Here is a 576,716-nt window from a genome sequence, read left to right on the forward strand (position 1 = left end):
AGCATCAATCATTCATATACACAATAGGACTAGTACTATAGAAACAACTAATCAATCTAAGACATCAATAAGATAATGTTATTATCTGTTAATCTACACAGTCAGACAAGAACATGAGTCGCTGTCACCCAGCATTTGTAGATGGTCACTGGATATTGCCAATTGTCAGTTTGAATAAATGGGTTTTTGGGGCCACTTTAAAACTTAGGGAAGGAAAGCTCAAGGTGGAGCATTGCCGGGAGGGAGTTCCATAGGGACGGGGCCAACACAGTAAAAGGCTTTTCCCTTAGCACGGTGCTAACCCAGCAGTAATAGGGCATCCCCATGTGCTGCCCGGTTACTGCTGGGTTACTGTGGGAGCCCTTATCACCACCTCATTGGGTGTCGGTAAGTGCTCCCTGCCACATGGCCATGTGGTAAGAGTTATCTTACTGCGTGGTCATTTGTTTTGGGGGGGGGGGGCATTTTATCAGCTGTGGTAAAATGGCCCCTGCCATTACCACAGGACCCTTTTTTCCGCAGTTTAGTAAAAGGACCTTTAAATGACTAGAATTGACTAGAATTATCTCCATGTAATGATTTAAATATTAAGCAAGCTAGTCTGAACTTTATCCTAGAGTCAACAGAAAGCCAATGCAATTTAGTCAACAAGAGGGAGGCCCTTCTCAAATTTTCCATCTGAAAAATCGATTTTGCAGCTGTATTTTGCAAGAACTGTAATCTTCTATGAGCTTATTAGTAATTCCACCATGGAGTGACCTGCAATGATCTAATTAAGGCAGAAAAATGGCTTGTGCAGCACTTTGAAAAATTTGAGGACTTAACCCAACGTTCCCATATGGGATTTAATTATGGGAACATTGGGCACTAATGGGTTAAAACTGATTGTATCGCTCTTGTCTTAACCTGAAATAAAATTTTAGTCAAAAGTTTTAAATGGGGTTCAAAAGACAATTTCAAGTCCACAATGACCCCAAGAATAGGTTGCCAACAGTTGAGACCAAATTAGATGGGCAGAAAGCAATAATGTCTAAAACCTGGCCTTTTTCATGAGTAGATGAAACAGCAAAATGTGGAATTATAAAGATGTTAAAAATAACTTAAAACTTATATGCCCATGTTTACTAAGCGGTGCTATGGGCACATTAGCATTTTTAACGTGCATAAATGGTTTACGCGCGTTAAATGCTAACGCGCCCATAGAAATGTACAGGCACATTAGTGTTTAATGCGCCTTCAATTTACAGTCCTGTTAAAAACGCTAACGCATCTTAGTAAACATACCCTATAGCATTTTGATCTGTCATCCTCTAAATGTAAATTTAAATCACCTAGTAAAAATAATCTTGAGATTTAGTTTCTAGCAATAAAGTTTAAATATTAGTCCAAGAGCCAAGGGGACAATAAATAAATGTGGTTCTGACAGAACTAAAAGGAATAACAGAATCATCCTGAAATTGAAAACTAAAATTTCCAAACCTGGGGAAATTTTTGAGTCTAAAACCATCAGGTTAAAGACGTTCTTATAGTATGGCTAAACCACCTTCTTGTATACCAAATCTGGGTTTGTGGACAATATTTTTAACAAAGTTGTGATAACACAAGACTGTTTGATTTGGTAAACCAGGTTTCAGCAATAAAGACCAAACCAGGGTCTGAATCTTGAATGAGGTCATTCAGAAGGGTAATCTTGTTGTTTACAGATCTAACATTAAAATATAAGCAAGGTCCTGGAGTTGGAGAACAAGAAAAGAAATTTACAGGGTCTCGCCGAATGGGTTTTAAATGCATACGTTGTCTAGAAAAATCTCCAGAATATGACAGTTTCCGAAAAGATCTAGTCCCTAAAATTGTTTCAATATTTTGTGTAGGTAAGATAGTACTATCAATTAAAAATCTAGTGGTAATAGGCAATAATTGTTTTAACCTAGGTCTATGAAAGCTAGTTAACAAAACCAGTATATCATAGATAGTTGAATTATTAATTGTATCAATAAACTTCCCAGTAAACAGCCCAAAAGGGCTAACAGAACTAATCAGATTCAATGTATTATAAAAAAGTAAAAAAAATAACCTACTTAAGAAACCTAAGTGTCTAACTTGTTTCACTCAAAGGGGCATACTAAGGGACAAAACATGCCCCTTCAGCGGCGTGCCTCAGAAAGGCATGAAATTTGAGGACTGTTGCTGATATCACTGAGATGGGTGGGGCCTAAGTCATACCGACCTGTTGTTATAGTCCATTCTACATAACATTGCAATGCAACATAGACCCCTGCATCTATGAAAGACAGCCCCAGTTCCAATGATGCTGAAGCTGATATAGAGGAAGACTTTCAAATGGTATAGCAGCATGCTCACAGAATAGTCAGCACACATTTCTGTTCATTTGTTTTAAATTTTCATATTATCTATAGCTTCCCTTCTATATGCTTTACTCACCTGTTGTCTATACTCGAGGGCTCTCTAGTTGACAAGCATGCTGTGGTGCAAACATGTCTAATGTGAAATCACACTGTACTGAGAAAAATCTACTTGTTCTTGTTGTAGCTTTTTGAGTGTAGGCCTGGGAGGTTCACTCATGCAGCTGACATGGCTCATTACATATAAGTAGTTGAACTTGCTTGGGCATTCCTTTGTCTCTTCTGCTGGGACACGAACCAAAGCTCTGTCACAATAGCCATGCACCCCAAACTCCCATACAAAGACTGCAGCTATGCCAGGATGCTTTCATTCACTGCCCAGATGCTACAGCTCATCTCCAAGAAAAGATGTTCCTCTATAGTCAGGGGCCCACCAATAACCGCATCCTTGGCCTCTTCTTAGACTTCTGCAGCTGGAGGCTGTATGACATCAGCGATTTTCATAGGTAAGGAACTTAAAGGAAGGGCAGATATCCTCAATCTCTACTCGTTCTGACGCCTCTCACCTCTCTCTCCTGCTTCTCCTTACTTAGATCATTCTAGTGCTGTTCATTGATGTCAGCACTGCTGTCTCCCTGGCAAGAATCATCCTAGACAGCTTGGTCAACTCTGGTCTGGCCTGCTGTTAGGATAGGCAGGTCATCATCCCTGGCATCGGCTTGAAGGGAAAAACCAAAAATGCCAAGCACATCAAGAAGTGTTCCCTATGAAGGAAGAACCTGTCTAAGGAGTAGGGAAGGGACGTGGGGCAACCAATCTAGGCAGGACACCAAAAGCTGAGTAGATAAAATCTTTATTGCCAATGACAGTGATATTCTTGGTGCTGTGCTTTTTGAGCTGTTACTGGATGATTTAGCAAAAGTAGCTTTCCAGCTGCAAGACTGCACAACTGAAAATATATCCACAATTAACACAGATACGTTGACCACTGAGGCAGCCATACATTTGAAGAAACATGGAACTGTGTTGAGTCTTTTATAGCTGGTCATTGGCAATAAAGATTTTATCTATTTACTTTTTGGTGTCCTGCCTGGATTGGTTGCCCCACGACCCTTCTCTATTCCTTGGACAGTATCTGTTTGAAGGGACCAAGAGAAGGAATCATCTTAGAGATGGTTTATGCAAATGTGAGTACTTACACTTTTCTTTTCTCACATTCTAAGTTCCTCCAACTAGAGACCCCAGGAGAAGAAAACCATAGGAGTAAGGGATGGGGGCTAGGAATAAAGCTTCTCAAAGATAGGCCAGTGGTAGGGGTAGGGATTAGGGGCTGACAAAGTTGACAGAATATTTGACTGGAGACTAAGAGATAGAAACATGCAGGTACTAGTGAGCAAGGCAGGTAATAGTGAGAGGTACCAGAAGAAGTATACTTATTTGCTTTCTTGGTAGGTGTCACTGTATCTACACTCTCTCATGCCTCATACTGCCACATCCTCAACAATGGACACCATCACCCTTTCCTGTTAGCTCAGGGGGATCTTGCTTGAAGGTGAGTGACACAGGTTTGCTGCCTCATGGTTTTGACCCTGTGGGTCATCCTATTCAGACTCTCTGTTTTTGGTAGGCATTAAGCATTAACCATTTCTGGGAGACCAAATAATCCTGAATGGTATTCCACAAATGAGGACCTGCTTATTGAAACGGAAGTTTCACCTTGCCTAGCAGCTGGAGAAGTACCTATTGAGAGAGCCAAAACTGTTCCATCCTCCTTCCACCACCTCCCCTGGAACAGAAGAAATCAATATCCTCTTCAAATATTCTAGGGCCTTGCCATTAAGGGACTTAAAAATTATACAGAGCAATTTAAACTGAACTCTATTAAAAAAAAAAAAAAGCCGCAAATGCAGTTCTCTCAAAAAAGGCATCACATGATTGAAACTCGACTTCCCCAAAAAACCAGTCAAAGACCTGTATGATTCATCCAGTCTTCCCAAGAAGATAAATTCATAGCATAAGGTATGATGTGATACTACATATGCATACTTGATCTTGATTTGTCCTTGCCATTTTCAGGGCACAGACGATAGAAGTCTGCCCGGCACTGGACTTGTTCTCCAGCTACTGAAGCTGAATCTGCCTAGCCATGATCAGGATACAGATAGTAGAAGTCTGCCCAACATTGGCTTTGCTTCCCAATTTATGGTGTTGCCATCTAATCACCCCTAAGCTTGTTCGTTTCCATGCCTTCTGTACAGGATTCCTTTGTGTTTATTCCATGCATTTTTGAATTCCATTACAATTTTCATCTCTACCACCTCCCGCAGGAGGGCATTCCAGGTATCTACCACCCTGTCCATGAAAAAGTACTTCCTGACATTATTCCTGAGTCAGTCCTCCTGCAACCTCAATTCATGTTCTATTGTTCTATCACCTTCCCATCTCTGGAAAGGGTTTGTTTGTATATTAGTGCCTTTCAAATATTTGAATGTCTATCATATTACCCCTGTTTTTCCTTTCCTCCAGGGTATACATGTTCAGGTCCTCAAGTCTCTCCCCATACGTCTTGTGACGCAAACCTCATACCATTTTTGTTGCTTTTCTCTGAACCGCTTCAAGTCTTTTTAAATCCTTAGCAATATATGGCCTCTAAAACTTATCACAGTACTCCAAGTGGGGTCTCACCAACCAACTAGTTTAACCATATGCATGGATTTTTCTTCTTTGTTAAGCTCACAATAAAAGCTATTAGAATAGTCTATTCTGGTGGTGATGAAGGCATGGACTAACATAACCATATCATCTGGATGCAAAAAAAAAAAAAGCAGCAAAAGTATCAAAAGACACAATGATGCAGAGCCATTCCAAACAGCTTTAACCTTTGCTCTGCTAAGCCCCTCTCTCTTTCCGAAACCCTTATCATTCATCTAGCCTCCTCTTCCAACTCCCTTCATTGTTATGCTGCAATTGTTTACCATCACCCTGTACTGTCCTCTCATTCTTGAGAAACACTTAGCTTTTACCTCGGAATGTTGTACACTCTTTCACCCGCTTTTTCTTCTAGAGGATTTGAACCTCCCCCTCCCCCCCCCCCCCCCCCCCCCCCCCCCCCCCCCCCCATCTGACTATTGCTCTTCTTTTCTTTCCCTGACTTCCTATCTTGGTCTTCAATAACATGTTACGGTGCCCACCCATAAAGTGGGCAACACTTTGGATTTTATCTTTACTTCTTCTCCTCTCACTCTTCATGCTTTCTCCCTTCAGTCCTTCCTGGTCCATTGGTCGGACCATGTATTTCTTTCTTCCGTTCCCCACTGTCCCCCACCCCTTATCCTTCCCTCACTTCCCTACCACGATCTTCATGAAGATGAGGTTTTATCCATCTCAGACTCTTTGTCCCATCCCTCTTCTCCTTCATTCCCTTTAAACCAGTGTTTCCCAAGTCCGGTTCTGGAATACCCCTTGCCAGTCAGTTTTTCAGGATATCCATAATGAATACACATGAAATAGATTTGCATATAATAGAGGTAGTGTATGCAAATGAAGTTCATGAATATTCATTGTGGATATCCTGAAAACCTGACTGGTAAGGGGTACTCCAGGTCTGGACTTGGGAAACACTGCTTTAGACCACAATGTCTGCCAATTTAATAATGTTCTTCATTCCATCTTTGATCATCTTGCTCTGTTTACTAGTAAACCGTCATCGCACATCCCCCTGGTTTACCCCTGCCCTTCAACTCTTATGCACTCATCTTCATTCAGTGACACATAAGTGGCACAAATCTGGCTCTGCCTTGGATCATGCCCTCATTCAAAGTCATTACAAAGAGTATGTCATTACAAAGAGTATTGTGCTGCCATTCGGGCAGCTAAATAGGATTTCTACAGTATACAAATCTCCCAGTCCTCAATAAACTACTGTCAGTCTTTCGCATTCTTCATAGTATTGCTCCATCATCTAGCATTCTCCCTGATTTATGACTCTTCTGTTTTGCCACTTGATACCCTCTCAGCTACCTGGCAAGCAAAGACTTCCTCGCTCCGCCAGTCACTTGAACCTGTCCAGCCCCCTCCCTCATTTTCCTCTGCCTCCAGCCCTACATCCCCTCATGTAGATCCTCTCAACTCTATCCCTATTCCTTATCCCCACCCCCTCCCAGCTGACCCCCTGCAGATCCTCCCAACTCCATTCCTGTTCTTTCTTCCCCTACCCCTTCTCCATTGTCTCGACCACTTGATCTGCCTCATCCTCTGCTACATTCATTCCTCTTTGCTCCTCTTCTATCTGGTCCTCCTTCTCTCTTCTTCTGTATGGTCCTCCTTCAATCTGCCATCAGCTCTTTTAGTTAAAGTTCTGGCCTCCCTCAATCTCTCCTCTTCTGCGGACCCATGGACTGCACAGTTGTTTAAACGTCTTTCAAATCAACTCACTTATCTCCTTCCTCTCATTAATTCTTCTTTTGCTACTGACACTGTCCCCTCCTCCTGGAAGCACGCACTTATCCATCCTCTCCTTAGAAAACCTCATCTCGACCCCTCTCTTCCAGTTTCTGCCCCATTTTCTAATCTCCCATTTCTGTCTAAGCTTCTTGAAAAACTAGCTTTCCAACAACTTGTCCAACATGTTGAGAAATGTGATGTCCTTCATCTGTACCAATTTGGTTTTCAACATAATCATAATACATAATGCTGCCCCGTTATCCTGGTGTCCCTTCTTGACCTATCCTCAGCATTTGACTTTGATGATCATTCTCTCCTTCTTCACTGTCTCCAGTCAATTGGCTTCACTAATACAGTTCTCACTTGGTTTTCAAGTTACCTTAATAACTATCAATTCAAAGTTCCTCCTTGTTCCCTCTTCCCCTTCAAACTGGTGTTCCTCAAGGTTCTATTCTGTCTCCCACAATCTCCAACATTTTCTTGGCTCCCCTCCTTAATTGTTATTCAAGATCATGGTTGCACTCCTTTCTGTTCTGCGGATGACATACAGATCACTTGCAAAGTCCCTGATTCTTCTCCCTTCTGCATCTCAATATATGTATCTCTCAAGTTTCTCTTTGGCTTAAATCTAACCTGCTTTTCCTCAACACGTCAAAGTGTGAAACCATCTCTTTTTCACTTTCATGCTCTGCCCAACTCGCGCTCTCCCCTTCTTTGGACGGTCAACCAATCCCACTGCACAATTCCATTAGGATTCTTGGGGCTATCTTTGATTCTTTCCTCTATTATAAACCACAAATCAACTCTGTACTCTGCTCAGGTTTCTTTGCGTTGCAACGTATCCGCTCAGTATTCCCCCTGTCCCTTCTTCGTCCAGTTATTCTGACACTGGTTATTTCACTTCTCGACTACTGTAATTCCATTTATGATGGTCTTCCCCTTCACTCTTTGAAATATCTGCAGCTTGTTCAATCAACCACAGTAAAACTATTAAATAATGCACATTGATTTGATCATGTAAACCCACTCCTCCATACAGAACACTGGCTCCATGTTTCATTATGTAATACATTTATAATTCTTTTGCTAGTATACAAATCCACATTCCCTTCTGCCCCTGCCTACCTCAACAATCTCCTGATTCCCTACACTCTCCTTTGTTTTCTATGCTCTGCTGATCAGAATCTCCTCACTCTCCTCTTCTGTCACATATGACTATTCTCCACCTGCGAATCTGCTTTTTGCTACCTGGGTCCTAAATTATGGAATGAGCTACCACTTTCCATCAGAAATCAGCCCTTCCTTCCCAAATTCAAGCAAGCTCTTAAAACCCATCATTTTTCTATTTCTTTTCCTGCCTTTACCTAAAGTTTTTTCTAGTTTCCTCTTTCTTATTATTATTTCAGATTTTAAATGCTATATATATATATTTTAGATTATATTGTAAACCGCTTTTTGCCTATATCCCAGGCCTTAGCAGTATATCAAATCTGTGTAAAATAAATAAATAAACTGCAGATTCCTGCCCTTCCAGGGATAATCCTTCATCTAAAATGACATTCAAACTCTAAGCTGATGGACTACATGAAAACTGACAGCCCCAAACTGAAGGACAAAGAGAAAGTTCCTTCCACTAACTCACAACATCTCAGATTTTACTGGATTTGGTTTCAGATGATGCACCTCTAGCCAATCCTCAGCTACATCCAAACTTTTCAAATCAGCTTAGCAAGAACTGGGAGCTGGTCAGCTCCCACAACTGCAACTAACTGTATGCCATCCACAAATTAATTGCAAGTGAGCTCAAGGGTCTCGCCAACTGGAATACGGGGGTTCAAGCACACATTAAAAGAGGTGATAAAACTAGACCCTGTAGTAATCCATAGTCCAAAGGAGGCACTTCAAAATATACGTCCTTCTAAAACACAATTTGGGATCTGTCTGACAGGTATGATTTCATCCGGTCCAAAATCAACCGTCTAGTTTCTAACCAATGCAACAACAGGGGATGATCAACAGTATCAAAAGATGCAAGATGTGCATATGTATCCACACACATTGGGGGTAATTCTATAAGCATTTAAATTGCTGTGGAAAGTCAGAAGAATCAGAGATTGTTTTGAATCTAGGTTCCAACTTTTAGTACAGACACTGATACTAGCACACCTAAATTATTGTAATATTGTTTATGAGGGATGTCATTGATCAGTCTATTGTAGACTTCAAACATTACAGAATACAGCTGCCTGATTAATATTTAAAACCTCTAAATTTGAGAGTGCTCCACCATTGCTTTGTGGGCTCCACTGGTTTCCAGTAGAGGCACGCTCAGTTTTTTAAAATTATGCTGTCTTTTCTTATCTTGTATAGCCAAGCACCGCCATGCATGATTAATCTTTTTTTTTTTTTGTTACATTTGTACCCTGCGCTTTTCCCACTCAAGGCAGGCTCAATGCGGCTTACATGGGGCAATGGAGGGTTAGGTGACTTGCCCAGAGTCACAAGGAGCTGCCTGTGCCTGAAGAGGGAACTGAACTCAGTTCCTCAAGACCAAAGTCCACCACCCTAACCACTAGGCCACTCCTCCACTCCACACTTAAATGTATATCTAACAAAAATGATAATATCATTTGTAGACATTATTTGACTCTTCAGTATTCTTCTCCTTTGAGGTTAATTTATAAAATGGAACTTTCTTAACCTTTTCTTATCAGGTGGCAAAATGGTGAAATATGCTACCAAAGACATATGTCCTGAAACTAAGTATAAATTTTTTTAGAACTGTTAAAAACCTCCCCCCCCTCCACGTTTACAAAGCCGCACTAATGTCGACACAGTCCATTCACTTTGAATGGGCTGTGTTGGCAATTCCATGCAGCAGCCGCTAGTGTGGCTTTGTAAACAGGGAGGGTTGGTTTTTTTCAAAAGTTTCTGTCTTGCTAAATATTATGATTAATTTTTATGTTTTTGTAACTGTTAATTCTTGGGTATGCCCAACTTTTTCTATTGTGAGCCACACTGAACTAATTGAGGTATGTGTGGATTATAAATGTTTACTGTATTGTAATATACCCAGTCTCCGAGTATCATAAGGTCCTCTTGCAATTTTTAACAATCCTCTTTCGATTTAACAACTTTGAATAACTTTGTGTATTCAGCAAATTTCATTTCCTCACTAAGGGCCCTGTTTACTAAGGTGCGCTAGTGTTTTTAGCGCTTGCACAAAATCAGTGCGCGCTGTGTAGGCGCCCATAGGAATATTGTAGGCTCCTATAAAGCGCATGCTTATGGTTAGTACACGCTAAAAGCAGTAACATGTCTCTAGCACAGCTTAGTAAACAGGGCTCTAATTATTCTCATCTCTAGATCATTTATAAATATGTTTAAAAGCAGCGGTCCCAGCCCAGACCCCTGGGGAACCCCACTATCTACCTTTCTCCATTGAAAATTCTGACCATTTAACCCTACTCTCTGTTTTCTATCTTTTAACCAGTTTTTAATCCTCAATCCACAATAGGAAATGTATTTATTTATGAGGATTTATTTATCACCTTTTTGAATGACTTCACTTAAGGTGGTGTACAGTAAAAATAAATCTTAACATAAGCAGTAGACAATTACAGCAGTAAAAATATTCAAATAACAATACAAAGTATGGCATACATTACAATGCCAACACAATACATAATAGAACATTTTAAAGACAGTGCAGGGTATAAGCAAAGATGGAACAAATAGGTAATATAGTAAGAAGAGTTAGAAAATAAGGCAACTAATTTAAAGAAAGTTGCACATGAGGTCAGAGAGATGATTAAATGTTATCTCAGCTAGGGTCGGAGTGGATAAACATGTCCTGCTGCAGTATGTGCAGCCTGTATCACTCCTTGTGTGTGTGTGTGTGACTAAGAAGTTAGTTACTTCTTCCATTTAAGGCCTGTTTGAAGAGCCAAGCTTTCATCTGCTTCCTGAAGTAGAGATAGTCTTGTGTTAAGCGGAGTCTTTCAGGGAACACAATCCAGAGTGTGGGGGCTACTCCGGAGAAGGTTTGCTTGTGGGTATCACATCATGTAATGCCTCCTATCCCATGACTTTCTAATTTCCTCAGGAGTCTTTTATGAGGTACTTTGTCAAATGCCTTTTGAAAATCTAGATACACAATATTGATTGGCTCGCCTTTATCCACATGCTTATTCACCCCTTCAAAGAAATATAGTAGATTGGTGAGGCAAGATTTTCCTTGACTAAATCCATCTTGACTTGTCTGATTAATCCATGCTTATGTAAATGCTGTGTAATTTTGTTCTTTACAATAGTCTCTTACCATTTTGCCCGGCACCGACATCAGGACACCATACACAGGCCCATCGTAGACAGCTCCAGTAGACAGCTGCTCAATCAGAGTATCTTTCTTTAACCTGAAGGTTCCTGAAACAGGTCTAAATAAAGACATCCTTCTTTTTAGACATGGATGTTTTTTTTCTCTTGGTAATCGCTGTTGGATGTCTAGATTTCAAGCCCTCCCTAGTCCCACCAGAAACATGCCCAGAACACTCTCCCTTTCTATTTGGATGTACTGAAGTGTTGGCTGTCCCTATTCTGCCTTTGCAAAATCAGGATTTGGATGTTTCAAGCACATGAATGTCCATTTTGGCCTTTTGAGACATCTATATGCTTTGAAAATGAGTGCATTAGGCAGCTATATGTTTTATAAAATGGCTGCAAATATGTGCCTTTCTTTCTGCTCTCAACCCAGGCAACCAGTATAAAATTATGCCATAAATTGTAACCAGAGTAAATGGTACCCCTGCATCATAGAACTACACCATGGCTACAGACACTGAGTTACCAACAAAAGCAAACACATCATTCACTAGAGCATTTTGATGACCTGGGTCTCAATTTTTCTCATTAAGGAGCCATAACTCTCTGTTGTTAGGTCTCAGCCGGGGGCCTGGCGTATACCAGTACTATCTGGTGGCTGATTAAGCAGCTTTCTATGGTTGTCATAGGATTTTGGATCTTACATTTATTCTTTGCCTTTTCCAAATCCAAGATCAACATGAGTTACAATATTCAGATACCGTGGCTTTTATCCTGCCTAAATGGACTCACATGCCAGTTGTACCTGAGCCAATAGAAGGGGAACTGACTTGCCCACGGTTACAGAGTGTCAGTGGGAGAAGTTGGTTCCCTAGTTTGAAAGCTACTTGTCTAACTACTAAACTACACCATAGGAAGATTACCAGACTGCTGTAAGTTTCTCTCTGTTCTGCTGCTCTGCCACTATACTCGGTGCTTAGCCACATTTGAGAACAGCATGGAAAAATGTAGTTGGGCTGATATTCAATGCTGAGCCATTTCTGGTGACCAGCATTGAATATCCGGTTTATTTTTGGCTGGTTTGAACTTAACCGACCAAGCCAACATTCGGCGCTGACTGGTTAAAGGGTTCAAACTGGCCAAAGATATACTAGCTATACACGTGGCCAAAGATGGCTGTCTAACCCACACTAAAAATTGGCAGATAACTGGTTATATCGTGCGATATAAATGGCTATCCGCTAGCCACTAACTGGCGATGTTCAGTGGGGGACAGCCGGTTTCCACCGCTGAATATCAGCAGATAGCCAGTTTGAGGGTATTTAACTGGCCAGGTACCAGTCCTGGCTGGTTAATACTTTTGAATATTGGCCAGAGTATTTTTAAGAAGGATTTGCAGCCAGAACTTAGCAGGAAGCCAAACTGCAATCTTTGGGGATGATTCATGTTTCCTATTTCAGCTACTGTGCAAGTTGGAGCCCACTGCTAGCAAACACATGGTACACAGTGTATGTATGTGTACAACATTTTGGTGATGGGGAAAGAGTGAGGAGTAGTATACTGAGGGCAGGACAGTGGGGGAAGTCTGCCTTGGGTTCAGGCAGCAAGGGGGTGCACGGAGCACTTCCGCGGCTGTCAGCTCCGCAGGTTCTCCATGGACAGTGATCATCTAGCCACACCGCTGCAGTAACTCACTGGTGATGTCACTTCAGCAGTGGCTAGATAATTTACTGTCCACGGAAAACTATTGTTACAGCAGGGGCGTAGCCAGACCTCAGCGGGAGGGGGGGCCAGAGCCCGAGTTGGGGGGCACTCTTTATTTATTTACTGCATTTGTATCCCACATTTTCCCACCTATTTGCAGGCTCAATGTGGCTTACATTGCTCCGTCAGGGCGATCACCATTCCGGAGTGAGAGATACAAGTGGTATTACACAAATATCATGAATGACATGGTAGATTAAGCAATCAGGTATAAAGAGTTCATGCTTGGAATAAGAGAGAGATAGTTTAGCCGCCTCCCCTCCCCACCCCCACTGCCACTTTGGACCGCTGCCCCCCGCCCCACCCCGCTGCCGCATCAGATACCTTGTTTGCTGGAGGGGGTCCCCAATCCCCGCCAGCCGAAGAGTCTTCTTCAGCGCCGGTCGACTCCGGCACCTTAGTTGTGGGATCATCTGTTTCTGATGCCTTACGTGCTGCAAGGGGCTACATGCACAGTAAGTACTTTAAAGTACTAAAATGTTTCTTCATGCATGAGATTGATTTGTATGTACTGCTTCAATTGTATGCAAACAGCTCTCATGCAAATTCATTGTGGAAATCTTGAAAATCCGACACTTGTGACACTCAAGGGACCATGTTTGCCCACCCCTGATATTGGCCCTGGTCTAGGGGTCCCTAGGCATGAGCGATCCTTAGTTTTTCCTGCCCTTCTGGTGCTGCCCTTCAAAATGGTGCCTCAAGCAGGGCCATGCATCCTGATTAATGACTGTACCAGAAGTATGACCCCATTTGGTTACTAATGCTTATTAAATTCTAGTTACAGTTATCCAACATTGTGTGGTGTGAACTTATTTCTACAAACACCCCCCATACTGAGAAGGTCAAGGAGTGGTAGCCAAGATACTAAGAGAATGGTTAAGAGCAAGGGCCTTGAAGTTAATCATTCTCCCCCACTCCATGGGACCCATCATCTTATTGTGTAGCTCCAGCTATCACCCTCAAAGGGTGTTTGCCTGGGGATTCTTACTTACACACGTACCTGTGTAGGCAACACCATTTGCCTGTATGAGTAGCAAATATCACCACTTATAAGTGCAACTTGCACTCCTTATATGTTCCAAGGTCTTTGTGAGACCACTTGTGATCATTGGAAAAGTTTTAAAATTAACTGAGTTGAAGAATACCTCGTAATTTCACTTGTAGTAACTGTTAGGCCTCTGACCTTGGTGGTATGTATGTATGTATTTATTTATTTACCTAGCCATCTCATTAACATCCCTCTGGAGAGCATTTCCTTTGTGTCCTCTTGTCCTGAAATTTATTTCCTCAGACTGGTTTCTTGTCTTGTTTTCCTTTCCTTGAAGAGGCAGGCACAGACTGCATTACAGTAAAAATGTAACTGGAAGGTGAAGGAAAAGGTGTGTCTCCATACCAGTTCCAGTTATCTCGAAAAATATTATTAGTGTGTTACTGCTTAAATCAGATCTGCAAATTTAGCACAAGTGTTTGAACAGCAAATATTTTCTAATCTGCAGGAGGAATAAAGGTCAGCAAACATTAGGGGAGCTAACTTTGAAAAGAATTAATAAAACACTTGTGACTAGCTTTGGAGAGCTATAGCCCTTCGTCAAGTTGGTGGATTAGCTTAGTCCAATACACAGGCATCATCTGCAGCTTGTTCACTGACCTTTATTTCTACCTATTTAAGTGAACTGAAATGGTGACCACATTACTTCATGCTAAGCTATGGTATATGCAATAGTTAACAGGGAACATACTGAAGAGGCAGTCAGTGAAGAGATTTAATAATAGGAGCAACTGTTATTTTGCAAGTAAACACTCTCTTATAATGTTAGTTTGTCAACCGTGGAGTCCATTTAATCTGGGCTTTTTGTCTTGCAGAAGGCAAATATCTGGGGTTATTCAGGTTTTCACAAACAGCAACTGTTAAAAATATCACGGAGCAAGCAAATTAGACTCAAGTATTAAAGGAGCCACAGCTAAATAAACATCAAAAACCCTTAATAAAAATGAACAAAAATTCATTTGAAAATATAATAAATGGATTTCTTAATGTTTTATAATATTACTATAATATTAAAATGCTTTTTAAACCATTAAAATAATATTTTAGAAAAACTACACCAAAAAAGGGCAAGGAAAAAGATGTGATTTATAACTGAGATCCAAAACCAGATCAGAAGGGGTAGATTAGTCCTAAAAGAGACAATATTGCTCTCTTCACATAACATCATCAACTTTATTTGATATACTTCAGTCAAAAATATATCCAAGCGGTTTACTATATGAAAAGACCAAAGAAGGAAAAAAGATGCAAACTTGACAAAACACAAAAGAAAAACTTTATAGAAGTAATTCCAAATGGCTGCCTCAATATATTCAACTTTTTAAGAACACTTTACCAGAATCTGCATCCTACACAACCTGTTTCTCTTTCATTTACTGTATATGCTGTTCCTTTCTAACCTTACCTCATCTTCACATCCTCTGATATACATACACTATTTATACACACATTGTAGAAATGGGTACATATTCTGGTTCTCACACTCATGCAGTTCTGGTCACCACATCTCAAAAAAGATATGGTGGAATTAGAAAAGATACAAAGAAGGGTGACGAAAATGATAAAGGGGATGGGATGGCTTCCCTATGAGGAAAGGCTAAAGCAGCTAGGGCTCTTCAGCTTGGAGAAGAGACGGTTGAGGGAGGATATGATAGAGGTCTATAAAATACTAAGTGGAGTGGAATATGGAGATGTGAATCACTTGTTTACTCTTTCCAAAAATACTAGGACTAGGGGGCACACAAAGAAGCTACAACGTAATAAATTTAAAACAAATCGGAGAAAATATTCCTTCACTCAACGTGTAATTAAACTGTAGAATTCATTGCAGAATGTGGTAAAAAAAACAGTTAGCTTAACAGGGTTTAAAAAAGGTTTGGATAATTTCCTAAAGGAAAAGTCTATAAGCCATTATTAAGATGGACTTGGGACAATCTACTGCATATTCTAGGATAAGCAACATAAAATCTGTTTTACTGTTCTGGGATCTTGCCAGGTATTTGTGACCTGGATTGGCCACTGTTGGAAACAGGATGCTGGGCTTGATGGACCTTCGGTCTGTCCCACTATGGCAATGCTTATATGCTTATGCAAAACACCTCATTACTATGTAAATAGAAAAACATCAGCAAAAAGCCATGGCCCAATGCTCCCAGGTACTTCTTAAAGGGGCTGGTGCAAATTCAGCATCTGCTCCACTGTACCTCCCCCGCCATGGCTCCGTGGTACATCCTTCCTCCCAATGACCCTACTACATTTCATACTCCCAGTTCACCACCATTTAGTAGACCCCTGAAGCCTACTTGTATTAATTCCTGGGATCTAGTGGGGTTGGGGTACGAATGATCCCCCATTGTTCCTGCCCCGCTGCCTCTAGGTTCAAAATGGTACTGGCAATCCCCTAGCAGTAGTCTCACAGTAGTACGGGTAGTGGTCAAGCTGCCGTATAAGGTGTTTATAAGGCAGCTTGATCCCTAGCAATGTGAGTCTTCATGGCAGGGGGTATTGGTGGGGGAGGGGAGGAGAGAGAGTGGTGGCAGCAACTGAAGCTGTGTCAGCCCCTTTAAGAAGCATTGGGAATCATCAAGCTATGGCTTAGCACTCCATGCTCCCAGATACTATGAATAGCACAGTTTGCAAGGTTCATTGCAAGCTGCATTATTCATGTACCACATGACTGACTAACTTGTTGTACTAAGCTACTGCAGGTTAGTCACTTCCAAGGGAAATTACAGTGCAATGAAAGCCCAAATTTACTGCACATTAATAAATACCCCCTTAGTGTTAAGACCCAGGCATACCTTATAGGGGTCCAACTTCAGATAAGTTAGTTCAAAATAGAGGCGGGTAAGTAATGCATTAAACATCATAATCAAACAACTGAATAAACAAAAGAAATAAATACATTTCAGAGAGAAAAGTCTCCAGTAGTCATTTCCTTGAAAAGGAAGCAGAAGAGTAGACAAGATTTCTGTTTACATTATACATCACTACATAATTGATGTTAAACAGAAAAAGCATACAGAAAGAAATCGAGTGAAATATTTACAGCATTATCAATCATCATTTAGATACTCCATAATTACTGATTAATTTTCAATATATTTGACATTCAAAGCAATTTACGACACATCATTATTTTATCATCTGAATAATCTCAAGTACCATCATCCATTATTTCAGAGGTAATCAAATTTTGGTCCAGTGCAGTTGCAGATACTGGATCACTTGCACATTCTGTGAAGATGCAGATTTAGGTGTATAAAGAATAAGATGATCTCATTTTGAATGGATACACAAGTCTTTCCTTCAAATCTAACTCAACATTTAGATGCATATAAAAAGACAAATTCAGCAATGAGTTGCAACACCTTAATGTTAAAGCTTAAAAATAGTTTTATCATTACTTGAGCTAATCTAGAAATATAGTAATATGCTTTGCTTTATAACCAAAGGGCCTAATTCTCCTAAATTCAGAAATTAAATACAAATTCAGGTCATTATTTTAGAAACATATCCAGGTGTAAATAATAAAGTACCAATTTCAGAAAGCTGCCATTTACACGTTGTAAAGGGGTCCGCTTCCTCCGCTCTGGGTTGGGGCCAGCAGCCCTGTTAGGCTCACAGGTTTCCAGCAAAGAACCAGACTGCCATACGGATTTAGGACCAAAATGGTTTATTCTCAATTCAGTTCCACTCTCAAAATTGAAATGCAGTTCACAAACAGGGTTCAGGCCGGATTCAAAACTCCAGCCAACATTCAGTTTCTTAACAGTTCAGGCCCACTTCCTTTGCACTACCTCCCCTCTCCCTCAGAAGGGCTCAGTCAAAGTTCAGCCTGCTGTTCTATATATCCCAATAATTCAACCCTTTCACACACAGTCTCTTTAAAGGAAACAACTACTTAATGCCCCTGTCCTCTTCACAGCACCCAGGAGGACCCTGTACCAAACAGGGCTGGCAGCTTTCCTCCTACCTCACAGCACCACACCCCTGTGGCCTCTCACACTGCCTTCATGTGCTGGACAGGGCTACATTTACATTCTCACACTCCATGGCAGCTTACTTTTCCCCCCTAGGTAAGCTCCAGTGGCAGGCCCTTTCCGTTCTCCACCTACTCCATGGCAGCTTCTCTCTCAATCAGTTTCCTCTCCCTCCTGGTGGCTAGGAGCCACCCGGAAATCTCTCCCCCTCTCTCACAGCTGGAGGGAATTATATACCGCGATGCAGCTAAGGGACTAAGCTTCACCTCCCCTTCTCCCTCTAGTGGGGAAGGGAGTAACTGGCTCACTTAGCACTGAGCCACTGCTCCCCCTGCTGGGGTTGAAAATCCATTCCACCCTTTTGGGGCTACCCTCCTCTCTCCTGCATGCAAGGTCTTCTGGGAACCGTAGTTTGGGGACTAGCTGCTTCTCTGTGGGGCCCCGAGTGCTAGCTTTGTCACAACATGGAAATCTACACCATAAAGATTTCAAGAGAGCATAGTTTGGGCATAGATTGAGCGAGACTAAAATCTATATGTGTATTCCCCATTTTGGAAAGGGAATACATGTGTAGAGGAAAAATGTCCACACTGGGGGATCCTTTTACTAAAAGCCGCAGTAAAAAGTAACCTGCGATAGTGTGGGCGCATGTTTTTGGCACGCACTGGGCCATTTTTTAATCACAGCTGGGGAAAAAGGGGGCTTTTAATGGGGTGCAGTAAATGTCCGTGTGCAAAAATTAAAAGTGCCGCCTGGCTATTTACTCCCTGAGCCCTTACTGACACCCATTGACCTAGCAGTAAAGGCTCATGCACTACATGCGCAGAACTCATGCAGCGGGCGCTAATGCGCCCAGACTGCCGATTTCAACCAGAAATGCCCCCTGCAGTAGAAAATAGAAAAATAACTACTACTGCAGGAAACAGCGCATGCCGACTTCGAAATTACCACTGGGTGGGAACTAACCAGGTAGCAGTGTCGATTTGGCATGCACTACTTGTGCGGTAGCCCTACGATCGCTTTGTAAAAGGGTCCCTGGGTTTTATACCAATACAAAGACATGCAAAAGTTTTACAACAAGGCTTTATAGTAGAGATTAAGGGACTCATTCTTCTTCATATCATGCAGTTTATTTCCAACTCCAAAATGAAACCAAGTTAAAAATGTGGCCTCAACGCTTAATTGACATCATTTACATTTGCATATTTGTAAAATGGGGAATCTATGTGTGGAAGTGTCAATGCCTCAATATGGAAGCTGCTGAATCCGTGCAGTCAAAAACATGTATATTTATAAAATGGCTGATCCTGCTGTACATGCCAGCAAACACACTTGCACTCCTACATGAACTGTAAACAAGGCTCTGGATTGGCAAATCCTTTGCTAAAATACCACCAGAATTGAGCGTGTCCTGATCTGGATGTCTCAATTTTTTTTGTTACAATTGTATCCCGCACTTTCCCACTCATGGCAGGCTCAATGCGGCTTAAATGGGGCAATGGAGGGTTAAGTGACTTGCCCAGAGTCACAAGGAGCTGCCTGTGCCTGAAGTGGGAATCGAACTCAGTTCCTCAGTTCCCCAGGACCAAAGTCCAACACCCAAATTCTGTAAAAGTAACTAAAAATTGCGCAGACAAATTTGGGCATGCACCCAATTTGCATGTGCAATTTAATTAAATAACAAGCCGATTCATGCTGATTATTTGTTTATTTATTAGGATTCTTAACAAGCAATTATTGAAGCTAATTGGAATTCATTTAAATTTACACAAGTAAATTTTACACGCAGGTCCAAAAGGGGGACATGGCCATGGGAGAATCATGGGCAGATTGGGAATGTTTCCACAATTTATATGTGTTATTTATTTATTTATTTGGATTTTGCTCACACCTTTTTCAGTAGTAGCTCCAGGTGAGTTACATTCAGGTACTCTGGGTATTTATAGAATAATGGAGATCTGTGCCTAATTTAGGTGCAGGGATTTACACTAAGATTTCTTTTTTTTCCCCAAGATATTTTATTGATTGCCATAAGATATAGTAACAATATAACAAATTATACAGAAAATTATGCAGAGGAAGGAGCATCATAAGGTAATGATAACATAAGTTTCAATCTAGTATTGTCTAGCTCTGTAATGTGTATATATAGTCTTTGAGAGGAGTCCATATTGAATTCTTCTTGTTGAGAGTTCCATGAGTCAACCTTTACACTAAGCTTTCATTGGTGTAAATGGTCATGCCTAAATGAAGTCATGGTTCCTGGCGCTAACCCTCAGATTCTATACAGTACGCTTAGATTTAGTTGATGAAATCAGGGTGGATTCTATAGCACTGCATATAACTTAATTGGCTTAACATGCCAATAGGCACTGATAACAATACTTAACAAGTAATAATGAGCACTAATTGGCACTGATTAGAATTTAGGTGCACAACTCGCTAAGAGTATTCTGTAATGATGTACACCAAACTGCAGAGGCAAAAAGGGGTGTGGTTATGGGCAGGGAAATGGCGTTTCATGGGTGCTCCAAAATTTAGGCGTCTAGTTATAGAATATGGTGATTTACACCAAGTTTTCGTTGGCATAAATGGATGTGCACAGATATCAGTGCTGAAATATCAACTAAGCATATTCTAAAATCAGCGCCTATTGAATACATTGTCTAAAAGCACTAACACAACATAAATCAATATAGTAATAATCTTTTTTACACACATAGAATATCAAAATGTACAATAGTCCCTCAAAATGAGTCTTTCACAACAGATCTTACTACTATAGAATCTCCAAATTAAATCATCATGCTTCAAGGCGAGAGACACTCACTCCTGGCAGCTCCACACTCACAGCGCCTTGGAAAACTAATGTTTCTTAATACTACTCCCCACTGAGTTTTCAACAATCTTCACAGCCTCCCTGAACGCCCAACACCGTGTTATGTGATTGACTTTGATTCCCTTGGTTTGTGGATATTATGTATATTGGATACCAGAGGGGTTTGGGGAATTGTGATTTGGGTTTTGGTTTACACATTCCATGTTAGACCCTTTACCCCTTGATTCTATAAAGGTCACCCAAATTTGGATGCAGATCCCAGATCCGTGTGCAAACTAATTAGCTAATGAGCCATTAACAATTGATGTTAATTGGTACTAATTAGGACTTACATGCAGATCTACCTATATGTTATTCTCTAGCACTGCAACAAAAGGGGGTGTGGCCAAGGGAGAGGCATGGGAGGGTCAGGGGCATATCCAGATATAGGTGCAGGGTCTTTTACGTCAGTGGCGTAGCTAGGTGGGTCCATGGGAGCATGGGCCCCCCAAATTTCATCTGGCCCCTGGTTTTGCTGGCCCACCCAAAATCTGTTTTCTGGCTACGCCCCTGTACCTTGGGCTCTGGTTCCCTCCCACCGCAAGGTCTGGCTATACCCCTGTTTTACGTGCCTAACTGCCATTAGTTGCACGTCAGCATTTACACCAGGTTTCAGGCGTAAGTCCTTACGCCCAAAGTTGGATGCGAGAATCCACACTAAACACTATTATGTAAAGGTTGCTTAGCGCTAAGCACTGTTCTCTCTAAGCTGAGCCTCCAATTGCATTGCTGCCAGTGGGGGGGTGATGCTTCAATATTGTGTTTTCAATCACTAGGGATAGGCAGGTTCCCTGCAGAGCTTACCTGTCCCCCCCCCCCCCCCCACCCACACACACACACACACACACACTGGCAGGATGTAGGTGGAGGACTCCCGCTCAGCTTAGAGGGAACAGTGGCGCTAAGCAACATTTATAGAATTGGCGCTTAGCACGGATCTTAACGGTGCCTAACTTTGGGTGCCATTTACTGAATCTAGCCCTTAATGCAGGAATTAGTGTGCTGTCAAGTCGGCACATTAACTATTAGTGTATGCCCATGCTAACTGCTTAGCATATCTCAGGGCCCTGTTTACAAAGGTGCGCTAGCTTTTTTTAGTACATGCTAAAAATTAATGCACGCTAACCATTTAGATGCCCATAGGATTATTATGGGCATCTATACGGTTAGCGTGCCCTAAAAATGCTAGCATGCCTTTGTAAACAGGGCCCTTAGTAAATAAAACCTTTTGCTTGCATGCTTGCACCAGAAATGAAACTATAGAAGTTTAGCTCACAGAATTTTAAGACTTTTAACCTGTCACAATCCACAGCAGTTTTTCCCTGATCAGAATGCATCCGCCATTATTAAACACAGATAACAACTGTCCAGTAAAACATATCAGAGCGCAGCTACAAAAGATGTATTCTTATTTTAATACTGTGCACTCATACATCATTTTTAGCACATAGATAAAAGGTTTTTGATCTATCATCCTAAAATTGTGGCTTAAGGAATACCTCAGATGAAAAAATGCTCTGAGGCAGCATGCCGAATGTTAATGTTGCCTTTGCTGATAGGATTGAGAGGTTTACAAGCATGAATGGAAGATGCAGTATGGAAAATACCATTTTAACTGCTGTATGTTGTAAATAATACATGAAACCATTTTACAGGGGGACAGTGCACAGAAGTCCATGTCTGAAATGTGGCTCCTAATTGCGGGAAGCTGGTGGAGGGTGCTATGACACCTGTCAATTATCAGTAGGCGGTGAATGCAGATAGCATGCATAATTTATCAACTTGGTGTCCTTTTTTGTTAAACTGTCTGCTTTAGCTTCACAATCTGGCACCCCTTTAAAACGGAAAATACAAAAGGACTTTGTAAAGCCAACATTCAAAGCTATTTTTAAATTTCGATTTATTTCCCAGTTTACTTAAAAAAAAATGAACTTCACAGTTCAATACAACATACATCAAATGCAGATACTTCTGGTATGCATGGTCTGGCAGCATGGTTTTGGCACGCTAACGGCATGAAAACTTCCTGAAGGAAAGTGGGTGAAGGAACTGTATTATTGTCTAATACAAGCCAGTCAGAGACTAGTAAACGGAGGCAGAAGAAAAATATAAAACAATGTAATAAGTAAACCTAAGTAAATTAATGGGCCTATGATTATAACATGTATCTAGGTGAGAAGTTTTACAACAGAAAAATGCAGATATGATTGCCTAGATCTTTTAAAAAATGTTGAATAAATTATTTTTTTTCTGAAGTTAATATGTTTGAGTTAAGGTGGTCCACAGTCTTATATGATTTTAAAAATTCACCATGCCATAGTAGCAAACCTGATTGTGCTGGTACCGCTGCACAGGACCACAGCTCAACCGTTAGGCAAGACTAGGTCGCCACCTAGGTCAGCAGCTTCTGGAGGAGGAGGGCAGCAAAGAGTAGCTACAGTCAAAGCAAAACCATAGATCCTAACAGCTACACACATTCAAAGAACCATTACTATATGAAGGAAGGATGAACATTTTTCAAATAAGCCATTTACCTGGGTAAATTACTTTTGGAAATTGCCCTCATTATGGGGCCCTTCTACTAAACTGTGGGGAAAAGTGGCCTGTGGCAGTGCGAGCGTGTTTTTTGAGTGTGCGCCGGGCCAGTTTTTGCGGCATCCTGGAAAAAAGGGCCCTTTTTAAGGGGGTCAGAAAATGGACATGCGGCAAAATAAAGACCAGCGCATGTCCATTTTCAGCCTGAGACCTTACCGCCACCCACTGACTTAGTGGTACGGTCTCATGCGCTACCCAGGCAGTAGGCATGCAGCACGCGTCTACTGCCATTTAACGCCAGGTAAGTGCAACACAGTAGAAAATAGAAAATGTTTTCTATCACGTGTTCTCAGCGGGTGCCAAATTCAGAATGCTGATTTGTCATGCATTGGATGTGCGTAGGCCCTCACGCACCTTTGTAAAATGGCCCCTATTTGTGTGCGTGTGATATAAGCATGAAGCCTTAGAGTGGGGGTGGACAGACCAGGAGCCTGAAAGTTAATGTCAGGGTGGGGGAAGCATAAGGCTGAAAGTTCACCCAGGGTGTCTAGTACTCTTGCACCAGTCCTGTTGCTGCAAATCTTTTGCTACTGAATTTAAAAATAGCTGGCATTTTTCACTATAAAAGTGAGACATTTAGCTGTGTGAAGCATAGTCATGTAACATTTTACTTTAGAATGCCAAAGACATTTATGGTCCTCTGTCTAAATAAACCTTGGGTAAAATAAACTGCAGCCATCTTCACACCTCATATTTTACAGTAAAAAATTTCAAAGTAGGAAATGTGATTAAATGATCTAATGTTCAAATAGCTTTCCTATGAGAGCAGAAGTCCTATTTAAATCCAAACTCAGGATTTATGATACATGTGCATTTCAGTTACTTCAGATTAAGCAGACCTAGTAGTGGCTGAGATTGAGATTGGATGAATTGCTACTTTATCATAGCATGCTTTATATTAAGGGCCCCCTTTTCAATAAAATAGAAGTGTCAACCTGCAATCCTGGAGGGCCTCAAACCAGTCAGTTTTTAGGATTTCTAATGAATATTCATGAGTTATATTTGCATGCATTGTCTCCTTTATATGCAAATATCTCTCACATAATACATATTCATTATGGGTATGCTGATAACCAGGCCGATTTGTAATCCTCCAGAATTGCAATTTGACATCCCAGTAATAGAGGTTTGTCATAGACACAAAGAGATAAGTTATTTTGAAAATAGGACTTAAGAAAATGCTAATTAGCCATGTGGTAACAGGCCAGCACACAACACTTCAGGCTCATACACAAAAATAAAGACAAAAATAGAGATCAAAATAGAAACCCAAGGGGAGATAAACTAAATTTTTGATAGGGAAAAATAACTAGACAGAAAAACTGTATCAAAAATAAAAAATGAATAAACAAACACAAATTCTTCCTAAAAATAAAATAGGGGGATAAAAGAAGATCAGCCATCAATAATTCTGTTCAAGCCTTTGGGAGTAAGGGTAGCCAAAAAACGAATCCATCAATGTTCTCTATATTGTAGTCGAGTGTTTAGGTCACCATCACTTTGTTCCAGAGCTACAAACCTTAGCTGGTCAAAAGTATGATGTAGAACTAGGCAATGTTCTACCAATGGAGCAGTAATATCCTGGCATTTCAAATGACTTTTATGTTCCAATAGTCTTGCCTTGATTGACATCAAAGTTTTGTCCACGTAGACAAGACCACAAGGACACCCACCATATGGCATTCACTACTCTAGTGGAGGTACAGGTGGTTGATATTTTCAGATTAATGAGACGAAGAACCTGAGAGTGAAATGACACACACACACTGCACCAAGCATAGGAGTAGTGGCCTATAACCATTGGGACTGTAAAAGGTAAAGGATCACTTGAAAAATAAGAAGGAATGAATAGATCTTTTAAATTCTTCTCACGATGGAAGACAAAAAGGAGAGGTTGTTGAAGAATAGATTCTGTTGTGGTCGGTAATAGTAGACGTTCTTTAGCAGCCCACCTAGCTCTTTTATAGGCCTGTTTCACCATGGAGATAGGATACCCTCACTGTATAAACCTATCAAACATCTCAGTGGCTTGATGCTTGAAATTTGCTGTAGAAGAACAAATATGTTTCAGCCTCAAGAAATGGCCAGCTGGAATGCTCACCTGTAGCTTACACAGATGACCACTCTGGAAATGAAGAAGGGTGTTCCTGTCAGTGGGTTTATGGGAAATGGTATAGCTGAAGCCAAGACCAGTCCTAGAAATCTGAAGATCTATTTGTTCTGGAACATGAAAATTTTTTTGTGAGAACTAGGCCCAGGAACTGGGTAATATGAGGATGATGTATCTGTCTATAAGTAAAACTTCCCAGATCACCTGTAAAGATGCTTCTTGAGTCACAGACCTAGAAAGGGATCTGGGAGTCATCATTGATAAGATGTTGAAAGCTTCTGCTCAGTGTGCTGCGGTGGCTAAGAAAGCGCACAGAATGTTGAGTATTATTAGGAAAAGGATGGAAAACAAACAAGAGGACGTTATAATGCAGTTGCATCTCTCCATGGTGCGACCACACCTCGAATATTGTGTCCAATTCTGGTCGCCGCATCTCAAAAAAGATATAAAGGAATTGGAGAAGGTGCAGAGAAGGACGACGAAAATGATAAAAGGGATGGAACGACTTCCCTATGAGGAAAGGCTAAGAAGGTTAGGGCTCTTCAGCTTGGAGAAAAGGCGGCTGAGGGGTGATATGATAGAAGTCTACAAGATAATGAGCGGATTAGAGCCGACAGATGTGAAGCGTTTGTTTACACTTTCAAACAATAATAGAACTAGAGGACACAAGATGAAGCTAGAATATGGTAGATTTAAAACATATAGGAGAAAGTTTTTCTTTACTCAGCGTGTAGTTGGACTCTGGAACTTGTTGCCGGAGAATGTAGTGACAGCAGCTGGCCTTATTATTAATTTTGTGTGTGTGGGGGGGGGGGGGGGGAGGTTGCCGGTTCTTGAAGCCTGGATTGGCCGCTGACGGAAACAGGATGCTGGGCTTGATGGACCCTTGGTCTTTTCCCAGTATGGCGGTGCTTATGTGCTTGAGGAACATTCGTGTAGAGAACCTCAATGTCTGCAGTGCAGCTAGGGCTCTTCAGCTTGGAGAAAAGACAGCTGAGGGAAGATATGGTAGAGGTCTATAAAATAATGAGTGGAATGGAACAGGTAGACGTGAATCATTTGTTTACTCTTTCCAAAAATACTAGGACTAGGGGGTATGCGATGAAGCTACAAAGTAGTAAATTTAATATGAATTGGAGAATATTTTTCTTCATTCAACATGTAATTAAACTCTGGAATTCATTGCCAGAGAATGTGGTAAAGGACATCACTATCTCTACTTCAGGAAGCGGGTGAAAGCTTGGATCTTCAACTAGGCCTTTAACGGAAGAAGTAAATGACACCAACTGCACATATTATAGCAGGACATGTTTATCCACTCGTACCCTAGCCAAGATGATGTTCAAACACCTTTCTGATCTCATTTGCAACTCTCTTTAACTAGTCCCTTATTTTCTTACTCCTGTTACTCTATCTTATCTATCTATGTGTTCCATCTTTACTTTCACCCTATGTTGTTAATTACAATGTTTTATTGTGTATTGTGTTGGCATTGTAATGTAGCATACTATGCCAAATTTTGTATTGCTGTCTGAATGTTTTTACTGCTGTAATTGTCTATTGCTTATGTTTGATTTATTCTTGCTGTACACCGCCTTGAGTGAATTCGTTCAAAAAGGCAGTAAATAAATCCTAATAAATAAATAAATAAATAAAATAAGAAGTGTCACTTTGACTTGGCCCATATACTTTGTTCTAGAGATACCACTGCCTGCTGGCAGCCCTGTCTCCACCCTGACAAATTATATGACACCAGCAGGTCCCAGGAAGAAACAGTACCACTGCACCATACAGCACCCCACCCTTACAACTAAAGGGACCTCAATTTTTTTTAAATGTGCAAGGCGGTGATATAATTCTGAATAACTGTTCCAGGTCCAGAAACAGCTGGTCCTGACTTTGGCAACAGGCGAAATGAGGCTCAGAAGAGTTTAACTGTGATATGCAAAGGGGTGTGCCTTCTACCCCAGGGCACAGTGTTGGAACTAGGGATTCAAGAGTTAAAGATTGGAAACAGCACAGAGCAGGGGTTTAACTGTAATCTACAGGCTCAAATATGATGTAAATGAATGTATTTTTTAACATAGTTACAGATGTCATGGAAAGAAAGTCTGAGGAGTCACTAATTTGTACAAAAGCCTGATACAACCTCTTCCCCTCTGTGTGTATGGAAAAGGTTACTCATGCTCCCAATGACTTCTTCTGAATAGAGCTCTGAACTCCACTCCATGAGGCTTTTATTCTGTTCACATAGGCTGCAGTAAACAGTGTTGCTCCAGACCCAGATCATAGGAGCTAGAGAGAAGGTCTGAGGAACAAACAGCAACAAGGGTCCAAAAGAAAAGTACCTGTAACTACTACTGAGTTACAGCTTGTCTTGTCCATAGCCATCTACTTCTCACCTATTGCCCAGCATATCTGGGAATCTAGTTGGGGGATCCACTCCCTGCAGGGGAACAGCAGACCTAAGTGGACAGAGTTACAGTCAACATTTCTGTCTCTTTTCCTATCTCTTACTTAGCTGAAAAGCCACAACAGATTTGAAATCTTTATTCTTTCTAGTTGCCTCCAGCCAAATATCCCTCTCTGCACCCATGGTTTCATAAGTCATGTAAATCAGGGGCATAGTACAGCACCACCAGGAAATGACAGGCTGAGGCAGCCATGTGGAGAAAGTTGCAGATGCCTTAGAAGTAGCAAGTTAATAACATCCTGGTGCATTTTCATGAGCTGACAAGCATGAAGGCATGGGGTGACTGCACAAAAGAACAAGACAGGAAGGCTCTATAGAAATTAAAAAATTGCTGTTGTTTGACTAGAAGTCACTGTACACCGGCACAAAGTGGGATTGCATGATTGCAGTGAGGAGAGAGGAGTGAACATAGCAGGATTTTGAAGCAGCAGAGTAAAATCCAGTAGGCCCAAAAGTATGCACTGCTCACAGTGATCATGTAAAAAAAAAAAAAAGGAAAGATTGAAGAAAGCCACTGCATGAATCTACATATTAAAGAAAGAGAGCATATTTATATTATGCCCAAGAAATAGAAGTGCAAGTATGAAATACATTTTGACCCAAAGATAGTGAAGAATAAAGATGAATGCCAAGCCTTTTTGCAATATCAGAGAAAGAAAGAGGGAAAGAATTAAGATAACAAGTCAGAAATGGATGGGGTACAAGAGAGAAAAGAGAATTTTAGCTTTGAACCATTAAGAAAGATAATTTGCATATATCCAGGAAGAGAGAGCAGATTAATAGGAAGAAGAGTGGAGTTATCAGCAAAGGGGTAAGGAAATTAAAGAAATATGCATATTATATCCATGAATAGGAGCCACAGAATGAGATAAGAGCACCAAAATGCTAGAAGCACTTAACCAGATGCTTTTTTGATGAGTGGATGAGTGAGCTATAAATATATCAATGTGAGTAACGATAGTAACATAGTAAGTGACAGCAGAAAAAGACCTGTATGGTCCATCCAGTCTTCCCAACTAGATAAACTCATATGTGCTACTTTATATTTATACCTGACCTTGATTTGTATCTGCCATTTTCAGGACACAGACTGTAGAAGTCTGCCCAGCACTAGCCCCGCCTCCTAACCACCGGCGCTGCCACCCAATTTCTGCTAAGCTTCTGAGGATCCATTTCTTCTGAACAGGATTCCTTTATGTTTATCCCACGCTTTTTCGAATTCCGTTACCATTTTCATCTCCACCACCTCCCTCGGGAGGGCATTCCAAGTATCCACCACTCTCTCCGTGAAAAAGTACTTCCTGAGATTTTTCTTGAGTCTGTCTCCCTTCAACCTCATTTCATGTCCTCTAGTTCTACTGCCTTCCCATCTACAGAAAAGGTTCATTTGTGGATTAATACCCTTCAAATATTTGAACGTCTGTATCATATCATCCCTGTTTCTACTTTCCTCCAGAGTAAACATGTTCAGGTCAGCAATTCTCTCCTCATATGTCTTTTAACGCAAATCCCATACCATTTTTGTAGCTTTTCTTTGCACCGCTTCAATTCTTTTTACATCCTGATACGGCCTCCAAAACTGAACACAATACTCCAGGTGGGGCCTCACCAATGACTTGTACAGGGTCATCAACACCTCCTTTCTTCTGCTGGTCACACCTCTCTCTATACAGCCTAGCAACCTTCTGGCTATGGCCACCGCCTTGTCACACTGTTTTGTCGCCTTCAGATCCTCAGATAAAATCACCCCAAGATCCCTCTCCCTGCCTGTACATATCAGACTCTCACCGCCTAACACATATGTCTCCCGTGGATTTCTGCTTCCTAAGCGCATCACTTTGCATTTCTTCGCATTGAATTTTAATTACCAAACATTAGACCATTCTTCTAGCTTCTGCAGATCCTTTTTCATGTTTTCCACTCCCTCCACTCTTGGTATCATCCACAAAAAGGCAAACTTTACCTTCTAACTCTTCAGCGATGTCACTCACAAATATATTGAATAGAATCAGCCCCAGCACCGATCCCTGAGGCACTCCACTACTCACATTTCCCTCATCCGAGTGAATTCCATTAACCACCACCCTCTGGTGTCTGTCCGTCAACCAGTTCCTAAACCAGTTCAGCACGTCAGGTCCTAGGTAGTAATTTGGTGTGGAGGGGTGTGTGGTATGCATGTATGAGTGATTGGTTTGAGTCGGAGTGGGGTGCGAGTTTGGGGTACATGGGTGTGATGTAGAGGGAAGGGTATTTATGTGTGAGTGAATGATGATGATATACTCTTTCAAGCTTGAATTGTCACTTTGGTTGATCTCTGGCCCTTCCTTTCCACTAGTAACTTCCTAATAGGTTCCCCCTTCACCAGGACTACCCATGGCAAACCCTTGTTAAACCTTTAGCATTGTCCTGTCCCCCTCTCTCCTTCCACTCTCTACAGCCTTCCAGGTGACCAGCATTTCCTCTTCCTACCCCTGCCCCAGGCTCCAGTTGTCCAGCATCTTTTATTGTCTTTCCTAACCCCACTACCCAGGTGGTCAGCATCTTTCATCTTCTTCTCTTTCCCAGGCCTTGCAGTGTGTGTCACTGTTACTACCACCTTATCTCGGCCTGGGCCAAGACTGCAAAAAAGCACCATGGCACAGGACCTTGAGCGCAAGCCCATACTCATGCCCTGCTGTGTCCCACCCCTCTCTGAAGCAGACTTACTGACAGAAAGGGAAGACATAAGAACATAACATAATAATAACCATAGATTTAAAACAAATAGGAGAAAGTTTTTCTTTACTCAGCGTGTAGTTAGACTCTGGAACTCGTTGCCGGAGAATGTAGTGACAGCAGCTGGCCTTACGGAATTTAAAGGGGGTTTGGACAGATTCCTGAGGGAAAAGTCCATTGAACATTATTAATTTTTTTTTTTTTTTTTTTGGGGGGGGGGGGGGGGGTTGCCAAGTTTTGAAAGCCTGGATTGGCCGCTATCGGAGACAGGATGCTGGGCTTGATGGACCCTTGGTCTTTCCCAGTATGGCGGTGCTTATGTACTTATGTACTGGTTCAGACCAATGGTCCATGTAGCCTAGTACCCTGCTTCCAACAGTGGCCAATCCAGGTCACAAGTACCTGGCAGAAACCCAATTAGTAACAGCATTCCATACTACCAATCCTGGGGCAAGCAGTGGCTTCTCTTCCCCCATGTCCATCTCAATAACAGACTACAGACTTTTCCTCCAGGAACTTGTCCACTATTTTAAAATCCAGATAAGCTAACCACTGTTACTACATCCTCCGGCAACAAGTTCCAGAACTTAACTATTCTTTGAGTAGAAAAATATTTCTCCTATTTGTTTTAAAAGTATTACCATATAATTTTCTTTGAGTGTCCCCTGGTCTTTTCAGTTTTTGAAAGAGTGAAAATTTGATTCACTTTTACCTGTTTGACTCCACTCAGGATTTTGTAGACCTCAATCATATTCCCTCTCAGCTGTCTCTTTTCCAAGCAGATCAGCCCTAACCTCTTTAGCCTTTCCTTATATGGGAGGAATTCCATCCCCTTTATCATTTTGGTTGCTGTGCTTTGAACCTTTTATAATTCCACTATATCTTTTTTAAGATATGACGACCAGAATTGAACGCAATAGTCAAGGTGAGGTCGCACCATGGAGCGATAAAGAGTCATTATAATATTTTTGGTCTTGTTTTGAATCTCTTTCCTAATAATTCCTAGTATCCTATTTGCTTTTCTGGCCACCACCGCACATTGAGCAGAAGATTTAAGCATATTGTCTACAATGACACCTAAATCTTTTTCTTCAATGCTGACTCCTAAGGTGGACCCCAGCATCAGGTAACTATGATTTGGATTATTCTTCCCAATGTGCATCATTTTGCATTTGTCCACCTTAAATTTCATCTGCCATTTGGATGCTCAGTCTTCCAGTTTCCTGAGGTCTTCTTGCAATTTTTCATAATCTGCATGTATTTTGACAACTTTGAATAGTTTTGTATCATCTGCAAATTTAATCACCTCACACGCCATTCCAATTTCCAGATCATTTATAAATATGTTAAATGCACCAATCCCAGTACAAATCCCTATGGCACTATACAATTCACCCTGCTCCATTGAGAAAAATGGCTATTTAACCCTACCCTCTGTTTTCTGTCCAATAACCAATTCCTAATCCACAATAGAACATTGCCTCCTATGCCATGACTCAGGAGTCTCTCATGAGGACCTTTGTCAAAAGCTTTCTGAAACTCTAGATTCACTACGTCTACTGGCTCACCTTTATCCACATGTTTATTCATGCCTTCAAAGAAATTAAGCAAATTGGTGAAGCAAGACTTCCCTTGACTGAACCCATGCTGACTCTGTTCCATTAAACAATATTATTTGTCTATGTGTTCCATAATTTTATTCTTTTTAATAGTTTCCACTATTTTGCCCAGCATTATCATCAGGCTTACCAGTCTGTAATTTCCCACATCAACCCTGGAACCTTTTCTAAAATTTGGCGTTACATTGGCCACCCTTCAATCTTTAGGTACTACAGAGGCTTTTAAGGATAGATTACAGATCACTAACTGCAGAGCAGCAATTTCATGTTTGAGTTCTTCAGTACCCTGGGTTGTATGCCATCCGATCCAGGTGATTTATCACTCTTTAACTTGTTGTTTTGGCTCAGTACTGTACATCTTCCATGCTCACTGACATTTATTTCAGTTCCTCCACATCTTCACCCTTGAAAAACATTTCTGGTACAGGTAAATCTCTTATATCTTCTTCCGTAAAGACCAATGCAAAGAATTCATTCATTCTCTCTGCTAGGGAAATAGGTTGAGTAATAGTCCACAGATGCTCTGGCAGTGGGTCTCCATAGACTGAGGAAATGCAAAGGGGTTCTCTGAGGGGATTCATAGAAATGCCATACTGGCATATCATCCGTTCATCCACAAAGTTCCCGGCTGCGCTGGAAACAATGAAATCTAGGACTATGATCTGTTTATTGTCCCATAGAAGGGTGGCAGGGAAGAGTACAGAAGGAGGTTAGAACAACTCAGGAAGGACCTAGGGACATCTCCTAGGGACCTCCTAGTCTGAAGGTATTCCTAGTTTCCTGGGACATCATTTAGCATAGTGTCCCAGATCCACACAGAATAGACAGAGGTTTTGCGCTCTACAATGCATTTTCTCTTCCTCTGAAAGTCGAGAATGTCCTATTTGCATGAAGACTTCTTCCAGGGGGGCAGGAGCAGCTGGCATCTGTGAGGTTGTGAGATCCTGAAGCTGGGGCGTCGATCACTTAAAGCAGCATTTACCTCCATGTTTCTTAGCCTTTTCTTGAAAGTGGATGTCCACCTTGATGCATAGGGAAATCAAGTCATTCAAACTGGTGGGGAGATTCCATCCTGTCAGTTCATCGTTAATGGCCCACCAGGCCATGCCAAAAAATGGCCACCTGGGACTCCTGATTCCATTGCAGTTCAGAAACCAGGGTCTAGAATTGAATGACATACTGGCTCACAGTTATGGCCCCTTGTTGTATGCACAGGAACTCAGATGCTACTGAGGAAAGACTCCTTGCCTCATCAAATACCTGATGGAAGCATGTGAGGAAGGCAGTCAAGTTGAACATAAGCAGGTCATTCTGCTCTCACAGGGGAGAGGCCCAAGCCAACGCTTGCCCAGAAAGGAGATGATAAAGGTAATCTTGACTCAATCCAAAGGAAAACTAGAGGGCTGTAGTTCAAAGTTCTTCAAACACTGGTTAATAAATCCTTGGCATGCCTTGGGGTTCCCATCAAAGCACGGTGGTGCTGAGAGTTGAGGCTAAGACACTGGGTAAGCTGGAGGTGGTACTGCTGGAGTGGATCCTGGACATAGGGCCTGTGATTTGCATCACCGCAAGCTGAGCACAGACCCGTAATCTGCTGACGTTCAGTAATGTAGAAATATGCTAGCCCTTGCTCTCAGTAAACTACAGGCCAATGGCTCAGGCTAAAGAGCTAGGCCTCTTGAAATCCAAAAATCATCTCTGATACAAAATATATTTCACTGCAGCTCAAGCTGAAATGAGTTCACAGACAGCTAGGCCTGTAAAAATCAGATATCACCTTTGACACAGTTACATTTCACTGTGGCAAGTGCTGAAATGAGGTAATTGAGAGCTGGCAAAGGAGGGGGCATTTGCTCTTGTCCACAATCCTGAGACTGGCACCTGCAAGAAGTCATGAGCCAAGATGTTTTGATTAAAATGAAAGATAGTAGAGGGTTAGATGCAAGTAGAAGGGAGGGGGGAGCTGAAAAGAGCAAAATGACCTGTGAATTCATCTCACAGATGCGCTCTGAGCATATCTTGTTTATACTTAGAGCTTGAGAACATGTGAAGTCATTCTGATCAACTGATAAGGGCCAAGAGCCCTGGTGACAAAGCTAGGGTCCATTGGAATCAATGGGGTCAGAATGGTATAAAAAGGGGAGTCAGAAAGGTATTAGAGCAGAAGACTCCAGAAGGCCAGAGAGAGAGGACATGTCATGTAATGCTGTTCCACCATATGACTGCCTGAACTGCTTGTACTACATTTGGGTAAGATATCAATGTCAATAAACTATATTTCTTTATCTACTAAATACTGGGTTCCTTTCTAATTACATAGGTTTATACTGCCTTGACTGTGTAACACTGTCATGTGCAGATACAAGGTTAGGATAATTAAGTATCTAGAGGGGACAGGCAATTCTGTCCAGGTTAGTAAAAGGGCCATGGCTCCGCTGCCCAAATGGAGATGGAAGATCTAATAATAAACAGTTTGTTGCTGCCAGATCTCCTGGATGAGGTCCTGGAGACACTGGAGCTGATCCATGCGGCTGGTAAGGTCCTGAACAGAATCAGAAAGTTGCTGGAACTAGAGGGCCAGTTGCTGGAGCAGCTGCAAGGCGAGTGTCTCATCTAAGCTTATGACCTTTGCAATCTGTCACAACTCGGAGTGAGCCCTTGAGCCGCAGCCGAGTTAATGCTACCTAGTCAACCCAAGGGCTGGCGAGTCCCTGACTGGCGGCAGCCGAAATACCCGGGCATGGCTGAACTGAAGACAGGGCTGGAGCTGGACGACAGGGATTGGGCTCGAAGACAGGGCTGCAGCAAGACAGGAACAAGGCTGGAACTTGGAGAAAGAGAAGGAATAGAACAAGACACAGGCAGGAACAGGAGACAAACTGGAACAAGGCTGCAACGCACAAGACAACTCTAGAAGACCTGTTGCAAAGGTACTGGTGGGAGTCAGGAACTTCCTTATATACTACCTGATGACATCAGCCAGCGTCCACTTGCAAGACTTTAAAGGAAGTGCTGGGTTTCTAGGAAGTGAACAGATCATTTTTGGCATGGAATGCTGCTGGAGACCACAGAGAATAGGTGAGGGGCATGACAATTAATTATGTTTTTTGTTTGGGTTTTGATTGTTTTTTGATTTTGCACATTTGGAAACATTTCTTATAGATAAGAACAGTTGATCTACATTATCCCCCGAATTTTATATGTAATGCTAAAAGTTGCACATGCAAATTTAGACGCATCCCCAATTTGTGAGTAACGAGCCAATTAGTGATGATAATTGGACCCTAACAATTATTAGTACTAATTGGAATTAATTTATATTTATGCTTGCAAAGTTAGGCGCCGGGATCTATACATAAATTTTACTCATGGGTTCAAAAAGGGAGTGTGGCCATGGATGGGCGGATCGGGGGTGTTCCTTCAATTTAAGTGCATTTTTATATAATAAGAGGAATCCATGCCTACTTTAGGCTCAAGAATTTACACCAGAGTTCAACTGATTTAAATTCTTGTGACTAAAGATAGTTGTGGATCCTGGCGTAAGCGCTATTCTATAAATAGCACCTAACTTTGAGCACCATTTATAGAATAGTGATTAATCCTTTTTTCGGCACAGATTGTTTGGTGCTATTTATACAATTTAGTTTGATGTGGTTAGGTGGGGGATTATAGCTCCAAGTTTTGCAGGTTCTGAGATGGGAGAATATTTTCCCTAGTTTCTTGTGACTTGGATTTTCTTTCTCTTTTTCTTTTTATATTCTTCAGCTTCCCTATAATGTGGGCTTCAACAGAAGGGTACTGTTTGTTTACATAAATTTTCCTTTTTTATATTTACTGTTTGCATCTTTGTTTACTTATATTGGTAAATTCTAAATATTTCAAATAAAAAATAATAATGAATAAATAAAAAGATTATACAAGATTAAAATTCTCTTTTTTCCAAGTTGCATAGATTTTTGTCCTAGCTGTCTAACAGGCAGACTCCCAGACCTTTTCCTCTGGGACAAATGTAACAGAACCTATTAAAGACTTCAAAATTTGAATCAGAATGGAGATGTTTTTCACAGCCTCTGTGCTAGAAATAGGTTGCTATGTAGGTAGGCAAAGAGAGAAAACTGTCAGAAAGAGTGAGAGGTTAAGAAACTTATTAAGAGCCACATAAATGTTGGGTAATGATGAGATTCAAACATACTACAAGGTTTGTAGATTTCACATTTTTATCACTGACCCGAAGGCTCTTAAACACACTGCAAATCTATAATGTAAGAACAAATAATGCTGGAATGTTTATTTTTCTAAGGCAGGGAAGTATTTGAAAAGAAAGGAGGTGGGTGTTCATTAAATTTCTATTTTAAGATGTGCCAAAGTCTATTATACATTGTCACTGTTAGATGATGCAATACACAAATACCACTATATATTATTAGTCCTTGAACAAAATATAGGGGTCTTTTACTAAGCGGCGGTAAGCACTAAAGCATGCGTACTGCAAGCTAAAAAGGCACTACCATGGGATGCGCTCAGGTTTCCTGTGGTAGTTCTGGGATCAGTGCGCGCCAATCCTGTGCTAAAAAATATATAATATGTTTTAGCATGGAGGTGTGTTTGGGGGTGGAGAGTAGGCATGCCCAGTGTTAATCGGCAAATAACCACATGCTGCTGATTAACGCGGGTTTGGCATGGTAGCCCTTACTTCCTAGTAAATAGGTGGCGGTAAGGGCTCCTGCCCCTATGCAAATTGGGAAATTAGCACTTGGCCATGAATGGAAAAACAGAAATTGTGGTCATTTTACTGTCGTACCAAAAGTGGCCTCAGTGCGTGGGAAACCCACAGGCTAAAAATAGCACAGGCCACATTTTAACGCAGTTTAGTAAAAGGGTCTCTATGCTATTTCATTAAACCCCATTTGGTAGGAGTGGTACAGAATTTCAGCTTGAATTGCAAGTCTGTCTCTATCAGGCTTATTTTTGAAAGTGATCGCCAGCCATCTTCTGACATAAATCGGGAGATGGCTGGCGATCTCACAAAAGCGGCGAAATCGGTATAATCGAAAGCAGTGTTTTTGACAGCATCGCCGCTTTCCTGTTGCCGCGCCGGCGAAAGTTCAAGGGGGCGTGTTTGCGGCAAAGCGAAGGTGGGACATGGGCGGGCGTGGGCGTGGCTACCAGATGGCCGGCTTTTGCGGATAATGGAAAAAATAAAGCGGCGTTCATCAGTATTTCACCGGGTTTACTTGGTCCTTTAATTTTCACGACCAAGCCTCAAAAAGGTGCCCCAATTGACCAGATGACCACCAGAGGGAATGGGGGATGACCTCCCCATACTCCCCCAGTGGTCACCAATCCCCTCCCACACTAAAAAAATTAAAATAAAACACTTTTTTGCCAGCCTCTATGCCAGCCTCAAATATCATACCCAGCTCCCTGACAGCAGTATGCAAGTCCCTGGAGCAGTTTTTCATGGGTGCAGTGCACTTCAGGCAGGCAGACCCAGGCCCATCCCCCGCCTACCTGTTACACATGTGGTGCTAAGTGTTGAGCCCGCCACACACCCCAAAACCTACTGTACCCACATGTAGGTGCCCCCCTTCACCCATAAGGGCTATGGTAAGGGTGTAGAGTTGTGGGGAGTGGGTTTGGGGGGGGGATTTGGGGGGCTCAGCACCCAAGGTAAGGGATCTATGCACCTGGGAGCTATTTGTGTATTTTTAAAACATTTTTAGAAGTGCCCCCTAGGGTACCCGGTTGGTGTCCTGGCATGTCAGGGGGACCAGTGCACTACAAATGCTGGCTCCTCCCATGACCAAATGCCTTGGATTTCATCGGGTTTGAGATGGCCGGCACTTTTTTCCATTATCGCTGAAAAACAAAACCGGCGATCTCAAACCAGGCAAACTCTGGCATTTGGCCGGGCTAAACCATATTATGGAAAAAAAAGATGGTCGGCCATCTTTTTCGAAAATACAGTTCCGGCCAGCTGTTGCGCAGCCGCCAAAATAGATCGCCAGCGACCTATTTCGCCAGCGACGTTCGATTATGCCCCTCTTTCTCAACTAAGATGTAGGGTTCTAGCCAGGTGTTCCCTTAGGAATGAGGGGAGGTGTTATCCATGTACTGATAAGATGCAAACCTATGCTGATTAACCTGTCACAGGTGACTGGAAGGATGGCTGACAGTGGCAAGATAAAGCTGTGGGGGTGCTTGCAGCAATTCTATAAATCCACCATCACCAGTGAACGTGATTCATATGACTGAAGTTTCTGACACATTCACTAATAAAAAAAAAAAAAACAAGTAACAGGAGAGAGGCAAAATTCAGAAATAACAAAAATTGTTGGAACGGGAGAGATTTATTTTACTATTCTTTCCGATCGGCTGTTTTCAGGCCAAGTCTCAGCAGAGAAAGAAACGTTTGCTTTCTTTTCCTTGACTGATGTCATAGTCCACTTGGGACAAATGACCTAGGTAAAGACCACAGAAACCAGGTCAGTGACATTCAGAAGGATTTCAAGCAACTAAAGAAGTGCATAGGGCAGCTGTTAACATCAGTGGCCTCTTCTGGAGGTCTGACCTTTGTATAGTGAGGAAGATGGCAAGTTATAATGCATAAGAACTTCAAAGTATGGCTAAAGAAGGAGTAGAAAGAAGACAGTTTTGAATTTCTTAGAGACTTGGGCTCCATCTGAAGGAACAAAAGAGTTTTTTTTATTAATTGAGATGACCTATTTCTGTCCTGAAGGGAACCATGGTTCTAAGTGAATAATTCAGATACTAGATAGTGAAGGGTTTAAATGTAGGACCCAGAGACTCACATATTACAGTGTATTAGGGTACAGATAGCTCTTCTGTGCTTTGCTCTAGCCACTCCAACCTCATCCCCTCCCCTTCTGTTCCATAAATGACAGGAGGAAAGGGAGGACAACAGGAAAGGAGTAGCTTAGAGAGCACAATGGCTTTTCTCTTCACTCTCTGCTCCAGTCAAAGCTTCACCCCTTTCCTCCTGTTCTCTGCATGCTGCCTGGGAGGGGAGACGAATATGCCCATACCTAGCAAGAGGGAGAGTACTGGGAACATGGAAGTGAGAAAGCAGAGTATTTTGAGATCAGGGAAAGGGGTGCTGTATTAGGGTTGGTCTTCTTGGAAGCAGAGGAAGAGTGCTGTGGTCAGGCTTGGTGAACAGGGAAGAGAGCTGGGGTCATCCTCAGAGGATGAGTTAGGAAAGATGAAGAGGGAATGAGTGTGTTTGTGAAAGTGATGGATATGAGAGTGACCGCCACTGAAAAGTTTCCAGTGGTATGCAGAAAACACAAAAGTGGAAATCCTACAAATACATAAGGAAAAGGGACAATAAATGGGGGAGGGGAGGGGGATAAGCAGCATAAAATGTATTATACTTTTTTGGGATCTTCCCAGGTATTTGTGACCTGGATTGGCCACTGTTGAAAACAGGATGCTGGGCTTGATGGACCTTTGGTCTGTCCCAGTATGGCAATACTTGTGTACTTATCATGAAGGCTCTGTATACATATAGTCATAGGCTGAGTAATGAAATCTCAGGCACAGGAAATTTTAGATACTACTTCTGTCACAGAGATGTCTCCTCTGCTCTAGACACCCTTGCACCGTCCATTTCCCGTCCCACAAGGCGCACTAATCCCCAGCCCTGGCTAAACCCTTGCACCCGATACCTTCGCTCCTGCACCCGATCGGCTGTACGCCTATGGAGGAAATCTCACACCCACACTGATTTCATTCACTACAAATTCATGCTATCCTCCTTCCAGTCCTCCCTATTCCTCGCCAAACAGGACTACTACACCCAATTGACTAATTCCCTCAGTTCTAACCCTCGTCGTCTCTTCGCCACCCTCAACTCCCTCCTCAAAGTGCCCTCTGCTCCCACCCCCCCCACTCTCTCCTCAATCACTGGCTGACTACTTCTGTGACAAGGTGCAGAAGATCAACCTCGAATTCACCACTAAACCTTCTCCTCCTCATCATCCTATAATCCACTCCCTCAACCAACCAACCCAGGCCTCCTTCTCCTCTTTTCCTGATATCACCGAAGAGGAAACCGCCCATCTTCTCTCCTCCTCGAAATGCACCACCTGTTCCTCAGACCCCATCCCCACCAATTGACTTAACACCATCTCTCCTACTATCACCCCCCCATCTGTCATATCCTCAACCTCTCTCTCTCCACTGCAACTGTCCCTGACACCTTCAAGCATGCTGTAGTCACACCACTCCTCAAAAAACCATCACTTGACCCTACCTGTCCCTCCAACTACTGCCCCATTTCCCTCCTACCCTTCCTCTCCAAATTACTTGAACGCGCCGTTCACAGCCGTTGCCTTGATTTTCTCTCCTCTCATGTCATCCTCAATCCGCTTCAATCTGGCTTTTGCCCACTACACTCGACAGAAACGGCACTATCTTAAGTCTGCAATGACCTGTTCCTCGCCAAATCCAAAGGTCATTACTCCGTCCTCATCCTCCTCGACCTATCCGCCGCTTTTGACACTGTCAATCACAACCTACTTCTCGACACACTGTCCTCTTTTGGGTTCCAGGGCTCTGTCCTCTCCTGGTTCTCCTCTTATCTCTCCCATCGTACCTTCAGAGTTCACTCTCATGGTTCGTCCTCCACCCCTATCCCGCTCTCTGTTGGACTCCCTCAGGGATCTGTCCTTGGACTCCTTCTTTTTTCAATCTACACCTCTTCCCTGGGCTCCCTGATCTCATCTCATGGCTTCCACTATCATCTGTATGCTGACGACACCCAGCTTTATCTCTCCACACCAGACATCACTGCGGAAACCCAGGCCAAAGTATCGGCCTGCTTATCTAACATTGCTGCCTGGATGTCAAACCGCCACCTGAAACTGAACATGGCCAAGACCGAACTTCTAGTCTTCCCACCCAAACCCACTTCTCCTCTCCCTCCACTCTCTATCTCAGTTGATAACATCCTCATCGTCCCCGTCTCATCTGCCCGCAACCTCGGTGTCATCTTCGACTCCTCCCTCTCCTTCTCTACGCATATCCAGCAGATAGCCAAGACCTGTCGCTTCTTCCTCTATAACATTAGCAAAATTCGCCCTTTCCTCTCTGAGCACACCACCCGAACTCTCATCCACTCTCTCATTACCTCTCGCCTTGACTACTGCAACCTACTCCTCACTGGTCTCCCACTTAGCCATCTATCCCCCCTTCAGTCTGTTCAGAACTCTGCTGCACGTCTTATCTTCCGCCTGGACCGATATACTCATATCACCCGTCTCCTCAAGTCACTTCACTAGCTTCCAATCAGGTACCGCATACGGTTCAAGCTTCTGCTACTAACCTACAAATGCACTCGATCTGCAGCCCCTCCTTACCTCTCAACCCTCATCTCCCCTTACGTTCCTACCTGTAACCTCTGCTCTCAAGACAAATCCCTCCTTTCAGTACCCTTCTCCACCACCGCCAACTCCAGGCTCCGCCCTTTCTGCCTCGCCTCACCCCATGCGTGGAACAAACTCCCTGAGCCCATACGCCAGGCCCCCTCCCTGCCCATCTTCAAATCATTGCTCAAAGCCCACCTCTTCAATGTCGCCTTTGGCACCTAACCACTACACCTCTACTCAGGAAATCTAGACTGCCCCAACTTGACATTTCGTCCTTTAGATTGTAAGCTCCTTCCTTCCTTGTTAATTTGTACAGCGCTGCGTAACCCTAGTAGCGCCCTAGAAATATTAAGTAGTAGTAGTAGTAGTAATAATAAATCCCATACTATAATAAGTGGAGGGTGACCAAATTTCAGTTTCAGCTTCAGTTACAGTGCTGAAACTTGCCCAAAATCCTTATTCTGCTTGGTTTTGGTTTTGGCAAAAAGGCTTCAGCAATGATTTTGGTTTAGTCTGAAACTGACCATGTGTTTTCAGTGGAAGCTGAACATTTGTGCTTTGTCCTCTTTGTCTCCCTCTCACCCTTCCCTCCAAACAGGAGTTGCCTCTTTATTCCCCCCTCCCCGAACCACTCATCTGTAGATGCTCCCTTCAGGTCTATCTTACAATCTCTGGTGGTCTAGGGGTATAATTGGGACAGGAGTGATCCCAAGTCACTGCTGCCATGTTGGCTCTGCTCTCAAAATGGCTGCCATGACCTCTGGTGGTAATCTCTTGAAACTGCCACAAGAGGTTACAGCAGCCATTTTGAGAGTAGACCTAACATGGGCAAGAGCAACTGAGGATCACTCCTGCCCTGACTATACCCCTATACCACCAGAGATTCTAAGGTGGTTAAAGGGGGGGTTACTCTTTGAATTCTTTGGTGAGTGTGTGTGTGTAATGCAATTATAAGTAATGCAGTTATGATCGTGCATATTAGTTTATATGGTAAATAGAGTGCTCCAAATAAATGCTTTTGATATAAAAGTTTAGCAGGAATTTAAGACTGTAAATTTGGGATCATAAGCTCCTTAGGAATTAGCCTCTCTGTGGAGATATGACATCAGCTGTCACTCTAAATGTGGCACAAAGACTTCCATTGTAAAAGCACTGCGGCTTTTAGTTTCAGCTTTCATTAGCTGAGATCCATGTATGCGGAAGTTATGTTGCTTGGAGGTAAAATATAGTCTTTAGTTATTTAAATTATTATATATTTTCTGACATGGATACTATTTGGGTGATTCTAAAGAATTTCCAGGCTTGTTGGGTATGATGAAGATGCAGTTTTAATTAAACTTGTGGCGTGCAGAAGCTAGATTCTATGAGAAAGGAATCTGTAGTAATTGTATTCAAGCACAAGTACTAGTCAGCTTATAGTGTTAGTAGGAAAATGATATTACAATTAAATGAAGTTTATATATTAGAAAACAATTATTGCTTTTGATTGTAATTTTTCAGAGCATATAATCCTTGCATTCAGTAACATCAATGTGCTATTTTATTCTTGATTGAGCATCAGGCTGGTGCAATATCTGCAGTGTAGACCAGTGTCTGGACTCCTTTAACACATTTTATGAAGAATCTATATCATGCTTGTCCTTAATCAGATTTATAACTAAATACAAAATGGGAAACATTTCAATGCTACTTTCTTATATTATTTGTGCACAGTTTGGGTAAGTATAAGAAGCTGGTAATCATGATTTTTTTTTTTCACACATTCTCACAAAGTTCTTGTCTCAGAGGATATTTAACTACAGCTTTCCAAAAATACTAGGACTAGGGGGCATGCGATGAAGCTACAATGTAGTAAATTTAAAACGAATCGGAGAAAAATTTTCTTCACTCAACGTGTAATTAAACTCTGGAATTCATTGCCAGAGAATGTGATAAAGGCGGTTAGCTTAGTGGAGTTTTAAAAAGGTTTGGATGGCTTCCTAAAGGAAAAGTCCATAGACCATTATTAAATGGACTTGGGGAAAATCCACTATTTCTGGGATAAGCAGTATAAAATGTTTTGTACTTTTTTGGGATCTGCCAGGTATTTGTGACCTGGATTGGCCACTGTTGGAAACAGGATGGTGGTCTTGATGGACCTTTGGTCTTTCCCAGTATGGCAATACTTATGTACTTATGTATTGACCTGAGAACCTAAACGTGCCAGACTTGTTGAGAAGTCAGTTCCTGACACTGGAAGGTAATAATCTCCTATGGGTTTAGCAAACGGCTGCCAACTGCAAGCTGACAGTCTCCAGTGAGCCTCATTTGTTCACATTCACATAATCAAACTAGTTTTTGGTTTTGATTTCAGCTTCAGCCGAAACCAGGTGATACGTTTCTGCTGCAGTTTCTAGGCCGAAACTGGGAAAAAGAAACCAGTTTCAGTCAGCCTCTAATAATCAGATTAGTCTAAATCAGGAAAGGCAGCATAGGCAGAAAGAGAGTACAGTAGAACTGTATATATCAGAATTAATAGGGCCCACTTTCCACGATGCAAATATATACTCATATGTATGGATACAAAAGCAGCCTAACTCCCTCCCTCTACCCCTTAGAATCTTCATGCATAGGCGCCGACATGGGTGCTGTGGGTGCTCGAGCACCCCCAATGTTTTGAAACGCGTCAGTCAGCCGAAGTTCCGGTTCCAGCTTCCCCAGCCCGACCTACCCACCCTCTTCTCCCTCAACAGCCCTCCTTGCTTTCCTGCTGCCCAGACAGCACTTAAAACTCCATTTATCTGACTGAAGTCATGATGGCAGTGAAAGAAGCAGAGCAGATCAGGCTCACCTTCAGCCTTCCCCTTCCCTCTCAGTGTCCTGCCCTCATTTCCTATTTCTGCAAGGGCGGGATTCTGAGGGGGAAGGAGAAGGCTGAAGGCGAGCCTGCTCTGCTTTGCTTCTTTCACTGCCGTCACGACTTCAGTCAAGTAAAATGAGTTTTAAGCGCTGGCTGGGCGGCAGGAAGGCAAGGAGGGCTGTTGAGGGAGAAGAGGGTGGGCAGGTCGGGCAGGGGGGTTGGAACTTGAACTCGGGGGCAGTTAGGGTTTGGGGTGTCACTGGACATGGAGGGGAAGGCAGGGGAGAGAGGAGAAATCACTAGACATGGAGGGGAAGGCAGGGGGAGAGAGGAGAATTGCTGGATATGGATGGGAGGAGAGGGCAGGGGAGAGAGGAGAGTTGCTGGACATGAATGGATGGAGGGGAGGGCAGGGGAGAGAGGAGAGTTGCTGGGCATGGATGCAGGGAGGGCAGGGGAGAGAGGAGAGTTGCTGGATATGGATGCAGGGGAGGGCAGGGGAGAGAGGAAAAATGCTGGACACAGATGGAGGGGAGGGAAGAGAGGAAGTGAGATGAACATGGATGGAGGGGCAGAGAGAGAGGAAAAATGGTGGACATGGATGGAGGAGAGGGAAGAGAGAGGAAGGAGATGCATATGGATGGAGGGGAGTGAAGAAAGAGGAAGAAGATGCATACTGACAGAGATGAAGGAAAGGGAAAAGAGGAGAAAAACTACACATGAATGGAGAAAATAGACGCTGGATGGAAAGAGGGAAGAGAGGGGGCAGACACTGAATGGAAAGGGGAGAGAGAGGGGGTAGATGCTGGATGGAAAGGGGGAAGAGAGGGGGCAGATGCTGGAAGGAAAGGGGAGAGAGAGGGGGTAGATGCTGGATGGAAAGAGGGGAGAGTTAAGATCGAGGAAAGAAGAAACAAGAGACTGGGACCAACACAATTAGAAACAGTAAATGGCCAGACCACAAAGGTAGAAAAAAAATGAATTTTTTTCAGTTTAGGATAAAGTAGTGTGGTAACAGTGTTAATAAATATAGAAAATGGAAGTAAGGTGATATCTTTACTGGACTAATTTTAATACATTTTTGACTAATGTTTGGAGACCAAACCCTCCTTTCTTGTGTCAGAACAGAATACCATAACAGCAGTATACTGTCCTGACCTGAGGAAAGAGGTTTTGGCCTTTGAAAGCTAATTGAAAAATGTATTTAATCCAATAAAATGATGTTATCATATTTTCCATTTTTTGTTTTATTTATATTTGTTAACCTATAGTATAGTGATTGATGTTAATTTTTGAAATTTGCATCTCTATATTTGCACAATACAGGGGGACTGAGGGGTGTTCATGGAAGAAGTCCTGGTGCAGGTTGCAGGCAGCCTATGAGTAGTGCTGCCACTGCTCAGGTGAAGACTGCAGTTGACAGAATTTTAAGGTATGGGGAGGGGGGGACGGACACACTGCCTGTAAAAAAAAAAAAAAAATTTCAGCACCCCCAATCATTTTGAAAAGTTGGCTCCTATGTCTTCATGTATCTCCATTGTCATGATTTTTCCTGGGTGCCTACTATATAAAGGAAAGTAGATGTCTACTGGCATAATATGTGAAATATGCACCTATAATTTAGGTGCAAGCACTTACATAAAACTGGTATAAGTGCTCATACCTACATGCTGGAAAGACATGTACAACTTAAAGTATTCTATAAGTTATATGTATAAGTGTGAGTGCCACCCATGCTCTGCCCATACTTAAGCCTACCTGTAAAATACACACTCTGTAAGATATATGTATATTTATAGAATAGCACTTGGGCAGAATTTTGGCACATATAAATTTATGTACACACATATGTATGTATGCTAGTATTCTAAATATTTTGCATAGAAATGTTAGCATCCACTTTATAGAATTACTGCCTGGTTGAAACTGTCAGGGCCTACCCTGGTCAAGAGAGTAGCTGGAGAGGCTAGACCAGGGCAAGGTTGAGCAAGACAGAAAACCAGACTAAAGCAGGAATCAGGCATAGAATGAATAGTTGAGTTCTGGAACTCATTGCCAGAGGATGTGATTAGCATACCTGGGTTTTAAAAAGTTTTGGACAAGTTCCTGGAGGAATAATCTATAGTCTGCTAGTGAGATAGGCATGGGGGAAGCCACTGCTTACTCTGGGATCAGTAGCATGGAATCTAGCTACTATTTGGGTTTCTGCCAGGTACTTGTGGCCTAGATTGGTCACTGTTGGAAACAGGATACTGGGCTAGATGGACCATTGGTCTGACCCAGTATGGCTATTCTTATGTTCTTATGTTATAGCAATTAAAATGCAGAAAGCATAGGGAACAGAGGGACCAATGTGGATTACTCTAGATAGAATAAATTATACTTATATTTTACACATATGTGATCAACAGAATTCCAACAAAAACTGAAGAATTTAGACAGATTTAGTCAAAGACATCCATAAGATTGTAAAAAAACAAACAAAAAAAACATATGAAATGTCATGTTAAATCACACTCAACATCCTGTCCTTGATCATAGCCAATTCATGATTAAACAGTTATGATTCTCAAAAGTAAGAGATGTTGCAGGTAGGATGGAACATGGGAAGGAAAGGAGTCAGTTTCCTCTTTCTGCTTTGAGCTTCCAGCTTATTTATTTATTTATTTGTAGCATTTATACCCCGCTCTTTCCCGCTCGATAACAGGTTCAGTGCGGCTTACAATAAATGGGAACAATGTGTAACAGAGATAACACAATGTATGGATACATCAATTTACAGAGATAACAAGTTGTAAAGAAAATGAGAAGATGAAGGGATATGGGGGCAGGATAAGGTGTGATTAGTGTTAGTGGTTTGGATTAGTGATGTGGTTTGGGTACTTAGATTAAGTTGGTTCGTTCGAATAGGCTCGTTTGAAGAGGTATGTTTTCAGCAACTTTCGGAAGGGTAGAACTTCGTTGGTTGTTCTAATGTGTCTTGGTATGGCGTTCCAGAGTTGACTGCCTATCATGGAAAAGTTGGAAGCGTAGTAGGTTTTGTATTTGAGGCCTTTGCAATTAGGAAGGTGAAGATTGAGATATGTTCAGGAGGATTTGGTCCTGTTCCTGTCTGGGAGGTCGATTAGTTTGGTCATGTAGCTTGGAGATTCTCCATGGAGGATCTTGTGGATCAGTGTGTGTATTTTGAAGTTTATTTGCTCTTTGATGGGGAGCCAGTGTAATTTTTCGCTGAGTGGTGTTGTACTTTCGAATCGCGATTTACCAAAAATTAGTCTGGCTGCCGTGTTTTGGGCGGTTTGGAGTTTTTTCAGGATTTGGGCAGTGCAACCAATGAAGATGCTATTGCAGTAATAGGCGTGGGTGAGTACTGTGGATTGAACCAAGTTGCGGAAAGTTTTTTGAGGGAGGAATGGTTTTACTCTTTTCAGTACCCACATCATGCTGAACATCTTTTTCGTTATTGTTTTTGCGTGAAATTCCAGAGTCAGATGGTTGTCCAACATTACTCCTAGGATTTTTAGATTGTCAGATATCGGGATTGTAACATCGGGAGTGATCAGAGTGGTTGGGAGTAGAGTGGAGTGTTTTGATGATAGGATTAAGCATTGAGTTTTTTCTTTATTCAATTTCATTTTGAAGGCATTGGCCCAGGAAGCTAATATGTTCATGCCAGTAATGAGTTTTTCAGAGATTTCTGCAAGGTTGGATTTGAAAGGGATGAATATGGTGACGTCATCTGCATAGATGAAGGGGTTTAGATCAGCTTTGGATAAGGATTTAGCTAGAGGAATCATCATAAGATTGAAGAGGATCGGGGATAAAGGCGATCCTTAGGGGACGCCGCATTGTGAGGACCACGCGGATTATATAGATGAGGTTGATTTGACTTGGTAGGTTCTGGTGGTGATGAAACTATTTATCCATTTAATGATATTTCCGCCGATCCCTAGTTTATCCATTAGTTTTGTGAGGATATCGTGGTTTACCATGTCAAATGCGCTGGATAGGTTGAATTGCAGAAGAAGTATGTTTTTCCCAAATGCAATTTCTTGTTTGAACTTGGTTATTAGGGTGAGTAGTACTGTTTCAGTGCTGTGTGCAGGTCGAAAACCTGATTGTGATTCATGTAGTATGGAGAATTTTTGTATGAATTCGTTAAGTTAGGAGGTCACTCTATTTTCCATTAGTTTGGTTAGGAGAGGGATGGAGGCCACAGGTTGATAGTTAGTGATGTCTTTTGCTGGTTTTTGGGGGGGTTTTGGTAGTGGTGTGAGTAGAATGTTGCCATGTTCGGAGGGGAAGGTGCCTTGTGGGTGGGTGGTGAGGTCTGAGATGAATCATTCTGGGGCATTTTTCATTAGATAAGTGGGGCATGGGTCCAGCTGGCAGTGAGATTTGGAGAGTTTGGATAGTGCTATGGAGATTTCCTTAGTGCTGAGAGGGGTGAAATTAGTCCAGGAGCGGTCTGCCGGGGTCTCTTCTGAGTCAGGGTCCAATTCATCAAGGAAGGTATCAGTGTTTGCGTCGTCATGGGGAATTGAGTTGCATAGATTGATGATTTTGTCGTTGAAATATTTAGCCAGCTGGTCTGCAGATGGACAAAATGCATTCATTCTGGTGGAATATTTTTAATTTGCCATATCATGTTAATTGGAGCATTTTGGCTGTAGTAGCAGTAAAAGGGAGATTCTCAACTCTGTACAAGAAATGTTTCCCAGATAATTGGTAATAGAATTCACAAGTGAGGGGCAATATAGAACAGAGCTCTTATAAATGCGTATACTATCAGAGTAGGTGGTTACCTGAAATCCAGTAATCACCAGATTGATCTAATAAGAAAGCACCTTTCAAAGCCATTTACTAGAGTATGCTTCTTTCAGAAAGGCCTAAATCTTCTCCTGATTCTCCTTATCAGTCTTGGAGCCCACCATTGTTTGGCCTCAAAGCCCAAAATGTCAGTAAGATGTGCCAGGCTTAAGACGGACTGCTGCAGGACAAAGACACAACCCAACAACTATGGAGAGGGACAACCACACTTCTCTTACCATCTGTAGTTTATTTCTGGTATGCTGCCAGTGCAATGGCTCAAATGTCTCCCTGATACTCATCAACTTTGGAGCCTGCCATTCTTTGACCTCATTCCCATGATGCTAGTAAAGAAAAGTGGGCTTATGAAGGCCTGCTCCTGGTTTTGCTAGTGGCTGTCTCTCTTGCACATCTCTGCAGTTCCATCAGCCAAGTCTCACAAATAAAAACAAAGTCAAGTTAACTTTCCAAAATTAAATCATAAATTGTAAGCAAATTTTTATTAACGAATGGGAGTTCAGCAAAATACAACTTAACCTGCATGCTATCAAACCTTTGAGTTCCATCATACTTTAGACAGATGTATAAGGCATGTATGTGCAAAAGAGCTTAAAATTTCTGGCATACCTCCCATTCTCTTCTACAATGAATCTATCCAGTAGCCCCCTCATCAATTACCCCCAAAGACATCAATGAATCTGAAAAATAGTACCAGCTCAAAATCTATGGTAAGGTCTTATATATCTCCTACCACTGACACAGAATACCTGGTATTTATCTCTGCTACATATTACCAATACAATCACAAATAGAAGGAAAAAACTCCACAGATGGAATACATCAGGCATAAAACAGTAGAGGAACAAAGAAGAACCTCTCGCAGATGGTGTCCAAAACTTCCTTATTACAATAATCTTCAAAAACAATAAAGGTGACCTGACATGACTCGTGTTTCAGCCCTACTGGCCTGCATCAAGGGTCTAGGAATTTGTCATATCACACATATCCCCAGAATGTTCATCAAAAATAGTCTCCACTTGGTAATTTCTCTAGAAAAAGATGGATTATTTTACTGTTAATCCTGGTTATTAGTAACTAGGTCTCATTGCATAACATGGAACCTGTGCAAAAATAGCATGAGTTGGGGTAAAATAACCTGTCTTAACGATAGCCCACGTTGATAACTTCCCTCCTAAGTGCCAATTTATACATGTCTAAAACCCAAATAGCACTTTTAAAATAAGCCCCATAATGCAGTCCAATCTATAACTGGTTAGCTACACAGGCACAGGACTGAAAATCGTCTATACCTGGATAATTTCCAGGTGCTGCCAAACACCAGGATATTCAGTGCCGATAAGTGCCAGATAAGTGCTAGCACTGATTAACTGAGCCTAATTTTGTCTGCATCAGTCATAACTATCAAAAAAGATAAATACTGTGGGACTGCTATTGTATGTGTAGGGGAGGGGTTAGATTTCAGTATATCTAGGGTCCTTTTACTAAGTCAACATGTGCTTATGGCAGGTTAAAAAGCACCTGTTGTGCAGTTTATTTCAAGTTTTTTTCCTCCTGATGCAGCACAGCGAAATGAGGGATCCCTCGTCAAGGAGTTGCAATCCTGTGTTCAGCATTCAAGAATTTTGGATTATATCCAATGGTGAATTTAGTCTTTTGGAATATGATAGATATAAGTGGCTTGCTTTAATGTTTGCTGTGCACAGTTGTTTTGAGAGACTTGGTTTTGATAATCTTTGAGTTTAGTTTTTGTAAGTCCATATTTTTGATTCAGTGAGTACTGGTCTGACTAGCATTTTCAATAATTATAATCAGCCAAGTTGAATTTTTTTGAGTGGTACTTTGTTTCTCCTTTGTGAGTTGTTTTCTTTTTTTCTGACTAGAGCTAAAACCAATGATAGAGGCCATTTTGGGGTTTGGGGCATTCTGTGGCTCCCCCCCCCCCCCCCCCCCCACAGGCTGTTGAGGTTTTATTATTAAAAATTACAACATTTGCTGGTCTGATTTCTTCTCACTGATGGAATTAGGCAAAATTTATATTGCGTAATAGGTTAAGAATAACTACAACGGAGCATGCTCAGGCATCCCGCGGTAGCTTTGAGACGGCGAACATTTCCCATGCCTTAAAAAAATAAAATGTATTTTTAGCAGTGGAGACATGTATAGGGGCGGAAAGTAGGTGTCCTGCGCTAATCAGTTAGCACAGCTCCATCACCGCATGCTAACTGATTAGAGCGTGAGTCCTTACCACCTAGAAAATAGGTGTTGGTAAGTGCTCACATGGCCATTAATAGGCATAATGGAAAATAGGGCCATTTTGCCACCGCACTAAAGTGCTGGCCACTTTTTAGCGCTGCGTGATAAAAGGACCCCTGTGTATGACTGGTTTGATACTTGGGATCAAATTCCCAGTGGTCAGGATACTGCATTCTTGAGCACCTGACATTCAGTTATAGCAGCAGAAAAGATATGACCAGAAATGGCCAAAGTTTCTTCCCAGCAGGGATTTTAATATTGGGCTGTCCTTATTAATGTTGTTGTTTGTTACATTTGTACCCCGTGCTTTCCCACTCATAGCAGGTTCAATGCGGCTTACATATTATATACAGGTACTTATTTGTACCTGGGGCAATGGAGGGTTAAGTGATTTGCCCAGAGTCACAAGGAGCTGCCTGTGCCTGCAGTGGGAATCAAACCCAGTTCCCCAGGACCAAAGTCCACCACACTAACCACTAGGCCACTCCCATACATCTCAAAATCCCGTCATTATAATTTACATAAACACTTCTATAATATACACCACCTTCATGGAACACAAATATTTTATTTATTAGGATGTATTAACCACCTTTATAAAATGAGTCACTCAAGGCAGGAATATGCCTGGAGCATCCAATAAATAAAGGGCCTATTAATCTCTGAGGCAATATAGGAGGGAAGCTTTAATAACAAGTCACACATAGACCAATACAACCTCTGGGGATCTAGGCTGGAAGACTCTGGGGTTTCAGGTAAGTAACTTTCAGTTTGGTTTATCAGTAATTCAGCTTTCCTCACACACTGTGTGTTCTCAAACAACACCTGAGCCTAGTTCTAAAAGCTCCTTAAAAAGCCCTCAGAGCACCTATTTGCCAATTAGCAATTAAAGGTAATTATCGTTGAACTTCGCTTAAATTCCTGGGAACTTCTGATGTCAATTATTTCTTAGTGCATTGCACAGCTGCAAAGGGGATAGAGAGGACAGGATTAACCCTACACTCTTACAAATCCTGGCGGAGTTTGCAATCCCCTTTTCACAATAACTTTAAAAGCTAGAAATGACATTCCTAGATTCTCTCTTGCCAAACACAGTCAGATATGCCCTATGGAAGCCTCTATGTCATTCTTACTGCTATCCAACATCACTGGGAGTAATTTTTATAAATAGTCACACAGCCCACAGGACTTCAATTTCAGGCACACTGCAACAGTAACTTGACAATAGATATTCGAAGAAAATAAATCACATTTGGATTTATTGCTCACCTTTCCAAATCTAAGTTCAACGCTAGTTACATTCCGGTACATGAGTTATTTCTCTCCCCAAATGTGCTCACAATCAATTGAGGGTGAAATGACTTGCCTAAAGAGTTTCAGTGGGAGAAGTAGGTTTTGAGCCCTGGTTTACAACCTGCTTCTAGATAGCTTCTCCACTCCACAATCATAGAACCTTAGAATATGATGATAGATAAAAACCATAGAACCATGTAGCTTTCCTAATTTACCTCTTACTGTAATACCGCAGAGCCTACTTGATCTCTTGTTTTACCTTCATTTCCTCTCAGTCAAGGACCGTCTGAGCTTATTGTAGAATATTATATATAGTCAGCAGATTGTTTATGAACCTTTATAATCTACACCAGCACCCACATAGATTGGGAACCGCACACAAGCAGGTTTAATGACAGGAGATGGCTAAGCCTATCTGGCCCATTATCTGGGCTGAAACCAGTGGGCAGAGCTTGCTGCCATATTGGTTAGTCCAAAACAATAGCAAATGCTATTGAAAATAATAGTAAACTTGTGAGGTTTATATTGTTTTATTAAACCTCCTAGGTTTTGCATTCTCTCTGTTAGGAGGGGATGGGGGGGGGGGAGTAGGGAGTTTTTGAGGGGTCTGTGAAGAGGGGAGGGTTATATTCAAAATGTGTTTGACATTGCTTCAGAGTTTTCTTTGGCAATGCTGTATTGTAGATTTCAATGCTGCACTATATGCCTTTATTTTTGCTTATGACAATAAAGATATTTCTATGTAAAAACAATAGCCTCAGGTTGCAGCAGTAGTAGCTCAGACGTCTAGTTCAGCTCCTCAGTCGTCACCACCCCCAAGTGACTGCATCCCCCTGCATCCTGGCCCAGGTCAGTGACAGCAGCAGCGTGGGCAGTAGCTCGAACTTCTTTCAGATATCCTCCCCTTTCGGGGCCGAGTCGGGCTCGCAGAAGTAGAAATTGCCTTTGTGCTGGTAGAAGCAGGGCTGCAGGGAGTCAAACTCCAGATCTGGGTTTTTATTCACTACACCCAGCATTTTCGTTTGCCTATAGAATTTTTATTCCCAAACGGATGTGTGAGGATTTTGGGCTTCTCTCTTTCTCTTTGCAATATGTAAATCCACAGAAAAGTCCCCAAGTTCTGAAGCTCCTTTGGCTGCAACCAATCTACACATGCCCTATACAACCAGCACCGCGAGGTCACTTCCACTCACTCACTCTCTGTTCCCAGCAGCCAGACTATCACAGACAGTTCCTCTATGTACATCCATATGCTGCACAAGTTGGCATGATTCTAACTATAACTGAGATAAAATAACAATGAACAATGACAACATGGATGCGGCAGCTGACAGTTTGTTTTGGAAGTACCAAGATGGCAGCTGCTGGGGAAAACTGGCTTCAACTTTTTGACGTCATGCTGCCTTCTATCATTAAACCTCCTTGGATGCACAACCACAGAGGAAAACAGGTATAACTAACAAGATAGTATCTAGCACAGAACTTGAACATTCCATAACTAGAGCTCCCCCTGCTGCATACATAACACCCCTCCCCCATATGACATTACATCCAGTCTTGGAAGCCCACCGTTGTGCCAATGTCTCAACTAGTAGTTCCAAAGTCTCTGTCAGCATCAGTACTTGAAGAGTCAAGAGAATCATCCTTAAACAGTGGCAGCTCTATCAAGGTGAACATGTCTGAATATAAAGGGAAGGTTGGTGTTCCTGGAATGATAGTATGCTCTGCATTTGGAATTTCCCTAGTCTCATAAAGCACTTCAGTGTTTGAGGATAAGCAGCTTTTTAGCTGATTGATGTGGCAACACCATATGTTTCCTTGAACAAAAGAGGTCTAGCTAGCGAGGTTGATAATGGAAACAGGGACCCACTTTTACCCAGCCCTCAACCTCTAACAAATACAGGATCTTACAATGTAAAAGAATATAAATTATAGCAGCCAGGGCTGACCCTAGCTCCTGTTCCTGTTTGAGTTGTGGTTCTGCAGTGAAGTCTGGAAGCTCAAGATATCCACATGGACAATTTAATTGCCAGACTTGTACACCCATGTACTGTCATAGGCATTCAGCATGACACTCCAATGCTCAATGCTCAATCCAGGATCATGAATGTTGGCTTGTATTTGGAGAATATACCAAACAGCGATAAGTGACCAGTACAGATTCCAAAAGTCTTGCAGTCCATATAATTGTGGAACATTTTAACCCTGGCAACCAAAGCAAACACCTCTCTATCATTCTGAGCCTAATTCCAAATAGATGACAACAAGGAATGGCGGAGTAGCCTAGTAATTAGAGCACCAGGTTGACAATCAGGATCCTCAGTTTAAATCACACTGCCGCTGCTGCTCCTTGTGATCTTGGGCAAATCACTAACCCTGCATTGCTTCAGGTACAACCTTAGATTATAAGTTCTGAGATACTACCGAAAAGATTCAAGAATGGTAGGCAATGGGTACTTCTATATCATCTGGCATCACAGGTGACTATGACAAGATGCTCTCTATCACTTTTTGTTTTTTGTTTTTTACATTCTGAGAAGCATCTGCATGTTGGTGAATCCATTGCCAGTATGAAAAAAGCTGCTTAGTGGTTCAGTGAGTGTTAACTTTTCTGAAAGAAACAGATGATAGAAACTGAGCGTACCCAAAAATAGACTAAGCCCATCTTTTAAAAGCTGGTTCAGGGGCATCACTGATTACCTTTATGTTGTCGTTGGATGGATTACTGAAGCATCAGAGTCTAAAAATGTGATACTGGTAGTCCCAATTTCACATTTATCTTTCTTTACTCAAATGCCTGACTTCTCAAAATGATAGTCACACAGGCCAATATGAGATTATTAGGTGCCCTAGATGAACATTCAGCTCCCTTCACAATTAACTTTCAATCCTTAGCCAGCCCCCCCTCTGCCCAATGAGATGTTGGTAATTAAATTCAATAATCATAATCATCCTAATACCACCCTCCAAGCCCCAAAATAATCCTGTAAAAGACATAAATGGTCATCGTACTTTTAAATATTAAACTTTGTTTTGTGTTGAGCATATTTGTTTGGGAATCACCACTAAGTTTGATAGACTCATTCAATGTGACCTTCTTTTGTAAAAATCACACTCTGCCTCTGTAAATATCTATAAAGAACTTTAGTGGCATCCTCTGCAGCTAAACACAGATTTGACAACACAACTACTCGAGCTGACTGCTGAGTGACTTTCTTATTGTGGCTGACAGTATCCACATTTCTTGTGGTGACCCTGTTTTCTTTCATGTGCTACAGTGCCATTTCAGTTGCCAAGGACTTTTCGATGTGCTGTTGCAAAAGTCAGATATGTCCTAGGAAGGAGACAGCACTAAAGTGCTTCATCCTGGAACCTACAGACTAGATGAGCATGAAGCATGTTGTTTAAGTGGGTGAATCTCTTCATAAAGGTGGTTAATAAATCCCAATAAATAAATAAATGTTTGTGCAATGCTCTGCAATTCTGCACAGCTCAGCCATGTAAGTGCCAATGCATTCATGTCAAAAAATATTCAAGAAGTGGAGTATCCATATACTACACACAAAACAAAATAAACTCCCCGTGTGCAAATATTCAGTGCTCCCAACAAATCCTGTTTTTTTATTCTCTATTTATATTTTATACATAAATATGGAAGGAAAAAGCCTCAGATTCCTCATCAATGCATTCCCGTAGTATAACCACAAGTGGGCCTGAGCCTACCCACTCTGAGCTCAGGCTCACCCAAAATTCTGGCACTCAGAAGGCTCCCATACTGATTGTAACTGGTGACATTCTCTATGGGCCACTGCTGTACCAACTCACCTCCTCCCCCCCCCCCCCCCCCCCCACACACGTGCTCAAGCTCAGTATTTGCACTTGCACAGGAGGGAGGAGGGGCAGTGACCCATAGAGAGTGCCACTGGCTGCAGTGAGTACAGGAGCATTCTGGGCTGCCAGAGCAGGACCTCTTCAACTCAAGTACTTATTGAATTTGGGGTCATGGAGGGGGTGGAATAGTATGTGGCCACTGACTTTGGGCTCAGACCCACACAAATTGGCACATCTGGCTATGCCACTGATGCATTCATTACAACCATGATTGTGCTTGTGAAACTGAAACCTGGAGAAGGACCATGGTCAGCTCACAAAAGTAAATATGGGAATGGAGTAGGTATTGCATGTTCATGGAAGAAAGTGTTTATGAACAACTTGAAAAAGTGAAAGTGGACAATGCTATGGAGCTGAATGAGAAATATCCCAAGATAGTGAGGGAGATCAGAGAGGTTCTGGTGGGTCTTCTTAAAAATGTATTTAATAAATCCTTAGAGATAATTTCCATGAAACTAAGAAAGAGTGGATATGGCCCTCTTCACAAAAATGGTGACAGAAGAGATGTGGGAAACTACAGACCAGTAAGCCTCATTTCAGTTGTTGGAAAAGAAAGAGGCACTGCTGAAGGAAAGGATAGTGAACTTCCTAGAATCCAGCAGGTTGCAAGATCCCAGGCAACATGATTTTACCAAAGGAAAAATTGTGCCAAAAGTATTGAATTCATTTCTTTGCCTGGATGTCCAGAGAACTGGATCAAGGAATGCACTAGAGGCAGTCTACTTGGATTTCAACTATGCTTTAAATGTATTTGCTCACAAAAGGCTTGTGAATAAACTGAGAAGGCTGAAGTTAAGACCTAAAGTAATGAACTAGATAAGAAACTGGTTGACTGACAGGTGACAGAGGGTGATGGTATATGGAATTCACTTGAAGGAAAGAAAGATGAGCATTAGAGTGCTTCAGCGATCAGTACTGGATTTCATTCAAGTCAATATATTTGTGAGTGGCATTGCCAAAGAGTAAGAAGGAAAGGTTTGCTTTTTTGTAGATGGCATGAAGATTTGAAGCAGTGAGGAAACCCCAGAAGGAGTAATAACATGAGATGTGATCTACAAATATTAGAAAAAATGGTCTAATGTTTGCAAGTTAAGATTTAGTGTCAAGAAGAAATCGAAAGGAGCTGTATATGATAGGGGGCAAGAGGTATATATATATATATATATATATATATATATATATATATATATATATATATATATATATATATATATATACCAGGAGAGGGAGGAGTAGCCTAATGGTTAGTGCAGTGGGCTGTGAACCTGGCGACTTGGGTTTGATTTCCACTGCAGCTCCTTGTGAACTTGGGCAAGTCACTTAACCCTCCATTGCTCCAGATACAAAAACTTAGATTGTGAGCCCTCTGAGGACAGAGAAAGTACCTGCATATGGCATGTATAGCACTGCATATGTCTAGTAGTGCTATAGAAATGATTGGTAGTAGTAGTAGTAGTAGTAGAGAAGGACCTTGGGGTGATAGCATCTGAGCCGGAGAATCTCAAGGTGGCAAAAAAATGTGACAAGTTGGTGGTCAAATCCAGAAGGATGCTAGATTGCACAGACAGAGGCATAACTAGCAAAAAAAAAAGGAGGCATTAATACCTCTGTACAGGTCCTGGGTGAGGCTCCGCTTGGAGTACTGTGTTTAGTTTTGGAGGTCTTATCTCATTAAGGACATAAAAAGACTTGAAACGGTTCAGAGGAAGGTGACAAACATGGTTTGGTTTTTGCACCAAAATATATATGAGTAGAGACTTAAAGACACCCTAGAGCAGGGGTTCTCATCCTTGTCCTTGGGACACACCTAGCTAGTCAGGTTTTTAACATACCCACAATAAATATGCATGAGATAAATTTGCATGCATTACCTCCATTGTGTGCAAATCTATTTCATGCATATTCATTGTGGGCATCTTGAAAACCTGACTGGCTGGGTGTGTCCCAATGATTGGGTTGAGAACCACTGCCCTAGAGGAAAGAAGAAGGGATGGGGAGATATAATACTTGAAAGGTATTAAAATACAAACAAAAAAGGGATTTTTAGGTTTGTTAACCTTATTAAAAAATTTTTGAAAATTGAGGCTGTACTTAGTTCCCTACTTTTTAGTTTGGTATGCCAGTATTTGTGCTTAATGTAAAATAGGATTTGAAGTCCTTATAATACTGTGTGGCTAATCCATATTTACTATTTGTTGCATTTTGCTTATATCTGTCAATATTCATTTGTTGTATATTCATTAGTTTCTTCAGTTTTTAGAAACCTATTTTGTATAATTTGTGAGCCTGTTTTACAGAATTTGATACATGCATTTATTTGAAACTCAATTATTGTAGTTCTTTGTATTTGAGTATATTTAAAACCGCAATACATAGACTACAACTGATACAAAATTCTACAAGGATAATATTAGCTAAATTAGGTTTGATTGAACATTCCACTATTTATGACGTTGCACTGGTATCAAATAGCTGCACAAATTGATTTTAAGGTTTTAGGTTCTAAGATATTAAATGGTGATAATTCAAGTTATTTGGAAGCTATTAGAATTACTAGATTTGGTCATAGGTCTCAGCAATTCGTACTTCCACAAATGGCTAAATCAAAAGAGTCCCACTCAATGATTGAGTATGAAAATACTGCTTCTCCATACATCCTTAAGCCTTCAGCATAATCAGATAACATCAAGAATAACCTCTAACATACCTTCTACCAGTGTGAAAATAGTTCTGAAACCAGACCCCGAGCTATCTGGGTCCTTCTTTCCGGTCCCCTGTACACACAGGGTGAATACTAAATGAGTTAATCTTTCTCTCACTTTTACAGTATCTTAAAATCAGTCGCACCCCTCTGCATGCAACTTTAGATGTGGATCAATATTATTCTCCTACTGCTGTCAATGAAGAACAAACTTCCCATTAGGCATTGCTATATGCAAATTAAGTCAGCTCCCCATCTGGCTGAAGCTAGAAAATATGCAAATCAGGCCAACTCAGTCTCTTAGCACTCTCTCTAGCAGCTGAGTTTAATGGGGGGGGGGGGGGGGAGGCATTTCCATTTGTCCTATCCTCTGCCACCAGCTATTAATAAAAGAAAATATCAGGGCAAGCATGCCCCTGGTTTCATCTATTTGGTACAGTCCATATGTCTCAAACAAAAACATGTTCATCTTTTGTCAAGGTCCTCATTTCTGTGCTTCCTTGGGAAGTATGCTCAGCTAGATTTCTTGCCAGTACAGTTCTTATGTACCTAGACCTTTGACTCTTCCAATCCTGTTTCTTCCTCTCATTCCCTTCCCCCTTTCTGACTGGGGTTTTTCTATCCTTAGCAGGAAGTTACTAGAATGGTGCTAGACCTTACCACACCCCCTCCTGGTTCAGGCATTTTCGAAAGGCTTTCTTCCCTTCGAGCACTGAGGTCCTTTGGGAGCCCCTATTCCCTGCCTTCTTTATGGGACTCCAGCCCAGGTCTATGGTGCTAATTTTTAATGCAGATGGATGTCTCAAAATGGCCAAAAATATGTTCATCTGCTGAAAATATCCAAATTGCAATTTTTGAAAGGCAGAATTTGGATGTTTTCCACTGCAGTTCATCCAAATAGCAAGGGGGAGTGATGGAGGCATGTTTTGGATGAGACTAAAGGGGGGCCTAAAATCAGGACATCTTTCAGCGATAATGGAATGAGAAGAAACGTCTAAGACAAAAAGAAGGTCATTTTTATCTAAACCTGTTTTAAACATGTCTAGGGTGCAAAAAGGTGCCCTGATTGAACAGCTGACCACTGGAGGGATGAAAGCATGACCACTCCTTCATCTCCCAGTGGTTACTGACCCCCTCCCACTCCCCTAAGAAGTGAAAATGACAGTGGTTAACAGGCTGTATGACAACTTCAGGCATTATGGCCATTCCTAATAGAGCAGCAAGCAAGTGTAAAGGGTAGCCTAGTGGTCAGTGCAGTGGACTTTTAACAATGAGACCAGATATAACTCCCACAAATGTGTGCGCCCTCCTAGCACATAGAAATACCCACTGTACCTGAATTTAAAAGACAGTTGCAAGCGTGATGGCTATTGTAGTGGTGTACCTTTAGGTACAGTAGATTTGTATCTGTTCCTGGAGTGCTCACAATAACATATAAAGGAATTAAGGTGGGATTTGTAAATTTAAAGTCCACTGCACTGACCAATAGGCTGCCCCTCTGCTCTGCAGGGACATCTGTGTGGCCATTTTTGCCCATATTTTGGACGTTTCACTTTGGAAAGTGGCTGTTCATTTTGAATGTTTTCAGAGCAAGAATGTCCTTCTCTTGTATTTTTGCACAGGAAATCCCCACATTTTTCCAGTTCGAAAATGGCTGTGAGATGGACAGGATTTTTTTTGGACATTATGAGCAGGACATCCCAATTCTGCCTTGAGTGTTCTTTCAAAAATGCCCCTCTATGTTACCATGTTACTACACTGACAGATAGGAATAGATGAGAAATGGGCCTTTAGCAATGTTAGAATCTCCTCCTAAGGGCCCTGTTTACTAAGGTGTGCTAGCGTTTTTAGCACACACTAAAATTTAGCACGCCGTAATCCTAGAGACACCCATATATTTATATGGGTGTCTCTAGTGTTAACACACGCTAAAAATGTTAGCACGCCTACAGTGTGGCTTAGTAAACAGGGCCCTTAGTGTTTAGAAAGGCTGACGAGACCAGTGAACATATGATAGCATATGTTCTTTCCCTATACAAGTTTGTCTACACAAGAGTCTCAGGCATTGGGTTGTCCCACATCAAAATCCTGAATATGATCCATGATGGCCAAATCTGCAAGTGAAACTGTTGTTTTAATTTCTAAGCATGACCTTGCCCTCTGAGTGCTCAGTGATCAAGAACTGCATGCTCCATCTGCCCCAATTTATTAATAGCAACATGATCCTATCTTTGTTGCCAAAAAAATGGTATTGAATATGAAATAGAGCCAGCAAATTGTTAATGAACCTTTGTGTAAAAAGAAAAAAAAAATCCAAGAACAACAACAAAGAAGAGAAATTCTAGCATAGAACCTGATCATCATTGTTGAGGAAAGGAAGGAGGTGGGGAAGCTATTGAGGCTTTTTCTTTGTTTTATTACATTATTTATTTAATTTCATTTAGTTTCCATATTCCAGCATAACATACATACAATTCAAACATCATTAAATAAAACAATAAGCATCCAACCTCAGAATAAAGAGCAGCAAATCCCTGTATCAGGTCACAGTCGTGCAAGCACTAGTTACTCTGTCAAGAGATTATTCATATCCAAATGCTTGCACAAATAAGAAAGCTTTTGCCTGATTCCTGTAACATAGATAATCCTGCTCAAGTCTACAATAAACAGGTAAATGTTCAATTTTATTTGCGATACCACAAATAGAAAATATCATTTTAGCAGGTATTAAGCTGAGTTAGTGGTAGTGCTCACCACCAAAAAGGCAAAATTCCTTGTCATTATCAATCTTGCTTGTACTACAGATTAGATCACCATCTTATTATTAGTACCAGCTGATCTTGAGCTGAAACTGGGTTCACATGCTTTTAGAGGATCAACAAAGTATTAAGGGATCTTTTCAGTTAATACTTAATGGATTAAAATATACATTTTAAATTTAATGTTACTTGGCTGGAAGTGAGTGTAGATCATTATGAAATCAGGCTGACAACCAGTAAGCAACGGAGTCACTGAATTCTATATGGCTTGTAGAGGTCAAAATGCATACTCAGGCAACCCTATGTACAATGCACTGCAATAATCTAACCCACAAAAATACAATGATTGTAGGATATATGAAACTCAAGATTAATTAAATAATTTAACTTTGCTAACCACATTTAAAAAATAAAACATGAATGAAATGATTGTATGAATTTGATCTAAACACAAAAGCTGTGAATCCATTTTGCAACCCAGACTTCTAACCATAAATGAGACTGGTACCAAGATCTGACCCGAATCTTCACCTATAGATTTTCGATTAATCCACTGGAATTCTGCATGAAGATAACCAATTACTAACACAATCCATACAAGCTTTTATGATATTAAAAACATCTGTAACCTCTTTTTTACCTTTATTTTTATCTTTATTAAATTTCTTATATACTGCTTATCCTAACACAAGTGTTTGTTCAAAACAGTTTACATAAAATCAAATTCAGAAAATAAAAATACATACACAATTTATCAATGCTCAAATATCACTTTGAAGACAAATACAAAATTAAAAATATATATAACCATCTCCTCAGTGCCCTCAGTATGAAAAGAGAAGGAAGCAACAGAGTTTGCGATGGATGAGAAAAAATTCTTCAAGAAATTGGATCAGTAGGGGAGAAACAACAAGTGGCAAATGCATAAGTACAGTGGGAAATACAAAATGTTACTCCAGGAACCATTCATGGATCAACATCAAACACATGAATGGTTAAGGAGAGGTGAATTGAAACCTAAGGATAAGCGATTGATAGTTGCAGCCCAGGGCAGCGGATTACGGACGAGATGGTTTACAGGAAGCATTGAAAAAAGTGGTGTAACAAATATCTGTAGGTTCTATAAGAGAGAGCTGACAAGAGTTACACATCTGGCTGGCTGCGAAGTGCGGATGGTGGAAAATTTTTATACAGACAGGCACAGCAAGGTGACACGTCTCATTTACTGGAGACTCTGTAAGCATTACAACATCATTGTGATCATGACCCTATGGGAACTGTGGAAGACAAAGAGGTTATAAAAACTGGATATAGTGGTAAAAGAGAAAAACACCAGAATGGCATTGATTATAGAGGTCCCAAGCGATTACTTGGTGAATCAAGTGGAGAGAGGGAAGATCCTCAAGTACCAAGAAATGCAGTCTGAGACCAAGAAAATGTGGCAGAAAGATACAGAAATTTTTCTCAACGTTTTGGGTGTCACAGGCTTGATAAAAAAAAACTTCCAAAGAGCACTTCGATAAGTTGCCTATGCATGTTACATTGAATGAACTCCAGAAAGAAGCTCTCTTAGGTACAATGCAAATATTACAGCGAGCGTTAGCAGTAAATTTGAGATACTGAGATCATACTCCACATACCCTGGCTTAGGAGTGAGGTTCATTCCTGTCATGGTATGCACAAATCTAACCCATTTGGAGAAATTGCCTCCCTATGATGTATCACTCAGCTGTAAAAAGCTATAAAGGTATAAAAGTATAAATACCTGAATGATTTTAAGAAGACTGTGTTCATGAAGAACTAGCTAAACTAAAGATGGACAAAGCGACGAGGCCAGATGGCATACATCCAGTGGTACTAAAGGAACTTAGGAGAATTCTGGCAGCTCCACTGTCTGAATTTTTCAATGCTTCTCTAGAGTCAGAAGTGGTCCCAGAGGACTGGAGAAAGGCAGAAGTGATCCCTCTCCATAAAAGCAGAAGTAAGGAGGAGTTTGTGAACTACGTGCCGATTAGCCTAACCTCTGTAGTAAGTAAATTAATGGAAATTCTTCTAAAACAAAGAATAGTGAGGTTTCTGGAATCGAATGGATTGCAGGACCCAAGGCAGCATGGTTTTACTAGAGGCAGATCATGTCAAAGAAATCTTTATTATTATTATTATTTATTTATTTATTTATAAGTATATATAAGTCAGCAATGGCGTAACTAGCTTGCTTGCCATCTGGGGAGTTACCGCTGCGCCCATCCCCTGAGGCACATCCCTTCCAACGTGTATCACACCAACCCCCCTCCAAAGCGCATCACCCCCACCACCTTTCCTCCTAGCAAGGGGGTGCATGGAGCAATTGCGCAGCTGTTGGATCTGCCGGTCCCCAGCCCCGGAACAGGAAGTAACGTCATAGGAGGCAGGGAACCAGCGGAGCCAACAGCCACATGACTGCTCTGTGCGCTCTCTTGCTGCCTGCACCCGGGGTGGACCACCCCTACCGCCCTTCCCTTGGTACGCTACTGATACAAATAATTATCAAGTAAACACCAACCAGGATACAATAGCAATCAAGAAATATTCAAAAGAAAACAAAATCAAAAAAGTGCTACGTAAAACAACCAACAACTAAGAAATAAGATCCAAGAATAAAGAAACATTGTAACAATAGAAAAAAAAGAAGAAAATCTTCAGAGAGGTACACCAAGAAAGTTCACTTCATCAGCCTCCCAAAACAGTGAGCATATGGGATCGTACAACTACATTAAAATCTTCCCTAGACTTTAAGAAATCTTCCAATTGTTTAGGGTCAAAAAATTGAAATTGTTTACTCTCAAAAACAATAAAACATGAATAAGGCAATCTAAGCACAAAGCTAGTGCCCATGGCTTGCACTTGAGGCCGAAGGGCCAAGACAGACTTGCACCTCATCTGTGTCTCTCTCTTGCTAAATCAGGAAAAAACCTAATTTTAGATCACATAAATAGCGTATCCAAAAATCTAAAAGAAAGTCTCAAAATATTATTATGATTCAACTCTGGGGCAAATGTCACTACCAGCGTAGTTCTCTGTGTAATAACTTCCAAGGATGACTCCAGGAAAGATCTTGCACAGCCAGGCCTCTCACTCCCTTATCATCCAGAATGTGTTGAGCCCTAGTAATTGGAGTCAATTAATCTAAAGGTATTCTTAGAACCTCCATCATATATTTCTTAAATATACCCAAAGGTAAAATAATAGAAAACTTAGGAAAGTTGAGAAGCCACAAATTGTGCCTCCTGGCTTGATTTTCCAGGTACTCCAAATGTCTATGTGTATACAACCTATCTTTAAGAATGGCTTCTTCAAAAATTTTACATCGTCTGTGCCCTAGATTTTAAAGCATCCATTTCAGAGTGCTGCCAACCTGTCACTTTGGCTTGGGTCAGAACAGTTTCAGAAAGAATCACTATCCCCGGGATTCTATATAGTGCACCTTAATTTACGTTCCAAAGTCAAAGTGTATTCTATAGCAGTGTGTGTAACTTAATTGATTAACTAGCTAATTAGTGCTTTAAATTGGATGTTAACAAGCAAGTCAGCACTAATTGACATTAAGATTTATGCACACAACTCACTGTATTCTATAACGTTTAAATTCAAAGTCACATAGTTGAAAAGAGGGCATGGTCATGGGCAATTCTAAAATCTATGCGCTTTGTTACAGAATACACCCGCTCTACTCCTTATTTAGGCATCAGGATTTACGCCAAATGGCCACAACTAAATTTGGTCGTGTGGAGAGGAGCTTGGCGAATTCTATATACTGTGTGGAAATTTAAGACCACGTGATGTATTGAGAGGTGCAGACATGTGACTGAGCATCTCTGGGGTCCCACACCCTACTGCAGCTAATTGTCTTCTGAAACCTCCCTTTTTGAGTCGGAAAAGTCTTGGTGTGGTGCAAAAATAGTTCATGGACAAATTTTTAGCTCCAAATATGAGTCATATGCCTGGGAAAGCACCGAAAACTGAGTGAGAGAGGCCACGAGTCAGTGATGCCAAGATGACATCGGTAGAGATTTCCGCAGATGCCTTGTTTACTCTACTGCAGCTTCAACAGTTAACGGATGACAGAATTGGAAGTGTGACTGACTGCTGCGGAGGAAGTGGGAAACAAGGCTGACATGAGGCTACTGGCACTAGAGAAATGGGTTAAAGAATAGGCTGCTCACCTCAATGATTTGGAAAATAGATCCTGGAGGGACAATCTCCAGATAGTGGGATGAGAACCCGCCTTGAGAAATGGTTGCATATGGAATTCGCTTTATCTGACAGCGTTGACCCATTATATTTGGAGCAGGCCGACAGAGTGGGTTGACTACAAGATGGTGGGAATCGCCCATGAGTGGTACTAGTGAAAGTGCATAATCATGTGCATAAAACTGAAATCCTCAGGGGATAACAACAAAAACGTGATTCTCTGCAATATGATGGAGTCCCAGTGCACATTGCCTTACAAGAATGGAAGTACCGTTTTGGCTCCATTTGCTCAGAGATCCACAATTTGCAAGTCCGATTTCTATTCCTGTACCTGGCTCTGATTAAAATATATCATCAAGGCCAATGGTGCAATTTTAATACCACATAGGATGCCTAGGAGTGCTTAAAAGAACTTACTCTGAGGGACACAAGCACCAAAGCTAGAAGTTTTTGCTTTATTCTCTTAATCTGTACAAAAGCTCATGCTTGGTTTAATGTAATATGTAGCTGGGTTGTAATAATCTTGGGGACACATTGAACTAGCTACATGGTTCTTAATATATTAGGGCCTGAAGCCTTGAACATCATTAGTGGCACTTCTGGATTCCGTCTCATATATGTGTGGGGGAATTCTTGTGGGGAATCCGAGGGGGAGAAGTTAATGTGGGTTACTGGTGGGTGAGACTAGGTTGGGGAATGGAGATATATGTTGGGGAGTGGGGAAGGGAGGGGTCTATAGCTGTGTGAGAGATGCTGTGCAGAGCGAGTGGCTGCAGGTCTGTTCTCTGTATTTTTGATTTGACCAATCTCCCTTGTGAGGCTGAGCACCCGATAGCGCCTGTACTGCAATCGTTATCACACTTACCAGACTATGAATAAGGTACCATTAGAATTATCTCATGAAATGTCTGTGGTATCAATTCCCCTGTAAAGGGCACCAAAATACTGGGAACCCTGAATAAATACATCAGTCAAAAAAATGTCACGGAAAAACATAACATATCAAACCAAAAAAGAAGAACTAAAAACAAATATTTTACTCAAATTTTATAAATCTCATTAATATCAGTTAAATTTTATATCAGTTATTAGATTTTGTCAGATTTTTATAAAAGTTTTATAAAATTTTACATTTATATATTTTTTATAAAGTTCAAATTCATATAAGTCACACAACAGTAGCATAAAAAGGATTGACATAAAAGATTACATATATAGACTTATAATATCCATAAAAGATAAGAGCTTGTATAATGGTTTGATATGTTTTTCTGTGACATTTTTTTGACTGATGTATTTATGATTGTTTTATCTGTGATGTTTCAGTATAATTACTAAAATTTGTTATAGATGTCTTAGTTAATTTACATATGAGGATTTGAAATTTAAATATCTTGATAAATTATTAAATGTATGGTTTTATTGTAATTTTTATAAATGTTTTGATATTTGCAATTTTTTAGACCCCTGAGGAAGGCTGTTATAGCCGAAACACAGGCTGTGTTGGGTCTTAATAAAGTTTTATTGGAGCATCTTATCCCGATGTGGTGACTGATCACTTGGAATTGGTTCCTTTCCAGCCTGTTACTGCTGTGATCTTCTCCAGAAGCCAGTTCTGATACTCCAAGTGACAGCCCCACTTGCTGAGGGCTGACACAGCGTTCTGAGAAACCTTGAGAATATGCTGTTCAGCTGGATAGCTGCCTCTTGGTTGTGAGGGAGCCGCCCGCTCCTCGGGACTCAAAGATGCCCCACTCAAACTGCCGCCTGACACTCCAGCGGTAGGAATAGGAGAAGATAAAGTGAAACTGAGCCGCTAGCACCAAATACTGCTCCAGTGTCATCTGCCGCATTGAGGGTGTAGAGGAGACAGCAGGGGGAAACCCACGAGTCTTAGCTCTCCTCTTCCCCATATCGGCCTGAAAGCCCAACAGGCAGTAGCAGCATGTCTGCTTACCATGGCACCATCTTGGATCTATCCTTGTCAGACAAATCTAATTAATTTCTTTCACTGGGTGACCAGAAAGTTGGATTGAGGGACAGTGCTGGATGTGGTGTACTTAGATTTTAGCAAAGCCTTTGACACAGTTCTGCCCTCGGTATAGGCCCTAAAGTGACTGACTGGATTGTTGAGTGGAAGGTGACAAAGGATAAATGGAGCTCCCTCTTAGGAAAGGGATGTTACAAGTGGTTTGCCACTAGGATCAGTCCTTGGTCTGATTCTTTTTAACATTTTTGTAAGCGATATTGTGGAACGCCTGTCTGGTAAGGTTTGCCTCTTTGTGGATGATACCAAATATGGAATAGGGTAGACACCCCTGATGGTGTGCATAACATGAGGAGGGACCTAATGAAGCTTGAGGAATTGCCCAGAATTTAGCAGCTCAGATTTTAATGCTAAAATAGGCAGGGCCATGCATTTGGGCTCCAAAAATCCAAGGAAGCGGTACAGTGCAGAGGGTGAAATACTTCTGTGCACAAAAGAGGAGCAGAACTTGGGTATGATCAAATGTGATGATCTTAAGCTGACAAAACAGGTAGAAAAAGGCCACAGAAAAAGCCAGAAGGACCCTTGGGTGCAAAATGAGTGGAATGGTCAGCAGGAAAAAGGAGGTGATAATGCCTCAGTATAAGTCCTGAGAAGTCCTTATTTAGATACTGTGTACAGTACTGGAAACTGCACCTTCATAAAGATATAAACAGGATGGAGTCAGTCAGGAGTGGCTACTAAAATGGTCAGTGGTCTTCATCATAAAGCATATGGGGACAGACTTAAAGATCTCAAAATATATATTTTGGAAGAAAGGCAGGAGAGAGGAGATATGATAGAGATGTATAAATAGCTCTATGGCCTAACCCCCACATTCTATATATGGCGCCTTAAGTTGTGCTCTCTAATTTGGCTGCATGGCCAAATTATGTTCACAACTTAATTGATTAACAAGCCAATCAGCACAAATAATTGGTTCTTAACAACCAATTAGCAGCACTAATTGGTTTAATTAGAATTTATGCACACAACTTTCTAGGCATATTCTACAATGCGGTACATGTAAATTCTAATGTGCGCAGTCAAAAAGGGGGCATGGCCATGGGCATGTAATGGGCAGGTTGTGGGCATTTCATAAAACTATGCGAACTATTATGGAATACACCCGATCTGTGCCTAACTTAGGTGCAGGTGTTTCGGCCTGGTTTTTGGTGGCCTAAATGGGTGTGCCTAAATTTTTGTTGCAAAAATGGCACGTAGGCATATTTTACAAACTACGCCTAATTTTACGTGTAGTTTATAGAATCACGCTAACTGTGTGGTTTTATGGTGCCAATTTTTAAGACGCCATTTATAGAATTTGGCCCTAAGTGCACAGGAGGTGAGTCTCTTTCAATTGAAACAAAGATGTAGAATGAGCATAGGATGAAGGTGAAAGGGGATAGACTCAGGAGTAAACTAATGAAATACTTTTTCATGTTAAGGGTTGTGAATGTGTGGAATGCTTGCCGGTGAAGGTGGTGGAGACAAAGACTATATCTTAAGTCAAGAAAGCTTGGGATGAGTACATAAGATCTCTAAGGGAGAAGAAGGGATAGTAGATGGTATGGATGAGCAGACTAGATAGGGAGATAGGCCACATGGTCTTTATATGCCTTCATTTTTCTGTTTCTATGTTATCAGCTTACATTTAGAACCACAACCCTTGCACAGCAAGGCAGCCAATGCACATTAACATTTCTGAGGGAGAAGGAAGAAAACTGACAATTATGAGCAGTAATATTGGACTGTAGCAGAGTTTGTTTTGATCACTATCATTTTCTTGGTATTGTACATGTTTTGTTTTTGCAAATAAAAGATACTTAAAAAATAATATTAGTGAAAGAAAGCAGCCTTGTTGGACATCTGGGAAATGTTTTTCCAAGAGAATTCACAGTTACAAAATAAAGGGGGTCTTTTACTAAAGAACAGCAGATCCCATTTTATTCCTATGGGCCCTGCTGCAGATAGCTCGAGCTAATCTTTAGTAAAAGACTCCCAAAACTTATTGCTCTCTGTCAATGAGAAATGTTTTAAACTAGGAAAAGTCAGTGCTCTGTAGGCCTGTAATATATAGTTGATCAAACAAAAAGGAATGATCGATTGTATCAAAAGCCACAAATGTATTATGTAGTACTAGTAAAAAAGGCCCATTTCTGACACAAATGAAATGCACGCTAGCAAGGTTTTCTTCGGCTCCCCTGCAGCCACCCATGTCCAGCGACCCTCCTCTCTCCCCTGCTCCCCTCCAGCCACCCATGTCCAGCGACCCCCTGCCCCCCTGCAGCCACCCATGTCCAGCGACCCTCCTCTCTCCCCTGCCCCCCTCCAGCCACCCATGTCCAGGGACTCTCCTCTCTCCCCTGCCCCCCCTCCAGCCACCCATGTCCAGCGACCCTCGTCTGGACATGGATCAGCTGTGAGGCATTTTTTTCCCCGGGTTCTGAAGTTCACATCATAATAGCTACGGTGATGTCAGCCTGATCTACGGAGCCTAGCAGACCAACTCGGAAGGAGCCACAGTCCCAGGCAGCAAGGCAGAACGTTGGAGGTGAGAATTATTATATAGGATTAATTATCCAGTACTTCCTTTAATTTTTAGGTAATCAAATATTGAAGACATGCAAGTCTCAGCATTACATACATTTTTTACTAAATCCTCCTTGACAGGGTGCAATAGATGACTAGTTTTCAAGAAGTCTGCTAACAGAATCAAAATTTATTTTTCAATAATTTTAGCAAGGTATGGCAAATTAGAAACTGCATGATAATTTGTCACAAGAGTTACACTTCACCTTTCAAAAGCAAGCGTACTAATGCCTTTTAAAGACTGATAGATAAGTGCCTGAGTGTAATATGGCATTAATCACTTTCAGTAGAAAGGGAGCAAAAATATTGCTAGCAGTTCTCTCAATCCAAAAAGGACAATGAAGACCCTGATGAGATCTTTGAGAACAATAATTCTGGCTCAGACAATACCACAGATGCAAAGCTTTCCCACTGGCAATCATTACAAAGGGTAACCATAGAAGGCAGAGGTAAATCTTTAGGTACTTGAGAAAAGGCTAAAGCAATTAGGGCTATTCAGTTTAGAGAACAGACGGCTGAGGGGAGATATGATAGAGCTCTATAAAATAGTGAGTGGAGTGTAATGAGTAGACATGAATTGCTTGTTTATTCTTTCCAAAAATACTAGGACTAGGGGGCATACATTGAAGCTGCTAAGTAGTAAATTTAAAACAAACCACAGAAAATGTTTCTTCACTCAGTGTGTAATTAAACTCTGGAATTTGTTGCCAGAGAATGTGGTAAAAGTTAGCTTAGCAGGGTTTAAAAAAATGTTTGGATAATTTCCTAAAAGAAAAGTCCATAAGCCATTATTAAGATGGATTTGGGGAAATCCACTGCTTATTTCTAGGATAAGCAATATAAAATCTGCTTTACTGCTCTGGGATCTTGCCAGGTACTTGTGGCCTGGATTGGCCACTGTTGGAAACAGGATACTGGGCTTGATGGATCCTCGGTCTATCCCAGAATGGCAACACATATGTTCATATATTCTTATAAAAACTTCTACCTTTCCTTGAAAAAAAAATCTGCTAACTCTTCTTCTGTACGATGATCAGAATAATTTTTCTCTACAGCACTCTATCTGGTTAAACATTTGACCATCTGTGGAGGAACTGGCATCAGCTGAATAGAATGAAGTATAAGCAGTGAGCTCCAGTGAACCACACCACAAAAATAAAGAAATCCAAGTCCATCGGTGGATAAATGCCTGGTTTCCCCCATAAAGAAACTCTCTGTAGCACTCAGAGATGGTAGGTGATGGCAACAAGGAGGAAAATGGCAGATTTAAACACCTATGAGGCTCATTTTCAAAGCACTTAGCCTCCCAAAGTTCCATAGAAACCTATGGAACTTAGCCTCCCAAAGTGCTTTGAAAATATGCCTCTATGTCTACCAGAATATTAGGACAGAGCTGGCAAGATCCTAACATAGAGGATGATGCTGTGTGTGCAAGTGGAGATCTTAAAAAGTGTGCATAAGGTCTGGTGTATCTCACAGGAGCAGTTGCTCATCTGGTTCAAAAAAACTGAGGAAGGACTTAGCAGTGGTGTATGGAGAGATTAGGGAGCTGGTGACAGAGCTCAGGGTGGATATGGCAAAACTAGGTCAGAAAGTGGAAGAGAGCAAAAGTTGGGTGAAGGTGTTTGAAGAGTGGGTAGATTTTAAGTAAGAATCTTGAAAAACTTTAGGAGGCTCTGCCATAATAGTTTGCTTATCTGTAAGATGCCTGAACTCCTAGAGTATGGAGACTCAAGCCACAACAGTGGAAGTATGCTAGGTGGTTCTGCACCAGGGAGAGCAGAAAGTTCAAGTGCCAGATATAAAATTGAATAGATCACATTAGGCAAAAGGCAATGGCCATTTGGCCCCCAGAAAGAGAATCTACCAAGAGATATCATCATTTGCATTAATAATTTTGTTGTGAAAGGGCAAATAGCTGCATGCAGAGGACAGATTTAAGTGGGAATGGCATCAAGTGGCAGTATATGTAGACTTGGTGAAAGTCATGTTACACCTACAAAAGGACTTCCGTCACAATCAAGCTGAAACAATATGAAGTCATATATAAATGGATCTTCCCATTTGGCCTGTCATCACAATGAGTGGCACAATCCGATGGGTGACAAAGTTTTAAAAGTTAGCATAGGAATTGAGGCAGGCTTGGGACGAGTGAATGAGAGATCCAGGGTGCACGAGGTTCAAATGAAATGGCATAACACACAAATGGCAGCAAGCATCAGTGGAAGAAGTCAGAAGTGGAAAAGCTAGTAGATTTTTCTCAAGGAAGAAGTAGAACTTCTTGTTAAGTACCTAAGCAAGTGAAGACACTGCACACACAGTGTCGATCCACGAACAAGCATCCTTCCGCAGATTACTGAAGACCCATCTGTTTGAGACAATTTACGGAAAAACCAAAACACATAGAGTCCACACTCACTTACATCAATGCATCACACATCCACTTATGATCTCTCATCCCCCCTAATTCCACATTATCCATACATATACTTACAGGAATATGTACACCATGTGCCTCTGTGTCTTAACACTGCCCTTAAGCTTCCCATTGTCTCCTCCCAAAGTCTCCCTGTTGATGTCCCATTGAGATATTCCTAATGATAATTCGATTATCTCGCATAACTTGTACAATGTAACCCATAACCAATTTGTAACAACTGTTTTCTCATTATTCATATCTTATTGTAAGCCACACTGAGCCCGCAAAGAGGTGGGAAAATGTGGGATACAAATGCAAACAATAAATAAATAAATTACTGTGTGAATACTTCTATATGGACATGAAATGGGCAAACATGGGCAGGGGTCTTGAGTATACCAGAAATGAAAGTAAGATGCTTGAGGAGACAATTTGGGGTAACTGAGTGAAAGTGAGTACAGTGCGAGAGAATGTGGGATAAAGATGTATAGCAAAGATGCCTGACAGTGTGAAATTGGCTATGAGGTGTAGATGAAGAAAGTGTTGTAGGGATGAGGGGATGTGTGAATAAGGTGGATGAGTTTCTGTGTGGTACATCAGTAAGTGTAAGCTGGTGTGAGGGGAGGTGTGGTTATAATATTGATTGGGCATGTGGGCATGTGTAGGGAGCAGAAAAGAAAGAGGCAGCTGTTTGGGCGAGGTCACTCCTTTCTGACAGACTCTGGGGCCCTTTTACTAAGCCGCATAGGAGCCTACGCGTGCCCAATGTGCGCCAAATTGGAGTTACCGCATGGCCCTTGCGGTAATTTCAATTTTGGCGCGTGTCCGCTAGGTGCATCTGAAAAATATTTTTTATTTTCTGGCGCGCAGCAGCTACGCGCGTCAAGTGGCATTTGATGTGCGCAGACCATTACCACCCGGTTACCGTGTGAGACCTTACCACTAGGTCAATGGCTTGTGGTAAGGTCCCAGATGCGTGGCAATTTTCATTTCGCTGCACATCTGTTTTCGGCAAAAAAAAGCATTTTTTGTAGGTGCACTAAAAAATAATACTGTGCACACCCAAAACATGTGTCTACACTACTGCAGGCCATTTTTCAGCACACCTTAGTAAAAGGACCCCTCTATGTTTATGTTTATTCCACACTTGATATACCACCTTTCTTTCAATACAGTCAAAGTGGTTTACATATACTATTTTTGCAGGTACTTTTCTGTCCCTAATAGGCTCACAATCTAAGGTTATTTGTACCTGGGGCAATGGAGGGTTAAGTGACTTGCCCAGGGTCACAAGGAGCTGCAGTGGGAATTAAGTACAGTTCACCTGGATCTCAACCCACTGCACTAACCATTAGGCTGCAGTGGGAGATTTGGCAGCTGAGTGATCAACAGATGGGGAAGGAGGGGATGGGCGAGTGAGATAAATTTTGAGAAGGGGTAAAGGTAGAGGTTTGTTCTGCTGGTGGTATTTTGGGGTCAACTGCAGTTTTAAAATGGCTCAGAATGTAAAAGGGATGGACATGCAATGCTGTGTGATGAATGTCAAGGTTTGGGCTCATGGTAGTAAAAGAAGGTTTTTTATGCAGTAGGAAAAGAACGCAGGAACATCTGCTAAGAAGCATGGCCTATCTGCATGTGTTTCCAGGAGCTAATCTAGAAGAACCAATAAAAAAGTAAGAGAGTGTGTGTGTGTGTGTGGGGGGGGGGGGGGGGGGGGGGGGAGTAAGGATTCTTATTTCAGGAAAGAGTATATGCTTATCTTCTCTTAACAACATTCAAATTATAAGAAATGTACCTGTTAACACGAAATGATTATGTCATAACCACACTCTGTAAGCCACTTTGAGCCTGCAAATAGGTGGGAAAAGGTGGGATACAAATGCAATAAATAAATAAATAGAAGTAAAAATAGTACATAGAGATGATAAGGAGCATTATATAATTGTGTTGGGGGAGGGGGGCAGGCATTGGTCCTGGCTGTTTATTTGTCCTCAGTGTGCAGCAGGGGCAGATTTTTAAAGAACTGGATGATAAAATTTTGAATTTAAGTTCAGATCCTCTACTCTTGGGGGGGGGGGAGGCTAGGGAGTGTTAATATGACAAATTCAGGTTTGGATAAACTTAACGGAACCTCTGGGGGAGGTGGAAGTCAGAGGATGAGAGTCGAGACTAAGATCTGTAATGAAATCTCTTCACTTGTTGGACACTTGGAAATCAAAGCAAGAGAACAGAAGAGATTGCATTCATTATGCTTCTCCACATGATTCATACAATAGAATTGATTTGTTAATGATGGAAAACTTATTATTACAGAATGTTCAAGAGGTGAAAATATTCCAAATTACTTGGCTGGGTCATGCACCTGGAATCTTAAGGTTGGAGCTAAGGGTGCTGGAGCTGGGCTTGGTAGAAGCACATTTTAGATTGTCTATCCCCAAAAATACATGTGGAAGAGACCATGTGTGGGTACAGGCCATCACTTTAGAAGAGCAGGGATGCATGTGTAGGTCTTCTAAAATTGACATATTCCTGCCACCAAGAATACATGTTTAAAAAAACAACACACATGCATGAACAGGAGACACCAGAGGCATAGCTAAGTTTTGACATCAGGGGCAGCAGACTTATGTGAAATAGGCTCCAGTTTGAAGCTGAAGGGCCAGGAGAGAGGGGGGGGGGGGGGGGGTTAAAATCCATATAGGCATAGGTGGTCGGTGACTCAGATTTTTGAAGAGGCTAAAGCTGGGATGAGGCTAGGGCAGGGTGGAGTGGGTGTGGTAGGTCAAGTTTAATTCCTTAGGGTGCTGACACCTGTGTCAGCAGTAAAGGAACAGTGGGGCACTTTTGAACACAGCAGGGAAAGAACCCCCCTTCATTATATTGCTGTGGAACAACTGCATTAGCTATTCCCCCCCCCCCCTCCCCGTACCTCTGTTACTGGTGGTAATGTGCACACAAACATATTCCATTTAATTATGTGCCAAAAAAAAGCATTGTAACAGAAATCCTGTGCCTTATAGCAACCAGAAAATGTTTTGCCCATGAATGTTTTTGGTAGGTTGCCAAACGACCACAAAGCATCAGATGAACTGCCCTTTAGTTTATTGTTGAGTTGCCAAATATGTTTGGAATAGGTATTATCTATATTAGCTGTACCTAATTGTTAGAGCAGCTGGCTGAGAACTAGGGAAGTCAGGGTTCAAGTCCAACTGCCACTCCTTCATGTCTTGGACAACTCATTTAACCCTCCACTGCCTTAGGAACAAACATTGATTATAAGCCCTCCAGGGATAGGAAAACACTTACTGTACCTGAATATAACTCACTCATTGAGCTACAACTGTGAATGGCATGAGCTGAATTCAAATCCTAAATCCAATATTATTTATTTATTTATAGCATTAGGCATACAGGGGTCCTTTTACAAAGCAGCGGGCTGAAAGGGAAGTACTGCCAGGCTACCGCAGCAAACTGACAGTAGTTCTCCTCCCCAGTGCGCATGATATCCGGCGCTACAAAAATACTTTTGTAGCACTGGTGTGTACCCGGCATTATGAGGCAGTGCCATGTGCTGCCCAGTTACTGCTGGGTTAGCGCGGGAGCCCTTACTGCCACTTCAATAGGCGGCAAATGCTTCACTTGCTGCACAGCCATTTCCTGAAAAAAACCCCCAAAGACCTGCCTTTTAATCGCTGCAGTAAAAGAGGGCCTCAGCAGGCCCCCTTTTGCCGCAACTTTGTAAAAGAGGCCCACAGAACCTTTAAAAAGCCACTCAGAACCTATACAGCAAATCTATTGTACCATAATAGCATTAATTCCAGGGTTCACACAACAAGGGCCTAACTATGTTAAGTTAGCACCATTAACATTTCAGTGGGCAACAGAACATCAATACACTTATTGAGAAAACTAAACAAGCTGGATTAGTATGGATCAGTCCCATACAGACATTCAGTACCAACAGATACCTGAATACACACAGACCCTCACCAAGTATAGAATATATAATCATAAATGAAAAACAGAAATATGTAGACAAAAATTTACCTGAAAACCCCATGAAGCTAAACTCTGCATACAGTACAATACCAGAGAAATACAAAATTATGCATTGTCCTCTATACCATGCAAAATACAGAAACATCATATGTAAATTTCAAAAACTAACACATTCCACTCACTAAATTAAAAATTAACAAATAAAAACAAAAAAAATAGAAAATATGATGATACCCTTTTATTGGACTAATTAAATACATTTTTTTCACTAGCTCTCGAATGCCAAAACCTCCTTCCTCAGGTCTCTAAACTATCCTGAACTGAGGAAGAAGGTTTTAGCCTTCAAATGCTAGTCAAAAAATATATTTAGTCCGATAAAAAGTTATCTTTTTTTCCATTTTCTGGTTTATTTTTATTTATTAACCTTTACAGTGGACTAATATGACCTCCACAAAATTTCAGCCTAAATTAAAAATAAAATTATATTTTCTACCTTTGCTCTCTGGTCATTTAATTTTTAAATTGTGTATGTCACAGTCCCTAGTTAATGTTTTCCTGTCTTCTCTTAGGGGCCCTTTTACTAAGCTGTGGTAAAAGGGGCCCTGTACTAGAAGCGGTGGCCGTTTTTGCCATGTGCCAGAGCACCTTTTACTGCAACAGGTGAAACTAGCCAAAAATGAAATGGCTGTGTAGTAAGTTCGCACTTGCTGTGCAGCCATTTCAGATGGAGCACTTACTGCCACCCATTGAGGTGGCAGTAAGGGCTCTCGCACTAAATTGGTGGCAACTAGGCAGCGTGCGATGCTGCCCAATTACTGCCGGGTAACCCCCTGCAGAAATATTTTTGCTAGCACCGGAAACGATGCATGCTGGGAGTGGAACTACTGCCGGCACCCACGTTGGGCTGGCAGTAGTTCTGGATTGCCACACAGCAACCCTTTAGTAAAAAGGCCCCTTAAATTCTTTCCACAGTTTTTGTCCATTTGTTATTTTCCTCTCTTCTCACGGCTTCTTTACCTCTTCTACTACATCCATCTCCAAAACTGATTTTCCTTTCATCTTTCTTCTAGTTTCTGCCTCTGTCCTCTCAGATTCCATTCATTCTTACTGTTTGGTCTTCAATTTCCCTTTCTTTTTTATTTATTTTTTTTTTTTGTTACTCCTTTCCACCTCTTTCCCTCATCTAGGCCCTCCTATTCTGCTTCTCTTATTCCCCATGCCAAGCATAGCGCCTCTCTGTGTCTCTCTTCCTTTCCCTCTCTGTCTCTCTTCCTTTACTTCCAGTCATGCAGCATCTCCTGTGTATGCATGTGTCTCTTCCACCAGCCATTTAGCATTCTGGGAAATAGACACAGATCTCCTCTGCTCCTCAGCAGTGGTTGCACTTAGCCAGCAGTGACCAGGATCCACCTCCTCAGATCTGTGACTCCCCCTAACTACTCAGGGTCTTGGTGGGGGCTGGGCAACCAAAGACCCTGCTCCAGCAGTGCTTAGCACTTTTATTTGTCCCTCTGTTCTGCCCCCTTCTTCCATCTCTTCCCACTCAGGATTTTGTAGACGTCAATCATATCTCCCGTCATCCATCTCTTTTCCAAGCTGAAGAGCGCTAACCTCTTTAACCTTTCCTCATATGAGAGGAGTTCCATCCCCTTTATAATTTTGGTCACTCTTCTTTGAACCTTTTTTAATTCTGCATTAACTTTTTTGAGATATGGTGATCAGCACTGAATGCAATACTAAAGGTGAGGTTGCACCATGGAGCGACACAGAGGCATTAGAGTATTTTCGGTCTTATTCACCATCCCTTTCCTAATAATTCCTAGCAACCTGTTTGCTTTTTTGACCACCATCACACACTGAGCAGAAGATTTCAACGTATTACCTACGACACTTAGATCTTTTTCTTGGGTGCTGACCTCCAAGTTGAACCCTAGCATCAGGTAACTATGATTTGAATTATTCTTTCCAATGTGCATCACTCTTCATTTGTCCACATTAAATTTCATCTGCCATTTGGATGCCCTGTCTTCCCATTTCCTAAGGTCTTCCTGCAATTTTTCACAGTCCGCATGTGTTTTAACAACCTTGAATAGTTTTATGTAATCTGCAAATTTAATCACCTCACTTGCCTTTCTGATTTCCAGATTATTTATAACAGTGGCGTAGCTATGGGAGGGGGCATGGGCCTCGAAATTGGCTCTGGGGCCTTCCAAATTGGCTCTGGGGCCCCTGGTTTGGCTGCAGGGGTCCCCAATCCCCGCCAACTGAAGCATTTGTCCTGCACTGGTCTTGCTGTCGTGCTGTGCATGCTCGTTATAGTGAAACTGTGCATGCTCAGGTTCATTAAAACGAGTGGGCATGGTGCGACTGAGAAGAGAGCAGGGCAGGCAATGTGAGACCATCGCGGGACAAATGCTTCAGCTGGAGGGGGTTGGGGACCCCCACCAGCCAAGGTACCATCATACAGCAGTGGAGCAGGGTGGGTTAGTGGCAGGGAGGCAGGCCAAAATGTGCCCCCCACTTTGGGCTCTGGCTCCACTCCCCATTGAAGTCTTGCTACGCCCCTGATTTATAAATATGTTAAATAGCACCAGTCCCAATACTGATCCCTGTGGCACTCCACTATTCACCCTCCTCCATCGAGAAAAATGACCATTTAACCCTACCCTCTCTTTTTCATATGCAGATGATATTAAAGGAAAAGGATGATTTTAATGTATACGTTATTCATAGTATTGCATTGGTGGAGAGTTCAGTGACTTGTCTACGCTTAAACTAAACAGAGATAAAACTATTTTTTTAGTTGTAACAGCACCCTACATTGATATCTCTAAATTACAGTTAAGAAATTACAGTTAAGATTAGATGGTATCCCTTTGAAAGTAGAAATGGAGTTAAAAGTATTGGGTATTGTGTTGGCTAGGCATCTGTCCATGTAAAAGCATTTACAAGTAGTATTTAAAAAGACATTTGCAGACTCATTTTCGAAAGAGAAGGACGCCCATCTTTCGACACAAATTGGAAGACGGGCGTCCTTTTCCCAGGGTCGTCCAAATCGGTATAATTGAAAGCCAATTTTCGACGTCCACAACTGCTTTCCATCACAGGGACGGCCAAAGTTCAAGGGGTTGTATCAGAGGCGTAGCGAAGGCGGGACTTGGGTGTGCCTAACACATGGACGTCCTCGACCCATAATGGAAACAAAAGGGCGTCCCTGACAAGCACTTGGATGACTTTACTGTTTTTCTTATGACCAAGGCACAAAAAGGTAGCTGAAATGACCAGATGACCACCGGAGAGAATCGGGGATCACCTCCCCTTACTCGCCCAGTGGTCACTAACTCCCTCCCACCCTCAAAAAACATCTTTCAAAATATGTTTTGCCAGCCTCTATGCCAGCCTCAGATGTCATACTCAGGTCCATCACAGCAGTATGCAGGTACCTGGAGCAGTTTTAGTTGGTGAAGTGCACTTCAGGCAGGAGGACCCAGGCCCATCGCCCTCCCTACCTGTTACGTTTGTGGAGGAAACAGCGAGCCCTCCAAAACCTACCACAAACCCACTGTACCCACATCTAAGTGCCCCCCTTCACCCATAAGGGCTAAGGTAACGGTGTACAGTTATGGGTAGTGGGTTTTGGGGGGCTCAGCACACAAGGTAAGGGAGCTTTGTACTTGGGAGCAATTTATGAAGTCCACTGCAGTGCCCCTAGGGTGCCCGGTTGGTGTCCTGGCATGTCAGGGGGACCAATGCACTACAAATGCTGGCTCCTCCCACGACCAAAGGGCTTGCATTTGGTCATTTCTGAGATGAGCGTCCTTGGTTTCCATTATCGCCGAAAATCAGAAACGACCAAGTCTATGGATGACCATCTCTAGGGACAACCTAAATGTCAAGATTTGGATGTCCCCAACCATATTATCGAAACGAAAGATGGACGTTTCCCCGCCCCTCCATCAGGACGTTTCGCGAGGATGTCTTCAATAAAACTTGGCCGTCCCTTTCGATTATGCCCCTCCACGTGTATTAAGGAAATTGAGACAAATTCGCCATTGTTTTAATAGAGATAATTTTAGTTTGTTAGTGCAATCATTGGTTTTATCACAGATAGACTACTGTAATGTTTTATATGAAGGTTGCGCCACTATGGTTAGAAAAAGGTTACAAACCATTCAGAATGTAGCTGCCAGGCTGATCTTCTCTAAATCTAAATATGAGAGAGTGACTTCACTGTTTGTTGAGTTATACTGGCTTGTGGTTGAGGCAAGGGGAATTTTAAAATATGTACTTTATTTTATACTGTATGGAACAATGCCAGATTAACAGAATAGCTAGATTTTTCCCCCCTAATTTTAGGAAAAGAAGGCTAGTGGGAAATTAAGGGCCCCTTTTATAAAACTGCTGTAAAAGGGGACCTGCGCTGGTGTCAGCACGTGGTTTTGATGCGCACCGAGGCCCCCTTATACTGCAGCGGGTAAACACAGGTCTTTGGGTTTTTTCAGGAAATAGTCATCTGGCGAGTGAAGCACTTGCTGCACAACCATTTTGGGGGGGAGCACTTACCACCACCCATTGAGGTGGCGGTAAGGGCTCCCGCACTAACCCAGTGGTACCGGGCAGCGCGCAACACTGCCCGATTACCGCCGGGTACACACTGGCTCTACAAATATTTTTGTAGAGCCAGATATGACAAGTGCTGGGTTTGAGAACTACCTCTAGGCTGCTGCGGTAGCTCGGTGGTACTTCCCTTTTAGCGAGCTTACTGCTGCTTTGTAAAAGGACCCCTATATGAATGTGACCTTCCCCTCTCCAAGAGGAGTTAGAGATAAGCTGCTTCATGATCCCACTTCAACATATTTATCAGCAAAATGGTGGAATTCAAATAAGGACTATTCCATGCTATAAGATATTCTGTAACAGGCTTTGAAAACCTATTTGTTTGAAAAATATGTATTAGATAACATCTGAGGAAGATGTATTTTTACTATTAATGTTAGCTTAAATTGTGTTTTACTGTAATTCCTGGAATGGCCAGCTCTTTTTTTTTATTCTATGTAAATTGTACTGAGCTCTTTTGGGTATACTGTGATGTATAAGAAATAAAGTAAAATAAAGTGTGTAGCAGTTTCTGTCTTTGCGTGTGCGTTTTCTTTTCCCCTTATAACTTGGTGTGGATCTAGGTCAGGCCTTGACAAATATTCTTTGGATTTAGGAGCCAGTTTAGAAACGTAGGAGCCAGCAACTGATACCTTTCATTCCCCTCCACCACATTGTGTGCCCTGAAGTTGAAGTACATTTGGTGGGGGGGGGGGGGGGGGGTGGAGAAGGAAGGCAGAGGAGATCTACTTGATGGGGAGGGGGGCTGCTGACTGTATGTTTCTGTCAATGGCTTGCAGCAATGCATTAAAGGCCTGATTTACTAAGCCTTCTTGCCCTTAGACATGGAATGAGAAAACAACCTTAGGAAATCATGCTGCAACTCCTTTACAGCCGATTTACCAAAGTTGTTTTCTAATTCCATGTCTAAGGGCAAGAAGGCTTAGTAAATCAGGCCTTTAATGCATTGCTGCAAGCCACTGACAGAAACATACAGTCAGCAGCCCCCCTCCCCATCCAGTCTCTCTCTCGCTTATCCCCCAACCCTGTTGATAACCTGTCATCACTCAGTCTTGCTCTATTATCCCTTTCTTCCCCACCAGTTTTCCTCCCCTATCCCACCATATCCCTCTGCCATATTAGCCCCCTCCTTCCAGTTAGCCTTCATTATTTGAGGCCAGTTAACCACCTCCCCAACTGACCCCCCCCCCCAAGTTAACCCTCACTCTCAGCAAAGGAGTTAGCCACCCCTTAGCCCCTATTCTCCTTGTGACCAACTACTTCCCCCAGCTAGCCCCCACCACCCAAGAAGGGAGTCAGCCGCTCTCTCACTCCTACCCCCATGATCTTCATGCAGCCATCTACATCCCCTCTCTCCCCTCCCAGCTAGTTTTTCAGTCACCCCCAAGACTTCCTGTTAGACATCAGAGGTGCCAAATTACCCAGTTCCAGGCTGGAGATTTTTTGCCAGTCCATGTTTTGAACTTACATCTCAAGAAAGTGTAGGATCTGTAGTGCCTGACCCTGCCCACTGAAATCAATACTGCAAGTCCCATAATGCAACAGGATGGGGGAGTGATACGAAATCCAGAGTTGTCCCCAAATCTCCAGTCTGGAATTGGATAACTTGGCATTTCTGAGACATGCTCCTGGCTGTGGTTCTTATGTTGACCTGCTCCTGCTGATATTAGTACATGTGCTACTTTCTCTCTGCACTGTGTGGTTCTGCGAGTTTGACTTGAGCTTATGGTGCAGGAACTTTTATATTAGTTTTGTGGTCTAAAGTTTTGTGAGACTAGCTTGAGAGTCCCTGTACTGTGTGGCTCAGGGCCGCTGAGAAGGGGAGCAGGGGGCAGGGGGGGGCAAAATTTCCCAGTCCTCCAAGGGGGGCCTAGCGCCAGGGTCTCTTTCTCCTGCTCCTGACGGGACCCAAGTGATCGCGTCCCGACAGGAACAGGAGTGAGAAAGCTAAGGTGCCAGGCTCCCCTTAGAGGCTGGGGAGGACCCGGAGCTTCCTCCAGCGCTGCTTTTCTGCCCATTGCTGAGCAGCTGCTTTTCCTCTCAGGCGTGCATGCTCGGTTTTGAAACCGAGCATGCCCTGAGAGGAAAAGCAGCCGCAGGAGCAGGCATTCAGCGCTGGAGGAAGAAGATGTCTTCTGCTGGCGGGGCCTGGGATCCCCACCAGCCAAAGTACTTCAATCTTGTGTTGCGGCAGCGATCGGGGGAAGGGGCGGCAGCAATCGGGGTGGGGACGGCAGCAGCCCTGCCCCGTGCCCGGCGGCGGCAGCTCTGCCCTGGGCCCAGTTCAGTCTCTTGGCGGCCCTAGTGTGGCTCAAACTCACATAGAGCTACATGATGAGAAAGTAGTACATGCACTGATAGTGGCAGTGGTGGCAGCAGAAAAAAAGCAGAGCAGGAATATCCCAGGCTCTAGGAGTAAATTTCTAAGCACCATGACACCTGTCACGTGGGACTGTCAAGCCCTGAAGTAGGTCACTGGCCCATTAGACCATTTTAGTTTTCAAACCTAGGGAGTTCTTTTTGAAGAGTTGGCATGTTGCCCAGATCCAGGAGAGCGATTTTAGGCCGGACCTGGATTTCTGACTGCCTTAATCTGGTGTATTTCAATGGGCAGAATCAGGGGTTATAATAACACCTGGCTTTAGAATGTAAGTTTAAAAGCAAGACTGGTCAAAAAGTCTCCTTCTTGGAACTGGACAACTAGGTAGCTCTCCTTTGGAGGCAAGGGGGCGGGAACAGGCCAGTGCCAAGCTGGTAATAATTTTGCCATAGGAAATGCATTGAAGCTACAACCAAGACTAGACAGAATGTTGCTCCTTCTGTTTTTCTAAGGTTTCATCCTAGGGCATAAAAATAGGTGCCGTGCTTTTTAAACTGTAGTAAGCTGAATAGGATTGGCACACCACATTGGAGATCTCTGCTCTGCTTTATGCTCATAGAATTATGGTGGATTGGTAATAAATACAAATGCAGTAGATATAGTACAGGAATTTAACTTTATTTGTATGCACATGAATATATACAGATGTACAGTAGTTCGTTAAATTTAATCATGAAGATTTCCAAACAGAATAACCTACTAGTACATGCTACCCCATTTGGAATTCAGCTGTCATGCCTTATATATAAGGCATGTCAGCCCCTTTCTCCTTATTCCACTGAATTAACCTCCAAAGAAAATAAGTGCCTGTTCTTGCCAACCTTTTTAGATTGTAGCTCAGGTCACAAAGAGGTTAGGAATTTTTTTCAGGCTTTATCTGAACTGAAAGAGATATTCAAGACATTTATTTTATCACTATGTGAAGGGCTCCTGTTATCTCTCTCCCATGAAACAACAATTTCCTTGATGACATTTTTGTCTCCAGATATACAGTCCAAGAATGCTACAAGGCACCTTGACCCTTTCCCAGAGGATTCCTTCAAAGGGTTTTATTTTCATAAATCTGCTTTTCTTGTACATAAAAGCTGGAGAGATAATGTGTTTGTGGCTGTAGAGCAAATGACAGAGCTGTGCATTCTTTTCAAAAAAGGTGATGAATGATTTTTTTTTCTTGCTCTGTTGACTGACACAAAGCTTTAATGTAGTTGAAAAATGTATGCCAAACCCAGTGGTTCAAACTGGCATCTGTGAAGGTAGCCAATCTAACAAGCAAGTTAATGTTTGAACCAGGGCATTTTATATACCAGATGAGATATAACCAAAAAAAATGTATGCATCTATGAATTTCAAGGTCCCAACCTTTCTCCTCACTCTTTGACTTTGTCCACCTCCTACAGTGGGGGAAATAAGTATTTGATCCCTTGCTGATTTTGTAAGTTTGCCCACTGACAAAGACATGAGCAGCCCATAATTGAAGGGTAGGTTATTGGTAACAGTGAGAGATAGCACATCACAAATTAAATCCGGAAAATCACATTGTGGAAAGTATATGAATTTATTTGCATTCTGCAGAGGGAAATAAGTATTTGATCCCCCACCAACCAGTAAGAGATCTGGCCCCTACAGACCAGGTAGATGCTCCAAATCAACTCGTTACCTGCATGACAGACAGCTGTCGGCAATGGTCACCTGTATGAAAGACACCTGTCCACAGACTCAGTGAATCAGTCAGACTCTAACCTCTACAAAATGGCCAAGAGCAAGGAGCTGTCTAAGGATGTCAGGGACAAGATCATACACCTGCACAAGGCTGGAATGGGCTACAAAACCATCAGTAAGACGCTGGGCGAGAAGGAGACAACTGTTGGTGCCATAGTAAGAAAATGGAAGAAGTACAAAATGACTGTCAATCGACAAAGATCTGGGGCTCCACGCAAAATCTCACCTCGTGGGGTATCCTTGATCATGAGGAAGGTTAGAAATCAGCCTACAACTACAAGGGGGGAACTTGTCAATGATCTCAAGGCAGCTGGGACCACTGTCACCACGAAAACCATTGGTAACACATTACGACATAACGGATTGCAATCCTGCAGTGCCCGCAAGGTCCCCCTGCTCCGGAAGGCACATGTGACGGCCCGTCTGAAGTTTGCCAGTGAACACCTGGATGATGCCGAGAGTGATTGGGAGAAGGTGCTGTGGTCAGATGAGACAAAAATTGAGCTCTTTGGCATGAACTCAACTCGCCGTGTTTGGAGGAAGAGAAATGCTGCCTATGACCCAAAGAACACCGTCCCCACTGTCAAGCATGGAGGTGGAAATGTTATGTTTTGGGGGTGTTTCTCTGCTAAGGGCACAGGACTACTTCACCGCATCAATGGGAGAATGGATGGGGCCATGTACCGTACAATTCTGAGTGACAACCTCCTTCCCTCCGCCAGGGCCTTAAAAATGGGTCGTGGCTGGGTCTTCCAGCACGACAATGACCCAAAACATACAGCCAAGGCAACAAAGGAGTGGCTCAGGAAGAAGCACATTAGGGTCATGGAGTGGCCTAGCCAGTCACCAGACCTTAATCCCATTGAAAACTTATGGAGGGAGCTGAAGCTGCGAGTTGCCAAGCGACAGCCCAGAACTCTTAATGATTTAGAGATGATCTGCAAAGAGGAGTGGACCAAAATTCCTCCTGACATGTGTGCAAACCTCATCATCAACTACAGAAGACGTCTGACCGCTGTGCTTGCCAACAAGGGTTTTGCCACCAAGTATTAGGTCTTGTTTGCCAGAGGGATTAAATACTTATTTCCCTCTGCAGAATGCAAATAAATTCATATACTTTCCACAATGTGATTTTCCGGATTTAATTTGTGATGTGCTATCTCTCACTGTTACCAATAACCTACCCTTCAATTATGGGCTGCTCATGTCTTTGTCAGTGGGCAAACTTACAAAATCAGCAAGGGATCAAATACTTATTTCCCCCACTGTATGTGCATGATCTATGTCTTGTAGTATAGTAAGATGAGTGTTACTGTACTTGTAGTTAAGGAATAGTGACACCTATTGGACTGATTAGACCATCTGGCATTCCTAGAATTTATATTTTACTCTCCTTTTGTTTCCTGTGCTGTGTTATTTCCTGGTTTGAGATAAAGAAATAAAGGTTAATAAATAAAATATTAAAAAAGAATATAAGGTGAAACTTTTTTTATTATCGGACTAACAAATACATTTTTTGACTAGCTTTTGGGAACAAAAACCCCATTCCTCAGGTTAGGCTAGAATAAGAAAAAGATGGCAAGAGACTGATGGGTGATCAGAAGGTGAGAGGCAGTAAAACGTTATGGTTTATAATACATTAGAAACACACATCATTGATGGGCAGATGATCAAAAGCCCCGTGCTGCTCCAAACAGCACTCTAAAAATAGCACTGGACCAGTGCAGGGCTTTACTGCCCCTATGATCAGAGATAATAGCATGCAAATTTATGCACGCTATTATCTCTGATTATAGGGTAAAGTGCAGGAGGACTGTGCCAGAGCATGCGCTCAGGCACAATCCTCCCACACTTGTTTGATAGGTCTAGGCTGTCAAAACCCCAGACCTGTCAAACACAGGGGCTGGAGGTCCACCTGACCCCAAACAGCATTGCCTTGATAGCCTAGTACCCCCACCCCAAGCCAAGTGACAGAGGGATTGGAGGTCTGGCGGACCGCCAGTCCCCCCCCACACAAGTTCAGGGGGGGCTGGAGATCTGGTGGGTCTCCAGCTCCCAAGGCCCCCTAGCATCCCCTCAAATAGAGCCCTGGTGGCCAAGTGGGCTGCGCGTCAACCCCCTGAACCTTGTGGTCTAGTGTCCTTCTTCCCTATCCCTCTACCTTAGTTGAAGGAGGGAGGTGGCCTCCCTCCTCTTCTATCGGCACCGCCTCAAAAATGGTGGCGCCCAGCCCTGCCCAGTGCATCCTGGGATGCGCTAGGTGGAGCTTCACACCATATAAGGGAAGTTAAGCCCTGCCCAGCACATCCCAGGATGCAGCAGGCAAGGCAAGACGCCACCATTTTGGGAAGGCGCCCAAAGAGGACGGAGGGAGTGCTAGTTCCTCCTTCCTCCCACTACCATGAGGTAGGCTGCCGGGGGGGGGGGAGGGGTGGATAGATAGCAGTCCCACTGGACCAGCAGGGCATTTTTGTTCAGTGGGGGGAGTGAGGGGGGAAGCTAGCAGTCCCATTGGACCACCAGGGTTTTTGTGATTTTAGGGTGGGGGGCCTAGAGGTCCACTCCAGATCTTGTTTGGGGGGGGGGGGCTTAGGTTTGACAGGTCTGTGAGAAAATCGCGATAGTGAGAGAAGTTTGTGAATGCCATTTTACCAGGTACAAGGACTTATTCCTGCAATAATATCTGTGCTGGTTTTTTCAACGTGGACACTGTCAACATTTTGCTGACATCCCACATACTTGTTTGCCAGTTAAATCCACAAGATAGCCTCTGAGGCAGTGGACAAGTCAAACAACCCACACCAGATAACCTGATGAGCATTACATGTATTAGCTGGAGACCACACAAGACAGCGATGTGATGTGTTTCACCCAAGAATTGTTACACACACAGCTTGATCATCAGCTGCCTTAGGACAGTATTTCCCCAGTCTGTTCTCAGAGTAACCCTTGTAAATATTGTAATAGAGGAAGAAAAAGACAATATATATATACTTCTTATTAATACTCTTTCTGTAACTGAGCTTGACAAACTTATGAATATCATAGGTTCATTGGAGTATAAAAAAGCCTCAGAACCCTTCTTCCACTTCTTTATTAAAGAAGAAACCTTGGTAGGAATATATTGGGTAGATTAACTTCAACGCCATCTTAAGAATTCAACTGTTTCAACTCCTAAGAAGCCAGTTGCAATGGATCCTATTAAATACGTGACATTGATATAAAGTTCAAAATAAAACTTATCTTTTGAACATTCATGCAGTTCTACTCTCGATGCAGCACACACCAACTTATGGGCAAAGTTTTGCTAATCAGGCTGTGTCAAGGTGCAAAGACGTGTCAGCTTAGAACTGTGCTGCTTAGAACTGTGCTGCTTAATTAAAGCGTCATCAGCTCTAACATGGAGTAACCCTTGCTTGTCAGGTCATCAAGATAGCCTCAATAAATCAGCATGACACAGATTGGCATATAATGGAAGCAGTGTAGGCCAATCATGTTCATGCATATTCACTGTGGATATCTTGAAAACCTGACTGGCAAGGGGGACTCCAGGACTGCCCTAGGAGTGAGCTCTATCGAGACTGACACAGAGGTCTCTACAATAGAGTAGGACAGTTAGGCCCGGCACACCCATATTTGGCTGACAGATACTAATCTCCTTATACCTCACATGAACCTCTCAATTATTGTACACCATTCCTTGCTTTGTCCCAAAGTGTGGCCTATATATATATGGTTGTACCATTTGTGAGAGCAAAAACCTTCCTGGCACATGCTTTTATTATCTAGATACTAAAGACTCCAGAGCTATGAAAAAGCTTATTTTATTGACAAAATATCAATCATTTACACATCACAATATTTCACAATACAATGTTACCACTCATTCACCTTAACATGTGTCAACCAATTATCAAAATTCGGAAAAAACATATATAGCTGTGCCAATCGGTCTTTACATATTACTATTCTTCTTCGATGCTTATACAGTTTTGGTTCCTCCTGAAGAAGGAGACGAAATGCCGATCAGCATCGGGGAACCAGCGATGTGAAAATTTCAAGCACGCTTACATGTCTTCAGCCATTTCAATTTTGGAGTGTCTTAATATTCTTAATAATTGTTGCTAGTAAGCAAGAACATAGTTATGAACCTTTATGGACTGAGCATACTATTACGGTGCAATATGGTTCTAAAACTGTTTTAGTGCAGGACATTCAGCACTAATTACGCGCTGGTTCTACTTTATAGAACCAGAGTTGAAGATGAATTCATAATATCAAATGCATAAGCTGTATATTGTTCTAAAGGACTATATATAAGCATCGAAGAAGAATAGTAATATGTAAAGACCGATTGGCACAGCTATATATGTTTTTTCCGAATTTTGATAATTGGTTGACACATGTTAAGGTGAATGAGTGGTAACATTGTATTGTGAAATATTGTGATGTGTGAATGATTGATATTTTGTCAATAAAATAAGCTTTTTCATAGCTCTGGAGTCTTTAGTATCTAGATGTTTAAATAGACTCTGGTTTTTGAATGTAACCCCTATGGTTAGATAGTTAGTTATAAGTACATATTTATAGGGATATGGCTGCCGCAGGGTGGGAGTCAAAGGCAGGGCTTTCGGAGGAACGCATAACGGAATTACTGGGTGGTGTCCGATTGTTCTCAGGTGCACAGACAGAACCTGATAGCTCTTGGGATGAGGTGTTGAGGGTCCATAAGGCACTGGTTCGTGCCGAACTCCACTCAGCAGCACTTATAGAGTACTGCCATGTACAACGGGTCCCTAGGGGCCTACGGATCCCGAAGGAACCCAGATTTTTGGGTAACGAGCAATACGTGGCTAGGTGGAATTCGGTAATCACACAGTGCTCACTGGACCTGATGCTACTCACTATAGATGCGCTTCAAGATGAGATTCATGGCATTAAAGAAGATTTAGAGTCTAAACAGAATGCTATGTGTATAGCACAGGAAAAAAGTATCTTCGAAAAAAATCTGGAAGAGCATAATTTAAAGATTGATAATTATACTAAAGAACAACGTACTATAAAAGTAGCTAAGTATCGTCGGGATGAATATGATTATACCAAAGGTTACATCTATAGTTGGATGGATAAGAAGAGAAGGGGTCGTAGAGGTAAGGGCGGAGGTAGAAAGGTGATGTTTAAACTATCATCTAGTGAATCATCAGGCGATGAAATAAAGTCAAATAAAAAAGCAATCACATCAGCCAACACGAAGGGGGTGTTACAACACTCTATGGCAACATTATCTGATTCTTTTTTACGCATTCCGCAGCAGCCTCTAGTCAATGTGAAGGATCCCAAAGAAAACAACAAATCTGCCAAACTCAAACGAAATCCCAAGAAATAAGCACGGTTATTAATATATCAAGTATTAAGCTAACCGAGAAGCAGGAGGAGATTTTGACCAAAGGGCTATCATTTGTGCCATCCAATAGGCATGACTCTTTCGAAACTAGAAGAGGTTTATACAGATTCTTTCGCGATTTAAGGCTAAGGCTCCATTTTGGTAATCCCACCCATCCAAACGATGATAACAAACCCCTTGTTAAACCTGGGGCTAGGTCTAGATGGATGCCTCCCGGAGCGATGGATTCTTCCATCGCTGCTTATCAGAGGTTAGTATTAATGGCGGTTGACAACTTGGAATCTAAAACGTATAACCAAGGAAGTAACTTGTCTCGAGTACAGTGTCAAAGTATTGTAGATTTAGCTAATAATGAGAGTATCATTATTCAGAGGGCGGATAAAGGAGGATCCACAGTGATTATGGATAGGGACAAATATATGTATGAAGGTATGAACCAATTAAATCAGATACAATATTATACTCTTATCGACCATGATCCTACCAAGTGGTTGCAGGAACAAATTACACAATGTGTTGATAAAGCAGTAGTAGATGGAATTTTATCTAGGACGGATCAAAAATATCTGTGCCATCCAAGTCCAAAGGTCCCATACATATATTTCGTCCCTAAAATCCATAAGTCACTGGTGGATCCTCCTGGTCGCCCAATAGTGTCTACACGTGATTCAATATTGGAACCTATATCCAAATATATAGACAAGATTCTTAATCCCTTGGTTAAAAAAGCTGAATCTTATGTTCGAGACTCCATTCATTTTATTCAAATACTAGATCAGTTGGAATCGTGTGGGGGTGAGGATTTCTATATGGTGGGGCTGGATGTCGTTGCTTTATACACTAACATTCCGCAGGAGCAGGCGACAAAATTGGCAAGTGAACAGTTGATAGCATCACAGATACCTTTACCTAAAGTAGAGGTTCTAACATCACTATTAAAGTTGGTGATTGGACATAATTATTTTCAATTTAACAACCAATTTTATGTTCAGACCCGGGGAGTAGCGATGGGAGCTACTGTCGCTCCTTCCCTGGCATGTCTATACATGACTCAATATGAGAAAACTTATGTCTATACTTCTAGTTGGGCCGATCACGTGGTCATGTGGAAGAGATACATAGACGACGTTATCTTGTTTTGGCGAGGTCCTCTTAGAACTCTTAATGCCTTTATAGCATTTCTTAATCAAGCTGATGTTAACATCAAGTTTACTTCTAGAATAGCTACATATGAGTTAGAATTTTTGGACATTAAGATCATTAGGTCACAAGATGGAGGATTTAATACCACCATCTATCGTAAGCCGACAGACAGGAACACCCTTCTCCATTATCAGAGTTTTCACCATAAGGCTCTGAAGAGAGGTGTTCCTGTAAGCCAATTTTTGAGGTTGCGTCGTCTATGTTCCTCAGTTGGTGAATTTAAAGTACAAGCTCGAGACATGAGCAATAGATTTATAGAGCGGGGTTATCCTAAACAGGTCATACGGAATGCATACAAGAGAGCATTGTATGCATATCGCCCTTGGCTATTTCAGTCAGGTCAGGTCTCCTCTAGCAATACAGTGGCATGCGTTATACCTTTTTCAAATAGAGCAGGAGGTATTTCTTCTATTATTCACAAATTTTGGCATGTTCTGTCTGTGCATCCTGAGTTCACGGAACACCCGAAGGTAGCGTACACAAGGCAGGCAAATGTAGGTGAGCTGCTTAAACGCCCTAAACATCATAACACCACGGGTAGACATTCCCTGTGTGGTAAGTGTGTATATTGCTGCTACTCTGTTGACACCAATGTTATCGATATCCCACACAGTGCAAGACAATTTTATTTGAAACAGCATACAACATGCACTAGTGAAGGGGTAGTGTATTGTATTTGGTGCCCTTGTGCACTATATTACATAGGTCATACGAAGAGACAACTAAAAAAACGTTTGGCAGAACACATTAGTAATTTACGTTTGGGTAAAAGGGAGAACCCACTGGTGTCTCATTGGCAGCAATATAAACACACTATTGATCAGCTTCAATGTGTAGTATTAACTCAGATTTTACCTGGTAATAGAAGCGGGGATATAAGCGCTCGCTTACTTGCATTGGAGCAGCGTTACATTTATACATGGGACACAGTAACACCACGTGGCCTTAATTTGGAGGTCGAATGGGTGTGACGTTTGTCAGGATGCGAGTTACGTTCTGATGTGCTGGGTATTTAATTCATGCGCCTTTCCGCCATGCGTATAGCAACTTCCGGAGATGTGATTCCTGTACGGAAGCACTGCCGACCGCCACGCTGGTGAGCAGCCAAGTGTTAGATTATTAGTAAGTACATTTCAATATGATAATGCATGTAAAAAATTCATACATTTTGCATGAAGTGAACAATGGATGATGTGCTGTAATATTGTTACAGTTTTGGTTCCTCCTGAAGAAGGAGACGAAATGCCGATCAGCATCGGGGAACCAGCGATGTGAAAATTTCAAGCACGCTTACATGTCTTCAGCCATTTCAATTTTGGAGTGTCTTAATATTCTTAATAATTGTTGCTAGTAAGCAAGAACATAGTTATGAACCTTTATGGACTGAGCATACTATTACGGTGCAATATGGTTCTAAAACTGTTTTAGTGCAGGACATTCAGCACTAATTACGCGCTGGTTCTACTTTATAGAACCAGAGTTGAAGATGAATTCATAATATCAAATGCATAAGCTGTATATTGTTCTAAAGGACTATATATAAGCATCGAAGAAGAATAGTAATATGTAAAGACCGATTGGCACAGCTATATATGTTTTTTCCGAATTTTGATAATTGGTTGACACATGTTAAGGTGAATGAGTGGTAACATTGTATTGTGAAATATTGTGATGTGTGAATGATTGATATTTTGTCAATAAAATAAGCTTTTTCATAGCTCTGGAGTCTTTAGTATCTAGATGTTTAAATAGACTCTGGTTTTTGAATGTAACCCCTATGGTTAGATAGTTAGTTACATGCTTTTATTAACCACAGATAATCACCATTTGCACCTATCATTTCAATACAGAGCTCGTTGGACAAGACAGGTGTGCAAACACAGTGCCTATGATTCATCAGTCTACAAGTCCAGAAGTCACCTGAGGACCTCCCTTAACCCTCAGCTGCATGGTAAATCTCACTTCATTAACAGTTATAATATCTCCACAGACTGCCTAAACAAATTCTACAGCACAGTCGAGAGACTCCGCATTAAGCATTGCCCTGTTATTACACATTTTTCCACACATCATACTTACCTTTGTAGAGCTGATCTCACCATGCTTACCTAACAGCCTTGCTATGGAAAGGCCAATACCATCTTTGTACAAACAGAACCATTAGCCACTGTAACATATAACAAGACAGAAATGAATTAATCTTCACCACAATCACTTATATAGAAGGACCCCTTCTATGGTGTGATCTATTGAATCAAACACTCCCAAATGTCATGCAAAACACACTCCCTTGCACATCACAGACTAGTGACTAGCAGCCTAAACATCTACCTAACATCTCATAAGGTTAACACAGTAGTAGCACAACATGAGTGAGGGCCTCAGGGGGAGGAATGCTGGCTTCGGCCTAACCCCTGGTAAGCCTTTCCTCAGCTGAGAGGTGCCCAGCTCTACCACCGGCTGCCTTTCAGGTGCTGTGGAGGACTTGCAGTTCATCTGCATATCCTTACAGCCTTCTCCGGGGTGACACCCAGGTCCACTCCGATCCACTCAGGGCCTCCACTCTAGGTGCCGCGTGCCAGGGCATTTTTCTCTTTACATCTAATCTTCTTCCCAGTTGCTAAAGTACCTCAGTCATTTATGGCCCCTATTCACATTCTCTTCCTAGCCCTGTCCCTTCCTAATCTTTTCCCTCACCCCCTACCTCTCTCCACTACAGGAACTCACTGCCCATCCATCAACTTCATCACCTCACCTTCTCTCCTACCCTCTTCCTCCCTCTTGGCTTTTAATCTCCGCCTCTTTCTTCCCTCCGTTTTGCCTTCCCCATTCCACCTAAATACCTCTCGCCTTCGACGCCTTCATGGCCACACCTCTCCTACTCTCCTCCGCTCTCTTTTACTCCTTCTCTTACTCTGAGCCGGTGACATCAATCCCAATCCTGGCCCCCCTCACCAACTATTATCCCAACTCTACAGATCTCACCGCGACCTCTCTAACCTCATCTCTATTTCTCTACTCCCCTCCTCTTCTCTGCCCTTCTCTTGCTCCCTATGGAATGCCCGCTCTATCTGTAACAAACTTGCCTATATCCAGGACCTCTTTATCTCGCGTCACCTCCATCTGCTCGCCATAACAGAAACCTGGCTCTGCCCTGATGACTCTGCTTCAGTCGCAGCCCTGTGCCATGGCGGTTATCTATTTTCACATACTCCTCGCCCTGCTGGTTGCGGGGGCGGTGTTGGACTACTTCTCTCTCCCTCCTCCAGATTTCAACCCCTTCTTCCACCTCAATCTCATTGTTTTTCCTCCTTTGAAGGCCACTCTATCCGCCTTTTCTCTCCTCTGACTCTTCGAATAGCGGTCATTTATTGTCCCCCTGATAAGTCCCTTTCATCCTTTCTCAGTGACTTTGACACCTGGCTTGCCTTCTTCCATTATCCTTCCTCCCCCTCTCTCATCCTTGGTGACTTTAATATTCCTGCTAATGATCCTTCCAACTCTTATATTTCCAAGTTACTCGCTTTAACATCCTCCTTTAATCTCCAACTATGCTCCACCTCCCCCACTCATCAAAATGGTCACTGTCTCGATCTCATCTTCTCCTCCAACTGTTCACCCTCTAGTTTCCTTGCCTCTGATCTTCCCTTCTCTGATCACCATCTTATAATTTTCACACTTAAATCTCCTCCCTCCCAGTCCCGTCCTATCTTATCTAATTTATCCAGGAATCTTCAGGAAGAACAGACAGAAGCCAGCTCAGAAGCTGACCGCCGGAAATAAGGTGAGCCTGAGAGGGGTCACGACCACAATCGTGACACATGGAAGCAAGGTAATCAAGGAAAGCAGCTAAACTAGGGAAACAAACAAGCAGACGCTGGGAACAACCAGCACACAGAAAAGCTACAAGGAATAAGAAGAGTAAGCAAACTCCTACAAAAGCACGGTGTGCTACAAGCACAAATAGAGAGAGGGAAAAAGGCTTCAGATGACACGAATCAAACGCTAAAGCAAAGGCTGTAGGGAGAGGTAAGGTTGAAATAGATCTGGCTTCTGACATCTGCTGCTTCAGATGTCAGCTCAATGCCTGACAGGCCAATCAGAAGGGAGTCCCAGACATTCCCCTACCTGTCTTAGCAGAATCATAACAACATTCCATCACTGTTATGCTTATATTGTATTATTATCTTTGTTATTTGAATTTCCCTGCTGTTAAATTGGTATACATTGGATCAAGTTTTATGGGTTTTTTGGATTTCAATTTGCTCTTTCAAAGCTTTACGCTTTCATAGTATTTATGTTTCTACTTGGTCATTTAAATTTTGTTATGCTAGTGACAAGATTGTACCTTTGATGTTAACTGTACCTACTGTATACTACCTGGATGAATCTGTTCCTAAAGGGGGTAAATAATGTCCCCCCCCCCCAAACACAAAAACCATGCTCAAAACTGACAATAAGTGCAAACACTCAGTCCCTCACGGGTGCATGCACCCTCTAACATAGTTCAATGACACAATGGAGCCATAATGCCACTTATAAGACATAACCTACCTCACGACACATGGAAGCCATCCTGTTGATATGGATGTGAACCCTCCGCCTCTGTCAATTTTATTGGTTAGCATCATATCCCACGGAGAAGCCAGGGAAGAGTGAGTCTTCGTGTTTAATCATGAGCTGGGTCAGCAGGCACAAGTCAGCTGGTAAAAAATATCCTTTCCTGTTCTTGGGAAGCACTTTGACATGTGGAAAACAAAAGTGAAACTGAAAGTAACCTTGCGGCATATGCGCGATTGGTGTATATGGTACACGTACGTGCCGATGTCTATATACACACATACCAATAACCACTGCCAGGTTGCACACTCATAGATAGCTCCCTTTGCCCTCATTGCAGCCACAGAGCGAACACTTTTAAGGCAGAGAATACTCACACAGTACAAATAGGTACTTTGTTCCTGGGGCCATCACAGTAGGATTTTCCTGACCTGACACAATGAGGGTGATGTACCCGTGTTAAGGTTCTGAGGAGATGAAGTGGGAATTGAACCCAAGATGCTGATCTTAGAGGCCTCTATACTAACTAGTAGGCCACTGATGCACTGGAAAGTATGGCTGTCTGGAGATATGTCCATCACTGATGGAATGTTGGCCAAACACATACTGGAGGATAAGGGCACTGGCAACAGTGCTTCCGACAGTCATTTTAATGTCAATCATTCTCACTCTGCTTTCCCAGAAACACCTGACAATGAGCCACCATGGAAAAACCCCACCACACACAGAGCACTGAGCTTTACATCATCATCACTGTGGTTTGAACAGTTATCTAGCTGTTGCATGTTGGTCTTTCCAGGTAGTTACAACATTAGCCTAATAGTTATTACTAGCCTTTTAATGCACTAGTTACCAGTAAGTTTTGTTGTGATCCTGCTCTAGTCAGTGTACTTTCCAAGACACCATATAGAAACAATTCCCTTGCTGATCACTGGAGGCCCCCCTACAAAACACTATCTGTAGGTTAATATTGACAACACTCCACATGTTCACTAGTGCTGAACAGATATGAGCTAGTACTGGGACACACTTGTAGATCATGATCGGACCAAAATCATTTTCCAAGCTGTAGTTTGAGCTTTGTACAAACTTCTGGAGTCCAGAACACTGTTTGACCAGATAGGTAACTCTGTCACCTGCATAAAACCTATTTCACAGAGGTTGTAAAACTCTATTTTCCAGAAAGCTGCTGTGCATGAGACCTGATGTTTTGTAAGTATGATTTCTGTACACCTTGAGATCATATTTTCTATCTTTACAACAGGGAAAGTGAAAACACATTAGCTCAACTGCCCTTGAGATTCAAACCTGTGACTGCTAAGCTACTGCAAAGCATCTGTATTAGGTAAGCCAGGGTTGACAGAAACATTAGAAAGGTGTACTTTCAGACCTATGCTGGGTGCATCTCAGTAGATACTGGCTATTCCATCTTGAGTCTACAACAGGTCCATGGAGTAACTGTATGGAGCTTGAGGTCATGGCAGTTGAAGACTGCTATGACTTGGCCTTGAAGTATCACACAGGTTTGTGTTGTCATCATCATATGAATTTCCATGACATTTAGATTCTGGCACTTAGCACTTCACCTACTCTGAAGTGCGAGAGTTAATCAGCTGGGTGTTTGTTTCCCAATCTGATGGATTGTGTACAAACCTGTGTGCTGTATGCAGTAGCTACATGTGTGAGAGCTGTCATGTTTTAGGAAACACACATTACTCCAAAGTGACACTTCAACTGTACACACTCACAATACTGATGTGCTGTAACAATGATTCAAGTGAGGGTAACGGTTCAGATGATAACATTTTGGTGGCAATGTGAGTGGTGTGTGAGAATACTTAGCTAGCATTATAATACAATTTATGGCTGGGAGATGAGAGTCATTGTATATTACTGGATGCACATAACTGATGGGTCTCCCTGTCCGGTGTCAGCCTAGATTACGCCGTTACACATTTCAGATGTCAGGGGAACACAAAGGTGTTGATGTTCTGCTCCCTGTGATGGATACTATATGGAAATGTTCTATCCTTTCATTATGTACAGACTTCCTACAATAACCCAGGCCCTGATGTCAGCTAGCTTCCCCATTGACATATCATTTCCATTCTCTCTCTCTTCTGTGGCTGATGTGAGCCCTGCAGCTGTTCTCTGTGGTGGCTGCCGTGTTTCACCCACTCAAAGACATATTAAGAAAAGCCAACAGGGGTACTGGAAAGGAATGCACCGCTAAAGCTGCACTACTGCCAGGTGCAGACATGCACCATGTGGTAGGCCTGCTCTTGCCGTATGCCATTTACAGGAATACTCAATAGCAACTATTTTGTGGCCTATGTGAGGAGGTGTGGCCGGTACTCATCTGCCTGCACCTGTCCATTGTGACACGCTGCCTGATAGCCACCAGAGTAGGACTGTTTGCCAGGACAGAGGAGCAAACACAGTACTAGCCACATAGTAATTTGTACATTGTTCACAGCCATTGCTGACGGCACTGTTACAATCAACTTTTGACCACCAAAGGGAAAACCCACCATGACCGTGTGGTAATCCCATACACCCGGGCTATTAAAGGACACCTCTTTCCCCCAGCATGGTGACAGGGTGCCACCCACTAAGCATTCACTCATATCACACAGTACACTAGTTCCTCTACAAGACTACTTTCCTACATGCATTGAAATATTAAAAGCAATAATTAAGATCATTGACACGCGCTACGGAGACACACACATACTGCTTAACGCGTCAGTCAATAATGCTCTCATAATGTGCCTCAACTATAGTAATGCAACTCAACCATAGTAACACATATCCGCTGACCATGCGCTATTGCCACGGCACATTAATTTCAGCACAAGCATGCATTAAAACCCATGCTACATGTTAACGCATGACTGCGCTATTTTGCTTAAGCACACCTTAGTAAACAAGCCCCTACCTTTAAGGACAATCTTTATTTCTTCTGTAACCCAGAACAATTATGAATTTTTAATGAAGAAACTACTGCAATTGAAATTGCTCAATCTTTTGTTTGTTTTGGTTGATGGGCTAGTCACTGGCTTAGTCCTTACAAACTGGCGTTTTGCCAGATACATAATTATTTTTCATTTATTGTGAACTTATAATAAAGCTAAAATAGGGAGAAAGTAGATCCTCTCTTATCATATTAAGCTTTCCTTGATTTATGGTGTTCTACTTCCTGCTTTTAACTCTGTTGTACACCTCTTTGATTTGCCGTGAAAGGAGGTATATTAAGTACCCAATAGACAATAGTGTTGTTGGTGGGAGGAGAGGCTGTGCTGCTGTTCTGGTGCCCTGTGAGAAACTGAGCCCAAAGGGAAAATCACACAGGCAACAGGAGGCACCCCAGTGATGTTATCTTCTGGTGTAGAGGTGGACCTTATAACACTTTCTTTAATTCTTTATGTATAATTTCAAATTTTAGAATCACATCATTCAGAAGTGAGAAGAAAAATAGCAACAATATCTAAGAAATAGAAGAATATTGGAAATAAAAAAATTAATAATTTGTCCACAATATTTAAGGGAGTGGATTACTACTGAAAAATAATTACAAGGAAATCAAATCATACCACATGCCAAATACAGATTCCGGGGTTATCCTACAGCCGACTCGTCAGCAGTTACACCTGTAGAGTTACATTCAAAGCTTTCACATCTTCTCTATATGGCAGAAACTCTAGAGCTGTTTGGGGGTCAAAAAATAAATAGGATTTACCCTCAAAAAGAAAGAGCAATTACAGGGAAATTTTAATCAAAAGCTTGCACCAAACGCAAGTGTTTGAGGCTTAACAGCCAAGAACTCTTGTCTTCTCTTCTGTGTTGCCCCTAATAAATCAGGAAATACATGAATTACAGATCCCAAAATCTGGGTTATTACTTCAAGCAATGACTTTAAAAAATTGGTCAAGTCCAGTGTCTTATAATCATCACCCTTGTCTTCCTAGTCGCCTTACCCTGGTACACATACATACTAAGCTCTTACATTAGGAGACATAGAGGGGCATTTTTGATATGATGGCTAAATCCGACATTGGACATTTTGCTGAAAACGTCCAAAAATGAACTGGTAAACATGGCTATTTTTGAACCTGAAAAATGTCTACCTTTTGTTTTGAAAATGGCCATTTCTTAGTCATTTTGTGCTTAGGGTGTCTATCTTTTTGGACCATTTTCGGAAAAAAAAAAAAAGTCCAAGTGAAAAGCCATCGGGATGTAGGAGGAACCAGCATTCTTAGTAGACTGGCCACACAGACATCCTAGCAGGGCACCCTAGAGGGCACTGCAGTGGTCTTCACATAAAAGGCCTAGGTACACATCTCACTCCACACACCAAAGAAGTGAAAGAAATAGTACATACCAGCCTCTATGACAGCTTCAGATGTTATGGCCAGTCATATTAGAGCAGCAAGCAGGTCCCTGGAGTAGCCTAGTGGTTGGTGTAGTTCAGGGGCAGGCAACTCCGGTCCTCGAGAGCCGCAGGCAGGTCAGGTTTTCAGGATATCCACAATGAATATGCATGAACTTGATTTGCATACACTGCCTCCATGGTATGCAAATCTATCTCCTGCATATTCATGTGGATATCCTGAAAACCTGACCTGCCTGCAGCTCTCGAGGACCGGAGTTGCCTACCCATGGTGTAGTCCACTGTGGAGAACGGGACCCAGGCCTATAATCCACTCTAACTGTTAAACTTGTGGTGGAAAATGTGAGCTCCCAAAACCCTTCAAAAACCTACTGTACACCTGCAGCTATAAGAGCTATTGTGGTGGTGTATAGTTGGGTACAGTAGGTATTTGGTGAGTTTTAGAGGGCTCACCATACAATATACAGGGCTAATGGTGAGATGTGCACCTGGGAGCTTTTATGTGAGGTCCACTGCAGTGTGCCGCACTGCTCTGCTGGGATGTCTGTGGCTAGTCTACTAAGAATGCTGGCTCCTCCTACATATCAATTGCTTGATTTTGTGCATTTTTCACTTGTTTTTCTTTTTTTAATGACCCAAAAAGATAAATGCACAGAGCACAAAAACATCTAGCAAGTGGCTATTTAAAAAAAATAAAAATAAAAAAGACGCTTTGCTATTTCGAAAGTAGTTATATTTGCTATTCAGATTCTGGATGTTTGGAGCAAAATCCAAAGTCAGAGCAAAACATTCAAAGTCGGACTTAGACGTGATATTGAAAATGCCCTTCCACATAATTTTGTAAGTCTATGTGCTTTGAAAATGAGCATCTAAGTGCTTGGCTGCTCCTCGAACTTCCTCCAATCTGTTATGCCTAAGGTTGTTTTTCCTCTAGCTGTCCATGATTGCTTGCAAGAGGCTATGCCTGGTACACAGGATATTTCGTTATTGTGCAATTGGAAGGCAGCGAGGGAATGATTCATAAACTGTAGTTCTTGTATCTTCAAGCAGAGCTCATAAGCTAAGTCCATCTAATTTTTATATAAGGGAATAATTACAAATTGTTGAGGTTTTTTTAAGCCAATGAAAGAAGCAGACAGGTGGTGGAAAACTATAATGCACCTGCATATAATCTGAGGCTTTTTCCTCCCATCTTTAAAAAGTTGTTTATTCATTTATTTATAGCATTTATATCCCACATTTTCCCACCCATGGGCAGGCTCAATGTGGCTTACATCAGTCTGCAAAAACATACATCAATTCAGCAAACAATCAAAATCAATGAAGTAAAGAGAAGTAATGAAATGAACTGCATATCTGTCAGCTTAAAATACTGTGCACATATTTAGTGAAGCTTCGTTTTTTTTGTATGGTTATGTTTATTTCACTCCTCAGTTGAGGATTCTGTAAATATGCACATATAGATGGGCATACACATGGTTGGAATGTGGATAGGGAGTGCACATATACATGTGCAACTTATAGAATACTATAAGTTATGCATGTATCATTGTTCCTTAGGTACACACACACTTACTCCAGCTCTATAGCTGGCATAAGTGCTTGTGTCTCAGCACATATGAGTATAGATATCTAGTTATGCTGTCATTCTATAAAGTTTGCATCTAGTTTCCTTCATAGCATATGTGTCTATCAGGTGCTCTGTTACAGAATTACCTCCTTGTAATCTGCAGATTCTTAAGAAAAATATCAAGGAAATCTTAAATATCCCTAAGCATAATGATATTTGATTTCCAGTTGTTATTTTCATCTGAAAAAAGGTTCTTTTAGAGAATGAAGCTGAGGATGAATTGGATATACTGGCATCAGATCGAAGCTTTTATCTGACTGTCCTTCTTGAGAGTTCACAAGATATGATCTCCTTGAGAGCAACTTTCTTAGTCACTCTTTCTAGCGATATGGATAAGATGGTGACGATGAAAGCTTATTTTAAGAAGAAAGATCTTATGTTTTATGATCAAAGGGTTCAAGATTTCCCAGAAATAGAACTTGCTCAACTGGCCTTTTTTCTGCGCTTAACCTGCACGTGTCTGATAGGTTACTAAGGGAATGATTGTGTTTTCCTTGATCCTACACATTTGGAGAAATTCATTTCTGAGCATAAAAGGATTAAAGGTATAAGTATTGTTTAGGGGTTGGGACTGAGATCTTGGGGGCTATTAGAAGAGTGCTGAAATGATGGGAGGGATGATTTCACCTGAAATTGTTGTTTGTTATGGTTTCTTTGTAATTCTATGGATGGTAAGTCTATTTCTGCGCAATATCTTTCAATTGCATTTGCTGCGGCTGCATGAAGACTTTTGCATTGAGTGTCACATATATGATTATCTCCAAGTTGGTGAGATGTCATATGTGTGTGCCCGATGCAAAGAGCTCCTAGCTCTTAGAGAACGTGTCCGTTCTCTTGAGGCTAGAGTAGCAGACTTGGTGAAGCTGAGAGAGACAGAGAGGTACATAGAGGAGACCTACAGGGATGTTGTAGAGATGTCCCACCTCCAGTCTGGTAGCCCTTGTGCTACCTTGGAGGAGGGAGGTCTCCTAGAAGGAACTGGGCAACATTCTGGGGAAGGAAGAGCCTATTCCGAAAGGATGGGCTCCACCCTAACCAGGGTGGGACCAGGCTGCTGGCATCGGCATGTAAAAAGGAGATAGAGCAGCTTTTAAACTAGAAATGGGGGGGGAAGGTCGACAGTCGCTCAAAAGCGCATGGTTTGGGATAAGGTATCTTGCAAGGATACCTCACAAACAGGGAAGATAGGGTTTCTGGATAGTGAGGTTGCCCAACAGACCGTGGTAGGCCAGGTGCCCTTAAATACAACTAAAGATCAGACAAAAGATGGCAAATCAATAGTGTCAAGTACTAAACGTACTCTGAAATGTCTATATGCAAATGCTAGGAGTCTAAGAAATAAGATGGGAGAGTTGGAATATATTGCACTAAATGAAAAAATGGATATAATAGGCATTACTGAGATCTGGTGGAAGGAGGATAACCAGTGGGACACTGCCATACCGGGGTACAAAGTATATCGTAGTGATAGGGTGGACCGGACTGGTGGAGGGGTAGCCTTGACTCAGATAGATTACAAATTCAGCAGGACACAAATCACACCTTTGAATCATTGTGGGTTGAAATTCCATGTATAAAAGGGAAAAGGACGGTGATAGGAGTGTACTACCGTCCACCTCGCCAGGATGAGCAGGTAGACATAGAAATGATAAAAGAAATCAGAGACGCAAAGAAAATGGGCAATGTGATAATAATGGGTGACTTTAATTATCCAAATATAGACTGGGTAAATGTAACATCGGGACACGCTAGAGAGGTACAATTCTTTGATGAAATCAAGGACAGCTTTATGGAGCAGCTGGTGCAGGAGCCGATGAGAGAAGGAAAAATTCTAGACTTGGTCCTTAGTGGAGCGCATGATCTGGTGAAGGCCATTATGGTACTGGAGCCGCTTGATAACAGTGATCATAATATGATCAGTTTTGATATCAACCTTGAAGTAACTATACACAGGAAGTCAAATACATTAGCGTTTAACTTTAAAAAAGGAGACTATGGTAAAATGAGAAGAACGGTTAAAAAAAAACTTAGGGGGGCAACTGAGAGGGTAAAAACTGTACAACAGGCATGGACACTGTTCAAAAATACCATCCTGGAGGCCCAGGCCAAACATATTCCGTGAATTAGAAAAGAAAGACGGAAGTCCAAAAGACAGCCGGCATGGTTGAAAAGTGAGGTGAAGGAAGCTATTTCGGCTAAAAGAAACTCCTTCAGAAAATGGAAGAAGGAACCGTCTGAAAATAACAAGAAGCAGCATAAGGAGTGTCAAAGCAAATGCAAGGCGCAGATAAAGAAGGCCAAGAGGGATTACGAAAAAAAAGATAGCATTAGAGGCAAAAAAACATAGCAAAATTTTTTTTCAGTATATTAAAAACAGGAAGCCGGCAAAAGAATCGGTTGGGCCGCTGGATGACTGAGGGGTAAAAGTGGCGATCAAGGAAGATAAAGATGTAGTGGAGAGATTGAATGAATTCTTTGCTTCGGTCTTCACCAAGGAAAATTTGGGTGGGATACCGGTGTCAGAAATGGTATTTCAAGCGGACGAGTCGGAGAAACTTACTGACTTCACGGTAAACCTGGAGGACGTAAAGGGGCAGTTCAGCAAACTGAAGAGTAGCAAATCTGGACCGGATGGTATCCTAGAGTACTGATAGAACTGAAAAATGAGCTTGCGGAGCTACTGTTAGTGATATGCAATTTATCCTTAAAATCAAGAATGGTACCGGAAGATTGGAGGGTGGCCAATGTAACGCCAATTTTTAAAAAGGTTTCCAGGGGAGTCTGACGTTGGTGCCGGGGAAAATGGTAGAGGCTATTATCAAAAACAAAATTAAAGAACACATCCAAGGACATGGATTACTGAGACCAAGTCAGCACGGCTTTTGTGGGGGGAAATATTGCCTGACCAATTTACTTCAATTCTTTGAAGGAGTAAACAAACATGTGGACAAAGGGGAGCCGGTTGATATTGAGTATCTGGATTTTCAAAAGGCGTTTGACAAGGTACCTCATGAAAGGCTACAGAGGAAATTGGAGGGTCATGGGATAGGAGAAAATGTCCTATTGTGGATTAAAAACTGGTTGAAAGATAGGAAACAGAGAGTGGGGTTAAATGGGCAGTATTCACAATGGAGAAGGGTAGTTAGTGGGGTTCCTCAGGGGTCTGTGCTAGGACCGCTGCTTTTTAATATATTTATAAATTATTTAGAAATGGGAGTAACTAGCAAGGTAATTAAATTTGCTGATGACACAAAGTTATTCAAAGTTGTTAACTTGCGACAGGATTGTGAAAAATTACAGAAGGACCTTACGAGACTGGGAGACTGGGCGGCTAAATGGCAGATGACGTTTAATGTGAGCAAGTTCAAGGTGATGCATGTTGGAAAAAAGAACCCGAATTATAGCTACATCATGCAAGGTTCCATGTTAGGAGTTACGGACCAAGAAAGGGATCTGGGTGTCATCGTTGATAATACACTGAAACCTTCTGCTCAGTGTGCTGCTGTGGCTAGGAAAGCGAATAGAATGTTGGGTATTATTAGGAAAGGTATGGAAAAAAGGTGTGAGGATGTTATAATGCCGTTGTATCGCTCCATGGTGCGACTGCACCTTGAGTATTGTGTTCAATTCTGGTTGCCACATCTCAAGAAAGATATAGTAGAACTGGAAAAGGTGCAGCGAAGGGCGACTAAAATGATAGCGGGGTTGGGACAAATTCCCTATGAAGAAAGACCAAGGAGGCTAGGGCTTTTCAGCTTGGAGAAGAGACAGCTGAGGGGAGACATGATAGAGGTATATAAAATAATGAGTGGAGTGGAACAGGTGGATGTGAAGCGTCTGTTCACGCTTTCCAAAAATACTAAGACTAGGGGGCATGCGATGAAACTACAGTGTAGTAAATTTAAAACAAATCGGAGAAAATATTTCTTCACCCAATGCATAATTAAACTCTGGAATTCGTTGTCGGAGAACATGGTGAAGGCGGTTAGCTTGGCAGAGTTTAAAAAGGGGTTAGACGGTTTCCTAAAGGACAAGTCCATAAACCACTACTACATGGACTTGGGAAAAATCCACAATTCCAGGAATAACATGTATAGAATGTTTGTACGTTTGGGAAGCTTGCCAGGTACCCTTGGCCTGGATTGGCCGCTGTCATGGATGCTGGGCTCGATGGACCCTTGGTCTTTTCCCAGTGTGGCATTACTTATGTACTTATGCACTTATGACTGAGAAGATAATAGTGGATGCCGGGAGAGGGCAGGACTAGGGGGAGTGGGAGCGAAGCACCTCTTCCTTCACATCACTGCTCAGCAAGGAAATCTGACCCCGAGTTGCCTCAGATACAAACTAACTCCTCTGTTTACTATGCTGTGCTAGTGGCTGCTGTGCGCTAATGTCGACTCAGCCCATTCACAGGAGGGGGGGGGGGGGGGGTTATATTGTAAGCTTTCTAGGGACATGGAAATAATTACCTACTGTACCTGAATGTAGAGGCTGATCGAATTTCAGTATCAGTTACTTTGCCGAAACTAGCCCAAAATCCTTTACCTGCCTTGTTTTGTTTTCGGCCAAAAGGCTACGGCCATAGTTTCGATTTCAGCTAAAACTGACTGCGTGTTTTTGGTGGAAGCTGAAAATGTGCTTTGTTCTTTTTATCTCTCCCCCCTCCCCTCCAAATAACAGTTGTCTTTCCCCTCTGCCTATTTTACAATCCCTGGCATTCTAGGTGTGTAGTCAGGGAAGGAGTGATCCCCAGTTGCTCCTGCTCATACTGGTTCTGCTCTCAAAATGGCTGTCATAACCTCTAGTGGCAATCCAGGAGACTGACGCAAGAGATTACAGTAGCCATTTTGTGAGTAGAGCTGACATGGGCAAGAGCGACTGGGGATCACTCTTGCCCTGACTACACCCCTAGACCACAAGGGTTTGTAAAATAGTCTGGGGGGGGGGGGGAGGCTACTCTTCACTTTTTTTTTTGTATGTGTAATGTGATTGCAAGTAACGCACTTATGATCTTACATAGTAGTTTATATGGTAAATGGAGTACTTCAAATAAATGCTTTTGATAATAAAAGTTTAGCCGAAATTTAAGTCTGTAAATTTGGGATGATATGCTCCTTAGAAATTAGCTTCTCTGTGGAGATATGACATCAGCAGTCACTCCAAATGTCAGCCATTATAAAAGCATTGTGGCTTTTGGTTTCAGTTTTCATTAGTTGAGGTCCATGTGTGAACAGGCTATTTTGCTTGGAGGTAAAATATGGTTTTTCATTATTTAAATATATATATATATAATTCTGGATTAGATACTAAGCTTTAGTAAAAGACCTCCTAGTAGGGAAATGATATTACAATGAAATGAAGTTTACATATTAGAAAACAATTTAAGAAATGTATTGCTTGATTGTTATTTTTCAGAGCATAAATTCCTTGCATTCAGTAATATCAATGAGTATTTTTATCCTGGGTTGTGCATCAGCCTGGTATAATGGCCACAGTGTTTAAACCAGTGCCTGGCCTCTTTACTCTGTTTTAGTAAGAATCTACATCATGCTTGACATACATACATAACATAGTAGATGAGGGCAGAAAAAGACCTGCACGGTCCATCCAGTCTGCCCAACAAGATAACTCATATGTGCTACTTTTTGTGTATACCCTACTTTGATTTGTACCTGTGCACTTCAGGGCACAAACCGTATAAGTCTGCCCAGCACTATCCCTGCCTCCCAACCACCGGCTCTGGCACAGACCATATAAGTCTGCCCAGCACTATCCCCGCCTCCCAACCACCAGCCCCGCCTCCCACCACCGGCTCTGGCACAGACCGTATAAGTCTGCCCAGCACTATCCCTGCCTCCCAACCACCATTCCCGCTTCCCACCACCGGCTCTGGCACAGACTGTATAAGTCTGCCCAGCACTATCCCCGCCTCCCAACCACCAACCCCACCTCCCGATCTCGACTAAGCTCCTGAGGATCCATTCCTTCTGCACAGGATCCCTTTATGCTTATCCCATGCATGACCTTTAATTAAATACAAATCAGGAAATATCTCAATGCTACCTTTTCTTGTTAGTTGTGCACAGTTTGGGTAAGCATTGAAAGCTGGAAATCATGACTTTTTTAAACACATTCTCACAAAGGTTCTGTCTCAGAAGATATTTAACTACCTGCATTGACTTGGGAACCTAAGACTTATTGAGAAGTCTTTGTTAAAATGACTCTCCTAGTTGTCAGCCTGTGCTTGCAATTCCTGGGACTGGAGCGTAATCTCCTGTGGGTTTAGCAGAGGGTTGCCAACTGCAAGCTCTGACAATCCTCAGTGGGCCTCATCGGTTCACATTCACACAACCAAACTTTAGTTTTCAGGTTTGGCAGAAACCAGATGATAAGTTTCAGCTGCAGTTTTGGTTTCGGCCGAAAGTGGTTAGGCAGTTTCGGTTTTGGCGAAAACTGAAAAAAAAGCAGTTTTGGTCAGCCTCTACCGGAATGTAGCTTACCTTGAGTTACTATTAAAAAGGGATGCACTAAATCTAAACAAATTAAATCACAGGATCTAGATACTGCACCATGGGGATAGTGACGCTTTATTTTCAAGTGTAGCATTTTGTTTTTTTCTAAGATGAAGAGACTGAAAACAAAATCTCTACCTGGCATCTTCAATTTGAGCAGACTTTTCACGCTTAAAGATCAGCTTCACTTTATCTTTTGACATACACTTTCCTCCTTTTGCCACACCAGTTCATAATGCTCTGCTGGCAAAATAGATAGCAAGGCTCAAGACAATGCAGGATCAAAACTATGATGCCTCCTTCTTAAGCAGAGTTTTGTCAAGCAACACCAGCAGGGTTGCCAGGTGGAAAGTGTTTTCCCCACCCAAACCAGCCCAAAACCCACCCAAAGTCAAACCCCGCCCCTGACACCCCACCCCTGCCATCATCAACCCCGCCCCTGCCGTCATCGGCCCCGCCTCTTCTGTTACCGGCCCCGCCTCCCCATCATCAGCCCCGCCCAGAATGTCACTAACCCCACCCAAAATGTCACTAACTCCGCCCAAAACGCCACTAGCCCCGCCCCCGCGGCCCGAAAAACCTCTAAAAAAAACGCCAAAAGACCCCAAAACAAGCCCAACAAACCGCAACCCGCTGCAGGCAAAAATTTCCTGTGGCGGGTCGCGGAAAACCGCCCAATTGGGCGGGAAAACCGCCCACCTGGCAACACTGAACACCAGTGAAAACTGTCATGCCAAATAAAGCTATTTGAATCTAAGAATACATCATCTACAGCAAGGAGGTTTGATTTCGAATAGGAGATGGCGTGACATCAAAAATTTGAAGCATCTTAGGTTAGTCTTCCCCGTGCAGCCGTCATTCTACATACACTCAAAACAAAGCAAACAAACCTCCATGTCGTTCTTTATTGTTGGTAGCATTTTTATTTAATCGCACTTATATTTTCAAACATGCCAGCTAGTACAGCCTGTGGATGTACACAGAGGAAGTATAATAATGGAATAACTTTTCATAGGCAGAGTAGTAATTTGTTATAAATCATACTCAGTGTGTCATTTGGAGGGCTGGTTATAGGGACACGCTAGCATGTGTTATATTCATGCAGTGATTTTTTTCTCCTGGTAAAAGGCCACTAAAACAGACATCATGTTATGAGAATCAGGTGTTCAACATTCAGAGTTTCTATCTATCTATCTATTTATTTATTACATTTGTATCCCGCACTTTCCCACTCATCGCAGGCTCAATGCGGCTTACATAGTAACAAGAGAATACAATCTGTAGTATCAGAATCAACAAAGGAGGTATGTGGTAGGACAAATGAACAAGGGGTAAATGGGATAAAAGAGGTATGAGAGAAAGGATAGGGATAGGTAAGGAGGTAGAGCGATAAAGAAGAGGTAGGGGAAGAGTATGGAGGGTAAGAAGATTGGAAGGAGGTAATTTCTAAGTCATTGTTGTTAATGATAAGATGAACCGGAAATGGCAGTTATATCCCACATTAAACATGAATTATGTTGAAACCTGGGAGCATTTAAAATCTTTCTTTTTTTTTGTCCCTAGATCTAAAGAGAAAGATGGTTTGTGGGAACTTGCTGCATTTGTTTTGTGGAATGCAGTGGTATATTATAAAAATACATTTAATATTAGTATTACTATTTAAAAGAAAGATATTAAATAATGAGGGTAGAGCTACCTTCATGCAGAAGTCCAGAGTCACACTTTGGGCCATAAAGCCACACTGTAGGAATGCAAACTTTTTAACACACACTAAAAATTAGCACAAGCTAACGCTACAGACACCCATAGGGAATATAATGGGTGTCTCTATTGTTAGTGTGCACTAATTTTAGCACATGCTAAAATGTTATCACACCTACAGCACGGCTTAGTAATCAGGGCCCTAAATGTGCCAACATTTTCCAGTTCTGGGATATATATTTATTTCAAGTCAGTTTTCAACAACATTTTCTCCATTATTACCCAAATGCAAACACAATTATAACGCTAATTAATACGTTTTCGACGTTACTGAATTCTATTATTCTGTCCCACTGTATTTCCAGTTTTGGCACAGTATAAGTCATCACAAGCACAAAATATAATAAAACCAATGGATTGCATTAGGGGCTTATAGCCCATTTAGTTATGTTTAAACAAATGAGAGATCTGCATGATAAAATATTTCCATGTGCTTCAATGAGAGTTTAATGTTACTTTCAATCTTTATAACACCAGGCTTCCCAAGACAGATTACAACAGTTAAGATGAACTCCTCAGTAAATAGGATAGCCTCACTTAAATTTGGCCACTTATTACTGTATTGTATAGAACAGTGTAGAAAAATGAGCACAAAAATACAGCCTTTATTAGTGCAGTTTCCATCAACTATAATAATTTTTGAAGCTGTTTTATTGATATTCAGTTTTGAATTCATGATATTTGTATCTACATATGGGATGCTTTCAAATAAATTAAAAGCTCAAATAAGTAAAAATAAAAAACATATTTTGTCCTCCACGTTTTAAGGTACTGCCTATCCAATTGGAAGAACTTTTCAATATTTCTAATAATATTTTACTATTGCTTTCAATAGCGTTTGCTATTGTTTTGGGTGTACTTGTGAATCCGCCTACTGCCAGGAGGAAGGTATGCCTACTGGTTTCAACTAATATAATGGGCTAGCTAGCCTCGTACTGTCTCTTGTTCTCAATCTAACCTCCTTAGTTTAAAGCAAGCAGAAACTCCTTTATGGGCTCCTGCCAAGCACGTCTCGCCACTACTTTCATTTCGGCTTTGCACCTCCCTCTCCGAGTCGTCATTCTGTTTTTGCAAGAATCCCTGACGTCACATCAATCTCCCTTCATCTCTATCTCCTCCGCTACAAAACAAGGCGGTCCCAACAGAGGTCACACGGTTAGTAAGGCGTCTGACCCGCCCACATTCCTTCCCTTCATGACGTCAGAGACAATCCGCCCATCTAGTCCCTCGAGTAGCTCGCCTTAGCCGGCTGACATCCCATTGGGGCGGGGAGACTCGAAAACTTCAAAGACGTTCCCCTCCCCCCCCCCTTTTCCAGGCTAGAGGGACAAGGTACTATAGGAGTGGAATTTAGAATCCCAGCTCCTCTTCGACTCCCTCCCCCTGGCAATGACTGACCAGGCCTTTTCTCGTAAACGCCTTCCACTTAGTGCACATCACTCCGCCCCTGTTCGCATTGTGAATATCTTCCCTGACGTTTCGCTTTCTCAACTAATCCCCTGGCGTCCATTGCCCACCTGCCTACAGCAGCAACATCACTCCAGTCCATTGCCCTCCCGAATCCCACCCCAACAACTGCTCAGACTTTTATTCTGTCTATTTCGTTTAAAGTAATTTGCATAGACCCCGCCCCACTCCGTTTGTTTATCCTGTGACGCGAGGCAAATGAAAACGCCCCAACACTTCCCTACAAGGTTCGACAACTCTTACACCTACGAGCTCTCCGGTTGGTCTGGGAAGCTCGCCGCGCGCGCTCTCTGGCATGCGTGCTTTTCCCCACCCAGCTCCCACGAGCGCCCCTCACTTCTCAGGCCCGCGCACGCATGCGCTTTTCTGTACCGTCTCACGCGCACACGCCCCTCCTCCGCCCTTGCCCCACCTCCTCCCCCTTCCTTTCCCTTCCCCAGCGCCGAAGCTTCCTGCTTGTCCAGTTTATCTGGTGCAGCCACTTCCGCCGCCTAGCTAGAAGCGGTGCGATCATGGCGGAGCGCGGTCAGCAGCCTCCCGCTAAGCGGCTCTGCTGCAGACCCGGCTACGGCTCGGCTTGTAGGCCGGGCCAGCGGGTGGGGGGAGCGGCGTGTGGCGCGTCAGGCTCGGCTCTTGGGTCCGGCGGTAAAATGCAGAGCCCCGAGTCGCTGCTGGACATCGCGGCTCGCAAGGTGGCGGAGAAGTGGCCGTTCCAGCGGGTGGAGGAGCGCTTCGAGCGCATCCCAGAGCCGGTGCAGCGCAGGATCGTGTACTGGTCCTTCCCCCGCAGTGAGAGGGAGATCTGCATGTACTCGTCCTTCAACACGGGCGGCGAGGAGAGTGCCGCCGCTGGGCCGGGGACTATCGCAGCGGTGGCAGCGGCGGCTGCGGCAGGGGGCTCCGGTACAGCAGCTGCGGCGGCGGCGGCGGCTGCGGCGGCAGCTACGGCGGCGGTGGCCGCAGCTGGAGGAGGAGGTGGCGGCGCCGCGGAGAGTAACGACGAGACTCGACTGCCCTTCAGAAGGGGCATCGCTCTTCTGGAAAGCGGCTGCGTGGACAACGTCCTGCAAGTCGGTGAGTCCTCGGGAGGCACCGACGTGAGAAGGGGGGCGGAAATAAGAGGGCAGCTGAGAAAACAATAACACGGAGGGGTGGGTAATTCGCGACCGGATTCTCTAGCAAAGACCCACGGCTAGGGAGGGGCCCCGGGAGGAGGTGGTGGAGGGGGAAGAGAGAGAAGCGAGAGGAAATTAATGAGATTTCGGTGGCTGAACAAAGGCAGGAATTTAAAGGGCACAGCGAGGAGGAGGAGGAGGGGGATCTGCAGGCAGACAATGCAGCGCATACTTATCTATATTATATACGAACGTATGGCTGTGAGTGTGTGAGCGGTTTCCTGTTTGCTTCCCGTTGTAAGCCCCTGGATTATACTTCCCCCCCCCCCCTCCGGATTTTATGATTTTATTTTGTTTTTGAAAGCCGGATCGGAGTACAGTGGGGCTCTTCCTGTCCCAGCCCGGCCCGACAGGGTATCTTTGGGTTGGGGGAGGGGGCGATGCCTACCTTTTATGCTGCTGCTCCTCTCCTGGGGGGGGGGGGGGAGGTAATGCTACTCCCCCCCTCCGGACGTCAGCGGTTGTGGGAAGCCCACCCCTTCCCAGGTCAGTTCTTATTATTTCTGTTGTGCGTTCTTCCCTCCCCCGCCCCAAATTTGCTTTATTCTCATCAGCAATATTTCCAATTGTTCCCCGCCTGTGAGGCGGAAAGAGAGGGGGGGAGTGCTTTCATTTTCTGCTCAGCTGTGTCCTAGGGAGCTCTCCCTCCTATCCATTCCCATTGCCTCTGAAGCAAGTAGCGTGAGAAGCAATGTCAGGGCTTTGGCATTTGTTTAATTTTATAATAAAAACTTCTGCGGGTGAGGTTTCTTGCTGGAAGCAGGGCTCGAGCTCCTCTTATTTAGCTGCTGTTTGCCAATTGCGCATATCAAATAGCCGTCAGGCATTCCCATTGAGAAGCTGGCACTTTGTTCTCATTTTCATGTTTATTTGTGTCTTTTCAGTTTTCTGTCACCCTCCGAAAGGAAGCCATACAAAAGAGGCTTTTTAGTTCTTTTCAGTGCTCGTTAAGTAGGAAAGGTTTGACAAAGGCAGGAAGGCTGGCGATTTAAAGCTGCAGCGCACGGTTTTGCGCAACAGACCTTGGCTATTTTTCTTTTTGAAAATAATAAAAAAAAAAAACAAATTTAAAAAATAAAAACGTTGCAGCTGAGGGAGGAGGACGGGTTGTGGTTTGCTGCTGTGGCATACTGTCTCACTTCCTCTGAAAAGGATGATCCAGGCAGTGAGGATGAAGGAAAAGATCTGATTCCATTTGTCTTCCTTCTCATCCCCTGAAACCTTTTAGGATTGATAAGTCTCCTCTTGGCACCAAATGGCCTCATGGGTTATGTTGCCTTTCACACATTTGTTTAGTTGCTTTTTATTTATTTTTCTTTTGCAAATTTTCCCCCTCTTTTGGAGAGAGATCAAAATGTGTTTTAATCCTGTCTGCGGTTCATTTGAATTCTAATGCAATCCGCAAACGTGATTTTCTGCATGATCATTTATTTTCTGAAGCTAGGCAGTGTTGCTTTATCTGGGCTCTGTGCCTTTCTCCTTTGCCTGGGGGAGGGGGGATTCTGCTTTGAGGCCATCTAACCCCTTTTTGATCTCATTAACATTCTTGTAGGTTTACTTTGGATTTTCTGTCGGTTTCAAAAGGCTCAGACATATCTTTGATTCCCAGTAGTGGCAAATGAAAATTGCTTTTTTATTTTGCATCTTTCTTTTGTTGGCAGTGGTGGAGCATGTTTTTTTTTTCTTTTTCTTTTTTTTGGGTTTGTGCTTGACTATGCTTGCAAGCAATGAGGAATGACAGGAGCACACACAGGGAGGGTTTCTTGGCTGATTGCATTTAAGCCAGGAATTCACTGTGAAAATAATGCCAAGGGGCAATAAATAAAAGATGCAATCTTCTCTAGGAGACAAACACCCAATCTTTTACTACCTCCAGTAACAGAGGAGGCCTCTAGAACTAGCTGTGAAAGAAAATAGTAACTTTTTATGCACTGCAAAGAGGGTGGGAGCATTGAGTAATGTTGGTGAGGGTTGGTGTGAAGAAAGAGATAGATCTTGGAGACCATTGAAGGTTTCCTTGGTGCCTTTGGGGCACACCCCCCCCCCCACACACACACACACAGCTAAAACAGTGCATGTCCTATTTTAAGCTTGCCTTGCTTATTTCTTTATAAATGTTTTCAAGTGTTTGAAATTAACTTCATTTTAATGGTAACTATAACTTTTGTCATTAACCAGGGGGAAAAAAAAGAATACATCAAACAAAAGCCCCTAGCTTTTGTAGAGGGAAGATGAGCTGTTTAGGGGTTAGAGTGATCAGGAGATCTCCTAGGTCAGAAGTTCAGTGCCCTTTGCTTCTGGCTCTGTGACCTCAGACAAGTCATTTACCCCCCCCCCCCCCCCCCCCAATTTCAGTTTTCAAGAGTTGTTTTTGAATCCAGGTTGTTTTCTTTCTGTCTTTCCCAGTCAACAAATCTTGATCTTATTCCTACCCTCCACCATCAGTGCAATATTTGAACAGGCATATTCTGAGTAATTTTTTACTTCCCATTCATTACTCATAAAGTACAATCAGTTGCTTTTAAAGATCCTCTCCCACCTCTCTAGAAAAGAAAAAAAGCATTTACAGGAGAGGCACCAGAGTGAGGTTCTCAGAAATATAGATACAGCTTAAAATTGTGACTTCTAAATGAGGCCTGCTGAAGCCTGTGAGGAGCAGAAGTGTAAAACTGTAAGGGTAGTTCCAATTCAAAGAGCTGTTTAGACAGTGGGTGGAATCAGGCTCAGCTAGCAGTAGAAATACCTTGAGGATCATGCTGTTGTGTTTAGAAGAGGGTGTATAAAATATTCTTTTGACAGAAACTGCAAATATGAGTTTAGAAAAGGGTGTATAAAATATTCTTTTGACAGAAACTGCAAATATGAGTTTAAAACGGTTTGTGAACAGAACCTTTTTGTAGATGTACTGTTAAATGAAAATGTCTCCAATATTTATGATGTTTGGCACAATTATTAAATGAACAGCATAAAAATATAAGAAATAAAGAATATTTATAGAAGGTAGATGACTACATTAAATATTCAACTTAATATGCATGGAAAGAATTCCACAGTGACTGCCCATAGTGAACTGCAGGGCCCTTTTACAAAGGTGTGCTGAAAAATGGCCTGCAATAGGGTAGATGCATGTTTTGGGTACGTGTAGAATCATTTTTCAGTGCACCTGTAAAAAAAAAAAATGCCTTTTTAAAATTTTTATTGAAAATGGACGTGTGGCAAAATGAAAATTGCCACGCATCCATTTTGGGTCTGAACCTTACCGCCAGCCATTGACCTAGCAGTAAGGTCTCGTATGGTAACCGGGCAGCAATGGTCTACATGTGTAGAATGACAATCACTGCCCGCACACCAGAAAATGAAAATATGTTCCGGCGCACCAAGCAGACGTGTGTCAAAAATGAAATTACTGCATTGGCCACACGGTAGCTGGGTGGTAACTTAAAATTGACACACATTGGGCGCGCTTAGGATCCTATGCGGCTTAGTAAAAGGGCCCCATAGTATCTAGTCCAGCTAATATGTATTATGCATCTGGGGAAAGTATTAGGGCTAGATTAGTTTTGTAATTTCATTTGTGTCCCTATTTGTACATACAGATTTAGAACAGGCACCTGAAAGCATAAAGTCATTGCATTTTGTAGTTTGAACAAAATTTGCACCTTTATGGCTTTTGAAACCCATGTAATTGATCTTGATTGTTTAGTTATTAAACTAAGAAACATGTTTTGTCTGTCCTGATGTGACCAAACATTGTAGTTCTTATACAGTTTGTCCAGAACTCTAAAGTCAGGTTAACCCATGTGTGTGTTGGAACAAAATTACTGCTTGTGAATGTTGAAAGAGCTTTTCTGTTACCATCTGCCTATAACCCCCTAGGTTGTAAAGTCATTTAATTTTCTCTCTGCAGGCTAAAACATTTGCATGTATTATGATGTCACAAGCTAAAAATTACAGCTTTTGCTGCAGACGTGAGTAGGAGGAGGCAGGGATGGGAGTTTTCTTGCTGTCTTCTGGATGTGAGGAAGTGGGAAGGAAAATGGCTGAACGCATGCATAATGCTTTTTCTCTTGGTGCCTTTGTGCTTTGGTTGAAATCCTATTGTTGCACTGCCTTAGATCTATTGCACTTTATCTTCAGTTTCAAGGAGGTGGAATCAGTTGCTTGTGAAGCTGCTTCCTCTAGTATAGTGTTAGATTACATATAGCAGAATTCCTAATTTGGGATTTGTTACTGGCAAGAATCACATGGATAGTCTTCTCTCAGCCTTTCTTTATGAATATTTGTTAAAGGCAGTGTTGTCTCTAGTGATCACTGTATATATTTTGAGCTGAATTTTTGCCTGATTTTAAAACTATTGTGTTTGGCTAATGAGTCAAAAACCACACCTTATTTTCCTGCAGAACTTTTCATATTAAATTTAGAAAATGCTAACTCTTTGTACAGTATGGAGACTAGTAGCTGTGATTGACTGGACCCTGTGTGAGCTTGACCTTGCTGTAGCACTTCTAGCAGTATAATATGTTCAAAAGTGGATTTGGTGGTGTGCAATGCAGTCTTCTTTCCCCCTCCCCCCTTCCTGTTTAGTACTTTCCTTTTTGTACTTGTCACTGGAAGCATGAATATACCCAGACAGGAAGGTGTGTATTCAGCACCTGTAGAATGTGATGGCAACATTACACCATTCAGTTGAAAAATAGAGGGTGATAGAGGAAGGGGAGGATTTGTCTGGCTAATGTTTTAACTGTTCCTTGTATAGCAGGGTTACTCGGGTGAGGGGATGGGCTGTATAATCTTTCATGTGTTACAGTAGATCCTACATGCAGCTAATGTTCTTGAGTGATTTAATATATGAAAAGTAGTTAATTCACTAAAACTTTGAATCATATATATATTTTTTGTATGTGTGGTCAATTTATCTTTTTATCCACTGAGACTGCTGAAGCACAACATTAGTGTGCCCAGTACAGTGCTGTTAGAGGGTCCCCCCCCCCCCTTTAGTATCTATGGTGTGGAGAATGTTTGTGCCCTAAAGGATGTAGAAAAAACTATGTACTTTTTATTGGGGGGGGGGGGGGGGGGGTGGCAGGTTTTACTACATCTTGTCCCTAAGTTTGTTTAATGTGAAATGTAATTAGGAATCCTCCAAGTTTGGCCATCAAGTGAAATGTTTATCATTACTGTTGGTCATTTGTGAAATGTTAACAGGTATGTATAAACATCTCAGGTCAGTGACCTGTGGATGGATATTTCCATCTTACAACTTGGATGTGTTTCGCCCATCAGTTCCTTTTTTTGGGAGGTAGGCAAGCTATCACAAACTCTTAGGGCCAGATGCACTAAACCTAACGAGCCCACAACTTGCATTTTAAACTGGTTCCAGGCAGTTTAAAACGCAAGTAGTTTACTGGGGGCATGCACTAAGAGCATTTTCCCTGTCACGGTAGCAGGCAACGAAAATGGAATGCAAATTATTCAAAAGCTATTATAATGAGCTGCACTACCGTTGCAGCCCATTATAATGAGATGCACTACCGTTTTTCCGATTCCCTTACCGTAGGAACCCTAACGGGAGGTCTGCACCTCTCGTGAGGGAATCGGAAAGGAAAAGGGCCCCCCAAAAAAGGTAAAAAAGAAAAAAAAAAAGCAGCAAGCGCATGTGAGGGGTGTCCTTTATGGACGTACTCTCCCTGCGCTTGTGAGGGACGTCTTTTTTTTTTTTTTTCTCCGTTTTTCGCTCTGCTGGCGCTCGTGACTGAGGCGGGTTTTTCCCCCCTTTCTATTTTGTCTTCGCCGCGCCACTTACCACTCCACAGCAAAATTTTTCTATTTTCCTCGGTTGCTGGAGAATCAGGACGTCCCTTTCGTTTATGCACCTCTTCCTGGTCTCTTCAGCCAATCAGAGCGCGTTTAGCTGACACCAGCCAGCTAAACGTGCTTTGATTGGCTGAAGAGACCAGGAAGAGGTGCATAATCGAAAGGGATGTCCCGATTCTCCGACTGGCAACTGAGGAAAATAGCGAATGCAAGTGAGCTACAATGAGTAGCTCATTTGCATTCCCTATCGTTGATGCATTCCCGTTCCCTACCGATTCGCTATGGAATCGATAGGGAACGGGAATTACCAAGGACTTTAATGCATCTGGCTCTTACACTTAATGACTTCTTTTCTTGAGACTGTAACAGGCCTTTTGGGACTCCAGCCAGCACATGGCAATTAGTGTGAACTTTGATGGCAGTTTTAGTAGCCATCATAAATAGCCTGAGCAGAGGGATCAAAGTTCAAATTGACTCTGAAAATGCTACCTTTTGCCCCTTTGGTTTACCAGTGGTGTAGACTGAAGCCACAGTTTGCTGTGTAGGTAAACAGATGCTTTCTGTTTTTTTTTGTTGGTGTCATGAAGAAATTAGCGAAAACAAGTTAAAGCCATTAAACACAAGTATGTTTGGTTTTAGATATTAGTACCACATGAATATTGCTACAGTGTTCAGTAGGTTTTTTGTTTCATTTTTTTTGGGAGGGGGTGGCAGCTCAGTGACCCCTCAAAATCAAATTACCTTATAGTGTTCTGTTAAAGGTTATAAGGTGAATAGAAAAAAACTAAAGGTTGCACAGCCTAAGGTTACATTCCTGGGCCACGAAATTGGTGCCCAGCAGCGAACTCTTGGTTCTGAAACCCTGTCTCATATTTCTAAATTTTGCCTGCCCACTAATGTTACTGAACTTAGAGCTGTCTTAGGCACTCATCTTTCAATGCCCATTATAGAATAGCATTTTGAGCACTGATTTTTGAGTGCCATTTACTGACTCTAGCCCTATATCTATAACTTGGCAGCTTAATTTAGAACTTCTTCTCTGCAGACTTAAATTAACCTGTTTATACAGATAGTGGCTGAGTATTGCCACTATCCATGTAGTTGTTTAATCTACCCTAAATCTGTCTTGGTGTTATCCAGATGCCACTGAGGCAGTGTTAGGGATTTTTGCTTGAAGCATACCCCTGATATATATATTTTTTTGTTGTTACATTTGTACCCCGCGCTTTCCCACTCATGGCAGGCTCAATGCGGCTTACATGGGGCAATGGAGGGTTAAGTGACTTGCCCAGAGTCACAAGGAGCTTGCCTGTGCCTGAAGTGGGAATTGAACTCAGTTCCCCAGGACCAAAGTCCACCACCCTAACCACTAGGCCACTCCTCCACTCCTTGAGGGCCATGAACAGGTCAGGTTTTCAGGGTATTGCTAATGAATATGCATAAAGGAGATCTACATGCAAGGAAGTAGTAGGTATACAAATCTCCTTTATTCATATTCATTAGGGATGCCTGGAATACACTTCCTGAGTCAGTACATCAAGTCTAGGCTAATGGCCTCATTTTTGAATCCGTTTTTAACTCTTAGCTCCTATTTATTCACTTAAGTACCCATTGGGTGGCAGAGCCGGTAGGGGAAGGCGGGGCTGGTGTTTGGGAGGTGGGGCTAGTACTGGGCAGACTTATACGGTCTGTGTCCTGACAATGACAGATACAAATCAAGGTAAGGTATACACAAAAAGTAGCACATATGAGTTTATCTTTTTGGGCAGACTGGATGGACTGTGCAGGTCTTTTTCTGCCCTCATCTACTATGTTACTGTGTTTTAACCATTCCCACCATAACTAATTTTCTTGTCCCTTATTTGTCTTGTTTGTCTTGATTAGGTCGTAAGCTCTGTCAAGCAGGGACTGCATCATGTGTTTAGTGTAGTAATGACCTTTTAGCATTAGGCGTGAAAACCATTTTATTGTATGGCTAGTGCCATAGAAAATCCACTGATAGCCACCCCAAAAAGTGTGGTGTTTTTCTTGTTGTTCTTGTAGGTCTGAATATTTGGCCCTAAATGTTTAAATGGGAAGAAATCTTAATATTTTTGTGGCATGAGTCAAGGAACCCCTTGAGTCAGCTGAGTCAGCCTGCAGCTGACTTCAAGGTTTCCATTTCCTAGTGTGGTGCACAATTTCCCACACAGTTTTGAAATGCTATTGACCAGCCCAGGAAGCTTGCAGCTATGTTGTGGGAGGTGATCAGTGGGGGTGGGAAGGAAGGGATAATTTAGGCACAGGAGCCAAAGGGGTTAGTGGGTAGATCCAAAGGGGCTCATCAGGGTGTTTATACTGGTGACTAAACAGCTTAAAAAAAAATCTTTACCCTAAACCTTCTATGTTCAATTAAGTAGCTGTGTAATATTTATGAGAACAGGAGCAAAACTATCAAACATTACTAATGGTAGCATGCCACTCTACAGGATAAGTGTAGAGCTGAAGTTTCAAGAGTTAGCCATGGGTATGGAATAGAAACATCTTTTAAAAGAATTATCCTGTGTCTTTTTAGTATACTAGCCAAACCTGAGCTGAATTTTGATGTAGTCCAGTTAGTGGTTCTCAACCAGCCAGTTTGATTTTTAGGATTTCTACAGTGAATTTACATGAGAGACTTGGTCAATGCACTGTTTCCATTGTATGTGGGCCTATATCATGCATAATCATTGTAGATATTCTGAAAACTGGACCAGATCTCATTGATAACTTTGCATGAAGTGCAATCTAATTCTCTTGTCTTGTAATAAAACATTGCTGTTTGTAGCTGTAGGGGGTGCTGGTCTCCAGCCCAAATAATTGCTTGTGTCATGATTTTAGATGAGGGGTGTTTAAATCCAATCAGTGATGATTCTTTAATAGCTACAAAAATATTAAACGTTTGCATATTTCTTACAAAAGGCATATATGTGTTTCATGAAAAGAAGATCACCATATTTTTGTGTATGTACCCCACATACCATGGAAAATCATATTTTTGTAAAGGTATTTTGTATAGCCTGCATTGTTTGTATGTAGTCTGAGATATACCTTGAAATCAGGACTCACTTAAACATTCTTCCCTATTTCCTTATAACTTCCTGGGAAATCTAGTCCAGTTAGTGCTCATTGCTGACTCCTGTTTTTTTTTTTTTTTTTTTTTTTACCTGTCCAGCATGACAGGTAAAAAATGTAGGAGGAACTACATTTCAGAAAGTCTCTCTGCCTGTTGAAAGGTCATGGTTCTGATGGGTGCTATACAGTTTGTTGAACTGTATTCCAGGTGTACATAACTGTTCTTCAGGAGTCTTCATTCGTCCTGAGTTTTCTCCCTTAAGAGCAGTTGCCTTGCTCTAGCTTTCGCCTCCCAATTCACATTTTCCTTTTATACTGGCTAGAGCAGGGGTGGGCAACTTTTTATATACAGAGGGCCCTGTGTACTAGCCTTAGAGGGCTGCAACATTGTGTTGTTTGAACCTGAAATGTGATAAGTAAAAAATTAAATTTAAAATGATGGAAACAAACTGCCAGAGTGGCTATTCTGAAAATATGTGTGAAATACAGTATTTAAAAACAAAACAAAACCCCAAACTCTGGTTAATGAAAGTTTCTGTATATACTTAGGTGGCTTGCATTTGTTGTAAACCCCTGGGCTAAAGTAAAGATGCCATGGGCTAAGGGGTGGTGGGAATAATATAAGCACACAGTGAGAGCATGCTGTGGGTACTGTGGTTCTCTTGCCGCTGCCTACTCCCTCCCCCCCCCCCCCCCATGCCTCTTTTTGTAAACCATGTACATGGGAGGGAGTGGAAGAGCAGCTGCAGGGATGGGCAGTGCATGCTATGTGGTAGATGAGATGTCTTGAACTGTATGACTTTTCCAGTTTACCACAGTTCCTCCTCCTCCAGAGCCATTAACCAAACTAGCATGGCTAGATACTCCAGTTATGAAATATCAATGCATTCTGAACTTCAAGTACTGACTGGCACTTGAAGTCAGAGAACTGAAGAAAATCATAGTTTCTCATGGTTTGTGGGGTGGGGTGGAGGGGAGTGGAGTAGGCAGTAAAAGTTGTACAGGTGGGGTTGCCTATGTGTGTTCATAAAAATACTAGCAGGAATAGTAGTTAGGTTAAAGCTGTGGACATTTATACCCTAACATTTTAACACCTACAGGTATAAAAACTACTTTCTGTTTGCACCTATTTTATAAAATATACAGGTAATAAATAGAAATAAAACAAAACAGAATAGAAAAGAAAATAAGATGATGCCCTTTTTTATTGGCCTAACGTATTTTTTCTAGGTTTTGTTTTATTTCTATTTATTACCTTTAAAAGTGGACTAACACCGCTACCTCTTCACTTTACTTTAAAATATACACAAACTGATTTTTCTCAGCTCTATCCCCTGAACACAACTACTCTGAAATCACATATAAGTATGTGCTTACCCCTCCGAAGGGGCACCACCTTGTAGTAGTGGAGGGGCTTCTGTGTTTCAATGACTCAGAGGGCTGTGCTGAAGGCTTACCCATATCAGACACGCCTCTGAGGAGAAACTAGACAGAGTGTCTCAAACTAGGGAGAGTGGAAAGATGGTGACCTGAAGCTCGTACGCTCAACGGCCCAGCTGTCCTCTGAAGTTCTGTCTTTGTTTACTTGAAATTTCCTCTCTGCATTTGCAGTTACCTTAACTGAGAGGAAGGGGACAATGGGGGGTCAGCTGCCGATGACCAGCGTTTTGTCCCCTGTGCAGCAAGTGTGGGACCGCTGCGTGACGAGCTGCCCACAGATGATTGGGTTGATGAGTCCTTTGATTAGCGCTGGCGAAGGAGCGTCGATGCTCTTGGACCTGGAAACAGCTTCATTGCTCTTGATTCATTTAACCACCATGTCCCAAGGAGTGGAGGAGTGAGTTAGGAGTGTATGCTGAAACGGAAGTCGTTTACAGCTGAACCCGTGTTGGCGGTGCCACTCCTAAACCCGTAAGAGCTATCAGCTTGGAGTTTTTGGCTCCCGTGGAGGTTACATTGAATATCATCTGGAAGGCGCTCCAGGACCTAACGGTGATAGTAAATAATTTTGCTTCAGATATAATCTTATTAGGGAGCCACATGGATAATCGAATCGAATCCTTTGAGAATGAAAAATTGATACAGCAAATGAAGTTCTACAGGAGTAGGAAACGGTTAAGATTTTGAAAATGATAATCGACCAGAAAAATTTGAACAAAATGAATATTATTACAGATGATTAATATCAAGATTGTTGTTTTCCCAGAGTTCCTGGTATGACTCCTAAAGTTTTTTCCTCTGAAATGATTCCTCTTAGTACATTAATTCAAAAGGAGTGAAGCCTGTGAAACTGGGATTACCTTAATCAGAGGGAATTGGATTAGAGATTCAAGTGTTTGTATTGTTAAATGATTTCTGGTTTTAAAAGAGAAAAAAATGAAATCAGGTGTATTATTTCCACTAATATTGGACAATAAGTATGTTTCCAACGAAATTAATTGGCTATACACAGTCTTGGGTCTGAAGAAGCCAACCAGACGATCAATGTGGAATAATGATGCAGATACATAATAACTGGGGATAATTAGGTTAACATAGGTTAACACCACGTTTTCTTTGTTTACTGTTGTTTAATTGATCTCCTTGTCTTGTTTCACTCTCCCTATTTATTTTGTGGTCTAAGAAAGAGAAAGATTGTATATAGTTCATTTATCTAGTTGAGATTTTCTTCTAATATTGTATTAATGTACAGTCATCTCTGTATTACTGTTTGCAAGTGACCCTTGTAAAATGAAAAATTATAAATGATTTAAAAAAGTATGTGCTTAATTGCACTCAATATACTTCTGCATGATGTGAGGTAGGCTTTATAAGAGGCCTTGTATGTGCGCACACTGATACATATGCATGAAAATCGCTTAGAATTACCTTAGTGTCGATGTAAAAATGACAAATTTACTTTTAATCCAGAAGAATAATCTGCAGTACATTTGACTAGTGTTTGATGAGTTCTGCCTTCATAAACATGGCAAAAAAAAAGTGTACCTTGTATGGTTTATATGGTTCTTCTGTAATGCACACCTGTTTGAATGATGATTGTGTAATGGACTTCCACCTATCCTACCTCCAGATTCCCCCTACCCCCAGCCTTTCTTGGGGAGGAGGCAGTAAGAGAGGTGTGTTTTTTTCCACTGCACTCATTTGTTGAGATGGTCTGACATTAATTGGAAAGATACGGTCCACTCTGTCAAAGTTAAAAACTCATGGCATTGAAGCTGGTTGATCAGATAAATCGGAATCTCATTTACTGAATTAATGTTCTGAAAATCCAGGTAATTTACCTCTTATCCCATAGTATTTAGCAACTGGTCTGTTCATATAAACCATCTTTTATTGTTAATTGGTGTCATACCCTGATGCAGCAGTGACCAGTCTAAAATTATGTAAAGGAAGATGGCATGTACAGTGAAACTTCACAGAAATGGATGCTTTTAGGCTGACTATCTCCTTTATCCCTACTTGCTGTTTATTTAGTAGACAAGTTTAATACTTTTTTTCCATTGATTTTGTCTAGAGATAAACACAAGTAATCTGTGTATGTACCTTTATTGCATGCCAGATTCACTGCGTAACTGGTTTTGGGGGCAGTTTCTCCAAATGGGTTATTTTTGCGCATAGCATGACAGTAATGAACCTCGCACCTAAGCCAGGTATGTGAGGTTTTGGCTATATTGATCATGTTCTAGTAGATTCTGGATATTTGCTGGCAATGTAAAAATAAAGAATAAAGCAATGTACTGATATCCAAATGCCAGATGCTTATCAGTTCATAAATAATCCTTGAGAAGTGGAATGTTTTTAAAACGTATATTTTCCAAGACCACCTCATATTTAGTATGAGATGGTTTACAGCACTTTTTCAGGTGTTAGCCCCTTCCCCCAGTAGCTTAGAGTGTAAATGGTCATGCTATCCACGGTACTTGTAAGCATGGCTCACCAAAAAAAAGTCACCCTTTCTTGGAATTTGATACTTTAAAATATGAGTTAAATGGTCTCGTAAACCTGATGAACCTGAACTAAATTTTCTTTGTAGATCTTCTGAAATTTTCATTTTGATTTTAGCATGATGTTTGTTAGAACTTTCTATACCACTTTACTGTTGAAACAGGCCAAGACGGTGTACAGCCAAAAAATGAAATAGAAAAAGAACTCTACAATCAAATAGGATGGCAGCATGCCTGTCGGGACAGATCAAAACAGTTTATACACAGCTTTCTTTGTGGTGAAGGCCAAACTCAAAACCTTTGGAAATTCTGCCTTTATATAAAAGGTCCAAAACTGAGTTGTGCAGATCTACTGTACAGGGTGGTTAGCTCGTAACCCACTTATTTATACATCTGATTCTGACTAGCCAAGGAAACTAGGGATTTGATTACTATTTCACACACTGATTCTGTACACAACGATGGAATGAATTACCAACCACTATAAGAAAAACACGTGACTTGATGACCTTCCGGAAACTACTGAAGACGTGTTCAAAAAAAGCGTACAAAATGGATCCCTCATAACGATCTGACTCCTAAACTACACCACACACAATTTTATATTGGAACTCTTTTATTTTGCCTATTTTATTTACACCCTAATTACTGATAATCATACCCTGTCCTGATATCATTATGTTATGTTATCCATTTATCCTAATTACTGACAATTATACCTTGTCCTGATCTATATAAATCTCACCTCCAACGTTCTGAAGCTCACTGTGTGGCAGGGAAACACTGAAGCCCTGTACTGTTGGTAGGCTAGGCTGTCAGTACCACTCACTCACACTCATAGACCCGGCCTCGGCCACGCCCCATCCAGACATAATTCACAACCCCAACGTTCTAATGAAGCCTGCACAAGTCCCAACGGTCTAAATTTATGGTGGTGTAGTTTGAAATTTGCCCATGAGTATTTGCCCTGCCCTCGCGTCGAATGTGATGACGTCGAGGGCGGAGCAATGGCACTCAACCAATCGCATCACTCCGCCCTCGACGTCATCACGTTTGACGCGAGGGCGTGGCAGACATCGATCTACACCATTAAGAGCCACCCCCCTCTGTCCTACATCAGCTCACGCCCCCCAAAGTCAACGCCCCTCACCCCTACAAACCCCCCAAGTTACCACCGCCCCCCCCTCCCCCCCCCGAGGTCGCAACACCCACTGCTCCACCCTCCCCCCCCCCAAAAACAGGTCGCCACCGCTAACCCCCCTCTCTGTCCTACATGAGCTCAGCGCCGGTACCCCCCCCTCCTTCCTTCCGACACAAAAAAAAAACAACCCTGCAAAAATGCTTTTAAAAAGGAAGCGGGGCATCGCAGGCAGCTATCGGCTGTCAGCTGTGCATCCGCTCCTCCTCCTCATCTCTGACGTCGCTGCGCAGTGCGCTCCTCCGGGGTTCTCCAGGGGCAGTGACGTCAAAGGTGAGGAGAGGAGCAGATGCACAGCTGACAGCCGATGGCTGCCTGCGGTGCCCCGCTTCCTTTTTAAAAGCATTTGGGAAGACGGGCTGGCGGGGGTTGGGGTCCCCCGCCAGCACAGATACGGGACGGCGGCTGGGGAGGTTTGGCGGCGGGAAGGGGGGGGCTCCAGAGGGTCGCGACACGGGGGGTCAGGAACTCCGAGGGGGGGTACAAAATGGAGGGAGGGAGGTGGGGTCTGGAACTCGGAGCGGGAGGGGAGGTCTGGAACTTGGGGGGGGGGAGTGACGGGAGGGTTTGGAACTGGGGGAGGGGGGACCTTGCTAGCGCCCGTTTCATTTCTGCCTGAAACGGGCCTTTTCTACTAGTATCGTTATATTATGTTCTTATCCACTTACCCACTTCTTAACATAATTTTCGTGTGAACCTTAATAGCAATAATTCTGAAATTCTTCTCTGTTAATATGATTGCCATAATATTCCTATGCACCTTATCTGTTATATATACTCTGATTCTCTATTCCATCAATGTGATTGTAGTTGTATTATATTGTAAGCCACATTGAGCCTGCAAATAGGTGGGAAAATGTGGGATATAAATGCAGCTAAATAAATAAATAAATCTTATTTCTACCTTTTACATTATATCTTAAACATGGTACACAAGAGAGAAGTGGGACCTGGGTGGTGATTATCTGATTTTTATGGTAGCCAAATCAGAAGAATTGCTTGGATCCTTAGAGAGAAGACTATCCAACAGGAGAAGGAAGTGATAATTCCTCAGTACAAGTCTCTGCTTATTTGGAGTATTATGGGAATTATGGAGGCTGCACCTTTTGAAAAGATGTAAACCAAAGTCAGTCCAGAGGATGGCTATTGAAATGGTCAGCAGACTTCTTCATAAAGTTTATGGGGTATACTTTGCAGGAGAGGCAGGAAACGTATTTACGTGTCTCCATGTCTTTGAGGCATAAATGTATTTGAGTTGGGCCTTTTTCAGTGGAAAGGAAGCTCTGAAATTAGTCTTTGTTTACTTGAACTTCTATAGCCCACTCATCCACCATGTTCTGAGTGGGTGGTAATAAATAAAAGCAGCAATAAAAAAACAAAATATTCTACACATTAGATAAAACTAGTTCATAGTCTTAACCTGCCTATGAAAACTGATTTAGAAATGAGCGTGGCTACTGTGAAAGCTCTGGCACATGATGTGGCCTAAGGAGCCTAGGGGCTTTTTAAAATTTTAGACCTCACATGAATAAAGCATTTCTCAAGGGACTTGCTTTTCATACTGCGAAGGAACCACCTGTACAGGTAGAATCACAAAATGAAGACAAACTTGAATTGGGTGATTGGAAGAGTACCAAACCAACATTGAGGCTACCATAGGGGAAACTAGCCCATGTAGTGATTTAAAAATCATAATTTTGTACCTAATTGGATAGCAAACTGGTAACCAGTACAATTCTATAAAATCTGGATGGGCTCATACAGAAATGACTACTCCAAACAAAGTCCTAGCCACTGAATTTGTATCACCTCTAATGCTTGTAAAGTAGTCGCTGACAAACCCACAAAATTCATATTAGTATAAATTAACAGCGGCTTGCAACACCCTATGATGATCACGAAAGGACAAATGAGGGTGAGCCTATTGCAAAATATGTAGCTTTTAGGATATAGCCTTGAGTAACCCCACCCAAATAAGTGGTCTAGGTGTGAAATGACAATCTAAAAATGACCCCCCAGATATTTCACCTCTTAATGTGGATCAGAACATTGCGAAGGGTTAATAGAATCATAAGCATTTCAGTTCCTCCCTTAAGGAGACTTTTATATAGTCTCCATTTTCTTAACGTTAATAACAGACACTGGGCAGCCATCCACATCTTCAGTGCATCAAAGCAGGCAGTAAGTTTAACAGAATCTAATCCCTGTTCAATCACAAAAGGAACATTCAACATAATGTCAATCTGTATACAAATGGGGAAAAAAAAATCAAAGGAGTGAAAAATGTTGACATGGATTAGAAAGCAATGAAGACAAATGAGCCCCGAGGCACTTTGATACATATCTCAACCCAGTCAGAAAAGGAGGTACCAATCCTAACCTGCTGCCGCCCATTTAACAGATAAGATTGGTGGCACTGTGTTGACTTGGTTTCAATCGCATAACTCTGAAACCTAGGTAACAATACATAACAATGCACACAATCCAAAGCTACAGAAATGTCTATAAAAAGAAAAGCTGTATATGAAGATTCCCCTCCATAAGGTGTCAAACAAGGAAACCAACAAGGTTTCTACTCCATATCCAGTGTGAAGCTTCTAGTGTATTGTACTGATCAACAAAATCCAGCAATTGAAAATAAACAATCCATTCATCAAGCTTAGCGAAAAATGATAGACTTCGAAATTGGGCAATATGAATTTAGATCCAAGGGATCAATTTTTTTTTTTTTTCAGAATAGGTTGTAAACTCAATTGCTTCAGTAATGAAGACATTTCTCCCTTCTCAAGACTGTGTAACAAAGAAAGGCAAAAGCTTAGCAGCTTTGTAGGCCAGTGATCTTGACCCAAGATGTAGGACATGGATCAAGAACAGTAGTAGTAGTAGCAGCCTTCAACCCTTGAATTACTTGACCCAACTAGTCCTTACAAACAGGAGAAAACTATTTAATAGACTCATTCTGAGCTGAATCAAGAACCATGGGCTATATACCATTCTCTGTATTTTATTGTAATGGGGAAGGTTAACTAAAAACAGAGGGGCTATTCTTAACTAAAGAATACTTAAGGAATCAGGAGAGAGCCTGGTGCTTAGATCAAGCCTTTTAAATACATTCATCTACTGATTTTCCACTCACTGCACATCTGGATTATTTTGTTGCATAACTTGTAACTAAGACAGTTCCACACATCTTATTGACTAGTACGTAGAATTTACCTTCAGTTTAGCCACTCATCTATTTATCCTAATGACTTCATCTTACCAATTGTGTGTGTCTAGATGTCTCAATTACACTAGCTGTTTTGGCTGCCTGTTTTCTTATTGACATTGTGAGCATCATCTTTTGCTGAATGTTCTGATGCATTACCTTTTAAGGTGTGTGATTAATATTTTGTTGACATTTAAGTATCATATCTGTTATGAATGTTCTTCCATGCTACCTATTATGGCACATCATTTGTACTCTGCTGACATGTTTGTTTAGGATTATTCTATCGTACTGTTTTAATGTGCATATTTCAGACACACAAAATCATAAGGTTTTATGTCAAGCTATACTTGCTGTATAGCACCATAGGTGAATCTCTTCATAAAGACAGTTAATACCAATAAATAAAAAAATGGGGAAAAAATAGATGGCATGGTCCTTCCTTTACATTTGAAGAGTGCCTTTTGAGGCATTCCTTATGGAAGAAAACATGTCCTGAACATATTTATCCATCTGTGACCTCTTTCAGTGCAGTGCTGTGGGTACTAGGGTAATGCACTTAGGGGTCCTTTTACTAAGGTGCGCTACTGTTTTTAGCTTGTGGTAGAAATCATCTGGCGCTAAATGCTGCGATGCCCATTATATTCTTAGGGGTATCTCGGCATTTAGAACCAGCTGATTTTTAGTTTGAACTAAAAATGCTAGTGTACCTTAGTAAAAGCCCCCGACCCCCAGTGCTCTGGATACAATAGTCCATCAGGGCTGCCACAAGAGGGCACTGTGCTGGAAAACAGCAAATGAAGCTACAGCCCTTAGCCCCATTCCAGGCTTTGCCCTTAGGGGTAGATAAGCTGGACCTCTGAGGACAAGAGACTGGGTGACTTACAAAAAGAATGCCTTAGTGTGTGTGAGATATATATTTATTTATATTTACACACAACACATTTTTCTCCCCACCTTACATATTTTTTAGTATTGGGTCACACACAACCAAAACATGAGCATAATCTTGTTGAACTTCGAGTTTAAGTAGGAAACACCTTAGAATGTTAGATACTTTCCATAATTTATAATGTTCTAAAACAGATTATAAATCTGGCACATTTTATTAGATGGTGTGTGTGTGCTTTATGTATACCTTTTTAAATGGTGCATCAGCAACCCTCTAATAAAATGTGCCAGATTTATAATCTTGTTTTAGAGCATTATTAATATAATTATGGAAAGTATCTAACATTCTAAGGTGTTTCCTGCTTAAACTCTTGCATTTCAACAAGATTATGCTAACGTTTTGGTTGTGTGTGACCAAATACTAAAAGATAGGTGAGGTGGGATGAAAAATGTGTTGTGTGTGTGTGTGTAAATTTTGCCTTTCTTTTGCAGTTCTGGTTAGTGTGCCAGAATAAATAGTTGTATGTTTTCCTGGAGTTTAGATTTCTGCTTCAGTAATTCTATATGTTCAGTAAATAAAAGCAATTTATCGCTTATCCTTGGTAGGAGCAGCCCTGTTCTTTTAGTCAATAATTAAGCTCTAGATTTCAGCTGGGCCTTTTGTTCAATCTATCTTGCGTAGATACATGTTCTGCAATAATCCTTTCTAGCACAGGCATAAAAACTGATGGCACATGAATACAAGTGTGTGATGCTCAGTCTCAGTATGCTCTGGTAGTATTCAGGTTTGAGGCCTTCATACGTTCCAGTTGCCTGTGTGTGTATAGGGTTTTCTTTCTCTTTTTTTGGACAGCCTAACACAAATGGTGATGGGGATATTACATTATAAAAAGACAATGGCTAAAGAATATGCATGTATGTGTATAGACACTTTGTTTTAAAGAGAGAAACGTCTTGGCTTTTACTGAGCCAGCATTGATGGAGGGATTCAGTTGCTCTGATGCATGTAGTGAAGAACTTTGCCCTATATTGCAGGTCACATCTCACTGGAATGATAATCGTACAAAGAGAGAGACCTAACAAGTTCTGGATCAGTGTTCACAGTTTTATGATTTGCTGTATGTGTTTAAAATAGACTGGGATTGGTTCAGATCTGCAGGGTCCACAGAGATGAGTATTCAGAGCAGGAAATCTACATATGACTGGTTTGTGTCGCACATTCCAGTACTGAGCAATACAATTTAAGTGGAGGATGTGCTTACAGCAGGGTCTTCAGCAAACAAAATTGTATGGAGAAGTTGTGGAGACAGGGGGTTATGGAAGGGCACAGTACAGAAGGCAATTTTACAATTATAAGGTAATTATATATCAAACAGTAGTTTATGTGCTCACATAGTGCTGCATTTATAGGTGTTCTCAGGTGAAGAATATTACAAACTGTAATGTAACATAGTGATAAAAGGCTTTGAGACTATGTAAGTTAACATGGGAAGGAGTAATGAAGATAGGATAAAGAGATATTCTTTGTGGGTCATGCATGCAAACAACTGGCCTCAGAGCGCAGCATAGGGGCCTAAGGGGCCTTTTACTAAGCCACATAGGCGTGTACACATAACAATTTTGAACTACCGTGTGGCCCAGGCAGTAATGTCATTTTTGACGACAGTCCGCTACGCATGCCGCAAAATATTTTGTTTATTTTCCAGCACATGGCGCTAACCAGGCAGTAATTGGTATTGTACACACGCTGACGATTATCGCACGGTTAACGTGTGAGTCCTTTAAGTCAGTGGGTGGCGGAAAGGTTTCAAGCACAAAATGGACACGCACCAATTTTCATCTTGTTGCGCGTCCATTTTCAGCCCCCCCCCCCCCAAAACGGCCCTTTTTGCAGGTGCGCTGAAAAATGGATCTGTGCATGTCCAATACAGGGGTCTACACCAGTGCAGGCCATTTTTCGGCACACCTTAGTAAAAGGACCTCTAAATGCCTAGGAGCCCTATTTTAAAAATTGCCATCCACATAACTCTACCTTGAATAAGAACAGTTAACCAAATGTGTGAAAAGAATATATATATAATATGCATCTTTATAAATGCCTATCCGTTTTGAAACTTGTTTGATGATGAGGCAGGTATTGCAGTCAGCTGTTGTAAGGTCTGACTTTGCCCAAGGATCACAATGGTAAAACTTGGAAAAATAAAAACATGGTTTTCTAGCATGTATCCAGATTTCTGTGGCTTGACTTTGGTCAGATCTTTGCTTGCAATCTTTGCCTCCTAATGATTTTACACTTTGAATGGGTTTATCTAAAGAATGGCAAGTGCTTATTACATATAAGACACAAAAGCTTGGGAGCCTGACTTGAAGTAAGAACTCTGCAGGCTGTTTTGGTTAGTACTCTTAAATGGAGGGTCTCACAAGCTGCAAAACATAAACATGTATTCTGACTTTCTGATTGTTGGATAAAGGACAATTTAAAGAGCAGTGAAATGGACATAAGCTGACAGGTATCTTAATTTCCAAGATTATCAAAATTCAATGAGCACTGAAGGGAAATTTCTAGGTGGTGATATGTTGCGCACATCAAACATATAAATGGCAATGGCAAGAGGCGTACTCACTTGCAAATGCGCAGTAGAGACCCTCTCTGTCCCGCCCCCGCGTCAATACGTGATGATAGGGGCGTGACAGAGAGGGAACCTGCGCACCTGCGAGTGAGGGATCCGCCGTTGCCACCGCTCCCCCCACCCACCCAGAGTCGCCGCCGCCACCCACCCTCCACCTGGCCCAGGTACCTGGCTTCACTATTCAAACCGCCGGAACACAGCACACAGCTCATCTGAGCTGCCATTGGCCTTCCTTACCTGCCTGTGTCCCGCCCTCGCTGACGTTACGTCACACGAGGGCGGAACACACGCAGAGAAGAAGGAAGGCCGACGGCAGCTCAGATGAGCTGTGTGCTGCGTTCCGGCGGTTTGAATAGTGAAGCCAGGTACCCTGGTGGAGGGGTGGCGGAGGGGACTCTGGGGGGGAGGGGCGGCGGCGACCCATCCGGGGGGGGGGGGGGGGCTTTCAACCCCCCCCTTCCTTTACTAGCCCGTTTTTACGGGCTCAACGGCTAGTACTGAAAGAACATTGAAAATGATTGCATTTATACAGTAACTGCTTTTTGAAGTCTTATAAACCGATGCCTGGGAAGTAGGGCTAGGAGAGTCCAAGGCATTCAATCCTGAAGGTTTGGCAGCTCCACCTGGATCCAAGCAGCCACTGCTTCAGGGTTGGGAGAGCTGGCACTGCAGCAAGGTTCAAGGTTGGGAAACTACCACTGCAGCAGGAGCAAGGTAATTGGTCCAAGGATGTTATAAGAGAAGCTGGAGGAATGGAAGTGGGGAGAGAAGCAGAGGATATAGATACATTGGAAAGGTAGAGATATATGGGAAGGATAGGAGAAGACTTGAAAAAGCAAAAGTGGAAAAAAATTCTAAATGCAAGAAAATAAAGTTCAAAAAGGAAAACAAATTTCTCTGGTTCCAAAAAATCTGAACTGGTTCTTAAAAAAAAAAAAAAAATCATTTTTCCATACCTGTCTGGAAGTACTTGATTATTTTATGAATTTAAGAAATATGGTGAGGCTGATTTCTCACTACATATCTAGCATTGATGGAAAAGAAAGTATTTAGATATCATGAAACACTGTTTCTTTGTTGCTACTAAAAGGATTAGACTACCCTCAGCCAGGAAGTGCTTTCATGAACTGGTGTACAAAGCATGCAGACCATTTCTCACAGAATGCTAATCCCTTTCTCCGTATGCAGACCTTGAGAAGGACAGTTTGGCACAGTACAACAAAATTCCATTTTCTATGTGGTATCATTTGTTCTCTGCTGAATTTTGTCACATTTATGATGGTTGTTATGTGCTGTTTAATGTTTATATTTCTGATACTGTATTGTGTTCATATTACTAGGATTCAATTTACCCATTTCCATGTTTACATACATACATAACATAGTAGATGACGGCAGAAAAAGACCTGCACGGTCCATCCAGTCTGCCCAACAAGATAAACTCATATTACCTTATTGTATTTATGCTTATGTTTAGTCTTTTCAACCAATCACCTAGTCCTTAATAGAGTGTGATCTGTGGTGTTAGTCTCAGAAAAGGTCCAACAAAATCGCCAATAAGCCCACCCTTTTGTCCAGGTTCCTCCTAAGAACATCTGTCAGAGCAAGTAGAGATGTCTTGTTCAGTGGTCTGGGCAAAACTGGCTTGTAGATATTTAGTTTCTTCAACCAGTTTCCCAATGGTTTGGCTACTGTTGTCTTCACCAGTTTCCTAGCAAAATGGTTTGAAGTCTGTCTTTAATGCATTAAGGGCTTGGGGGAGGGGGGGGGGGTTGTCTCACTTTCTTGAAAAATTTGATGCAGTCTAATCTGGTTCCTTTATGCTGGTTAGGAAAAAGTGGCAGAGGTGAATTGATGATACAATGCAAGAAAAATAAAATTTTGGAGTTGCCTTAGTAGTTTGGAAGGGTTGGATGCAATACAGCTGCAAAGTGGAAGAGAGAATTGTAATATTAATGGTGTTTGGGGTACTGAGCGGTGCTGATTGTGACTTGGTTTGCTGTTCTGATGTCATGTTTAGAAAAGATTACAAATTTAATCTGTGTCAAAATCCAAATCTCTTCAGGTATAGAGACTTTCAGTAAGGGTAAGGGCAGTCAGTATGAAAATGAAACTTAGAAGGCAAAGATGCAGCTTGCTGTGAAATGGCAGGCTCAGCCACATCTTTTGGTACCTAAGGTTGCCCTCTTTGGTTATAGGTGTGTAAGATGAAAGCAAGGGTGGTGACTTGCCCAGAATGGCATTAGAGTGTTGCTGTGTAGTGGGTTTCAGGTTGTGTTTCAGATTTCCCAGGTCTTGTACCTAAGACGACCAGACCACACCTCACCTTTCTCAATATAAGAAACTCATTAGTAGACTTGAATGTGTTCCAGCATGTGTTATGAAAACTCACTTAAATCTATTTTTAAAGAGTATTAAAACCCACTTGAACATAATGTTTTTCAGCATGATATTCTCTAAGGGGAGAATCATTCCAAAGGAGCAAAGTATAACAATAATAAACTAGCTTCTCACCCGATTGTAGTGCTCAGGTTTTCATTTTGGATTTGCAGGGGCTGGGAAAAATCAGGAGTTAGATGTGTGACACTATTTTTGTTTTTAAGCAAAACAGAAATCTGTTTCCTTCTTACTGTTCCAGACTCACCTGAAGCCATCCAAAATTCCAGGTGCCTCTAACTGGTGCTTTGAGGAACTTTCAAAATAAGAGCTGGATGCCATTGAAACTTCTTAACTGGCAGTCTTTCTGGATGAGTGAAAATGATGCCATCTGCAAAATTTGTGGTGTTTGATCCAAATAAGTTTACATGGCAGACAGAGATACCAGATTTCAGAAAATATAAGCCAGATTGCTAGTTAACAAATCCATATTTTTTTTTTCGCTGTTGGTATGATGGAACTATATTCCAACATGGTTTTACATTCTGATACTGACACTGATTTGGCCCAGTAATATTGGGGGGGGGGGGGGGGGGCTTTATTTTCCTTCACATTTTTAGCAAAGTTATTTGGAAGCACTTAACTGCTAAGTTTTGTTTAGAATTCTCTCTTTCGCTGGCTTTTTGGTTAAAACAGTGAAGGCTTTGACTTCTTGTACCTTCCTAGAAAATAGGAACAGAGCTAGCACAAATCAGACCAGAAAACTTGTGATGGAGTTCCACTTTCTGCATGCCTTTGGCTGCGTGGTTCTAACTTTCTTTTTTAAACCTGCTTCAGATCTCTGCAAGAGGATAGGTTTAGTGAAAAGGAGAATTGGAAAAAGAGTTGAAGCAAATACTTTTGCTTCATATTTGCAAAGGTAAACTGCAAGGAAATAAGGGACCATGAGGATAAATGTGTTACTGTTTCTTGAAAGAGAGGCTGTGAATCCTAATGAGGTACATCCTGGAATACTGAAGGAGTTGAACAGGGATCAGTGCTAGGCCCAGTGCTCTTCATTATTTTCTTAAAAGGGCAGAGAAGCCAGGTAAAATAGACTTTCCAAAGCTTGGAAAAAGGTCAGAGCAAGCTACATGTTTCCTTTTTTTTCAAAATTTTTTCCCCAAAATAAAGAAGTCATAGATTTGGGGTGCAGAAATTAAAAAAATCAAAACACAAAAAAATAAAAAAGAATTTTTGTGGATGGGAAGAAGTGAATTAATTGACAAGTAGTAGATGGGGGAGGGAGTTTGGGGTTGTGCTTCTCTGGTCACGAGGTAGTGATGAAGCATTTGGGTGCGTAAAGAAGTATTGATAGTTGAAAGGAACCATTGGGGAAAAACTTTGCTTTGTGACTTTTGCTTTTGTGTGTGTGTGTGGGGGGGGGGGGGGGGTGATGGTGGTTCATTTTTCTTTTTGCCTTTTTTCTCCTCTTAGTAGCTTCTTTCCCCTCTTCTACCCCTGACAGACTTTGGGGCTCATTTTCAAAGCACTTACAAAGTTCCATAGTAACCTTTTAAACTTTGTACGTCTAAGTGCTTTGAAAATACACCTCTTTGGGTCCCTTCCTCCACTCTTCTCTTTGACATTTCTTCGAATAGACAAGGACAGCTTAGGCCACAGTGGCTGTTAAAACATATGAACCATAAGATCATAGAAAAATCCATGCTGCGTTAGAACAAGGTCCATTGAGTCTAGCATCCTGTTTCTGACAGTGGCCTTTCCAGATCACAAGTACCTGGCAGATCTTAAAACATAGATCCGTTTTTCTATAGTTTAGTGTGACATTTGACGCTGGTATTCTTCATCATCGGTTGCCTTTGACAAACAAACAGCCTAACATATCTTGATATATATTTTTTTCACATCAGGTGTTCTGTTGAGGTTAATTTTATTTTTAAATTATCCTTGTTTTAACAAATGCAAGAGTAGCGCAATAATAAGTTAGGAGGAATAGATAAAAATGGAGGGAGCATCTGAAACACTTATAGCCAGCAGTCTAATCTAGTTCCTTTATGCTGGTTAGGAAAAAGTGGCAGAGGCAAATTGATAATACAATAATACACCCTTCCATTTAGCGAATGCTCACCTTCCATTTCAAAAATAGAGGGAGCATCTGAAACACTTACAGCCAGCAAGGAGGGGGGGGGGGGGGGCAATAACATATTGAATAACGTGATATGACCCGGCAAAGACAAGGGTTAGGCTCCCCAGAGCTGCAACAATCCTTGGTTTCAGAAAGAACTGGGAACACATTACAGTCATAGAGTCTCAAGAGGTCAGCTGGGATATGAACCCCTAAGTATTTTATCTGAGAGGTAGCCCACTGTAAGAGGAAGAACCCTTTCCAATCTGCTTGAGAAGACAACAGAATAGGACGTGCCAAGGATTGAGCCAAGTTAAGCTTAAACCCAGATAACTCCCTGTATTGTGTAATGAGATTCAACAACTGAGGGAGAGAATTTTGGGCATCCTCTGAAGTGAGCAGCAAATGGTCAGCATATGCCAACACTTTTTTAGGGAGTAACCCGCACCCCAACCCCTTACAGCCTTTCATCCAACCACAGTTTACATAAGACGGGCTGTAAGGTTACAAGGAACAATAGCGAGAGGATAAGGGGCAGCCCTGCGTGGTTTCCCAGCCTATGGAAAACTCTGCCATTCAAATACCATTAACCAGGATTGCCGCCTGAATGGAAGAATATAATGTCAGGATCGCCTTCAAAAACCAACCCCGAATGCCTACCTGCTATAAAGTAGCAAACGAAAAGCCAGTGGACCTGGCCGAAAGCGTGTTCTGCATCGAGGCTTGTCACTAGGTAAGACGCATCTGTCTCATGGCTACGCAACGTCGCCAACAGTAGCTTTTGGACATTAATCACAGACTGGCATTAAGCTAATCAGAGCTGTATTCGCATAGAGGGGGAATTTCTTGGTCCTCCACCACGATGTTAGAAATCCAACAAGGGGCCTATCAACTTGGCCTGTAAAAGCTTATGAAATTTACCCGAGAACTCATCAGAACCAGGTGCAGAAAAGAGTTTCAAAGTGTGGATGGCCCGCTGTAATTCCTTGCCTGGTAGTGGTTGATTAAGGGATTCCTCAGCCTTGGCTGACAGGCAGGGCATGCCAGAGGTCTGTAGGTAATCTGAGATCTGAGCCTTTCTCCCCAGGCTAGCTGCCTCTGGGGCATATAAAGTGGCAATGTGATGATGAAAACACTTCCCCCCCCCCCCCCCCCACACCTTTACATTCGCATCCCTGGAATAAAGCGGGACTGCCACCTATGCTTAGTTCCAACCACTGCTCCCAAGCTTAATGGCTCTGTAATTGTGTTCATGACATTTTGGGAGTCAGCTTATGTTAAACTGTAGTGTGAAGAGGCATGTAGCTGAATGACTTTAACAGTTTAATTCTGTGCTGAGGAAATTTGCATTGGAATTTTTTTGTTGGCTTTAACCTAAAATCTATTTTTTTTTTTTTTATATCAGAATACTTGCCCTTGGCTAGTATTTTCTGTTCTTAGTCCGTGTGGAAGATGTTGAATATTTAGAGCATGGAACCTTCTGACCTTCACTTCCCCCCACACCACAATTAATTTATTGATCAGAATGGTAGGGGCCTGCTGCTAGGCCTGTGGTTAATGCCTGTGATTCAATGTTATGAATGACTACTTACCTCATAGAGAACCTGCAGGGGAGGGGGGGGTGAACTTTTTCCAGGCGTGCCAGCTTCTCAAATTTCTTCTTTGAAAAATGCTTTAATGTACTGGGGGGGGGGGGCGCTTTTTTGCAGAGCTGTGTTTAATTTTTGCCCCCTCTTTTTTTTTTTTTTTAAGCCTCCATGTGTTACAAAGCAAGGCTTATTGGATAGCTCTTGTCGGTCTGTCTTGCCTCTTTATGATTTTGCCTAGTGTAGAGCTAAGTCATTGGGGGAGGGGAAATTTTAGACCATTTTTTAATTTTCAAATTTGCAGTGTTGGGGTGGGGTAGGAGCATGGAAGCAGGGTGAATTTAAAATATTTATGGGATACATATTGGATCTAGAACAGCATCTAAACACAATATTTTTGCTCCTACTTTGTTAAAGCTTTCTTTCAAAGGAAATGTGGCATGAAGCATGGTTTTTGTCCTGTTCACAGCTGGTACTGTGTTTAGTTCGTTTGAGGTTCCAGCTTGTGCATAAACTCCAGACATGTGTGTGTGATTTCTGTTGGCTGAAGTGTGAGATAACACAATTAATTTACAGATGGCTTTCCACTAACAAGTTGTACTGTCAGCTCTCCTCTTTGTCAGTTTTGATACGTGCATTGCCCTCTCCTAATTTCCCAGATGTTGTGTGCACAAACACTGGCCAAATGTAGTGTGTGTGTGTGGGGAGGGGGGGGGGGGGGACTTGCGAGAGAACGTAAAGAATATAGGAAAAATCTCTTTCCATCACTAATTCAGCAGGGCATCTGTGTCTTAATGTATTGGTGTACAAACAAGTTGCTTCATAGCCTTGTACAGGGCTTTTCAAACTGTTGGGTGCATCCTCAAAAGGGTCACAGAACACACCTTCGGAGTTCTGTGTAGACCAAAATAAAAATTCAACAGCCTGCATTTCCATCTAAGCCTGAGCTATGTATAAATAGTCCTGAGCAGGCTCCATGGAAAATGAAGGATGACAACAGTATTGGCAATGATGCTGTATGAGGACCAAGAACAGTGGTGCAAATGAAGAGGTAAGCCTCTGGGGGTTGCATGCTTTCTTTGGCTGTGATAATGGGGGTGGTGGCAACAAAGTTTGATGAGCAGTGGTTTAGCTGCTTTAATTTTACAATTTTCCTTGTAACTTTTAATATCAAAAATCCGAGTATCCAAAACTTGAATTGTCTGCCTCATCTTAATGCTAATTCAGATAGGGTGTTTACCAGCTGTGTTACTAAGATGTCTGCATTGGCCTTTCTAAGTGACTTATGTCCAGCCCTTTGTAGGTGTTTGGCCTGTAAATTCCTCCTTTTGCCAGTTCAGTGCTGACTCTCTCCTTTTCAGCAGACAGACAGTCCAGGCCAAATGCTTTTGGTTGTTAATTACCCAAATGGACTAGGAGGCACACAATGAAGCTAATTTTAAAATAAACCAAAGAAAATATTTCTTCATGCAATGTGTAATTAAACTCTGGAATTTGTTGCCAGAGAATGTGGTAAAAGTAGTTAGCTTAGTAAGGTTTAAAAAAAAGTTTGGATAATTTCTGAAAAGTCCATAAGCCATTATTATGATGGACTTGAAAAATCCACTGCTTATTTCTAGGATAAGCGGTGTTAAATCTGTTTTACTCTTTTGGGATTTTGCCAGGTACTTGTGACCTAGATTGGCCACTATTGGAAACAGGATACTGGGCTTGATGGACCATTGGTCTGTCCCAGTATGTCAACTCTTATATTCTTATGTTAGATAACTAGGCATGAACATTTTTTCTGGAATCAAGTTCAACATGAAAACTAAAGCAGAAATTCAAGCTGCATTGTTGTGGTGGTTATTTTGTTCTGGAGATTATTGAACACCATTTTAATTTAACCTGTATGGTATTTATCATCTTGTCCTAGTTTGCTGTGCATTTTTTTAATGGCTTTTTTTAAAAATGTTTGGCTGGTTTTCATAGTGCTTTAATGTAGAAGAATGAGCTAGGTTTGTGGTGTACTTCATTGATGCATCAGAGCCTTCAGCAGAATAACACCAAGCCACCTTCTTTATTTTCATTTGCATTTCTTTCCTGTTGCATCACACCTGTAAACAAAGGTGAGTGCATTTTCAGGTTCCTGCTTACCAACCCTATGTTCTTTTCTGAATGAATGAGCAAATGAGTGTCTGATTCAGGGCTTAGTTTTTTGTACTGCTTTGGTGATTCCACCTTCCTACATGGTAGGCATGGCGTAGCTGCTGCAGGCCTGCCATAGACATATACCACAACTTCTGTGGCTCAAGCTTATTAGGCAGCAAAGCTTCAGTGCCAGCAGTCCTTGGAATGACATGGCTTCTGTAGCACCACCCTTTCATATGGCACCGCCTCATTGGGGCACGTTTAAAGCGGCACTACACTCTCTGGAATGATGCACCATCTACAGCAAAAGCTCGCTCTTGGGTAAGATGGAAACCAATGCCTGCTACGTGGCACAACTTTGTCAGTAGCCTTGGGGTGGTTTCTCCTGTACCCAGATTTTGCTTCTTCGGCAGTCAGCTATATATGCCTTGGCTTCAGTGGTGCCAGCCTGCTGCGTGTTGTAACTCCCTCGCCTGCAGCAAACTGCAGGGACACACTGGGTTGCATGAAACATCCGTAGCAGTGACTGCTAAACAGTTGCCATCTTTATGCATCAGCAGCAGCTCCTAGTGGCATTGTGTGGCCACAGTAACTATGGTTACCTTCATGCCAAGCCTGTCAGCGACCACTTCAAGGACATGGCTTCAGCGTCTGCGGCCACTTCTATGGTGCTGTGTTTGCTTTAGCAGCAGCTCACATGGAGATGTCTCCCACTGCAGCCAATTACAGAAGTAATTCCCTACACATTGCTGCATCTCTGACCTTTTAGTGGCATGGCTTCAGCATTGGGGAATGCTGACATGGCACTGTCGGCTTCAGCAGCTTCATGCTATATTGTCGTCAGCCTCTTTCAGGGCATAGTGTCGGCTTCATTGCCATCTTTCAGGACACTGCATTGGCTATTTTACCCTCTAACTGGGCGCTGCATTGATGACATCTGCTGCTTGCAGGGCAGTTCGTTGTTCATTTTAGCTGCTGGCAAGTCACTGTATCAGTGCCAGTAGCCATTTGTTTGTGGTATGGTACTCGGCAATTGATTGCTGTTCTGATGAGCCAACAATTCGTCTATAGGTCTTGGCTTCAGTAGCAGACATCTGGAATGGAGAGGAGTTGGGGCCTTGATTCAGATACACAAGCACCCACTGGGTCAGCATGGCCTCTTCGGAGGGCTGGTCTAGGCCACAGCTATAGCGGCTTACAGTACAGTGTTGGAGCAAGTAGCTAATAATAATAATTTTACCTGCTACCGTGACTGCCTGTGCTTGTAGCCGCTCTACTAGCCAGTTCTTGGGTCTCTTAAGCCTAGTGCCAGCCATGACAGGGGGATCCTCTGTGGCAGAGGTGATGACAGCATTGTCCCCGTGGTTGCAACTGTGGTCTGCAGTGCCAGGGTAAATTTGTTCCTAAGCAAAAGGGTTACATCCACTCTAGTAGCTAGCTCTGACCACATGGGCTGCCAGCGCCCAGCTTTGGCTGCTCTGTTGCTCAGTTTTATGGCCTAACTTCTAAGTCTGTCTCTGGAGCACTTCTGCTGAGACGTCCAGACATAGAACATTAGATCTCTAAGTCTCAGGTGTAAGTCACAGCTGGGGCTTCCAGCAGTGTGCCTCTCTTCCACCGGCTCTCAGAAAATCAAGGTGTCTGTAGCAAGCTACATATTTTGGGAGTCTCCTTCTGGTTCCCACCATATTTGGAGGAGTGGCCTAGTGGTTAGGGTGGTGGACTTTGGTCCTGGGGAACTGAGGAACTGAGTTCGATTCCCGGCACAGGCAGCTCCTTGTGACTCTGGGCAAGTCACTTAACCCTCCATTGCCTGCTGCATTGAGCCTGCCATGAGTGGGAAAGCGCGGGGTACAAATGTAACAAAAATAAAAAAATTAATTCTGTAGTGTTCAACTATAGTTGGTGATGCTGTTGGCCACCTGTGAGATACAGTTCGGCTACCCACTTGCTTGGCCCTTCGCTCCTGGTTTGCCAAGGTCTCAACAACTTGGGCTGTGTGTGTGTGTGGCTTGCCTGTACTAGCCAGAGTTTTGACTTTTATGCTCTATCCTTCTGGGACTATGGCCTCTCAGTCCACTGGTCTAGTCGGAGATTAGACAGGTCGCATACTTGTCACCTGTAAACTGAAGGCTTCTGCATTTTTGCACTTGTGTGGGATTGGTTGTCTGACAGGGCCTTTTCTGTACTTTTTCGCTGTGGTTGGACTGCAGCGAAGTAGGTTGAGGCATTCACTTACCGTTTCTTTTGCTTTTCTCTGGCTATGGTAAGCAAGGCTACACATTGCTTGGTTTTATCGATTTTTAAACTTGTCGCCAACTGGCACCATGACATAGTGATGGATCACAGATAGTTTACTTAGCTACGATATATCCTCAATGACGGGGGCCTCATTGTTTGTCCAGAGTGGTTTTCCTATTCCATCTTCTGGGATGACATGCTTGACGGGCACAACTATTTCCCAATAGTCTGGACTGGTCTGGTATAACTAAAGGAAAGAAAACTTAAGTAAGACACTTTTGTCCTTTTCTTTTGTGGAGAGGGGGGGAGGACAGGTTTGGACTTCTTTTTTTTTTTTTTTTTTTTTTTTTTTAATTTGTTTTAACATATTCCTTGTTTGCTTGTCCGTTGTATGCATGCTACAACTTAAGTTGTAGTTAGATATGCACAAGCTATTTGCACGTACTTTAAATGTTTAGGTAACCAAATAAACTGATTGTGTGCTCATGAAGGCACACTCCTATTAAGTGGCATTTTATAGTGTACATGAAATGCCAAATGTGACCTGCCAGTAATAAGATACAACTCTTCCTGTTTGCTTCACCTTGCTTGTGCACCTAGCTGCACACCTAACACGTTGGTACCTGGATGATTCTTTCAATACTAATCATATATACCAGAAAACACTGAATTTTCATCTTTCCTCTCTGTTCTCCATCTAAATTCAGTCAGCAATACTGCAACTATTTTTTTTTTAGTGCAGTTTGATCTGAAATTTCATGCCCTAAGGTTTACATTTACATTCTGTTGACCTTTCCATTTTAATTTGTTAAATCAAAAAGTTATAGAATAACCTGCCACTTCTACTGAGAGCTCTATACACACACACACTGTTAGCTGTATAGCACCAGAGGTGTATACATTAGTGTACCAGCAAAAAAAACAGCACAAAGGGCCTTTAAAAACAAAAGGGACGCAAAACGTATGTTGAAAAACTTTTTAATGATCAAATTTGATTGAAGGAAGACCCATTATCTGGGTGTCATTTTGGATTCACATCTCACTTCCCCCAACAAGTCTCTTTAGTTTTATGATCTGGTTTCTTTGTCCTGTGTCAGCTATACTCACTTCGTAATAATTTGGAGATTGATGCCTTACACACCTACCATGTTTTGTAATGTGTTGGACTACTGTAATGCAATTTATGCAAGTATGTCTCACTGTAATTTGAAAAGACTGCAAACACTACTAAATATTGCCATCTGCTTTATTTGTAAGGCCAGACAGGATCAAGTCACTCCTCTCTTTTATTGTCTTCACTGGCTGCTGTTCTGTCTCAAATTCAGTTAAAAATCTTAATTCTGGCTTTTAAAGCTTTTCACGATGGGACTCCAGACTACTCGGCTAACCTAACTATGTACCTTGTGCTCTGTCGCATTTACTATGTTCTCTTAACTCTCAATTTGGGTCTTCTATGCCCAAAGAAAGCTCACTGGGAATCCACAAGAAATTGTGTGTTCTTTTTGGCTCTTTTTCTGTGGAATAATTTGCCTCTGACCTTTATGCTTGGAGACTTCTTTTTCTAAATTCAAATTGAAATTAAAAACACATTATTTTCTGTGGCCTTTGATACCAGCTATTGTTGGCAGACAAATGGCAGTGGTAGACACTTGATGTGACTCTGATTGCGCTATATACTCTAATTAGTTTGAATTTTTATTTTGAGTGTGTCGCTATCCTATTTATTTATGGAGTTCTTTTTCTAACTGCATTTGTGTTTTTATTTTATTGTAAATAGCCTAGGCTTGGGGACATTTGGTGAGTGGTGTTTGGGGAACATGAACCAGGATCTCATGACACTAGAAGCCTTTTGCTGTGAGCAGTATGCTGTGCTGACAGCTGGGTGTTTTCCTTTTCTATGGGCTTGGTTCAGAAGATTTCCTGTGTCATGTGTGTACATAATCTGGAGCACTTTCACGCATTTAAAATATTTCTGGAACAGGGCATTCATCATACAGAACCCAAAACTGCGAGCCACTTACTGGAATGTGGATATCCTTGTAACTTTATTACTGCAACAGATGAGGTCTTCCATAGCAAACAAATGTTCATATGAGCTGGTGTACACCTGCCAGTGTTCACTCTGTCACTAGGGTCAGATGTTGAATAAAGAGAGTCTGAGGAACATACGACGCTGGTGTACACCTGCCAGGGTTCACTCCGTCACTGGGGTCAGATAATCTGAGGAACATATGACACTGGTGCAATATCAAGTACCTCCCTGTTGCAGACAGTTTCACCAAAGAGAAACCTGCTAGAAATCTGTTCTCTTGTATTCTATAACAATCCTCAGCCAGTGTTCTGGATTCAAAAATCTGTTACCTACTTATCTATGCAGTAGTCGCCATCAACTTATTTCAATTTAAATGTTTTTTTTTTTAATGTAATATTGAAGTTTCTATCTGTAAAAGTGCCACGTATCTTTTAGCCATTACTTGGCAGAAGTCAGTTGAACACCCACAATCCTGTTGAACGTAGTGAGTTAAAAAGATCTTGGAAGGGAAGCTATAAAAATCAGATGTTAGAGTGGTTTCCATTGCTAATGATTGGTAAATTTTAATGGTTCCTTTATTAATGTATGAATAGTGTTTGAATTCAGAATACATGACAGACTATTATTTATTTCTCAAGTATTTAGCTTGCATCTTCTTTTTTTTTTTTTTTTTCAAGATGTTATCCCTGTTGCTGGAGGACTCTGTCTGTACCTGCGGCAATGGAGGATTAAGTGACTTGCCCACAGTGGAATGTGTTATGGGAAATTGGGGTGGTTGGATTTTGGTCTTCTGTCCTAGAAGAAATGCACAGTGTATGTAATTTTTTAAGTATATGTAAATGACTTTTCTTTTATCTTTTAAAGTTAGGGAAATGTTCTGAGCATCTTTGTTCTACTTTGTGGAACCACAGCTCTGAGCCTTGAGTTTTTTTTTTTTAACGATTTGTAGCACTGCCAAAATGTGTTCTGAAACTACAGACACTTTTTTTTTTTTTTTTTGTTCAAACTACAAACTCTTTTTTTTTTTTTTTGTTCAAACTACAAACTCTTTTTTTTTTTTTTTTTTTTTCTTTCTTTCTCCTGAGGGATTGTGTTTTGTGCAATGTGCTATCCTACCTCCTTGTAAACCTGCAACAGCAGGTAATAAGCCATGTCCTCTCTGTTGTCAGGAAGGGATAGGGCTTTGTGCCATGTAATGTACCACCACCTCATCCCCAGGAGCGTTTGTGTTTGCTGCCAGAATGATCCCATGCACGGTGATACAAAATAGGGTTGGTGAGTTTGGGGGTTTATGTGTGGAGAATAATTGTTACACTTTCTAGGTGGCAGTAAGGATGCTCGGCAATAATGGCCACGTGTTAAAGGAGAAATTAGTGTGTGGCCATTATATATATAAAAAAAAACAACCCGTAACGCGGCCGTTTTACTGCTGTGCTAAAAGTGGCCGCAGTGTGCAGGAAACCCTTGTGCTGAGAATAGCACCAACCACTTTTTTAGCATGGCTTAGTAAAAGGACCCCTTATTGTGTCTGCATTACCATGCACTAACTGGTTAGTGCAGTTTACCATGTGAGCCCTTACCACCTACAAAATAACCCCCTGTTTACAAAGCCGTGTCAGCAGCACCGACACAGCCTATTCAAAGTGAATCTAGGGCTATTTTGTTAATACCGCTTGTTTTTCTCCACGATAATGTCCTTTGTTTTCCTGCAAGTTAAAGATGCTTTTCTTTGTTTATTCTTCAGATCTACAGATATTTTACCCCTAAGGAGGAGTAGGTGGAAAGAGTGAGTGAGTTAGCAGTGGGTACAGAGTTTTAGTTAAGATATTTTGCAAATGTGTTATATTTCTAGAGCAGGGGTTCTCAACCCGACCTTGGGACACACCAAGCCAGTTTGGTTTTCAAATTTTCTACAGTGAATGTGCATGGGATAAATTTGTATCCACTGGGTTGAGAACTAGAGAATCAGTCTTATATGTTCTATGAATCATCTCAGTTTTGATTTCCAGACTCTTATTTAAGAGGTGCCTTTTGAGATTTCGATAAGGCTGTGTACTTTCCTTGGTGGACCTTGACATATCAGTCCAACATTCTATTTCCAACAGTGGCTAAACCAGGTCACAAATTCTGGCAAAATCCCCCAAAACAGCAAGATATGATGCTACCTCCCAAGGGATACGTAGTGGCTTTCCCCAGCTTATGGACTTTACCTCCACAAATGTATCCAAACCTTTTTTTAAACCCAGGTACAATAATGGCCTTTACCACATTATCTAGCAGCGAGTTCCCAAGTTTAAGAATGCGTTATGAAAAGAAATATTTTCTCGTGTTTTAAGTGCAACTTTTTAAAATGTGTCCCCTAGTCCCTTGTGTATTTGGAAGAATAAACAATCGATTTGCTTTTACCAGTTCCACTCCAATCCACTTGAGATTTTGTAGACCTATATTGTATTCCTCCCTCAGCTGTCTCTTCTCTATGTTGGATATGTAACCCATTTAGATTTTTCTCATAGTTCAACCCTCTTAATCATTTTGCTCAACCGTTTCTGTATTTATTTTCTGCTATATATATATATATATATATATATATATATATACACTTTTGTTATATTTGTACCCCGCGCTTTCCCACTCATGGCAGGCTCAATGCGGCTTACATGGGGCAGTGGAGGGTTAAGGGACTTGCCCAGAGTCACAAGGAGCTGCCTGTGCCTGAAGTGGGAATCGAACTCAGTTCCCCAGGACCAAAGTCCACCACCCTAACCACTAGGCCACTCCTGCTGGTTGCAGCAACCCCCAGTACTCAAGGTGAGGTTGCACTAAAGAGTGGTACAGAGGCATTGTAATGTTTCTTTCCTAATAAATCATAACACTGCTTTTTTTTAGCCGCATTACAGAGTTCAACATATTGTTCACAAGGCATATTTTCAAAGCACTTAGCCTTCCAAAGTTCCATAGGTTTCTTTGGAACTTTGGAAGGCTAAGTGCTTTGAAAATGAACCCCAATGACGTCTAAATCTCTTTTCTGGACGGTGACTCCTGATGTGCAATCTAGCATCACATAGCTATAATCTTGGGTGGTTGTTCCACATTTTAAAATTTAATCTGCCATTTGGATGCCAGTCTTCCAATCTCATAAGGCCCTCCTGTAATTTCTCTTGTCTTCATGTGATATAACAGCTTTGACTAGTTCTGTCTCATCTGCAAGTTTCATCACCTCACCCATTCTCATTTTCAGATAATTTATAAATAAGTTTAAAAAACACCAGTCCTAGTACAGATCCTTGCAGCACGCCATTATTCATCTTCCACCATTTAGAGAACTGGCTATTCAAATCTACTCTGTTTTTCTGTCTTTTAACCAGTTCCCAATCCACAACAGGACATTACCTCTTGTTCCATGGCTTTTTAATTTTCTCAGGAGTGTCTCATTAGAGACTTTGGGGCTCATTTTCAAAGCACTTAGACTTACAAAGTTCCATAGGTTACTGTGTAGCTTTGTAAGTCTATCTAAGTGCTTTGAAAATACACCTCTTTGTCAAAAACATACTGATATTCTACATCTACTGGCTTGCCCTTAATTCCATATTTTTGTTTGTCTTCAAATACAAATGAATAAAATTGGTGAGACCAGACTTTCTTGACTGAATCTTTGTTGACTCTTACCCATTTAACCATGATTCTCTATGTTCAGTAATTTTAATCTTTATAATAGCTTCTACTATATTTGTTCAGTATTAGGGTCAGGCTAACTGCTCTGTAATTTCACGGATCACACTAGAACTTTTTTGTTTTAATTGGTGTTGCATTGGCTACTTTCCAATTTTCAGGCACCATGGGCAATTTTAATAACAGGTTACAGATTACTAATAGCAGATCTGTAATTTCATTTTACAGTACTTTCAGTATGCTGGGGAGCATACCATATGATCTAAGTGATTTGCTTCTCTTTAACTGGTTTAATAATCCTAAAATTTATTTTATCCGAAGCTTTAAGCCACCAAAACTTCCATCAAAGTAATATTCACTTATCAAGCGAGGCTTCCCCCCCCCCACCTTCTCAGAACTCTCTTTCAGAATCTCTGGAGCAGTACAGACCAGGAAAACAAATTCAGATGTCTTGATTTTTGTTTCTTTGGGCCCTGTTTACTAAGCCACGCGGTAGGTGCGCTAATGTTTTTAGTGCGCACTAAAAACACTAGCATGCCTTGGTAAATAGGGTCCCTTGTTTCTGTTCATTGGGTTTTCCTTGTCTCCAAACTTTTCTCTTGCTACCAGATTCTTCTAACTTGTCGTACGATGGAGGTGTGCTACATCCTTAAAATGGATCCTCCAATTTTTGTTTAAATCCAGTAGGCGGGTGGCCAAAATTTGGTATAGGTGTTACTCAAGTCTGTTTCAAATTCAGCAAGGCTTGGCTTCGTGGAAGAAGTGAAGAACCCTTCACTTTTAAAGGTAATGTGGATCGGATGCCAAGGTGTTTTGTCATGAATATTCTTAAATACTGTGCTGTAGCTTTTGTGTTTCTGTTAAGGAAGTGTCATAACCGCTTTGCCTCTATGTCATTTGAGTTCTGCACATTAGAATCTGTGGACAGGTAAAGCATCTTTAGTTATTTGTTATAACTAAATATGCTTTATCTCTCCACAGATTCTAATGTGGACAGTTCTTTGTATGGCAGCTGACATTCTGCTGCTCTTTTGATATAGACTTTAGCAATGTGTAAGGCTGTGTGCATTGATAGATGAAGGAACAGGCTCCACAGATCAACGAACACAGCCAAGGAGCAGAGTGGCTAAAAAACACAGTGTTGGGACCAGAAAGATTTAAACAATCAGGGACCCAATATGGCCATCTTTTCAACAAAGATGCCTGCATCAGTGACCCACAATCCAATATAAGTTGCAGTGTCATCCACTTTCTTTAGTGCAAAGAGGAAGAATCAACACACAACGTTGTCAAAGGTATAGGTATGTGGAAAATTATGGTAATGCTCTCTTGTCGGCTTAATGTTCCTGCCAGTCTCTGCTCCTTGCCCATGGAGGATGTGCATTGATACCAGATATGCACAGAAGGGGCTTGTTCCCAAAAGACTTTAGGGGTAGGAGAAAGACATGTGTGTAGTCTTACCCAGTTTATACCAATATTCAAGGTTTTCTTAACTCTTCAGCTAGATTCTAGAAAATGCCATATCTTCTTATCATAACAGGGCTTCTCATACATGGCCTGGCCACCTTGCACATAATGTGGCTTTCAGAATACACTTGTGGGATAAATTTGCATTTATTGGGTCTTCAGTGTAGTAACATTTCCCATGGATGTTCACTGTGGGTGTTCAGAAAGCCTGATAGACATTGAGATCTGCATGACGTGTTCTGGTAGTCCTATATTTAGAGTGATACCAGCTCTGGTCCTCATGACCAGTTTGGTTTATGGGGTATTGCATACGAGTGAGGTAGTGTGCATATAAATCTATCTCAAGGCTATTAGCAAATCATTCTCCTACATGTTCCTTGGGACCTGAGCAGTTTGCGGGCCCTCAGAATGACATTGGACACCTCTGCCTTAGATTCTCTGCTTTTACTTTAACTCTATCACAGGACCTGATTCCACTGTAGCCGTTTTACTTTTAGTCTAGTTTTGCATAGTTAGCCAAGTTTGGCCATTTGTCACACTTAACAGAATTGTGTGAACCTTTAATATTTTTTTTATAAATTTTGCCTATTCTGCAATTTCTTCTTTATTCTGTAAGCTGCTTTTTGCCATCTGGTTCTCCAGATTTTTCGTTATATTTTGACAGATTTGAAAATCTGTTAACTTTAATTTTGAGGAAAAAAAATACATTGTCATGCTTGAGAAAACTGGCACTACAACTGAAGTCTTCCATTTTATCCTGAAAACAGGTAGAGCACAGACAGCTGCAGCGTGGAAGGGCACAGCTCTGTTGGCAAGAGCATTTTTAAGCCATCATGATTTCTTTGTTGAGACTTTCAACTTGTTGCCAGTTGGTGTTCCTTTAAACATTCTAGATTTGGATGTTAGTAATCCTGCATATGGCAAGCATACTGGATAGTTCACAGCATTTAAAATAAATAAATACAGAGCTTTTCATAAACAGGTCAAGGAATCAAATTATCCAGCTCAGGTCAGTACTAACCTTGAATCACTACCTTCTGAAAATCATGCTATGCCCAGGGCCATTACAAGGGGAGATGCAGACAGACTCAAAAGTGTGTTCTGGTGACCTGGTTCGAATTTGAGCATATAAGTTTGACAGTGGGTGGCACACACATCAATCCTTGCCAGTTGATTTCCATATATCAAGAGTTGGACCCAATGGACAGACATGAACAACGCAAAACACATGCTGGGGGGGGGGGGGGGGGGGGGGTCGATTTTCTCTTGTTCAGATGTTTGCTAAAAAAACATTCATACATTTAAAAAATTAATTTATTATTTTAAAGACTTTCATGGGGGAAATTATTGTGAGCTTTATTTTACTACGTCGTGCTATTTTAGCACAGAGTCTCATTGTAAAAAATTTTGATAATTTCCCCATGATTTATTAATCTATTTTTTTTAGAAACTTTAACTCCATGGTTTTACACAAGGCATATTTTTCCAACTTCCTGTAATATATATATATATATAATTTTTTTTTTTCATGTAACGAATACCCTCTGTACTTAAAGATAATTTGGCTTCAAACCAGATAAGTTTCATGTACTGTTCATGTGGCGTGCAACATGCTGTTTTGGCAAAAATACTGGCAAACACTGCATCTCTTTTTGCTTGTGCTCCTAAAATGAACATAGAACTTCAGAGTTGTAGAATTTTGTATGTCTTTACATGTCTGGTATTTATTCTGAAATCCCCAAGTTAAGTGTTTTATGAAATTGAAGTTCTTTTTAAAACCCCTTTGGGAATCTTATCCTGCAGCATCTGGTGAAGACAGGATGGGGTAACTGTAGCTCAGCAGGAAATCCCAAGAGGATGTTGACAGAAGGTGACTAGTAATGCTGCGAAGTCTTTTTTTTTTTTTTTTTTTTTTAATAAAGATTTAGTAACTGAAGAGGATGTTGGACTTCATACTTCGGAAAAATAATAAATTTTCAAGGTGTCTTCCCCCTGCCCCAACAACAACAAAAAAAATAAATAAATTGGGGAGGGTATTTTAAAATTATATGCTGAGTATGCTTGTTTGAGTATACTCCCTATGCAGTCTTTTTTGCAATCTTCTCTTCCTTTTCCACCCTCGCATCCCAATCCTCACACCCTCTGTCCTCCCAGGCCTCGATAAGGAAAAAACACATTACCATTTTGCCTGTTGGAACAGTCTAGTTAGAGAATGACACGAGGATGGGGAACCGCAGGGATGGGGACAAACTTTGTCCCTGTGTCATTTACTACTTTGAAGCCTGTTAATGAACTGGACTGTTATTTATGTTTAAGGGATGCCTACAAAGATATTTTGATTTTTTGGAAAAACAAACATACTGGCCACAACTAGCAAAATTTGCATGGGGGATCCTGTACATCCTGCTACCAACACATCTTCTAAGGAGACAATTTCTATTCCATGAAGGACTGTGGAAGACAGGAGAGCTAGATTGAATCGTGAAATTGTTGATGACTTCTTATTTATCCACAGATTAAAAACCATTGCAGTGCTTCATAGGGCATATTTTTCCCCTCTAGGGCATACAGAACGGGTTGTATTTTATACCCCTGAATATTTTAACAGTGTGAATTAGGATTCGTTGGTGTGGTAGAAATCACCTATTGTTGGGGTTGGAAGGGTAGAGGGTGGTGGTGAGGAGGGTGATTATAGCTGCTTATTGTTGTTATTCTCTATTTGTAATTTATACACAACAGTTGCCCATCATATTGTTCCTTTTTATACTTTAATATAAAGATTTAAATATAAAATCATAAGTGTTCAAGGCTTCTGCAGATGGGGACAGGATGGGGACAGAGACAGAACACACGGGGACAGGGACAAACTTTGTCCCCTTGTCATTCTCTAAATCCAGTTGCCTCAGGGAGAAGCAAGTGGATTTTCAAAACCCTGTAAATTCTACAAGCCCAATTTTGTACACCTTTTTTTTATGTTGGATGGTGTTCCAATCACAGAAAGTGTGTTAAAAAAAAAAAATAAAAAAACAACCTAGAATGTCCTAAAGGTTCATCCATCTTAGTGGCACCCTGGAATATACCTTCATAAACCAATGGAGCCATGAACATCTTGACATTTGTGTAATAAAATATGGACAGCTTGGTGTGTATAATTAACAAGAGTTTAAGTTGAATCTTTGCTTGTCCTCATGTACTTTTACAAAAATTGTAAGTCACAAGTCTGTTTATTTTTCTCCTTGATCTGTGGCTTGATTAATTTTTTTTTTTTTTTTTTTTTAAATATAGGACCCTGTTTACTAAAGTGCGCTAGCGTTTTTAGTGTACGCTGTAGAGATGCCCATATATTCCTATGGTCGTCTCTAGCGTTAACACACACTAGTTTTTAGTGTACGCTGTAGAGATGCCCATATATTCCTATGGTCGTCTCTAGCGTTAACACACACTAGTTTTTAGTGTACGCTGTAGAGATGCCCATATATTCCTATGGTCGTCTCTAGCGTTAACACACACTAATTTTTAGCACGCACTAAAAACACTAGTGTGCCTATAGCACAGCTTAGTAAACAGGGTCCATAGTTTTTATTAAGGTAATGATTAAATGTATTTAAAACTGTTTGGCTTAATCACCTCCAATGTTGTCATAACAATAACAATGTGACTCTTAAGTCTAGTCCTAATGGCTTCCTATCTGCTTCTGTATACAGTGTCTTCTGGTCACTCATAAGATCTCTTATCTCCTCCTATACCAGAGTTTCCTAAACTGGTCGGACCCTAAATGGGGTCACAGAATCCATGTTTGGGGTTGTAACCTGGGTGGGCTTTCCACCTCCAGTGGAGTTTTATTGAGTCATTACATAACCACAAAAAAGGTTAAGCATGGTTCCATTATCTCCCCCCCCCCCCCACCCAAAAAAAAAAAAAAAATCATGACCACCTCTTACTGGGCAAAATTGCTCTTGTCTGTGCCCTTCTGTATTGCAAGCTTCTGACATAACACTTTTATTGTGCCATGTGCCTTGAATTACTTTATTGAGTGTATCCATCATATGTTTTTCTGGCCATATTCAGGTTCCACCTAAAACCCCATCTTTTTGAGGTCGCTGTAAAAATAAATAAATAAACTAACTGGCTGTTCCAGATCTTTGCCTTCTGTATTTTTACCTTGTCGTACAGAATAAAATAACATTTCTTGACACCTGTATGATTTTTCTGTTTTGAGTGGACCATGAACTCTGCAAAGAACAATCTTGTATTTATAACTTTTTTTGTGCTGTTTATATTGACTCTAGTAGCACTGTAGGAATTTTTAGTGCTACTTAGTGTGGTTCATGAATTTGGCTGGCTAATGCACAATTTCAGGAAGCAGACTCCAAACCACAGAGAACTGAAGTATATGGCTTGAATTTTACTTTAAAAAAAAAAAAAAAAAAGGTTGTGTGTGTAGAAGAGCCACAAACAAGGCCCAAGGGAGCTTACGTGTGACCTCCAAAGTATGAGTTGAAGAGCACTGTTCTACAAATCGCATTACAGAAATCTTTAAAACGGAAAGAATCTTAAAGGTACACCAAAATCTACACAACTACTTGGGCCTGGTTGTGAGAGTGTTTTTGTTTCTTCCTTGATGATAAAGCTTGTGCTACACTTCTGTATTTTTTTCATTTCATCAAACTAGGCTACTGTAATATTGTGTATGCTGGTCTTCTTGTTTCTCTCCTTAAACTTCACTCAGTTCAAAACACTTCTATACATTTGCTTTCCAACACCCACTGTTATGATCACATTGCCTCTCTCCTAAAGCAGCGTCACTGGCTCCTGATCTCTTGGTGCAGTGGTTCCCAAACTTGGTCCTAGAGGCACCCCAGCTAGTCAGGTTTTCAGGATATCCACAATGAATATTCATGAGAGAGATTTGCATGTAGTAGAGGCAGTGCATGCAAATCTCTCATTGAATATTTATTGTGGATATTCTAAAAGCATGACTTGGCTGGGGTTCCTCCAGGACCAGGTTTGGGAACCACTGTCTTAGAGGGTTCAACATTAAGGTCCTGACTCTAACCCATTAAGGTCCTTCATTCAGTGATTCCTCATTGTCCTCTGCAGGCCCGTACACACCATGTGATTCTCCGCTGGAAACCAGTTATCTATCCTCTAGATTAGAATTAACAAGGCATTCCGCATTCTCTTTTTTTTTTTTTTGCTCCTTCCCTCTGAAATTGTCAGCCAAGCTTAGGGCACAGTGCTCCTTCCTTCAATTTTAGATCGTCCCTTAAAGCCTGCCTTTACACCTTAGCATTTCATGATGTCCTCTGAAGCAGGGCAAGCTGGTTCTCGGTGGCATGCCTTCCTGCTTCCCCGTTTTTCTTGATTTCCTGTCATCAACCAATAGTTCCGTTCTTTTTCTATTATTGTGTGCAGTTTTGTAAACCGCTTTGATTCTTGCTCTGAAAGGTTAAGTATATCAAGTACCAAATAAGCATAGAATTTATTTTTATTCACCATTTTGTCCAACTGAGAGAGTTCCTTGATTTGTTTCTAAAATGTCTCATTCTTTATAAGGACAGTTTTGATTTTGTAAATTGATCTTTCTTGCAAGAGAACTATTTTATCAATTGCGCTTTGTTCAAGCCCCACTCTAGAGTAACCAGTATACAAGTCTTAGCTATGTTTACACGTATTCCTCTGGGCCACATGATATGATGTTAACAGGAGAAACCATGCTGGGGAGCATGAAGTTGGGGAACAATTTGTGTGAAGGAGTATATGAGAAGACTTCTCTCTACTGCAAGATGAATGCTGCAGTGCAGTCTACAGATTTAACATTCTTAATCTGTCACCTTGAAGAGATTACACTGGGCTTTGCTTTCAAGTTTCAGGTTTACTGAGCACTTGCTATCCTGGCTATCGGCGATGCCAACTAAGCGGCTTACAGCCTAAAGAAGAGGAAAGAGAAGGACTGAACATCAAGCAGAGGGAAAGGGGGAGAACTACATAGCCATGATAGTAAAGAGAGGAAAGGGAAGCACACTAGAGAGGTGGGGGAGCATTCAAAAACCTTTCAGTGAGAGGGCCTACCCATAGGGTATAGGGGACATTGAAAAGCCTCTAAAAAGACGTGAGAGTTCAGTCTTAAACCGCTCCAGGGAAGTTTGAGACCTCGTATGCTGTGGGAGCTGATTCCAGTTCTCTGGGCCTTGAACAGAATTCTATTCTGAGCACTGTCTCGACAGGTAGGAACAGTCAACCAGCGTTGAGCGGATGAATGTAGAGATTGAGCTGGGACATAGTGAGATAGGAAACATGAGGAATGAAGGGTCTCCGGTGGACTGTATTTTGAATACCAAAAGCAAAAGCTTGTATGTAATATGAACGGAAGCCAGTGAGAGAACTGTAACAAAGGTGTAACATGATTGCATTTCTGGTAATCATGGATTAAGTTTTATTGCTGTGTCCTGAACAATCTGTAAGTGGTGAAGATCCTTTTAACGTGAGTGATCTATAGAGAGAATTACAGTAATAAAGCTGACTGGTGACGAGAGAGAACCCAAACACATTGAGGTCTAAGAGGTGGAGAAGTGGCCGAACCAAGGGAACGAGCCTCAATTTGTAAAATATCAGACATTGAATCAGACAGATGCTTATGATAAGAAAGTGTGTTGTCAAGGGTAACTGTTAGGATTCTAGTGCTAGTGGTCAACTTGACAGGGGTATGGTGAAGTAACAGTGGCGAGCTAAGGGGTATTTCTTTCATGTCAGGCGGCAGCAGAGTGGAACTGGCAACAATGGCAAAAAAGAGATGAGGCTCCTCTAAATTGGTGTAAGACTGGTCTCATGATTCTGACTCTGTCCATCTGTCATTCCTCTTGGCTTAGAAGTATCTCTGAAGCCGCTTTGGCTAGCGTGTTCGTGGCAGGATGACCTATGAACAAGATTTACTCTTTACTTTTTGAAAGCTATACTATGCTTTCATGTTGGATACAGTATGCTAATGATTAATAACTCAAATATATTTCTTCCAGGCCAGAACAATTTCATATGGTCGGACTTCCATGAACTGTTGTTCTGCTTGTCATACTGCATAATTTGCAGAGGTGATGGACCAGAAACAGATGTTCATACAAGGCTTCTGGACTTTGAAATCACTCATGAGGGAGCAAATATCTGAAATGTTCCAGTTTGTTCATTATCTCTTTTGCATTGTACATGGAGTGTTTCCAACGATAAGAAGCTTTTGTTGTAATTAGTGCTAGAAAAATTCTGGGGGCCTAAAATGTGGGACCTGCATCTAAAAGAAAAGATGTGGCCTAGGAAAAGGGAGTCATGGCAGTTTGTGCTGTGGGAGGAGGAGTGTGATTGGCGGGGGGGGGGGGGGGGGGGGGGGCAGAGGGAGGGAAGGTGATATAGATGTGCAAAGAAAAAGTAAAGACAAACAAGCCAAAAAAGCCTCCATACTCCCTCTTCCCTCCACCCCCTAAAAAATAAAATAAAAATTACCCTTGTTATAATTAATTTAAAAGCCAGTAATGCTTAAGTGCTGATAGGGCACTTACCCTATTAGACTTCCAGTGATGTCCGTCATTGTAGATTGCTAACCCACACACGTGCTAATGTCACTTCAGTACAGCCCTGATTTTCTTACTTGTAGCACAGTGTAGGCTAATAGACAGTGTCATGTAGAAATGACCCAAGCTACATGATGCTGGGAAGAGCTTGGGGAGTGCTGTATTGCTCATTGGGGTTTTGGTTTTTACTGTTGTGTTCTGTATTCTGCCCTTCTTAGTAACATAGGAAGTGATCGCAGATAAAGACCTGAATGGTCCATCCAGTCTGCCCAACAGTCGCAATTGTTATTTCAAGATATATACTTGATCATGATCTTTCTTTGGTGTTTCTGGGACATAGACCATAGTAGTCCGCCCGGCTCTGTCCTTATGTTGCAACTACTGGAGTTGCCGTCAAAGCCCACTCTAGCCTATCCAAATCTGTTTTGTCATTTGCAGGACAAAGACCGTAAAAGTATTCCTGGCACTGTCCTCGCGTTCCAAACTACTAGGGTTTCGCTCGAAGTACTCTCCAGCCCATCCTAAACCGGATCACCACATATGGAACTTGGACTGTACAAGCCACAACCTCTCCGTGAAAAATAATTTTCTGCCATTACTCCTAAGTCTACCACCCTGCAACCTCAATTCATTTCCTCTAGTTTTACCACTTTCTCTTCTCTGGGAAAATATTTATTTCTATATTAATACCTTTCAAGTATTTAAACGTCTGTATCATATCTCCCCTGTCCCTCCTCTAGGGTATACATATTCAGGTTTTCCAGTCTCTTCTCATATGTCCTTTCCTCCTCTCCTCGAGGGTATACGTATTCAGGTTTTCAGTCTCTTCTCATATGTCCTTTGGCGCAAGTTCCATATCGTTCATATCGCCTCCTCGGGACTGCTTCGTCTTCTTACATCTTTAGTACTCCATATGGGGGCCTCACCAACAACTTGTACAGGGGTATCAACACCTTTTTTTTCCTGCTGGTTATTCCTCTATATACAGCCTAGCATCCTTCTGGCTACAGCCACCTCCTTGTCGGACTGTTTTGTTGCCTTCAAATACTATCACCTCACGTCGTGGAGTGGAATGGGTAGACATGAAGCGTCTGTTTATGCTTTCCAAAAATACTAGGTCTAGGGGGGCATGCGATGAAGCTACAAATTAGTAAATTTAAAACGAATCAGAGAAAATGTTTCTTCACTCAACGTGTAATTCAACTCTAGAATTCATTGCTACAAAATGTGGTAAAGGTGGTTTAGATTAGCAGAGTTTAAAAAAAGGTTTGAACGGCTTCCTAAAGGAAAAGTCCATAAACCATTATTAAATTGGACTTGAGGAAAATATTTCTGGGATAAGCAGCATAAAATGTACCCTTTTTGGAATCTTGCCAGGTATTTGTGACCTGGATTGGCCACTGTTGGAAACAGGATGCTGAGCTTGATGGACCTTTGGTCTGTCCCTGTATGGCAATACTTATGTATGATCCCTCTCCCGCTCTGTGCATATTGGCTTCTTACTGCCTAGCACATATGTCTCCCTTGGATTTCTACTAAGTGCATCACTTTGCAGTTCTTAGCATTGAATTTTAATTGCCAAACATTAGAACATTCTTCTAGCTTCTGCAGATCCTTTTACATGTTTTCCACTCCCTTCGTGGTGTCCACTCCATTACAAATCTTGGTATCATTTGCAAAAAGGCAGACCTTACCTTCTTCCTTTGGCAATGTTGCTTATAAATATATTGAACAGAATCAGCTCCACCACCGATCCTTGAGGCACTCCACTACTCACCTTTCCTTCCTCCGATTGAATTCCATTAACCACCACCCTCTGGTGTCTGTCAGTTCCTAATCCAGTTCATCACTTTGGGCTTTAATGTCTTGGAGAGGAAACTGTGTAAAATCTTTGTGGATTTTGTCTTTGGGAGAGTGAAAAATAGTGTAGTACAGAGGCTAAGAAAACACTGAGTTGGTTGTACCCATGGATGTGATATAATTTTTAAATCTCTTGAAGGTCCTTGTAAACTAGGTGGTGAGTGCAAGTTGGAAGGCATGGAAGGTATTTATGGATTAGTTAGTGATTTTCAAAAATTATTAAAGGAGACTATAAACAATAAATTAAAACATTTTTTTCTTTATATATTAGTGCTCAGAGTTGTGAAGCCTAGTCAGCTAGTGGATGAGCTGTCACTTTCCAATCATCACATCTTGTTGCCGGCACATAAAATGTTCATTTATGTACTCAACTGGCCTCTTGCTGGACTTTATGGAATGCAATCTTATAGCTTTTGGAAAAATATGAACAATACACTTAGGGCCCTGTTTACCACTACTACTACTAATGTTTCTGTAGAGCTACTAGATGTATGCAGCACTTGTACACATTACGTGCAGGTACTTTCTCTGGCCCTAGAGGGCTCACAATCTAAGTTTTTGTACCTGGGGCAATGGAGGGTTAAGTGACTTGTCCAAGGTTACAAGGACTTGCAGTGGGAATTGAACCCAGGTTGCCAGGATCAAAGCCCACTGCATTAACCATTAGGCATGTGCTAAGAATTAGTGAGCGTTAACACAAGACACCCATAGTAAACAGGGCCCTTTTTAGAATGACGATGCTGCCTACAGCGTTGTAGAGTAATCTTATGTTGCCTACAGAAGTTGTGTTCCAATGTCCACTGCTGGATCAAATGTCCTCAAACCAAAAATAACAATCAAAGGTACTCTAAATGTTTTAGTTCTTATCAATTTCTCAAATCCATCTTAAAGAATACCAACATGGTGCTGTTTTTCACTGTGACCATCGTCTTCAGGAGATTCTTGGTCCAAAAATACTGAAAAAAACATGAATGGAGGAGATGCTAGACTGTCTCCATTCAATCCATTGTTGGTCTAGCTATACTTCATGATTCTGAGCACTACTATATATAAAGAAAAACATTTTTTAAATTGGTTATTGTTTATAGTCTCCTTTTTAATAATTTTGATTACCTTTTGAGACATCCAAGTGTTTTTTTCCCCCCCATGTTTGAAAACTTAATATATTACTTAGTGATTTTGCCATGTTTGGGCGGTAGAAATTCTAGATTGAAAACTAACCAGATTGAATTCATGATCTGTGGCCTTCCACTGGGTAAGCATAAATGCATGTTGCTATCACCTCTTCTCGGAATAGTTGATCTATATTTCTTAGTTGATCTATATTTCTTCTGTTTATGCCGATTAGTGGTTTTAAAGGTTTGCAAAGTGTTTGTTCAAACCAATGCATTTCCTAGTCTCTTTAAAATATTTGGTTGAAATGTATGCACATTTTCCTACTTCAGCAATAGGTTTCTTTGTTTTTCAGCTGCTTTCCTTGGAAACAGCTGGTAAAACACTTCTTAAAAGGGCAGCTCACAGGGAGTAAGGTGAGCTGGCTGTCAGGAACACCAGCTCTTGTCCAGGGTGGCATTTTATTGAGAGTATTAGTACCATGCACAAATGTGAAAGCAGCTGGAAGCCTTCCTTTGTTTTTTATACTATGACTTTAGTTTCTCAAGTATATGTGTTGTCTGGGGGTGTGTGTATAGTAGCTCACATAACATGTTTTGCAAATGGTGTTTGTGTGCATGTAGAGTGAGGAATGTGTAACAGAGCAGCCCCTGTGTCAATTTGTATATAACTTGGAAATGATTACACTGGGATGAGGTACCAGCACCTCCCCCCCTCCCTCCAAAGAGGATGGTAGTTGTCTCTTTATCTCCTTCCTTCCCTATTGTCTCCACTTATCTTTCCATCCTGCTCTCCTCCTTCCTTGCTTTCCAAAGCATGGACACAGACTGCTCAAAGTCATGACGGAGGTGAAGGGTGGAAGTAAAGCTATGTCCTGTTGTGTGGTTCTTTATTGCTGGGGTACTAGCTAGTTTAGTTTCTGCTCTGCTTAGCTTTTTCACAGCAGTTGCCCAGAATGAACAGTCTGTATGCTGGCAGAGTATGTTCCCTCTGAAGAGACATTTGTAAGCTGTTTTCCTTGGTATTTTTTCCCCCCTGCAGTGCAAAAAAAAAGTTTGAGAATATAGCCAAGAACCTTCTAATTGCAGTATTAGAGGTGGTTGTGGAAAAGTAAGACTCTCTGCCTTTTCTGTTTTCTCCTAATTTGTTGAAGCTGTGCTGTCTGACAGTGGCCAGTCAAGGTTTCAAGTACCTGGCAGATCCCAAGAAGTAGATTAGATGTCTCATAACTGATTTCACAGGATAAGCGATAGCTCTCCCAACTCTATCTGACTGATAACATTTTATGGTCTTTCCTGTCTTTCACTGTATAATGTTAATTGCCTTGACCACATCCTCAAGCAACAGATTCCATTCATAGGAAGGAGCCAGCTCTGTGGGTGCTGAGCACCCCTGGTATTGAGTAAACTCCTTCATTTGTGTCCCAGGGATGGGAAATGTGACCAGTTATTTTTGAAATGTTGGCACCTATGATTCCAGAGTTCATTTGCTGCCTGCAAAAAATACTTTGTCATATTTTCAATCAGCTGGTTGTTTCATGGAGTCTCCTTGTTTTGTGTTCTGAATGGTAGAACAACTGTCCTCTTTTTAACCTTTCTATATCAGTCATGATCTTATTCATTTCTGTTGTTTCCTGCAAGCTGAGGAGCCCTAACCTGTGTTCTTCCTTTTTATCATTGTTGCTCTTCTCTGAACTTTCTAGTACCATTAAACCTTTTTGAGATGGGATGATCAGAACTGTACGTAGCACTTGAGGTGAGGATGCACTATGGACCTGTTACTACAGGCATGAAAGGAAGTTGGGCTTGATATACCACCTTTCTGTGGTTTACATATTATATACAGGTACTTATTTTGTAGCTGGGGCAATGGAGGGTTAAGTGACATGCCCACAGTCACAAAGAGCTACAGTAGGAATGGAACCCAATTCCCCAAGTTATCAGGCTGATGCACTAATTGCTAGGCTACTCCTCCATTTGTTGACTTCAGTGCCGGGTAAAATAGTGGAAACTATTATAAAGAATAAAATTATGCATCACATAAATAAACATGATTTAATGGGACAGTCTCAGCATGGTTTCAGCCAAGGGAAGTCTTATCTCACCAATTTGTATCATTTCTTTGGATAAAGATGCGCCGGTTGATAAAGTTCCTCACGGGAGACTCCTGAGAAAATTAAAGAGTAATGGGATAGCAGGCAATGTTCTGTTGTAGATTAGGGATTAATTAATTGGACAGAAAGCAGAGGGTGGGGTTAAATGGCCATTTCTGTCAATGGAAGAGGGTGAAAAGTGGAGTGCCGCAGGTTCTACTTAACACATTTATAAATGATCTGGAAATTGGAACTACAAGTGAGGTGACACAAAACTACTCCAAGGTTGTTAAAACACATGCGGACTGTGGAAAAATTTTAGAAAGACCTTAGGAAATTAGAAGACTGGGCATCCAAATGGCAGATCAAATTTAATGTGGACAAATGCAAACTGATGCACATTTGGAAGAATAATCCGATTTATAGTTACCTGATGCTGGGGTCCATCTTGGGTAAGCACCCAAGAAAAGGGTCTAGGTGGAAAAAAGCAATCAGGATGCTAGGAATTATTAGGAAAGGGATGGCAAATAAGACCGAGAATACTATAATGCCTCTGTATCGCTCCATGGTGCCACCTCACTTTGTGTTCAGTTCTGGACTCCGTATCTCAGAAAAGATATAGTGGAATTAGAAAAGGTTTAAAGAAGACTGACCAAAAAGATAAAAGGGATGTAACTCTTCCCATTTGAGGAAAGGCTAAAGAGGTTAGGGCTCTTCAGCTTGGAAAAGAGATGGCTGAAGGGAGGTATGATTGGTTCTACAAAATCCTGAGTGGTGTAGAATGAGTAGAACTGAATCAATTAAAGTACAAAGACTAGGGGACACTCAATGAAGGTACATAGAAACACATTTTTAAAACAAATAGGAGGACATTTTTTTTTATACTCAATGAGTAGTTAGCTCTGGAACTCTTTGCCGTAGGATATAGTAACAGTGGTTAGCGTATCTGGGTTTAAAAAAAGGTTTGGACAAGTTTCTGGGGGAAAAGTCCATAGACTATTATTGAGACAGACATGGGGAAGCTACTGCTTGTCCATGCATTGGTAGCAAGTTTAAATCCCAACATCAGTCTTTTGGGTTTCTGGCAGGTACTTGTGACCTGGATTGGCCACTGTTGGAAACAAGATACTGGACTAGATTGACTATTGGTCTGACCCAGTATGGCTATTATGTTTTAAAATGAAGGAAAAATGAGTCATCTTAAAAAAACAAGGAAAATTGCCCCTGTATGAGGCCATTATAAGAGCCAGTCTAACATGAACCCTTAAATAGTCCCAGAAGCAGGGTCAACCCTGGAAATAGTTCTTATAATTAAAAGGTAGTCAGATGTAGGGGGTCCCAAAAGACATACATAGACTCGTATATAATAATTAGGGATGCATGTTAATCTTGAGTAACGCAGCAACTGCTATTTGTGATTAAAAAAGTAAAGCATGATTGTTGATTGACCACCCAGTCCAGCATCTCGTGGTTCTCTTCCGGATCGCTGGCAACTCGCTAATATGCCTCCCCTCCTGTGTTCTCCTTCTCTCCTGCCCGCCATCTCTCACAGACTGCGGTGGTTAAATAGTCAGTATTCTCAATGGAGAAGGGTAGATAGTGCTGGGACCGCTGCTTTTTAAGATATTTATAAATGATCTAGAGATGGGAGTAACTAATAAAGTAATTAAATTTGCCGATGATGCAAAGTTATTCAAAGTTAAATTGCAAGAGGATTGTGGAAAAATTACAAGAGGACCTTACGAGACTGGGAGATTTGGCATATAAATGGCAGATGGCATTTAATGTGAGCAAGTGCAAAGTGATGCATGTGGAAAAGAGGAACCAGAGCTATAGCTATGTAATTCTAGGTTCCATGTTATGAGTCACTGACCAAGAAAGGAATCTAGGCATCATCGTTGATGATACGTTGAAACCCTCTGCTTAGTGTGGGGAGGCGTCTAAGAAAGCAAATAGAATGTTAGGTATTATTAGGAAAGGAATGAAAAACAAAAAGGACGTTATAATGCCTTTGTATCACTCCACGGTGTGACAGCACCTCAAATATTGCATGCAATTCTGGTCACCATATCTCAAAAAAGATATAGTGAAATTAGAAAAGGTACAGAGAAGGGTGATGAAAATGATAAAGGGGATGGGACGACTTGCCTATGAGAAAAAGCTAAAGCGGCTAGGGCTCTTCAGCTTGGCTGAGGGGAGATATGATAGAGGTCTATAAAATGAGTGGAGTGGAATTGGTAGACATGAATTGCTTGTTTACTCTTTCCAAAAATACTAGGAGTAGGGGGCATGCAATGAAGCTTCGAAGTAGTAAATTTAAAACAAATCATAGAAAATATTTCTTCACTCAACATGTAATTAAACTCTGGAATTCGTTGCTAGAGAATATAGTAAAAGAAATTAGCTTAGCGGGGTTTAAAAAAGGTTTGGATAGCTTCCTAAAAGAAAAGTCCATAAGCCACTGTTAAAATGGACTTGGGGGAAATCCACTGCTTATTTCTAGAATAAGCAGCATAAAATGTATTCTACTGTTTTAGGATCTTGCCATGTACTTGTAACCTGGATTGGCTACTGTTGGCAACAGGATGCTGGACTTGATGGACCTTCAGTCTGTTCCAGTATGGCAATACTTAATGTAGCAGTGGCAGCAGCTCTTCCCTCTCCTTCCAGTTTACCTCCTTAGTTGTCTTGCAGTAAATCTTTGCCTTGCAGCAGCCAGTAGCATATTAAAATGCTGCCTCACCCTGCACTGGGCCTTTCCTTCTGATCTCTCCTGCCCCCTTCTGATGAACCTTTCTGTTTTCAGGTCAGAAGGAAAGGCCAAGGCAGCATTTCAATACTCTACCGGACGCTGCAGGGTGAAGATACTAATAGACTGCTGATGAGGTAAACCGGGAGGGGAGTGGAGAATCACCACCGCTGCTGCCATCACTACAGCGGTCTGGGAGAGATGGTAGTCAGGAGAGTGAGGGAGAATACGAGTGGTGAGGCATATTAGAGAGAGAGAGACTGGGTGAAGGCACAGAGAGTGAGAGAAAATGGTTGAAGGTGCGGGGGGGGGGGGGGCACATCCACCGCCGCTGCTGCTGCCACCACCACCACTGCATTCTGGGAGAGATGGCGGTCAGGATAGCGAGGGAGAATGCGGGTGGTGAGCCATATTAGAGAGAGAGAATGGCTGAAGACGCATGGGGGGGGGGGGAAGAAAATGGTTGAAGGCACGAGGGGGGGCACAGCCACCGCCACTGCCGCATTCTGGGAGAGATGGTGGTTGAAGGCACGGGGGGCACAGCCACCGCTGCTGCTGCCACCTCCGCCGCATTCTCGGAGAGATGGTGGTTGAGAGAGTGAGGGAGAATTCAGGTGGTGAGGCATATTAGAGAGAGAATGGTTGAAGGCATGGGGGAGGGCACAGGGAGAGAAAGAGAGAATGGGTGAAATGCCCGCCCCCCCCATAAAGCTACAGTACCTGTTCAGTGACCTGTGGAGTAGCTGAAGTTCCGCCAGCTGATGAAACCCACATCCTTAGTCACCCCCTTCCTCCTCGTACTGCCTCAGGAGCGAGGAACTCAGCGGGGTGCCTCCAGCCACCAACTCTTGCACTTTCCAAGCGTGCTCAGTTTGTGCATGAACTGAGCATGCTTGGAAAATGCAAGAGTGCTGGTATTGGCGGCTGGGGGCATCCCACTGACTTCCTCGCTTCTGAGGCAGCACAAGGAGGAAGGGGGGCACTCTGGCCGTGGATATCTTTGACTGGCTTCGGCATCTACACCAGCAAAGGTAAGATATCTAATGGGAGGGAGGGAGAGGAAATGTGTCCCCTACCCATCCCTGTGCCCCCCCCCCCCAATGAATAGCTGGCTATGGCCCAACTTTAATCACGTGATTAATTACGATTAAAATTTTTAATTGAACTGTGGCCCTAATAATATTGCATTTACATGAAATTTGTAGGTAGAATAAAACACCTATTTGAATAACCCCTGGATGGAGCAGGAAAAACTGGAATAATAATTTTTGTGTTAATACATCTTTTATTGGTGAGTCAGGAACAGCAGCAGAAACTTTATTCAATATTACAGCTTTCAAGATCAAGGCCAAATAAAGCTGCATATCCATGGCAAAGCAACCCAGCAATTTACATTTTCCCATTTTTTCCTCCCCCCTTCTCCGCCTTCATCCACCAAAAGGGATTGTATATAGCCCTCTCATACTTCCAGAAATAATTTTGTTTGAGAGACATCCTGGTCTCTTGCTGCTGCTCCATCAACCTAAGGTTATGTAACCCATTTCTCTAATTCCAGAAGGATGGAGGAATCTCCTATATCCTGCACTGCAAGATGCACTTTTCTCCTACTAGACTAGCTTCCATATAAAAGGGAAAATTTAAGTTATTTTAGTCCCAACTCCCCAGGCTGATCTAGCAACAAATCCAAGGATGATGATCTGATCGACTTGCCCAGTAATGCTTCTTAGATACTGGATTACCTTGTTCTAGTACACCTGTATTTTAGGACAGCCTTAGAGATGATCCAAGATGCCCCCCCTTTTTTTTTTTAACATTTCAAGGACATTGGTGTGGTTGCACACTTAGCATTGTACACTTTGCACTTGCAAGAAATGCATCCTATGCAGCACTCGATGCTGGCACTCCAATTCTGCGCTGGTGTCCACCCTTGGGATTCGAGCAAGACAAGATATTGGTCATCTGTCTACAACAATCATCTTCTTTACTATATACTGTAACAAGTACAGATGTCCTCTTTTAACAGACACATGTAGCTTCACCTTTTGATGTATCCTGTCTGGGTTTGCTTTTATTTTTTTATATTTTTAGTTCCCACCAAGATGAATTCTATAAACTCTATGGAACTTTCCCTGTTTTCTTTGTTGTATAGATGTATCTGCAAATGGAGTTCAATGTGATTATATCAGCGGTTTATTGCTGGGGTAGGCCCTGGCAGGCTGTTATTGGATCATGTTTAATGAATTTAAAAGCTTTCAAGTGCTTTTCACATTTTCCTTACCTATGCTGTTATTGACTCTGCACAGTGAGAACCAGGCTATCCAAAGATAGGACCACTGAAGTAGTGAAATGAAGCAAAGTTTATTGAAAAACAAACTTGACTTGACACAACGTTGTGTTTCAGCCAGATGGCCTACATCAGGAGTCTATGAATTAAAAACAATATGTAAGAAAACAAAATTCAAACAAAACCTTGTAGTGATAAAATGCAAACACAAACAGACAACTTAATAACATATACATTTTTTTTCATTCATTTCTATTCTTTCAATATATATGATAAAGATTCATTTTATTATATTAAAACTGATCTTTTTATATGTGTATATATATTACTCCCTTTATACACAGACAATTGGAAACCGATAATATTGTAAACATAAACAACCTTACAAAAAAAAAAAAAAAAAAAGAACCCTACACACGGGTTGTTTATGCTTACAATATTATCGGTTTCCAATTGTCTGTGTATATAGGGTGCACCTTTATAGGAAACTGTTTTCCCAATCTGTACTATAGTTTATATATATTACTCCCGACATGCCTGGTTTAGCTTGGTCATGGAAAATTAATATTTGAGTGTCATATTCATTCGTTATCATGGTTCAGTAATTCTGCAACATTAAATTTAAATCTCATCATGGTTTATTTTTGTTTTATCCATCAAAGACTTAAAATTTGTGTTACACTTATGCAATTAACATATACAAGTAAAGTGAATATATTTTTATATATTTTTACATCATTATCATTCTTAAATCTCATATGTTCTTAAGTTGTCTTTGTTTGCATTTTATCACTACACAAGGTTTCTCTTTGTTTTTTTTGAATTTTGTTTTCTTATATATTGTTTTTAATTCATAGACTCCTGATGTAGGCCATCTGGCTGAAACACAACGTTGTGTCGAGTCAGTTTGTTTTTCAATAAACTTTGTATCATTTCACCACTTCAGTGGGTCCTGTCTTTGGATAGCCTGGTTCTCACCTCCACTTCACTTTCTGTTTGAGTTTCTCCATGGGACTTTTTGAGTTCTCCACGTACGTGGATTCTCTTTGGTTATTGACTCTTCTACAGTAAGGGGAAATGTTCTACCTGTGGGTTGAAGTAAGAATTCTAGGAATAAAAACAGCAGTATAATGTAGCTGAAAGTAATATAGAATTTTAGATATGCAGTGAATGAGAAGAAAATGAAATCTTTAGTTATGTTGACTGGATGTTAGAAAGACAGGTTTTGTGATCGTGTTCTGTTCTGTGGTCATGAGATTGGCTGGATTAAAAAAAAACTTTGCTCATGCAGTGCAGCAGATTGGTAAACAATAGAAAGAAATCTTGTACATTGTAAGCTGCTTTATAGACATTTGTAAGTTCCACAAAACAGCCTGGATCAAATCTCTGGCAAGAGTTCCCACATCGATAATGTGTGTTCCATTACATAACTATGGAACCTGGAAGCCAGCCAATCTGATCCATCATTTGTGGTCAGGCCTTGTTCGTCTTCAGACGTTACAATGGGATACCAAATAACTTCTCCCCCCCCCCCCCCCGAAATGTTGCCTGCATTCAGAATGTCTTATTAGCTTAGTGTGTATATGGAGAGAAATATATATCAAGAAGTGAAGTGCCAGCATGTGGTCTTTTAAGGCAAGTCTTTTAGTTAAAGATTTTGGCCCTCATTTTAAAAGCCCTATTTGTGTTTTAGACATGTATAAATCAGCACATAAATGTTTATCCATTATAAATGTCCGTCCCCATTTCATAAAGTTGGAATGTACACATCAAAAATCCAAGTGTGTACAAATGGCAAATGTGTGTGTGTGTGTGTGGGGTACAGTTTGGGTGTATATTGGGCGGGACATGGGAGTGGCAGGTATACATGTTTATTCCCCATTTCAGAAAGGGACTAAATCTTTGTCCTAAAAGATTGATGTTGGGAGTTAAACTTGCCACTAAGCATGTTTAGGACTTGGCAAACACCTGCTATTGGACAGCACTCCACTGGAGGGATTAGGAGAGGTTACCTCCTTAATCACCCAGTAGTTAACCGCCCCCCCCCCCCCCAAAAAAAAAAAAATAATAATTACATTACTGGCAAGGGAACCTGACAGTGTCAGAATAATATATGGTTGTTTCCAAAGTTGCAAACATACATGTATGTGCTGGCACATACCTGTTTTATGTTGTCATTCTGCAACAGAGGTGTATATGTTCCAAAACATACCTCTTTATATGCTGTCTTCTACATTTTGCTAAAATGGCTGTTTGTTCTGATGCAGCAGGTGCAAAAGCATCCATTTCTCCTGTATTTTAGAACAGATTCCATGTCAGATTCTGTTCTAAAATACTTGTGAAATTTTTAGATGTACTGACAAACTACAGAGACTGAGTTCACGCAGAACAGCATAGAAATGCTGCTGTGGTCCAATTCATTTCCCTCATCAGCAGCAATTTTTACCACCAAATGCTGGCCATCATCCAGAGGATTGAGTTAAATGTTTAGAACACCAAAAGTTGTTTCACTATTTTTCTTCAATTAATTTGAAGGGAGAATTAGTTTTGCAAGGAAATAGAACTGTTATAATAGAGATTTTTTTTTCAGTTAGTGATAAAATACTGAGGCAACAACACTTCTGAGGCTTTTTCCTTCTAATATCAGAATATAAAAATAAAGAAGAAATGTACAGTGTATGTTTAATCTGATACCTGCTGAGTTTGATTCTGGGAGTGCAATCTCATAAAAGCATATAAATAAAAATCTTATAAAATAAAACCACTATATTTAATGCAACAAAGAAGGAAATATAGTAATGATCAATAATCACTACAGATAATTACAGCCCACATTAAGGAAAAAAATAATACAAAAAGTAAAACAAGGAAATTTGAGAAAATTATTCCATATGAGACTCTTATAGGAATGAACTTGATCAAAAATCTACTATAGCTAGCCAGCTAGAATGTTAGGGCCCCCTTTACCAAGCTGTGGTAAAAGCGGCCCTGTGGTAGCGTCAGCACATAGATTTGCCGCATGCCGAGGCCCCTTTTACCACAGCGGGTAAAAGGTTAAAAAAAAAAAAAAAGGAAATGACTGTGTGGTAAGTGCACATTTGCTGCGCAGCCATTTCCGGGGGAAGCCCTTACCGCCACCTATTTAGGAAGCAGTAAGGGCTCCCACTCTAACATGGTGGCTGCCCCAATTATCACCAGGTAAGCCCAGGGGCAAAAATTTTTATTTGCGTCGTGCTGGAAAAAGCACGTTGTGGGGGCGGCACTACTGGTGGCTCCCACGGTGGGCCGGCGGTAGTGCTGGATTAGTTTGTACCAACACCACAGTAGCTCTACTAGGGCATTGTAAAAGGGCCCCTTAATGTTTTGTCAGAAATTTTTCCAGCTATAAAGAATCAAATAGAACAAATTGATGTCCCTGAAATCTAACTAAACACTTACATGGGAATTTTTGAAAAAAAAAAAAATGTAGCTCCCTTGGCTGAAACACGAGTCTTCAGCGCAAGGAAGGCTTTCTGTGAAAGCTGAGTGGAGTGAGATACACCCGGAAAAAATCTGTGTGGAGCTCCCACAGAACAGTTTATTTTTATAAGATATAATACACCTCACTAATAATATATTGTACCTGACATGCACGTTTCAATTGTTACTTCGTTGATCTGTCTAAGATGGAACTGTTTTTGTGTTTTTTTTCTGATTGACAATACAGCTGTGAAATACAATTCTTTTATAAAAGCAAAAGTTTATCTATAGCACTGCATTGCAGTTTTTTTTTTTTTTTTTTTTTTGCCTATTGTGCTGGGTGCTTTTTACCTCCTTTACCCCTGGGAGGTGCTTGTGGTGGTTTGAATGCTTCAGTAGCTGCTTAATGGTCAGGATGGCAAATGCTGCTGTTCCGGAAGCTGAACCTTGTGGTTTTCAGTAGGGGTTGTAATTGTGTGTTTCATTCTGCAGCACTGGAAGCAGGCACCAGTAGTGCTGCTCTCAGAGAATAATGCTTATATTTGTGCTTAATATGTTAAAACAATGCTTTCAGTGTACCTGAATGAAACGGCATTTGTTAAAGTGAAAGGATCATATTTATAAAATTGAGGCTTTAACATGTGGGGGTACAGGGACCTTCTGTTCTGCTTATTCTCCAAGCTTAAGTATATTAAACAAAAAAGCATTTTTAGAGAGAGTTGGAATAGTGTGTGCCTGTCTTTTTGCAGTCCTGGGCATGTTGTGGAGCCAGCACACCCACCATGCGTATTTCTGCTGCTTGAGTCTCGAGACATTTGTTTTCTACAATTCCTCATAAGAAGGTAGTATCCAAAAATGTATTCACCAGACTTGCTGGCCCTGAGATAAGAGGATTAATTGGGAAGAGTGGTAAGATTTGATATTACTTGCCTTGTCCAGTGGTTCTCTGAAGACAAGCAGGCCATAATTCTCACAATTGGATAACACAATCCTACATTGCCCGGTACGGAGCTTCTAACAAGCTTAAGCAGAGCTTTGTGGAGCGTGAGAGTTGCTCCACTGCGCGCACATAAGTGCCTTCCCGCCTGCCATGAGAGCATGGTTACTGCAGTTTTTTCTACTGTGGTGAGGAGTGGCTGCTTTCTGTAGCTGCTCTTCACAGTCTGGTCTGGAAGGAGCTTTTGGTGCCTTTTGGCAGTTTTTTTCAGCATTTTTTTTTGCTTTTCCCGTGTTCGGGTTCCCTCTTTTTACCTCTTCCCTTATAGTTTTAGTTCTTTTTTCCCCAGTTTAGGTGTCCTTTATTTTCTGCATCATAAGGCTGTGTTTAGGCTTAGATTTCGGCCAGGTTTTTCCCTTTCTTTTTCCTGGTTCCTTGCCCTTTTTTCCGTCATCATTGCTTTGATTTTGCTGTGGAGGTTTTTCTATCCATGTCCACTCAAGTTCCCAGTGGCTTCAAATGCTGTACCTGGTGCAATCAGACCATCTCTGGCAAAGACACCCATTCTTGGTGTCTGCAGTGTTTAGGGCCTGACCATAGGCCTGCTGATTGTCTTTGGATGAAGAAACAGACCCAGGTTGCTAGAGAGGCTCAATGTGAAAGAATTCACCATGAATTGCTGTTGCTGCCTTCAGGAGAAGAACTGTTTTAGTCCAGTAGGTGAAATTGTTTGCATGCACCACTGGGTGGTATATTAAGCCCCTGATACAGCCCTTTAGGAGAGTGAAATGTGTCCGTGTTGGGCATATGACTGTTTTAAACTATTGTGGTGAATAAATTCATCTTTTTAAGAAAGAGAGGGTTTTTTTTGGCGACTTCTTTTTTTTTTTTTTTCCTGGCTTCTCAAGTTCGAGCCTCTTAGCAGGTCACAGCTCAGCAGATGTTGAGGTTGTTTGACCACATGGCATCTGCAGTTTACGTAACACCCATGACACGCTTTCACATGAGATCCGCCCAATGGTCCCTGGCTTCTCAGTGGTGCCAAGTCATGGGAAGTTGATGTCATCAGAGTGTCCCCAGATCTTGTTCGCTCTCTTTTGTGTTGGATCATTCAAACCAATTTGACTCTGGGACTTCCATTCTAAATTCCTCAGCAAAAGTTGCTAATGACAGATTCATCTCTCCTGGGTTAGAGAGCTCATGTGGATGGGCTTCACATTCAGTTTGGTCCGCACAGGAAACGGAGCCCCAGATCAATCTGGAGCTCTGGTGATCTGGAATTCTCTAAAGGCTTTTGGAGATCGACTGACCTCACCAAATTGTACTTATTCCATTCCTTCTAAAGGAATCCTGTGCAGAAGGAATGATCCTCAGAAGCTTAGCCGAAATTGGTGGCGGAGCAGGTGGGGGGGAAGAGGGGTTGGTGGTTGGGAGGCGAGGATAGTGGAGGGCAGACTTATACGGTCCTGTGCCAGAGCCGGTGATGGGAGGCGGGACTGGTGGTTGGGAGGCAGGAAGTACTGCTGCGCAGACTTGTACGGTCTGTGCCTGAATAAGGCAGGTACAAATCAAGGTAAGGTTTACACATATGTTTGTCTTGTGGGCAGACTGGATGGACGTGCAGGTCTTTTTCTGCCGTCATCTACTATGTTACTATGTAAACATGTATACTCTGGAAGAAAGGAGAAACAGGGGTGATATGATACAGACGTCAAATATTTGAAAGGTATTAATCCGCAAACGAACCTTTTCAGGAGATGCAAAGGCGGTAGAACGAGAGGACATGAAATAAGATTGAAGGGGGCAGACTCAAGAAAATGTCGGGAAGTATTTTTTCACGGAGAGAGTAGTGAATGCTTGGAATGCCCTCCCGCGGGAGGTGGGTGGAAATGAAAACGGTAATGGAATTCAAACATGCGTGGGACAAGCATAAAGGAATCCTGTGCAGAAGGAATGGATCCTCAGGAGCTTAATCGAGATCGAGAGGCGGGGCTGGTGTTTGGGAGGTGGGGATAGTGCTGGGCAGACTTATACGGTCTGTGCCAGAGCCGGTGGTGGGAGGCGGGACTGGTGGTTGGGAGGCAGGGATAGTGCTGGACAGACTTATACGGTCTGTGCCAGAGCCAGTGGTGGGAGGCAGGGATAGTGCTGGGCAGACTTATACGTCTGTGCCAGAGCCGGTGGTGGGAGGCGGGGCTGGTGGTTGGGAGGGCGGGATAGTGCTGGGCAGACTTATACGGTCTGTGCCAGAGCCGGTGGTGGGAGGCGGGGCTGGTGTTGGGAGGGCGGGGATAGTGCTGGCAAGACTTATACAGTCTGTGCCCTGAAGAGCACAGGTACAAATCAAAGTAGGGTATACACAAAAAGTAGCACATATGAGTTGTCTTGTTGGGCAGACTGGATGGACCGTGCAGGTCTTTTCTGCCATCATCTACTATGTTATTCAAATGGACAGTCGGGTTGCCGTGTATTACACCAACAAGCAAGGGGCATTGGATCATTCCCTCTTAGGAGTCTGTCCGGATGTGGCGCTGGCTCGCCAGCATGGCATGTTCCTTCAAGCCACTTCTGGTGGGCAGAAACAGTCCTGGCTGACAGGCTGAGCAAGATTATGCAACCACACGAGTGGTCTTTCCACATGGGGCACCCCCTCGGTGGATCTCTTTGCCACTCACATGAATTACAAAGTCCCTGAGTTTGTATTCCAGGCTTCAGGCCCAAGGCAGACTAGTGTTGGATGCCTTCCTCCTTCATTGGGAGACTGGTCTTCTGTATGGATATCTCCCATTCCTCTTGTAGGGAAGACTTTGCTGAAACTCAGTCACGACCATGATCTTGATCGTGCCATACTGGTCTCGGCAGATCTGTTCAGTTATCCAGTAAAGACCTGGTTGAGATTGGAGTGTGTTCCTACCCTCATCATGCAGAATGAGGAATCTCTTCTGCATCCCAACCGCTGGTCTCTAGCCCTCGTATCCTGGATGTTGAGAGCCTAGAATTTGCTTCCTTGGGTCTTTTCGAAGGGTGTCTCCCACGTCTTGCTGACTTCCAGGAAAGATTTCACCAAGAGGTATTACTCCTTTTAAATGGAGGAGATTTGCGATCTGGCTGTGAGGGCAAAGCCCTAGATCTCCTCTTGTCCTACACAGACCCTGCTCGAATACCTTCTACACCTTTTTCGAGACTGGTCTTAAGACTAACTCCGTAAGGGTTCACCTCAGTGCTTACCATCAGTGTGTAGAAGGTAAGCCCATCTCTGGACAGCCTCTAGTTGTTCGCTTTGAGAGGTTTGCTTTTGTTAAAACCCCTGTCAAACCTTCGCCTGTGTCGTGAGACCTCAACGTCATTCACACCCAGCTGATGAAATCTGCTTTCGAGCTGCTGAATTCTTGCCATCTGAAATACTTGACCTGAAAGGTCATTTTCTTGGTGACTGTTCAGCTTGTAGGGTTAGTGAGCTTCAGGCTCTAGAAGTAAATGCACCTTATACTAAGTTTCATCACAACAGAATAGTCCTCTGCACGCACTCTGTTCCTGCCAAAGGTTGTGCTGGAGTTCCATATGAACCATCAGTTGATGTCTTGCCAACTTTCTTTCCCCGACCTCATGCCCATCCTGGCCGAGAGCACCTTGCACACCTTGGACTTCAAGTGAGCATTGGCCTACTACATGGAGCAGACTAGGCCCCACAGACAATCTGCCCAACCTTTTGTTTCTAACAGGATGGGGGTTGCCATTGGGGAAACGCACCATCTCTAACTGGCTGGCAGATTGCATTTCCTTCACTTTGCCCAGGCTGACCCTGGAGGGTCATGTCGAGGCTCACAATGTCAGAGCCATGGCTGCATCAGTAGCCCACTTGTGGTCAGTCTCTATTGAAGACATTTGCAAGGCTGTGACGTGGTCTTCAGTCCACACATTCACATCTCATTACTGCTTTGAGCAGGGTAACTGATGTGATAGTCGGTTCAGGCAGTCAGTGTTGCAGAATCTGTTTGGGTTCTGGAGTCCAACTCTACCTCCTAGGCCTATTTTATTCTGTTCGAGGCTGCATTCTCCCTCAGTATATAGTTTCAAGTTAATCTGAATTATGTTCTTGCCATTGTGAGGCCCAATTGATTAATGTTTGTTTGTATTTGGTGAACCTGGATGATAGGGATACCCAAACTGTGAGAATTATGACCTGCTTTTCCTCAGAGAAAGCAAAGTTACCTGTAGTAGGTATTCTCCGAGGACAGTAGGCCTTATATTCTCACAAACCCACCCGCCTCCCCTTGGAGTTGTCTCCTATTTTTCCTTTTTTTATGTTGTAGTATCTAACTGTGGTAACGGTGCTTTCGTGGTGGAGCGACTCTCATGCTCCACAAAGCTCTCTTTTAGCTTGTTTAGAATCTCTGAACCAGGCAACGCAGGATCACGTTACCCAATAGTGAGAATATATGGTCTGCTGCCCTCGAACACCTGCTACAGCTAAATTATCTTCACTTTTTTGAAGTACCTAATCTTACAAGGTGACTTGATGCTGATGCCTATTTTCTGTCACTGGGTGCCACCAGCTTGATAAGTTGAAAGAGCAGGCCGAGACCTACTGAATTGATGATGCCTAGCTGTACATCAGTGCAAAGCTGTTGAAGTTTTGACACTTGAACTGATCGTAAAAGAACTGGTAGTGCCTTTCCTCCTATATACCTTTTGCAGCCTCCTCTCCCCACCATTACCTCATTTCAATCTCCCTGTCTGTAGTTTCTTATCGAACTCTGGTTTGTATTTCTTTCCCTGCCCCTCCCCCACCCCAATTGCAAATCACCTGAATCTTACCTCATGTAATACCCCCCCCCCCCCCGAACATTACATTACTGGAATGAAATGTAGAGAACTACCTTCCCAGACCAAAACAGAAATTTTATGCTTACCTAACTCATACACTGGGGAGAGAGAGCAGAGGATATTCTCAATGGTTGGCATACTGGAGGGTGCTGAATGGTTCAACTCTGGCTTCTGGCAGACTCTTCAAGTAGCCGTTCAGTATGTCCCCCCCCAAAAATCTCATTTTCATTGCTGCATACACACTGTTCCCTGTTGCCAAAGCCTGGTCTTTAGTGAGGGGTCATGCATTCTCATCTGCAAGTTTCTGTATCTTATTGCTAATTTATTGAATGATAGGCCCTTAAAATGGACTGGAAAAGTAACCTAATGATTAGAGTAGAAGCTATGAACCAGGGAAAACCAGGGTTCACATCCTCCACCCACTGACATTTGTGAGTTTGGCAAGTCTCTTTACTTTCCGTTGCCTCAGATACCACTTAGATTCTAAGCCCTCTTGGGTGAAAACCTAAAACTGTATCTGAATATGTAACTTGTCTTGAGCTCAGGTTTGAAAATGGTAACTTTCAAATAAGTATGTATAGGTGAGAAAAGTATTCTGATAACGTAATTGTTTAGTGAAGGTTTTGCAGCCGGAGAGGCTTACTTTAGGAAGAACAGCTGAATTTTTTTCTTGTAGCACACAGCAGTTCTTTTTCAGCACACTGAACAGGCTTAGAGGCTTCCACATCCCCAGCACTGTATAGCCTATCCGATATTGACTTCATGGTGTCAAATGCCACCGGAACATGCTTGAGATGATTATGAAAATGGACTCCCAGAGTCCTGCTTAAATGACAGAGGAAGCACTTCTTGCAAAGTGGGAATATTCCTTTTCTTTTTTGATAAAAAATATATCATACTGGTCCAACTCTAGTTTTGTATTTATTTTTTTATATGCCTTTTGCTTAAATCTTCCTCTCTCCTGTTAAATTCTCATTTCTGTTTTTCAAGTTGTCTTTCCTTATGCATGGTGGAACTGGAGCAATGTATTAGTGTATAGTCAGTCACCCTATGTATTAAAAGCTTGAGAGAAAAGCCAGGCTTTCACCTGTTTCACCTGATACCTGCCAGTGAGCCTTCTCAGGAGTAACCCCCACGCTCAGACTCGAGTTATACTTAGCTCCTCGGGAGTAAATTTCAGAGCGTGGGGGCTACTCCTGAGAAGGCTTGCTGGTGGGTATCACATCGTACAATTTCTTTGATGAAGGTACAGATAGTGATGATCTTTGAGAGGACCTTAGAGGTCTTAAAGGTATGTAAAGGGCTAACTTATTCTTTAAGTACTCTGGCCCATTTTATCTGAGGACCTTGAAAATCAGACTTTAATTTAGAGTTGTGTGTGTAAATTTGAATTATTGCCAATTAGTGCCCATTATTAAGTGCTGTTATCACACTAATTAGCTTAAGCCAATTAAGTTACGTGCATTGATATAGAATCCTCCTGGATTTTGGCACAGATCTCTAGGCACGCTATATAGAATCCGGGGGGCTAGTGTGCAAAAATACAAGATGTAAGAAATGCATATTTCCAAATCTAATACTTTTTTTTTTCCTAACATACTAAAAACTGAGAAGACTTTTTACCACTTTTAGAAATATTTATAATTGGGGTGGACTCTGTCCTTTCCCTCTCCTAAAAGCTTTTCCAAAGTCTTTTTATTCTGTTTTCTCCCTTCTTTCCCTACATCTCTGCTTGACATTTTTCCCCTTTTTTCTGTTCCTCTATCCATTCTTAGCTGTCTAACTTGTCGTCTTCCCTCGCTCCTCCCCAGTCAATCCATTTTTTCCTCTCTCTCTTTCCCAAGCCTTCTGTTCCCCCTCTTCACTCAATCCCTAGAACCCATTTTCAATCCACTGTACTCCATCCACTTCCCCAGCCCTCATACCTTTCTCTGCCTCATGCCCAAGCTCCTTCCCTGGCCTTCAGCCCTTCCGACTCTTATCCCTTACTTAGCTTCCCAGGCCCCCTACATCTCCTTCTCCTTTCTAGTTCTTCTGTTTCCACCTATCATCGCTTCACAGATCCATCTTCATGTCCTTCACAGATTTACACTACTGCTCCATCCTACTTCATCTTTCTGTGCCTTGGCCTTCTCTTCCTTCTCTGCAGCCAGCAATGGCAGTTATGTCCACAGGGGAGGGAGCAGGATAATGTATTTCTAGCTTGAGCTGGTGGCAATTAGTGGTTGCAGGGAAGCTGACTGCCAGAAGGGGAGGGAGGAAGCAGATCTGCAACAATTTCTAACTTTGGACTGGTGGCAACAGTCATCATTAGGGGTAGTGAAAGCACAATTTAGGGCGTGGTTATGGGGATTTCAGGTACCTGACTGATTTGTTCTCTCCCCCGCCTGTTGGCATGCATGGGCCTGCTGTTGGAGTCAAATGTTTTGTGATACACCTCTGAACTCTTGATGACACCCTGTATCTCAACACAGTGGTTGAGACCACTGTTAAAAGACATGCTTACAAGTATGCACTGATTGTGATGGTTACTGGTTAACATCTATATCATGAATGCAGCTAACTGTTCTAATTAAAATGAGAAGAAATGCTAAGAGTGTACAGCTGGGTTTTTCCCGGGTAGGGGAAAGGTACAATTGAGTGGAACACTCTGGTCTCAGAATTCCTGTGCCATGAGAATAAATTGTTTGACAGCTGGATATAAGTGAAGTAGGGACTTGCTCTTTTTACCGCTCACATCCCCAAATATGTGAGACTGATGACCCTCTCCTTGAAAGGCTAATTGACCAGCCTGAGAGAGGCAGTTATTCTAATGAGATTTTTAATGGGACACTGTCTGTGGTTAAGAGGAACCTTATTAATGTTAAAGGGCTTCACAGTCACTTAAAATGTGAAATCCTGTTGATCTACTGCACAAACCTGAAAACAAACAGTTGTCCTCTAGTAGATAGATGCATGTTGGTAAAAGTGAAGCTGTGAGATTTGATCATTGCATACTCATTGTCCTGTGAATAGCCAGCTTGCATGGACATCTGCATAAGGCAGAGCTTACCAAACTGTGGGTCGGGATCCCAAAACCCATGTTTTTTGGGTTGTGACCTGGGTGGGCTCTTCATAGGCACATTATTAATCTGCACCTTTGGAGGATTACACAGTGATCAAGGGGGGCATGACCATAAAGATTGGTAAGCAGTGGCTTAAGGACCTGTGAAGGTAACTTGATTATGTTTTTGTAGCACCTATTATAGTTTATTTAGGTTTACTATGCTGCCATTCCTAACTAGTAGATCTAGATGGTTTACATTGATTCAAAACATACAGAAAAGGAAAGGAACTACAATATGTTTGATAGGAAAGAATAATCACACCAGTGGACAGATATAGAATAACATAATACAGTTTTAAAGAGGAAAAAAAAAGGTGAAAGCATGCAGTGGATTTGCATATAATATACTACAGAAATAAGTAGTAGTATATAACAAGGCACAGTCAATAGGCTTTGACTTTGTCCAACAAGGCAGGGTAGAAATGTGATCCAGTAGCAGAGTCTACTTGCAGTGAAGCTTTATCTGAAGTGAACTCCCACCAGGAGATCACGTAGACATTTACCTGCCGTTTTCTCACACCTTTACTTAGGCCAGGGAATTGCAGTCATTGACACTTAGGTTTTCTTGACTTATTTTTCTACTCTCTAGATCAGCGGTTCCCAAACTGTGTGCCATAGCACCGGGTGCTCTGCAGCGAACTCACAGGGGTACCGCAGCAAAACCTGAACTTCCTCCCACCGCCTCCTGAACTGCTGCTGCTCCCTCATTATGTCTCTCTTCTCTTCCTTGCCCCGTGAGTCTTGCATATCTCCTTCTCCCTTCCGCTGGCTCTCCTGTGTAGCCCCAGGGCCCTGTACCCCACTGGCAGCGGCGATTGAGACAGTTTTCCACCAGCGCCGGAGCTACCCTCTTTTTCTGGAGTGTCCTGCCTACTTTGATGCAACTTCCTGTTACCCGCGTAGGTGGGACGTGCCTGAGAAGAGACCCCAATGCTGATGGAAAAGTTTCTTAATCATCGCTGCTACTGGAGAGGTACAAGGGACTGGGCTATGGAGGAGAGTTGGCGAGAGGGAGAGATGCAGGGCTCACTGGAGTGGGGAAGAGAGACTTGATTGGAGGAGGAAGGTTGAAGGGAGAGAAGTTCAGACTGTTCAGGGGCGTGGGCAGGAGAGGAAGAGATGTGGCACTCAAGTGGTGGTAGTGGGAAGAAGGGAAAAAAAGGGAGAAGCTGAATATGGGTGTAGACTAGGACAAAGAAAAGATGCTGGGCAGGGAGGAACATTGGGACAGGAAAAGGGGGAAATGGACGGGGGCAGAGGAGGCCCCCCAGGGCTGCTCCTGGTGAATGTCAGCAGTGGAAAAAATGCGGGAGGGGGCAGTAGAGAATGGTGGGTGGTGGAGACCTATGTGGTCAGGGGGCACAAAAAATTACTTGGACACTAAGGGTGCCGTGAACTGAAAAAGGTTTGGAACCTCTGCTGTAGATGGAGGATTTGGTCTGGCTTAGTTCACCAAGAAACAAATTAGCAAAATAGTACATTTCATTAAATCTTGTATGTTTCCTGTTCCTGGTGATCGCTCAATAATTTTATTTTAAAAATGGGTAATCTGCTTTTATTTCAGTTCTCAGTGTGGTTCTTCAAGCATCTGCCTCATTGAATAAGTGCCAATTTTTTTCCTTTATGTAAAGAGTAAGACAACTCCCTCTATCTGATCTCGCTACTTATAAAGTGTAAAGGTATTGGTAAAGCACCTACTGGTTGGTCTGATGGTTCTCACCTCACTAGTTCACAATGGTTCTGTAGTAGACTTTATAACAAATGTTCAGCTGGCCCTAAAGGTTACTTGCCAAAAGAAATATTCCATCTGATTCTATTCATTTTGTTGCAGACAAATATTGTGTTCTTTTACATGGCTGTTTTTTTTTTAAATAATTTTTTTGCTTCAAATGTAGGATGTATTTGGATCCTCAAGATTGTTCTCTCAATTCAGTACTTAAATTTTAATCAGAATAGGCTTTCCACCATTCATTTTCTTAGCTCAGCTCATCTGAGAGGAGATAAGGGGTATACTTGCTTATAGAGCTGCTAACAAAAGTCCACTATGAGTAGTCTTCAGGTCTAGGGCATAGAGAAATTTGGAGCTGAGCAACATTTTCCCCATGTTTGAATAGCTGCAATTTTTTTCCAAGATGTTAAACTTTGTATCCCACTTTTTAGGATACAAAATTTAATTCTCAAAATTATGATGGATGTTCTAGTATATGGGTTTAGAACATTTTAAATTGCTTAGAGGGCCAGGGAGGGGAGAGTATCTCTTCCACAGTGTTTAATTTGGGGGGGAGGGGTGGCAGGGGCCAGGGAGGGGAGAGTATCTCTTCCACAGTGTTTAATTTGGGGGGAGGGGTGGCAGAGAATGGCCCCTGTGAGCATGCTAGGGTAGTGCAAGCAGTAATTTCAATATTTCTAAAATGTTGGCAATTCTGCTATACCCCTGACAAACCTGCTTCTTGCTCCCACCTGTCCACGTCAGTTATTTGTTTTCCTCCCTTACTTTATCTGTGCTGTGATAGTTTTCAGTATGTCCTCAAGTAGCAGGGTGGGAGCTGGAGAAGCAAGGGTGGGGGGGGGAGGCCATACTTCAGCCACCAGCACTATGATGGTTCAAGGTTGGCAACCTGCTATTGATCTTGTGCATGGTAACTTCAGGAAAGGAGTGCCGACCTAGGATTTTGAACATGCTTGTGGGCCAGATGAAATTAACCATAAACTAAATCTGGCAGTGGTCTGTAGCTAGGAGTTGCTGTCCAGCTGGGTAAATCTTCTCTCCTTGTGAAAACTGTGTAAAAATGCATGCAAACAATTTTGTGTAGAATCATCCTTTTTGAGAATTATTTTGCTGCTGTTCAGAAGCATACAGATTAGCATGCTTGAGAGAGATTTGCATGCACTACTTCCATTGTCTGCAGATATGTCTCCTGCATATTTCTGGATATCCTGAAACCTTTACTGGGTGTGTCCTGAGGCCTGAGTTGAACTACTGGCTTGTCATGCTCTTTCAGCTTTTTTTGGTAGGAAAAGTAATTCAAGAATAGTGGGGGTCACAATATGAAACTGGAGGGTAGGAAGCTATAGGAAATATAAGGAAATATGTTTTTTTTTTTTTTAATAGGGTGGTAAATCTGAAAAAAAAAACCCTCTATCTGTGAAAATCTAATCTTTGTTCCATGCCTTTCCATTAAAATTTACCAATGGTGTGGAACAACAAATGTAAACATTACATTAGGAATAATACAAAAAAATAATTTACAATTTCATAGCAACAATCAGGTCGTATAATAAAAATAAGACATGATATTGCCCCACTGTGACAGAACTTAACATACCTGAGAGAGAACAGCAGAAAGAACGATTAGTAGTAGTAGTAAAGAACAGGGCTCTGCTAGCTAATAAATAAATAAAATAAAATGGAGGGTGGGGATGGACATCTGGGTGTTGACTTCTGTGCTAAAACCTTTATGCTTATGTACTCAGAAGCAGGAAGTGAACATGACATAATTGATTTGACTAAGCAGCAATAGCTTTCAGATAGTGAAGCTTATGTGACTCACAGCTGGGATATCTTTATCTTGAGCAGTATACATGAGAACTGGTCGTACTTGATGGCTTAGTTTCTCCTTCTCTGCTGTCATCTCCTTTTGTACAACTTCTTATAAAGAGGATTATGAGTTCATGAGCTACTGTAAAATAAATTTGTCTTATTAGTGGGTGGGAAACATTTGGATTTCTTTGCCAAAGGTAGTTTTCAAATGTGCTGATTGGTCTTCATATGAAACAAGAAATTTAGTCCAGTAAGAATGTATCAAGTTATTTTTTGTTTTTGTGCTTTCATGTGAATAAAGCGAGGTAAACATTTGCAGGTAAGTTACTGCAGAGGCTTTGCAGCTACTGCATGTTAATTGGAATGTTACCAGTATCTTCCCATACAGTTAACACACAGTAACATACAGTTACATGTTAAATGCATTGTAGATAAAGTGGATGCACTTGATGCCATCTATTGAGGTATCATTATTTTATCTGTGTTATCTGCTGCATTGTTAACATGTGGCAAGTTCCTTGTGTTAACTTCAAGGTGTGGGCCCCACCCATTCCTATACTACACAACGCATGAATTAGCTTACCAGAATGGCTTCACGCAGAGCATTTTGTTACTATCAAAATGCGCTAATAGTGCGTACTAATTCACAGTGGGCCCTTAGTCCCCACTGAATTCTTCTTAACTATATTTTGTCATGTGATGCTTGTAAATACAGCCGTTCATGGAGAGCTAATAAAGTGCTGTTACAATAGTATGCAATGATATTAACACATGGACCATGTGGGTGGGCTGGGTTTTGGCCCGCGAGCTGGACAAGCCTGGTCTAGAGAGACCAGGCTTGTCCAGCTATCAGCTCGTGGGACAAAACCTGGCCCACCGACATTTTTCTGGCCTGAGGATGCTCGGTGGAAATAGGTTCCTCCGGCGGGATCCCTGCTGCCTTCCTGCGACTTGTCTAACTGTGAGCTTTAGCTGTACGGCACTGGAAGTTCAGGTTGGTCCTGTGGTTTCAGGTCTCCGAACTTCCGGTGCTGTAGGCTAAAGCTGTGGCAGAGTTTGTACTTTTGATGTACTAGGCTTTTTTGCTGAAGAGACCACTCACTGGCTTCTCAGGCCTCCTGTATTCCCCTGGGGGCTTCTGCTGGCCAGGTATCAAAAAGAGCACGTTTGGTGCTCCAGTGGGAGCTTGATGAGATCTCCTCCCTCTTATCTGCTCAGAGAGTCTCATGCCACTAGCTATCAGATCCATTGGAGGAGGGGAAGGGGAAGCTCCCGCCGAGGAGGGTGTGATCCCATGGCTGTTTAGCTCTTCAGGAAAGAGTTGCTGCCTTCCCTGATTTCTAAGGCATTGGAGGTGCTTAATATTTCAGCACCTGATCGTTTCCTTTTGGAAGCTACCTCGCCTCCTATGATGTCGAGGACTAAAAAGCCACACAGGATTTTCCCTATTCACATTGTGATGAGGGTTCTTATCTCAGCTCAATGGGATACTCCTGAGATGGGATTGCGGGTGGCACGAACTATGTCTCATCTATACCCCTTCCCATCGGAGGAGTTGGAATCATTGTGGCTTCCTATGGTTGATTCTTTGGTCACGACTGTGACTAAAAAGACTACATTGCCATGGAAGGCCCTAATAGCCCTTAAAGCCTGCTGGACGTGGTTTGTGATTCTTGTGTGGTCTGAGCTCCGTTTTAAGTTTGGGTCCAGAAAGCTTCCTCTCCTAGGGAGGTTAATTCTCTGCCATTGTTGGGGGCAGATTTGGCCTATTTAGCAGATTTATTGTAAGACCACCTGTGAGCTTCCACTAAGGAACTCTCCTTATCGGGTACTGCGTAGCGCTGGCTCGGGCATTGAAATGCGGATGCTACGTCCTAGTCTTTGGCTTGCAAAGTTTACATTTTGTGGCAAACTCCTTTTTGTACAGGACTTGGAAAAAGATTTTGAAGGATCTAGGGGATTTCAAAGACCAGTGCCTTCCTGTCACGTTTTCAAAGCAGGAACTAGGTTTGTGAGCCCTTGGGCCACTGCCGAGGAGCGGCAATGGCAGGCAAAACCACCCCACACTGGAGGCTAGGCAGAACAGGACTGGAACCCCGGACTGGAGTTGCAGCAGAGGCAAACAGGCAGGAATAAGCAGAGCAGGCACACTTAAGCTTCACCTGCACTTGGCTGCTTTTCACCAGGAGTTGAGCCCCTGGCTGCAGGTGGCCAGCAGGACTTACTGGGCAAGGCAGAACTGGATACCCACTAGGCTGAACCAGGAACATACAGGGACAGCAGGGCAAGGAAGGGAAAGCTAAAGGGCAGGACTGAAAGCTGCAAGCAGCCACTAAAACAGGGAACAAAACCCTGACAACAAGACATAGAACTGAAAGCTGCAGCGCAGCCACAAAGACACAAACAGACAAAGACTAAACACAAAACTAACCCAGAGACAGGACTAGCAAACAAACAACAACCTAATCTAACTACCCACTGACTAACTAAAACAGACAAGAAGCAAGACAAGGAACTAGACTGAGCAGAAGTGCAAACAGCACCCCAACAAACCTCAGGGCCTTAGACGATGCAAAGGCAGAGAGTTTCCAAATGGCTAATAAGCCCAGCAGCAACTGAGGCTCACTGCAGCAATCACCAGGCCACTACAGGAGCTGTGCAGGGTCAAACAAGACAGACAGATCCGGCAGCCTGGAAGATCCGGACTGGACTGGGCTAAAGTCTGGAACGGTTGATAGTCCATAGCAGCCACCGGTTCTGGCCACCAGAGGGCGAGGTGAGCACAGATGTAACACTTCCAGAGAATAAGCCATAATCAATATAAATAAAACATGGAAAAGAAAATACCTTTTTTATTGGACATAACTTAATACATTTCTTGATTAGCTTTCGAAGGTTGCCCTTCTTCGTCAGATAGGAAATTAGCAAATGTTGGTAGATGACAGTATATATACAGTATTTTTCGGACTATAAGACGCACCTAGGTTTTAGAGGAGGGAAATAGGTTTTAGAGGAGGGAAAAAGGAAAAAAAAATTTTTCCTAAGTGCTCCGGTGCGTCTTGTACGAGTTTGGGATCACCCTCCCCCCGCCCCTGTCACCATTTCTCCCTACTCACGTCACGCGATCTTCCCTGGTGGTCTAGTGACGTTGGGGCAAGAAAGAGCCCGCTCTTTCCTGCCCAGCGCGCTGCTCTCTGTCCTCCTGTATGCTGCCTGACGGTCTCGGCGAGATTCAAAATGGCCGCCGAGAATTGAAGTCTCGGCGGCCATTTTGAATCTCGCCGAGACCATCAGGCTGCATACAGGAGGACGGAGAGCAGCGCGCTGGGCAGGAAAGAGGGGGCTCTTTCCTGCCCCGACGTCACTAGACCACCAGGGAAGATCGCGTGACGTGAGTAGGGAGAAGTGGTGACAGGGCCGGGGGGGGGGGGGGGGGGGGGGGGGGGGGGGAGGGAAATTGCTACCTTCGGACTATAAGACGCACCCCCCATTTTCCTCCCAAATTTTGGGGGAAAAAAGTGCGTCTTATAGTCCGAAAAATACGGTAAGTGAAACATCAAAGCATTTCAGTGACAGTCTAACAGGATGGGGGTGGGTAGGTGATAGATATGCATGGAAACATCAAAGCATTTCAGTGACGGTCTAACGTGAAGGGGGTAGATGGGTGAGAGAAAGGTAGATATGCATGGAGACAAACAGAGCATTACAACTTTATGGTTTATAATGGGCTTGAAAACCCAGATCTTTGTCCTGTCTGGTAGGTGTCAAAATATTTGATCAAGAAATGTATTATGTCCAATAAAAGGGTATCATCTTATTATCTTTCCATGTTTTATTTTGTTTTATTTCTGTTGATTACCTCTAAAAGTGGACTAACATGGCTACCACACCTCTCTACTCAGAGAATAAGCCAAAAGCTTTGTTCCATTCTTTGCTGTCTCGGCCCAGATTCCGGGACACAAGACGGTACAGGTTGGGGAAATCGAGTTCATTTCAGATGTCCTGTTTCCAGCAGAAGCAACAGTTCTTTCAGGGAGACAGATGTGCTTCCAGTTCCACTTCTCATGCTTCCCAATGATGGGGCCTTGATCCATTCCTCAGAGCTCTGCATCAGGAGTAGCTGTCTCTTTCTGGAGGTATTGACCAAGATTACATCAGATCAGTAGTTCTTGAAGATGGTCAGAGACAGTTACAAGCATGAATTCATTCATCCTAGCTGTCAAATTCCGAGTCCCCCATGCAAGGCCTCTGCCAAAGTTTTCGTGATTCAGTCCACTCTCAGCAACCTTGCGCACTTGGGTGCGGTGCAAGACGTGCCTCCCTGGGAGGTAGGACAAGGCTGTTATTCCATCTATTTCATGGTGCCAAAGAAAGGCGATTCCTTTCACGCCATGCTCCAGCTCAAGTATGTCAGCAGGGCTCTTGAGGTCAGGCACTTTTGCATTGAAACTTTGCGGTCAGTCATCACATCCATTCAGCCTGGAGAATGTCTTACCTCTGTGGACCTAAAGGAGTTATACTTGCATGTTCCATTTTGGATGCCTCATTGGCGTTTCCCGTGCACTAGGAGCACTTTCAGTTTTGAGCCATTCCCTTTGGGCTCACGATGGCTCTGAGAATCTTTTCCAAGGTGATAGTTGTTGCTGCCTTTCTGTCATTTGGGTCCATCCTTACCTGATCGTGGCTTCTTCCTGTCAGGAAAGCATGCAAGTAACAGAATTGTTGGTCTCCTGTGTTGCTTGGGTGGATAGTCAACCTAGACGAGTTTGATACCCTCTCGAGTATTTCGGGGTGATTTTCGATACTCAGGTAGGGAGGTTTTCCTTCCAGAGGCTCGACAGCTGAAAATACGCTCTCAAGTGTTAGACCTTCTTCATTTTCCGGCCCCACGGCATGGGATTACATACAAGTGTTAAGCTTCATGGCCTCCACCTTGGATGTCCTGTCATTGTGCGCAATTCCACATGAGAACTATGCAGCTGTTGCTTCTCATTCGTGGTCTCCCATATCGTTGCAGTGACTTAGTTTGACTTCTGTGGACGGCTGAGGCTAATTCAGCATGTGGTGGTGGCTGAGCATGGACAACCTGAAGACTGGGCCATCCCTGGTGACTCCGGACCTTGGGTGGTAGTCACCACAGATGCAAGTCTGATGGGCTGGGGAGCCTTCTGTTGGGGCCAGGCAGTCCAGGATCTTAGACCATGCAGCTTCCACCTGTGACCAATCAACATCTGGAGCTGAGAACAGGTCGGTACGCCCCGCAGGCCTTTGCTCACATATTGTGGGGTCAGTGACAGGCCAGATTTTCAGCCGCATTTCTTGTCATCCGGGGCTAGTCATTCTGGTGGCACCGGATTGGCCCAAACCTGATACAGTTGATGGTAGACAGCCCCCTTTGGCTGTTGGGCCAGAAGGGCCTGCTAGTGTAGTCTGGTGCTCATGTAGGATGCCTCCACCTTTGGTCTTACCTTCTGGCTCTTGAGAGGTCACACTTGAGGAAGAAAAGTTATCCAGAGAAGGTAATTACAACGTTACTCAAGGCAAAGAGGTCGACCACAGTGACTTGTGCGAGAGTTTGGAGAACGCCCGAGGCCTGTTGTGTTTCTAGAGGAGTGGTGCCATTATTGGTGCCTTTGGCTCACATTCTGTCATTTTTTGCAGGGTTGCCTGGACAGAGTCTTGGCCTTGAGTTTCCTGAAAGTGCAGGTGGCAGCCTTGGCATGCTTTTGGGGCTGTGTCCAGAAGTTTTCTTTCGTGGCCCATCCGGACATTGTTCGGTTTCTTCGGGGAGAGGGGGAGTTGACCATTTGAGTTCCCCCAGATGGTCCATCTGTCCATTTTGGAGTTCATCTTGGAGCCTTCCAGAGTTATGTTTGAACCCTTATATCGACTCATCTTAAAGGATCTTACGTTGGAGATGGTCTTCCTGGTAGCCATTACCTTGGCCTGACGCATGTCAGAGTTGCAAGTGCTCTCGTGTTGAGACCCGTTCCTCTGGTTTACGGAGGTGGGGTCACGATGAGGATGGTTCCATCCTTTCTTCCTAAGGTGGTCTTGTCTTCTGAGTCACCGTGATACATGTCCTTCTTTTCAGAGAGCTGTTGGTGGTCCTGGTGTTTTTTCCCCAGAAAACTCACTTATCCAGGTTTGTAGGTAGGCGGGCTCGCCTTTCTCCCCCCTCTCAGCCTCAGGGTGCCATCCCTGAACCTACTGTAACACACCCTAGTGATCTCGTGGCCTCCTCAGAGCAGGAAAGAGCCCCACTCTTTTCTTTGCCTGCTGCTGCTGACCTCCGCAGCTGCCACTTCAATTGTGGTCTTGCCCTGATTCGGGGCGGGAGGTAAGGTGGGTGGATGGAGGGAGGTGCAGGGAAAAGGGGTTAGAAAAAAGATTGGTGTTGAGTGGGGAGCCTACATAGAGGGGGGGAGGGGAAAAGGGGGACATACAGCACATGAATAGAGTAGGAGGAGAGGAGGGGGACATTCTGCTCATGGATGTGATCAGTGGTGTGCTGGTAAATTTTTAACAACAGGCTCTCTCCCCGGTCCACCTCTGCGCCCCCCCTCACCTCTGCGCCGCCCCCAAAATTGCAGAGCTGGCTATAGCCGGGGGGGGGGGGGGGGGGCAGCAATGCATTACTCTTTCCAGGAAAAAAAATTAAATGATCCCAGGTTCCAATCTAATTCATGTTTAATGTGGGATAAAATGCCATAAATAAGTAAATAAATATAAACTTTTAATGTTGAGCACCCGATTCTCAAAGTGAACATATTCCAAACACTATAATAAAAATAAAATGATTTTTTTTCTACCTTTGTTGTCTGGTGACTGTTTTTCTGATCATGCTGGCCCAGTATCCGATTCTGCTGCTATCTGTCCTCTTAACCTCCGTTCCAGGGCTTCCTTTCCATTTATTTCTTTCCTTTCTTCTTCATTTCTGGTCCTCAACTTCTGCCTATTTTCTTCATCCATATGCAGTTTTTCTCCTCTCGTCCTTTCCCTCATCTCATCTCCTTCCTCACTCTTCCCTCCCCTCCATCCATGTCCAGCATTTCTTCTCTCTCACCTCCTCTCCCCTGCCCTCCATCCAGCCATGTCCAGTGACCCTTCTCGCCCCCTGCCCTGCATGCACCCAGCGACCCTCCCCTGCCCTGCATGCACCCATACCCAGTGACCCTCCTCTCCCCTGCCCTGCATGCACCTATATACCCAGCAAACCCTTCCTCTCCCCTGCCCTGCATGCACCCATACCCATTGACCCTCCTTTACCCTGCCCTCCATCCACCCAATCCAGCAGTGACCCTACTCTCCCCTGCCCTCCATCCACCCATACCCAGCAAAGACCCTTCTCTCCCCTCCATGATCCACCCATGCCCAGGGACGACCCTTCTCTCCCCTCCATGATCCCCCATGCCCAGCGACTCCCTAGTTCTCTCCCCTGCCACCCCCTCCCAAGTTGTTAATAGAATTATCCTCCCTCCCGTCACCGATCTGACTCCTTTAATTCTTCGGGGCAGGCAGTCTTGCCTGCTCGCTGCAAGCACTGACTCAGTCCCCCGCTGGCGCTGCCGGTTTCGCGCTTCAAATGGCCGCCGAGACTTACAAGGGGAAGTCTCGCGAGGCCGCCTCTGGAAGTCTCGGCGGCCATTTTTAAAAGCGCGAACCTGCAGCGCCAGCGGGGGAGAGTCAGCACTTGCAGCGGGCAGGCAAGACATGCCTGCCCCGAAGAATTTGTCAGGTCGGTGATGTGAGGGAAGAGGGAGGGAGAAGAGCGGCTCGCGGGTTTCAACAACCGGCTCGCAAGAGCCGAGCAAAGTTAACAAGTGGCTCTTGCGAGCCGGTGCGAGCCGGCTCCAGCACACCACTGGATGTGATGGACAGGAAAGGGACATGCTGCTCTTGGAGGGGGGGGGGTGGGGGCAAAGTGACTGCAGGGTGCAGTGAAGGGGCAGCATTTTATTTTTTGTGTCCCCTCTGTTTTTTTTTTCTTTTTTTTGTCTCCGCGAATATGGTACCCTTAGGCCTGGGTGTTATGCTTTGGTGAGAATGATGAAGAGCCCAGTATTTAGGAGACTGGAGGCTTTTCAGTGAGAACAGTAGCCTACAGTACAATATAGCTGAGGGGAGCCCAGTGGAACTCCAATCTGCTAAGGAACCTTCTGCCCATGGCTGGCTAGGCCTATATGGGGCTCAGAGAAAGAACAGTGATGCTAGGCTGGTAGGCATGACCAGTAATGAAGAGGTAGTAGTAGTAGTAGCAGGAAAGAGAAGGCTAGATTGGGGGGGGAGGGGAGAGGGGGAGGGATCTATTGGAAAGGAAATTTCAGTTGGAAAAGAGAGAGCTGTCAAAGCCAACTGAGACTTGAGCCCAAAGGGTTCAAGCTGCTGGGGAAAATAGTGGAAACTATTTATTATAAAGAATAAAGTTATGAACACGTAGACAGACATGGTTTAAATGGGACAGAGTCGCATAGGTTCAGCCAAGGGAATTTGCTTAATTTTTTACTATGTAAATAAACGGTATAAAGGTGAGCTGGTGATGTAGTGTATTCAGATTTTCAGAAAGCTTTTGACGAAAATTTCCTCATGAAAGACTCATGAGGAAAAGTATTCGCGGGATAGGAGGCAATGTTCTATTGCGGATTAGGAATTGGTTATTGAACAGAAACAGTAGGTTTAAATGGCCATTTTTCACAATGGAGGAGGGTGAATAATGGAGTGCCACAGAGATCTGTACTGGGACCGGTGCTATTTAACATATTATAAATTATCTGGAAAACGGAACCACAAGTGAGGTGATTAAATTTGCAGATACATAAAACTGTTCAAATTTTAAAAATGCATGTGAATTGTGAAAAATTGATGGAAGACCTTAGGAAATTGGAATGGCAGATGAAATTTGATGTGGACATATGCCGAAGTGGGAAGAATAATCCAAATCATAGTTTCCTGATGCTGGGGTCCACTTTAGGAGTGCGGCACTCAGAAAAAAGATCTGGGCGTCATTGTAGACAGTGCGCTGGAATCTTCTGTCCAGTGTGTCAGCGGCGGCCAAAAAAAAAAACAATAGGATGCTAGGAATTATTAGGAAAGGGATGCAAAATAAGACCAAGAATATTATTATTCCTCTGTATCGCTTCAGGGGTGTGACCTCACCTTGAGTATTGCATTCAGTTCTGGTTGCCATATCTCAAAAAAGATCTAGCGGAATTATAAAAGAAGACAAGCCAAAATGATAAAAGGGATGGAGCTCCATTCATATGAGAAAAAGCGAAAGAGGTTAAGGCTCTTCAGCTTGGAAAAGAGAGGGGGGACGACATGATCGAGTTGTATAAAATCCTGAGTGGTTGTAGACTGGGTAAAAGTGAATTGATTTTTCATGTCTTTCAAAAAGCACAAAGACTAGGGGCTCTTGAAATTACATGGAAATACTTTTAAAACAAATAGGAGAAGGAAATATTTTTTTCACGCAAAGAATAGTTAAGCTCTGGAACTTGCTGCCGGAGGATTGGTAATGGTGGTTAACGTATCCCGACTTTAAAAAAGTTGGACAAGTTCCTGGAGGAAAAGCCCATAGTCTGCTATTGAGATAGACTGGGGGGAAGCCACTTGCTTGCCCTGGGTTGGTAGCATGGAATGTTGCTACGATTTGAGTTGGCTAGGTACTTGTGACCTGGATTGGGCCACTGCTAGAAGCAGGATACTGGACTAGATGGACCATTGGTGTGACCCAGGATGGCTATTTTTATGTTCTTATTCTTTGAGAGGTTTGGTGGGACCTTTAGATATCCAGGTGCAGTGTGAGGATCAAACCATGGTTCATCCTAAGGAGAAAATTGTGTTACTGATTTTTGTTTTGGGGGGAAACTATTAGGACGTATGTTGATATACCTCCCCTTGGAATCACCAGGGCAATTTACAGTGTGTTCAAGCACATTTCCCTTGGTGACTTTTCATAATGGTTCCTAGTTTTTCCATATGATTTTGGTAGAAGGTCCAAGAAATAGATAAGTGCCAGAAAGGCTGTGTTTCTCTAAATAAACTCAAATTATACAAAGTGAGACATCTGGGGTACCCAGGCCAGAACTCATGTATAAAGATCAGTTCATGAGGAACGAGCCACAAGAGTGTACAGAAGGTGGTCTACCTAATTACTACTACTACTATTTAGCATTTTTATAGCGCTACGAAGCGTATACTGCAGATAAGAGGAATAATTGTTCTCCTTTTGGAAGGGCGTTGAAAAGAGGACTTTTAAGTTTCTAGAAATTGATTTCTTAAAATGCCCTGTGAATTTTTTTTTTTTTTTTGGTGTGTTGGGGATATTACCAGAATAAAGGTGAACATTCATTTAAAGCATACATTGATGTAGACCTTTTTGTTGAATGGAGTGGAATTTTGGTAATTTTAGTCCTTTCAGGATCCAAATGCTGAGCTCTCAAACGTTTTGTGCATATCCTTGGAGTTGTTAGTCCAAATATCACACCAAATATATATTTTTTCCATTTACTGATTGAGCATCATGATTATGACCAACCATCTGGCATTGGAGGCAGATGGTGATGGCTGGAAAGTGTTTTAGCTGACTGTGCTAAGGTGGGCCTTGTCCTTGAAATGACACATTTTGAGAACTTGGAGCAGTACTTGGCTAGACTTCTAGGTTGGAAAATCTGCCTACTCATTTTGATGCCTGATATGTATAATAGCTCCCAAAGGGGAAAGAGACAGGAATGTACCATGTGCTGTGAGTAAGGCAGCTAAAGTGGCTTGCTCAGGATCACACACAATCTGAGAGACCTGGCTTGTATTCAGGAGTCTCTTGAGTGCCTTGGGGATGTAGTTTTCCAACTATGTCATCGGCCATCAATGCAAGTAAAAACCATTATAATTAGTCAAACTTTGCTCATTTGAGGAACCAGCACTACTTTTCAGAAGGTCCAAACCCCTTCTAAAGCTTGTGTGCCTTCCTCTGGCCCTTGCAGTTCTACAGAAAGCTGTCAGGATCTAAGATAGCCTACAGGGCCTATGGAGAACAAATAAGGAGGAATGCACAAAGCCTTTCCAAATAGTGAACAAGAAAACTACTGTTAAGTTCTGTCCTTCATTTTATCACTGGATGCTCTCACTGCAATTCTGAAAATGTTATGGTGTAGTCCAACACTTGGCATGGTGTATGGGGAGGGAGGAGAAACAAGAGTTTGAAAATGTGCCCAATTTGACTGCATATTCCAGAGAATTCTCTTAAATAAAAAAAATAGCGCAATGCACACCTATGGGGGAAAGCAGATCCAGTTTGTGTGGCATAGAAATTCTGACAGTGAAACATGGCAATTAAGAATTGTTCTTTCAACCTGCCCTCTCCTCTTTTTACTATTCTGTACACATACCATGTGACACTAGGATCGGAACATAATTCTGAGGCATATGTTTTTGTGATTCTTCCTGCATATGTGTCTTTCTGGCTCTTAGTGATTCAGAGGTTATTTTAATTTCTTTGTTGTACATTGCACTAATGCCTAATCATATGGCGTTCTTAATGGTTGCTATGTATAGTGATTATTTAGTGACTTAATTGTGTATTTTGCTACTAGTTGCTTCATGTACTGCCAACTAGTGGTGGTGAAGCAAGACAGTAACTTTTATCATGGAACTGTGATACCCTGTGGTTAACGTTGAAACTTCATCCTTTCAAATTCAGTAGTGAAATATACTGGTTTGTTAAATTATTAAACTTGATTTCATTTATTCATTTATTTGGATTTTGCTTATACTTTTTCAGTAGTAGTTCAAAGTGAATTTTTCCAAACAAATGGAATGTTTTTGGAACTCACTCTCCTCTCCTATCCCTTTTCCCTCTGTCATATGCACCACTATTGGAAAGAATTTAGCCATGCTTCTCATTCTTTCCCCACTTGTTTCTCACTGCCTCATGCAGGTTGCACTTATTAAAGCATTCAAATTATGACGTGATAACACTTTTTGATATCCATCCTGTGATAAACAATGGTACAGACTTAGAATTGTTTTTCAAAAAAGAAGGATTCTTCTATGGGACCGGAGCTGTGATACTCGGTCCGGTGAGGTAAGAGTGTTTTCTAACTTCTCCGGGGTGGGCCCGCGATCGGGGCGTTTTTGACGCGAAACCGCCATTTTGAATTTTCCCGCCGTTTTCAGCGATGGCTGCAGAGAATGTAAAGCGCTGTTCCCGGTGTGGCAAGCGCAAATCAGCAGCGGGGCTCTGTAAATCGTGCTGTACAGGTGTAAGAGCCGGCCCGAGCATGGCGAGCGATGATTCTTCCCGCTCAGAGCTGGCAGCGGACACCATTTTGAATTCTCTGCATTGAGTGGCCTCCGTAGAGACGGAGAGCCCTGAGCCCGGGGGAGGGGGGGACCTTAAATTGAGGCTATTCAGGGAGTGGCTAGCCCCGGACGGGATCTGGGTGCCCAGGGCAAGTTTTTCTCCCCTGATTTTGTGTTATTGCATAAAGCATACATGCTGAAAAGAGCTCTCCCTCAATGGTCTTCTGAGGCCCCTTCTATTGTCCCCCTCGGTGGATTCTGGCCTGGGACTGCCCGCTGAGGCTATTTTCCCTGATAATTGGCATAAGAAAAGCGTAGAAGGGCTAATTCCCCTTCAGATTGTGGTGCACCTCCTCCCCCCCCCCTCCCGTGGTCGGGCTGTGAGGATTCGGAGAGTTCTGGCAGGCCTTTGTGGTCTGAGGAGCCAGAGTCAGGTGCAGAATTACCACAGGATCTGGATGATCCCTCCGTGGTGAGGATTTTCCACCGTGATGATCTGCCAGCGCTTTAGATGCCCTACAGGTCTTTTCTATTGAAGAGCCTGACAGTGGCACGGCCTCCTCTGTGAATCCTAGGATGGCTAGTACCAAAAAGCCTGCTCGAGCCTTTCCTTTGCATGACTCCATCCAAGAGCTTATTTCCGCTCAGTGGGCTGACCCCGAGGGACCTTTTTAAGTTTCCAGGGCTATGGGGCAATTATACCCTCTGCGTGAGGAGCATTTGGCTCGCTTTGCAATGCCTAAAGTAGATGCCCTAGTCACTGCGGTGACAAAGAGAACTACCCTCCCTGTGGAAGGAGGAGTTGCCCTGAAGGATATACAAGACCGTAGGCTGGAAGCAGCACTTAAACGGTCCTTTGAAATTGCAGGTCTTACTGTTCGGGCATCTGCATGCAGTTGTTATGCTGCTAGAGCCTGCCTGGCGTGGTTGCAACAGGCAGTGGAACAGCCCGGAGATGGAGCGGAGCCCTTCTCGGATGTGGCTCTGCGGCTGGAGTCAGCCTTGTCCTTTTTGGCTGATGCCCTTTATGATATTGTCAGAGCTTCGGCTAAACAAATGGCAGTAGCAGTGTCGGCTCGCTGTCTTATTTGGCTATGACATTGGGCAGCGGACATGGCCTCTAAGCAAATGTTGGTGAAGTTGCCCTTTCAAGGCCTTCTCCTATTTGGTGAGGAGTTGGGAAAAAAAAATTGTTAAAGGCCTGGGAGATCCTAAACGCCTGCGCTTGCCTGAAGATAGGCCGAGGCCTTCCTCCAAGGGCCAGGCGGTCCACTCCTCTTACAGACCTCGCTTCTGTGAAGCTAGAAGGTACCGCTCGGGGCGTTCTGGGTTCACTTTTCGTGCCCGTTTTTCAGCAGAGGAACTCCTTTCGCTCGGACAAGCGTTCCGCAGCCACCGGCTCCAGGCCTAGAGTTCAGGGGCGACCCTCTCAATGATGGTGCGCTGGCCCCCTCCTCGCTTCCTGTCATCGGAGGATGTCTTTCCCTCTTTGCCGAGGAGTGGGCCAATATTTCCTCAGATCAGTGGGTTCTGGACCTGATCAGAGATGGCTACAGAATAGTATTCAACGCCCCAGTAAGAGACGTGTTTGTGGAGTCCCGATGCGGTTCTGCGCCCAAACGGGCGGCTGGTAGAGGAGACTTTGCAAGTCTGATTCAGTTAGGTGCCGTGGTCCCCGGGTACCTCCCGCCGAACACGCTACGGCCGATACTCCATCTAATTTGTGGTGCCGCGAAAAGGGGGTCTTTTCGCCCTATTCTGGACTTAACAGAATTAACAAGTCCCCTGAGAGTGCGGCATTTCCACAGGGAAACCCTGCACTCCGTCATTGCTGCGGTACAGCCAGGAGAGTTTCTCACACGTCTAGACCTGAAAGAAGCTTACTTGCACATACCAATTTGGCCCCCGTACCAGAGTTCTGAGGTTTTGCGGTGTTGGAAAACATTTCCAGTTCCGGACCTTGCCTTTTGCCTCGCCACAGCTCCCCGAACCTTTTCGAAGGTAATGATGATAGTAGCTGCTTTGCTCAGGCGAGAAGGTATCAGGGTTCACTCGTACCTAGACGACTGGCTCATCAGAGCAGACTCTGAACAGAGAGCTATCAAGCTACAGCCAGAGTGGTCTCAGTACTTCCATCTCTAGGCTGGGTCGTCAATAGGCCAAAAGTCACCTGACCCCTTGCAATCTCTAGAATATTGGGGGGCCAGGTTGACACAGACTCGGGCTATGTATACCTACCCGAGCTAAGGGCGGTGCAAGCTTCAGAATCAGGTCCATCTGCTCCTGAGGATGCCCCGCCCGCGAGCTTGGACATTGTCCAGCTGCTGGGATTGATGACAACCACATTGGAAGTGGTGCCGTGGGCGAGAGCGCACCTGAGACCTCTACAGTATTCCCTACTTCAAAGATGGTCTCCAGTTTCTCAGGATTATCAATGCAAACTTTCTTGGCTCACTGCGGCCCGACTCAGCATGGAGTGGTGGCTCTCAGACAGCATGCTGCGGCGAGGAATGCCGCTGGCACTCCCCGATTGGTGTCTAGTAGTGACAGATGCCAGCCTGAAGGGCTGGGGCGCACATTGCAAGGGGAAGCATGCACAGGGTCTATGGACACCCGAGGAGTCGGAGTGGTCCATCATCCGCCTGGAGTTGAAAGCGGTGTTTCAGGCGCTTCTGGCCTTTCAAGTGACCCTGGAAGGATTGGCTGTCAGAGTGATGTCGGACAACATGATAGCAGTGGCCTACATAAATCGACAAGGCGGCACTCAGTGCAGAGCACTGGCCGCGCAGGCTGAACAGATTTGCCACTGGGCCGAGCTGCATCTTCAGTTTCTGTCTGTAGCTCACACTGCAGGTCAGAGCAACGTGCAAGCCGATTATCTAAGCAGGCATCAGATCGATCCAGCAGAATGGGAACTAGCAGACTAAGTATTCCTGCAGATATGTGCCAAATGGGGCAAGCCCGTGATGGATCTTATGGCGACAAGTTCAAATGCCAAAGTCCCGTGCTGCTTCAGCAGACGGAGAGATCCTCGCTTGGCAGGGTTGGATGCCTTGACTCAGCCCTGGCCTCCGGGCCTACTATATGTGTTTCCTCCGTGGCCCTTGATAGGGTGCGTGCTCCTGCGGATTCGGCTGCACCCAGGAGAACTGGTCCTCATCGCCCCGGATTGGCCCAGGAGGCCTTGGTATGCAGACCTCTGACAGATGCTAGTGGAGGCTCCCCTTCCTTTACCTCTGGTACCGAACCTGTTGTCACAGGGCCCGGTAGCCATGGAGGACGCCTGCCGCTTTGGTCTTATGGCATGGCGATTGACAGGGCGCAATTCAGGGACAAAGGCTATTCAAACACAGTCATTTCCACTCTCCTGCAGGCCCGCAAGCGTTCCACTTCCGTGGCTTATGCCAGGATTTGGCGCCAGTTTGAGTCTTGATGTGCTTTAAAAGCGATCACACCCATGCGGGCTCCTGTCTCGCCGATTCTGGACTTTTTGCAGGATGGTGTACAAATAGGCTTGGCCTATAATTTCCTGCGGGTGCAGGTGGCAGCGTTGGCCTCCCTTTGTGGTAAGGTTGAAGGCGTATGTTTAGCTGCTCATCCAGATGTGGCACGGTTTCTTAGTGAGGTGCTTCAGCTCCGGCCTTCCGTGCGAGCACCCTGTCCAGCTTGGAACCTGGGGCTAGTTTTGAAGGCCCTGCAGGCTTCTCCTTTTGATCCGCTTCGGCGAGCATCGGAGAAAGATTTGACACTAAAGTCCGTTTTTCTTGTGGCCATTACTTCGGCGAGATGGGTGTCAGAGCTCCAGGCACTGTCCTGTAGAGACCCATTTCTGCAATTCTCACAGTCCGGGGTCACGGTTTGCACCGTGCCTTCCTTCATGCCTAAGGTGGTTTCAGCGTTTCATCTAAACAGCCTATTTTCTTGTCCTCCTTTGATAAGGAGGAGTTTCCAGAATCGTTTGGGCAGTTGCACCTGTTGGATGGTGCGCATGACCTGCTGCAGTATCTGCAAGTTACTATCTCTTTCAGGATCTATGATCATCAGTTTGTTTTGCTATCAGTCCTCGCACAGGGTCTCCACCGTCTAAAGCCACTATTGCCCGCTGGCTCAAAGAAACTATCTTTTCAGCATATCTGCTTGCCGGCCGGTCTCCGCCTGTAGCCTTTAAGGCGCATTCTACCAGAGCGATTTCTTCCTCTTGGGCTGAAACTGGAGCACTCTCTCGTCAAGAGATATGCAGTGCAGCAACATGGGCTTCCAAGCTCTCTTTTGCCCGACATTACAGGCTGGATGTGCTGCTAGGAGGGATGCGCCGTTTTGGAGCACAAGTGCTAGCGCGGTGTGACACTGTTCCCACCCTATATAGGGATTGCTTTGTTACATCCCATATGTAATGACTTCATCTGCTTGATGACAAGGAAGGGAAAATTAGGTTCTTACCTTGATAATTTTCTTTCCTTAGTCATAGCAGTGAAGCCATGAGCCCTCCCTGTATGATTGTCTGTATGCTGTGAATCTGTTTCAGGTTTCTGTTCTTGTTTCCTGAAGTTCCTTCCTTGGGTGAAAGTTGGAAACTGTCTTCAGGATTCATGTTCACTTATAGGAGGATGAGTCCATTCCTCCAGTTTGTTTTGGAGGATGAGTTTATTCCCTCCAGGAGGTTGCGTGTATCCCCTCCAGTTTATACAATAAGGAGGACGAGTTTATTCCCTCCAGGAGGATGTGTTCATTCCCTCCTTTGAGTTCATGCCCTTGTTAAGGGGCCATCGTTCGCTGTGAGGAAAGTTCATGTTATTCCCATTGCGTTTGCCATATTGCTTTGGAAGCTTCAAATACTGAAGAGGCAGTGGAGCTAGCTGGCCATGAGGCACTGTGAAAAAGTTGAGTGTTCTCTATCTCCCCCTGCTGGTTGATGGACACAACCCATACGTAATGGCTTCATCTGCTATGACTAAAGGAAAGAAAATTACCAAGGTAAGAACCTAATTTTCCCATCAGGCTTTTCAGAGCAGATGGGGCTTATTCGACAATGGTCAATATCTGCAGACTATTTCATTTCGAGGTCTTGGAGGGTATTCTATTAGGGAATCATAGACTCTTTGTGTGGTTTTTTTTTTTTTTTTTTGGGGGGGGGGGGGGGTGTTATGAAAAAAGTCTGTGACTTTTCTGTGCCTGTGGTAGTACCTGAGTAAGGCCAGTGGTAAGCTATCTGGAGTACAGTCTGGCAGGCTAGGTGAAAACGAATGTTTAACTTGATGTGTTGGGGGAATGGTTGTATACTGTTGCCTCTGTCTGACCTTTTCTGTGAGGCAAAAGCGTTGAACCGATGGGGTTTCTGGTTTTGGTGCTTATAGGCAAATAGCCTGACAGTGAGGTAGCCTGCTGGTAGCTGGATGTCCACTGGAAACTGTGAGAATGAGGGTGTTCTGGTTGGCTGAGATATCTAATAGAGTTGCATGGGGACAGACATCCTAGCCCATTCCCACAACAACTAATCTCCTCCATCCCTTACCCTGGCCCACCTAGCCCTGCCCCCACTGCATAGTCACCTTGATCTCCCCACCCCTCCCAAGAAAGCCAGATTTTATGAGCAGTGAAAATACTGGTAAAAGTAACATAAATGCATTTTTATTGGTATTCTAAATACAAAATTAAAGATGTATATTTTTAAAAAAGCAAACATCCATGAGCAGCATGTCTCCCTTTCCTCCCCATGCATGAGCAGCATGTCTCCCTTTCCTTTCCTCCCCATGCATGAGCAGCATGTCCTCCTCTCCATCCCCTTCTATCCCATATGCCTCTTCCTCCTTTTCCCTTTGCCCCTCCATATAGGTTCCCCTTACCAATCTTTTTTTCCCAACCCCGCCCCTCTCACCCATGACTCCATAATCCATCTCTTCTCCCCTCCCCTCCTCTCCTCTCCTCTCCAGCACTGAGTCAGGGTGCCCTAGTTCCTCTTGCATAGAAGTCTCCTGAGCCATTTTGATGAAGTGGCAGAGCAAACGGATCAGCGGCAGCAGACAGGATAGAGTGGGGATCTTTCCTGCCCCAATGAGGCCACTAGATGACCAGGGTGAATTGAAGTGCATTCGGGGAGGGCACCCTGAATCTTCGGGGGGGGGGGGAGGGGGGAGAAGGGAAGGCTTGTCTGCACTTCCATAGGAACCCACAGGACCTGGGTCGATCCCCACAGGATTCCTGCTAACCCCGTTCCCATGCAGCTCTCTAGTGTTGTGGTTAAGAGCATGTTATTAAAGCTGCAGTCTTTGACTCTGTACTTGGCTGTTTAATTGACAATGGAGATCTTGTATGGTAAAGGGAGTTTTGGAGTCTGGCCGAACCCTGTTTTTACTGTTATATTCTTCTGTGTGGTATACTTTAGAATTTTTGTTTATTAAAGAATAAAAACCATTATGGGTTAGTTAGCAATCCCCTGTTTACAAATCGAACTAGTTCTTACAAAGGGAGACTTATTTTTATTGTTTCATGTTTGCTGTGAACATCAAATAACCATTTCCATCAGGCAGCCTGCAGATTGGGTATGGTGGGGGCTGAGCAGAAGCTGATCTAGCTAGTAGTAACAGTTCAGAACTTTTGTTTTGCAGTGCAACCGGGTGGGGAGAGGGTTAAAGGTGGAACTGGCTAAAGTATTATGCAAGCTGTTAAGTAAAAAGGAAGTGCATTACAAAATGCTGAGCTCAGTAGTCTGGCTCTTGGCCAAGCCTTTGCTTTCTTCACTACAGCTGAGGGCTTTCTAAGCTTCCCACCAGTGGGTTTGTCTGAACTGTTTAGGAATGCTGCCTCCGTCGCCAGCTGACGTCAGCGCTGGCAGTTCAGCTGAGGGCCAGGCTCTGGCTGACAGAGGGAAGCTGCTGGGAGGGGCAGCGGCAGAAGCCTCCAGTGTGGAGCCTGGGACTGGTTGGGGGTGGGAGGCGTGGGCACAGCCTAGCCCTCCCTGCCTTGTTTGTGCAGAGGAAAATGTCACAGCTTGCTCTTTTCAGCCAGGAGGAAAAAAACCGGCAGCCCTTTTGTTTTTTTTTTGTTCCTCCTCCTTGTTTGTGGAAACCTTATCTAAAAGATGTTAACAGGGAATAACTGGGCTTTTTTTTTTCTTTTAGGGAAGAAAAGGTAACACTGGCTGTGGAAAGAGGGTGTGAAGGCAGAGCTGTGGGCTTTCCTTGGCAGGGCCTCTGAGGGTGTGCAAGCAAGGAATAGCTGCAAGCTTTTGTGCTCTGGAGGCAGAGTGGGCGAGGAAACAGGATTTTTCTTTTAAGCTTGCATTCATTCAGTGAGGGAGCTTCAAAGATTTTCCTTCATCGTAGCCTTAATGATTGCAATCTCATTTGAAAGAGGAGACGGAAAAAATGTGAATGCTAGTCACTTGTAGGTTCTTTTATTTTTGCTTGACAGTTAAGGTTTAAATACTTAATTTTAAAAAGGAGATGGCTAACATTGAAGCAGAAATAGAGCTGAAGTAGAATGTGTGTATAGAAAGTAGGGTTATGCCTGTGCTATAAAGTATCTCACAACCTTAAAAATGCATGCTTTGCAGGTACCTTGTTGAAACAGTTGTACAGATAAATACAGATAATCCAATAAAATATATACTACTTAGTTTTCCAGTTTTGACACTTATTTGATGAAAGGAGTTTAACCCCCCCCCCCCCCCCCCAAAAAAAAAAAAAAAAAAAAAAAACTATCTAAGGATGTCAGCATATACAAATAAAGTGAAGGATTATAGCATTGGAGTTTTTCCCAAACTGTGAATAGCCATGAAATAAAATGTTGAAGAAGAAAGTGACAGGGTGGATTGGGGTACTGTGTCAGTTCCTTCTAAACTGTGCGCATATGTTGCACACACAGAGGTCAGAAAGGGAGTACACGTGTCTAGCAACTGCGCCCACAGAATTATTGTTGTCTTTCTTTGTGAGCATAGGCTATACCACACACATCAAGTTGAGGCTGAAAGCTTGCACACAAAGGGCAGCAAAAATTAGAGAGAACATTTGGTACCATATTAATTTTTTCACTGGCATAACAATATATTTTGTATTATGTACAGCTTGTCTTGTGGCCTCTTTAGTTTGGCATGCTCAAGTGGACTAGCACGGTAGCTGCATAACTTCATACGACATGTTCTGCTAGTGCAGTACCATGATCACATAGAAGATGGCTTATAATTTCTTTTTTTTTCTCTTAGGCTTTTGGATCTGCATTGCTTGAGAAGTCTTGGTTGCTTCTTGTTCTTTGGCTTCCAGTAATAAACAGATTCCAGAATGTTCCTAATTACTGTGTGTGGCGCCCTGGGTTTTTTTTTCTTCATAATAAGTCTTTTTGTGCATTCTTGGAGTCTATTTAGCAGTTGGGGTAAATGATAGAATGGTTTCCAGATATCTGCCAAAAGATTACCACAAATATCAAATGGCTTACCAAGATACCATTAAAACAGTCTTAATTAAAAATATATATGTTCTTAGGATGGGTTTTTGTTACTGTTTTTGTTAGTTTTCAAGAGAGTGTAGTGTTGCTCATTAGAAATAGACTGAGGGAGAAGAAACTGAAAATCATGGGAAGCTTTAGCAGCACTGATACAAATAATATAAACCAGGTTGTATTGCATGCTTGTCTTGATGCCCACATATAAAGATGGCAAAAATCTCTTCAGTCACCTGGGCAACTACAGCAGTGTTTCTCAAGTCCAGTCCTGGAGTACCCCTAGCCAGTCAGGTTTTCAGGGTATCCACAAAGAATATGCATGAGCTTGATTTGCATACATTACCTCCATTATATGCAAATCTTTCATGCATATTCATTGTGGATATCCTGAAAACGTAACTGGCAAGCAGGGCCGCCGAGAGGGGGAGTCAGGGGGGACAAACTTCCCTGGGCCCGGGCCTCCAAGGGGGGCCCAGCACCACAGTCCCCTCCACCCGCCCCCTCCGTCCACCACTGGGCTGGCCCTCCCTGAATTCAAATCATAGCGCCTCACCTCGCTCCGTGTGAAAGAAGTGCAGCAACGGCAGTCTGCAGATCGCCTCCCGTCAGGCCTTCCCTCCCTGTGTCCCGCCCTCATCTGACGTAACTTGTGCGAGGGCGGGGCACAGGGAGGGAAGGCCTGAAGGGAGGCGATCTGCATACTGCTGCTGCCGCGCTTCTTTCACATGGAACAAGGTGAGGCGCTATGATTTGAATTCAGGGAGGCCCGGTGGAGGGGAGGCAGCCTTGCCCTGGGCCCGGCGGCCCTGCTGGCAAGGAGTACTTCAGGACTGGACTTGAGAAACACTGAACAACTGCTTGATTCCTGGTACCTGCTGCCAGGGGCAGCTGCAGAGAAGCTTCCCTTGGTTATGAGTGCAGCTCAACTTGGCCCCCTGCTGGTAGGTCACAGAAAAGAGGCACAAGCGCTGTGCCTGGCCTTGCAGTCTAAATACAAGGTTATCTGGAAAGGAAGCAAAGAGAACTTCTCCCCAAAAAAGACAGACATGCCAGTGAGAGATCAAGCAAGGTAATTCAGTTTTTGCTATGGAGAACACTTTCTGTTGGCTCATAAATCCTTTTTTTTTTTAAATATGTGTCTTGAATTCTTCCCTTCCATCTTCTTCAAATGATTAATCAAGACCTTAATATAAAAAAAAATCTGTAGTAGTTAAGGGGCCCTTTTACTAAACTGTGTTAAGCACTAGTGCGGTTAACATGGGAAAATGTCTTAATGCAGGACATGGTAAAGTGTTTTGCATTAGTTTTGCTATTTATGCATACTAACCATGCAGTATTTAATTTTTTGGAGGAGGCATATAATGGGCGTGGAAGCACTATTCAGCTAGCGCACTGACATTAGCACATGCTGACTTAATGCAGGAGAGCCCTTAGTGGTGGTAAGTGTTCCTGCATTAGTTTTTTTTTTTTTTTTTTCGTGACTGCATGCAAAAGATATAATTGAAAAAGTCCAACTTAGTCACCTTATTTTCTAACTCCTCTTACTCTTACCTATCTATATGTTCCATTTTATACCCTACACTGTCAATTAAAATGTTCTATTATGTATTGTGTTGACATTGTAAGTAGCATACTATACCATGCTTTGTATTATTTGAATATTTTTGCTGCTATAATTCTGTTGCTCATGTTTGATTTATTCTTACTGTACACCACCTTGAGTGAATTCCTTCAAAAAGGCAATAAATCCAAATAAATAATCATGAAGTTTTTAATACACTTAAAAGAAAAGAAAAAAATATATAACAAAACCCTCTAATTCGCAGAGGACAAGCAGGCCGCATTATTCTCACATGTTGGTGATGTCATCTGATGGAGCCCCGGTGTGAACGCTGAATCGCTAGCACTAAAAGTTCTAGCATTGTCCCACCGCACATGCACTGGTGCCTTCCTGCCAGATGCTCGAGCGCAGGTCCCTCAGTCTTTTTTTTCTCCAGCGGAGCTGAGAAGGTGCTTTCACATAGTCTCTCATGCTGCATTTTTCACAAGTGCCTTCCCTTGCAGATAATCATCTTTTTAAAAAAAAAAATGTATTTCTCCTGTTCTCCCTTCCTTGTATTTTTCTTCATTTTTTCGGCTTTTGTTGGTTTCCTTTATTTTTTGCAAGAGGCTGCATGCTTAGTCCATAGCCCAGACCTCAGTTTGAATACTCCCCCTTTTTTTAATTGTTCAAGAGTGAGGAGTTTAATTTAACTGAAATTCTTTTTTTTTTTTTTTTTTTTTTTTTTTTTGATGTCCTGAAAGGCTCCCGGTGGCTTCAAGCTGTGTGCCAAATGTTGCCACATTATATCACTCATGGACCCACACAAATGGTGCATTGGGTGCCTTGGGCCAGATCATGATCTCTCTGTTTGATCTTTGTCTTTATATGCAGGCCAGTACACAGAGAGTGCAATTGGCTCAATAGGAGAAGCTTTTTGGCTGTTTTGAAGGCTGGACCATCATCTTTGGCACCTGCGGCATCTACATCAATGGCTGCTCCGACACTGGTAACCACTGGGAGTGCACTGACATTGAGTGGGTCTCCATCTGCCTTGACACGGGCGTTGTTAGCAGGCCTCAGGACTGGTCAACACTGGGGAGACGCTCAGGTTCGGCAGAGCCTCTATGCATCGAGGGAAGCCCAGGAAGCATAAGTATCTGTCCTCCTCGACGCACAGTGCCTGGAGCACAGGGGCATCGGACTTTCAGATACCAGAGAAGCTCCATCATTGAGAGGGAGCTCTCCCTCTCTTCAGAAGAGGTGCCTGTGTGCCACTCATCGAGCGGCCAGGTTCCTGTCACTGGTTCGGCATCAGCGATTTCACAGACTGCCTCCACCCTGGCTTTCATGCCTTTGCCGATGCCTGCCCTTAATGAGCAGTTCAGGAGCATGCTCCAAGACGAGCTGGCACAGTTACTGCAGGAAGCTGGTGCTTGCAACTTCAGGTGAACAGCCCCACGCCCTCTCTGAGGCTCCACCGATGCCAGTACCCAGAACATTGACACCGGCACCTCGCAGGGTATCTGTGCCAAGGTGTGAGCAGGCAGTACCCTCTCTGACATCAGAGGAGGAAGCTTCCCTGCAGTCTGAGAGAAGGGCTGCACCTCAGCACTCCTTGAAACGTGGATGTCCTTCCACCAGGTCGAGGCTGATGCAGATTCAGTTTCCTGATAGAGGAAGAGGAGTCTGACTGGAACTGCTCATGGGTATCAGATGAAGATCCACATTACTTCTCAGAGGAGTTGTCATATGGTATCCTTTCTGATTCCTCACCTCCTCAAGCGAGACTAAAATCTTCTCCAGAGGCTCTCTCTCCCTGGTTTTGTCAGGGAGATGACTGCGGCCATCCCATTTATGTTGGAGATGGAGGAGGAGCCCAGGACAGAGATGTTATCTGTCTTGGGCAATAAATCTCCTCCCATGGAAGGGATCACTATGCCATTGCACCTTATCTTTAAAGATGTACTGATGAGGGACTGGGAGTCTCTCCAGGTGGCACCTAAGAAGGTGGATACACAGTATCATCGTATCCAGATGGCTCCCGGATTTGAGAGGGTCCAGTTGCCTCACCATTCTTTGGTAGACGAAGTGGAGGAGTGGCCTAGTGGTTAGGGTGGTGGACTTTGGTCCTGAGGAACTGAGTTCGATTCCCGGCACAGGCAGCTCCTTGTGACTCTAGGCAAGTCACTTAACCCTACATTGCCCCATGTAAGCCGCATTGAGCCTGCCATGAGTGGGAAAGCGCGGGGTACAAATGTAACAAAAATAAAAAAAATAAAAAATGAGCTAGTAGCTCTTGGCCTCATGCCTTGGCTCCCCCAGGGCGAGAGGCCAGCACTAAACTTTTCAGGCCTCGATGCTTGTTGCCTGCATCCAGTCCTACCAGCTTTACACAAGCCTTTACTTGGCATCTCTACTTAATAGTATACTTAATCTGGCAGATTTTCTCTCTGTGGAGCAAGTTGCTGAGAGTCGCCAGTTGGCCAGTAATCAGATGGAGTGTCGGTATTATTTGGCATGGGGCACTTATAACACTTTTGATACTGTGTTCAGACTCTCTGGAATGGGTGTAGGGATGCGCAGACTCTCATTGGTGCTTGTCTCTGATGTGGATCAGGCTGTTCAGGAGAGGTTGGTGGACGTGCCCTGCAGAGGAGACAGCTTATTTGGGGAGAGAGTGGAAGAGGTCGCTGACCTCATTAAAAAGCACATTGATACTATACACACACTCGGCAACCTTCATCTGCATCTTCAACAAGAAATTTTTTGAATGGGCAGAAGTGCAGGTCCTACTACTCCTCAAAGGTGTAGGTTCCGGCCTTCTGCTTGGTCTACTCAGGCGACTTAGGGTCCCAGGCCTTGCCAGCCCCGTCCCCCAAAATCCCAGCCGGCTCCTCAGTCAAAGCAATGTATGGGCTTTTGACTGATTCCAGCTGAGCATAGCCACACAGAGTATCTGCTCTGGACAACCTAGCGGTTGGAGGGAGGCTCTCTTTTAACCACTACAGATAGCCCCTTTTAGCCTCTGATCAGTGGGTGCTTCAAATAGTCTGTTGTGGGTACGTTCTAAATTGGCATTGGCGACCTCCAAATTGCCCACCAAGTGAGTCTTCCATCAGCTCTCAGCGCAAGCAAGTACTTGTACAGGAAATCTGTGCCCTTCTGCAGATCCAAGCGGTCAAACCTGTACCACCAAGGGAGGAGGGGCAGGGATTCTATTCCTGGTACTTTCTTGTGATCAAGAAAACAGGGGGATTATGGCCTATCCTAGACCTAATAGCCCTGAACTAATTTCTAGTGAAAGAAAAGTTAAGGATGATTTCTCTGGGCACCCTACTTCCTCTCATTCAGGAAAACAATTGGCTAAGCTCTCTGGACTTTTCAATACTTCCCAGTCACAGGAGGTATCTCAGATTTTGAGTGAGAAATGCCACTTCCAGTATCGCGTTTTGCCATTTGGCCTAGCGTCTGCTCCCAGAGTATTCATCAAGTTCCTTCCAGTAGTTGCAGCATATCTACGCAGACTGGGAGTGTATGTGTTTCCTTTCCTGGATGATTGGATGGTCAAGAACACATCTTGGAATGGGGCAATCGAGTCAATAAGGTTGACTATTCAGGTGCTAGAGCTACTAGGGTATGTCATAAATTATCCCACGTCCCATCTCCATCCAGTGCGACAATTGGAGTCCATAGGAGCCTTTCTAGACACAGTACAGGCTTGCACCTTCCTCTAGCAAGAGCAGATACCTTGGTAGCATTTGTCTCGCAGATCCGCAACAGCCGGCAGGTTTCAGCTCAGCAAATGTTGAGACTGATGGGCCACATGGCCTCCACAGTGCTTGTCGTTCCTATGGCACAGATTTGAGAGTGGCCCAGTAGACCTTAGCCTCCTAGTGGTCTCAAACCATGGGAATCTAACAGATGTCATTCGTGTCCCAGCAGAGTTGGCTCACGCCCTTCTCTGGTGGACTATCTGGTCCAGTTTGACTCTGGAACTTCCATTCCAAATTCCATTGCATCAAAAGGTGTTGACAACGGATGCATCCAATCTGGGTTGTGGAGCTCATGGGTGGGCTTCATACTCTGGGTACGGGCCATTTGGAACGCTCTAAAGGCTTTCAGAGAAACCACATTATCATTCAAATTCAGACAACCAGGTTGCAATGTTTTATGTGAAAAAGCAGGGGGGTACAAAATCCTATCCCTTGTGTCAGGAAGCGATAGGTATATGGCAATGGGCTCTCCTTCACGGGATCAGCCTCAGTGTCATATACCTTCTCGGCAAGATCTGCCTGGCAGACAGTCTTAGGATATTGCAACTGCAGGAGTGGTCTCTCAACATGGGTGTAGCCCAAAAGATATTCCAAGGTTCGAGTACCCTCTTATTGGATCTGTTCACCACTCATTTCAACAACAAGGTCCCTCAGTTCTTCAAGTTCGGATCACACGGCAGACTAGTGTCAGATGCGTTTCTCCTACATTGGGGAAGAGGACTTCTGTATGCATATATTCTTATACCTCTGATAGAGAAGAACTTGCTGAAACTCAGGCAAGTGCAGGGCACTATACTTCTTCACTCCTCATTGACCACAACAGATATGGTTCCTTCTTTTTCTGGAGTTGTTTTCAGAAGGTCTGTGGAGATTGGACTGTTTTCCAATCCTCATCATGCAGAACGAGGAGTGGAGGAGTAGCCTACTGGTTAGTGCGGCAATTTTCACTGCAGCTAAGTCACTTAACCTTTCATTTTCCCAGTACCTGTATATAATTATGTAAACCGCTTTGATTGTAACCACAGAAAGGCGGTATATCAAGCCCCATACCCTTTTCCTTTTCTTCCCTTCTGCATCCCAATCTCCAATCTCTGGCCCTCACGACTTGGATGTTGAGAGCATAGAACTGGAATCCCTCAGATTGCCTGAGTGTGTCTCCCATATCTTTCGGGCTTCCAGGAAAGACTCCACTAAGAGGTGGTGGTGTTTTAAATAGAAAAGGTTTGCTGTCTGGTGTGAGTGCAAGGCCTTAGCTCCAATCTTTTGCCATACACAAAAGCTGCTTGAGTACCTCCTGCACCTCTCTGAGTCTGTTTTGAAAACCAACTCTTTAAGGTTCATCTTAGTGCAACCAGTGCTTATCAACGTAGAAGAGGTGAGTCCATTTCTCTGTGCAACCTTTAGTTGTTTGCTTAATGAGAGGTTTGTTGTTGACAAAACCTCGTACCAAACTTCCAGTTGTCATGGGATCTCAACATAGTTCCCACCCAGCTGATGAAAACTCCTTTTGAGCTTCTGGATACCTGCCATTTGATGTTTTGACCTGGGAAGATGTATTTCTGGTGGTGGCCACTTCAGTTCACAGAGTCAGTGAGCTCCAAGCCCTGGTGTTTCAACAACCATATATTAAATTTCATCACAACAAAGTAGTCCTCCGCATGCACCCCAAGTTCCTTTCTAAGCTTGTGTCCGAGTTCCATCTTAACCAGTCTATTGTTCTTCCAGCATTTTTCCCCAGACCTCATGCCCATCCTGAAGAAAGTGTACTGCATACTTTAGACTGTAAGCAAGGCTTAACCTTGTATCTGGAGTTGACTAAAGCCCATAGACAGTCCACCCGACTTTTCATTTCTTTTGACCCCAATAGGTTGGGGGTGGCCATCGGCAAACGCACACTTTCAAATTGGATAGCAGACGGCAACCCTTTTGCTTATGCCCAGGCTGGGCTGACTATTCAGGGACATGTCATGACTCTCAATGTCAGAGCCATGGCTGTGTTAGTAGCCCACTTGAAATCAGCTTCCATAGAGGAGATTTACAAGGCTGCAACATAGTCTTTAGTCCACATACTCACATCCCAACACTATTTGGATCAGGACATCTGATGTGACAGTCTGTTTGGACAGGCAGTTCTGCAGAATTTGTTCGGCGTCTAGAATCCAACTCCATCCTCCTAGGCCTTGTTTTATTCTGTTCCAGGCTGCTCCTACACAGCTAGTATGTAGATAGTTTCAGGTTAGAGTTTGTCTCAACATTTCGAGACTCCATTATCTTAGCTTTCTTGTTTTTGATGAGCCTGATAGCTAGGGATTCCCACATGAGGGAATAATGTGGCCTGCTTGTCCTCAGAGAAAGCAAAGATTACTTATCTGTAGCTGGTGTTCTCAGAGAACAGCAGGCCACCTATTCTCACATACCCTTCTACCTTCCCTAGAAGTTGTTTTTGGTTATACTCTCTATGCTTTTTACCTGACTGAGGGACCCGCGCTGGAGCGTGGAGCGGGAAGGCTGCAGCACATGTGCAATGGGATGCTGCTAGAACTTTCATTAGTGCTAGCGATTCAGCGTCTGCACTGGGGCTCCGTCGGAGATGTCACCCGCATGTGAGAATAAGCGGCTTGCTTTCCTCTGAGAACACAATCCACAGATAAACATCTTTGCTTTTTCTGGTGTACAATCCTCAATCCAGTCAACAGAGAAAGCTGAAGTGGAAATAGATTTAATGCAGAAAAAAAACCCATTAAAAAAAAACAAAACAAAAAGCTATTGTGGTTAAGACCATAAGGCTTATTCAGTCAGCCCATCCCATGCCAATTATTAAATGCTACAATCCTTTTTCTCCCTTAGAGATCCTCTGTGTGTGTCTCATGCTTTCTTGAATTCAGATCCAGTCCATATCTCCACCACCTCCCCTGGGAAGGCTGTTCATGCATCCACCACCTTTTCTGTAAAGAAATATTTCCTTAGGTGTAAACTCAACAATCCATCATTCTCATCCTATGACCCCTTGTTCCAGAGTTTGTCAGTTGAAGAAGGCCCACCTCCTGTGTCTTTGTACCTGGAAGGTATTTAAATGGCTGTATGATATCCTATTTCTTTCTGGCCTTTCTTACTGAGTATACAGATTTAGATATTTGTCTGTTCCCCATGTCCTTGGAGGACAGCCATTGATCATTTTAGTTACTGCCCGCTGGTCCAGCTTTATCCTGTTTATCCTTGTTGAAGGTACAGTCTCCAGAGTCGTTCACAGTACTCCAAATGAGATCTCACCAGAGACTTGTACAGAGGCACTACTGCACCTTTCTTGGTGGCTGTACCTCTCTATGCACTGAAGCATTCTTCTGGCTTTTGTCATCACATAACCCTGCAGGTAACGCAAAGCAGGATGGCAGCTTTTTCTGTATGTGTTGGTAAGAATTTTATGCTTCATGTCTAACACTTTTTGCACATGACTGTGGATTTGACAGGCTGCATTTAAAGGGATAGTGTTCAGAAAGAAAGGTGATTCAAACATGTTCATTTGCAAAAGTTAGTATCATCCTGAGTTTGCTTTCCTCCCCCCACCACAGTTTTTTAAATAATTTATTCACACATTTGTTTTGAGTATGGGAATGCCATGTGAATAATTCCTGCCCAGAATATTGATGTGCCTATGATAGCATCACTTTTCAAATTTTGTAGCCTTTTTGATTTTGGCTAGTTCATATTTATATGAACTTTAAAGAAATAACGTAAGGTTTCTTTTCTTTATTAAAACAATTAAAAGGCATGTCTTCTTTCTTTATAGTTCAGAATTATTCTTCCTCATGTTCTCCTCTTTATCTCTTTCTTCTTAAAGCATCTTTTGGAAGTCCCCCCCCTTTTTTTTTTAGCTTTAATATGCTGGGATAAATTTTTCACTGTTAGAAGTAGATCACAATTTCCTAAGACAGTGGTTTTTACTCCTTTTGTGTTGGGTATGCAGGAGATCTGAGAAGTGTTATTAACCCTGTTCACTAAGCAAAAGTGTTTGTATTTGGCAGCTGGCATTTGAAGCTCTGTAAGATTCGACGTACTGCACCATAAGTAATTTTGCAAGTATGTGGGTCCCCCCCCCCCCCTCCAAGCACAACTTGGTACCACCAGTTCCTTCCAGAACCTGAGTAAACTTGGACCTTAGCTGTAGCCACTTGGTATTTCTGTTAAATGATGACCGAGTCTTTTTTCCCCCTTAGGGCCTTAAATGCTGCTGTTGCAGCCTTCTCAGCCCCAGACCATTATGACCTAAGAATCCAAACCAAGGTTGTCGCAGGATAGGCCCAGTATGTCCCATTTTAGTATGTGATTTGAAAAATATCCATTTTAGTTTGGAGATAGTGGCATATTGCTATCTAAGGGGTGTTACATTGTAATTTTCTTGTTAATATGACACTTTTAGGGTAATATGACACTTCTAGGTCCTACCTGTTGAGCCTGGTCTATCTAGGAGCCAGCTGCTGAAACGTATTCTCCCTGGCATGTGCCCTTCCTCCCACCCTTCAAACCCATGTTGAAGAGCTAAGAGATGGGGAGGAGAGAGAGAGCATCTCCTATAACTGTCACAGTTCCTTTAGGATTTGATTTATTAAGGCTGTTTTCTCAATCAGGGGTCAATATAATAAGCTGTGTAGTAGAACATTACAATAAACTACTGGCATGCAAATTATCATGATGTGATGAAAAACACCCACCACCACAATAACATGGTAGATTTTATAGCATGGGGCATAAGGTGTTTCTCTTTTTGTCAGTGTGTGAGCAGGGATTGGCTCACTTCCTGTCATGGAGAGAAAAAAAGTCCAGCCCTGGAGCCTCCACATACCCTTCCATGGAGTTGGCATTGCTCCAGGTGTGGAAAGGATGGCCTGGGTCACCAGAGGTCTGCAAAAAGCATCAATTTAAAGTGAACTACTTTACCTCAGATGATCCTTTTGATCTTATGCTGAAATCTGAGCTGGAGTACAGATTCAGTGATACCAGAAAAATAACACTGTGCCAAAATGTAGCACAATAATTTTTACATTGGGAGTAGTTATGGATGCAGCCTTTTGTCTTTTGCATCACCTTTTTATGCAATGGTTTTACTTCCGATTTTTCCACAGTTAAAAAAAATATCTTGCCACATTAGAAGCAAGATTAGGGTGGGGACACGGGGAATAAATTGCAGCACTAATGGATAGTTCAACTTACTACATTGGCCTCTGTGTCTGATTGAAAGCAGACTTAGGGGCCATTTTCAAAGCACTTAGCCTTCCAAAGTTCCATAGGTTTCTATGGAACTTTGGAAGGCTAAGTGCTTTGAAAATATGCCACATAGTCACTTGGCCCTTCAACCACCAGTACGCTAGCTGGTAAAAGCATATAGTCAGGAGCTTCATTCCCTAATCATCTTATTCTTTCCTGACATAGTTTCCTTCTCAATCCGCCCCACTCTTCCCTATCTCTAGTTTCTTGGCTCCTATTTTACCTAGTTTCTCATCTCATGCTGCCATCCTAGTCTCTGTCTTTTGTCCCAGTATCCCTTCCAGTCCATCAGTCTTCTTAAGCTCCTTAGCCCCCTCCTCACCTTGACATCTGTTTCTTGTCTACACTTTGTAACTTTGAGCTATACAGTCCTGGAACATCTGTACTGGTCTTGAGTAAAGTCTCGCTGGGCCAGCATGGGAGTTTCAGAACTACATGGTACCTCTGCTACTCACGCTTGCCACCTGTGTGGGAATACATTAACACAAACAGTTCCATGTTGCTTATTTAAATACCAAAATGACCTGCTTCTGCCTATCTCTCATAATTAATAATAAAAGGTAATTTGTCAGTGGAGTACATACATCCTCATGTCACCTATCGAGCAATATAAATACATACACATATATGATCAGAAACAGCATATTGGCAAATGTCTTTTGTTACTAGGATTACATATGTTTTTCCCACCCCATCCATGCTACTGTTCTGTATTGGTGAAACAAAAAGCAATTCCTACAGTAATTCATATAACTTTTTCTTTGAAGCAGCAGAGCCACATGACCTTCATTAAAGTAATAATTAGAACTTCTGAAATCAGTGTGCATGCAGCTGTTTGCGGATGTGACTCCTAGGTGAAGTATTTTTGGAGGCGCTTTGAGGCAGCTGTGGGTTTGTGTTCTGCTGTTTGCTAGCTGTTCTGCCTGTAACAGAGAATAAAGCTTCTAGAGAGACTCAACCAGAAACTGCTCGTGGCCATGAAAGTAGGGTGCAGTTGATGGGCTCTTTTTTGAAAACTCTTAAACGAGTATTACATTTGACCTTTTGATGGATTACTTTCAGTGCAATTGTGAAACTCTAGCCTGCTCCAGTCACACACTCAGAATTTATTTGAAGGTGGCTTGCTCTTAAAAATAAATAAAGGTGTTTGCATTTGTCTATACCAGAGGCTTTTAACCCAGTGCTCGGGGTACACCTAGCTAGTGGGGGTTTTCAGGATATCGCTGGAAGTATCCTGAAAACCCCGTCTGGCTAGGTGTACTTCGAAGACTGGGTTGAAAACCTCTGGCCTATACTGTCTCGGTTAAGAATTCAAACGTTTTTTTTTTTTTTTAAGGTAGGCGATTACAAATTTGTTTTTCACTCTTGACACCATTACACCATTATGACTGATGCATCAAAAAGTGGATGTTTAACAAGGATCTTGTCATTGTTCTGCCCTCTGTCTGCCTTCCCTCTTCTCCCCATCCTATTTGGTGTGCCTCTACCCCGAACCCTTCTATCATGTCCATTTATTAATCCATGCCAAACAAACTTTTAAGAGAACTTTTCATTTTAAAGATGTTTAAAAAAAAAAAAAGTTACTGCATCCAAACAAAAGCTCTCTCAATCTTACTTTTAAGTAATAAGCTGAGAGCGCAGGAAGGGAGCAGAGTTCTGTTTCTTAGCAGCTGCTGCTTCAGCACTTATGCCATATCTTTTGCAAAAGTGCTGATCCCTAACCTCATGTCTTGGTATGTTTCTTAGCCATGGTAAATCAGAAGTCATGACCTGAGGCAGTGGAATGATGAGTCCCATCTCCTTGTTGCAAGAAAAACATAAAACATAGTTTGTGAAGAAAACTCTAGAACAGCCCTTTAGGGCTAGATTCTAAATATGACGCCTGAAAAATCTGCATGGAATAAATTTCTGCCTAAGCATATTCTATAAGCGGTGTCTAGATTTAGGTGCGGTATATAGAATACGCTTAGTTGATATTCCAGCACCTAGAACTATGCACGCCCATTTACACCAAGGAAAACGTGGTGTAAATACTGGCGTGTAGATTAGCACCTAATCTACACGCCAGTATTTACACCACGTTTTCCTGCACCAGAGGGGCATATTCTATAATGCGTGTAAGTTTTGAAACACCTATTTCCCTTCCAATAACAATGCCCCTTTTTGGCTCTGTGCATTAGAATTTAGGTGCTCTGCGTTACAGAATATGCTTAGCGAGTTCTGTGTGTAAATTCTAATTATTGCCAATTAGTGCTCATTATTGCTTGTTAAATGCTGTTAAAATGCTGATTGGCTTAAGTCAATTAAGTTACTTGCGTTGTTATAGAATATGCTTGGATTTCAGTGCGGAACGCTAGGTGTGATATATAGAATCCTAGGGTTAATGTTTACCTTCATCTGGGAGGAAATTAAAAAAAAAAGCCTTGGAGAAATTCCAGAGCTTTCTAATGTTTTGTACAAACAAGAATGCAGTGCAGCTGGGCTTGTAGGCAACAGCAGGATACAGTATCCAATTGCAGAATTTGTCAGCATTGTTTATATATGTATGGAAAAGGGGCCATACTGGCTTCAAGAGACCACACACAATTATATTCACTGAATCTTCTTTGCATGGCACGAACAGCAGGTGTGTGTAGGCGTGCAAATTTCTGTGAACATAAAGCACTTTGACAAAAGGTGGTAAGCAAGTGATCATGCTGTCTGCAACAGAATGTTTGATCTGCCATTCCCATGAGCAGGGACATTTTGAGAATGCTCAGTTGTTTTGTACAGTTTCCGTAGATGGCAACCTGTTCGCTTTAAGACAGCACTGACAGGCTGCCACCTGCTTCAGGGAGTGGTTTCATATGTTTGCATATGCATGGCTTTTTAGATTGTACTTTCATGTTTGTGTAGGGTGGGGGGAACGGTTGTGGGTTTTTAAAAATTTTTTTAAAGCAGTGTTGAATTGTGACTGTATAGTTTGTATTAACTTCATATTTTAAGGTACAGCAAGATAGATGACCTTTCTCTTGCTAGCATGGGGCAGGAGTATGATCCCCACTGTGAGTAGACTTTTAAAGGTACTTTGTGCTTGTCCAATCCTGAAGTACTGAAAGCAGTTGCAGGGATTGTTATCCAGTGCGATAAACACAGGCTTGCCCTACCCTGAGGAGGCCGCTAGGGGGCGCTCTCCTACAAGAAATAGGGAAAATGCCATGCTATGGTTCCTAGGGGGAGCTCCAATTGGGACATCAGGGTAATGACCTGAAGGGGCCAGCAGAGGGAGCTCCAGCTAAGGCCTGAACATGGGGACCAGGGAGTATCGGTAGCAGAGGTTCCCTGTTAAGAGAAGGGCACCCAGAAGGCTCTGGACTCTTCCAGAACTGGGAGGAGGGGCCCAGAAGGGGTGTGGTGGGCTAGTTGCAGCCCTATATAAACAGTACCTCCTGAGGAGCTAGGGAAGAAGAGATGGGAACCTGAGGAGTACCTGGAAGAGGGAAGAGAGAGCGAGAAGGAGACCTTAAAAGTGAAGGTACTTACCAGGCCATGTTGTCAATGGACTTGTGAACCAGGCCATGTTGTGGATGGACTTGTGAATTGTTTAAAATGAACTAACAGCTGTGGGGTGGAGGATAGGACTGTAGGGTCAATGAGAGTGAAGAAAGTCCTATCCATGGGTGGTGGCTGTTTTACACTGAGACCCCTGTCTCCCAAAGTAAAGGGGCTCAGTGTATTTGCAAGTGAACGATAACTGGAAAGAAGTGGTTCCCCACAAGACTGAAGCCAAGTACTAATAAATTGAATTTGCATTTGTTGACAGCCTAATTTGCATATTGATGAAGGCTGGAGAATCCGAGATATAGTTCCAGGGAAGTGTGGTGGGTCACTGTCCGTGAACTAGAGGAGTGACCGGGGCACGGTGGACATAACTAGAAAAGATTTCCAGTGGGAGGAAGGCATGTCAGAGCAGTCACCCTGAGTGAAGAAGGATCCCAGGATATAGAGGTTGGTGACTGCAAGTTGCTGGGAGAGAACCCGCCAGAGTCCTGCTTAGGATCCCGGGGCCAGTGAGGCCGGGTGGAGGGCAGGAAGAGCAGGCATCTTTACAAGTTGCTCAGAAGCCGAGTGCAGTGAGGCCGGGCAGAGAGCATGTGAACCGGGATAGGAGCCACTACAGCAGTGATGGCGAACCTTTCAGAGACCGAGTGCCCAAAAAAATCTAATTATTTATCGCAAAGTGCCAACAGGGCAATTTAACCTGAATAACAGAACTTTAAAAGCTTATGCCATGCTTTTGAATAATGTGATTTTTGCTGTTGCATGCATGCTAACTCCCTTCCCCTCCATCCATATGCATCTCCTTCCTGTCTTCCCTTCCCTCCCCTCCATCTGTCCAACAATTGCTCTCCACTCCATCCACCCATGTCCAGCAACTCTCCTCTCCCCTGCCCTCCATCCATCCATCCATCCATACCCAGCAATTCTCTTCTCTCCCTTGTCCTGCCCCCCTGCATCCATCCATACCCAGCGATTCTCTTCTCTCCCCTGTCCCCCCTCTATCCATCCATACCCAGCTATTCTCTTTTCTCCCCTGCCTTCCCCTCTTGCTCCCATCCATGCCCTTCATGTAAATCTTTTTTATTACCTCCATCGAAGCGGCCGCATCTTCCATCCATGCCCTTCATGTAAATCTTTTTTATTACCTCCATCGAAGCGGCCGCATCTTCCATCCATGCCCTTCATGTAAATCTTTTTTATTACCTCCATCGAAGCGGCCACGTCTTTAAAAACCCTGCCAGTCTCTAGCCTTCCCTTTGTGAAATCGTTCCCTCAGTCAGTCCCGCCCTTGCAGAAATTATGTCAGAAGGCGGGACTGACTCTGAGGGAACGAACTCACGAAGGGAAGGCTAGAGACGGGCAGGGTTTTCAAAGATGCGGCCGCTTTGATGGAGGTAATCAGCGCCAGCGGAGAGGACATGCGAGGGGATGTTGGGTGGGCAGGCCTGGAGGGAAAGTGGCTAGGCCTGGGCTTGTCCAGGCCCGCCTGTGGCTACGCCCCTGGTGACAGCGTGCGTGCCAACAGAGATGGCTCTGCGTGCCCTAGATTCGCCATCACTGCACTAGAGGGTCTCAGCACATGTGAGTGACCTGTGGGGGTTTACACCAGACGATCAATTTTTGCTTTGTAATATGCTTTAATGAGACCCGTTGTCATTCATTTGAACAAAATGGCTTTGCCTCAGATCCCTCTTTGATAGCTGTGTGCACATGCAACTCTGGCCACTAGGAGTTCATCAGGTCCTATTGTGGATATGGTATGGGGTGTAGATGACTGCCTACAGTTTGTCCTCCCTGACTGCGAGCTAGTACAAATTTTCTTCTGCTTAGTAACAGTAATATCTCAGAAACCAAATATAGAGCTAAACCATGTTGTAATGGGGAGTTTTCCTAGCTATTGATTATCTTTCATAAATGCACTGGGTGTACAGGTGTCTGCCTCCCCCACCATTGAAGTCCCTTGTTTAAATCTTTGGGTGCTTCTGCAGTGAGTTCAGGCTTTTTCTTTTTTTGGGATCCTACACTCCTTTTTCTATGCCACTTCTGTTTGTATTCATTGCATCTTGTGCTTAGCATGTTCCTCATTTCTGCCCAGTTTCTTTGCTCAGCTCACTCTGATCTCCATGCCCTTTGCTTTCTGTCCTTTCTGTCTGGACCCCATACCCCTCCCCCCCCCTGTTGTCATTGACCTTTAATTTCCTCCTGAAGATGCTTTCTTAACATATCTTCATTGGTCGTGGTGGAAATTCCTGGCTGTTGGGTGCCTAGTCACCTAAATGTTGATGCCTGAGGTTGGACCAGAGAGGAACCACCTTGCTGAAGTAGGCCCAGGCTGTGCTGTGGTGGGCCTGGGCACATGAAGAGCCACTGCCATTGTGGCATCCCTAAGTCAGAAAAGAGCATCCTCAGCAGTGCTGGGCCTGTGGAGGAGTTGTTGCCTGCTGCTCCTGCTTCCTGTTTGCAAACTAGAGAGGATGGGGGAGAGGGCAGAAGTATCTAGAGGAATAAACAGTTAAAATAAAGCCATATAGATAGAAAAAAAACATTCAAAATTGCAAAAGAAAGCAACAAAAGTAAACAAAACTGTACAAAAGAAGAAAAATGATATAAAGCTGAGTTTAAAAGATCCAAAAAAGGTAAGGATTTTTTTTTTAAAGTCTAGGTTGGTGCAGAGGTGTTGAAAATATTTTGCCACCCCTGCTGTTCTCTACAGATATCAACTCTCATAGTTCTTTCTGTCCAGTTGTTCTGGCTTTGTCTCCTATTGCCACTATTGTACTTATTGGACAGATATATGTACATTTTTTGGTTTGGCGTTTTTTCATTTCTGATATTAAAGATGAAAATCATCCAAGTATTATTTTTGCAGATTAAAGAAACATGAACTGATTTTATCAGTATTAAATTTGCAAAAAAAAAAAAAAAAATCTCCATAAAGAAGATTTTTTTTTTAAAATTTAAAATGGATGTTTGGAACAGCATGCTTTCACCCCCCCCCCCCCCCCCCCCCCCTTTCCCAGCCAGGTCTTAACAATCTTCTTCTGGCAGGAAAAGAATAACATTTTATTGCTAGTAGATAACATGAGAGAAATGCATGTTTCTATTATCTTTGCTTTGATGCTTTTAAGTAAAGGTATATTCAACATAACTTCTAGTTTCCAGCCCAATAAAGAGTGGTGCAGATAGGTTCCTACCTCTATAGGAACTGGGCGAGGAAGAAGTTAATAAGGCCAAAGGAGTTGGGGAGGAGGGGGACGCCCAGGAAAAGGGGAGGGGTAAAAGTAAGTTAATGGCACATTACTTTTCCTTGACTTTCTAAAGCAAGCTGTTCTACCTTTTTCTATATTTTGTAACACCCAGAGGGCCAAAACACACACACATTTTACCACATGGTTTCATTAAATAATGGCAAAATATGACTATACATCGTCCCCTCCAGATTTCACCTGGTCCTGTTCCCATACATGTAACACCCCCCACCACACTCTTTCTCTCATGTAACTTCCCAGGGCCGGTCTTAGCAATTGCAGTGCCCTGTGCAGACCAGTTCGCTGGGGCCCCCCAACCAGCCCTGTCCCTTGTTGACAAGATATTTCAAATAAAAACTAATTCAAACATGAAAAATGCTATACTAGAAAACCTTTGGGTTTAAAAAGCAAAGCCATGTGCACGTACGGACTGGATAAATGAATTAAAACAAATCCCCTTAATATGTAATACTTTGTAGCAATAATGAAACAGTGATTGAATATTCAGATAGCAAGCAGCCTGAGCCAACAGATTTATTTTGCACTTAACATAATTAACTTTGTATGAACTTGGCTGCTAATAGTTTGCTGAACTGGACAAGGTTAGCACATTTAGCCACACCCTTTCACCATCTATGGCGCATATAAACAGTAATCATTGAAAATATTACACCAGTACAGGAGAAGAAAAATAACTTGTTTTTTTTCCCATTATAAATAATTTCTGTAAGCTGTTACAGCTCCAGTATACCCCAAATGACACAAACCAAATTAGTATACAGACTCTGCATGCACAGAATACCAGAAAAACAGAACATTGCTATACATTGCAAAATAAGACAGCAGATGTAAATTCTGAAATTGTACATATTCCAAACACTAAAATGAAAATAAAATGATTTTTTATACCTTTGTTGTCTTGTGACTTTGTTTTTCTGATCATGTTGGTCCCAGTCTCTGATTCTGCTGCTCTCTATCTGCCCCCTTAACTCCGTTTCCATGGCTTCCTTTCCATTTATTTCTTTACTTTCCTCCTTTCTTCATTTCTTGTTCTACATCCATAGGTAAAAGCTGGGTCCTCCGTGGACTTGACTGGAGGACTTATAGAGTGGATCCAGCTTTTGCCTATTTTCTCCAGCCATATGCAGTTTTTCTCCTCTTTTCTCTTCCTCATCTCTGTCAGTATACATCTCCTTCCTCTCTCCTCCATCTCCTCCATCCATGTCTAGCATTTCTCCTCTGCTCCTCCTCTCCATCCATGATCTCTTGTCAGTATGCATCTCCTTCCTCTTCCCTCCCCTCCATCCATATGCATCTCCTTCCTCTCTCTTCCCTCTCCTCCATCCATGTCTAGCATTTCTCCTCTCGCTCCTCCTCTCCATCCATGTTCATCTCACGTCCTCTCTCTTCCCTTCCCTCCATCCATATCCAGCATTTCAACTCTCCCCTCTCCTCCACCAGTGTCCAGTATTTCTTCTATCCCCTAAATCCATGTTCCTCACATCTTCTGTCTTCCCTCCCCTCCATTCATGTCCAGCATTTCTCCTCTCTCCTTTCTCCTCCATTCCTGTGCATCTCCTTCCTCTTGTCTTTCCTTCCCTCCAACATTTCTCCTCTTCCCTGCCCTCCACTCCATTCATGTCCAGCATTTCTCCTCTCTTTCCTGCCCTCCACTCCATTCATGTCCAGCATTTCTCCTCTCTTTCCTGCCCTCCACTCCATTCATGTCCAGCATTTCTCCTCTCTTCCCTGCCCTCCACTCCATTCATGTCCAGCATTTCTCCTCTCTTCCCTGCCCTCCACTCCATTCATGTGCATCTCCGTCCTGTCTTCCCTCCCCTCCATCCATGTCCAGCATTTCTACTGCCCTCCTCTCCCCACCCATCCATGTCCAGCAACTCTCCTCTGCCCCCTGTCCTCCCCTCTCATCCACCTCCAGTGATTCTCCTCTGTCCCCTGCCCTCCCACCTCATCCCATTCCATCCATGTTCAGCGATTCTCCTCTGCCTTCCCTCCATGACAAGTAACGAACCCCAGCCACACCTGTGCCCTTAGTTTTCCACAGCCCTCCTTTCCTTCCATCTACTCTGCATTTAAAAAGTCACGGGAGCAAAAAAGCAGGCTCTCCTCTAGCTCTTCCCTTCTCTCTGTGTGCACTGTGCCGCCTTTCTCTGATGCAGTTTCCGGTTTCTGCGAAGGAGGCACAGTGCACACTGAGAGAGAAGGGAAGGCTAGAGTTGAGCCTGCTTTTTCGCTGCCACCGCTGCAACTTTTTAAAAGCACGGTGGCTGGAAGGAAAGCTGAGGGTCGAATGGCAGGAAGCATGAGGAAGAGCCGCAGGGCCCCTGGAGGCGCGGGGCCCTCTGCAACCGCTCCTGTCCCCCCACCTAAGACCGGCCCTTTAACCTCCCCACCACCAGCCTTCACCCAGTTTCTTTTCCCTCAGCAGAATTCCTGCCAGTATGCCTCTCTGCAAGCTTGAACCACCCAAACTTCCAGCACTGCATGGCTCATGCTTAGACTGCCAAGTTGCAGCGGGGAGTTAGACATTCTGCTGTAAGCACCACAAGATTTTGCCAAGCTTCTGAGGGCCAGAAAAAAAGCACTTGGTTGTCGTGTTCTGGCCCACAGGGCCGTAGGTTGGACAAGCCTGTTCTAAAGGCTAATAGCATTTTCTCCCTGCAGCTTGGAAAGTGAGCAACAACTCTTTGAATTGAACATTTTCATTTGATTCCAGCTTGATTCTGAATGCATTTGCTTGTTTGTTATCCAGTCAGCTCTGTTAGTCTGCTTTTCCTTTTGAAGTTTAAGGCATTCATTTAAGAAAGATGATGAGTAAAAAAAAAAAAAAAAACAACACAAAACCCTCCACCCACACACCCACACAAAAAAAAATAATTGAAAAACCTCCAAACAGATTAGTGAGCTATTACTGAGCTGGTAGTGCTAATTTCTTAACTTTTGATTTCTAGAAGGAATTTCTAGAACACTTCACTTTTCCCTTGCTGTCACTTCTAAATGCAAGTAGTCATACTGTTAAGTTTAGATAGGAGCGCTTTTGCACTATTTCCACATTCACAACCACATGTGTAATATGCTTTTGCAATCAGAGCATGCAAATGGATGATGTGACAATTACTGAGGGAAATCAACCTTTTTGGCTGCCTATATAAAAAATAACTCTAGCTTTTTTTTTTCTAAGATTTGCTGAGATGCACTGAGTTTTTTAAAAACACAATAAATATCACCATCACGTGTTTTATCAGTTATTCTTTGACTGCAGTCCTAAGTATGCCCTGTCACACATGTACAACTGAGCCACATATGATTCATCATCCTTTTTCAGCTTGAAAATACAGGGTGTATGAAATCATTTTAACATGTGGGTGACTCTTTTGACATTGCTGCTTTATCAGTTAGAAACTCGTGTCCTGAATCTAGGGAATTTTTAATTCTGCATTAACCTAACCCTAGGAAGATTGTTAATAAGAAGCTTTTTTGGGCAACGTTTGCATATCAGACTGCAAGTCAATGGAACGAGCTTCCACGCGCAATTAGACATCAGACAAATTATGGTAAAATTTGAAAACTGCTGAAGGCTTATTTGTTCAGGATGATCTTTGATAGCAAAACTTTTGTAATGTTCCTGGGAATGCCCATCTTCCTATCTTGTAAGCCACACTGAACTCAAGAGGCAAGTGTGGGATATAAATGTCCTAATGTAATATGATCTGTCAAGTTTCTTGAGAGTTGTATTCTTCAGTGGTGTTACTTATTTAGCCTATTCAAATCATCTCAAAACAGAGAACAGGCTGTAAAATGCAGACTATCTGATTTATAAAATGTTTAAATGCTGAATAATACATAAGACAGTTAAAAATTGCAGATGGGGTTTTTTTTTTTTTTTTTTAAATCTTGAAATAACTTTTTAGATGCCACCAGCATAGATTCCTTAATAACCCTGGTTCCCTCAATTGGCTTCTTGTCTTTCTAAGTAGTGAATGTTAAAAATGCAAAAGTAGCTTCTTCAAAGGTCAAGCCTGACTTCCATATTCACACTTTTTTTTTTTTTTACTTTTATCTGAAGTGAGTTTAGTCGCAGACTTGTTCAGTAGCATATTTCTTCACCATGCTGATGTTCCTGTGACAAATTAGGCAAACACACTTTCCATTTGAGCTTATAAAGAATATCTTCTTACTCTGTAGAATTGTGGATTATGTTGATCTTCTTTGTAGTGGCCCAGTTTTGTGATCTGCCTCTTCTGCCACTGTAAATCAATGTCTAGAATACACTTGTGATGTAATAGGGTTGAGACAAGAAAATTTGACATTTTTAACTTTTTTTTACAAATTCTATCAAATTGTCTGACGGGCAAAGTGGAAAAGGTCAAACTAGTGGGTGATAGATGGTCAATATTACTGCCAAACACCATCTAGGAGCTCATTAAAACTCTGGTGGTTTCTGAAGCTGCAGTTTTATTGGGGCTCCGCAGTCTTTGTCCATGCCACAATATAGGCATGTTCTATACTCTGAGGCTTTTATGGTTAAAGCGATTAACCTCTGACCAGCCTTGGTCTTATTTTTTCTATCTTTTCAAGCCATTTCCCTTGATTTCCCCTTCTCAAAGTAAAATAGCCCCCTTCCCCCAACACACACTGTAATAATTGAGTTCAGCGTCACTATCCTGCTGTTTTCTGTGGTCCTTGTGACTGCTTCTCCAGTTTAAATAATGCAAGTGTGAATGGACAATATCAAGTCATGGCCTTCACAAGGCCTGCTACAAATGTCTGGAAATGATCCACAAAGTCATCATAGTCTTCTGTGTTGCAGGATAAAGTGATCTAAGATAGTCTCTGATCACCACTGCTGTCAAATTCTAACAGTGGCCAATCCAGGTTACAAGTATCTGGCAAGATCTCAAAACAGTGCAATACATTTTATGCTGCTTATCCTATAAATACAATACAAAAGTAGTAGAAGTTAAAGCAAGAGTAACAGATACCTACTATATAGTTTTATAGGGGAAACTCTCATGTAGGCACTGGGGCTACTTTCACTTCACCAATGCGGTGAACCCCTGTTTGTGACGAATTTAATCATAGACAAAACCCCCAGCCTTCCTAGATATATGGTTGCACTAGTGTTCTTTATCAATAATTCACTTTATATTTTTTGTTCTTAGTTCATTTACTCGCTATAATGTTGCGACCAACATGTCATAACATTCAATATCCATTGTTGTGGTTATGCCGATAGTTATTGTGCTAGAGGAGGTGAATCTCCAACACTTATCTGTATGTCTCAGTGTATTTGTAAACCCCGACAGGTGCCTGTTTCGCTTTTACAGCTTTGTCAAGGGATAATCTCTCACCGGACCTGTGGAGACAAAATAAAGCACAAACACTTTTGTATTATATAAGTTGCATTATTAGTAGATTTGTGGCGCAGAAGTTTGACAGTTTTTCTATCCTAGAAATAGTGGATTTTCCCTAAGTCCATCTTAATAATGGCAGATGGATTTTTCTTTTAGGAAGTTACCAAAACCTTTTTTTTTTTGAACCCTGCTAAACTAACTGTTTTCACCACATTCTCTGGCAATGAATTCCAGAGTTTAATTACACATCATTAATTGAAGAAATTATTTTTTCCAATTTGTTTTAAATTTACTACTTAATAGCGTCATTGTGTGCCTCCTTAGTATTTTTGGAAAGAGTAAACAACTGATTCATGTCCATCCATTCCATTCCATTCTATTTATAGACCTCTATCACATCTCCCCTCAGCCGTCTCCTCTCCAAGCTGAAGAGCCCTAGCTGCTTTAGCCTTTCCTTATACTATTTTTGTCGCCCTTCTCTGTACCTTTTCTAATTCCACTATATCTTTTTTGAGGTGTGGTGTCCAGTATTTCAGAGCAGTTGCACCATGGAGGATGCAAAGGCATTATAACATTCTCATTTTTGCTTTCCATTCCTTTCCTAATAATTCCAGACATTCTATTTGCTTTCTTAGCCACTCCTGTACACTGAGCAGAGGGTTTCAAAGTGTCATCAATGATCATACCTAGATCCTTTTCCTGATTGGTGACCTTTAATGTTGTGGAGCCTTGCATCATGTAGCTATAGTTTGGGTTCCTCTTTCCCACATGCATCACTTTGCACTTGCTCACATTAAACGTCATCTGCCATTTGGATGCCCAGTCTATGCTCGTAAGGTCCTCTTGTAGTTTTTTTACAAACTTCTTGCGATTTAACAACGTTGAATAACTTTGTGTCATCAGTAAATTTAATTACCTTGCTAGTTACTCTCTAGATCATTTATAAATTTTAAAAAGCAGTGGTCCCAGCACAGACCCCTGGGGAACCCCACTATCTAGCCTTCTCCATTGAGATTACTAACCATTTAATCCTACTGCCTGTTTTCTATCTTTTAACCAGTTTTTAATCCACAATAGGACATTACTTCCTATCCCATGACTCTCTAATTTCCTCAGGAGTCTTTTATGAGGTACTTTGTCAAATGCATTTTGAAAATCCAGATACACAATATCGACCGGCTCACCTTTATCCACATGTTTGTTCAACGCTTCAAAGAAATGTATTAGATTGGTGAGGCAAGATTTCCCATCACTAAATCCATGTTGGCTTTGTTTTATTAATCCATGCTTATGTATATGCGCTGTAATTTTGTTCTTTATAATAGGCTCTACCATTTTGCCTGGCACAGACGTGGCTCACCGGTCTACAATTTCCTGGATCACCCCTGGAACCCTTTTTAAAAATTGGCGTTACATTGGCCACCCTCCAGTCTTCCGGTACCATGCTTGATTTTAAAGAGAAATTACATATTAGTAACAATAGTTCTGCAAGTTCATTTTTGAATTCTATCAATGCTCTGGGATGTGTAATATCAGGTCCAGGTGATTTGCTACTCTTCAGTTTGTCAAATTGCCCCATTACATCTTCCGGGTTTACAGAGACTTGATTCAGTTTTCTCGGACTCGTCAGCTTTAAATACCATTTCTGGCATAGATATCTCTCCCACATTTTCTTAAAAGGCTTTTTTTAACCAGTGCTTTGAGAACTTCATGGCATGTTATGTCTCAGGAGCAAAAGGACATGCCTGTCTTTAAGAAGCTTTTTGTTTAACCAAATTGACTATTTCTCAGCAGTCATCTCTGTCAGAAGCATAGCCCACATACCCCTCCCTCTACGTTTGCCCCATGTGCTCTCCGCCTCCTCACTCCTTGTGAAAAAAAAAAAGCAGGCAGTGTGGAATAAACTGCAAAATGAAAATCATGTTGTTTTTTCCAACCCTTAAACTTTTTAAAATGTTTTTTTTTTTTTTTTTAAATCGTGATGTGCTGATTTTTTATTTTTCTGTGTGTGATTGGCTGTCTGCTTTCTCTCAGGAGCAAAAGAACATTTCAGGCTTTACACGGAGAGAGGGGCTGTCTTAAAAAGCTTTTGTTTAAACACATGCTGCATCTTCGGTTTCAAAGCTCGGTAGCAAATTTCCTGTGCCAGCCCGAGTGTGTGCATAGCCTGCTTTCTCTCCCCCCCCCCCCCCCCCACCTCAGTCCATCCCTGTGTACAGTCTGAAGTATAACTGATTCTGAAACTTTTGCTGCTATGTGGACCACAAATCAAAAAAAGATGTTAAAAAAAAGTTTTGCCCATTTTCCCTTCCTTTTTCCTGAAACAACAAAATACATTTTACACTTGTCTGTCTGAAAACCCCTCCTTACAGCCCAGACAGGTTTCATACTACTTTCTCTTTTTAGATTTTTAAAAGGGTTTTACAATCAATGGTAATGCTTATTACACTCTTATTTGTTTCAGAATGAAAACTTTGAATCGCAGACCCTCCCTCTACCCTTTCACAGCTCATTCAAGACATGTCCGGAGCAAGCCTACCCCCTCACTCCTGCCAAAGACTGGTTACCATAACGACCTACATCAGCAGCCCCATTCCATCCATAGAGGAAGGGAAGCAGAAAATATTATAATACCGAGTTTTGCACATCTGAGAGAAAGCAGAATGGCCGTACTTGTGCCAGCAAAAGTTTGTGTAACTTTCCTTAAAAGGCTTTTTTAAGCCTCACAGCTGTTTAAGAACTTCAGGGTGCGTTAGCTATACTGTAAAATTAGAACTGGTGTTTTGCGGAAATACTTTGGCAGAGCCATTGCTAGATACTATGATGTAGAACCACTCATCTTTCATGTTGATTCTTGTGCACAGCCTTGGATGTCATATACTACTACTACTACTACTACTATTTAGCATTTCTATAGCATATACCTTGGAGGCGAGCACCCAACTGTTACATTTCTCTAGCTAGCCTCTCCATTTCACTAGACACTTTTTCTTGCTCCGGCCCCTTCCTTTTTCTTCTAAAACTTTTTCAATACGGTACACTCTGTCTATGTTGGAATTGATTTTTAGTAGTTCTTTGAGGTATAAAGAATCTTCCATGTCTTCCCCGTTGTAATCCTGTATCTTGTAAACAGGTTTCTGCCGCCTGTTTAATATGTCAGTTATTATATATATTTCATCGGTCCATGTCTGTTTGTACCCCTTTTGAAAGACTCCTTTTTTGTTTCTATAGTCTTATGTGGTTGCTTTTTGCAAAATGTTTTTCGTCCATTTCTAGTTTTGCGTTACATCTATAGATAGCTTCCCAGACTTGCCTAGAATTCAGAGGTGTCACGTCAACCGATCTTCCCAGTATGGTTCTATGAAAGCTCTGATTTATAGCTGAGTAGCAAGGCCTGCAATACATCTACATGGTGAAAAGTATTGTGATACGTGAAGCACTGCCACTTTGTAGACTTTAAGGTGCAGTTAAACATCACCACCACAGCCACTTTTGTCGTCATTGGTTACAAAATGACAGATTCTTTTTCTTTTAAGTAACATCTGCAGAGGTTTATTTAAAAACTCTTAACCCTTGTCAGTGTGCATTTTTAGGCGTACAAACTATAGCAAATACCTTTTCGAAGGCTTCGACCACTTAACAAGTTTTTGTTTTTATACTTGGCGGACCAAGTGTTTTTCAATAAGATGTTGATAATCATCAGTATGTATTTACAGCCATCTTTAAAACAAAGACAACAGTGACGGATCTACCAAGGCCACTGCGTGTCCCACCTCTGAGATTATGGTTTTATTTTATTGAAAATGAATGCATTTGGGCTGCTCTAAGGTAAAAGCGTCTTGCTCCCTGAGCTATTCTTCTACATGTTTTCTTTTGAGATCCTTATACTTTGTAGACAGGTAATGCCTTCTAAGCTCCCTACTACTTCTGGATCAAAATTCTGGTTTGTTTGTTTTTTTGTACATTATAGGGTGGTGCATGCTTAAACAGTAGTGCAGCGTCGTAAAAAGAAGGTATTTTATTTAAATAAAAAGTCCTCGGTTGGGGACTGTGTGAAGGAAGAGGGGAAGGAGGTGGTGGACTAGCTGGGTGCTGTATCTCTCTACATGAGCTTTGGGCTCTGCTTATTTTTTCGAGGAGTTGTGTGTCTTGCAGTCTTTTAAAACCATTTTAAAATTGAGTTCACATTTCCATTTCGCTGATAGGTTTGGGTTTTTTTTGTCTGCAAAACTCCTGCTTTACATTCTTTTGATTTGTGCTCTCCATACCAACAGGAGTTCCTGAATCAGCCACACTCCAGACCATACAGTGTGTGTGTGTGTGTGTGGGGGGGGGGGGGGGGTGTGAGTGAGGGGAAAAGGTAGAGGGAGGGGGGTGTGAGCTATGCTTCTGACGGAGAGGTGATCGCTGAGAAAGTTTGGTTAAACAAAAAGCTTTTTAAAGACAGGCATGTCCTTTCACTCCCGAGAGAGAACATGCCTTCAAGTTCTCAAAGCACTGCATTAAAAAAACCTAAGATGGTCACATGAACTTTGCTGGCACAAGTATGGCCGTTCTTCTTTCTCTCGAAAGGAGAGAACATCCTTTTGTTCTTAGAGAAAGTAAACGGCCGATCACACACAGAAATTAAAAAAAAAAATCAGCACCCTGTTTTTGAAACAATACATTTAAAAAATGGTTTAAGGGTTGGGAAAACAAACTGAGATATAACGATCAACATCACTTCCCATCAAGTGACCCATCCAAGATGGTGGCAAGTAGTGTGAAATGGGAAGCGCTATGGGATGTTGCCTGGGTAGAGTTAAGATGATACTTCTGTAACATCAGAAGGGGATGGGGTTTGGGGAGGGGCTATGCAAAAAGGGGGGATATGTAAAGGCATTTAGGCTTGGGCAGGGCTATGGTGTTATCAAAAGGGGTAGGGCAGGGAGTGGGCATGGCTTGAGCGGATCCTTAATTCTGGCTGAGAACCTGGAAGTGGTCGTGGCACCTGTCAAAATCAATTAGTTTGATAAATGGTATGTAAATTATACTACTCCTTACTACATAAGCAGGATTGCAAATATCAAATTGATGTATCCAGTTTTTTTTGTACAGGCATGTATGTTGATATCACCAAATAAAGAAAATTTTGTCTTAAGGTGGCAGAAATGTGATGCATATTTAGACTGTTGAAAAAGTCATTAATAGAACATATAACAAAGATGATCTTCCTAGTTCTGTGTTCTTTAATGCAAGATCCAGAGACCATTGGCAGACCCTGGAGACCTCCTACCGTTGTCCCTCATCATTCTGGCTTTTTTCTTAGCTCTCTGCTTCTGTACCCAAGTTCATGACAGAAAGGGGAAGTGTATGAGCGGGGGATCCTCATGCTTGAAGGACAATGCATTTCTCAATAGATGACGAGAATTCATCTGGAAATACCCACCTGCTTTAGGATACCTCCAATAAAAGGCTTGATGGTGGGCTGCTGATGTGATGAATGTCATTGGTCAGCAGTGCTGTGGCCTCACATGTGAAAATATGTAGTGGCTGTCCTTCAGCTTGTTTACATCTAGAGTGGCCCTTACTTAAAGGTTGGGAAGACCAATTCAAGGAATAATGCTGAATACTATCATTAGTACATAAGTACATAAGTAGTGCCATACTGGGAAAGACCAAAGGTCCATCTAGCCCAGCATCCTGTCACCGACAGTGGCCAGTCCAGGTCAAGGGCACCTGGCACGCTCCCCAAACGTAAAAACATTCCAGACAAGTTATACCTAAAAATGCGGAATTTTTCCAAGTCCATTTAATAGCGGTCTATGGACTTGTCCTTTAGGAATCTATCTAACCCCTTTTTAAACTCCGTCAAGCTAACCGCCCGTACCACGTTCTCCGGCAACGAATTCCAGAGTCTAATTACACGTTGGGTGAAGAAAAATTTTCTCCGATTCGTTTTAAATTTACCACACTGTAGCTTCAACTCATGCCCTCTAGTCCTAGTATTTTTGGATAGCGTGAACAGTCGCTTCACATCCACCCGATCCATTCCACTCATTATTTTATACACTTCTATCATATCTCCCCTCAGCCGTCTCTTCTCCAAGCTGAAAAGCCCTAGCCTTCTCAGCCTCTCTTCATAGGAAAGTCGTCCCATCCCCACTATCATTTTCGTCGCCCTTCGCTGTACCTTTTTTAATTCTACTATATCTTTTTTGAGATACGGAGACCAGTACTGAACACAATACTCCAGGTGCGGTCGCACCATGGAGCGATACAACGGCATTATAACATCCGCACACCTGGACTCCATACCCTTCCTAATAACACCCAACATTCTATTCGCTTTCCTAGCCACAGCAGCACACTGAGCAGAAGGTTTCAGCGTATCATCGACGACGACACCCAGATCCCTTTCTTGATCCGTAACTCCTAACGCGGAACCTTGCAAGACGTAGCTATAATTCGGGTTCCTCTTACCCACATGCATCACTTTGCACTTGTCAACATTGAACTTCATCTGCCACTTGCACGCCCATTCTCCCAGTCTCGCAAGGTCCTCCTGTAATCGTTCACATTCCTCCTGCGACTTGACGACCCTGAATAATTTTGTGTCATCGGCGAATTTAATTACCTCACTAGTTATTCCCATCTCTAGGTCATTTATAAATACATTAAAAAGCAACGGACCCAGCACAGACCCCTGCGGGACCCCACTAACTACCCTCCTCCACTGAGAATACTGGCCACGCAATCCTACTCTCTGCTTCCTATCTTTCAACCAGTTCTTAATCCATAATAATACCCTACCTCCGATTCCATGACTCAGCAATTTCAGGAGTCTTTCGTGCGGCACTTTGTCAAACGCCTTCTGAAAATCCAGATATACAATATCAACCGGCTCCCCATTGTCCACATGTTTGCTTACCCCCTCAAAAAAATGCATTAGATTGGTGAGGCAAGACTTCCCTTCACTAAATCCGTGCTGACTTTGTCTCATCAGTCCATGTTTTTGTATATGCTCTGCAATTTTATTCTTAATAATAGCCTCCACCATCTTGCCCGGCACCGACGTCAGACTCACCGGTCTATAATTTCCCGGATCTCCTCTGGAACCCTTCTTAAAAATCGGAGTAACATTGGCTACCCTCCAGTCTTCCGGTACTACACTCGATTTTAGGGACAGATTGCATATTTCTAACAGTAGCTCCGCAAGTTCATTTTTTAGTTCTATTAATACTCTGGGATGAATACCATCAGGTCCCGGTGATTTACTACTCTTCAGCTTGCTGAACTGACCCATTACATCCTCCAAGGTTACGGAGAATTTGTTTAGTTTCTCCGACTCCCCCGCTTCAAATATTCTTTCCGGCACCAGTGTCCCCCCCAAATCCTCCTCGGTGAAGACCGAAGCAAAGAATTCATTTAATTTCTCCGCTATGGCTTTGTCCTCCTTGATCGCCCCTTTAACACCATTTTCATCCAGCGGCCCAACCGACTCTTTGGCCGGTTTCCTGCTTTTAATGTATCTAAAAAAATTTTTACTATGTATTTTTGCTTCCAACGCTAATTTCTTCTCAAAGTCCTTTTTTGCCCTCCTTATCTCCGCTTTGCATTTGGCTTGGCATTCCTTATGATCTATCCTGTTACTTTCAGTTGGTTCTCTTCTCCACTTTCTGAAGGATTGTTTTTTGGCTCTAATGATTTCCTTTATCTTACTGTTTAGCCACGCCGGCTGACGTTTAGTCTTTTTTCCCTTTTTTCTAATACGTGGAATATATTTGTCCTGAACCTCCAGGATGGTGTTTTTAAACAGCATCCACGCCTGATGCAAGTTTTTTACTCTGCGAGCTGCTCCTTTCAGTCTTTTTTTTACCATTTTTCTCATTTTGTCGTAATCACCTTTTCTATAGTTAAACGCTAGCGTACTTGATTTCCTAGTTTCACTTCCTTCAATGCCAATATCAAAACCGATCATATTATGATCACTGTTATCAAGCGGCCCTCGTATCGTTACCCCCTGCACTAGATCATGAGCACCACTAAGGACTAAGTCTAGTATTTTTCCTTCTCTTGTCGGCTCCTGAACTAGCTGTTCCATGAAGCTGTCCTTGATTTCATCAAGAAATCTTATGTCCCTTGCGTGTACAGATGTTACATTAACCCAGTCTATATGCGGGGCAGCTTAGGACATATTTTAGTATAGCAGGTCTGATCTTAACTGTCAGAAAAATAAAGGGACACCAAGGGGTAACTGTAACAGCAGAAGCCTGCACTAGATTTGTTATAATATATGCACAGCCAGCCATAGTTTTAAGTACAATTTTATCTATAATTTATAAAGAGCAATATTAATGACTGTCCATTACACAAAGGTTTTATTCTCACTGGTTGTAACTAATGGAAGTGTGTTTTAACAATGGAAGTCTCCTTTACACCAGTGAACAAGTATAAAAACTTACCTAATGGGCAGGGGAAAAATAATATTCTGCTTTATTCCACACTGACAAGGTACAGTAATGGGTCTGAGCAAATTGAAGTAGGTGGGGTCCCTGATAAATTAGCAGTTCTCTTATAAGTTATCTCATCAGCAGAAGCCTTGGCTGTGAGCCAGAAGATTCTTTTGCATACCGAGCCCCTGGCTGGTGCTGGAGATCAGTTTTCTCACTGACATGGATCACTTATTGCACTAAAATGTACTTGAACTCTGGTTGGGTGTGTATAATCTAGTGCAAGGTTCTATTACAAGCCACGAGAACGAATCTAGTAGCTTTGGCAGACCTTACAGTAGGATGCCAGCTGAATTTAGGGGGGGAGAGAGGAATTGAAACTTTAATATAAAATAGTAATGTATGTTTCCTGAGCATCTTGCAGGTAGAGTGGATATGCACAGTAGGATTTTGAGACATGAATTCCTGCTTTTTGCATTCAGTAGTGAGGCCAAGATCATTGAAGGGGTTAAGCAGAATACAACCTGTCTGTCCTACCCACGCACTCAGCTGTAGTGGAGGAGTAGCATAGTGGTTAGTGCAGTAGATTTTGATCCTGGGGAACTAGGTTTGATTCCCACTGTAGCTCCTTGTGATTCTGGGCAAGTCGCTTAACCTTCCATTTCCCCAGGTACAATTAAGTATTTGTATATACTATGTAAACTGCTTTGAATGTAGTTGCAAAAACCACAGAAAGGCGGTATAACAAGTCCCATTTTCCTTTCCCGTCTGAGTGATCCCTCTGTGCTTGTTACGTACATTTTTTACTTCAAATACAGGTTGTCTCCACCACCTGTTCTGGGAAAATGTTCATGTTTTCACACCCTTTCTGTAAAGAAATGTTTTCTTAGGTTTACTCCTGAATCTATATCCTCTTATCCTTGTTCAGTGAACTACATATATAGAGTGATCCTTTTTAAAACTGTCCATGAGCTAAAACAATTGGTTATCTAGAATTGTTTTTTTTCTTGCATGGTTGCGTGAATCGTTTGAGGGAAGCAAGTTTTGCCAATACATTTATTTATTTATTTTTTTTTCCTTACATTTGTACCCCGCGCTTTCCCTCATAGCAGGTTCAATGTGGCTTACATATTATATACAGGTACTTATTTGTACCTGGGGCAATGGAGGGTTAAGTGACTTTCCCAGAGTCACAAGGAGCTGCCTGTGCCTGTAGTAGGAATCGAACCCAGTTCCCCAGGACCAAAGTCCAACACTGTAACCACTAGGCCACTCCTCCACTCCGCTGCAGGACAGGATTATTCTTTCTCCATTAACATGTTTTTGTGTAGTTTTTCCATGTGGTCTAATCAGTTTCTAATCCGTGTCTGATGCTGTCAATTTTTGCATTCATATCCATCAAATATTTGTAAGATTACGATTAGGAACCTCATTAATGGTGTCCTGTAATTGTTTGTAGAAAAGATCTGTCTTGGTTTCTTCTGCATCTACGTGGATGACAGTTGTCTTGATATGTGTTGACTGAAATCATGCTGTGATACGTTCATTTACTGTTTTCCACCTAATCATTGCTCATGTGGCTGCTTTATTCATGATCTTGTTAACACATGGAGAGTCTGGTTGACAGGACACATTTTAAACATGCAAGATCATCACCACCCAAAAGTGGCACTAAAAATAGAGACTAGCTGGTGGATCAAGAAGAAGACTGAAGCTTACCTGGGGAAACACACTCAAAAGGGATTTATTGAAAGGAGAAACTACTTGGGATGAGTTGGAAGCCATCGTGGGTGTTTGAGACTGATGATGCATAATATAGAAGGAAACACTATGGATTATACATTTAAGATGGCCAACCTATCGTGATTCAGAAATTAAGCTTTATTTACAGGATGTGTTTTGAAGGTGATTGAGTTCTTTTTAATGTATTGGTTAGATTTATTTATTTAAAACAATTTACAGACTATCTATTCTAGGTGGGTAATAAAAACAAACGTGTAATATACACAAATTGAAGTATACATAAAATAAGGTGAACATGGAGAACACTAATGCAAGAACAATCTGAATAAGAACCACCAACGTGTTACGTACATGTAAATCTTCTTTGTGTGTTGACAGCAATAGAAAATTCAGTGTGTTCAGGCATTGAAGGCAGTAAGAAGCCATGGTCTCAATATCATTGTAGTGAAAAGCCTTGCTAACAAGAGGTCTTTGAGCTGTTCATGAAATCAGGCCAGATTACAGTTGAGTTGTAACTCAGGAGGAGGCATCGTATAAAACTGGAGCAGCAACATGAACAATTGGAACAATGCCGACAAGATGACACTGATAGCAAACCCAATGTGAGGAACAAAGAGAATCTAGAAGGTCAATAAGGTCTAAACAATGATGGAACTGGGAAAGGAGCAGCATCTATTTATTTATTATGATTTATTTACCACCTTTTTGAATGAATTTATTCAAGGCGGTGTACAGCAAGAATAAGTTGAATATAAACCATAGACAATTACACCAGTAAAAATATGCAATAATACAATGTATGGTGACATATGCTACTTTACACTGTCAACACAATACACAATAAAACATTTTAATAGATAGCATAGGATGTAAGCAAAGATAGAACATATAGATAAGACAGAGTAACAGGAATAAGAAAATAAGATTAATTTTAATGAAAGTTGCACATGAGGTCAGAAAGGTACCTGAATATTAGCTAGGGTAGGAGTGGTTAAATATGTCCTACTATAGTATGCGCAGCCTGTGTCACTGAAGGAGAGGACATATAGGATCTTGCCATCATCCAAAGAGTGAAGTGCCTGGAGAAAAACATCCTAGATTGGGAGTTAATTTAAATGCAAGATGGGGGTGGTCCTAGATGTAATGGGAAGGAATTTTGTGGGAGATTAGTTGGGAGTCCCAGGAGGTTCAAAAATCTGTGTGAATGGGAATGACAAGAGAAGTATGCTGAAGTATTATTATTTTTTAAGTGTGTGAAAGGAATTGATCTGTTAGAATAGTTCTGATTGAGGTCTGGAAGACAGGAGAGGTATATTGAAGTATCCTAGTGTCTAACTATATGCTTTTTTCATGTCTGTTAATAGAAGAACTATGGTGATTTAAATCCAACACAGTAGATTTAGAATGGACATTTAATTTTTTAACAAAATAGGAATGAGTGATGTATTAATGAAACATTGAAAAGTGTTCATAAAGCTAGGCCCTTGAAGCAAGGTCTTTCCTTTTTAACCCTTCACAAAAGGAAGGTAAGGAGAGTTCACCATCTTTATTATAGTAACCCTTGGAACTACTCTAAAAGATTAATTTCCCAAGAGACTTGCTATACAAGTTTTTTTTTTTTTGTTTGTTTAAAGCCCTATGTACAAGGGTCAAGATTTTGAATTGTGTGTACCAGATATCAGAAATCATTGTAGATTAAACAAATGGATTGTCACATCACAGCTGACTGGCATATGATTAGCAGCTCTAGGAAGCAGTGACAGGTCATTTGAAGGATGCTGGTGCATAATGCCAACATTAGGTGGAGTGTAGCATTTGCTTGAAACAATGGCATTTATGGGAGGTGAAGTGGAATCCCATAATGGTACGCTATGTGGTGTATGGTTCTCTCTCTAGAAAATACACTTTCTCATGTGAATTTTGGGAACTTGTTCATCACTCAGATTTGGAAAACCCAGGATGGACAAATTGTCTAAAATATGGTACCTGACATTAACTTGGGCAGTAAAGCTGCTTTTGCTGGGCAGAGGAGAGCTTGTTGAGCTCAGGCAGAGAGCAGCTGGAGGGAGAGAAGAGCAAAGGGTCAAACAGGAAAAATGAGCAATACTAGCACCAACAAATGAGAAATTGTCTAGAAAACTTGGATGGCAGCCAAGACGTTGTAGGACCTAAATATTTTCCAAACCCTGTGGTTCTTTGTTTCAGTTGGCCAGTAGTTACTCTACACCTTAGTTGTTTGTTAAATCAGGCCATCTGAAAAGAAAAAAAAAGCTACGAAAATAAGTGTAGTGCTTGCTTCTATTCTGTGCCTGTTTTTGTGTGTTCCAGTAATATCCTGTTGCAAGGAATAGTGTGCACAAATTTTTCATGATAAACTGTATGTAGTAATTGCATTCCAAAGTGCTAATTAGCATGTAAATGTATGCTTAATGTGTAGCATGTGGAATTCATCTCTGCAGCAAACAGTGCTAAAGATTAGTAAAGGTCATTACTTCCAGTAGTGCCTGGATATAGTGGAATTAGAAAAGGTACAAAGAAGGGCGACAAAAATGATAAAGGGGATGGGACGACTTCCCTATGAGGAAAGGCTGAAGCGTCTAGGGCTCTTCAGCTTGGAGAAAAGATGGCTGAGGGAAGATATGATAGAGGTCTATAAAATAATGAGTGGAGTGGAACGGGTAGACGTGAATCGTTTGTTTTTCCAAAAATACTAGGACTAGGGGGCATGCGATGATGCTACAAAGTAGTAAATTTAATACGAATCGGAGAAAAGTTTTCTTCACTCAACATGTAATTAAACTCTGGAATTCGTTGCCAGAGAATGTGGTAACGGCGGCTAGCTTAGCGGGGTTTAAAAAAGGTCTGGGCGGCTTCCTAAAGGAAATGTCCATAGACCATTATTAAATTGACTTAAGGGGAAAATCCACTGCTATTTCTGGGGTAAGCAGCATAAAATGTATTGAACTTTTTGGGATCTTGCCAGGTATTTGTGACCTGGATTGGCCACTGTTGGAAACAATGCTGGGCTTGATGGACTTTTGGTCTGTCCCTGTGTGGCAATAACTTACGTACTTTTGCTGAAACTTTACTTCACTTCAGCCAGTGATTGAGTCTTACATTTCTTATTGACGAGTGGAAAGCAGTGGAAAGTTAAAATATCTATACCAAATTTTAGGTTACTCACCCAAATTGGGGGATCAGTAGGCTCAGGTAAAATGACTCCCCTTTCAAGCCCTAGCCTGGGCACTCAGACACAGGGAGGCCTTCAGCCAGGTAGTGCTCAGAGCTGCAGCATCCCTGATGGACCAATAATAATTGTTCCCAGGGAAGCAACCCACAATGTTCTCTTCCTCTTCTGCAGTCTTTCAAAATGTCAGCAGTCCTGCTGATGTAAATGATGGCTCAGCTGGCATTGACATCAGCTGGGTCACAATCATTTTTTGAGATGGTGGTAGAGGAAGCAGATGCTGTGGGACACTTCCCAGGGCCAGGTTATTGGATCAGTGGAGATGCTGCATTTTTGTGACTTTCTGGTTGAAGCGTTCATATGTTTGAGGACCAGGACTGATTAACCCCTGTAAAGAGAAGGAAGTGTTTGTGTGGGGTGGTTTGTGTGTGTGTTTTTTTTAACCCCTCCTCCCCCAAGTACCCCCCCCCCCCCCCACACACACACTTTTCATGTAAGTGAAATGAGCCAGTTCCCTTGTATATTGAATATGGGATGGAAATTGACTCATTTTACTTGCAGGAAAGGAAAGAGACTTTGGCCCAGCACTGAAAAATGTTGCATGTTACTGCAGTGGTGTGCACAGTTTTATTTTTCTCTGTGTGCACATTTTAATGCTGCAGTAATTTGAAAGCCAAGTGAGTCATTATGTAGTATGTTATGAAACTGTTGAATTTCAGTGCACATTCTTAATGCACAGCTTATTAACATGTCTCAAGTGTATTGTCGTTGGATAACTAAACAGCTATTTACTAGTGTACTTCACAGGCTGGCTTTCTTTCCCTTTATCTGTGAAGATGCCATGTCTCACTCAGGAGTGTGCTCATTTGAAGATGACTTGCTCACACTTTGAGCACCTTCTCTCTCATTCATCATGTGACTCCATTGCTCAGAGAGCAGCACTGGTTGCCTGTTAAGGCTCATATTAAGTACAAAAATTTGCGTCTGTCGCTTCAGGCGATGATTACAGGTAGACCATTATATCTTCATTCAGTGTTAATTACTTATCTGCCAAGTAGACAACTTTGATTCTTACAGGTTAATTTTTTAGTTGTGTGTTCCTGCCTCAGATTGTGGCATTATTCCTGAAACAATGCAGCTTTTAGCATAATAGTGCCATCTCTCTGGAACTCTTTGCCGCTGGAGTTGAAGCATTCCATTGCATTGCATTACATTACATTACACTACAAATTATGTTTCTATATCCATTCCACTTCCAGGATCTGAACGGTTTTCATGAGAGACCAAGTTATATTCTTGGGAAATTAACAGCATACAAATTTACTAAAAAGAGAGCTTTAAAATTCCTCTTAAAAAAAAAAAATAAAATCCAACTGAAAGGTAACAGAAGGATATAGGTCCTTCCATAGTTTGGTGTTTGCACAGCTAAACGTCTATTAAATACTTTAAACCTCTTTACACCCCTAATAGAAGGCAAAGCAAAGAATGAATTATGGTGAGATTGTCTGTTGTTAGACAGAAATTCTAGCTGGGTTATCAACTAGGAAGGACAGTCCCCCATTCAGAGTCCTGTAAATCAAACAGGAACATTTAAACATAATCCTAGCATCTGTGGGTAACGAGTGAAGTTCGGCATAGTGCAGAGAAATAATATCCCTTTTCTGCAATGAGAAAATCAGTCTTGCAGCAATATTTTGAATAGGTTGTAGCTTCCAAATAGTGTTTTTTGGGGGCATCCAAATAAATATGGTTACAGTAATCCAATTTTTGACAATAACACCTGCACTGACAATCTAAATTGCTCAAATTCAAAAAAATGTGCGTATGTTCCAAAGAAGAAGAAAACACTCTTGGTCAAAAAGCCAAGGTATATGTCAAATGAAAAGAGTTTGATCAATATGAACCCCCAAGATCTTCACCAGGGAGAGCATATACTTAATCTGATCTACTAATATGTGGTCAACCATTGGATCTGTGTTATTAAACAGCAAGAATGTAGTTTTATCAGTATTGAGCTTTAAGTGATAACGAGACATCCAAGAACTAATCAAAGTCAGTCGGTTCTGGATCAGGCAAGTAATTTGTGACAGACAAAAGGGAACAGGTATTATAACAGTGGTGTCATCCCCTAAATATGGGTAACAAAACCTGCTCTAGATAATTCTGAGCCCAAGGAGTGTAAAAATAGGTGATAAGGGGTAAAATAAATAAATAAATCAAAGCCTTGGTGCCAGTGCACATATCTTGATCAGTGCTCTCAGAGGTGAGCCTAAGAAAACAAAAGCCAGGAGGCCCAACCAATAGAAAGAAATCTGAGCATACCTTCCTGCATACCACCTCCCCTGACCCACATTCCTGCACCTACAGGTACAATTGCTGTGAAACACCTGCACATACTTTTTGCCAGAGTGGAAGGCAGTTCTCAGCCCAGAGAAATTGACCATATTGTTGCCATGCCACTTGCATTCTTTCAGAGGTGCCAAAGAGGAGCAAATGTCCCTTTGTGCTGCTTATTTTTCCATTTGCAAGGCAACACTACTCTTAAATCTTTCTAGATTTGTATCCTGGATGTACCAAGAAAACTTTGCTTTTGGCGGTACATTTTGTTTGGGAAAGTCCACCCTTGGTAGCTCTGTATCTGCTTAATTCTTATCTTACAAATGATGCTTGATTAAAACAGTCATCAAGGACACAAATCAATGTTCAAATTGCCTTTTCTTCCCAAACCAACTCACTAACGCCTTTTTAAAAAAAAACCTGATGCATAGCAAATAACCATCTTTAAAATCCATGTACTTCTAATATTACTTGGATGCTTGAGGCACTGATGACCTTTCTGGGGAGTCCAAACTTGTCAAACAAAGGAGGATCGGAACAAAGATGCCCTGTGTCCTCATCCAGCAAACTCCCTTGAGTGAGCTTTTAGAATCATCTCAACATTAAATTTAAACTTTTGGTCTCTGCCATGTTTTGTGTACTGTAAGTGAACTGCCCGAATGTGTGATCGGTTCATTGGTAATGGAATTTGGACTTTGACAACTTATGTTGATTGAACTGTAGGCTGTGACTTTACTTGCAGTTCACAGGACGTTTCTCTGCCTGGCTTCACAAGCTGGGTTTCTGATAAAATTTAGTCAAGCGGGGGGGGGGGGGGGGGGGGGGGGGAAGAGACATGGGTAAGCAAATGGGGTGATTGAACCCCCTTCTCCCCACACTGTGAATTCTCAATTCCATTACTAACACCTGAAGAGTAGTTTTTTCTAAACGAGTGTTCACTTTTTATCCATAGAGAACAGTACTGCTCCTAGAGAGCTGAATTTTAAGATGAAATATAAAGCTTAGTTTTGTTGCTGTGGATTACACACTTAAAAATTAAAACAAAAAAAACCCCACAAAACTGGGGGTTGAGAGGAAAAATTTCCTTGGCAGTTGAGATGGCATAGACAGGAGCTGTTTCATGTCTGGTAAGTGGAGCCCCTTAGTGGCTATAAAAAGTAAGCTGTATGAAGAGGGCACCCCACTCTGTGTACAGAGGAGGAGGGCTTGTGCATGGTTAAAGAAGACACAGTCTGGGGTATGCTGTCTGCAAAATACAGAAGCAAAGAACTTTCTTTTAAAAAGCAGGTTTACCTAGTTAAGATATGTAGGACTGAAAAATAGCCCGGTATGCCTGCAGGGTAGCACTTAAGCAGGGCTCACTTAGTTATGCAGTAACTATGGTAGGCGCATTCCTCAGTTACCCATGCATTTCTGGGTCAGTAACCTGTAACTGATGGAAAGCCTTTGGAATTTATGTAAAGTCTATAGATCCATGCACTGTGTGTTGCAAAGTAGCTGCTTGGACTTGGCAAATATTACATAGGTAAGAGAATTTTGTGAACCTTTTTAAGTATTGTTCAAACTCGTATTCGACACTATTTCAGCAAAAACAAGGTGTCTGTGACAAAATAATGAGCTGAAAATCCCACCATGTTCATACTTTTGAACACCATAACACAGTGGTTCCTAAACCTGGTACTGGAGGAGGCATTCCAGCCAGTCAGGTTTTCAGGATGTCCACAATGAATTTTCATGAGAGAGATTTGCATGCACTGCCTCTGCTGCATGCAGATCTCTCATGAATATTTCATTGTGGGAATCCTGAAAACTTGACTGGCTGGGGTGCCTCCTGATCCAAGTTTGGGAACCACTTCCATAACAAATTGGAGGTAAAAGACCTCGGTTGTCCTGGCTTGGCAGCAAGTGTAATATCTTAGTGCCAGCACATTCTGGACTCCAATCTTATCACTGGTCTGAAAAACCTCCAAATGTTGATTTTTAAAAATGTTTTATTTTATATGTATATCGTGCACTAAAATTTATCTAAGTGTCTTTAAATCCTTATCACATTACTTTTCCATTTCTTCATAGATTGTTACAGCTCTAAACAAAAGGCACTTAGCTTGATTCTTGTACCCAATGAGGCTCTCCGTTTCACTATTTAGCCACGCTTCATCAGGGGACAAAGTGCTTGTCAACCTACAGAATATATATAATAGTCAATTAGTGCCTTTCCAACAGTGATCATAAGAGAATATACACTTCCTATGCTCTGGTTCCTGCCAGACTTTCAACATGGTGTTTACTATCTGCAAGATGCCGACCTTTTCCTTAGAACCGGAAGCGGAACTGAACCTTTTAAATAGCTTTTGACATGCTTTCATAACTTATTTGAATAGGCTTAATCCAAAAGGTAAAAAGTATTATCATCCCAATCCAAAAGATATATACTGGAAAAATCAGAAAAAAAGCTGTCCAATCTGTGAATTCAATCCCCGTGGTTCAAGGGATTTTAAAGTATAAATCCACCGTTGTTCTCGTCTTACCAAAACTTTATTGCGGTCACCTCTCCGGGCATTGAATGGGCCTTGATCAATAGCAAAACATTGAAATGACTCAAAACAGTGATATTAGTTAATCTGTCTCCTCCACTTGAAAACTGAGCCACAAAAATGTGTTTACACCAATGTATCACTGAATTTCGCTCCTGCATCAAAAAAACAAAAGGGAGCACCTTTAGTATCACATTGTTTAGAAAGATATGGTTTTGTGTCATTTCAGTGTTTTGCTATTGATCAAGTCCCATTCAATGCCTGGAGAGGTAAAGTTTTGATAAGAAAAGAATAACTGTGGATTTGTACTTTAAAATCCATGAAACCACAGGGATTGAATTCACGGATTGAATGGACAGCTTTTTTTCTGATTTTCCCAGTATATATCTTTTGGATTGGGTTGATAGGCTTCAACCAAAAGGTAAAAAGTATTATTATTCAAATAAGTTATGAAAGCACGTCAAAAGCTGTTTAAAGGGTTTAGTTCCGCTTCCGGTTCTAAGAAAAAGGTCGGCGTTTTGCAGCCAGTAAACGCCGTGTTGAAAGTCTGGCGGGAAGCTGATCATAGTAAGTATATGCTCTTTTATGATCATTGTTGGAAATATTGAAGGCACTAATTGACTATTGTATATATTCTGTAGGTGGATGAGCTTTTATTCCCCTGATGAAGCTTGATTTAAATAGTGAAATGGGGAGCCCCGTTGGGTGCAAGAATCAAGCTAAGTGCCTTGTGTTTAGAGCTTTAACAATCAATGAAGAAATGGGAAAGTAATGTGATATAAGAATTTAAAGACACTTGGATAAGTTTTAGTGCACGATATACATATAAAATAACAAAGCATTCAACATTTGGAGGTTTTTTAGACCAATTATAAGATTGGAGCCCATTATGAGCTGGCACTAAGATATTACACTTGCTGACAAGGCAGGACATCCGAGGTCTTTTACCTCCAATTTGTTATTGCAATGGTTCCCAAACGGAGAGCCATGTTGGGTACAAGAATCAAGCTAAGTGCCTTTGTTTAGAGCTGTAACAATCTAGGAAGAAATGGAAAAGTCATGTGATATAAAGATTTAAAGACACTTGGATAAGTTTTAATACACAACATACATATAAAATAACAAAGAATTCAACATTTGGAGGTTTTGTAGACCAGTGATAAGATTGGAGCCCATTATGAGCTGGCACTAAGATACAATGATACCTCGATTTTCGTCAATAATCCGTTCGAAAACAATCGGCGAAACCCGAGGCAATTATTTCCATATGAATCAATGTAAATCCAATTAATACACACCAAAAACATATTTTGTAGAGAATAAATATAGTGTGTAATACTAAAAACAATAAGAAATTAATATAAAATGAATATAAAAAACTAATGTAAAGAATAAATGAGCATTTAACATGGCACTCACCTCCAAACCCATGGACTTCCCCAAATCAACAATTGACTGCACCACATATGTAGGGTCATCAGGGGAAGGCCTTCAGCCTCTACGTAATCTTTGAATTCAGACATAAATTTTTCGGCCCCAAACTTGTCCAAACTCGCACCTTCGCCGTGCCTAGTAACACTATGTATTAGCACTCGCGCGGGGTGATGCTCACACAACGAGAAACAGTGCCACACTGAGCAGGAGAACGCATGGGTCGCGCTTTGTTTTCGCAAAATTAGCAGCGAGGTCATTTGGACACACAGATAAAATGAGACAAATTTTTTGCAGAAAAAACAAAACCGATGATAACTGAAGTCAACGAAAACTGAGGTATTACTGTATTTCACTTGCTGCCAAGCCAGGCCATCTGAGGTCTTTTTCCTCCAATTTGTTATGGTGTTCAGAAGTATGAGAATATTGTATTGGAATTAATAAGAAGAGGTACATGAGCACGGTGGAATTTTCAGCTCATTGTTTTGTCATAGAAATCTTTTTAACTAGCCAGTGCTATTCTTCTCCTCTTCTCCCCCCCTCCCCCCCAAAAGCAAGCAAGTTCCCATTTTTTTGTTTCAAGGTGACTAGCTGAAAATTTAGAAGAAGTTAAAATTAACCAATAGCTAGTGTTAGCTACACATTTCAAGTTCAGTTGGGGGAGGGGGCACCTTGTATTTTGAGGACTATGGTGCACAGTTTTTTTTTTTTTTTCTTTCTGTGAAATGAGTTGGTTTAACCAAATGGCTCCAATTAAAGGTTTTTGACAACAGCTGCTACAACGATATATGCACAGCTACTGTTTTGGTAAATACAGCCCAGTAACCAGATGGTATATTTAAAAAAGCAGAGTGATATTGGTTGGGAGTCATCCAACTGGAATGTGCACTGCTGTGCCTAGGTACCTTAGATGTTGCACATACTAGCCGAGAGCAAGTGTTTCATTACTGCACTGGTTAGGAAGAACAAATAGGAGCCTATTATGTGGCATGCAAATAATGCTTATTAAGCTTTCCCTTTTATTCCTACTTCTGTATGACCCAAATGGCTGTCAGCCTGTATTTGCTTATACTCTCAGATGTGCTTTCACCCTAAATTAAAATAATTGCTCCAGCCCCAGAAACATGCATTTCTGAAGAAATGTTTAAAAATGTAGTCACAATCTGAATCCTTGTTTCTGCACCTATTTGAGATACCTCTTACATTATCTGATCCTGTATACAGCTCTGCATTGTACAAAACGAAGGTAGAAGCAAAAGTAACGAAGAGACTTTGTAGCTAGGGAGTTGGAATTTATTTGGGGGCAGCGCAATGCCTGCTGGGTAGTGCGCTAAAGTCAGGAAATTGACTCCCCTTGCCACTGACTGTGACCTTGGGACGTGTTGCCTGTATTTCCGTGTGCCTTTCAGACCCAGTTGAAAACAAGACATTTGTTTGGTTCCAACTTTCATAGTTAAGAAACGTAGAAACATGATGGCAGGTAAAGGCCAAATGGCCCATCCAGGCTGCCGATCTGCAGCATCCATTATCCCTCCTCTTCCTAAGAGACCCCAAGTGCCTGTCCTATGCTTTCTTGAACTCGGACACGGTCTTTGTCTCAACCACCTCCACCGGGAGGCTATTCCGTGCATCAACCACCCTTTCTGTAAAAAAGTATTTGCTTAGATTACTGCTGACACTATATGCTCTTAATTTCATCCATTTTTTTAACATCCCCTTATTCCAGGTTTTGAAAAATATTCAGTTTAAATCCCCCCCCCCCCCCCCCCACACTTGAACTGATTCCCTATATAGTTCTGGAGTTCATGCGTGATTAAGACTTACAGTTTTAATAGTCTGTTGCAATTGTCATATTATAGCAGCTCTTAGAGGGGCTTGGTGTTTTGTCGCATATAATGTTTTTAGGGTACTTTGGTTTAAATCAAGTAAAGTACTGTTGAATTCGTGGAATCGCCTTCCGGTGAAGGTGGTGGATACGAGGACTGTCAGAATTTAAAGAAAGCATGGGAGATAGGCACATGGCATCTCTTAGGGAAAGAAGGAGATAGTGGTTGCTGAGAATGGGCAGACTGGATGGGCCATTTGGCCTTTATCTGCCATCATGTTTCTATGTAATAAAGCAGTAAACTCAAGTGAACAAAACTATTCTTGATCCATTTCAATCTGCCTTTCGCCCCCTTCATTCAACTGAAACAGCGCTTGCTAAAGTCTCCAATGATCTGTTCGTGGCTAGATCCCCCCTTCAATCCGTTCAGAACTCTGCTGCATGTCTTATCTTCCGCCTGGACCGATATGCTCATATCACCCCTCTCCTCAAGTCACTTCACTGGCTTCCGATCAGGTACCGCATACAGTTCAAGCTTCTCCTACTAACCTACAAATGCACTCAATCTGCAGCCCCTAATTACCTCTCTACCCTTATCTCCCCTTACGCTCCTACCTGAAACCTCCGCTCACAGGACAAATCCCTCCTCTCTGTACCCTTCTCCACCACTGCCAATTCCAGGCTCCGCCCTTTCTGCCTCGCCTCTCCCTATGCTTGGAATAAACTTCCTGAGCCCATACGCCAAGCCCCCTCCCTGCCCATCTTCAAATCCTTGCTCAAAGCCTACCTCTTCAATGTCGCCTTCGGCACCTAACCATTATACCTCTATTCAGGAAATCTAGACTGCCCCAATTTGTTTGACTGCACATTTTGTCCATTAGATTGTAAGCTCCTTTGAGCAGGGACTGTCCTTCTTTGTTAAACTGTACAGTGCTGCGTCACCCTAGTAGCGCTTTAGAAGTATTAAGTAGTAGTAGTAGATCCAAAGGTCTCTATTCTATCCTCATCCTTCTCAATCTATCCACTGCTTTTGACACTGTTGATCACAGCCTACTCCTTGATACACTGTCCTCACTTGGATTTCAGGGCTCTGTTCTTTCCTTGTTTTCTTCTTATCTCTCCCAGCGTACCTTTAGTGTATACTGTAGTGGATCCTCCTCTACTTCTATCCTACTGTCAGTTGGTGTACCTCAGGGATCTGTCCTGAGACCTCATCTTTTCTCATCTATACTTCTTCCCTTGGTACTCTGATCTCATCCCATGGTTTTCAGTATCATCTTTACGCTGACTCCCCCCAGATCTACCTCTCCACACTAGAAATCTCAGCCGAAATCCAGGCCAAAGTATCAGCCTGCCTGTCTGACATTGCTGCCTGGATGTCTCAGCACCATCTGAAACTAAACATGACCAAGACTGAGCTTCTTATCTTTCCCCCTAAACCAACCTCTCCTCCTCCCCCATTCTCTATTTCTGTGAATAACACTCTCATCCTTCCTGTCTCATCAGCTCGTAACCTTGGGGTCATCTTCGATTCCTCCCTCTCCTGCTCTGCACATATTGAGCAGACTGCTAAAACCTGTTGTTTCTTTCTCTGTAATATCACCAAAATTCGCCCTTCCCTTTCTGAGCACACTACCAGAACCCTCATCCATACTCTTATCCACATCTCTCGCTTAGACTATTGCAACTTGCTTCTCACAGGTCTCCCACTTAGCCATCAATCTGTTCAAAATTCTGCTGTATGACTAATATTCCGCCAGTGTTGTTATGCTCATATTAGCCTTCTCCTCAAGTCACTTCACTGGCTTCCTATCTGTTTCCGCATACAGTTCAAACTCCTCTTATTGACCTATAAGTGCATTTACTCTGCAGCTCCTCAGTACCTCTCCACTCTCATCTCTCCCTACATTCCTCCCCGGGAACTCCGTTCACTGAGTAAATCTCTCTTATCTGCACCCTTCTCCTCCACCGTAACTCCAGACTCCGTTCCTCTTATCTTGCTGCACCATATGCCTGGAATAGACTTCCTAAGCCGGTACGTCAAGCTCCATCTCTGGCCGTCTTCAAATCTAAGCTAAAAGCCCACCCTTTTGATGCTGCTTTTAACTCCAAACCCTTATTTTATCATCCTCACTTTAATATGCCCTTATCTCTTTTTGTCCTGTTTGTCTGGCCTAATTAGATTGTAAGCTGTGTCGAGCAGGGACTCCTCTCTTCATGTTTAAGCGTACAGCTCTGCGTACGTCTAGTAGCACTTTACAAATGATGAGTAGTAGTAGTATGTAGTGCGGGCAAATTCACTTTCAGACATTCAGTGCTGTGCATCAGTTTTCAGAATATCAACAGTGAATTTTGTGTAGATTATGTGTCCTAAGTAGGTAACATAGCAGCCTCAAAGGATAACGGTTATTGCCACCTGATAGGGTGCCTTTGAAGTAAACTCCTGCTCAAGAGGCACCAGGGCAGGTCTGCTTGGCATAGGAAGAGGATGTCAAAAGGAAACACACCCTCTGATATTTATATCTGTGTAAGCCAACCATAGTATATTTGCTTATGGATAAAGATTCAAAAAGGTCTGGATACGTAATATTTGAAGCCTAGCTTTGGGATATGAGCGAGTGGTGCTATATGTAATGCTGCTGACATCTGTAAGGAATTGGTGTTGTGCTGGTAAAGAGCTTTCTAAACATGTCTGAGACCCTGCAATCACTTAGGATATCCAGCATGAAGTTTGCTTATGCTGGATCTCCAGCATATAGAAACTTCTCATTCACAATCTGACACCAGACCTGACCCCCAGGACATGTTTAGGAAGCCCTGTTAAAAAAAATAAAAAATAATAATGTAAAATAACTGCAGGCATACAACAGACTGTTTTTTTTTCTTTACTATAAGACGGTCTCTTCACACATTTCAAACATATAGAATGTTGTATCCTATAGATACCAAAGTTACTTCTGTTTAACTCATTCCTCCTTTTCTGCCACCCGTACAGATTGCCTTGATTTGGTAGACATCAGGTTGAAGAGTGAGCAAAAATAGGATCTTGAAAATCTTCAGAAAAAGCAAAGCCATTATGCATATCTCTTAAAAAAAACGAATTCTTCAGTGCTGGTAACTAATAAGCAGTTTTGCCCCCATGGTAGCATTTCATGAGCTTCTTGAATGGAAATGTAGTATCTTTCTTTTGATTCAACATGGGTAGAGCCCTGGAGGTAGCAGGTTACCAACAATTGTGGAATTGACGTACCAGTTTCTTTCCCTGGAAGTAGATACAGCCATAGAAGAAGGAGCCAGACTAAACCCCAGATGTGTTCCATTAGCTCTTGCAGGTCAGAAGCATGTTACATTTTGGTTGAATCAACTGAGTCTGGTTTGTAGTGTGCAGCCATTCACTTGGGGATCTATAGCCAGCAGGAAGTTGAATTAAAAAAAAAAAAGGTCTCCCATACCCCAGGAGTAATATCTGATTTCTAGGGGCATTATCCTATCTTAATAAAAGGACAGCATTATATAATTCAGTATATTATGTGGTGGCATTAAGTATACTTACTGGTAAAGGTAGCAGATGCTTTTGCTCTGAAATTGGCATGTAAAGCAGCAGCCTTTCTCAGCAGGGTGCTGCTCTATCTGAAGCGCCTTCACATGTAATGAATAGCTGATTTCAGCTGTATGGTCCATAAGAGACTGAAGGGGGGGAGGCAGCTTTTCAGCAACCAAGAACATGATGTGCTAAGATGTGCTTTTAATGAAGAAACACTTCAAAACTCATGGGGGTAAAAACGTAAAGGGAGCCTGGTCAGACATCTGTTCTTTTATATTCTAAAGAGAAATTAATAGACAAGGATGCAAAGCAGGGCCTCAACAAAAATTAATACTGCTTAAGGGGTCAGATTTGGTGTTTGCTGTGGATTTTAAGAGACTGCAAATCTTTTTTTTATGAAATAGTGTATTAAAATTAATTCACCGGAATTAAGTTAGGCTTGATTTAAATTCACCAAACCAGATAATAAATGCAGGTTGATCTTGCAGGCCTAGTATATGTATGTGATTTATGTGGCATCATTGACATACATGTGTTGTGTTGTACAGGTTTATTCATACTTGTACATTACTTTAAGATCTTGCACTAGATAGGGCATAGGGAAGGTAAATGGTTAGCCCAAACCCTGAATAAGGCTCTGGAGTTTCTGCTCTAAAAGGAGGTCTGCCATCTGTCTATTAAATAGGAAGTGTTTTGAGGCGGTTTCTTAGAAGAATAAATGGCCACAAAAGTGAAACTGAGGAAATGAGAACAAAGCATTTAAAACCTGTTGGCTATCGCTCCTATGAGTATACACATGTCCATGGGAGCGTTTCCAGAAAGGTGATTTCTGATTCATCCATAAATTCATTTACAGATTGGAAACTGGGGGAGGATTATAGGTAGAGTGAACAACTTTTATGAAGTGTTAGCCATTTCATTGTACTGCCTTAGAGTTCATCAAGACCAAATCTGTCTGTCGAGCAATCTGTAAAGTCATAGGAAATGTTTTGCCCTCCCTTTGAACTTTATAGATCCAAGGATTCCTAATGATGTGGAACAAGGAGGAGACAACTATATATGGTATCTTGAGGTAAATTTGGGTTCATACCTATAGTGTGTATGTGTTCTCACTCTAACCCCCCCCCCCCCAAAAAAAAAAAAATGGAATCTTATTTCTTGTAATTTTCTTTTTGTTTTGAATATGACCCCTCTTGATCAAGGAGGTTTTTCTTCAGAAAGAGTATTTGATACCAGACAAGATAGCATGGACTTCCAAGTGAATAACATTCTCTGGTAGTCCATATGGGAAATAGTCCACCATCTTTGCAACTGTGCAGAGGTTTTGAGCTTGTCTGTATATATGTACTACTTCTTGCTGCACTGTCACTGGGGCCACAGCTATGGTGCTGATTAAGATATGGTCTTCCTCTGGGTGGTTCTTATCTTAAAGCCAGGTTTTGGGTGGGAAACTGGTGGCCATTTCTAGGCCTCTTCTGTTGGAATGAGAGCTAGGTGTTTATTTGCATGGATCGCTCTCCGCCTTAAGGATTTTTCTGTCCCCCCCTCACCCCCCCATCCCTTGCCTGCAACAAAACCCATGGTGACAGTGAGAGTCCCCAACTTGTCTAAATTATCTTTTTTCAATTTTTCCCACTCTCACATCAGTCAGATTGCAGTAGCAATCCTCAGTCACACGTCCAATCTCCCTTGGAACTTGATTAAGGTGAGCTCTGTTTGACCACTAGATACCACTTTTATGCAATAGCGGAGACTCGCTCCTCCAGGACCCATGAATGTTTTTCTCTGCAAAATCCATACCCAGCATTGGCATCGGGAGCTAGGCCTTGGAATTGCACCTAGGTCCTCCTTACGTCCATAGGAAAGTGAAGGCAGATAAAGACCAAATGGGCTATTCAGTCTGCCTATCCATGTCCTCTACTATCCCTTTCTCTCCCGTAGAGATCCTATGTACCTGTCCCAAGCTTTCTTAAATTCACTTGGCTTTCATCTTTCCCAACTCCACCAGGAAGCTATTTCATGAATTTACCAGACTTTTTGTGCTTAGCTGGTTTGTCATTTATGAACCCCACATCCCCCCTCCCTCCCCACCCAGTAGTCAGCCAGTGACAGGCAGTGCTTTTGCTGTTTGCCACTGGTATTAAACCTAGATATTCAATGCTGGACCACTTCCAGCGACCGGCATTGAATATTCAGTTTCATTTTTGACCGCGGCAAGCTGATATTCAGTGTTAGCTGGTAAAATGTTTAGTGGTTAAAGATAGGCCTACTGTTTATGCAGCCTATTTTAACCATTAAACATAGCTGGATTGGTGCTGAATAACCTAATTGGCTATGTCGCACAATATAGCCGGTTAGAGGTTAGCCACTAACTGCAGATATTCAGTGGGAGATAACAGGTCATCTTCTGCTGAATGTCAGTGGTTAGGCTTTAGAATTCTATTTAACCTGTAAGGCTACACTCCCATGTTTTTGCACATCTTCCTGTTTATAATTATAATCTATGCGTATCAGTGTGATACTTATATCAGGTTTCTGATATACATTTAGCTGGGGCATAAACTTACCTGTCATAATAAGGTTGATTAGGAGGAACGTTTTTTGAAAAATGTTGGGCAGGAAATAGAAATCGGAATGAAAAAAAGGGGAAGGGTGGTTGACGGAACCACAGAGACCTGAAGTACTTTTGTGCCATGCCAATATGCCACCTTTCCAGCAAGTGGCAGGGGAGAGAAAGAATTTGAGTTTGGGGGCCACAGATGAAGGGAGATTGCTAGGTAGGATAGGAATTAGAAAGAAGTACACTATGGGAGAAGTTGGGGAGGGGTTTCATTATTTGTCTGGTTATAGACTCTGAATCCTGGTTCTCAAATCCTGCATCCAGGGCTGCTTTTCACTATGTCCGTAATGAATACTTGATAACTTGACTCAGAAAGTATGCAACTATCTATATGGTATGATATGGGAAAAAGACATCCTGGCATGATTCCTAAAAATTACCCACTGGCACCTATGATTTACTAATTTTTTCCAGCCCTTCTTATTACAGTTTTCTGCCCTCTGGTTATTGCAGCATCTAGCCTCATCTCTAGAGATGTTTTTGCTGTATGCTTTTGGAACACACAAATGGACTGCTAAAAAGAGATGGGTTTAACTGTTCTGCACATTCTTTTGTGTTTAGAGGAGAAGGATCTGCTGTTGCTGCAAACTATACCAGACTCATTCCATCTTTGCAGGTGTGCCTTTCAGATGAGCTGCTTCAGTACCAAATTTGCTACTGGTAGTTGTCTGCTTTAGTCATGCATTCCAGTTGTGAGTTTTTAATACAACTAAACGTAGTTTACAGCAGAACTCAGCACATTATTTTTTGACATTTAGGAGCTAGCAGCTGCTAAATTTGCCCCCAATTGTCACCACCAAAGTTGAAGAATGGGATGGGGAAAAAAAAAAGATCTTAGAGCCCGACCGAATCTAGGATCTTCAGTTTCTGCCAAAGCACTCAATTATGGCAGAAATCGAAACCATAAATAACCCCCCCCCCCCCCCCCCCCACCACACACAATCCCACCCATAGGCCATACTCGGGCCTACCTTAGGCAGATCTGATGGTCTATGGCGTCTTTGGGGGCAAGAACAAACCCCACTCGTTCCTGCCCCATGCCATTTCTCCTGCCCCATGCTATTTCTCCATCCTGATGGCTACCAAGACTTCCTGCTGCACTTTATAACTGCTGCTAGAGGTCCCAGCAGCCATTTTGTGATTGAAACCAGCATGGACAGGAGACTTGACAGACATTGTGATAGAGCAGTGGCATGGGACAGGAATGAGTGGGGTTTGTTCATGTCACTAGACCACCAGGACTTCCTAAGGTAGGCCAGGAGAGGGCCTACAGGTGGCATGGGGTGGGGGGAGTGAGTTTTGGCCGATAACACAAACCTGGATTTTCTTCCGGTTTCAGTGTCGAAACCGAAATTCAATTGACCTCTAAAAGAACCCCTTGGAGACAAGGCACTGGAGCACCACGTGACTGAAACTCACAGAACCTTGCGGTGCAGGAAACTCCTGCTTTTGGCGGTGGTAAATATGTTTTTATGAAGGGGGGAAAAAAAAGAACCCAGGCCATTAGAGGGCAATTTCTAGTCACCATGATGACCTGGCACTTGTAGTTTATTTAGCCCTGGTGTTCAGTATTTAGTAGGGTATGTTTAAGTTGCAACTACACCTCAGATATTGTGTACAATTCTGGTCACAGCATCTCAGACATGATACAGTGGAATTAGGAAAGGTCCTGAGAAGGGCAACCAAAATGATTAAGGGAATGGAATGATTAGACCCATGAGGAAATGCTAATGAGCTAGGGCTCTTCAGCTTGGAGACATAATAGAGATATGTACAATCATGTGTGGGGGTGGAACAGGTAGATATGAATTGCTTGTTTACTCTTAAAGTACAAGGAAAAAGGGGCACACAATAAAGTTACAAAATACTGCATTTAGAACAAATTGGAGAAAATAGTTCTTCACTTACTGTGTAATTACACTCTGGTATTTGTTGCCAGAGAATGTGGTAATATCTGTTAGCAGGCTTAAAAAAAAAGTTGGACAAGTTCCTAGAAGAAAAAGTCTATAAGCCATTATTTAGATGGACTTGGGAGAATTCACTGCATATTCCTGGGATAAGCATCATTTTACTCTCTTGGGTTTGCCAAGTACTTGTGAGCAGGATTGGCCACTGCTGGAAAGAGGATTCTGGGTTTGATACACATTATGCCTTATTTCCAGACATTACAAGAAATATCAAATACCCCTTTTCCAGATTCATACAGGTTTTGGATGTTGAAATTTCACTTTTGTATTATATATAGCTTGTCCTCTGCCCTTCTGTTCCTGTCCCATACTTTTTTTTCTTTTAAGCTAGCTTTATCTTCAGTGTAACTAACACAATAGCAAACAGTGTAAGTTACAGACAACTGAATGGTTTTCCATTTTTATTATTTACGATTTTATTTCAATTTCCTGTATCACTAAATCTGGGAGCTGGTCACGGCAGAGGGAAGGAACCACAGGGGAGGGAAGGAGTGGGACTTAGAGGGAGAGACTGGCACGGGGGAGGGGAAGAACTAAGAGGGAAGAGACTGGAATGGGGGAGGCAGAGGAGAGCTTGCTTGCTGAACCTTTGGGGGAGAGAGAGCTGAAGCAAACAAGTTCTTTTCTGCCCCCACTCAGGATCATCACAGTAGCTGAACCTTTGGGAGAGAGAGCTGAAGGTGCTGCTGATGGTCCTGGGGGCAGGGGAGAGAGGAAAGTTGTTGGAGATGGATGGAGGAGAGGGCAGGGGAGAATGGAGAGTTGCTGGACATGGATAGATAGATGGAGGGGAGGGGAGAGAGGAGAATTGCTGGGCATGGATGGATGAATGGGGGTAGGGGAGAGAGGAAATTTGCTGGATATGGGTGGATGGAGGAGAGGGCAGGGGAAAATGGAGAGTTCCTGGACATGGATGGAGGGGAGGGCAGGGGAGAGAGAGGAGAATTGCTGGACATGGGTGGATGGAGGGGGGCAGGGGAGAGAGAGGAAGTTTGCCGGATATGGATGGATGGAGGAGAGGGCAGGGGAGAATGGAGAGTTGCTGGACATGGGTGGATGGAGGGGAGGGCAGAGGAGAATGGAGAGTTGCTGGACATGGATGGATGGAGGGGAGGGCAGAGGAGAGGAGATGCACATGGATGGAGGGGAGGGAAGAAAGGAGAAATGCTGGACATGGATGGAGTGGAGGGCAGGGAAGAGAGGAGAAACGTTGGACAAGGATGGAGGGAAGGAAAGACAAAGGAAGAACATGCACATGGATGAAGTGGAAGGGAGAGAGGAGAAATGCTGGACATGGATGGAGGGGAGGAAAGACAGAGGAAGTAGATGCACATGGATGGCGGGGAGAACAGTGAGGAGAAATGCTGGATATGGATGGAGGGATAATTGCTGAATTTAAGGGCTGGATTGGAACACTTTGAGGGCAGATGTTGAAACTGGAGAAAGGATAGAGGACAGGGCTACAGATGGTAGACAGGACGCATAAGGACACAGAAGGATGGTGGACATAGTGAGTGAAAAAATATCAAATGGAAAGAAGACACTGCATAAAACAGAAGACACTGGGACCAAAGCTTTATAGAAAAACTAAATGCTCAGACAGCAAAGGTAGAAAACATTTTTTTATTCAGAATATGTCAGCTTTTGGAAATGTGCATCTGTGATATTTTGCTTGTAAGTTTCAATTTTTCTAGTATTGCTGAGTCTGACTTCTTGAGGTAACTTTCCAGTTCAGTATTTTGCCTTCATATCTGTTGTCATGTATTTTTCATGTGTGATCAAGATGCAGTATTCTGCTAGCGTGTAGTATTTGCAGCCCTTTTTTTTTGTTTTGTTTGTTTGTTTGTTTCACTTGGCTGTGTACTGGTGTTTTAGAGCCCGGTGTAATTATAGTGCTGCCTTTCCATGCATAATGTTGTAGCTCGTCCTGTCCTTGGAATTAGTGCTGTTATGGTTTGGTAAGGTTATGAGTGTGTTTTTGCACAAGTTTATGTATAGTGTTTTGCAGTGGAGAGATTGTGTGTTGGCCTTACTGAGGTGGCACCAAAACATCAGAGAGGGTGTGGAGCCTCATGACACACTACCTCTTGAAGGATCTACATATGGTCGTTAGTAAAAGGAGCTCATTGTGAACACTATCCACCCTAAAAGGGTGTTTTGTGGCTCTCCATGAGAATTGTGACATGATCCCTTGATTCATATTGTTGACGGACAGAAACAAAAAAAGGCAAAGATCTGCCACAGAAACCAAAAGAAAAAAAGCAGATCAAAAGAGACAAAAAAATGGAACAGGAGGGTAACAGAAGAAGTGGTTTATTACAATCAAATATACAATATGATTTGATTGTGGTTTTAGATATGTTTTATTATAAAATATACAGTGTGATGTTTGTTTTGTTCATTATGTATTTTTATTTTTTGTAGTTTTTTTGTACCCCTGACGCAGCCTGAGGGCGAAACGTGACCACGTCGGGTAACTTGTAATAAACCACTTCTTCTGTTACTCTCCTGTTCCATTTTTTTGTCTTTTTTGATCTGCTTTTTTTCATATTGTTGGTGCTCTGTACTTTCCGTATGGGTGGTATATTGGTGTATTAGGGTCTGCCCGGTGTAATATTTATGGTACAGTAAGGTTTCACTTGGTTGACTGCCCCTATCGGACTGACTGTTCACTTGTCTTTTAGATTGTAAGCTCTTTGAGCAGGGACTGTCCCTCTATGTTAAATTGTACAGCGCTGCATAACCCTAGTAGCGCTTTAGAAATGTTAAGTAGTAGTAGTAGTTCTGAGTGTATTTTTGCACAAAGTTGTGCAGTGCTTTGTAGTTGAGTGATTATGGGTTATTATATGCTTTGAGCAACCACTTTATTCTTTGACATATGATACATATCTATTATCTAAATTTAATAAAAGGTATTAATTGTGACTTTTATTTTTACTAATTTTTTTTCTGTGTTGTCAGACAATTATGTGTGTAAGCTCTGCCCCTGGTCCCACCCCTAATCACGCCCACTTTAGCCTCTCCAAACAGTTGGGCCACCGACCGCCTATGGGCAACCCCAAGTACTTAGAATGAAAAAGCTGATTGAATTACATGTGTTAACAACCAGAAGCAATTTGTGAAAGTTTGGAGTCCACTTCCAATATCCAAAAGTTGTGGAGCTGAATGCTGTGTCAATGTGTTGTCAATATCAAGATACCACTGCACTAACCACTAGGCTACTCCTCCACTGAGTGAATGTGTTTTCAGTCCGTGTAAGTTTCAACAAAGTGCACTTAATGTGGAAAGTGGTTTTATGTTCCCATTTATACTGATCACCTTTTATATTAAATATTAAATGTGCTCACTAAAGATATAGAGTTCAGTGATTCCTTAAGAGAATCTTTTAAATGTATTATACAGGTGGATATGTTTTTATACTCGAGCAGGTCTTTATGTGGAGAGAGTCTCCTCTAGCCTCGGTGTACAGTCAGTCAGTGATGATGTTTTCTGTCGTTAGCATGCCATGTGTAAACCTGGCTTTGGAAACAAAACTAATTTTATTTGGGTTTCTCTATTGCCCTTCAAGAATTCCAACAACCCACATAATTTGTAATAAACTAACAATACAAAATACATTTGCATGAAATTTCCCTCATCAACATAAAATTCCACTACAAAATTTACAATTTCCCCTAAATCGAGAATTACCTGACCACTGCTAAAATAGCTTACCCTTAGCCTCATGACCTCCCCATCCCTTACAGTGAGCCCGGACAATGGATGAAGCTTCCCACCTATTGCTACTTCTCTGACAGACTTGGTGAACTGCTTTTGTATTCAAAGAATAATGAAGATCACATTACTTCTGGTTATGGTGGCATAGAGTGGGTGTTTCAGGAATATTCAGTAAGACTTGCTGCATTAGTGTTTGTGCTGAAAAGGGAATCTGTATAAAAGGATGGAGTACTGTGAACTCCCTTCAGTCTTGCCCTTATGTATGGTATTTTTAAGAAAAGGGATTAAACTCTCCAGTCAGAGCCGCCGAGAGACTGGGCCAGGCCCGTTGTAAGGCCGCCCCCTGAGGTCGCCACCGCTCACCCCCGAGATCGCCGCAGCCACTGCTCACCCCCTCCACCCCCCGCCGAGATCGCCTTCACCACTCCCCCCTCCGTACGACACCGGGCCGGGCCCCCTTCATTGAAATCGCAGTCTCACCTTCGTGAAAGCAGCGCTGCAGGCAGCAAAACGCCTCCCTTCGGCCCTCCTTCCCTCCTTGTGTCCCACCCTCGCGGAAGTTACGTCAGATGAGGGCGGGACACAGGGAGGGAAGGAGGCCCGAAGGGAGGCGTTCTGCCTGCAGCGCTGCTTTCACAGAGGTGAGACTGCAATTTCAATGCAGGGGGCAGACGGTCGACGACAGAGGGCGGGTGGGACTGTGGTGCCGGGCCCCCCTTGGAGGCCCGGGTCCGGGGAATTTTGTCCCCCCTGCCCCCCCTCTTGACGGCTATGTCTCCAGTGACTGGTTCTCCCAGATAGGATGGAAGGACTTGGGCAGATAAAGAATTGCTGAAGTGAACCCAAGTAGACTGGCTTTACTCTAAGCTGCTTTGTTCTGCCGCTGTTTAGAGAATCATCATTTGCAGTACTGTCCCTCATTTTGGAGTCCCTATCACAGTCGTACTGGCCTAGGTTGCTGCATTTGACTTGAGTGAAGCCACCTGATTTCAAAGGTGAGATCATCATAGTTCTTTGTTACAGCAGTCATCTTAACAGTGTAATCTGAATGCTTGACCTAATCCCCAACTTTTATGTTTGTTTTTTGACATAATGCCAATAATAAGGTCATCTTGAATGTGTAGTTGGCATTCGCTGTCTTTGAACAGATGTAAATGTGTTATAGCTGCCCACTCTGTTATTGGTCAACATGTCAAACATGTTGCTGACAGAGTAGCAGTTTACCTACTTTATATGGTACCCAGGGTGGAGTGCGCACCTCCTCCCCCCCCCCCCCCCCCCCCCCCATGGGCAGAGCACACCTCCTTCTACAAGCAAGGGGGTGTGCGGCTGTTGGCTCTGTTCATCCGCTGCCCCCTCTGCTATCAACTTCCTGTTCAGGGCAGGGGACTGGCAATGCCAACAGCTGTGCGCCTGCTTCGCGCACCTCCTTGCTCCTAGCACCCAGGGCAGACTGCCCCCACTGCCCCACCCTAGGTTTGCTAGAGTGACCGGGAAGAAATGTTTTGAAACAAATGTATCATCAAAAGACCATGTGCTTATTCTTTCCAACCCAACAGAAGTTGGAAAGGATACCGAAGTTATGAAGTATGTCTATCCAGGGGGCAAATAACTTTCTGAAAATTTAACAGAGTAGAATAAAACTTGGTATGTAGAAAGAACCAGTAAAAAGACGCAGAGTTGAAAGATGGGCAAGATTGGACCAGGAGTTCTGGAGAAATAAGCACCCCCAAAACATGACCCCGCTCCAGTTGTAGCTTCTGCAGTGTATACACTTACATACAGCGAAACATAGTAGTTAGGGAATACCTTATTTCAGCCTCTCCCTGCTCTCTATTCTCCCAACCTGAACAATATCCTGATCCTCACCATCCTCCAAAGTGCCCTAATCTCCCAAACCACCTTGCTTTAACTGCCCAATCTACTCCCAGCAACTGTCAACACTTTGTAAACTTTTCCACACCCAAAAAATTACTTCCTGCAATTGCACCATCACCCTCAACTTCTCTCTGCAACTGACCCACTACCATGCAGGTTACACCTTGCAAAGGACCCCTACCTGCACATACTTGCTTTCACAGACACAACACACACACTCTACACACGAACACATGTGCACATATATGAATTACAGGTAATTGTCTATCCCTGATAGGGTACATGAGTCATTCTGGTCTATATTTCAGTTTCTTTGTTTTTAATTCTACAGTGAAACAGCACTTCTGTGCACACTTTTAGTGCATGGGTCCAGATTGTATGTGACAGCAACATGTCTCCCAATGATGCCGAGTTTGTACGTGGGATTTGTTTTTCCATGGTACAATGCTTTATTCCTTGATGCCTAGCTTTTTGTTTTAAATATCATCAGCCTCCTGCCTGCCTCGAGTTCTCTTATAAAAGTCACCAAAAAGCATTCACACAACCAGGTTTTTCGGTAGCCACAGAAGGCAAAGTACTCACCATTGACTGTACTGTACAGCATTACCAATAGGAGTACAGCACATGTCCACCTTTACCCCCTGCATAGCAGAGTAGGAAACCCCACACAGCTATTGCCTCCTTTTGATACCCCAATCGATCACATTTCATGCTGTTCCTGCTCTTAGGATACAAACTGTAAGCCCCGCTTGTAGAACTTACAGGACAGTATAGTACTATATGAGGAAAGATGACCCCAGAAGCAGGTGAAAAGCTGCTGAAAAACCTGTTTGTGTGCTTGCTTTTTTGGCGACTTTTGTAAGAGAACTCCTGTGGCAGCCGGGACCTGATTGTGTGAGTGCTTTTTGGCGATTTTTGTAAAGAAAACAGAAAAAACAAAACAAAAACTCCGGAGGCATATTCGTTTGTATATGCAGCATAATATGCAGTTCCAAGGTCTTTGGCTCCCATCTATTATGAATTATGGGTGCTCCACTGTACTGTAAAAAATATGTATATATTGACTGACTTGTACACTGTTCTTATTGGTTGTTGTCTGCTGCCAGGTATTATCTGTTGCCATGGGTAGGACCAGATTAAGGTACTGTCAAAGTAGACACTAATTAGGTTAGGATTGCCAACTGTTCAATGATGGACAGGATTCAACAGAATTCTGTGTTGATATCTAGAAGATAGAAGGATGGTTGGCATGCCTGAACATTTAAACCTCTATCTGCAGTTCTCTAGTTCTCCCTCCTGTGTGAGCGACTGAGCTTGGCCTGCCTACTTCTAATATAACTAGAAGCAGAAACTGGATAGGATCCAGCCAGCGTGAAGGCACTAGAGGCAGTAATGTGGATGGCAGATCTAGTCAGAGGCTGTGGATAAGATCAGCCAGTCTCAAGCCTGTGGAGGTGAAGCGGTGGAAGGCTATTCTAATCACAGGAAGGAGGTGAGCTAGGAGAAGTGCTGTACAAATAAGTTTTCTGGGGGGGGGGGGGGGGGGGGGAGAAGAAATTGACCCCCCCCCTCACCCCCCCAAACCCTCAAATTTCTATAGGAGAAGCACTGCCAACAGCTGCAGTATTCAAGCACTGATTCACTGTATGCTTTCCCCACTGCTGTAAGAACGTAAGTGTTGCCATACTGGGATAGACTGAAGGTCCGTCAAGCCCAGTATCCTGTTTCCAGCAGTGGCCAATCCAAGTCACAAGTATTTGGCAAGATCCTAAAAGAGTAAAACAGATTGGCCTAGTGGTTAGGGTGGTGGACTTTGGTCCTGGGGAACTGAGGAACTGAGTTCGATTCCCACTTCAGGCACAGGCAGCTCCTTCTGACTCCGGGCAAGTCACTTAACCCTCCATTGCCCCATGTAAGCCGCATTGAGTCTGCCATGAGTGGGAAAGCGCGGGGTACAAATGTAACAAAAATAAAATAAAATGCTGGTTATCCTAGAAATAAGCAGTGGATTTTCCCAAGTCCATCTCCATAAAGGTTAGAGGAGCTGGTGTTTCTTGTGCCTTAAACTGAGACACTGCTAATGCTCTGAAACACCTGGAGGGCAATTTTCAAAGGAATTTCTGGAACTCTTTATTGGGTGGGGGGGAGATGGAGTACTGACACTTTTTTTCTGTTGCTTGCTAAAATTGACCCATGGTCTCCACATATTGATGAGTGCTAAGGCTTTATACACCCCCCCCCCCCCCCGGCTTAGGAGTGAGGCTCATTATGTCATGGTATGTGCGAAAATAAACCATTTGAAGAAATTGCCCCAAGAGAAGCAGCATTTTTGCTAATGCCTGCAGAATGTGGAGGCACATACTGCAGCGAGCATATAATTACTCAGCCTTTGCATGATGGGAGAGATGCAGGCTACCAAGGGGCTGACTGTCCAAATGACAAGGGTACCATATATATTCATCTACAAGTCTGTCTGATGTATACCTCGAGGGCAGTTTAGCACCAAAAATGCTGTGACATATAAGTTGAGGCTGGGTCCCATATTGCTCCCTCCCCTCCACTTCCAGGTCCAACATTGTTCCCTCTTTCTCCCTCCTCTCCAGCATCTCCCTTGCCTTTCCCAACCCCCCCCCCCCCCCCTTCCCATAGCCATAGCTTCACAAATTTCAACAGGGTCAGAACAAAATGCCTGAAGGAAATAAGTATGCGAGGATTATATATTTATCCCTCACTGATGAGTCTCTTACTCTAAACTTATTTAAGTTCATTAAAGCAAAATGTAATTTCTTAAATCTCAAACTCTTCCTATCCAAGGAGAATGTTTTATTCAGGAAATTGGTATTTCTCAGCACCCATACACACTACAGTTTTTCTTTTATCCAACTCACCAACTCATTCAACACTGTCTCAGCTAAACATCCTTTCTGAATCTACTGCTAGAGCCATCAGCCAATCAGATGGCTTTTAGCCAGGTCATCTGATAATTATGAACACTTTCCAGCAGGCATGCCCTCCTCTCAGTGTACATGCTCAGAACAAACTTTCCACCAGCCAGATCATTTACAGATTTTAAACAATCACTGCTACTAATTTTTCACTCCCCATTCTCACTTGCACTCCTCCCTCCAAACCTCTTCTCTTTAATTTTGAACCCTGTTCAAGCTCACATGTATAGCACTGGTTGTGTCCTCTTAAGCAACTTCAGCACTGTGTTCATCATACTTTGCATGAAGCTAGCAATAGCAAGAGTGCTACAGCATTGATGAGAATGACCCATAGATAAGATGACCCTGGTTTATAGATGGGTTTTCAAAGTCAATTTCTTGACTTATAGATGAGTGTATATGGTAGTTTTGGTCTAATAATTTGAGTATACCTGCTTTGGGAATCTGAATGTTCAGCATCTCTATTATAATTGAATTTTCCACAGTATAAGAGGAGGTGCATTTCTGTTTTTATTTCTCTGGTGATATACTGCGGGCAGAGTCCAGCTTCTCAGTTTCAGTTCTGTTTTTGTCAGCATAAATTTCTGTTTCAATTTGTAGGCATTAGTGCTGTGTTTAGTGAGGTTGTATCTGTTATTGCATATGTGACTAAAGTGAGGTGCTAATTTGTGAGCATGTAGTTTCTGCGTAGGGATTTGTTGCAGTCCAATTTCTTTTTCTTTTTTTTTTTTTTTTTTACAGCAAGAGATGCATTATAAGGATGGATATAATATTTGGAATGCTACTTTTCATTGGCTCTGTGATTGGTTGCAGGGGGTGTGCTATTATGGGGCAGGTCCTCCATTGGTCATCCCACACCGTAAGGACGGCCCTGCATGTGATTACTGGCACCTATTTGTTAGAAGAAACCTCCAAAATAAAACAAAAAAAAAAACCACTGGGAATTTCTGTGCATAAACCAACCCACAGACTTTGCGCTTGAGCACAGTTTGTAGATTCTCTTCCTCCCTCCCCCACCAACTGCTTACTAATGTATTCTCTTTATTCCTTTATTTACCGTGAACTTGACCCTTCCAATATCAGTCAAGAGGCTGGAATTTTGGTTTTATGCCATATTATAAATGTTATTTCTTATTAATGTGTTCAGACAGAAAACCATTCTGTTCTTCAGTTAATTATGACTTGAGCTGTAGTCACCAAGTAGTACCAGAGGACAATCAAAATGTTTCTACATATTGAAACAAATATTTATTCGTTATGCACCAAGGTCAGAAGTGAACTGCGTAAAATTCATGTGTACAAAGTGATACCTATGACCATAAACATAAGATTTACTATACAAGGACAAATAGGCAAAAATATAGAACAAACAGAACACAGTGAAGGTGAAAAATACTTTTAGCTAAGAAACAGATCACCAGCTGCATCTCTCTGTTCTGCCCATTGGAACAGATCTTTTTTTTTCCTAAGACCAGTGGCTGCCCTGCTGATTTTTGAGACTCGATTTGGTGGTTTTCCTGCAATCTGTAAATTCTTTACTTGTAATATGTTGTAGAATTTTCCCACTGTATAGGCTTTTGTGAATATTAAAATTTAATTAGTTTTGTTAATCCTGCCAGTGAGCCTGTTTGTGGGACAGCCATTTTTTTTCTTGGTTTGAGGAAACATCTTGATTTTTGTATTACCTATTCTTTGCATAGATTTGAGAAACACCAGTGACTTCAAGGTTTGTCCCAAGTACAGAGGGGTTACTTCCATTATGGTCCATAAAGTCTTCTTCAAATCCTTAGGAAGGAAACATGACTTAGTTTTTCTACTCTGCTTAATCAAAGATATCAAGTACTGATGATAATAGGCTTGAGTCTTATAGATTTAAAGACTGGATCCACTGAACTGGTGTTGAAGGACTACAGAGCCGCACCAAGTGCAGGTGCATGAATGTGTGGGAAGATATATTAATTTCTTTGGCTCTTGAGCGCACACTGGACTTTGGGCTGTGAGTGGTGAACGATGGGGCACAGAGTCTAGTAAAGGCACAAAAGCATCAGCCCTGATGACTTCTCTGAGAGTGAAGAGATCCTAGAGCAGAGGTTTTCAACCCAGCCGGTCAGGCTTTTCAGGATATCCCTATTGAAAACCCCTGTCCTAGAGGCTGCTTTCCTATTCCAGAGGTTAGCTGTGCTAGATTCAAAAGATTTCTGGCAGTATGCTACCTCCCCCCCCCCCCCCCCCCCCCCCACTGCATGCGCAAACGCACACACACACGCAGGTTTTTGAGTGAATCCTGTCTTTGTTCTAGAAGACCTTGCTTTTGGAAGGGAGTTTGAAGTTCTGTGGATCCGTTAACAATAGATTGTTCCTATTGGAATAGTCTGGTTGCCCAGCAAACATAAGCACAACTTAGTATGTCTTGAACATACACTTGTTGACGTTTTTACCTTCTTGCAGCTGATTTCTGACACATCAGAGCTTTCCCACTGCAAGTGAGGGAACAGGGATTTTATTCTAGGTACATCCTGGAGTTCACTTCATCCTAAACCTTTGGGTCTTGAACAGATCTCGTAGGGAGAAGTTCAAGACGATGGCTGTAGGCACAGGTCAAAATTCTCAAAGGGTTTGTGCTCCAGACTTTGTGAGTTAAGCTCTTAAAATGGTCTCTTTGAAAATTTATTATAGCTTGAGTGCCTAGATTTCTGCTCAAAATTGTATATTTCTAAAATTAAGTGCCTACAAATTGGGTGACAACAGGGGTGGAGTTAGAGTGTGGGGGGATTAAGAGCTTAGCATTGATTTTTAGCACTAGTTACATCAATTAGATATACAAACAGGGCTGTACCATGGGTTGTGAATGGTACGGCTGCACAAGGGAGGGGTGTGTGTGCCAAAATTGCCCCTACCCTTGTCAATTGAGGCACCATTCTTCCTTCGTACGCTGCTGTGCATGTAAAGTAGACAAATGGCAGGCCGAAATTTTAAGGAACATAGAATATATGCTCTTAGATTTAGGTAACATTTTTATCAGAAAGCTTAGGCTCATATGTTTGACTGAAGATACAGGACAAATTTAGGCACCTAACATAGGTGCCTTAATTTAGGAGCTTTGTCTTTAATTATAGGTCCTTGTAATTTTCTACAAAACATTGGGAAAAAATTCTCTAGACTTAAAGGAGTTCTGTAGTCACATAATGGACCAAAATACAATGGTCAGACCACCACAAATTAAACCTATCCCTACAGTGGCGGAAAAAAAGGCTCACACCATACACATGAACGCACAACTTACACCACGAGAGGCCAAGGAGACTGTAAAATTTTGGCAACTGATATATAACAACGAATGGACAGCACAAACGGACTCGACACACTATCTCCTAAACTGGGATAACAGATGCAGAAGCATATTAGATGAAATAGCACCACTACAAACAAGAACCTCACGCAGACACAATTCGATACCATGGTACAATGAAGAACTGAAAAAACTAAAAACACAAACCAGGAGGCTCGAACGAGCATGGACAAAAATAAAAGATGCACACACACTCAAAGAACGGAAACAAATGCAACGAAAATACAAATATTCAATAAGACAAACTAAAAGTTCCTATTACAAAACCAAGATAGGACCAGACTACAAAGACACGCATAAATTATATCAACTTGTGAATAAACTACTAGATACCACAACAGTCACCAAAACTAACACAGACACACCATCTGCAGACAACCTCGCTAAATACTTCCAAGAAAAATTTGCAAACCTACGTACTACATTACCTCAGAACTCCACTGACATCGATAAATTCATGGACTGCATGGACCCAATCCTAGATGAATACCCAGCAGACCGAATCTGGATAAACTTCGCTGTCCTCACTGACGAAATCGTAGCCCAAGCGATCAACAGATTCGCTAAATCCCACTGTAAACTGGACACATGCCCCAACTACCTAATAAAATCAGCCCCTCAATGCTTCATAGCAGACCTCACATCACACTTAAATGACATGCGACAACATGGACTCTTTCCCAAGGACAAAGGCAACATACTACTAACCCCAATACCTAAAGATCCAAATAAAAAAGCAAACGAAATCACTAACTACCGCCCAGTAGCATCCATCCCCCTGGCAGTCAAACTGTTGGAAAGCATGGTAATCAAGCAACTTACCAACTACTTAAATTCTCAATACGACACGAATCTCAATCAGGATTTCACTCCAACCACAGCACTGAAACAGTAATAATCACTCTCCTAACCAAGCTCAAACAAGAAATTGCAACAGGTAAAAGTGTACTGCTACTACAATTCGATATGTCAAGTGCGTTTGATATGGTAAACCATAAAATACTACTAAACATCCTAGAATATTTTGGGATCGGTGGAAAGGTACTCAGTTTGATTTAAGAGATTCCTAATCACAAGAACATACCAAGTGATATCCAGTTCGAATATCTCACCACCATGGAAATCAGAATGCGGAGGACCCCCAAGGCTCACCGTTATCGCCGACCCTCTTTAATCTTATGACCCCACTAGCCAAATCCCTATCCAACCAAGGCCTCAACCCATACATCTACGCAGACGGTGTCACGATTTACATCCCATTTAAACATGATCTAACAGAAATCACAAACAAAATCAAACTCAGCCTGCAAATCATGAACTCATGGGCGGATGCAAACTCAATGCAGAAAAAACACACTGTCTCATCCTCTCATCACAATACAATACGAACAAACCAACTAGTATAAACACCCCAGATTACACTCTTCCCATCTCAGACAGCCTGAAAATACTCGGAGTCACCATCGATCGAAACTTAATGCTAGAAAGCCAGGCGAAAAATACAACAAAAAAAATGTTCCACTCAAAGGGGAGCTCCGGGAAATTATTTATTTATTTATTTAGGCATTTATATCCTACACTTTCCCGCCCATGGGCAGGCTCAATGTGGCTTACATTAGTTCAAAAGGCTAACAGCAGTATAAAAGGACACTTCAATCTAGTAATAGACAAACAGACACATTAAGACCGGTGAGCCTGATGTCGGTGCTGGGGAAAATGGTAGAGGCTATTATTAAAAACAAAATTACAGAGCACATCCGAGGACATGGATTACTGAGACTGAGTCAGCACGGCTTTTGTGTGGGGAAATCTTGCCTGACCAATTTACTTCAATTCTTTGAAGGAGTAAACAAACATGTGGACAAAAGGGAGCCGGTTGATATTGTGTATCTGGATTTTCAAAAGGCGTTTGACAAGGTACCTCATGAAAGGCTACAGAGGAAATTGGAGGGTCATGGGATAGGAGGAAAAGTCCTATTGTGGATTAAAAACTAGTTGAAGGATAGGAAACAGAGAGTGTGGTTAAATGGGCAGTATTCACAATGGAGAAGGGCAGTTAGTGGGGTTCCTCAGGGGTCTGTGCTAGGACCGCTGCTTTTTAATATATTTATAAATGATTTAGAGATGGGAGTAACTAGCGAGGTAATTCAATTTGCTGATGACACAAAGTTATTCAAAGTCGTTAACTCGCGACAGGATTGTGAAAAATTACAGAAGGACCTTACGAGACTGGGAGACTGGGTGGCTAAATGGCAGATGACGTTTAATGTGAGCAGGTGCAAGGTGATGCATGTGGGAAAAAAGAACCCGAATTATAGCTACGTCATGCAAGGTTCCACGTTAGAGTTACAGACCAAGAAAGGGCTATGGGTGTCGTCGTCGATAATACCCTGAAACCTTCTGCTCAGTGTGCTGCTGCGGCTCGGAAAGTGAATAGAATGTTGAGTATTAGGAAAGGTATGGAAAACAGGTGTGAGGATGTTATAATGCCGTTATATCGCTCCATGGTGCGACCGCACCTTGAGTATTGTGTTCAATTCTGGTCGCCGCATCTCAAGAAAGATATAGTGGAATTGGAAAAGGTGCAGCGAAGGGCGACTAAAATGATAGCGGGGATGGGACAACTTACTTCCCTATGAAGAAAGACTAAGGAGGCTAGGGCTTTTCAGCTTGGAGAAGATGGCTGAGGGGATACATGATAGAGGTATATAAAATAGAGTGGAGTGGAACAGGTGGATGTGAAGCATCTGTTCACGCTTTCCAAAAATACTAAGACTAGAGGGCATGCGATGAAACTACAGTGTAGTAAATTTAAAACAAATTGGAGAAAAGTTTTCTTCACCCAACGCGTAATTAAACTCTGGAATTCGTTGCCGGAGAACGTGGTGAAGGTGGTTAGCTTGGCAGAGTTTAAAAAGGGGTTAGACGGTTTCCTAAAGGACAAGTCCATAAACCGCTTCTAAATGGACTTGGGAAAAATCCACAATTCCAGGAATAACATGTATAGAATGTTTGTACGTTTGGGAAGCTTGCCAGGTGCCCTTGGCCTGGATTGGCCACTGTCGTGGATAGGATGCTGGGCTCGATGGACCCTTGGTCTTTTCCCAGTGTGGCATTACTTATGTACTTAAACGAGTAAAACCTTTCTTTCCGAGGGAAATATTCCGCAAATTGGTACAATCAATGGTGCTAAGTCACCTAGACTACTGCAGCGCAATCTATGCTGGATGCAAAGAACAAATTATGAGGAAACTTCAAACTGCCCAAAACACTGCAGCCAGACTCATATTTGGAAAAACGAAATATGAAAGCGCTAACCCCCTACGTGAAAAACTACATTGGCTCCCAATCAAAGAACAAATTGCATTCAAAATCTGCACCCTGGTCCACAAAATTATCCACGGTGAGACTCCGACCTACATGGCAGATCTAATAGATTTACCAACCAGAAACACAAAAAGTTCAGCACGCACATACCTAAACCTCCACTACCCAAGCTGCAAAGGACTAAAATATAAATCAACATATGCAACCAGCTTCTCCTACATAAGCACACAACTATGGAATGCATTACCAAATGTCTTGAAAACAATGCATGACATAACAATCTTTCGGAAATCAGTAAAGACCAATTTATTCAAGAAGGCATACCACAACGATCCAACCTAAACAACCGAATCATGCAACACAACAAAACTTGTTACCAGACCAGGACACTTAATTTCTCCTCTCAACCACCTAATTCACTCTGTAACTCATGTACTTTAATGCAATTACCACTCTGTATTTCTTATACTGGAATTGGCGTTCGCCATCACGGTACTATGTAAGCCACATTGAGCCTGCAAATAGGTGGGAAAATGTGGGATACAAATGCAAAAAATAAATAATGGCAGTATTGTGACTTGGATGATCTCTGGTTTGTTGTAGAGAAATGTTACCTGCAGTACTGCATGCTGTCTTCTGGCTTAATATAAGCTTGGCAGATTTCTACAAAATGCCTAACTGTTGTCATAACTCCCAGGATGCCATGTGGAGAATTGGCTGAACTGTTTGGTTGGTCAAGGGTAAATTTTGGGAAATGAGGAAAAATCCCTATGCAGCCACCATCCAGGAGCTACAGTTTCTAGGGCTTTTTAAATCAAGTACTCCAAGTGTAACCAGTTTGTCACCTCAGTTGGAATTCATAGAGGCTTTGTTGGAGATGAATCGAGCCAGGTCTCCCAGATATATTTTTGCAGGGGAAATAGTGATGCAGATATCGGATTGGATCTGAGAGAGAGAAATATATCAAACTGTGAGATCAATATTGATGACCAGCTAGAGCATGGAAGGTTCAGTGGTAGAATTATTGCCTGCCATGTGGGAGGCCCCAATTCCACAAAAAAAAACATAAATAAAATATTAGAAATTATTAGGAAAGGAATGGAGAATAAAACAGTACTATGATGCCTTCTTATTGCTCCATAGGGAGACTACACACCTTGCACACTGTGTGCAATTCTGGCCCCCACATCTCAGAAAAGATATGGTATAATTAGAAAAGGTACAGAGAAGGATGACCAAATGATAAAAGGGGATGGAACAACTGCCTTATGAGTAAAAGGCAAAAGAGGTTAGGGCTCTTTTGTTTGGAGAAAATATTGCTGAGGGAAGATATGATGGGTATTTAAAAATCCTGAGTGAAGTGGGTCTTTAGAGTGAAGTGGAACAGGTGTGCACAAATCGGTTCTCCACATATTCATAAAGGACAAAGGCTAGTAGGCACACCATACAGTTACTAAATAGCATATTTTAAACCAGAGAAAATATTTTTTCACAATGTACAATTACAGTCTACAATTTATTGCTAAGAAATGATCATCCTCTATAAAATAATGAGTGGAGTGCAATGGAAAGATGTGAATCATTTGTTTACTCTTTCCAAAAATACTAGGACTAGGGGGCATGCAATGAAGCTACAAAGTAGTAAATTTAAAACGAGAGAAACATTTTCTTCACTCAACATGTAATTAAACTCTGGAATTTGTTGCCAGAGAATGTGGTAAAGGCAGTTAACTTAGCGGGGTTTAAAAAAGGTTTGGATGGCTTCCTAAAGGAAAAGTCCATAGACCATTATTAAAATGGACTTGGGGAAAATCCACTGCTTATTTCTGGGCTAAGCAGCATAAAATGTATTGTACTCTTTCGGGATCTTGCTAGGTATTTGTGACCTGCATTGGTCACTGTTGGAAACAGGACGCTGGGCTTGATTGACGTTTGGTCTGTCCCAGTATGGCAATACTTATGTACTTATCCCTGGAGGTAAGCATCATAAAATTAAGTACCTGGTAAATAGTAGACATACACAGCCCTATCCTCATTATGTGCAGGTATTTTCTCTGACCCTAGAGCGCTCACAATCTAAGTGAGAATTAAATGACTTGCCCAAGGTCACAAGGAGCTACAATGGAAATCAAACCCAGGTCTCCAGGATCAAAGCCCACTGAACTAATCATTAGCCTACTCTTCCATAGTGATCAGCATTGGTCACTGTTGGATTCTGAGATATTTTTTTGGCAGTTGTGCTTTTATTACATTCATTTTAGTGGAATCAAGCCATTTGAGGACTCCAGGTATCCATCAGTAACCTGGAGAAAGTGACTCTGACTTGTGACTCTGACTTGTCTTTCCCAGTTCTATAAGGAGCCAGGGTATGACCTTCAAAATTCAGTCTCATTCAGGTGTCCTGGGTTAGGGGGTTCATCTAAATAGACTCTGCACATGTGGTCTGTGGTCTTTCCAGGCAAAACAGTATGGAGTTGAGCATAATATGCTATTCTCCAAAGGTTGTCACAAATTCATAATTATGATCTGGTATTCATGTTCTGCCTGAAGGAACAGGGAGGGACCGTATCTCTCCTTCTATCTGGGGAGCTTGTAAACTGATGTTGAGCCATCTCAAATGAGGTGAACCTAAGAGCCACTTTCCTGCAGGCTCAGCAAACATTGGCAGACAAGCTGTAATCAACCCTCTTACATGGTCCAAGTTATTTGAGGGAAAACTCCCGAGATATATTTGCAGAGATACATTTGCAGCTGCTCAGACCAGGAAGGAAATTCAAAAACTGCTTAGTGTAATTCTTTCTTCCCTTTTTGGGGAGACTCCTCTATGTGTATTCTTTTGTTACCTCTGATGATAATGTTGAACCCTTGGTTTCTTCTGAATTTCACTGGGTCTCGTAGTCATTCCTGCAAATCAATTGCTAGGCTCTGGGATGGAAAAGCTCCATGTAGTTCTGCTCTGCTTGGTTCTCCAACCCCTCTCTCCAGACAACATACAAGAAACAGGAGGGGCAAGGTTGAAGCAACAAGCAGAGCAATTTGTGTTTTAGGTCTTCTGTCTGCCCCTGAGTTACCGCCTTTTCTCCTGTCCCCTGTGTCAACAGACAGCACATAGGAACAAGAGGGTATGGGCTGGAGATGTAAGCAGAGAGTTTTTGATAACTGTATTCTTGTTTTGCTGTGACAGCTTAAGTATCACTCATTCCCAATATGTCCCCTCCTTTCCGATGTCAGTACAGAACATCAAAGTTACCTGAGTGATTTTCTGATATACAAAGTCCCATTCCTGGGCGGGGTCACATGACTCACGCACCAGCGTTCTCCAACATCAAAGCAAGTTCCCACTGCTATTTAAACCTGTTTACCAGCGGCGCTCGTATGTTTTATTGCTTGCTATTAGATTACATCAATGTTTGTAAAATTTCTGCTCTTTTTGATTTCATTTCCAGGTTACCTGAGTGGTTTTCTGAATATACAAAGTCCCGTTCCTGGGTGGGGTCACATGACCCACGCACCAGCATTCTCCAATATCAAAGCAAGTTCCCACTGCTATTTAAACCTGTTTACCAGCAGTGCTTGTGCCTCTGTGGCGCGTGCTGGAGGAGCACACCTGAGGAGCAGGTCCTGCTCCTTAGGTGTGCTCCTTGTGGCGCTTCATATTTTCTATACTTTAATGAGGTTTTTTTCCTACTTTTTTACGACGCCTGCTATGTCTGAATTGGAACACAAATTTGCCGGTAAGAAAACTAGGCTGGTTATTCATTATTTTACCTCTGCTTGTCGGTATTATATTACTGGGTTTTTATGCCACCTCATACTTTGCCATCTTTAGTACCGGAAATTTTGCAGATCCTAACACAATGGGGTTGGCGTCCAAATCGAAAAGCCCCTACATTCTGCAGGTCTCATTTTCTAACTTTATGTCCTCTATCAAAAAAGATATTATCACAGGATATTCCTCTCTCTTTAGCATTATTAAACTGTCGATCCTTGAAAAGTAAGTATACTTATATTATGGACCTTATTCAGAATTACCATCTTGATATATTTGCAGTAACTGAGTTCTTGCTTCTCTCTGGAGAAGAGTCTTATTTATTTCAGTGTCTACCTTAGGGCTACTCAGTAAGCTATGCTTCTCGGGTTGGCAATTGAGGGGATGGACTGGTGTATATCTATTCTTCCACCCTTAAAGTATGGGAAATTCCCGTTCATGGTCTCCCCTTCTCCTAACTTCTCTTATTAGAAATAAACACAGTCAACACCACCTTCCATATTCTTGTCTTCTACTGTCCTCTTTCCATCACAGCAGAAGACTGGGAGAATATATATCAATCAATCTAACATGCTGTTGTGAAATTTCCAAATCTCCTAATATGGAAAGATTTTAATGTTCATCTAGATGATCACACAAAGTCACATTCCATGAGATTTTCTATGTTTTTATAAGACATCGGCGTAACACAAAATATGTGAAAGGACCAACCCATATAGCAGGTCATACCCTGGATTTAGTAACGACAAATTCACCAGATAGGCTTCAATGCACTAATTCCCTGACAGTACCGGTTTCCTGGTCTGATCATTACTTTCTTCATGTTAAGTTACTACTTTCTAGACCAGCTCAGAAGATCGCCTCACCCCAAATTCAGACGAGACTTGAACAAGGTTATATTGCTTTGATTATCTCTCTCGATCTGTCTGCGGCGTTGGACCTGATTAACCATAGTTTATTACTCAAAATCTGCAAGAAATTGGTATCTCTGGTACAGTTTATAACTGGTTCTCCTCTTTCCTTTGCAACTGTTCATTTAAAGTCGTACAAAATTTGTCTATTTCAAAATCCCATTCTATCTCTTGTGGGATTCCACAAGGATCAGTCTTATCACCATTACTGTTTAATCTGTTTGTAAGTTCACTAGCGTTACTTATTCAGTCCCTGGGTATTAGTTCATATTCTTATGCAAATAATTTCCTTCTTATTCATTATGTAAATCCATTGAATATAGATTTGAGACCAGTTCAGAAATGCCTCAATGAGGTGGCCAGTTGGCGTACTAAGCATCACCTAATACTAAATCTGGATAAGGCAATAGCATCCTGGATAACAGGCCATAGCCCTGTACCATTTCTAATACCTACTTTATTTAATAGGCAAATAGTTCCAGCACAATCCTTTAAATATTTAGGTGTGATCATTGACTCTGCTATTTCTTTCAATGAACAAATTTCTGATGTAGTAAAAAGTCCTTTTATCACCTACAGAAATTGCGTTCTGTTAGACATTGTATTGATAAGGATTCCATGCATATTTTAACGTATGCTTATATCATAACGCGTCTCGATTATTGTAATAGTATTTATGCAGGTATTACTAAGGTCATTCTAAAATGGTTACAAATGATTCAAAACACAGCTGCCCGTATTATCTGCTGAGCCTCAAAATATGATGGGATCACACCTCTTTTATGCCATCTCCATTGGATTCCGATTGAAGTTAGAGTAAAATTCAAGGTTTTTATTCTGACATATAAAGCATTTCACTTATCTAACCCATCATACCTTGCAAACCTTACTATTCCATATACACCGACACGCACGCTTTGTTCACTTTGACAATAGATTAGTGATTCCTTCATCCTTAAGGGCTAGATGGGAATCTACACGAGCTTCAGCTTTTTTCTTTTTGTCCCCTGCACTGTGGAACTGCCTTCCAAAAATGTATTAGAATGGAAGAATCATGTTCCTGTTTCCGTAAAGCTTTAAAAACTTATTTTTTTCAAAATGTATTTGAAAATACAATATGATAATGAGAGAGAAAACCACACAGATACACAGGATGGTCAAACATATCTGTTTACTTCTTTAGTGTGGATGTTTTTGTTTATGCTGTCTTATCAAATGATAGATTTCCTATTTTAATGTAAATTTTATTAACGTAAACCGTTCTTCTCCGAGGACAAGCAGGCTGCTTGTTCTCACTGATGGGTGACGTCCACGGCAGCCCCTCCAATCGGAATCTTCACTAGCAAAGTCCTTTGCTAGCCCTCGCGCGCCCGCGCGCACCGCGCATGCGCGGCCGTCTTCCCGCCCGAAACCGGCTCGAGCCGGCCAGTCTTCTTTTGTCCGCACTCGGTACGGTCGTATTTTTCGCCGTGTCGAGCCCGGAGAGTCGACCTCGCGCGTCCATATTGTTGAACGTGTTTTTTTCTTCGGAAAAGCTTTTCTTCTACTCGGGAAGTGCTCCGGAACCCCTCCACCGGGTTCCGTTTCAATCCTCCCCGTATTTCCAGCTTTTGGCCCCGATAAGTTTTCTTTCGTCGTCGGGGTAGGCCTCTTTTCGGCCTCGGTCGAGATTTTCTCCCTCTAAAGTTTTTGGTGCTCTTTTTCCGTCATTTCGGACTTTGATTTTGCCGGCGTGATTTTTCCGCCCATGACATCGAAGCCTTCCAGCGGCTTCAAGAAGTGCACCCAGTGCGCCCGGGTTATCTCGCTCACTGATCGACACTCGTCGTGTCTTCAGTGTCTGGGGGCCGAGCACCGCCCTCAGAACTGCAGTCTGTGTTCCCTGCTTCAAAGGCGGACTCAGGTAGCGAGACTAGCCCAGTGGAACGTTTTGTTCTCGGGCTCTTCGTCGGCATCGGCACCGGGATCTTCGAGTGCATCGACGTCGTCAGCGTCCAGACCATCTTCCTCGGCCGCCCTTGCATCGAGTGCATCGAGGCATCGGGCCTCTGCATCGGCGCCGAGACATCGGATAGCTGCATCGACGCCGGTGGTACCGGGACCTCGTCTGCTGATGTCGTCGGACGGTGGTGCATCGTCAGGAGTGCAGGTGAGGGCTGTCCATTCCCCTGCTGGTGGCGGTGAGCCTTCGGGTGGGTCTCCTCCCACCCTGAGGGCTCCTGCGGTACAGCCCCCCCGACACCGACCTTCTTCGGCCTCGGCCCCGAGGAAGCGACGGATGGATTCTACGTCCTCCTCGTCGGTGCCGGGGAGCTCCGGTGACATGCTTCGGAAGAAGTCGAAGAAGCATCGACACCGGTCTCCTCCCCGTGTCGGCACCGAGAGCTCTGGGTCGCCGAGGGATTCGGCACCCAGCAGGCATCGGCACCGAGAGGACCGCTCACCCTCTGTCCAAGAGGTGTCGATGCGCTCCACTCTGGACAGCCCGGAACAGCCTCCTCGCCCGGAACAGGTCCTGACGTCGACGCCTGCATCGACCTCACAGCCTTTCTCTGCAGCCGCTCTAAACGAGAGCCTCCGGGCCGTTCTCCCCAGAGATTCTGGGAGAGCTGTTGCGCCCTACCCCTCCGGTACCGGCGGTGCTTGCGCCTCCGGTACCGTCGAGCGTGGCGCCGGCTGGCCCATCGCCCAGGTTGAGGTCCCCGACGTCGGTACCGCGTGCGGTGCCGGCAGCGGCCACCTCCCAGGAAGGCTCCCCGACTACGTCGGCGGAGGGAGCTTCGCCGATGCGGGCGAGGGAGTCTACCTCTCGACGCCCCCATCGTGGACGTGGCTCCACTGAGTCGAGCAGGGCGAGGTTGCAGACACAGGTTCGTGAACTTGTGTCTGACACCGAGGGTGAGGCCTCGTGGGAGGAAGAGGAAGATCCTAGATATTTCTCTGACGAGGAGTCTGAGGGTCTTCCTTCTGATCCCACTCCCTCTCCTGAAAGACAGCTTTCTCCTCCCGAGAGTCTGTCTTTTGCTTCCTTTGTCCGGGAGATGTCTACGGCCATCCCCTTCCCGGTGGTTGTGGAGGACGAGCCCAGGGCTGAAATGTTTGAGCTCCTGGACTATCCTTCTCCACCTAAGGAAGCGTCCACCGTTCCCTTGCACCATGTCCTAAAAAAGACATTGCTTGCGAACTGGACGAAACCCTTAACTAATCCCCACATTCCCAAGCAGATCGAGTCCCAGTACCGGATCCATGGGGACCCAGAGCTGATGCGCACTCAGTTGCCTCACGACTCTGGAGTTGTGGATTTGGCCCTAAAGAAGGCTAAGAGTTCTAGGGAACATGCTTCGGCGCCCCCGGGCAAGGACGCTAGAACCTTAGACTCCTTTGGGAGGAAGGCCTACCATTCCTCTATGCTCGTGTCCAAGATCCAGTCTTACCAGCTCTACACGAGCATACACATGCGGAACAATGTGCGGCAGTTGGCGGGCTTGGTTGATGCTCTTCCCCCTGAGCAAGCCAAGCCTTTTCAGGAGGTGGTCAGGCAGCTGAAGGCGTGCAGAAAATTCCTGGCCAGAGGAGTTTATGACACTTTTGATGTTGCGTCCAGGGCCGCTGCTCAAGGTGTGGTGATGCGCAGGCTCTCATGGCTGCGTGCCGCCGACCTGGAGAATAGAATCCAGCAGCGGATTGCGGACTCGCCTTGCCGTGCGGACAACATTTTTGGCGAAAAAGTCGAACAGGTGGTAGAGTCTCTCCACCAGCGGGACACCGCATTCGACAAATTCGCCCGCCGGCAGCCTTCAGCTTCTACCTCTACAGGTAGACGATTTTTCGGGGGAAGGAAGACTGTTCCCTACTCTTCTGGCAAGCGTAGGTACAATCCTCCTTCCCGACAGCCTGCGGCCCAGGCTAAGCCCCAGCGCGCTCGCTCTCGTCAGCAGCGTGCGACTCAGCAAGGCCCCGCGGCTCCCCAGCAAAAGCAAGGGGCGAGCTTTTGACTGGCTCCAGCAGAGCATAGCCGACATCCAAGTGTCCGTGCCGGGCGACCTGCCAGTCGGAGGGAGGTTGAAAGCTTTTCACCAAAGGTGGCCTCTCATAACCTCCGATCAGTGGGTTCTGCAAATAGTCCGGCAGGGGTACACCCTCAATTTGACCTCAAAACCTCCAAATTGTCCACCGGGAGCTCAGTCTTACAGCTTCCAACACAAGAGGGTACTTGCAGAGGAACTCTCCGCCCTTCTCAGCGCCAATGCGGTCGAGCCCGTGCCATCCGGGCAAGAAGGGCTGGGATTCTATTCCAGGTACTTCCTTGTGGAAAAGAAAACAGGGGGGATGCGTCCCATCCTAGACCTAAGGGCCCTGAACAAATATCTCGTAAAAGAAAAGTTCAGGATGCTTTCCCTGGGCACCCTTCTCCCCATGATTCAGCAAAACGATTGGCTATGCTCTCTGGACTTGAAGGATGCCTACACACATATCCCGATACTGCCAGCTCACAGACAGTATCTGCGATTTCAGTTGGGCACACGCCACTTCCAGTACTGTGTGCTACCCTTTGGGCTCGCCTCTGCGCCCAGGGTGTTCACAAAGTGCCTAGCTGTGGTAGCAGCGGCACTTCGCAGGCTGGGAGTACACGTGTTCCCATATCTCGACGATTGGCTGGTAAAGAGCACGTCCGAGGCAGGAGCCCTGCAGTCCATGCAGATGACTATTCGCCTTCTGGAGCTACTGGGGTTTGTGATAAATTACCCAAAGTCCCATCTTCTTCCAGTGCAGAACCTCGAATTCATAGGAGCTCTGCTGGATTCTCGGACGGCTCGCGCCTATCTCCCAGAGACGAGAGCCAACAACTTGTTGTCCCTCGTCTCCCGGGTGCGAGCGTCCCAGCAGATCACAGCTCGGCAGATGTTGAGATTGCTGGGCCACATGGCCTCCACAGTTCATGTGACTCCCATGGCCCGCCTTCACATGAGATCTGCTCAATGGACCCTAGCCTCCCAGTGGTATCAGGCCGCTGGGGTCTAGAGGACGTGATCCACCTGTCCACGAGTTTTCTCGAATCCCTGTATTGGTGGACGATTTGGACCAATTTGACTCTGGGACGTCCCTTCCAAATTCCTCAGCCACAAAAAGTGCTGACCACGGATGCGTCTCTCCTGGGATGGGGAGCTCATGTCGATGGGCTCCACACTCAAGGAAGCTGGTCCCTCCAGGAACGCGATCTACAGATCAATCTTCTGGAGTTACGAGCGATCTGGAACGCTCTGAAGGCTTTCAGAGATCGGCTGTCCCACCAAATTATTCAAATTCAGACAGACAACCAGGTTGCCATGTATTATGTAAACAAGCAGGGGGGCACCGGATCTCGCCCCCTGTGTCAGGAAGCCGTCAGCATGTGGACCTGGGCTCGCCGGAACGGCATGGTGCTCCAAGCCACATATCTGGCAGGCGTAAACAACAGTCTGGCCGACAGGTTGAGCAGGATTATGCAACCTCACGAGTGGTCGCTCAACTCCCGAGTGGTGCGCCAGATCTTCCAAGCGTGGGGCACCCCCTTGGTGGATCTCTTCGCATCTCGAGCAAACCACAAAGTCCCTCAGTTCTGTTCCAGGCTTCAGGCCACCGGCAGACTGGCATCGGATGCCTTCCTCCTCGATTGGGGGGAGGGCCTGCTGTATGCTTATCCTCCCATTCCTCTGGTGGGGAAGACTTTGTTGAAACTCAAGCAAGACCGAGGCACCATGAGCCTGATTGCTCCTTTTTGGCCGCGTCAGATCTGGTTCCCTCTTCTTCTGGAGTTATCCTCCGAAGAACCGTGGAGATTGGAGTGTTTTCCGACCCTCATCACGCAGGACGAAGGGGCTCTTCTGCATCCCAACCTCCGGTCCCTGGCTCTCACGGCCTGGATGTTGAGGGCGTAGACTTTGCCTCTTTGGGTCTGCCAGAGGGTGTCTCCCGCATCTTGCTTGCTTCCAGGAAAGACTCCACTAAGAGAAGTTACTTCTTTCATTGGAGGAGGTTTGCCGTCTGGTGTGACAGCAAGGCCCTAGATCCTCGCTCTTGTCCTACACAGACCCTGCTTGAATACCTTCTGCACTTGTCTGAGTCTGGTCTCAAGACCAACTCTGTAAGAGTTCACCTTAGTGCAATCAGTGCATACCATTACCATGTGGAAGGTAAGCCGATCTCAGGACAGCCTTTAGTTGTTCGCTTTATGAGAGGTTTGCTTTTGTCAAAGCCCCCTGTCAAGCCTCCCACAGTGTCATGGGATCTCAATGTCGTTCTCACCCAGCTGATGAAACCTCCTTTTGAGCCACTGAATTCCTGCCATCTGAAGTACTTGACCTGGAAGGTCATTTTCTTGGTGGCAGTTACTTCAGCTCGTAGAGTCAGTGAGCTTCAGGCCCTGGTAGCCCAGGCCCCTTACACCAAATTTCATCATAACAGAGTAGTCCTCCGCACTCACCCTAAGTTCTTGCCAAAGGTTGTGTCGGAGTTCCATCTGAACCAGTCAATTGTCTTGCCAACATTCTTTCCCCGTCCTCATTCCTGCCCTGCTGAACGTCAGCTGCACACATTGGACTGCAAGAGAGCATTGGCCTTCTACCTGGAGCGGACACAGCCCCACAGACAGTCCGCCCAATTGTTTGTTTCTTTTGATCCCAATAGGAGGGGAGTGGCTGTAGGGAAACGCACCATATCCAATTGGCTAGCAGATTGCATTTCCTTCACTTACGCCCAGGCGGGGCTGGCTCTTGAGGGTCATGTCACGGCTCATAATGTTAGAGCCATGGCTGCGTCGGTAGCCCACTTGAAGTCAGCCTCCATTGAAGAAATTTGCAAAGCTGCGACGTGGGCTTCTGTCCACACATTCACATCCCATTACTGCCTGCAGCAGGATACCCGACGCGACAGTCGGTTCGGGCAGTCAGTTCTTCAGAACCTGTTTGGGCTTTAGGATCCAACTCCACCCCCCGAAGGCCCTGTTTGTTCTGTTCCAGGCTACACTCTCAGTTAGTTGGTAAATTTTTTTAGGTCAATTTCTGTTATGTCCTCGCCGTTGCGAGGCCCAATTGACCATGGTTGTTGTTTTGAGTGAGCCTGGGGGCTAGGGATACCCCATCAGTGAGAACAAGCAGCCTGCTTGTCCTCGGAGAAAGCGAATGCTACATACCTGTAGAAGGTATTCTCCGAGGACAGCAGGCTGATTGTTCTCACAAACCCGCCCGCCTCCCCTTTGGAGTTGTGTCTTCCCTTAAGAGTTTGTCTTGCTACATACTGGACTGGCCGGCTCGAGCCGGTTTCGGGCGGGAAGACTGCCGCGCATGCGCGGTGCGCGCGGGCGCGCGAGGGCTAGCAAAGGACTTTGCTAGTGAAGATTCCGATTGGAGGGGCTGCCGTGGACGTCACCCATCAGTGAGAACAATCAGCCTGCTGTCCTCGGAGAATACCTTCTACAGGTATGTAGCATTCGCTTTATTTGCTATTGCAATAAGTGACGGTATAGTAAACAAATAATAAACGATAGCGTTAAAGAAGTCATACCTACTATTCGCAGATTGCAAGGTGGAAGAGGGAGGAGGTACCCTAGAACACAAATCAGGGAGCTGTGAGTTTTACTTACAGGGATAAGGGGAGATGATGTGTATGTGTAAGGGATCATGGATTTGATATACTGCCTTTCTGTGGGTATGACCAAAGCAGCCCCTCCAACTACTAAGTAACAATTTCAGTGACCAAATACCAGGATATTAGTGTACTGGTCTGCTAGTTTAGCATTAAAGAGAGAAATCTCAACTGACCAGTGGAAATGGATCGTACAAAAGCAATGAATAAGGTTTAATAGCATATGAGAGCTTTCCATGCTGGACTTGCCTGTAGTTAAATCCAGTTCTCGAAACAGACTTGTTAACTTGTTAAAAGTTTTTTCATTATTATGTTGGGGTGAGGGTAGGGGAGCATGCTTATTGTATTTGGTTGTGGCAGGGTACCTTTGTGACCCTAGTAACAAGAGTTTTGCCAGTGGCACCAAATGAGAGGGAAACCCTTTTGTAGACTTTCAGCTCAGCATCAACTTCTCCTTTCTTGTTGAATTTTTGGAGTTAATCAACATGCTTGATTAGAGGGGCATAGTGCATTCCAATTATTTTTCTTTGAGCTAATTCTGGAATCAGGGTTTGCTTTTAACCTTAAAATTGTGTCATTCTTTAGGGTAGTGAAGGACTAATCAGGTGTTGTAAAACACAGTTTAAGTGATTTTTTTTTTTTTTTTTTTTTAAAGCTTCCCATGCATTAATTGCTCTGTGTTTTTGAGAGCGCATCTGAAAATGATTTCATTTTTAGTGGAGGGAAGCTATATATCAAGAAACTAATTGCCTTGTGCTATATTTAATTTTCCTTTTCTGTTCGTTTCTCCCTCTTTCATGTTTGTACTCACACCAGCCTGCATACCTAGTGACTCGGGTGCATGTTGATGGATGTGAGAGCTCAGGGGAAGTCTCCCTTGAATATATTCCTCACTACTATTCTGTGGCCATCTGGTGTCACTTTGGTTGAATCTGCCACCTTAGCCTCCCTTTCTCCAGACTTCAGCACATTTGCAAATAGGAAAAGCGCACAGTCTCCTGCACCCTACTCCCTACTGTGCTGAGCCAGAGGGTTGACACACCCCATTCCCCCCCCCCTCTTATTTCTGTGTGTCTGCATGAAGGTGGCATTTTTTAACATGTGCAATATAGGCAGAGATGCTGTGAAGTATGAAGATTGTCATGTCTAAACACTGTGTCATGTCTAAACATTGATGAATTAATGAGCATTTTTTTCCATAATGACTTATGGCACATCCCTCCCTAACTCTTAGTGCCATAGTTGTGCTGTTTATTATCAGAAACCTGAAGGGCAAGTAGGAAATGGATGAATTAAAATGTTTGTAATTTTTTCTTTTAAATAAGATTATATGGGAAAATAGGACAGTGGATGAAACCAAAGGATGATATCGCCAGTGTGTACTAGTCCTTATGAGCTACAAACCAAGCAAAAAAAAAAGGAGCTTTGGCTTAGAGCTAGGAGGAAAGAGATGGAATTATATTGCACATAATCATTTAGTTTTAGTGAGTGTATGTACAGATTGACAGTTTGCATTTATTAAAAAAGCATTTCAGCTTTTGAAAGAGAGATCTAGTTTAACATGAATAGAAATCTCATGATTGACAAGTTAACCTGTGGGTGGCACTGATAGTGGGTTATGAGTTTTTTTTCAGTTTGTTATACACACTCTTCTCCGTGCTCCAGTCATAGCTATACTATATTCGTCATTTTGAATAGCTGAAAGGGTAAAGCTGAGGTTTGACATGTTTCTTCTACAAACTCAAGTCCACCAAATGTCAGTGATGGTTCTTTGACTTGGGCCAAGAAAGGTGTGGCTATGACTTCAGCTGCCAGGTCTTGTAAATGTGAAGTCACCTCTTCTGTTCAAGTACAAAGAATGCTGTACTATTTCAGACTGTTCTAGGATGCTCTTTGGCAACTCTGCCGAGATAGATGTTGGTATACTCAGACCAATTTTTTCATTATACTGAGATGTAAAAGGGATTGCTTTTGGTTGCTTCCTTACTTATATTTTTATGGAAATTTTGTTTGCTTGTCTTTGTAATGCCTTGTTTGATATCTTTATTGGAAGTTATAGATGCGACAAAACAATGGTCAGCTGCTCCCAGTTGGGCAGCGGGCCTTCTTGGCGAATGGTTCTATTTACTGAGAAGATATTGAAAGTATGATGATATTTGATCAAGGCTGCAGGGATCAAAATTGTCTGTTTAGCAGCATGGTGATCAGCAGCTAAAGTGAAACGTTTGTAAGCCAGAGAAAATAGGTATTTAACAAGTTAAAGGAAAAGATGTGACATCTAGAGAGTTGATTTGTACAGAGGAGGGACAAATAGTTTGAGCAGTTGGTTCAAATATCAAAAGTAACACATTTCAACAACTGATTTAAAAAATAAAATATCTTGTAGAAATTGACACAGATTGGATGGAAGGAGGGCAGTGTGGCTCTAAACAGCTAGTAAAGGTTTCTTGCTAAATAAATACTTTTGGGGCTTAACAGGGAAGAGAGATTAAACAAAGCAACAAATATCAGTAATTTGTAAGCAGAGAGGGAAACCTGAGATTTATTGATGTCTTAAGTAGTTCAAGAACATGTTTAAAAATATTGCAGCTATAAATGTGAGTGAGATATAGAAACTGCAAGCATCAACATTAGTGGTTAGAAACATGAGCCATGAAATATAACAACCATGAAGTAATTTTTTTTATAATGCGTCCTTTTCATGCAGTTGCAGCAGCCATTTGTTGCAGGACAGTGATGGCCGCATGTGAATATGAGGAGGGCATCTTGTGCTTTCTAGTGGGAATGTTCTAGGATCTACAATGGATATAGGGACATTTCATCCTGTGAGATTTCTTTGTGTGTGTGTTTACTAAGAAATTATGGAAAAGTTGGAGCCAAAATCATAGGCTCCAATATTGCAAAATGATTGGGGAGCCGATATCAATATAATTGCCACTCCTTGGTCTCAGTGAAGGAGCTTGCTCAGAGCTGGCTTGTATGGTCAAAATTGAATTGATTATACTTGCTTAGATTTTCCCAAGCCCTAGGGCATTGTAATATGTTCGGGCTTGATGGAAAAGATTTGGAGCTCTGGTTGGAAACTGTGTTCATGAAGAGAGAAGTAGCAAACTGACATGTAATAAATGATGAATTCTTCTGAGCATGAGTGGAAAATATTTAGAAAACTGAGGTACCTTCAAAAATATTTTAGGAGCCTTGAATGTTTATTTTTCACCTTTTTCTTTTCTTTTTGCTTGTTTGAGGGTTTTTTTTTAAAAATGTTGCTCTTATAGTGTATATATTGGGCATTCTTTGTGCAAGTCTTTTTTTCCCCTCCACATGTGTAGCAGCACAGTCAGAGCAGTAATTTCAGGGAGCCAGGCCCTATCACATGAGAGACCTAATCAGTCTCCAAAATACATCTCCCAAATGCATATCTGGCCCAAATCCATATCTTTACCAATTAGAGGCCATCCCAGGGCCCAAGGCCTAGTGGCAGCAATGACAGCAGCATGGGTTTGTAAAGACATACATGTGATTGAAGGGAAACATACCTTGGTATCACATTAAGGGGCCCTTTTACTATGCCACAGCGAAATCTGGGTTTAGCGCGTGATAATGCGGGACTTTTCTGTATGTTAAGCCCAGATTTACCACGGCAGAAAAGTCAGGTATTTCTTTATTTTATTTTGCAGGTCGTGCACTAATGCTTGCTTTAGCACCTAGTACATACTAAAAAAATTAAATAAATAAGCAACACAAGAGCACTTATTCCTGTTTAGGAGGTACTAATTCTTCTGCTTTAAGTCATTATCCAGTTAATGCATGTGCTAATGCAGACATGATAGCTGGGTAATGCTTCCATGCTCATTCTCTGCCTGTGCCACGTCTCCCAAAAATATTTTTAAAAAATCATAAAAACCTGCTTTTATCGCATGGTAAGAGGCAAACCACCACAAAACACTTTAAAGTGTTATGTGGTAGGATTTTTTCCACGTTAAATTCATGTTCATGCTTTCTGTGAAAGAACTCCTTAATGAGCAGTGTCTAACTTTGTGTGTGGTGGTGGGGTTAGCTTCTTTTCTTTGATCCTCTTATCTCACTTTACCCTCCTTCCAAAGTATTTCTCCTTCCCTGCCCTGCTTTTTACTCTGCCTATTCAGCCCAGTTTCTTCTTTCTCCTTGTGTTCCCTCCCTCTGGGCACATAGAGGACCTAGCAACATGGAGCAGCCCTAGACCACAGCATCTGGGTGGATACCCTGTTGATGTCAGCAACAATTTTTGGTTTGGGCAGCAGCTTCAGTTTCTCAGCCTTGACCTGCCCCTGACCATTGCCACTGGATTCTCAGTCTGGCCCCATGCCTCACATCAGGTTTCTTCATGGCCCATGCCAGATGCCAAATTTTAGGTGTCTGAGTGAGCCCTAAATGGAGATGTGGCTCCAGTGAAACTAGGGCCCAAATCCCCCACTTCCCTGTGATCCTTCTTGTGATCTTGTTCAAGTCACTGCAGCCTCCATTGCCCCAGGTACCAACTTTTGAATTATAAGTCCTCTGGAGCCAAGAAATTCCTATTATACCTGACAAGTAGCTTGCCCTAAGCTTGGGTTTTGGAAGGCAAGTAATTAAATTCCAAATACAGACATATTAGAACTGTTTCTGTAGTTATTTCAGATTTTATCAATAATGGTACATGGTGAGGAAGCGAAAAGCTTTTAGGTAGATTTGGGCAGTGTAAATGAATACATTGTTTACATTATAAGTTTGCAGCTGCTACCAAGGAAGCAAATGTTTTAAACAGTATAGTAAGGGCATCATATATCTGACAGGATTTCCTAATTGTTGCAGGCAAACAAATGTCCCCCAGTACAAGTTAAATTTGATACACTGGAAAAATGTCATTACCAGTTTTACCGTCTCCCAAAGACAAAAGGAGAAAGCTGGTATCATTTGGGAGATTATTAAAACATCATCTAAACAGAGTACAGTTTTCGAAGTAAAGTACCTGGGTAAGATAGGCTGTCTAAAAATCACCCTTTGATGGGCTGAAAGTGCCTGCAGGCTTGCATTTGTTTGGATACTTTTAGTTGGGTTAAAGAGGTTCTCTCTCAGGCTCACTTTGGGTCAGGGAAACAAAGCAGCTTACATCTTTTTTTTTTTTTTTTTTTTTTTTTTTTAAGTGTTTGCATGCTGTTGACTCCATTTGGCCACTGGCACTAACGTCGGGTTCTAAGTACACATGCACCTTAGTGTATTTTGTGGCTGCTAATTTCCAGTGAGATGCATTGTCAATGAGTTCTCTTCGAAAACTGGCTGCAAAGTATGTGGGCTAAAAACTATCCACATTTCAAATACTGAAGTCTGTTTAGAATTGTTCTACATAGGAGTAATGGTACAAAGCCTTTTCACACATAAAGCATGTTTTACACTTCAAAAAAATGATAATGTGTAGGGACACGTGTACAATGTAGGCATACAAAAGCATGACACCAACTTTTATACAGTAAAGGCGCAGGCATTTGTAGGAGCATAGTTAGGGAAGGCTTGTGAGGTATATGCATATTTTAAATGTATACCAACCTGTCATTTGATAGACTTGATTAACTTAGAAATAAAAACAGCAAAAAGCAGGGCAGTGGAGTCAGGTGCAATTTTGGGTGGAGTTGGAGTCAGCAAAAATGTATTGATTTGGACTCTGACTTCAAAATAAAAATTTACAACATTATAATATATGGTAAATTTATCATTTTATACTTTTACTTACCAGTACTTTCAGATCCAAAACAAAAAATTTAAAGCCTAATATTAGTAGGAGTCAGAATCAATTCCATGGCCCTGGCAAAAAGTCCCTAGCACAGGAGTGCTCAATATTGGTCCTCAAGGGCCACCCTGGCAAAAGGTACCTAACACAGGGATGCTCAATGTCTGGCCTTGAGGGCCGCAACCCAGTTGGGTTTTCTGGATTTCCACCATGATTATGCATGAGATCTATTTGCGTACAATGGCAGCAGTGCATGCAAATAGATCTCATGCATGTTGTAACAGGTGGGGGGGGGGGGGGGGGGGGGGGGGTCTTCCAGCCACACAAAATAGTCCACGCACTTGTGAAACCCACTCAGTGTTCTAACAGGAAGTCATAGCACACCATAACAGGTAGAGAATTCTTCTTCCTACAGACAGGTCCTCAACCCAGGTGGGTCCCAGAGGGCCTATGTTGCTAATCTGCTGTCTAGTCAGCAGAGTCCTAGTTACATGTCTCTTTCACAGTCGGGGTGAACAAGCAAGTTCAAAACAGAATCAGCATAAACACTATGGTGCTCATGTAGACTTTCAAAGTTCCATAGCAACATATGTAACTTTATAAGTCTGTCCTTTGAAAATGAGCCTCTATATGTCTCCAAAAATAAGTTATGCTCATAGGTATCCAACAATTCTTGACAGAATTCAAACAACAAAATCATTTATCCTCTTCAGTATGATGTTTTCACACTGTTGCTGACCTCAGCAGTGCTCATTGCTAAAGTTTTGAATTCAGCAATGTACCCAGCACCCACCTCTTCATCGGTTCACCCGATAACTACTATTAAATTATTTATACTTTATCAATTATTTTACTTAACTTTTTATATCAAACCCAGGGGTTCTGCTGTCCGACATGCATGTTTCGCACAGAAGCGAGCTGTCTCAAGGACATTCCCCCCAAGCTCCCATTAGCGCCAGCTGTGCTATTACTACTCGCAGCAAGCAAGTTCAAAACAGAATCAGCATAAACACTATGGTCCTGAGTAGTAATAGCAGAGCTGGCGCTAATGGGAGCTTGGGGGCACTGTCCTTGAGACAGCTCGCTTCTGAGTGAAACATGCATGTCGGACAACAGAACCCCTGGGTTTGATATAAAAAGATAAGTAAAATAATTGATAAAGTATAAATAATTTAATAGTAGTTATTGGGTGAACCGATGAAGAGGTGGGTGCTGGGTGCATTGCTGTATTCAAAACCTTAGCAATGAGCACTGCTGAGGTCACCAACACCGTGTGAAAACATCATATTGAAGAAGATAAATGATTTTGTTGTTTGAATTGTTGGATACCTATGAGCATAACGTGTTTTGTATGATTTTGGGATCCTTTGAAATTCTGTTTGATGAAATCAGCCATTGATTGGGTATTATCCAAAAATAAGTTGGCATTAGTCTATAACATAATTCCAAACCTGGATCATTCTTCCCACAACTTGTAATCTAGTGATTCAAGTTGTCCACAAGTTATATGCAAATGAGATTCTGGGAAACACCAGTCCCTTTCCATGATATCCAGCTTCCTCCAGGCTTTTCCAGAAAGCTCTACTTTAATCCCAATACTACAATAAGGAAGAAAGTCCTCCAAAACTTCTTTAATCTGACAGATACTTTATTTCTCTGTCTCTGCTTTACTTTGGGGTCCTTCTCAGCTTGAGTAGGCTTGGAATCCCTGAGAGTTTCTCCCCTTGGAAAGTTTCTCTCTCATTCAAGGCACTATCCCCATCCCATAGTGGTCACGCACAGGTAGCAGGTATGCCTTTCTCTATGAGTTGGGAATTCCCTTTATCCTTTTCTTATCTCAATACCTTGGGGAAACATTTAAAGCTTCTCTCAGTATAGTCCCTGTACTCCAAATCAGGTATCTGCTCTTCCTCAGATACCCCTAGGCATTGCTTGGGAACAGCTAGGAGCTTCCCCACTTTAGACCTTGGAGCCCATACATACTGTCTGTGGACCCAGGGAGGCTCATCTACAGGGCTTCTCTTTGTTAACCTTGCCCCTGTATCACCAACTATACACTTGTGACCTTCCCTCTCATTCCATTCCACTTCAGCCCAGGAATTCCCTATCTCCTGATATACTCTGGAAAAACAATTTCTTAGGGAGAAGTGTTTCTAGGGCTCAGGCATCCTCCTGATTATTCAGGAAATCCTGAAAACCCAACTGGGTTACGGACTTTGAGGATTGACATTGAGTATCCCTGCCCTAGCATAAATGTTTTAGTATGCCAGACACACGTAGTAGAAATCAAGACTTAACTAAGTTGTATTTAACCTTCTTTTATATAGCCAATAAAACCAAATAACTTGTACTATATGGGGACAATTTTATGACACATAATCTAGAAGATTTCCAAACACACTTTAATTTATACTTAGACTCTTGATGCAGGTATTGGATTGCTGAAACATGGCACTGTGTTGAGTCTTATTTATGTTGAGGCCTCAAATCTTTTTAGACATTTTCAATTCTGGGGGTCTCATTTTTTTTTTGTTTGGAGGTCCATTGGCCCTTCCTGTACTCTTTTTGTGTACTTCAGCCTTGGTGTGATACAGTAATTTGTTTTCTTTGCCCATTCACTATCTAGCTAAGTTCCCTCACTGAAAGCCAGCTTGTTCTTCAGGGCTTGCTGTAGTATTCAGCTGTTGTCTTTATGTTCTTCAGGGCTTGCTTTAGTTTTCATCATTATGTATTAGGCATTTTATGGAAAATAAAGGGGACTATTTTCCCTACATGTCCATTTTTTTCTCACTTTTAACAATTTAAGATTCTGTAATTGTTTTTGCATTTTTTTATGGGCTGACTAACCATGCTTCCTTTTTGTTTTGATTTTCGTACAGGCTTCCATTTGAGTGGCACAGTGACGGAGCCTGCAATGCAGTCGGAGCCAGAAACTGTTTGCAATGTGGCCATCAGCTTTGATCGTTGCAAGATTACCTCAGTGACCTGTAGCTGTGGAAACAAGGACATTTTTTATTGTGCCCACGTCGTGGCACTTTCCCTTTACAGGATCCGCAAGCCTGATCAGGTCAAACTGCATCTTCCTATTTCAGAGACACTCTTTCAAATGAACCGAGACCAGCTTCAGAAGTTTGTACAGTATTTGATCACAGTGCACCACACAGAGGTTTTACCAACTGCTCAGAAATTAGCGGATGAGATTCTGTCACAGAACTCGGAAATAAACCAAGTTCATGGTGAGTTGTGCCCCTTTCCCCTTGTTCTTCCTTCAGTTCCTCTTCTACATAGGGGAAGTTTTGTGTCTTTGGACTTCGGTTATAAATGATGTTTTGCATTATTAAGATATAGAATGACTGTTTTTTGTAAACTTTGAGGAGTATTTAATTACTTTGAAACATTTTGTTGACTACAGTGGTTTTCTTGAGCAGCTTGCTGTCATTTCGAAAGGGAGCTTGGGTGGTTTGCTATGTTGCAGGGCAAACTTTCCTGTCTTTGGCTTAACTAAATGTGTAACTTTACAACTTCAAGATTTATTATCTGAATAGTACACATGGCTGCAAGTATAAGGGATTTTTCTTAGCCTTATTAATTTAAGTGTGTCTTGTGTTGTGGAAAGTGTCTAAGATCGAAGTATGGTGTTAAATTTCTTTGGATGCTTCAAGGTGCCACCTATGATTGTATACTATTTGAGAGGCTGCTACACACAATGTACACAAGTGGGAAAAGAAAGGAACAGTCTTATTCCAGTCCAAATAGTATTACGTAGACGGGTCCAGAGGAAAGAAATAGTCAAATGTCATTCCAAATCAGACTTCGGGCTTTATTTGGACACCAACCCAGGCTTTTTTTGTTTTTAAGTTTCAAATAAAGCTGCTAAGTCCATATTAAAGTACAATTAAACCAGGATTGATTTCTGTATATCTGTTTTCTCCATATCTTATATATTTGGTACCAAAACATATTATATATAAGTGAACAGTTCATGAATTCTCTTAAATGAATTACTGTAGTACAAATATTAGTAAAGATCGTACCCTCTTGCTTCCCCCATCCACCAAGATATTCAGTGCCAGACCATATCCGGGCACCAGCAGTCCAACAGTGAACATCTGGGTCTGAGATAATAGCCAGAAGTGTGAGTATGACTGATATTCAATGCCTTACCCACATACCTAAGCGAGCAAAGTTGGGACTGCAATTTATGCAGTCCTACTTGCCCGGTTAAGTTTGCAGCCACCAGCACTGCATATTGCTGTTGCCCACATAACTTTCAGGACTGCCCCAGCACTGTCTGGACAGCGCCGGGGCAGTGACATCCGGTATTCAGCAACACTGCCTGGTTTAAGTGCCATTGAATATTAGTGACTGGCCCACTCAATGTGCTTTAAGCCAACTAAAGCTGCTTCTGCCCACTTAAACAATGATGAATAGCCACCTTAGCATTTCATCAGCAAGAGATCCATGAGCAAGTCCTGCCAATCAAGAAAATGGATTTTGTTATAGATGATGGACAAAGTTTGCAGGAGTTATGAGGAAGTGGATTTATACATCATTATTGCACTAGTGAATACATGTTTACTGTACGTTAATTTTGGAGTAACTATTCTCACTCCAAGATGTAATTCCTGTTCTGGACCATGTGTTCCAGAAGTTACCAGTAAGTAAAAGGTATTTTGTAATGAAAACTAATACTGAATGTGTACACAGCAGAAAACACTCACATAATCCTGGAGTAGTTTCTAAATATGAACTAGTACAGGAGAAATACAACTTAAGGGTTAGTGTGCAAGTGTGGAAAACATATTTTGAAAACTTGCACAGCACCCAAAATTCTTAGGAGATTTTGGGGGAAATTTTTACCACTTCTGCCTTATTCGTTCTCACCTTTCCCTGCAGCTTTTCTACTCTAGGTCTTCTCTTTTGTAATGCGGTGGCTCCTTCTAACCCCTTTAGCTGCTGCTCCTTCTTCCAGCCCCTGTGACCATTGTTCCACCGAATCCTGGTCCTGTCTTCTGGCAGCAGATGCTGAATTTAGGAAACCTGGTGCTTGGGTTTTTTCCCCCAACCCTATTAGTGTGAATGAGGGAATAAATGGTTTGGTTAACAATCAGGATGACTGTAGGAAAAGGAGTTCAGTGATAGGTGCTGAGGATTGTCACGACAGTGGTAATTTGGTGATTTAAAAATGGAGGGAGGGAACTCGGGTAGGTGCAGATGGAGGCACTTGTAGCCCAAGTAAAGAACCATTGCAATTGAGTGTAAGCCCAGAGGAGCAAGAAGAAATTTCTGCACCCAAAATACACGGATGTTATCCTGCAATTGTCTGTAATGAATTTTCTCTGTTCATTTGCTTAGTACATGTGTTAGAATTTGTTCACATATGAATGGTAAAGCACTTTAAAAACAATCAGTGAAGAAGGCAATAAACTTTAATATGCGATAGGTCAGCGAGGGTAGCAATATCCTTCTGTAAAATCTTAAGTCCTGTGCTGTATTGACAGTATGAAGCAGGTTTTTTTTTTTTTTTACAAAAGTTTATGCTAACAATTTTTAAGCAAGACCATCACTACACCTAATTTATGTAGTGCTGTAGAGTTTATAATCTGTTTAAGACAAACAGGAAAATAAGAATTAGGACATTTTATTAAACAGAAATGGTCAAAACATGAATATGAAAAGGTGCCTCAAAGATGGGGCATTTTAAGCTGGATTTGAATAGTGGAGAAGGGAGCATGATCCACTGACTCATCAAATGTAGCAGGTTGGACAAAGCAGAGTGTGGCGTTGACGGTGGAGGAGGAGGGTACAGATGAGAGTGATTTAATAAGCAGAGTTCTGAGGAAGAGGAAAGTTTTTATTGAGGAGCTGTAGAATTTATGCATTGATGGGTAAGAGAAGTTTGAAATATATGCAGGGGTAGATAGGAAGCCAACGAAGTGACATGAGAAAGAGGGGTCATGTGAATATGGTGATACTGGCGAAAAGTTGTGCAACTGAATTTTGAATGAATCGAAGAGGAAAGAGATGGTTCAGAGGGAGACCTGTGAAGAGCAGGCTGTAGTTGTCTAAGCAGAAAATGATGAGTATGGATAATATTTTTTTTCACAGTATGCTCAGAAAGGACAGGACAAATTTTGGGGGTGGTAGGTTTTTAGCACTGTGTTGGATGTATATAGATAGAGAAGCCACTGGATAGCACTAAGCTTATGTGCTGAACAGACTGGGTCATAGCAAAAAAGATTTGCCCAACTAGGTTAGACCACAGGTCCAGCTGTGGTCAATTCAGATCACAAGTAACTGGCAGGATCCCAAAAAGTAGATTCTGTGTTGCTTAACCCCATGGATAAGCAATGGCTTACCCCAAGTTTACATTGTTAATGGCTTATGGCCTTTTCCTCTAGAAATTGTCCAGACCTTTATTTAACCTAGCTACACTAACTGCTTTTACTACATTCTCTGGCAACAAATTCCGGAGCTTGATTGCTTTGAGTGAAAAAATTTCTCCAGTTTCTTGTAAAAGTACTACTTAGTAATTCCATGGTATGCCCTCCAATTTTTGAATTTGTTGACCTCTCTCATATGTCTCTCTTCTCCAAAATGAAGAGCCCTGACCTCTTTAACCTTTCCTGATAGGTTGGTAGTAGGGCTGCAGTCCGATTAAAATTTATCACGATCAATCGTACGATTGAGACCTTTGATTGCAATTAATCACTCGATTAATCTACTTATTTCCCACTGCATCTCCTTGTAACTCTGGGCAAAATCACTTAAATCTCCATTGCCTGAAGTACAAAATAAGTACCTGTATATAATATTTAAACCACTTTGATTGTAACCGCAAAAAGGTGGTATTTCAAATCCCATCCCCCTTCTTTTCCCCAAAGGACTGATAACCTCCCTCCCTCCCACCCCCCAGATCCAATATATCTCCCTTTCTCTTCCTTCCTTCCCTCCCTTTCCTCTTCCCCCAGGTCCATTATTTCTCTCCCCCTCCCTCCTATTGTTAAGCACCTCACGCTTCCTCCCTTCCACCCTCATGAGTAGCACACAAACTTGGTGATGAACAACACAAAGTTCTTTTCGTGGCTGCTGGAGCTTACTGCTTTGGCAATAGCGTCCACTGGTGACCCCTCTAGTTTTGCTTGCAGGTCTGCAGCTCACTCCACTCACCCCATTCAGAGTTCAGCATATGCCCCCTCTCAATTCCCCTCTTCCCCCTCCTCTCCCCTACCTTTCCTACCTCAACTATATATTTTTTGAAATGCAGTGACCAAAATTGTGGAGTTGTGGTTGTACCATGCAGCAACAAATAACATTGGCATTCTCAATTCTTTTACTAATAATTTCTAGTATTATTTTCTTCCTATGACAGCCACTGCACACGGAGCAGAGGATTTCATTGCATTATCTGACACCTAGATCTTTTTTCCCATTTCTGACCCCTAATGTGGAGCCAGATGTCTCATAGCTATAATTTTGTTCTTTCACATAAACATGGTGGAGATGGGTTTAGGGGGAAAGATGATGTGTTCTTTCTTGGCCATATTAGTTTCAGATGATGGTGGGATATCTAGGTGGCAAGGTCTGACAAGCAGGCTCAGATTTGGGACTAGATTCCGGGTGAATTTTCTGATATAGAGTAGTAGTAGTATTGAGCATCATCAACATAAAGATAGTATGGAGAGCCGTGGGAGGAAATCAGAGCACCAAGGAAACAAGTATAGAGCAAAGAGGTCCTGAGACGGCCCTGGGGTTTACCAACTGTTTGTGGAATAGCAGTGGAGGAGGATCTACCAGAGCATACACTTGTGTGATAAGAGATGTAGAAAACTGACGGAACAGATCTTGGAGACAGGGTACTAGAAATGGATGTTAATAATTCTGAAAGCAGAGGCTAGGTCCAGTGGTTCCCAGACTTTTTTGGTTCATGGCACCCTTCGTGTCCGAGCAGTTTTTCGTGGCACCCCACTTCCCCCAGCCACACAGGTCTTTTTCTCTGTATAAATATAACAGTGCTAGGGTGTTCCTATAATCAGCTCTCCAAATGACACACACATTACAATTTATAACAAATTACTACTCTACCTATGAAAAGTTATTCCATTATTATACTTCCTCTGTGTACATTTGTATGCTGCACAAGCCATCATATTTTAAAATATACGTGAGATTAAATAAAAAATGCTACCAATAATAAAGAATGACAACATGGATGCAACAGTACATAGGTTTGCTTGCTTAGTTTTGAATGGGAAGGGGAAACAGAGACAGACTTATTGGCTTCAACTTTTTAGCTTCATCCTGTCTCCTGTTTTCATCCAACCTCCTTGGCAGCAAAAGCGAGTCCCGAAGGCCGTCTGCTCTGTGTCCCCAGTGGCCATGATAAAAAAAAAAATCAAAATAAAAAGCGAGGGTCCGCAGCAGTATTCAGGCATTCGCTGTCGGCTCTGCTGGTCCGCTGCCCCTGCTGACATTAGTTCTAGTTCTGGGAGCAGAGGACCGGCAGAACGGACAGCACATGTTTGAAGGCTGTTGCAGCCCTGCGCTTGCTTTTTTGTTGTTGTTTTGACACCGTTGCTGTCTGCATTAGTGGTTCGGGTTGTGGCAACAGTATTCACATTTCCACCAGTAACCAGTACACATGTCCACTACCCTACATCTCTAGCATGCTTTTTTCCCACCAGTTTCTTTCTCTCCACTTTGTTGTTACTGCTGTCAGATTCCACACCCTCACCCATTCTGTTCCTTACCACTAGCACCAAAGTTTGCCCTTGGGAATTGCTATGTACTGGAGCTGATGAGAGCAGGAAGGAAACAAAAGGCACATCAACTACTAAAAGTTTGTGCAGCTGAGTTGCTGTTGATGAAAAGAGTACAGAAACAAGAGTGAAAGGTCCAAGGCCTGCAAACGGGAAGGGTGAAAGTGTTAGGGGCATTGTGTCTTTATGGTGTTATCCAATCAACAACTTTAGGCAGATATTCAAAAACACTTGAGTGTTTGTTTCCCTTCAGACTTGTCTTCAAGCAACCAGTAATTGGTTGCAGGACTACCCTTATTCCTAAGCATTAGAGTGTGTCATTTTTGCTTTCTTGAAATCTTATCTCTTCCCCCCCCCCCCCCCCCCCCTGCCTTTTTGCAATACACTTTATACACTTGGAATCATTGGGTTTATCTCAAATTCTTCAGTTTTGTTAATGCCAAAGACTGATTTCTGTATTGGGAGCCGCCTTCTTTGTGCTGCATAGAATTCATTCTATCAGACCCTGTTTTTTTGGCTGCCCAGTTTAAATCTTTGGCGCTTGCCCTTGTAATTTCTAAATTCTAATTACTGTAACGTCTCTTTGTCAAGGGCTCCTCCTCCCTTCTGAAGTTGCTTGAAGGGTATCCAGTCAGCAGCTGTTAAACTCTTAACCACTGCTCATTGTTTTGATCACATTACCCACTTGGGTAACTGCCAACATTGTGGATGGGGCTCAAACTTAAGTATGTAATTTAGTGTTCAATAAATTAACGCATGCATCAAGCACTAACACACCAGTTCTGTGGCTGGTTCAAGTGCTTGTACCTAACTTTTAAGCACCTAGATAACTGGTTAGGCTAGTGTTTTATGAAGCAGTGGTTGCAACCCAGTCCCTGGGGCACACTCAGCTAGTCAGATTAGCATACCAAGGAGGCAATGCATTCAAATCGCTCATGCTGTATTCATTCTGGATATCTTGAAAACTTGACTGGCTGAGTATACCCTGAGGGCTGGGTCGAGAACCACTGCTATAAAGAAAAGCAGACATCTGTGTAGAATAGACTCCTATCAGGCATCCTGTTATAGAATTGCTCTCTTACTGATTTTCTTTCACAGGCTTGCTGTGATTACCCCCATTAAATTAAAAAAATTTCTGTTGTGAACTCCCATCCTACCTAGCTAGAGTCTTACTAGTCCCTATAATCCTTTCTGTAATGTCCACTTCCTACAAGCACTGTTTTCATTCTCCACCCCCTTCTCATCTCGTCTTCACCTTGACATCTTACCACTCTTTCTCCTATCTTTGTCCCTTTTAGTGGAACTCTATGTTCCTATATTTCTGCCAACAATCCTCTGCCTCCAGGTTTAAGAAGACCTTGAACGCTTGGATTTTGAGCTCTCCTTTTCGCAGGCTCTTGGGGAAGAGGAGTGATGCAATCCTTCCTGCACGATTTCCTTTTTACCATCTAATCTGTAATGTAATTTTGTCCTCTTCACTATTGTTAACCACCCTGTTGGCTTTCTGTCCTAAGAGCAGACTATATAGCAAATTTGATTAATAAATGTTTTTTCTTAATTTGAGCATAAGCGTTTGGCTATTTTTAATTGAATAAGTTCCAGTGATGTGGAGAGTAGTTTAGGGCAGATGGTGCTGAAAAGTTAAATGTTTAGTGGCAAAATTTGTGCAATGATCATATAACGTAACCACTGCCAGGTCTCGCTTTAAGCATATGAATATTTGTTATACATGAAGTTTCAGCAACAATACTTAAATGGCTAGGACTGCTGAAGATATAACTGTAAATGGATAGCTTTATCTGTTTAAGGTTTGATAGCAGTCCTATTTCTAAATATTGACTTTTCATGCATTGTGGATTTTTCCAATGTTCATCATTTAAAAGTAAATGATAGGTCTAATTAGAGAGAGATGCGTTCCTTATGTGTATAGTTTTATTCACTTCTGTGTTCTATTCCTGAGATTTCTCATCAGAATCTCTGCATTTCCACTGTTAATCCATTTTATCTGCTGTTTGTTCTAATTCTCCAGTGTTCTCACTTGTTTTTTTTCTTCTACATACAAAACTGCTGATCTGTTTTGAAATGGCTGCTTGCATACTTTACTCTAGGTTTTTCTTAGATTATTCTCAATTGTCTTTGGTTTGGAGGGAGTGGGGAGGAGTTGGAACAGTGTTAAGACTCCTTGTTTTTGTGTGCCTGTGTATTGTTGTTGTATATATGTTGGTCCGGTCTTTCTCCTTTCCTTTCCCATTTTTTAGTTCCTTCTACAGCTTGGATATTGATCAGCCAGACTCTATGCTGATGTGTTCGCACATCACAAACAAAACCTTCACTACCAGGCAGTGACTGGCAGCAGTGGCAAATCATGTGGTTGTTCTGGCATGTGGATAAATGACATCCAGAGACTAGATTGGCAGTAATTTCACTCATTTGGATGCAGAACTCCAGTAGTGAAAGCAGTTGCAAACAAGCATGGCTGCTTAAAATATAAAATTCCAGTTTGCGATTGGAAACATTTTCCAGGGCAATTTTATTTTCACAACCCCCACCACCACCACCAGGCCACTAATAGTTGCAGAAAGAAAAATGTAAGCGTATCCTGAAGCTTCAGCAAAAGTAGTTGCCTATTTTTGTTGTGATTTTAATCAGACATGAGCTATTTCATAAGGCTGCTGTATAAATACAAATGTTTTGTATTTGTTTGTTGGATTTATTAACTGTCTTTATGAAGAGATTCACCCAAGGCTGTGTTAAAATCTGTTTTCATTGTTTAGCTACTTTAAGGAAGCATTTTTTTGGTTCATGATTATCAATTCTGGAATGAATATATAATGAATAGGGTACTTGCCTCAGGTGTAGTACTAAAGGTAACATCACTGTCACCTGTCTTGGTAGACATCTGGCTAATCTGCAGGATTTGGAGGAAGTGCTGTGTATGCGACAGTCTACTGTGAACTTGCAGCTCTGTGCAGTAGCCAAGAAGTTGAAGCCATACAGTTCCCAAACTTCCCTCCATTCTTGGTGTGGTGGTCACTGAGAAGTGATGATGTATAGCGGAGCTGCCAAGGGGGCTGACTCACTCAGCAGGAGATTTAGGACCTTCCCCCAGCTCTTCCCTGCCTATTGCACCACCCACAACCCCACCTATTGTTCCGCCCATCCCGACTCATTGCTCTGCCCCTGCACAGCTGATTCGCCGCCAGTGGCAAAAGGAGTAGTCTCCCGTCCAGCAGCAGCAGCAGCAGCAGACAAACGCCTTCATCTGCTACTGTGGGATTAGTAGCACCATGAGATAGTGCTTTATAAAGGCATTTCCTCCTGCTTCTGCTGACCGGGGAGACCACTCAACGGGAGATCCTGGCTTCTCAGTGGGAGTGCAGGAGATGACCTGCAAAAGCGGGTGTCTCAAAGCAGGAGGCTTGGCAGGACTGTTATAGGCACTGCTCGTTTCAGATTGATCAAGAAGCAAATGTGAGCTATGAATCTGCAACAGAATTGTAGAGTGAGCAGTGGGACTAGGGAAAGGGTAGGATAAGAATGATGGCGGTGCAAGAGTTTTCTGCTGAAGTGGGGGGGGGGGGGCTGTAGCTTGTAAAGGTCGCCATCAGTGTGTTGAGGTTAGGAGGACAGAAGTAGGGTGTATGCTGCTGGGTAGGGAGATGGGAGGGATGGTAAATGGGGATATAGGAGAATAACTGTAACGACAAATTTCAGAAGGCATGGGGCTGCTAGCTTGTTATTAAAAGGAAACTCCAATGGTAGGCCCATGCCACAGGTAGTATTTAATCAGCAAATATGAAGTCTAAATCCTGAAAAACAGGTACAGTGATTTGAAAATGAAATCTCTATGCATTATTTCCTAGTCCTATGTCTTTAATCCCATTGTGCAACAGAGGTTCTCTGGCAGTTTTTGGAAGGTACTATTTCTGCAGTTTGGTTCCTGTTTAAGCAAGGAAATTTCTTTCAAAACTGACCTCTATATGTATGCAATACTGAGCTCTATGTCAGCTGCTATTTTTAAGAAAAAGGACCTTGAAGTTGTTTTGTAGTATGTCGAAATCCTCAGGAAAATATGCAGTACCTGTTAGAAAAATAAATAGAATGTTAGGAATTCTTATTAAGAACATAAGAATAGCCATACTGGGTCAGACCAGTGGTCCATCTAGCTCAGTATACTGCTTCCAACAGTGGCCAATCCAGGTTACAAGTACCTGGCAGAAACCCAGTTAGTAGCAACATTCCATTCTACCAATCCCAGAGCAAGCAGTGGCTTCCCAAGTGTCCATCTCAATAAGACTATGGACTTTTCCTCCAGGAACTTATTCAAACCTTTTTTTTTTAAACTAACGCTAACTGCTGTTACCACATCCTCCGGCAACAAGTTCCAGAGCTTTACTGTTCTTAAAGTGGAAAAATATTTCCTCCTATTTGTTTTAAGGTGTGTTCATGTAATTTCATTGAGTGTCCCACTAAGGATTTTGTAGACCTCAATCATATTCCCCCTCAGTCCTCTGTTTTTCAAACTGAAGATCTCTAACCTCTTTAGCCTTTCCTCATATGGGAGCAGTTCCATCCCTTCTTATCATTTTGGTTGCTCTTCTTTGAACCTTTTTTAATCCCGCTATATCTTTTTTGAGATATGGCGACCAGGATTGAACACAATACTCAAGGTGAGGTTGCACTATGGAGTGATACAGAGGCATTATAATATTTTTGGTATTATTTTGCATACCTCTCCTAATAATTCCTAGCATCCCGCTACTGCACACTGGGCAGAAGATTTCAGCTTATTGTCTACAAAAACACCTAGATCTTTTTCTTGAGTGCTGACTCTTAAAGTGGACTCTACCATCATATGTAACTATGATTCGGATTATTCTTCTCATATTGCATCACTGTGCATTTGTCCACATTAAATTTCATCTGCTATTTGGATGCCCAGTCTTCTAGTTTTCCTAAGGTCTTCCTGCAGACTTTCACAATCCATATTCGTTTTGACAACTTTGAATAATTTTGTGTCTTTTGCAAATTTAATCACCTCGCTCGTCCTGATTTCCGGATTATTTATAAACTAGCTCTACCCGGCCACGTGTTGCTGTGGCTCAGTCTGGTTAAATGGAAAAGAAAGAAAAGAGGAAGCGCACATTTCTAATATGTTTAATTTCACAATGCTTGTGGGTATACAATATTTTTTGTTGTTCCATTGTGTGTGCAGAGCTAGAGATTGTCTGGTTTGCCGACTGTAGAACATACAACATATAATTGTCCATGCGAGAAGCAATCCGTGTGTAGATGTAAACGGGTGAATTCTAAAGATTGGCCCTGAGCTTTGTTGATGGTGATTGCAAACGCCAATTGAATTGGGAATTGCAATCTGTTAAATTGAAATGGCATATCTGTTGGAATCATAGGAATGCGAGGAATGAGGACATGTTCACCTTTGAAAGGTCCTGTCAAGATTGTTGCTTGTACGACATTGCTCATTAATTTTTTTACTGCAAGCCGCGTGCAGTCGGAAAGCTTTGGCTGGTTGATATTTCGCAACATGATAATTGGCACACCGATTTTCAATTGCAGTACGTGCGGTGGCATCCCTGGCAGATGTGTGGAAATTTCAAAGCAATCGGTGAAGAACTTTCTGAGATTTAAGCCACTGTCAGCCTGTCGCGTTGATTCTGTTGAGAACGAAGCAGATCTGAAGCGGCAGAACACGATCGCCGTGCTCGCAACCGTGCATCGTCAAGTCTGGCTGCACGTCGCTTTGCTGCTTCCTCGGCACGTATTTGAGCCATTCTTTGTGTGTTTCGCTCGTTCGCTGATGGCCGTTCTTCCTCAATTTGATTTGCAATTACTCGTCACACTGCTTCCGCTCCGCGAGTACGACAGCTGTGACATCTATATAATAGTAGGTATATAAAAACATGCACGTATTCGAATGCAACGTGTCCAAATTTGAAAGCAATCGGTGAAGAACTTTCAGAGATATAAGATTTTGAACAAACATTTACATTTTTATTTATATAGATATGTTAAATAATACCGGTCCTCAGTACAGATCCCTGTGGCATTCCACTATTCACCCTCCTCCATTGAGAAAAATGGCCATTTAATCCTACCCTCTGTTTTCTGTCCAATTAGCAATTCTTAATTCACAGAAGGATATTGCCTCCTATCCCATGAATCTATAAATATTCTCATGAGTCTCTCTTGAGGAATTTTGCCAGATACACTACAACTGGCTCACCTTTATCCATGTATGTTTACGCCTTCAAAGAAATGAAGCAAATTGGTGAGGCAAGACTTCCCTTGACTGAACCCATGTTGACTCTGTCCCATTAAACCATGTTTGTCTACATGATCTATAATTTTATTATTGTATAATAGTTTTCACTATTTTGCCCAGCTTTGAAGTCGGGCTTACTAGTCTGCATTTTCCCAGATCACCCCTGGAATCCTTTTTAAAAATTGGCGTTTCATTGGCCAACCTCCGATCTTCAGGTACTACAGTGATTTTAACAATGGGTTACAGATCATTTTTGTCATTGCCATCCGATCCAGGTGATTTATCACTCTTTTTAACTTGTCAGTTTGGCTCATTACGTCTTCCAAGTTCTCCGAGATTTTTTTTTCAGTTCCTCTACATAGTCACCCTTGAAATCCATTTCCTTGTCATCAGCAGTAGATGAATTGTATCCACCTACCAGCAGGTGGAGATAGAGAACACTGAAAGACCATAGTGCCTCTAGGATGGCTAGCCCCAACTGCCTTCAGTATTTCTCTGTCTCCCAGCAGGTGTGGACGTAGCTTGATCAGCTCCTGGATTTCAGACTGCCTGGGGTGGCTCCTGTGCTTTGCCACTTGAGCAGGGGTGTTGTGGGTGGTGGTGCCCACTTTAAAGGCATATAGGTTCGCCCTTTCCCTGCCTTACCCATTCCCCCCGCCTCCCGGAGTCCCTCTGTTACTGCCTGCCTCCAACTTTCCTCACAGCGTTAAAAAAAAAAAAAAAAAGAGGGTGCTTTTACAGCGTGGCTGTTCTGAGGCTTTTTCCAGTGATCCTGGTTCTGGCAGAACCTCAGGGACGGATGATCCAGAGGAGGGTGCCTGTTTGCCACTGGATTTGGATGGTCCCAATGCGGTCCGGATTTTCCACCGCGACGAGCTGCCAGCTCTCATTACTGACGCCTTCCAGGCCCTCTCGATTGATCCTGCTGAAGGCGAGGCCTCCTCTGTTAATCTTAGGATGGCGAGTACTAAGAAGCCTACTCGGGCCTTTCTTGTGAATGACTCCATCCAAGAGCTTATTTCTGCTCAATGGTCTGACCCCGATGGGCCTTTGAAAGTGGCCAGGGCTATGGGTCAGCTTTACCCTCTGCGTGAGGAGCACTTGGCCCCTTTGGGGATGCCTAAAGTGAATGCATTGGTCACGGCGGTGACAAAAAAGACCACTCTCCCAATAGAGGGAGGAGTCGCATTGAAAGACATGCAGGACCGGCGGCTTGAGTCTCCACTGAAGCGGTCCTTTGAAATTGCGGGCCTTGCCTTGAGGGCGTCTATTTGCAGTTCCTATGCAGCCTGGGCATGTTTTTCCTGGCTACAGCAGGCAGTGGAGCAGCCCACTGATGGTGCGGGTCCTCTTTCTGAGGTTGCCCTGCGGATGGAATCGGCCCTGTCATTTTTGGCTGACGCCCTGTATGATCTGGTCAGAGCGGTGTCCGCCCGCCGCCTTCTTTGACTGCGGCATTGGGCAGCTGACATGGCTTCTAAGTAAAGACTGGTGAGGCTACCCTTTCGGGGCCTCCTGTTATTTGGAGAGGATTTGGAGAAGATTGTGAAAGACCTGGGGGAATCTAAACCCCAGAGGTTACCTGAGGATAGGCCGAGGCCTTCTTCCAAGGGTTCTGTGTTTTCCTCCTTTTCCAGACCTTGCTTCCATGAAGCTCAAAGGTATCGCCCGGGGCAATCTGCTGGGTTTTCTCAACGTGCCCGTTTTTAGCAGAGGAACTCCTTTCCCTCGGACAAACGTTCCGCAGGGGCCGGTTCAAGGCCAGGAGTTCAAGGGCATCCTCCGCAATGATGGGACGCCGGTCCACTCCTCCTTGCCTGCAATAGGAGGATGTCTTTCCCTCTTTCTAGAGGAGTGGACCAAGATTACCTCAGATCAGTGGGTCTTGGACCTGATCAGAGAAGGTTACCGACTGGAATTCGGTGCCCCGGTGAGAGACGTGTTTGTGGAGTCCTGATGCGGCACTGCCGTAAAATGGGCGGTGGTAGAGGAGACCTTACAAGTCTTGTTGCACCTTGGAGCGGTGATCCCGGTGCCTCCCGCCGAATGTGGCTGCGGCCGCTATTCCATTAATTTTGTCGTGCCTCGAAAAGGCGGGTCTTTCAGGCCGATCCTCGACTTACGAAGAGTAAACGAGGCTCTCAGAGTACCGACATTTCTGCATGGAAACCCTGCGCTCCGTCATTGCGGCGGTACAGCCAGGAGAGTTTCTCACGTCTCTGGACCTAAAAGAAGCTTATTTGCACATTCCTATCTGGCCTCCACACCAGCGGTTCCTCCGCTTTGCAGTGTTGGAAAGCATTTCCAGTTTCAGGCCTTGCCACAGCTCCCCGTACCTTTTCCAAGATAATGGCGGTAGTAGCTGCCTGTCTCAGGCGAGAGGGTATCAGAGTTCACCCTTACCTCGACGACTGGTTCATGAGAGCGGACTCGACAACCGAGAGTCATCTTGCCACAGCCAGAGTGGTGGTGGTCCTGCAGGCGCTAGGCTGGGTGGTCAATATACCCAAAAGTCATCTGACCCCCTCTCAGTCCCTCGAGTATTTGGGGGTCCAGTTCGACACGGCATCAGGGTTGGTCTTTCTCCCCCACCAGAGGCGGTGCAAGCTTCAGAATCAGGTCCGTCTGCTCCTGCAGATGCCTTGCCCGCGAGCTTGGGACTTTGTCCAGCTGCTGGGGTCGATGTCGGCCACCTTGGAGGTGGTGCCTTGGGCGAGAGCGCATATGAAGCCTCTGCAGATTGCCCTGCTTCAGCAATGGTCTCCGATGTCCCAGAAATATCAACGCAAACTAACGTTGTTCCCTGCGGCCCGGCTCAGTTTGGAGTGGTGGCTCTCCGACAGGGTGCTGCGCCAAGGAATGCCTCTGGCACTTCCTTCCTGGTGCCTGGTGATAACAGATGCCAGCCTTCCAGGCTGTGGAGTGCATTGGCCAAGGAAGTTATGCTCAGGGTCTGTGGACACCCATGGTAGTGGGGTGGTCTATCAGTCGCTTGGAACTGAGAGCGATATTCCAGGCTCTTATGGCCTTTCAAAAGACTCTGAAGGGAATTGTCCAGGTTCTGTTGGAGAACACGACAGCGGTGGCATACATAAATCGTCAGGGAGGCACTCAGTGCAGGGCCCTGGCCACATTGGCCGCTCAGATTTGCCACTGGGCCGAGCTACACTTCTGTTGGCAGCTCACATAGCAAGTCAGAGCAACGTGCAAGCTGATTTTCTCAGCAGGCATCAAATTGACCCGGCGGAATGGGAACTGGCAGAAGAAGTTTTTCTTCAGATTTGTGCCAAATGGGGGACACCCGGAATGGATCTAATGGCGTCAAGTGCAAACGCCAAAGTACCTCACTTTTTCAGCAGAAGGAGAGATCCTCACTCGGCGGGGTTGGATGCTCTGGCTTAATCCTGGCCCCTCGGGCCTCCTGTATGTGTTCCCTCCTTGACCCTTGATAGGACGAGTCCTCCTGCGGATTCAACAGCACCGAGATCTGGTGATTCTCATACCTCCAGATTGGCCAAGGCGTCCATGGTATGCGGATCTCCGCCGGATGTTGGTGGACGCGCCGGTGCATTTGCCCCTGGTGCCAAACCTGTTGGTTCAGGGTCTGGTGACTATGGAGGATCCCTGCCGATTTGGTCTTACGACCTGGCTATTGAGAGGGCGCAATTGAGAGACAAGGGCTACTCTAATAAGGTCATCTCCACTCTCTTGCAGGCCCGCAAGCGGTCCACCTCTTCACCTTATGCACAGATCTGGCGCATGTTTGAGGCGTGGGGTGTTTCAAAGGCGATCACACCCACGCGAGCTACAGTCTCAACTGTGCTGGACTTTTTGCAGGAGGGCTTACAAAAAGGCCTGGCTTACAATTCCCTACGGGTGCAAATGGCAGCATTATCATGCTATTGAGGGAAGGTCGCTGGCTTGTCCCTTGCTGCTCATCCGGACATCGCCAGATTTCTCAGAGGGGTGCTTCGGCTCCGTCCTCCTGTCCGGTTGCCCTGTCCGGCCTGGAACCTGGGGCTAGTGTTGAAGGCTCTTCAGTGTTTACCCTTCGAGCCGCTTAGGCAAGCTTCAGAGAAGGATGTGACTCTTAAGACAGTCTTTTTGGTGGCCATCACATCGGCTAGACGCGTGTCTGAGCTGCAGGCGCTGTCCTGTCGGGACCCTTTTCTGCAATTCTCGAAGTCCGGAGTAACGATATGTACAGTGCCTTCCTTCCTACCTAAGGTGTTTTCAGCGTTTCACCTGAACCAGCCCATTTTTCTTCCTTCCTTTTCTAGGGAAGAGTTCCCGGACTCCTTTGGGCAGTTACATCTTCTGGATGTCCGCAGGGCGCTGTTGCAGTATCTTCAGATGTCTAATGACTTCAGGACTTCTGATCTCCTTTTTGTCTTGTTGTCAGGTCCTCAGGGTGGAGGTCCAGCGTCTAAGGCCACTATAGCCCATTGGCTCAAGGAAGTCATTTTTGCTGCATATCTGCTTTCAGGTCGGTCTTCGCCTGAAGCGTTTAAGGCGCATTCCACGAGAGCCATCTCCTCGTGGGCTGAAACGGATGCACTGCAGTGTGGCTACTTGGACTTCTCAGCTTTCTTTTGTCCGGCATTACAGGCTGGATGTTGCAGCGAAGCAGGACGCTGTTTTTGGAGCTCAAGTATTGGCTCGTGGCGTGGCCTGTTCCCACCCTAAGTAGGGATTGCTTTTGTACATCCCATCAGTTAATGGATTCATCTGCTGCTGATGACAAGGAAGGGAAAATTAGGTTCTTACCTTGGTAATTTTCTTTCCTTTAGTCACAGCAGATGAATCCATGATCCCTCCCTGTCTGACTTTGTTTTTTGTTGAGATCTTTCATGCAGATATTAATCTCATTGGGAGAAGTTGGAAAACAGTTATCAGAATTTCTACATGATAGTCTACTACAGGAGGTTGAGATCGTCCCTCCTTTGATGCTCCTGTTATGGGGCGATTGTTCGCTGTGAGGAAAGTTTATGTTGTTATACCTTTATGGTTCACTCTGCTTTGGAAATCTCAAATACTGAAGGCAGTTGAGGCTAGCCGTCCTAGAGGCACTATGGTCTTTCAGTGTTCTCTATCTCCACCTGCTGGTAGGCGGATACAACCCATCAGTTAATGGATTCATCTGCTGTGACTAAAGGAAAGAAAATTACCAAGATAAGAACCTAATTTTCCCTTCCAGTACAGGTAGATCTCTTACATTTTCTTCCGTAAAGACTGAATTATTTTTTTCTGTTACCTTTTTGAATACCCCAATGCTTCTAGAAGTCAATTCATGGTGCTTCTACATCTTGTGCGGTTCTGGTCACTTCATCTGAACAAGTGGGGAAAATATTTAGAGTTTTAACTCATAGAATTCTTTCTAATTCCTCCACTTGTGGCTGTGTTGTCTGTGTCTTTTTGACTTAGAGGGGAGGAGGCAGCTTTGTTCATGGCTTTCCGTCCCACACTTCACCTCATCCTATATAATAATTCTCACCTCCAACGTTCTAATGTGCCTGGTACCGTGGCTCCCTCGGAGGTGGTCCGCTAGGCAGTTTAGAATGCACTGATGTCAGTGATGTCACTGACAGCTGATTCCAAGGCAAGGGGAGGAGTAGGGAAACACGCTGTTTCCCTACTCCTCCCCCTGCCTGGGAAACAGCTGTCAGTGCCCCCCCCCCCCCCCCCCCGGCGCAACACCCAAGCCCCTCCACCCCGACGCATCACCAAAGCCCCTACCCCCCCCTCGGGCACATCAACTCCCTTGCCACCCGCAGCCGCCAATACTAACGCTATCCAGCCGCTGCTGCTTCTCCTGTAGAGCAGCAGCGGCCGGTACAAAAAGAAAAAAAGCCAAAAAAAGATTTTTAACCTGAAACGCGGCTCCGTAGACAGCCATCTGGCATTGGCTGTCGTCACTGCAGCTGCTCCTCCTCTCCCCTCCACGTCACTGCCCCTGCAGGAAGACCCCGGAGGAGCGCAGCGACGTCAGAGGGGAGAGGAGGAGCGGCTGCAGAGATGACAGCCAGTGCTAGATGGCTGTCTACGGATCCGTGTTTCAGGTTTAAAATCTTTTTTTGCCTTTTTTCTTTTTGTACCGGCTGCTGCTGCTCAACAGGAGATGCAGCAGCGACCGGACAGCGTTAGTATTGGCGGCTGCGGGTGGCGAGGGGGGTTGATGTGCCCGTGAGGGGGGGGGTAGGGGCTTTGGTGATGCGCCGGGGGGAGGGTCTTGGGTGATGCGTCGGGGGGTTAGGGGCTTGGGTGCCGTGCCGGGGGGGGGGGGGTAGGGGCTTGGGTGATGCGCTTGGGGGGGTAGGGGTTTGGGTGATGCGCCGAGGGGAGAGGGGAGGGTCGCTGGACATGGGTGACTGGAGAGGGGGAGGGGAGGGTCACTGGACATGGGTGGCTGCAGGGGGAGAGGAGGGTCGCTGGACATGGATGGCTGCAGGGGGGCAGGGAAGAGGGAGGTGGGGAAGGGGGGTCCTGAGACCAGATGGGTGGCTGCAGGGGAGACAGAAGGGACGCTGCATGGGGGGCAGGGGGAGAGGAGGGTCACTGGACATGGGTGGCTGCAGGGGGGGCAGGGGAGAGAGGTGGGTCGTTGGACATGGGTGGCTGCAGGGGGAGCAGGGGAAAGAGGAGGGCCGCTGCACATGCGTGGCTGCAGGGGCAGAGGAGGATTGGTGGGGAGGGGCTCCTGAGACCAGATGGGTGGCTGCAGGGGGGGGCAGGGGAGACAGGAAGGACACTGCAGGGGGGGATTACCTTGCTAGCGCTCGTTTCATTGTCTACCGAAACGGGCCTTTTATACTAGTCAGAAGTAATATAGGAAGAAATGCATGGTCTAGTTTTGGGAATGGTGGTGGCTGCAGCTGAAGTCACAGCACTTCTGAGGTGTGTGTTCCCTCCCTCTTTCCCCACCCCAACTCCCACACACTCCATTTTCCAAATCTTGCAATACAGACCCGCTCATCAGTTAGCTCAGTTGAATTAGAAGTGTTTGCTATTGATTGGAAGGGAAATTGAGTAAATGAGTTATCTGTTCAGAGAACAATTATATTTCTGGGGGCTTTAATTAAAACTGAAAGGAACACACTAGATTTCATACATCAGATCTATAAAACACATTCCTGAATTTAGAGCAGATAAGATAAACTACTGTATACATCAGTAATAGGTGAGGAAGCAAACAGGACTACACACAGGAAATGTGGTTAGGTGCCACATATAAGAGGCTTGCTTATTTCTCTTAACTTAAGGGGTAAACTGAGGAAAATGTAGAGGACCCGATAGAGCTTTCTTTTTTTTCTTTGAACAGGTACAAAAGCTTCAAATGAACTATGGTTGGTAAACATTGTATCACCAAAGCTGTAGCCCCTGTTACTGCTTCTGCCTCTGTTCAGGTGGAGAGTGTGATCCTAGGTGAGGGACTGGTTCCATGTGTGAGATGTGTATAGGTTGAATTCCTCATGAAAAGTGGAACAATTGAGAGATCAGGTGGTGAGACTGAAAAGCATCCTGGTCAGTGAGAAATATAATTACAAAACACTGCTTGAGGCAGCACTGATGGTGTGGTTCCTTTTAAGACACTCAGAGAAAAGGATTTTTTTAAAATTGAAGGTTCTAGACTTCAAAAAAATATGATGTCAAAATTTATGTATTTGACATTTGTATCCTACATTTTCCCGATATGATTGGTTTCAGTGAGGCTTACAGTAAAATCAGAGGCGAAAAGTTTCTGAAGATTAAAAGTAGAAAGCCTAGAACATGATAGTTTAATCATCAATCGGGTGGTGATTACAGAAGTGCGAAGTGAGAGTTTCAATGAAGATAGTGGAACGTATAGTAGCTAACAAATGTATTCATCGGCTCGAGACTAGTGCACTGAGTGAAGGTAGGCATTATTTGCTGTAAACTTGAAAGGATTTCCTGAAAAGTAGCCTTTAAGATATTTGTGAAATAGAATATAGTTGCTCGTAGATCTTAATTCTTTTGGTAGAGCATTTCCAGTTTTTTGTGCTCTAAAAGGAGAAGCTTGATGAGTGTGTTGATTTATATTTTAGTCCTATGCAGGTAGAGATGTGAAGGACATGTTAATTACATTCTTCACTGACCGCGTTGCGGAGTGGAAGATCAGTTAGGTTGGTACCGTGTACTTGGTGACAAGTACAAAAATGATCCTGTGGAGTTTTTGTAGCAATAGGCTGGTGCTTTTGTATTGTGACTATCTGTATATAAGTCTTGCCATGTTTTGGGCTGTTTGTAATCTTGTCAGTATTTGTTCCCTAAGCCAGTGTACACTCTATACTAATCGATGTGTGGTAAGACCATTATTTGGACTGGGAAAAATCATCTTATTCTCCTGAGCTTCCACATTGAAACATTTTCGATGTGGTGGTTGAGATCTATTGGTCAAATAATAGCTTGCAGTCCAGAGTGATTCCTAGTAGTTTCAGATTTTCAGCTTTTGGGTAAATATAGATGGAGTTAAGGTGTCGTTGCAATGAAAAGATGTTGACGCCAGAAATTGGGTTTTTTTGTGTGTTGAGTTTGATTGAGGTGGCCCATGATTCTAAGATATCTAAGCTGGATTTGATTCTGTCTAGAATGTATTGTAGTTCGTCAAATGGGATGTAAATTGATATGTCATTGATGTACAGGAAAGAATTGAAGCCGTTTTTTTGCTAAGGCTTGTGCTAGAGGTGTCGTCGTGATGTTGAACAGGGTCAGAGAAATCTTTGGGGAACTCCACAATCTGCTTTCCATGTGGGGGATATGGTTGTACCCATCTTTTCTTTATAGGGTCTGGATGTCAAGAAACCATTAAACCGTTGAATTACTTCTCCTCTGATACCAGTTTTATTCAACAGCCTTAGCAGAATCACATGATCGACAAGTCAAGCATTTTTTACATGATCAAACTGTAAGGGAAGGATTTTATTTTTTTATTTTTTTTGCTGATCTCATTCCTGAGATTTGCTAGAACAGTGGCTTAACGCTGTTTCAGTGCTAAAATTGGGGAGGAAACCTGTTTGGGATTCATGCAGTATGATATGATTGTTTAAGTATTCCATTAGCTGATCGGCGACTAGTCCTTCTATAAGCTTTGTCATGAGAGGTACTGGTCTGTAATTTTTGTGGGATCATTTCTACTTTTTTCCTTGTTTGTTATTATCAAGGTTAATCGAGGTTAGTATAATGTTGCCTTTTTAGGTTAGAAACAGGCCTTTGACAGCATGAAAAATAGATAAGATCTTAGCTGTTTTATGAAGTGAGCTGGGGCCATTTGCATTAAATAGCCAGGGCAGCTGTCTAACAGGCAGAATGATTTGGAAAGTTTCTGCAGTAGTTTCTTCACAGATTCAGTGGCGGTGGGTCGAAGGATGACCGGTCCTGTCAGCAATTATGTTGTTTGGGCTTTTCAGTTGATCAGTAAAGGCTTCCAGATTGCAATCTCCATTTGGGAGAGCCTTTCTTAATTCAATGATTTTGTTTGGCCAGGATATCTGCTGCAGGGGTGTTTCCGTTTAATGTTGTAAGTATGTGCGTGTATATCGTGGAGTTAACTAGCCCATACATTTTGTTTTTATGGTTGGGTCCAGTTTGTACTTTATAATTCCTCTTTGCTTGTCTTAGATTGGTTTTGTAGTGATTTATTGCTTTCTTTCAAGCCTCCTAATGGACTGTGGTTTTGTCTTTGGACCATTGTCTTGTCTTCTACGAGCCTTTTCAGTGCACTTAGTTGGTTTGTGAACCAGGGGGAAACCTGTCTGCTGCATTGTTTTTTTTTGTTTGTTTTTTTAACTTTCAGTGAGGCTATCTCATCTAGGACCCTGTTGGGTTGGTTGGGGGAGTCCATAGATGGTCATATATACATTCCCAAAACTTTCTTACGTCAATCTTACCAGGTGTCTCATAGGATGTCTGGGTTGGCTCTCTTGTATTGGAGGATTTCTTTCAGTGCAGTGTTCAGTTTGGTGTGGTCAGACCAAAGTGTATCTTCCCAAGAGTGGTCCTCTATTTTAAAGTTATGGTTAACTGGAAATCTGTGTGCTAGCATATCTAGGACGTATCTCTTTTTGTGTGTGGTGTTAACCTCAGGATTGTAGAAGTCCCACAGCTGTAGGAATTCCATGCAGTCTTTGATGTTTTCATTGGCTGGATCATTGAGGTGGAGATTGATATCCCGTACTAATAGCACGTCGTTGTGGTTGACAATGCTTGAGATAAAATCCATAAATTCAGTTTGTGCTTCCCTCCATTTTGCCTGGTGGTCTATAGAATATTTTATTCTAGTCATCTACTCTATTTTATAGATGACTAGAATAAAATAGAGTAGATGACCCTACAGGGTTTCATCCCCGATTTTGATGGCAAATAGTTCAGATGTGAAGATAACATTTCTGACATCACTTCTATTTTGAAGAAAGGAGGAGGTGTTGCTGTACTGTACAAACCTATTTTCTTTTTCTCTAGTCTAGTGAATGATTTTGTATCCTGGGGGGTATAGCTCGTTTTTAATTGGGTTTTGTTTAGCATGAATCCACTTTTCTGTTATGAATTCTAGGACTAGTTTGTCCTCCTCCATTCAGTCTTTTAAGATATCTGTCTTGTTGGTCACTGCTCTGGCATTAATATAGCCAACAGGGATTGGTAGGTAGTTGTGTACTAGTAAGATTTCAGGTGTGACTTTAAGCAGCTGTTGTGCAGGCTTTTTAGTTTATGTGACTCTTCCTGTGTTTGAGTGTTCCTGACCACCTGGGTGATCATTGTTTGGAATTGGATTCCTCACATCTTTAAGATACCTTCCTGCGCTCGGCATGTTATTGTTTAGGTTGTGTTGTGCAGTAATAACAAGAATATTGTTAGTCTCCATGAACTAATGTGAGTGAGCTGGTTATAAGTATCAAAGACATGATTATATACCAAACTATTAGTTTTTTGACTATTGATTTCCCGCCCATCATGTGTGAAGAAATGCTAACAAAAAGATTGCAGAAAAAGAGGAATTTCATAGATTCAGGTTCTTGTTGCATGTGAAGGCTCACAGACTTGCTGATGGCAAGAGTTGGGACAAAGCTGGAGTTGGCCTGTGCATTCTTGCAGGTTGCTGGGTTGAGAGAGGAAGTGGAACCAGGTCTTGACTGCAGGTACAGGCTGACGTTATATGAACTTAAGCAGGGGGAATCATGTGTGACTGTGGAAATGGAGGTTTGCAGGTAAAGGTTTGTGGTAATGGGTTTCACATAGGAGGGCACATTTGGTTTCAGGTTCTACTGAATAGCATGCTTTTTGGTTTAGCCGGGCTTCTGCCAATCACTGATGCCTTTAGAGGTCAGGCAAACACAAAGTGAGTTTGGGTATGGAAGCTCAGGGCAGGCGAGCATCTTCTCCCCTGCGGCTGGGTTAGTTTTCAGTGACTTCTGAGTAAGTCTTACCATCTCGTACCCTGTGAAGTTTTTATCCCACAGTGGCAGATAGCGTGTCAGGCTTCTTTTTAGTGGTAGGCCTAGTCAGGCTGGTGACAGGACTCACCTCCTGATTCTTCATTGATTTATTTATTACCTGTCTCGCTGTAACTAGTTTGAGCTTGTAGTTCTTTTCATGAGTCTAATGCTGTCCTTGGCTTGCACGGTGAAAATGGTGCTCGTTCATTGTATGGGAATGCACTCCCACCTCTGTGGCTCTGGTCTCCAAGGACTCGCCACTGGGGCTGTTTGTGACACCTGGAAGGGGTAAAACTCCTTTCACCCATGGCTGCACACTGCTGCCTCACTCCCCTCCAACTCCACTCCAGAATCCTGTTGCACCGTGGCGTTGGAGGTTTAGGGACCAAGGAACCCACTCTGTGACTGGCCCCCTGAGTTCAGACCCACACTGCGGGCCCACCGCTGTCCTTTTCACAGTAAGTGCAATGAATGTAGCCAGCTCCGTGTTTGGGCACGTGTTCCGCGGTCACAGCTAGGGTTATAAGGATTGTGTCACTGGAACTGGCCACAACACACGAAAGACACTCTCCCACTCTGTGGGAGAATCCTGGGAAGTACCTCAAGGAGTTGTTAGTTAGATGAGAACAGCTGGATGAAGTGAAAAAGCAGTGGACAAGATTAAAAGTAGATATTTTAAAAGTGGTAACCTTTGTAGGAAACCAATGGTTCTCGAAAGTAATAGCTGTAACAGTAAGGAAAAAGAGGTTTTATTTAGGTATTGTTAGGAAAGGAATGGAAAACAAAAGTGAGGACGTTATAATGCCTTTGTATAGGTCCATGGTGCGACTGCACCTCGAATATTGTGTTCAATTCTGTTCACCACATCTCAAAAAAGATGTAGTGGAATTAGGAAAGGTACAGAGAAGGGCAACGAAAATGATAAAGGGGATGGGACAACTTCCCTATCAGGAAAGGCTGAAGCATCTGGGACTCTTCAGCTTGGAGAAGAGACGACTGAGGGGAGATATGATAGAGGTCTATAAAATAATGAGTGGAGTGGAACGGGTAGACGTGAATCATTTGTTTACTCTTTCCAAAAAATAGTAGGACTAGGGGGCATGCGATGAAGCTACAAAGTAGTACATTTAATACAAATCAGAGAAAGTTTTTTTCTTCACTCAGCGTGTAATTAAATTCTGGAATTCATTGCCAAAGAATGTGGTAAAGGCAGTTAGCTTAGCGGGGTTTAAAAAGCGTCTGGACGGCTTCCTAAAGGAAAAGTCCATAAACCATTATTAAATTGACTTGGGGAAAATTCACTGCTTATTTCTGGGATAAGCATAATAAAATGTATTGAGCTTTTCTGGGATCTTGCCAGGTATTTGTGACCTGGATTGACCACTGTTGGAAACAGGATACTGGGCTTGATGGACCTTTGGTCTGTCCCAGTGCGGCAGTACTTATGTAGGTTAGTCTTCCTCTTCCTGTGAAGACAGACAACAATATCTGGAAGAGCGAATATTGTGGATATCCTGAAAACCTGACTGGCTAGGGTGCCTCCAGGATCAGGTTTGAGAACCAGTGACTTAGGGAATTCTAGCAGCTTCACTGTCTGAACTTTTCAGTGCTTAATTGAAGTCGGGAGGGTCTTGGAGGTCTGGAGATGGGCGGATGTGGTCGCTCTCGAGAAAAGTAGAAGTAAGGATGAAATCAAGGACTACTTTATGGATTAGCTGTTAGAGGAGCCAACAAGAGGAGGAAAAATTCTAGACCTAGTCCTTAGTGAAGCACATGATCTGTTGCCTGAGGTGATGGTGCGGGGAACCACTTGATTGTCATACAGTGATATCTCTGGGTTGATTTTCTCATCAAAGGCCAACTACTGTGTGTACTTTGTCAGTCTTAGTCATCAGCCAGCACTGTCCTGTCGGGTACAGTGCCGAGAATTATGTAGTGCTAATTCTGTAACAACCTTCTCATCGCCTTCATACCATGGGGCTTCCAGAATACCTCTAATTCTTAAATTGTGGCACCTCAATGTGTGTTCTCTATATCCTCCATTTTTTTCTCATGGCGTATGAGTATCTGTACTAGTGGAATCGTATGGAGGGTAGAGATCCTCTGTCTTCCTCACGTTGAGCCACACGTTTTTCAAGCTCAGACTGGTGATTCCCCCCCCCCCCCCCCCCCCCCCAAACTTTAATTTGTTTTTAGATCCGCTACTGCCCCTCAGATGTCTTGTTGAATCATATGAAGTTTTAATTTCAGGCTATTATTGATGTGTTTTTGCAGTTCACACTGCATTTGTATGCCCTCGTCAGAACTAAGGGTATCATCTGCTTCAGACTCTTGCACCACCATTTTTATTAGTTACTGCATCTGTGCTCACTTAATTTTGTCGTTGTTATTCCTGAGGAAGTCCTGTAGAATGACTCAATTCTGATTTCTTCCTAGATACCATCTGGTAAGCTATCACTTGCAGTATACAAAGAGATACAAAATGCTCTTTTATATGTGGGGAATAATAATATATTAAGATCAGCTAGTTGGAGCTCTAGCTTGAAGCTGCCATTTCCATCGCTGACGTCACTTTCTCTCTGTATTAGAGCTGTTTCAAAGGAATGACACCAGCTAATTTGTTACGTTAGGTAGTTCACCAGACTGAAGCATTCCTTCCACTTAGTACACAAACGGCTACATTTGTATAAGTGGACTTCCCCCAACTATTAATAAGACAGTAGGCCCCACCAGAGAGAAACACCAACAACAACACACTCTTGCTGTCCTCATACTCGCTCACACACTCTTCTGGGGCTCAGTTCTGCCCATTAGTTTGTACAGTTCTTTTCCTTCACACACACTTCCTAGGACACTTGACAAACTGTCAGTGCGTCTGACTGAGGTTCCTCTTCTCAACTTCTCCCTTCCATTGACTAGATATGCCTTCTAGTGCTCCACCTCCAGTGCCTGCCCATTGGCTGAACTCAGTCTTTGCTGCTTGTGATAGTAGAAGTAGGAAGCGAAGATTGGAGAAATGGAGATAAGAGGTTGGGTGGGTTTGAGGGTAAGGCTGGGGGGGGGGGGAGTGGTAGGATGGGGTGTTGAGTGTGTTGTATGTGAAGTGGGAGTGTGACCAGGAGGCTAGAGAACACGGGAGAAGCAGTTAAAAAGCGTAGTTAGATGGAACTGCTTCTTCCATAGAAATGCATTTGGTATTCTTTTGGATAGCTTATTTCTCTGGAACCTTCTTTGAACTCTGTGTGTCTCACAGTTTAATCTGTGTGCCAGATGATTCCATTTCTGTTTAATTTTTGGGAGAGTTTTGTCCTAAGACAGCCATACTAAACCCATTATGTAGAATTCTTTTCCACTTTCCTTGGGCTGGAAAGTAAGTTACAGCAGAAAAGGTACAGAGAAGGGTAGCAGAATGGATAAGCTGCCTTATGAAGAAACAGATCAATATGGTTTTACCAAAGGTAAATCGTGCCAAACGAATCTCATTGAATTCTTTGACTGGGTGACCGGAGAATTGAATCAGGGACATGCTATAGATGTAATCTACTTAGATTTCAGCAAAGCTTTTGACACGGTTCACCTGAGGCTCTTGAATAAACTTGACGGGCTGAAGATAGGACCCGACATGGTGAACTGGATTAGGAACTGGTTGACGGACAGACGCCAGAGGGTGGTGGTTAATGGAATTCTCTCGGATGAGGGAATGATCAGTAGTGGAGTGCCTCAGGGATTGGTGCTGGTGCCAGTTCGGTTCAATATATTTGTGAGTGACATTGCTGAAGGGTTAGAAGGTAAAGTTTGCCTTTTTGCGGATAAGATTTGTAACAGAATGGACACCCGGGAGGGAGTGGAAAACATGAAAAAGGATCTGCGGAAGCTAGAAGAATGGTCTAAGGTTTGGCAATTAAAATTCAATGCGAAGAAATGTAAAGTGATGCACTTAGGGATTAGAAATCCACGGGAGACGTATGTGTTAGGCGGTGAGAGTCTGATATGTATGGACGGGAGAGGGATCTTGGGGTGATAGTATCTGAGGATCTGAAGGTGACGAAACAGTGTGACAAGGCGGTGGCTGTAGCTAGAAGGTTGCTAGGCTGTATAGAGAGAGGTGTGACCAGAAGAAAAAAAGAGGTTTTAATGCCCCTGTATAAGTCGTTGGTGAGGCCCCACCTGGAGTATTGTGTTCAGTTTTGGAGGCCGTATCTTGCTAAGGATGTAAAAAGAATTGAAGCGGTGCAAAGAAAAGATACGAGAATAGTGTGGGATTTGCGTTACAAGATGTATGAGGAGAGACTTGCTGACCTGAACATGTATACCCTGGAGGAAAGGAGAAATGGGTGATATGATACAGACGTTCAAATATTTGAAAGGTATTAATCCACAAACGAACCTTTTCCGGAGATGGGAAGACGGTAGAACTAGAGGGCATGAAATGAGATTGAAGGGGGGCAGACTCAAGAAAAATGTCAGGAAGTATTTTTTCACGGAGAGAGTGGTGGATGCTTGGAATGCCCTCCCGCGGGAGGTGGTGGAGATGAAAACGATAACGGAATTCAAACATGCGTGGGATAAACATAAAGGAATCCTGTTCAGAAGGAATGGATCCTCAGAAGCTTAGCGAAGATTGGGTGGCAGAGCCGGTGGTGGGAGGCGGGGTTGTTGGGAGGCAGGGCTAGTGCTGGGCAGACTTCTACGGTGTGTGCCCTGAAAATGTCAGATACAAATCAAGGTAAGGTATACACAAAAAGTAGCACATATGATTTTATGTTGTTGGGCAGACTGGATGGACCTTGCAGGTCTTTTTCTGCCGTCATCTACTATGTTACTATGTAGATTGTCTCCATCTTGGGAAAGATAACCGAGAGAGGCATATAACAAAGGTTTATGAAATCAGTAGCAGAACCCACTGAAACTTGTTGCACTTTTGTCACCCATCATTGCTTCTAGTTACTCGCACTGTCTTTAATTCCTCATTATCTAAAGTCACTCCCTAACCTGATCCAGGCACACTCTCCTCTCTTTCCTCAACTATCTAACCCTGCTGCTGGAGGGTAGGGTGAGTAAAGGGATAGGATGTAGTAGTTGAGGTGGGGTATAGTTTGTATGATTGGGTGAGTATTGCATGAAGGAACAGAAGCAAGTGTTAGTGCATAGTCCACACCAGTTGGAGTAGGCTGGCAGTACTGATTAGAAGGTAGGAGACAACAGAACAAACCTAACTGTGATGTACCTTGGTGGCGAATGGAGAAGTAGGAGGTGGTGTATCTGCATGTTTTGGGTGACTGCTTAGGAAGTAGTATAGGCAGCAGCAGAAGCCATGAGAATGAGGCACCATGGCATGTGTTCACAGGAACTGAGGAGTGGGGATGTCTGTGCAGGAAAGAGGAGTATTTAGCACGAGTGATCTTATGTAAGGACAGGGGCCTGATGAGGTTGGTGGAAGAAAGTACTAGGTAGTGGCATAGAAGTGCGCATTTTGGCAGAAACTATGGGAACCTGGTAGTGAGAATGAATTGTTTTTAGTAATAAAAGGCATGTGGGCTAATACATGTGAGATGGATGAGAGGGTGAGCACCATGGATTGGGATCATAGTAACATAGTAGATGACGGCAGAAAAAGACCTGCACGGTCCATCCAGTCTGCCCAACAAGATAACTCATATGTGCTACTTTTTGTGTATACCCTACTTTGATTTGTACCTGTGCTCTTCAGGGCACAGACCGTATAAGTCTGCCCAGCACTATCCCCGCCTCCCAACCATAGCAGTGGGGCACACTTGTCTTGTGTCGGCAGATATTCTTGAATCTGTAGCTGGATCAAGGGTGCATTTTGTGGGGATCAGAGGCAGTCGGCAGAAGAGCATGATTGGGATAGGGTGACAGATGTACAGACTGCTTAGGCAGCTTTTAGAGTGGAAATCTGCCTGGTTACAGCTGCAATCAAAATTAGCTGTCGGTTACAGCTAGAGTGGAAACAAGCCAGTGGTTACTGATGAAGTGGAATTTTGCCATTCTTTAGTGGAGGAGTGGAAATGTGCCTGCTTACTGCTACAGTTGAAATTTTCCATTGTTTGTTACCGATATAGTGGGACATGAGGCTATTGGTAGCTTAGTTCAGTGATCTTTAGTGCAAGGCTTCAAGCCTAGTGTGACCTTTTTCACTAGTTTGATGGGGAGGGGTTGGTATGAGGAGGAAAGCCTGTGGTCATGCCATAGCAGAGAACATTTTTAAGCTGGGAGAGGCTGCAGGGCAATTTCTTACTGAGGGCATCACTAATGTTCAGCAGTGCAGACCTCATGTACCTTTTCTTGTACCAGTACATTAAGCTGGAGGGTTGAGGGAGAAGAGGAGCATTATCTGCTACTGCTGGAAGAAGGAAAGAAATGCCAGGAGTGGCAACTCCAGGCTCCGCTCATTCTGCCTCGCCTCACCCTATGCTTGGAACAACCTTCCTGAACCCTTACGCCAAGCCCCCTCCCTGCCCGTCTTCAAGTCTTTGCTTAAAGCCCACCTCTTCAATGCTGCGTTCGGCACCTAACCCTTACCGTTCAGTGAATCCAGACTGCCCCAATTTGACTGCCCCTATCGGACCGACCGTTCACTTGTCTATTAGATTTAAGCTCTTTGAGCAGGGACTGTCTCTCTTTGTTAAATTGTACAGCGCTGCGTAACCCTAGTAGCGCTCTAGAAATGTTAAGTAGTAGTAGTAGTAGTGATGGGGGAATATTAGTGCTGGGGGAGGGGAGGAGTTTACTGATGCAGGCCATGGAGGGGGGGGGGAGGAGAGTGAGGGGTTTGAAACAGTGTTTATTTATTTGTTACATTGGTAACCCACATTTTCCCACCTATTTGTAGGCTCAATGTGGCTTACATAGTACCGGAGAGGCCTTTGCAGGCTCCAGTGTGAACAAATACAGGGTGATGTTGTGGTAAGATCAAGTTCATGTGGCACAGCCACATTAGGGAATCGGAGAATGGAAGAGTTGTGGTATGTCCATTACATGCTTTAGTTTGGTTGTGTTGCCGAGATTAGGCATTTAAGTTGGATCGGTAGGGTATGCCTAACAGGTTGGTTTTTAGTTATTTCCTGAAGTTTAGGTGGTCGTACATCATTTTCAAGGCTTGTGGTAATGCGTTCCACAGTTGTGTACTTATATAGGAAAAACTAGATGCGTAAGTTGGTTTGTATTTAAGTCCTTTGCAGCTTGGGTAGTGCAGATTTAGATAAGATCGTGTTGATTTGGATGTATTTCTAATTGGTAAGTCGATCAAGTCTGTCATGTAACTCGGGGCTTCTCCGTAGATGATTTTGTGAACTAGGGTGCAGATTTTGAAGGCGATGCGTTCTTTGATTGGGAGCCAGTGTAGTTTTTCGCGGAGGGGTTTTGCAATTTCAAATCGTGTTTTACCAAATATAAGGCTAGCTGCCGTGTTTTGAGCGGTCTGAAGTTTCTTTAAGGTTTGTTCTTTACATCCCGCATAAATTCCATTGCAGTAATCTAAGTGGCTTAGTACTATTGATTGTATCAGGTTGTGAAATGTTTCCCTCGGGGGAAAAAATGCTTCACGCGTTTGAGTTTCCACATTGAGTAGAACATTTTCTTTGTTGTGGATTCCACTTGGCTCTCTAGTGTTAAGTTACGGTCAATTGTGGTGGTGTTCTATTAATATTCTGCCCATCACAAACAGCATGATGGTGAATTACGGTAAAATAAGTAATATTATGCATATTACAATTTTATTCTAACCATTTTACTACTACTACTTGACATTTCTAGAGCGCTACTAGGGTTACGCAGCGCTGTACAGTTTAACAAAGAAGGACAGTCCCTGCTCAAAGGAGCTTACAATCTAAAGGACGAAATGTCAAAGTTTTGGCTGGGAGAGTGGTATAAAAATTTTTATAAAAGGAATACATACTTCACTAAAAAGAACATTATCACAGATAACGTAATAAAAGATGTTGGGAGAGATTGAGACTGGTTGAGCGAGAGAGAGGTTGAAAAAGAGATGGCTGGGAGTTTGCCATTGGCACGTGCCAGTCATCAGTATTGTTACCCTGCTTGAGAAAAGTATAAGCTCTATTTCAGCTGTTTTGGATCCAGACTGGCTTCCAGTTAAAAATTAGTGAAGAGATCTGACTTATTGAGCTTGATGGATCATTGGTCTTCTCAGCAGGAGACTTCAGTTCTGAGGGAAAGAGGGGAGGTGCTCAGCAGAGGAAAGAAATGTTAGGTTGAGGGGGTGGGGAGCAGGAGGATTTTGAGCAGGGGGGGGGGGGGTTAGAGGGTTGCTGAACATAAGCTGGCGAGGAAGTGAATGCTGCTCACTTGAGCCGCTGCCAAAGGAAGAAGAGCTGCACTAGCACTACCGCCAATAGATTTCATGCATTTCTTAATTTTTATTTGCTTCCCATCTGTCTTTTTACATGATTAATAAATATAAGATTTTAAAATGTAAGAGACACAAAATGAATTCATAAATATTAATATGAATAAATGAATTTAAACCATAAAAAGTTACATTAGAATCTGAAAATTGAGATTACAACAAAACCAGTCTATCAAGGAGCAATATCAAACTCAAGTCTATGTCATCCCAAACCTATTTATTGCTGATTAACTAGAGGAGATGGGGTTCTTTGAGTTTTATAAAATACTTGTCAGAGGGAAAACATTCGCTCAAAAATATCTTTTTAAACATCTGCCCCAAGAACAGAAAAGACTGGTTCCTGTACGGATTACCATGTTTATAATGTTTATATGGTATTTGTGTGTGACAGAAGTTTCCTGTTTGACTACCCTTCTGCACATCCACTTTTTTTTTTTTTTTTTATTTAATTGGACACTTCACGAACATTCTTTGTTGCATACTTTGAAGTCATAAAATATTGAGGTGATTTGGGGAAGGTGATATTACAACTTTCATGGGTTTAACAGCTGTGTAGCCTATTCCCTTGTGGCTGAGTTTCCTTTTTGTGATTCAGAACTGGTATATACTGTAACTGAATATACACATGAACATGCAGGTCAGGACTGTTGACATTTACAGCCTCAATTTCTAGTAACAGGTTAAAATGGTGGCCAGAGGGTGAGGGCAGGGTGGTAGTGATGGGAATAGCTTTATGGTGGTGTCTTATTCCTCCCACCCCTCCACCTCTTCCCCTGTTGCATCTCAAATCATTCCACATAGTAACTTGAGAATTTGACACCCTAACAGGAGCAGAGGCTGTGCCAAAACTGGCAGCTAAAAATAACGATTGAAACATTCAGCAGCTTATGTCTCAGAAAGTAATTCCTCAAATACTTCACGGAAAGGGTGGTGAATTCATGGAATGGCCTCCCAATGGAAGTGGTGGAGACAAAAACAGTATCTGAATTCAAGAGAGCTTTGGACAAGTACATAGGGAGAGTAGATGACATGAATGGACAGATAGGCCATATGGTCTTCATCTGCCAATATTTGTCTCTGTTTCTATGACTGTTCTTATACAGTGCTGCCCTAATGTTGTGCCTGTGTCAGTAACCCATCAGCCCCTGCTTCCTTCTGGTTGCCTGAACATATGAGTGAGAAGCTCTTATATGCAGTCTCTAGTATGTCTTTATTTTTCTCCCCACAGCCTGTTCCTTTTGGTAGACCACATTATATTTAAATACTTTGAGTTTGCTTATTTTTATTTTTTTGTTTTCCTGGTTTATTTTGGAATGAGGAAATGTGTGTGATTAAAGAGGCTGTTGCAGGAAAAAGAAATATAATTTGTTTCAGTGTGCATCAAAAGTCAGTTTCAACTCTCTGGCTTTAGAGGGGTTTTTTTTTTTTTTTTTTTTTGCACTTTGAATCATTGCTATAATGCTTTCAGCTCTGGTTGTAGTCTGGACATATTTTGAAAAATATGCTAGTCGAATAAAGATGAAGTAATTTTCAATAGGGTCCAAGTTAAAGCCCTAGAAAATCCTTGCAAAAATGTGATTTTCACTTTTTCTTAAAATGGAGCTTGTACCTTGGAACAATTTTTATTTATTTTTTTAAATAGTAGTTCAGAGTGTATTCGGAGACCCGTTGTCCTCCTCATCTGTACCCATACCACCCCTTTGCCTCCCCCCCAGGCAGAGAAGCAGTGCTGAAAACTTTACATGTCTCTTCTTGCTGTTCTGCAGGTGCTCCTGACCCCACAGCAGGGGCAAGCATTGATGACGAGAACTGCTGGCACTTGGATGAAGAGCAGGTCCAGGAACAGGTTAAACTCTTCCTCTCCCAGGGTGGTTACCATGGATCAGGGAAGCAGCTCAATCTACTTTTTGCAAAGGTAGGACTGGTTGAGATGGGTTTTCAGCTGTCCCATATCCACGGTTGATGAGATGCCAGCTTGATTTTAGCCAACATGGTACATGCCAAGAAATTTCTGCTGTTTGTCTGATAACTAGAGCACAGTGTGACATGGCCTTGAGCTGTGCCTATTGGGTCCCATGTGGGAAATGAGTGTTCTTGCAGTAGCTATAAATCTGCACATTTTCTGTCAGTCCAGGGGATTTAGAAGCAAATAGTTTGTAAAATTTGACCTGAGAAAAGGTGGCAGGTGTAGGGGGAGTTTTCCAAAATTTTGTTTGATATGGTTGGGGGGGGGGGGGGGGGGGGAAGAGAGAGGTACAAGTGTTAACCCCCATCTAGCATTCTGATCCATAGATTCAGAATGGGAAAGATTGGAGGACTTGTGTTTTCTGGTTGTCCTGGTTTTCTGCTCCTGTTTTATCTCCCCCCTCCTATTGTTCTCAGGTGCGAGAGATGCTGAAGATGAGGGACTCCAATGGTGCCCGCATGCTGACACTGATAACGGAGCAGTTCATGGCAGACCCTCGGCTTTCCCTTTGGCGACAACAGGGCACTGCAATGACTGACAAATACAGGCAATTATGGGATGAACTCGGTAAATATGGTGGTAAAAAAAAATGCTCAAATGTAGGAAAGGATCTAAACAGTGTCACAGAGGTTGCTCGTGTAAACCTTGAAATGATAGCTCTACTGCAAGCTATTTTGCAGCAGGATGATATTAAAGAACTTGCTTGCAGTGGTAACTGATGTGCTTTTAGAAAACCAAGAGCCTGCTGCTCTGCAGAGACCATAAAGGTGTAGGTGCATCCTGAGTGTAAACCATTTTGCAGAAGAGCTGCTCACATTCTAATAATAAAGCCTGATAGGCCAAGCCAGAAAGATACCATTCCTTATCTTCACACCAAAGCCCTGCCTAGCAAATAAAGCACAGGCAAGTACATGTATACTGTTCTATAACTCAGACCTCTGGAAATGGGATGATTCAAAATTCACTGGAAAAGATGAGTTGCCTCAGGAAGGCAGGAGAAGTTTTGTGTATAATAATAACAGTCACAAAAGAGAGAGGGTAAGACAGCATACAAAATAATACAGAAACAGAAAAAAGCAACACTGGGCTTCCAGGATTGGGTTAATCAATGGCCTCCTTTATTGAGTGATGACCCGACACGGGCCTTGTTTCGGCGCACTAGCGCCTAACATAAAATAACACACAAATATATCAATCAAATATAAATTACAACATACATATGTAAAACACCATACAATTATAGATTAATACTTCATAAATAAAACAAAATAAAACATTCACATAAAACAATGAATACACATATATGTAAAAAAATCTTTAAATGTGCAGTCATAATTAAAAATTTATAAATTAGAAATACATGTATTAATATCTGTGTGTTGTAGTCTTAATCAGGACCGGTTGTCATTCGTAAGTATGTAGTTTGTGAGTGACATCCAAGAATAATTATTTCATCTTAAAGTGCTACACATGACTACCCCATTTACCCTTTGATAAATATCCATACAAGAAAACAAAGGAGGCCAACCATCTGATGACAATGACATGATAAATATTCATACAAGGAAACAAAGGAGGGCGGGGCCAACCATCTGATGACAATGACATGATGAATTAGTTATGCTTTCAGATGAAATAATTATTCTTGGATGTCACTCGCAAACTATATACTTATGAATGACAAGTGGTCCTGATTAAGACTACAGCACACATATATAAATACTTCTAATTTATAAATTTTTAATTATGACTGCACATTTAAAGTTTTTTTTACATATATGTGTATTCATTGTTTTATGTGAATGTTTTATTTTATGTTTTATTTATGATGAAGTATTAATCTATAATTGTATGATTTTTATATATGTATGTTGTAATTTACATTTGATTGATATATTTATGTTATTTTATGTTAAACCCCTGAGGCAGACGCTTGTGCGCCAAAATACGGCCCGTGTCAGGTCATCACTCAATAAAGGAGGACATTGATATCCCAATCCTGGAATCCCAGTGTTGCTTTTTTCTTTAATAATAATAATAACAAGCATCCAGTATTAAACTAATGTTTGATAATATGTATTGATACTCCTTGATCCAAGGGTGTGGCTTTTGTCAGTCTGTGTAAAATGCTTTGATAATTTGATAATTATATTTTTGCCGTAGAGCTTTCCTTCCGCTTTTGTGGACTTTGACCTGAATTAGAAGCAGCTTCTACTGCAGCTTTTTGGGAAAATGGACTGTGGTGCAATGAGTGGGGCATTTGCCTCGTATTTTTAACTTCCTTCCATCTAATCTAGCCATCACAGCGCTCTTGTAAAGGGACATGGATAGGTGTTTACTTGGGACCCCAGAAAATAGAAGTTCGTTATCCTGCTAGATAATGTGAGTTTGAGTCACAGTTTGTAGAATGTCGCAGGTGGTAAATTTGATGTGTATCTGGAGGACATCCAGGTGGTCTTAGAAGAACTCCAAGAGTCCTGGTGGAGCCAGCCAGAACCCTTTTCAGAACCCAGGTCATACCGGTAAGGGTTCGAATTCCTCTATCTTTTGGTCCAGTGGTCCCAAGTGGCCCAGGCACCCCCTATAGCAGTTTGCCTGACAGAAGTGGCCATGGTTTTATGTGGTTCCCCATGGTCTTTCCTATTTATAGAGCTCTCTCTGATAGTCCTAGCAGAATAGGAAGCTCCTAATTTGGTGCCCAGGGCTATCAACTTTGTATGGGTAGGCTATATCCCCTGCCTTACCAATACTTGGACAAACTCTTGCCATGTTCTAAGGTAAGACACCTTAATATCCATGGTAACAGAAGACCACTATCCCTGTAGAAAGATGGGTGGAGTTGAAAGAAACTCATGAAAGGAAGATGGAAAGAGTTGCTTAAGCAGGCATTTCATTCCTCTGCGTTAGGTTAATTAAAAACAACTCAGGAGGAAAACTTAATAATTTCTGAACATCTGAGTTGGATATGCATGGGTGTTCGGGAAGCTCCATTGGTGCAGCACTGGATCACTCACCAACACAAATCAGAGAATCTTAGATTTGTTGTTGTGGAAGTTCCTTTGCTTTCTAGAGGGGATAATTCAGTGTGTCACCTATAGCGTCAAGAACAAAAATAGATGTACAATTGGTGTACTGTTAAACCTAAGGGTTTAAATTGGGAAGTCGAATGGTGGGCATTTCTGTGATTTAAAAATTCTTATTCTGTGATTTGTTCATGGTGATGTCATGTGCTTGGCAGCGCCCTTTGTTACGCTGGATGGCATGCTGCTCCAAGTTTTGAAATGGGGCATTTTCTGCTTCCAGTTGGTTAATGTCCTTCACTAAAGTTGTGAGTTTGATTTCTGAGGTATGTTTCCTTCCCTCTTGCTGCTATTAGTTGCTTATTATTCTCATTTATATACTGTGTTTTAAGTGATAGTTTTAAGTTTTTGTGAATATACTAAGGTTTTTGAAATTTATGGGGTTTTTTTGCTCTTAGGGACTGGCACGATAAGTTATTTTGGACTATACAGTTTTGTTTTTCAGATTCCTTGATAAATCGAGCAGCAAAACATGGTCCGTGTTGGGACCCTTGAAGAAAAAAATGTTTTGTCAGTAAAGATTCCAATTCTGTTTTTGTGTGTTAAGATTAAATCTTAAACTGCATTGAACAGTTGACCTGGTCAGGGTCTTTGGTGGTTCCATTAAGGGGCATGAGCACACTACTACATACATTATATTAAAGACTTACATACTGGGTTTTTTTAAACCTTGTTTATACAATGCTTCAGAGTGTGTTTTGCTTTGTGGGATTTTTGGTGCCAATTGGGAGGTTAATTGGCACGAGTCTTGTTGCATTGGGTTCAGCATCTCCCAGCTGTTTCTAAGGTTGCAAAGTGTGAGGCAAGTGTGGCCTTTTTAGCAGATGTCCTTTATGACCATGTCAGGATTTCAGCCCACTCAGTAGCTGCGTTGGTAGCAGCCTAATGCTGGTTGTCAATGTGCAGTTGGTCCACAGATGCGCAGTGTCTTAAGTCTCATCTCTGCAAACCCCTTTTCAGGAGGCAGCTGTTGGGAAACAATTTGGAGAAACTGGTCAAGGATGTGGGAGAATCCACTGTCTGCCTCAGAATAAGCCTCGACCATCTTAAGTCTTTGGGATCTAGATCATATTCCTGTGACTGGTGCCACAGGTGCTTAAGTCATACGGGCTCATCTTCAGTAGCTGGTGTGAAGTTCAGAGGAGTCAGCCCTTTCAAGGGGCAAAGAGGAGCAGGGATATGGTGGTCCTGCCTTATCTGCTAGGAAAGGTCCTCAATATGGGGAGATGGAGCTGCTCTCAGGAGGTGCAGGTGGGCTGTTGGCTCTGTATGTTCCATCAGGCATGGGCCTTGGTAATCTCAGAACGTTTTGGAGGTCGTCTAATGTGCTTATGTCCTGAAGTTTGTGGACTTCATTTCAGACGTCTTTATATGTAATAGGTGCCTTTTCCATTTTTCACCTAGGTGTTTTCTTGTAAAATCTTATTTGAGGACTTGAGTGAAATCTGTAAATTTGATGGTATTATTATGATTTTGGTATCTAATGATATATATATATATATATATATATATATCACTTTCAAGATTGTATGCTTGAAAAAATTATTGTAAAATTTATAAATTAAAAAAAAAATTATCCTCCATATGGCTCTTCCAGGTGGACTAGATTATGAACTGTATACAATGTACTGAGAATGGAAAGTCTGTCTGTGGGGACAGGGGAGGGGCTAAGGGGTCCAGGCAGCAGCTGCTTCCTCCTTTTTGGGCTTCCAGCTCAATCAAAACCATCCTTTGGGCTATGGTGCCATCAGCCTTCATGCCTAAGTACCTTGACATATGCTGCTTCATATTTATAAGAAATCTGCAAATCTTAATTTTTAGCAAAGCTGGTTTGTTTCAAAGAAGGAAAGTCCAAGTATATACCCAGCATTTTTTAGGCAGAGTTCTTAGTATTACAACTTTATTATTTTATTTATTTAAAATATTTGTATTCTGCTTAGTCCACAGTTCTTAACAGATTACAGTAGTAACATACATAATCAAAATAACCAAATATTTACCTTATAATACGAAAAGTAAAAAATTAACAATCACACAAAACACACTTCATATGAGCTAGTCCCAGCCTTTACTGAATTTATAAAATACAATTATGAAAATGCCTCCTGAAATTAATAAGCTTTAAGCTGCTTCCTGAAACATGAATCAATTTTCCATAAGTCAACAGAAAAATGAGTTCCACAAAGTGGGACCCATTACTTGAAATGTAGAGGATCTAAGACCGAGAAACTGACAGCACAGAAACTAGGAATTTCTAAAAGCAATTTGTCAGCAGATTTCAAGACCCTAATAGGCTTACATACTTTCAAGGTAGTAGACAAAATTGAAGGTGCTTCATTTTTTTTAAACTAAGGCCAGAATTTTAAAAAGAATCCTGTTGTCAATTGGCAACCAATAAAGAGAAGCCAAAACTGGGGAAATGTGCTCAAATCTTAAGCTGTGAGTAATTAGACGTGCTGAAGAGTTCTGAGTCACTTGCAAAGATTTCTGGTCAACTGCTGGCATGCCAATCAGTGAAGCACTGTAATAATCAAAATGTGGTAGCACAAAGCTCTGAAGCATCGTCTGAAAAGTATTTGGAGATAACAGATTTCTCCATCTCTGAAGTAATTGTAGTTTGAAAAAAGCAGCTTTAATAATGTTTGATACGACTCTTCAAACATAGAGGAATACAAAAGAACAAGATCAGTACATTGCAACCATCAAGAAGAAAGCTAGTAGGAAAGTTATCGTTCTTAGGTTTGGACAGAACAGCACTTGAGTTTTTAGCAACATTAAGTTGAAATCTATTCGTTGCTAACCATTTTCAGATCAGAGCTACAGACTGAGACAGACATTTCAGAGCTTCATCAATTATGGTATTGATGGGAAAAAATTAAAATTGCAGTTTGGCTTTACTGGATTTAGCTCATACCTTTTCAACAGTAGTTTGAATTCAAGGCATGTGATGATCAAGTACACCAGCAGGCTCATTTTCGAAAGAGACGGACGCCCATCTTTCAACACAAATCGGAAGATGGGCGTCCTCACAGGGTCGTCCAAATCGGTATAATCGAAAGCCGATTTTGGACGTTCCCAACTGCTTTCCTTCGCAGGGATGGCCAAAGTTCAAGGGGGCGTATCGGAGGCGGGACTTGGACGTGCCTAACACATGGACGTCCTCGACCCATAATGGAAAAAAAAAGGGCGTCCCTCACGAGCACTTGGATGACTTTACCTGGTCCTGTTTTCCTTGCGACCAAGGCACAAAAAGGTGGCCGAAATGACCAGATGACTACCAGAGAGAATCGAGGATGACCTCCCCTTACTCCCCCAGTGGTCACTAACCTCCTCCCACCCTCAAAAAAACATCTTTAAAAATATTTTTTTGCCAGCCTCAGATGTCATACTCAGCTTCAAGACAGCAGTATGCAGGTCCCTGGAGCAGTTTTAGTGGGTGCAGTGCACTTCAGGCAGGCAGACCCAGGCCCATTCCCCCCACCCCCTTACCAGTTACGTTTGTGGAGGAAACAGCGAGCCCTCCAAAACCCTCCAGAAACCCACTGTACCCACATCTAGGAGCCCCCCTCCACCCGTAAGGGCTATGGTAGTGGTGTACAGTTGTGGGGAGAGGGTTTGGGGGGGCTCAGCAGACATGGTATGGGAGCTATGTTCCTGGGAGCATTTTATGAAGTCCACTGCAGTGCCCCTAGGGTGCCCGGTTGGTGTCCTAGAATGTCAGGGGGACCAGTGCACTACAAATGCTGGCTTCTCCCACGACCAAAGGGCTTGGATTTGGTCGTTTCTGAGATGGGCGTCCTTGGTTTCCATTATCGCCGAAAATCAGAAACGACCAAGTCTAGGGACTACTATCTCTAAGGACGAGCTAAATTTCAAGATTTGGGCGTCCCCGCCCAAATTATCAAAACGAAAGATGGACGTCCATCTTGTTTTGAAAATACGGGTTTCCCCGCCCATCCGGGACGTTTTGTGAGGACGTCCTCAACAACACTTGGGCGTCCCTTTTGATTATGCCCCTCCACGTATTTCTTTGTCCCTTGAGAGATTACAGTCTAAATACTTCCACCCTTGTTTATGAAATGTGAGGCCTCAATAGCTCTAAATTTAAGCTGTACCCCAGTGAGGTGTGAGAGTGGGAAATTGTGGTATGTTGAATGAATCAAGAATTCTCTCACTGGGTGACCAGGTTTCCAAAAACAATTTAGGGTAGTTGGGTGGGATGGTTATGCTTAGGGGTTATATTTAAGGATTATACAGAGAGATAGTCTAGGTGAAAGAAGGTAATTGGTTAGACAGTTTTAGGAAAATAAAAACTGGGTTAGGGACTATTTTTATTTTGTGGTGTTGTTTTATTTAACACATTTTGGACTGATTGTTGAAACGTGGAATGAAATAGTGGGAAATAGTCTCCTGTCACCCTAGGAATGTTGACAGCAGCACATGTAATGGTAAACCTTTCAGAGTTCTTAACAAACTCTGAGACTATAAATACCTTTTTTTGAAACAGAAAGAAGTCCAAAACAGCAGGGTTTAAAAATTTTTAGATAGTTTCCCCAAAGAAAAGTACATAAGCCATTATTAAGATGGACTTGGGAAAATTCACTGCTTATTTCTAGGATAAGCAACATAAAATCTGTTTAACTGTTCCAGGGAACTTGTCAGGTACTTGTAACCTGGATTGGCCACTGTTGGAAACAGGATACTGGGCTTGATGGACCTTTGGTCTGTCCCAGTATAGCAACACTTGTGCTCTTAAAGTATATGCATTATTCCACAGTATAGTGATTTACTGTTTCATGGAGGCATTCTCAGGGTGCAGGTTAGGCCAGAGGAATCAGCCCTGCATTTAGCTTTATGTGTTCAAAACTATGCAGGTATTTCATGGACAAAAAGCACCTGTAGACAACACAAGTCTGCAGTCTTTTCCTGTTCTGTTTTGGTGCAAAGTTTGCAAGTAAAAGTACCCATGGATTTTGCATCAAAACAGTTTTGAAAAATGGCGCCTTCAAAAATCTCGACCCCCCCCCCCCTTTCTAGAAAATAACACTTGTTCTTATGTTGTACCTCTGAACATTGTGACAGAAATGCAAGTGTTCCAACTCTTTCCATCCATGTTTGGGCTTTAAGGACCCCAGATTTTAAAAAGAAGAAAATTATTTTAATACTAGCTGATTCACAGACTTGAGTATTTCAAGTATCTTTTCAAAAGTCAGCCTTTTACTTTCCTTCATCTGTTTTCCATCTGAGGCCAGTCCTGTCATTTCCATACAATTTATTTAGTTTTCTAATCAGCGTTGTATCGCTGTGGCCTCTTTTGTCTTTCGCTCTTACTCCACATATGGGATGTCTCCTTGCAATTTATAAAAGATTTGGATGTGCTTGAAGTAATTTGAGATGCACGCGGCTCCTCTTCTTACATAAACTCAGGTCATCATAGAGGGTGAACTGGACAGATTACACTTCATGGTGATTTGTAAACTAATCGCATTGCTATCACAAACCAAGCAAGACTAAGCTCCAGCCTCAGGTGCTGATCTCTTGCATACAGGCCGGTTTTATAACCGGAGAAGAAAGAGACTCGACAAGTCATCTGTCTATTGTACAAATATAGTACTTTAAGTTTATTAATACAGAAGAAGTGAGGGGGTTACCAACAAGCAGAGACTGAAAATTTTTTAGATGGTGTTAAAGGGAAAAGGCAGAGAAAATGAGGATAGCCGCAGACCACTGGCTTCTAAGTATTCAAACCCTTTTTAGAGCGAGCAGGAGGAAGCAGCATTTTTAATTAAGAATTTTTAAAAAGAGAAAGGCAAGATAATAGAGAAATGGGACATCAATGAGACTTGTAGTTTGGGGAATATTTGTATTGCTGCATAAATTGTAAATGAGTCTGATATGTATGGACGGGGAGAGGGATCTTGGGGTGATAGTATCTGAGGATCTGAAGGCGATGAAACAGTGTGACAAGGCGGTGGCCGTAGCTAGAAGATTGCTAGGCTGTATAGAGAGAGGTGTGACCAGCAGAAGAAAAGAGGTTTTAATGCCCCTGTATTAGTCGTTGGTGAGGCCCCACCTGGAGTATTGTGTTCAGTTTTGGAGGCCGTATCTTGCTAAGGATGTAAAAAGAATTGAAACAGTGCAAAGAAAAACTACGAGAATGGTATGGGATTTGCGTTACAAGATGTATGAGAAGAGACTTGCTGACCTGAACATGTATACCCTGGAGGAAAGGAGAAACGGGTGATTGTTTTGTTTTGTTACATTTGTACCCCGCGCTTTCCCACTCATGGCAGGCTCAATGCGGCTTACATGGGGCAATAGAGGATTAAGTGACTTGCCCAGAATCACAAGGAGCTGCCTGTGCCTGAAGTGGGAATCGAACTCAGTTCCCCAGGACCAAAGTCCACCACCCTAACCACTAGGCCACTCCTCCACAGACACTCAAATATTTGAAAGGTATTAATCCGCAAATGAACTTTTTCTGGAGATGGGAAGGCGGTAGAACTAGTGGGCATGAAATGAGATTGAAGGGGGGCAGACTCAAGAAAAATGTCAGGAAGTATTTTTTCATGGAGAGAGTGGTGGATACTTGGAATGCCCTCCCGCGGGAGGTGGTGGAGATGAAAACGGTAACGGAATTCAAACATGCGTGGGATAAACATAAAGGAATCCTGTTCAGAAGGAATGGATTCGCAGAAGCTTAGCGGAGATTGGGTGGCAGAGCCGGTGGTGGGAGGCGGGGTTGTTGGGAGGCAGGGCTAGTGCTGGGCAGACTTCTACGGTCTGTGCCCTGAAAATGGCAGGTTCAAATCAAGGTAAGGTATACACAAAAAGTAGCACATATGAGTTTATCTTGTTGGGCAGACTGGATGGACCGTGCAGGTCTTTTCCTGCCATCATCTACTATGTTACTATGTTAAAGGCTTGATATTAAAAAAATATATATCTTCCTTATCTTCCCTTATTCTTCTCCTCTCCATGCCCGCCAAACACCTCAGACATTTTCAGACGGTGTAATGAAATCTCTCTGATCCTGAGAGGTCAAGGGTAATTTCCTTGAGACAGCACTTCAGCACCACTCTGTGGCTGTTGAGAAGGCTTTAGTGTACTTCTGTTTCTCCGAGGACAAGCAGGCTGCTTGTTCTCACATGTGGGTCAACGTCCGCCGCGGCCCAGGAATCGGCAAAAATTTTGCAAGCAAAATAAAATCAGACTTCTGAGAGAGTTCCGTCGCGTGGGCAGCGCAAATGACTTCCTGCCAACCGCGCGAGTGTGCCTCTTAAGTTCTTTATTTCTCCGTGGTAAGGTGCAGTTTGTTTTCCTGATCGTTTCTCTCAGGCCCAGGAAGAACTTCTCTATTTCAAGTTTGGCTTTCCTTTTTTCTTTTTTGATTTGTTAAAAAATGAAAAAAAAACCCCAAAACTATTTATAGGTTAGTTTCTTGTATTTTCTTTTCCTATTTTCTTTTTTAAAGTTTCCTTTCTTCTTCGACGCAGCTGGCCTTTTGGTCGCACGGTCGGGTTTTTCCCTTTATTGTGCTTTTTCTTTTTTTGGCACAATCGCGCCATTTGATTTCGCCAAAGCCATTTTTTCTTCCATGTCATCGAAGACACCTAGCGGCTTCAAACGTTGTACTCGGTGCAACCGGGCCATCTCAGGTACATATACCCATGCCTGTTGTATCCAGTACCTTGGGCCCAACCATAGCCCAGCCGCTTGTAGCCTGTGTCTTCGTATGAAGAAACGGACCCAAGCGTCTCGAGAGGCCCAACGAGAGAAGCTTTTTGGAGCTCAGTCCAGTCCTTCGACATCGACACTGACATCGGTACCGAGGACGGCGACATTGACAGGAGCATCGACGACGAGGAGAGAGGTAATGGCCATTACCTCTTTCCTCGCTGGGAGAAGTGAAGCATCGAGTGGGTCTCCACTTGCTTCAAGGCCTCCTGTTATGCAGGCCCCCCCCCCCCCCCCCCCGGGACTGACCTTCGTCAGACCCGGCCCCGAGGAGACGTGAGGATTCCACGTCCTCATCGGTACCGAGGAGTCTCGATGACGGGCATCAAGCGAAAGCTAAGAAGCACCGTCATCGTTCTCCTTCGACGCACGGTACCGGGAGCTCCAGGGCGTTGAGAGAGTCGGCACCTGAGAAGCGTCGGTGCCGAGAGGACCGCTCTCCCTTGGTACAGGAGGTGACGATGTGTCGGTCTCTTGGCAGCCTGGTACCTGCTCCTGAGCCTGCATGGATTCTGACACCGCCTGTTCCACCGGCCCCGCAGCCTTCTCCGATGGCGGCTCTAGACGAGCGTATCCAGGCCTCATTTCCAGAACTTCTGGAAGGCTTACTTTGACAATCAGCTTTGGTATCGGGGAGCTTGCGCCTTCTTTGCCATCCGCTGCAGCGGTGTCTGGCCCTTCTCCTGTGGTGAGGTCTCCGAATGTGGTGCCGCCTGTGGCATCGGCGTCGGCTGCCACCCAGGTTGACTCCCCTTCTACATCGGTGGAGGGAGCTTCGCCACAATGGACTCTGGCGTCGACTTCTCGACATCGCCACAGAGGACATAGTTCCTCGGCATCGAGGCAGGTCCAGTGTCGAAGTACCTTGACACAGGTTGTATCCGACACTGAGCAGGATCACTCGTGGGAATCAGAGGAAGATCCCAGGTACTTCTCTTCTGATGAGTCCTTTGGGATTCCCTCTAACCCTTCCCCTCCGATGAAAAGAAGACTATCTGCACCTGAGAGTCTGTCTTTTTCCTCCTTTCTCCGGGAAATGGCTACAACTATTCCCTTCCCTGTGGGAGGTTGAGGATGAAACCAGGACTGAGATGCTCGAGGTCCTGGATTATTCTTCTCCACCTAAAGAGGCTGTGACAGTCCTTCTGCATAAGGTACTGAAGGAAGTCCTTATGCAAAACTGGTCCGCCCCTCTGTCTGGCCCTGTGGTTCCCAAAAAAGCTGAGTCCCAATACCGGATCCACGGTGAACCTGGATTGATGAGGTACCAATTACCCCACAATTCCATGGTGGTGCATTCCGCTCGCTAGGAGTACTAGAGACTATGCTTCGGCGCCCCCAGGCAGAGAAGCTAGGACTCTTGGCTCTTTTGGGAGAAAGACGTATCAAGCCGCTATGCTCACTGCCAAGATCCAAGATCCAGTCATACTAGCTGCTCACGAGCGTACACTTGCGGGACTTGATATGTCATCTGTCCAGCTTGGTTGAGACAATCCATACGGAGCTGGCCGAGCCTTTTCACCAGGTGGTCAGGCAGCAGAAGGCGTGTTGCAAGTTCCTGGCCAGGGACACTTTTGACATGACATCCAGGATCGCTGCTCAAGGTATAGTGATGCGCAGACTCTCATGGCTGCGTGTCTCTGACCTGGATCATTCGGTCCTGCAGCAGATGGTGGATGTTCCTTGCCAGGGGAGACAATCTTTTTTGGAGAAAAAGTAGAGGATCTAGCTGATCAAATCAAGAAACATAATGATGCTATGGATTCTCTCTCCCACCGGGCGCCTTCTGCTACTGCCTCCTCATCTAGGAGGTTTTTTGGAGAGAGGAGGAGTGCCCCCTATACCTACTCTAGGCATAACCCTAGTAGCACTTTAGAAATGTCAAGTAGTAGTAGTAGTAGTAGTACACTCCTGCTTCTCGGCAGCCTACCCAGGCTCAGCCCCAGTGCGCTTGTTCTCATCAACAGCGTGTGACTTAAGGCCCATTCTGCTCCCCAGCAAAAGCAAGGGATGGGCTTTTGACTGGCTCCAGTTCAGCAGACGACTTGCTGGTAGGGGGGAGGTTGATGTTTTTTCACCAAAGGTGGCCTCTCATAACCTCCGACCGGTGGGTTATTCAACTAGTCTGGTTAGGGTACACCCTCAATCTGGACAAACCTCCAAATTGCTCACCAGGAGCTCATTCTTACATCTCCCAGCACAGGCAGGTACTTGCAAAGGAACTCTCCGCCCTTCTAAAGGCCAGGGCGGTCGAACCCGTTCCACTAGGGGAAGAGGGGCTGGGATTCTATTCCAGGTACTTCCTTGTGCAAAAGAAAACGGGGGATGCGTCCCATCCTAGACCTAAGGGGCCTGAACAAATATCTGGTTCGAGAAAAGTTAAGGGTGGTTTTCCTGGGCACCCTTCTTCCCATGATTCAAGAGAACAGTTGGCTATGCTCTGTGGACTTAAAAGATGCTTATACACACATTTCGATACTCACAGCTCACAGGAAGTATCTTCGATTTTGGCTGGTAACTCAGCACTTTCAGTACTGTGTACTGCCCTTTGGTCTGGCGTCTGCACCCAGAGTGTTAACAAAGTGCCTAGTGGTAGTCGCAGCATCACTACGCAGACTGGGAGTGCATGTGTTTCCATATCTCGACGATTGGCTGGTGAAGTGCGCCTCGGAGGCAGGTGCTCTACAGTCCATGTGAATGACTATTCAGGTGCTAGAACTACTGGGGTTTGTTATCAATTATTCCAAGTCCCATCTCACCCCAGTTCAAAAATTGGAATTCATTGGTGCACTGTTGAACACAAAGACAGCTCGAGCTTATGCTCCCCGAGGCGAGGGCAGACAACCTCCTGTCCCTAGTGTCCATGGTTCGAGCGTCTCAACAGATCACGGCTCGGCAGATGTTCAGACTTCTGGGGCACATGGCCTCCATGGTTCATGTGACTCCCATGGCACGTCTACACATGAGATCAGCTCAATGGACCCTAGCTTCCCAGTGGTATCAAGCTGTGGGAAGTCTAGAGGATGTGATCCAACTGTCCACCGACGTTCAGAATTCCTTGCAGTGGTGGATGATTCGATCCAATTTGACCTTGGGACGTCCATTCCAAATTCCTCAGCCACAAAAAGTGCTGATGACAGATGCATCCCTCCTGGGGCGGGGAGCTCATGTAGATGGACTTCATACTCAAGGAGCTTGGTCCTTTCAGGAAAAAGGTCTTCAGATCAATCTCCTGGAATTGCGAGCGATCTGGAACGCTCTAAAGGCTTTCAGAGACCGGCTGTCCAAACAAATCATATTGATTCAGACAGACAATCAGGTTGCCATGTATTACACCAAGAAGCAGGGAGTTACTGGATCTCACCCTCTGTGTCAGGAAGCCGTCCAGACGTGGCTTTGGGCACGCCATCACGGCATGTTTCTCCAAGCCACTTATCTGGCAGGCGTAAACAACAGTCTGGTCGGCAGGCTGAGCAGAGTAATGCAACATCACGAGTGGTCGCTGAACATGCGTGTAGTCCGCAAGATCTTCCGCGCGTGGGGCACCCCCTCGGTAGATCTTTTTGCCACTCAGATCAATCACAAGGTCCCTCATTTCTGTTCCAGGCTTCAGGCCCACGACAGACTAGCGTCACATGCCTTTCTCCTGCATTGGGGAACAGGCCTTCTGTATGTGTATCCTCCCATACCTCTAATAGGGAAGACTTTACTGAAACTCAAACAAGACTGCGGAACCATGATTTTGATAGCTCCCTTCTGGCCCCGTCAGAAGATTTGGTTCCCTTTTCTTCTGGAATTGTCCTCCGAGGAACCGTGGAGATTGGAATGTTTTCCAACCCTCATCACTCAGAGCGAGGGGTTGCTTCTACATCCCAAACTCCGGTCTTTGGCTCTCACGGCCTGGACGTTGAGAGCTTAGAATTCGCCTCCTTGGGTCTTTCAGAGGGTGTCTCGAGCCTTGCTTGCTTCCAGGAAAGATTCCACCAAGAGGTGTTACTCTTTCAAATGGAGGAGGTTTGCCGTCTGGTGTGATAGCAAGGCCCTAGACCCTCTTTCTTGTCCTACACCGACCCTGCTTGAATACCTTCTACACTTGTCAGTCTGGTCTCAAGACCAACTCCGTAAGGGTTCACCGTAGTGCTATTAGTGCTTATCACCGCCGTGTAGAAGGTAAGCCTATCTCTGGACAGCCTTTAGTTGTTCGCTTCATGAGAGGTTTGCTTTTGTCAAAGCCCCCAGTTAAACCTCCACCAGTGTTATGGGATCTCAGCGTCGTACTCACCAAGCTGATGAAAGCACCTTTTGAGCCACTGAATTCCTGCCATCTGAAGTACTTGACCTGGAAGGTCATTTTCTTGGTGGCTGTTACAGCTCGTAGGGTCAGTGAGCTTCAGGCCTTGGTGGTGCATGCACCGTATATCAAGTTCCATCATAATAGAGTAGTCCTCCGCACGCACCCTAGGTTTCTGCCTAAGGTGGTGTCTGAGTTCCATCTGAACCAGTCAATTATCTTGCCAACTTTTTCCCGTCCTCATACCCGCCCTAGCGAAAGCAGTTTACATACCTTGGACTGCAAGAGAGCATTGGCTTTTTACGTGGAGCGGACACAGCCCTTCAGACAGTTCACCCAGTTGTTTGTTTCTTTCGATCGATCCCAATTGACTGGCAGATTGCATTTCCTTCACTTATGCCCAAGCTGGGCAGACTCTACAGGGTCATGTCACAGCTCATAATGTTAGAGCCATGGCTGCGTCAGTGGCCCACTTAAAGGCGGCCTCCATTGACGAGATTTGCAAAGCTGCAACATGGTCATCAGTCCACACATTCACATCTCACTACTGCCTTCAGCAGGATACCCGACGCGAGTGTCGGTTTGGGCAGCCAGTGCTGCAGAATCTATGCGAGGTTTAGACTCCATCTCCACCAACCTAGACCCATTTTGATTCTGTTCCAGGCTGCACTCTCAGTTAGTTGATTTTGGTTTCAGGTCAATCTATGTTATGTCCTCACCGTTGCGAGGCCCAATTGACCAATGTTTGTTTTGGGTGAGCCTGATTGCTAGGGATACCCCATATGTGAGAACAAGCAGCCTGCTTGTCCTCGGAGAAAGCGAAGATACTTAACCTGTAGCAGGTATTTTCCGAGGACAGCAGGCTGGCTGTTCTCACAAACCCGCCCTCCTCCCCTTTGGAGTTGTTGTTGTTGTTTCTTGTTTATATGCTTTTTGATTAAACTTTAGAGGCATGCTCGCGCGGCGGGCGGGAAGTCGTTCGCGCATGCATGGCTCGCGCTGCCCACGCGACGGAACTCTCTCGAAAGTCTTTGATTTTATTTTGTTTGCAAAATTTTTTCCTGATTCCTGGGCTGCCGCGGACGTCGACGCATGTGTGAGAACAATCAGCCTGCTGTCCTCGGAGAATACCTGCTACAGGTAAGTATCTTCGCTTTTTGTGAGATAAGCACCAGATGTAGGCAAAGTCTTTAGCTATTGGGGCTAAAATCCCACTGTTGTCACTTTGGGAACATATAGCAGATACTGGCCACCCTTACCTACATCATCCTGTCCCACCTACCATCTATAAACTATGGCCCCGATGATCAATTCCACATGCTGTTCCAAAACAGCGCCCTAAAATTAATGTCAGAACAGCGTGGAGAATTAACTCCCCAATGATCAACGCTAATAGCATGCAAATTTAGGTGCATTATTAGTGTTGCTCATCAGGAAAAAGTGCGGTAAGATTGTGTCTGGGCATGCACTCAGGCACAATCCTCCTGCACTTGTTTGACAGATCCAGACTCTCAAAATCCCGAATCTGTCAAACACGGGAGCGGGAGATACATGGGATCCCCTGGACTCCCCCCCCCCCCCCCCAAGTAAGGCCCCTTGGCCTATTGCCTCCCGACCCCTCCCAACTCAACAGCACGGTGGGGGGAGGTCTGCTGGATCTCCAGCTCCCTAACCCCTCCAACATAAAAAAAAAAATCCCTGTTAGCCCAGTGGGCTACACACCCCCCCCCCCCACCCCCACCTGCCCTGGTGGTCTAGTGCCCCCTCCCCTGGTACCTCATGGATGATGGAGCACTTCCTGCACCGCCTCCTTAATGGTGGCACCCTGCCCAGTGCATTCTGGGATGCACTGGGTGGGGTCTTTCCCACTATATAAAGAGTCAAAGGGCTTATCTAAGCAAAGCATGGCAACTGCTCATTCAAAATAAATTTAGCACAAAAAGGACTGGGTTGAGGACAAAAAAAGACTTTTTCCCCCTCTAGAGGTAGAACTGTCCCAACGAATTTTTAGCCTCATTCCCACAGAATTTAAAATTGTGATCAATGAACTTTCTCACCTCAGTTTCCTGCCAAAATCTCCTTTCTTCCTATGGAAACTACCCCCCTGAAACCCCAGCCAATTAGGTTTGAGAACTCACTATATATAAAGACAAACTGCAGACCTCACAACATACTCTGAAGAAAGACACAGCACGATAGCTGAAATGTCAGTTCCACTTACTCGGACACGGCAAGACCTGAACAGTTACTACAATATTCTGTTCGTATATGCGCAGCCCATTACTGATGGGAGAACTCCTGGCATAGTGGTAGATTTTGGCATGTCAGTCCCCCAGAATCTCTTTGGAGATTAGACTCCAATTCCATGCCTCCTGGATCCATTATTTATATTCCAGGCTGCATTATTACAAAAAATAAGGTCTGCAGCGAGGGAAGAGAAAATTTGTAAAGGCTAGATACCACCAAAAATATGTTGGTTCCTGCCTCTGTAGTACCTTGTTTTATTTTCCCTTTGTCTTTGCAGGTAGCTTGTGGCTAGGGAATTCCAAACTTTGATGACTTGTTATCCTGCTTGTGCTCAGAGAAAGCCAGCATACCTGTAGCAAGTGTTCTTCGTGGACAACAGGATACAAATCCTCGCATACCTGCCCATCTCCCAAGGTGAGAAGTGGCATACCTAAACAGTAAAGCAACTCAAAAGCTTCTAGGACTTACTAAGCTGGAGAAGCTTTCCTGCATGGATTCTGTCAGTGATGTTACTCCTAGTGTGAGGGCTCATTTCCTGCTGTCCACAGAGAACACCTGCTAAGGTAAACAACTTGGTTTTTCTCTTTAGTGTGATCACTGTCCTTGGAATAATTATAGGCCGACTCAGGAATAATGTTAGGAAGTATTTTTTTCACCAAGAGGGTGGTAGATACCTAGAATGCCCTCCTGTGGGAGGTGGTGGAGATGAAAATGGTAACAGAATTCAAAAATGCATGCGATAAACACAAAAAAATCCTGTGTAGAAGAATGGATCCAAAGAAGCTTAGTGGAAATTAGGTGCAACACCGGTAATTGGGAGGTAAAGCCAGTACTTGGCAGACTTCTACAGTCTGTGCCAGATCATGGCTGAATAGATTCTGATAGGCTGACAACTTCAGAAGTTTTAGAACAAGGACAGTGCCAGCAGACTTCTACAGTCTGTACCGTGAAAATGGCAAGGACAAATCAAGATCAAGTATACATGTGAAGTATCAGTATCAAATCATACCTTATGTAATGAGTTTATCTTGTTGGGCAGACTGGATGGACCATACAACTCTTTATCTGACATCAACTACTATGTTACTGTGTTACTATACGTTACCATATAATGCTAAGCCTCCCCAGCCCAACCGTTACCTTCCCCTTGCTGCTGCTCCCCCAAACGCAGGGCTGCCTGGTGCTGCAGCCAGGCAGCTCTCAGATGGTCCCTCCTCTCTTTCCGGCCCTCAGCTCCCCGATCGACAGCCCTTCTCTCCGTTCCCCCCCTCGTGCGTGTTTATCCCTTTTACTTTCAGGTGCAACGACGGCAGTGAAGAGGACAACACAGCGGGCTTGCCTCCAGCTTCTCCATTCCCTCACACAGTGTCCCGCCTTCTGCGATGATGCACTTCCTGTTTCCACGAGGGCGGGGCACTGTCTGAGGGAAGGGAGAAGCGGTGTTGTCCTCTTCACTGCCGTCGCTGTGCCTGAAAGTAAAAGGGTTAAATGCGCGGGGGGGGGGGGGGGGGAACGGAGAGGAGGGCTGTCAGGGAGCTGAGGGAGGGCAGGGATAATCGTTGGACATGGATGGGAGAGCAGGGGGAGAGAACAGATGGCTGGAATTGGAGAGGAGGGCAGGGGGAGAAGAGATTGCTGGACAGGAGAGGAGGGGGGAGCAGGGGGAGAGAAGAGATCACTGTACAGGAGGGGAGGGCAGGAGAGAGAGGAGAATTGCTGGACATGGATGGAGGGAGCAGGGGAGAGAGCAAATTTGCTGGATTTGGATGGATGGAGGAGAGGGCAAGGGAGAATGGAGAGTTGCTGGATATGGATGGATGGAGGAGAGGGCAGGGGAGAGAGGAGAATTGCTGAACATAGATGGATGAATGGAGGGGGAGAGAGGAAATTTGCTGGATATGGGTGGATGGAGGAGAGGGCAGGGGAGAATGAAGAGTTGCTGGACATGGATGGATGGAGGGGAGGGAAGTCAGGAAGGAGATGCGCATGGATGGAGGGGAGGGAAGAGAGGAGAAATGCTGGATATGGATGGAGTCTGCATACTCTTTATCTTTTAAAAAATCACAAAAAAAGAAAGATTAAAACAAAAAAAAAGCATAGATAAAACAATCTGTATCTCATACCCCGGGAGCATATTACTCATTATACACCCTTCCCAATTATTACTTATCATGACAGAACATTTCTCCTAATGGTTACCTTAAAAACATAATCGCCATTACATGATAACCTTGCTAGCGCCTGTTTCATTTGTGTGAGAAATGGGCCTTTTTTTACTAGTCATATAATAGTTTCCTTGACCTGTGGCAACCTTTTTCACACGGACCTCTCAATCCGCAGTTTGCCTGCCTCATCATTGGTCACTATTCATCAACAGCATTACCCCTTCATTGCTTCAGTGCTACTTATCTTAATTTTATAGTGGACCCACTGCCAACATGGGCCATAATATGAAATTTATAAGAAAAAAAAGAGGATTTGATATTGACAGATGAAGAGGTTATAATATTGATGAATAAATAGTGACCAGTGAGGAGATAGGCAAACTGCAAATTGAGTGGTCCATATGAAAAAAGTTGCCACTGAGGTCTAGGAAACTAATAAATGATATGGTGGTTTGATAATTTTTGATTGGTGTTGGGTGTGTTATGCTACATTTATGAATGACCCCCACTACTGAATTTATTTAAGATGGACTAGTGTATTTGATCTATAGTATGGATATAAGCATTTGCTCCACTTGTGCTCTCGACTTCAGAGTATTTTAGTTTCATTGACTCACTTGAGTCATGTCCCTTCCCAAAATATTTCCAGCTACTATGATGTAGACCCCTTTTGAAGGGTGGAGAACACAAGTGTGTGGAATGTATTACTTGTGAAGATAATCTAAAGCCGAAGCAGGAAGATGTCCGCCATGAAAATCCAAACCAGAAGCCAAAGCAGGAGTAAAGGATGACACAGTGACCAAATCCACGAGGGAGATGTAGTCAAAACTGGATTTATTGAAGCACCAAAACAAGAGAACCAGACATGGACTGTGTTTCGGTGGACGCAGTCGCCTTCCTTAGGGTTCACTATGCTCAACTTAGAGTGGAGGAGTGGCCTACGGTTAGAGCACCGGTCTTGACATCCAGAGACAGCCAGTACAGATCTGCTACTCTTTGTGATCTTGGGCAAGTCACTTAACCTTCCATTTCCTCGGGTACAAACTTAGTTTGTGAGCCCTTCAGGGGCAGGGAAATACCAAGTGTACCTGAATGTAACTCACCTTGAGCTACTACTGAAAAGGTGTGAGCAAAATCCAAATAAATAAATAGAACACAGAGACAACTAAGAGCAACGTCTGGTGCAGAAGATAAAGCCAATAAAAGCAGCAGCCTGTACAGTGTTTCAGTGTGGACAGTAACACACCATGGACAATTCACAGGTCAGCATTAAGCCATACATTGCTCTTAGTTGTCTCGGTGTTATAAGTTGTGCGTAGTGACCCCCTGAGGCAGGCAGCTGTGTCCGCCGAAACAGCCCATGTCGGGTCCACTTGTGAAGATAGGCCATAGAAATCAAGTACTAATGTTCAGCATGAGTATGATACCACTAGAAGAGAAGCCACATTTAGTGATTGAGGCATATTTTCAAAGCACTTACACTTACAAAGTTCCATAGGTTACTATGTAACTTTGTAAGTCTAAGTGCTTTGAAAATGATCCCCTATATTATTTTGAGGTAAGACACCTTGAAAGATTGAATACCAGTAGAGCCATCTGAAGGGAAATGTAACCTTTTGAGATGGTAAGGAGAAGTAGGTTTGTTTGCACAGGTGTACATTGGTGAGTCATTTTACCAGGTCCTCCGTGTGCTACAGAAAAAGTTTTGAAATCCATCCTAGTGGTTGAAGTAGAGCCACTCATCTGATGCCATTTTTGTCATAACCACACTCCCAGTCGTTCTTGTGCCAGGTAGCATGGCTCACTACTTATCTCTGGTCTATAATTTTATGGCAGTCTAGTAAGGAAACAAAAATAATTACTGACAAGACATCACAAAAATATATTTTTTTAAGTTGCATGAAATCGCTTTGCAAATAAAGCATAACTCATCCTTCTACAGACTGTAACATGTTGGACAGAAAAGGTTTTAGGCCATTGAAAATTTGAACGTGTTGGTGTGAGATAGTATACCTACCTGAATCAAGAGACATTTGCTCATGCACTCCGTTGTCACAGTATACAATTGTGCACTCACTGATTGACCCCTGATGAAGGTTTTCTAAAGCTAAAACATGGACCGTGTAGGGTCCAAATAAAGTTTTGATTTGGGAGCATCTTACCCTGGTGTTTGGACTGATATCTTGAAGTTGGTTTCTTTTCCACTTTCTTTTGTGTTGTTGCCCCCTCCTCTCATTCCAGCACACCTCTGCCTCCCTGCAGCCCCTTTCTCTCACACCAGCACACTTTTGCCTTCCCTAAATCAAGCATCACTTGCTACCTTCCTTCCTGCAGATCGAGGATCGCTGCTGCTTCCTTCTCCTTTCCCCTCCGCCGTTGCAGTGCTTGCAGCTTACATTTTCGGGCTTTCTTCGATTCACACAGGCACTCCGAGGCCTTCCTAGTCTCCTGTGTCTGGCCCCCTCTGATGCAACTTCCTGTTGCTAGGGCCGGACGCAGCAGAGGGAAGTCCCTGCAGTGGCTGTGTGAATTGCAGATGACCTGAAAATATAAGCTGCAAGCACTGCAGCAGTGGCGGGGAAAGAGGCAGCAAGCGCAAGAAGCCAGATCTACGGGAGGGGAAAGTAGGGAGCTATTCACTGAGGCATCCTTGAGAGTCTGCTATGGCACACCAGGGTGCTGTGGCGCACAGTTTGGGAACTGCTGGTGTAAGAGTTCCAACTCTTATTTATCTATTTATAAATCCTAAGGTATTTATGTAGTTACAGCTCCACCAGTCCAAAACTCTTTCTTTTGGGCAGAATAATCCATGGCTGTTCTTGCTGCGCTGTTTGCAGCAAGCTGTCCCACTGGGCTTTATCCTGCTGCCAGGCCCACTTAGAACTAGACCTCCCTGTCTGTCCTCTGCTCCAAAGGTGCACTTCCATGAACTGCTGCCTCTGGTACTGAACAGGCTCCTTCCTGGTCTGCTCCTGGGCTGGGTTAACCCTTCTATCCACCCGGTACACTCTTTACAATCCACAGTTAATCCTTCAGTGGGCAAAAAACCCCTATTTATTCAGCTTTAGGTTATTGGACCTATCCAGGTCACCCCTTCGCCTCACGAGTCCTGGCAGGAGTGAAGGCAACCAAGGACCATGTGCTCTGCACAACTGTTTTTATTCTTAACTCTACCCCTATATGACAACATCTATCCATTTAAATCCACAAACATTTCCCTCAGCAGCTTTCTCATAAACACTCCCCTTTGAGCTGGGATTCTCACTCTCCCTTTCCAACTTGCTCCCTCCCCCAGTAACTCTAGAGAAGTTTCTCAGTTTTAGCAATCCCCAATATATTGGGGGTATATATAAAATATACTGTATACACAATGAGATCGTTTTGTGTATAGATTTATTGCCTACATTTTCTGAATCTGAGCTTAGTGAATTACATCCTGAGTTATTTCCCTGCCCAAATAGACAAACAAGCTAGATCATAACTGACCTGAGGTGATGGGCAAGTCACTTTACCCTCCATGGTTACAAAGACTGTCCATGGGGGAAAGGGATTTGAATTCCAGCTTCCCTGGTTGGTAATCTTTCTCTAACCAGTAAGCAGTTACTCCAGTCCACAAATAGGTATACATATATTCAACTCACTAGTAAATTTTAGCTTCATTAGTAATGAGGTGACGAAATTTCTGAAATATAGTAACATTTTTTTGTTGTGATTGAAATTGTAAGGTATTTTTTACTGACTATGTAGTCTGATCTAACTGGGTATATCTGGTTCCCTACGGCTAAGAAAAGCATAGTTCCTTGGTTAAAGCAGCAATTACTTAAACCATCACAATAAGGTTGCCCTCTTTGTGTTCTAGTTTTTTTTTTTTTTTTTCTTGCCCTTACAAGTAAATCGGGATGGTGTTACTCTACAACAGTGCTTCTCACCCCAATCCTCGGGGTACACCCAGTCAGGGATTTTTAGGACATCCCCAGTGAAGATGCATGACAGAGATTTGCATCCCAAGAGGCAGTGCATGGCAAATGTTTCTTACGCAGATTCATTTTTGCATATCCTGACAGCCTAACTGGCTGGATGTGCCCCCGAGGACTGCATCGAGAAGCACTGATCTACAAAATCTTGTGCGGGTATCTTGCTGCTGACTGATCTATGAATGTGGTATAGACTGACACCCAGATATAGGGAGTATAAGCATAACAAAGCAGTCACACATTTTACTTCCACCACCACCAAAAACAAAAAAATATTTATGAAACATGAAACGAAATATATTAGGAGAAAAAAATGGAAACATAGCAGTAAATGAAGTGTTGAGATCGCCCCAGAGCTAGTCCTACCATTTAAAAATGTTTTTATTGGGATGTTTAGGCAACTTTGCAGCACAGTCAAGTACTCGAAGGCAGGCCATCCTATGCCGCTGTAGGTGAATTATCCACCCCCCCCCCCCCACACACACACACACACTCACACTTTGTTTGGCTACCTGAAATTGAGTCCCATTTAATCTAGTAATAGGTAACATAGTAACTCTGCCTTGGGCTGTTTCTTTAATGAAACCTAGAGTATGCTACAGTAGTAAATCCTATCAGAGTGCTATATATTGTAACACCTGAGACAAGGCTCCCTGTGGCACTTACCTGCCTTCAGGAAGCATAGTTCTCCCTGTATGTATCCCTTGTCTCTTCTGTTCCTACTACGACATGAGCTGCCTCCTATTTGCCAATCTGTTTGCTGATGATCCCAGTATACCCTAGTGGAATTAGTTGTGCTCATACTCGGAAAAGGGCACTAGGTATTCTAATGCAATGCTAGTATTTTCCTCAAGGTGTGCAGGACCTTAGTGTGCATGGGTAGCCTTTTAGAGAGACCAGAATAGCGCTGGGTGCATGAAGGGAAGGGAGGCCACTTTTGGCAGTTCAGCACGAGCTTTGGAAAAATACATAGCAGCTTCAAAAATATTTCACTACTTCAATTGCTGGGGTAGGAGAGGGGGTTGTTTATCGAACTTGCTAAAGACTAAAATAAACCTTGTGGGGAGAGAGAGGTATGTGGTAGTCTCCGTAACATTGAATTAAACATTTTGAGTGTATATATAAAGCATACTGTGGTTAGAACTAGTAAAAGCAGAAGGAGTGAGGTATGTCTTTACTGTGTGTCTTGGAATGAAAATCGATAGAGATCTCACTTTGAGAATGAGAGGATTTTTTTAAGGGAAGAACTTTTCAGAGCTGGACACGAAGCAGACAGGAATCATTTATGAATGGAACTGTGCCCCGTTTTCATGCAAGCCTTCAAAAGTTTTCCCTGAACGAGGTTCCCTAGGAGCTACAGAATTGGAAAATACTTGTTGGGCCCGAAAACTGAGCATGTGAACTTTTTTTTCTGTTACTTCTTTTCATTTGCCTCTCAGTACCATGACAATGGCTTGATTTTAATGAATGCTTATTGAAAAGTATAGGGAGGGGAAGAAGGCCCTGAGTTATGGATCTGGCTGGCTGCGGTGACCCCTGTTGCACTGGGTGCTCAGATTTCATCAAGGGAGCGTGCAGTGTCCCTTCCCTTTCTCACGCCCACCCTCTCTTCAGAATTAAAATGGCTATAGGAACTCCTTTGCTGTGACTGCAGAAATGATTCTTCAGCATTCATCCACCAAAAAATGTGAAATGTGGCTTCTAGTCTGAAAAGTAAAACATTTTTTTCTTTATTAAAAGGGGGAGTTTGACTTGTGCCCCAGTGCAGGGATCACATTGCTGCAAGGCACTGGTTTAATATTAAATGCTGAGCACTGCCAGATGCCAGACATTGAGAAGAGTCTGAGTTTTGTCAGCAAATGGGATCTGCAAGTTAATTGGTGTTTTCTGCAGGCTTCTGGCTGTGAAATGAAATTGGAAGCCCTTTAGCCACATGGATAGCATAGGACCTGAATACAAATGTCACATGTCACCATTGAGGCCCACTGTGAGACAATACTGTTCCCACTCAAATGCTCTGCCATTACCTATCATTTAAATATGGGGATCACACTTAAACTAAAAGCCCCATTTGCCTTTTAGTGCAATTTAAATGTCCTCTTAGCAAAAGCTAAGTGACAGATTAAATGAAAAAAGTATCCAGATTTTTAAAACCTGTAATGCAAAACAACCTTTTATTGCTTCTCATGTGCCACAAATGAATCATTAGACTTGTCAACCCTAAACCAAGCCATAATTGGAGCAGCTACTGTTATCAAAGTGGGGACGTTCTTCTGACAGCTTAATAAAGCTGAAACTGTTAAATTAAATCCCAGATGCTTAATCTGATGAAAGCAGTCAGGTAGAAGAATCAAAGACAAGTGTCTGCGGCTTGGTAGAGTGATGAAACCCAACAGCATGTCAACACATACATTACACGAGCAGATATTTTTCTCCCTGCCTGCCCATTGCTGGCATGGTTTCGATCTGTTCTGTCCTTCCTGGAACAGCAAGACTTACAAATGCACTTTGGTCCATTCATAACATTTGTTTCCTTATTCCTTTTAGTACGCGTGCTGCTGAGTTTTACTTTACCTCTTCATCGCACTCCTTTCTTCTCTTTGTAGTTTTGCTCAGTAATTATATTGCTTAAACCCCTTGTGGATATTTTATTTAATTCTGCTTTGGTGCTTTCTCTGCTTGATGCAATTTATATTAAAGGTTAACGGTACCCATGTGTTGTCATCCAAAAAGTCTCTTCCCGCTGCATGTTGACTTGGTCAGCATCAAAATTTCTAATTATAAGAAACTGGGAAACTCCAGCTTAGTTTATTATGATTGTGTTTCATCTTTTATGCTGATTTGACCTTGTCTTGATTATTTATTTTTTAAATATGTAAACTTGATAAATGCAGATTTTCTAAATTGGAGAGAGAAATGAATAAATTCTCAGCTTTGTTGGAAAGGGTGTGGGTTTTGCCCAAATTAATACAGAACCTGTGACTTATTCACAGTGATCACACGTCATTTTAATTAAAGGCAATTTTGAAACTGGTAGACTTCTTAAAATGAACTGAAGGTGTATGTGTGTTGGTATAACCACCTTTTTGCTTCTAATTAAAACCATTGAACTCATTCTCTGGCAAATAATGATTAAATCTGTTTCTAAGTATTAGAAAGGAAATAGATATCTGATTTGCCTTATTTACATTTTGTGTGTGTGTTTGGGTGGGGGGGTTAATACTTCAAGTGAAACAAAAAAAAAAAACAGTTGAAGTGAAGATTTGTTCATTTTCTTATAGCATTCTGGTCATCCTCTTTGTTTCTCCTCATTCCCCACATAAACTAATACAACCTAGCATACAGAAGTCTAGCAGTATGATCCCTTTCGCGCCCTCCCCCCCCCCCCCCCCCCCGAATGCCATCGGAATCTATCACATTAATCAGCCAGCCAGTGTGAAACGCATGGGGAGTGATTATACTATCATACACACTACGATCAGCATGAACCACTTGTCAAGACCAATACATCAAAGTTTAATTCAGTAATAGAATGAATTAGAGCAAAATGAAACATTCTGTTCTCCGAAGAAGCATAACGCCCTTAGCAGCTTCTTCTTATAGGGATTCTCAAAGAAACTGAAGTGCATTAACCATTTTATAATGGTGGGGAGAGAAAATCCCCCCGTGCTGTACAAAAATATTGCAGATCTTTTTCCCCCTCGTTTAGAGGGAAGGCTGGTTCTTGCAATGAGGAACAAAACAGTACTTAGAAGTTTTGCTTGCCTTAGTCATTTGGTTAACAGGTAGGTCCCCAACAGTTTAGTTCAGTGTTTTTCAAACCAGTTCTTGGGACACACCTGCGGGAATCAGATTTTCAGGATATACATGAGAGAGATTTCCATACAGTAGAGGTAGTGTATGTAAATTCATCTCATGCATTTTCATTGTGGATATCCTGAAACCTTGACTGCCTAAGTGTGCCCCGAGGGCTGGGTTGAAATCCCTTGGTTTAATTGGATGATTGTTCCATTGGGACTTTCTGGTTATATTATATTAGAATGTATTCCTTATTGAATTCAGAAGTCTTGTGGATGAGAGGGAGTTGGCAATGGATGAATGTTCTGACCCTGAGACAGACAATGGGGAAAGGGGTGACAGGCAGGACATATCTTTAACTCTGCTGTGTCCATGACTGCTCGCTGTAACAGCCTGCTTACTAGATCAAATATACATAAAATATTAAGTTCCACATTTACGACAGAGGAAATAGAAATAACTTACCTTGTGCAGTATGAATGCAAAGGCTCCGTTGTCCTGTGTTTGCCTTATGCCTGTTGTAAGACCTGTCCACAGACTGATACTAATTACAGGCCAGAGGGCTTTAAAAAAATCACCTACCTCAATATGTATTTTAGTATTATGGCTTATGTAAAGTGCCTAACTCTGTACACTCTGATGTGAGCAGTGTCACCTGCATCATTGAAGAGCAAGTGGATTTGTTACAACTTGTGGCTACTGTAACCTTGAACTTTGGACTCCTGGTCTGAGGGCATGAAGGCACCTGTTTAGGTACCATTTTACAAATACACATAGGCTCCTGTGTCTTTGTAAAATATTAACTTAAGTGGCAGAAATCACTTCTATGTTTTAGACACAGACATTGTAAATGAGTGTAGATGAAGTGCACATTAATTAACATATTTTATAATCTATCTGCGTACTTGCTACCTCTGTCCATGCTCTGCCCAAACTCCACCACTGTACACACTTACCAGCAAAGTACTCATGTTAATACATGTACTCTTATGCTGTTAGAACTTATAACAGGCCACTTACATGCATATATAGTCACATTATGTTCAAAAAGTAATTTATAAAATTACCCGCCAATTTATTTCTCTCTTCAACCAGAACTAAACCTTTTTACTTCTTAGTTTAGGTAGGTAAGAACATCTTTATTCACTTGACCCTAAGTAGTAAAGTCAGTTCTTTTAGAAACCAAACAATATTCTGCTTCTTTAGAGGGAATGGGTGTCTCCTCCTATATCTTGTATTCCTCAGTGAGTACAAAAAATGAGTTAAATAATCATTTTACACTTTGACTGCTGCATTTGTGCTGAGTAAATGTATCTGATGTGTGAGCAAGGTCATCTTTTGAGACACCCACCTTAGCACTTTCTGATACACTGTAGTCCTGTTTTTCAGTAAATAAAACAGACTGACAACTACATTGTTTTTTTGTACCTCACTCTGACACTGTGGCAAGTTGGTGGGTCATAAATTTGTTAAATGAAATTAAATAAATGGAATGCAATGATACAGAAAATGCTGCTCTGTGGGTATCAGGACTATTTATTATTTATCTGGTACTTTTAAAAAAATCTTCTTTAATGCAGAATACAACAAAGCAGTTTACAAAACTAAAAATGAGAACGTAAAAAGGAATGCTATGATTGGATAGTCCGAGAGAGAACCAATAAAATGAAATCATAAGAATCAGCAAAGGAACGGCTCCTGGGAGCCAAAGAGAAAAGAAAAAGACTATGTCCCTAATTCACTGGAGACAGCTATAGCCCACACCTAGTCTGAGAACACAAGGCAGAACAGATAAGTCTTAAGAGCTGCCTTTTGCTGAAAGAGCAGGTTGGTTGCTTTATTTCTAGATAAATTTTAACAAAATCAATAGGTGGGTGTATGGAGCATTCTTTTCCTTTTCTCATCAGGTCTCTGTTGACAAGAATCTGGAGAATCCTTTTCAAAGCAATCGTGCTTTTCCTATGTTCTTGAATGTTAGTGGTTGGTGGGAGAGTGTAAGCAATGCAGTGGAGAATTTAGTATTGTTAACCTATATTTTCTAAACATTTCTACTCTCTTATAGCTAGTTGCTCTCAGATTGGTGGGGAGGGGGAAACGAATGAAACTGAATCTTATAAACCAAGAATGTTAGGTGTAATCTCAATCTCTCAAATGCACCTCTGGTACTGTTAACATTTGCGTAGTACCAAAGAGAGCTTCCTTCTGATAGGCTGTATTATATACAAACAACATATGTGTAAGATGCACTTGAGAGGCTTTTAATCAAGCAGGTGGTACCCAATACAACAGCGACTGTTTCAGTACCTTTCTGCTGCATTTTCTTGGTCTCTGTTTGCATCTCCTTGTATCTTTACGAGTAGTCACTTGGTATAGACAGTTCTATTAAACGCTGCTATCTTGTATCTATCCCTTAACTCAATGTCCCATTCTCTACAGTAGCATTGAGTTTTTATCTGTTAGGATGATCATAGTGGGAGATTTACAGCTTCTTCATTCTGTAATTCTGTAAAGGTCTCAATCCCAGTGTTCTTCTACAGCGATATCTATAGTTTGCAGTGGATGATCTGTGCTAACTTTTATTATACCTAGCTGTGTTCAGGCCTTCTGAAAGCTTGTCACCTCCAGCAATCAGATGTGCAACCGTTTCCAGTTCTGCGCTACAGAATCTGCATTTGTCTGTATTGCCAAGGTGTGTTCTATACTGATGTGAGCCATCTTGTCCACAGTCAGCTGTTCTGTGTTGCAGTTACAGTATCCTCTCATCGCTTTTTGCCCTGGGATTGGTAGTATGTATTCTTGCTACTATTTGGGTTTCTGCCAGGTACTTATGACCTGGATTGGTTACTGTTGGAAACAGGATACTGGGCTAGATGGACTAGCAGTATGGCTGCTATTATGTTCTTGTTCACCTCTCGGCTGTTCCCTTGTAAGATTTTAACCTACATGGTTGCTGTGTGAGACATATTCAATGTGCTAAAACAGGAATCTAGGCCTTTTCTCAGCTATTCCTACTTTATTCATGAAACTCCTGAAGCAGCACTTGCTCTTTTCATAGAAGCTGATTGTTTAATCAAAATGAACAATGCTTCACCAGGGGCGGACAACCTGTCACCCAAATGTGGTTCGTCATTGAATTTTATGTAACCTGCGATACCATGGAAGTATACACAGAAAATGCCATTAATCGGAGTTCTGGCAATTTTAAATACTGTATCTTGCATATATTTTCAGCAATTTGTTTCCATTGTTTTTAGTTAAATTTGTATTCATTTATCACAAAAGGTCTGAGGAACGTTGTGCATTTCTGGTTCCGTTATTATGTAATGTTGCACAGGTCTGATGGCCCTTATTTCTCTCTCTTCTCTTACATATCTGTACCTTGATCTCTTGTATTGCTCAAAGCCGGGCAACTTATTTGTTGTTCTGTCTTATAACTTATTTGCTGTTCTAAGCTATATATCTAATTGATGTAAACCACACTGAACTGGGGTAAGGGGATTTTGGCGGTATACAAATCCTAATTTGAATTGAATTAAGGTAATATTGACATTCATTTAGCCCTCTATATATAAGGTGCATCCCTCGCCCTAGCAGAATTCATATCCAATTATAACCAATGCATGACATGTTTTCTTCAGGAAGTGGAATCATATACAGATCTTGGATAGTCCACCTTAGCATCATGTCAGGCTTTCATCGCATTAATATTTTTTTTGGGAGGGTACATATATCTTGATTTTTGCTGCTGGATTTGTACAGGTTATTAGCGATCTTCAGCTTTTATAGGGAAGTTGAATCTAAAACCATGCCATCTTTTTCTTCTGGGTACAATTGAGCCCTTTATAATGCATATTCTTTTGTGGTAAAATAACTGTTAGAGGAGCTCACTCTCACATTCTGAAATAAAATCATCTCATTAGGCAGTAGGAGTGGCTGAGGTAGTTTATAACAGATTTCTTGTATAATAGCTAGAAAATAGTAAGCAGAAGACATTTGTTTTCCTTTTTATTGCATTTGGAACTAAAGAGTAAAATAGTATTTTAAAATGGGTGCCTGAAGCATTAACATGGGCTGTATTTGTTGTGGATGTATAGCTGTGCATGTAGTGGGTTTGCTCTCTTGTCTTCCCTGGATGCTGGAGTCCCTTAAGAATTACATTTAAAAAATTGAGGTTTGTGAGTTCTCTAGTACCCATTCTTCACCATCTGGAAAAGGACCTGTATTGTCTTGAAGTCTCATGTAGATAATCTCCTTCTTTAATTTTACACGTACTTTCATTTTAAGGTATCCTAACAGAAGGCAATTTTTTTTTTTGATACTAGCTATTTATGGTAAGAGTGGAATTCTAGTGGTATAAGAGTGTAGGATGTGTTTGTATACATGTACACTATGTATATGTGTACATATTCTGTCAATCTAAGGGGTCCTTTTACTAAGGTGCGCCAAAAAAATGGCTTGCGCTGGTGTGTGTATTGAACACGCGCAGGTCCATTTTTCAGCTCACCTGTGTCCGTTTTGGGCCTGAGACCTTACTGCCACCCATTGACCTAGCGGTAAGGTCTCGCGCGTTAACTGGCCGGTAATGGTCTGTGCACGTACAATGCTGATTACTGCCCACTTAGCGCCGCGCACTGGAAAATTCCCGGCTCGCTTAGTGGGCGCACATAAAAAATGATATTTCCGCCTGGGCCACGTGGTAGATGGGTGGTAGTTCAAAATTGACTTGCGTAGACGCCTATACAGCTTAGTAAAAGGGCCCCTACATTTTTTTATATATAAATAAACCTTCTATACTACCATTCCATCTGTTCTAAATGGATTGTAGTATGTTTTTTTAATTTTTAAGTTATATATAATTTATGTGAGAATATTAAGAATACCGGAGGAAACTGAAAGAAGCCAAGAGAGAGGTACATCTGGCGAAAGCGCAAGCGGAAGAACAAATGGCTAGAAGGGTAAGAAGGGGTGACAAAAATTTCTTCAGGTATATTAGTGAAAGGAGAATGACTAAAAAGGGAATTGTGAGACTAAAAGATACTGCAAACCGCTATGTAGATAATGATGAAGAAAAGGCAAATTTGCTAAATAGATACTTTTGTTCTGTTTTTACTGAAGAAAATCCGGGAGAAGGACCACGATGGACTGGCAAAAGTTCATTTGAGAATGGAGTGGATATAGCACCGTTCACGGAAGAGAGTGTGTATCAACAACTAGAAAAACTAAAGGTGGACAAAGCCATGGGACCGGATGGGATCCACCCCAGGATATTGAGGGAGCTCAGAGAGGTTCTAGCGGGTCCTCTTAAAGATTTGTTTAATAAATCCTTAGAAATGGGAGAGGTTCCGAGGGATTGGAGGAACGGCGGAGGTGGTCCCTCTTCACAAAAGTGGTGATAGGGAAGAAGCTGGAAACTACAGGCCGGTAGGCCTCACTTCGATTATTGGAAAAGTAATGGAAGCGATGCTGAAGGAAAGGATAGTGAATTTCCTGGAAGAAAATGAGTTGCAAGATCCGAGACAACATGGTTTTACTAAAGGGAAATCGTGCCAAACGAATCTCATTGAATTCTTTGATTGGGTGACCGGAGAATTGAACCGTGGACGTGCTATAGACGTAATCTACTTAGATTTCAGCAAGGCTTTTGACACGGTTCCCCACAGGAGGCTCTTAAATAAACTGGATGGGCTGAAGATAGGACCCAAAGTGGTGAACTGGATTAAGAACTGGTTGACGGACAGGCGCCAGAGGGTGGTGGTGAATGGAGTTCGCTCGGAGGAGGGAAAGGTGAGTAGTGGAGTGCCTCAGGGATCGGTGCTGGGGCCGATTCTGTTCAATATATTTGTGAGTGACATTGCCGAAGGGTTAGAAGGTAAAGTTTGCCTATTTGCGGATGATACTAAGATTTGTAACACAGTGGACACCCCGGAGGGAGTGGAAAACATGAAAAAGGATCTGAAAAAGCTAGAAGAATGGTCTAAGGTTTGGCAATTAAAATTCAATGCGAAGAAATGCAAAGTGATGCACTTAGGGTGTAGAAATCCAAGAGAGGCGTATGTGTTAGGCAGTGAGAGTCTGCTAGGTACGGATGGGGAGAGGGATCTTGGGGTGATAGTATCTGAGGATCTGAAGGCGATGAAACAGTGTGACAAGGCGGTGGCCGTAGCTAGAAGGTTACTAGGCTGTATAGAGAGAGGTGTGACCAGCAGAAGAAAAGAGGTGTTGAGGCCCCACCTGGAGTATTGTGTTCAGTTTTGGAGGCCGTATCTTGCTAAGGATGTAAAAAGAATTGAAGCGGTGCAAAGAAAAGCTACGAGGATGGTATGGGATTTGCGTTACAAGACGTACGAGGAGAGACTTGCGGACCTGAACATGTATACCCTGGAGGAAAGGAGGAACAGGGGTGATATGATACAGACGTTCAAATATTTGAAAGGTATTAATCCGCAAACGAACCTTTTCCGGAGATGGGAAGGCGGTAGAACGAGAGGGCATGAAATGAGATTGAAGGGGGGCAGACTCAAGAAGAATGTCAGGAAGTATTTTTTCACGGAGAGGGTGGTGGATGCTTGGAATGCCCTCCCGCGGGAGGTGGTGGAGATGAAAACGGTAACGGAATTCAAACATGCGTGGGATAAACATAAAGGAATCTTGTGCAGAAGAAAGGGATCCTCAGGAGCTTAGCCTAGAATGGGTGGCAGAGCTGGTGGTTGGGAGGCGGGGCTAGGTTGGGCAGACATATACGGTCTGTGCTGGGGCTGGTGGTTGGGAGGGGGGACTAGTGCTGGGCAGACTTATACGGTCTGTGCCGGGGCTGGTGGTTGGGCGGCGGGGATAGTGCTGGGCAGACTTATACGGTCTATGCCAGAGCCGGTGGTGGGTGGCAGGGATAGTGCTGGGCAGACTTATACGGTCTGTGCCAGAGCTGGTGGTTGGGAGGCGGAATAGGGCTGGCCAGACTTATACGGTCTGTGCACTGAAGAGGACAGTACAAATAAAAAAAGTAGCACATATGAATTTATCTTCTTGGGCAGACTGGATGGACCGTGCAGGTCTTTTTCTGCCGTCATCTACTATGTTACTAAGTTGGAAACAATGTGCACATTAAAATGTTTTGATACCCATCTCAGCTTTAAAGTAGCTTTTGTACATGTGATTTGCATTGACATTCTTGAGTACACTATTGCACTCTTATAGTGAAATAAACCCCCTTCCTCATAGCTGGCTTTTTAAAATACACTTTAACTCCCCTCCCCACCACACCACACTTTCTCGCTTCTATTTTCAGCAGTGTCATCCTTTAGTAAAGCTATTCTGCTGCTTTTGTATACCTCATGTTTTGTGTGCAAGTTTTTGATCTAGGGTAACCAGAGGTCTGATTTGTCTCCATAATGGTCCTTTTGGTAAACGCACAATTGCTTGCCTAGATTTTAAGATATCTTGCAGCATATTGTTCTGATGCACATTTGTTCAGGAAACAGTACACTGTAGGGGTGGGTAAGAGGGAGAGATTCTGTGATTTAAAAACAAACAGATGCTGGTTAAGAGTGTATTCTGTGAATGCAGAATGCATAGATCAGCTCTTAGTCATTTTTGAAAAGGACAGAGTGCGCCTATGTAACTGGTTCCTTCAACAGAGCTATTGAATGAAGTAGATAAAATCTGTGACAGTAGTTTAATTTTGTGGTGGTTTCTTTACTCATTCCAATAAATTTGAATGGCAACCAGTTTTGTTTTTTCTTAGAAAAATTGTGTTTTTAAAATAATGATTGCAGGAGAGGAGGTGGGTGCTTTGCAGACTTTCAAGGATTCTTTCAGATGTTCAGAAGATTGTGTAAAATGCATACTTAGTGCTGCTAAATAGTACTGTGGCACCTTCATGGTATTGTCCCAAGTTCCATCCATAGAGAGACAAGTGATTAAAAAGAACATACATGTATATGAAAATTGTGCTATGGCAGACCTTGATGCATTCATAGCTGTCCCTTTCCACATGATTTGACTTGATTGTATACATTTGTGAAGTGTCATCAGAAATCAACTTGTTTTAAAGTTCCCCAAAAGGGATAAAGGTTAACAGATATTCCAGTTACTTTTATTGCCATTGTTTAGTAATTAGGTTAAATCTAATCCCATTGAATGCCACTGAAGTCTTAATGGGCAAGATCTGCATGTACAACTTAGAATTGGCTACTGAATAAATGTCAGCTAATTGGTCTTGGTAAAATCAGTAAGAATTGCATGTGCATCTTATATATTTATAAATAGGTTTTATGGAATATATATTAAAATTCACACGTCTTTACATTGTCACCAAGAAATCCATATCAATGAGTGACAGAATGCCCTACACAGGTTGTTGTTTTTTTCCAAATGTCTTACAAGTTATCTGGACAATGGGGTACTCCTGATTTTTAATTTATTTTCTCGCCTACAACATGCTGTAAAACCAGATCCTAAAGCCACCACTCTTAACAAAACCAGACCAAAGATTTGACACATCATTGCATTAACAAAAGGGCCCACCTTAAAACGCTGTATTTTCCTCTTGCCTTCTCCTAGTGATCTCCTTTTAATGACTCCCTCCTGACTTTCCTCTCCTTTACTGTGCTGTCAGATCACCAGCAACTGCCTGTAACGTGTTTAAATTGCCATAAGCAGTTTCACGTTTGAGGTACCACCTTCAAAAAACCTTCACTGACCTGTGCTTTTGTTTTCATAACTCGCAAAAAAACTCCAGACTGCCCATAACACAGCTGCCAGGCTGATATTTGGTAAATCACGATTCGAAAGTGCTAAACACCTTCGAGAAAAGCTGCACTGGCTCCCAATCAAAGAACGTATCATCTTCAAAATATGCACCTTAGTCCACAAAATTATCTGCGGCGTAGTCCCAGGATACATGACAGACCTCATAGATCTATCAACCAGAAACAGAATCGGATCATCACGATCATACCTAAACTTACATTGCCCCAATTGCAAAGGTCTTAAATACAAAACAACTTAAGCATCCACCTTCTCCTACGTAAGCACACAGTTAAGGAATGGACTCCCGAAAGCTGTAAAAACAACCAATAACCACCTAAACTTCAGAAAATCAATAACAACCAACCTCTTCAAAAAGGCTTACCTCACCAATCCAACGTAAATCCCCACGTCCAGCAACACAGCTCAACCAATGATCATACTGAACAATATACAATCTTCATTCCATACGACCTTCACGGTGCCTGACCCACACCTACCTCATTTGACCACAATACAACCTTGTATTTGTTATCAACCGACTGGCGAACACCTTTACGGTACTATGTAAGCCACATTGAGCCTGCAAATAGGTGGGAAAATGTGGGGTACAAATGTAACAAATAAAAAATAATTCCATGTTTAGACTCTGCCTTAAGACAAAGTACTGCCATTATTGTCTTTTCATGGGTGAAATAAAAGCATATATATCTGGTCTTAAAGTGTTGGTTTCCATTGCATATTTCTGGAGTGCTTTGGTGATGATTTAAACATTGGGTGGAGAAACAGCTTGATAAGTATTGGCCAGTAGGTCTGATTTGATATCAGCTGAAGTCATACATAGCAGCATTGAAAGATCCTTTATTTTGCCATGTATGTAAAGGGCTGTAAAACTATAGGGATAACCAAGTGACCAGGTGCATAGGAAAGCTTAGTTATACAGATCTATAAAACAAATTACTCAGCTACATTGCCCAGCTCGGCCAACAGTGTTTTCTTAATGGTATGTAGTAGCATAAGCATAGTAGTATTCACGAATGCAGCCAAAGCATGGGTAAAAAAAATAAATAAATAAAAACAAAAATGTTTTATTGTATAGTAAAAGAGAACCTCCAGCTCATCTGTTGCATGCAGAGACAGTTAACTTAGTAGTTCTGAAGCAAAACCAGGGCCTGATTTTCTTTCCAGTTATATACTTTACATGGTGCATTAACTCGACAGCAACAAACAAGGCAAGGCAGTGCAAACAAGCAAGGCAGTGCTTCTGCAAAGCCACAATTCAGAGTTTCCCACTGTTCAGATAAGAAGCTTTTTCCTATCTTTGGGGAAACTTCTGATATCTTACGTTAGAGGGTGGTTTCTTCCTTCCCTGGGCCTGACTTGTCTCCCTTCTGTGACTTAAACTGCCCTGAGTGCACCATGCTCTCCATGCTAAGCCCTCCAGGGCCCAGCCTTTTAGTGTGACCCTGTGAGAGAGTGCTAAAGGGAATTGACATCTTCCTGTACAGTAACACTCTCCTGTCTGTAGGAGCTTGTTGTATCTGAACAGGAGTTTGGGATGAAGGGATCCCCCTTTTCAGGGTTTGAAACTTGACCTGAAGCCTTTGTTCACCACAGAATTCAGCTGAGTAACACAGTAGTTTGATAGCCAGTTTTCTGTACTGCTTGCTTTTCTGTGAGCTTTGCTAAAGGCCTGCACAGTGAAGTTACATCATCCTTCTCTTCCAAGAAGAAACCAACCACTCTATAGGTATTTTATAAATTAATTTGACATGAGTGTATATTTTGTTTGTAGCAGTGTACTGGGACAGTTTGAGCGGGGCGTGGATAGTTTGCAAATATGCACGTAGTTTGTAAAATACACTAATTTATGGAAAATTTATGTATATACTTGAATAATTTAGGCATAGAGATATACATGTGCCCCACAGTGCAAATTCCTATGCCTAAAAGGCTGGCGTGATTTATGCTATTTATGCTAGTGTTTTATAAAAACACGGACAACTGTATAAAATAGCACCAAATTATTTATGATGTTTATATCCCACATTATCCTGAAAACAAGCTCAAGTTCAGTGTGGCTTACAGTTTAGATTAAAAAATAGAGAGTTTGAATTTCAACAATAGTGAAGTATGATGAAGTGGTTGAGAGTAACAGATTAGCAAATAAACTATAAATATTGATAGATTCGCAATACAGAAGAGAGACAAGATTATCAACTGGCTATTGCTATATTAACTAATGTATTAAATTCTGGAATGAATTGGTGAAAAAATGAGTTTTTAGCAGTTTTCGGAATTGTAAGTAGTTAGGATTATCAATAGAAATCAAACAAAATAAAACATGGAAAAGAAAATAAGGTGATACCTTTTTTATTGGACATAACTTAATACATTTCTTGATTAGCTTTCGAAGGTTGCCCTTCTTCGTCAGATCGGAAATAAGCAAATGTGCTAGCTGACAGTGTATATAAGTGAAAACATTCAAGCATTACTATGACAGTCTGACAGGGTGGGAGGATGGGGGTGGGTCGGAGGTATGCATGGGGACATCAAAGCATATCATTGATATTCTAACAGGATGGGTGTGGATAGGTGAGGGGTGGGGTGATCAACAGAGACATACAGCTTTATGGTTTATAATGGGCTAGGAACCCCAGATCCTTGTTAAGTCCTTTCTGTTGGGTGTTAAAATATTCAATCATTCTGACTTCAAAGGTCTTACGTTCTTGTATGGTTTTAAAGTTACCTTTCAGAATTCTCACTGTGAAATCACTGGTACACTGTCCTGGTTCTGTGAAGTGCTGTCCCACCGTGGTGGGGGCCCTACTGGCTGTATTGTTCATGTGATGTCTATGTAAATTGAATCTTGTCTTAAGCATCTGGCCTGTTTCTCCAATATAGCATCCTTCGTTACATTTTTTACACTGAATGATATATACCACATTGGAAGATGAGCAAGTGAAAGATCCCTTTATGTTGAATATCTTTCCTTTGTGGGTAACTGTGGGGTCCTGTGAAATATTTTGGCATAGTTTGCAACTGGATAAATTACAGGGACGTGTGCCCTTCTGTTCCTTTTCAGTCTGTGATGGCAGTTTACTTCTGATTAGCTTGTGTTTTAAGTTGGGTGGTTGTCGGAAGGCCAGTACTGGTGGGGATGGGAATATCTCTTTCAGTAATTCATCCTCCTGGAGTATAGGTTGTAGATCTCTTATGATTTTCCTCAGTTTTTCCAGCTCTGGATTGTATGTCACTACCAGGGGAATTCTGTCTGTGGATTTTTTCTCCTTGTACTGTAGCAGATTCTCCCTGGGTGTTTTGAGGGAGGAGGCAATATTCTTGGAGATTATTTTGGGGTTGTAGCCTTTCTGTTTGAAGGATGCACTCAGGCTTTTAAGGTGTCTGTCTCTGTCCCCTGGGTCAGAGCAGATATGGTGGTATCTTGTGGCTTGGCTGTAAATGATGGATCTTTTTGTATGTGAAGGATGGAAGCTGGAGTTGTGGAGGTAGGTGCATCTGTCTGTGGGTTTCTTGTATATAGATGTTTGTATACAGCCATCACTGATTGAGACCGTGGTGTCCAAAAAATTGACTTTTTCTGGGGAGTAGTCAATTTTGAATCTAATTGTAGGATGGTATGTATTGAAGGCAGAATAAAATTGTTTCAGAGTTTCTTCACCCTCCGTCCAAATCATAAAAATGTCATCGATGTACCGGTAGTATTTTAGAGGTTTGGTCTGGTGTATATTCAGAAATGTCTCTTCCAGCTCAGCCATAAAAAGGTTGGCATATTGGGGTGCTGTCCTGGTGCCCATCGCAGTGCCCATTATTTGCAGATAGATATCATTGTTTAAGCGGAAGTAGTTGTGAGTTAAAATGAATTTGATTAATTTTGTAATAGTTTCTGGTGAGTATTGATGGTCCAGTGTGGATTTTTTTAGGAGTCTTCCACATGCAGCTATGCCATCCGCATGTGGAATGTTGCTGTATAGTGATTCTACATCCATCGTGACCAGAAGGGTGTTAGGTGGTAGTTGCTTGATATTTTTCAATTTATTCAGATAGTCTGTGGTGTCTTGTATGAAGCTGTTAGTTTTGTGTATGAGAGGTTTCAGAATTCCCTCTATGAATCCAGATATTTCTTCCGTGAGTGTGCCAATACCTGATATGATTGGTCTGCCAGGGTTTCCCGGTTTGTGGATCTTGGGTAGCATGTAGAATGAGCCCACAGCAGGTTGGTTTGGTATGAGTTTCTTCAGGTGAGGTTGTGCTTGTGTAGGAAATGTTTTGATAAGGTCCCACCCTGTCAGACTGTCATAGTAATGCTTGAATGTTTTCACTTATATACACTGTCAGCTAGCACATTTGCTTATTTCCGATCTGACGAAGAAGGGCAACCTTCGAAAGCTAATCAAGAAATGTATTAAGTTATGTCCAATAAAAAAGGTATCATCTTATTTTCTTTTCCATGTTTTATTTTGTTTGATTTCTATTGATAACCTTAAGAGTGGACTAACACGGCTACTACACTCCTCTATTTAAGTAGTTAGGATGAAATCTAATAGATTTTAGGAGAGAGTTCCAACATTTGGTTCCAATATACGTGAGATCAGCAGAAAGTACTGTTTTATATACCACATTTTTAAAATTTGGTGGACAAAATATGAGGATCCCTAGATCCAAGGAAGGATTTGTGAAGATATTTCTATTAAATGGTTCATATAATCTGGAGCCAGTCCATGTAATATCTGAAATATAAAGGTTCATGGCTTGAATGAGATCCTGGCTTTAAGTAGGTGCCTACTTGCCCTCTCAAACCAGGAACCCTGTTATAAAATTGCCCTCTATAAGACAGATTTGCAGACATAGTGAAAGTCTTCTGGAAAAATATGCTAGAGACTGATTATGAATCAAGAGATTGGTTCAAAAGACTCCTATTGATTTTCAGACCTGTGTCATATTGTTTTTTTAAGAAGTCTTTGGGTAGAGATTTTGTATGTGGTCCAATAATATGATCAGTTCAGATCTGCATAAGGAAAGCAAACAAAATAACCAGAAACAAAAATATATACTACTGTGAAAGTAAATTTGAAGATCACATATTTCTTTAACTTTGACATTTAACCAGTTGACTGACAAATGTTCTATGCACTTCGGAATTAAAGATGAGGCAATAGAAGTGAATTCTAGTGTATCACTTGCTATAGAATTTTACAATTATCATTTTCATTCTACTAGCTAATAGCCTGTAGAAAATATATATTGAGTCATTGCTTTGAGAAACATTCTTGTATTATATTATTTAATAAGATGGGGAGAATAAAATAGCAAACAAGTTTAAGATGTTTCATCCAGCTAGTTTCAGAGAATTGCTACTTAGCCTGACCATTTTTTTTTCTTATGTAAATAACACAGCAATTCCCTTAGTTCAGTTTAAAACTTTTTTCATTTCGTTTTTGAATAAAGATGTTCAGTGACTAAGTACTACATTAGCAGTATTTGAAAGAAGAGACACTTTTTTTATTATGTATGTTGTATTCCTCAAATGTTTGTTTTATTTTTATTAAATAAGGTGCTTTGTGGATGTGCATAGTCTTAAATCCTCACTGCAAGACTGAGCAAAAGTCCAGTTGGCTGAAACAGCTGAAAAAATGGAACAGTGTTGATGTTTGTCCCTGGGAAGATGGAAACCATGGAAATGAGCTGCCCAATTTAACCAATGCCTTGCCTCAGGGTGCCAATGCCAACCAAGGTGAGCCCATATTGTTTGGCTCTAATCAACAACATGGTAAATGCCACAATTCATCTTTCCCTGTATGTCATGTTGGCCTGTCATCCAAACACTGGGATTTCGGCATATTTCAAACTTAATACCACATAATACACAACTGTATAATTTCACTGAGTATAGTTCCAAATTTAGGCTTTAAGAAAATTAGAAAAATATGTCTATATACATAGAAAACCTAATTTTTACTAAGTTTATGATCAGTAAAATATTTGTTTCTAGTTCTGACTTCTGGTGTTCTCTTTATAAAGGAAAATAACCTGAGTAGTAGTCGTCTTGATTCATAGACATGTTTCATGCTGGTATTAAGTTTCAGGAATTATTTGTATTTCAAGAACTCTGTCAACCAGCGACAGTTTTTACTGCTATCCCAAGACATATTTGAAGACTCACTTTACTATAATTTATATATGTCCTTATTTGTTCAGAGGAACAAGCCTAAATGTAGTCTGAACTTACCAACTCCAAAATATTTGTTTCTAAGAGGGTAAGAGAAACCTCTTCCAAAATAGTTGTCAACCTTGCTAAGTCAATCAGGCTATCTTTGAACACTCCTCACCGAGAATCCTAAAAATGGGATGTCCTGCATGCCTTAGAGAAGCTAGATAAGCTTTCCTTAGCATCCCTTCGGAGCAGCCCAGAATGAGATGGAGGAAAAAGTAGAATAAAGAAGAGATCAAAGGGCTTACCACCTTCCTCCTACTGGAGACTGAGAATACTAGATCTTTCTGTAGTTGACCAGGGCTCTTATTGGCTATCTAGAGTCAGTGTTTCTCAGTCTCCACCTGCTGGAAGGCATACAACCCATCAGTCACGTTCTGGGCCGGTCCAGAGGGACTAAAGGAAAGCAAATTAGCAGGTTAGAACTAATTTCTCCTTAGTACTTTGCACTACCCTTTAGTCTTAGTCCTAAACTTTGAAATTAAGTTTAGGTGCTGAGGTAATGCCTCTGGGTTCCCTTCTGAGGAAGGCAGGCTGAGCTTGTTCTGCTCCCTGGTAAGTTCTATATAGTGGATTAGAGAGCTGTATTAAAGGAACTGAACTTTCCTGGATCTCTGAGCATCAGTGCAAGTTATTTGAGGAAGACTTGTTCCTCCTCAGGATTTAAGAATGCTTGCATTTTGTTAATGCTCGTCCACCCGTGCATCATTTTACCATGTCTGACTTTTCCTTAATGTGGATAAACTACAGCAAAGAGGGAGAGTGTAAAATAACTTCCTTTCTGAAGAAAAGCTAAGGAAGCTGATTCTTCAGCTTGGAGAAGAAACCACTGGAGATAGAGTAGAGGTGTATAAAGTCCTCAGTGCTGCAGGATAAGTGAATAGGAACCTGTTAATTTACTCTGTCACATAGGAGGGCTATGAGGTGTTTTGTGTATTTTCTCAGTTAGTGTACCATTAAGTTGTGGAATTTGTTGCTTCAGGATGTGGTCAAGACTGGTAGTGTACTATAAAAATGTTTGGAAGTGTTTATAGAATATGAGCCATTAACAACTTGCCAATTAGTTAGGGTTGCTTCCTTGTTCTTCTGGGAGTGAGCAAGAGAGAACATATCTCACCTCACCATTGGGGTTTTCTGGATGGTTCCAGGTAACCTGTATTCCTTGTCACTTGCAGCAGATGAATTCAGGAACTAGTGGGTTAAGTCTGCCTACCAGCAGGTGGAGATAAACAAACTAAAGGCAGTGATGCCAGACGGCCAGCTCCTTTCTCAGTATGTCTCTATCTCAGCAGGTGGTGGGCAGCTTTTTCTCCAGCTCCTGGGCCTAAGGCCTCTGAGGGTGCTCCTGGGCCAGTGGCCAGTTTGAGCCGGGGGTGGTGGACTGGTGGTGTCTCCTTTGGCAGCATACGCAGTTGCTGGGTCCCTGCTACACCTCAAATTCCCTCTGAACAGGCTTTTGCTGTTTCTTTCTTTCCCTGTCTGTTTCTGCCTCCTCACTAAAAAAAAAAAAAAGAGAGAGAAACAGGGAAGCACAGGGAAGTGTGTTTTTGCTGAGAGCAGGTTTGTGTTTCTGCTGTCCGAGTCCTGTTTTCTGTTGCCTGCTTGTCTGAGCTACAAGGCGCTATAGAAATGCTAAGTAGTAGTAGTAGGCACTGTGGGCGGTGGTGCGGGTGCCATGGCTGTGACCTCCGTTGCAGGGATGGGGTTTTTGCCAGAGTTTATTTTGCTACTCCATCAGGCGATTTTGTTGAAAAGGGCTCCCCCCCCCCCCCCCCCTCACGTGGCTGTGACAGCTTCGGCCTTTGATTCTCTCAGGGGGTCTGGGAGTAACCAAGAGATTTTGGGTTTTTCCCCAGAGGATTTCTCCTCCCTTAAAAAGCCTAGGCTTTCTTTGGGGTCTGAGGAGGGGTCCTGCATATGGTCGCATTCAGCTTTCTCTGTGGTGGCTCTCTCGGAGCAGATGGGGGTAGAGGACGTGTAGGACGATGTCCTCACTGACCAACCGGAGGACTCTTCCGCTGTGAGGATTTTCCATAAGGAGGAGTTGGCCTCCTTTCTCTCAGGCACTGGAAGCCATGAATATAGAGGACCCTGAGGTTGTGGCTTCTCAGGCGGTCAACCCCAAGATGGCTAGTACCAGACGACCTTCTAAGGCCTTTCTGGTACATGAAGCTATTGAAGAGTTGATTTCGGCCCAGTGGATGGATCCGGTTGGGGGGCTGAAAGTAGCCAGGGCTATGGCCAGGCTGTATCCGGTTTCAGCGGACTGCTTAGAGCAGTTTGCTCTACCTAGGGTGGATGCCCTGGTGACGGCGGTCACTAAGAAGACTACTCTTCCAATGTAAGGTGGTGTGGCACTTAAGGGATATGCAAGACAGACGGCTAGAGGCCTCTTTAAAACGTGCCTTTGAGGTGGCTGCTTTGACAGTTCAAGCTTCTGTTTGTAGTTCTTATGCGGCTAGAGCTTGTCTCAGTTGGCTACATTGTCATGGATTCGATTTCGGAGTCTGATATGCCCGGAACTCCTCAGATGTCGCTGATGGATATTGGGCTGGCGTACTTGGCCGGATGCCTTGTATGATTTGGTCCGTGCTTCGGCCAAACTCATGGCCTTGACCGTTTCCTCTCGTCATCTTCTGTGGCTTCGTCATTGGGCCGCAGATATGGCCTCTAAGCAACAGCTCATTAAATTGCTTTTCCGAGGGAAATTGCTTTTTGGGGAAGACCTAGAAAAGATTGTTAAAGATTTGGGGGATTCCAAATCTCAGCATCTTCCGGAGGATAGACCCAAGTCTACTTCCAGGCAGGGAGCCTCGGGGTCACGTTTCAGAGAGACGCAATGGTATCGCCCATGGCGGTCCAACGCAGCCTTTCAGCGTCCTCGTTTTGGGCAGCATTCTTCCTTTTGCAGTGAGAAGCGTCCGGCTGGACCCCCCTCTCGTCAGGGGGCTCCTTCTCGGGCCTCCCAATGATGGGGCACAGGTCCACTCGGGAGGAGAGCAGATCAGTGGTCGGCTTTCTCTGTTTCTTCCAGAGTGGGCCAGAATTACTTCAGACCAGTGGGTCCTCGATGTGGTGCGAGAAGGTTACAAGCTAGAATTCTTCTCTCCCGTCACAGACTTTTTTTCTGTAGTTCCGCTGTGTATCGTGGGCCAAGAGGACAGCAGTTCTGCAGTGTTTGCGAGACCCGCTAAGGATAGGGGCTGTCGTGCCTGTTCCTCCTCTCGAAAGGCGCACAGGTCGGTACTCCATCTTCTTTGTGGTTCCAAAGAAGGGAGGGACTTTTCAGCCTATTCTCGATCTCAGAAAAGTAAACCAGTTTTTGTGGGTTTGTCACTTCCGCATGGAGACATTGAGGGCAGTTATGGCTGCTGTTCAACCAGGTGAGTTTTTGATGGCTCTCGATTTGAGAGAAGCTTACCTGCACATTCCCATTTGGCAGCCCCATCAGAGATTTCTCAGATTTGCGGTTCTAGGTCAGCACTTCCAGTTTCGGGCCCTTCCTTTCGGAATGGCCACTGCCCCACACACTTTTTCCAAGGTCATGGTGGTGGCGGCGGCGTTCCTGCGGAAGGAGGGGATTCGAGTGCATCCATATCTCGACGACTGGCTGATTCGGGCAATGACAGCAGAGGAGAGTCGAGTGGTCACCGACCGATTACGGTGTTGCAATCCTTAGGTTGGGTGGTCAATATGGACAAGAGTCATCTGGTTCCTACTCAAGAGTCTGGAGTATCTTGGAGGGCAATTCGATACGAAGCAGGGGAAGATGTTTCTTCCCGAGGGGTGAAGGATCAAATTGCTTTCTCAGGTACGGACCTTAATGAGTTGTCGCGCTCCCCGAGTGTGGGACTATGTTTAGCTCCTCGGTTCCATGACGGCGACCTTGGAGGTCATTCCATGGGCAAGGGCTCACATGCGGCCTCTTCAGAATTCCCTTTTGGGCAGATGGTCGCCGACATCACTGGATTATCAACAACGCCTTCCTTGGTCGAGCCGGGCCAGGGACAGTCTCACGTGGTGGCTCCGGTCAGCCAGTTTGCAGAAGGGTGTTTCTCTGGCATCTCCCAATTGTGTGGTAGTTGTGACGGATGCCAGCCTTGTGGGTTGGGGAGCCCATTGTCTTCATCGAGTAGCCCAGGGATTGTGGACCCCTCTTGAAGGGACTTGGCCGATAAATCGTCTGGAGTTGCGAGCAGTCGTGAATGCGCTGCGGAGTTTTCAGGACCTTCTGCTGAGGCAGGCGGTTCATGTATTCTCGGACAACACCACGACGGTGGCCTACATCAATCTGCAGGGGGGCATTCGCAGTCTTCCCTTGGCAGTGGAAGCGTCTCGTCTTCTAATATGGGCGGAAAAGCATGTTCAGAGTGTCGGCAGCGCACATTGTGGGTCAAGACAATGTTCAAGCGGATTTTCTCAGCCGGACTCTTTTGGACGCAGCGGAATGGACGCTGTCGGACTCGGCTTTTCGGCTGATCTGTCAACGTTGGAGAAGACCAGTAATGGATCTCATGGCCATGACTTGCAATGCCAAAGTTCCCCAGTTCTTCAGCCGCAAACAGCAACCAGGATCCGCAGGATTGGACGCTTTTCTCCAGCCATGACGGGAGCAACAGCTACTGTATGTTTTTCCTCCGTGGCCTCTGATAGGGAGAGTTCTTTGCTGCATAGGGCGGCATTGGGGGCCGGTTGTTCTAGTGGCCTGACGGCCGTTGTATGCGGATCACTCTGAGTCACCATTGCAACTTCCGGTGACTCCTGATCTGCTGTATCAAGGGCCAGTTTAGATGGAAAATCCCTCCCACTTTGGTCTTACGGCCTGGCTATTGAGAGGCTGCTGCTGAGGAAGAAGGGATTTTCAGTACCAGTCATTGCCACTCTTTTGGGGGCACGGAAGCAGTCTACTTCAACAGCGTACGTGCAAGTGTGTAAAGCTTTCTTGGCGTGGTATGCTTTGCGTGCTGAATCGCCTTTTCGGGCGGACATTCCGGTTATTCTGGAGTTCCTTCAGGATGGTCTTCAAAAGGGATTGGCATATAATTCCCTTCAAGTGCAGGTGGCCATGCTAGCTTGTTTTAGGGGCAAACTGGAGGTTCCTCTTTAGCAACTCACTCTGATGTGGTCCGTTTCCTACGCGGGGGCTCTTCGGCTTCGGCCTCTTCTGCATTTGAATGTGGTACTGCGAGCCCTCCAGGTCCCACCGTTTGAGCCGTTGAATAAGGTTTCTGAGAAGGATTTAACACCGAAGACAATGATTTGGTGGCCGTTGCTTCGGCTTTGTCTATGAGGATTTCTGAAGTTCAGGCTTTGTCTTCCAGAGATTCTTTTTTGCAGTTTTCTGAAGCAAGGGTGTTGATCCGGACGGTGCCGTCGTCTCTACCTAAAGTGGTTTCGGCTTTCCATGTCAATCAGGCGGTTTATCTTCTGTCTTTTCGAAGCGAGGATTTTTTTAAATTACATTTGTACCCCGCGCTTTCCCACTCATAACAGGCTCAATGCGGCTTACATGGGGCAATGGAGGGTTAAGTGACTTGCCCAGAATCACAAGGAGCTGCCTGTGCCTGAAGTGGGAATCGAACTCAGTTCCCCAGGACCAAAGTCCACCACCCTAACCACTAGGCCACTCTTCCACTCCAGGGGAGTTTGCCTCGCTACGTTTCCTGGACGTGCGGAGAGCCTTGTTTCGGTACTTGCAGATCTCTGAGTTTCGACGCTCAGATCATCTCTTCGTGCTCTTGTCAGGATCGAAAAGAGGTGAGGCGGCTTCTAAGGCTTCCATTGCTCGCTGGATTAGAGAAGCCATTGGGACGGCGTATCTGCTACAAGGGCAGGCGTCTTCAGTGGCCCTGAAGGCGCATTCTACTCGGGCATAGGCGCCTTCTTGGGTGGAGGCGGAGGCCTTATCTGTAGAAGAGATTTCTCGGGCGGCTACTTGGGAGTCCCGTCATACTTTTGTGAAGCATTACAGGCTAGACATGTCTGCTTGGGAGGATGCGAGTTTTGGGGCGGGAGTGTTGGCGTGGGGAGCGTCTGCTTACCACCCTACTTAAGGAATGCTTTGGTACATCCCACTAGTTCCTGGATTCATCTGCTGCAAGTGACAAGGAAGGTAAAATTATGTCTTACCTGATCATTTTCTTTCCTTTAACGTGGCAGATGAATCCAGGATCCCTCCCTAGTTCAGCCGATGGTTTTTTTTCATTTTCCGCGCAGTGTGGCTCTTTTTTTCCTTCCGAGTTCTCTTTTGCAGAGTTCAGACAGATAAAGGAACACGGAAAGGATTCCGATTTGTGGATCAAGTTGCAGTTATTTCGAAGTTCTTATTTGGTTCTCTGTTTTTTTCATAGTGAGGATGGTTTCTGGTTGTTATTGGTTTCATATTTTTGGTCTTGGCAAATGCTTACAAATGACATACTAACTGAGGAAGGAGCTGGCCGTCTGGCATCATTGCTTTTAGTTTGTTTATTTCTATCTTCACCTGCTTGTAGGCGGACTTAACCCACTAGTTCCTGGATTCATCTGCTGCGTTAAGGGAAAGAAAATTATCAGGTAAGACATAATTTTACCTTGACCACTGTTAGCAAACAACTAAGCTTCATAGACCATTGCTCTGACCTAGCATGGTACTTAGGTTCTTAATGTGCTTTGTAGATTGTGTTTTGAGATCAATATTAGCTTTTATAATCAGCATTAAAGTTAAATTTGCTCCTTTGCTGGATTTTACTGTTGTTGTATGATATTTCTACCCTTTGCCCCAGTTGTTATGGTAAAGTACTCTTAGCAGCTTGACATGTAAGGAAAAATTAATGGTGTTTGTATAGATGTGATAAGAGGAATTGTGACATCTGCTCTGACTATAAAGTTCCTCTTCACAGATTTCAAAGCAGCAGTGCTAGCTTTATATTTTTTGTGTATAAGATAACCAAAGGTAATAGAAATTAGAAACAAAATATGTTCTTAATGAATGTGATAATTCACATCATGCAAATACCTGAGGGGAGCAGTTCAGGGATAGGAGGTTAAGTACATCTGTACACAAAAGAAGCGGGGGACTTGGGGTGGTCGCATCTGATTATCTTAAAGCGGCCAAACAGGTAGAAAAGGTGACAGCAAAAGCCGGAAGGATGCTTGAGTGCACAACAGCAAAAGAGGTAATATGCCACTGTGTAAGTCCTTAGTGAGGCCCTGTTTAGAATGCTGTGTACAGTTCTGGAGACCACACCTTCAAAAAGATATACAGTGGGGGAAATAAGTATTTGATCCCTTGCTGATTTTGTAAGTTTGCCCACTGACAAAGACATGAGCAGCCCATAATTGAAGGGTAGGTTATTGGTAACAGTGAGAGATAGCACATCACAAATTAAATCCGGAAAATCACATTGTGGAAAGTATATGAATTTATTTGCATTCTGCAGAGGGAAATAAGTATTTAATCCCTCTGGCAAACAAGACCTAATACTTGGTGGCAAAACCCTTGTTGGCAAGCACAGCGGTCAGACGTCTTCTGTAGTTGATGATGAGGTTTGCACACATGTCAGGAGGAATTTTGGTCCACTCCTCTTTGCAGATCATCTCTAAATCATTAAGAGTTCTGGGCTGTCGCTTGACAACTCGCAGCTTCAGCTCCCTCCATAAGTTTTCAATGGGATTAAGGTCTGGTGACTGGCTAGGCCACTCCATGACCCTAATGTGCTTCTTCCTGAGCCACTCCTTTGTTGCCTTGGCTGTATGTTTTGGGTCATTGTCGTGCTGGAAGACCCAGCCACGACCCATTTTTAAGGCCCTGGCGGAGGGAAGGAGGTTGTCACTCAGAATTGTACGGTACATGGCCCCATCCATTCTCCCATTGATGCGGTGAAGTAGTCCTGTGCCCTTAGCAGAGAAACACCCCCAAAACATAACATTTCCACCTCCATGCTTGACAGTGGGGACGGTGTTCTTTGGGTCATAGGCAGCATTTCTCTTCCTCCAAACACGGCGAGTTGAGTTCATGCCAAAGAGCTCAATTTTTGTCTCATCTGACCACAGCACCTTCTCCCAATCACTCTCGGCATCATCCAGGTGTTCACTGGCAAACTTCAGACGGGCCGTCACATGTGCCTTCCGGAGCAGGGGGACCTTGCGGGCACTGCAGGATTGCAATCCGTTATGTCGTAATGTGTTACCAATGGTTTTCGTGGTGACAGTGGTCCCAGCTGCCTTGAGATCATTGACAAGTTCCCCCCTTGTAGTTGTAGGCTGATTTCTAACCTTCCTCATGATCAAGGATACCCCACGAGGTGAGATTTTGCGTGGAGCCCCAGATCTTTGTCGATTGACAGTCATTTTGTACTTCTTCCATTTTCTTACTATGGCACCAACAGTTGTCTCCTTCTCGCCCAGCGTCTTACTGATGGTTTTGTAGCCCATTCCAGCCTTGTGCAGGTGTATGATCTTGTCCCTGACATCCTTAGACAGCTCCTTGCTCTTGGCCATTTTGTAGAGGTTAGAGTCTGACTGATTCACTGAGTCTGTGGACAGGTGTCTTTCATACAGGTGACCATTGCCGACAGCTGTCTGTCATGCAGGTAACGAGTTGATTTGGAGCATCTACCTGGTCTGTAGGGGCCAGATCTCTTACTGGTTGGTGGGGGATCAAATACTTATTTCCCTCTGCAGAATGCAAATAAATTCATATACTTTCCACAATGTGATTTTCCGGATTTAATTTGTGATGTGCTATCTCTCACTGTTACCAATAACCTACCCTTCAATTATGGGCTGCTCATGTCTTTGTCAGTGGGCAAACTTACAAAATCAGCAAGGGATCAAATACTTATTTCCCCCACTGTATAAACAAAATGGAGTCAGTCCAAAGGGCAGCTACTAGAATAGTCAGTGGTCTTTGTCATAAAGCATATAGGGACAGACTTAAAGATCTAAATGTGTGTACTTTGAAAGAAAGGTGGAAGAGGGGGAGATATGATAGACGTTTAAACATCTCTGTGGCAGAAATGTACAGGAGACAAGTCCTTTTCAACTGAAAGGGAACTCACTAAAATTAAGGGACATAGGATTGAGGTGAAAGGGGACAGGCTCAGGAATAACATGTATAGAATGTTTGTACGTTTGGGAAGCTTGCCAGGTGCCCTTGGCCTGGATTGGCCGCTGTCATGGACAAGATGCTGGGCTCGATGGACCCTTGGTCTTTTCCCAGTATGGCATTACTTATGTACTTATGAGTATTCTAAGGCAATAATATTGTATGGAAAGGGTGGTGGAGACGAAGACTGTATCTGAATTCAAGGAAGCTTGGGACAATCACATAGGATCTCTTAGGGAGAGGAAGAAATCGTAGACAGTATGAATTGACAGATTGGATAGGCCATATGGCCTTTATTTGCTGTCATTTTCTCTGTTTCTGTGAGATGGTTATTACAATTTATAGCTCACAATGGTGACAGCGGGTTATAACTATATATAGCATAATGATAAAATACAAGATGCATCAACATTCCCATCATCAAATACAATAAAACATATAAGCGACAAATAAAAATAAAACAACAATGTAACAGGGTGGCTTTTTAATCTTTCTCCGAATACTATTTTAAATTGTTTTCAGAGCTGTGATAAGCAAGTGTAAATGTATTAAGGTGCTTCTTAAGGGGTCCTTTTTACTAAAGTGCAGTAGAGTTTACAGTTACCACACCTTTAATGCAAAAATTAAGGTACAGTAACAGCAAAGCCTATGCGGTAAATGCAAGGGGCATGTTCAGCATATGCCCTGTATTTATCTTACAGAGCACATAGTTAGTGCATGGCCACCGCATTACATGCCTGGGCTGATAATGCCCTCCATGCTTTCGCGAGGGTATGTAGTGTGATGGCTGTGCATTAACAAAGAGCATGACAGCTACCCATGTTGGAAGCGCTACTTGTTCCCTGCCTCTCCCACTCAACACTGTGACCCCCCCAATACTTTAACCCCACCCCTGACACTGATCCTGGCCCCCAACACAACCCAAGCCCTTACAATCAACTGCCCCCCCCCCCCCCCCCCCCAATGACAGCCCTGACACCCCAGTTCCAGAACGGGCTTCTGACTGAAACCAACTGCCTTCTTAACCAAACCCCGTCCCTCTGACCTAAAATCCCAGCTCCTAATGCCCTACTCTCCCCCCTTGGGACTTACCCAGGAGCTGCATTAGTGGTCCAGTGGGACCACAGGCAACAGCAGTCCTCTTCCACTGCCATCTGTGTTGGTGCCTCAGTCCAAAATGGTGCCAGTGGCTCCTAGCGGTTGTCTCATGGTACCACTGTGGCCAGCAAATTCAAAATGATTTCCTCCCATCAGTACTTTAGCTGCTAGATTATGAGCTATCTGTAAAGGTCTAACCCAAGTGTAGGCAATCCCACATATAAAGCATTACAAAAGTCAAAGATTAAAAAAGGAGGACATAGGTATAATAAAAGGATCACCCTGTGTTTTAATGAAGTAGCAATATAAGACAGAAAATATTCTTATTCTTAACCATTTCCTGACAAATCTAGAATACGTAAAGCTGAAGAATGGTTAAGCTGAAGTTCTAGATATCATAAATAATGCTGTTGATTGAAGGTTCTCCGTAATGTTAACTGAACATCTGATTTATATTCTAAGTGTGGCTGCAAAAACATAAATGAAGTAGAATTTGTAGCCCACTTAAGTCATTGACTTCCAAGCCCTACCCACTATAAGATCCTGTTTTTGTGTTAGTGAATCATAGGGTCTATCACAAAAGAACACCTTTCCATCCAAAATAGGGTTCACATTCATGGCCATGTAAATACTAGAATGGATTTTGCGTGTGTGTTGGGGTAAAAAATGCTTAGTATATCTGACTCTAAGCTATAAATGTGATGTTTGATGTACAGTAGGAATATCAGTGGTCAGTTTAGTGCCAGCTTCATACTCTTGTTTTTCATTATCCAAATATGTAAACCCCCTTTGTCAAGACAATTTAATTTTGATAAATTGTCTCACTAAAAGTACCTCCCCCATCCTTAAGAGAGAGGACAGATGCCCAGGGAAGAACCAGAAAAGGCATTTATTTATAATGCAAGTCCACCTTTTAGCAGGGTGGAGATGGGTTCATTTTCCATTATGCTATTGGGCTCTTGCTCACCATAGTTTTCTGAACATGCAAGAAGGGCTATGGTACATGGAATAGTTGGCTGCTTGGCATTCCTGGCCATATTTCTTTAGAAAAGAAAATGACCCTTTTTATGTTTTTCTGGCTTCTATCTCCTCGTCTTCAAAAAGACCAGTGGGGCTACTTTTTGAGAAATGGTATTTTGAAAAGTAATGTATCATTTGTGTTGTGACAAACATTAGTGTGGTGTCTTATCTGCCTAGTCCAGTAGATCATGTAAGGTGTAAGCAACTTTCATTGTTTATTTTCTGTATGTTATGAATACCTGGCAGTGTGAGGGGTAACCTGAATGTAATTTGATTATAAGGAAATGCTTGCCTCACTTAATGAGAAACTGATTCATCTTTCTCAAATTCTGGCAATCCCAGATTCATCCAACAGGCCTCATCGGACAGTGTTCACACGAGCCATCGAGGCTTGTGATCTCCATTGGCAGGACAGCCACTTGCAGCACATTATCAGCAGTGACCTTTACACCAACTACTGTTACCATGACGACACTGAAAACTCTCTCTTTGACTCTAACGGGTGGCCCCTGTGGCATGGTAAGCAACTCAGACGGAAAGACTGTTCCATGACGTATTTCTTTGTTTAGGTTCTGTGCCATTATGTCTTGGGCAGTGTTGGAAGGATTGATGGGGAAGAGTTGGAAGGATTGATGGGGAAGAGATGGAAAGGTCTGGTGAGAAAAAAATTGTTTGATTCAAGTACCAGATAGGCACTAAAGTCAAGCACTGATGTATATTTTTGTCATCTTTGTTTTAGAACATGTTCCTACAGCATGCGCAAGGGTAGATGCACTCCGATCTCATGGCTACCCAAGAGAAGCACTGAGGCTAGCAATAGCTATTGTGAATACACTAAGAAGGCAACAACAAAAGCAGATGGATATGTTCAGGGCTCAGAAAAAAGGTAGAGTGACTGCATTATTTGGTAATAAAAACAGAAGTGTTGTATCTGAAGTATTAAAGTAACAGGAGGGTAGCGGACAGTTCTTGTTTGACTATCCCATGGACACATCAAGATCAAGAATATTGTATTGCAGTGTTTCCCAAGTCTGGTCCTAGAGTACCCCTTACCAGTGAGGTGTTCAGGATATCTACAATCAATATGCATGAAAGAGATATGCATATAATGGAGACAGTGCATACAAATCAAGTTCATGCATATTCATTGTGAATATCCTGAAAACCTGATTGGCATGGGGTACTCCAGGATTGATCATGGGAAACACTGTTGTGCTGTACCACATGCTATGAGTTTTTTATTGAACAGACTGGATGGACCGCGCAGGTTTTTATCTGCCCAATGTACTATGTTACTGTGTGATACAATTAATCATTATAAATATACATTTCAGTTCCACACTGTTGAAATTTACAGAAGGAATCTTCACACAGTCTCCAACTGCTGAATGTGTAATTAAACTATACTACTAAATATATATTTTAATTAAATTGATGTGTATAACTACATCCCAGTTATGGTTCTCCATGAATCGCATCTCTATGACTGCCACTATATCCAATTCTGGTTTGTGTTAGTTTAGCTAGTTGTTTAGGGTGGTTGAGTTTTATTGTGAGTTTCTCTTTACTGCTTGTCTACATAAATAGTAAGGAGCTGGACTAGATGCTAAGACAGATGCCTCAGCTCAGTTTTCTGTTCTCTATCTCTTCCTTCTGGTGGTTGGACATGACTGTCCCACAAGTTCTGGACTAGTGGGAAGGTTTTGTAGTGCTATAGAAATGATAAGTAGTAGTAGTAGATGAGAGCTAACTTCTCTGTAGAGGAAATTGCAAGTTTTTCAAAACCTAGCATCACAAGTTTTGAAGGGATGTAGATGTCAAGAATACTTTTCTCCTTTTTTGTGTGATTTATGCTAGTTGAAACAGAAATATAATTCAAGTGTTAATACTTATGTATAAGTTATTGCAGAATATTAGGTCCATCTTGATAAACTTAACTACATTCTGATTATGGGGGTTGGTAAATTTTTATATGAATCGGTGATGAAACAAACGTGATCAGTTTGTGGTCCCAAGATTAAGGTTTAAGGTCCTGAGAGACATTAGATTACTGTCAGAGTTTTATTATTTATTTTATTTATTATTATTTTATTTGTTGCATTTGTATCCCACATTTTCCCACCTATTTGCAGGCTCAGTGTGGCTTACATAGTACCGTGATGTTTAAATTGATTTCAATTGTTGAAATGTATAAACTGAAACGTGCAAATGTACACACCTACATTAGGCGTATATCCCAGCTATTCTATAACTAATTTTAGGAACGCCTCCATTAAGCTCATGACATTCCCATTTCTGTGCCCCCTTTTCAGATCACTCGTAAATGCAAATTTAATTAGTGCCAATTGTTAAAAAAAACAATTATTGGCACTAATTAGCATGTTCAAATTTTTTATGCAAATTGGGCACGTGTCCAAATTTGTGTTCATAATTTTTGGCACTTTTTAAAGAATTAGGGGGTTTATGCCTGCTCCCAAGCAGGTGTAACTGTCAGATTCATTTCAGTAGCAATTTATGTCTCACTTCTGGGGCAATTTTATAAAGGCAGATAGGGCTCTGGGTCTTGGAAGAAAGGAAGAAATAGGCATCTGCTTGACGTTCAAACCTAGGCAGCCAGTTTGAAAATTACCCTCTTATGTTAACGCAGTTATAGAAATTGAAAGAAAAACTAAACCAAGTTTAAAGATAATTCTCATGCAATCATAGTCTGTGTGAGAGCTCTTAAAACTCAAAAGGGTTCAAGTCACATAATCTCATTTGGCATCTGAAGAGCAACAACACTGAGCAGCAATGGTTGGCAAAAAAAAAAAAAATTACAGACTGAAAAACAATTTGGTAAGCACTGGTCTACAAGGCTCCACCAATCCTGCATACACCAATCGTTTTGTGGCGGTGTCCCCAGAATTGCAGCCAGATAAAATTGTGCGACCTCCTGGAGGTGATGAACAATGAGCCTTCCCAGGTCATGACCCCCAAATGCGGGTTTTATGACACCATTTGGGGCCCCAACTGACAATTTGGGAAGCTCTGATGTAGACAGCTCTACTTTGCCGACAGGCTTTCCCAGAAACACATTTATACTTTAGGGCGAAACACGGCCTGTGTCAGGCAATACACTGTTTGTTACTCAACGGATATAGTTTGTGTGTACCTACCATTGATCTGTTCTTTTTATTTCCACATTCTTAAATTTTATCCCACTAATATTTAAACACTGTGGTTAGCATTAACCTCAAACACTGACCACCATGTTTTAAATCTATACCAGAGTATTCAGCGCTAGCACTTGCATGAATGACTGAATAAGTACTGCTGAATATTTACTCCTGCTTGACTGCTTGTGGGAGCAATATTAAAATGTTTAAAACAATTGTATGCTTGGCAAAAATTAGAGAATCTAGGTTAAACTTGTTTCTTTTGCTGGGATAATGACCAAAGGAAACATTCCCTGGCTAAAGTTTGCTTTGCAAAAGTTACTTATTTATTAATTATTCATTTAACGATTTATACAAGAAACATCTTGTGTAGGAAAGTGTTTGTTACTTAGGAGATTACTTATAATAATAATAAGCAAAGAGAAAATTAGAATACATACATTTTAGGAAAAATTAACACTCAAGTCCATAAAGTGAGATCCAAGAATTCGGAAAAACATGGAGAATAGTAAATAAAGAAAAATTATTCAGGATAACACAACTCTGTTAAGTGGAGTTAATATCTTATTTATCCTTGACGCTTTTCCATTTTCGCTGAGGCTATAAGCGCCGACACATGGGCAGGTTCTGTAAATACATATTTCTTTTCCCCAAGTCTTATTATGCACTTGCAGGGGTATCTTAAAAAGAAGGTACCAAGTGCAGAACTTCAGGCTTAAGGATCAAAAATTGTTTCCTCCGTCGCCTTGTCTCCTTAGAGACATCAGGAAAAAGCAATATCTTAAAACCTAAAAAAGGTTTATCTTTATTTCGGAAAAACAAGCGGCAAATCCAATTTTTGTCTGGTAATAATGCAACCGTCACCACTAAAGTAGCTGCAGTTGCCAGCTCAGTATCAGAAGACTCAAGCAAGAGAGAAACATCTATTGGATTTTCAGTCATTGGATTTGAGTCCTTCCCTGGTATATAATATGCTTGTGAAAATGGTGGCAGATTCTGGTCAGGTATATTCAAAACATCACGTAAATAACGTTTCAACATCTCAAGAGGAGCAACATTTAACACTCTAGCAAAAGTTACTTATAAAAGGTTAGCATTACTATTCCTACCATCAATATATGCTCCTCACAGTTTTAGCAGACCTAAATATTTATGTTGCCCTATATAACAACCCTATCTTCTCTTGTCGTGTTGTGAACCTAGTTGTATTTTTGGCTTCACAGCTTTGCTTCCTCACTTTAAGAGCATAAGATATTTTATACAGTCAAACCAAAAGTCATCACATCCAGCATCTAAAGATAAAGGGTCATGGAGTTTTGACTTGTGATGAGGAGTAGCTAATGTCAAAGACAAGTATTTGGCAGGATCCCAAGACAAACATCTCTCCTTATTCCTAATACTGAGAGATGAATGATGGTCTATCGAAGACTACAGCTAATGATGGTTTATAGACTTTCACTGCCAGGTCTGTAAGGGATAGAGAGGCTCATAGAGTACTAGAATGTTGCACTGCTACATTGGTGAAGTAGGTCTCGTATTTTTTTTTTTTTTAAACTAGCTAGCAGTATTGGGTGTAGAGAGTTCTCAATCATGTAAACTAATCTGCCCTGCAACTGCAAAAGGAAGCCAGTGCTTCAGTAAAAATAGGCATTTGCTTCCTTTTTCCATTGCAGGGCAGTAATATAAATGAACATGGTCCATGCAACACAGATGATGTGCATGGGGTCCTGGTTTGTGGGTCTTCCAATGCACCCATAGTTTGTTAGAGCACTAATTTGAATGTGTGTGTTGTGATCTTTGAGAGTGTGTTCAGCTCTGTAGGCATGGGAGAGATTAATCCCTTGTACATAGCTGTAAGGGGAATGTGATGATAAAAACCACTTATATACATTTGTGTTTGTAACTGATAACTGTGTTTGTAACTGATAACTGGTACCCCCTCATGCTTAGGTCGTTCTCTATATCTGAAGAGCATTATCATATTGCCCCTTATTTTACCAAGGCACCTGAGCACCCTTTTGGCCTATAGATAGTTCTCTTTGGGGCATGTTGATTAAGGTGCAATAAGTAGTTTGGGTTTTAACACAGTCTAACACCAAATGCACATTAAATTAGTCTGTGTGGCAAGTCTGGTGCTAAAAGCTTAGTGTGGGATGCGACGGGATCAAGGTAGAGGTATAGGTGGGGACTGCACATTGCAATCAGCACACAGTAGGTAGCACGCCCTGCTAAATGTGCAGCTAACACGAGGTTCGCCTAATGCTACCTCAGTAGATGGCGCTAGGTACATTAGCACATATGGTGCCTGAAAGTAAGGCACGTTAGGGAAGATTTCTGTGCAGAAACTTCAGCGGGAATGCTGGACACGCCCCCAACAATTATTGCAGGACCTTTGCATTTAAAGTACATTTGATTTTGTCTGTTAACATGCGTTAAGAGCAAGAACCTAACCCTCTTTAGTAAACATGCCCCTTTTGTGTGAATTGTGCCTGAGATTTTCTGCTGCAGGCCATGAGTGTCCAGTGTGCATAAGAACTTGCATGGCATTGTTTTTTCTGATTTTGTTGTAAGACACGCCCCTAACTCCTGTGTTATTTTTCTTACAAGATAAGAGAGCATTACATGCAGTAAATGAAATATTTCTATTCATTTGTTTCATCTGTTTGAATAAATCACATGTTTTTATATCTGTAGGAAGGTAGCGTAGTGTCTATAAAGTGTGGGCAAGTAACATAGTATATAACAGCAGACAAAGATCACATGGTCCATCTAGACTGCCCAAAAAGTTTACACTCCGTCATGATCAAATATCGGCATAACAAATAGTCCTATTTATTGTCAATATTTAAATAAACCAGCAGTCTAACAATATTGCAAACTCACTGTCAACCCATAGATGAGTGTGAGGCACAAAAATGCATGCTTGCTGTTCAGTCCCTGCTATCATCTGGTCACAGACCATAAAAGTCTGCCAGGCACTGGTCCTACTTCCTAGTCGCTGGTTTTTGTCTTGCCTTACAGCACACCATATGATTGGAGCATGCTTGGAGGACTCTAAATCATGTAATACCTTATTAATTTTGTTACATTAAGTATGAGTCTTAACCTTCTGATGTCATCACGAAAATCTAGCACATGGTGAGGTCTGGAATACATTAAAAACATGCTCAGATGTCTCTTAGAGACACAGGGACTCTGAAGCACCTCTTTAAGCATTTGTGACTGTCTCTGGGAAAAGGGGACTAATGTAGCAGATCCAAAAGGTTGTGAATGGCTGATTTTTTTTTTTTCCATTTCATGGGTCCATAAGCAGTCTGCAAAAGTTACATGTCTGAACTTTGGTAACTTTATTTTTTCGTATAAAAGGATGGTTTGGGATGTTATTACAAATTGCTGTAAGAGGATTCATTAAAACCTCATTTTTTGTTTCTGGTGACTTTAGTCATCTTTTCCCAGAGTTGGTCACATTTTGTTTGAATTTGGATAGATTTGAAACAAAAAATTGGTGATTAAGTTTACTCTGCATGAGAAATACCCCTTATGCATAGAAAGGTTATTTTAACATAGACACTGTTTTATTAATGTAGTCCTCTTCGGCACAGAGCATTTCTCAAAATGCATGGCCCACTATGGAAATCTTTTTTGTAAAAATAATAGAATTTCTTTACAATGTTTATATATTTTGATTTAGAAACATAAAATAACTCTTAAGGGCTCCTTTTACAAAACGGCACTGCCGATTAAGAACATAAGAATAGCCATACTGAGTCAGACCAATGGTCCATCAAGCCCAATATCCTGCTTACAACAGTGGCCAATCCAGATCACAAGTACCTGGCAGAAACCCAAATGGTAGGAAATTATTTTGTACCTGGGGCAATAGAGAGCCAAGCGACCCGCCCAGAGCCACAAGGAACTATAATGGGAATCAAACTTGGCTCCCAGGCCACTGCACCAACTACTAGGCCACTCCTCCAATCCTAACAGCAAGCTGGATCAGGTTGAAACTGATCTTTCTGTGCTACTACAGAAAAATAAACATGGGGGAAAAGTGTAAAGCTTCTTTGCATTCTGCGCACGCTAATCAGTTGCACGACTTTGTAAAAGGAGCCGTAAGTGCGATGCCACAGAGAGAAACAGAAACAAAAAAACTAAGCTTACATAGAAAAAATGTAAGACGTTGCCTCCAATATTTCATTCGAATTCTCTAACAATTATGTTGGGTAATGCCTTATAGGTAGGTACTATGCTGGCTACTGTGAAGTTCACACGTTTGTCCTAGTTTAAAGAATATACAAATGTATTTACCTCAACATTCACACCCAAACCTTGGACAGCAATTTTAAGATCAGTGGAAAAAGTAAACTTCTTGGCACATTTTCATGTGATCAGCCCTATGGTAGAGATTGTGTTCAATTTTTGATGATAGACAGTGTGAATATTTTAGCAATGGCTGATAACTCATAGTTTTTCCCCAACCCCCCAAAAATTAACAAATAAATGTTCTGGCTTCAGAATTGAACAGCTCAGATTACTAACTTTTTAGTAGAAAAAAGTAATTTACTGTTCTTTTTCATGTCATGAAATATCAGAGCTTCTGAACAAAGGAGTGACGTCGATAACCAATCTTGAAGGTTGGGTTGGCCATCCATTGGATCCTATCGGCACGCTCTTCAGTAGTCTTATGGAAGTCTGTAGGGTGGATGATGAAAACTTCCATGTGTTCTCGGATTTCACAGGTGAGTGAGTGGTTTGTACACTGAATACAAAGCTTTGAAGGTTTTCTTTTTGCCTAATTATTGAGCATTTGCATTAGAGCTATAAGAGTCTGTGAACACTTTTGTTGCATTTAGTTGTATAGTAGCTAAGATCCGTAAATAGTGACTTCAACCCAGAAAAGAAATAGATCCCTGGCAACAGGCAAACACCTAAAACCCAAGGAACTTGTGTGTTTCTAAAGGAACTGGCATTTCTAAAAACATTTTACAGTTTCTATTAAGAACTTTAACCATTTGCCTTGGGAATTAGATACCCTTTCTCAATTACCAGTGGCAGCATAGGGTCATTGTGACCAGGAAAAAAGCTTGAGAACAGCAGGTGTAGGAGCGGATTTGATATTTGGGAGAAAAATACCATTCATATAACTTAACAGGCAAATCAGAGGGAGTAACAACACAAAATGTCATCGGGTAGAAAAAGTGTGTCCGGCCAGAGATGAAACCACAAGGCGAAGGCAGAGGAAGCAATGTTTATTCAAAAACCAGACACAGCCCATTTTTCGGCTATCGCCTGCATCAGGGGTCAATCAGTGGTACAGTACAAGACGTTGCTCTATAAAGTTCTTCCCAACAAGAGCAATATAAGAGAATACTCAGAAGCTTCCCCTGCGTAGCTACAGAAATCAGTGTTTTCTTATTATTCTTGTTGGGAAGAACTTTATAGATAGTCTTATACTGTACAACTGATTGACCACCGATGCAGTCGATCGCCGAAACGTAGGCCTTGTCGGGTATTCATATAACTTGGACAAATGCATACTGGTTATTATTCCCTCTATCAGTTATGCCTCTGCATTTCCTCTTGTATTGAACAACATTATAAATTGTATATAAATAGCCAATCTACCATTCACTGCTAAATTAGTTGAGGCTGTAGTTTACACTCAACTGTTAAACTTTGTTACTGATACCCACATTCTGCACCCACATTAGACAGACTTCCGTCAAAACCATAATACCGAAACTACCCTTTTAGGCCTAACCACCTACATTCGGACACAGCTTAATCAAACCTACTCTGTTTTGCTTCTTTCTATTGATTTTATATCTGCATGCGATACTATAGATCTTATCCTTTTGCTTGGGCGCCTTTCTCAGATTGGCCTAAAAGGTACCACACTTGCATAGTTTACTTCTTACTTTACTGATTGTACCTACACCGTCTCCTTCTGGGATTCCTTCCCTTATGCCCTACCCTCAGGTGTGCCCCAAGGTTGTCTTATCACCTCTTCTGTTTAACATTTTCTTAGCACCATTTCTTTTTCTCCTGGAATCTATGGGTTTCACATCCTTTGTTTACGCCGATGACATTTAGGTTCTCGTCTCCATAAATCCCTCTGACAGCTCCCAGATAGCTGCTATTAACCACAAATTAATACTATCTTTACTTGGCTTACACAACATCGTCTGCTTCCTAACTCAGACAAATCTTGTGCGATGCTGTACTCCCCTAAACCTAATGCAAGCCTAATTAGCCCGCTCCATGTCAATGCCACTGTAATACCCAACACTGACAATCCTAAGATTCTGGGTGTTCTGTTTGATGATGCCCTAACCTTAATTCCTCAGATTTCTTCAGTGATGCATGAGCTTTTTTTCAACTTAAGCATATCGGATCTATTTGGCCATTCCTTACTCCCTGATGCAGTGAACATTGTGGTCCATTCTTTTATTATATCACAGCTTGATTACTTCAACTCTTTTTATATAGGTATTCCTCAACGCGAACTACATAGACTGCAACTTATACAGAACATAGCTATTTAAACTTATCACAGGTCATAAGAAATATGACCATGTCACGCCCCTCTTGGAAAATGCACATTGGTTACCTATTCCCTACTGTATAAAATGTAAATTACTTTCTTTGGTTTATAAGATTCGTACTACAGAGGTGCTGGTGTTTCTTCACTCATTTCATCTCCCATACAGGCCTCAGCGTCCTTACGCTCTTCTCAGAAAGATGTTTTGATTTGTTTCCACTCCCTCATGCTATCTCTTCAGTATGAGCTTGTCGCTCTCTCTTCTCAGAACAAGCCCCACAGCAATGGAATTCGCTACCTGAGAACTGGAAGACTTTGCCTTCATTCCCTCAATTCAAAACCAATTTAAAAGCCCATGTTTTGGAGAGTCCTATAGGCACTGGCTCCTTAATTGCCTGCACCTTCAGCTACCTACTGTACTTCCCACTCCCCCTCTCTCTGTCTTTCGTAATGATCATTGTAGTTCCTCCTGTGTCATTATGTCTGTGGCTTGCTATATTTTACTTGTGACATCTGCTTTCTTCCCCCCCCCCCCCCCCCCCCCACCACACACACTTCTTTTTAGTTTGTTAGGCACCTAGACACAAGATTGATGGGTGGGATAGTAAGTCTTTCAATAAACTTGAAACTATATGTTTATGCACAAATGGCTACCTGTGAGGCATGAACAATAGAGATACGTATGTAACACAGTTTCAGGGGTAGAAAGGAAATCAAGGGGCGGTAACCGTTTTAATCTACTTATGAGACAAATACAGCCTGTCATAGTTTTAGGGGATTACTAGGAGTACTTGTTTGATTTGGGGGTAATTTGTTTATGATATTGTATTTGGGGGGGGGGGGGGGGTTGATGTTGGCGTTTCTCACTTGGAAAGGAACACGGGCTGCATGTTGGCTTTTCTAATTCACAATAGGTTATTGAATTCCTTATAACCTAAAACACATTTCAGAACTTCAGATGTGTATTTCAGATCACTAGTGAGTACATTTTATTTTCCTAATGCCTTTGGACTTATTTACAGTAATCTATGCCTTTATGAAAACACAATACCTAATATACATGACCACCTTTGACAAGGAGCATTTGTAAATGTCAGATTACAGCAGAGCTATTGATTAAACTGGTTTCTGATATATTATTCTTTTCGTAACCTTTACAGAGAACATGGGGCAGTGCAAATCTCTGGAGTTCCAGCACCTGCCTGCACACAAGTTCTTAGAGGAAGGGGAATCGTATTTAACATTAGCTGTGGAAGTGGCATTGATAGGACTGGGGCAACAGCGGATCATGCCTGATGGCTTGTATGCACAAGAGAAGGTTTGTCGAAATGAGGAGCAACTCATTTCTAAACTTCAGGAAATCGAATTGGATGATACGCTGGTGAAGATTTTTCGAAAGCAAGCAGTCTTCCTATTAGAAGGTAGCATGATAAAATGTTCCTCCTTTTTGTGTGATTGTTTGCAAACTAGTATTGAAAAGTACTCCCAATTTGGTTCTTTGACCTTGCTTAAAATGGCAGTACTGTCTTTTATTTATAGACTCCTATAATATCCCCTCTCAGCTGTCCTGATTGAAGAGCCCTCATTAGCTATTATTCACAGGAAGAGTCATTTTTATTTTGCTTGCCTTTCTCTTACCTTTTCTAATTCCACTATGGTGGTAATCAGTACAAGTTGTCTAAAGTTAGTTGCTGCAATGCTGTGCGCTAAGCGTTTAGTCTACATTTGCTGTTGAGTGCGTACTTGCTTTTTGGAAATACAAGTGTAAGTCAGTATTTATGCACCAGTATTTAGGTATGGCCACTTACACCATGTCGAAGGCCAATGTAAATGTCTGCAACTAAGTGTTGCAGTTGCATACATAACTGTCAGTATTCTATAACCTTAGCGCATACATGCTTGACACGCCCATGACCTGCCCATTCCCCTCCCACACAAGGTTTTAGAATTCCAACTAAGTGCAGTTATATGCCTAACTGCAAAATAGCACCAATTAACTCCAATTATAGCCATTTAGTGCCTAATTTATCAATTAAGTTACACATATCACTGGCACTATTGTATAACCTGCACCACATCAGACTGGGGGGTTCCAGAGGTATAACCCCCCTCCCCCCAGTGATATTTCCATGGGAAAAAGAATTTCAGCTTCCACAGCAGAGAATTATTAGAATGGGTTGAAACTTGGCATGTGGGACAAAACAGTACAAAGACACACACTGAGTTTTTGCAAATGGGCCAAAATGGATTAAAGGTTCCAGAGAAATTCTGTCCCCAAGAAAAATGGCTCAAAGCATTTCTATGGGAAAAGGAGGTCTAGCCTTTGTAACTTAGAAACTTAGAGTGAAATACTGAAGTTAGAGAACAGGGCAAGGCATTTTAAAACATCAAATTCCCTACTCTTCCACACCCCCACAACTGCCTTTTCAGCCCAAAACTACTCCCATATTCGCTACACATACCTGTAAACTGTCCCATCTCCACATACCACCTCCTACAACTATGCCACACCCCAGAACATTCTTCAAACTGGCCCACTCATAAACAAAACAAAAACCTACCTCCAGCTACCGTACCCTACCCTACCCACAACAGGCAGCACCCCCCACAAACGACCCCCTACTAATGCCCTACCACCTCCACCCCACAACTACCCCTCCATGCTTACATGGTAAAGCAGAAAAAGGAATATGTAGGCATATCCTACTAACTTAACCATAAGTCAATCCCTGTCTCCAATCTGATGGAAACGGGGATTGACTTAGGAAGTATGTGAATATATCCTGCTAACCCTATCTGCTTTACTGTGATTCAAAATTTAACTTCCAAGAAAAGAATAAACAATCTGGGAACTTAAAGAAGGTACATGTCTCCCATTTTGCTCCACATCCTGTCAAATATTGAAAATAACTTAATACAGCAGCTGTGTAGTGCTGCTGAAATTTCTTGCACTATTCATCCACTTTGTACAGCTATGTGGTTTTAGGTAGGCCAGAAAAATTTGCTTAGTTATACATTTAGCAGCTGTTGCAACCTTATATATTTAGTGCTGTTACCTATCCAGACGGTGGTGCTGGATATATGTAGTGTGTGTAATGTCATGGCCAGCATTTTAAATACTCTAGTTTTTAAATATTGAACCATAAGATTATAAAATCCAAGGAATGTATGGGAGCAAACAAAAACAATCTAGAAACAAGACCAAAGGAGAGAGTGCTGGAACCAAGTGACAGGCAAATTGATATTACACAGTCTAGACATGACTGCTTTAATTATCAGGCTTTCATATTGTTAGTACTTCACACTTAAGTTAACAGTGAGCTACACTGGTGGTTGTTCTCATGGTAAATGTCACAGAAAATTTATTCTTGCTCTTGAAACACAAATTAAGAAGGCATTGACTGGCACCTAGCTAAAGCAGAAAGGAGCAAGATTCTAAATATTGAGTCATTTTCACCCTGAGAAAGTATAGACAGAAATCAAATGAGCAAAGCTACTGTGACTAACCAAATTGTGGCAGATTGGTATATCAGAGGAGTCACTAAAATATGTAGAATCTTATTTTTCTGTTGCCAGTCAAGATGATTATACAGACTCCAAATACCACCCAGTATGACGGTGATCACCATGTTGGCTGCCGCCACTGCCACTTACATACAGAAGAAGTGGTGCCCTGTGTAACAGAGCTGACAGGAAAGCTGGACTGAGTCTCCGTGTACTCGGTTACCCCCGTCCCCCGCCATTGGCAGCCCTGGCTCTCTCCTATAAGTTTTCAAATTCTAGTTCCAATTTTTTGAGTGTTGACAGGAGGTCTTAAATAAATATCGTCCTATCATACACTCCATTCTGAAAGTCATTTGCTTTTGATTGTTCTACCTCCCAAAGATCTGAGATCCATTCTAGGGCATTCTTGGTTGCTGGTCCTAAAATTTGGAATGAGCTACTACCTTTGCATGAGAACCAGAATTTGGTGTCATTCCTTAAAAAAATAAAAACGTACCATCAATCATTCACGTAGAATAATTAGGAGGAGGAGGCTGCAGTGCTGGGGCAAGTAGATGTAATGCGATGTTTATGTTCAAGTAGTATGTTTTATATTTAGTTTTAATCATGAGTGCTTATAATTTTTTTTTTATTATTTGTTACATTTGTATCCCACATTTTCCCACCTTTTGCAGGCTCAATGTGGCTTACATATAACCGTTAACGGCGTTACCAATTACGGTCTGAACAAATACATGGTATGAATACTGCTAAGAATACTTAGGGCTAGATGCACTAATCAATCGTTAGAGCCCTTCCCTTACCGATTCCCTTAGCGAATCGGTAAGGAACGGGCATACATCAAGGAATAGGAATGCAAATGAGCTGCTCATTGTAGCTCACTTGCATTCTCTATTCCGTCGTTAAACAGTCGGATAGTCAGCCGGTCGAGCATGCGCAGAGCAGCCAAGCGTTATGCTGGCTGCTTTGTGCATGCCATGGACGTCCTTCACTATAAAAAAAAAAACCTCCCTCTAAAAAGACGTTCTTTTTACAGGCTACAAGCTAATGTACAGTTCAGAGGCAAGAGAATAAAAACTAACCTGACGATACGGAGGAGCCTTCCAGCCCAGAAAATCAGAGCATGAGAGGACACAAAACGTTTTGGACGTCCTTCCCTCCAGGTCTCTCTCAGCCAATCCCAGCGCATTTAGCTGATACTGGTAAACAGCTAAATGCGCTGGGATTGGCTGAGAGAGACCTGGAGCTGATCAGTTATGATTTTACTTGTTCTGGAGTGCTGTATTTTGTTATGCTGTTTTAATAAATGTTCAATAAAGACTTCATACAACTTAAAGTGGAAAAAAAATCCAAGTGCTCATCCTTTTTTTTTTTAATTAACAAAGCTATTAGTGGGATTTTAACCTGCCACCTCTGGATTACAAGACCGGTGCTCTAACCACTCGGCTACAACTGTACTTGCTTGGATTCCCTCCCTTACTTCCAGGTCTCTCAGCTGAGTGAAGCATGGCCAAAAAGGACGTTTTTATTATTGTGGGGGGGGGGGGGGGGGGCGCGCCCAAAATGTATGTTTTTTTTTTTTTTTTTTAAATCGAAGCTTTATTTAAAAAAAATCAAACAGGCTCCGATGCTGCAGGCTCTTTTTTGGACATCATTCAACCCCGGAATAATAAAAATGTCCTTTTTGGCCGTGCTTCACTCAGCTCAGAGACCTGGAAGTCTCTGAGCAAATCACAGCGTGTTAAACGCGCTGTGATTAGCCGTGCTGGAAGTCTTTGAGCCAATCACAGCACGGCCAAAAAGGACATTTTTATTATTCCGGGGTTGAATGATGTCCAAAAAATAGCCTGCAGCATCGGAGCCTGTTTGATTTTTTTTTTTTTTTTTAATAAAACTTCAAAAAAAAAAAAAAGACAAGTACTTGGATCTTTTTTCCACTTTTTTAAGTTGTATGAAGTCTTTTTTGAACATTTATCAAAACAGAATCGGAGTTTGTTTGATTTTTTTTTTTTTTATATATAGTGAAGGACGTCCATAAAGGACGCTCCTGACAGCACTTGGCCATTTTTGTCCCCAGATTGTTTTTTTTTTTTTAAACATTTTAATAATTGTTCCAATCCCACGCAGCCCCAACGAGAGGTACAGACCTCTCATTAGATTTTCCAGCGTTAAGGCAATCGGGAAAAGGTTAGTGCATCTCATTACAATAGGGTTTCTACACGATTTGCTCATCTGCATTCCGTTTTCGTTAGCTGCTACCGTCGTCGGAAAAAAGTGTTTAGTGCAAGCCAGGGTTTACTACTTGCTCGTTAATAGCTCGTTAAGGGCTCGTTAAGTTTAGTGCATCTGGCCCTTAGTTTGGATTGGTAGTAGAGAAATTTTCTTATTTAAAAAATTTATAGCTCACCTATTTACAATTCTACGTAGGTAACAATAAAACATACAAAATTAAATACGTAACAAGTTCAAAAATAAAGCTGTCAATCATTCTTGCCATTAAACTAAAGGAAAATAATGCATCAAATGCAATGGTAAAAGCTTTATTGGGTCGAAATACTAGAAAATACTTGTCTAAATAGATGGGTTTTTAGTCTGTATATGAAACATCCATCAATTTCAAATCAGATGGGAGGGTGTTCCACAGGACTAGGCCAGCAATGCCAAACATAATTACTTCATATTCCTATAGTTTTATCTGCTGAAAGGAAGATGCAACCAAAAGGCCTTTTTCGTCAGAGCACAGTACTCTAGGTGGACAATAGATCTGTTTGTACAGCGCTGCGTATGCCTTGTAGCGCTATAGAAATGCTAAATAGTAGTAGTAGTAGTAATCTTCAACAAGGTTGCAAACGGTTCATGAGTTTTTATATAGATATAGATATATATATATATAGAGAGAGAGAAGCCTGACTACTTCAGGTTTCTGAAGTTCTTCTTCTTTGTCTTTTATTCTTTTCGTTGTTTTGTTGCATTGCTTTGTTTTACCACCTACCTCTTCCTTTTCTATCGATGAGCTTTCAGCGTTTTCTCTTGCTCCTCGTTGACTTTAATCTTCCCCCCTCTGAATTTAGTGTCAGTTCTCTCCCTTATACATTCCTTGGGTCTTACTCTCCTCCTCCACTCACAAAGCTGACAATTCTCTTGATCTCATTTTTACCTCTTCTCCACTCACTGCTCCTTCCCCATTCCATGGTCAGACCATTTTCTTATGTTCCAACTGCCTTCATTCCCACCCCCTCCCTCTCCTTCACTGCAGCCCAACTCCCTCGCCTTATTAATGACATAGCTGTTTCTTGCCTTTCTACAACTCTCTCTACATTGACACCCCTTTGCCCACACTACCTATCGATGAGCGCCTAGCACAGCTGAACTGCACCCTTGTCGCTACTCTTGACCAACATGCTCCTATTTTCCACTATCCCCCCTTCACGCTCACATTCTGCTCCTTGATATACTCCTGCCCTTCGTCTGCTCTGTTCTCAGCTATGAGCCACTTAACACAAATGGTACAAGTCCCGTTCACCCTCCAATCTCACTATCTTCCGCATACGATATTAGGAATATCGCCACACAATTCGCTGTGTTAAAAGTTCTTTCTTTGATAGGAGACTTTCAATTTCTCGTAATTGACTGCAGGCACTTTTTTGTCTCATTAATTCTATTGCACCATCTTCCATCACTTCTCCTGACTATGATCCCTCCATTTTGCCTCTAGACACTCTTGCCGCATCGTGGCAATCCAAGACAGATTCTCTACTGCCTTCTCTTCCTCCCTCTGCTCCCGCACTCCCACTTCCCTGCCAAACTCCCCCCCCCCCCCCCCCCCCCCACTTATCTCCCTGTCCCATCTTCTACATGGTCTTCTTCCAACCTTCCCTCAGTTCACTTTTGCTACTACCCTTTCATAACTTAATCCTTTTCTATTCCTCTGCTGACCCATGGCCAGCATCTCTTTTCAAACACCTTTCAAACCAAATTATTCCTCCTTTTCTGCCTCTCCTTTCATTCTCCTTGTCTGAAGGCATAGTTCCAGCCTCCTGGAAACATGCCCTAGTCTGCCCTCTACTTAAAAAGCCCTATATTGACCTTTCACGGCCCTCAAGTTTTTACCCTATATCCAGTCTTCCTTTCTTTTCTAAGACCTTTGAAAAGCTAGTTCATGTTCAACTCCTTCAGCACCTTGAGCAAAGCAACATCTCCATCCTTATCAATCTGGTTTTCACACCCATCACAGCACTGAAACACTTCTTGCTCTTTATGACCTCATTTGCGCCACAACTAATCAACACTGCTCTGTTGTCCTCATTTCCTTAGGTCTCTCCTCTGCTTTTGATCTTGTTAACCATACTCTTTCACCGTGTTCATTCTGTTGGCATGTTGAGTACTGTTTTCTCTTGGTTCTCCAGTTACCTCAGTAATCGTTCCTATCAGCTTTGCTTTAACAGTTCCTCCACTGACCTTCTTCCCTTGCTCTCTGGTGTTCCCCAAGGTTCCATTTTAGTCCCTACTCTTTAATATCTTCCTTGCTCCCCTACTTACCATCATCTAAGAACACTCCTGCATACCCTTTTGTTATGCAGACGATTCAAATCCTTTGCAAAGTATCAGATGCCTCTGCTGTTCATCTCAATTCTTGCCTTTCTCATGTCTCCTCCTGGCTCAAATCTAATTTCCTTTTTCTCAACTCTTCAAAGTGTGAATCTATTCTGTTTCCCTCCTCCCGTGATATCTTTTCCCCCAACTTTCTTTTGATGGAATCCCCCTTCCATTCAAAGATTCTGTCAAGATTCCTGGTGTTATCTTTGATTCCTTTCTTACCTTCAAACATCAAATTGATTCCATTCTTCGCTCATCCTTTTTTGCCCTCCATCGTGTCCACTCAGTACGTCCTTTTCTTTAGGCCTCTCATCTTTGTCCCCTTATCTTAGCCCTTGTTATTTCTCACCTAGACTACTGTAAATATATGCTGATCTCCCACTCACCTCTCTCAAGCGTCTTCAACTAGTTCTGTTCACAGCAGTTAAACTTCTAAACAATTCCCATTGTTTTGATATGTCTTCCCCCCCCCCCCCCCCCTTCTTCTCAGTTCTGAACACTGATTACCTGTTTCTGCTCGTATCGCATACAAGATTTTACTTCTGGTTTATAAATGAAGATTTCCTTCTGCCCCTGCTTATCTCAACAGTCTTCTCGTCCCCTATGTACCTCTTTGTTGCCTTCACTCTGCAGATAATAATCTCCTGGTTCTACCCTCTCCTTCGCAACTTCGCCTCTCCTCCTCCTGTGACTCTGAATCTGCCTTCCATTATCTTAGTCCAAAGCTTTGGAACAACCTACCACTGTTCATAAGGAACCAACCCTCCCTTTTAAACAAGTCCTTAAAACCCACCTCTTCTCCACCTGTGTCCCGCCTTCCACCTAATTGTTCTCCTTTATCTTTCTGCTATGCTTTTAATGAACATTGCCTTTGTTTTTATTGTAATTAATGCCGTGGCCTCTGTGTAGTCTGTTTCTTTTAACCGTTTAGTTTAAAAGGCCTGCACTTAGATACCTAGGCAGTTTACAAGTGTCCACAATAAATAAATTAAATTCTCTGAGGAGGAGATTTGCAAAAAAAGACAACTGAAGGTCCTGTGCTTGCACTGGGGCAGGGAGGCATTTGTGCATGCGTGGTGGGGCCTCTTCCAGAAGTGTCTTGGGCTTGCAGGGTGCTGGGTGGCAATCCCATTCCAGGCTCATTCTGATGGTGTCACTCAGGTGTAAGGGTGCTGCTATCCTGCTTGTCCTTGGAGAAAATATTTTTTCACTCAATGTAAAGTTTAAGCTCTGGAACTCATTGCCAGAGCAAGTGGTAAATGCAGTTAATGTAGCTGGGTTTAAACAAGGTTTGGACAAATTCCTTGAGGAAAAGTCCATAAACCATTGTTAAGGTAGACATGGGGAGTGCCACTGCTTATCCCTGGGGTAAAATAGTATGGAATCTTGCTACTTTTTGGGACTCTGCCAGGTACTTGAGACCTGGGCTGGCCACTGTTTGAAACAGGATACTGGGCTAGATGGACCCTTGGTCTGACCCAGTAGGTCAACTCTTATGTTCATGTTCTCTCCTCTAACCTCATTCTTACATTGCCATCCAGCTCGTCCCGTGAGACGCCTCTCAATGAGGTTGCCAAACATTCTGTGAACTACCATCCTACGTATCTTCTGACAGCGTTACTTTTCTGGTAGCAACACCCAGTATAATTTTTTGCCATGCTGTTTCATGTCATTTGGTACTATGACATGAATGTATGTTTGTTTGTTTTTTTGTTTTTGTTTTTTTTTTGTCAATATGCTCTATATGGATGTAGAAATCATCATAGTATCTCAAAATTGTTTATATGTTTTTCTTTTTGCCTTTTGGTAAGCTTTTTTATTTTATTGGAACAAATTTATTTTTATTATATATACTGAGACTTTGTAATTCTTCTGTTGTAACCATGTACTTTATTAAAAGTCTTGTCTTATGATTGTACTTACCCTGAACATTCTGATACCATTATGTATCATTTTATAAACCGTTTTCGTGCATAAAACGCTGATTTAGTTAATGATATGGGCAGTTATAAAATTAAGTCACTCTTAAAAGCACATACAGTACAAGTAGGCATGTTCCCATGCAGTAGGTGTGCTCAGGGGTGGAGTTGGGCAGATATTTACACCTGTTCTCAAGCAGGCGTAATGTCTGCCTCCAGTCTAGGTGTGGTGATGGTAGGCACCTATGCATCTTTATAAAATGAGCTAAAAATAGGTGACGTCCTGCCTTTTTAACGTAAGGCCCTGTAATAAATTTGGCCCTACAGTCTTGTCAAGTTACCCCTGTATATGAAATGCTGTTTTACTGTGTTTTTATTGTATGATGTTTTAATTATTAACGTATTCTTCTGTAAACTGCTTTGAACAAGTATTTGGTACTGCTATGATTGATATAGAAATTTTTAATAAAGATAGATGTCTTTTGTCATATGTAAATTTTTGACTGTCTGCAAAAAGTTGCTTTCTCTCACTTTTGCCCTTAGCTGAGAAATGAAGCCCAGACAGTCCCCCCTGCCTGTGACAGTAACCATGTCACTTCCCCTTTTAATTATAACTGATATTATACCAAAGCCATGAAGCTGCTGTATGTTGGTTCACCTTCTCTTCCCTCTTGGGAACCTAGTCGATTTGCATTGGTTGCATTATCTTCCACTTCCAACTAGTCCAAGTAGATGAACCTCCCCATTGCTAATGTTAAATTAACCTCTGTGCTTGTCCTAAGGATAAATTATGTCAGGGTTAGTACCTCTAATAAGCCTCCACCATCCTCTCAGTAAAGAAGTATTTCTTTAGAGGGAAGCAGGCTGTGACTTCATATGGTCTATTATCTGTCTGTAACTTTCCTTTTTTATAGAATATGCCATCTTTTTTTTTTTTTTTTTTGTTCCGTTGAAGGGGTTTGGTTTTTTTTGCTGTTTGTTTGGTTTTTTTTTTTTGGGGGGGGGGGGGGGTTAATACTTGAAATGTTTTCTATCCTATTTCCATCTTCTCTCTCTCTCTCCATTGGGTACATTTTGAGTTCCTTAAGCCTCACTGTAGGATTTATTCTTCAGATCTTTCACGTCCTTTTGGTAGTCTTGTTCTGAACGGTTTACCCTCTTCACAAAAGAAAGACAAAACTATTCACAAAACTGAATAGTGACCTTATATGGTTCCTGGCCTTATCATACCCAAGCATACTTATGTGATTTATTTATTGGGATTTATTAGCTGCCTTTATTAAGAGATTCAACCAAGGCAGCGTAAAACAGGTACAGCTTGACATAAAACTTACAGCTTGACATAAAACTTAACTGTGTCAGCATGTTGACTGACACCCTTCCAATATTTTTACTTCTTCATGGGAATTCCACTTGAGATCGGAAAATTATTGGTGACCTGGGTACCCTGTGACTAAAAGTTGGTGTGTAGTGCCTAGCACTTACCCAGGCTTGGGAAGCTGCTGCTTGCAGCTGAGGCTCTGCACAAAATGAATTGACTGTTGGGCAGCCCATGAGCTGGAGCCACATCTTTGGGTGGCTCCCCACCAGCAGGCCCCACAGTTGTCCTGGGTGAGGGGAGGCTCCACTCCTCATTTCAAAGCACACCTACTCCTGCCACTGCACTGCATGGAGAATTGGTAGCCCAGGGACGTTTCCTGCTACCAGGTTGGATGAGGAAGAGGAATGGTGGCAGAAACTAGGAAAAAAAAATAAGCTAAGACAAAGATAAAAAAAAAAATTCAAAAGGAGGGAAAAAGGCACATTTTATTCAAAGGACACAATTCTTACAGTTCATAAACATTTGAGCTGGCACTTGTTTTCCAAACCTCTTTCCAGCTCAACTAATGAACTTTATTTCTCAAGTTCATGGTTTCACAGTTTCACACTTTTTTTTGCACTGAATCAATTCTTGTTGTTGTTTTTTTGTTCCTTTTCATTTTGTTTTCCATCCTTCTTGGGGTTTCTAGTCTTACAGATTATTGTCATCTGCAGATGAGCAGTTTTATCCTCAAGTTTTTGAAACGTCACTAATAAAATGTTGAAAAGAAACAATCCTTTGAATGTGCCCTGTGCTACCCACTGGCCTCCGTTGAAAACCATTCTGAGTTCCTCACCTAGAGGCTGATGCATAAAGCTTACCATGCTAGCAACGTCTGATTTAGACTGATTCTAGCCAGTTTTAGCGTTCACGTTATTCAGCGAGTAATGCACAAAGGGGTTCTGTGTCGATCTTACTTTTTTTGGTAGCAACCAGTGATAATCCTACGTAAATATACAAGCTGATTAGTATTAAAATGAGCATTCCGAGGAATGCACAGCAGTTTCCGAGCGATGCACAGAAAGGAGCTCCTACATTTAACTTGCAGAATTTTCCGGGAGGTCTGGAGCTGCCGTAACATGAAGGCAATTTCTCGGTGGACCAGTCTGCTGTCATATTTTAATAGTATTTGCATGTGTGTCCTTCATCTAACAACGCTGTGAAAAAGTTTGTCGCGGAACGAAAAAAAATGGCTGAAGCACCTTGTGGGGGCACATCCACGGCCCATTCAGTTTTAGGTTTTTTTTTTTATTCTTGGGCGTACGTATAGAGTAGACACTTAGTGAGTGATTGTTCTACCCATGCGCTAAGCGCTTTCCCTACCGAGCTGTTTGCTGAAACTGCATGCAGCTCAGTTGCATGTGATTTCCTTTGAGCATCGCTTGCTATTTCAAAATCTGTAACTTCAACTGCAGATCTGAATGCACGCAGTTTTTAACGGTGACCTTTCAGCTCTTCCCCCCCCTCCCCCCCCCCCCGGGTCTGTGCTAGCGCTAGGTTGCTTTTCAGTGTTCATGTGCCACAGTTCTAAATATCATGCTGTAGTTCAGATAATTTAGATCTCTGCTTCTGCCTGATCTTTAACTTCTCTTTTCATCAAATAGTTCTGACCATTTGATTATTCTCCTTGTGAGCTCGTGGTGGGGGCTTGTATCTACATATTTTAAGATCTCGCACTATAATTTTCATAGTTCTTTCCACTACTGAAATCGGACTGATTATTGCTAGCTCTTTTTCCTTTGTTTCCCCTTTTGTAGTGTGAGGCTATTTCTGTTCTCTTCCAGTCCCTGGGAACCTGAGTTACAGAGCTGTGAGGGATGTAGTGAGTACTGCTATGTTCAGCTGATTCCCTGGCCTTACACACACTTCTGTGTATAATGTCACAGCTTGGCCCCGTCAGCTGTAGAGGTCCCCTGGGGTCCAGCATCTCCTCCCCATCTCACTTGCCTTCCCAGTTTGCCTTTAACACATTTCTCTTCTCACAGGGCTGCAGACTTGGCAGCCAGTCCCATGTGCTGCCTGCAGCCATCCTGGAGCTTTCATTCTGTAGCATTCCACCCCCTTCACTCTGTTTCTGCCTGGGCATAACCCAGGTGAAAACACATGTGTGTTTAACTTACTGGTTTAACTCCTCAGTCCAAGCATAACACATGTAAAATACAAGTGTCCCTGAGTGAACTTGTGCTGAACAGGAATCTCTCTCATTATAAGCTTTCTCCACCCTTGCATTTCCACTGGAGAAGGGATTCTCAACTTGGTCGTCAAGACACACCCAACCAGTCAATTTTCAAGATATCCACAATGAATATGCATGAAATAAATTTGCATAGAATGGAGGAGGTAGTGCATTCCAGTTTATCTGATGCACATTCATTATGGGTATCTTGAAACCCTGGCTGGTGGATGTGTCCCAAGTGGAGGAGTGGCCTAGTGGTTAGGGTGGTGGACTTTGGTCCTGGGGAACTGAGGAGCTGAGTTCGATTCCCACTTCAGGCACAGGCAGCTCCTTGTGACTCTGGGCAAGTCACTTAACCCTCCATTGCCCCATGTAAGCCGCATTGAGCCTGCCATGAGTGGGAAAGCGCGGGGGTACAAATGTAACAAAAATAAAAATTTAGGAATAGAGAGAGGTGGTTTGTGTTCTTGTTTGGGTTGTTTTTTTTTTTTTTTGCCTCCTTCCTCAATAGCACAACTCTGTACAATGCTACCATCCACCCGTAACAGGCAGAGTTCACTTTGCTTCCAGCATGCTAGGAATAACCTTCCTTGATGATAAACTTTATTTCCTCTACATCATTTGTAGCAGGACTTAGCTTCTGGGTCAATCTACATACATTAAAATGTAGCATCAGGCTTCAGCTTTCTTGTCAGTCTCCTCTCATCCTCGAATTCCTGGGGCTCCTTCTGTGGATCTAAACTGTAGCATATATTTTCCCAGGGGAACTGAGGCCTATTTTCAGTCTTTACTCCTGGTGAGTTCTCGTCAGTCAGGGTCCAATCCCTTCCCTCCCCAACACTGGCATAGCCAGGAATTCTTGACAGGGGGTGCAACCGTGAGCCTTCCAGCTGCCCCTGTGTATTCCAACCTTATTGTGGTGCTCCAATAGCCTCTCTTGGTGTATTCCAGAGAAGAGAACTGCACAGGAATGGGGACTACGGGAATCCCGCAAAACCCATGGGATTCCCACAGAATGGAAGAAGTTACCATGGGATGATTTTTTGTTTTATAAACTTAATATACCGCTTAAAGCAGTTTACACCGTAACTAAAACATTAACATTATAAAAACAATTATAATTTACTTCTGTCCACGGGGATAGAAGAAGTTGTGGGATTCCCACGGGAATGTAGTCAAAATCTCTAGTAATTCAGAATGAGGCTTGGAACATACAGAGAAAGGCAGCTGGAGCACCAAAATGAGGCTTGGAACACGTGTTGAATAGTGAATACCTTCCAAAAAGCCAGAGGAGGTTGTTGAGGTTGGGAGGAAACAAGAGGACTACGAGCAAGTAAATAATAGTGTTGACTCGTACGGGTGGGGCTGGAATGAATCTTAGTGGGTACGTATGTACTGGTTAGATTCCATAGAGGATAGGCAGGGATGGGTTAAATTTCTGTCCCTGTGCAACTCTCTATTCAAAACCTCATTCTGGAGCTTTTTGTGCATTCCAAGCCTTACTCTGTCGTCCACACAGGAGACAGAGGGTGCGTATGCAACACACACACCTTGTACAGATACTGCCCCCCAGTCTTCTTTCCCAAATCTTCTCAGGATGATGCTTTTGCTTTTCGTAAGAGGGTTCCTATTAAGAGGTTTCATAAGAAGTTTTTGAGGTCATGCCTTATTCTGTGAGGTACTCTGCCCAAATATCTGTTTCCCTTGATACTGGGTTTTCTGTTCTTCTTCCTAATCACAGTAAGCACTTTACTGCAAACCAGTTTTACAGAGGAAGAAGAAGAAATTTCAGGAACATCTCAGCCTCTTCATCCTGCCTCTAGGCACATTCAGCTTCTTCTATAAATAATGAACAATAGAACTGCTTTTAGATTACTGCTTTGTGTTAGTCCTCTGTCTGACTAACATCCCTCTGGGTTTTTCATAGCACTGTTTTCTTATCTAAAGAAGGGAATTCTCCCCAGTTTGTTATTTGGGTAACTTTCTCATCTGTTTGCCTTTGCTTGTCTAAGGCCCAGATGCACTAAACGTTTTTCATCGTTAAATGAGCCCTTAAGGAAGAATTTCCGATCCTTTCCATGCACTAAAGCCTATTTTTCGACGGTAGTAGCAGCTAACGAAAACGGAATGTAGATGAGCAATTAGTGTGAAAACCCCATTGAAACGACATGCACTAACCTTTTCCGATTGCCTTTACGCAGGAAAAAGGCAGGAAAACTAACGAGAGGTCTGGACCTCTCGTTAGGACAGCTCCGTGGCAGGAAAAAGTGTTAAGTGAAAAAATAAACAAACTTTGAGCCAATCCCAGCGCATTAGCAGAGCTAAAAGCGCTGTGATTGGTCCAAAGGACCTCAGAAAACACATAAAAAAATAAAAATAAAAAAAGGATCGGGAGGGGGCAAGGGCGCTCATCAGGAGCGTCCTGTACGGACGGCCTTGCCCCCCCCCCCCCCACTGCTCCCCACTTTCCGCCGCTCCCCCCACCCCGAAAAAGCAAACTTGTAGAAGCCCCTGCCCCCCTCCCTTCCTCACTACTCTCAGCTCCGCCTCCCGACATCCTCCGTCTGTGCCCCGCCCCTTTGGGGATCGTCGCCGCCATTCCCCTTCTCCATCGGGCCCCCTCCCTCTTACCGGGCCCGTGCAGCGCCTCTGTCCGAAGGCGCTGCACGGGCAAGAAGAACGCAGAATCAGCTGATGCCTGCCTTCGCGATGGCGCGTCTTTCTCCTGCTGCGCCCGCCCCTGTCTGACGTCAGTAACCTACGTAGGTTACTGACGTCAGACAGGGGCGGGCCCAGCAGGAGAAAGACGCTCTATCGAAGCTAGGCGAAGGCAGGCATCAGCTGATTCAGCGTTCTTCTTGCCCGTGCAGCGCCTTCGGACAGAGGAGAGAGGCGCTGCACGGGCCCGGTAAGAGGAAGGGGGGCCCGATGGAGGAGGGGAATGGCGGCGACGACCCCAAAAGGGGGCGGGGCACGGACGGAGGATGTCGGGAGGCGGAGCTTAGGTGAGAGTAGTGAGGAAGGGAGGGGGGCAGGGGCTTCTAGAAGTTTGCTTTTTCGGGGTGGGGGAGCGGCGGAAAGTGGGGAGCAGCGGGGGGGGGGGCAAGGCCGTCCGTACAGGACGCTCCTGATGAGCGCCCTTGCCCCCTCCCGATCCTTTTTTTATTTTTATTTTGATTTGGGAGCCATGTGCTTGCGATTTGACTGTGTTTTGAACGTTTCTGGCATGCGCAGAGCAGCCAGCATAACGCTTGGCTGCTTTGCGCATGCTTTACGAGCCGATTACCGACGGGGATTGGTGCATCGTTCTTTCCAATACCGCACCAAACTTTTTGGGGCTGTGTTTTTGGAGCATGCTTCGTTATTTTAAATTCGGTAAAGGTTTTAACGTTTCTGATTTTTTTACGTTTGCTTGATGCATCTACCCCTAAGTGTCCTCCCTTTGTTTCTGGTAGTCTTGTCAGCCCTCTCTCATGTGAATGTATTTTTCTGTTTTCTGGAGGGGGAGAGATTAAAAGAAAGTGAGTGAATGGGGCTGTGGAATAAGCAGGGGGTTAGTTTATTTCCTGAATTATAATCTGTTAACATTTCTCCTAACTCCTCAGAGAACCAGGCTAGTTTTTCTTCTCCACTTTAAACTAGCTTGATTTGTTTTGCTTTTCTTGCTACCCTCAATTCATCAGTACCCTTCAGATCCTGAATTACTGATTAATATTGAATATTCCAGGCTCCTCTCAGTATGTTTGCAATTCACTTCAGAATCTAATAGTGAACCACTGAGCAGGAGGAGGATCATCAGGGTTTGTTCCACACTTTTCCAACTAATGGTCTCCAAGCTCAGAAGACATCTAAGTCATAAGTACAGCAAATCTGTTTTTATTTGTTAGGAGCCAGCAGCCCCCTTCACTTCCACAACCTGATTATCTCCATTTAAAGTGGAAGTGTAGTATGGGGGAGGAGGTTTGATACCCTCCAAGATCTAATGCTGCAGCTTTAGACTTCAGTAAATCAGGCCCTAGTCTGTGTCAAAGTGAGAAGAAAATTTAATAAATTAGGCCCCTAATTCTCTGCTTCAGAGCACTAGCAGAAGTATATAACTATATCTACTCTTCTCCCGCGCTCTCACCACTCTTAAACCCTACCCACAGATAAAATTGTCAGACCTCCCTGTTCCCTCGATACTGTTTTGTCCCCCTCTCAACTCACCACTGTTATATTCCACTGTCCTATCCCCTAATAATATCCTGAATTTACTCTGTCTTATATAACTCTTCATAATGTAACCCATAATTGTACTGCAACCAATTGCACTTCCATCATTTACAATGTATTGTAAGCCACACTGAGCCCGCAAATAGGTGGGAAAATGTGGGATACAAATGCAAATAAATAAATAAATAAATAAATTAGCAGCCCCCTCCCCCACTCTGTCATTACCTAGTCTTTCTCGCTCTTCCTTCACCAGGTATCCTCACCTGTCTAGCCAGCCACTGCTCCTGGCCATGGCCTCACCTAATCAGTGACTTTCCTCATCTTCTATCCTCACATTTTACTAGCCATATTCCCCAGCTGGTGCTTATGACCTGGGAAGCCAACTACCGTATTTTTCGGACTATAAGACGCACCGGACCATAAGACGCACCTAGGTTTTAGAGGAGGGAAATAGGAAAAAAAATTTTTTCCTTTTTCCCTCCTCTAAAACCTAGGTGCTCCGGTGCGTCTTGTCCGAATCCCTCCCTCCGAGTTTGGGATCGCCGATTCGCCGTCAGGGTTACCTCTTCCCCCCCCCCCCCCCCCCCCCCCCCCCGGCCTTGTCACCACTTCTCCCTACTCACGCGATCTTCCCTGGTGGTCTAGTGACGTCGGGGCAGGAAAGAGCCCCCTCTTTCCTGCCCAGCGCGCTGCTCTCCATCCTCCTGTATGCATTGCTGCCTGACGGTCTCGGCGAGATTCAAAATGGCCGCCGAGAATTGAAGTCTCGGCGGCCATTTTGAATCTCGCCGAGACCGTCAGGCTGCATACAGGAGGATGGAGAGCAGCGCGCTGGGCAGGAAAGAGGGGGCTCTTTCCTGCCCCAAAGTCACTAGACCACAAGGGAAGATCGCGTGAGTAGGGAGAAGTGGTGACAGGGCCGGGGGGGGGGGGGGAGGAGGTAACCCTGACGGCGATCCCGAACTCGGAGGGCGGGCGGCCTGCCAGCCAGCCAAATCTACCTTCGGACTATAAGATGCACCCCCCATTTTCCTCCCAAATTTGGGGGGAAAAAAGTGCGTCTTATAGTCCGAAAAATACGGTAGTTCCTTCCTCACAGCCTGTGCTCCCAGCTAGCTTAGTCAGCCACCCAGCCCTTAGACTCCTCATTTAGCAAGCCCTACTGACTTTGATCCTTATCTGGGCTTTCCATTACTAGAACAAATGATTTCCTCTTTATTTTCTGTGCACTGCAGAACTGTCAGTGAATTTGAGCCATGTCGCACAAGAACTACCGTGCTTGGTTTGTGAGATTTGGGACCCCAAGACTAGCGGAGTTCTACACCGCACAGTTTAAACTCACTGAGAGCCTAGCAGTCCAGAGGAGAGGAGGCCACTTGTTTTGTTGACGATAGATTTGGTAGGAAAAGCTCAAAAATCCATGGTACTCTGGGAAAATTTGTAATCTTCATGGCAACCTGGCATCTGAGATTTGTCAAGTCCTGGATAAGGAAAAAGTGTCACAGGAGTATATGGGATCAGTTATTTATTATTATTATTATTATTACATTTGTATCCCACTTTTTCCCACCTATTTGCAGGCTCAATGTGGCTTACATAGTACCATAAAGGTATTCGCCAAGTCCAGTAGATAGTTACTTAGTAATGTGTGGTCGAAAGAGGTTCGTGCATTTGGGGGAAGGTTATATAGTGTCCAATATGATCTTTATGGTGCTGCAAGTCAATTAAAGAAAGTATTTTAACTATTTTGATTAAGCCAATCATTTTAGCGTATAATTTTTGAATGAGGTAGTAGAGAATAAGGTTAAAGTGACTAACCTAGCGGGGCTCAAAAGAGGTTTGGATGAATTTTGGGGAAGAAGTCCATAAAAATCATTAGCCAGATAAGCGATGGCTCTCCTAAGTCTGTTCCTGAAAATGAATTATGAGAAATAGAGCTACCTTTTAGGATCTGCTGTAAGTGCTTGTAGACCTTAAGTTTTGTTCTTTACTGTGAACTCTGTGACACACTTCCCATTTGTCAGTATCAGATCTGGTGTTACTTGTTTGAACTCTTTTGCCATGGAACTTCTCATTAGTTGTACAGTATATTAGCATATCCAGATTTTTCCCCCTTTCTCCTCTGTCTTGGAGGTCTAATATATTTCTCCCATGTACATACAATTCTCCTGGGTGAGGGGGTGTGCTTGGTGTTCTGAGAACAATTTGCATAGCAGCATCTGCATGTGTGTAGTCATGTCTGCTATTGAGAATCTTAAAGGAGCTTTTAGGAATTATAAAAATTCACATCACCTCAATGGTGTAAACTGAGCATGAAAAGGATAGAATTGATACTTTTGTATTTAAGTAACTGCCAAATGAATGGTTTTAGAACCAGTTGCTGTACTGCAGCTTTAAGCTTTCTTTGGCACCTGACTCCAGGGACCACCTTTATTTTATTTGAATCAATATACGGTGCTGAGGCAAAATATAAGCTTTGCAGTTTGCACAAGCCAGTGTTATCAAGTATCCTAATCTCAGATTTATAGGACCTTATCATATACTTAAGAGAAAAACTTCATTGGCGTATAGTCTAATTAGCTGAAGGGAGTTTATTCATCACATTTATCTTGCTTGTTGGATACTCTGGACTGCTGGTTCCCATTAAAAATTAAAGGAGCTCTTCACAGTGAAGTTTAAGGTGCATTGCACTCTCACTAGGTCACTTCCTTAAATGCTTGCGCACACATTTCTAATTATGCCACTAACAAGGTGAAGCTAAATGTACTAGTGCATGTTGGAAGCAATAATCTGAGCATGGATCTCTTTTAAATGCATTCATTTAAGTTATATTTTTATGCCACAAAGTCCTGTTTCTTCCTTTTTATTATTATTTTTTTTTTTTTTTTTGGGGGGGGGGGGATGTCTCTAGCATATGAACATGTGTGTCTCAGATCACCTAGTGGCCTAGCATTGCCTTCTTTCTATATGCTATAGTGCCACCTCATCTGTTGTCTTTATACTTAAACAGTCGCTTAGCTTGCCTAACCCTTTTGGATATGTAACAGTAATGATGAGCTGGTCATTTAATTGCATGTATGTAAGATTTAATGAGCGGTAATTAGCTCGATATATTTCTGCATCAACACCACTAATGATTCGTGCTTTAATGTGTTGCTAGGAGGAAATCTTGAATCTTGCTGTTAGACACAATGGGATAGATCAATAAATGGCACCTAAAATTAAGTACTAAAATGATGGGAGCTAAGTGTAAATTCTATAAAGGCAGTTTCCTCAGAGCTGCTGTAATAGAATACTAGATTATGTCTGCATTTTCATGCCTAACTTAGATGCAAGCATTTATGCCAGACAAAGGCTGGTGTAAATGTTCTTGCCTAAATACTGGCATTCCAGTGTATAAATGATGATATTCTAGAACACCGTGCTTAATTGCGTGGCGCGCTCCTGACCTTCCAATTCCCCTCCCAGGTCCACACCCACTTTGGAGTTGCATGCCATAGAAATTAGGTGCAGTGTTTATAGAATAAGGTTATAAAGCAGTTACATATGTATATACTAATTAGGTCCAATTAACTTTTGTTAAAGCCAGTTATTTGTATAGCTCCAATTAAGTTCCAATTGAACATTTATCATTTATTAGATATTCTTACTCTTTAACACGAATCGAGGCAGTTTACATATAAATGTACAGGTACTTGCACTGTCGGTGATGGGCTCACAGTCTAAGTAGTATATTGTACCTGGGGCAGTGGAGGGCTAAGTGAGTTGTCTAGGGTCACACAGAACTGCAGAGGGAATTGAACGCAGTTCCCCAGGATCTTGACCCACTGCCAACCGTTGATCCAGTGGAAATCGAGCCTGGTTCCCTAGGCCTTCAATCCACCAAATAGCCAATTGATTATATGCATGTAACTGACCCTATTTGATAGCCATAAACTCAATTGCCCATCTAACTGGGCACCTTTTACAGAATGAGGGGAAATGTGCATATTCAGGGCTAGATTTATTAGTGTGCTTGTGCTGTTAATGTGTATTCATGAACAGATCCCATTGCTTAAGATGGGATGGTAAATGAGGCTCATAACACATTTTAGTGTGCAGTAGTGCCTGTTTTTCCTTTATTGCCTTCTGTTTTCAGTAGCTCTTAGTTATTTCTAAATTGTAAGTTTCTTTAACAAACCCTGAACGTTTCCTATGTTGTATCAATAATGGGTATGTGCTTTCTCCACAGCTGGACCTTACAGTGGTTTAGGTGAAATAATCCACCGAGAAAGCGTTCCCATGCACACATTTGCCAAGTATCTCTTCACCTCGCTCCTACCTCATGATGCTGAATTGGCATACAAAATTGCACTGAGAGCAATGCGGTATGTATTTACGATTCAGCAGGGAAGAAGCATGACAAACATATTTTTGCACAGATGACCAGAATAGTTGTTGTTAGACATTCTGTTGGTGCATAATCTTTTTCCAAGGCCATGCTTGAAAAATGAACTTAATTCCAGGCAGTCCCATTGTCTCCGAGGTATGGCATCAGGGGTTATCAAATTGGAGCTACACAAGAAGAGCATAGGAAAAGTAGGAGGAAATATGCTTAAGTTAAAGTCCTGGGACTCCGAAAAGGAAAATTAGTTAAAGTAACATAGTAAGTGATGGCAGATAAGACCTAAATGGTCCATCCAGTCTGCCCAGCAGTCACATTCATTATCAATTCAAGATTAAATCAACAATGAATGTGAGACTATATACTTGATCATGGTGTTTCTTTGGTGTTTCTGGGATATAGACTGTAGAAGTCCACCTGGCTGTATCCTTATATTCCAACTACTGGAGTTACCTTCAAAGCCCACTCCAGCCTATCCAACTCTGTCATGTCATTTGTGGGACACAGACCGTAAAAATCTGTCTGGCACTGTCCTTGCTTGCTGTTGAAGTTCTCTCCAGCCCATCCTAAACTGGATTGCTATATGCAGGACATAAGTACAAGGCAGCCCAGCACCGTCCTTAGTTTTTACAGCCACAGTTACCATCTAAGCACCGGCACCACTTGACGCAAACACATATGCAACCCTTTAAGTTTTGTTTTTTATATCATTCATTTTCTAATTAGAGATCCTCTGTCTTCATCCCATGTCTTTTTGGATTCCACCACCTGCCTCAGGAGGATATTCCAGGCATCAACCAACATTACTTCTAAATCTACCACCCCACAACCTGAATTCATGTCCTCTAGTATAAAAAGAAACGATAAACTGATCTAGCAAATGAAAGCATTGTTCCCTATCTTTAGAAAATTGTGGAAGAAACCTTGTGTGAACCAGTTCGCATTTTTCCCCCAATAGGAAGAATTCTATTTGGCCCACTAGTATGCTGACACTTAATTTAGAAATGTAATATTTTTTCATTCAAAATTCTGCATCAAATTACTTTCAGGTGGTGGTTAATCAGAAGCTGGCTTCAGCTGAAACCTTGCTAAATAATTCATTGCTTTTTGAGAATGAGATTCTTGAAAATGTGAGGACTAATAAATATGCCTGACTGGGTCTAATTGAGGCCTTCAGATCTGCTGGTGTCATTTCACAATCCATCAGTAGCAGCCACCATGGAAACCAACAGTTCATATGCATATACAACCTGTTCTTTCTTGTGAGCTGGTTGAGCAGACAGAAATGGAGAAGATGAGTAGTGTGCCCCTAGCATAACGCTTTCTCAGTCTTTTCTCTATTCTGGTTTATCGCTGTCATCTGCTACTTGCTAGTATTTAACTGTTTTGGTACTTAGTTTGGAAATATGTTACAGAATCAGTAGGAGGTGCTCAATCTTGTGTGTCAGTGTTTAGGTAGACAGTTGGAGAGAGAGCAAGGGCTGATGGCTTGAGGACAATCTGCTACAAAATCTTAGTATGGTATATCTGACATTTTTATCAGGAAAGAAGCAGACACGCTTCTTGGCTTTCTCTCAAGGTCACTTTTACCAATCAACAAAAGGGGCAGCTGCCCTGGGCCCCTGCATAAAGGGGGCCCAGACACTTAGTTGTCCACTGGTAAATCTAGCCTCAAGCCCAATAGATCTGTCTTTCTCCCTCTTCCTCCCTATATCTGTGCTCCTCACCCTCACCACCCTTTCCTATGGATCCATTGTGTCTCCCTCCCCCTCTTCGAAGTCCTCTAAGCTTGCTTTTTTTGGTGGCTCGCAGCAGCAGCAATTGACAGGCTGCAACTGGTAGGCCAAGAGACCCTTCCTTTTGCTGCATCCTGCCACCTCTGATGTAACTTCCTGTTTCCTAGTGGGTGGGGCATGGCAAAGGGAAGGCCCTGTGGTCGGCCAGAGGCAGCCTGTGTTAATCGCTTCTACTGCTGGCCACCAAAAAACAACAACAAGTCTAGAGGACTGCAGGGAGGGGTGAGGAAGAGAGAGGCTAGACCTAGGGGGAAGGGAGGGACAGAGAAAGACCAGGCTGGAGGTATGAAAGTGAGGGAAAGATATGCTGGACATGGGGGGGGGGGGATGATAGACCCATGAGGGGGTATGTTGAAGAGAGATGGAGAGATTTTGGCCCCAGAGTAGGGGGGAGCAGAATAAAAGCATGGGACTGCTGACTAGACAATGCTACTAATGGCTCTGCTGGTCCCGCTCTTTCTGATGTGGGTGTCTGAAGTGGCAGAGTCAGCAGCTCTGAGCTTTCATGCAGCATTTTTTTCAGCAAGAAGTGGCTTGGCTGGCAGGGGATTAAAGAAGCTGTGCCATTGAACTTGGGGAGGCTACCCACCTACCCACACAGAAAAATGTGCCCAGGCCTCCATATGTGGTTAAAGCAGCCCTGCTATTAGTGTAAATGCATTCTTAAAAGAAGTGGGGAAAACATGCATAGCATAGCCCATGGAATATTTTCCAGCCCCTTTGTGTGTGTCTGTCTTTATATGTGACTGGGTAAGGAAGTTTGAAAAAAGCAATTTCCTAGCAGTTGTATTTGTGTATCAGTGTTTTATGCACCAGGTGCTGGAACTATATCTTCTTTAGAAATGCATTGGGTTAGTTTTTAGAGAGGACTTTGGCACCCCCTGATTCAGTCTGGCATATTTTAAAACTCAATGTGTCTTTTTTCTAGTTTTTCATCCATGCCAAGTTTGGTTCCATTCTGTTCATTTTTCAGAGTTATTTGCTCTGGGACATACATTTTTAACCTCGTGTATAAATTCTTTCCAGCACTTCATTGGGTTAGAAAGAATAAAGTACAACACAGGAGAATTAAATAAGACCTTTTATAAAACTGAAGACAAAAAATGGTGCTTTGTAGGGAAAAATATTATACCACAAGCATTGTTGTATTCCAGTCAAAAGCATATTATACTAGTAGCCCTATTTAGTCCTGGGAAAAATGAATTTTTTTGTAGGCTGTGAGACACTTTTTTGGACCAGTTAAAAAAAGAATGCTGTATGGGTTTTGGAGGTGACACAGGTTTCATCTTCAGATTCAGAGATAGCTCATGTATTACAACCCTGTTTGTTAGTCCAAGTAATAAAGAGATCACGGTTGACAAAAATTGCACTGCAATAAAGTATGCTGGTACAGTCCTTTCTATTATCTGACTAAAGAATCAAAAGACACAGTGTATGGTTACATGATTAGCCCATTCAGAGCTGATGAGGGTGTTGTAAGAGCAGTGGTCTGCTTAACACAGGTAAGGCCAGCGCATCTCGTCCCCATCTATATATCTGCTCTTGGCCCCTCAGCTATATGGTAAGTTATTTTGTAAAAAAAAAAAAAGTATTAATATCATAGCAATGTTATTTGAATGTTCTAATTGTGCCCTTATTAGATATTCCATTGCTGTTCAACTTACATTGTATTATATCTGTGTTGTTTGAATTTCAGTGCTGTTTAATGTGTATACTTTTGATCCTGTTTCATGGTAGTCCTATTATTAGGTCTCAGTTTGCTGCTTTCAAGTTTCCTCTTTCATTCTGTCTTTACTTGTTGATTTTACTATTGTTGTGCTGTTAACGAAATTGTAAGTTTCATGTTAAACTGTACCTACTGTACTCTGCCTTGGATGAATCTCTTCATAAAGGCGGTTAATAAATTCCAATAAATAAATAAACCACACTTCACAAGAGCCACAACCCGGTCCAGGATTTTAAGATTTTCACAATTAATATGTAAGACCTATTTGCATACAATGGAAGCAGTATATGCAAATCAATTTCATGCATATTCATCATGGAAATCTTGAAAAGCCGACTCAGTTGCAGCCCTCAAGGACTGTGGATGCCCACCCCTGGCTTAACGCATACGTGCTTTCAGTGCTTTAGAGTAAGCAAAAATGGAGATAATCTTGAATCTTCCAGTAGAGAAACTGGTGAGGGAATGCCTTGGATATCCTGTGGTTTGAATTGGCATAAGTATCCTGGACTCATCATTCATGCAAACGCATAGTTAGGGTTTCTGATGTTTAGGTTCTTACAGACCAGGGTGAGCAACCTCAGTCTCGAGGGCCACAATCCAGTTGGACTTAACGGATTCCCCCCAATGAATATGCATGAGATCTATTTGTATGCACTGCCCCCATTGTATGTGAATATATATCATACATATTCATTAGGTAAATCCTGAAAACCCAGCTGGGTTGTGGGCTTCCAGGACCGAGGTTGCCCACTCCTGTTAGACTGTAAGTTTGGATTGTGTACGTTTCTACTACTACTACTTATTTCTGTAACGCTACTAGATTTATGCAGCGCAGTACACAACATGTGAGAGAAAGTCCCTGCTCCAAACAGCTTACAATATATTCAAGACAGACACACAGGACAAATAAGGGATTATGGAATGATTAAAACAAACATTGGTACTAAACAGGTGATTGAGTTAAAAGCAGCCTCAAAAAGGAAGGCTTTTATCTTAGAACATGATGTACTGGTTCAGGAAATCTATTCCAGGCATACGGTGCAGCAAGATGGAAGGAATGGAATCTGGAATTGGCAGTGGAGAAGAGTGACTTACCAGATGAATGGAGTTTTCCAGGGAGGGGTGTAGGGAACGATAGGAGAGATATTAGGGTGATGTGAAGAGTACTGAAAGTGTTTTCATGCTGAGAGGTATATCTTTCAGTTGATTATGTTCTATAATACTTCTATTTAAAGAAAGACTTGCACCAAATTCATTTTTTAAAACCATACAAAAACCTAGCACAAAGTTGGGGAAAAAAAACCCACAGCAAAGTATATTCAGATAGGGAGGGGGAGGGCATTTGACAGAGTACCTCATGAAAGACTCCAGAGGAAATTGGAGAGTCCTAGGATAGGAGGGTAGTGTTCTATTGTGGATAAAACAACTGGTTAAAAGATAGAAAACAGAGAATAGGGTTAAATGGTCAGTAGTCTCAATGGAGAATGGTAGATAGTGGGGTTCCCCAGGGGTCTGTGGTGGGATCACTGCTTTTTAGCATATTAATAAATGATCTAGTGATGGAAGTGACTAGTGAGGTAATTAAATTTGCTGATGACACAAAGTTATTCAAAATTGTTAAATCACAAGAGGATTGTGAAAAATTACAAAAGGACCTTACGAGACTGGGCATCCAAATGGCAGTTGACATTTAATGTGAGCCAGTGCAAAGTGATGCATATGGGAAAGAGGAACCCAAACTATAGCTACGAAATGCAAGGTTCCACATTAGGAGTCAGTGACCAGGAAAGGGATCTAGATGTCATGGTTGATGATGTTGAAACCCTCTGCTCAGTGTGCTGCGGCGGCTAAGAAAGCAAATAGAATGTTAGGTATAATTAGGAAAGGAATCGCTCCATGGTACAACCACACCTTGAATATTGTGTGCAATTCTGGTCTCCAAATCTAAAAAAAAAAGATATAGTGGAATTAAAAAAGGTACAGAGAAGAGCGACAAAACTGATAAAGGGGATGGGACGACTTCCCTATGAGGAAAGGCTAAAGCAGCTAGGGCTCTTCAGCTTGGAGAAAAGACGGCTGAGGGGAGATATGGTAGAGGTCTATAAAATAATGAGTGGAGTTGAACAGATAAACGTGAATCGCTTGTTTACTCTTTCCAAAAATGGACTAGGGGGGCACACAATGAAGCTACAAAGTAGTACATTTAAAACGAATCGGAAAAAATATTTCTTCACTCAACATGTAATTAAATTCTGGAATTCATTGCAGTGAATGTAGTGAAAGCAGCTAGCTTAGCGAGGTTTAAAAAAAACATTTGGATAGCTTCCTTAAAAAAAGGTCCATAAGCCATTATTAAAATGGGCTTGGAGAAAATCCACTGCTTATTTCTAGGATAGCTGTCAAACTAAAGCAGCAGTAATCTACTAATACTGTTATATATACAATACAAAAAATAGTAGAGTTTATAGCAAGAGTGTGTAATGTCTTTCAAATAGATTTTTCAAATATGTTTTTCTAAAAGGTTAATCAGGGAAAGTCTCATATAGTCACCAGGGCGATTTATATGCCACCAATACGGTGTGCCCCAATTTCGTGACAAGTGTAATCATCGACTCACCCCCAATCTACCTCTTTTTTGGTTATTTTCTTAATATTTAAATGGGGTTTTTTGTAGATTTTCTCGTTAATTTTATCTCATTACTTCCATATGTTCAATCAGTTGTCAGACGATATTCATACTGTCACGGCTAAGCTTAACGTTTCATTTCAACGAAAGTATCGTTCACATCACTTACCTGTGTGTCTGGGTGTCGCTGGATTGGCCACTGTTGGAACAGGATGCTGGGCTTGATGGACCTTTCGGTCTGTCCCAGTATGGCAATACTTGTATAGTGTAGGGGAGATGGGAGATTAAGGGATGGGTGTCATGAGAGATGGGTAGAGGATTGGGCAGAAGAGACTAGGGAGTGTGGGTTCAAGAGCAAGATGGCCAAGAGAGGATTGGGATGTGTTTTTTACTCCCTTTCTGCATGGTCTCTTTTAGTGGGAGGGAATTCAGGGATACGGAGTGAGTGTGTGTTTTTAATACTCTTTGTACTCTTTGGTCGTCCGTCTGTCCCCTTTTGCATGCTTCATTCCTTGTCTGTATCTCGGCTTTTTTTTCTCTGGCAAGGCCTAGGCTCCGTATCAGTCCTGGTCCTCTCTTATGCTGGGTCTACAGAACTTTTGTACTGTGCTGCAGATGGTAAAGAACTTTTTGATTGGAAATGTGAGTGGCCTGTACTGAGCCTATTTTTAAAATATATGATTAAGCTAGGAACACATAGAAAATCTTACTGCATTGTAATAAATACAGAAGTAAGCAGACTTGTTAGAACATTGTGCCTAGTATGGACTGGGCATGTGGCAAAGAAGCACTAATATATACAAATATAAGGTGATGCACACTGGGCAGTATTAGTAACTTTTTGTGTTCAGAGTGACTGATTAAATTAGCACTGACATTGGAACTGCTCTAATGGTCTCTATTGATGGACTACCAATTTTGATATATAGTGCCTTGGTCTCCCTGTTTAGCAGGAGCATTTCATGCTTTAAGTGCCTCCTTGATAAACCGCTGATTCTGCAGAATAACTACTTGTAAAATTAGCTGAGAATTTGTAATTTAATAGGTTGCAAAATGAGATCTAAATCCACGGGATTCAGGCTGCTGTTGATCAATGTTCTCCTTGGCCCCAGTTGAAGTGTCCTGTATCTGCTTCCTGTTTCCCTCAGGCACCAGTAGGACAGCTGCTGAGGGGAACAGAAGGCTGCAACTGTGATACTTCAAGCCACATGGCAGTGTGACTAATATCTACCTAAGCTTTGCAGAGCATTTTAACAGTCACATGATTGCTATACAATAACTTCAACAATAAGTTCTTCTCACCTCCCCTCATAATACATATACGCTGCCCCTGAGTTTTATATAGAGTGGGTTTTAAAATGTAGGTGTTTGAAAATATTTGGTGCCTGCAACCTATTTGTCTTGAGAATTTTGTTAACAGTCTATGAATCAGCACTAGATGCTTAGAAGCAAAGAGATGCTTTCAGAATCATGTGTTCTTTCAATTTATTTTCCTAATCATGTTTAAGAAAGATAACCACTCAGCATTTGGGTTATGAAACACTCTGAGGCTTTCAAAAAAACTTAACACTAGCTGTTAAGCTCATTTGGGGTGGGAAATGGGCTGACTATGCTGTTCCATTTCTGATTAAATCACACTGGTTACCTGTTAAGGCAAAGATAATTTTTTCAAAACTTTCTATCAGGTAGCACATTTCTATGTTCCATCTCTACATCTTCACCTATAAACAGGGAAGTAAAATGGGACTATAAATCAAACCTATTATGCAACGTGTTTGAGGGACATTCTGGTAACAACACGAAAAAGTGGAGAAAAAAAGACCTCAGGTCATTCGGCTACTCCTCGTTCTTAAAGGAGTAGCCGAATGACCTGAGGTCTTTTTTTCTCCACTTTTTCGTGTTGTTACCAGAATGTCCCTCAAACACGTTGCATAATAGGTAAGATAGTGAAAATATTATTGATTATAGATCCTACTCATTCCGAATTATTACAGTGTTACTATAAATCAAACCCCCACCCCCCCCCCCCTCAAAAAACAAAAAAACCTGTGGCCTAAGTATGGCTTTTCTGGCTTTCTTAGCTAAAATAAGTGCAATTTTCTTTATATCTATTCCTTGTTCACTGTCTTGTCACTGATCATCTTTAAATTAATGATGGTCGCATATCAGCACTGAAGAAGCTTTGTCTTCCTGTCTTACCAGGTTACTAGTATTGGAATCTACGGCTCCTACAGGAGATATGTCTCGCCCACACCACATTGCTTCAGTTGTTCCAAATCGGTATCCCCGCTGGTTCACTCTAAGTCACATTGAATCTCAGCAGTGTGAATTAGCATCAACCATGCTAACAGCAGCCAAAGGTATAGTACAATTATCATCAATTAGTGAATGGATGTATTCAGATGTGCACTTTTTATAAAACTGCAATATACTTGCTCATTTAGTATTCTCAGATCATGTATTTGTAGATCCTAGGTCGAAGCAGGACAGAAAGAGAATGTGCCTGCAAGCTTTTGCTTAGAGCAGAATTGCTCAGCTTCTTGGATAGCATCCAAATGGGCATAGTTCAGGTCTAGGGCAGTGTATTTGTTTTGCTGAGAGAAAAATTATCTAAGATGTGTAGACCCAAGAGTAGACAAACACCAGATTTAGAACTCTTAAATCAATACTAGTTCTTGTGTTCACAGAGCTAACATCAGCAAAAGCTACTCAGCAATTTAGTATTATAAATGAAAACAACCCAGATGTTTCTGTTGAGTTAATAGGTGTGTATTAGACTGACCTGGGGGGGGGGGGGGGGGTTGTTTACTCTGTAGTGGTTATAGAGCACTTTCAGTTGGTTTTAGTAATATGCATGCTCTGATGTGATGCACACATTTTCAAATGTTCTGTTACTTTTTCCTGTGTATGTCAGTAGATTTGTTTTAATTTGTGAGCACAGGTATTTTGATTATGTAAACCAAATACAGTATGTTCATCTGGAGTCGGCAGCTGCAATTTGATGTGTGGAACTTATGCTGGTATTTTTTTTTTCAAATGGCTTTTGTATAGAGTTGGCTAGTATGTGTCCAAGCCAGAGATAGGCAAGCGCCTGCGACATTCTAGGAAACAGCAGCTGTAGGATCACTTACTTTGCAAGCTGATCTTGCTTAGCAGGTATGGGCTTGGTTTTCTGCGTTGGGGTTTTATCAGGATTAAGGTTTGTTCTTTCCTGGAATATTGGAATGTTATGATTTTAAGTTTTGTTGAGGCTTTGTCTGTCTGAGGGTTTTTTTTCTATTTCGAGAGCTATGTAGCCAGAAACATTTTCAAAGAGAATGCAGGGTTTCTTTTAAAGCAGCCTTTGCTTGTTGTGATTTGTCCTAGTTTCAGATGAGTTTCAGACTTAAGAACCTACGTTTCAGCAAGAACCTTATTGAGGTCTTCATTAGTTTGCAAAGCTTAAGAAATACAACAGTCTCTCTGAGAACCAACCATTTTTATGCAAAGATAGTTTGAAAGTGTGATTACTGTAACAGTGCACAAGAATTGCACTGGAGGTGCAGGGCTTCGGCCTCCTTTAATAGGTTTTATTATTAAGGATCCCACTCCTTCTTTCTTCAAAACCAATTGACATGTTTTATTATACCAGAAGTGAAAATCTGCAGCATACCTTTTTATGAACTTTAGGATTTTACCCATCATAACCTGAAAAATTCTATTCTGTTTCTCATGATTACTTGCAAGCCAACGTTGATACGGCAGCACTCTGGTAACCAGAATCTTTGTAGATTGTTGGGCCAACAAAAATATCAGTCTCATGAGCTTTTAATACCACTAAAGGGAGATCTCATCAAGGTGCAGTAAAGGTCGCCTTTTACTGTACCTTGATTTACCGCTGGCTTCAGCAACCTGCAGGATCTTGGTACCACAGGTTGCTGAATCCCGTAGAAAAAGAATACTACTTGCAAACCACCTCATAGGCAACATTACTCTGTGTACCTGGGAAAATCATGTCTCAAAGCCGCTTCCCGATGTTCCTAGGATGTCAGAGCGAGCTCCCTACCCCCTTGAGTTCAAGCTCCCCACTCCCCCTGCCTACTTCATAAGTAGCCCTTGCCCCCCCCCCCCCCCACAAAGGGCTACCGATATCATTGGTGATCTGGGGGGGGGGGGGCAGGGGTGTGTTTGGGCAGGAGTGCTGTATCCAAAATGGCACCCCTAGCAGTAGTTGTGGGAGACTACTAAGGGTGCTATTTTGGATGTGGCACTGGACTAAGCATTGTTCCTATCCAAAGACCTACTGAACCACCGGTGATATCAAGGTAGCCCTTTGAGGGGGCGGACAGGGCTTGTGTTGGGGTGGGGAGAGGGGCCTGGGAGCCGGGGGAGCCTGCTATGGCTTCCCAGGAGCATTGGGATATGGCTTTGTGGCCCGATGCTCCCGGGCGGTAAATAACCCCAGTGAAAAGCTAAGGTTATTTTACTGTGATCTATGGTCCCTAATGTGATTTGTGGTGTATCACCGGAAGTCACATTAGAGTGTTTGCATAGTAATGAGATGCAAAACATGCATTTATCTGTTTTGCTTCTCATTATACTTAACCAATGGGGACTTAAATATCACCAAAGTATTTTTTGGCAGGTGGCGCTAGGACTGGTTAAGTCACATTAAGGGCCGAATAATACGACTTAAGGCCCTAGTGCTACTTGATGAATTCCCCCTTTGTGGTCTCAAATCTCACATAAGTACAGCATCTTTTTTTTTAGGGGCCCTTTTACTAAAATGCAGTCAAATTTTGTATTTACCAGACATTAAATGCAAAAATTACCACACCGTAAGTGTAAAGCTTGTGCACTAAATGTGGGCGTTCCCAATATGTTTCCTAGTTACTACACAGAAAAGTTTTTACACTGAATTAAGGACTCGAAGGGTGCTAAGTGCCAATTCTGTAACGGCAATATTGTGTGTAGTTGTCATTATGGAATTCGTGCAAGTCTGAATTTTGACGCCTAACTCTAGGCACAACTATTTATGTCAATTGGTGGTGTAAATGTTGTCACTCAAAAACTGGCAGTTAGGTGTATGACTTACAGTACTCTATAACTTAGTACCCAATTACTTGGCATTCCCCTCTCACATCCACACTGCCCTTGGAGTTGGGTGCCATAGAAATTAAGCGCTAAGTTTATAAAAGTTTTATAAGTCATTTACGCGTGTAGCTGCAAATCAGTGCTAATTGGTGGCACTTAAATGTTTATTTAATACCAATTAGCTAATTTAGTTACACTTGTAAATGACCCCTGAATGCCGTGCCTTAGTGTACCAGAACTCAGTTAACTGTCACGAGGAATAGTGCCTTTTTTGGGCCTGGTCCCACGTTATGGAATCAGCTCCCATTGGAGGTAAGACCAGAAAAAACGCTTCACTAATTTAAGATGTGTTTAAAAAACTATTTTTCCCGGAAGGCTTTTGTATTATCTGGAGAGGGTCCTTGGGGATTCTGTGGAATATGGCATATTTGTAGTTTTTATTGCAATTGAAATACATGGGTTGTGGATGCCTTGGGTGATTGTTATTTTCCTATTTCTAATGGCGTTTTTCTTCCTCATATGTATTGTAAATCACTTTGATTAGAAAGGGGGTATATCAATACTTTTAAACTATTTGGGGGTACATGTATTCACAGTTAGTATGAATGCACTTACCTGCCTCCTAATGAGGAGGTGGTAAGTGCATGCCTCCATGTAACTGCACAAGTGACTGTGTGATAAAGAACCGTACACTAACTGCAATTTGCAGTCCAGGCCCAAAACCCACTTATTTCCTGCCTCATGACACACTATGCAGTTAGCATGTGAATAAACATGCTTGCTGTCATGCCATTAAGTTACCACATTCTGACGTTAACAGCACATGCTAATTCACACACTAACTGCTTAGCACACTTTAGTAAATGGGCCCTTTACTTAAGCCAATAAAACACATCACAGTCTACAAGGATTCCAAAGTAAAGTTCAACTTCATTGGCCAGTCATTTTGACTGTATACGTTTCAAGATGTTTGTATATTGTCTAAAGCTTTAAAAGACAGGATTCTCATGGTGAATCTATTCTAGTTAGACAACTGTCAGTAAATGTTTCTGCTGGCACGTTAATTCCAGTTGAAAACAAGAATTTTTTCTTCTTATGGAGTTTCTCTCAAACAAACAACAAATAATTGCTCTTGTGACGTCTCTCTATTGCAGGTGATGTTCGGAGGCTGGAAACAGTGTTAGAATCCATCCAGAAAAACATTCACTCCTCATCGCACATCTTCAAACTTGCCCAAGATGCATTTAAAATAGCAACCCTCATGGACAGCTTACCAGATATCACCCTCTTAAAAGTGTCATTGGAGCTAGGTCTTCAGGTCAGTACAACCCACCCACATCAGCCCAGATAGTAGTTAATGATGATTAGGTTTGGTTAGGTAAAAAGCATCTCTGTGGTGGGTACTTCAAAAAAAAAATCTGAATGAAGTGTCACATGCAGGAATGCTTCTAACTTCCTCCTGTATTTTATTGCAGAATTTAATGATATTAGATTTTTCGAAATGAAATGGAACGAAGTGGATTTGTTTCCCCTTCCCTTGGAGAAAGTCTGCAACATTAATTTGATGTGTATGCAATGCAGCTATCGCTTGTAGAAGGCATATGTAATTGAAAGTCCTCTGCTGAATAACATTCTTTTTCACTCTCGGGGGAATAGCTTGTGGGATAAAAGGTAGAAGGACATATACTGTATCCTGCTTGTAGTTTTAAAGCGGCACTGCTATATATTTTTGAAGGTAAATTTCAAAAGCATTTCCACAAGTTAAACAGTGCTATGGAAAAAAACTTACTAATTCCCCCTCCCACTCCCCAGCCAGGTGGGGCCTATTCTTTTTAGTTAAGGCTAGTTCTGTAAGTGGAAATGATTTGAGGAAGAGAAGGTGTGTGGAAATTCTGTTTGAACGAAAGGTTTTACAAAAGGATTTTTTTCCTGTGAAAAGGTCCCAGAGAGCTACTTTAAAGTAATGCTCACTGGTGGTAGACTTCTGCCTTCTAGCTCCAACTCCTAACCATCCCAAGCACATGCTGCTATTTTCTAGACTGTTCCAATCAGGAAGAGAGGGAAATTTCTTAAAATAAGTGTTGATTAGGGGTTTTCATCAGTAGTTAAATTTATAGTCTTTATTGCACATCCTGTTCAAACTATCAAATATATCAAGTAAATCTAAAAGACTCTATAATAGATTTAAGCATCTGTACTCCCTTAGCAACTTTAAATAACTAGCATCTGAACAAAATTAAGATGTAGACGGCAGCTGACCAGTAAAAGGGGGACTATCCAGTCTGTTGCATTGAGTGACGCATATATATATATATATATATATATATATATATATATTTATTTATTTATTTATTATCTACCAGTAAGTGAGGAGTTCTGTGTGCACACTTGGTGCAAAGCGCTGCTGGAAGGAAGAGTCCAGTCTTCAAAAGTGTGTTACAGTTAAAGTACATCATGTTAACAATGCAAAAACAATTTTAGTGAATTCATGAAGAGCTAAAGAAAAATACAATATATAAGAATATGAAAACAACCATTTCTTAGCGTCAGCAGCAGGTAAGTCCAGAGACAGGTTGGTTGTGGTAGATAGTCACAACCCATCTGTCTCTGGATTCATCTGCTGCGACTAAAGGAATGAAAATTATCAGGTAAGTTAAAATATTTTGATTCTCTGCACTATGTAGAACACCCTTCCCAATACAAATCAATGCAAAGATTATTTATACAATCTGCTCATGAAAATGTTAGTAATCCTCTTCCACCTGAATCCCTAAAGGTACCTGATTCCATAACTGAGGGCCAGTAAAAACAAATACCTATCTCCAAGTACTCTGCAATCTTATTCAAGCCACCAGTGTTAAGAAACTTTGAGACCTTCATGGACATAGTAGCATAAACCATCTCCAGTCTGGCAGCTACGGTGCTGTCTTGGAAGAGCAAGATTATGTGGAAGGAGCGCATCCTCTTGGAGTGCCAGAAAATGATTATGTAGCTAGAAACCTGCCCTTCAGCTGATGTGGTGTCCTCTCACACCAGGGGCTTGTGTCCAGGAGGGAAGGGTTAGGTTTGCTATTAGATTTGATCTTTAGCAGTATAGGTGGGTGGCTGCTGGACATGAGAATTGCTTAATTTTCCTGCGTAGGTGTTGGGGAAGAGCCGCTGTCATGATAGTCTGAGTAGAAATAATGTAGGGAGGAATGTGAAGGGGGTTCTGGAAGCCAAAATTAGGTAGAAAATTGAAATCTAGAACTTCCAGGGTAGCATTCTCAGAAATGCTCCTTATTCATACATAGAAAACTGGAGGTAGTCAGTATTCCAGAGAAAGAGCTTTAGTTTTGATAGGAACTGAGCAGTGTTTTGGGGAAGCAGGAGCCTCAGCGAAAGGATAAGTTATGCTTTAACCAAGGTGGAACCCCGCTGCTAGCACTAACATTTAAAAAAGAGGGACATCCAGAAATCATTCAGGAGCACATGGTTCAGAGTGTGTTTTCTAAAAATATTGGCAAACTGGGTAAGTGCGAATACCTTGCTAAAAAGCTTGTGATAAAGGTAGAAGTAGCCATGGTGCATCTAAGTAAAGAGCAAACAGATAAGTTATGCCAAATTTCAACACCATGCAGGTTTTGAGTGCAACTGGAAAAGAATCAGTTGTCAGTGCAAATGCTGTGGATCTAAAAAATGATTGGATAGTTAAATGAAGATAATGGGCATATTAGGTATCCCAGAGACTTGCTGGAAGGCAGATAACCAATTGAACACACTAGTGCCAGGATACAAATTATACCAATGATACAATGGATCAAATTGCGAAAGGGTAGCATTATATGTTCAGGATGCATAAAATGACATTATAGAATGTTTATGGATAGAAATTTCATGTGTGAGTGGGGAACGTATAGTAGTGCAGGTACATACCACCATCCATCTGGCCAGACTGAAGCAATGGACAGTGAAATGCTAGCAGAAATTAAAAAGGCAAATAAAATGGGCAGCACAGTAATAATGGGAGATTCATTACCTAGTATTGATTGGATAAATGTCTTAATTGTGGCATGCAAGAGAGGTAAGTTTCAAGATGCTATCAATGACTTTTATAGAGCAGCAGGACCTGGAAACAATGAGAGGATCACTTAGCAATTTGCTACTACTACTACTTCTTATCATATCTATAGTGCTGCTAGATGTACGCAGCGCTGTACACATATTTAAGTACTTTCTCTGTCCCCAGTGGGCTCACAATCTAAGGTATGGGGGGGGTCTGTACCTGGGGCAGTGGAGGCTTAAGTGACTTGCCCACGCAAGGAGCTGCAGTGGGAATTGAACCCAGTTACCCAGAATCACAGCTCACTGCACTAACCATTAAGCTACTCCACATTATAGAGGATCTAAGTCAAGAAGTATCAATGGTAGGGCTGCTTGGTAGTAGTGATAAAATCACATCATATTTAGTATAATCATTGAGTAGAGAGCAATAAAGAAAGTTGCTGCAGTAGAATTTTATTATAAAAAGGAAGACTATTACAAACTGAGGGGCCCTTTTACTAAGCTGCATAGGTGTGTATGCGCGTCCTACACGCATCAGTTTTGAACTACTGCCTGGCTACCGCAAGGCCCAGGCAGTAATTTCATTTTTTATGCGTGTCCACTAGGCGTGCCAGAAATTTTCCGGTGCGCAGCACTAACCAGGCATTAATCGGCATTGAACGCGCGTATACCATTACCGCCTGGTTAATGCGTGAGACTTTACTGCTAGGTCAGCGGGTAGCGATAAGGTCTCAGGCCCAAAATGGACGCACGCCAATTTTTATTTTGCTGCACGTCCATTTTCGGCCAAAAAAAAGCCTTTTTTTTTTTTTTTTTTTTTTTTGCAGGTGCGCTGAAAAATGGGCCTGTGCACGTCCAATATACGTGTCTACACCAGTGCAGTCCATTTTTAGTAAAAGGACCCCTGATAAAATAAGAAAAATAGCCAAAAGGAGCAGTTGAAAAAGTAAAACACTTTGCATGAGGCATGGATGCTATTTTAAAAATATCACCTGGGAAGCTCCAACTAGATGCATTCCATCGATAAGAAAAGATAGAAAGACTGCTGGCATTAAAGTCAAAAGGACATCTTTCAAATAATAGAAAGTGGATCCTAGTGAAGAAAATGAGAGCCTAAAATTGGCAAGCTAAATGTAAACCTTCAATAAGGCAGTCCAAAAGAAATTTGACAAGAAGCTTGCCAGAGATGCGAAAACTGAAAATATATCTATATTAATAAATCCCACCTTGAACGTTTTGAAGCTCACTCCAAGGCAGAGAAGCACAAAAATCATGTAGTCTTCATAGGCTAGGATCAGTCACCCTCACTCATAGACCCGCCCTCAGCCACGCACCATCTGTACATACCCTGTTTCCCCGAAAGTAAGACATCCCCCCAAAATAAGACCTAGTAGAGGTTTTCCTGAATTGGTAGATATAAGACCTCCCCCGAAAGTAAGACCTAGCAAATTTTTCTTTGAAAGCAGGGCTGCCGAGAGCCAGACAAGGCCGCCCCCCCCCCCCCCCACCCGAGGTCGCCGGGCCCCCCTCCACCCACCCTCCGTCGCTCCCGGAACTAACCTTAAACGCCTCCTTTCACCTTCGCAGCAAGCAGCAGCAGGGCAGACCTCTCCTTCCTTCCGTGTCCCGCCCTCGCGGACATTACGTCAGGCGAGGTCGGGACACGGAAGGAAGGAGTGGCCTGCCCTGCTGCTGCTTGCTGCGAAGGTGAAAGGAGACGTTTAAGGTTAGTTCCGGGAGCGACGGAGGGAGGGCGGGCGGGCCAACCCCGATGTTTCCCCGAAAAATAAGACAGCCCCTGAAAATAAGACCTAGCGCATTTTGGGGGGCAAAAATTAATATAAGACAGTGTCTTATTTTCGGGGAAACAGGGTAAAACGCTACCTCAACATTCTGAAGACAACCTGCTGAAGCCATCTGCAAAATCCCTAAACAGTTCGTAAGTTCATGGTGGTGAAGCCATCCAACTCACCATGTCTCTCTGCCCCGCCCTCGAGGGCGGAACACAGAGAATAAAGGGATCCATAAAGGCACCCCAAACAACGACCCAGGCAGGGGGAGTATTTCCATACTCCTCCCCCTGCCTAGGAATCGCTACAGACTGCTGGCAAACTCCCCAACTACACGACCACAAAAGCCACCCGCAACCCCCCACACACACACAAACACATCAACACACACATCAGCACACACACACATAAACACAAAGGCACACACACAAACACACACGCAAACGCACACACACAAATGCGAACACACACACAAAAACATACAAACACACACACACAAACAGCCTCGACGGTGCTCCTCTAAGTGCCCCCCCGCCGCATCGCCACAACAACCCGTGCAACGGGGTATCAGAAAGCCCCTACCCCCCTTCCCTCCTCGTTGTATCACCCAACCCCTCCCCCGCCGCTTCACCAAGCCCCTCCCCCCCCACATTGACCGCCTCGCCACCCGCGACCGCTAATACAAACTCTGTCCGGCGGCTGCTGCTGCTTCTATTCAGCAGCAGCAGCCTGTACATAAAGAAAACAAACAAACAAACAACCTCCTAAAACGCACCTCCGTGGAGAACCATCTCACATTGGCTGACGTCTCTGCAGCCGCTCCTCCTCTCCCCTCAACGTCAGTGCCCCTGCCGGAAGACCCCAGAGAAACACGAGACGTCAGAGGGGAGAGGAGGAGCGCATGCAGAGACTTCAGCCAATATGAGATGCTTCACAACGGAGGTGCGTTTTAGGAGGATTTTTTTTTTGTTTGTTTTCTTTATGTACGGGCTGCTGCTGCTGAATAGCAGAAGCATCAGCCGCCGGACACAGTTTGTATTAGCGGTTGCGGGTGGCGAGGGAGTTGATGAGGGGGGAGGGGCTTGGTGATGTGCCATGGTGGGGGGGGGGGTCGGGTGATGCGCGAAGGGGGGGACAAGGGGCTTTCTTTGGGTGCTGCGCCGGCTGGGGGGGGAAGGAGGGTCTCGCTGGACATGGATGGCTGGAAGGAAGCAGGGGGAGGCGAGGGGAGGGTCGCTGCACGTGGGTGGCTGCAGGGGGGGCAGGGAACAGGGAGATAGGGATGGGGCTCCACACACCACATGGGTGCCTGCAAGGGGAACAGGGGATACAGGACGGACACTGCAGGGCGGGCAGGGGGACAGAAGGGTTGGTGGTCATCAGGGGGGACAGGTGGGTCGATGGACATGGCTGGCCACAGGGGAGGAACAGGGAAAAAGGAGAGGAGTGTCCTCAGACATGGGTGGCTGCACAGGAGAGGAGGGTCGCTGGACATGGGTAGCTGCAGGGGGGGGGCAGGGGGACAGAAGGGTCGCTGGACATGGCTGGCTGCAGGGGGGACAGGGGAGAGAGGAGGGACGCTGCACATGCATGCCTGCAGGGGGACAGGAGGGATGCTGAGGGGGGGGGCCTGAGACCACATGGGTGGCTGCAGGGGGAGCAGGGGAGACAGGAAGGACGCAGCAGGGGGAGAGGAGGGTTGATGGGCATGGGTGGCTGCAGGGGGATGCTGGACATGGGTGGCTGCAGGGGGAACACGGGGAGAGGAGGGTCGCTGCACATGCCTGGCTGCAAGGGGGCAGGGGAGAGAGAGGGGGGTGAGGGGGTTCCTCACACCACACACGCAGTTACTCATTCTCTGTCTGCCACATACACTCTCACTCACACACTCACTGTCTTTGTCCCTCTCTCTCACACAGTATCACACAGAAACACAAACACTGTCTCTCACACACTCTCTCTCGCACAAACACATACACTCTGTCTCTCTCTTTCGCACAAACACATACACTCTGTCTCTCTCTCTCTCTCTCACATTCTCTCTCTGACACACACGCTCCATCTCTCACACACGCTCTTTCTGAAACATACACTCCAAGGAAAACCTTGCTAGCGCCCGTTTCATTTCTAACAGAAACGGGCCTTTTTTACTAGTATTTTATAAGTGTATTCCAAATAGGAGGCTTGGTAAGGAGTTGTTTGGACCTCTAGGTGACTAAGGGGTAACATGGGTGCTCAGTGTGGATAAGCCTGTGGCAGAAAAACTAAATGAATTTGTAGCTTCGGTGTTTCTTGAGGTGGGTGTTAGGATAATTCTACTAGTACTACTACCTTTTTTGTTTTATTAATAAGAATTTATTAGCACATCAACTAGCCCCCATTAACAGAAAGTGACCTAATGAATCAGAAGCAAAGAAGAAACAACTTTTCAGGAAGCCTCCGCAGCATCTGGCAAGCAGCTGGATGGAGTGCAGGATAGCAGGAGCATAGGCCTGATTGGTTTGGAAGTCACCCTGCAGGATGCTGGGAGGAATGTGTAGATGGATAGCACACCTCTCCTGGAAACCGAGTAAAATCATGTTGAACTACGTCAGAATAAACATCAATTTAAGACATCAGAAAATTAAAAAAAAATCATTGGATAGGAGACAGTGAGGCATATTTTCAAAGAACTTAGACTTACAAAGTTCCATAGAGTTCTATGTAACTTTGTAAGCTTAAATTCTTTGAAAGTGAGTCCCAGTGTCATTTCTGAGCTTGGTAACTACTAGAAGATAGAAAACAGTAGGACTAAATGGTAATTTCTCTGCATAAAGAAAGATAGTAAAGTGCCTCAGGTATCTGTACTAGGACCAGTGCTTTTTAATATATTTGTAAATGATTTGGAAAAGGGACTGTCAATGGAAGTGTTAAACCTTGCTGCTGATACATGTTTAAAAAATCACAAGCCAATTATGAGGAATTATAGGAGGACTTCACAAGACTGGGGGGGGAGGGTACTGGGCATCTAAATGATGAATGAAATTTTAATGTGAACAAGTGCAAAAGTGATGCCTGTAGGTAAAAGCAGTCCAAAGCTATAGGCATACGATGCTTCATATCAGGCAGGAGCATACAAGTTCAGTCCTCAAGGGTCACAAATCAATCAGATTTCCAAGATCTCTCTGTCCCTGATAATCAGTTGTCGCTACCCAAGAAAAGGATCTTGGGGTCATAGACAATATGTTGAAATATTTGGCTCATTGTTTAGTGGCAGCCAAAAAGGCAGACAGAATTTTAGAAATTAATTAGGAAAAGGATAGGAAACAAAAAGCTAATATGGCTCTGTACGAACTGTTTCAACTTCAGCTTGAATATTGAACCTTTATGATCACCCCATCTCCAAAAGGATATAGCTGAACTAGGAAAGGTTCTGAGAAGTGTGACAAATGTTAGAAGGTGGAAGGTTCACGCATCAGGAAACAGAAGAAGAAACTAAAAGAAAACATGAGTGGGGTGGAACAGATAAATAGGAGGCAGTCAAATAGGACATGGGAACCTGTCATGATGGTAATAGAGATACTGTTAAAGCAAATTGGAGAAAATATTTTTTTAGTTAGTGTACAATTAAACTGTGGAATTTTGCCAGAGGATATGGTGAAAGCAGTTACCATAGTTGGGTTTAGAAAGTTAAAACTTCCAAGTAATCACCGCTTATCTCCGGGTATGAAATTATGGAATGGATATACTCCTGCCCAATACTTGCAGATATGTCGTCGCCCAGTTCCAGGCTGGAGAGGTTTTTGGCCAGTCCTGCTTTTGAACTTGCATCCCAAAGCATTGAGCATTGTAGGATTTTATAGTGCCTAATCCTTCTCATGGAAATTGGTGCTGCAAGTTCCATAATGCACCAGGATGGGGTGGTAGTCAGAAATCAGGACCATCTCAAACTCCAGCCTGAAACTGGGTAACTGCATCTTTGTACTTGTAACTAGGATTGGCTACATTGAAAGCATGATGTCTGGCTTGATGGATCTTTTTTGATCGATTTAGTATAGCTGTTGTGTTCTTATGATATGTGTATTAACTTTGCCCAGACTGAGTAGAGGTGCTTCTGGGGGTGGGGTTAAGGAGGGTTTTGCATTTATGTACATACTTAACCCAGAAAATGTATTCATGGAGAAGAGCAGTTACGTTTTAAGCACAAACTCCCTAGTGCAGTTTTGAAAGTGGAAGTACTCTCAGGGAAAGAAATAGGGCGTGTGCTTTGTGTGTGTTTGCACATGATTTTCAAATGAACCTTTTTCTATCAAAAATGAAGTTAACAGTTTTCTGGTCAGGGCTCATCATCTTTCTTTGTTTTAACTAATGAACATCAACAAAATCAACCCCAGATGCAAAAAATAGGTGTTTGCTGGATAAACACGAGAAAATGCTGTTCCTTGTTCTGATTTGGGTCGTCCACGCTGTTGTGCCATTTCCATGCTGACAGTGCTAAGGCTGTATGAACACCTATGTATTTCATTCAGCTGAAAAATGACTACTACTACTTTTTGCTTCTATAGCATTAATAGACATGCGCAACTCTGTACACAAACACGTAAGATAGTCCCTACTTAACACAGTCTATTCAAGACAGGTCAAATAAGAGATTAGGGAGTTTATTATATGAATGATTAAAACACAAGTATTAGGAAAAGATATCCAGCAATAATATTTCTGCTACAAAAACAGGTATTCTGATTTTTATTTTTAATTATTATTTTTTAATCCTCAGCTCCTAATTAGCTGGAAAATAACTACACATAATTACAATTTATAAGTAACTAAACATAAAACCATTTATTTAGGTGGTTATTTTCCAGCTAATTGAGTGTTCTTTGGTTTGAAAAATCAGTTTGTGGCAAAAATACTATCCCTTACTACCTTCTTTGGTTGAATGAAATACATAAGGAAAGGTATTTTTGATTTTAGCTCATTCTTTTTTCCATAGAAGTTCAAGGTGAGTTGTGGGAGGAGGAGGAAATGTAAAGGGTACCAGTTGCCAAGGATAAAGAGCTTGACTATGAAGGACTGTGAGTACTGAGGTGTTGTCATCTGGTGGGGATGGACTAGCCCTTTAAAACTGCACCTATGCTGTGGTACGTGGCCATAGACATATGCCCAGATGGGCAGGATTTACTTACTTGGAGCCTCTTTAGAGCAACAGAGGGCTCTGGAGTTTACTGTTTTTGATTGATTGTCATGGGTAGGTAAGTGGAAAAATAAAGGAGACACCCTGCTGTACCAAAAAGACATTTTCCTGTACATAGAGAGCCTGGTGGTGTGACGTCAGTGGTATCTCCATCCAAATCCAGGGCTTCCTTAAGCTCCAGGAGTAGACCTGCCCCATACCCACCCTCCTATACCACCTACTAATTCTCTGAGTGTGCAGGATGTGTCCAGTTCTCTGGGTTGTTGGGCCTCCAAGGTGCTTTGGGGAAAACTAAAGGCCAGTGGTGCTTTTAATTTAATTTGACATTTGTATTCTGCCTGCAAACATAAGTTTTAAGCAGACTACAATTTTCGTACCAAAAACTACAATAGACCAAATGAAAAGAACATACTTACAATAAATTTATGGTTAGGATTCTTTATGAAGCATCATAATGAATAATGAAGCGTCAAGCTAATACTTCCATCAATTCAAAAAAAAAATCATCAGGTTATCTTAATGTAAAATTCAAAATTAAATAGGTGAAAAACTTAACTATAAACTGATTTTTCACAGTTTAAAAACTTTATAAATTAAAAAAACAAAATAAATATAAATTTAAATGATCACTAAATGTTTTTGAAACAAATAAGTTTTAAACATCACTGAAACTTCAAATCTGTTATCCCTCTTATTTCAAATGGCAAACTATTCCATAGTTCTGGACCTTTACCATTCAGTGTTCGATTATATGTAGAAATCAAGCAGCAGGTGTTTCATAGGTCCTACCAACTGCAATTCTTGCTTAGATTGAAGCTTTCTAGAGGAAACTTCTATAGTCACAAGGTTTGTTTGTTTTTTTTTAAATAGTCCGGACTCGAGCAATGCAAAATCTTGACTACAGAAGTAAGAACCATAAATTCTATTCCGGTTTTCAAAGTCAGCCAGTAAAATTGACACAAAAACAGGGTATCATGTTCATATCACCTACCACCTAATACCTTTGTGACCACATTTTGCATTACTTGTTGCCTTTTCAGTAACTTATTCATAAGAACATAAGAGTAGCCATACTGGGTCAGACCAGTGGTCCATCTAGCCCAGTATCCTGTTTCCAATTGTGCCCAAGCCAGGTCACAAGTACCTCGCAGAAACCTAAATAGTGGCAACATTCCATGCTGCAAATCCCAGGGCAAGCAGTTGTTTCCCCATGTCTGTCTCAATAGCAGACTATGGACTTTTCCTCCAGGAACTTGTCCAAACCTTTTTTTAAAACCCAGATAAGCTAACCACTGTTACCACATCCTCTGGCAAAGAGTTCCACAACATAATTATTCGTTGAGTGAAAAAATATTTCCTCCTATTTGTTTTAAAAGTATTTCCATGTAACTTCCTTGAGTGTCCCCTAGTCTTTGTACTTTTGGAGCGAGTAAAAAATCGATTTACTTCTACTCGCTCTACACCACTCAGGACTTTGTAGACCTCAGATCATATCTCCCGTCATCTGTCTCTTTTCTCCAAGCTGAAGAGCCCTAACCTCTTTAGCCTTTCCTCATACGAGAGGAGTTCCATCCCCTTTATCATTTTGGTCACTCTTCTTTGAACTTTTTCTAATTGCGCTATATTTTTTTCGAACTACGAGGACCAGAACTGAATGCAGTACTCAAGGTACAGTCGCACCATGCAGCGATGTAGAGGCATTATAGTATTTTTGGTCTTATTCATCATCCCTTTCCTAATAATTCCTAGTTTGCTTTTTTGGTGGTCGCCACCGCCGCACACTGAGCAGAAGAAGTCCATGTAAGATAATAAAAGTAATCTAACAGAGACAATCATCACCTAAACCAAATCTCTAGATTGAATATCCAAAGAATATTTTAACCTGAAAAAAAGTTTCTTTATAGAATTACAGCACTTATCCAATAAGCACCCTTCTTTTTATGCACATAGAACTAGATTCTATATATCACGCCTAAATATTTGGCAACAAAATGACATGCCTAAGCGCATTTTATAAATTATGCCTTAATTTAGGCATACTTTAATAGAATAAGCCTACATTTCCTTGTGGTATATAGAATATATTAATACCTTTTCCCATACAAATACTACATGCAGATTTGAAAATAGTCTGGTAATTTTCTTCCCTGGGACTGACTGAATCCTAATGCATTTTAAAGTGTAAATTTTGTAGAACCCTACATTTTCATTTAGCCGATAAATTCAGGATTTGGGTCAATTTATGAAAAATTCCCTCCCCATTTATTGTTTGTTTTTAATGTTGACAGCAGATCTCTTATGGAACCATTCCAAAATAAAGTGAAAATTAGATAGCATGTTAGAGACTCTGATAGTTGTATTGTTGTGCTGCAGGTTTCTCGGTTTGAGCAGATTGGGATAAAAAAGCCTGTCTAATCGCTGTCCTTTAGGAAGGACTGCATACTAGGTGCCTGAGTAACTCCTTGGCAGAGTTCAGCAACAGAGCAAACTGCAGTGATCAGTTTTGCTTGTATCAGTAAATTTCCCTTTAGTCAAAGAAATCAAGTGTTGGGCGGAGGGAAGAATGAGATCCTTCTTGGTAAGGGAATTAATGCCTTGTGTTAGTGCCACACGGCTTTACTATTCAGTCTGTTTTATAGCAAAATGTTCTTTTGTTTGAAATAAATGGCTTTCCTTGCCAGTCTTGAATGCTGCATTTTTTAATTTAATGTACCTGCTCAAATGCATGATATGGGATGTAATTCTTGATTCTCAATTGAGCATTAATCAGATTTTCATTTATCTCAAAACCAGTTTAGAGTAAAGATTGCCAGAGCAAGCCGCCACGCACCTCTTCTTTTATTGAGCCCTCTTTTCATGTGTGGCGTGTTCTCCTTGTTAGGGGCAATTCAGCATTAAGCAATTCTTCTGTAGATGAGGAGGCCAAAGGCCCCCTCTTATTCTGATAAGATGCTGACTTGGGCATTCCTAGGGAAAGAGCGATAAAAGCAGAGAAACCATCCAGCAAATGTGAGGCATGACCTCTTTGATGCAGGAGCTGACTATACCTACCTACAGGCAAACATGTTATGAACATAAACGTGGCTTTTAATTCAGTGGAACTGCCCCCTTGCTGTGAAATGGTTTTCAACTTTATCTATGCTTGAAGCCCTCACTCACCAATTTTAAGGCATGTCTAAAGGCCTATTTTTATGACGTATATAGTACCTAATTGACAGTGGGTCTGGGACTGAGGGTGACACGCATACACAGCAAAGCTCCTTTTCTCTCCTCCTTTGTCTACTCAGTTGATATTGTTAATCCTCACATCTGCCCCCTTCCTTCCTTCCTTCCTTTCTTTGTTTCTTTCCCCTCTCCCTAGTTTGATCACAACCGAATCCCACTTAGATATTATAATGATTAGGCGGTACTTCAAGAATAAAGCAAACTTGAGCGGTTACCTCCACAGACCGATCAGTGTTTTAAGAATTAGATATGGAAAAAATACAGAAAATGGTTCCATTCTTTTGGCACTAACGTGCCTCTCCTTTTTATTCTTTTGCACAGGTGATGCGTATGACGTTGTCAACGTTAAATTGGCGTCGTCGGGAAATGGTGAGGTGGTTGGTCACATGTGCAACAGAAGTGGGTAGGTATAAAAGACTAGCGAAGAACTTTATGCGTATGTTTGCTGTCTCTTTCTCCATTAGTGCATCCTCAGGTTTGAATAGTTCTGCAAATCCTACATCAGGGGTTCCCAACCCTGTCCTGGGGGGAACCCCAGTTAATCATGTTTTCAGAATAGCCACAATGAATATTCATGAGTGAGATTTGCATACACTGCCTCCTTGGTAGGCAAATCTGTCTCATGAATATTCATTGTGGATATTCAAATCAGTTCTTGTATACTGCTAATATCCTCTTTCCAGGGTTCAGTGTGGTTTACATTCTAGGCGAGACAAAAGCAAATAGTGTTAGTGTGAGGTATGAGAAACATTAGAGACCATTGGTGTGTAATGCATGAGACTAAAAAACATTAAGGAAAGGATAATGGATGATGCTAGGAGTTAGAAGTCATGATGGATTGTTATGAAGCAGCCTTTGGGAAGAGAGAGGATTTTTAGCCTCTTCCTGAAGTTGAGGTAACTGTTTTCTGTTCTGATCCTGAAAACCTGACTAGGGTTCCCCCAGAACAAGTACTGTAACTTTATTTTCTGATTGCACTGTAATAAACATAATTGCAGGAGGGCAATGAAAGATCTCTCATTTTTGCAGCCAAACAGCTGTAAAGCCACCGAAAGTGAAAGCAAGACATTGAGGTTCAGCTTTCTATTTTAGCCACTGAATGAAGGGGCCTCTGGGTATTCACGAAAATATTTGTCTTCCATGGTTTCTTTACCCTGATGTTTTATGGTATATAGTGCTCCTAGAATGGCTTCTGGAACACATACTTTGTCTTGCTTTTAGTTTTTGCCATGTTTTCTTTGCAATGTTTTGAATCTTTCAGTCTTTCAAATGCTTATGCAGCTTGTTTCCACATGCCCTAAGCTGTGAATTGACTCCCTGCCTTTTATTTTCATGCATAAAGTGTGTGTTAGTCCACTTTAAAGATAATAAATAGAAATAAAACAAAAGAGAGGAAAATAGCAATAACCTTTTTTTTTCTCCAAGGACAGGCAGGCCTATAATTATCACATGTGAGTAATGTGGTCTGTGTTACCTAGTATGGAACTTGAAACAAGCTTTACAGAGCACTTTGGAGCACTACTTCATGATCCACTGCACATGTGCGAGTGCCTTCCCACTTGTCGCAAGAGCATGGGACCAGCAGTTCTCTTTTTTCCACATTGAAGAGAGGATGTGGGGTTTTTTTTGTTGTTGTTTTTTTTTCTTCCCCTCCGCTCCTCACAGCTTCCAGTTTGGTTGTTCACAGAGCTGCTTTTGTGTCCTACTGGTCTCTCTTTTGCAGTGCATTTTTTCTAGCGAAAAAGGTGCCGGTACTCAAATGCCAGGCCACCCTTCAGGGGTGGGATGATCACTGAGGGACCCACCCCACAATAGCCAGGCCCCTACAACCAGTCACAGAATCTGTCATAAGGCAGAATTGGTGTGTAGAGCCTGACCTCTTTCATTAAAACATGGGGACCATAGGTCAAATTTTAGCAGACAATGGAAAAGGTGCCGGTACTCAGTACCCCTTCAAAAAAAGCCCTGCTCTCTTTTGTCACTTCTTGTCCTGTACGTTATTCGGGATAATTTTCTTCTCTGTCCTTTAAATGTTTTAAGTTATTTTTCCCCATTTTAAGTTTTCCTTATTTTTACCGCGCTCAGTATACCGCTCTTAGACCTGAGCTTCAGTCGGGTTCTCCCTTCATTTTTCTCTGGTGCTTTCACCCTTTTTCAGCACTATCAAATTTTTCGATGTAGCCATGGCTGTTTCTCCTTCCATGTCATCAAAGGCTCCCAGTGGCTTTAAGTTCTGTAACCGGTGCAATAGGACTTTCTCTTGCAAAGATACTTATTTTTGGTGTCTCCAGTGTTTGAGGCCTGAATATACCACTTCTAACTGTGTTCTGTGTCTTCGTAAAAAAGAAAGAACCCAGTTAGCCAGAAAGGCTCAAAGAGAAAACTTTTGGAGCCGGTTCCAAAGCCTCGGCATCGACATCAGGAATTGCATCGGATGCGTTGGTCCGAATGGCTGCGAAACCCTTAGAAGCTGGGAGTGACCGTGCATTGAGAGGGTCTTTATCTGACTTGACGCCGGCCACTGTGCAGGCCTCCCGGGACTCATCAGCATCAGACCCGACCCCGAGGTGACGTGAGGAGTCAGCATCGTCCTTGTCGGCACCATGATGCATCAATGCCTGGCATTGAAAAAAGCATCATTCACACTTGATGCATGGTGCTGGGAGCTCCTGTGCAATGAGGGATTCCCTTAGTACTAGAGAAGCAAAGGTGCCGGGAGGACCGCTCCCCCTCCATACAAAAGGTGCCGTGTGTGGGCCTCCAGACAGCCGGGACCAGGCACCTGCTTTGACCCCGCAAGTTCAGCAGTCTGTCTCTACATAAACGCCCCAGCCTTTCCTGATCTTGGCCCTGGATGAGTGCATCCAGACGTTGCTTCCTGAGCCTGTTAATACAGCAGAGTGCACCTGTGTCTAAGATGCTTGTACCTGCCATTCCTCTGGCTGCTGCCCTTGTTGGCACCTCCTGAACATCGATGGGAGAAGCTTCGCCGGAGTTGAGGCTGGAACCAACACCTCTACACCCCTCTTGGGGACATGGTTCCTCCTCATTGAGATGGGCTCGATCTCCGCCTTCCCATGAGTAGTTCCTGGCTGACACCGATTAGAAGTGCTCATGGGAGTCAAATGAGGACCCACTGTATATCTCAGAAGAGGAGTCCTATGGCATCCCATCTGATCCCTCCCCTCCACAGGAAAGGAGAAAGTCTCCACCTGAGAGCCTTTCCTTACCTTCTTTTGTAAAGGAAAAGGTGGCTTCAATTCCATTTCCTTTGGAAGTGGAGAACGAGCCCAGGGCTAAGATGTTCGAGGTCCTGGACTAGATAGGCTGTGATGGTCCTGCTTCACATGACATTCAAGCGAAGGAACTGGGAGTCCCCTCTGTCGGTCCCCATCCTTCCTAAGAAGATTGACACCATGTACCGAATTCAGTGTTCCCCTGGGTTTGATAGGCCCCAGTTGCCTCATCAATATATGGTAGTGGAATCCGTGCTCAAAAGAACCAGAAGTTCTGGGACTATGCTTCAGTACTCCCTGGCAGAGAAGCTAGAACCCTGGATTCTTTTGGGTGAAAGCTATATCAGGCCTCTATGCTTATCTCCTGTATTCAATAGCACCAGCTCTACACAAGCTTGTACCTGCGGTACTTGGTGCATAGTTTGTCTGATTTGGCAGACTCTTTCCTGCCAAGGCAGGCTGAATCTGTTCACCAGCTAGTCAAGCAGCAGAAAAGTGTGTTGTAAGTTCTTGGCCAGGGGCACCTATGATACTTTTGATGTGGCATCCAGGATATCTGCTCAGAGTTTAGCGATGCACAGACTCTCATGGCTGCATGTCTGACTTGGACCCTGCGGTCCAGCAGAGGTTGGCAGATGTATGTGCTGGGGGGGATAATCTTTTTGGAGAGAAGGCAGAGGAGGTTGCTGACCTCATCAAGAAGCACACTGATACCATAGATACTGTCTTCTGCCAGCCACCTTCTGCAACTGCCTCCATATCTAGGAGGTTTTTCAGCAAGTAATACTTACTATTCACAGAGGCATAGGTACACCACTTGCCAGCCTCAGCAGACCCCACCTCAGTGTGCTTATTCTCATCAACAGTGTGCACCTAAGACCCAGATAGCTCCCCAGTCAAAGCAGGGAGCGAGCGTTTGACTGGCTTCAGCAGAGTATGGCCGCAGTAAAAGTGACCGTCCCAGATGACTTGCCTTTGGGGGGGGGGGGGGGGGGGCTGAAGTTTTTTTCAAGAAAGGTGGTCCCTTGTAACCTCTGGTGGGTTCTTCAAATGGTCTGTCTCAGTTATGCCCTGCATTGGCGACAAAGACCACTAGATTGCCCACCAAGAGCACATCACTTCAGCTCTCAGCACAAGCAGGAACTTGCAGAGGAAATCTCTGCCCTTCTAAAGACCCATGCAGTCAAGCCCATTCCACCAGGGGAAGAAGGGAAGGGCTTCTATTTCAGGTACTTCCTTGTGCAAAAGAAAGGGGGGGTTTGTCCCATCCTAGGCCTAAGAGCCCTGAGTAAATTCCTGTTCAAAGAAAAGTTCAGGATGGTTTCCCTGAGCATCCTTCTCCCCATGATTCATGAAAATGATTGGCTATGCCCTCTTGACTTAAAGGATCCTTACACCCACATCCCAATAATTCCAGCTCACAGGAAGTATCCTCAATTTCAGCTGAGGATGCAGCATTTCAGTACCGTATGTTGCCTTTTGGCCTCGCTTCTGCTCCCAGGATTTTCACCATGTGTCTTGCAATAGTCACAGCGCTACTATGCAGACTGGGAGTCCGTGTGTTTTCCTACCTAGATGATTTGAATAGTGAAGAGCATGTCGAAAGACGGTGCACAGGAGTCCATGTGGAGGACTATTCGAGTGCTAGAACTCCTAGGGTTCGTTTTAAACTACCTCAAGTCCCATCTGCTCCCTGTCCAACAATTGGAGTTCATTAGAGCCCTGCTAGATGCAAAACAGGCTTCAGTGTTTCTCCTTGTGACATGGGCAGATTCTCTTGCCACTCAAGTTCGAGCCAGTCAGCAGGTCACGGCTCGGCAGATGTTGAGTTGTTGGGCCACATGGCCTCCACTGTCCATGTGACACCCATGGCATGCCCTCACATGAGAACTGTCCAGTGGACCCAAGCTTCCCAGTGGTGTCAGGCCATGGGGAACCTGGAGGATGTCTCTGTTTTGGTGGATGATTCAATCCGACTCTGGACTCCCATTCCAAATTCCTCAGCCCTGGAAGGTGCTAACAACTGATGCATCCTATCTGGGGTGAGGAGCTCATTTAGACTGGCTTCACACTCAAGGTGCATAGTCAGCCCAGGAGACAGATCTTCACATTAATCTTCTGGAGCTATGTGCGATCTGGAACGCTCTAAAGTCTTTCTGAGATCTGCTGATCAACCAAATAGTACTCATTCAAATGGACAATCAGGTTGCAGTGTACTACAATAACAAGCAGAGGGGCACTGGATCACGCCCTCTATGTCAGGAGTCCGTCCGGATGTGATATTGAGCAGTCCATCATGGAATGCTCCTCAAGGCCACCTGGCCGACAGACTGAGCAGGGTCATGCAACCGCATGAGTGATTGCTCAACAAGGGCATTTCCCGCGAACTCTTGTGAGTGTGGGTACCCCCTCGGTGGGTCTCTTTGCCACTCAGTTCAATCACAAAGTCCCTCAGTTCTGTTCCAGTCTCGAGGCCCATGACAGACTAGTGTCGGATACCTTCTTCCTTTATAGGGGGAGCAATCTTTTGTGTGCGTATCCTCCCATACCTCATGTGGGAAGACTTTGCTGAAGCTCGGGCAAGTCTGCAGGACCATGATTCTGATTGCTCCTTACTGGCCCTGGCAGATCTGGTTCCCTCCTCTTCTGGAATTATCCACTGAAGAACCATGGAGATTTGAATATTTTACGACCCTCATTATGAACGTGAGATCTCTTCTGCATCACAACCTCCAGTCTCTGGCCCTCATGGCTTGGATATTGAGATCTTAGAATTTGCTTCCTTGCGCCTTCCAGAGGGTGTCTCCAGAGTCTTGCTGGCTTCCAGGAAAGATTCCACCAAGAGATGTTACTCTTTCAAATGGAGGAGGTTTGCTGTCTGATGTGAGGGCAAGGCCCTTGATCCTGTTTCCTGCTCTACCCAGACCCTGCTTGAATACCTAATGCACCTTTCTGAGTCTGGCCTCACAACCAACTCAGTACGAGTTCACCTCCATGCAATTAGTGCTTGCCATCGTCATGTAAAGGGAAAGCCCATCTCTGGACAGCCTGTAGTTGTTTGCTTCATGAAAGGTTTGCTGTTGACAAAGCCCCCTATCAAACCTCCGCCTGTGTCATGGGACCTCAACATTGTTCTCACACAGCTGATGAAAGCTCCTTTTGAGCCACTTGATTCCTGTCATCTGAAGTACTTGACCAGGAAGGTTGTATTTTTGGTGGCTGTTAATTTCAGCTCGCAGAGTCAGTGAGCTTCAGGCCCTAGTAGTGAATGCACCCTATGCCAAATTTTATTACAACAGTAGTCCCCCGCATGCACCCTAAGTGCGTCGGAGTTCCATGTGAACCAGTCAGTTGTCTTGCTAACATTCTTTCCCTGACCTCATGCCCATCCCGGCGAGAGCACACTACACACCTTGGACTGCAAGTGAGCATTGGCCTTTTACTTGGAGTGGACTAGGCCCCCATGGGCGGTCCACCCAGCTTTCTGTTTCTTTTGATCCCAACAGGATGGAGGTTGTCATTGGGAGATGTAGAATCTCGCTAATTGGCTGGCAGATTGCATTTCTTTCACTTAAGCCCAGGCTGGGCTGTCTGAGGGTTATGTCGAAGCTCACTATATCATCCATGGCTAAGTCGGTAGCCCACTTGAGGTCAGCCTCCATTGAAGAAATTTGGACAGACAGTACTGCAGAATTTGTTTGGGGCCTAGAATCCAACTCCACCCTCCTAGGCCCATTTTTTTTTCCTGTTCCAATCTTCACTCTCACCCAGTTTGTATATAGGTTAAGGTTTATATTTGCTCTCGCCATTGCGAGGTCCAATTGACTGATGGTGTTTGTTTTTGGTGAGCCTGATAGCTAGGGATTCTCACATACCTTCCCACTTCCCCTTGGAGTTGTCTCCTCTTTCTAGTATGCTATAGTATTGTACTGTTGGTCTGTTGCTTTCACGGTGGGCAGGAATGCATTCATGCAGTGGAGTGTGACTTGTGCTCCAAAGAGCTCTGTAAAGCTTGTTTCAAGCTCCAGACCAGGCAACGTGGACTGCATTGCCCACATATGAGAATATAAGGCCTGCTGTCCTCGGAGAATACCTGCTACAGGTAAGTATCTTCCCTTTATTGGACCAACAATTCAATCTTTTGACAAGCTTTGAAAGCCTTTAGAAACTTGTCAGAAGATTCGTTAGTCCAATAAAAAACACATCACTTTATTTCCTTTGTTTTGTTTTATTTCTCTTTATTACTTTTAGTGGAAGAATTAAGAATATTTTTTAATCTTATTATGAGATACAGTGCACTCCAGAGCTGTATTTGCAAAACCAGTGTACTAAACACTTTGAGTTTTGTTGCAAATTATGGGGCCCTTTTACTAAAGCTTAGCATGCACTAATGGACATTTAGTGTGAACTAAGTGCCATGTGGCCCATTGTTATAAAATAGGATGTGCCACATTTAGAATGTGCTAAGCTTTACTAAAAGAACCCCTATGATAACAAAGTGATTTCTTATCTCTTGACCTAGTATGTGCCATCATTAAACACAATTTTTTCAATGTGTTTTCAAATGTTCAAATATGCCTTGTCTTGGGCATTTATGTAACCACCTCTTGTTTGCTTGTGTTGTGTGGCTTAGGCTGTAGACAAACCAAGATGCATTCAGCGATAGTGTTCCTTAACTCCTTTCTGTTGCAGGTATTTGCTCTCTTGTGAAGGGATGTGTAATTCTGATAGTCACTTATGTGATCAGAAGAAAGAAGAGGGAAATAGCAAAAGATCAGGGGATCCCAGTTTTACCCGATTTTCTTACTGTGGTGAACTAAATCCTGCTTGAGTCAGAAGATGGCAGGGTTTATGGATGGTGCTTTTTTTTTTTCTCCCCCTTATCTGATGAATCTTTCAGAGTTGCACATAAAGAGGAAGAATTTGTGCATGTGGTTTGTCTGAACCATTTCAATTCGCTGAGCTTTGAGCATTGTTTGCCTGTGAAGTAGATTATTTCATGACAGAATTTTGTTTTTCTGTCATCTAACTCATACTGCAATAATTGGCATCAGGAACTTAAAAAGTGTGAAAGAAATACTGCTTTATAAAAAGTAGCATATCCTCAGACATTATTTTGTCTTTTTATGTACACCACAAGTTTGGAATATATTTTTCCCTTAATATCCAGAACATCTCCAGCCTCACATTTTATGTGTTAAATTCTTTAACTCATATATATATATATATATATATATATATATATATATATATATATATATATATATATATATATATATATATGTAGATACATATTTAAGCACTACAGGGACCACACCAAGTGCTGATAGTATGTGAGACCATCATATGTGCATGCTCATCCATATTTGAAAAAAAAAAATTCTCAGTTGGTTTTGCTAGCTAATGACTACTTCTGTTTCTTCCATAGGTGTCTATGCACTGGACAGTATCATGCAGGGTTGGTTTACGCTCTTCACTCCAACAGAGGCCACTAGTATTGTTGCTACAACGGTGATGTCCAACAGCACCATCGTCCGTTTGCATCTGGACTGCCATCAGCAGGAGAAATTGGCCAGTAGTGCTAGGACGCTTGCACTCCAGTGTGCCATGAAGGATCCTCAAAACTGTGCTCTCTCTGCACTTACCTTATGTGAAAAGGATCACATAGCTTTTGAGACCGCTTACCAAATTGTTCTAGATGCTGCTACGACTGGCATGAGCTATACACAGCTTTTTACCATAGCACGGTACATGGAACACCGCGGTTACCCTATGCGGGCCTACAAGTTGGCGACTTTGGCCATGGCGCATCTCAACCTGAGTTACAATCAGGACACACACCCTGCCATTAATGACGTTTTGTGGGCTTGTGCGCTCAGCCACTCCCTTGGGAAAAATGAACTGGCGGCCATAATACCTCTAGTGGTCAAAAGTGTCAAATGTGCAACAGTACTTTCAGACATTTTGCGTAGGTGCACTCTGACCACTCCTGGAATGGTGGGACTTCATGGAAGGAGGAACTCTGGTAAGCTAATGTCACTGGACAAAGCCCCATTAAGACAGCTTTTAGATGCCACGATTGGGGCTTATATCAATACGACTCATTCGCGGCTAACGCACATCAGCCCTCGGCACTATAGTGAGTTTATCGAGTTCCTCAGCAAGGCACGGGAAACATTCTTAATGGCTCATGATGGACACATTCAGTTTACACAGTTTATTGACAACCTAAAACAGATCTACAAAGGCAAAAAGAAACTGATGATGTTGGTTCGTGAGCGGTTTGGTTGATGAAAATGGCTGAACAGGGGAGGGGGGATTTTGTTTTTACTTGAGCCTGCCTTTGTATCTTTTTAACTTAAAGAAAACTCCATAAACAAAAAAAGTACAGCGCCACACCGGTATTATATGTGTATAGTTCTATTGAGTTTGCAAACTAAATTGTCATGTTGTGAAAGCTTGTGGGTTCCTACTTTTTTCTTTCTTTTCTTTTTTCTTTTTGTTCTGTGTGTGAATGGGAGAGAGAGTGTAAAAGAAAAAAAAAAGTTTGGTTTACACTGAGTATATGTTGTCAAGTGGCAAAAGCCCACATAGCTCTCCTGTTCTTTCTGTATACGTTCACAGCCTCAAAGAAATTGCAATGGCTTTAAAATTAAAACAAAATATAAAAAAAAAATCAACAAAATAAAATAAAAACCAAACAAGGGGAAAAAAAAACCTCCATCCTGTGACAAGTACCTCGAATGGATTCAGCTTTACTCCTTTCTCAATTCATCCTTACATTTCAGCATATTTAAACAAACCGCCGAATCAAAAAAAAAAATAAACAGATAAACACTACTAATAGTTTGAAGGCTGACCCACGTGGCTTTGCAGTGCTGTTCATCCGGAAGCATGGCACACAACGCTTGTGCATGTGGAAACTTAGCGACTGTCAACATACGTTCTCAGGGATTTATCAAAGAAAAAAGGAAAAAAAAGAATGAGAGCATTTATTGTACTGTATATATATTATAGTATATGTCTGAATATTGAAAAAAAAAGTATAACTAACTAATTTATAAAATATTCTATGTAATGCAAAAATACTTGAAGCTGCAGTAGCTTGGTTTTAAAAAGACAAAAATAAAAAAAAATAAATCTGAAAACAAACATATCGGAAAGACTGAAGTGCGCCTTGCTTCAGGGTTGGCTAAGATGGCGTTCTGTATGCGGGGCATCTATGCAGAGTCACCTTGTTTGATTTCATGGTTGGGTGGATATTGGGAATAAAAGCTATATAGATATGTATTTATATAACATATATAAATGCATATGTGTATACTTGTATCACATTTACACATACAGCAGGCACAGTAGTGAAGAGGAACAACCAGATACACAGCAGCAGTAGGCCTTAGCATTAACAAAAATACAGTATGCCAGAATAGAGGTTTGTGCCTCCTGTTCTGAATGAAATGGAGGAACACACTTTGACACAAATCAAAAATGTTTTCCAAAACAATTGACATGATAGATTACGCCTTTGCAGTAAGCTAATAATAAGCTAACCTTTGTGCACAAATTAACGTATATATATTATATACATATATATATATATATTCTGCATTGGTATTTTGACTTTGTGCAGGACAGAAAGTTGTGTAGGGTATGACTGTTCTATTTTCAGTTAGGTATTTTTTCATTTTTGGGTTTTTTTTGTTGATTTTCTTTTTTTTTTTTTTTTTTTTAAGTATTTCTTTTCTTTAGAATTACTCAAACAAAAACAGCCTTCTATCTTGCCTTGTCTTAATGCTTTAAAATAACCAAACTGGAGATCTAACTACCAAACTGTTCATTATATTATTAAATACCAACCTTGGTTACAGTATAGTGTCTTTACTTTAGCTGAATGGTCTGTATTCTTGTGCTTTTTCAAACAGTTTTATGTTTTGGTGCAAAAGTTGTCTAGTGTCTCTTGTTCCCTTCATTAGAGAACATGCTAGAGGTATGTTTGTAGGTATTTTTGTTTAGAAGAAAAAAAACTATTTCATGCTCTCCATTTTATTTATTATAATAGGTAAAAAGGTTGTACTTCATCACCCATGTAAACATGTTCATGAAGTTGAAAGTAATTAAGATTTGATACACTGATATCAATTTATTTATGTAACTAAATCACTGTTTTATAAACTTGTTAATGATCAACAATTTTTTGTTTTGATTAAAATTAGTTTTTTGAAAGCTGATTCTGTTTCCTTTATGGTACATGTCACTGTAATGGACCTTAATTGTCCTCATGCCCCCCCCCCCCCCCCCCCCCCCCCCCCCAGTTCACAGCTCTGATCTTCCCACATGGTTCTGGTTTTGAGGATATCAAATATGAATTGTCATGATATTTGAGTATATTTGGTCTGAGAAACAGGTTTACTTTCCAGATTTTGGCTACACTGGAAAACCAGAGCTGTCTGAGGGGCCATATGAACTAGTGTTGAGCCATTGTGGTGGCATATAGTTAAGTGAACTTGTACTTTTTCCGCCCAGACTCCTATGATCTGCTGTATTGATAGACCAATATGCAAAATAGAGGCTGACCAAATTTCAGTTACAGTGCCGAAACTGACCCAAAATCCTTTGTTTGGTTTTGGCTGAAAGGCTACTGCCATGGATTCAGCCAAACTTTTTTTTTTTCTGTAGAAACTGAAAATTTGTGCTTTGTCCTATTTGTCACCTTCCCTCCCTCCTCTTCTCTGAACAGGAGTTGCCTTCCCCTCAAACCCACCTGTAGGTGCCCCCCTCAGACCTTATCTTACAGCCCCAGATGGTCTAGGTATGTAGTTGGGACAGGAGTGATCCCCAGTCACTACTCACTCCTGCCCATGCTGGCTCTGCTCTCAAAAATGGCTGCCATGACCTCTAGTGGCAATCTCAAGACACTGCTGCAAGAGGTCACGGCAGACATTTTGAGAGGAGAGCAGATATGAGCGAGAGCAACTGGGGATCACTCCTATCCTGAATATACCACTAGACCACCAGGGATTATAAAGTAGTCTGGGGAGGGGGGAGGTACTATTCTTTGCATTCTTGCAAGTAATGCAGTTATGATCTTTTATAGTAGTTTCTAAGGGAAATAGAGTGTGCCAAATGTTTTTGAATTGAAAGTTTAGCAGGAACTTAAGTCTGTAAATTTGGGATGATAAGCTGTGGAGATATGACATTAATTGTCACTCCAAATGCGCAGAGTCAGCCTTTGTAAAAGCACTATGGATTTTAGTTTGTTTTAATTTGCCTGAGGAACATATATAAGGAGGCTATTTTGCTTGTAGGTAAAATATGGTCTTTGATTATTTAAATTATTATATGTATTCTGTATTGGATACTATTTGGGTGATTGTAAAGAACTTCAGGCTCTGTTGTGTATGATGAAAATGCAGTGTTTACATCTTGTGGTGCGAAGAAGCTAGATTCTGAGAGAGGATCCTTCAGTGATAGTATTCAAGTACAACTACTACTACTACTAGTTATCATTTCTATAGCGCTACTAGATGTACACAGCGCTGTACACTTGAACATGAAGAGACAGTCCCTGTTCGACAGAGCTTACAATCTAATTAGGACAGACAAACAGGACAAACAAGAGATAAGGGAATATTAAACTGAGGATGATAGAATAAGGGTTCTGAACAAGTACTGGTCAGCTTATAATATTAGTAGGGAAATATTACAATTGTTTATATATTAGAAAATAATTTGAGAAATGTATTGCTCTTGATTGTTGTCTTTCAGACAACATCGCTTTCAGTGATATCAATGTGCCTTTTTATTCTGGATTGTGCATCAGGCTGGTGTAATGACCACAGTTTACCCTATTTTAGTAAGAATCTGTATCATGCTTGTCATTAATCAGTTTTTTATAACTAAATCCAAAATAGGAAACGTCTCAGTACTACTTTCTCTGTTACATGTGTACAGGTTGGGTAGGCATAAAAACCTGGTGGTAATGATTTTTTTTTTTACACAGTCTCACAAAGTTCCCGTCTCAGAGGATATTTAACTGCATCCGCATTGACTTGGGAACCTAAACATGCCAGACTTGTTAAGACGTCCTTGTTAAAATGGTTGTTCCAGTTATCAGCCTGTGCTTGCAGTTCCAGGACTGGAGGATAAAATCTTCTGTAGGTTTAGCAGAGGGTTGCCAACTGCAAGCTTAGACAATCCCTAGAGGGCCATTGGTTCACATTCACACAACCAATCTTTAGGTTTCAGCTTTGGCCAAAACTAGGCGATAAGGTTCAGGTGCAGTTCGTTTTAGCTGAAAATGTTTAGACAGTTGCAGTAGCGGTTTCTGCCAGCCTCCAGTGCATAAGCCATTTGTGCAATGTATTTATCATTTATTTATTAGGATTTATTTACCGCCTTTTAGAAGGAATTCACTCAAGGCGGTGTACAGTAAGAATAAATCAAACATGAGCAATAGACAATTACAGCAGTAAAAAATTCAAATACAAAGTATGGCATAGTATGCTCCTTGTGATCTTGGGCAAGTCACTTAACCCTCCACTGCCTCAGGTACAAACTTAGGTTGTGAGCCCTCTTGGGACAGAGAAATATCCAGAGTACCTGAATGTAACTCACCTTGAGCTACTACTGAAAAAGATGTGAGCAAAATCTAAATAAATAATAATAATATACTACTTACAATGTCAACACAATACATAATAGAACATTTTAATTGATAGTGTAGGGTATAAGCAAAGATGGAACATATAGATAGGTAAGAGAGTAAGATGAGTTAGAAAGTAAGGTGACTAATTTAAAGAAAGGTGCACATGAGGTCAGAGAGATGGTTAAATATTATTTCTGCTAGGGTAGGAGTGGATAAACATGTCCTGCTACAGTATGTGCAGCCCGTTTTACTCCTTTTGTGTGTGAGTGAGACTAACAAGTTAGTTACTTCTTCTATTATTTGGTACTTGTTTCCTTGAAAAACTAAATTCTGTTAATACTACTGTCTGCTTTGTTTCCAGTGAGTGTGGCTAGGAAAAAAAAAAGTTTTCATGTTAATGCTTTGTTGCTGGAATTCTTTAACCTTTGAGAACCTGGGATTTCAGAGGTGTTTGCAAGGGTTGAGATTGGCCCTGTGAAAGTGTTTTGCCTAGAGCCTTGATTTTTCAGTCTTATGATGTATTTAAGAATGTGTAGGTAGTTTACCCATAGAGAATAAGCAACAATTTTAATCAGACAGTGAGAATGGAGCTCAGAAACACAGCCAGAGTTTCATGACAAAATACAGATTGATAGATAAAATAGCTTTATAAAGTATAAGATGATACCTCTTTTAAGGGACTAACATAATACATTTCTTGACTACCTTTAAGGAGCTAAACCCTGTTTCCTTAGGTTAGGACAGAATAAGTAAAAGTGAATTATACAAAGCATTCCAATGATAATCTTACCCTTCTCAGGGTTTAGAATAACAGCATTGAATAAATAACCTTAAACAAAAGTATATAGTTTGGTTATTTATTCAATAGATTCAACAATAAATATTCTTGTATGAAAAAGATTGTGAGCCCTTCATCCAGTAACTGGTGGGACCTCCTTGGCCCATTCTTCAATAGAGGAATGTTTGCACCACAACATTTTAAAAGGGTTTAGGTTGGGGCTATGACTTGGTCGATCCAAAACACTAAATTTACTCTTGTTGCATGACCTATTTGCAGGTCTGCTTCAGGCTATATTTTCTCCTTTAGAATTTTCAGTTATGAGGATGGGCCATCCGGGTCCTGAAGTAGCAAAGCAACACCCACACCATGATTTCTCTACAGCTGTGCTTGGATGGTCCAGGTTAGAATTTTTCTTTGAAAGCAGTGTTTGATTTTCTGCAAGCAAACCATTTATTGTGACCAAAAACTTCAATTTTTGACTCATCTTGTCTAGAGAGCGCTATCCTAGAAACTGTGTACGTCATAGATGATTGGAGAATCAGAGGTGGGCAGCAATGTTTTTTTTATAGAGCAGTTGTTGCCTCTTTGATATCCTCCCATGAGCACCATTTTTTCAGTTATTTATGAGATAGGTGATGCATGAATTCTATTATATCGGCCTCAGTGAATGAGGCCTGCAGATTAGATAGTAGTCGGGGGTTCTTCGACTTCGTGGATGGTGATTCATTTTGCTCTTGGGTAGCATCATCATAGTCTTTAGCTTATGATTTATTGAGGTTTGTTCAATTGCCTTTTTCACAAAGTAATTTGAGGCAATGTACAATAAAATCAAACAGAAAAAGAATTCCAAATTATTTAGAGGAAAGCACACCAATCATACAAAAGTAAGAACATATCCAGGTACATAAAGTAATGCCACATTGGGAAAAGACCAAGGGTCCATCAAGCCCAGCATCCTGTCCACAACAGTGGCCAATCCAGGCCAAGGGCACCTGGCAAGCTTCTCAAACGTACAAACATTCTATACATGTTATTCCTGAAATTGTGGATTTTTCCCAAGTCCATTTAGTAGTGATTTATGGACTTGTCCTTTAGGAAACTGTCTAACCCCTTTTTAAACTCTGCCAAGCTAATCGCCTTCACCATGTTCTCCGGCAACAAATTCCATTGTTTAATTATGCGTTGGGTGAAGAAAACTTTCTCCAATTTGTTTTAAATTTACTACACTGTAGTTTCATCGCATGCCCCCTAGTCCTAGTATTTTTGGAAAGCGTGAACAGATGCTTCACATCCACCTGTTCCACTCCACTCATTATTTTATATACCTCTATCATGTCTCCCCTCAGCCGTCTCTTCTCCAAACTGAAAAGCCCTAGCCTCCTTAGTCTTTCTTCATAGGGAAGTCGTCCCATCCCCGCTATCATTTTAGTCGCCCTTCGCTGCACCTTTTCCAATTCTACTATATCTTTCTTGAGATGCGGCGACCAGAATTGAACACAATACTCAAGGTGCGGTCGCACCATGGAGCGATACAACGGCATTATAACATGCTCACACCTGTTTTCCATACCTTTCCTAATAATACCCAACATTGTATTCACTTTCCTAGCCACAGCAGCACACTGAGCAGAAGGTTTCAGTGTATTATCGACGACGACACCCAGATCCCTTTCTTGGTCCGTAACTCCTAATGTAGAACCTTGCATGACGTAGCTATAATTCAGGTTCTTTTTTCCCCACATGCATCACCTTGCACTTAGCCGCCCAGTCTCATAAGGTCCTTCTGTAATTTTTCACAATCCTGTCGCAAGTTAACGATTTTGAATAACTTTGTGTCATCAGCAAATTTAATTACCTTGCTAGTTACTCCAATCTCTAAATCATTTATAAATATATTAAAAAGCAGCGGTCCTAGCACAGACCCCTGAGGAATCCCACTAACTACCCTTCTCCATTGTGAATACTGCCCATTTAACCCCACTCTGTTTCCTATCTTTCAACCAGTTTTTAATCCACAATAGGACATTTCCTCCTATCCCATGACCCTCCAATTTCCTCTATAGCCTTTCATGAGGTACCTTGTCAAACGCCTTTTGAAAATCCAGATAACACAATATCAACCGGCTCCCCTTTGTCCACATATTTGTTTACTCCTTCAAAGAATTGATGTAAATTGGTCAGGCAAGTATCCCCACACAAAAGCCGTGCTGACTTGGTCTCAGTAATCCATGTCCTTGGATGTGCTCTTTAATTTTGTTTTTGATAATAGTCTCTACCATTTTCCCCGGCACTGACGTCAGACTCACCGGTCTATAATTTCCCGGATCTCCCCTGGAACCTTTTTTAAAAATCAGCGTTATATTGGCCATTCTCCAATCTTCCGGTACCACGCTCGATTTTAAGGATAAATTGCATATCACTAACAGTAGCTCCGCAAGCTCGTTTTTCAGTTCTATCAGTACTCTAGGATGAATACCATCCGGTGCAGGAGATTTGCTACTCTTCAGTTTGCTGAACTGCCCCATTACGTCCTCCAGGTTTACTGTGAAGTCAGTAAGTTTCTCCGACTCATCCGCTTGAAATACCATTTCCGACACCGGTATCCCACCCAAATCTTCCTCGGTGAAGACCGAAGCAAAGAATTAAATCTCTCCGCTACGTCTTTATCTTCCTTGATCGCCCCTTTTACCCTCGGTCATCCAGCGGCGCAACCGATTCTTTTGCTGGCTTCCTGCTTTTAATATACCAGAAAAAATTTTTGCTATGTTTTTTTGCCTTAATGCTATCTTTTTTTCTTAATCCCTCTTGGCCTTCTTTATTTGCGCCTTGCATTTGCTTTGACACTCCTTATGCTGCTTCTTGTTATTTTCAGACGGTTCCTTCTTCCATTTTCTGAAGGCATTTCTTTTAGCCCTAATAGCTTCCTTCACCTCACTTTTCAACCATGCCGGCTGTCTTTTGGACTTCCGTCTTTCTTTTCTAATTCACGGAATATGTTATGAACAGTGGCATTACAACAATGATTCAGGCAAGGTAGATCCTGAGTCAGTTAAGTCTCATTACATAAATGAGTTTTAAAACTTGATTTAAAATTTTTCAAAGATGGTTCAACTCGAATTACAAGAGGCAGACTGTTCTAAAGAAATGGGGCCATAAAGTAAAAGGCATTTTTCCTGTGTTGACTCCCAGTAGGCTTGAGAGGGTTTGGTAGAACAAGTGTGTGGTCATTAATTGAATGAAGTAGATGAGGATGGCATACAAAATTGTTAATTTGGACAGATAATCTGGTAGTCCAGTACAAAGGGCCTTGCATGTTAAAGTAAGTATTTAAAACTGGATTCTGTAACTTATTAGAAGCCAATGCAGTTTTTTTAAAGAGCGGAGTAACATGATCGCTTTTCCTAGCACGACAAAGTACCCAAGCTACTGTTTTCTACAAACTTTGGAGGTGTTTGAGGTCAAATTTTAGAAGACCTGCATAAACAATATTACAGTAATCTAAGTGGGAGCCTATAAATTCATGATACAAAGTATGTAATAAATTGAAATCTAGACATGCTCAGACAGACCTAATTTTATAGAGGGCAAGAAACCCAGCCCTTAAAACTGGGTCACTGTTCTTTTAACCATTCTGATTCTTTGTTTAAACAATTCTATAAAGGGACCAGATCGGGATTACAGTTTGTGGTATAATGAATAACACATATATATCTGCATAAAAGTATGTGCTTAGCCCTAGTGATTGTACTAAAGTGGCAAGTGGACTTGAGCTTATTCCATTGCAGCCTGGCAGGGGATGGATGGTGTCCCGAATGTTTAGAAATGTTCAGATATATGTGCATCAACTACTTTGATAGATACTCTGAAATTTCTTTGGATCATGGTAGGAATTCCACAACTATTTTATGGTGAAGACTAATAAATGCAGATTCACTCTGCAATTATTTAAGCATCCAATTCTAATAAGCAAACTAAATTGTGCTAAGGAAATTAGGTTCACACATTGGCTCTGAATTCATTTTGTTTTTCCTACTTTATTAACCTATCTCAAGAAACATGGAATTTATATCCTTTTATTGTATAATAAAATATTGGGCTTAATTTTATGAATGCCTAGTAGAATAAACCAAGGTTGCTCACCTGTAACAGTTGTTTTATATAGCCAGCGGGATTGATAATTCACACAAGGAGGTAGTCATCCAGTGGCACTGGGATGGAACTGCTTTCCAAGATCGAAGAGTGTAGTATAAAGTTCTGATCATGTGTGGTCTCTTCAGTTCCTCAGGCAGTTCCAAAGCCCAAGCATTCAGTTAGCTTCCAAGGAGGTGGGCAAGATCATATGTCTTATCAATCCTGCTGTCTAAGGAAAACACTTGTTAGGTGAGCAACATTACTTTTTCCATTAACAAGGTGGATTGGATCAGGCACAGAAATGAGCAACACTTGGAGGTGCTCAATTTTAAGTAATCTTATTATTTGAGTAGCCTGCATAGTCAGTTGCTTGTGTGGTTCCATTCTAAGGACCCATTGGTTAGCACCACTTCACCAAAGGCACTGTCCAATGTTGAAGCTTTGTCTAAACAAGAATATACAAAGAAAGTATGAGGAGAGGGCCAGGTAGCTGCTTTGCCGATTGTCTTCAGGAAGGCAGACTTCAGAAAAGCCACATGTTACAGTGGCTGTAATTTGATGAGATTTGACCTTGGAAAATTATATAAAAGACGGCCAGTTTGGTAGAGTTCTGTTTGAAACCAGCATACCAGTCTTATTTGGATTAAAAAAAAATGAGGATTTGGTGAGGCATTGGACTGAAAGTAGGAAGCACTATTGGTTCATTCTGATGAAAGAGAGTGACAATTTTAGGCAAAAACATTTCATGTAACAAGCCACTAGTTTCAATTCTGATGCTGGAAGGTTATCCACCGAAGCATGGTATGCAGTGAAATGTAGTTGAAAGAAATTTGAAGGCCAAGTGGTATAGGTACTTGTAGTATCATAGGAGGATGTGTATTAGGATTATGACAGATAGTGAAATACCAGATTGAGAATCTGTTCTACTTAAAAACATATGTTCACCTGGTGGAAGGTTTATAAGCAGCTATGAGGATGTCCTGGATGAGTTGCAGAAACTAGAGCCTACCAAATGTCTAGGTTGTGATGGCTAGAGACTTCAGGTCTGGAGGAAGATGATTGTCGACTTGTTGAGCCACTAATACTGGAAATTGCAAAGAGGTAGAACTACTAATCTTTTGAGATGAGGGAACCAGTTATATTGAGGCCAATTAGGTGCTTTAAAAATTATGATGCTTGGACTTTGTTGGAACTTGTGTGAAACGCTCAGAATGAGAGGAATTGGAGAATAAGCATAGAAAAAAGACTAAACATATGGAATTGCCAGGGCATATGGAGCTAGAAATAGTGGAGAAAAGAGAATGACCAATTGGGAATAAGGTTTGCGTTCTCCTTCCTGGCAAAAGGTTGATCCGAAGCATTCCTCACCCTAAAAGAGAATTCAGTCACATCAGGAGACCATTTGTGAGGATGAAGCACTATGGTGAGTTTGTTGGCTAAATGATTCTATGGTCTGAGTATGTAAGTATCTTGTATTTGGATATGGCTGGGTATAGCAAAGTCCTAGACTCTGGCTGCTTCTCATCAAAGGCGGAGAGAACCTGACCCTCCTTGCTTGTTCATATAAAGTATTGCTACTTGATTATCCGTCTGAATCAACATAGAGGTACTGTTAAGATGGTGAAGGAAAACTTGTAAGGCATAGAAACAACTTATTATTGCTTTCAGCTCCAGCTGGTTAGGGTAAAGAGTTGTCTCATATCTTGACCAGATTCCCTGTAAATGTTGACAGTCGAGATGAGCCCCCACCCCTGTCAGGTTGAGGCTTCCATTGTCAGGACCAACTGATGCTGCCATGATGCAAAAGAAATGCACACTATAAGGCTGGGTAAAGTATTTTGGAGAGAGATTGAAAATGTTGATCCCACTGAAGTCGTTGCATTTTCAGATGAGGAAGAGGGAACAACCTTGGCTGTGTACCCCAACATCTAAGGCTGTGGCCTTGTATGCTGCCTATATAGTATGAACATGGGCCATCAGTGCTTGGAATCTACCCTCTGAAACAAATGCTTTGGACTGGACAGTATCTAAGACTACTATGAATGAAATGATATTGGCTGGATGAAGTGTAGACTTCTGAAAGTTGATGAGGAATCTCGGAAACAGAGAAAGAGTGACTTTCTTATTTCAAGTAGCATTAAGGCCTGTAATTCTGAGGTAGGCACTAGAAGACAATCATCCAGGTATGGAAACACCAAGTGGCCTTGCTTGAGAAGAAAACAGTTAAGGTCTTTGAGATCTAGAATATGGGGTACGTTTCCTGTCTCTTTTTTTGGAATGAAAAAGAATATTCAGTAAAAACTTGAATTCCTGTCCCATCATGGGTCAAGTTCTGTGGCTTTAGCTTGTAGAAGGCAGACTTCTGCAACAAACTGAGAAGACTGAAAGCAGGTTTGCATCTTAGTAGAGGACAATTTGGGGGATGACTGGTGAATCTGAAACAGTGTCACTCCCAAATTTTAGAAAGGAGCCATGTGTCTGTTGTGATCTTCCACCAAGGTGGTAGAAAAAATTGCTCTGCCCCCCACAGGTAGGGCAGGATGAATGCTCTGTAGAAACAGGTGGTCTGTGGTATCTTCAAGGAAGGCTGCTTAGAATGGGCAGGAACAACCTGCTTAGATTCTCTTTTGCATTGGCTTGGGGCTAACAGAACATTGAGCCTGCTGAAGTTATTTTTGATAGTAAAATCTTTTATGGTTTGGTATTGTCTAGCAGAGGCAGTTGAGGTGGAGGGTTGAACTGAGAGATGTTGAAGAGACAAACAGTGATCTTTAATCATGTCAACAGTGAGTTTCCAGTAGAAGGAGCATCAATTAATTCAGAATGCAGTCTAGATTCTCACAGCTATGCTAGGCATCTGGCTGCAGTTGCAAAAGAAAGACCTCAGCCAGGTCTTAAAGATAATATAAGCTGTCCTGTTAAGGTGGGTACCACATTCATCAGCCTTCACTAGTGCATAAAAAATAACTGACCTTCAGATTACATAGAAAGAAAAAGAGAAAACTTGCACATTGTGAAAGAGGGGTATGCATGGTATTGAACCATATAAAGTTGGTGACTGGCTATTGAGAATTTGTATGTGCTGATCTTGTCTTTTGTCATGTCTAGAGGTTCAACAAAGATATGCTGCACTGTGCTGTTGCTGTTAGGCAGAGTGTGAGTCTAAATATCTCTTTTAGTTGTAGGAGATCATCTTGTGCTTCAACAGGGCTTTGGCTGGGCATGAGCAGCCTCTCCTCAGGTTTTTGCAGATTTTTAGAAGTGTCTGTGCTGTGAGTCTGTATACCCCTTCGGGAAACTGAACTCAGGGTCAACAGGCCTAGAAACTCCTCTATGTAAGATTCTTGACTGGTCTGCATAGAAGTAGATGTAACATGTGGGGGTGGTCTTGTGAGATATTTCTAGATGGAGATTTTTCTCAGCCTCAAAATGCTCACACAAATGATTGACAAATCTTCCTTCATGCTCATGGTGACATTCAAGCACAATGCTTACAAGACCCAGGCATAAGAGGCAGTTAGTATGCATTTGGTATGTTGAAACTGGATTTTCTACCACACTTTGGGCATGAATAAAATGTCAATTTTAGTGACAGTCATTTCCCTTAAAAGCAAAACAAAAGGTAAAACTATGAGAGCAGTATAAAAAAAAAAAGACAAATCATTGGTTTTAATGGGAGAGCTTCATTTTGTGTTTGAGCAGAAAAACAAAACGGAAGAGTTTATATTTTGCATGTGAAGGACCACACATACTCGTAAATTTACACTAAGTTCAGAGCTCTAATTCTATCACAGTGCTGTCAGATGATATCACCCATTTCAGTGCCTGACTTATTTCTGCTTTTTGGTAGAAAATAAGAATTATAAACTTTTTCAGCTCCCTAATTGGGGATGATGAAATACTGATGGTTTAAACAGCAGAGGGTTTCGGGATGATTTCACAATCTTGCTGTCATCCAGTACGATGTGTAAACCACAGGATTGCTAAACTGAGAATAGCAAGAAGTGTAACCAGTGAGAAAAAAGTGGTACTCTGCAAAAAATCACTCATGAGACTTCATTTAGAGTTGCCCAACTTCTTTCATGTATATATTCTAGAAAGACAGCCTTCAAAATACAGTTCAAAGGAGGACAGCCAATTGATGGCTTTTTTTGTACCATAAGTTCTATGCCTTTTTACTTCTTTTTTTTGTTGTTATTGGTATTCATTTTTGATTGTTTTCAGTGATGATGGTTTTTCTTTCTTTACCTCAACTTTTATTTTTATTTCCTCTATCAAGCACTCTGCCTGGGATGGAAGGGATGAGGTTGGTATTCTGGCACCTGTTCCACTTTTTCCCTCAATAGTAGGGTAACCTGAATTCTGCTGCTGTTAGCCACCATAATTCAACTAGACTTCATTGGTGCATTTCCCTTCTGGTGCTGGGCTTTAAATTCTAGGTGCTCTAGCAACTGGTACTTTCCAGCTTTACCTCAGAGCTATAAACAAATACTCCTAACATTTTATCAGTGGAAAAATAGCCCTAGACATGAAATCCATCTATAAGTTTGGAGCTGGGTAGACTTGGTGTATCACAAGAAGTCATTCTTCACTGAAGCTGTGATATACATGTAATTACTTCCTAGCTAGTAGAGACAAAACATTAGTGGAAATCAAGAAAGTATGGGACAGTTACAGAGCAGCCTTAGTGGTGGGAAGCTAGAATATAAAGCTGGAGGTAAAGTAAGATCTGTAGTTATTGAGAATGGGGCAGGCTAAACCAACAATGTAATCTTTTGTCAGCTATGTGGAAGAGTAGCCTAGTGGTTAGAGCAGAAGACTGAAAATCAGGGAAACAGGATTCAAATCCTGCTTCTTTTACAGATGCTCCTTGTGACTTTACCTTCTATTGCCTTAGGGTGCAGCTTGAGTATAGGCCTCTTTTTCCTGATTTGTAGATTGCAGATGGGCCGAAGTGGTGGAGGAGTGGTAATGTATGTGAAAAACATTATCAGAGCAGCTGAAATGCAGGGAACCTGGGGAAAGAAAGAAGCTATATGGATCATCCTGGAAAGAGAAGATGGAACTTGTATGTACATGGGTATTATCTACAGACCTCTGGCACAAATGGAGAAGCTGGACAAGGATCTGATAGAAAATATTCAAAAGCTTGGTATGAAAAGGGGAGGTGCTAATGTTAGGAGATTTCAACGTGCCTGATGTGGATTAAAACATCCCATCAGCAGAATCGGAAAGAAGTAGAGAGATCATGGATGGCTGTCAAAAGTGTCTTGCTCAGACAAATGGTGACGGAACCCACAAGGGAAGGGTCGATGCTGGATCTAGTGCTCACAAATGGAGGAATTGTTGCCAATGTCCATGTAGGTGCCCTCCTATGTAATAGTGATCATAACACGATATGGTTTGATATAAGAGCAGAAGCAGAGTGTGGACTTACAAAACTCAAAGTACTGCATTCAGATATACTGATTTTGGTTAAGTGGGAGCATACCTGAAGAAGGAACTGATGGCATGGGTAGGCATAGGTGAAATGAAAGTGCAGTGTTCCAAGCTGAAAGCTGCTATAAATATGGCAGTTGATCTTTACCCAAGGAAAATAAACAAAAACAAGGGAAACAGGAAGCCTATATGGTTCTCCAGACAAGTGACTGAAAAAATAAGGGCAAAAGAGGCTTCATTCAAGAAATACAGAAAAACACAACAAGAAAATCACAGAAAAAATTATGAAATTAAACTCAAAGAAGCGAAGAGGGAAATATGTCTAGTGAAAGCACAGGCGGAAGAGAAAATGGCTAAAGACGTTGAGAGGTGACAGCCTTTTTCAGATATACTGGGGAAAGGAGAAAAGTTATGAATCGAATTGTGTGAAGAAACAGTGGTTTAAGCCTGTAAAATGAATTGGATATTTCTCCTATTTGGCCCACAGTTGGTGTTTGTTTGCTGTAAGGCTGTTACGGAGAACTGACTGTTTTTTCTTTAGTTTGACATAAATAGAGCCCAGTCAGGATTTCAAATATATACTGCTTCTTCCTTCCTGATTGACATGGAGTTTGAAATTACCCAGCGGTTGTTGCTTCAGTCCTAGCCAAGAAGAAAAGGGAGCAGAATCTCTTTGCTGAGGCTCAGTAAACAAACAGCTATATATCCTCATCTTCCCAGGTACTTTTCTGGGAATATGCAAATGTTTAGTTAGTGTTATAATTGATCCATATTTCAGTTACCTGTTATTTGCTAATTGCACATTTTTTGTTCGGTGTTCAGTTTTTATGAGAATAAACAAAATTGTTCACTCTGCTTGTCTGGACTGATAAAGAATCCTGGTGGTTTGTGTGTTGGGTCTGTGAGTGCTTTCTGGGAACTGTGGGACTACTGGGAGTGTGGTTCCAGTAACCTAGAAATTACTGGGGATAATTTGAGAGCAGGAGACTCGCCCAGAGGTGGTTGTGATCCAGTCGGTGGGAGGAGGGGTGCTAATGTAGAGCACGAGCGGCAGGTGCAAGCGGACCTGAGCTATGCTGGGGTTAGACCTTCTAAGTGGCCGTGGGGTAACCCCAGGTGGGTGGCTAGGCATTTTGTGACAAATTGGTAGACTGAAAGATGCTGAGACTGGCTTTGTGGAGAGTGATGAAGATAAAGTGAATATGCTAAACAAATACTTCTCTTCGGTGTTCATGGAAGAAAATCCTGGAGAAGGATCGTGGTCAGCTGCCAAGAGAATATCTGGGAATGGAGTGGATATTGTGCCATTCATGGAAGAAAGCATTTATAAACAGCTTGAGAAAGTGGACAAAGCTATGGGGCCAGATGGGATATATCCCAGGATACTGAGGGAGTTCAGAGAAGTCCTGGTAGGACCTCTGAAGGTTTTATTTAATAGATCTTTAGAGACTGGAGAAGTTCCTCAGGACTGGAGATGAGCTGTTGTGGTCTCTCTTCACAAAAGCACAGACAGGGGGAACAAGTCAGAGGTAGGAAAAATAATGGAGTTGCTGATAACTTTCTAGAAGCCAATGGGTTACAGGATCCAAGGCAACATGGCTTTATCAAAGAAAAATCCTGCCAAACAAATTTTATTAACTTCTTTGACTGGGTGACCAAAGAACTGGATGAAAGACATGCGCTAGATGTAATCTACTTGGATTTCAGCAAAGCCTTTGATATATGGTCCCTCACAGAAGACTCATGATTAAGCTTAGAGGGCTGAACTTAGGACCCAAAGTGGTGAACTGGATATGAAACTGGTTGCGCGACAGGCGGCAGATGGGGTGGTAAATGGAATCCACTCAGAAGAAAGGAAGGGGAGTAGCCTCAGGGGTTGGTGATGGGGCTGATTTTGTTTAATATATTTGTGAGAGACATTACTGAAGGATTAGAAGAAAAGTTTGCCTTTTTGCGGATGATACGAAGATAGCCAGTAGAGTGGATACCCTGGAGGGAGTGGCCTAGTGGTTAGGGTGGTGGACTTTGGTCCTGGGGAACTGAGGAACTGAGTTCGATTCCCAGCACAGGCAGCTCCTTGTGACTCTGGGCAAGTCACTTAACCCTCCATTGCCCACTGCATTGAGCCTGCCATGAGTGGGAAAGCGCGGGATACAAAATGTAACAAAGAAGGGATCTCCAAACGTTGAAGAATGGTCAAGGGTCTGGCAGTTAAAATTTAATGTCAAGAAATGCAGAGTGATGCACTTGGGGTGCAGAAATCCAAAAGAGATATACCAGATAGGAGGGGAGAGATTGGTAAGCTCAGGAGGAGGGACCTTGGGATGATGATGTCCGAGGATCTGAAGGTGACAAAACAATGCAACAAGATGGTGGCTGTGGCCAGCAGGATGCTAGGCTGCATAGAGAGGGGTTATAACCAGTAGAAGAAAGGAGATGTTGATGCCCCTCTACAAGTTGTTGGTGAGGCCCCACTTGGAGTATTGTTGTTTTGGAGGCTCTATCTTAGGATGTAAAAAGACTTGAAGCAGTTCAAAGAAAAGCGACAAAAATGGTATTGCAAGACGTATGAGGAGAGACTTACTGACTTGAACATGTGTACCCTGGAGGAAAGGAGAAATATGGTTGATACGATACAGACGTTCAAATATTTGAAAAGTATTAATTCGCAAACAAACCCTTTCCAGAGGCGGGAAGGTGCTAGAACTAGAGGACATGAATGGAGGTTGAAAGGGGGCAGACTCCTGAATAATGTCAGGAAGTATTTTTTTCACAGAGAGATTGGTACAGTGTAGATACCTGAATGCCCTCCCATGGGAGGTGGTGTTGATGAAAACGTAACGGAATTCAAAAAAGCATGGGATAAACACTAAGGAATCTGTTTAGAAGGAATGGATCCAAAGAAGCTTAGCGGAGATTAGGAAGCAACACCAGTAATTGGGAAGCAAAGCCAGTGCTGGGCAAACTTCTATTGTCTGTTCTTTAATCATGGCTGGACAGCTTCAGCTTCAGAAGTTGGAGAACAAGGCCAGTGCTGGGCAGTTTTCTACGGTCTGTTCCCTGATTGTGGCTGAATAGATTTGCAGTGGAGCATTTCAGGGGCTTTGACATTAACTTCAGAAATTTTAGAACAAGGACAGTGCTGGGCAGACTTCTACGATCTATGCCATACGTAATGAGTTTATCTTGTTGAACAGACTGGATGGACCATACAGGTACTACTACTATTTAGCATTTCTATAGCGCTACAAGGCATATGCAGCGCTGCACAAACATAGAAGAAAGACAGTCCCTGCTCAAAGAGCTTACAATCTAATAGGTCTTTATCTGCCATCATCTACTATGTTACTATATTTATTCAGTTCACTTTACATATATTAATAAGAGGGGATCAATAAGAACATTTTACATGTGTTACAACTTAATGTGCACTAATTGACTGTACTTGCTTAGTGCTTAGGTATTAAAAAAGGCAAGTAACTGAACCAGAAGACCAAATTTCTTTCCATTAACACAGTGGTTTTCAGTCCAGTCTTTGGAAAACACCCAGATTGACTAGTTTTCAGAGAATCCACAATGAATATTCATATGAGAGATTTACATAAAATGGTGAATGCTGATCTGTTTCATGCATATTCATTGTGGAAGTCCTGGAAAGCAGACTGGATGTGTCAAGGACTGGGTTGAGAACCACTGTATTAACCTAAAACCAATTTCTAAATATGTAGACTGGGCAAAACCCAAACTTTAACATAGTAAATGTCAGCAAATAGACCTCCATTGTCCATCTAGTTTGCTCAACAAGGTGGCCATAGAGAATCTGGCACTCTACATTTTCCACTTTATGAATAAACAGTAATATACTTAATCTCTGTCTCTTCCTGATACTTTTGTGGCACAGACTGTAAAAGGCTGCCTATCACTGGTCCTACTTACCAACTATACTGGAGTGGCCATTGAAGGCCACTCCAGCCTTGATCCTGCTCTTTTTTTTTTTTTTGCCATTTATGGGACCCAGACTGTAGAAGTCTGCCCTGCATTAGTCATACTTCCCAACCTCTGATGTTGCTGTCATGCTAGTTAAGAGGTCATTTAAGTTCTGCTTTAATTGGATTCCATCCTTTTTCTATATATTGTTTATCCCATGCATTCTTGAATTCCCTCACTATTTTTGCCTCCACAACCTCCAATGGGAGGGCATTCCAGGCATCCCATCACCTTTTCTGTGAAAAATATTTCCTGATATTGCTCCTAAGTCTCCCACCCTGCAACCTCAACTCATGACATCTAGTTCAACTACTTCCCTGCAACCATTGCATATCATTAGCTTCAGAATCGTATATATTTTGCTCATCCTGTAACAAATTATATGCATGCTTATGATGAAAATGTTACTACAATCAAGGTTCAATTTTTAATTTCTATATTCTGTTTTGTCCCCTTGACATGATGAGAGCCATGTTGCATAATGGTGATATCATTAATGACCTGCAAACACTCACTTCAGGAAAAGGACATGAATATCTTGAAAATGGAAAATACTCAAAACATTTAGTCACAACATTTTGCACTGTTTTCTAAGGTCAATTTTTTTTGTTTAAGCTTTGATCAGTCCTAATGCTTACCATATGGGACCGTTCCTCTGGAAAGCACTGTCTCCTTAAGGAGTCTTTTACCAAGCTGTGCTAAGAAATGGCTGTAGTGCACCCTTTCATGGGTCTTTCCCATGTATTTTGGCCATTTTTACCACGGCCAATTAGGGCTATTTTCTGTTTTTTCAATATATGGTCTGTGTGCAATCCGCTATTCGGGGGGGCAGGGGTGGCACTTGGCCAGTTAAGTGCCGATATTCAGCACTTAACCGGCCAGGTTAACTGCATAAATGGGACCGCATTAAAGAAGGTCTTATCTCTATGTGGTGTAACCCCTTAGCTGGTTAAATTCTGAATACTGGGCTGAATCAGCTATGCGTTAGCTGGCTCCCCAAAACCAGATATGCGGTGCCGAAGCCCTGGCAGCAGTCAGTAAAATGCTGAGTGCCTCCAGCTGAATATCAACTCCTTTGTTTATAGATATTCTCTTTAAACTGTTAAAAAAAATAGGAAGTCAAATTTAAACTTAGTTTATCTATAAAGTATGCAGGTACTTTTCCCCAACACTGTCCAATTTTCCATGGAATATTTTCCTTTTGAAATTTTACTTCAACAGCTGTGTGCACAAATCTGCTCTCATTTATTGTGGGTACTTCTGAAAATTTTTTCATACTAGTTCTGGAAATCCAAAAGTATCATGTAAGTGCACTCACCACCTCCAACCCTGTCCATGGGAATATATTCCCAGAATGCAGTAGAGTTTTGATTGTATTGTCTGGCTGTTATTGTATGAACATACATGGTGAGCAATTTTCAAAATTCTCATGTTCATGCATAAAACTGGGTTGATTGTGCCTTGTTGGAAAGAGTACATGATCTTTGTGCTTTTGAAACCTAAAAAGTACCTTGTTAGTAAATGCCATGCACTTTGAGGTTTTAATGTATTGTCGTTTGAGTAGTCTAGTGGTTAGTGCAGCGGACTTTGATCCTGGGGAACTGGGTTTGATTCCCACTGCAGCTCCTTGTGACTCTGAGCAAGTCACTTAACCCTCCATTGCCCCAGATACAAATAAGTTATTATTATTTATTGCATTTGTATCCCACATTTTCCCACCTATTTGCAGGCTCAATGTGGCTTACAGAGTTTTGTTATGTCATAGTCATTACAGGATATCAGATATGATTAGTAATATATAAAGATTAATTCTCCGAGGACAAGCAGGCTGCTTGTTCTCACTGATGGGTGACGTCCACGGCAGCCCCTCCAATCGGAATCTTCACTACTTCTGGTAAGCGTAGGTACAACCCTCCTCGACAGCCTGCGGCCCAGGCTAAGCCTCAGCGCGCGCGCTCTCGTCAGCAGCGTGCGCCTCAGCAAGGCCCCTCGGCTCCCCAGCAAAAGCAAGGGACGAGCTTTTGACTGGCTCCAGCAGAGCATAGCCGACATCCAAGTGTCAGTGCCGGGCGACCTGCCAGTCGGAGGGAGGTTGAAAGTTTTTCACCAAAGGTGGCCTCTCATAACCTCCGACCAGTGGGTTCTCCAAATAGTCCGGCAAGGATACACCCTCAATTTGTCCTCCAAACCTCCAAATTGCCCACCGGGAGCTCAGTCTTACAGCTTCCAGCACAAGCAGGTACTTGCAGAGGAACTCTCCGCCCTTCTCAGCGCCAATGCAGTCGAGCCCGTGCCATCCGGGCAAGAAGGGCTGGGATTTTATTCCAGGTACTTCCTTGTGGAAAAGAAAACAGGGGGGATGCGTCCCATCCTAGACCTAAGGGTCCTGAACAAATATCTGGTCAAGGAAAAGTTCAGGATGCTTTCCCTGGGCACCCTTCTTCCCATGATTCAGGAAAACGACTGGCTATGCTCTCTGGACTTGAAGGACGCCTACACGCACATCCCGATACTGTCAGCTCACAGACAGTATCTGCGATTTCAGCTGGGCACACGTCACTTCCAGTACTGTGTGCTACCCTTTGGGCTCACCTCTGCGCCCAGAGTGTTCACGAAGTGCTTGGCTGTAGTAGCAGCGGCGCTTTGCAGGCTGGGAGTGCACGTGTTCCCCTATCTCGAAGATTGGCTGGTAAAGAACACATCCGAGGCAGGAGCTCTGCAGTCCATGCAGATGACTATTCGCCTCCTGGAGCTACTGGGGTTTGTGATAAATTATCCAAAGTCCCATCTTCTCCCAGTGCAGAGACTCGAATTCATAGGAGTTCTGCTGGACTCTCGGACGGCTCGTGCCTATCTCCCAGAGACGAGAGCCACCAACTTGTTGTCCCTCGTCTTGCGGGTGCGAGCATCCCAGCAGATCACAGCTCGGCAGATGTTGAGATTGTTGGGCCACATGGCCTCCACAGTTCATGTGACTCCCATGGCCCGCCTTCACATGCGATCTGATCAATGGACCCTAGCTTCCCAGTGGTTTCAGGCTGCTGGGGATCTAGAAGACGTGATCCACCTGTCCACGAGTTTTCTCAAATCCCTGTATTGGTGGACGATTTGGTCCAATTTGACTCTGGGACGCACTTTCCAAATTCCTCAGCCACAAAAAGTGCTGACTACGGATGCGTCTCTCCTGGGGTGGGGGGCTCATGTCGATGGGCTTCACACCCAGGGAAGCTGGTCCCTCCAGGAACGCGATCTGCAGATCAATCTCCTGGAGTTACGAGCGGTCTGGAACGCTCTGAAGGCTTTCAGAGATCGGCTGTCCCACCAAATTATCCAAATTCAGACAGACAACCAGGTTGCCATGGCACCGGATCTCGCCCCCTGTGTCAGGAAGCCGTCAGCATGTGGCTCTGGGCTCGCCGTCATGGCATGGTGCTCCAAGCCACATATCTGGCAGGCGTAAACAACAGTCTGGCCGACAGGTTGAGCAGGATTATGCAACCTCACGAGTGGTCGCTCAATTCCCGAGTAGTGCGCCAGATCTTCCAGGTGTGGGGCACCCCCTTGGTAGATCTCTTTGCATCTCGAGCCAACCACAAGGTCCCTCAGTTCTGTTCCAGACTTCAGGCCCCCGGCAGACTGGCATCGGATGCCTTCCTCCTGTACTGGGGGGAAGGTCTGCTGTATGCTTATCCTCCCATACCTCTGGTGGGGAAGACTTTGTTGAAACTCAAGCAAGACCGAGGCACCATGATTCTGATTGCTCCCTTTTGGCCGCGTCAGATCTGGTTACCTCTTCTTCTGGAGTTGTCCTCCGAAGAACCGTGGAGATTGGAGTGTTTTCCGACCCTCATCACACAGGTCGAAGGGGCGCTTCTGCATCCCAACCTCCGGTCTCTGGCTCTCACGGCCTGGATGTTGAGAGCGTAGACTTTGCCTTTTTGGGTCTGTCAGAGGGTGTCTCCCGCATCTTGCTTGCTTCCAGGAAAGATTCCACTAAGAGGAGTTACTTCTTTCTATGGAGGAGGTTTGCCGTCTGGTGTGACAGCAAGGCCCTAGATCCTCGCTCTTGTCCTACACAGACCCTGCTTGAATACCTTCTGCACTTGTCTGAGTCTGGTCTCAAGACCAACTCTGTAAGGGTTCACCTTAGCGCAATCAGTGCATACCATTACCGTGTGGAAGGTAAGCCGATCTCAGGACAGCCTTTAGTTGTTCGCTTCATGAGAGGTTTGCTTTTGTCAAAGCCCCCCGTCAAACCTCCTACAGTGTCATGGGATCTCAATGTCATTCTCACCCAGCTGATGAAACCTCCTTTTGAGCCACTGAACTCCTGCCATCTGAAGTACTTGACCTGGAAGGTCATTTTCTTGGTGGCAGTTGTTGTTTTGAGTGAGCCTGTTGGCTAGGGATACCCCATCAGTAAGAACAAGCAGCCTGCCGCCCGCCTCCCCTTTGGAGTTGTGTCTTCCCTTGTCTTTGTCTTGCTACATATGAGAATGACGAACACAAGCCTTTGCTAGTGAAGTTTCTGATTGGAGGGGCTGCCGTGGACGTCATCCATCAGTGAGAACAATCAGCCTGCTGTCCTCGGAGAATACCTTCTACAGGTACGTAGCATTCGCTGTATGGGAAGAGAGAAGAAGGTTGTAGGCAGGATAGTATAGAAGGTGGACGTTAATAGTTGAGTGGGTTGGTGAGGTAGTTTTGTAAGGTTATGGGTTCTCTTTGTAGGCTTTGTTGAAGAGATGTGACTTCAGCGATTTGCGAAAGTTAGTTATTTCGTCAATGGTTTTCAGGGCTGTGGGTAATGCATTCCTGTATAACTATGCAAACCACTTTGAATGTAGTTGCAAAAACAAAACACAGAAAGGCGGTATATCAAGTCCCATTTCCCTTTCCCTTTCCCGTCGCTTTTGGAGCTTTTCTTATCTGCAAGATAATGTGAAATGGTGTGAGTTCATGCAACCATCTGTGCTTATTCTCCTGTTCAACTGCAATTTCATTTCCCCCTTGGGAGCTGGGTCTGAGGAGAATGCATAGCTGAATGTAAGAATGCAGCAACTTTTATTTTTTGTCTTAGTCATATTTAGTAACTTATGGAGCTTCTACTGGAAACTTTGAGGCTCATTTTCAAAGCACATAGACTTAAAAGTTACATAGGTTACTATCAGGCGCATTTTCAAAAGAGAAAAATGTCCAAAAAAGTAACATGTGACCTCCTCAGTGTATGTAAATAGTTTCATCCCTGTGTGGATTCTTTGATGCCGTGTGAGGCTTTCTTTCAAACCAAAGCTTTTACCACACTCAGAACATGTAAATGGTTTCACTCCTGAGTGTAGTCTCTGGTGCATTGTGAGGTTTATCTTCTGACCAAAGCTTTTATCACACTGTATACATGCAAATGGTTTCTCTCCTGTGGGGACTCTTTGATGCATGTTGAGATTTACATTACAACCAAAGCTTTTACCAGAATATATGTAAGGTTTCACACTATTGTGGATTTTCTTGTGGATTTTATACGTTTTGCATTTGTATGTTTTTTGTTTGACAATGGACCAAAAAATAAAACGTCCAAATCACAAAACATTTTTCCAAACAGCATTTTCAAAAGGAAAAGATAGACTTTTTGTGTAGAAAATGACCTTCTTTCCTGTTTTGAATTCAGACTTAGACGTCATATCCAAAAATGACCCTTGTGCACTTGACTTGCCCAAGGTCACAAGGAGCTGCAGTGAGAATTGAACCCATGTTGCCAGGATCAAAGCCCGCTGCACTAACCATTAAGCCACTCGTCTGCTATTTTGGACGTTTTGCATTTGGACGTTTTTTTGTTCGAAAATGGACCAAAAATTAAAACGTCCAAATCACAAAATGTTTTTCCAAACAGTATTTTCAAAAGGGAAAGATAGACGGGGGGGAGGGGGGGTTTGTTTGTTGAACATGACCTACTTTGCTGTTCTGAATTTGGACGTTTTTTGTAAAACGTCCAAATTCAGACTTAGACATATCGAAAATGCCCCACTCTAACTTTGTCTGTGCTTTGAAAATGAGCACCTTGATCACCTAATTTATTTATTTTTTATATGTGAATTCAACATCGTAGAGTGCTGATTGCTGGTTTATTAATTTGACATACAAAGGACCTTACTGTTGCAATTATATTTAGGTCTTGTAACCTAAAAATTCTGTACCTTTCTTTATTTAACTATAATCACACCCTCTCTTTTACTTTAGATGACCGGTTTTGCTTCCCCCCCCCCCCCCCACCCCATGGAAAGAAAAAAATATTAAGGCAGAATTTACAGCAGGGGTTGTGCTCCCTCTCACTGCTCTACTCACTATAATGTAAATAGTTCAGGTCTTTATCCGCTGTCATCTACTATGTTAATATGTTACTGCATATGCCTTTATTATCCACAGTGCTGTTTTGTGGGAACAATGACTCTAGAGCAGGGGTTCTCAACCCAGTCCTTGGGACACACCTAGCCAGTCAGCTTTTCAGGATATCCGCCATAAATATGCATGAAATAGATTAGCATAGAATGGAGGTAGTGCATTCAGATTTAACTCTTGCATATTCATGGTGGATATCCTGAAAAGCTGACTGGCTAGGTGTGTCCTCAGGACTGGGTTGGGAACCCCCTACTCTAGAGCCAGTTATGGAACAGCCAGCAACATTTTCAGATTCTCCTAGTCATTGCTGCTGAGACTTCCCACTACTGCATCAGTTCTGACTTGTGGAATCCTTGCCTTTTTTGACCATGAAAGTATATATAAAAATGTGAACATTAAGAGCTAGGTTTTAGACAAATTTCACTCTGAAGTTTGCTGATTGTTAGGGAAGTGCATGTGACAAACAGTTTTTGGTTTGGGCTTTGTTTCTGATTTTCAGATTTTTTTCTCTCAGTTCTCATATTCATATTTATAAAAGGGGATCAATAAGAAAATTGTACACCATTTGTTACTTAGGGGACCCTTTTACTAAACTGTTGTGCACTGTTGCACACCTAACAGAGCTTTAAAATGGCATACCGCAGGACGTGCTCAGGCATCCTATAGTAACTAACCATGCCAATATAGCGATGACCAATTTTAATAAAGTACCCTTTCAAAAAATAACATTTACTGAAACTATAAATAAAGGGCATAAAGTATCAAATAACAAAAACATTTAATATTCTTTCTTGCTTTTTCAATAGAATTAAATTACAATGAAAGTGCTTCAAGCACAACACCTATCCTCTCAGTGGTGTGTGTGGCTGCCCATATACATCATAGCACTGATCCTATAATTATCTTAACTTTGAAAAAAAGTCTTTTGCTTATATCAAATCTTGGCCGTTACTGATTCTGTTGTTCAAAATAACTGGCAGTTCTTGATACTCCGTACGTGAAATGCTTATCACTTAACCCTCCATTGCCCCATGTAAGCCGCATTGAGCCTGCCATGAGTGGGAAAGCACGGGGTACAAATGTAACAAAAAAAAAAAATCATAGCTATATATGAAACCCAGAAGTTCATATATGGATTATAGAAAGTTGGCATTGAGAATGTATAAAATGTAATTTTTTGCTCTTATAATTTATGTTCATTCAATGCACTTTACAATCATACTACTTTAGAAACATATATGAAGTCATCTTTGAGATGAATGACCTGGAAGGATGTTTCTAGCACTTCAAACTTATATCAAGATTTAAAACTCTCTCAAAATAGCTCAGTGAATCTTCTTTTGGGTGCCAAGAAATACAATAGTTACTTCCTTTTGGTTGAGGAATACTGACTTCTAATTTCCTTTTGTATTTAAAATACTTACTATTGCTTTCACCATACTTTCTTCTCTTAATTACCCCATTTCCTATACCACTCACTCATCGCCTATACTTCACTATAATCGCATTGCTGTTCACAGCATTATCTTCTTGTTCCATCCCATATACACATCTGTTTAGATTGCACAAGGTGCTTCTGCTTTAGTATTCTTGCACCCTCCCTTTAGAATGGTCTTCCATTAGACATATGAGTGGAGACTTCCTTCAAGAAGGTCAAAAGGCTACTGAAGACTTTAAACTGGCATTTCCCCTCTCAGCAGACTCACTCCTATTTTTGTGGTCTTGGATGCATCCGGCGGAGATCTTCAGCAGTATCTGACCTTCAGTCATAGTCTTGTCTGCTCACTCACTCACTCACTCCCCCCCCCCCCCCCCCCCGGCTTCTGTATCTTTCTAGATAAATTGCTTATATATATATATATATATATATATATATATATATATATATATATATATATATATATATATATATATATATAATCATTTAGCTCATGCCTTTGCAGTGGTAGTTCAAGGTGAGTTACATTCAGGTACAGTAGGTATTTCCCTATCCCTAGAGGGCTTACTGTCTAAGGGGCCCTTTTACTAAAGGGCATTAAACCCTTAAGAAAAACAGGTGCATTTTGCAGTTTATTGCCTTTTTTTTTTTTTTTAGAGAGGGCATGTCATGGGCAGAGAGTGGGTGTTGCTGTGCTATCCGGCTGTTGCAATCTGGTTAGTGCATGCTAACTGGATACTGCAGACAGGAGTGGAGGAGTGGCCTTGTGGTTAGAGCACCGAGCTTGACATCCAGAAGTGGCTGGTTTAAATCCCACTGCTGCTCTTTGTGGTCTTGGGGCAAGTTGCGTAACCCTCCATTGCCTCAGGTACAAAAATTAGATTGTGAGCCTTCCAGGGACAGAGAAATACCCAGTGTACTTGAATGGAACTCACCTTGAGCTACTATTGAAAAAGGTGTGAGTAAAATCCAAAAAATCAAATTAATAGGAGGTGGTAAGAGCTCTCGGGTCTTGCATGCTAATGACAACGTTAGCCCATGAATTGCCCCCTCCCCCAAAAAGCAGCGGGAGCCCTAAAAGTGGCACATTAAATCAGGGATTAGTGTGCAGGAAGGCCCACATTAAGCTCAGATTTCAGTACACTTTAGTAAAAAAGCCCCTAAGTTTGTACCTGAAGCAGTGGAGGGTTAATGACTTGCCCAAGGCCACAAGGAATGTCAGTGGGTTTGAATCCTGGTCTCTGGTTTACAGCCTACTGCTTTTAAACAGCATTAATTATATAAACAGTCAAACACCCTACAAATTCATGGAAACAAATTATAATGTGGTCTCTACCTTTCTCTGTTAGGAAAGATTAAAAAAAACGTTTGCAGTATTATTTCTTTCTTGAAGCTTTCTTTTAGTACATATTGGTCACTGGCCTTCCTTCTGTCTAGTGATGCGCTGAAAGATCTCCCACTACCCTTGGGGTGTTTTAGAAGTAGTTGATCTTCCTCATGTTTATAGGTTATAATAAGCAAAGCACTGGAGGATACTCCTTCAGATGCCATTTTAAGTGTATTGTGATGCCATACTGAAGCTTGATCTGAATAACGGCTCTACAGCTTTACTCTGTAATAATACTCTGAATTCCCAAAAAGATTCTGTCAGCCATTCTTCTAAATACCAAACTGCCCTTGATCCTTGTAGAGGCATTTCTGTTTACACACACAGTGAGCCGTTATGTTTTTAATTTGTCTATTAATCATGATAGTGGTCATTTTAGAGGATTTTAATTTATCTTGGGCTGAGAGTACTAAAGGATTGTTTTTAGAAACTATAAAAGATTTGGGATTTAAATAGTTGGTTACAGTTCCAACACATGACTCTGGTGTTTTAGACCTAGGTTTTGTCTCTCAGGCTCCAGTACACTTTCTCTTCTTGGTACTGTCCCTTCCTAATCTGTTTCTCCATCTGAAACCACTGTACACTGCAGGAACACATTGTCCACCCTCTGTATTCATCATATCACCATCTCTTTTTTCCTCTTCCTTCTCAGCTCTCAACCTTCCTTCCATTCATCCCTCTCCTTTCTGACTACATCTCGCCTTCGTCGCTGTCGTCATACCTCGCCTACTCTTCTTCGTATTCTCTTGCTCCTTCTCCTGCTCTCTGCTAGGGACTTTAATCCCAATCCTGGCCCTCCTCATCAGCTCTCATCCTATTTGTGCAGGTCACACTGTGATATCTCCAATCTAATTTCTGTTCCTCTCCTTCCCCCTTCTTCTCTGCCTTTCTCTTGTGGTCTGTGGAATGCCCGCGCTTTCTGTAACAAACTTTCCTACATCCATGACCTCTTTATCTCTCGTACTCTCCATCTGCTTGCCCTAACTGAAACTTGGCTTTACCCTGAAGACTCTGCTTCAGTCACGGCCCTATGCCATGGAGGTTTTTTCTCCCATACTCCTCGCCCGGTTGAATATTGACCTGGTGTATTTCCTGAGGCCCTATTTGTGTTTTCTAAAAGCCTCTGAGTTCCATGAACTTTTTGTAAAACAGACTAGAAATTATGAATGCTCGAACTTGGTCTTTGTTTCTCAAATGAAGATTTATATATGATAAGGCAACTGAATAGAAGTTTCCCTTTCATGGTTTTGTTCTAAGTACAAATCAAAAGCTGAACAGTAAGATCATTCTTAATACAAAATTATATGTTTGTTTGGTGGACAGAAATTCTACATTCATTGATGGCATTTTAGGAATGTAATTTAATGCCATCACAGTAATAGCTTTTAAGTGGTGTTGTGCATTTATTAGCACACATTCAGTTTCGAAGCACCCTTTAAAAAAATGTTGTTAGCATAAAATTGATTTAACTCACAGTAACATATGAATTATTAACACACTTAGTTGATTTTTGTACATTAAAATGTTTTTATTAACATACAGGGCCCTTTTACTAAAGTATATACATTTGTTAATATGCAAATTGATTATTGATATTGATATGGTGTTTGTATTCTGCCAACTTCCAGAAAGGTTCAAAGAGGATCACAAAGTGCAGTAGGTAAATGACAGAAAATCAGAGCAGAAACTTTTTAAACAAATAAATCTTTAAGTTTTTCCTAAAGAGATGTTAAGAAGATAATAGTTCCAGTAGAAATCCACTGAGGCAGAGAACTCTAAAATCCCACCGAAAGTGGCAGAAAGAGAAGAAAAGTGGGAAGACGACCACAGACGCCAGAGACAAGGGAGATAACCTTGATGCTTTAGCAAGATTTATTATTCAAAGGTGAGACACAATAATGTGTTTCAGCCTGTGGCCTATTTCAGGAGTTTGGTGGTGGTAAATGGGTAATAAAATCTCCAAAATCGTATCTTTTCAATGTAATAATGCAAAGAGTGGGTCTTTAAAAAGTAGATGAACTTGGCGTCTCCTATTCATATGGCATAAAAAAATAAATGACCTGGAAGAGACTGCCAAATCTGAACCACCTTTAAGAACCCTCTAGTACCCTCTTGTATCGGACTCTTAAGGGAAAATAAATTAAATGTGAAGTGTTCACTTTGGAACATCCACGATTGAGAGGGAACGAAAGCAAACTGGGTATATAATCTGAGCTACAGTCATCACTATTTTCAAACCCAAACAAGCAAGCTTATAAGTAATACAAGCTTGTATAGGCAGCCAATGCAGTTTTATCAATGAAGGAATTGCTCTATTAAATTTATTTAGTTGAAAAGTTAATTTGACTGCAGTATTCTGAAGAATTAGAAGTTTAGGGGGTCTTTTACTAAACCACGGTAACATTTTTAGCTCGCAGTAGAAATTGACTGACGGGTAAATGCCGAGATACCCATCAGAATATAAGTGGCATCTTGGCATTTACCACCAGCTGATTTCTGCTGTGAGCTAAACTTTCTACCATGGCTTAGTAAAAGACCTCCTTAGAGAGTGATTTAGCTGTAGGAGAGCTGTGTAAACTATTACAATAATCTAGGCATTACCATACATTAATCGCTACCCCGCAACTGCTGTAACTGTTAGTACACTGTCATGCCAGTTAGCATGTGCAAATTTGCACTTTAACTGCATAATGTTATAGGGGTGGGAATTAGATAGAGAATGGGTGGGGACTGCATATTACAGTTAGCGCATAGTACTTATCTCTCACTGATATGTTTGCTGTTAGCGCAGGTTTACTTAGTACCGGTGCCCTCACACTACTTGCAACCTAGTTTAGGAGCATTAATGGAGTTTTCAGTGCTGTAAGTGTAGAGGACATGCTGCCTCTCACCTAACCAACAATTACTGCACAACCTTTGCACTTAGCACATTTTAAATTTTCCTGTTAAGGCTGCTAGATGCAAGAACTTAGCACACTTTAGTATATGTGCCAGCTTTCTTCTGTGTCCCAGTTTAATTAATAACCCTTTAGTGTCCAATGTTCCCGTAATAAAAGCCATATGGGAACAGATTGATGGGAACATTAGACACTAAAGGGTTTTAAGAAGCAGTTACAAACCTGGTTGTTTTGTAAAGCATTTTCTTGAGGGATGGGTGTTCAAGCTTTTCTGGGGCATTCAGTTTTTTTGTGTTTTCTTTCTAATGTTTTATCTGTTTTTATGAGTGTTTACTTGTACCCCACCTAGGTGGCTGGATAGGTGAGTTATAAATGTATTAAATAAATAAATAAGACTACCCCCCTCCCCCCCAAATGTGTTACATAAACCAAAAAAATTCCAAAAATAGTGAAAAAAGGTACAAAAAGTCTAAGAAGAAACTGATTTTTCCCCAGTGCATATCCCTACTTTTAAGGTAATAATATAAATGATTAAAAACTTATACAAAATGTTTAGTTGAAATTATTGCTGCTCAAAGAGCTGCTGTCAGTTACTGAAGGGTTTTTTTTTTTTTTTTTACTAAGCTGCGGTAAACTTTTTAGCACACACTAAACCCTAGAGATGCCCAAAGGAATATATGGGCGTCTCTAGCGTTTAGCGCACACCAAAAATGCTACCACAGCTTAGTAAAAGGCCTTATGAATGAAGAGTTCACCTACTTTTTTTTAAAGGATACTTATTTTTGAATCTTTTGGTTGAATAAATATTTAAAATGTATTGGGCCTGATAAATCATTACAGGTTGACCTGGTACTATCCGGATAGGGCTGTGGTAGTCAAGAGGTGGGATGCCCATATTAACTGGATAACTATCCAGATAAATTAGAACAATTATCTTAAGACAGTTTCTTTTTTATCTGAATAACATTGCTGAATATCACCATTATCCAGATAATTGCTGGTGCTGAATGTTCAGGTATATATTGAACTGTCGAGGTTTATTTATTTCTCTCTTCTCATGGTTTAGATTAGGATCTAATCATATGTTAAGCATAAATTGTGTTAAAAAAAAAAAGCACCAATTCTTGTGGGTTAATAACCCTTGACAGCAATGTACTTGATGAAAGATGTGTTATGATAGAAACATTCAGACATATTTATGGGTTTATATAAAGTACTAGTAAATACTTTTATAGTGAAAGCATGGTAGATGCTCCAACAATTCTCTTCCACAACTAACATAGTAAATGTCAGCACGTAAAGACCTGCACGGTGGTCCAGTCTGCCCAACAAGGTGTTAGAGTTGAATCTGGCACTCTGCACAGGTTCCACTTCTTTGTTATTAAACACTAGTACACTTGATCTCTCTCTTTCTGGCAATTTTGGGACACAAACCATAGAAGTCTGCCCGGCACTGCTCTTACATTCCAATTACTGGAGCTGCTGTTGAAACCCACTTCAGTCTTGATCCTGATCTATTTTTACCATTTATGGGACCCAGACCATGAAAGTTTGCTGGGCATCAAATCACTCCTGTTATAGGGCCATTTAGGTTTTGTTTTAATTTGATTCCATCCTTTTTCTATATAGTGTTCCTCGGTGTTTATTCCACACATTCTTGAATTCTGTCACCGTTTTGATCTTCACAACCTCCCATGGGAGGGACATTCCAGGTATTCACCACCCTTTCCATGAAATAGTATTTCCTTACATTGCTCCTAAGTCTCCTACCCTGCAACCTCAATGCATGACCTCTAGTTCTACCACTTCCTGGTCTCTGAAAATGATTAGTTTCCATATTAATACCTTTTAAGTATTTAAAAGTTTGTATCATATTCCCTCTTATTCCTCCTTTCTTCTAGTGCCAAGGCTGAGAAGTGGCTGCACTTGGGGCAGGGGGAAGCATTTCAAACGCATGACTGATATAATTGGGAGACTGTATGCACCATTTGTATACTGAAATAGATGAACTAAAACGTTTAGGGGCCCTCTTACTAAGCTGCACTAAAAAAGACCTGCACGGTGTTTCTGAAAGTGGGTCTTTCCCGCTTGCTAGGTGTGGCTATAAATTCGGCCTTTTTTAAATTATTTCATATTCTGGCAGCCACTGAAAAAATTAATACAGGCTACCTTTTCCTATTTAGGAGGAGCTAAGAGCTCCTGCATTGTCAGCGTTATTCACTTGGGGTCCTTTTACTAAGGTGCACTGAAAAATGGCCTGCGGTAATGTAGACGTGTGTTTTGGGCATATGCAGAATCATTTTTCAGCGCACCTGCAAAAAAAAAAAATGCCTTTTTAAAATTTTTGCCGAAAATGGACGTGCAGCAAAATGAAAATTGCCACGCGTCCATTTTGGGTCTGAGACCTTACTGCCAGCCATTGACCTAGTGGTAAAGTCTCACGTGGTAACCCGGTGGCAATGACCTACACACGTCCAATGCCACTTGGTGCGCACCCAATACGTGCATCCGAAAATAAAAAAAATATTTTTCTGATGCGCCTATCGTACGTGCACCAAAAATGAAAAAACCGCAAGAGCCACATGGTAGCTGGGCATTTTGATGCACGTTGGATGCGCGTAGATGCTTACGCGGCTTAAAAAGGGCCCCTTAGTGTGCGCTAATGTTAACGTGCTAGCTCAATAGTGCTTCCACTCCCATTCTCTGTCCCTGCCTCCTCCCCCCCCCAAAAAAAAAATATTGCATGGCTACATTAACACAAAAACGCTTTACCGTGTCCTGCATTAGGCCATTTTTCCCCTCATTAAACAAGCATTAACGCTTTACGCAGTTTAATAAAAGGGCCCCTAAGCAACGAAAAGGTGGTAGTTAAGCTGCATTTAGACTTTAAGTTGCATTATTTGCCCCTTCACTCGTGTTAAAGGGCAGTAACACAACTCAAATTACTGTGACACACTAATAACTAAGTCACCATGGGATACATAATAATGAGATGCAAAAGCATGTAAAGCAGCTTATCACTATGTCAAATTTATAACATGACTTGCTGTGAACACTGCAAATCATGTTATAGCTGGAAAAAAAAGCTGGGGTAAGTTATGGTCCCAGGCTCACTGGCTTATGGTTTTGAGGCTCAGTGCTCTTGGGCAGCTGGAATAACGCAGGTTGGCCTGTGGTAATTCAAAGTGCAGTAAAAGTTCACCTTGTACTACACCTTAATAACTTCCCTCCTTAACATTCAATATTGAAGTATCCAGTAAGCTGAAGTTAAAATCAGGGGGACAATTTTACCCATAGAGAAGGCCCCTTTGAAAATTGCCTGTGTATTAAGTGATGGTGCTAGGGTGGGCCAGAAAAAGTAAGCACAAAGATTTCATTTATAATTCCTGTCTCTGCTTTACTACTACTACTACTACTATTTAGCATTTCTATAGCGCTACAAGGCGTACGCAGCACCGCCTTACCCCACATGCTTTGCAACAGCAGGAAAAAAAAAAAAACACAGCACTGGCCTGCCATGGATATTCAAGGGGAAACTCTGTGGACAGTATCTACAAGAATGGTGGGGAGATGGCTTGGTAGATTATAGCAAGAATTTACAAATTGTGGATTAAACATTGTTTTAATTTAGGGTTCAGAGACCCCCAAGAAGGCTGTGACCTCAAATCTGACTCCATCTCTAAATAGCACTAGTACTGGGGTAATCAAGAAGTTGTGAAGTTCTAAAAGGAATTGCCACTGAGAGAGACGTTAGTCCACCTCTCAGCACTGGCAAGGAAAACATACCAGCCTTATGACAAACTGGATTTAGGCTACAGGTTATACAATGCAGCGAGAGAGAGAGCCTGATAGAGCAGAAGCATCTATACTTACAGCCTTTGATCATTAAGTGAAGTCCACAGAACATCATTTGGGATGAGGAGTTTATTTGCCAAGATACAAGTCAAATCAGTGATTGACAACAGGCACGCACAATCAATTAATTATAGGAATATAATAATCCAGCTGCAAACAGGTGCTATCTGAATCTTAGTCGTTTATAATTTCTTTTACCAATTAAAGGTTTTACAAGGGAAAGCAATTAGGTAATTTGTCAATTCTGCTGGTCAAATTAGTTTCCCTTGGAAAGAGAGAGTGCCAACCCTTCTCTCTAGCTTAAACCAGGAAATACTCTGATTTTTATAGGTGCCCTCAGGATATGGATAATATGACAGTAGATATACCTGATTGGATCTATGCTAATGTCATGGTTACCACTGATTGACTCATGCTAATGAGTAGCTTTTATCTTGCTAACATGGTTTTGTCTTTAGCTTGCTTGACCACAAATCTTAAGTAAGATCATGGCTGACCACAATGTCACTCTGTCCTTTGGACCCCCACCTTTGGGTTTCCTGTTGTTCTCTTTAGAGCTCAAACACTGGGAGTTCAAGCAAGAGTCACACAGGCCTGTAAGCTTTTCCCTCATTTTAGAGCCTGAACCAAAGTCTAGGCAGGGGACCAAGGCTCATAGCTGTAGCATTTTTAATCAACATGGTAATGTTGCAATATAGAAGGTAACACTCTGTAAATAGATATTTATTTTAAGATGCTTCCATTTTGTTGTAGTTCCTGCTGAAGCAAATCATGTGTGGTCAGATACATAAGGTCATATTGATTTGCTTCCATGGACAAACCTGTTTAGAGAGTTGTTCTTGTCTCTTTATGATAAGACCTTCAGCTTGTGTTTCTTCCCTATCCGGAAGACTGGAGGGTAGCCAATGTTACTCCGATTTTTAAGAAGGGTTCCAGAGGAGATCCGGGAAATTATAGACCGGTGAGTCTGACGTCGGTGCCGGGCAAGATGGTGGAGGCTATTATTAAGAATAAAATTGCAGAGCATATACAAAAACATGGACTGATGAGACAAAGTCAGCACGGATTTAGTGAAGGGAAGTCTTGCCTCACCAATCTAATGCATTTTTTTGAGGGGGTAAGCAAACATGTGGACAATGGGGAGCCGGTTGATATTGTATATCTGGATTTTCAGAAGGCGTTTGACAAAGTGCCGCACGAAAGACTCCTGAAGAAATTGCAGAGCCATGGAATCGGAGGTAGGGTATTATTATGGATTAAGAACTGGTTGAAAGATAGGAAGCAGAGAGTAGGATTGCGTGGCCAGTATTCTCAGTGGAGGAGGGTAGTTAGTGGGGTCCCGCAGGGGTCTGTGCTGGGTCCGTTGCTTTTTAATGTATTTATAAATGACCTAGAGATGGGAATAACTAGTGAGGTAATTAAATTCGCCGATGACACAAAATTATTCAGGGTCGTCAAGTCGCAGGAGGAATGTGAACGATTTCAGGAGGACCTTGCGAGACTGGGAGAATGGGCGTGCAAGTGGCAGATGAAGTTCAATGTTGACAAGTGCAAAGTGATGCATGTGGGTAAGAGGAACCCGAATTATAGCTACGTCTTGCAAGGTTCCGCGTTAGGAGTTACGGATCAAGAAAGGGATCTGGGTGTCGTCGTCGATGATACGCTGAAACCTTCTGCTCAGTGTGCTGCTGCGGCTAGGAAAGCGAATAGAATGTTGGGTGTTATTAGGAAGGGTATGGAGTCCAGGTGTGCGGATGTTATAATGCCGTTGTATCGCTCCATGGTGCGACCGCACCTGGAGTATTGTGTTCAGTACTGGTCTCCGTATCTCAAAAAAGATATAGTAGAATTGGAAAAGGTACAGCGAAGGGCGACGAAAATGATAGTGGGGATGGGACGACTTTTCTATGAAGAGAGGCTGAGAAGGCTAGGGCTTTTCAGCTTGGAGAAGAGACGGCTGAGGGGAGATGTGATAGAAGTGTATAAAATAATGAGTGGAATGGATCGGGTGGATGTGAAGCGACTGTTCACGCTATCCAAAAATACTAGGACTAGAGGGCATGAGTTGAAGCTACAGTGTGGTAAATTTAAAACGAATCGGAGAAAATTTTTCTTCACCCAACGTGTAATTAGACTCTGGAATTCGTTGCCGGAGAACGTGGTACGGGCGGTTAGCTTGACGGAGTTTAAAAAGGGGTTAGATAGATTCCTAAAGGACAAGTCCATAGACCGCTATTAAATGGACTTGGAAAAATTCCGCATTTTTAGGTATAACTTGTCTGGAATGTTTTTACGTTTGGGGAGCGTGCCAGGTGCCCTTGACCTGGATTGGCCACTGTCGGTGACAGGATGCTGGGCTAGATGGACCTTTGGTCTTTCCCAGTATGTCACTACTTATGTACTTATGTACTTATAAATCTCCATAGAAAATAAATTGTTGGGAGATGTGGGATAATGGCAAGTAGGAAATATTGCACTGGGCCCTGTATAAAGGAGGGGCCCTGCAGCACTGCAGGCGTGAATTACAGTCGCCAGCCTGGGCACAGACTGGGGCAGGGTGGAAATTTGGACTCTCCAGGTGGAATTATTTACTGAGTACAATGAAATCTTAGTGGCCCTGCAGAGAGGAGCAATTAGACACCCGAAGGCACACAGTAGGACCCTATTGTATAATGAAACCTGGGCACCTAGGCCATAGAGCTGATACTGTATACGTGTGCAGGCCTAAAAGCAGCAGAAATGCACGCAACTTGCAATCTTCTGTATGTTACATGCTAAGTGGGAACAAATAAAAAAAAACAGCACCATGGGCCTTTAAAAAATGGAACACAGTTCTTTAATGAATGAGCCTTGACAAAAAGACCGACATGGGCGGTGTTTCGGTGACTAGCACCTGCGTCAGGGGTCCCCACGTCTCCTATAGTAAAAGCTACAAAGCAACAAGGCACTTTCACTTTCTGTATCCAAATGGACGTCAGGACGTCAGACTCACAGAAACAGAACAAAGCCTTGCGCCGGAAGAAGAGGACCTCGGCTGGGGGGGTGGGGGGGGGGGTTGGGGTCCCCCACCAGCAAAGGTAAGCGACGGAGGGAGGGGGGGTCGAGAGGGTCATCAAAGTTGGTGGCGGCGGCGCCAGGGAAGGGGGCTAAAATGTGCCCCCTCACCTCGGGCTCTGGACCCCCCTCCTGCCGAAGTCTGGCTACGCCCCTGCTCCAGACCCTCAGCTCTTATGTTCATTATCCATGTACTTTCCTTTCTGTGGTCTCTCTTCTGAATGCTATCAAAGCAACAGTGGATTTATCAGCCTTCTTGTGACCTATTGACCAAAACACTGTTATAAAAGGGTTCATGCTAACTGCAACCATTTTTGTTCAATAAAATTGCTTTTCAGCTAACATGTACGTAGTAGCAAGGCATGCACATTTTACAGTAGAAAAGATGATCTGGTCTAAAAATAACAGAGCTAAAATAGTAAGTGCTGAAATCGGCCTGTTGCCTGAAGATACTTTTAAACCATTGCAGGGTCCAGTATGAAAGCAGCTTTGGGAAATAGACTTACCTGAACCTGTACTTTAAAGACATTGTACACTCTATTTGTCATCGTAAGAATTTCCCATTATTTTTCATATTGACAGTCATTGCTGCTGTTTGAAACAAACAATGAATGTGCGTGAGGAGGGGGGGGGGGGGAAGCAGAAACTATATATTTTATTGCTATATGGCATTTGGGATTTTCAAGCAAACAGAAAGCAGGCCTCTGAAACCGTCTTTTTCCAAGTATTTTATGTTTTAAACCTGAAAGCTCAGTATTATGATCTTCTCTTCCATTTTTTGTATACATAATTCAATATTTAATCATATGCAGCTACAGTGCAAGTTCTATGGCAGTTAACATCCATTATGGCATTTTAAAAGGCTGTTGTAGTAGATGAAATATTAGCTTAGATATTTATACCTGAAGCTCCACCATGAACCCGAATGCTATCCACTTATGCTGTCTTCTGTTGTTTTTCCTGCACATTTCTAAGCCAAGCCATATACAGCTAGCAACTCTGGTGTTATTGGAAAAGTAATGGAAGCAATGCTGAAGGAAAGGATAGTGAATTTCCTGGAAGCCAATAAGTTCCAAGATTCGAGACAACATGGTTTTACCAAAGGGAAATCGTGCCAAACGAATCTCATTGAATTCTTTGATTGGGTGACAGGAGAATTGAATCAGGGACAAGCTATGGATGTAATCTACTTACATTTCAGCAAAGCTTTTGACACGGTTCCCCACAGGAGGCTCTTAAATAAACTGGATGGGCTGAAGATAGGACCCGAAGTGGTGAACTGGATTAGGAACTGGTTGACAGACAGAGGGTGGTGGTGAATGGAATTCGCTCGGAGGGAAAGGTGAGTAGTGGAGTGCCTCAAGGATCGGTGCTGGGGCCGATTCTGTTCAATATATTTGTGAGTGACATTGCCGAAGGGTTAGAAGGTAAAGTTTGCCTTTTTGCAGATGATACTAAGATTTGTAACAGAGTGGACACCCGGGAGGGAGTGGAAAACATGAAAAGGATCTGAGGAAGCTAGAAGAATGGTCTAAGGTTTGGCAATTAAAATTCAATGCGAAGAAATGCAAAGTGATGCATTTAGAGAATAGAAATCCATGGGAGACATATGTGTTAGGCGGGGAGAGTCTGATAGTTACGGACGGGGAGAGGGATCTTGGAGTGAAAGTATCTGAGGATTTGAAGGCGACGAAACAGTGTGACAAGGCGGTGGCCGTAGCGAGAAGGTTGTTAGGCTGTATAGAGAGAGGTGTGACCAGCAGAAGAAAGGGGGTGTTGATGCCCCTGTATAAGTCGTTGGTGAAGCCCCACCTAGAGTATTGTTTTCAGTTTTGGAGGCTATATCTTGCTAAGGATGTAAAAAGAATTTTAGCGGTGCAAAGAAAAGCTACGAGAATGGTATGGGATTTGCATTACAAGACGTATGAGGAGAGACTTGCTGAACTAAACATGTATACTCCGGAGGAAAGGAGAAACAGGGGTGATATGATACAGACGTTCAAATATTTGAAAGGTATTAATCCACAAACGAACCTTTTCCGGAAATGGGAAGACGGTAGAACGAGAGGACATGAAATGAGATTGAAGGGGGGCAGACTCAAGAAAAATGTCAGGAAGTATTTTTTCATGGAGAGAGTGGTGGATGCTTGGAATGCCCTCCTGCGGGAGGTGGTGGAAATGAAAATGGTAAGGGAATTCAAACATGCGTGGGATAAACTTAAAGGAATCCTGTTCAGAAGGAATGGATCCTAAGGAGCTTAGCCGAGATTGGGTGGCAGAGCCGGTGGCGGGAGGCGGGGATGGTGCTGAGCAGACTTATACGCAGTGGTGTGCTGGAGCCGGCTCTGTCCGGCTCGCAAGAGTCGCTTGTTAAATTTTGACAGCTCCTGCGAGCTGGTTGTTGTTGGGGGCAAGCCGGCTCCATTGCGGGAGGTAAGCATGGCAGGAGGGCACCATCACAGGCCATGCTTACCTCCCCTGCCGCTCCGAAGCATGTCAAACGATGTCCTTCGCCCCCACCCTCCCCTCCCGCTCCCATCTGTCTTTTTTAATTACCTCTGTCGAAGCTCACGCGATTTAAAGCCCTGCTGCGTGCTGGCCGTCTCCAGGATTCCCCTGCTTGCTTCGGATGATGTTAGTGCCTTAGTCCCGCCTTCATTCTGACGTCATTTCCTTTTTTCGCGAAGGCGGGACTAAGGCACGAACATCATCTGAAGCAAGCAGGGGAAGCCTCGAGACGGCCAGCACGCAGCAGGGCTTTAAATAGCGCACGCTTTGACGGAGGTAATTAAAAAAAGATGGATGGGAGCGGGAGGGGAGGGTGGGGGCGAAGGACGTCGTTGGACATGCTTGGGAGCGGGAGGGAAGGGCAGGGGAGGGAGGAGAATCACTGGGTATGGATGGGTAGAGGAGGCAGGGGAGAGACTTGCTGAGCATGGGTGGGTAGATGGGGGCAGGGGAGAGACTTGCTGGGCATGGGTGGGTAGAGGAGAACAGGGGAGAGGCTTGCTGGGCGTGGATGGGTAGAGGGGACAGGGGAGAGACTTGCTGGGCATGGATGGGTAGAGGGGGGCAGGGAAGAGACTTGCTGGGCATGGATGGGTAGAGGGGGGCAGGGGAAAGACTTGCTGGGCATGGGTGGGTAGAGGGGGCCAGGGGAGAGACTTGCTGAGCATGGGTGGGTAGAGGGGGGCAGGGGAGAGGCTTGCTGGGCATGGATGGGTAGAGGGGGGCAGGGGAGAGACTTGCTGGGCATGGGTGGGTAGAGGGGGGCAGGGGAGAGAAGAGAATTGCTGGGTATGAATGGATAGAGAGGGGCACGGGAGAGAGGAGAGTTTCAGGACATGGATGGAGGGGAGAGCAAGAAAAATTCTGGACATGGATGGAGGGGAGGGAAGGGAGAGAGAAGAAATGCTGGACATGGAGGGAAGATAGAGGAAGGAGATTAGATGAGGGAAAAGGAAGTGAGGAGAGAAACTGCACATGGATGGAGAAAATAGGCAGAAGCTGGATCCACTGTACAGTCAAGTCTGCGGAGGACCAGAAATGAAGAAGAAAGGAAATAAATGGAAAAGAAGCCCTGGAAACGGAGTCAAGGGAACAGATAGAGAGCAGCAGAATCAGATACTGAACCAGCATGATCAGAGAAACAAAGTCACCAGACAAAGGTAGAAAAAAATAATTTTATTTTCATTATAGTGTTTGGAATATGTCCACTTTGAGAATCAGGTGCTGAACGTTAAAAGTTTATATTTATTTACTTATTTATGGCATTTTATCCCATATTAAACATGAATTAGATTGGAACCTGGGATCATTTAAATTTTTTTTCCTGGAGAGAGTAATGTGTTGGCTGCCCCCCCCCCCCCCCCCGGTTATAGCCAGCTCTGCAATTTTGGGGGGGGGGGCGCAGTGGTGGACGGGGGGCGCAGAGGTGGATGGGGGGCTCCGAGGTGGACCGGGGGGCGCCGAGGTGGACCGGGGGGAGAGCCTGTTGTTAAAAATTTACCAGCACACCACTGCTTATACGGTCTGTGCCAGAGCCGGTGGTGGGAGGCGGGACTGGTGGTTGGGAGGTGGGGATAGTGCTGGGCAGACTTATACGGTCTGTGCCAGAACCGGTGGTGGGAGGCGGGGATAGTGCTGGGCAGACTTATACGGTCTGCGCCCTGAAAAGGACAGGTACAAATCAAGGTAAGGTATACACAAAAAGTAGCACATATGAGTTTATCTTGTTGGGCAGACTGGATGGACCGTGCAGGTCTTTTTCTGCCATCATCTACTATGTTACTATGTAACTGCACCAGGCCCGCCGAGAGACTGAGTTGGGTCTGGGGCAGGGCCGCTGCCACAGCTGCTGCCCTCCCATTTGAGATGCAGCTGCTTCCTCTCGCTCACACAGGCTGCCACCACTCCCCACCCCGCCCCCTACCTTCCTGCATCAGTGCATTTGCTCCTCCCTGGCCTCCAAAGGGTGGGGGGGGGGGGGTCCAGCACCAGGGTCTGTCTGTCTCCTGATCCCGTGTGGTGGGTCCAAGTTATCACGTTAATGCAATCACCTGGGTCTCGACAGGAGCAGGAGAGAGACAGACCCTGGCACTGGGCCCCCCTTGGAGAATGGGCCCACGGAATTTGGCCCCCTGTCCCCCCTCTCAGCAGCCCTGGACTGCACCAGCTCAGATTCCTAATTCTATGATTGTATGTCTATATATGGGCACCCATTCAATAAGGAAAAGAAGGCATTTAGTTTTCTTTACAAAATTGAGCTTCTTATGGAGCATGTCTTGTTCACTCAAGGCCTCTTCCCAGTTGAGAGAGGTTCTATTGTATTAACCCCTATACCTAAGAATCCTTTGAGCTGAACTTCTGCAGATTAAAAGTGTTTTATTTATTAAAAATAAAAGTGCATCCAGCGAAACCAAAAATAAAAGTGTAGCTTGCCTTTCGCTCCGGCCAGTATGAATATGCACCTTGCCACAATGTATGCCATCATACAATTTGAGTGCTTCTTGTGCTGCTTAAAAGTATGATAATAAAAAAAGCAGGCTAGAAAGCTTCTCCTGAGGCCAAGCGAGGAATTAATTCCCCATCACTCCCTGCTCAATAGCCCACGAGCATGCATAAACGCTGTGTCACACCAGATGTAGAACGCCGGAAGGTCAAATCCCAGAAGAGAAGAGCCTATTTCTTTGTTGATAATGTCTAAAACTTTAAGTGCATCTTTCCAGCGTGCTTGCTGACGTTTGTTGAGCATGTTTTCTATGCACACTTTAGAAACTTGTTGAACACATCTCGGAGTGCTTGCAGAGGATTGTTGAGTAAGTCTTCTTGGCATGCTATCAACTTTGTTGAGTGCATCATCTTGGTGTGCTTGCCAAGGTTTATTGAGCGTATTGTCTTGGTGTGGTTCTACAGCTTTGTTGAGTGTGTCGTCTCAGAAGAATATCTGCAGACAGAGGTCTCCCCTTGATGCTTGCATACTTGTCAGCCACCTGTGCAGCAGTGCAATCTAGAGGAGAGGATGAAGAATGGGCAAGGAGAGAAAAACCCCTGTTTTGTAGCCCCCAAATAGACCCTGGCAGCATGTATACCACAGAAGGGTGTCTTTGGAGGAGATGCACCGTTTGAACAGGACAGCTATTTTAGATCTTATGATACTATCAGATGTGATATTGATTCTCCCACAACATGATCACATGCTGTCCCAGGACCTAAGAAGCTACTGTGCACCCTGCAGTTCCTATGGGATCATTCCAGCATGTGGGAGCTTGCTGTGGTGTGGAGCAATCCACATTTTCCAGATACTTGATGCAGGATTTGCATGCTCTGACAAACTGTTAACAGGGAATATATCCAATTCCCACAGTATGATGCTGAATGGCAGGATTTAAAGGTGCAATTTTGGGGGGTTGATGGCTTTCCACATGTGTTAGGTGCCATCAATTACACCTATGTTCCATTCACCTCACCAACAGTTTTACTACTCCATGAAGTTGGGCTACTCTATGAACATTTAGGTTGTGTGTGATGCAAAGATGCATATCCTAGATGTTGTTGCAGTGTTCCAGGGGAGCTGCCATGACTCTTACATTTTTTTCCCACTCTGTGATAGGTCTCAGTTTTACCAGTGGTACATTCAGCAATGGCGGACTCTTGAGTAAGTAATGACAATAACATGCAGAAATGGTACAAGAGACACCAGCCTCTTCTTTTTAAAAATATTATGCCTAGCTTTGACTCTTTGCAGCTATGTAGGGCCTATGATCGAAGACCTCAAAGGGAAGTCCACAAAATCCAGTGGTTCTGGCATCCTGGGGATGTCTCAGGGTTTTTTTTTTGGGGGGGGGGGGGGGGGGGTTAAGGTGGTTGGGGATGAGGGGTGTGAGGGCCGTGGAACCTGCATGATTCAGAATGGCTCAGGTTTCTGGGAGTGCTGGGAGATAGATACTCTCTTGCTGTTATTCTAGAACTCACATGTGTGGTGGGGTATGACTGAACAAGTAGTTGCTGGCTCACGGGTGGGGGTGGGGAGATCAACCATTTTACAGTACCAAAAATTAATGTGCATGTTTTATTCTGCTTTGTAGGAGATGCTGGATATGGCTGCAAGCCGTGGCTGATGACTCCAGTGGCAGTACCATGTACCCCTGCAGAGGAATGCTAAAATGCTTTGTTCATCAAAACAAGGAATGTTATAGAGCGTACCTTTGGTGTGCTGAAGAGTAGGTTCCGCCCTCTATATCTTTCAGGAGGGGCATTGCAGTATTCCCCTAAGAAAGTCAAATCATTGTGGCATGCTGCATCCTGCACAACATAGTTCTACTGAGGCATGGGCGGGAGATTGCCGTTGACCCTGCTGTGATAGCAGAGGCGGATATTCACCCACCAGCAGCAGCTGGCAAAGAGACAGATGTGATCGGGGGGAATAGGATGGGATGAAGTGTTATTGAACAGTACTTCTCATATAAGTAAGACAGATCCTTGTTGAGGTTCATACGTGTACATGTGTAATCTTCCCAGAAGTTTTTTTTTTAGTTTAGTTTAGTTCCCTGCCTTGATATATTCAAGATTTGTGAGTCTATTGCAGGGAAAGAATTTCTGCCAACAAAGGCCCATGAGAACCGTTTCAAGGCCCGAGGGGACACATAATTTTGAGATCCATGTGTACCTTTCTGTGACTGTAAGGTTCTGAAAAGGTTAGGTCTTTTAGGGGTTGTGTGGCTAATTTTATTATGGTCTGTCTTACTGTCACTGCTTTTTTGTATCTCCATGCAGAATATATCGTTCCCCTCTGCACTGCTGACTGTGTTCTTGTGGTTCAGCTTTCAACTGTTACAGCAACAGAGTTAGAGCGAGATGACAGGGCCCACCTTGGGCCTAAAATAAATGTTTGTCTTTAAAAAAAAAAAAAGACTGCACATAGCTATATAAAGTTGTGGGTTTTGAGGTTTGACACATTTTTTCTACAAAAAAAAAAAAGGTTTTTGGTACAACAATGTTTTTGGACCAATGATAGTATGCATACCCCTAGTAAAGGCACAGGGGTCTCAGGTGTCTGGGTTTTGAGGTAAATTTCCTTGTTTGCTAGCAATAATGACGAAAGTGATGTCTCGTTGTTTATGCTACAATACTACATGCAGTATAGTAAAAGTTGAATCGCCTTTTTGATTTCCTGCATTGTTCCTTACTGATTGGACCTTTTATCTTTTGCAGAACACACACACAGCAGTGCGGTGTGTGTGTGGAGTGGGTGGCCTTGCCTTGTAGTTTTGTGACATTCTGCTGTGCACCCTGTTAAGATTTACATTATGTAAACAATTGTCCACCCTTTTAGCATTGATTTTTTTTAAAGATATCACCAGCCCTGTTAACTTTTAAATTATTGTTAGATGTCCCCCTGTGATCATTTCTATAATTGAAACATATAGTCCACCCTATCCATACTGATTTTACTTTGACATGTTGTCCACCCGGTTAAGAAAAAGAAACAGCTTGTCCAACCCTGTAACATTTACATATTATATAAGCGTGTTGTCCACCCTGTTAAAATTTATATTTTCCGACCATGTGGTCTGCACTGTTAGCATTTGTGAAACACATCCACCCTGTACAGTTTTAAAACAGCTTGTGCACCCTTTGGTTTACATTTATAATATTGAAAAAGTATGTACACATCTATATTATTATTATTAACATTTGTATAGTGCTACCAGACACACGCAGCGCTGAACACCTGACATAGAGAGACAGCCCCTGCTCAATAGAGCTTACAATCTAAAATATAATACAGACAGACAAGACAAATTAAGGGCGAGGGAAGTACTGGGCGAGAAGGAACAAGGGGAGGCAATTGAGTAGTGGCTAGGAGCCAAAAGCAGTGGTGAAAAGGTGGGTTTTCAGCATAGATTTGAAAATAGGTAGAGACAGAGCTAGACGTACATGCTCAGGAAGTCTATTCCAGGCAAACGGTGCCGCGAGGGAAAAGGAACGAAGCCTGGAGTTAGCAGTGGAGGAGAAGGGGGATGACAAGAGAGATTTATCCAGTGAACGGAGTTCACGGGGAGGAATGTAGGGAGAGATGAGAGTGGAGAGGTAATGGGGGGCTGCAGAGTGGATGCATTTAAAGGTCAGTACAAGAAGTTTAAACTGAATGCGGAAGCGGACAGGGAGCCAGTGAAGTGACTTGAGGAGTGGGGTAGTGTGGGTATAACGATTTTGGCATATATATACTGTTAGAATACATGGAGGGGGATAATCGAACGCAGACGCCCATCTCCATGGGCGACTATCTCCGAGGACGGGTCCGCGAAGGGGCGGGAAGACCGTATTTTCGAAAAAGATGGGCGTCCATCTTTTGTTTTGATAATACGGTTGGTGCCGGGCAAATGCATCGGATTTGGGTGGATTTCAGCGATAATGGAAACCAAAGCCACCCAGCTCAAAAACGAACAACTCCAAGGCATTTGGTCATGGGAAGGGCCAGGATTCGTAGTGCACTGGTCCCCTTCACATGCCAGGACACCAACCGGGCACCCTAGGGGGCAATTGTAAAAAGTAAAAAAAAAATTAAAATACCTCCCAAGTCCATAACTTCCTTACCTTGGGTGCTGAGCCCCCCCAAATCCCACTGCCCCCAACTCTACACCATTACCATAGCACTTATGGTTGAAGGGGGGCACCTACATGTGGGTACAGTGGGTTTTGGGGGCGGTTTGGAGGGATCCCATTTACCAGCACAAGTGTAACAGGTAGGGGGGGATGGGCCTGAGTCCACCTGCCTGAAGTCCACTGCACCCACTAACAACTACTCCAGGGACCTGCATACTGCTGTGATGGAGCTGGGTATGACATTTGAGGCTGGCATACAGACTGGCAAAAATAAAGTTTTTAAAGTTCTTTTTTTTTTGGTGGGAGGGGGTTAGTGACCACTGGGAGAGTTAGGGGAGGTCATCCCCGATTCCCTCCGGTGGTCATTTGGGCAGTTGGGGCAGTTTTTGGGGACTTGTTCGTGGAAAAAAAAGGGTCCAAAAAAAGCGGCCCAAATTCTTGCTACTGCTGCCCTTCTTTTTTCCATTATTGGCCAAGGGCGCCCATCTCTCCTCGGCTGATAAACACGCCCCAGTCTCACCTTCACCACACCTCCGACACGCCCCGTCAACTTTGTTCATTCCCACGACAGACTGCAGTTGAAGGCGCCCAAAATCTGCTTTTGATTATACCGATATGGGTGCCCATGAGAGAAAGGCGCCCATCTCCCGATTTGGGTCGAAATATGGGCGTCTTTCTCTTTCGAAAATAAGCTGGATAATGATTTCTGTATTTTTTATGTAATAATTTGTTTATTATTTTAAGTGTTAATACAAAGAATATTTCTTTGACAAGATACACCAGTTTTTAAATAAGAATACATTCAAATTGAAAATTAAGCTACATAAGACAATACTTCCAAAACTGGATACAATAGTCCACAAATAAAGTAGATTCAAGATAGTACATAATACCAAAGGAAGTTGGTGCTACTAAATATAAAGTTAGAGGAAACAAGCAGTGGTTTCCCTTAAATTTCTAAGGGGACTCTATATTTGGGTTAGACCTTGGTCCCTCTTCATATCCAGGTTCAAAAAATACATATTTCTTCTGCTTAAATATCAAAATACATTTACAAGGAAATCGTAATTGGAAAATAGCCCCAATATTCAAAGATTCCTGTTTCATATCCAAGAATTTTTTCTGCCTTTGTTGAGTCCAATGGGCAATGTCTGGGAACACAGAGACCTTGCCTCCTTTAAATTCTGGATGAATATTTTTAAAATAAAGTCTCAACAAAGATTCTTTGTCTTGCAAAAAGACAAACGATACAATTAAAGTTGCTCTAGTCTCTGTATTATCCATCGACTGTTCGAGAAAATTTGTTAAATCCAATTTTTCAGGTGGATTATCCTGTTTAGAAATATCTTGTTGTGGGGGAATTTTCGTTTCCAAGTAATACATTTTTTGAAGTGGGGGTAATGATTGTTCAGAATATTTATATACTTCTTTCAAGAATTTAGCAAACATATCTTTAGGAGCAACAAATTGAGATCCTGGAAAATTCAGTAATCGTAAATTCAGGTTTCTTGATTGATTTTCCATGTTCTCTATTTTCCTTTGAATTAATATCCGATCCCCTGAAATTTGAGCTTGTTATTTTTTCAGTTTGTGTTTCCAAGTTAGCTTGTTTTTTCAATGTCCCTTCCATTTGTCCTTTTAAAGAGTTTATCTGTGATGAATTATTCAGGGAAACTGTGATAAATGAGGTACAGACCTTGTGAAGAGTTTCCAAGATCGACTCCAGCGAAACCTCTTGAGGCCTAACCAGAGGTTGAATCGCCAATGCGCAAGACGCAACTTCTTCTTGCGTAGCTGTTACCGGCAATATCTCAGTGGTTTCCCCAGGTATAATTTCTTGTGTTCGCTGGGCTCCCTGTGCCAGCCCCAAGTTCACATCAGGCATCGCAGATACATCCGGAGAGCGCCAGTCCTTCGAATCCACCTTACCATCATGGTTCAGTACAGTCTTTCCGGATGCGTGCAGCGGCATAGGGGTCATGAGTCCCAGCGGGACTGAGTGACAACTCGCCCTCCTGAGCGGGGCTCTTCCCAGTCCCGCCAATGGAAACGTCCCCGTTTGGGGTTGAAACCAAAAATGCTGACAAGAACTGCTGCCCAGGTAAGGAAGGAATCTGCTTCGGGAGGGGTGGTCCCCTTGGCTTTCCTTTCCTTTTTGGCATGGTTACAATAAGAAATATACTTGTAGAAAGAAATTTCTAAGAGCGTCTGTATCGCACGTCCTGCTTGAGCGCCATCTTGAATCCCTTCGATTTCTGTATTTTTAATAAACCAACTTTTTTCATGAATTTTCTTCTCTTCTTTCCAAATTACAAACAATAAAGGTTGTCCCCAGTTCACGAGTACCATGTCATGAATGAGATTTTTTGGGAGGATTGCCACTTCTGTGACAATTTCTTGGCAGACTATTAGCAGAGTGGTTTGTCATTACAATTCCCCTACCCAAGTGAAAAGAGAGAGGATTCAGCCTACTTGCTGGAATGAGTGGAGAGGAAAGACAAAGACAAAATTCTGCCACCTGGGGAGAAGTGGGGAAAGGAAATAGAAACATAAAGGAGATGGGATTTGATACCACTTTTCTATAGTTACAAGCAAAGTGGTTTCCAGTGTTGTATATTAACTAAGTAAATGTTACTAATTACAGTACTTAAGCAAAGGTTTTGTTACTATCTTTGTAAAGAAGTACAGGATAACATTTGTTACATTTACTTTTAGTGAAGTAATAATTTCACTAATTTTTACTACTTTTCCTCCATTCTTCTTGATCTTTCTGCTGCTTTTGACACTCTCGATCACAGCATACTTCTCGATACCCTGTCCTCACTTGGATTCCAGGGCTCTGTCCTTTCCTGGTTCTCTTCCTACCTCTCCCTCCACACCTTTAGTGTTCACTCTGGTGGATCCTCTTCTACTTCTATCCCTCTGCCTGTCGGCGTACCTCAGGGTTCTGTTCTTGGTCCCCTCCTCTTTTCTATCTACACTTCTTCCCTTGGTTCATTAATCTCATCCCATGGCTTTTCCTACCATCTCTATGCTGATGACTCCCAAATCTACCTTTCTACCCCTGATATCTCACCTTGCATCCAAACCAAAGTTTCAGCGTGCTTGTCTGACATTGCTGTCTGGATGTCTCAACGCCACCTGAAATTAAATATGACCAAAACCGAGCTTCTCATTTTCCCCCCCCAAACCCACCTCCCCGCTCCCCCCGTTTTCTATTTCTGTTGATGGCTCCCTCATTCTCCCTGTCTCCTCAGCTCGAAACCTTGGGGTCATCTTTGACTCTTCTCTCTCCTTCTCTGCTCATATCCAGCAGATTGCCAAGACCTGTCGTTTCTTTCTTTACAACATCCGTAAAATCCGCCCCTTTCTTTCCGAGTACTCTACCAAAACCCTCATCCACACTCTTGTCACCTCTCGTTTAGACTACTGCAATCTGCTTCTTGCTGGCCTCCCACTTAGTCACTTCTCCCCTCTCCAATCGGTTCAAAACTCTGCTGCCCATCTCTTCTTCCACCAGGGTCGCTTTACACATACTACCCCTCTCCTCAAGTCCCTTCACTGGCTCCCTATCCGTTTTTGCATCCTGTTCAAACTTCTTCTACTAACCTATAAATGTACTCACTCTGCTGCTCCCCAGTATCTCTCCACACTCGTCCTTCCCTACACCCCTTCCCGTGCACTCCGCTCAATGGATAAATCCTTCTTATCTGTTCCCTTCTCCACTACTTCCAACTCCAGACTTCGCGCCTTCTGTCTCGCTGCACCCTACGCCTGGAATAAACTTCCTGAGCCCCTACGTCTTGCCCCATCCTTGGCCACCTTTAAATCTAGACTGAAAGCCCACCTCTTTAACATTGCTTTTGACTCGTAACCACTTGTAACCACTCGCCTCCACCTAACCTCCTCTCTCCCTTCCCGTTCACATTAATTGATTTGATTTGCTTACTTTATTTATTTTTTGTCTATTAGATTGTAAGCTCTTTGAGCAGGGACTGTCTTTCTTCTATGTTTGTGCAGCGCTGCGTACGCCTTGTAGCGCTATAGAAATGCTAAATAGTAGTAGTAGTAGTAATTACATATGATGCTTGCTATAAAAAGTAAAAGCGGAAACGTGATATAAATTAAGATTCCACAGTAAGCCAAATGAAGCAGCAAAACTGGGAACAGGATTTTGCTATTGCAAGCCTTGTCACACAAACAGTGGATCATCTCATCTTAAACTTTGCTGTTTAGTGAATATAACCTATAAGAACAGTGTAATTGCCTGTGTTTGTTGACCTAGTTATTGGTCTTCAGCCAAACAGAACTATGATGATTTGGGTCACTTTAACATAGTAACATAGTAAATGACAGCAGATAAAGACCTGAACGGTCTATCCAGTCTGCCCAACAAGATAAACTCTTTTTACATGGTATGTGATACTTTATATGTATACCCAAGTTTGATTTGTCCTTGCCATTCTCAGGGGCACAGACAGTAGAAGTCTGCCCAACACTGTTCTTGTACTAAAAGTTCTGATGCTAACGTCAAAGCCCCTTAAAATTTACACTCCAGCCCATCCATATCTATTCAGTTACGATCAGAGCGTAGACCTTAGAAGTCTGCCAAGCACTGGTTTTGCTTTCCAATCACTGATGTTGCCACCCAATCTCTGCTAAGATTCTGTAAATCCATTCCTTCTAAACAGGATTCCTTTGTGTTTATCCCACGCATGTTTGAATTCCGTTATCGTTTTCATTACCAACTCCCATGGGAGGGCATTCCACGTATCTACCACCCTTTCCAAGTGAAGAAGAAGCTGAAGCTTTTAGCAATTCTTGGTGAACAGACATATGCCTTTACAACAACAGTCTGCTGGTCATCCCATGAACAATTTTACATTGGGATGATTGTCCATTGGACGGATAGGTTCTTTAGAGAGGAAGACTAAAGTTTCCCACACATTTGACATTCTTGCATCAGTTCATGAAGATATTCAAACAGAGTTTGCCATCAGATGAAAAATTATTAGAACAGTAACATGCCATGGTTTCAACTTTGTGAAAGCCTTCTTTGTAATTGGACAACATGACGATGATAATGAAGATGAAGGTGAAGATGCAAGTGATGAATTAGACAGCACTTCTAATGCAGGTGATCATGACAATAATGATGATAGGTATTTTTTGCTATATGGAAGTCAAGTATTTCAGAGGTTCCTTCAAATAAAACCTGCAGACCAAGTCAGAAGACATCAGTAATACTGCAACCTGGCCTGATTTGCTGGAATTTTTTTTTTTTTAAATCAGACTGAACAATTCACTTTCTCCTAATGCAGTAGTTGAACACCTTTTCAACTGTGCTAGATTAATGACTCACAAGCACACGCGCATGAGTGACAATCATTTTCAAAAATTTTGTTTTACTAAAGGCAAAGTGGATTGAATTTTAAGGCAATAACGTTGCTGGGATAAAATGTTAACAATAGCTGTATTCATTATAGTTGTGGTACTTTTACTTTTTATTCAAAAAGTATTATGTGGGTCTTTTACTAAAGATTAGCTTGAGTTATCTGCAGCAGGGGCAATAGGAATAAAATGGGCCCTGCTGCAGATGACTCGAGCTAATCTTTAGTAAAAGACCCCCTATATTAGGCAATAACTTTTTTTTTTACTTTCTCTTAAGTAAATTTGTTCATGTGTTCATTGCACTTTTACTTTAGTGTTAAGATACACAATTATTTTTACATAAGTGTTTTGACCAACACTGGTGGTTTACATGTTATATATGGGTGCTTATTTTATACTGGAGCAATGGAGGGTTGTGACTTGCCCAGAGTCACAAGGAGCTGCAGTGAGAATTGAACCCACTTTCCCTGGTTCTCAGGCCACTGCACTGACAATTCAGGCTGCCTGCGGAGAGATGGGAAACAGAGAGGGAGGACTCCTTGCTGTCTTTCTTTCCTCTTCCACCCAGCAGGCAGGCTGAACCCCCCTCTCTCTCTCTTTTCCTGACACCCAGCATTCCCCCTTGCTCTCCCCTCAGCAGTGATATCTCTTCTCCAAATGCCAAATTTCCCTTCATAAGAGGGGTGTCTCTGGGTAAGGTCTTTGCTGTGTTTCGTGTAGAGCATTTCTACTCTTGCAGCTGTGGCTCTTTAGTCCTCAGTTTCCCTGCGGCAAAGAGAAGGCTATGGGGACTCTATTTGCAGTGGCAGGAACAGGGTGCCGGCACTGCTCCACCTCTGCAGAACACATCTCCTGTGTTGTTCTGTGGTGAGTGGACTGTCTACAGCAGAACGTGTCACCTGCCTTCTCCTGGGATTTGGCACTGATGGGCTGGAGATATCTGAGAGAAGATCTGAACAGGGGCGAGAAGGCAGCACTGAGCCACAAATTTTCATGGTTTGGGGACCAGAATGGTGATGTGAACAGATGAGTATTGAGCCTTGAGGTTAGAAATATTAGAGGACTTGGAATGACAAAAGCTACAAAAAAAAAGAAGACAAGATTAAAAAAAAAAGAGAGAGAGAGTTCTGTTAGCTCTACTAGTCCATGTGAAAACTGAAATCTTAATAGATGGGATAACTTTTAAAAGACTAACAGAAGAATAAGCAAAAGATCTTGTAGTACATGCTCTTTGGTCTGAAGAAAGGACCTATGTGTTCTCCAAAGTGCGTACACACCACAAGATTCTCAACTTCTCTCATGTTTATCCAGTAATATCTACAACAGCCCACTAGGATTTAAATTGGGAAAGAAACGGTATCCAACCACTTTGACTTTTCTGAACAAATGAAAGAGGAATAAGAAAATCAGAAGTAAATAAAATGAAAAAAAGGAAAGAAAAATATTATTCCAATATTCTGCACCACAACTTTCAGTAGGGACTAACAGCGGTTATTGAAAGAGTACCATGACCCATTTACTGAATGACAGTGGTTTGGTCAGTGCAGGCCCTAAGCCTTATTAATAAACTGTAATACATACTGGGGTTCAGCCCTGCGCCCCATTAGCCTTGTGCTGGGACATAGTGGTATCTGAATATCATGTGAGCCATATCGCTTCGTTGTGTCTTCCTGGCTTGCAGAGGTCTGGAAATGATGCTAGATCTGTGTGTTGTGATGTGTTGTCTTCTGAAGAGCAATTGAGTTCACTGTGCGCCTGCTGCCTGGCTGATTTGCAGTGAAATATTGCAACTGACATGGTATCTCATTGTTGCAGAGAAGTTTGTGTCTGCCAAGTGCAGTTGCTATAGCAGCAAAAAAAATATATATGTTTCTCTAGTGCAGCACAGAAAAACAAGATGTTTCACAAACATCCACTGTGCATCTTTTATTTTTCATGCCAATTGCCTTGTGGTTTCTTAATTAGTGTTAATTATTTCTGTGTAAAAGGTCCTTCTAATCCCATGCAAAAATTGTTTTCTAAGAAATACATTGTTGCTGTATTTTTATGACACTGACCAGATCAGATTTGGATTTAATTACTTGCCTTTCCAAATCTGAGCTCAAAGCGAGTTAGTTACAAGTACTGATAGATCCTTGCCCCAGAAAGTTTGCAATCCAAGGGTTGGATGTACTGATGTGCATATTTAATATGTCACTTTCTCTGCTTTGATAGACCAGGCTTCACCTCTTCCTGGGTTTAATATGATGTTGATGGAAGGTTATACTGTAAGCTTAAGCAAATTAAAATTTCTAAATAAAAACAGTCAAAAATTTGCCTTTCATGGGTTTAAATCACAGTTGCTCTCTAAATTAGACTTTTCAAAAGGAATTAAACCCATAAGACAATTCTAAAGACTCTGTTAATGAAGATGAAACATGTTTCATCTTCGTCAAATGCTTTTGATTCATATTTTGTTCAAACTATGCAACAAGAGAATTCAATAATTTAAACTTAAGCCTATTATAATAGAGTGATTTCTCAAGTCAGGTCCTTGGGTGGGGGAGAGGGGGCTCACCATACCTCTCTCCCTCATGTACAAGGCAGGACACACAGGCTTCCTTCATGTTCTTTGTGTCCTTTATTCATTACAGTTTCCGTAAACTTCTCATTCATTACTTTGCTCATGAATTAAACCAGCACTTACAGTTCCAACTTCCCTCTTCACAGATTACCTTCACTCAGGGGTCCATGCTGAACAACATAGAGCTCTACTCCATCCCATGGCCTTCTAGTTAGGAAAACTAAACTCCAAAACAAATAATCTAAAAATTTGTGGTATAAATAATACAAGACTGAACCCAACCAGTAGTAAGCATTCAGTAATAAAGGTGCGTCCTCAGATATATTAATCACCAACATGGCGGACCAAATTAATGATAACTGCTTAAAGGTGAACAATTACATCTCTTTCATTGGGTGCCCCCTTCACCCGTAAGGGCTGTGGTAGTGGTGTACAGTTGTGGGTAGTGGGTTTTGGGGGAGCTCAGCACACAAGGTAAGGCAGCTATGTACCTGGGAGCTATTTATAAAGTCCACTACAATGCCCCCTAGGGTGCCCGGTTGGTGTCCCGGCATGTGAGGGGGACCAGTGCACTATGAGTGCTGGCTCCTCCCATGACAAAGGGCTTGCATTTGGTCATTTCTGAGATGGGCGTCCTTAGTTTCCATTATCGCCAAAAATCAGAAATGAAGTCTAAGGACGACCATCTCTAGGGACAACCTAAATGTCAAGATTTGGGCGTCCCCACCTGTATTATCGAAACACCTTCGCCGTGATGTCCTGCGAGGACGTCCTCAGGAAAACTTGGGCATCCCTTTCGATTATGCCCCTCCTTGTCTCATTAATCCATGCTTTTGAATATGCTCTGTAATTTTGTTCTTTATAATAGTCTCCACCATTTTGCCCGGCACCGACGTCAGGCTCACCAGTCTATAATTTCCCAGATCTCCTCTAGAACCTTTTTAAAAAATTGGCGTTACATTGGCCACCCTCCAATCTTCTGGTGGTACGCTCGATTTAAAAGATAAATTACATATTACTAACAATAGTTCTGTAAGTTCATTTTTCAATTCTATCAGTACTCTGGGATGAATACCATCTGGTCCAGGAGATTTGCTACTCTTCAATTTGTCAAATTGCTTGTTACATCCTCAAGGTGTGAATTCTGGCACCGGTATCTCTCTCAAATCTTCTTCAGTGAAGACCGAATCAAAGAATTCATTTAATCTCTCCACTATGGCTTTGTCTTCCCTGATTGCCCTTTTTACCCCTCAGTCATCTAGTGGTCCAACCAATTCTTTTGCCGGCTTCTTGCTTTTCATATACCTAAAAAAAATGTAATATGTGTTTTTGCCCCCAATGCAATCTTTTTTTCAAAGTCCCTCTTCGCTTTCCTTGTATCAGCGCTTTGCATTTAAATTGAAGTTCCTTATGCTGTTTCTTATTATTTTCAGTCGGTTCCTTCTTCCATTTTCTGAAGGATTTTGTTTTAGCTCTAATAGCTTTCTTCACCTCACTTTTTAACCATACTGACTGTCATTTGATTTTCCTTCCTCCTTTTTTAAAACATGGAATATATTTGGCTTGGGCTTCCAGGATGGTATTTTTGAACAGCATCCATGCCTGATGTAAATTTTTGACCTTCACAGCTGCTCATCTAAGTTTTTTTTTTTCATCGTTCTTATTTTATCATAGTCTCCTTTTTGATAGTTAAACGTTACTGTATTGGATTTCCTGTGTGTACTTACTCCAAAGCCAATATAAAATTTGTTCATATTATGATAACTGTTATCAAGTGGCCCCAGCACCATTACCTCCTGCACCAGATCATGTGCTCCACTAAGGACTAGGTGTAGAATTTTTCCTTCTCTTGTCGGCTCCTATACCAGCTGCTCCATAAAGCAGTCCTTGATTTCGTTAATGAATTTTACCTCCCTAGCATGCTCTGATGTTATATTTACTTTTGACCTTTGCAGCTGCTCCTCTAAGGTTTTTTTTGACTGTTCTCCTCATTTTATCTTAGTCTTCTTTTTGAAAGTTAAATTCTAACGTATTGGATTTCCTGTGTGTACTTACTCCAGAACTCATATCAAATCTAATCTGTTATGATCACTGTTATCAAGCGGCCCCAGAACCATTACCTCCTGCACCAGATCATGTGCTCCATTAAGGACTAAGTCTAAATTTGTTCCCCTTCTTGTTGGTTCCTGAATCAGCCACGCCATAAAGCAGTCCTTGCTTTCATCAAGGAATTTTACCTCCCTAGCATGCCCTGATGTTACATTTACCCAGTCAATGTCAGGGTAATTAATATCGCCCATTATTATTGTATTTCCCATTTGTTAGCCTCCCTAATTTCTGACGACATTTCTACATATGTCTGTTCATCCTGGTCAGAAGGTGACTACTAAAACAATTAATGTTCATCATCATAAAGTGTATGGGTACAGATTTAAAGAACTCAATATGTATATATTGGAAAAAAGCAGGAGAAAAATGATATGATAGAGACTTTAAATACCTCAATGGCATAAAAGCACAGGAGGCAAAGTCACTTTCAATTGAAAGAAAGCTCTGGAATGAGAGGATCGAAGATGATCTCAGGAGTAACCTTTTAAGGAAAGGGTGGTGAATGTCTAGAATGGCCTCCCAGCAGAGGTGGTGGAAACGAAGACAGTATCTGAGTTCAAGAAACTTGGGACAAGTATATAGGATTTCTAAGGGAGAGGAAGGTGTAATGGATGATATGGATAAGCAGACTTGATGGGCCATATAGTCTTTATCTGCAGTTGTTTATCTATGTTTCTCTGTCTCTTGTCTTTCACCTCCCTTCAATCCATGCCCCACTCTCTCTACCCTCTTCCTTTTCCTTTTATTTTTTGTATCTTCCCTTCTCTCTCTCCTTTTCCCTTAGTGTGACTCTTCCCCTTCTCCTCTGTTTTTCTGATTTGAACTTTAGTAGCTCTCAGATTACTGACCTAGAACAGCACACCACAGAATGTGAGATAGGACAGGGCCAAGAACGATAGCATAGCTGGAGACTTACAGAAGCCATGATGAGTAGTAACATAGACTAGGTTAGAAATGCTGAGTCCCCCCCTGGCAGAAACACGGAGGGAGGCCCCAAAACCTGCCACTAAGCTGTGCCTCCTTCAGATTTGGGCAGGATTGGTACCTTTTGTGGTATGAGAGCCTAGGATAATTGCCCCTTTTTTTCTCCTTCCTAATGCTGGCCTTGGTCTACATCTTTTCTGTATGGCTTCCAATCACAGCAGAGGAAAGGAGGCAGAGGGAGAGCTGGGGAAGAGACACAACACAACTCTCTGCTGAGAGTTGCCAGTCATACTCTAATCATGAAAGGCTACAGGGGAAGACCTTATAAATTAATTAGTTATCAAGGCATGAGCTTTTGAGAACAGGACTCCAATGTCCTTAGATTCAGGGAAGAGTAGGAATCACCTTATTTAATGAGCCTGCTGTACAAATATGATTTTTATGAAATTCTATTGTATGTTTGAATTTAGGATCACTGGTAACTGGGTGGAATTTTGGATTACATGGGTGGACATGTGGGAGATGGCCTGCAAAAGTGATAGTCTCTCACTAATGCAAAAGATAACTCTGCTTCAAATGCACAGTTCAGGCTACAAAGGCTAAGCTGGACCTCGGCACAAAAAAATCCTTAGCCCAGTGCTTACCAATTTTTGGTAGCTATGACCTCATTATCGTTGCCAAATACAATTATGTTAGCCCCTCCCCCTGGAGGTGCAGAGTAATGATGTGCCTATGGAGAACCCATCTCGATCATGACCTTAAGCATGGATTTTATGACCCATTTGGGGTCCAGACCCACGGTTTAGGAAGCTCCGCCTACATGCTAAACACCCAGCTTCCCAGCAGCTGGCTGACTCCCTGACTTCAACTTTCCATGTCTACCCAAATTAGTCCTCTTCACTTAACAATTTGGGGTTTTTACTCTAGTTCAATGGTTCTCAAACCTATCCTGGGAGAGCACGAACCAGTCAGGTTTTTCAGAATATCTGCTGTGAAAATGCACAAGATAAATTTGTATACACTATCTCCACTTCAAGAAAATTTACCTCATGGGTATTCATTGAAGATATCCTCAAAACCTGACTGATTGATTTCTTGCCTATGACAGCCTTCAAGTCACTTCACAATGTTCCTCCATTCTAATATAAGACATTTACTTGATAATTTTATAAGAAAAGGACAAAGTCAAGACCCACCTTCTTCAAAACAGGTGTTATAATTTTCAATTCGTCTGACATAAATCCCTAAAAAAACTGAGGAGCCAAGGAGGCCTCTCACCAACTGCTTTTACCAAAATTTCTGATGGACAAGGATCAGAAACAGAGATTACAACGTTAAGCTTCCCTAGCACACAAAACACTCATCCTTAGCTTCTGCTCTGTTCAATCGTGATGACCCAGCTAAACCTGGATATTCAGTGGCACTAACTGTGGCACAATCTGGTTAGTACTGGGGAGGTCCAGGGGTGGAGGCAGGGCGGAGAAGGGAGTTACCCAGTTAGTGATGATTTTCAGTCCTCTAAGTATTCGGATAAAGTTAGGACAGGAAAAGGCTGTCCTAACTTTAGCCAGGGAGTTATCTGGGTACCGGCATTAAATGTCACTGGTACGTGGACAATGTCCAGGAGCCATGAAGTGCTGCAAATTTTACGCAGCAACCAGTGAGGGTGGAATCAGCATTTTCATATGCAGGTCCTGCATTAAAGAGCCAGTTAGTGTGCAGTACTTGGCCACAGTTAACGTGGGAGTACTTAGTGCCTCCTATTTAGGAAGACGGTAAGTGGTCCCGTGTTAACTGAACATTAACTAGTTAGTGCGCAGTAAGTGCAGCGCTTCCTGGCTAATGCTTTCATCCCCATTATCCACCCATGCCATGCCCCCAACACAAAAGATACTTAGGGCCAGATTCTGTAAATGGCATCTAAAATCTAGACACAGCTGATTAAGGTGCCTAGCGCTATTCTATATAATGTGTATAAAGTTAGGCGCGGTGGTATAGAATAGTGCATAGGACCAGAGAACACACCTACATTTAGGTGCAGCCATTTATGCTACTGAAAATCTGGTGTAAATACCCATGCCTAAATGAGGGCCTGTTTCCCCAACTTTTATAACAAAAATGTGTGTAAATTTGAGTAACGCCCCAACACGCCCCCATCCCTCCCATGGCCGTGCCCCCTTTTCAGCTTCATGTATTGTAATTTACATATGCCGTTTTTTTTAGAATGTCTAAAAAGAAGCACTTATGAATTCCAATTATTACCAATTAGTAATTCTAATTGGTTGTTGGCCTATTATTATTGGCTTATTAATTGAGTAGTGCATGCAAATTGGCCGTGCGCACAATTTTTAACCCATGTTACTCACCGTGCCATATATAGAATCTGGACCTTAACACACAGGGGAACTGGGTTTTATTTCTACTATGGCTCCTTGTGACCCCTGGGCAAGTCACTTAACCCTCCATTGCCCCAGATACATAATTTGGATTGTGAACCCAAGGACAGAGGAAGTATTTGTATTTAATATGCAAACTGCTTCAGTTGAACTACAGAAAGGCAGTATATCAAAAATCTAATAATAATAATCTGCTGAACTACCACAAAACCCCTTAACACAGTTGAGCATTAGCAGTTACTGTGTGGTAACCTGTGCACTTTAGTAAAAAGGCCTCCTAATGTGCATTAATTCAGAGGTTAATGCATGTTAAATCAAATCAGTTTAGTGTGCGCTAGATGTTGTGTCCATGGAGTAAAATCTAAGGGCTCACTAATTTGTAAAAGATCCTGGCTCAAGTGTCTTCCCTTGTGTATGTACGGTATATGCAACAGGTTATTCATGCTCCCAAAAATTCTCCTGAGATATGTTCTGACCATTTCAGAAGTCACCTTCTGGACCAACTCCCTCATGTTTATATCCTTAATATGCAGCCTCCAGAACTATTCACAGTATTCTGACAAGACGTACCTCTAGTAAAACCATGGTGCCTCAGATCATGCTATTATAAAGAACAAAATATCTGAGCATATTCAAAAAAGCATGGATTAATGAAACAAAGACAACATGGATTTAGTAAAGGGAAATCTTGCCTCACCATTCTATTGCATGTCTTTGAAGGGGTGAACAAACGTAGATAAAGGTGAGCGGGTCGATATTGTGTATCTGGATTTTCAAAAGGTGTTTCACAATGTACCTCATGAACAACTCCAGAGGAAACTGGAAAGTCATGGGTTAGGAGGTAGTGTCCTACTGTGGATTAAAAACTGGTTAAAAGATAGAAAACAGAGAGTAGGGTTAAATGGTCAGTATTCTCAATGGAAAAGGGTAGATAGTGGGGTTCCCCAGGAGTCTGTGCTGGGACCACTGCTTTTTAACATATTTATAAATGATCTAGAGATGGGAGTAATTAGTGAGGTAATTAAATTTGCTGATGCCACAAAGTTATTCAAAGTTGTTAAATCGCAAGAGGGTTGTGAAAAAGTACAAGAGGACCTTATGAGACTGGGAGACTGGGCAACTGCCATTGTTTAATTTGAGCAAGTACAAAGTGATGCATGTGGGAAAGAGAAACCCGAAATATAATTATGTCATGCAAGGTTCCACATTAGGAGTCACCGACCAGCAAAGGGATCTAGGCGTCATCGTTGATGATACGTTGAAACCCTCTTCATAGTGTGCGGCAGCCACTAAGAAAGCAAATAGAATGTTAGGTATTATTAAGAAAGTAATGGAAAACAAAAATGAAGATGTTATAATGCCTTTGTATCGCTCCATGGTGCGACCGCATCTCGAATATTGTGTTCAATTCTGGTCACTGCATCTCAAAAAAGATGTTGTAGAATTAGAAAAGGTACAGAGAAGGGCGATGAAAATGATAAAGGGGATGGAACAACAAAGGGGATGGACCACAAAGAGCAATTGAATATTCTGACTTTAGATGTGGTAATTGGACTAAATCTATGCAGCCACATTGTAGCCATGATCTTAGCAGCTTTGTGCTGGCATTTTATAAGGACACATAAGCGCCTTTATAAAATAATCTCAAAATAAGCGCCTGTTTAGCCTCCCAACCTAAGTGACCTGTTATAAAACTACTCTCTTTAAGCACTTATGGCTGAGAGTAATTATCAATCAGAAAGCAACTACAATAAGATACAAACTACACCAATCCTGATAGAATTTCCTGTTTTTCCAACTTTGAACATCTGTAATGTAGTTATATAGCATACATTGGGGTTCATTTTCAAAGCACTTAGACTTGCAAAGTTCCATAGGTTACTGTGTAACTTTGTAAGTCTAAGTACCTTGAAAATATGCCTCGTCCTGTAATTTATGCTTCATATTTTCCTGTGTCTTTAAAAGGACTGGAAATCGTATACAGTTTCAAAAGCAGTTCTTTGCCATCTGTAAAATGTAATTCTAACTTCAGCCTGCTGAAACTAGACCATCTAATCATGCACCATACAGCCAATGAGTTTGTAAGCATGTGCATTCTGTTAGGAGACGAGTCCTGATCATAAGCTATTTCCTGCGACCTTCTTTACAGCCGCTCATCAGATTCTTGATGTGGCTGTGCACTGCAGATCGGTGAATGTCAATAGAGGATGAATGATCTCATTGCATCAGAAGTTAATTACTACTGCAGATGTTAGAAGAAGTTTACAAGAGGAACCCCCTTCCCCCACCAAAGAAGAGAGAAAGCCAAAGGGAAAAAAAAACCCCATTCCCCAAGATACTTCAATAAGGCATGCTACACACTAACTTCATGTCTGGAGATAATCAGATGCATGGAGCTGGCACTGCTGCCTGGCAAATGGAGCTGGATTAAAGTTTCATATGTTTCCTCAGCAGATGTTATCTCTGCCAAAATGAAGGCTCTTCTTAATGCATAAAAGTGCAATGGGCTATGAGAGTAAACTCTTGCACACTAGCAAGCCGTGTTGCTATTGAATCATTTGAATAGTTAGAACTGAGAACCGGGGGGGGGGGGGGGGGGCAAAATTCCCCGGGCCCGGCCTCCAAAAAGCTTCTTCTTGTTGCCTGCTTCCGGGTCTGTCCTCCCCTGCTCCTGTTTGCCCCTCAGGACCTGGATGATTGCATTAGTGTGATATCCTGTTAATGCAATCATCCGGGTCTTAGCTCCTGGCTTGGACAGGAGCAGAAGAGGATAGACTGTGGGAGCAGGCCAGGGCCCCACCTTGGAGGCAAAGACAGAAAGGTAAGGGGCAGGCAGGTGGGAGTGGCAGTGGGAGGGGGCAGCACGAGTGGGGGGGGGGAGCTTGTAGCGGTCCAGTTCTGCCCCGGGTCCGGCTATGTTTCTTGGTGGTCCTGCTGAGAACGCTTTCTAATTTGATCTGATACCTTGAAAGAAATATCAGTGATCTGCAAAGCTCCAGTGTCCAGAAGACTACTAGGTAACTAGATGTAACTAGAGCTAACATTTCAAATAATGGAGACACTCTTCTAAGCCTTATTTTTGATTAATGGCGTACATTGTGTAGAAAGAATGACACTACACTGGTCTAACCCAGACTTAGGGGCCTGTTTCCTAAAGTATTGCACTTACTATGCATTAAGTTTTGTGTTTAATGTGTGGTAAGTACAAAGCCTGTACAGTAAATGTTGGGGGCATGGCCAGTCTCTGCTCTGCAGTTACTGCACAGGGCAGACACTTAGGGAGAGATTCTATATATGGTGCCTAAAAAAATCAGCGCTGAAATCAGTGCCAACTAAGTGTAAGTTATAATTGTGCCGATTATAGAATACGCTTAGTTGATATTTCAGCGACTAAATCTACGTGCATCCATTTACACCAACAAAAATGTGGCATAAATCCCAATGTGTAGATTTAGGCGTACTGGGCCATATTCTATAACTAGGCGCATAAATTTCAGAACGCCCACGAAACACCCATTTCCTTACCCATAACCATGCCCTTTTTTGCCTGCACGCATTAGAAGTTTCTTTGTGTTTATTTGCGGGGGGTGTTATTGTTTTTGTTTGATTTTGTGTTTACTTTTGTATTATCTGTATGAAAAAACCTTTAATAAAAACATTAAAAAAAAAAGTTCAGCGCACATCGATACAGAATACGCTTAGCGAGTTCTGTGCCTAAATTCTAATCAGTGCCAATTAATTCTCATTATTGCTTGTTAGGTGCTGATACAGTGCTGTTGTGCGCATTGTTTTACAATCCAGAGATTACTGCATGATAGATGCATTGATGGATAGTGCATCTGTGCTACCTGTTGATGCAATTACTGTAGTACCATGTGTTGAAACACCCAGATCCCTCACTGAGCATCCCTACACCATCATAGAAGGGGGGGGGGGGGGCAAAGAGAATGGGATTTCATATACTGCCTTTCTGTGTTTAAAATCAAAGTGGTTTACATATAATATACAGGTACTTACCTGGGGCAATGGAGAATTAAGTGACTTGCTCAGAGTCACAAGGAGCTGCAATGGTAATCAAACCTAGTTCCCCTGAGTTTCAGGCCACTGCACTATTCCTCCACTCTTATCAGCATCCAATAGATCTCCCATTAGCATCCATACCCCCCCCCCCCCCCTCTGATCCCCGATCCATCAGAATCCATACATTCCTTCTGACTCTCAACCCACCAGAATCTAGGTTCCCACCTCCTAAAAGAGGTACCCAACTCTCTCTCCACTCCCCAAATTCCTTGGCACTTGCCAGGGTTTTCCCTGATAGTGTAGTGGAGAGGCAGCAGAAATCTTTCTTATTTTCAGTGTTTCTTTAACATAGACCTTGCTATGTGAAAATGCATCTTTCTTCTGCTGTTGAATAGCACACTGATACTTAATTTAGCTGTGTATAAACTACAGCTCAGTAAATGCCAATCAAAGATAGATGATCTTGAACTCATAGTCGACAAAACAAACATGAAGCAGGAAAGGTCCATAAACTATTATTAAAGTAGACCTGGGGAAAGCCATTGCTTATCCCTGAGGTTAAGTGGCATGGGCATTGTCTACTTTTTGGGATCTTCCTACTTGTGACCTGGATCAGCCACTGTTGGGCATGATAGACTCGGTATGGCCATTCTTATGTTCTTATATTATTATTATGATACGTAGAAGACTTAGAAGGATAAATGCATAGCAACAGTGAAATGTAGAGGCCCCTAGGGTTCTAATAGTAAGAATGTGTGTGCATATTTGTTATAGTGATAATCTTGTAAGGGGAGGTTCTCTTCCATGTGATGTAGCCACCATTTCTTAGGGTGGGGTAAGTGTATAAAGTAACACAGTGAGTCATGAGTGAGAGCTGAGAGTTAAGGACATGGACAAAAGAACTGAGGAGGCAGCAAGGGGTTGCAGTTCTCCAGGTTCCAGGGCACTGAAATGCAGCTCTGGGCTCTGCCTTCAGGTTCTCATTGAAAAGAGGAGGTGCTCACTTCCAGTTCCATGGAGGGACTCAAACAGTCCCGTGAGTTTGGGAGTTTTCTCTCATATCCCCTTGACAAGGAGATCTGCAGAGCAGAGTTGCCACTTCACCCAGTTTCAGGTGAGAGATTTTAGATCAGTTCTTAATTTCTGATAACCCTTTCCCAATGTATTTTGGGTTCTGCAACACTGATTTCAGTGGATAGAATAATGGACGACCAATGCTGGGCAGTAATTACTATATAAACTACTTTTTTTGAATGCAGTATATAATAATTTTATAATTTTACAAGTTTCCTCTTGTTCAAGAAATAAAGTAGCATTAAAAAGAAAAAATTTAAACATGAGAAATAATGCACCCTTCTTTAGACCTAAAAAATGAAAAGAGAGGAGAGCCTAAGCAACATGGGAGTTCCACAAAGGAAATAACTAAAAGGAAAGGCTTAACTGGTACATCCTCATGTCATAAATCCAGGAAGGACCGCAATTGTTCGGGTACAAAAAAACCAAACAAACATATTTTGATTGACCATCTCTGACTCTACATTAAAATGGGAAAGCCAATAAAAAGGTAGCTTCTAGATTTTTCACTTCTTGTCTCATAGCAAGGAAAGCTTTTCTTTGCTCCTATACAAAACCTTTGCTACATCCAGATATATCCATAGTTTCTGCCAAAAAAACAAATCTTGAGAGTGTCTAAAATATTGTTTCATAACTGAGGTTACATCTTGCTCAAAAACCATAGACACCAATAAAGTAGATCTCTCTGATGACTCATTGATGGATTCTTCAAGAACAGCTGAGATATTATTCAAATCTAATGGTTGAGAAGAGACTTGATCCACCCCCACCTCACCCTGGGCTTTTTTTCGTGAAGAAACAGGCAAATTATAAATTCTATTACTAGGAGGTAACTTTTCTGAAGAAAATCTCAAAACATCAATAAGAAACTTTTTAAAAAGATCCAGGGGAGGAGTAGTTAAAGACTTGGGGAAGTTCAAAAGATGAAGAATAAGTATCCTATTATAGTTCTCTAATTGCTCAATTCAACGATGAACCACCAGCCTATCCACAACTGCAACAGCTTTAAAATCCTGAGACCTTTTAACATAGTCTGAATCTGTTCAGTCTGATTGGTAAAATCAGTCTTTAAAGATTCCACATTTATATTTGTGACATCAAACTTGGAAACCAGAGTAGTTACCTCCATCGATGTTTTACCCAAAGTTGCTTTAAAATCTTGAATTGCCTACCAAATTATATCTAAAGTCACCACCATGGAAGCTTCCATCTCCACTCCAGAATTTTCCCTCAATGGCTCACCACTCGGAGTACCATCTAAACTAGGCGCATCAGACACCAATCCTGTGATGAGAGTTGCACCTCTGGAAAATGCTGACTTGGCCGCTGGACACAGTGGAACGTTTGCAGCTGGGGGAGACAAAGATGTGTCATGTTTCAGCAAGGTGGATGCTCCTCCACCCTCCATCAATGACAGAGCTTTCACTCCCAGTAATCAACCTCGAGGACTTGACAGTATAGCAATTGATTCTCTGCTAGTTCAGGGGCATTGCAAGAGCCAGTAAGTAAATGGCTACTTAGTGTGCGGCATAATTGCAGAACAAGAATAGTACAAGTTAAGGGCACCAACTGCTTGGTCTCATCACTCAAAGCACCAAGGACCTGTCACCATCTCTGCCCCCACCCCCACCCCACTGTCCATAAACTACTTTTCAGTAGTTAATCCACAAAGTTTAACTACTCAAAAATAGTTGGTAGTTGACCAGTAGTTAAACTACATTTTAAGTACTTAATTAATAAGGGCCTGATATTCAAAACTATTTAACTGGCCAAAAACAACTCCTGGCCAGTTAAATAGCATTTTAGCATATAACCAATTATCTTCTGCTGAATATCCGTGGTTAGCAGCTAATTGCCGACCGGCTATATTGCACGACGTAACTGGTTCAGCACAAATATTCAACTCCAAACCAGCAATGATTAGCGGTTAAAATAGGCTGCATAATACAGGCCTATCTTTAACTGCTAAGCCCTTAACAAATTAGCACTGAATATCAGCTTGACTGGTTAAGTTGCTGTGGTCAAAAATTAAACTGGATAGTCAATGCTGGTCACTGGAATGGTCTGGCATTGAATATTCAGGTTTAATGTTGGTGGCAGACAGCAAAAACACTGCCCTCCACTGGCTGACTATTGTGGGGGGGGGGGGGGGGGGTAAGTGGTTTAACTACATTTTTAAGTAGTTAAAAACAAACAAAAAAAAAATACCAGTTGTGTTTGTAAGTTCTTCTGCACTGCTTGCTTACTGACTTACTAATACCCCAGCTAGTATAGTTCTCTTAGGCTACAATATCCTTGTTTCTGGAGCAAGTGATTGGATAAAATGAGAAACTGTACCGTGATTGGATGGATAGGAAGGAAGTACTGTGATTGGATGAAATGAGAAACAGCACTGGGATTGGATGGATAGGAAGGAAGCATTGCGATTGGATAAAATGAGAAACTGTACTGTGATTGGATGGTTAGGAAGGAAATACTGTGATCAGATAAAATGAGAAACAGCACTGGGATTGTACGACACAAAGGAAGCATTGTGATTAAATAAAATAAGAAACTGTACTATGATAGGAAGAAATACTAGTCTGTGGTTCGATAAATTGAGAAACCGCATTGGAGATATTTCTTTTCAGCTTGTTTGTTGTTGATGGAGGAATCAGTCACTGTTTAAATAAGCCAGAATGAATAGTTTAGTAGTGAGGGAATTTTATGAGAAACCGAGATTGAAAAGTGATAAACTGTATAACAAAAATTTTGTAGTGAACTGTAAATTCTGTGTATGATGAGAGATCAGTGGCAATATCACTTCAAGCACCAATTTCATCAAGCATCTCTAGTTGAATATTATAGGCTACAGATACACTGATTGTCCACTTCTTTATCAGTGTATCTGTAGCCTATAATACTCAACTAGAGATGCTTGTCTTTGTGTCTCATTTCCATTTAATTTTCATTTATATGGCGCTGGTTTGGCAGGTTAATATTTCACCAACTGCTGCAATTTGTTAAAATGTTGTTGCGATTTATAACTATCTTTCAAATGATTTAAAAATGTGTCTGTTGCAATTCAGCTATTATGTAAAAATTAAAGTAAAAATGACATTTAAAATCACTTAACCTCTCCCTTAATTGCATTCATTCTCTTATGCATTATGTTCTCTTCAGTGAGACTAAGGATGTGTTATAAATAGCCCCCAGATGAGTCTAACCTATAAGTGGGAGTGGAGTGGAGGAGTGGCCTAGTGGTTAGGGTGGTGGACTTTGGTCCTGGGGAACTGAAGAACTGAGTTCGATTCCCACTTCAGGCACAGGCAGCTCCTTGTGACTCTGGGCAAGTCACTTAACCCTCCATTGCCCCATGTAAGCCGCATTGAGCCTGCCATGAATGGGAAAGCACGGGGTACAAATGTAACAAAAAATAAATTAACTTATGTGCAAAACATTGCACTAAAATAGGACCAACATTCTAGTCATACAAGGTTCAAGGCCATGCAATCAATAACGGCAACAAAGAACAGCAAGAAGCGGAGTTCTGAAAGAGGTGATCAATCCAAGCAACCTGAGCCACCAACAAAAAAATGTATCCAAGTTCCACTCAACAACTCTCTGCCCAGACAAAGAACTATTTCCAGAAACAGTTTGATCATGAAGTCTGGTTGATGATTGTAGAAGATATGATGCCGCTTACAACAGTTGAATGAAGTGGCTTCAGGAAGTTTTCCCAGCGATGTTTATACCTAGAAGTTGTACAATCTAACAAGAAGCTTATAAGAACTGTATGACATTCACAAGAACTTTCTTATTATAGAATTACAACAGATGGAATATATTTCTGTAACAGCAGATCTTTGGAGCAGCCACAAGTGCAGCTTTCTTGAAATGACTATTCATTACATAAACAAGGACACACTATTGCACTATTCACATGTCTTGGCTATTCAAAGATTTATACATTTCCACACTGGGAAAAAGATTACTCAAATGATGGATGTAATGTTTGCAGAATTCCACATAACAACTAAGATCATCTGCTGTGTTACTGACAATGCAGCAAATATACAAAGGCCTTGCATCTTCTGAACAACATTTGCACTGGTGGCAATGAAGAGAACGGCAGTTCATGCTCAACAGAGTCCAACAGCCAGTCACTTTCCAAGTCAGAGGTGGTCGAAGCTGCTGATGTTGGATCTCTGTTTGATGCAGTAGAAGATGAATCATGTGCTGATTACATTGACTCCAGCCGGTTTCGCAAGCACATGAGATGCATCAATCATACACTCAATCTTGTAGCAGCTGTTGACAGCCATGAAGCATGAAAAGATTTGCGCTACAAGCTAATGTTTGACAGGACCATGGGGAAAGTGTAGGTTCTTAGCAATGCAGTCAATTGGAACACCAAACATGCAGATGTTGAAGAGGGTGGATGGTCTTACATTTCTCAATCTAACCCGCACAAGGTGGGTTTCAGATTACTTAGCTATCAGTTGACTGGTTACAATTGGAATAATGTAAACAAAAAAAATGGGGGAGGGACTAGAACTGATGACTGATAGTGAGATGGTGTTCCTGAGGAGCTGCATCAGCATCATAAAGCCATTGACAGCTGTAACTGATATTCTGCAACCTGAACATGACTGCTATATTGGACATGTAATCCCCATGATAATGGCAATTCAGCTAAAATTACAGGGATTATCTGATGATATCAACTTGGATAAGACAATGCAGCCACTAATCACAGCTCTGACATAAGGAATTGCTTTGAGGTTTGGTCCAGTATTTGAAGATGATGACTACCATATTGCAAAATGCTTGTTCCAAAGTTGAGATATCTATCAGCACAAAACAGGTATAAGAAGATACAGCTGCTCATTTGTGCTGTGACTGCAACAGAGATTGAAGTCGGAGCTAGTGGTGTAGTCCCACTTTCATTTGTGTAGGAGTTACAGTCAGCCTCCAAGGAAAAGACTGCTACTGGAGGTGAAGACTTCTTTGATTTTTCTGTCCACTGCAAAGAACAACCTTCCAGCAGTCGAATCTGGAACAAAGGAAGAGGTTGTGTTACCTGGAATGTTCAGACACTTCCACAAACAGGTTGCTTGAATTTCCAAATGTGGCAAAAGCTTTTATCAAGTTCAATGCTGCACTTCCCAGCAGTGTACCAGTAGAACAGTTATTTAATTTTAGTGCCACAACAATGTCCTCTTAGTTACAATAACTTTGAGAAAATGGTTTTTCTGTGGTAAAAACTTGGCCCCCCCTTCCCCTGAAAATGCCCTTGCTTGGAGGGTGGAAGAAAAGATTTTCAGGGCGGTCACTAAGGAAACAGGCTGGTGGGAGAATCAGAACAAAGCCAAGCCCTAAGGAGCAGGGCCAGGAGCTGAAGAGATTGCTTGGAGAAAATTCTGGTCAATGGTAGCCCACCATTGCTGAGACCCATAGCACCGAGGGGGAAGTCCTGGGAACCTAAGCAGGAGAAGTTTGCAGTGTGTGGTGATTGGAAGCCCCTACTACAAGGCAGCGGGTGCCTGCAGTGAGTTCCCAAACTGGGGACAAGAAGGAGTGGGTGTGCCTTACCTCTGGCAGGAATTTCATTGCATGTCTGAATGACCCCTGATCTAAGTTGGGACAAAGAGCAACTGAAGAGATTATGTGGCGATGATTGAGGACTGATAGGAAACAGTGCGGAGATCATCATATGCTCTTACCCTGGTTGCAAATAGAGGAGATTGATAAGTAGGCTTCGGAGTGATTTTTATATTTGTACAGTCATCCTACTCTCATATTAAGAAATATGTGAAACCCATCTTTTTAAGAGATTTGTTTAAAATTAGTTTGATGTCAGTTATTTGGGTTCATATTATTTTTACCAAGATATTGTCTTGGTTTTGTTTTTTTTTTACTTTTTTACTTAAACTGCTAAGAATCTGGTAGTTTCAGTGGTAAAGAAATACATTCTAATTGTAATTGTAAAAGTACTTTGTTCTGGTTTGCAAATAGAAAAAATTTAAGATAGAACTGAACTGTGATCTTGAAAGCCCTGATATCATGCGGAGACCTTTTTGCGCTCTGCTGACCATCTGAAGAAAAACACCCTGATTTGTACAGACCAAGTGGACTGTTTTTCCAAGTTACATTTTAGTAAAGCAAGTAAAGTTCAACACTGAAACTACTGACTAATTATTGAGTGAGAGTGCCCAGAGAAAGTGTACCTTCGGCCTATCCGGCCTGCGCCTAGCTCAAGTGACCCAGCCAGTGGGAGCAGTGTGTGTGAAGAAGTATTCAGTTTGTGTGACCCTGATCCCAGGTGCTGTGTGCGAAACCCAGGTGTGGAGCTCAGCCTGAGGTGTGCCCGGGGTTACAAACTGAAGTGACATATTGAGAATTCTAAGACTTTAAATGTCGCGCCGCCCACGCGGGACGCGCTCTCGAGGTCCTTTGCATACCTTCAGGCTTCTTCCCTGGGAGCGCGGGGTTTGTGAGTCCTTAAGGCAAAATCACCCTCCAGGTAGAAAGGAGAAAAGACTGGACCGGAACTCCGGACTGGAGTTGTACACCGGAACACTCGGAACTGGAACGCACCGGACGGGTGCGCACTGGAGTGGGGCCTACTGGCCTGGACACGCTGGAGTGGCCCCACTGGACTGGAACATACAAGAGTGAAACCCGCTGGGCTGGGACACACTGGAGCGGAACCCACAGAACTGGAACCCCCTGGACCTAGTCTTCACCTACACTTGACTGCCTACCCCCTCGGGTTGGGCCTTCAGGTTCTGGCAGCCGGTAGGACTTACAGGAGCAGCAGGAATGAAGATCCAGGGGTGCCCCCGGGCACCTAGGCGAAGGCAAGGCAGACAAGCAGGAACTATCCGGGTTCTGGCAGTCAGCAGGAATCAACACAATGACTAGTAAGCTGGACCCAGGCTCATAGGGACACTGTACCCGGGCAACCCAGTCATACACAGGAACATACACAGAGCAAACTCAGGAGACTTGGAAGGCTATACACCAGCTAACAACTGTTTAATTGGACCTCTTTTAGACCCCTTCTGGACTCTTCCAAATGGGGGGGGAAACATCTCAAGTTCATCCAAAAGGTTCTTTACAGTTTCCCTCCAATCCCAGGGGGGTTGGTTTTGGGGAGGCATCAGGAGCCGTAATTCAAAACGGATTCCCATGACCACTGCTTTCTGACTTTCTGGATCTAGGTATATCCTGGGCCATTTATGTTCCCACATATATATATTTTTTATCTACTCTTTTTGGTTCAGTGAGTGTGGCTTATTTGTGTATAGCAGATAATAAGGAAAAGCACATATAATACAGTATGTAGGAATAAAGACAAAGATAGTTTTCAGGAATAAGATCTTATTTATTCTTACCAAGAGAAAGTCTTCAGTTCAATACATACATCTGGGTTCAAATGCACAGAGCTCTGCTGTCGGTCAAGTGTTGAAGAAGCTTCTAACTTTTCTGTCTGAATGTTTGCTCTTTTATAGGCATAGATCTCAATAGATGCTTATGGCAGTACCTATTTCTTCATCTTATTGGCCAATATCTCTGTACCAATTTTTTTTTCCCTTTTCCGGCAGATGTTGATTTCTACTCTTTGTACCATCTTGTACCAACTCTTTCCTGTTCTAGTTATTTTGAAACATCTCTTTTCCGGGCCAGGTGTCCATCTATTTGTACCCAACTGTCTTTTCCGGTAAACATCTCTTGCTTGTGCTATTTCAAAACTTCATATCATATCCGTCACCCTGAACATCTTGGTTTTTTTTTCTTTTATAGAAACATCCAGTTTCACAATCTATTTTTATATAATCTTATGACCTGTGTGCCATGTTATAGAAATACAAGCTAGATTTTACAAACCATTTTTATCTATTATTCTATCATCATATATGCAATATTAAATTTGTAATTTGTTTCAGGTTTTATTAAGACTTCATCATATAGTCCTGCATTTGCAGGTTCTCAACTGTTATGCCATTAGTGGGTTATCAGGCCTAGTCAAGGCTTCTCTGCTGACCTAAGTCCTGTAACCTGGCTTACCACCATTCCAGTGGATACTCTAGCTCCAATCCATATTAACATTCCCCTCTTCACCCTATCCCATAGGGTGACACCAGGGTTAACGTACCATGGTACCATCCATTCCAGAAGGTATCCTTATAAAACTGTTGTTTTGCAGAGTCTATTCTAAAACCTGATATTGTCAATTTACTGAGATTCAGATCATAACATAGGCACTACTTCAGTCATTTCTTTTATACTAATACTTTTTCTCAACCCATTAAGTATGCAGGTTCTAACTAGTGATTTGCATAGGTTATGTAAACATTTTTTCTCATGTATCACATCATCTTATAAAGCTTTGTATGGTTATATGGTATCCCTGTGTGCTATTACCTGATTATACAGTTGCAGACATCTCTCTAGTGTCTCTAGCACTTGCATAGCGATTGGTCCTTCTCAGAGGGAGATAGTCCAATGTGTTATCTCCTGTGGTGTTGGGAAGGAGATTTTCGTACAGGACATATTGTCCTGCAGTTGTCTTTTTCATTATTGCAGTTTCAATTAAGCGTTCTACTAAGCTTCTAGCACAAGGGATTATGCAACATCCTACTAACACAAAAATTGCTACCACTATAATTATAGTAGTGGCTGCGGAAATGATAAATGTCTTCCATTTACCAAATGCTTTATCCAACCAACCAGTCCAGGATGTGTCAACACCAGAGTTCTCTGCCAATTCTTGTGACAGTGAGGTTAAGCCTTCCAAAGCTCTGGTGATTGACCCATCTGGAGCAGTATTGTTGGGGATAAAGGTGCAACACTGTGTACCTATTTTCCGGCACACTCCGCCCTCTGCTGCCAGAAGTTGGTCAAGCACTAATCTGTTTTCCAACGTCATCCGGCTAGTGGCGTCCAATTGCGCTGCAATTCCTTGAATTGCATCCCTGGTATAATTGACAAATCTCTGCTGGTTGTAATATATGTAATTGATCCAGTCTAAATTCTTATTTATCGTAGCCCACCAAAAGAAGGCTGATTCAAATCCTGCAGCTATTTGGTTTCTGGCTTTGAACTCATCAGGAACCCCTCTTGGAACTCCAATTGCATCTATATAGACCCGATCATCAAAAGATCCAGGCATTGCATTTCTTTTCACTCGTGAGGAAGAGCTGCTATGAGGAGGGAGCAAAGAGGCTATTATAATTGGAATTACCAATTTTACTAAGGCACATCTGCCTGTCCAACTTCTGTGAAGTGTGTGGTGGATAGTGCGAGTTCCACAATACCACCATACATCTGCTCTCGCCTGTGAAAAGTCTGTGAGGTTCAGATTTCGCAGAGTTCCTTTTTCTAGGGTTGTGTTACAATTGGTCAAATTTCCCAGAAACCGTGTATTTTTCACCCCATGTCGTTCCAGACATGTATGATATCTGGTAGCAGGATCTGGAATCCTGAATGCGGGGGGAACCCTCAGCCGAGGGGGTAAGTAGGGGTGGTGCTCGTCAAGATGTTGACAAGACTTATTCACTTCAGTTGTTACCTGAAGCAACTCTAACATACACCAAAAACCATCTGGATCATTGCGGAGATCTAAAGGGAAGGGAACTACTGTTGGGTCTGCTCTTGCATGGGAACAAAAATAACAATTAGAGACATTCAAACTCTTTGTAGTATAATGCGCCCATTCAAGCCATAGGTTTGTCTCTCCAAATCCTGTTTCTAGTGCCACTAAATCTTTGGAATTATTAATTGGCACGATCTGGTAAGGGATCTTTACTTCTGGGATCTTTGTCGGCATCAAAGGATTCTTTTCTGGTTGGGCTGGAGGTGGAACAATCTTGAATTTTCCAATGGGATCTCTACCTGTGGCATCAATTCCTAAAGAATAAGTTCTGTATGTAGTAGCCGTTACTCCTCTGAAAGTGATAGCCACTTGATTACACTTGGTCATTGGACAAAGGCCAGTCACTCGCAATTTCATGATGGAAATGCTCTTTTTGAGATCTGGAATCTCACTACCTGAGTATGGGACCCATGAACCTGTATACCACCATACTTGTGCCCAACTTCCGCAATTGGAGAAGGGACACAGGTATACCTCAAAAGCTGACAAATATTGCTGCACAGGATGTTCCCCACACATTGTGTAAGCACACACATCAAGGGTTATTGTGGTTGTGTCCTTAGTAGTGGGTAATGTTATTTCGTAAGTGGTCGTAAATTGTTGCAGAAAATTTTCTAGATGCTGTGCTCCTTGTATCATGGGCATGGTGAGCACACACAACAGGAGGGTTAAGCACTTCATGTTGGTGGTTTTCATAATCAAGCACTGTATCAAGATTGTACGAAGGGTAGGTGACGACTAATGATTAAGGTGAGCAACAAAATTATCCCTAGGGTCTTTGCGAGAGCTGCTATCACAACAATCAGTATTCCAAAATAAATCAAGGCTTGATATATCATTAAGTGTGACTTGGGTATGGGGGGTAAACTCTAATAGCCCCTCTTTCAATGGGATCGGGTACTTCAAAGAGACTATATATTTCCAAAGGTCCCAATCCAACCTCTCTGAGAAACAGAAAAGGTATCCAATCAGTGTCAATTACGGCGTATGTGAATAACCAAAAATCTACTACGTCACCAGTTTCTGGTCTTATTAGGAGATCGTCGGTCTGTTCAACTTGTAGACCCAAACTTCCTCCAAACAACACCAGAGTGTGAGTAACTGTTCGACTGGGGCCGAGTGTCCAATTCTCAAGTAAAGGTTCACACAGTGTCTGGTATCGAGTGAGGGGATCCCAATTGGGATTGTCTTCCGGAGCGGGGTCCCAATGGGGAAATAATAATTCACGAGGATCCAGAAGGTATTCTGGAGGTATAGGGATTACCTGTTCACCTAAATTGAAAGGCGACAATGGTGGAGATTCTCTTCCACGGGACATATATTGGTAGTTACTTGGGGTGTGGAACTATCTGGGAGGACGAGTAGCTGGGACTCTGGTACTAGAGGTGGCTAAGGTAGTATTCGTGGGAGGAGGAACGTCACTATCAGGAACCAAAGGATGAGGAGGAGGGGTGGGTCGCAATTCAGGCAAGGTAATATTATCCTCAAAAGTAGTTGTACGATTGGGGACAATATGGACCGAGCTACTGATATGATTGGGAACACTTGTAGCATGCAAAATAGGAGAATTAGTGAGGACAGGAGTAGTTGCAGAGTCTTCAATAGGCACTGTAGGATTGCCAGTTGAAAAGTCTGTTGTGACAGATGTGTCTGCCCAGGGGGTAGGATTACTGGTGGCAATGGGAGTGATCTGTTTGATCGTTTGGAAGGATGTGTGTCCGAACAAGCGTGTGAACGTGGTATACTGGTGGGACTTTGTGTAGTCTGCAGTAGTAGTTATTGGAACTGGCGTTGTTGCAAACACCGAGGCAGTAACAAATACTGCTGGGGTAGTTGCAAGTACTGCTGAGGTAGTTGCAAGTACAGAAGTAGTTGCAAGTACCGTGGCGTTTCCAACGGGTAAGGTGACGTTACCAGTGGGAAAGGCACTAAGAGTGATCCAAAGATCTGCAAGGTTTCTGTCCACAGTATAGGTAAACAGGGTAGTGAAAAACAACACCAAACCTATACAAAGTAGGATGAGACACAAGAGTCCAACAGCAAACAATCGAGCAGATGGAAAGCAGAAGAAGAGGGTGTACTGATGTAGCACCGTCACTGCTGCTGAGACAACACTTGGACGGGTGCTGGTTCCGTCCGTGTCGTCAGGAATGGTGTCACCTTCCAAATAAGTGCCGTCAAAGTCGTTGGACCAATGGGAATTGGTTTCAGATAGCTGCTCTGAGTCACACTTATCAACAGGGTAAAGTCCAGTGTTCTGTGGGTCTGGTGGATCTGGGTCCTTGATATCGTCAAGGGCAGCAAGGTTGGCAGCTGTTGGTTCTCTACGGAGAACTGGAGAGGGTGGTGGTATTAAAACTTTCACAGGAGTGGTAGGGAAAGGTGCTATTGGTATAGGAACTTTATGTAGAGAAATAGTCCGTAAGGGAATTAGTTCCTCTGGAGTGAACAGCGGCGGAACTACTTGTGGCATTTATCTGGCTAGATTGGGGAAATACAAATGTAGAATGTCAAGCAGCTTACCGATGTTGCTCTTCAAATTCTGTACTGTGGAAAAGTGAATAGAACCAGGTTCGCCCGGAGCAATTTCTTCCAAATCTGCTGCAAGGTTGCGGATTCTGATGAGACGGATACGAAGATCTACGTAGGGAAGTGGGAATTCTGGAACACTGGCAGGTGGTGGTGAGGATGGCCACTCAAATGCAGGTTCAAGTACTGGTGGTTGTTCAGGTGGTGACTCTGGAGATTCAGGGATCGTTTGGATGATGATATCAGCAAGATCGAGGAGGTGCGATTCAGGAGATGGATGATCTTGGTTGATTAAGTGATTAAGCCTTTGATCGAGTTGATCAAGATGATTAAAGAGTGTTGGGTGTGGGGTCGGTGGTCTTGGGCTCAGTGGCGGTGGAGATGGGGTTCGTGGCGGGACTGGTCTCTCCAGTGGCTGCTGAGCTGGAAACATCAAGGAGGCCTGATTCGGAATTCGGATAGGCTCTGATATCTTTCAGGTGGACCCAGGATGTGTGGTCCTCCAGCTTAGCAGCTGTGGCTGACAGGGCTTCTATCTTGAAGGGCCCAACGTAGATGGGATCTCGCCAGGTCTTGTGCGTATAATAACGCCGGTGCACTAAATCGCCCACTTTGTAAGGGGGGGATCTATTGGCATCACAATCCCCTCTTCTGTCCGAAATGGCCTGTGGAATTGAGGACAGAGAACTTACAATAGTCTGCAAGATATCCCAATATACTGAGTATTTATCGGGTACTTGAGTGTCTGGATTGCCAGGTAGGAGTCGCATCTGGCGACCTGTACATAATTGGAACGGCGTCAGTTTAAGGGAAGAGGATGGAGTGGCACGGAGAGATAATAGTGCCAAAGGGAGGGCATCAAGCCAATTCTTTATCCCATTTGCCATAAGCTGACGCATTTTTGTTTTAAGCAATCCATTGTATCTTTCAACCAAACCATTACTGGTGGGTTTGTAAACACAGACAGTTCTGTGAGTAATGCCAAGTGCTGGAAGGAGGTTCTGCAAGAGTTCATTCACAAAGTGTGTACCATTATCTGTGGTAATTTTGCCAGGAATACCAAAACGAGGAATAATTTCATTACACAGTGACTGTGCCATCGTTTGTGCGGTTTCTCTAGAGCAAGGGAAAGCTTCCACCCACTTAGAGAAACCGTCCACGCAGACTAGCAGATACCGTTTACCACGAACAGGTGTCTGCATATCTGTGAAATCAATATACCAATGTTGGCCAGGTCCCTGGACAACAGGTAAATGACCTGAAGGAATGACAGGTCCTCGTTTGGGTGTGTACAGAAAGCATTTGTAACAATTATGAACTACAGTGTGACACATGGGCATCATTTGGGGAGCCCATAATTTGGAAGACAATTGATCATACAGTGTATTAGCATTTAAATGTAAAGGATAATGAAGGGCATGCAAAAGAAGGGATAAAACATGCTGTGAAACACATATTTGACCATTAGGATGGGTCCAAATACCATTTGGATTAAGAAAGCATCCAGCTTGCTTCCACAAGGTGAGTTCTGCTTGTGAAAGGGAGGAAGTGAGGGTAGTAGAGAAGTCTGAGGTTAGGGATTCAGAGGGAGGGGACGTTACAGGGGGCTCTGATTCAGGAGATAGTAAGGAGGTAATGACAGGAGGTACTGGGAAAATAGGTGGGGTGTTTGGAGAGGAGGATCCAGAGTGTGTGGAGTCCGAAGGAGTAGAAGGAGGTGTGTCAAAGGGATGCGCTTCGGACGCAATTACGGGAAGCGTAACATCTGAAGCGGATACGGAAGGAAGACTGGGATAGGAAGTGACTTCACGTGCTAGTTCATCAGCAGCATGGTTGCCATTAATGGCGAAAGAAAAAACTGTCTCCAGATGTGCTTTAATCCAGGAGATACTGGTGCGTAGGCCTTTTTGATGGCGCTTCTCCAACGCATCAAAAAGTGCAGTCCACAAAGGTAAGTGACTGAGAGGTTGCCCAGTAGAGGAAATCAGACCCCTCTGGTTCCATTTGCGAACATGGGAATGCAGGGAAGCAAAAACATAGTCCGAGTCGGTGACAATGCTCACATCTGAGTGTAGTGCTTTAAATAGTAATACGTACAAAACCGCTGCAAGTTCTGCGGTTTGGGCTGTGAATGCATCTGGTAACCTGAATTGTACAGGATCCAGTATATCTTCTTCTGGTGTATAACGGAGGGCGGCAAAACCGGCAACTCCGTTTTGCTGAGAACCATCTGTAAACCAAACCTCGCCACTCTGCAAGATTTCTGAATGCAGATGGAGGGATTCAGGAACAGACAATTGGGTAGTGCACTCATGGGGAAAGATAGCATTCTGTGCTGTCTCTGTTACAGTGAGTAATGGATCTAGGCGTTGAAGGTCAGTTAAGGTTAATGGGTGAATAGAGTGCACTACACTGAACAAAAGCACTTGATACTTTTGTAACCGGCAAACAGTCATGTGACTAATCTGTTTATCCAATAGATATTTAACATCATGGGACGTGTGAAGAATCACCGGAAGGTGAGGAATGTAGCTGTATAACTTTGTAACAGCTGTGCTGGCGGCAACGAGGCCCTTCTCACAAGTAGCAAAAGCTCTTTCAACAGGTGAAAAAGTACCCGAAAGATAACCACAAGCAAGGTCATCATGCTCTTGTGTAATCAGGCAAGACCAAGTATCCTCAGTATGCACGACCCAAAGGTGCACATCCTGAGAGACATCAATGGTTGCTAATGGTGAGGAAAGCATAACATCTTTCACAAGGGCCATAAGATCAGTGGTTTCCTGAGGTGTGAACTGCAAGGGTTCATGTTTTACTTTCTGTTTACCTTGTAGTTTCATGTAAAAAGGTTGAGTCCGGGCGGAATAATTGGGTATCCAAAGGCGACAGAAGTTTAGCATGCCAAGGACACCTCTGAGATCAGAAACTGTCGTGGGCATACGCAAAGAAGAAACATGTTGTAGGGTATCGGGACCGAGGCCCTTCTGACGGGGGCCAATGTGATGGCCAAGGAAGGTAACATGTGTCTGAGCAACTTTTAATTTCTTTCTGTTAACTTTGTAGCCTTTCGTAGCAAGAAAGTCCAGAAAGTCACAGGTGACTTGAACACAAGTGTCAAAGTCAGGGCAGGTGATGAGCATGTCGTCTACATATTGAACGATGGAGGTTTGTGGTGGGAGATCATATCTGTACTGTTTGAATTCCTGTATGTGTCCCGCTAAAGTTTGGGAAAAGACGGTAGGACTGTCTGTAAATCCTTGGGGAAGACGAGTCCACTGATATGTTGTGTTATTGAATTGAAAAGCTGTTAGCGGGCGACTTACAGGGTCAAGGGTGATGGAAAAGAAGGCATTAGACAAATCAATAGTGGAGTGATATGTCTGCAAAGTAATGCTATTGAGGAGTGTAGTCGGATTTTCAACATTCGGAAATACGGCGTAAGTCAGGTCATTTAACGCGCGTAAGTCCTGTACTATACGGAAGGCGCCAGGCTCTTTCTTTGGCACTGGGAATAATGGAGTATTGTATGGTGAATTACACTTTTCAATGATGCCTTGCTGTAATAAGGAATCAATTTGTTCCTGAGCTCCAGCAATCACTTCAGGTTTGAGTGGGTACTGGGCAATTTTAGGGCCTTTGCAACCAGGTAGCAGCTGAATACGATGGGGAGGGCCTTTAACCTCACCATAGGGTTTCTCAGGTGTGGCCCAAAGAAAACCTGGTAGGTCATTCAGAGCAACCTCTATTTGTTTCTCAACCATAGAGGTGACAGCCATCAAGAGTGAAGTACTTCCATTGGGGGAAGGATCGAAATGAATTTCAAAGTGAAACAATGTCAACAGATCTCTTCCAAGTAAATTGACAGGGCATAATGGAGCATACAAAAAGGGAGCAGATAGTTGTTGATCCGCATATGCAATTGGCAAGGGCTCAAGCAGGGGTGTGTCCGTAGGGACACCATCAAATCCTGTTGTGGTAATATTGTTAGGGGAAACTTTAAGAAGTTTCTGCAATTTGTGCGGGACATGGGCTAGCACAGAGCGAGAAGCGCCTGTGTCAATTAAAAAGGGGACAGGGACGTCACAGATAAGCAGGGTGATCATAGGATCATCCAAGCCTGCAGCAGTGCGGACTACGCCTAGTCACTGTGGACGGCGTTGATCTGGGTTCCATAAAGGGAATGACTGGCGTTCTTGGCGGACTTGAGCCCTGGGTCTGTGTTGTAAGGGTTGCAGACATTCCCGTGCGTAGTGGCCGTATTGCTGACAGCGATAGCACTGGACATCTGCATAACGATCTGGACTAGGTCGGGAACGGTTGTCTCTGGGTTGTCTATTGACATCCGGGGGACCCCTTGGTGGGCCTCTTTGAGGTAGAGGACGGCGGCCGCGTTCTTCAGGGTATTCAGTTCTACGGTCTGGACGGTAGGGCCGTGGGCCCTGATTGCGGGTGTTATTGTCATAGCGTTGGTCAGCATACATAACAATAACAGGGGGAGAGGTCTTGGGGGTATTGGGATCTGTGTCAGAGCTCTTGGAGGCTCTTTTCTCTTTGAGATCTTCAGTCTGCAGCACTTCTAAGTTAGTGTGTACTGTCTTACGATGTTGGACTTCATCTTGCTTGCTTTTTATAAGCTTTCTACAATGATGTAGGATGTGCTCACGGATTTTTGGCCATTTTTCTAATTGGAGACCAACTGTGTTCTCCAGTTTATTTTTAATCTCTGAAGGTAGGGTTCCCTTAAGTAAATGATAGAACACCGGAAGAGCATTATTGGAATCAAATTTTTCCTCTGTCTCTTCTTTAAAGAGGTCTTGGAGTCTAAGTAAATAAGTCTCAATAGGCTCAGAGTCCATTTCCCACCTTTGGGAAGTGATAACCGAAAAATCTTTAAGGGTCGGGTACATGGTCCGGATTTCTTGAAATACCTTGGTTTGAATCTCAGTTAAAGGATTGCCATCATACTGGGTGTCTGTTACGAATTTGGCATAGCCCGATTGAGTGAATATGTCAGTGACACTGGCGTGTGGGGTTCTGCCCAAAAGCGCTTTCATGTCTCCGACTAACAGGGTGGTGCCCAGTGTAATGTCCTGTAGTTTCTTTATCCATCGGTTGCCTCCCACGGCGATATCGGGGAGTTGTAGTATGAGGCTATTCAGTTCAACAGCTGAAAGTGGGGTGTACTCCGTATGAGGGACACCACCTGACATCTTATTCAGCAGGGGAAAGAGTTTTACCTTCTCAAAGGGTTTAACCAACGAAGATGTAAGAAGATCGATCGCGGCGGTTGGGGGAAATTGATTCTCATACTTTTTCCAAACCTGGAGACCTTGGATTAGATAAAGGATTGTTTTCTGATCCCAATGGGGGTCAGGGTGGTCATAAATAAGATCTCTCACAAGTGAGAGCTTGTCTGACCGCAAGGATCCTTCACGTGGGAAGAGGGCGGACTGGGGCTGGAGCGCCTCAGACCACCCTGCAAGATTATCAATCCATGGTTGAACATAATGCCATGAATTCTCATGTAATGCCACATATTGGGCAGGAGTGCTAGGCGAACTAGATAAGAGAGGTTCTGCACCGATATTCAGACCTGTAGGGTGACGGGGATCTTCAATGACTGCAAGGCAGCGGTTAGATCCCTCATTAGTAAGATAACTTTGAGGGTGGCGCTGTCTGGTATGATGAGAAATAACATCATGTGGTTGGGGTATTTCAGATTTTGATGCAGCAGATGCAATAGTATCCGGAAGTGATGAAATGGACTTACGCAAGGAACGAAGTCCTTCTGAAACGAATGCAAGGTCATCTCCCATACTGGCCAATGTGAGGCCATGCTGTGGTATACAGCATGCCCCTGAAGGAATTGGAGTGTCAAGGGGAGGGGTCTTGGGTAGTTCGAGGTGAGATGTATCACCATCCACTGAGGAGGAGAAACTTAGCACCGGGGGAGGTTCGTTTCGAATATCCTCCAGGTCAGATTTTGTTGGGAGTTGTTGTTTTAAAACTTCCCATGCTTCTTCTAATGGGGAGGGTCTAACCTTTGGTTGCCCCTCGTTAGCCGGTTTGGCTGGAAGTACTAGAGGACGCTTTGGCCGTGCACCTAACGTGTCCCATGTAGGGGGAGTAGAACATTCAGGTGCAAGAATGGGCATGGATGGATTATCCGAGTCAGGGGGTAATTTTACATAACCCTGATCGTATAATTCCTGACAAATTGCGCGTGCCTGTGTGGCAGGACTGTATGGAACAAAACCCATCTGTCGTAACTGAGACAGAGTAGGGCATGGCAATGAAGGCGGGGGCAGGGGACCAGTTTGGGCAGAGGAGTCCAAACGTGGTGGTGGAGGTGATGTCTGAGTTGTGTGTCCCATATACGGGTAGGTAGTCGTTTGGGTGGTCATGTGTGAGGCCTGACCCTTACCCAGTTCGGGGTAGGCAGTTGTCTGGACCGCGGTGTTTATTCCCAATCCCGGGTAGGTCGTCGTCTGGACCGCGGTATCTATTCCTCTATTACTTAGAGGATGGGTAATGACCGGAACCGTCTGGCTCTGGACACAAGGATGATGTTCAATTATAGGAGGGGGTATTTCAATCTCGTAACCGTCGAGGTAGAAAGGAGAAAAGACTGGACCGGAACTCCGGACTGGAGTTGTACACCGGAACACTCGGAACTGGAACGCACCGGACGGGTGCGCACTGGAGTGGGGCCTACTGGCCTGGACACGCTGGAGTGGCCCCACTGGACTGGAACATACAAGAGTGAAACCCGCTGGGCTGGGACACACTGGAGTGGAACCCACAGAACTGGAACCCCCTGGACCTAGTCTTCACCTACACTTGACTGCCTACCCCCTCGGGTTGGGCCTTCAGGTTCTGGCAGCCGGTAGGACTTACAGGAGCAGCAGGAATGAAGATCCAGGGGTGCCCCCGGGCACCTAGGCGAAGGCAAGGCAGACAAGCAGGAACTATCCGGGTTCTGGCAGTCAGCAGGAATCAACACAATGACTAGTAAGCTGGACCCAGGCTCATAGGGACACTGTACCCGGGCAACCCAGTCATACACAGGAACATACACAGAGCAAACTCAGGAGACTTGGAAGGCTATACACCAGCTAACAACTAAGCTGTGCCCCAGCTAACAAGTCATGCCCTGGACCCAAACGCAGAAGACTAGCAAGGCTTGACACAGGCTACAAGCCAGCGGGGCCTAAGCTGGCTAGTCTACACTAAGAACAAACACAGTCTTGGAATAGTGGCTAGCAAGTGCGGCTAGGCTCACTCTAGGAACAAACACAATCTTGGAATAGTGGCTAGCAAGGCGGCTAGTCTAACACTAGAAACAAACACAGACTTGGAAATGGCTAGCAGGACGGCTGGCTGACACGAGGAACAAACATGGTCTTGGAAATAGCTAGCAGGACGGCTAGCTGACACGAGGAACAAACATGGTCTTGGAAATAGCTTAGCAGGACGGCTAGCTGACACGAGGAACAAACATAGTCTTGGAAATAGCTAACCGGACAGCTAGCTGGCATGGGGAACAATCACGGGGAACTAGCAGAGCTATGCACAGGCAACAAGCCAGACGGTGCCTAAGCTAACTAGTCATACCTTGGAAACAAACATAGAGAACTAGTGGAGCTAGGCACAGGCAACCAGCCAGACGGTGCCTAAGCTAACTAGTCCTACCTTGGAAACAAACATAGAGAACTAGTAGAGCTATGCACAGGCAACAAGCCAGACGGTGCCTTAGCTAACTAGTCATACCTTGGAAACAAACACAGAGAACTAGAAGAGCTAGGCACAGGCAACTAGCCAGACGGTGCCTAAGCTAACTAGTCATACCTTGGAAACAAACACATAGAACTAGTAAAGCTAGGCACAGGCAACAAGCCACACGGTGCCTTAGCTAACTAGTCATACCTTGGAAACAAACACAGAGAACTAGTAAAGCTAGGCACAGGCAACAAGCCACACGGTGCCTAAGCTAGCTAGTCAAACAAACATAAAACACTAGCAAAGCTATACACAGGCTATAAGCTACACGGTGCCTAAGCTAGCTAGTCAAACAAACATAGAACACTAGCAAAGCTATACACAGGCTATAAGCTACACGGTGCCTAAGCTAGCTAGTCAAACAAACATAGAACACTAGCAAAGCTATACACAGGCTATAAGCTACACGGTGCCTAAGCTAGCTGGTCAAACAAACATAGAACACTAGCAAAGCTATACACAGGCTATAAGCTACACGGTGCCTAAGCTAGCTAGTCAAACAAACATAGAACACTAGCAAAGCTATACACAGGCTATAAGCTACACGGTGCCTAAGCTAGCTAGTCAAACAAACATAGAAACTCACACAGAGCAAACACTGACACCGGGTACAGAGCACTCTATACACCAGGACCTTTAGATGAGATGTGATTAGATATAAAGGCCAAGGCTCTAGTCTTCAGGTGACTAATAAAGCCCATCAACACCAGAGCCACAGGTGCAGCAATCACCTTGCAACCAAACAGAGGCTTGACACACAGAGCAGTCATCCCATAGGAAGGAACAGCGGGAGCCATCTTGGAAACTGGCAGAGACGAAGAGGCGGCAGCCATCTTGGAAGAGGCAAAGCCCACACAGGTGAGGTTCAGTAGGGCAATCAGCACACAGAGCCAGAGAGAACCTAAGACAGACACAGAGACAAGCAGAAGCCAGCACAGACACTGACTCCCAGAAACAGGGTAAGTCTGAAGGGTGGCACGGCCACAAACGGGACAGTATCCCTTCCTCAAGACCCCCCTCTCGGTCTCCCGGAGGCGGTCGGGTATCCAGGGGTAACTATGATGAAACTTCCTGATAGGTCTCAAAAGCCAGACATAGATCACTGGGCTGGAAGTCACAAGGAAGATCAAAACTGGCAGACAAAAGTAGAACTTGCGACCAGGAAGCTCCTTCGAGTCACCATGGGGCAACCTCAGGAACATGGATACATCAAGAGGAACACAATTCAAAAGTAACCCTCCCCTGAGGGAACCCCCAATGTCCTGAACCTCTTGGCAAGTCCATGAAATGACAGGAACAGGGCTGGAGTCGCTACCCCAGCTGACATTAGAAGCTGGGCTGAGGCTCAAGGTGATTTTCCCATCTTGGCAGGAGCTAGAAGTCTGAACAGACATGGATCTGGACCTAGCACCTGGGTTGGCCTCAACCCCTTGACTGGAACTGAATTCAGGGGCCTGACTGGAACGAGAACTCAACAGAAAGTCAGCCTCCTGACGGACACTGGAACTTAGGACGACCTCAACATCTTGGTCGGACCTGGAACTAGACACGGACTCAGCCTCCTGGCTGGAACTAGAACTCGGAACAGGCTTAGCATCTTGGTTAGAACTGGAACTTGGAAGAGATTCAGCTGCAGGGCTGGACGCACCCCTCTGGCCGGACTGGGACGTCTCTCTAACCTTAGCTTCGGGCGGCCTCTGCCGAGCAGGGTTCAAGAAGAGACGGCCCTGGTATCCCCAGAGCATGCTAGCAGGCTGAAATGCAGAAAATGGGTTTCTCCGGGCCCCAAGCCGTTGAACACACCTTCTCTCAGCTATTGCTTCGGAGGTCTTCTCCCCGGCTGAATCAAAACAAGGTCTCTCATAGTTCTCTTGGAACGTCATCTCGTCCTCAAGAGCAGACTCAATATCCTGGCTGACTTCTGCACTCGGTGCAGATTCAGCATCTTGACTGGACTTGCCACTTGATCCAGACTCAGCATCTTGACTGGACTTGCAACTTGGTCCAGACTCAGCATCTTGACTGGACTTGTAACTCGATGCAGACTCAGCATCTTGACTGGACTTGCAACTCGGTCCAGACTCAGCATCTTGACTGGACTTGCAACTCGAGGCGCCCTCTGCCTCCTGGCAGGGACGAAACTTTAACTGCGGCTTGGCCGAACACACCCTTAGGCCAGGGATCGGTCGCTCGATCCGAAGCGCCCCTCGAACTGGGCTTCGGAGCTTGCTTGGAGGTACCCTCCAAACTGGAAGCGGAGGTGCCACCTGAACCACCCTGAGGACTGGCACCGGAGACTTGGTTAGAAGCCCCCCTCGAACTGGACTCAGTGGCTTGACTGGACGGGTCACTTGAACAAGAACCGGAGACTTGACCCGAAGCGCCACTTGCACAGGAATCTGAGGCTCCATCGAAGGCTTCCCTCGGACTGGACTCGGAGACTTCAAAGGGCGTGCTATTTGAAGGAGTACTGGAGGCTCGACCCGAAGCGCCACTTGCGCAGGAATCTGAGGCTTCATCGACAGCTTCCCTCGGACTGGACTCGGAGACTTCAAAGGGCGTGCCATCTGAAGGAGGACTGGAGGCTCGACCCGAAGCGCCACTTGCACAGGAATCTGAGGCTCCATTGACCGCTTCCCTCGGACTGGACTCGGCGACTTCAAAGGGCGTGCCACTTGCACGAGGACTGGAGGCTCGACCTGGAGCGCCACTTGCATAAGAATCTGGAGCTCCATTGAAGGCCTTCCTCGGACTGGCCTCGGAGACTTAAGCCTCCTCGTTACTTGGACTGGAATTGGAGGTTCAGTATGAAGCATCCCCTGGACTGGACTCAAGCGCTTAGGAGGCCGCGCTACTTGAACTGGGGTCCGGGGCTTGGTCTGATGCTTCCTTCGGCCCGACCTCAGAGGCTTGGCTAGAGGCTTCACTCGGAAAGGGTTCCAAGGCTCCACCGGAACCCCTCTTCGAACTGGACTCAGCATCGATGGACTAGGATCCCATCGAAGAGCTATCCCACCATGGTACGGCCGGCTCCTCGGCTGAGGTGGGCGAGAAGACCCGGACGGAGAACGTCTCCGGCGTCTTCTTTCGAGCTCAGACTCCCGAGTATCCCACAGAGCAGGGTCTTCCCGAAGTCTGAGGCGGTACTCACGGAGCGTGATGGCCGGATCCATGTCCGAAACTGGGTCAGAGTGGCCAAAAACTGGGTGATAGTGGCGCAGACTCCGGTAGATACGCTCTTTCTCCGCTGCTGCTTCAGGAGTAGCCGTAAAGGCTGGATTCGACAGAAGTTCCTCTCGGTATTCCTCCAGACTTGCAGAGGGATCCAAAATAGAAACTCGACTGTCCTTGGACTCAAAAAAAATTTCAGAAGTTCCCCTCGGATTGTCCGTGGGGCACGAACTTATGGGCATGAAACCCACCTGGACTGATGATCTCGCCGAACTCATGGCCTTTGTATTCTGTCGCGCCGCCCACGCGGGACGCGCTCTCGAGGTCCTTTGCATACCTTCAGGCTTCTTCCCTGGGAGCGCGGGGTTTGTGAGTCCTTAAGGCAAAATCACCCTCCAGGTAGAAAGGAGAAAAGACTGGACCGGAACTCCGGACTGGAGTTGTACACCGGAACACTCGGAACTGGAACGCACCGGACGGGTGCGCACTGGAGTGGGGCCTACTGGCCTGGACACGCTGGAGTGGCCCCACTGGACTGGAACATACAAGAGTGAAACCCGCTGGGCTGGGACACACTGGAGCGGAACCCACAGAACTGGAACCCCCTGGACCTAGTCTTCACCTACACTTGACTGCCTACCCCCTCGGGTTGGGCCTTCAGGTTCTGGCAGCCGGTAGGACTTACAGGAGCAGCAGGAATGAAGATCCAGGGGTGCCCCCGGGCACCTAGGCGAAGGCAAGGCAGACAAGCAGGAACTATCCGGGTTCTGGCAGTCAGCAGGAATCAACACAATGACTAGTAAGCTGGACCCAGGCTCATAGGGACACTGTACCCGGGCAACCCAGTCATACACAGGAACATACACAGAGCAAACTCAGGAGACTTGGAAGGCTATACACCAGCTAACAACTAAGCTGTGCCCCAGCTAACAAGTCATGCCCTGGACCCAAACGCAGAAGACTAGCAAGGCTTGACACAGGCTACAAGCCAGCGGGGCCTAAGCTGGCTAGTCTACACTAAGAACAAACACAGTCTTGGAATAGTGGCTAGCAAGTGCGGCTAGGCTCACTCTAGGAACAAACACAATCTTGGAATAGTGGCTAGCAAGGCGGCTAGTCTAACACTAGAAACAAACACAGACTTGGAAATGGCTAGCAGGACGGCTGGCTGACACGAGGAACAAACATGGTCTTGGAAATAGCTAGCAGGACGGCTAGCTGACACGAGGAACAAACATGGTCTTGGAAATAGCTTAGCAGGACGGCTAGCTGACACGAGGAACAAACATAGTCTTGGAAATAGCTAACCGGACAGCTAGCTGGCATGGGGAACAATCACGGGGAACTAGCAGAGCTATGCACAGGCAACAAGCCAGACGGTGCCTAAGCTAACTAGTCATACCTTGGAAACAAACATAGAGAACTAGTGGAGCTAGGCACAGGCAACCAGCCAGACGGTGCCTTAGCTAACTAGTCATACCTTGGAAACAAACACAGAGAACTAGAAGAGCTAGGCACAGGCAACTAGCCAGACGGTGCCTAAGCTAACTAGTCATACCTTGGAAACAAACACATAGAACTAGTAAAGCTAGGCACAGGCAACAAGCCACACGGTGCCTTAGCTAACTAGTCATACCTTGGAAACAAACACAGAGAACTAGAAGAGCTAGGCACAGGCAACAAGCCAGACGGTGCCTAAGCTAGCTAGTCAAACAAACATAAAACACTAGCAAAGCTATACACAGGCTATAAGCTACACGGTGCCTAAGCTAGCTAGTCAAACAAACATAGAACACTAGCAAAGCTATACACAGGCTATAAGCTACACGGTGCCTAAGCTAGCTGGTCAAACAAACATAGAACACTAGCAAAGCTATACACAGGCTATAAGCTACACGGTGCCTAAGCTAGCTAGTCAAACAAACATAGAAACTCACACAGAGCAAACACTGACACCGGGTACAGAGCACTCTATACACCAGGACCTTTAGATGAGATGTGATTAGATACAAAGGCCAAGGCTCTAGTCTTCAGGTGACTAATAAAGCCCATCAACACCAGAGCCACAGGTGCAGCAATCACCTTGCAACCAAACAGAGGCTTGACACACAGAGCAGTCATCCCATAGGAAGGAACAGCGGGAGCCATCTTGGAAACTGGCAGAGACGAAGAGGCGGCAGCCATCTTGGAAGAGGCAAAGCCCACACAGGTGAGGTTCAGTAGGGCAATCAGCACACAGAGCCAGAGAGAACCTAAGACAGACACAGACACAGAGACAAGCAGAAGCCAGCACAGACACTGACTCCCAGAAACAGGGTAAGTCTGAAGGGTGGCACGGCCACAAACGGGACAGTAAACATAAAACAGAGTAATCATCAAATATTTAGCATTAGTTAATTAGTGATTTACTGAGAATTTATCAACTCTGTTTTTAAACATTAAACACATTTCTATCTAAGTGCAGTGGCTGTGCAATTGATTATAAGAGAAATTAAAATGCCATTGATGTAGTTAACTACTAGTTAGCTACTTTTGCTGTATTAGATTGTAAGCTCTTTGAGCAGGGACTGTCTTTCTTCTATGTTTGTGCAGCGCTGCGTATGCCTTGTAGCGATATAGAAATGCTAAATAGTAGTAGTAGTAGTAGTAGTTGTCTCATGTAGTTAAATACTACAAGAAAAATGTAGTTAACCAGGTAAACTATTTTTTTTTTAAGAAAAAGTAACTATAGTTAGATAGTGGCGGCCCTATCATTAGGTCAACTGAGGTGGGGGCCTCAGGTGGCACTCATTATGGAGCAGCATCTTTCCCCCTTCCTTCCTCAATTCCCCTCCACAGCCTGCCTTCTTTTTCTGTTGTTCAAAAGTCGGTGGTGGCCTCGGAGGCGGGCTGCAGTACAGAGGAGACGCTGGTGCCCGCAGCAGGGCAGCGTTTGAGGATCACTGCCACCTCTGACTTTTGAAAACAACAACAAAAAAGAAGGTAGGCTCGGGGGGGGGGGGGGGGGGAAACTACTACTACTACTACTACTATTTAGCATTTCTATAGCGCTACAAGGTGTACGCAGCGCTGCACAAACATAGAAGAAAGACAGTCCCTGCTCAAAGAGCTTACAATCTAATAGACAAAAAATAAAGTAATCAAATCAATTAATATGTACAGGAAGAAGGCGAGGAGGGTAGGTGGAGGCGAGTGGTTACAAGTGGTTACGAGTCAAAAGCAATGTTAAAGAGGTGGGCTTTCAGTCTAGATTTAAAGGTGGCCAAGGATGGGGCAAGACGTAGGGGCTCAGGAAGTTTATTCCAGGCGTAGGGTGCAGCGAGACAGAAGGCGCGAAGTCTGGAGTTGGCAGTAGTGGAGAAGGGAACAGATAAGAAGGATTTATCCATGGAGCGGAGTGCACGGGAAGGGGTGTAGGGAAGGACGAGTGTGGAGAGATACTGGGGAGCAGCAGAGTGAGTACATTTATAGGTTAGTAGAAGAAGTTTGAACAGGATGCAAAAACGGATAGGGAGCCAGTGAAGCGACTTGAGGAGAGGGGTAGTATGTGTAAAGCGACCCTGGTGGAAGAAGAGACGGGCAGCAGAGTTTCAAACCAATTGGAGAGGGGAGAGGTGACTAAGTGGGAGGCCAGCAAGAAGCAGATTGCAGTAGTCTAAACGAGAGGTGACAAGGGTGTGGATGAGGGTTTTGGTAGAGTGCTTGGAAAGAAAGGGGTGGATTTTTACGGATGTTGTAAAGAAAGAAACGACAGGTCTTGGCAATCTGTTGGATATGAGCAGAGAAGGAGAGAGAAGAGTCAAAGATGACCCCAAGGTTTCGAGCTGAGGAGACAGGAAGAATGAGAGAGCCATCAACAGAAATAGAAAATGGGGGGAGTGGGGAGGTGGGTTTGGGGGGGGGAAATGAGAAGCTCAGTTTTGGTCATGTTTAATTTCAGGTGGCGTTGAGACATCCAGACAGCAATGTCAGACAAGCACGCTGAAACTTTGGTTTGGATGCAAGGTGAGATATCAGGGGTAGAAAGGTAGATTTGGGAGTCATCAGCATAGAGATGGTAGAAAAAGCCATGGGATGAGATTAATGAACCAAGGGAAGAAGTGTAGATAGAAAAGAGGAGGGGACCAAGAACAGAACCCTGAGGTACGCCGACAGGCAGAGGGATAGAAGTAGAAGAGGATCCACCAGACTGAACACTAAAGGTGCGGAGGGAGAGGTAGGAAGAGAACCAGGAAAGGACAGAGCCCTGGAATCCAAGTGAGGACAGGGTATCGAGAAGTATGCTGTGATCGAGAGTGTCAAAAGCAGCGGAAAGATCAAGAAGAATGAGGATGGAATATTGACCTCTGGATTTAGCCAGTAATAGGTCATTGGAGACTTTAGTAAGCGCAGTTTCGGTTGAGTGGAGAGGGCGAAAACCAGATTGTAGTGGGTCAAGAATAGCATGTGAGGAGAGAAAATCAAGGCAGCGGTGGTGAACAGCTGGGATGGGTGGCAAGGAGCTGGCAGGGGAGACGTGATGCTGATTTATTTCATCCCTGCCTCAGGTGGCAGATTGCCTTGTGCCTTCCCTGTAGTTAAAGTTAAACTACTTTTTAAGTAGCTGGGGCCTTGCACTGTGGACTACAAATAGCACACTGCTTTGGGATATAACAAGAACGGCCACAAACATGCTTATTTTCGAAGGAGATCGCCGACCATCTTCCGACACAAATCAGGAGATGGCTGGCGATCTCCTGAACCCGGCCAAATCGGTACAATCGAAAGCTGATTTTGGCCGGCACCAACTGCTTTCCGTCGTGGAGCCGGCCAAACTTCAAAGAGGCGTTTCAAAGGGGCGTTTCGGCAGGGTACAGAATGTGGGATGGGGGCGTGGTTACGAGATGGCCGGCTTCGTCCGATAATGGAAAAAGATGGCCAGCTCTGACGAGCATTTCGCCGGCTTCACTTGGTCCATTTTCTTTTAGGACCAAGCCTCAAAAAAGTGCCCCAATTGACAAGATAACCACCGGAGGGAATTGGGGATCACCTCCCCTTACTCCCCCAGTGGTCACCCACCCCCTCCCACCCAAAATTGTTTTTTAAAAAACAGCCTCTATGCCAGCCTGAAATGTCATACCCAGCTCCCTGACAGCAGTATGCAGGTCCCTGGAGCAGTTTTTTTGTGGGTGCAGTGCACTTCAGGCAGGTGGACCCAGGCCCATCCCCCCACTACCTGTTACACTTGTGGTGGTAAATGTGAGCCCTCCAACCCCCCCCCCCCAAAAACCCACTGTACCCACATGTAGGTGCCCCCCTTCACCTCTTAGGGCTATGGTAGTGGTGTAGAGTTTGGAGAGTGGGTTTTGTGGGGGATTTGGGGGGCTCAGCACTCAAGGTAAGGGAGCTATGCACCTGGGAGCAATTTCTGAAGTCCACTGCAGTGCCCCCTAGGGTGTGCCCAGTTGGTGTCCTGGCATGTAAGGGGGAGCAGTGCACTACAAATGCTGGCTCCTCCCATGACCAAATACCTTGCAGTTGGCTGGGTTTGAGATCACCGGTATTAGTTTCCATTATCGCCAGAAACCAATGCCGGCCATCTCTAAAGCCGGCCCATATGCTGAGATTTGGCCGGCTCCAACCGTATTATCGAAATGAAAGATAGTCGACTATCTTTTTTCGATAATACAGTCGGGGTGCAATTCAATTATGCCCCTCGTCACGTGCCCCTTTTGGAACTGGGTAACTTGACAGCTCCGGACCTGCTAAGATTCAACCAAGGCCAAGCGACAAAGTATTTGCTAATGATTTCTGTGGGAGAAGAGGTTCCATAAAGGGCTCCAGAGAGAAAGAGACCTGTAAGTAAAGACCAGGGCAGTCCTAGCAGTGTAAATACAGAAGGACTTCTCAACTGTCTTCTGAAATTTGATACATAAACTGACTAATAATTTTCTGTTGAACATATTTCAAGCCTGAACCAAACCCATTGGATATTTAACTCTTTCTCAAAGCCCAGATTTATCCTTATTGCAGCACCTTTTCCAGATGGCAGGATATCCTGCCTATGTGTGTAAACTGAAAATGTTGCACTTGGAATTCAAAGCTGTTTCCAGTTCAATACACTTCACTCTCTTCACTATTATCCTGAGCATAATTTGAAAGCTGAAAACCTTGCTGGGTAATATATTCAGGCTAATCAATCTCTGTCTCCTGCATGCAGGCAATGGAGCAGTGTTTTATCATGTTATCTTCCAAGACATCATAAACTGCAGTATGACATTGTATAGAACTTTCTTTATAATTACAAGTCAGTAATTCTCAAATATTATTGTTTCATTTCTGTAGTACTTTTACTAAAAGCTCTGTACAGTACTAAATGAGATATTTAGTTCTAACAAAGGGTGGTGAGTCACTGACGAAGACTATTTAGATTGCATTTGCAAGGTGAATTTCATCAGTGCATACTGTTCATCCTACCCTGGAATTTAGCTGTGGCACATGGATTAGGATCCCTAAATTTAAAAGACATGCCACAGTGTTTTTGAGGTTCAGAAATTGCATAGAAACGCTCAATTTAACACAGTGCGTGTTTTCTAGCAAAAAAGGTGCTGGTACTCAAATGCCAGACCACCCTTCAGGGGTTGGGGTGATCACTGAGGGACCCACCCCACAATAGCCAGCCCCCCTGCAACCAGTCACAGAATCTGTGAAAAGGCAGAATTGGTGTGTAGAGCCTGAGCTCTTTTACTATAACTTGGGGACCATGAGTCAATTTTAGCAGACAATGAAAAAGGTGCCAGTACTCAGTACCCCCTCAAAAAAAGCCCTGGTTTAACATATAATTTGAAAGTCTGTACTGTCCAGTGTACGGTGCTGGGATCAACATTCTGGGGGTTCAGGTCTCTACTGACTGCCAAGACTGCTTTCCAGTGTTAGGCCCCATCCTGTTTAGCTTGTGATACTATAAATGATCAGTATTTAGGGCATTATGCCTGCAGATAACCTGTTAGCATTATTGGGCAGAAGAGATTGACCTTATGGTCTTTACCTGTCATCAGTATTTTTGTTTCTCTACTAGCACTTTTTATTCAATGATGTTGTTCTCAATTAATACAAGGAAGAAAATCTCCTTCTCTGTCTCTGGGGAAATATCTGTGAAAGAACCTGGAAATTGTTCTCGTTATACATAACTTTGTTTTACTGTTGCTATTACTTTGAAAATTATCTCCTCCTGTTTTTTTTTCTCTCTATCTACCAGTAAATGGATAACTTTGGCAACACAAGTAAAATCGTCATGCCAAAAAAGTTCTCTGCAACTGTATCTGTTACAGGCATCGGCTTTCAAATGGACAGCTTAATTTTGATTTACAAGCTGGTAAGAGTTTTGGCATTCTGCAAAATCTCTCTGGCAAGTTTTTTTTTTAAAGATTTGAGTCTTTATTCAAAGTTGTTATCAAAGTGTACATAAATGATTACATCCACAAGTCAAGCACATTCGTACGTCACAATTTTAGGTGTGCAGCCAGAATTTTTTCATTTTGTGTTGTTCCTTATGTCACTTCCAGGAATGTTCTTTTTAAAAATTCTGTCATCACAGGAGCAATGTTGTTAAAAGTGTACACATAGAATGTGCATTATTTAGGAAGTGTGCATTCCTGATAGTGCACACATTATTTGGCATGTGCAGTGGTTTGTGTGTGCATCCATTATTAGGAAAGGGTCTGAATTTTTCCTGAATAGTGCACATTTTTCACAAATAGTGCACACTTTCTGAAACAGCATGCACTATTGACATCACACAAAAATGCACATTTTGTGCTGTTCTGCTCATTTTCATTTACCAATGACATTTCTTATGTTATTTCAAACAAATGTACATCCCCAGTCCCAATGTCCAGGTACAAATAATACAAGACAACACCAAAAGGGAAGCGGAAGATATCCAGAAAGACCAAACTAAAATACCAGATGTCGAAAAGCCAAAATCCTTTATTAAGACCCTACACGGTCCGTGTTTCGGCCTTCCTCAGGGGTCTACAATTTGGCATATACAGATATTCTTCCAAAGGTGCTCACAAATTGAGACAATCTCCAGGTGCTATCCAAACAAAACATAAACTCTATAATCAATGAAAATGACTATAATACAAGCCCAGCATCACGTGGCCCTGGTCACATCAACATAATATTGCTATTTTTTAATTACATTTTTAACATTCTCCTTCTAAAATCCAATAGGACCCTTTTACCAAACTGCGGTATAAATGGCCTTAGCAAACACTTGCCATTTTACTCATGCAGAAAAGCATGCAGGTCATTCCTACACACTAAGGCCATTTTTCTGCATAAGTAAAATGGCTGAATTTCTGAGTTTTTCTATTAATGGCTACATGCTAATTTTCCCAATAACACGTGGCCATTAGCGTGTGAGCCCCTACCACCCCTATTTTGTAGGTGGTAAGGGCTCACATACTAATTACATGCTAATCAGTTAGCACATGGCAATGTGGTTGTGCTAATTGATTAGCACAGAACATACCTATTCTGTGTCCCTGACCCACCCCAGCACAAAAAAAGAAAACCTATTTTTTAGTGCATGGGAAGTGTGCCTCAATACCAAAATTACCACAGGATGCCTGAACGCGCACTACAATAAGGCATTTTAAGCTGCATTAGGCACACATTAGTGCTTACCGCAGCTTGTAAAAGGACCCCTCCAAAAAGTAAATAAATCCTTTACACACAAAGAATACAAAGAGTAGCTCCGCCTTCCTCCCCCCAAACTACTTTACAATTCGTTGAGGTCTAGTAGTGTAGTCAGGGCAGGAGTGATCTCTAGTCACTCTTGCCCACATCAGCTCTACTATCAAAATGGCTGCCATGATTTCTTATAGCAGGCTCACAAGATTTCCACTAGACATCATGGCAGCCATTTTGAGAGCAGAGTCAGCATGGGCAGAGTGACTGGAGATCACTCCTGCCCTGACTACACCCTTAGAACACCAGGGATAGAAAGAGGCCAGAGGATGGCCCCTACAGGTGGACAGGGGGGAAAGGCAGCTCCTGTTCAGAGAGGAAAGGGAGGGAGGGAGAAAGGTAAACAAGATAAAGCACACATTTTTGGCTTCCACTGAAAACACATGTTCAGTTTCGACTGAAACCAAAGCAATGGCTGTAACCTTTTGGCCGAAGCCGAAACCAAAACCAGGCAGAAAAAGGATTTTGGGCCAGTTTTGGAACTGTAACCAAAACCAAAACTGAAATTTGCTTGGCCTCTAGTACCCTTATCTCAGGGCAAGTCATGGTCATGGAGGTTAGGCAACATATTTATATGCTTTGTGGAATGGGAACCAAATTTCCTTGAACTGCACTGGTGTCCACCTGCACTGTGCTGTCTCACATCCTAGGCAGGTAGCAGGGCAATGGGAGTGATGCTACCTGCTTCTAAGAAATAGGTTCAGGCTTGCTGCATTTAAACAATGCCTAACCACAACCTTTTGCACCAATCCAAGATTCAGCGCACATAGGTTTAGCAGAAAAATACATGAATCCTATAGAATCTCCACCTCCATTATACTGGATTGTTTTCCAGTAATAAGCTTTCATGTATGGAGATAGCCACCATATATAGTAACCTATGGAACTTTGTAAGTCTAAGTGCTTTGAAAACGAGCCCCATAGGCTCTGCTCCCAGCTGTACCACATCCTCACCAACACTTAGTTATGAAATCTGAGAAACACAGGGAAAGTATAATTGGGGCTATGTACCACCTATACATTAAATTAACTGTTTTCTTGGATGTTTACTGTTATTGAAGATTTAGCATAGCTCCTTTCCATGTTTCTATTTCTTGTTTGTTAAGTGACAATCTAACTCCTGCTTCCACCTATCTCTGTTTTGATTGCCACTACCTCCTCTGGCCTGTTATCCCCCCAAAAGCAGCCAACATATTTCTCTAACAGTTTTTTCTACATCCTCAGGCTCTTTCACCTCTGAGTCTCCCCTACAGCACAAATTGTTACGTCGGTCTCTATTTTCCATATCATCCCATTTTATACAGCAGTTCCTCATAGCACTGCTCCTGCCAATCCATCTTGACTTGCAATGTAGTGAGTGATTCTGCCTGCTTTTACACTCTAGTCTCGGCCTACTCAACACGTGGTTCCAGCTTCTGAAGGTCCCCATGCACATCCTTGATCTGTGCAGTAATCTTTTCTCACATCGTTATGAACTCACAAGCCAACCAAAAAAGCACTTCTCGGATTCCTTTATAAATCCTCAGGCATCCTTTGGGCTCTTAGCTTTCTCTACCGTGGTCTTGGTATCCAACTCAGGAGAGGCTATGCTTGTTGGTAGCAATACCCACCCCGAGGCTTTCACACTTGCTCAGGAAGCAGGGCACTGTGACTCCCTTACTCTCTGCACACTGAGATTTACTGGATATCAGTGTGCTCCCCTACACTTCTGATTTTTGAATCTCACAAACAATGTGCTGGATTAATTCACTAATTTTAGCGGGAGATGGCAGCGCTCAGGCCTCAAGCTGCCATTCAGCTCACTTCCTCCCCAGACAACATTTTGCAGGGGTAGGGTAGGGTGACACTTCTACATCCTCAGGCTCTTTCACCTCTGAGACTCCCCTACAGCACAAATTGTTAGGTTGGTCTCTATTTTCCATATCATCCATTTTATACAGCAGTTCCTCATAGCACTGCTCCTAACAATCCAGCTTGACTTGCAATGTAGTGAGTGATTCTGCCTGTGGAATTCCTTTGCTTGAAGTGTTTTCTGGAAGAGCATGAAATTGCCACTGTCACAACTGAAATGCGTTCACATCATCCCCAGCTGAGATGACTCCATTCACTTTTCCTGGAACTTTTACAGACCATGTCATTTGTCATCTCATAAAATGACACATTCCTCATCACAAATGTGTCTACAACACTATGCTGCAGTTAAGTGATTTTAAAGCCAATAATTATTTTCTTATCCTGTAAAATTACTGTATATTTTGTTTATTATTTAACCAGGCATTCAGTTAATCAGGCTCATTCTTTATTCTGTGTACATACAGAATGCTCTTTTGCAGTGAAATATCAATGGACAGTACAACTGCATAGTATTAAAGAAAACATTTTTTCATATTGAACTTTTGCAGGTGGTGATTTATTGTACATTGATGCATGCTAAGCAAAATGTTTCTTATGTACTTACGATTCTGATTTTCAGGACCATCATTCCTCAATTGTGGCAAATGTAGCAAAATTCAGACCTTACCATTTAACTGTACAATCCCCTGTGAAACTATGAAAGATTGGGGTCTGGGTGCAGAAAATGGGGGCTCGCTGGACTATTCAAGTATGCATGTGTCACTGGGGGAGTGACCAAGATGGCGCTGACACGCTGAGAGGAGCGAGACTGTTCGGTTGGGATGACTGAAGTTTCTTTGGTTATTTCTTCTAGTTTTTCCGTTATGCCTCATACTAAGAGAAAGGGGACAGTAAGGGCTTTACCATTACCTGCCCTTGTTTCCTCCCCGATACAGCAAACCCTAGATGGCTTTGTACTCCGGCGCCCACAGATTAATACCGGAGTGGGTTCTGCTCTGAACATTGAGGGAGGAACCTCGACGCTCCAGGAACATGAGACAACGCTCCGCCTCTGGACGCCGAAGCACCACCATATCCCGCCGTGATGCAGGAAGAGAAGATGGGCCCCAACCTTGTGGAAGTCGCTTAGATTTGGGCCAGTGGTAATGGCTTTTCCTCGGAGCGATCTGCGGCGGGATTTGTGACTTCTAATAGGAAGGGAATGTTGAACCCTCCCATGGTGGTTACGGTAGACACCCTCTGGCAGGCAATTGAGAGACTGAATTCCTTGGTTACAAAATCAACTCGGTAAACTGCGAACCTTGTTCCTACAGTGCAGCAGCTCTCCAAGTCGATGGATAAATTAAAACAGGACTTTAATGGTCAGGTACAAAAATCTCAAATTGATGTTTCCAAGATTAAGGATAATATGGCAGTTGTCATGAAAGATAACTTGATTATACATCAGAAAATTGAACAAATTGAAAACTATAATAGACGTTTGAATTTGAGGATATTAAATTTTCCAAGGTCAATTGCTGTCCTTCCATTAGAATTGTTTAAGAAATATCTTATTGAAAATGTAAAGATTCCTCCTCAAAATATTCCTCCTATAAATAAGATATATTTCCTCCCTATGAAGTTAGGAGGGTATCCTGAAGAGCTACAACTCTTCCGTTGTATGATTCCCAAATGTGGCTGTGCCACATGAACTTTATCTTACCACATCACTTTGTATTTGTTTACACCGGAGTCTGCAAACGCCTCTCCGGTACTATGTAAGCCACATTGAGCCTACAAATAGGTGGAAAAATGTGGAATACAAATGTAACAAATAAATAAATCTAGAACAGGGCCAGGAGGAAGAAAAATCTAATGACTTAAGAGACATTTCCTTGATTTTAGAAGATTCATTATCAGAAGTTACTAACAGGGCCACATTATTGGTTTCATTTGTATTTGAGCAAGATTCAATGCGATTTTGAAATGATACTTTAAGAATGCCTATCAAAAGTTCTGTGGGCAAAAGTTGTGGATATTTCCTGATGTTACCAGATCCACTCAAGATAGATGAAAATGTTTTCTGGACATGAGAGAAGAAGTAAAGACTTTGGGGGCTACTTTTTTTCCAGCTTATCCCTGTAAATGTATAGTGCGGTATTTGGGAGTAAAATATGTTTTCTTTGTACTGGACTAGCTTAGAGCTTTCATAGACCTGAAGAGGAAATGTATCTGTGGGTAATTGGCTTGGGCTTTACTTATTAATTATATACCTATTGATTTTTTTTTTGTCTTACTAGCCACTCCCCTGATATTGGTGGTCTAAGGAAGGGATAAATGTGCTGCTATGCAGTTTCTTAGCAAATTTTTTCTTTTCTTACTCTGTATAAGAGAATATGCTGTATTTTTCCCTAAATTACATGTAACAAGTCTATGCTTGTGTATTATAAATTGAAAGGACAAAAAAAAAGTATGCATGTGTGGGTGTACACAATCCCACATCCTCTCTCTTCCCCTCCCCTGCACTTATCCACATAAAGGAGGCAGTGACAGATAGAACCTTGAGCTATATCCTTTTTTACTGACCAGGGCACTATTGCCATATTAAAACTAGTCAGACTGTTCTGCATGCAGGTCTGGTCCAAAGTTGTCTGACACCATAGGTAAGAAGTGAGCAACCTCAGTCTTCGAGAGCCACAACCCAGTTGAGTTTTCAAAATTTCCACAATGAATGTGCATGAGATCTATTTACATACAATGGAAGCATACATGCATCAATCTCATCTATATCCATTGTGTAAATCTTGAAACCTGACTGAGTTGTGGCCCATGAGGACCATGATTGCCGCCCCTGCCCGAGGTGAATCTTCAGCCATGCACCACACCACCAAGGGTTGCTCAAAACTCTAATTCCCCTCATAGTTCATCATTTCCCCTTTCCTTTGTCCCCCCCCCCCCCCCCACACAATATAGCTCAGCATCTCCCCATTCCCTTCTCTACTGCTCTCCCAGGTGGCCAGCATCTCCCCTTCTCTCTATCTCCCCCCCCCCCAGCAGCTAGTATCTCATCCTTTCCCTCTCTATTTTCCTCTTCCCAGTGGCCAACTTCTCTCCTTCCTCTCTCTGCGCCCCTCTCTCTACACCACCCTCAAGTTACCAGCACTCCCCTTTCCTCACTCTACATCTCCAATGGCCAGCATCTCCTCAGATGATTAGTATCTCCCCATCTCTATCCCCCCCCAGGTTGCCATCATCTCCTCTTCATCTCTGTATCACCCCCCAAAGTGGCCAGCATCTTTCCTTCCCCTCTATTCCTCCCCCAGGTGGCCAGCATCTTCCCTTCCCCTCTCTACCATCCCCCCTCAATGTGGCCCACATCTTTCCTTTTATTCCCCCCTCAGGTGGCCAACATCTCATATCACCTTTCTACTTCCAGCTTTCTCTTCCCAACTGCTGCCAACAGTGCCCTACCTTCTCCCAGGCCATCCTGAAGCTTAAACAATACTGGGCACTGCATGGGCCCATATATACAGGCCTGTCCTTAAGTGCTGCCATGTCCTGCCCCTATCCAGCAGTGTTTGAGCTCAGACCTGTACTTAAAGGGCCCAGTCAGTGCTCAGTCCTCTTTAAGCTTCAAGCTGGGTTAGGAGGAAGTAGGGGGTAGCAGCTCCAGGCCTGGCAGGGAAAAGGAAAGAAGGGGAAGGCTCTCCCATGAATGCTGCCACTCCCCAAACTCTGTCACCCTAGGCAGAACTCTAGTCTGCCTAGTGTCATGGCTGGCCTAGTCCACATAGTTCAAGCAGCAGTTGAGTCCTGCAAGGCAAATAAAAAGACATGGCCTGTTCACTTTCTTTGCATAGCTGCTCTCCTCATCTGTTTGCTGACTCAAATTGACTGCTGAGATTGAAAGGGAAGAGGGACTGATAAAGTCAGAATCAACAGGGTGTAGAGGAGCATGATTGGGGATATCATTCATGGGGTGAGAGAGGAACTTTTGAAGGATATGAAAGGGCCAGTTCTGGAATGTGAGTATGTGAGGGGACTGTCTGGGGATGAGGAAGTGACAGGAGATTGCTTTCAGGGACCGGCAAGATAGGGGTATGTGTGAGTATGAGCAGAAGAGAGAGAAAGGAGTGGAAGGGTGTGTATGAGAAAAGAGATGAGGGGTGTATGTGAATGAATGAATATGGGGGTTATGTATTTGAAAACGTTGATGGGGAGATGAGTGTGTATGAATAAGAAGATGGTAGAATGTGTATATCTGTGAAATGGCATTACTTTCTCATTCACCTGGTTCCTCTCTGTGGAACCGCTGTGCCCAGTCACTTTGCAGGGTGTTTCTAGATCCAGCATTAATTTTCCAGGAATACCTCTCAGGCAGGTTCTATAGGTCCCTGAAAGCTTGGCACCTGGTGCCTCTGCCCGAGGAAGAAGGGTGTTAGAGAGTGGGATTTTCCTCCTTCCTCCCAGGAGAACCACAAAACTGGTGTGACTATGAATAAGGATGGCTGGCAGTATTTACAAGTTTCATTTACTTGTAACTACAAGTTTATAGCAAGTACTGACAGTTGAGGTAGTAATCCCCTTGAAGCATAACAGAGCATCAGGTAACAATTCAAATATCATGGTGTACTTCCCCATGTTCTATTACCAATTATCCTCTACCATGTTCCATTACCAGTTATCCAGGGGTGTAGCCAGACTTGACTTTTTTTTTTTTTTTGGGGGGGGGGGGAGCACTAGGAATATAGGTGTGAGTACTACTTAGTATACTCCTAAATAATACCTTAGCATGAATTTTATGATGGATTTCTAAGTAAACAGTCTGTTCTGCATCAACACAAAACACATTCACACTTATGGAAACTTTGGAAACAAACATTTTTAAATATCTTACTTCAGTCACTCATAGAACACAGAAAAACCCTCACTAATAATAGAATAAAGGACCAAAAATTAGAAAAGGAAAGAGAAATCACATTTTCTATAGGCAGTACAGCACAGGAGAAATAAAAATAAAAAATGCATTCTCTACTGTAGGAAGCAAAATGCAAGCTTTCTTTCTACCCCAAAATAAAACCCACAAATAAATTATCAGGATACCCATGAAATGTTAAAATTTATGGGACTCAGTGTCTCCAGCCACAGTGTTTAAATATATTCTGTAAAGGCGTGCCATGTTCATTAGGTGGGTATTTACCGAATAGCAGTTAGACAACATACTAGCGTATACGTGTGTAAGTGGACACATACTCATCTATACATTAATATTCTGAACATTTACACCTGTTACAAAAATAAAGCACCTCTTGCCCAACCAGGTCCATCAATCTGAATGGAAGTAAATCAGGGGAAGAATGGAAGAACACAACAGAGCTGATCAACCTTACTCCACACCCCTTAGCACTAACATCAATAAAACATGAATATAGGGAACTAGATAAAATCCGGATACCCCAGATCCAGTCTATATCACCTTGAATCAGGCTTTTCAGCAGTCAGCCACATCCTTGGATCTCTATACTAGTAATTAGGTCTAAATCATAATCATTGTGTCATTTGGAGGGGCTGGTTATGGGGACTCCCTGTATTCATGCAGAGGTTTCACCTAGTAAATAGCCACCAAACAGACATCATGTTATTAGAATCAGGTGCTCAACAATCAAACTTACTATTTATAGGTACAATTTATTTTAAAAACATTAATTAGGTTGAAACCTGGGAGCATTTGACATCTTTTTTTTTTCTGTGTGTATATCTGTTTCCACCAGTTACAATATTATTTAAGCTGTTGATATTCAATTTTTATTTCATGATATTTATATCTACATATGGGAAGCTTTCAAATAAATAAAAAGCTGTCAAGTTAAAAAAAAAAGATTTTGTCCTCCATCCTTTAAGGCACTGCCTATCCAACTGGAACAGCTTTTGACTTTTTTTTATAGATGGACCATGAATAGGCAGTCCCTTATTTGTAATAATCTTTTGCTATTGTTTTGTGTGGCTTCAGCTCTGCTGTCTGTCTTGCTTCAATTACTGTGGTGCCGCTATGGAGGCAAAGTGGAAGGACTGTGGGGAGAGAGAAGGGGAGGCACCTACATCGGGAGCATCCATGGACAGTCGGGGACAGGGGTGCAGTTCACAGACACGCAGACACCTGGCTGGCCACCATTGTTTGAGGGGCCTGAGACAGGAATGTGGGGGCTTGGGCTCCTGAGGGCCAATGTAGCTACACCACTGTAGTTATCCTCCCATTTTGGCATGCCCCTGTGCCTCAAATCTCACTCATATGCAGGGGTGCAACGGGACTGGTGTCTACTGTGAGTCCTGGGAAAATCTGTTGTGCCTAGACTAGCCTGTCTCCGCTGCTATGCTGTCTGGTCTCAAAGCTCCACCTCTATGGTTAGGGCCCACCCCTCCTTGAGCTGCTGCTAAACAGCTTCTCAGTTGCTGGACCCCTTAACTCAAGGGCTGTTGCCTCTCAGCTGCTAGACCTTCTTCTGCCTGGGAGTTCTTACCAGGGGCATAGCCAGACCTTAATTTTTGAGGGGGCCTGGAGGTGTACATTTTCTCTCCCCCCCCCTCCCCCCACACTGCCACTGCTGTATCATACCTTTGCTGACTGGGATACTCAAGTCCCGCCAGCCAAAGAGATTCACTGCTGGAGCCCCCGCCTGTGTTGTGTGAGCAGTGAGGAAGCCAGCAAATGCTCAAGCCTCCCATGACGACACTTCAGTGGATGATCAGTTTAAAGCATGAACTTAGCATGTGCGGAAGTGCTGGCATCAGTGGCTGGAGTACCCGTTGACTTCCTTCTGTTCAGGCAGCACAAACAGGGGCTCTAGTGACGAATCCCTTTGGCTGGGGGAAGCTGGATGCTGTTTCCTGCATTTCCTTAAGCCTCTGAATGTTTTTCCAGGACCTTAAGTGTAGGTTTGGAAAGTCCTGGGCATTTGGCTGGAATTACAGAATAAGCTCAAACCTCTCCTGAGCTCTAAGAGTGGTTACAGAGGTCCGAGCTTATTCTGTAATTCCAGCCAAATGCCCAGGACTTTCTAAACCTTCACTTAAGGTCCTGGAAAAACATTCAGAGGCTTAAGGAAATGCAAGAAACAGCATCCTCCTGGGAATACCATCCAGGACCAGCTTGTCATCCAGCTTGCTTCAGAGTTCCCAGCACTGCCACTGCAGGATTTCCAAGGTCTCTACGTCAGCCTTAGAGTTGTACTACTATTTATGTGTTTAATAATACTGATATGTGATTTGCTGCTGTTGTTTATTTTTTTTTTTACCCATTAGTGAAAGTCAGCAATTTGCATGAGCAAAGATAAATTGAATATAAGAGACATTAAACATTATGCAAATTTCTCTAGTTGGGTACAATAGTGCCTGATCACCCTGTGATGGTTCCCGTTATAACGCAGAAGTTTGTAAATCCTGCCCTTTTATACTTTAAGATCATTTCACTTACATAATAATCTTTTCCTCCACTCTCCTACCCTAATGTCCCTTTCCCATATCTCTCCCCATCTCTGATCTTTCCTCTTCCTCTGTTCTCCAATCCTCTATTGTCCCAACCCCAGGTCAACCACCCTTCCTTCCTTCCCTGCACCAATCACTAAGATTCCTTTTCTTTCACTCAAACTATCTCAAACTATATAGTATTTAGTGATACAACAATGAAAAAACTTCTGTATAATGCAAATGCGCTTTTCAGACCAGAAATCACACCACCCAGAATGACTGTGCCATTAAGGGGAATCTTTTCAAAACAGTAAAATGTCCAAAAAGTAGCAGATGAACTTTTTTTTTTCTTTGCTAAAATGTCCAAATCGCTATTTTTGAAGCCCATTTTTAAGACTGTTTTCTATGCAGTTCATATGCAGTGCATCTAAATCATAAGGGGGCGTGTTGAGGTGGGTTTTGGACGTTCTCAAAACTTGGATGTTTTTCTGCCATAATGGAACAAAGCAAATATGTCTGGGGCTAAAAGTTCAGTCTACATCTGCTTCAATGACAACTAAGTAAAAAAAAAAAAAGTGCCCTAAATGATCACTGGAGAGATTAAACATGACCCCTTACTCACCCTGTTGTCACTTACCCCCACCCACTCCCCTAAGATGTGAAAGAATCAGTACAGCTCCAGATGTTATGACCAGTTCTATTAGAGCAGCAAACAGGTCCCTGGAGTAGCCTAGTGGTCAGTGCAGTGCACTGTAGAGAAGGGGACCCAGGCCCATATCTCTCTCTGTTACACTTGTGGTGGAAAGTGTGGGCCCACCAAAACCCACCAAAAACCTGCAGTACCCACATGTAGGTGACACCTGCAGACATAAGGGCTATTGTAATGGTGCACAGTAGGTTTTTGATGGGTTTTGGAGGGTTCCCCATACAATATAAAGAGGTAACAGTGAGATGTGTAACTAGGACCTTCTATGTGAAGTCCTCTACAGTGCCCTTTAGGGTGCCCCACTGCTCTGCTCGGATGTTTGTGGCCAGTCTACTAAGAATATGGACTCCTCCTACATCGCAATGGCTTGTTTTTGTGTGTTTCTCCCTGGGTGGTGTTTTTTTTTTTTTTTTTTTTCCGAAAATAGCCCAAAAAGATAGACACACTGAGCACAAAAACATCTAGCAATTGACCATTTTTGAAACAAAAAGTTGGATGTTTTTCTGGTTTGAAAATGGTCATGTTCGATGCTGGAACTTTTGGATGTTATCTGCAAAACGTTCAAAATTAGATTTAGACGTCATATCGAAAATGCCCATCCAAAAAGTCTTAAGAGTTTGATAAGAGCTAGAAAGAGAGGACTTTGTTATTAATTGTGAGATTCAACTGCATTTCACTGTTCAATAGGATATGCATCATAAAACATGAATTATAAACTCCTTGTGAATTTGAAATGCTTACAGTGGCCTTAAAGATCAAGCTACCTGTTTATGAAAAATGATATATCAGTTGTTAATTACCAGAGATTTAACATGAATAAAATTTCTAATTTATATTTCAAGGCATTGGAATCAATGTTGAAAAGATTTATGTGGTTATAATTGACACTAAAGTATATGACAGTAATGTATATGAATTCAATTGGTTCAAAATTTCATTCCTCCCACATTTGGTTTAGGCCATACAAAATTGCTGTGGATGCAGATTTGGCTGAATAAAAAAGACGGCTATTGAGTTTCATACTGGCTCACACTATGAAGATATGCCGGACTATCTGTAAGGTGTATGGTATCCCTGCTGGCATTCTTCTGTCGTCATCACCTATTGGCCACAACCCTGCCCTAATTATTCACACATTTAGGACCTGATTCTATATATCACACCTAAAAATTCAGCGCCGAAATGAATTTGCCTAAGAGCATTCTATAAAGTATGCCTTAATTAAGGCTTACTTTATAGAATAAGCCTAAATTTCCATGTGGTTTATAGAATATGCCAAGCACCAGTCCGCGTGACTAAATTTTGTCATGGGCAGTTATGCCAAGTAAAACCTGGTATAAATGCTGACGCTTAAATTGTGCACAGATTGGGTGTATTGTATAACCATGTGCATAGATTTTAGTAACGCCCATGACCCACCCATTCCATGTCCCCTTTTCAACTCTGGTGGATCCTCTTCTACTTCTATTCCTCTGCCTGTCGGCGTACCTCAGGGTTCTGTTCTTGGTCCCCTCCTCTTTTCTATCTACACTTCTTCCCTTGGTTCATTAATCTCATCCCATGGCTTTTCCTACCATCTCTATGCTGATGACTCCCAAATCTACCTTTCTACCCCTGATATCTCACCTTGCATCCAAACCAAAGTTTCAGCGTGCTTGTCTGACATTGCTGTCTGGATGTCTCAACGCCACCTGAAATTAAATATGACCAAAACCGAGCTTCTCATTTTCCCCCCCAAACCCACCTCCCCGCTCCCCCCGTTTTCTATTTCTGTTGATGGCTCTCTCATTCTCCCTGTCTCCTCAGCTCAAAACCTTGGGGTCATCTTTGACTCTTCTCTCTCCTTCTCTGCTCATATCCAGCAGACCGCCAAGACCTGTCGTTTCTTTCTTTACAACATGCGTAAAATCCGCCCCTTTCTTTCCGAGCACTCTACCAAAACCCTCATCCACACCCTTGTCACCTCTCGTTTAGACTACTGCAATCTGCTTCTTGCTGGCCTCCCACTTAGTCACCTCTCCCCTCTCCAGTCGGTTCAAAACTCTGCTGCCCGTCTCATCTTCCGCCAGGGTCGCTTTACTCATACTACCCCTCTCCTCAAGACCCTTCACTGGCTCCCTATCCGTTTTCGCATCCTGTTCAAACTTCTTCTACTAACCTATAAATGTATTCACTCTGCTGCTCCCCAGTATCTCTCCACACTCGTCCTTCCCTACACCCCTTCCCGTGCACTCCGCTCCATGGATAAATCCTACTTATCTGTTCCCTTCTCCACTACTGCCAACTCCAGACTTCGCGCCTTCTGTCTCGCTGCACCCTACGCCTGGAATAAACTTCCTGAGCCCCTACGTCTTGCCCCATCCTTGGCCACCTTTAAATCTAGACTGAAAACCCACCTCTTTAACATTGCTTTTGACTCGTAACCACTTGTAACCACTCGCCTCCACCTACCCTCCTCTCTTCCTTCCCGTTCACATTAATTGATTTGATTTGCTTACTTTATTTATTTTTTGCCTATTAGATTGTAAGCTCTTTGAGCAGGGACTGTCTTTCTTCTATGTTTGTACAGCGCTGCGTATGCCTTGTAGCGCTATAGAAATGCTAAATAGTAGTAGTAGTAGTAGTAGTATGTGACTTGGAATTTACGAGCAGTACATTATAGAAAACACTTAGTTAGTTTTGCGTGAAAATTCTAATTAATGCCAATAAGTGTCAATAACTGCTTGTTAATTGGCAATTATCAGCACGGATTGGCTTGTTAACCAATTAGGTTGTGCACATTGTTTTGGAATATGCTTCAATTTCCACACATAAATCTTGGCGCAATATATATATAGAATCTGGGGGTTAACCCTTTGATGGGGGATTGATGGGTTACAACCATAGAATTCTATTTCAGCTGTAGGAGAGCTTCAAATCTTTTGATAGCTTAGGAGGGAAATGATTTTGAAGGCAACTCATGTGTAGTATATATAAACTCTAAAATCCCTATGTATTTTTCTGCACTCAATTTTCCTAAATAGTTTAGATTATTTTAATTCCTTTTCTGTAGTGTTTGCCTTAAGGATTTGAAATGCTTAAAACTGGTCTAGAGCACGGCCATCAAACTGCTTACAGGAAAATAGGAATGGGACCATGTTATACCATTACTAAAGTAAGAGCACCAGATGCCTATTTCCTCGGGAATACCTTTCAAGATATTAAGGGCCCTGTTTACTAAGCCATGCTAGAGGCGTGTTAGCATTTTTAGCGTGCGCTAACTATGCCTATAATATTCCTATGGGCGTCTACACAGCGTGTGCTAACATTTAGCACATGGTAAAAACACTAGCACACCTTAGTAAACAGGGCCCTAACTCTTAATACATAAGATAATTCAGAGTGGTCATCCATTATACCTCTATAGATTATTGATCCCTTATGTCTCCATCAGGAACCTAAGGTCTAGTGAACAGCATTCATTGCAAATCTCTTCTTTATGGCAAATTTGTAAACCCCCCCCCCCCCCCTTCACTTTGGAACAATTTATCTTTATATCTTTGAATGGAAACATCTTATCAGAGATTTAAAGAATCACTAAAAAGCTATTTCTATAATAAAACCTTTAATAATTTATTTTATTTATTTATTTTATTTGTTACATTTGTATCCCACATTTCCCCACCTATTTGCAGGCTCAATGTGGCTTACATAGTACTGGAGAGGTGTTCGCCGACTCCGGTATGAACAAATACAAAGTGATGTTGTGGTAAAATAAGGTTCATGTAGAAGAGACACATTAGGGAAGAGTTATGTTATGTCTGTTACATCAGTGGCATTTCTAGGGGGGGGGGGGCGGTGGGCGCGGTCCGCCCCGGGTGCATGCCGCTGGGGGGGTGCCAAGTGCCTGTCGGCTCCGCTCGTTCCATACTCCCTCTGCCCCGGAACAGGTTACTTCCTGTTCCGGGGCAGAGGGAGCATGGAACGAGCGAAGCCGACAGGCGTACGGCACCCCCTCAGCAGGTAAAAATGCACCGGGGGGGGGGGGGGGGTCCTTTTGCCGGGGGGGGGGGGGCGCATCGGTGATCCGCCCTGGGTGTCAGCCACCCTAGGAATGCCACTGTGTTACATGCTTTGGTTTTGTTGTGTTGCAGAGTTCAGACATTTAAGTTGGATCGGTGGGGTATGCCTTTTTAAATAGGTTAGTTTTTAGAGATTTCCAGAAGTTTAGGTGGCCATACGTTGTTTTCACGGCTTTTGGTAGTGTGTTCCACAGTTGTGTGCTTATGTAGGAAAAACTGGCTGCATATGTTGATTTATATTTAAGTCCTTTGCAGCTTGGGTAGTGGAGATTTAGATATGTTCATGTTGATCCGGATGTGTTTCTGGTTGGTAGGTCTATGAGGTTTGTCATGTATCCCGGGACTTCGCCGAAGATAATTTTATGAACCAGGGTGCAGATTTTGAAAGCAATACGTTCTTTAATTGGGAGCCAGTGCAGTTTTTCACGGAGGGGTTTGCGCTTTCAAATCACGTTTTTCCAAATATAAGCCTGGCTGCTGTGTTTTGAGTGGTCTGAAGTTTCTTTAAGGTTTGTTCTTTGCATCCTGCATAAATTTCATTGCAGTAGTCTACGTGGCTTAGTACCATTGATTGTATCAAGTTGCGAAATGTTTCCCTCGGGAAGAATGGTTTCAAGCGTTTTTGAGTTTCCACATTGAGTGGAACATTTTCTTTGTTGTGGATTTCACTTGGCTCTCTAGTGTGAGGTTACGGTCCATTGTAATGCCGAGGATTTTCAGGCTCTCTGAGATAGGGAGGGTGTAATCTGGGGTGTTTATACTTGTGGGGTTGTCTGCATTGTATTGGGATGAGAGGATGAGACAGTGTGTTTTCTCTGTATTGAGTTTTAGCTGAAATGCATTTGCCCATGAGTTCATGATGTTCAAGCTGAGCTTGATTTCGTTGGTGATTTTGGTCAGTTCATGTTTATAAGGAATGTATATTGTGACATCGTCTACATAGATGAAAGGGTTAAGGTCTTGGTTGGATATGGATTTGGCTAGTGGGGTCATCATTAGGTTGAAGAGGATCGGTGATAGTGGTGATCCTTGAGGTACTCCACAATCTGCTTTCCACGGTGATGATATGTTTGAATTTGATTTCACTTGATATTATAATATTTAACACTTTCACAGTAATGCTGGGAAAAATAATCTAGGAGAGGTACATATGGAACATAGGATAGATCTCTCTTTTTACATTTTCATCTTTATGATTATTGTAACTTCTTCTTTTTCTACTGTATTATTTTGAACTATATATTGTAAATCATCTTAATGTGAAGTGAAATGGGATAGATTCTCTATATGGCGCCTGAAAATTCAGTGTGGGAAAAAATATGCCTAGACGTATTCTGTAAAGTACGCCTAAATTGTATAGAATACACTTAAAATTTGGTGCGGTTTATATAATATGCCCAGCATCCACCTGCACGCGTAAATTTAGTTGTGGCCAGTCACACCAAGTAAAACTTGGTGTAAATGCTGACGCCTAAATTATGCACGGATCGGACATATTCTATAACAATGCCCATAGATTTGAGAAATGCCCATGGCCATGCCCCCTTTTCAACTATGCAACTTAGAATTTAGGCACATTACGTTACAGAATACACTTAGACAGTAGTACGTGTAAATTCTAATTGATACCAATTAGTGTCAATAATTGCTTGTTAAGTGGAAATTATCAGCACTGATCGGCTTCTTAGCTAATTAAGTTGCACACACAAATCCAGAATACGACCAGTTTTGTGCACACAATTTAGGTCACACTATACATAATCCAGGAGCATATGTAGTATATAAAAAAATAGACTTGAGATTTGAAAAGTATGGCAGGCACTCGTATAGTTGTTGGCCTTGGGATGGTAAAGGGTATAGGGTTATAGATTTGATATACCGCATTTCTGTGGTACAACCAAAGAAGTTTTTACATATGTAATATGAGGTACTTTCCTTGTTTCTATTGGGCTCATATGTTGTACCTCCCACAGAAACCCCTCAAACTTTAAAACTCTGCTCATGGATGCTGATTACACTTGTAAATTTGTTATGGCCCAGTATAAAGCCTTATTGAATTTGGCTATTGCAAAAAAAAAATATATATCTACTTGTTCTGATTGCTTGATGGAATAAGGAATTGGGACTTGAGCTGAATATAGAGATTGGCATGGTATCTGGAAATGTAGATGCTGTTTCCATTTGTACACAGAAATAGGAATACTGCTGTTTTGTCAGTTTCCTTCTGGCTGCTTCTAGGTGGTGCTAGATAGGAAAGCCCATTTTATACATACATGGTGGTCATATAGATGGGTGAGGTACTTTTGGGATGAGGTGAAGGTAGAAAGCGCTGACATACTACTACTACTTAACATTTCTAGAGCGCTACTAGGGTTACGCAGCGCTGTACAAATTAACAAATAAGGACCGTCCCTGCTGAGAGCAGGCACTGGGAAGTACAGTACACCTTACACCAGAAATTTGCTTGTTGGGGACATAGGAGCTTACTACCTTTGGACATGAAGGAGATATTCTTAGATGCAATAAATGACTGCTTCTTTGGGCCATGCCTGCGGCAGGGGCAGATGGGAGAACAGGTCTGGGGCTGAAAAGGGGGGGGGGGTAGATGAGAGAATGGGGCAGGGGCTGAAAAGGGGGAGTCATAATGCAAGACAGGTGGATGAAGGGGACTGGAACTGGGGGCTGAAAAGGAGGGTAGGTGGGATAAGGGGACTAGTACTGGAACTGGGTGTTGAAAAGGGGCAGGGGCTAAAATTGTGGGGACTGGGGGCTGAAAAGTAGACAGGGAAAAAATGGCTGGGGCTGAATCTCGGGACTGGTGGTGGGAGAAAAGGGCTGGGGCTGAAAGGAGGGGACAGAGCGAGGGAGGGGACAGATCCTGGATGGATGGGACAGGGAGGGCAATGATGGATGGAAGGGGCAGAGAGAGAGAGGGTAAACTCAGGATAGAAGGGAGAGAGAGAGAGAGAGCAGACAGTGGTTGGAAGGGGGAGATGGTGGATGGAAGGGGCAGAGATAGCAGATGCTAGATGGAAGGGAGAGAGAGGGCAGACAGCCTGAGGTGAAAAGCAGCCGCAAGGGAAGGCCATGCAGCAGAACAAACAAAAGCTGCGCTGAAGGATGATCTCTTCTGCTGATGGGGCCCTGGGATCCCTGCCAGCCAAGGTACTTAACAGTTGCAGCAGGCGGGCGGCAGCAGCAATCAGGGAGGGTGGAGTGGAGGCAGCAGCAATCGGGGGTGGCGAAGATCCGGGGGGGGCCGGCAGAGGTGGCGATGATCCTGGGGGGAGGGGGGACCCAGCGGCAGCGGCCTTGCCCCGGGCCCAATTCAGTCTCTCGGCAGCCCTGACTTGCCCAAGATCACAAGCAGCAGCAGTGAGATTTGAACCTGCCACCTCTGGATGTCAAGACTGATGCTCTACTTATGCACTTAAGTAGTTAAGTGCATAAGTATTGCTATACTTGGACAGACCAAAGGTCCATCAAGCCCAGCATCCTGCTTCCAACAATGGCCAATCTAGGTCACAAGTACTAGGCTACTCCTCCACAGAGAAGGCATTTAGAGAGGTGTATTTTCTACTGGTCAAAGGACTGGGAATAACCAAGAATGATTTTGGGAGATTCTCATATTTGAGTCCCCCTGGGTTCAGGGAATCCATTAAAAAGGACATACAGTGCTTTGTATCTTTGCAGGGTTATAGAGAAGCTGCCAGCAGAATGTATGGAATAAAAACATCCCAATGAAGGATCCGCAGAATCCAAGGAAGAGGACAAAGAGTTCCAAGAGGTCTACAAAATACTTACTAGTGTACAACGGGTAAATGCAAACTGATTTTTTACTCTTTCAAAAAGTACAAAGACTAGGGGACACTCAAGGAAGTTACATGGTACTACATTTAAAACAAACATGAGGAAATATTTTTTCACTGAACGAATAGGTAAGTCCTGAAACTCATTGCCAGAGGATGTGGTATCAGTGGTCAATGTATTTGGGTTTAAAAAAGGTTTGGACAAATTCCTGGAGGAAACATCCATAGACTACTATTGAGATAGACACGGGGAAAGCCACTGCTTCTCCCTGGGAGCAATAGCATGAATCTTGCTACTATTTGGGATTCTGTCAGGTACTTGTGACCTGAATCGGCTACTGCTGGAAGCAGGATGCTGGGCTAGGTGGACCATTGATCTGACCCAGTATGGCTATTCTAATGTTCTTTTAAGAAGAGAATAAAAAGGAAACTGTAACCTACTGTCATTTTTGTGGTTATTTTTGGTGGTGGTGTTTTTGCTTTGGTATATGTCCTTTAAGCAGAAGGTGAACTGTTTTGATTCTTCCTGAGTCACCCAGTAAATTATATTTTTATATGAAATGAACATTGAACTCCTTTTGGGTGTATGGATGTCAGTGCCTATGAAGACAGACACTAGAAAGTGAAGATTGACACTGAAAACCCGCATGGAGGGTTTGCAAATCAATGAGGCCCCACTTGGAGTTTTGGAGGCTATGTTTTGTTGAGTACAAAAAGATTTGAAATGGTTCAGAGGAAGGTGACCAAAATGGTATGGGATCTGCACCAAAAGACATTTTAGAAGAGATGTGAAGACCTAAATATATATACCCCAGAGGCGAGAAGAGACAGGAGTGATATGGTACAGACATTTAAATACTTGAAAGGTATTAATGACAAAACATATCTTTTTCAAAGATGGAAAAGCTATAGAACTAGAGGACATGAAATGAAACTGCAGGTAGGTAAGCTTAATAGTAACCTCAGGAAATACTTTTCTCTAGAAGGGGGGTGGAATGCCTCCCCAATGGAAGTGGCTCGGAGAAAAACTGTGACAGAATTTAAAAATGTGTGGGATAAATATATAAGATCCATATCTAGCAAGAGGATGGGATCAAAGCAGAACAAATAATACAGATGGGTGTAACCTGCACAGAACACCAGGCACAATCCTACATGAAGGCATAGAGGAAGTAACCAGCATGTTCAGCACAGAGTGGCTGGTACAACTGTAGTCACCTTGCTGGGCAGACTAGATGGACCAATACTGGTCTTTATCTGCTGTCTGTTACATTGCCGTCAACATTCTATTGCTTTTTTTGATTTACTTATTTCAAAATCTGGGAATTCTTTACAAATGACAGTATACAGGAAGTCAGTAGACTGTAATGACTTTCTAATGTTTTCTTGTTGTCATCCTTACAAAATACGTGCTGGCCTTCCAATAAACTAATTCCTCCAAATATGTTGGATCTGTTCCTCTTTTGAAGATTTTAAGTGTCAGTTCAAAGATTTATCTATGTTATGTTTGTTATGTTATCAAAGATTTATCTCTCGTCAACTCTCTACATATGGATTCAAGTTGAGTTACAATAAGAAACTGTGATGAATTATGTTTTTTTATCTTTATATAATTCCTGGTGTTTTATCAAACTTATAAACATTTAAAAGCCCCACAGGCCTAGAGAACAAATACTGTACATCTTCAAAGTTTTGTGAAACATAAAATAATTCCCCATTTAACATATTTCACATGGAAGATTATTTCAATAGCGAACCGAATGTTATTGATTGAAGGGAAATAATTACATCAACTAGAAACCACCTTTGAATTCAGCACATTTACCAGCTGAGACCCACTTTATGGATACAAACCATTCAGAAACTTAAATACTAGGCAAAGCACCTTAAAAACAACCCGGAATGTCACAGATAACTAATGAGTCAAATAAGGGAATCACATGATCCAGCCGAGTTTTCTGAAATATTAACCTAGCGGCTGAATTCTGTATCATCTGAATCCTAGAAATTTGCTTAGACGAAAGGCACAAATTTAATGAGTTACCATAATGGCAAAATTGTTAATTGCACAATAATTCTAAAGTGATCTTCTAAAAAGTAAGATCTTAATAAACATAATTGCTTTAATTTAAAATAAGATTTTCTAATCAAATTATTAAGTGGTTCCATAATCATCATAGAAGAGTCCAGGATCATTCCCAGAATTTTAGAAGTCTTCTCTACATTAAACTGCAATTTATCCAATGAGGCTACCCTAACCAAGTGGTAAGAAAAGCCTAATTTGCTCATCAGGAGTTGTTTTTACAATACCAGACATCTGAATTGGAAGATTGATTAATGTGTGCTATTCCTTACACTAATTTCATCTGTGGTTTGATGCCTGCAGTTTTTACATATTGACATATTTTGCAATGTCATCCTATTTTTCAGGAGGTGCCTATCATTGCATAGTGCCATGACAAGAATTTAAAAGATCATGTATGCCAAAAGGTTTTGCTGACTTCAGATGGAGTTTTGCATCCAACCCTCAAAGCATGGGGCCATTGTGGTTGATGGGCTTCAACCCTTGGGGGTCCAACATGGGCTTATGCTGTTGATGGTACATTCTCTTCCACATCCTGAATGATGAATTATACCTCTTCCATTGTGGTATATATGATTGTTTGTACTTGCCCTTTGATTTATGTAGGGCATGCAAAACAGATGATCCGGTTATGTTTAAATGAGGATTATTTCAGATTAAACACTAGTAATGAAGCTACTCTTTTTACAAGCCATTGTTTAGCCAAACAATGGCAAATCATTAATTTTGCACTTACAGATTGGTGTGGGGATGATCGAGTCAAGCAGCAGAATTTTAGGAGCAATTTTGAATTTTTCATCTGATCTCTGTTGCCTTCATGGGACTTAAAGCTGAATTCAGAATGGATTGCGAGCATGTGGAAGAGATTGTACCATCAATAGCAAAGTCCATGTTGGACTCCTAAGGGTTGGTGCATACCAACCACAATGGCCCCATACTTTGTGGGTTGGATGTAAAACTCCATTTGAATTCAACAAAACCTTTTTGCATGCAAGGAGAAAGAAACCCACAATGTTTGGGCATCATTGAGTCATGCTTCCTTCTAACAGGGAGTATGATGGAGCAGGTGATCATTTTTCAATCAGTGAGGAGCATCAACATGTGAGGCCAGCAGTGCTAATGAAAGGAACTTTTCCTTGTATGGTTCCAGTTTAGTCTGGGAGTTTCCCACTGAGAAAAATGAAGTGGCTGCAGCAATCAAACGAGCTGAGTCTCCAACCCCAGCAATGTCCAAAAACCAAATCCTAACCTTGATGTGGAGTAGTTTCAAATGCTGAGATGGATGGATTCAGACCTTCAACCAGCACAACTGCGGCCCAAAGATAAAGGACCAAATTCTATAAATAGCTTACAGAATAACATGCTTATTGTTATTCTATAAGAGGTGCTGAAAGTTAGGCACCATTTAAAGACTTGCACTTAGCGTGGGGATGGGTGCCTAACTTTAGAGGTGAGGATTTGTACCAAGAAAACCCTGGTATAAATCCCCATGCCTAAATTATTCTATATTCTATAACTGCACACATAAATGATAGGATTGCCCCTGATCTGCCCATGACCATCCCATAGCTGCACCCCCTTTTAGAGCCACACATAAAATTCATGCATGGATCCCTGAGACTAAAAATGCGCATGTAAATTTTAATTAATGCCAATAATTGATCATTAGCACTCTTATCAGTGCTAATTGGCTTGTTATTCAATTAAATTGCATGCACAAATTGGGCATAGGCAATTTTTAGCAACATATATAGAATTAGGGAGAAAATGCAATGGCATGTGTAAGAGTGTTTATCTAGTTAAGTTACCCTCAGTGGGCCAAATTCTATACGTGGTGCTTTAAAAATCAGTGCCAAAAAACCACATGCTTAGCGTGAAAACTATGCCTAAAGTTAGGCATAGGCTCATGTGCCATTCTTGTGACTAAAATTCAGCCACAGTCAGTTTGGCCACCTAAAACCAGGCCTAAATACCTGTGTCTAACTTAGGTGCAGATCGGGTGCATTCCATAATAGTGCACATAGTTTTTTGAAATGCCCACGACCTACCCATTCCACACCCATGACCAGATCCTGTTTTCAGCTGCGTGCATTAGAACATGCACCAGGTTATACATTATGCCTAGAAAGCTGAGCGCATAAATTCTAATTAAAGCCGATTAGTGCTGCTAACTGGCTGTTAAATACCAATTATCTGTGCCAATTGGCTTGTTAATTAAGTTGTGTGCACAATTTGACAGTGTGGCCAAATAAGCACGCACAACTTATGGCGCCATTTATAGAGTTTGGGGGAGTGTGTGCCTCAGATGGGAACCAGTGTGTTTGGATGGCCTTATTGTTTATCATGGCAAGACCTAAACCATATATACAGCAATAGTTAAGTATGTCCAGTACACACACACATACACACACAAACCGATGACATGATTATTTCCTTATTCTCTTGAGACATCAGGAAGACCAAATGCTTGGGAGAAAGATGTGTCTGAAGTCTTTTTGAATTTAGGTAAAGATTCTATTTTATGAATGTTATCAGGAAACTGGTTCTAGAAGGCTGATTCTAACTGAAAAAAATGCACTTCCGCAAGTGGACACCCAACGTTCCTAAATGAGAGAAGGAATAACCAGTCTGTGCTGAATTTTGAGCACTGTTTATAGATTTTCCCCCATAGAGTATAAATGTAAGTGGATATTCACATAGCTGGAGCATGGGAAGATCATGGGTGTGACTGTTAGTTAAGCATGTAACTCACAGAATATTGTAAGATAGCTGCATCCCTACCACATTTACACACCTGCAGTTATCTGGTGTAACTGAGGGCGAATAAATGTAAAGCACACCGATACCAGAATAGATGTCATTATAAAATAGACTCTCACCAAAAGGCTTCAGGGTACCTAAAAGATGGTGCATACTTATATGAACATCTGAGTACCCAAGTGCCCTTATCAAATACTAATGTACACTTGGGTGCCCAGTATTAGTGCACAATTTAGGTGCCCCCATTTACATCTGTCATAGACCTGGCATAAATGCAGGTGCCTAAATATAGCAGGCACATAGGCAGCTTACAGAGTTTTGTAAGCTGCTGGCCTAAAGGTTTGCCCTGCCTATGGCGCACCCGTGCTCTGCAACAAACTATACACGCCTTAAAAGATTGAAGTAAATTCGTGAACACTCAGGGAAACCAAATCTGTACTGCACACAGGCACCTTAAAAGCTAAGAGGAGGAAAAAGCCTCAGATCCTCACATCTGTCCCACAGTGGCAGCACTCGTGAGTACCCTCTCACAAATACGTGGGAGGCATTTGTGGAATATCACTTAGGTGCCCAAATGACATTTCATGAGTAAGTGTTCACTTAAGCGCCTAAATATCAGTATTCTGTACGTTTAGGCACAAATTGATGCATAAATATAAGGGACTTGTTATAAAATTGCCATTGGTGTTACTAAGATGCTCATTTTCGAAACATATGGATATCTCAATAGGTTGAAATTGACGTCCGTGTGCTTGAAGCATCCAAATCTCAATTTTCCAAAGGCAGAATAGGGACGTCCAACACTGCAGTACATCCCAGTAGCAAGGGGGCGTGTTGTAGACATCTTTTGGGTGGGACTAAGGAGCGATTAGCGAAAAGGAAGAAACGTCCATGTCTAAAAACAATGACAGCCTTATTTAGACCTGTTTTAGGAACATCCAAATTACAGAAAGATGCTCTGATTGAGCAGCTTTCCACTGGAGGGATTAGGCATAACACTTCCTTAATCCCCCAGTGGTTGCTGTCAGAGGCATAGCTAGGTGGGTCACCAGGGGAGTGACTGCTTCCCCAAATGGACTTTCGATGGTGCCAGTGCCTATTTTTCACGTGATCTGTCATGTGAAAAATAGGCGCTGGCACCGTCGGCAGTCCAATTTCCACCACCCACTCCCGATGCCTCAACCTGGCCATGCTTCTGGTTGCTGTCCCCCTCCCTCTCCCCTAAAAGTGAAAGCGTAAGTTGCACTATGACATGGGCTTTCTTAGCAGAGCAGGATACAAGTCTGAGGAGTAGCTTAGTGATTAGTGCAGTGGACTCTAAACCAAGGGATGCAAATTCAACTCTCATTTCAACTTTTTATTTTTATTTTTTAATTGTGAGCCCTCCAAAACCAGAAAAATATCCACTGAACCTAAATATAAGCCACCTGCAAAGCCTCAAGGCTATCGAAGTGGTGTACATTCTGGTACATTAGGTATCTCTGTTTCTGGACGTTACCAAAACCTGGGTCCCTTGGTTTATGGTCCAATGTACTAATTACTAGGCTGTCCCTCTGCTCTGCATAGAGGTCTGTGTGGCCATTTTCTAAGAATGCTGCTATGCAGGCGTCCACATCCCTTGTATTCCCCCCGTTCAAAATTTGGACATTTCAGTTTGTAAAATGGATGTTCATGCTGGACGTTTCTAGTGCATGAACATCCATCCCACGTATTTTAAAACAGGCTTATATCTTGTTCGAATATACATGTGAGATGGATGTCCGTATGGGATGTTCTGATTCGGACATCTCTATTCTAATTTGGACATCCTTTCAAAAATGCCTCTCAACGTCATTAATCCCACTTGAAATAGCCATGTTAAAAGTCTGTTTATACAGTCTTTTTTGACGTAGCCCCTAGTATCCAGTGTCTGGAAGCCTTGCACATGCTTATCGAAGTGCAATCCAGAGATTCCTATCAAGCTAGCAGCAGTCTTTCCCTGTTTCCCCATCTCCAGTTAATATTCCATGAACTGTGATTCAGGTCTGACAGTGTGGGGCCAGATTCTGCTTCTTTGGTCAGTGTTCTTTTTTGTTTCCTGTAATCCACAGAAAAGACATGATGCCAAGTGTTGAGAACTAATTTGATCACGTGCCCGTTTTCCACTGAGTTTCCATAGTGCAGAGAACAGATGAAGGAGTCTGGAAAACTTGTGGCTTCATTACTTAATTGGCAGCACTTACAGTGGAGGATTTTAAATGGGGCAGCTACTTGTGGAAGTGGTGAAATTGGCATTTCAAGAAAATATTAAACAATAGACAATATTATTATTAAAACATTAAGGGGCTCTTTTTACTAAGCCGCATAAGCGTCTACATGCGCCCAATGAGTGTCAAAATGGAGTTACTGCCCGGCTACCATGTGGCTCTTGCGATAATTTAATTTTTGGCACGCATCCAATACATGCATACAACCCAATTTTAGAGAGCCAGTATTTACAGATACATATCTGCATTATGTGTAGATTGCCAAGGGGCATGGTTTGAGCAGGGCTTGTATGTCTATTCCTCAATTCAGAAAGAGAATACATATGTACTCTATGTCCAACATATCAACATCAGGATTTGCAGCTGCTCTTTGCACATGTAGATTTCTAAAAAATCATTCTTTAACAAAGAACAAGAAGCGTTAGAGACTATGGGGTCATTTTAATAAAGTGTGCTGAAAATGGCCTGTGCTGGTGTAGACGTGTGTATCGGATATGCGCAGGTCCATTTTTCAGCACGTCTGCAAAAAAGGCCTTTTTTTGAGCCGAAAATGGACGTGTGGCAAAATAAAAATTGGCAAGCGCCCATTTTGGGCCTGAGAACTTACTGCCACCCATTGACCTAGCGGTAAAGTCTCAGGTGGTAATGGTCTACGCGCATACAATGCCGATTACCACCTGGTTAGCGCCGCGTGCCAGAAATTTTCCTGCGTGCCTAGTGGATGTGCGTAAAAATTGAAATTACTGCCCAGGCCACATGGTAGCCGGGCAGTAGTTCAAAATTGATGTGACTTAGTAAAAGGGCTCCATAGGAATGGGCTCACAAATAAAAAATCTGCTAACGCTTTATGGGGTCCTTTGTAAAGGTGCGTTAGCGTTTTTAGTGCTCACCAATGATTATCTCACAATCGCTTGATTTTGAATCTAGCAAAAACAGTGGTTTGTTAGTTATTCAATAGGTCTTTTTCTCCTTCAGTAGCTCCGACCCTTGGTACTGCACTAATTTTGGTAACTACTGAATTTAAATTCTTAGAGGTGGTAATTGATCAGCATCTATCTTTTGAGAATCAGATCACAATTCTAGTCAAAAATTGCTTCTGGGCTCTGAGGCAGTTTTGCTGCATCTGCAGTTACTTGGGTAAAGCATCACAGAAATTGCTGCTTTATGCATTAATCACATCGTGTCTTGATTACTGTAATATTATCTATGCAGGTCTTCTGTTATATCTCATTATACATTTGCAGGCCATATTATCTCATGCAAGAAAGCAAGATCATGTTACTCCTGTATTGAAGCAACAACACTGACTGTCTGTTCATTTCCGGATCCAGTGTAAAATATTAAACCACAGAGCTTTTTAGATTTGGTCCCCCTTCATACCTGGCTTCAGTAATCATCTCACTTACCCCACCACAAGCATTGCACTCGCTACATGATGGCCATTTGTACTCATCATAGTGCTTTTTTCTGTCTGCTTCCTTACTTTGGTATTCTATCCCCCTTGCTTTATGCACTGAACCATCTTTCCCAAATTTAAACAGGCCTTGAAAACTCATCCACTAACCTTTTTCTTCCCCAGATGGAGGCACCAGGTGCCAGACGCTTAAGGGACCAATGGAGTTTTGTCCCATTTGAGCGTGTTGTGCAGAACAGGGCAAGGCCTGCGGACATTTTGAATGTGACAACACATAATTTGCTGATTTAGAAGATACCTCTGACAAAGACTGTGTTTGTCGAAACACGGCCCGTGTTGGGTCACTCTCCAGCTTATTTTCGAAAGAGATCGCCGGCCATCTTTCGACACAAATCGACACAAACCGGCCAAATCGGTATAATCAAAAGCCGATTTTGGCCAGCTCCAACTGCTTTCCATTGCTGGGACGGCCAAAGTTCCCGGGGGCGTGCCGGAAGGGTAGCGAAGGCGGGATAGGGGTGTGCCAGATCGTGCTTAAGAGATAGGCGCCCTCGGCCGATAATGGAAAAAAGAAGGGCGTCCCTGGCGAGAATTTGGTCCACTTTATTTGGTCCCTTTTTTTCAGGTCCAAGTCCCAAAAAAGTGCCCGAACTGACCAGATGACCACCGGAGGGAATCGAGGATCACCTCCCTTGACTCCGCCAGTGGTCACTAACCCCCTCCCATCCTCAAAAAAACAACTTTAAAAACTTTTTTTGCCAACCCCTAAGCCAGCCTCAAATGTCATACTCAGGTCCATCGCAGCAGTATCCCTGGAGCAGTTTTAGTGGGTGCAGTGGACTTTAGGCAGACGGACCCAGGCCCATCCCCCCTACCTGTTACACTTGTGCTGGAAAATGGGAGCCCTTCAAAACCCACCCGAAACCCATTGTACCCACATGTAGGTGCCCTCCTTCACCCATAAGGGCTATGGTAATGGTGTAGAGTTGTGGGGAGTGGGTTTTGGGGGGGATTTGGGGGGCTCAGCACCCAAGGTAAGGGAGCTATGCACCTGGGAGCTATTTTTATTTTTTTTTTATTTTTAGAAGTGTCCCCTAGGGTGCCCGGTTGGTGTCCTGGCATGTGAGGGGGACCAGTGCACTACAAATGCTGGCTCCTCTCACGACCAAATGCCTTGGATTTGACTGGGTTTGAGATGGCCGGCCTCGGTTTCCATTATCGGCGACAACTGAAGCCGGCCATCTCTGACATTTGGCCGGCCCGAACCGTATTATCGAAACGAAAAATGGCTGGCCATCTTTTTCGAAAATACAGTTGGCCCCACCCCTTTGCGGCGCTGTCCTTGGAGTTGGGCGCCTGTAGAGATGGGCATCCCCATTCGAAAATGCCCCTCTCTGTCAGCATTTTTAATTGAAAAATAAACTTTGGTCACTCTGGACTTCCACTTATTTGGTTTGTTCTAGGGGGACTCAAGCTGAACTCAGGAACATACAGTACACAAGGGGGTGTTACATGTGTGTACATGCCATTTTACAAACCTACACATTTACATGCCACTAATTTTTTTTTTTTGTTAACATTTGTACCCCGCGCTTTCCCACTCATGGCAGGCGCAATGCGGCTTACATGGGGCAATGGAGGGTTAAGTGACTTGCCCAGAGTCACAAGGAGCTGCCTGTGCCTGAGGTGGGAATTGAACTCAGTTCCTCAGGACCAAAGTCCACCACCCTAACCACTAGGCCACTCCTCCACTCCTAATTAACAACAGAGGCTGCAATCCTTATTTATTTTTATTTTGGAGGGAAAATAAGCAATGAGAAATTAAGGGAGAGAACTTCCTTAATCCCACTTATAAAGGGCTGGTCCAAATCCATCACTTTTTTACAAATCTATATGGGCCAAAGAGCAGCTGTAAATTCTGATGTTGATATATTGGGACATACAGTACACAAGCATTCCCTTTCTGAAAGAAGGAATAGACATGCAGATTTTGGTTCTGCTCAAACCACACCCCTTGGCAATCTACACATAGTGCACATATGCACCTATAAATACTGGCTCTCTAAAATTGGGTTATATGCTTGTAAATGTTGGTATTTGCTCATGAAAATCACTAATAGGGCTTCTAAAATATGAGTTGTTGAAAACATGAATGGCACAAATTTTTACTTCACAAATATGTACATGGTTACTAGACTGTGGTGATATCTATTTTTACTTTTGGAGGAAAAGCCTCTGTATGTCCCTGGCTACTGTTTTTGATTTTTATGACTCAAAGGGCTCTAACTCATCATTGGCTAAAAAAAACTTCCATATTTTATACTTTTAATTTTTACTTTTTCTTTTTTAATGCAATTTTATTGTTTCATATTATTAATATTACTAGCCGTTAAGCCCGTAACAACGGGCTAGTTTTTTGTTTTCCTATGGCCTCCCCCTGTCCAACAACCCTGCTCTCTCCCCTGCCCTCCCCCCAGCGTCTGTTTCCCTCAGTTCCGCCCCTTCTTCCCTCCCTGCTCCCTCCTCCTCCGATTTCCACGCCCATGTCCAAGCCCTTCTCCCTATTGGGCTGTACTGCTGGTGGAGGCGGGGCTTGGACTTCTACACTCTCAGCGTTCCAACTCTACTGCGCATTTGCAGGTGAGTCGGTCACTTGCCCTTTATATGTTTGTTTTTTAAGCATATAGCACTTATCTGTTGGGTCACTCCTTTTGTGTATCTGACGGGGTCCCGTTTTGCCTAATCGGCTTTATCAAGGAAAACCTCGTGCATATGCTTTATATTTGTTGTACGTGCAGCGTCTCTTTTTGTCGCTGGTTCAAAATCCCGCCATATGAATATAAATGGCACAAACTCAGCAGCTTCCAAGTGGAGGTGTCATCACTTAAATGTAGAAATAGCAATTTTGATATACATTTTTATTAAATCAACTCATTCATATATAAATATAAAAACTTCAGTATAGATTTGTTTAGCACTAGTGAAGTTATTGCATTTATATATGATTATCGAATACAATTGACTATAAAAATTAATCCACCTGGACCAAACATATTATTTATATCAATGTTAGGATCTTGGTTTAAATATTTAATACTTTAATAAGAATATCCCCTATTGTTTAATATATCCTTGAAATGGCAATTTCACCACTTTAAAATCCCGCACTGTAAGTGCTGCCAACTAAGTAGTGAAGCCACAATTTTAAATTGGTTTCATTTTGTAGGTGGGAATAACCTACATGGGATTAAGGAAAAATCTGTGCATTTCTTTGAGTTGATTTAAAACCCGAGATGGACATTGTTCTTCCAACACGTGTATTATCTTTATATTTATTTAGGGGTCCTTTTACTAAGCCGCATAAGCATCTATGCACGCACAACGTGTGCCAAAATGGA

At 42.8% G+C, this 576,716-nt stretch overlaps 1 protein-coding gene across 1 annotated transcript; it reads left to right on the forward strand.

The window, feature by feature from the left end:
• Positions 1–113,651: 113,651 nt before the first annotated feature.
• ZSWIM6 (zinc finger SWIM-type containing 6) lies at positions 113,652–451,665 on the forward strand. Its single transcript, XM_030193168.1, has 14 exons — positions 113,652–114,252; positions 295,523–295,879; positions 329,288–329,436; positions 329,904–330,054; positions 371,100–371,279; positions 383,302–383,478; positions 383,699–383,845; positions 390,707–390,853; positions 393,816–394,076; positions 414,654–414,789; positions 423,157–423,314; positions 427,182–427,345; positions 440,581–440,662; positions 448,924–451,665. The coding sequence occupies exons 1-14, from the start codon at positions 113,691–113,693 to the stop codon at positions 449,784–449,786; spliced, it is 3,534 nt and encodes a 1,177-aa protein (XP_030049028.1). The 5' UTR covers positions 113,652–113,690; the 3' UTR covers positions 449,787–451,665.
• Positions 451,666–576,716: the final 125,051 nt, after the last annotated feature.

The sequence above is a fragment of the Microcaecilia unicolor genome, chromosome 2 (genome assembly GCF_901765095.1).
Source record: "Microcaecilia unicolor chromosome 2, aMicUni1.1, whole genome shotgun sequence".
NCBI lineage: Eukaryota > Metazoa > Chordata > Amphibia > Gymnophiona > Siphonopidae > Microcaecilia > Microcaecilia unicolor.

Coding starts and splice junctions, on each gene's coding strand:
- ZSWIM6 (XM_030193168.1), top strand. CDS start 113,691: ATGGCGGAGCGCGGTCAGCAGCCTCCCGCTAAGCGGCTCTGCTGCAGA. Junction 390,854..393,815: donor TGTGTTCTCGGATTTCACAG/GTGAGTGAGTGG, acceptor TAACCTTTACAG/AGAACATGGGGCAGTGCAAA. Junction 394,077..414,653: donor AGCAGTCTTCCTATTAGAAG/GTAGCATGATAA, acceptor CTTTCTCCACAG/CTGGACCTTACAGTGGTTTA.